General features: G+C 42.5%; 2 protein-coding genes across 2 annotated transcripts; one reads left to right on the top strand and one right to left on the bottom strand.

The window, feature by feature from the left end:
* The first annotated feature begins 175,850 nt into the window (after positions 1 to 175,850).
* On the top strand, positions 175,851 to 497,023 carry TPP2 (tripeptidyl peptidase 2). Its single transcript, XM_030201336.1, is given in 37 exon segments — positions 175,851 to 176,356; positions 182,624 to 182,752; positions 196,680 to 196,775; positions 201,665 to 201,769; positions 216,904 to 216,963; positions 216,965 to 217,029; positions 220,694 to 220,852; positions 222,420 to 222,427; positions 224,487 to 224,638; positions 225,110 to 225,186; positions 230,304 to 230,431; positions 236,172 to 236,271; positions 239,719 to 239,761; positions 239,763 to 239,868; positions 246,174 to 246,235; positions 246,237 to 246,290; positions 273,680 to 273,848; positions 275,177 to 275,334; positions 278,126 to 278,202; positions 281,250 to 281,258; positions 282,055 to 282,066; positions 289,274 to 289,299; positions 289,302 to 289,358; positions 305,755 to 305,909; positions 313,435 to 313,551; positions 337,760 to 337,860; positions 349,853 to 349,949; positions 371,351 to 371,488; positions 387,759 to 388,003; positions 409,514 to 409,592; positions 420,663 to 420,701; positions 452,156 to 452,301; positions 463,330 to 463,426; positions 470,534 to 470,664; positions 478,584 to 478,791; positions 484,282 to 484,401; positions 496,278 to 497,023. Coding segments are annotated over 37 exon segments (3,780 nt in total). The 5' UTR covers positions 175,851 to 176,191; the 3' UTR covers positions 496,368 to 497,023.
* Positions 497,024 to 521,592: 24,569 nt separating this feature from the next.
* On the bottom strand, positions 521,593 to 546,749 carry METTL21C (methyltransferase like 21C). The gene is made up of 4 exons (XM_030201335.1): positions 546,288 to 546,749; positions 538,600 to 538,751; positions 522,832 to 522,949; positions 521,593 to 522,610 (listed from the first exon to the last, which is right to left on the bottom strand). Exons 1-4 carry the CDS (start codon positions 546,352 to 546,354, stop codon positions 522,216 to 522,218), a joined length of 732 nt encoding a protein of 243 aa, XP_030057195.1. The 5' UTR covers positions 546,355 to 546,749; the 3' UTR covers positions 521,593 to 522,215.
* Positions 546,750 to 576,716: the final 29,967 nt, after the last annotated feature.

The following is a 576,716-nucleotide window of genomic DNA, read 5'->3' as shown; positions in this document are numbered from 1 at the left end:
ATTTATTCCATGCAATCAGCTTTGTAACATAATTATTAAATACACATGTAATTTCTGAGTTCCAACAAATATGAATAGCTTCCATTTAAAAAAACTATTTTATATATGTGTATGTGTGTGTGCATATACTGTACACATATGTACACACATGCATAATTCAGTCCACATCTATATAAATATATAAAACACAGGTCTGTGTATGTGTGTGTAATTGATACTGTGTATCAGATAAATAATACTAGGGTAATATTCAAAGTGATTTATCCTGTTAACAGCCACCGTTACCCAGATAAACGACTTTGACGTATTCATATTTGGTGACTATCTGGATAGTGCCACTGAATACCCTCACAGACTGCCTTGGCACTATCCAGGACGGTCAAGGGTTGGAGATTGGATGGAGTTAGAAATTATTCAGTTTGCAGGGATATTCACTAACCAAATAACTATCCAAATAAATTTAGGGCACAAAAACTGCTGCCCTAACATTATCTGGTGTACTATGTAGATAATTCAAAAGCAGGGGATAAATGAAGACAAACTGCAGTAAAAATTACATAAACTCTTATAAAAATACTCCAGAGCACAAACCCATACAATGTGAAAATATTTTTTTAACTTATAAAGCATATAAATACTATCCATCCCAACTCACTCATACCTTTCATTCATGCCATTCAAACCACATAATCCCCACAATTCTATAGTGCTGATAATAAACAAAAAGTCACAAAGTCTCAACAAACAAGTCCAATGTTGACTTGCCTGGAAGCTTGTCAGCTTTAGCTTATGGGTTAAATAAGGAAAAACCCAATTCCATCGATTAAGCAAAATATACATAGTCCGCTGAAATCGCCAAAACGTAATTCCTTTTTTTAAATCATTGGGCATTTCACTTAAACACTTTGTAAGGCAAATGGACTCAGTTTATCTCTCTATAATAAATCCAAACCAGAGTAAGACCTTGAAACTGCTGTGGTTATTTAGTCACATGGTAAGTAAATTCCATTCGGTCAACAACTGCCAGATGTAATCTCAACACTGGAGCAATTCCATTAGCAGCGCCATTCAGCACGGCCATTATCTGGATAGCAGAGCTCAATATCCAGATTTAACTCAGCTGTGGCAGCCAACATTAAAAAAAACACCGACTACCCCAGAAGAATATTTACTTCCATATGTATAATTTTTTAAAATCTATTTTGCTATAATTTTATCATACTTTTAATATTTTTGCAGAATACATTTCACTGTCTGACTAAGAAACTAGTAAAGTAGGAGCACTCATCCCAGTCCTTGGGACACATCTTGCCAGTCAGGTTTTCTAGATATCCACAATGAATATGCACTTCATCCATTGCATGCAAATCTATCTGATGCATATTCATTGTGGGTATCCTGAAAACCTGACTGGCTGAGCGTGTCCTGAGGACTGGGCTGAGAACCCCTGTATTCAATGAATGAAGAATGCAGGCCAGCGTGAGATGTGTAATACCATAACATGACTGCATAACGTGGCTCCATTGTAGCCCTATTTTAAATGGTACCACCTGTAATGATTATATACGTAATAATAACTGCAATTGATTCAATGTAAGTTTCAGCTCCTTGCTGAAGAATACATAGCAAAGGAAAATAACAATAAAAATCCATCACAGCCAAGTCATCCAGTCTCAATTCTCTTTGTCCTCAAAAGCAAATTACAAACTTATCATAAGATATATAGGTATGCATAAAATGCCCCTAATCAGAAAGCAATTTCAATGTTTACAACATATGACTCGCTAATGTCAGGCAAAAAAACGGAGCATCTTCTGCTTTAGATATGACTAGGAAACAGAGGAGTGGCAAGTCACACAAGAGGAATAATGACACATAAAGAATGAGCAATTTTGAATCAAAGATTCAGCACATTTATTTTGGAAATAAAACAAAACCAGAGACAATACCATACTCATTATAAAGCTGTAGGTATGAAATTAGTTGTATTTCCTTCAGGGTCTTTTGCAACATTGGACAAACAAACAGTGACAGGGCATACATAAGGGACATTTCCAATGATTAATGAGCAAAAACACATCCCCCATAGCACAGGTTCAAATATATTGCACTTCTTATGTAACTATTTTTTTTATTCATACAACCTCATCATACTACTGCAGTACTGATACTCTGTGTGCCTATCCACAAGAAGATACGTATGATCAAAAAGTTGCTGAACAACACAGATCAGTGTGATTTCCACATGTACTCTGGTTGTTTGCCTTAAGTACAAAACATATGGATTTACAGTAAAATGAGAAATGCCATCACTTTTGTTTGTTTTACTTTCGAAAGAGGCCAATAGAGTGCAAGTTAACCAGACAACACTGCAGAAAGATATTGAAACAACCCATGTTTTTTTTCATATAACTAACAGCATACATTGGGCTAAAGAACCAACCACAGTTTCAAATTCCAATTTTCTGCCTTTTCCAAAGATTATATAACAACAGAGCTTTAATTTAACATCAAGCCAATCCAACCAGTACCTTACTGAATAAAAACACAGTGCAGTACTTTACTGATCTTTTCAGAGCCTCTAAACTGACAGCACATCTACAGTATTTCCATCAGCGTTAAGGAAAACCATGCAAGGCATATATTACTTACCACTTGAGTTCTTGTTTTTCTTGAGACTCTTGCCACAAAGACACTGCAGCATATGCGTTCCTTTGCTGAAAATATTCCACAGAAACCACATTGATTTGGGTGGAAAACAATCCAATAGCTTAAACACCCCAAGAAATAATAGATCCTTGTGGCTGCATAGTAATACATCAAAGTTAGTTCTCCCAAACAAGGAAACCAGCTTCACCATGGAAAATGGATTATATTCTTATCATTGCCCGTATTTTTTCCTTATGAGATTTCTTTCTTTGAGACGTCTCAGTGAAAGTGTTTTATTTTCTTTTGTAGCCAGGATTATAGGTTCTCTCTAGATCAAACACCAGGCTGTCACTGAAGAGGGCAAATTTCTTTTGCAGTGTGAAACCAAAGTAACAACTGGAAATCCCAGCAAAGACAGAAAAAGAAAAGAAAAGAAAACTAATGACAAAACACTAAAACATTAAAAATGTCCATAGAGGAAACCATTGCTTGGTCCTTGATCGCTATGGGGATGGGTCGATTTTTAGAACCTTGAAAACCAATGATAGATTCATCTTACTGAAAAAGTGCGACTGCAGACCCTAGGGAGAAAAATAAACAAATGCTGTTATCACCCAAGTATATTTTAATGGATGAAGAAAAGAAATATACTATCTTTTCAACAGGGTCAAATTTTTACTATCAATTCCTCGTGATCTGATAATAAATAGAAATAGAACAAAAAAAAGAAGATATCATACCTTTTCTTATTAGACTAATGATATATTTTTACACTAGCTTTCAAAGACAATGCCTTCTTTCTCAAGTCAGAAATCAGCAAAATATTAGAATATATAAGTGAAATATAAAAGCATTCTATGGGAAAAGGTAAGGATGGGTGTGGGAAACAGGGAAAGATGAAAGGGTGATTAGGCTTTATGTTTCTGGATAGTTTACATTTTTTTTTTATTGATCTTTATTGTGAAAGTGAGGCAATACATTAGAAAAAATAATGTCCAATAATGTAGAAATTCGCTAAATATGCAAAGAGTACATTTCCCATGAATTAAATGCAGAGCAATAAACATATACAACTGGTAAAAAACACATTGTATAATGAATAAAATCTAAAAGTAAAATGCAAGAGTTATAAATTAGAGAACCATGTTAAAGTGTCAAAAAGCTGAACTACAGAATTAAGGGAGATTCTTGTAAAAATATCAAAAGAAATTAGTTGTCAACTCCACACACAAGGGTATCGCCAACTCTCTGTTTCATTTACCCCTTATCACACACAGTCACTCTGGGGTCCTTTTACAAAGCTGTGGCAAAGGGGTCCTACGCTGGCATCAGCGTGTGTTTTTGACGCACGCTGAGGTTCCCTTTTACTGCTGCGGGTAAAAGGCTGGGTTTTTCTTTTTATAGAAATGGCTGTGTAGAAACAGAAGGACTTGCTGTGCAGCCATTTCAGAAGGGAGCACTTACCACCACCCACTGAGGTGGCAGTAAGGCAGTGATGTGCTGGTAAATGTTTAACAACAGGCTCTCTCCCCAGTCCACCTCTGCGCCCCCCCCCCCCCCCCCCAAATTGCAGAGCTGGATATAGCCGGGGAGAGAGCCTGGGGAGAGGGCAATGCATTACTCTCTCCAGGAAAAAAAAATTAAATGCTCCCAGGTTCCAATCTAATTCATGTTTAATGTGGGATAAAATGCCATAAATAAGTAAATAAATATAAACTTTTAACGATGAGCACCTGATTCTCAAAGTGGACATATTCCAAACACTATAATGAAAATAAAATGATTTTTTTCTACCTTTGTTGTCTGGTGACTTTGTTTTTCTGATCATGCTGGCCCAGTATCTGATTCTGCTGCTATCTGTCCTCTTAACTCCGTTTCCAGGGCTTCCTTTCCATTTATTTCTTTACTTTCCTCCTTTCTTCTTCATTTCTTGCCCTACATCCATAAGTAAAAGCTGGGTCCTCTGCAGACTTGACTGTCCAGTCAAGTCTGCCTATTTTCTCCATCCATGTGCAGTTTTTCTCCTGTCTGCCTTTTTCCTCATCCCATCTCCTTCCTCTCTCTTCCCTCCCCTCCATCCATGTCCAGCATTTCTTCTCTCCCTTCCCTCTCCTCTATCCATGTCCAGCATTTTTCCTCGCTCCTCCCTCCATCCATGTCCAGCATTTCTCCTCTCTCCTCTCCATTCATGTTCATCTCACTTCCTCTCTCTTCGCTCCCCTCCATCCATGTCCAGCATTTCTTCTCTCTCCCTTCCCCTCCATCCATGTGCATCTCCTTCCTTTGTCTTTCCTCCCCTCCATCCATGTCCTGAAACTCTCCTCTCTCCCCTGCCCTCCCCTCCATCCATCCATGTCCAGCAACCCTCCTCTCTCCCCTGCCCTCCCCTCCATCCATCCATGTCCAGCAACCCTCCTCTCTCCCCTGCCCTCCCCTCCATCCACCCATGTCCAGCAACTTTCCTCTCTCCTCCCCTCCATCCACCTATGTCCAGCAACTCTTCTCTCCCCTGCCCTCCCCTCCATCCATCCATGTCCATCAACCCTCTCCCCTCCCCTCCATCCACCCATGTCCAGCAACTCTCCTCTCACCTCCCCTCCATCCACCCATGTCCAGCAACTCTCCTCTCCCCTGCCCTCCCCTCCATCCACCCATGTCCAGCAACTCTCCTCTACCCTGCCCTCCCCTCCATCTATCCATCCATATCCAGCAATTTTCCTCTCTCCCACTCCATATCCAGCAATTCTCTTCTCTCCCCTTCCCCCTCCATCCATCCATACCCAGCGAATCTCCTCTCTCTCCTGCCCTCCCCTCCCACTCCCATCCATGTCCAGTGATTCTCCTTCGTCCCCATCCTCCCCTCCCATTCATGGCCACCTGCCCACCCTCTTCTCCCCCCAACATCCCCCTTTTTCTTCCTGCCACCCTGCATGGTTTAAATCTTTTTTATTTACCTCTGTCGCAGCGGCTGCATCATTGAAAGCCCTGCCCATCTCTAGCCTTCCCTCAGAGTCCCACCCTTATGGAAAGAGGAAATGACGTCAGAAGAAGGCAGGATTCTGAGGGAACGAACTCACGAAGGGAATGCTAGAGAAGGGCAGGGCTTTCACTGACACAGCCGCAAATAAAAGATTTAAACTCCCCAGAGTGGTGTGGGGTGGGGGCAGGCAAATGAGGCATTTGGGAGGTGAGGTAAGTGGGGTAAGCATGGTTTGCGGTGCCCTCCTGCCATACTTTTCTCGTTTACCGGAGCCGGCTCGCCGTGCCAGATCAACCGGCTCGCAAGATGTTAAAAAAATTTAACAACCGGCTCTTGTGTGCCGGTGCAAGCCGGCTCCAGCACACCACTGCAGCAAGGGCTTCCGCACTAATCTGACAGTAACTGGGCAGCTTGCGGCACTGCCCAATTATCACCAGGTAAACACTGACGCTACAATATTTTTATTTTTATTTTTATTTTTGTAGCACTGGAAATGGCATGCACTGGGGGTGGAAACTACTGTCGGGCTTCTGCAGTACCCCAGCAGTACTTCCGATTTAGTGAGCGGTAAGCCTGCGTAGGGCTTACCGCTGCTTAGTAAAAGACCCCTTCTATCACTTAAACAGACTCACACCAAACAAATCGTTCCCTCCCAACTCACTAGCCATACCCCAATGTTGCTCTCTTGGAACTAAAATTTTCTCTTAGTATTCTGTAAGGAACATAAGACCTTTGAAGATATGATGATTTGAAAAATTTTGACACAAACATGAGAGATATTAACAAAGAACTGGGTTGCCTATCACCTTACAACATAACATAACATTATATTATTTTGAGGGGTATTTTCGATATGACGTTTAAGTCCAACTTTGGTCATTTTGAAAAAACCATCCAAAATCTAAATAGGAAAGAAGATCATTTTCAAAAAAGAAAAACGTCTATCTTTTTTTTTTTTTTAAATACTGTTCTGAACAAGGTTTTGTGAATTGGACGTTTTGTTTTTTGGTCCATTTTCGAAAAAGAAATGTCCAAGTACAAAACACACAAAATCAAGTCATTGGGAATTAAGAGAAGCCAGGATTTTTAGTAGACTGATCCCCCAGACATCCCAGGAAAGCAATAGGATACCCTAAGGAGCACTGCAGTGGACTTCATAAAATGCTCCTAGATACACATCTCACCATTGCTCCCTTACCTTGTCTGCTGAGCCCTCCAAAATCCACCCAAAACCCACTACCCTCAACTGTACACCACTACCATAGCCCTTTACAAGTGAAGGGGGCAGCTATATGTGGGTACAGTGGGTTTCTGGTGAACTTTGGAGGGCTCACAGTTTGCTCCACAAGTGTAACAGGTAGGGGAAGGTATGGTCCTGGGTTCACCTGTCTGCAGTGCACTGCACCCACCACTAGACTACTCTAGGGATCTGCACGCCATTCTAATGAACCTGAGTATATAACATTTGAGGCTGGCATACAGGCTGGCAAATAATGTTTTTAATCATATTTTTGGGAGGTGGGAGGGGGTTAGTGACCACTGGGGGAGTAAGGAGAGGTCATCCCTGATTCCTTCCAGTGATCATCTGGTCATTTAGGGCACCTTTTTGTGCCTTATTCATTACAAAAACTGGTCTAGCTCAAAACATCTTAATTTTAGTCCTGGACAGTTTTGTTTTATTCCATTATGGCTGAAAAATGTCCAAGTATTAGGAATGTCCAGATCCCGCCCTTAACACACCCCTGACACGTCCCCTTGTGATTTGAACACACTTCTGACGGGCTTCAGAGAAAAACGTCTAAAAATTGGTTTTGAAAATACCAATTTGAATGTTTTTGTGGGAAAAACATCCAAATGCAGATTTATGCCACTTTTTTGATGTTTTTCTCTTTTGAAAATGAACTCCTTTGTCACCCTCTGATCGCCCATCCATCTCTCCCTGATTCTCCTCTCCCCACTATCCCTACCTTTCCCTATGTAACTATCATTGAGAATGTTTCACTTACATAGTCTGATATTTATCATCTTATGCTCAATTCTGACCAAAAGAAGATGATATTACCTTCAAAAGCTAGTGGTGCTGAAAGAGCAGTGCCAAAAAAAATTGCACTTAGGACTATTCTATAAACGGTGCTCAAAGTCAGGTGCCGTTTATAGAATAGGGCTTAGTGCCGGGATCCGTGACTACTTTTAGGCACAAGCATTTACCCCAACTGAACCCTGGTGTAAGTCCTTGCTCCTAAATTAGGTGCATATCCCCCTTATTCTATAACAAATCACATAAATTGCAGAAACACCCCTGATCTATCCTGATCCGCCCATGGCCAGCACCCTTTTTGGAACCGCGCATAAAATTTACACGTGGATCGGCGAACATAAATTTGCACACTAAATTTCAATTCATTGTTAGGGCCCAATTATTGGTGCTAATTGGCTCATTAGTCAATTTAATTGCACGTACAAATTGGGCACGCACCCAAATTTGCATGCCCAATTTAAAGCACCATTTACAGAATTTGGAAGAAAATGTATTAAGTTAGTTCAATAAAAAGAGGTGTCATCTTATCTTCTTTTTTAAATTTCTGTTTATTACCTTTAAAAGTAGACTAACATGGCTACTACACTATTTTATCCAATCTGGTGATCTGAGTAACTTTATTTATCCTGCAGCTCTCAGTCAAACTGCACAACTGATACAGATTTAAGCACTTCCATACATGATTCTTACAGAAGATGGCCTAAGGGATCTTTCTTTCCTCTCACGCCCCGTTTGAAATACAGGATTGAATTCAAACCTATTTTTCAGTGTAACACTCACAAGGCTAAAATGCAGCAGAGACAAAGTACAAGTAATTGACGATTGCACTTAAAGACTGGCTTTGCATGACATAACAGCTGTCACCAGTAAGAACATTCCATCAGCTCAACTCTCTCACTCGCTCTTTATCCTCTCTCATCTACATGCTATGCTGCAACTCCACAACATGATTAACATTCATAGATCTCAACTAATAGGCTTGAAGCACATAGAGGAAAGAAAGAAGAAATCTGGTTCAAATGTTCTCATGTTATTGCTAGAAAAAAATGCCAATCACAGGGAATATCAATTTGTGTGGAGAGGTTTGATGGCGAGTGCAGGCAATGATGAGGCAGTAGCCCTTCTGGTGACATCAATGGAGGTTCTACCACTGCTATTCAAGACCAAGTGCTACTGCAGAACACAGCCACGGGCATGTGGCTGTGGATGTGTGACCAAATGGGCAGGTCCTGACCCTTTGGAGCCCCTTCGGAGCCAGTAAGGAGCCAGGAACTCTGCCCATCTGTTTTGGGTTTAATGGGGAAACGTAAAGGAGGGAAGTCATTGAACCCTGGACCATCTAAAGTTAAAGGGCCAACGGATTTACATCTGCAGACCAAGGAAGTGCCCCCGCACCTCCAGCAATGAGTATAATTTCTATCTCTCTGGTCTCACTGTCATCGGGTGGCTGAAGTCTTCCTCAGCCAGCTGAATCGAGAGCGTCACAGTTTACATTGGGAGAGCTGGGAAGGATCCACTTCCGGTTATGGATTTGGGGTTCAATCATAATATTTTACTGGTTCCTATTCCAGTCCAGATTTCTGGTGCTTCATCTGTGCCGGTGAAAGCTAATGAAAAGCTTGAATCTGTGACAGAACCATTTGTTTTTAAGCCTATGATAATTGTTTTGATATTTTCCTGCAATGTATTTCTCTACTTTGGCCAGCAGGTGGTGCATGTTATGTTTTAAGTTGTTGCAAAAAAGTGAATGATTCCTCCTTTAATTTAAGCACAGAAGAAGTGCATGCAGTGATGTGGCCAGCTATTTTCAAATGTTGTTGTTCTGGGCTCTGATTGACCTAGAATTTGAAGTTACCCAGGAGTTACTGGTTTTGCCTTCAGTCTTATCCAGGAAGAAAAAACTGTAGAATCTCTTTGCTGAGGCCCTGTGAAAAGTTTTATTTGATAATTTGTGAGCAGCTATATGTCCTAATCTTCTCAGGTACTATTTAGAAAGTATACAAATGTTTACTTAGTGTTATAATAGATCCATATTTCAGTTAGCTGTTATTGTTTTGCTGATTACACCTTTTCTATTCATGGTTCTAATTTTTCAGACAATAAACAATTTTGTCTGGACTGATTAAGAATCCTGGTGATTTGTATGTTGGGTCTGTGAGTGCTTTCTAGGAACTGTGGGGACAGTAGGAGTGTGGCCCCAGTAACATAGAAATCACTGGGGATAAAAATGAGAGCTGGAGACTCACCCAGAGGCAGTTGTCGGTGGGAGGAGAATGGTAGTGTAAAGCACAAATGGCAGGTGCAGGCGGACCTGAGCTGTGCTGGGGACAGACTCTCTAAGTGGCCATGGGGTAGCCCCAGGTGGGTGGCTAGGCGTTTCGTGACAGAATCTGATTTTACTTTGAAAGACATCGGCATGGCATTACTCAGAATGGAGAAGTCCTTGGTTAAGCTTTCTAATTTTTTAACTGAAACTTCTCAAAAAATAACTGAACAGCATAGACATCTTAATACATTGGCACAGCAGGTTTATAAATATGATTCACAATTTAAGGCAGCTCAGTTGGCTGTTCCTGCAGTGACTAAGGACAACCTAATGCTCCATATGCAGTGGGAAGTGATGGAAAACTTAAACAGGGCAGAAAATCTGAGATTTTTAAATTTCCCAGTGACCCATTTCTTGTCCCCTATAGAGCTTCTAAAGATGTATTTCAAAGATATTTTGCAGTTAGTGGATTTTGATTTTTCTAATGTGGTTAAAGCTTACTATTTACCTAGAAGCATTGCGGACACTAGAGAGGAGGGAGGGATGAATGTTTTGAATACACCTGATAGTCTTGATTTATCTTATTTTCTAAAGTCCTCACAGGATACTATAACTAAGCATTCTATCCTGTTATTCTCATTGAAGAATGAAGACCAGAAGTTTGTAATTATAAAAGCTTATTTTCATAAGAAAAAGTTGTTATTCTGTGGACAGGTTATTTTGTTACTTCCTGATGTCTTCCGTGCTACACAACTAAAAAAGGAAGTCTTTTTTTACAAACTAAGTCTAAAGTGATTACAATCGGAGCTACCTTTTTCCTTAAGCTTCCATGTAAATGTTTAGTTTAGTATAAGAGTAATCAGTATGCTTTTCTAGATCCTTTGCAATTAGCAGTGGTGTTCCTAAGTCGCTGACACCCAGGGCAAATCGCTGCTGCGCCCCCCACTCGGCGCATCACCCCTCCTCAGTGAATCACCTCCCCCCTGCGAATCACAGCACCACCTCCAGTGTATCACCTCCACCCCCCCCCCCCCAAGCGCATTGCTCTTACCTCCTGGGGGTGAAGAGAGCAGTTGCATGGCTGTCAGCTCTCTGCCGCATGTCTTATATTCCGCCAGAACCATTATACTCATATCACCCCCCTCCTCAGGTCACTTCACTGGCTTCCAATCAGATACCGCATTCAGTTCAAGCTCCTCCTTCTTACCTACAAATGCACTCAGTCTGCTGCCCCTCGCTACCTCTCTACCCTCATCTCCCCTTACGTTCCGCCCGAAACCTCCGCTCACAAGACAAATCCCTCCTCTCAGTGCCCTTCTCCACCACCGCCAACTCCAGGCTCCGCTCATTCTGCCTCGCCTCACCCTATGCTTGGAACAACCTTCCTGAGCCCTTACGCCAAGCCCCCTCCCTACCCATATTCAAGTCTTTGCTGAAAGCCCACCTCTTCAGTGCTGCTTTCGGCACCTAACTCTTACCTTTCAGGAAATCCAGACTGCCCAATTTGACAGCCCCTATCGGACTGACTGTTCATTTGTCCTTTAGATTGTAAGCTCTTTGAGCAGGGATTGTCTTTCTATGTTAAATTGTACAGCGCTGCGTAACCCTAGCAGCGCTTTAGAAATGTCAAGTAGTAGTAGTAGTAGCTATGTCAGTTCCCTGCCCTGGAACAGGAAGTAACGTCAGAGGAAGCAGGGAACCAGCAGAGCCGACAGCCGCACAGCTGCTCCCTGCACCCCCTTGCTGCTTGCATCCGGGACAGACCAACCTTGGTACACCACTGGCAGTTAGAATCTTTTCTGAATGGGAAATCGGTTAAGGAAGTGGCTGACAAAGATAGTTAAAAAAGTTTATTGTGCCTCATTTGATGATGATGATGGTGACATGGTATTTATAGTCCACGAACTCCCAAAGAAGTTGGTTCAAAGCACATTACAAACAAAAGAAAAAGAAACAATCTCAATACTAGAAAGAAAATCAATAAAATTCAGAAAAAAAGGTACTTTTTAGCTTTTCGCGAAAAGACAAATAAGTGGATGTAGTTTTAATCCCTAAGGGCAATGAATTCCAAGTCTGGACCACCAGATATATAAAAGAGAATTATAAAGAGTTTCTATTTTTCAGTCCTAACACAGAAGGAAAATAAAGAAGGTGAGTACCACCCACTCGAGAAAATGAAGATGAAGCAGGAAATGTAAATAATTTAGTTATATATTCTGGGCAGCATCCTTCAAAATGTTTAAAGAGCACAGGCTAATTTATAGGATACTAGTAAAGAAGCCCCGTTTCTGATGCAAATGAAACGGGGGCTAGCAATGTTTTCTTCTGTGTGCATGTGGGAGTGTGTGTGTCCCTGCCCTCTGTCCCCTCCCCCCTCTGAGTCCTTCAGTAAAAAAGCCCTGTTTCTGATGCAAATGAAACGGGGGGGGGGGGAGGGGGGCTAGCAAGGTTTTCTTCTGTGTGCATGTGGGAGTGTGTGTGTCCCTGCCCTCTGGCCTCTCTCCCCTCCCCCCTCTGAGTCCTTCACTGTTACAGAGCCAGCGATTTGATTTCATGCTCTGCTGTTTTCCTTCACTGACTGTTTGTGTTACAGAGCGGGCGGGGCAGACACTCATAGGGAAACCGGATATCTCGCCCCCTTCACACTTCCGGCTGGAGGCTTCATAGAACGTTGGTGTTGCCTTTTATATAGAGAGATATGAGCCTTAACTGGCAGCCAATGCAGGTTCAACAAACAAGAGGGGTCTTTTACAAAGCGTCGGTAAGCCCAATGTGGCTTTTTATTTTCTTATGTAATTATATTAAAACCTTATGCAGAAAAAATGCTAATCACATACTTATTTCATCGTATGTTTGCAATGTATTTCCAGGACTGTCAAAAAGAGACACTTTTATATCATTTCTGTTTCTCTGCTGGAGTATCGTGCCAAATGTGAAAGTCATTTCCAATGTGTACATCACAGATATATTTTCAGATAAACTCCCATGAAGACAAAAACAATTATCTGTTTACCTTATACAAAATTTAAATATGCTCCACTGTCATTGTTATATCCATGAGTATAAGGTAATTCATACTTTACTACAGCTCAATCTACTCAATAGGTATCACTAAGGGGCGGCACCCCTTTGCTACCCCATCCAGAACCAAAAATACCACCTGTACGTTCGTCTGGCTGGAGCTACAGCCTTAGTGCTGGCCATGAGTTCCCCTATCTGCTGGACCTGCAGTTGAAACCTAAATTTGAAATGTAGGGTTTTGTGACTACAGAGTTGTATGCAATTCAGATGTTATCAGTTTAAACCAGACAGTTGAAACATGTAAAGTTTGAACCATGTGGGACTCCGTAGATAAAGAACCCCATGGTTCAAACACAGGAGTCAATCGTGAGGCTGACTGCTCTAAGAATGAGGAAGGAGGGGCCCATGTGACCCATGGCCATAGAACACATAATTTTTGGACAGCAGCAGCAAAGTTCAACTAGAAAATAGCATGGGGCCTTAGAGGGAAATTCTATATATGGCGCCTTAAAAATTGGTGCCATAAAACCACATAGTTAGCGTGATTTTTATAAACTACACCTAAAGTCAGGCATAGTTTATAGAATATGCTCATGCGCCGTTCTTGCGCCTAAAATTTAGGTGCACCCATTTAGGCCACCTAAAATCAGGCAGATCAGGTATATTCTATAATAGTGCACATAATTTTTTGATTCAAAATGCCCACAGCCTATTCCACACCCATGGCCATGCCCCCTTTTCGACTGTGTGCATTAGAATTTACACACACCGTTATAGAATACGCCTAAACAATTGTGCACATAAATTCTAATTAAAGTCAATTTGTGCCGCTAATTGGTTAAGTAACAATTATTGGCGCTGATTGGCTTGTTAATCAATTAAGTTACGTGCCAAATTTGGCCATGCAGCCAAATTAATAAGCACAACTTAAGATGCCATATATAGAATTTGGGGGTTAGCACCTGCGTGTGGTGAATGCAGGTCAAGTACCTGCCCACTCCATAACAAGAAGTTGTGTTGGAGCGGGCATAGACATGATCTGCCTTCAGCAGACACAGGCACTGAGGCCCATGTTCCTCAACCATAATTTAGCACCTTTTCATGCAGAGGTAGATTAATGAGTTTGAATGCCATCTTCAACTTCTGTAAATAAAAATGTTTTTCCAAGTTTCCAACTTTATTTAAAATTTGATATACCACCCAACTGGAAGGCCTTCTAGGTGGTCTACAATGCTCAAACTAAAATAAATTTGAAAAGAACTCCAACCCCCTTGTTTACTAAGCCAATGCCGACACAGTCCATTCACTTTGAATAGGCTGTGTCAGCATTGCCGCGCGGCAGCCACTAGCGCGTTTAGTAAACAGAGGGGCAAAGAAGCTAAAAAAACCAGTATCAAGAGTGAAAGCAATTAAAGCTTATGTACAGACATTCATACTGCACACGTTCCAGACGAATGTCTAGTGGCAAATTACTCCAATTCGTGGGAGCAAAATGCTAAAACAAGATTGCCTAGTTATAACTAAACAATATGTTGGAATGATGGAATGACCACTAAATTCTGAGCAGAGGATCAATGAGCACTTGATGGAAAATAGGGGATTATATAATTAAGAAGAAACAGAAGCTGGCTGAAATAATATACTTGATAGACTATCATATATGAGGCTCATTTTCAAAGCACTTAGCCTCCCAAAGTTCCATAGAAACCTATGGAACTTAGCCTCCCAAAGTGCTTTGAAAATATGCCTCAATATATTTTAAAAGGGATCTGGTAGGAGACAGGAAGCCAGGGTACACAGAACACAAGAGGGGTGTGATATGGCCAAACCTTTTGCACCATGAAGGAGTTTTATGGCAGTGTTTTGTACTTGACAAATGTTAGAAAGCTTAACATCCTGTAGTAGCATACTCCAATACTCAAGACATGAAAGTACAAGTGAGTGAGTGGAAGTATATGCACAGGTTTTTGATCTAGAACAGAATAAAGAGATCATAATTGCCACTGAGTAAAGAAAGATTTTCTGACTGCTGATGAGACGTGTAGATCTATGGATAAGGTGCTGTCCAGAATAACATCTAGCACTTTCTCAGAATTTTGAAAAAGAATCCTACCTCCGTTTATTAACATGCCTATTATCCTAGTATTACTTTGTTTAGTTGTGCTTTTTTTGAACTGTAGCCTACCCTACGGTTCTGTGTAAGACACATTGAGCCTACAACTAGTGGGAAAATGTGGGGTATAAATGTATTAAATAAAATAAAATAAATAAATAAACATGGACCTGGAACAGGAGGAAAAATCTTTCCTGCAACAGTTTACCACTACTATTTTTGCTGGGTTAAATTTCAGTCCATTGTCTGTAAGCCATTTCACAATTTGATCAATTTCATATGACAAATCTGCAAGAAAGGCAGCATTAACCATGTCTGGGGCTGTTTACAGCTAGATTTCATCTGCATAAAGACTGTAAAGCCCATAGACTGTACGAGGAGTGGCCGTGCCAATACTAATTTTTGGTTCTGTCTTCCATATGTGTTGAGGGTCTATTTTTAGTTTCTATGGCCGTGATGTATAGTTTCTATATAGAGATCTGTAGCAGTCCTGCTTCCATTTTCTCACTAGGGCCCAGATCCAGATACACTAAACCCCTTTCAAAAAGCCCTTACCTTACTGATCCCCGTTGCTGCTTACCAATTTTGAGAAAGCCGGGCATGCATGAAGGAAATCGCTTACAAATGAGCAGCTGAATGTTAGCTCATTTGCATGCAATTTATTTCATGGGGGAAGCTAGTCGATCAGCTGATCATGTGCAGAGCAGCCAATTACTAAGCGTGGCTGCTCTGCGCATGCTCAGAGCGGCGCCTGTATACGGCTCTAAATCATGCAAAGAAGCTTCGTATATGAGAGCAGTGCAAAAGCTTTTTCTTTCTTTGAAAACTGCTGTGCTTCCAGGACTGAAGCAACCTACTTTACTGAAGTATCAGGGCATGAGAACTGTTTCATTAGGGGGAGATTTAATCTTCCTTCTCTAAACACAGAGCAGTGGTGACTAAAATAAACAGAACTGCTCTGCTGCAGACAGACAGAAGGCAGGAAATCACTTTCTACAACACATTTTAATCCCCCCGGGATCACACACTTCACTGCCTTCCATGCTCTGTCGCATCTCATCTTTCCACTGGTCCTTCTCCTCCTGCAGGAGTGGCAGAAGTGGTTGTGGAGTACTTCCAACATGAAGAATTGTCAGGACCGACAGCTCCAGACCTCCTGTTACATTTTCCATGGTAAAGATAGGGGTTGCTGCTGTACATCGCTTGGAAAACAGCTGTGCATCCATTTGCATGCACACTTGTATAATAATTAGCTCATTATAATAGCTTTGCATACAGCTTTCGTTAGCTGCTATCATGACAGAAAAAGAGCTCGGAGAACCTTTTGTACATGTCTCGTTGTATTCCTTGCTCGCTAAACCGGCTAGAACTGGGGTAAAAACCACATTGCTGGCTCATTAGGTTTAGTGCATCTGGGCCTAGGTATAATGGTATTTAAGGGCCCAGTGTAATATGTGCAGTGTTACCTTTTCATAGATAAGGTTACTACTGTTTGAGTCCTGAGAGTTAGTGCTGTTATGGTCTAGTAATGTTCTGAGTGTCTTTTGCAGGGTTTTGTTGTATTACTAGCAGTGGAGGAACGGAATTGTTTCCATAGGTCTGTATGTGGTTTAGCATTGGTAAGAATTTGAAAAAAGTAAGTTTTAAATATGTAATATGTCCACTATTGCAGATTGTTTACTTAGAAATCAATTTTCAGGTCACACCAAGGTATTAGTTTTCAATAATAATTTAACTAGTATGTTCGATCTGTATGCCTACTGCTCCCTCCCCTTGTTAACCTTAGGTCCCTCCAAAAATTCAGTTCTGGCTACACAACTGTGCTAGGCCAAGGAAAAGAGACTGGGGGAGAAGGGAGAACTTGAGAGCAGAATAGAAGCCAAGAAAGGTGAAGGCTGGCAGGCACCCTGGGAGATGGAAGGACTGAGATTTGAGTGGTGGGAAATTAACAGAAAGGACTACAGACCCGAGGTGTCAGAAACACTATTTTGGATAAGAGAAATATTGTGCCGTCTGAAAAAAATAAGGGACTTAAAAAAGCAGAAAGGGAGGGGGCAGAGCAGAAGACGGATTGAACTTGGGGATGCAACAGAGCTGAAGAAGAATCAGAAGAATAGGGACTTGGTGATCAAGTTGCAAAAGTGGTGGTGGGGGTGGCAGAGCAGGGAATACTGGATGGAAGAAAATGAGTCAGAATTTGAAGGGGATGGTAAGGACATGGTAATTGGTAAGTATGAATGAGGGTGTATTAGATGGGAGTATGACTGAGGGTGTGAGATAGGGGTAAGAGAAAGCAGAATGGTGGGGAATGCTGGCGGCATGGTTTGCATGACATGAAGGATTGGAGATGAGAGGCAGTGAAAAGGGATGGGGTGCTTTGGAAGGGTATGAGAGATTAAAAGATAGGTCTCTGAAGGAAGGGTAAAAGTGGAAATGGGGCTAAATGTTGGTGGAAGAGTAGCAGTAGGAGGCTGGGTAAAGGCTAAGTGAGAATGTCTTGGAGGAAGGGAAGAAGAGATAAGCATGGAGTTGGGGCTGGTAATGGATTAGGGATAAGAAGATGAATGCAGAAGATGGAAATGAAGCATTAGGGAGTGGGTGAAAAATAAGACTGGGAATAGGAAACCAGGGAAGGAGCCAAGCAAATGAGGCAATGGGAATGCTGGAGAAGGGATACGAGGGAAATGGGAAAAGAAGGAGACCATGGAGAAGAAGTGAGAGAAAGGAAGAATGAAGGGTATAATCAGATATGACTGGATATAGAGGTAGAGGAAAATGAAAAATAAAAAGATAGATCTTTGGCAGACAGAAGAAAGGAAAGAAGACCAGAAGAGATAAGAAATAGAATGGCAAACTTGGAAAAGGACTCAGGAGAAGACTGACATAAGAAAAGCAGAAGAGGAGGAGAGATCCAAGATGGCCGCAAATTGTTAGATTGCTGTGACTCACGCTCCTGAGAAATGCCGAAACGAAGAGGGAGAATAGCGGGTAGGGCTTCCCCGCTTACCCCCTCATTACCTGGTCCGTTGGATCGATACCTGAGATCACAAGGAGTTCACCGAGACGGCGGTTTGCTGCCAGAGGTTCGCGCCGGCGAAACGGAGACTTCGGCGCTCTCTGGTCTTGAAGTGACCCTTAGCCCCACCGAACGTACTCCTCCTCCCCAGCCGATAGGCGCCAGTTCCTTTCTCTTGGATTCGACGGGGTCCACTCCTGGAGAGGTCAGGGGCCCAGAAGAACGCCGAATCGAAGCCTCCCTTACTATAGAGGCGGGACTGGAGAGCGGTTTGCTTGCGGAAACGCTGCAAACTGAGGGGAGAGACGCCGAGGGACTGAGTGAAGACGGAGACCAGCCTGTAAGGTTTGAATTACCTAAAGAATTTATTACTAGACCAAAGGATGTGACACTAGAAGCTTTGTGGGATTTGGTTTCCAATCTGGGACAAGTTTTCCTTAAACAGATAAATGACTTTCAACCTAAAATTAAAATTCTGGAAAATAACTTAGGGGTACAAGAACAACAGATTAAAGATTTGGATGGAAAATTTTTCAATTTGGATCAGAGAATTATGAAGCTTGAAACGTTACAACCCACTATGGTAAAAGATTTGACAAATCTTAGAGACAAAATGGAATCCTTTGACAATTATACTAAAAATCATAACCTAAGATTTGTCAATTTTCCCAGACTTCAAAATGTTACTCCTATAGATATGCTGAAGCGCTATATGCGTGAAAACCTATTAATTCCTGAACAGAATTTGCCTCCAATGATTATGGTTTACTATATCCCAGGGAAAGGAACCTCTCAACCCGAAGCTCCGATTCATGTCTCTCTCTTGCTTGAGACTTCGGATACCGAATTGGCAACTGCGGCTACATTGGTGGCTACAGTTGCATTACTACCAGATAAGAATTGGATCTTTCGTTTGTTTTTCCGTAATAGAGATAAACCCTTTTTGGGTTTAAAAATTTTACTTTTTCCTGATGTCTCTAAGGAGACTCGACGACGAAGGAAACAATTCCTTCTCCTCAGGCCTGAAATTCTGCACTTGGGGGGTGCCTTTTTTTTAAGATACCCCTGCAAGTGTATAATCAGGCTTGGGGAGAAAAAATATGTATTTACAGAACCGTCTCATGTATCCTCACTCATAACCTCGGCGAAAATGGATAAACGTTAAGTTATATGTTTGCTCCACTTAACAATATTTGTATAATTTTCCCTTTCTGATAAATCCTTATATTGTCTCCAATAATTTCCTAAAATCTTGGATCACAGTTATGGACTTGAGTATAGTTTCTTATTGTGATACTTGGCCTCACTTATTTTTTCTTGTTCTTATTATTATTTTACAATTTTGTAAATAATCATATACTTTTCCTGAACAAGTGGATTGTCTTGTAAAATAATGGAAAATGTTAATAAATATAAATTAAAAAAAAAAAAAAGAAAAGCAGAAGAGAGATATTGGGGCCAACCCAATTAGAAACATAAAATGCACAAAAAAACAAAAAAGGAGAAAAGAAAAATATTTATTTTCAGTTTTCAAGGATTAGAATATGTAAGTTTGGGGAAATATGCATCTCTTCTCTTTTGGTATTTTGCACAACAGAAAAGGAAACATATTTGTTTCTCTTCTTCCAGGATTACACTACTCATAGTCTAGGTTTTTGTAGTTCTTTTTTTTAGTTTTTGTTTGCATGTTCATTTCTAATTTGGGGGATTACTATAAGGCAAGAGTCTTTTGATGTTCTGAGTATTTGATCAAGGTGAAAGATTCTGCAAGCTCCATTTGTTCTGTTTGGAATCAGAGATCAACATTAGGTATACACTAAATACAGCTTCCATTTTCAATTATTTATGTACTGTGGCATTTTTTAAATATAATTTTCAATTTAAATTTTGTATATTCTGTTTTTTTCAAATATGATTGAGATTTTTATATGATTAATATTATTTATATATTATATATCATTTATGTACATCCTATTAGACTATTTATGGTTTATGTTTGTTATTGTTTTTATTTCTTTTTATACTTATTTATTGATGTCCATTGTATTAGACCCCTGACGCAGGCAATTGTTGCTGAAACATGGACTGAGTCGGGTCTTTCAATAAAGTGAAGTTGAGATGCTCCCATTCTTGAAGGCTCCTTGTGCTTTTTTGTCTATTTGCTCTGATCCGTATGCTTTTGGATTTCTTCTCCTTTGTTATCTCCAATAAGGCGCATGGATATTCTAGGACCTGGTGTAATATTTGCAGAGTTGCTTTTTCATAGGTAGGTTTTGGCACTTAGCACATGGGGAAAACCAGTGTAACGGCATGCTAAGACCACTTTTTGCCACAGCTTAGTAAAAGGGCCCCTAAGTTTGTTTTTGTTTTGTTTTTTAATATAGAAATTACTGTATTCTCAAGGTTTTTTTGTGGAGACCTTGATGATGTGAATATGAAAAACTGCTCCTTGTCTCTTGTTTTGGTTATTTATTTTAAAGTGTTGGAGGCTGGGACAATACATGGAAAAACAAAAGATGGGCTGCATCTCACAGTGGCAGGGGAAAAAACACTTGGTGAGAAATTCAGACAATAAGCGTTTAAACTAAAAGGCAGGGGTGACATATGGAGGCATGTCACTTCCAATGGTCACCCCCCCCCCCCCCCCCGCTAAAGACAAGATGTGGTAGTAATAAAGAAAGCAATGAAAACAACAACAATCTTAGCAAATCACTTCTTTCCAACACAGCAGGAAGTGAGACCAAAGAGAAAACTAAACAGAAGATCAGACAGCCACTGGAAAGCAATGACCACAAATGCTTGCAGTCTAACCAACAAAGTTCATGATCTGCAAGCCCTGATGATAGACGCAGACTTAGACATTGTTGCTATCACAGTTCCTATGAATGGGACGAAAACATACCAGGCTACAATCCATTTATGAAGGATAGAGCTGGTGTTAATGGTGGAGGAGTAGCATTGTATGTGAGAAACGATATCACAGTGAATGAAATGCCAAAGGGCATGGGGAAAGGAAGAAGTGATATGGATCACCTTGAAAAGAGGTGATGGAACCTCTGTCCACATGGGGGTTGTCTACAGACTACTGATAAAATCAGAGGAACTAAATAAAGATCTGGTTACAGATATCCAAAAGTTGGGAAAGAAAAGAGAGGTGAAGTTGCTGGGAGATTTCAACCTGCCGGATGTGGATTGGAAAGTTCCATCTGTGGAATCGAAAAGAAGTAGAGAGATCGTGGATGTCTTTCAAAGTGCTCCACTAAGAGAAATGGTGACAGAACCCACGAGGGAGGGAGCAACACTGGACCTGGTGCTCACAAATGGGGGAGTGTGTCACCTGGGCAGCAGTGATCATCAAACAGTTTGATTTGATATAACAGCTAAAGGCGAGGGCAGCCACTGAAAACTCAAAGTTCTGGATTTCAAACATGCTGACTTAGTAAAATGGGTGAATTCCTGAAGAAAGAGCTGATGGGCTGGGAGGAAAAATGAGAAGTGGAAAGGCAGTGGTCCAGGCTAAAAAGAGCTATAAATATGGCTACTGACCTTTATTTAAAGTAAAATCAAGAGAAAAAGGAAACCAATATGGTTCTCCAAGCAAGTGGCTGAGAAAATAAAGTCTAAAGAGTTGGTATTCATGAAATACAGAAAAGCTCAAGAAGAGGAACATAGAGATGAATACTGAATGAAACTGAAAGAAGCCAAGAGAGATACGTCTGGTGGAAGCGTATGTGCAAGAACAAATGGCTAGAAACGCAGGGGAGGGCAACAAGAATTTTTTCAGGTATTTTAGTGAAAGGAGCAAGACTAAAAATGCAATTGTGAGACTGAAAGATGATGTGAACCGTTATGTGGATAATGATAAGGAAAAAGCAAATGTGCTAAACAAATACTTTTGTTCTGTGTTCACAGAAGAAAATCCTAGAGAAGGACCACAATTGACTGGCAAAGGTACGTATGAGAATTGAGTGGATATAGCACAGTTCATGGAAGTAAGTGTTTGTGAAGAACTTGAAAATTTAAAGGTGGTCAAAGCCGTGGGACCAGACAGGATCTATCCAAGGATATTGAAGGAGCTCAGAGAGATTCTAGCGGGTCCTCTTAAAGATTTGTTTGGGGGCAGAGCCTGACTAAGCCACAATTTTCAAAAATATTGTATAATCTCCTGATTCTTCTGGACAAGAAACATCACTAATCTAATAGATACTTGTTCCGATGGCCTTAAATAAAAATCTTAAACAAGATTCACTTAACTCTATAGCCCCGAGCGTAAAAAAACTTAAGCCAGAACCCTCCACGCTGGAGAAAATGAAACTGAAAACCTCTGAGACACAACTCGATCTCATTGCTGAAATGCAATCCTTTAAATACATTATGTTTGAGCAAGTGGAAGCTACCAAAGCAGTTCGCACCAAAATCAAATCCTTAAATTCTCAACTTGTAGAAGTCAGATCTCGCTTGAATTTGATAGAAATACAATTTCACGAATTTGCTGAAAAGCTCATATTTATTGAGAAACATGACTGAGACATCCGCATGCTTTGGAAGAATTTGGAGGACCTATCTAATTGCCAATGCAGATCTAATATTAGAATATTGGGTCTCCCTGAAGCATGAAGGTTCAGATTCCATCACCTTCTTGAAAGAACTTCTTCCTAAACTACTTAATCTTCAGTTTTCTCCTTCACTAGGGACTGAAAGACCACACAGAGTCCCTTCGAGACCCATTCAGTCAGCCAAATACCTGAGACCAATTGTGGCACAGATTCAATGATATCAATATGTGCTATTGAGCCTGTCCGCTGTAAATCATTACCCCATCTTCTCTATCAGGGTGAGTGCTCATTGTGCCTGATTTGGCAAAATCCACAGCACTAAGATGTAAAGAACTTCTTCAACTTTGACAACCGCTGAAGGATATTGGTGCCAAATTTGGTCTATTATTTCCTGCCAGGATAAGAATAACTTACAACTGCACCCATACTTATACCGAGCCTTCATAACTAAAACTATTCTTAGACTCACTAAAAATGCATTGAATGTTTTTTGGCTTTTTCAAAAAAACTTTTGTCTGTAATACTATTGTAATTTTCCTGGCATTAATCTCAATTAATATGTTGTTTTAGGGGCTTTCTTTTTATATGTATTTTTGCATTTTTTTTTCCTTTACTCTGATGTCTGTTATGATATAATATCAAAAATTTTCTCCATCAGGTTTCTTTCTATACTGGCTCCTGCTGGGGGGGGGGGGGGGTCCCCCAATGTGACTGTTCTGATTATAATTCAGCCTCACCCATGATATATATGGATTTGTTATTATTAGCATTATTGCATGTTGCATTAGATTAAGCTTGTATCTCTGTTATAGATTATGATGATACACATATGTTTCTTCTCATATTGCAAACTTTTACTAATGCCTTTCTACTCTTCAGTATATGGGATACAGATTTTAATATTCTCTTTTATATCCTTAAGTTATGGTTGATCTTCATATTGTGGCAATTAATATTAATGGGTTGAACCACCCAATTAAGAGAAAAAAACCTCTCATTATTTGAAATCCTTACATCCTAGCATTATTTTCTTACAAGAGACACGTTTGCCTCCTAATAAATGTTCCAAACTCTCTTTCCCAGGGTTTTCCACAGCCTTTCATTCCCCTGCTGTCCACATAAAAAGAGGTGTTTCCATATTTTTCCACTTGTCCTTGAATGCTGTTATCACCAAGAATATCTCAGATGATGGCAGATGGATTTTGACATGTTCTATCATTCATTCTACTAATTATACTTTTGTCGTGTATATGCCCTTACTTCTGACTCTCCTGATTTCATTAGATCTCTATACTTAACTATTCTACAACACCAATCAGATTCTCTGATTGTTGCTGGTGACTATAATCAGCCTCTTGACATTTTTCTTGACAGAAGTGGCGTAGCTATGTGGAGACATGGGAACCCCCCCCCAAATTTCCTCTGGGCTCCTGGTTTTTCTGGTGGGGCTCCCCAACTCCCGCCAGCTAAAGTCTTGTCCAGCACCGGTCTCTGGCACCACTGCATTGCCTGCTCTGCTCTGTCTTCCCCTCATGTCCGGCATGCTCCTTTTAGTGAAACTGAGCATGCTCAATTTCACTAAAAGGAGCATGCAGGATGTGAGGTGAAGAGAGAGCAGGGGAGGCAATGCAGCGGCGCCAGAGACCAGTGCTGGACAAGGCTTCAGCTGGCGGGGGTTGGGGACCCCCGCAAGCCAAGGTATTGGCTGTGGCAGTGGATGGGAAGCAGCGGAGCGGCAGGGCAGTGAGGCGGTGGGGATGGCAACAGCAGAGTGGTGGCAGACCAAAATGTTCCCCCCCACCTCAGGCTCTGGCCCCCTCCCACCGCGAGGTGTGGCTACACCCCTGCTTGACAAATCTTCTACTTGAAGATCTTCTAAACCAAAAATGCTGCTTGAGCTCCAAAACCTTATAACTAATGCTAATTTAGTTGGTGCATGGCATATTCTTCACCCAACAACAAAAGATTATACTAATTTTTTGGCTCCACACACTACATATGCTAGATTAGACTATTTTCTCATATCTGCTCCTCTTACTTCTTTTATTTCATCTTTTACCATTCACCCAATACATATCTCAGATCATGCAGCAGTTTCTCTATGTTTACAGGTCCCTAAACAAAGAACACCTAAATCCTCATGGAGATTAAATAATGCTGTTTTGTGTGATGAAGAATCTCTAAATAAAATTATTAATTTCAGTAAAGATTTTTTTATAGGAATGATTCTCCTGAAGTTTCACCCAATGGAAGGCATATAAGGCATCCCTCAGAGGAGAAATTATCAGTATTATGGCCTGGAAATGTAAACAAGCCAATTTAAAGCTTAGAGACTTAGATCAATCTATCAAAAGCTTAGAAGTCCAACATATGAGTTCTCCTTCCCAACTTATCACCAAATTCTCAAATATAAGTATGAATATAACTCTGTATTATCAGAGAGGGCTAGATCTGAATTATTCATTCAAGCTTCTGGCCAGTATTCCAGTAATAATAAAATAGACAAACTTCTTGCAAATTTTTACAAAGTAAAAGGAACAAAACATATAGTTCTACCTTACAAAATGACCAAGGATCTATTGTTAACTCTACCGCTGATAAAACTGCCCTTTTCGAGAAGTTTTATTCTTCACTATTTCAATCCAAAGCTTCTAGTTTACATCAAGATATCAACAAATTTCTAAATTCTGTTGATCATCCTACTCTCTCTCCCATAACCAGTGGTGTGCTGGAGCTGCTTGTTAAATTTTGACAGCTCTTGCGAGCCGGTTGTTGTTGGGGGCAAGCCGGCTCCATTAGGGGAGGTAAGCATGGCAGGAGGGCGCCATCACAGGCCATGCTTACCACCCCTGCAGCTCCGAAACATGTCCAACGATGTCCTTCGCCCCCACCCTCCCCTCCTGCTCCCATCTGTCTTTTTTAATTACCTCCGTCGAAGCGCGCACTATTTAAAGCCCTGCTGCGTGCTGGCCATCTCTCCAGGCTTCCCCTGCTTGCTTCGGTGATGTTCGCGCCCTTAGTCCCGCCTTCTGACGTCATTCTGACGTCATTTCCTTTTTCCTCGAAGGCGGGACTAAGGGCGCGAACATCACCGAAGCAAGCAGGGGAAGCGTGCTTTGACGGAGGTAATTAAAAAAGACAGATGGGAGCGGGAGGGGAGGGTGGGGGCGAAGGACATCGTTCGTTGGACATGTTTGGGAGCGGGAGGGAAGGGCAGGGGAGGGAGGAGAATCACTGGGTATGGATGGGGAGAGGGGGGCAGGGGAGAGATTTGCTGGGCATGGATGGGGAGAGGGGGGCAGGGGAGAGACTTGCTGGGCATGGATGGGGAGAGGGGGGCAGGGGAGAGGCTTGCTGGGCATGGATGGGGAGAGGGAGCAGAGGAGAGACTTGCTGGGCATGGTTGGGGAGAGGGGGGCAGGGGAGAGACTTGCTGGGCATGGATGGGGAGAGGGGGGCATGGGAAAGGCTTGCTGGGCATGGATGGGGAGAGGGGGCAGGGGAGAGACTTGCTGGGCATGGATGGGGAGAGGGGGGCAGGGGAGAGACTTGCTGGGCATGGATGGGGAGAGGGGACAGGGGAGAGACTTGCTGGGCATGGATGGGGAGAGGGGGGCAGGGGAGAGAGGAGAGTTTCAGGACATGGATGGAGGGGAGAGCAAGAGAAATTCTGGACATGGATGGAGGGGAGGGAAGGGAGAGAGAAGAAATGCTGGACATGGAGGGAAGACAGAGGAAGGAGATTAGATGAGGGAAAAGGAATTGAGGAGAGAAACTGCACATGGATGGAGAAAATAGGAAGAAGCTAGATCCACTGGACAGTCAAGTCTGCGGAGGACTAGAAATGAAGAAGAAAGGAGGAAAGAAAAAAAATAAATGGAAAGGAAGCCCTAGAAACGGAGTCAAGGGAACAGATAGAGAGCAGCAGAATCAGATACTGGACCAGCATGATCAGAGAAACAAAGTCACCAGACAACAAAGGTAGAAAAAAATAATTTTATTTTCATTATAGTGTTTGGAATATGTCCACTTTGAGAATCAGGTGCTCAACGTTAAAAGTTTATATTTATTTACTTATTTATGGCATTTTATCCCATATTAAACATGAATTAGATTGGAACCTGGGATCATTTAATTTTTTTTTCCTGGAGAGAGTAATGCATTGCCTCCCCCCCCCCCCCCCAACTATAGCTAGCTCTGCAATTTTGGGGGGGCGCAGAGGTGGACAGGGGGCGCCGTGGTGGATGGGGGGCACTGAGGTGGACCGGGGGGGGGGCGCCGAGGTGGACCGGGGAGAGAGCCTGTTGTTAAAAATTTACCAGCACACCACTGCCCATAACTCAAAAACAAATACATTCTCCTATTACCATTCAAGAAATAGTCACTGCTTGCTCCTCTTTGGCCTCTTAATAAAGCTCCAGGTCCAGATGGCATAATAGCTGGATTTTACAAAATATTTCATTTCTTTCTTGCCCCTCAACTTCTCACATATTACAACTTTATCAAAACTCACCCAGATTGCCAACATCACTTCACCGAAGCTACCATAGTTATCATTCCTAAACCAGGCAGGGACCCCTGTAAAGTACAAAATTAGAGGCCTATCTCCCTTTTAAATCTAGATTACAACATTCTAGCTAAGATCCTAACTGAATAACATAATGGGTCAACTTATTCAATCAGATCAAGTGGGCTTTATGAAACAGATTCATTGGTGATAATTTGCGGTTGTTTCATGCCATTAACCATATTGCTAAGGGTATATTGGAACCTGTAGTGAGTTTGGCCCTTGATGCTAAAAAAGCTTTTGATAGTGTGGAATGGCCATTCTTACAAGTTCTAAGATGGTATGGTTTTAGGCAAGCTTTCATTTCCTGGATCCAAGCATTATATTGGAATCCCATCTCCAGGGTCCTGGTTAATGAAACTCTGTCTAATGACATACAGCTGCACTGGAACCCCTCCTCTCTGCTATTCGACAATCCCCTCATATCCAAGGCATTACAACTAAAACACATCAAATAAAATTACCTGCATATGCTGATGATGTTATACTCTTTATTACCAATCCACAAGTGTCTATTTCAGCATTCACTGATTTAGTTTCCACCTATTCCAAGTTTTCTGGATATAAAGTAAACTGGGCCAAATCAGAATTAATCCCATTAAATAATTTCTTTTTCCCTCTGATTTTCAGCGCATGCATTTTGCACAGGCTCATACAACCTTTAAATACCTTGGTATTCTTATCCACAAAGATTCTGATCAGATTTTTAATCTTAATGTCACCAGAATCAAAGATATAATTAATAATGATCTAGCCAAATGGTCACCTTTGAATTTAACTTGGTTGGGCAGAATTTCCACTATTAAAATGACTCTTATGCTCAGGGTTTCTTATATCCTATCTATGCAGCCTTCCCTATGTCCCAAATCTCTATATAGATAGATTGATAAGAAATTCCCTGCATTTATTTGGCAAAATAAAAATAAATTGCATTGTGCAAATTGAAAGTATCCAATTTTAATGGTGGACAAAATTTTCCTGGCCTTTATTATTATTTAGCTATCTTAGTTAAATATGGTGCTTCTTGGCTACACTCTTTCTCTGATGATATCTCTCCTTCTTGGTTAGAAGCTGAAGCACATATATGTATGTTCTCCCATCCCACTATATATGTTGATAACCATGAAAATTCCTAGTACCATCAAAAATATGGGCATTGTATCATCAACTTACTTTGCTCTTCAACAGCTTGACAAATTAGCTGATATTTCTATATAGCTTAATTTGAAAATGAGTATTTGGAACAAATTATGATTAAGAAAAGATGCATTTCTTGGAAAACTTGACAAAAATGTAATATTTGGTCTTTAGATCAGATTATCTCTCAAAGCAAACTGCTATCTCTGAATGACCTTAAAATTAAGTTTCCTTTCTTAGCCCCTAAAGCTTCCTAATGGTCTACACTTAATAATTCACTTAATGATAATCCCTCTTTTTTAAGTAATCTATCGGAAGAAGTCTCACTTAGGAAATGGTGTGAGTCAACCCTTATTGAAAGCAAAGCTGTATCCACTTTTTATAAAATTATTAGAGATAAATTGTTTGTTTTTTTACGTTAAACTATCTGAGTCCTGGATATCAGATATTGATGACTACTCAACCCAATTTGCATGGCCTATAATATGCTCACAAGTTAATAGACCATTGCTTTCTGCTGGCCTATTACAATCTTTATTTTTCTTCTTACACCATTCATTATGGACTCCTAGGAAATCATGGAGAGCCAAACTTAGCAAACGGACTCCTGTTGGCACTGTTCTGCATCTTCTGGCTCCCTGTGACATATGATATTTGACTGTCCAATGATTAAAACATTTTGGTTGGAAATTTGGTCTATCATTAATTGCTCGTCAGACATAACTTATGATATTGTAGTTCTTCGATCTCAGCATCCATGTTTTCACTCCTCGACCTGCAAGGCTAAGCTAACAAACTCATTGTAGGCTATTGGTATTCAATATGTTCTCAAAAACTGGAAATCTGCCAAATTTCTCAATTATTCTGTCTTGTGGAATACAGTCTGCCAATACAAACAATATGAACTACATGCTTCTGAAAAGAAATCAAATATAATTTCACTGGAACAACTCTGGAAACCCATTGACATATTTTTGCAATCTCTCTAATGGCTATTATATAACACATATGTGTGAGATGTTTTATTGTACTAGTTTTATATTGTTATTCTTGACCATTACTTATTTACTGTCACAAAAACTTCAATAAAATTATTTGAACTGAAAAAAAAAAAGATTTATTTAATAAATCCTTGGAGACTGGGGAGGTTCCATGGGATTGGAGAAGAGTGGATGTGGTCCCTCTTCACAAAAGTGGTGACAGAGAAGAAACTGGAAACTACAGGCCAGTAAGCCTCATTTCAGTTATTGGTAAAGTAATGGAAGCTAGGCTGAAGGAAATGATAGTGAATTTCCTGGAATCCAACAGACTACAAGATCCAAGACAACATGGTTTGCCAAACAAATCTGATTGAATTCTTTGACAGGGTGACCAGAGAACTGGATAGAGGACATGAGCTATATGTAATCTAATTATATTTCAGCACAGCCTTTGACACGGTTCCTCATAAGAGGCTCTTGAATAAACTTGACAGCCTGAAATTAGGACCCAAAGTGGTGAAGTGGATAAGGAATTGGTTGACAGACAGATGCCAGAGGGTGGTGGTTAATGGAATTCACTTGGAGGAAGGAAATGTGAGTAGTGGAGTGCCTCAAGGATCGGTGCTGGGGCTGATTCTGTTCAATATATTTGTGAGCAACATTGCCGAAAGGTTAGAAGGTAAGGTTTGCTTTTTTCGGATGATACCAAGATTTGTAACAGAGTGGACATCCCGGAGGTGATCTGCAAAAGTTAGAAGAATGGTCTAATGTTTGGCAATAGAAATTGAATGCAAAGAAGTACAGAGTGATGCACTTAGGGAGTAGAAATCCAAGGAAGACATATGTGTTAGGTGGTTACAGGCTGATATGCATAGACAGGGGGTGATAATATCTGAGGATCTGAAGGTGACAAATCGGTGTGACAAAGCAGTGGATGTAGCCAGAAGGAAGCTAGGCTGTATGGAGAACAGCTAACCTGCAGAAGAAAGGAGGTGCTGATGTCATTAGTGATTCCCCACCTGGAATATTGTGTTCAGTTTTGGAGGCCATATCTTGCAAAGGATGTAAGAAGACCTGAAGTAGTCCAGAGGAAGGTGACAAAAAATAATATTGAATCAGGTATAAAATTATTTTTATAATAAGCCCGCCAAGGACAGGAAAATGCCTACTGCACCTGAATGTAACTTGCCTTCAGCTATTACTAAGAAAGCTGATATCTAAATTCAGATCCAAAATCCAGTACCAGGCATACTTTGAATGAATACAAAACACTACAAATGTCACACAGGACCTAAAGAGTAAGTCTAATATATCATAATAGTAGAGTAACTTACACAAGTCACATAAAAAGCACCTACTTAGGAAAATACATGACCACAAGCACTGCAATAGGTACTAGAACGTCAATAAACCCTATTGGAAAACTAAAGAAGCCAGATTAGTACAGATCTGATGATACTGAGAGCCTCTATGAAAATAGGATTCCCCAGTTTAGAGAAGAATACCAAGCGTTAAATGTTAGAATAGGAGAATAAGATATAAAATAGGACAAGCACTCTGTTATTGAGCAAGCAGTTTAAGCTTTGCCTAGTGACTAATGTCCTGTCCAGATGCTAGGAATTGTCAGAAGTGACTAGCGTGTCTTATGTAAGTGACACAAAGACCAGGGAACGGAGAGTTGATTGTACATCTTTAGCTTACATGAATACCCCGACCCCTGAACACACATAGCAGATGTGAGCAGCAAATAATGTGTGCCAGCTGCAGAAAGTTCCTCTTACTAGCCCATTGCTGCTGATAATAGCCAGATTCTTTTACTAAAAATTGCTAACAGTTGTTGAACCTTGCCTTGAATCCCCAATGACCTACTGATTTAAGCAGAACATAACCTGTGATTATCAATAGTTAGTATCTCATGATTTATGATGTAAACCTGTTGACCTGTTAAGCTATGACTTAATGGTTTGCTAATAAAATGGTGAAGGTGCCTGAATGAGCCGAGCCAGTCCAGTGTATATCCACTGTGATTAATTGAACTCTGGGACTCTCTCCCAAAGTACTTTGCTATAAGATAACTATAACCCTTGTCTGTGAGTTTTCTTTTCCCTTGACCTCTCCCAGGGAGAGGAGACAAGTGCTGGATTTAGGTTGCTTGCCTTGGTGAGATCCCCAAGCAAACAGATCCATACTGCACAGTTAGTGCTAACAGAAAACCATGTCTCTTTCATACAGAGCTCAGACAGACCCTCACACAGTATAGAACAACTAATCACAATAGAAATATATAGACAAATATTAAACAGAACGCCCAAGAAGCCACAGTGTAACACCAGAAAAAAAGAAAAAGTGATGCATGTCCCCCTCAACTGTGCAAATATAAAGAGAGAAGACGTAAATTAAAAAAACTGACATATTCCAATCACTACACTAAACAAATACAAAGAAAACAAAAAAATGGAAAAGATGATGATGATGCCATTTTATTGGACCAAATACATTTTTCAATTAGCTTTCAGAGGCCAATACCTCTTTCCTGAGGTCAGGACAGTATACTGCTGTTCTTGTATCCTATACTAACATAAGAAAGGAGGGTTTGGTCTCCAAACATTAGTCAAAAATGTATTAAAATATAGTCCAATAAAGATATCACCTTATTCCATTTTCTACATTTTAATTAACGTTTATTAACACAGCTACCACACTACTTTATCCTAAACTAAAAATAAAATTCATTTTTTCTACCTTTGTTGTCTGGCCATTTACTTTTTCTAATTGTGTTGTTTCTAGTCTCCTGTTTCTGCTTTCCTCATTGTCTTCTTAACTCTTATACCAAGATTTCTGGTGCATTTGTTATTTTCTCTCCTTTCAGCTTTCATCAATTTATTTTTCTACCTCTGTACAGATTTAATTCTTTCCTAGTATACAGTCTTCAATTTCCCCCTTTTTTTTTTTTTACTGTGTCTACCCACAGCTTACCATTTCTTTCCCTTATTCTGGCTCACCTATTTCACTTCCTCTTATTTCCCAGTCTGTCCTCTTTCTTTCCCCCCCCCCCCCCCCCCCCCCCCCCCCCCATCCAGCATCTGCCCTCTCTCTCCCATTTTCCCATCCAGCACCTGCTCTTTTTCTCTGCTCCCTTCTCCATACAGCATATGCCCTCTTTCTCTGCCCCCTCTCTCTCCATACTTCCTTCAAACATCTGCCCTTTTTCTCTGCTCCCCCTCCATCCAGCATCTGCCATTTTCTCCCCCTCCATCCAGCATCTGCCCCTCTCCCCCTTCCTTTCCATGCAGCATCTGCCACTTCTCTGTCTCCCCCTTCCACCCAGCATCTGTCCGCTTTTGCTCTCCCTTCCATCCATAGACTGGCCCTTCTCCCCTTTTCCATCCAGCATCTGCCCTCTTTCTCTGGGCCCTTCCATCCAGCATTTTCCCCCTCTCTCTCCACCCTCTCTCTCCCCACTCCTAACTGGTATCTTGAATTCTTGCCAGAGCCATACAGTAGTCAGGTGGTAACTCCATTTTGGCATGCATTGGGCATGCGTAGACGCTTATGCAGCTTTGTAAAAGGACCCCTTAATTTGCTTCACTGTACTTTTACTTACGTATTAAAATATACATTTTTTAACTTATGTACTTTGATCTAATATTAGAGAATGATACGGGGAAAAAGTCTGTCCTTGTCCTCACCACGTCCCCGCCCTGTCCTCACGAATGCTGTCAACATTCCCACCCCGTCCCCACGAGCTCTGTCTGATCCCATCCGCACAAGGCTTGGACAGTTATGATTTTATATTTAAATCATTTTATTAAAGTATAAAAAGAAACAATATTCTGTACAACTATAATTTTATAAATCAAAAACAAAACTCCTGTCTCCCCTCCCCCTCACAAATATCCCTCCACTATTGGGAAAACTGAACAAGCCAAATTAATACAGAAATCTACATAGAAAATTCATGTTAACAGAGTACCTTGGCCACAAATACACAGAACACAAATGCCAAATGCATAATAACTGACCAAAAATGATTATAATATATTAAACCAAAACTCCAAGAAGCTACACCAAAAAAAAAAAAAAAAAAAAGATGCATCTCCTCCTATACCATACAAAATATAAAGATTACATATGCCAGGGATAGTGTTAGGGAAATGCAACTAGGACAACTGTCCACTGGCCAGAGACAGCCCTAAGACTGATGATAGCTGAAAAAGGCAAAGCCTGGTAGTGGGCTTTGAGGTCCTCTCCCAAATTTCTGCCCTGGGCCCCAGCTATGTCTAACACCAGCTCTGGCAAGGTACACATTTCAAAATCTGATCTATTCTAATCACAAAATAGAAAATAAAAAATGTTTTCTACATTTTGTTGTCTGGTCATTTTATTTTTCAAATCACGTTGGTCCGAGGCTCTGGTTTCTGTTTCCCTCTGTCTTCTCTTAACTCACTCACCCGGGACTCCTGCCCATTTGACATTTTTTTCTTTCTCCATGTTCACCATCCATCTTCCATCTCTGTTTACATCTTTCCACATGTTCAGCATCTCCCTTCTCTGTGTCCCCTATATTTCTCTGTTCAACATCTCCTCTGTGTCTCACCACATTCAACATCACCACTCTATGGGGTCCTTTTACTAAGCTGCAGTAAAAGGGGCCCTGTGTTAGTGGTGATGGTCATTTTTGCCACGCACTGAGGCCCTTTCTACCACAGTAGGTAAAAAGGCTGAAAAAAGAAATGGCCATGTGGTAAGATTGCACTTACCGCATGGCCATGTTGGGGGGATGCACTTACCGACACCCACTGAGCTGGCAGAAACCAAATTAGTAACAACATTCCATGCTACCAATCCCAGGGCAAGCCCCAGCTTCAACATATCTGTCTCAATAGCAGACTATAGACTTTTCCTCCAAGAACTTGTCCAAACCTTTTTTAACCCCAGAAATGCTAACCATTGTTACCACATCCTTTCCAGAGCTTAACTATTCGTTGAGTGAAAAAATACTTCCTCCTATTTGTTTTAAAAGTATTTCCATGTAACTTGAGTGTCCCCTAGTCTTTGTACTTTTGGAATGAGTAAAAAAATCAATTTACTTCTACTCGTTCTACACCACTCAGGATTTTGTAGACCTCAATCGTACTCCCCTCATCCGTCTCTTTCCCAAGCTGAAGAGCCCTAACCTCTTTAGCCTTTCCTCACATGAGAGGAGTTCCATCCCCTTTATCATTTTGGTCGCTCTTCTTTTAACCTTTTCTAATTCTACTATATCTTTTTAAAGATACAGTGACCAGTTTCTCCCCTCTCTTCCTCCCTCACACCAATCCACTTCCTTCCTTCCTTCCTTCCCTCCCTCCCTCCCTCCCTCCACTATGTGTTCAGTATTTCACTCTTTCTTCCTTCATCCCCTTGATTAAGCATCTCTTTCCCTCCCCTTCTCTTTTATCCCTTCTCCCCTGCAGGTCCAGCACCTCTCTCCCTTCCCTCCAGCATCCTCCCAAGGGTCCAGCACCTCTCTCCCTTCCCTTCAGCAGCTCCCTCCCATGGGTTCTGTGCATTTCTCCCTGCTCCCCAGCTCCTCCATGGATCCAGTGCCTCTCTTCTTACCCTCTAGCCTCCCCCAAGAGTCCAGCGCCTCTCTCCCCCACCCTCCTATGTGTCTAGCACCTCTCTCCCTTCTCTCCAGCCTCACATGGGTCCAACGCCTCTATCCCTACCCCCCAGCTCCTCCCATGGAGTCAGCACCTCTTTCCCTGACTACTAGCCCTCCCCCCATGGGTCCCAGTGCCTCTCTTCCTATCCCCAGCCCCCCAGGATCCAGCACCTTTTCTTCCAGCCCCCATGGGTCCAGTGCCTCTCTCCCTTTCCTCCAGCCATCCATGGGCCCAGCACCTTGCTCTCTTCCCTCCAGCCAACCCTTCCCCCATGGGTCAGCACCTCTCTCCCTTCCCTCCAGCACCCCCCCATGGGTCCAGAGCTTCCCTCCCTTCCCTCCAGCCCCTCCCATGTTTCCAGCAGTCCCCCTCCCTCCCCTCATGTCCAGTGCTTATGCATTTAATGTACATATTGTGATAGTCAAGAGGCGTGCACCCAAGTTTAACTTTCTTTTATAAGGAAGGTAGCCTGGGAGACCTTCTAGGACTGGTTTGGAACCCCCAGGAAAGAGGAAAACCTGGGCTGGCCACTGGCAGGGAGTAGTTGGCCACACTCCAACAGGCTTAGAACAGCAGGGCTGGTGCAAGGGTTTCTGGTGCCCCTCCCCAACCTATAAATCTGCGCCCTCTTCCCTCATTAATATTACTAGCAAGTCACACACACATACCTTTTCCCAAAACTCTTTCACCAACTCTGTTTGTTCACATGATGCTATTATTTAATTAACACTCTATCTGAACTACACAACATCTCAATCAACAGCCACTCATGACAAGGGTCATCAACTAGATCTAATAGCCTACACCAGCGGAGCTCCTACAACAAGTTCAATCAGTGTTTCTAACATTAACTGGGAACAAATCATCTGGTCAGATCATTTCATGCTCTCCTTCAAACTGATTTGGGATAGGATGAAAAAGGAGGACCACAAACCAAGTGAAAAATACATAACGAGAGAAAGAATTGACAACAACTTATTCTGGGACTGGTTTAAACACACTCAAATACTAGACCATTGGGAAAACTTTGGTGATGACTGGTTAGAGCCCAGTGAGAATACCCTGAATGACATCACCTCATTAACCTGGAAGACTAAAACCACACAAAAAAATAAAACCTGGTTCAATGCCAAACTACTCACACTGAAACAGATGTAGACAACTACAGCGGAAATGGAAAAAGAAGCCCAATACACAGACAAGACAGGAATGGAGACAGACTATCAATGGCTACAAAAAAATTATAGATGAAAAGATAAAAACCTGGTACTCAAAACAAATCAGTACAGATATCTCGGACACTAAAGCATTCTTCCACCTAGTCACTAAACTAACGGATACCTGAGCCAGAGCTCAACAACACAATGTCAAAGCCCCAACAGCATCAGACCTAGTAGAATACTTCCAAAATAAAACTGTCAAAATTAGATCAACTTTTTCTTTCCCAAGGAACATCAGCACCATTTCTAGTGACATCAACCCCATAGCCATAGCGGGGGATAGGATTTGGTCTGAATTCAACCCTGTACCAAAGATACTCCAAATCTTATTGCACTCTGGACCCCTGCCCACCACGCCTGATGAACTCACCTCCAATAGAATTTCTGAACACCTTGTTCAATTGGATCCAAAACCAGCTCTCAATGGGCCAATTCATACCTTCGATGAGAGAAATCATAATTACTCCCTTAATCAAAGACCCCAAGGAATCAAGTGAAGTGATTTCCAACTACAGACCGGTGGTCTCAATTTCACTGTTCACAAAACTAATGGAGGGCCTGGTTTGTCTCCAACTAAACAATTATCTCATAAAACACAAAATCCTGCACTCCTCACAATCGGGATTCAGAACCCACCACAACACAGAAACAGTCTTTATATCCATAGTTGACAAAAACAGAGCTATTTTGAGCAGTAAGGGCAGGGCACTGTTGCTCCAACTCGATCTAACATTGACATTCAACTTAATAGATCACGACATCCTATTCTCAGAACTCAATCACATCGGAATAGGAGATAAGGTTCTGGCCTGGTTCAAAGGGTTCCTTACAACAAAATCATTCAGAGTAAAACTAAAGGAAGTTCTTTCAGAAAATAGGAGCAATCCTTGCGGAGTCCCCAAGGTTCACCTCTCTCCCCCACATTACTTAACATCTTCCTACTCTCTCTAAAGGGCTTCTTAGTATACAGCTACACGGATGATATCTCAGTAATCATTCCCATACAGTCCACCCTAGCCCAAGCCATGGGAGTGATAAGAGACTACTTACAGCTGATTAGCATGTGGATTGAGAACTTTAAACTGAAGTTGAACCCAGAAAAAAACAAAATTCCTATGGTTGGACTACAATCCAGACCCACAGGAAAAGCAGATTCCTATTAGAAACCAAATCTACTCACTCCAACCAACAACTAAAATGTAGGGAGTGCACTTGAACTAAACTCTGTCATTCAACCTCTACATCTTAAATGTAGTGAAAAGCTCATTCTCAACAATGAGAAGATTAAAGCGAATAAGAAAGATTTTTGAGACAGTATAATTCAGATCATTGGTACAGACACTGATCTTATTGAAACTGGACTACTGCAATCTCATACTATTGGGAGTCGAAAAGAACCAATTATGCAAACGTCAATCAGTACAAAACACAGCAATCTGACTGATTTACTCACTAAAGAAACATGATCACATCTCCCATCTCCACATAGAACTGCACTGGCTACCAGTAGAGGCAAGGACTCAATTCAAACTAGCCTGCACACTATTCAAAATTCTCACAGGAGACTGCCGAGGCTACTTGCCCACACATGTGGAATTCACTACCATTAAGAGACTGAGAAGACCGAATAACACCTCCCCTTTCGCTTATCCTTCCCCTAGAGGAATAAACAGATTCAGGATCTATGAACAACTATTAGCATACTAAGCCTGTGGAGAGGCTTGAACTTAAAACTGGACTATCTATATGACTATGGACAATTTAGAAAACATGTAAAAATGACCCTCTTATGAGATACCTAAGTTAGCCACTGATCCTTTGTGATTAACTTCTCCTGAACCCGAAGTATTGTCTTAGTCCCTTCCTTGTATCCAACTCCTACTCTATATACCGCTTTGAACTTATTATGGTACAAGCAGTCTAGAAATGCCAAAGTTAAAAAAAAAAAGTAAAGTAGAAGGTTTTACAAAATATTACAGCCACTTAACTTTTTGTGCTTTCCTGTTTATCAAATTAGCACTAATTCACTGGATGTCTAACTGGGCACATATATTGTTCTCAAGTGTCAGCAATATTCTGACATTACTTAGCTGCAGGATTTCTCATAATGGTCCCCTGAAGCAATGAACCCTTGTTGAGACCCCTGCTGGTATGGCACGAGTGTTGTGATTGCAGGATGGCTCTGGGATGAAGAGAGTTTACCATTTCGGATTTTCAGCAGCATTAAAGGGTCATGGCATTGGGAAAGAATCACTTTTGCAGATAAGAATAACTTTATGTTTTTTGGGGACTGTAAAAATTTTTTTTGAGACAGTTATACTTTTTTGAAGATTTTTGAATATATGAACAATTTGATTGAACGTTATGAAATTTTGACCCAAACATTTTATACTTAAAGACGGAGTTTTTTAGGACCTGTGATGTGGTATTCCGAATTCAGGAAGTACCTATATGTATGCTGGTCCTTTTTCTCCATTATCACTGCATTGCAATTCATTGTAGTGGCCCTTTAGTTTCATGGAGATAATCTTTTGAACAGTGTATTTTTTTTATTTATGACATTTATATTCCACATTATCCCCAAAACAATCTTGAGTTCAATGTGGTTTACAGTTTAAAAATACACAGTTTAAATTTGAACAATAGTGAAGTAGTATGATGAAGTGCCTGAGAGTAACAGATTAGCAAATACAAAATACTACATTGTGTCCTCTCCACTCTTATTTATGCGTAGCAATATTCTCATCACAGCATATACCTCACATAAAAATATCTCCATCTACATGCTTCCCATGCTTACACTACACACACTCTCTCCCCATACATCATAAGAACATAAGACTAGCCATACTGGGTCAGATCAATTGTCCATCTAGCCCAGTATCCTGGTTCCAACAATGGCCAGCCCAGGACACAAGTACCTAGCAGAAACCCATTCCATACCAATCTCAGGGCAAGCAGTGGCTTTGTAGGGGGATATACTGCATATACCTGTTTGCATGCATGAGGCCTGCATTGCTGAACTGAGGCCTATGAGCCAAACTCTGACTAGTCCAGGAACCATCTTTTTAGGACAATGCTGTCATAGCTTTTATGAGACTTTCTGCAGAACTGAACATTGACATTCCATGGAACAAGTGCATTTTTCTCTCTGGTATCAAACCTACAGGGTGTGATTTACATTGACACTGGTATGTGGTAATCTTGGCTGACCATCTTCTGAGGCGCCAGCAGTACCAGCTCTGATAAGGAGGACCGGACCGTTATATCATCTGCACAGCCATTCCTGTGCCAAGCGAATGACAATTACCATCTGGTCAGCTCAGCGAGTCTAGTGATCCAAAACTTTACCATACTGTCTCTCTACACACCTTATTCACATAATAAAGTCTTTGTGTGCCCAGCTCATCCAATCAGAGAACTGTTCTACGCATGATATATCATGCACATATGGAACAAGTCAACAGGAGAAGAGTCTACTCAAGGAGTAAGAGATAAGAGTTTCACAGATAGCCTGTTAGACTGAGAGACAGACACCTCTCTCTGATGGGTTTTATTTCACTAGCCAACATGTAGTCTCTCTGAGTATTACTGAGGGGCTACAACCCTCAGTGTTCATAAAAGGAACTGAACTAAGAATATGTGCCATACTGAGTAAGAACCAGTACTGGGTAGCATCATAGCTTCAACTAAGATAGTTCCAGAGAAGAGCTGTGTGAAGTCCAACCATTGCTGATAGCCTTCCACAATGAACACAGACTGAAGACACTGGAGCAGGCAGCCTATCTACACGGCCTTGTTCAGGAGCCGTCTAGGAAACTTCAGCTTGGAGTCCGAGAGGGAACGGAGAGTTCTGCCACACAGAGGGGCCGATGTTCAAAACTCCGGCGCTATTCTGAATAGAGCCATAAAAATACCACCAGAGCAGCATAGAAGAACAACACCCTAAGGCTCAAAGCTATTATTTTATTTTATTTATTTACAACATTTATATCCCACAATATTCCCGCCCATGGGCAGGCTCAATGTGGCGTACAATAGTTAATAAACAAACCATAACACAATAGCACAAAGTACAGTGGACAGGGTCACAGGAGGGGGAAAGAGAAGTCTGATGAGGGAATGGAAGAGAGGGTGGGTGATGGGTATCACAGAGTGAGCTGTGGGCTAAAAGGCTGCAGCTCCTGCAGGACTCGTGTTAAACGCTCTACCAAAAAGGAAGGTCTTGAGACGTTTCTTAAAGGTCGGGTGATCTGAAGTGATTTTGATCTCCCGAGGCAGCCCGTTCCACAGTTGAGTGCTGAGATAAGGAAAAGATGCAAATATAGGTGTCCTTATAGCTTTAAGCATTAGGGAGTCTGGCTGGAGGATTGTGCTTGGCGAATAGGCAAAAGAGTTCAGCAGTAAGCTCAGCACCTATGCGCATGCACCTGGTAAAACCCGAATGTAATGCACACATTGGCATCTGTTTTCTGCAGCCTAAATATAATCATTTTTCTTTTTTTTTTCTGGATGCTTATATTTAGATGCAAGTAACAGATGCCAATGTGTGCTTTGTTTTTTCTTTGTTTTTTTTTAAGCATGGCTACTTTAAATTTAGACTCAGGACAAGAATGCCAATGTGTGCTTCACGCTCGAGTCTGCTGTTTCTCACAACCAGTGCTTAAGGGCTTGCACGGGCTTCCTGCTGGTTTCAAAATCAATCAAACTCAGTAGATTTTGCAGAAAGAATCATGAGAGAAGCATGAGGACCATGGGAAATCGTCTCTTCCAACACCCTAATGCCTGCTCGGACCTGGCATTACTTTTTACAGCGGTAAGGTTTTGTTTCAGCAACTCAGATATAAAGGAATTAGAAAAGGTGCAGAGAAGGGTGACGAAAATGATAAAGGGAATGGAACGACTTCCCTATGAGGAAAGGCTGAGAAGGTTAGGGCTCTTCAGCTTGGAGAAAAGGCAGCTGAGGGGTGATATGATAGAAGTCTACAAGATAATGAGCGGAATAGAGCGGACAGATGTGAAGCGTTTGTTTACACTTTCAAACAACAACAAAACCAGAGGACACAAGATGAAGCTTAGAATATGGTAGATTTAAAACAAATAGGAGAAAGTTTTTCTTTACTCAGTGTGTAGTTAGACTCTGGAACTCGTTGTAGTGACAGCAGCTGGCCTTACGGAATTTAAAGGGGGTTTGGATAGATTCCTGAGGGAAAAGTCCATTGAACATTATTAAATTTTTTTTTATTTTTTTTTTTGGGGGGGGGGGGGGGTTGCCGAGTTCTTGAAGCCTGGATTGGCCGCTGTCGGAGACAGGATGCTGGCCTTGATGGACCCTTGGTCTTTTCCCAGTATGGCGGTGCTTATGTACCTGAGGAGGAATACAAAATTATCTTATTTAAAAGTGCTTGATTACATCTGCATGCTACCTGCAGTGAGGCCTTGTGCACTCTCTATTTCCTGTGCTAGACTTCTATGATCATTTTGCGCTGGTAAATGCGGGCGCTAGTAGCCTCTAGTGCCTACATTTACTTTTGATCATTGGCACCAAAGGGAGCCAAATGACTTTTCCAGGCAGCCTACAAGGTGAGATCAGATATCCTTTCTATAGTTGGGGTAAATAGAAAGCCAAGTTCCAAGTGAGATTTTGGCATGTTAGTCATAGATTAGCACCAGTAGATATGCCACAGGAATACAGTTGCACTGATATTGTTAACTTATTATTCTACCAAGTACTGATAAGTTTTGCTGCTAACTTTCCTTATTGTTTTCTTTATCATACTAATATATCTATCCTTAAATTGTAATATATTTCCAAAGTTTGCCATTTTCTCTCATATTGCCAGCAAAACTTTCATAATAGCCCTTTTATTTGTTTTGGGACCACTTTAGGGCAACATCATACTTCTAACAGAGGAGGTAAGCCACAAATTCTAACCATAGTAATTATTAGCTAATCACTTTATTAGTCCTATAGCTTCCCCATGTCTATCTCAATAGCAGACTATGGACTTTCCTCCAGGAACTTGCTCAAACCTTTTTTAAACCCAGATGTACTAACCACATTTACCACATTCACTGGCAATGAGTTCCAGAGCTTAAATATTGGTTGAATAAAAAAATATTTCCTCCTATGTGTTTTAAAAGTATTCCATGTAACTTCATTCAGTATCCCTTAGTCTTTGTACTTTTTAAAAGAGTACAAAAGTGGATTCACTTTTACCCATTCTACACCACTCAAGATTTTGTAGATCTTAATCATATCACCCCTCAACTGTCACTTTTCCAAACTGAAAAGCCCTAATCTCTTTAGCCTTTCCTCATATGAGAGGAGTTGCATCCCCTTTATCATTTTGGTTGCTCTTCTTTGAGCCTTTTCTAATTCCACTATATCTTTTTTGAGATATGTCGACCAGAATTGAACACAATACTCAAGAAGAGGTTGCACCATGGAGCAATACAGAGGCTTTATTGTATTCTTGGTCTTGTTTACTATCCCTTTTCTAATAGTTCCTTGCATCCTTGCATGCTTTACAGGCCGCTGCTTCATACTGGGCATAAGATTTCAGCATACTGTCTTCAATGACACCTAGATATTTTTCTTGGGTAGTGACTCCCAAGGTGGACCCTAGCATCAGGTAACTATGATTCAGATTATTCTTCCCAACATGCATCACTTTGCATTTAAAATTTGAATTTATTATGTAATGTAATGTAATATAGCTCTTGTACCCACTAACTCCCACAAAAGTGGTTCAAAGCAGGTAGCAATTATGAAAAATAATACAACAAAATTAGCCTAAGAATTTCTTGAACAAAACATACATAAAAACATAAAATCCAAAATAACAGCTGTTTAACAAGAAAACATACTTCAACAAGAGATGATTAATATAGGTCTCAATAAGTTTGATTTCAGCAGTCCCACTCAAAAGTCCAAGTTCAAAAATCAAGGCAATTCTCTTTAAGTACAATTATAGTAAGTGTTCCTTCAGCTGTTTCTTGAACACTGACTACCTTGATTCTTTTTTTAGCTGTAAAGGCAATCTGTTCCACTCCACAGGGCCAATGATAGAAAAAGCAGTAAGTCTTGTCAGTTCTAGTTGCAACTGCTGCAAAACAGGAACCACCAAATCACAACCTATTGATGATCTCAAGGGATGTTTGTGGCACATACCTCTTCACAACATTCTTCAAATAAAAAGAAACACCTTCATACACAGCACAATAAATTTTCAGAAGCACACGGGTGCATAAGGAGAGGGATGACTAAATTGGTAAGCGGTCTCCATCATAAAACATATAAGGACAGGCTTATGAACCTCAACATGTATACGCTGAAGACATAGGCGGTCGGTGGCCCAACTGTTTGGGGAGGCTAAAGGGGGCGGAGCTTATAGCCACAATTAACACAGAAAAAAATAAGTAAAAATAAAAGTCACAATTAATACCTTTTATTAAATTTAGATATTAGATATGTATCATATGTCAAAGAATAAAGTGGTTGCTCAAAGCATATACTAACCATAATCACTCAACTGTAAAACACTATGCACAACTTTGTGCAAAAACACACTCAGAACCTTACTGTACCATAACACTAGGCAGACCCTAATACACCAATATACCACCCATATAGAAAATGCAGACCGTCAACAATATGAAACAAGGGATCATATCACAATTCTCATGTAGAGCCACAAAACACCCTTTTAGGGTGGATAGTCTTCACAATGAGCTCCTTTTATTAACAACTATATGTAGATCCTTCAAGAGGCCGTGTGTCATGATTTAGGCTCTAAAACCCTTTCCGATGTTTTGGTGCCACCTCAGTAATGCCAATACACAATCTCTCCATTGCAAAACACTATACACAAACTTGTGCAAAAACACACTCATAACCTTAGCAAACCATAACAGCACTAATTCCAAGGACAGGATGAGCTACAACCTTATGCGTGGAAAAGCAGCACTGTAATTACTCTGGGCTCTAAAACACCAGTATCCAACCAAGTGAAACAAAAAAACAAACAAACCAAAAAGGGCTGTAAATACTACACACTAGTAGAATACTGCACCTTGATTACACATGAAAAACACATGACACAACAGATATGAAGGCAAAACTGGAAAGTTACCTCAAGAAGTCAGACTCAGCATGCAGCAATACTAGAAAAATTGAAACTTGCATGCAAAATATCACAGATGCACATTTCCAAAAGCTGACATATTCCAGTTAATAAATTCTGAATAAAATACTTTTTTCTACCTTTGTTGTCTGATCATTTAGTTTTTCTATTCGCTTTGGTCCCAGTGTCTTCTTTCCATTTGATATTTTTTCTCTCAACATGTCCACCTACTACTATTTAGCATTTATATAGCGCTACATCCCTCCATCCTTATCCAACATTTCTCCTGTCTTCCCTGCCCTCCACTCCATCCATGTCCAGATTTCTCCTCTTTTCCCTCCCCTCCATCCATCCATGTCCAGCACCTTACCTCTCTCTTCTACCCTTCCATCCAGTGTCATCCCTCTTTCTCTCTCCATCCTTCTACCCATTACCCTCTCCAAATCCTTTCGTCTATTGTCTCCCTCTCCTTCCATCCACTGGCTCCCTCTATCTACCCTTCCTTCTAAACAGTTCTCTCTCTTGACCCTTTTCCATTCAGCATGTCCTCTCTATCCCCATCCTTCCAGTGTCTTTCCTCTTTCACTCCCTACCCTTACGTACTACTACTACTACTACTGTTTAGCATTTCTATAGCACTACAAGGCATACGCAGCGCTGCACAAACATAGAAGAAAGACAGTCCCTGCCCCCTCCTTCCAGCATTTTCCCTCTTTCTCCCTCCTTTCATTCAGCATTTCTCCATCTGACAGCTAGGGTCTCCCCCAGTTTCTCCCCAGCAGCTTCTCTCTCTCTCTCCTACCCATGTCCCCTCTTTCTCTCCCCATCTTTCCACTAATCTCTCTCTGTACCCCTCTTCTGTCCAGCATCTTCTCTCTGGCTCTCCCTTGCTCTTTTCCACGGCCCCTCTTTCTCTCCCCATCTCTCTCTGTCTCTTCCATGCTCTTTTCCGTGTCCCTGGCTTTCCCCTGCTCTCTTCCATGTCCCCTTTTTCTCTCCCCGTCTCTCTCTGGCTCTCCCCTGCTCTTTTGCATGTCCGTGGCTCTCCCCTGCACTTTTCCACTTTCTCTCTCTCTCCTCCAGCGTCCTCATGCATCTCTCCTCTCCCTTATGCATCCCACCTTTCTCTTCCCTCCCCTTCTTGCTTCCCTTAGATCTAGACTACCATCACTCTCACTCCTTTCTCCACCCTCCCCTTTTCCCATTCCCATGCCCTGCCATTGCTTTCCTTCCTCCCTCTTCCCCTTAGATGTGGCATCACATCCTCCTACCATTTGCAAGATTAGAAATGAATTGGGGGCTCTTTCTCTGGCTGCGTGGGTAGAGCTTAAGGTTTGTCTTCTTGCACTGCTGGAAGAAGGACAAAAACTGAGATAGGGGGGCTTGATATTTTTCATTAATCTGCAAATGAAAGGAAGAAAGCCTTACCCTTTGCTTCTTTCAGGGCACAGACTGATGACATCAGAAAGGGAAAGGCAGAGCTTCACAACAAAGAGGTGTGATTGGCCCTAGCCCTCTCCTTCTTCCGCCCTTCCTTTCCTCCATTTGTCATGCGCTTCAGGAATAAAGCTCTCAAACTCCTCCTCTTCCCAACCCCAGAAACATTCTGACCAATGAGTTTCCAAAGAAGGAACTAAAACTCCTCCTCTCCCCTCCCCATCAGTGTTAGGGGCGGACCCTTCTACTGCTCTTCCAGTCCCTGACCAATCAACAACATTAAAAAACGGATAGCGCTTAGAGCCGACTCAGCTGAGACCAGAATGGACTCTCTCAGCCAAGGAGGTTAGAAGATTAAAAGCCTCAATCAAACCTCATCTCAGTCAAAAACTTCCACCCTCTGCTGCAGCAGCAGCAATGATGTATGCGCTGCTTTCAGCCTGCCCCGGAAACACTCTCTGTACAGCTTCCCACGTAGGAGGGACGCTGTCCAGAGAAGGCTTCCGGGGCAGGCTGAAAGCAGTGCTTACATCATTGCTGCTGCTGCTGCTACCGGAAGAAAGCCTCGAAGTTGAAAGACGACGTGACAGGAGCGGAGGGGGAGAAGCGATACCGCACTAGACTGGGGGGGGGGGGAGAGGGTGGGTAAAGATTGCACGGTCCGCCCACCGCCCCGCCCTTGCTGCACTTCTGGCTGGGGAGGCTTAGCCTCCCCAAGCCTCTTATACCGGGCGCCTATGGCTGAAGAGAAGCGGGAGAGAGGGGATATGATAGAGATGTTTAAATACCTCAGTGGCATTAATGTACAGGAGGAGAGTCTTTTTCAAATGAAGAAAACCTCTGGAATGGGAGGGCATAGGCTTAGGAAGAATCTAAGAAAACACAGTTGAGGGTGGTGGATGTGTAGAATGGCCTCCTGGTGGAGTTTGTGGAGACGAGGACTGTGTCAGAATTTTAAAAAGCGTGGGATAGGCACATGAGATCCCTTAGGAAAAGGAGGCGTTAGTGGTTACTGAGGATGGGCAGACTAGATGGGCCATTTGGCCCTTATCTTTGGCCCTTACGTTATGTTTCTATGTTTCTATCACTAATAACATGTACTTTATGCAATAACTCACAGGCAACCACTTTAACCGTTTTTAATGGGCTGTAATATGTTCGGACCTTGAAAGTCCAAACAACAGCCTGACGGCTGAATTTTGAGCAACCAGAATAGACTGAAGACAACAACCCCAAATAAATAACACTGCAGTAGTCCATACCACCAAGCACCGTTGCTTGTACAACATTTAAAAATCTGTTCGATAATACTGACTTCAGCTTACTTAACATACACAATTTAAAGTATATGTTACGAATTGGTTTTTGCACTTGTGGTGTAAATATCAAACCTGAATCAATTAGAACACCTAAGTTTCTTACTTGCCTAAAAACTTTTACAGGCACTCCTAACAGCTGGATAATATCCAGTAATTGCAAAGTTGAATCTTCTGCAATATACATCACTTCAGTTTTATTCACATTCAATTTTGGTTAACTAAATATAGATTAAGCAAGAACTGTATTAAAAATAAACTTCACATCTAGATCACAGGCCTGCTGTGGGAAAACAAATTGGATGTCATCAGTGTGCACTCTACAAGAGACACCCAAAGATTTTTAATAACTCGCATAAAAGTCATAGATGTTAAAAAAATTGCTGACAACGTTGATCCATGTGGTACCCCCATGCATAAAGGGTGTGCAGTTAAAATTACATCCTGTATACGCACAACCATGTTTCAGTTCAACAAAAAAGACTCCAACCACTGTAATGCAGCCCCTGCAAGGCCACAAGCACATAACTGCTGTAACAGAATGGTATGATCCAGCCTATCAAATGCTGCTCAGCTGTCCAAAAAAAACCAACCCCTATTGCTCTTCATCTATTGTAGCAGCCAGTAGCGCCTCCATGCTGTGAGCCTTAAGGAAGCCATATTGAAATGGGTCTAAGAAGGAATGTACAAGAAGAAAATCATTTAGGGGCCCTTTTACTAAGCCGTGTAAGTGTCTACGCATGCCCAACGTGCGCCAAAATGGAGTAACCTCCCGACTACCATGTGGCTGTTATGATAATTTCATTTTTGGCGTCCATCCGATATGTGTGGAAGAAAAATAATTTTTATTTTAGGGCACATGTATCAGATGCGCGCCAAGTGGCATTTGACGCACGTAGGTCATTACCGCCCAGTTACTGCTTGAGACTTTATCACTAGGTCAATGGCTGGCGGTTAGGTTACAAACCCAAAATGGACGCGCGGCAATTTTGATTTTGCCTCACGTCCATTTTCGGCAAAAATATTAAAAGGCCTTTTTTTACAGGCGTGCTGAAAAATGGATCGGCGCGTGCCCAAAACCCGCGTCTGCGCTACCGCAAGCCATTTTTCAACGCACCTTAGTAAAAGGACCTCTTCATTGGTTGTACAGCACTTGTTTCAATATTTTAGCTAGCATAGGCAGAGTAGAAATAGATTGATAATTGGACAATACATCACTTCCCACCTTCAAATCCTTTAAAACAGGATGGACTGTAGCAATTTTCAGCTCATTCAGAAAGGATCCTTTCAGAAGAGATATGTTAACAACAAATATCATCAGCTCAGGAACAATAGCATCTTTAATACCCTTCAATACACCTAAAGGACATACATCCCCAACAGATCCCGTAGGTTAATACCTATTCAGGTACTTAACCACCTCTAACCTAGTTACATCTGAAAACTTGTCCACATTAAATTTCATCTGCCATTAAGATGCCCAGTCTTCAAATTTTCTAAGGTCTTCCTGCAATTTTTCACAGTCTACATGTGCTTTATGTATCATCTACATATTTAATCACTTCGCTTGTTGTTCCAATTTCCAGATGACGACATATATGCTTAAATTCCACCAGGGGCGTAGCCAGACTTCGGTGGGAGGGGGGGTCCAGAGCCCGAGGTGAGGGGGCACATTTCAGCCCCCCCCCCCGGTGCCACCGATCCCCCCACCACCATTTTTGCCCCCCCCCCCCACTGCCACCACCACCTTTGACCCCTCCGGCTCCAACTCTTTCAAGCCCACCCTTTCTGCCACCGCCAACCCTCCCCTGTCGTCGCCGTTGGGTACCTTTGCTGGCGGGGGTTCCCCAACCCCCGCCAGCCGAAGTCCTCTTCTCCGGCGCGGCCACGTTGCTGATCTGCAAGGCTTCTGTTTCTGTGAGTCTGACGTAGACCACCTCCATATCTCTATGCAGGTAGACTCCCAGATATTTTAAGACTCCAGATGACCATGCCAGGTGGAAAGTGTGAGTCTGATGTCAGACTCACAGAAACAGAAGCCTTGCAGATCAGCAACACGGCCGCGCCGGAGAAGGGGACTTCGGCTGGCAGGGGTTAAGGACCCCCCGCCAGCAAAGGTACCCAACAGAGACAGTGGTGGGGGGGAGGGTTTGCGATGGGAGGGGGGTCAAAGGGGTTGGTGGCGAGGGGGCCAGGGCCAAATCTACGGGGGCCCATACCCCCGTGGCCCCACATAGCTATGCCCCTGAATTACTCAAAACCTGGACAGCTCAATGTGGATTACAAAAGCAACGAGAACTTGGAATAGCCCAATGAACTTTACATATTAAAAATGAACTAAAACTGCTGACCCTAAAGGCTTAATTTAAATATATATATTTTAAGCCAAGTTTTCAACTGCTTCCTGAAACTCAAATAAACTGGCTGGTATCTAACTTTCCTTGAAAGACAATTCCAAAAAGTAGCATACAGATATTTATTTATTACATTTGTACCCCGCACTTTCCCACTCAAAGCAGGTTCAATGCGGCTTACATAATAATTGGGATTACAAAGTATTGAAGAAGAGAAATAAGTTGGGTGTTATCGGAGTAATACAAGAGATAAGAATGTAGAGATGCAAGGATGAGGGGAGTAGTAGCACGAGTAAGTGAGTAATTGGAGGGGTAGATGAGGCGGAAGGGGATGGGCAACAGTGAAAGGAGTAGGAGAGGTGAGAGCAAGGGTAGGTGAGCATTAGGGGAGGGGTCGGTGAGGCAAAAGGGGATAGAGCAAGGGACAGGCAGAGGACATGTGGCGGGAGATGTAGTCTAGGTCATTATCATTGTCTCCTGGATATGTGATGGATAGATAGGTACATAGGAATTAATCTGGGTCATTTAGGTAGGCTTGCCTGAACAGATGGGTTTTTAGTGATTTCCGGAAGGGCAGATGGTCATTGAGTGATCGGATTGGGAGGGCATTCCAGAGTTGGCTGCCTAGGAAGGAGAAGTTGGATCCATAATAGGTTTTGTACTTGAGTCCTTTGCAATTGGGGTAATGTAGGTTGAGGTAAGTTCGTGATGTGGTAGACACGTTCCTGGTGGGGAGGTCAATCAGGTTGAGCATATAGCTTGGAGATTCACCGTGGATAATCTTGTGGATTAGTGTGTGGACTTTGAACCTGATTCGTTCTTTGATAGGGAGCCAGTGAAGTTTTTTTCGAAGAGGTGTTGCACTTTCAAATTGTGGTTTGCCAAAAATCAGTCTGGCTGCTGTATTTTGGGCAGTCTGAAGTTTTTTCAGAATATGGTTCTTGCAGCCTAAAAAAATACTGCTACAGTAGTTGGCGTGGGTAAGTACTGTGGATTGCACCAAGTTCTGGAATGTTTTCAGTGGGAGATATGGTTTTAAGCGTTTCAGTATCCACATCAGGTTGAACATTTTCTTTGTAGTGGATTTTGCGTGATCTTCGAGCGAGAGATGGTTATCTAATGTCACTCCAAGGATTTTTAAGTTGTCAGATATGGGGATTGTGGTGCCCGAGATGTTAAGGTTGGTAGGGAGGGGCGCGGAGTGCTGGGATGAGAGGATTAGGCATTGCGTTTTTTCTTTGTTCATTTTCATCATAAAGGCGTTGGCCCAGGCGGTTAAGATGTGCATGCCCAAGGATATTTTGTCGGAAATTTCAGTTAGATTAGATTTGAAGGGAATAAATATGGTGACGTCATCAGCATATATGAAAGGTTGAGACCGTGTCTGAATAGAGCTTTTGCTAGTGGGATCATCATAAGATTGAAAAGGATCTGGGATAGAGGGGAACCTTGAGGTACACCGCAGTCTGGTGACCATGGGGATGAGGTAGTTGAGGTTGATTTGACTTGGTAAGATCTTGAGGTGATGAAGCCTTTTATCCAATTAATGATGTTTCCGCCGATTCCAAGTTTATCCAGTAGTTTGGTTAGGATATTGTGATTTACCATGTCGAATGCACTGGATAAATCGAATTGTAGGAGGAGGATGTTGTTTCCAAATGCGATTTCATGTTTGAATTTTGATATTAGAGTGAGTAGGATGGTTTCTGTACGGAAACCCGATTATGATTCATGTAGTATGGAGAATTTTTGTATAAAGTCGTTTAATTGGGAGGTCACCCTGTTTTCCAACAATTTAATTAGCAAAGGGATGGATGCAACTGGACAGTAGTTGGTGACATCACTCGCTGGTTTCTTGGGGTTCTTAGGTATTGGTGTGAGTAGTATATTGCCATGTTCCATAGGGAATGAGCCTTGTTGTAGCAGGAAGTTTAGGTGGGAGGTAAGTTCTGTGATAAAGCGTTCTGGGGCATCTTTCATTAGGTAGTTGGGACATGGGTTGTGATGGCAGTGAGATTTGGAGAGCTTGGTAATTGCCGTAGAAATTTCTTTAGTGGTGAGGGGGATGAAATTTGTCCATGAGCGGTCAGCTGGGATTTCATCTATGTAGGGGTCCAATTCCTCAAAAAAGGTATCGATATTTGCACAATCTTGGGGTATTGTGCTGCAAAGATTGGTAATTTTATCATTGAAGTATTTAGCTAGTTGGTTTGCAGATGGGTAGTTTGAGGGTGTGGATGTGATTGGGTTGGTGTTGAGTAGGTTTTTTATGAGTTGATATTGTTTTTTATGTCTGTGCCGCTGGTTGTAATTGTTTGTGTGTAGTAGGATCTTTTAGCTCGTTTAATGGCATTTTTGTACTTTCTGTGTGACTGCTTCCATGCATTGTAGGTGAGGTTGTTTTTAGATTTACTCCATGTTTTTTCTAGTTTCCTGGTTTGTGATTTTAGGTTTTTCAGTAGGTCGTTAAACCATGGTGATGGGTTGAGCCTGCGTACAGTTTTAGTAAGTAATGGGGCTATTTCGTCCAATATAAGTTTGCATCTGTTGGCCCATTCTGTAAGCAATCCTCCCAAATATAGCGCGGGGCATACCTGCAGACCCCCTTGTATGTAATTTGTGTATCCAGCTGAGCAGCGCTGCTACATTATAAAGACGCAAGTCCGGTAGACTGAGCCCCCCCCCCCCCCCATCCCGAGCGCAAACTATCTTAGCATATCCAATCCTCGCCCTACGTCCCACACAGATAAATGCACCTATGATCCCTTTATACAGTCTTCTTCCCGTTTAGCAAACCATATAGACAACATCTGCAAAGGATATAGAATCTTAGGAAGCATAACCATTTTAACTAGCGCTACCCTGCCTAACAGCGAAAGTGGCAGGTCTTTCCAGTGAAGGCATAAAGATTTAATATGTTCCAGTTTATCCTGAATATTCTTGCGGTAGACCACCTCCATATCTCTATGCAGGTAGACTCCCAGATATTTTAAGACTCCAGATGACTATGCCAGGGGGAAAGCGGGCAGCTGCTGACTCGCCCAAGGGGAGGACACGGGCAAGGCCTCAGATTTTTCAAAATTGATTTTAAGTCCCAAGAAAAGCTAAATTGCATAATGAGAGACACCAGTTTCGGGACAGATTCCGACGCTCGTCAGCGAACAGGTTGATCCTAAACTCCTGAGACCCAACCCTGATCCCTCCAAACTCTCTGGATTGTCTAATCTTTAGGACCAAAGGCTCCAAATACAGCACAAATAGGAGACGGGGCAGCCTTGCCTTGTGCCTCGCTCCAGCCTGAATACTGGGGTTTGAGCCCCGTTAATCAGGATCTGTGCTGTCGGATAACTATATAGAGACCTGATACCCCCTAGAAATTCCCCCATGATGCCAAATTGCGGAAGCACCCAAAACAGATAATCCCACAAACTTTTATCAAAAGCTTTCTCTGCGTCCAGAGAATAGTGTCTCCTGGGGTACCCCCAATTGACTGCAAAGCCGACACTGCCCTCAGTATATTAGAGGAGGCGTAACTCCCTGAAACAAACCCGGCCTGGTCTGAGTATATCAATTCCGGTAGTATGTTCCCCAGTCTCTGAGCTAAAATATTGGCAAATAGTTTGATATCCTGATTCAGGAGTTAGATGGGGCGGTATGAACCAAGCATTTCCGCATCCCTCCCTGGCTTGGGCAACACTACAATATGAGCATGCATCAATCTTCCCCCTCCCTCCCCTGTATTGCATAACTGATGACAAAGTTCCTGGAAGGGGGGTCCGATTTTCTCACCCAAAATTTTATAAAACTCAGGGGCCAAGCCATCTGATCCAGGAGCCTTTGCCAATTTAAGGCGCCGTATAGCCTGGCATATCTCCGACATCGCAATGGGGGAATTCAAGGCATCAATTGCGGCAGATTTAGGTCCCTGATAAACAAAACTCTCTGTGCCTGATCCATCTCCCCTTTATCGTAAAGTGCCCTGTAGAAATCCACAAAAGCCTTCTGAACCTCATCTGATGTAGCTACCACTCTACCCTCTTGCGTTCGTATTTTAGTTATTATTTGCTTCGCTCCTCTATGCTTAACCAATGAAGCCAGCAGCCTACCCGCTTTGTTCCCCCATCGGTACAGGTTAAACTTATACATAGAGATATCTTGGGATGCTCTATCATTTAAAAGATCATTAATCTGTTGTCGTACAGCATTATATTCCTTCCTCACCCCATCGTCCCTAGTCTGCCTTGAAGACCCTGCAGCGGTCGGTCAACTTCAGCAATTGGCGCTCTCTATCTCTATGAGATTGCACTGTGTAGGCCAATATTTTCCTCCTCAGCACCGCCTTGCCCATCTCCCAGTAAGTGGCAGGGTCAATTGAGTCCGGGTCATTGTCTACAAAATAATGCCCCAGGCCTGAATCAGAAACTGCCGAAAGTTGTTATCTAAGTACAGGATGGGATTCATACGCCACATTCTCACCCGCTCTCCCTGGTGCCAGCGGACGTCTGCCCACAAAAAGCAATGATCTGAGACTGCCCCATCTGCGATATCAGCAGCCACTACCCGGGACAACAAGGAGGGGTCTAACAGTTTATAATCGAGCCTCGCGTGAACTCCGTGCACCTGAAAAAAGAAGGTATAATCATGGTTTTCAGGATGCAACATCCTCCAGATATCCAAAAGGCCCAACTCACGCATGAGGAAGTTCACCCCTCTATCCCTCCAGGCAGACACTCTGGGTTTTGCAGGGGCAGAATCTATAAGGGGGTCCGCTGTAATATTAAAATCCACCCCCCCCCCCCCAGAAACAGTTGGTACCCACTCAGGGACACAAGATGTGCCAGCAGGCGAAAGAAAAAGGAATGAGAGCATGTGTTAGGGGCATAAACAGAGCAGAGAGCCACTCTCCTTCCCGCTACCTCTCCCATCTATAGAACAAACGGGCCTTCCGGATCTTGAACTAATTTGTGCAAAACAACTTGATGCTTTCTATGAAACAAAATAGCTGCCCCTCTTTGCCTGCCATTGAAGGAAGAAAATACTAACTCCCCCACCCAATTATGTTTCAATTTTAAATGCTCCGCCTGTGTAAGGTGGGTCTCCTGCAAAAACATGACATCCACTCATTTTGGCAAATATGAAAGGATTTTTGTGCACTTTATAGGAGAGTGGATGCCATCCTGTCAGGTTCTCAGGTTCAGAGCCCGCGGGGCCGGGCTCTGGAGCAAACGTGAGCCCTTGGGCTGCTGACGAGGAGCGACAGCAGCAGGCAAAACCCACCAACCAACACTGGGTAAGCACACCGGCAGGGACTGCAGGCACTGCCCAGCGAACCGGAACACATGGACTGGAATCCCCCGGACTGGAGGACACAGGACTGGAACACACACCGGACCGGAACACACTGGACTGGAGCACACCAGACTGGAACACCCTGGACTGGTCCCCCGGACTGGAGGACACAGGACCGGAACACGGGACTGGAGCACACTGGACTGGTCCAACAGCTTCACCTGTACTTAGCTACTAAGCCCCCCAAGAGTTGAGCTCCTGGGTTCGAGTAGCCGACAGGACTTACTGGATACCGGATGACATAGGGACCAGGACTGGAAACAGAAGTGCTCCTAACCCTAAACTGATCTACGTGCTCCCAAGCCCTAAACCAGCAGGAGTGTTCCTAACCGTAAACTGACAAAAGGACTTCCTAAGCCCTATACTAAACAGGAGCTCCTAATCCCTGCTCAAGAAAGGGACTTCCTCAGCCCTAGACTAACAGAGCAGGGAACTAAACACAAAGCTAACACAGGTGCTACTAAGCACCAAGCTACAAGCAGAGCTTACACTAATAAGCTAAACACAGAACTAACCAGCTACCTAAGCACTGCTCTAGCAAGCTAGATACAACTAACAAGGTGCTTCCTAAGCACTACTCTGGCAAGCAACCAGAAGAGCTCCTAGCACTAAAAGGGAAGACAGGGGAGCCACAAGGAAAAAGCAGTGAAGCTAACACATAAGCCAAAAGTGATTCTAAATCACCAAACACCAACAGCAAAGACTGCAATGCTCCCAATAGCACAAACACCAGAAGTACTTCTAACAGCAAACTCTGCAGTGTTCCTAACAACACCAAACCCAGGAGTACTTCTAATAGCAACAGAGCTTCCAAAGCCCTACACATAGCAATGCTTCCAAAACCAAGAGGGAAAAGCAGGGGAACCAAAGGGAAAAGCAGGAAAGCTAAACACATAGACACCAGTGCACACTGCACTAACACTAACCTGGACCTTAGCAAAAGCAAGCAGGGACCCTAGACACAATGTCAGAAGTGCACACTGCACCACCCTACCTAAAGCAAACACAACTGTTGCAAAGGCTCTGAAGGAAACAAGACCACTTCCTTATCAAGGCCCTCCCTGATGATGTCACACTCCCTAGACCTAGGCAAAAGCACACTGACCCAGAGAGGCCCAACCCACACCAATGCAAAACCGTGAAACACTTGAAGCCAGCACACCCAAATAGAGTTAGAGCAACTCAGACTACCCACACAGGTGCAGTATAGTGAAACTAATTAGAGCCCTGCTGCTGGAAGCTGCCAGCACAGAGAGACAGAGCCAGCTCAGAAAGGACAGACAAAGAAACAGAAGCCAGCTAAGAAGCTGACCCCCCAGGAAAGAGGTAAGTTTGAGAGGGGTTCAGACCCCAATCATAACAGCACCTCCCCCTCAAGGCTCCCGTGTCCCCACGGGAGCTCCAGGTCTCAAAAGACAATTTAGGTCTCCATGGGTAGCTGTGATGAAATCTCCCAATGGGTTTCACAACATAAATCTGGGCGGCTGGGCAGGACGTGACAAGTACATCTGGAACTAGGAAACCAGAATGGCTTTGGCCGCCACGAGGCTCTTTAGAACGGCTGCTAGGCAGGATCAGAGTCTTGGATGCAACAAGCGGAGTTCTATTCAACAGGAACCATCTCCTGAAGGAGTCCACAACTTCATTGACTTCCTGGCACTCCACTGTAGCAGCCAGAACTGGGCTAGAGCCCACACCCATCCTGTAATCTGAAGCCGGACAGGAACTCGAACAGGACTTCAGACTGGACCTTGCCCCTTGGCTGGAGCTGGAACTCAGGAGGGGTTCAACGTTTTGGTTGAAGTGGGAACTCAGAGTAGACTCAGCATCTTGCCTGAGACTGCAATCTGATCCGGCCTCAGCCTCTTGACCGGGACTGCAACTTGACCCAGACTCAGCATCTTGCCTGGGACTGGAACTCCAACTTGACCCGGACTCAGCATCTTGCCTGGGACTGGAACTCCAACTTGACCCAGACTCAGCATCTTGCCTGGGACTGGAAATCCAACTTGACCCGGACTCAGCATCTTGGCTGGGACCGCAACTCTCACCGGACTCAGCATCTTGGCCGGGACTGTAACTTGACCCGGACTCTGCATCTTGCCTGGAACTGGAACTCCAACTCTCACCGGACTCAACATCTTGGCCGGGACTGCAACTTGACCCAGACTCAGCATCTTGCCTGGGACTGGAACTCCAACTTGACCCGGACTCAGCATCTTGCCTGGGACTGTAACTCAATTCTGATTCGGCATCTCGGCTGAACTCTGCACTCGGTGCAGACTCAGCACTCATCGTGGACTCGTCATCTTGGCTGGGCTCTGCACTCGGTGTAGACTCAGCACTCATCGTGGACTCAGTATCTCGGTTGGCCTCTACACTCAGTGCAGACTCAGCACTCATCATGGACTCATCACTCGGTGTAGACTCAGCATCCCGGCTGGGACTGCAACTCGATCCAGACTCAGCATCTTGACTGGAACTACAACTCGCTCCAGACTCAGCATCTTGACTGGAACTACAACTTGATCCAGCCTCAGCATCTTGACTGGAACTACAACTCGATCCAGACTCAGCATCTTGACTGCCAATGCTGCAACTCACTCCAGACTCAGCATCTTGACTGGAACTGCAACTCGATCCAGACTCAGCATCTTGACTGGAACTACAACTCTCAGCATCTTGACTGGAACTACAACTCGATCCAGACTCAGCATCTTGACTGCCAATGCTGCAACTCACTCCAGACTCAGCATCTTGACTGGAACTACAACTCGATCCAGCCTCAGCATCTTGACTGGAACTACAACTCAATCCAGACTCAGCACCTTGACTGGAACTACAACTCGATCCAGACTCAGCATCTTGACTGGAACTGCAACTCGATCCAGACTCAGCATCTTGACTGGAACTGCAACTCGATCCGGACTCAGCATCTTGACTGGAACTACAACTCTCAGCATCTTGACTGGAACTACAACTCGATCCAGACTCAGCATCTTGACTGGAACTGCAACTCGATCCAGACTCAGCATCTTGACTGGAACTGCAACTCGATCCGGACTCAGCATCTTGACTGGAACTACAACTCGATCCAGACTCAGCATCTTGACTGCCAATGCTGCAACTCACTCCAGACTCAGCATCTTGACTGGAACTCCAACTCGAACCAGACTCAGCATCTTGACTGGAACTGCAACTCGATCCAGACTCAGCATCTTGACTGGAACTCCAACTCCATTCAGACTCAGCATCTTGACTGGAACTCCAACTTGGCCCGGACTTGGCATCTTGGCTGGGACTGCAACTTGACCCGGACTCAGCATCTTGCCTGTCACTGCTGCAACTCGCTCCGGACTCAGCATCTGGGCTGGAACTCAGTGTGGACTCAGAGGCTTGGCAGACAAAGCCCTTCAGGCTGGACTCAGAAGGTTGTCGGGAAAAATCAGGAAGCCACCTTCTTTCAGCTTGGGCTTCAGGAGTATCCCGTAGGGTTGGCTCCGAGAGGAGTTGGAAGCGGTAAAAGAACAGCTTGGTAGAGGGATCAATAGCAGAAACTGGGTTTTCTTCTAACCCAAGCCAGGAGACACACCTTCTTTCCGCTGCAGCTTCAGGAGTATTCTTCAGGGCTGGATCAGACAAAAGTGCAACCCGGTAATCCTGGAGTGTCAGAAACGGATCCAGATCAAAAATGGGGTTGGAACTGGGATCCAAACTGGTACTAGGAGGCCTGGTTTGAAGCGCCACTTGAACTGGACTCCGAGGCTTGCGTGGAGGCGCCATCTGGACTGGCACCGGAGGCTCGGTGAGAAGCCCCTCTCGGACTGGAATCGGAGGCTCGGCCAGCAGCGTCCCACAGACTGCACTCTGAAGCTTGGCTGGACGTGCTGCTCGGACTGGATTCAGAGGCTTGTTTAGGCGCGCTGCTTGAACGGGACTGGACCCCTGCTGGGCCCAGAGCGTGGAATTCCCAAGACGTCTCCTCTCAGCGACAGCTTCAGGAGTATCCCACAAAGCTGGATTCAAGACCAGGCTGCGGCGATATTCAGCGAGCATGATAAAAGGGTCCATATCTGAAACTGGGTTTTCAGCAATTCCAAGCCACCGGACACGTTTTCTCTCAGCTGCCGCTTCAGGGGTCTTCTTCAAAACAGGATGAGACAAAAGTTTCCCACGATACTGACGAAGAGTCATAGAAGGATCAAGAACAACGATGGAGCTGGACCCCAGCTGGGTCAGGTGGGCGGGGGTTCTTGCCAGGCTCATGGCCTTTGCAATCTGTCAGGTTCTCAGGTTCAGAGCCCGCGGGGCCGGGCTCTGGAGCAAACGTGAGCCCTTGGGCTGCTGACGAGGAGCGACAGCAGCAGGCAAAACCCACCAACCAACACTGGGTAAGCACACCGGCAGGGACTGCAGGCACTGCCCAGCGAACCGGAACACATGGACTGGAATCCCCCGGACTGGAGGACACAGGACTGGAACACACACCGGACCGGAACACACTGGACTGGAGCACACCAGACTGGAACACCCTGGACTGGTCCCCCGGACTGGAGGACACAGGACCGGAACACGGGACTGGAGCACACTGGACTGGTCCAACAGCTTCACCTGTACTTAGCTACTAAGCCCCCCAAGAGTTGAGCTCCTGGGTTCGAGTAGCCGACAGGACTTACTGGATACCGGATGACATAGGGACCAGGACTGGAAACAGAAGTGCTCCTAACCCTAAACTGATCTACGTGCTCCCAAGCCCTAAACCAGCAGGAGTGTTCCTAACCGTAAACTGACAAAAGGACTTCCTAAGCCCTATACTAAACAGGAGCTCCTAATCCCTGCTCAAGAAAGGGACTTCCTCAGCCCTAGACTAACAGAGCAGGGAACTAAACACAAAGCTAACACAGGTGCTACTAAGCACCAAGCTACAAGCAGAGCTTACACTAATAAGCTAAACACAGAACTAACCAGCTACCTAAGCACTGCTCTAGCAAGCTAGACACAACTAACAAGGTGCTTCCTAAGCACTACTCTGGCAAGCAACCAGAAGAGCTCCTAGCACTAAAAGGGAAGACAGGGGAGCCACAAGGAAAAAGCAGTGAAGCTAACACATAAGCCAAAAGTGATTCTAAATCACCAAACACCAACAGCAAAGACTGCAATGCTCCCAATAGCACAAACACCAGAAGTACTTCTAACAGCAAACTCTGCAGTGTTCCTAACAACACCAAACCCAGGAGTACTTCTAATAGCAACAGAGCTTCCAAAGCCCTACACATAGCAATGCTTCCAAAACCAAGAGGGAAAAGCAGGGGAACCAAAGGGAAAAGCAGGAAAGCTAAACACATAGACACCAGTGCACACTGCACTAACACTAACCTGGACCTTAGCAAAAGCAAGCAGGGACCCTAGACACAATGTCAGAAGTGCACACTGCACCACCCTACCTAAAGCAAACACAACTGTTGCAAAGGCTCTGAAGGAAACAAGACCACTTCCTTATCAAGGCCCTCCCTGATGATGTCACACTCCCTAGACCTAGGCAAAAGCACACTGACCCAGAGAGGCCCAACCCACACCAATGCAAAACCGTGAAACACTTGAAGCCAGCACACCCAAATAGAGTTAGAGCAACTCAGACTACCCACACAGGTGCAGTATAGTGAAACTAATTAGAGCCCTGCTGCTGGAAGCTGCCAGCACAGAGAGACAGAGCCAGCTCAGAAAGGACAGACAAAGAAACAGAAGCCAGCTAAGAAGCTGACCCCCCAGGAAAGAGGTAAGTTTGAGAGGGGTTCAGACCCCAATCATAACACATCCACATTTAGGGAGCCAAACTTTAGATTACTCATGAGTCAGTAACCCAATGGCTATGTTGCTCGGCTCGACATACGCATCCTCGCTACCCAGGAGGCGGCGTCCCAGCCCCGCCCCTCCCAGTGCCCTCCCCTCGTGGCTCGTGTGATACAGGGAAGAGAAGAAAAGAAAGGTCCCCAACTGACTCCCAAGCTTCCAAGAATCCCAACCCAGCCCCAAACCTGCCCCCCTTCCCTCCCCCCCACTCCCCTCCCCTCCAGTCCAACCACCCACACAAAGAGCCCAATCCACACATAAACCACACTCACCCACTGCCGTACCCTCCCCACATACATACACATAGAAAACCCCTGACCACTACCCATAATCCCTCCCCAGAACACACAGTGTTACAACTTCCCCTCACAGCAGGCCCCATCCCCCTCCCTAGCCTTCCCTTCCCCGCCCCCCCCCCCCCCCACAAACCTGAACCAGCAGACTAAAGTGCCATAAAATTAACTTGCCGCTTCCTAGCAGAACAAGCATCCTTTCCTAGAGAGTAAAAAGTGGAAACAAGGACAAGTACTAAGTAATTGACTTGCGATCATCCAAAACAGTTAAATCGCAAAACGCAATTCAGCTCAATGAGTCGCAAACCAATGGCGTGTCGTTGCATAGGTCCTGCAGCAAGCCATCTTCCTCACACTCCCCACTCTGGTTGCAATCGGACATCACTGCTCCACAAAAGTTTGTATAGCGCCACCAAAAAACAGAGGCACATGCTCCCGAACCGAAGAAACTTGCTCACCAACCATTGTGATGTCTTCTAGGGCAGCCGTCCCAGAAAGGCCTTGAGCTCCTCCGGCGTCTCTATAAACAGTGTAGCATTGTTATGTACCACCCGCACTCATGCAGGGTATTGTAAAGAAAATTTAATTCCTTTAGTAAAGAGCTGAGAGCAATATGGCGATAAACGCCTGCGCAGGTCAGCAACATGCGGAGAAAAACCTTGGAACACTAACACTTTATTCCCTTGGTAAGATACTTCTTTACGTTGACGCCATTTAGCCATGAGTTGAGACTTTTCAGCAAAGTTGAGGATCCTGGCAATCACCGGACGTGGCCTGTTGTTTTGGTCCCGAAGCACTCCCACGCGGTTCACTCGCTCTATCCGCAATTTCTGGCCCTCCACTTCCAAGCTCAGCTCACAAGGTAGCCAAGACTCCATCACATCCCAGAGTTCTTTTTCCTTCACAGATTCGGGCACCCCCACTAGCCAGATATTATTGCGGCGGCTTCTGTTCTCCTGATCCTCCACCCTATCCTCCAAGCTCTTACAGTGTTTCTACAGCTCTGCTACTTGGGAGGTCATGGCATTTGTTACATCTTCCTGTTGTGAGATTCTGTCCTCCGCTTGTTGTATGTCAGACTTGTGAGTTCTTGTACCAAGTAGAGGGCTGCTGAGCCTGGTACTTGGACCAGGTTCTGCTTGGCGGCTGGACAACCCCGGGTTTCACCTGCGCTGACCGCTGTTCCCCAGAGGTTGAGCCCCTAGGTGTGGGTGGCCTGCAGGACTTACGGGATGGAGCTCGAAGTGGGGTGATGAATGTATCGGCCAGGCAGGCAGCAGGTCAAGAGAGTAATCCAGGTACAAGCGGCAGTCAGTAGGCAGGCGGCAGGCAAGAGAGTAATCCAGATACAGGCAAGTCAGTAGGCAGGCGGTAGGCAAGATAGTAATCCAGGTACAGGCGAAAGTCAGTAGGCAGGCGGCAGGCAAGAGAGTAATCCATGTACAGGCGAAAGTCAGTAGGCAGGCAGCAAGCAAGAAAGTAATCCAGGTACAGGCAAAAGTCAGTAGGCAGGCGGCAGGCAAGAGAGTAATCCAGGTGCAGGCAAAAGTCAGTAGGCAGGTGGCAGGCAAGAGAGTAATCCAGGTACAGGCAAGTCAGTAGGCAGTAGGCAGTAGGCAGGCAAGAGAGTAATCCAGGTACAGTCAAAAGTCAGTAGGCGGGCGGCATGCAAGAGAGTAATCCAGGTACAGGCAAAAGTCAGTAGGCAGGCGGCAGACAAGAGAGTAATCCAGATACAGGCGAAAGTCAGTAGGCAGGCAGCAGGCAAGAGAGTAATCCAGGTACAAGCAAACGTCAGTAGGCAGGCAGCAGGCAAGAGAGTAATCCAGGTACAGGCAAGTCAGTAGGCAGTAAGCAGGCGGCAGGCAAGAGAGTAATCCAGGTACAGGCGAAAGTCAGTAGGCAGGCGGCAGGCAGAAGGGTAATCCAGGTACAGGCGAAAGTCAGCAATGAGGGACCTTTAGATAAGAAGCAGACTACAGAGTTAGAAACACCTACCAAAGTAGAAGCTGAAACATGGAGTTCAGGGAGAGCTCAGCTGATAAAGTGCTGGCGTCTGACATCAGCAGGGAGAAGGGGCAAAGCCATAGGACAAGAGCAGGGAAAGGAGGAACCAGAAGACCAATAGGAGAAAAGCAAGGGAAGCCAGACAGACGAAGAGCAGACCCAGATGGGTGGAAGCAAAGCAATCAAGGAGCCTGGAAGCCAGGCAGAGAGAGAGAGCTGAAACAGGTGCATGGAAGCAAAGCAATTAAGGAGCCTGCAACCACCGCTCTCTGAACAAACCCAGAGAGGACTACACACACATGACTCAGGCAGTGCCAGTCAAGTGTGCATGTCGACAGGACCCCGCATAGCCCAAGGACGCCGCTTGCGTTGAGGTAGGGGACAGGACATTGTAAGCGTGTGTTTTGCATAGCCATGCCCTCCCTCAACTCGTCCATTGTGGCATGCAGTTTTGACAATTTGTCGTCCAATATATCTGCCATGTTTCGCATTATTTCTTTAATCGCTGCGTCCTGCAGCGTGAACACTGCTGGTGCAGTGACCTCGCTTGTCGCTCCGTGCTCAGACGCCATCTTGGTTGCGTGGGTGCCTCCGCGCTCCCTAGCAGGCCACGGGGTCTTTGCTGCCCCTCCAGAGTGTCCCGACTTCACCAACTGGTGCCTGGAATCATATCTCAGCACGTCGCCAATTCTGGGGTCCGATGTGAGGGGGGGAGACATATATTAAAGCCGATTTTAGCATAGAAGTGGGGAGATCAGCCGACAAGCGTCCGCTCAGGTCCCAGCCATCACGTGACCCCCAGCCATGAAGTATCTTGAATAACAACAGACTGAACTTGAATATGATCCTGGTATAAATAGGCAGCCAGAGCTTTAATCAAAAGAGGAGTCACATGTTCATATATTTTCACAGAGTAAACCAGTCTATTGGCCGAGTTCTGCAGTGTCTGCAACTTATTGACATAGATCATTTATAAATATGTTAAATATCACTGGTTGTAGTACAGATTCCTGCAGCACTCTACTATTCACCCTCTTCCATTTTTCTGTCCAAAAACCAGTTCCTAATCTACAACAGAACATTGCCTTCTATCCCATGACTCTTTACTTTTCTAAGGAGTCTCTCATGAGGAATGTTGTCAAATGCTTTCTGAAAATCTAGATACACAACATCAACTGGCTCACCTTCCTTGACATGTTTATTCATGCTTTCAAAGCACATAGCTCGAGTTATCTGCAGCAGGACCCATTTTATTCCTATGAGCCCTGCTGAGGAAAACTCGAGCCATAGGAGCCAACTTTTCAAAATGATTTGGGATACTGAATTTTTTATTTTTTTTTACAGGTGGTGCATTCCCCCCCCCCCCCCCCCCCCCCCCCGGGTACCTTAACATCCTGTCTGCTGCAGTCTTCACGTAGGCAGTGGCACTCAAAGGCTGCCTGCAACCTGCACCAGGACTTCTTCCCTTAACAGTCCCACCCCTCAGTCCCCCTGTACTGTGCAAATATAAGGAGATGCAAATTTCAAAAACTGACATATTTCAATCACTATACTATAGGTTAACAAATACAAATAAAACAAAAAATGGAAAATATGATATAATTTTATTGGACTAAATACATTTTTCAATTAGCTTTCAGAGGCCAAAACCTCTTTCCTCAGGTCAGGACGGTATACTGCTGCTACGGTATTCTGTCCTGACATGGGAAAGGAGGGTTTGGTCTCCAAACATTAGTCAAAAATTTATTAAAATTAGTCCAATAAAGATATTACCTTATTTCCATTTTCTGTATTTATTAACACAGCTACCACACTACTTTATACTAAACTAAAAATAAAATTCATTTTTTCCTACCTTTGTTGTCTGGCCGTTTACTGTTTCTAATTGTGTTAGTCTCTTGTTTCTTCTTTCCTCGATCTTAACTCTCCCCTCTTTCCATCCAGCATCTACCCCATCTCTCTCCCCTTTCCATCCAACATCTGCCCCCTCTCTTCCCCCTTTCAATCCAGTGTCTATTTTCTCCATCCATGTGTAGTTTTTCTCCTCTTTTCCCTTTCCCTCATCTCAGTCAGTATGCATCTCCTTCCTTCCTCTTTCTTCCCTCCCCTCCATCCATATGCATCTCCTTCCTCTCTCTTCCCTCTCCTCCATCCATGTCCAGCATTTCTCCTCTCTTTCCGCCCCTCCATTCATGTTCATCTCACTTCCTCTCGCTTCCCTCCCCTCCATCCATGTCCAGCATTTCTCTTCTCTCCCCTCCATCCATGTGTATCTCCTCCTCTGTCTTCCCTCTCCTCCATCCATGTCCAGCATTTCTCCTCTCCTCTCCATGTGCATCTACTTCCTGTGTCTTTCCTCCACTCCATGTCCAGTCCAGCGTTTCTCCTTTCTCCCCTGCCCTCCATCCATGTGCATCTCCTTCCCTCCATCCATGTGCGTCTCCTTCCTGTCTTCCCTCTCCTCCATATATGTCCTCCCCTTCATCCATGTCCAGCAACTCTCCTCTCTCCCCTGCCCTCCCCTCTATCCATCCATGTCCAGCAACTCTCTTCTCCCTGCCCTCTCCTCCATCCATATCCAGCAATTCTCCTCTCTCTCCTGTCCTCCCCTCCATATCCAGTGATTTCTTCTCTCTCCCCTCCCATCCATCCAGCGATTTCTTCTCTCTCCCCTGCCCTCCCCTCCATCGATCCATGTCCAGCAAGAGGCATATTTTCAAAGCACTTTGGGAGGCTAAGTTCCATAGGTTTCTATGGAACTTTGGGAGGCTAAGTGCTTTGAAAATGAGCTTGCAAGTCTCCTCTCTCCCCTGCCCTCTCCTCCATTCATATTGAGCAATTCTCATTTCTCTCCTACCCTCCCCTCTCATCCATGTCCAGCGAATTCTTCTCTCTCCCCTGCCCTCTCCTCCATCCATCCATGTCCAGCAAGTCTCCTCTCTCCCCTGCCCTCTCCTCCATTCATATCCAGCAATTCTCCTCTCCCCTGCACTCCCCTCCATGTCCAGTGATTGCTCCTCTCTCCCCTCTCATCCATATCCAGCAAATTCTCCTCTCTCCCCTGCCCTCCCCTCCCTCCATCCATCCATGTCCAACAAGTCTCATCTCTCCCCTGTCCTCTCTTCCATGTCCAGTGATTTCTCCTCTCTCCCCTCCCCTCCATGTCTAGCATTTCTCCTCTCTCCCCTGCCCTCCCCTCCCCCCCTCCATGTCCAGCAATTTCTCCTCTCTCCTCTGCCCTCCCCTCCATGTCCAGTAACTCGCCCCAAATGTCAGCACCTGCCCATTTTCAGCTCCTCCAAGTTCCAGTCCCCCCCCCCCCCCGAGTTCCAGTCCCAACCCCAGCCCGACCTCTTCTCCCACAACAGCCCTCCATCCTCGCCTTCCTGTCGCCCATAATTTAAAACTCATTTTACCTCGGGTCCCAGCAGCAGTGAAAGGCGAGCAGGCTCACCTTCACCCTTCTCTTCTCTCTTAGCGCTGGTCCCGTCCTCATTTCCTGTTTCCGCAAAGGCGCAAAAGGAGTTTTAAATTCTGGGCGGCAGACCCGAGGTAAAATGAGTTTTAAATTCTGGATGGCAGGAAGGTGAGGAAGGAGAGCTGTTGTGGGAGAAGAGGGCGGGCAGGTCGGGCTGTGGTTGGAACCGGAACTTCCGACGGCTTGACTGAAAATATTTGGGGTGCTTTAGCACTCACAGCACCCATGGAGTCGGCGCCGATGATGCGAGCTAATCTTTAGTAAAAGACCCCCCCCCCCCCCCATAGTAACATAGTAGATGACAGCAGATAAAGACCTGTCCAGTCTATTCAGTTTTTCCAACAAGATAAATTCTTAGTATAAGGTATGATGCTTAAGCTTCATTTGTCCTTGCCATTTTCAGGTCGGGCGTCTGCCCGGCACTAGTCTTGTTCTCCAGCAAAGTCACTTATGAAGCAAACTAGTGTGGCAAGACTTCCCTTGGCTGAATCCATGCTGACTCTGTCCCTTCTTTATCAGTTCTTTGCATCTAACTTGCCAGTGCTTATGTTGCTTCTTGTTGTCTTCATTTGGGCCCTTTTCTATTCTTTGAAGGATGTTCTTTTGGTTCTAATAGCCTCTTTCACTTCTCCTTTTAACCATACTAGCTGTCGTTTGCTCCTTTCTACCTTTGTAAATATCCTGCAAATATCCTCACACATCCACAAACCTTACACATTTACTAAATCCACACACACACATACCCAAACACAAATGCCAGCTTCTCCCCACCAATACCACTCTTACTCCCATACATCCCAATTCTCATACACCCCCATCCCTCACACATCCTGCAACACACACTGACTAATTCTGCATCCCACTACCTGTAGTCTTTGTTAATTTTTAAGTCAAGGATTCTTTGGGTCCAAACATTCTGAAAAAAAGTCAATAAATATCCTCCTATGTAGTGCCACAACACCAACCAATTTGTGCCAACATCCATCCCACCAGAACACCTGGCCTCAGTCAAACATGCAGCACAGATAGCTCCTCTTCAAACATAGGATAAGTGACTACAGACTAAAACTACTGATGTAGACAAAAATTAAACTGAACTAAGTCCCAGTCTCTGCATGCAGCACAACACCAGAGAGATAGAAAAAAATACATTTCTTCTTGCACAATTCAAATGTAAATGTAAATTCTCAAAACTGACATATTTCAATCACTAAAAATAAAATAATTTTTCCTACCTTTGTTGTCTGATGATTTGATTTTTTCTCTAATCATTCTGTTCCCATTCTCTGGTTTGACCCCTTGCCTGTGCTCTTAACCCTGTTTTCAAGGACTCTTATCCATTTGCTATTTCTTTTTTTCTCCTCCTGTCTTCTTTGCTCCCTGCTCTACATCCATCTGTGGCACTTTTATGTTCAGATTTCTTCTATTTTTCTAGAAACAGAGAAAAATGTAGGCAGATAAAGACCATATGGCCTGTCCAGTCTGCCCATCCATGCCACCACTCCCTTAGAGATCCTATATACTTGCCTTCTTTTCAAATCTATTTAGTTTTCCATGTTTCCCCTTTCCCTCCATCCATGTGCAGCATACTCTTCCTCTTCCCCTCCATCCATGCACAGCAACTCCTCCTTCTCTCTTCCCTTGCCTTCCATCTATGTGCAGCATCTCCTCCTCTCTTCCCTTCCTTCCATGTACAGCATTTCCCCTCTCTTCCTTTCCCTTCTCCTCTATCCATGTACAGCATCTCCTCCTTTTCTTCCCTTCCCCCATCCACACACATCAACTCCTCTGTCCTCTTCCCCTCCCCAAAAAGCAGAAGACAAAAAAGATCCACTAGTCCCAGTAAAATGTTTGTGAATGAGCAGAGATCTCCTCTGTATTGAATGCTCTCTGTTTCCTGGGTGCTGGTTATACCACACCTCAGGTTTCTTACCTTGGGGAAAGTGAAAACTACTTGAGGTATTATATCAACCCTGAAGCAACCCTAATGGGTGAAACACAGCTGTTTCAGACATCCTTTTACCCCTCTCAAAAATAAAGACGTGTAACTTCATCTTCCATCATTTCTGCTTGTTCATCTTTCATTCTTCCCCCCCCCCCCCCTCCATGTGCAACATTTCTCCCTCTCTTCCCTTCCTTCCATTGCAGTTCCCTTCTCTCTCTCTCTCTTTTCTTCCCCTCCATCCATATGTAACATTTCCTCCCTCTCTTCCTTCCCCTTCATCCATGCAAATCTTGTCCCTGTCTTTCCTTCCCTTCTCCTCTATCCATGCACAGCATCTCCTCCCTCTTTCCTTCCCTTCCCCTCCATCTATGCTTAGCATCTCTTTCCTCTCTCTTCTCTTCCCCTCAATCCATGCACAGCAACTCCCCCCTCTCTTTCCCTTCCCCTCCAAGTTCAGCATTTCCTTCCTCTCCTCTTATCTTCCATCCAGCATTGCCCTTCTGTGTCTCTATCCCTCCCCCATGTCCTTGTCCCTATGCTCCCTCCCTGTCCAACATCTCTTTGCTGCATCTCTGTCTCTTCCCATGTCCAGCTTGTCCCCTCTGTCCCTCTCCATGTCCAGCTTGTCCCCTCTTCCTTTCCTTTCCAATCCCACATCCCCTTGGGGCCAATTGTCCTACTCTCTTACATCCCCCCCCCCTCACCATCATTCAGCATTTCTGTCCTTGCCTTCCTATGTGGGTCAAGCATTTTTACCCCTCTGCTCTCCCACCTCAGCATACTTCTGGATTCTACCTGAATTGCCGCTGATGCCTGCCACTGTCAGTGCCATACCTCCACTCAGTCTGCGGGCCCATCAGCAGCAGCAGCAATCAAAACACTTCGCACCCATGTGCTGCAGCTCACAAAAGCCTTCCCTGGTACTGCCCCCTCTGATGTCTACTTCCTGTTGTCATGAGGCAGGTCCGGGAAAGGTCTTTAGGAGCTAGAGCACATGGGTGCAAAGTATTTTGATTGCTGCCGCCAACTGAGTGGAGGTACTGGCACCAGCAGGCTACAGTGGCAACCGCAAGGGCAACAAGAGGAAGGGGTTTCAGTACAGGCCTCCCTGCCATACTTATCAGGTTGCACCAGCCCTGTAGAACAGGCAGACAGAAGTTGGTTAGCAGGGGGAGGAAAGTAAGGATGATGCTCAGTTCCCTGAGCCAATTAAATAGTATCCCCCTAATTCTAGAAAGTTGTAACATGCCCAAATAGTGCACAAATTTGCATTCACAACTTATAGAATAAGGTCAGTTGTACACATAACTTAGGAGCCCTTTTACAAAGCCACGGAAGGGCTAATGCATGGGTAGCGCATGCCAAATCGGCACTACCACCGGGGTAGCATGTGCACCCAGCAGTAATTCCAAGTTTGTCGTGCGCCAGATCCCACGGTAGAAAATATTTTTCTATTTTCTACCATGGTGACGTTCCCAGAGGTAATCAGCAGCACAGCCACGTTGGCATGCGCTACATGGCTACTGCATGGGTAGCACGTGAGCCCTTGCCACTAGGTCACTGGCTGGCGGTACGGGCTCAGGCCGTAATAGGCATGTGCTAGTTTTAATTTTTGTGCAGGCTCATTTCCCGGCCCATTAAAAAATGGCCTTCCTCCCAGCCGCGGTAAAAAGTGGCCCAGCACACGCCAAAAAGATGTGCCCACACTACCGTAGGCCACTTTTTACTGTGGCTTTGTAAAAGGATCCCTTAATGACTTAAGTCACTAAAAACTAACCTGTTTCAAAAGGCTTATCCTACCGACCCAACTTAAATGCCTGAACTCTGCAACACTGCAAAACTAAAGTATGTAATGCACATACCACAATTCTTTCACTTTACGATTCCCTAATGTAACCGTTCCAAATGAACCTTATCTTACCACAACATTACTTTGTATTTGTTCACACCGGAGTCTGCGAACGCCTCTCCGGTATTATGTAAGCCACATTGAGCCTGCAAATAGGTGGGAAAATGTGGGATACAAATGTAACAAATAAAAAATAAAATAATTCGTTGTTAATTAGCCTTAACAGCCAATTATTGGCTATAATTGGTGCTAATTGGCAGTTACATGGGTACTGCCCTTCGTTCGTATTCTTTAATTTGTGTGCTCAAATTCCAAAGCATGCAACTTCAAGTGGGGCATGGACCTGGGAGGGCCATGGGTCAGACAGGGGCATATTACCTGTGTGGGTTATAGAATACTAACATTTATGCACCTAATTGCCTACAATTAGGCAAGAGCATTTATGCCCGCCATTGAGCTAACATAAAAGTGTTTGCACCAAAAGTTAGGAATGTAAATATGGATTTATACTAGTACTCTATAAACAGTAGGTACACACACAACTGCTGTTATAGAATTTGCGCTTAGCACGCATTATCCTTGTGCCTAACTTTAGGTGATCTATAGAGAATTACTCCCTATGTGACAGATCCAAAGAGAGGGTGGGGAGGAGGGGAGGAGCCCTACCCTATAACATCTGAGGAAAATGCTGCCAAGCAGGAGGGAGGGGAACACAAGAGCCCAGGTCTTCCCCTAGAAGGGAGCATGTCATTCATTAATGAGGGTAAGCAGATCCTGGGCAAAGTCACTGACATTGCTGTGGAGTGATATCTGAAAACAGAAGATAAGCAATTATTTTGTTTTAAGAAATAGTTCTGACACTTGCAGCCATGAAAAGACCAGTTATTAAAACCTGTTGACAGGGTGCAGGGCTGTCAGTCCAACTTGTTTGGTGATTTGTCTGTGACAGGAAACTGATATAATGATCCTGGAGATTTCTATAAACGATATTACATATGGACATACAAAGCAAACCATGTTCCTTGACTGTGAGAGTTGGGGAGGAGAGTTCCCCTGATCCCAAGCAAGGGTGGAGATTATTTCAGTTGAAAGCTTAAGGATTACAGGGCCTGTCCTAAGCTTGGACTTTAGTTCTATATGACATACAGTGGCTTCATCTCCAGATCATTTCAAATCCATCAATATTCAGCTGTCACCAGACAGTGTTTTTTTTTTTGTTGTTTTTTTTTTTGGGGGGGGGGGTTAATGCTATCACAAGCTATATTAGCCCCAGTTTTTCAATGCCGAGCCATGTCCGAGCACTGGCATTGAATATCCAGGTCTGACTACACTGCACCTGGCTGCCATTACTTATGTGGCCTACCTGAACAACAGCTGGAACTCGCATAAGGGGAAGTGTCAATCCGATGTGCCCAATTTGTCCAAATTGGAGGAGGGTCATGCTTTAGGGATTGGGGGTCCAGAAAGGTGGAAGGAGAACACTGGAGTGGCAACCTGGAAGTTATGAAGGTGAGGCACCCACATAGCTAAACAACCAACAACCCTTATACAGAAACACGACCGCCAGAGGTAGCTGTGTGAGACTACTACTAGGAGTGCCACTTTACAGGTGGCACCGGAAGGGCAGGAGCAACTAGGATCACTCCTGTCCAGGAAACCCTACACCATCAGGTAACAGAGTTACAGGCATACGGATGGGGGGAGGGAAGGTGAACTTGGAGGGGTGGCGGCTGGAAGTTATGGCCAGGAGTATTCGACTGCGGCTTAATAGCACAATGGTCCGGGCTGCTAGAACAGCACTGGTGGCTCAAAAGCAGCGTTATTCATTTCCTGCACCTTGATAACTTCCCCTCTGATGGCTTAAGTAAACCGGAAGTGAAGAAAAGTGAAGATAGGCTGCCGAAACGCAGTTCCTGAGCATCACAATATTTAGACTGTATTTATTATTTTTTGGTACTTTATTTATTTATTTATTTCATTTCTATCCCACATTATCCCAGTAAATCAGGTTCAATGAGGCTAACACCTTATTGTGATTCATTACTTTAAGCTGTTAGACTTTGGATGACAGCAGGAATCCATCTAGTTATTCTATCTTTAAATGGTATGTATTTTTATTTTTCATGATTCATCCATCAAAGTGCAGTGCTTGACAAATCCCACATGCCAAGTCCTCATGGCACCTAGAAATTATACTCTGGTGCTTGGGATTTCATGCCACACAAATGGGTTTTTTTTCTTCTTCTTCTTTGCAGAACTGCCTTACAAACTACATCTCCCAACTCTAAACCACAATTCAGCTCTTATAAACTCGAGCCATGCAATGCAGGAAATTCAGGAAGTCTTGTAGTTTCAAGTCTCATTGGATTTGAAAACTCAAGATTTATCAGACTTCCTTCACTACATAGCTCAAGTTTATAGAGAGACGAATCATGGTGCAGAGATAGGAGACACAGCTCTATGAATATCAAGATAAGGGCAATAGCTAGCAGACTCCCAAGCACATTAGTTGCCTGGGAGAGACTGTTACATAAGTATTGCCATACTGGGACAGACCAAAGGTCCATCAAGCCCAGCATCCTGTTTCCAACAGTGGCCAATCCAGGTCACAAATACCTGGCAAGATCCCCAAAAAGTACAAAACATTTTATACTACTTATCCCAGAAATAGCGAATTTTCCACAAGTCCAACTTAATAATGGTCTATGGACTTTTCCTTTAGGAAGCTGTCCAAACCCTTTTTAAACTCCGCTAAGCTAACCACTTTTGCAACATTCTCTGGCAACAAATTCCAGAGTTTAATTACACATTGAGTGAAGAAAACATTTCTCCAATTTGTTGTAAACTTACTACTTTCTAGCTTCATCGCATTCCCCCTAGTCCTAATATTTTTGGAAAGCGTAAACAGACGCTTCACGTCTACCCATTCAACTCCTCTCATTATTTTATAGATCTCTATTATATCTCCCCTCAGCCACCTTTTCTCCAAGCTGAAGAGCCCTAGCCACGTTAGCCTTTCCTCATAGCGAAGTCATCCCATCCCCTTTATCATTTTTGTCGCCCTTTTCTGCACCTTTTCTAATTCCACTATATCTTTTTTGAGATGTGGGGACCAGAATTTAACACAGTATTCGAGGTGCAGTCTCCATAGAGCAATACAAAGGCATTATAATGTCCTCATTTTTATTTTCCATTCCTTTCCTAATAATACCTAACATTCTATTTGCTTTGCTTTCTTAGTGGCAGCAGCACACTGAGCAGAAGGTTTCAACGTATCATCAACAATGACACCTAGATCCCTTTCTTGGTCAGTGACTCCTAACGTGGAACCTTGCATGGTGTAGCTATAATTCGGGTTATTCTTTCCCACATGCATGACTTTGCACTTTCTCACATTAAAGTTCATCTGCCATTTAGATGCCCAGTCTCCCAGTCTCATAAGAGACACTGGGGGAAGGGCTGGGGGGTGATGTGAGAGAAAGACTGGTGGGGACCCAGCCTTTGATATGTGAAACATAGAGGCAATTGTCTCTTTCCTTCATCAATCAAAGTGGTGCAATCACACAGGTGACAGCATGTTTGGAAAGGGAGACTTTTGGCTTCTGCCAGTGATTTGCAGAGGCACCTTAAGGAATCAATCTATTAAAGTTTCTTTGCCCACAGACAAGGAATAGAATAGAGCCTTAATAAATCTGTTTCTAAAAAAGCTACTGCTGATCTGGGAGGGGATTCCTGCCCCCTACCCCCCCCCCAAAAAAAAAAAATCTCTGCGGATAGTTATAGAGGAGTGAAGAAGGAGAAGTGAGAGAGCCCTCAGCTGCTGGCTCTTAAATTTTAATAAACAATTGTTGAGGCCTGCTTTAGCAAGTGAAGGGATATTGTGGTAAACAAGGTTTGTTTGTTTTTTAAATGTGTCACTGTACATTATCTATCAAATAAGTCAAAAAAAACCCACACACATGCATCTTACTTATGGATACTATTTAATATATTATAGGGTCTCACATGTGTGCAGATGTCCCCCTATAGTTAATCATTATTTTGGTAAACTATTTTTGGAAGTTTTATAAAGTTGTTTTTTTAACTTTATTTTCATATTATTTATTTATTTATTTATTTATTAAATATTGATGTTTATTGGAAGATGATCCAAGATGCCGCAGTAGCAAGGATGTGTTGTTTTCTTTGTTTTTTGTCTCTTAAAACTTAGTACTGCATTTCTTTTGTTGTCTATGCCAAAGTGAAAAGGAAAACTGAAGGGACCCCTCCCCATATTCCAAGTGTTCCCCTACTTTGGCAAGCCAATATCACAACTTACATGCAATCCGATTTGAAGGGTGAAATTTCATTCAGCCTGCATTGTCCCTAATGCCTCCAGATCTGCTAAGGTTTGATAAGGCAGGGCAGGGAAAAAGAAGCTATACCACTGAACCTGTAATAGAGGAGCAGAATTTGTCAATGCTAGCAGGGGACAGTGATGTTGTCAGTGTCAATACTGGAGAGCACATCAACTGAGAACTCTGCTTTGGCAAACGAAGTGGGATCAACTGCTACTCAGGTCAAAGACATTACATCAGGAATTGAAGGACAATTTTCTAAAGAAGAACTAGACCTTTGTGTTGCTGCACTTCAGCCCCTAGAGATCATCCTTGACTCGGTTTGATCACCATTAGAATCTCTTCATAAGGTCTGTTCCTCTTTTATTGCTGTTTCCCTGAATGCAGCAGTTATTAAATACTTGAAAGTGCAGGCTGTGACTCAAGCCTTTAAAATTACTGAGTTGGAAAATTCTGTCCCCAAATCAAGGATATTCAAGGACAGGTCTCCCAAGATAGATTGATACTTCATTGTAAGATAGAGAATCTTGAGAACTCTGTGAATCTATGAATTTTCTTCCTCAAAATGTCGTTCTCCAAAAAAAATATGTTCTATAAGTTACTAAAAGAAGTTTTCAAATATCTCGAGATTGGTTTGCCACCTCTGCAGAAGATTTAGCTCATGCCTATTTATTGAAGGTCAGCTCAGGGGACTGATATGCAGCCCCCATTAGCAGATACTTCAGACACTTCTGCTCTTCTAGAAAAATCAAAGGAAGAGACTTTAGAATGACTTTGCTCATTTCATTTGTTTTCCTCCAAGATATAGACACTTTGTTATTTCAAAGTACTTTATCCGACTCACAATGCCTACTACCTGGGTGCTTCATCTTTTTTACCTTCACTTGCAATCCGTTATACACCCTCAAGAAATTTACAGTCACTTGATACTCACCGTTTAGTACTTCCAGGCCCAAAGAATGCCCACAATAAATCCATGAGATGTTCTGCCTTCTATTTTCTGGATCCCAAATTCTGGAATGAGTTACCCCCCTTTTTATGGACAAAACAATCCTGTCCAAAATTCCAAACCTTACTTAAGACCCATTTCTTTCAACAAGACTTTAATGGCAGTGCAACCAACCTAAAAAGCTGACAGGCTGATGAAGACTTTACTTGAGATGTTGATTGCTCTTCAGTGCTTGGGAACTATCTGTACATAAATGACATTCTTTTCTTAATTACATTTTTATTATTATTGTAAACTGCTTAGACAGTAAAAGCAGTATATCAAATATAACAAACAATATATTTTAGATTATCTCAAGTGTTCTTTATGGGAGAAATAAAATGCAGATTTTTCTAGATGTATCACGATAGACACAAGAACAGAAGAAAAAGCTCTTGTTATTGGATTAAGAAATGTTATCTTTGGGTGCTCACTTCCAGCTCAGCTTCCCTGACAAACATGTGGTCTGTTTTAGGGATAAAACCTCTCTCTCTCTCTCTCTCTTTTTTCTTTGAACAAATCCAAGTGCATAGTTTTTTCAGGGCTCTGAGATCTGACCAGGTTTGAGAATTAATGTGAAGGCACAAATGGAATACAGGGGTTATTCAGCTTACCCTGAAGGTGATGCTTATATATCATCCAATATTGTGGACTAATATCTAACCATAGTTAATATTTTTACATTTTGGGGTATTGTATGATTTCTGTACAAAGTGTTTTCTTTGTAAAATATAACTACTAATAAAAATAAAATTAAAAAATATTGATGTGTGTGATTTTTTTTATGTGTGGCATTTTATGTTTATATTTATTCTTGTCTTTGATATACCATCTTATCAAAGTATGGTCACAGTGGTTTACAATTACAAAATTCATAGAACTGTCAGAAAAGAACACCATTAAACTGAGAGGAAAGTTAACACACACATCCTTAAAATAAAGGGGAGAAAATAGAAAAGAGAAGACAGAGAAAAGGTAGAAGGGGGAGAGACTGCTCGCAACATTCTACAGTTAAAAGCTATGCAACCCATAAGCTAATTCAAAATAGTATGTTTTTAAGTGAGACTTAAATTTCAAAAAGGAAGGCTCTGATCTAATGTAGACAAGAAGATCATTCCATAATTTAGGAGCTAGGAAAAAGAAAGCAGATGTTCTGGTGCTCTCTTAATGGGCTTTCTTTGGACCTGGAAGAATGAGGTGATGATCATCAATGGCATGGAATGTCTGGCAGATAGGAGGGATACCCAAGTGATAGGACTTAAAGGCCAAACACAAAACTTTAAATGGGCATGGAAATGAATTGGTAGCCAGTGTAAAGATTGGAGAAAAGGAGTTTTTGTAGCAAGGCATAAGAAAGGTACAGCAGTGTGTAAACTGTGTTGCAATAATCCAACCTTGAAATCAAGAAGGTCTGTTTAAGAGTAGGCATAACTGAAAAATGTAGAAAACTAGGTAAGGAGCAAAGGGTCAAAACAACAACTTGCATCAGACAGAAAATTTGAGACTCAAAGGTGAAATGTGAGTCGGATATCACCCCTAGGTATGGAAAGCCTATACAGGCTTAATGTCCATATCGAATAGATGAGGAATCAAAGATGGTTACAGATGGTAACCAGGTATCCAACAGGTAACAGTTTTTTTTCAGGATTTAAAACCATTTTATGCTTGTGCAGCCAGTGGGATAATGTAGTTAAGCAGTCTTGCAATAGTAAAAGGTCCACTGTGTGAGAGGAGGTTGAGTAAAGAAGTATATCATTTGTGTAGTAATAAAACCCTGATATTTTGGTCACGGACTACTATAGCCAGTGGGCTGAGGAAAATGTTAAATAGGATTGGAGAGAGAATTGAATCCTGAGGCACACCACCAGTAAGTTGGTGAGAGGTAGATTGAGTGGTGGTATGGACTGAAAATGCACCAATCAAATATGAAGTGAACAAGTCCAGGGCTGTTCCACCAAGCCCAATATTGGAGAGTCGTGACAATAATAAAGAATGATCCACAAGATTGAACACTGCAGACAAGTCAAGGGACACAAGAAGAACCAGATTACCTGAATCAAGAACAGAACGTATCTTACCACGAAAAGAAGTAATTACAGTTTCGGTGCTATGGTGTGATTGGAACCCAGATTGATAGGGATGGAGAACAAAACATTGTTCAATGTGAGTAAGAAGTTGGTTTAATACAATTTTCTCTAGAAGTTTAGAAAGAAAGCGTAAGTTGGAAAGCGAATGAAAGTGCACAGGAAGCAAAGGGTCCAGTGTGTTATTTTTCAAAATTGGACAAATCGCTGCCTTCTTCCAAGAGGACAGAACAAGGTCAGATGATAAATTCTGTGTCACCTTGTCCAAAACTAGGGTAGGAGACCATGTTCAGGGAGTTTCAGCCAGGTGGAAGGAATGGGCCTCATAGATGTAAGTACAATAGATAACTCCTGAAGACTAGGAATACAAAAAGAATGCCATCCAGTAATTAAAGAGACTTCCTTAGGTGGAACTAAATCAGCAGTTAGTGAAACTGATGTGGCATAAGTTTATGAAGTAACATTTAACAACAAAGGTTCCCTAAGACAGTCAATGTTAGAAGAAAAATAATCTGCAAGTACATCCACCGAAGGTTGCAAAGATGATAGGTCTAACAATTTTCGGGTGGTAAGACTGGTGACAATATTGTATAAAGTTGTAGATGAATTAGAAGAGGTTGCAATAATTTTCTCACAATAAGATTTCTTTGCCAATTTTACCTGGGAATTGTAAATATTATGACAGTTTTTACAAATCAGAGGTGAGGAAGATTTTCGATATTTACGCCATATGCATTTATCTTTTATTTTATAGTTTAACCCCTGATGAAGATATATCAAAACATTGCTATATTGGGTACCCGATCAATAAAGGCCATTTTTCTACATCATTGATTCTTGGATCCACTTTTCCTTGTGTTCCTTTTTGGGTGTGAATCTTTGCCTCTCTTGGGTATTGCATCTTTGTGGGTTTACACTGAGGTTCAGTCCTATCATATACGAACTGCAAACTTCACTCCCAGGGCTAAATCAGAACACTTACTATATACTCTGCATAGGTTGCCCAAAGTTGGGCATGTAAACTAATTAGCTATTTAGGTGATAACAATTCATGGCAAACAAGCACTTAATTGGTAGTAACAGGAGTTACGCATGGATTTGCCCTATTCTATGACTTGCACACTTAAATTTCATAGCATGAAATCCCAAAGGGTGCATGGCCCTGGGCTGGGCATTGATGGGTCAGGGGCATTCCCAAGAAATTAAGTGCAATGTTATAAAATACCTGCATTTGCGTACCTGCCCTCCGTTGGGCGTAAGCATTTACACCAACTTTTGGCAAGCACAAATTCTTGTGCCCAAAGTTAAGGAACAAAATGCATGCTAAGCTAGTATCATGTGAAGGTCGTTCCACACAGAGCATCCTTTACAGAATATTAGCTTAGCACTGATTATCCTGGTGCCTAACGTTAGGTACAAAATAAACTAGACACTAATTTCAGCGAATTTACTTGTAAAAGGCAAAAATATCAAGCTGAAAATTCAATCACGCTAAAGTATTATTCTCCTTGAGTCTTATAATGTTATAATATTAAGTGAAGGAAAAGACCTCAAAAGTCTCAGCTCGGACCTCAAAAGTCTCAGCTCGGCAGCAGATATAATTTCTAAGTGCCGGCTCTTCATAGACTCTGGTACTATCATTGGTCTAAAACCTCCATTCTTCATTATAACTTTTTCATAAATTTTTTCCATATGCATTGACTATTTTCATTATAGCCTCTTCTTCAGTACTTGTAATCAAAAAGATAATATGAACATTTGAAGACACTTAGCTTAGCTTTCTACCCAATGGGGCTCTCTGTTTCACTTCTATACCAAGCTTCATCAGGGGACTAAGTGCTTCCTAGTCTCATTCTTATGTCTAAAACTGTCAAATATGGCATTATGTGACTAGAAAACACTGACCTTATCTAAGACTAATACTTTAACGTCTAATAGCGCTTTAGAAATGATAAGTAGTAGTAGTAGTAAGTAGTAGTAGTATGTCTTGCCCATACTTCGCTTATGTACATCCCCTTTCAAATATACGCTATGAAAGATAAGCACCAAGATGGCATACTAGAATACACACATGTAAATGCACATCTACATATGTTTGCACTAGTATTCCAAATATTTACGCATGCAATGAGCATGTAAGTGTTAGCATCTAGTTTATAGAATTACCCTTCAAATGCTTGATGCCCCAGATGTTTGCCATTCCTACAAATTAGACTTCCAATACCTACTGAATTACCTTTCAGGGCACAATTGTCTTTAAATTTGTACTCTTTGAGGAATAGAAGTACCAGATGGCAATCTGGACAAGAAAAGGAGGGGGAGAGCATCCAAACAAACTTTGCCCAGGTCCCATAAGTGGCAGTAGCTGTTCTCAATATTGGTGCTGTAGGTACTTCATGCAACTTTAATGTCTTGTGGTGGTGCTGCCTCTGATTCAGATGCCTGCCAACAAGTTTTATGCAAGTTTCATTGAAAATAGAAGCAACCTCTTATTGTTATATTAGAAAACTGCTTGCCACGTTGTTCAACAGATACAAATGGAATGGAGGTGACGAATAGTTCAACATTCAAAAAATTGAACCAAATGGATCACTGATCCAAATATGAACTGAATCAAAACTTTGTTTGTGCCTATCGCTAAGGGGGGTCTTTACTAAAGCTTAGCTTGAGAAGCGGTGTACCAAGGGCGGGGTGGTGGGGGCAGTCCGCCCCAGGTGCACGCCGCTGGAGGGGTGCAGAGAGCAGCCGTGTGCCTGTCGACTCTGCTGTTTCCCTGCTCTCTCTGCCCCAGAACAGGTTACTTCCTGTTCCGGGACAGAGGGAGCAGGGAGCCAGCGGAGGGCCCGCGGCTGCTCCCAGCAGCCAAGAATGCACCCGGGGTGGGGGTTGATGCGCTGGGTGGGGTGTCATTGCTGCCGGGGGGGGGGGATGTTGTGCTGCACCCGGGGGGGGGGGGGGGTGAGCTTTGGCAATCCGCCCCGGTTGGCAGCCGACCTAGGATCGTGACTGAGCTTGAGTTATCTGCAGTAGGGCCTATTTTATTCCTATGGGCCCTGCTACAGATAACTCGAGCTAAGCTTTAGTAAAAGACCCCCTAAGTTTCCTTTTTACCACAGCTTTGTAAAAGGGGCCCTAAATAAAATATTCAGCCACCTGAGCAATGCATGCTATTAAACAAATAATATACTTAGCTTTATGTGCTAGACTATGTGCTCAAATTGCATCGCTTTAAACAGAGAGTAAGAATAACTAAAAAGGATAAATTATTTCTGCTTTCAAACTTGGATGCTATCAGTTATCCAGAGAGTAGCTGAATTTCAGCATTTACTAGATAACCTTTTAGCCTACCATTGCCATCTCAAATCTTGCCCCATTTGGGGCAGATTAACTTTTGCTCTATAGTAACAGCCTAAATGCTGGCCTTTTTAAAAGAAGTAGTTATGTGGTCAGCGTCCACTGTCAACAACACATGAGTTTTTAAGTATTGGGCTTATCATATATTTTTTAGCCCACCCTCAGTTATAAAGAGCACGGTTTATAAAGGTCAGTGTAGATTTTTATGGTTATGGGCACTTTGACTTAGTTTCAACTTATTTAGGGGGTCTTTAACTAAAGCTTAGCTCAAGTTGTCTGCAGCAATGCCCATAGGAATAAAATGGGCCCTGCTGCAGATAACTCGAGTTAAACTTTAGTAAACGACCCCCTTAGTTTTAAACCGATTTGTACCTTCCACTTAGGAGGAATAGTGAAGTCAACAAAACTGCAATAATAAACAGAATGATCAGTAGAACTGAAAGATATGTGCAGTACAGATGGAATCGTGAAACCATTTCATATAAAAGTTGTGAGATCAAAACACTGGAAAAACTGCCTACTTTGTTCATGACCACATTTCTGATTCATCTGTCATTTCACAACTGAGCATTTTTAAGGCTCAGATTTAAAAAAAATCTCACTCAAACATTTCTTCATTCAAACCCAGAAATGCCAGTATACCATTTTAATACAAAAGAAGACAAAAAATTAGTAATAAAATATAAATTAATGTGAAATGTTTTACAATTGTAAGAACAGGAAGTCCAGAAAATAAAACTTCAGCCCGATGCAGTATTTTTCAAAAGGAAAATGCAGTAGGTTCACCAACCAGGGATTTCTACAACTCTGCAAGCCCTAAGCAAACTGCACAATCTAGAAACCAGCCTGAAAACATTTCCTCCCTACAGATTTTTAATATAACCATAAAGTACCCATGTAATGCATTACTTTTACTCTTAAGTTCTCATAAAGATTCAACAAACCCAAATTGTATCGGATAAATACAGTCTCATGTCTTGAAGAACAAAAAAAATGTGTGTGTATATGTACACAATGATATTTATATAAATATACATATACACATGTGTTTGATATATAGGATAAATACATGTCATTTTATGCTATAATCTTCAAAAAGGTTTTAATCAGACTGTATTCTGTAAACAATGTTAAAAGTATGACATTCTCTACTCAAGGATTGAGGAAGACAGGCCAAGGTGGTCAGATCTGTTTTACTTTGCCAGGTTTTCTTCCTATGGGAAGGATGTGTAATACGAAAACATACCCTGAACACAATGGAGCCACTTGACTGCAGTACATGCAGCAGGGTTTTAAATGGCACCTTCTGGAATGATTATATACATAATAATAATAACTGCAGTGGATAGAAAGGTTTCCCAGCAGCCAAGGAATAGCTTTAACCAGATGGTGCTCTTCATTTTGCCTCTCTGTATTCTGAGTAACAGTTCCTTGATGCAGAACCTATAGCAAAGGAATACAGCAAATGTGTGAAAACACACACACACACACATACAGTCAAGTCGTCCTGCCTCACTTCTCTTTGTCCTTTAAAAAGCAACTTCCAAACTTATCCTACAATATACATGTATGTATAAAGTGTCCCTAGTCTGAAAGCAATTCCAGTGTTTATGATGCTCGATTTGCCTATGTCGAGGGTGTCAGAATGGCAAAGAGAGAGCTATGATCTACTACACTGCAGTGACAACGTCAGGAAAGAACCAGAGTATTTTTTGCTTTTGATGTGACTGGGAACTAAAGGAATTGCAGGTCACACAGGAGCACCAGTGACCCATAGAGAACAAGCAATTCCCACTTCCCAATCAAAGATTCCTTGCATTTGTCATAGGATTTAAAAAAAAAACCCTGAGACAAGACCATACTCTTTATAAATCTGCAAGTATGAAATTAGTTGTATTTCCTTTAGTGTCTTGTTAAAGTAACCTGTGCAACATTTGGCAAAACGTGGCAAGGCGTAAAGGGACATTTCCAATGATTAACAAGGGAAAAACATATCCCCCAATACAGAGGTTCGAAAATATTGTATTTATTATGTAACGTTCCTTTTTTTTTTTTTTATCCAGTTGCAACCTCATCACACTAAAGCAGTACTGTTACTTATGTGTGTCTATCCACACCAACATATATATGATCAAAAGGTTGAAAGATCTATGTTGATCAGTGTGATTTTTCACCCTTACTTTGGTTGCTTGCCTTAAATACAAAATTGTACTATTTACTCTTTATAAGGCGTGGGTAAAATGGGAAAATTCCATCACTGTATTTTTTTTTGTTTTATTATTATTATTAACTTTTGAAAGATCCTTAAATATTTGGATTGCAAGTTAACTGGAAAATACTGCAGAAAATGAATGGTACAGCCCATGCATGTTAACCGACCACAGGCAGCTCTCACACAGCTATAACTACCTCCATACATTGGGTTAAACAAACCAGTCACAGTTTGAAACTTCAATTTTCTCCCTTCTTGAAAGATGATATAAAAGAAGCAGATCTTTCATTTAACCTCAAGGTAATCCAACCGGTATTTTACTGAATAAAAACACAGTGCAGCATATTTACTGATTTTTTTCCTTAGCCTCTAAACTAGCAGCATATCTACAGCATTCCCATCAGCATCTGACTGCACATCTACAGCATTTCCACCAGCAATAGGTATTAAGGAAAACCATGCACGGCATGTAATACTTACCACTTGGGTTTTTGTTTCTCTTAAGACACTGCAGCATAAACGTTCCTTTGTTGTTCCACAGAAATCACAGATTTGTGTGGAAATCAATTTAGTAGCTTAAGCACCCTGAGAAAGAAGAGATCCTTATGGTAGCATAACAATAAATCGAGGTTTCCAAATAAGGAACCAAATTCACCGTAGAAAATGATTATATTCCGATCATTGTCGGGTTTTCCTCAAGAGGTTATTTCTTTGAGACTTCTCAGTGACAGCTTTTTATTTTCTTTTGCAGCCAGGATTACAGGTTCTCTCTAGATCAAAAACCAAGCTATCACCGAAGCGTGCAAATTTCCTTTTCAGCTTGAAGCCAAAAGTAAGCTAAAGAAATCCCAGCAAAGACAACAATCTAATGAGAAAACATTAAAAATGCCCAATGAAGAAACCATCGCTTGGTGCTCGATTGCTACGAGGATGGGTGGATCTGCAGAATCTCAAAAACCAAAGCAAGATTCATCTTACTGAAAGACTGCGACTGTAGCCCCTAGGGAGAAAAATAAACAAATACTGTATCACCCGAGTAAATACGATGTATCACGATATATGCTACCTTTTCAACAGGGTCTGTTTTATTAATCCCCAGTAATCTGAGTGATTTTATTTAACCTGCAGTTCTCAGTCAACCTACACAGTTGATGCAGATTTAAGCATTTCCAAACGAGATTCCTGTAGCTGGAGTGCTAAAGGAAGAGAGATCTTTCCTTCTTCTCACTTCCCTGCTTGGGGCACAGGAGTGTATTTTTTTAATATATATATATATTTCCCTATGTAACATTTGCGAGTCTGAATGTGAGTTAGTGGCAGAGACAAAGTAGGAGGAGTTGAAGCTTGCATTGAAAGATTGGCTTTGAATGACGTAACACGTGCTTGCCCAATTGTCACCAGTGAGAACGTTCAATCAGCCCGGGCAGGTCGGGCTTGCTCGCTCTTTTTCTCTCTCTCTCTCTCTTTTCCGTCTGCACGTTGTGCTGCAGCTTCATAACGAGATTCACACGCGCAGTTGTGTGATCTGATAGACTTGAGGCATTCAGAGAGAAGAAATAGAAAAGCTACGCTTTTTCACGTTATTTCAAGAGAAAAATGCTGGGTGAGGGGGGCACTCTTCTTTCATCATATGCTTACGGTCCATTTCCAGGACTGTCAAGAACGAGGACTAGATCCACTTTTATATCATTTCCATTGTGGTGATGGAATACCATACTATTTTCTGATCCTTTCAACTCGTGCCAAAGGAGAAAGTTAGCCTCTTAACCTTAACTAAAACCGCAGCCTCATTTCAGGGCTGTACCGTTTCCAAGGTCTATAGGTATATTTTCAGATAAACTCCCAAACAAAATAAAAAAAAATCATACTCTTTCCTTATGCAAAATTTTAAACATGTTGCACTGTTCATGAATGTAGAGGAATTTAATTGAAGCATTAGTGCAGTTAAGCCTCCCTCCCCTTTCATAGTCTAGCTGCTTAAAAACAAGCACCGCTTGAAATAGCTAGGGAGCAGACCTTTCCAACTGATCAAGGGAGGAGCAGAGGAGGCCGCTGAGCACAGAAAGTGAATATATACATCAGTACTTTGCACCCGCCCAGATGAATGCACAATAATTCGTTATTTTATAGTAAAGACAAAACGGCCTATAACTAATCAGTGTCATGAATCTGCTAATTACAAGCCCTTGAAGAACACAGCCATTACTTTTCTCATTAAAACAATGGCTGGCTCTTTTTGATAAACTTTATTTAACCAGAAATGTAAGCAGAAAGACAAGTCATTGCAGTATTGAAAACAAAATATTCTGATTAGCTTTCAGGCAACTACAACTTCCAGTCAGTATGAGGACGATTTTCAAAGGTTCAAGAGCCATTCGTTTGATATACCACCTATCAGAGGAATAGCTAAGCTATTAACAATAAAATGATTTTTATTGTAAAGTAGTTTTTACTTTAAAAACATTTTATTTATATTGTAAATCACAGGCATTGCATAAACTTCACTTGCTACCTAAATGTGCAGTCTTCAGATTGCTACAGCATATTCCCCCTCCCCCATGTATGCAAAGCCACTCTAACTCCATTGCCAAAGTGGGTTTAACCAATGGCAACATCACACTCTCCTCTTCCATAGTGAACCTAATACATCTTACAACCTTTGTTCTACATATTCTCCCCATTATTCCAGTACCACAAAACTACTCCCCAAGAATACCAGCTTTGCACTAGAGAAGCAAGAAAATTTCCTCTGCTTCAACAATACCTTAGGAGTAGTAAATCAACAAGTACTGTGCGCTCACCTGTTTCTCCATAATTTCCCCTATCTCCCTCCCTCTTTCACCCTTCTTCACCCATTATCTAAACACCAACTCATCCAAAGGGAATCTTGTACATTCCTATAGGGCTCTATTGCCCAGATGTAGGGCTCTGGGTTTCCTTATACCAGTTATCAAAAACATTCTATATGGATCTGTTTTTTAAGTCTTTGATGTCTGACTGTTACAATTCTGCACATCACACTTATCTCTCTTAGTCTGTCCACCAGCTCTACCCATGTTGGAGTTGAAGCTCGTTTCCAGGAGTAGCCTAATGGTTAGTGCAATGGGCTGAGAACCTGGAGAACCTGATTTATCAAATAAATCCAAAAATGGAGGAATAGAGAAAAATCCATATTGAAACAACTAAAATAAATTCTCTACTGTGAAAAGTCAAATACTCAAATTCAAAGTCATTCTTAATCAAAAATACTGTCTAGGATTTATTGAAAGAAGGAAAAAGCCTCACAGCCACTGCCAGAAATCCTTTAGTCAAATTATCTGGCGTGAGAGGCAATCACCTCATCAGCATAAAAAACCTTCTAACTTAATGACATCAAAACCACAACTGGTTAGCCACATTGAACTTGAGTATGTTCGGGATAATGTGGAGCATAAATGTCAAAATAAATAAACTACCCCAGTTTACTATCTTGATAAAGGTATCAAACTTTCAAACTTATCTGAATTCAATTGCAGTTTTGTGCTGTAAGTCAGAGCAGAATCCTTCCTACTTTTAATAATTCCTAAATAATATATTTGACTACAAACTGGATTTGATTCCCTCTGTGGCTCCTTGTGACTCTGGGAAAGTCACTTAACACTCCATTGTCCCAGGTACAAAAACTTAGATGGTGAGCCTGCTAGGCGACAGAGAAAGTACCTGCACAAAATATATGTAAACTTCTTTGCTTGTGCTACACAAAGGCTGCAGATAAAATCCATGACCCTTTACCCTTTCTTGCAGCCACTATACAGTAAACCAAGAATTTGCTCACTGCCATGTCTAAGTGCTCTGGTGGGATTAACATCAGTAAGCACAGCTTTGATTGCTTTTCAAACATGGCTCCATATATCTTTTCTACTACTGCTAGCACACTATCCCAATACTGCCGTGTCCTCAGGCAGGTCCACCACATGCGTATGATTCCTTTTCTCTCCAATCCCTCATCTCCTTTTATGTCCTGCCAGTTTTTACGTTTGTTTTAGAATTTTGCTGTTGTGCTATTCAGTCCTTCCCCATCTCATCTTGTTTTTTCGTGGATTTGACTTGTCTTTTTACTGCTTTTCATGCCACAGTATTGAACAACGCCATGCTGCTCCTGTTGAATGGCAGTCTATTAATAAGTAACTAATAAATAAATAAATAAATAAGCTTCCACTCTACTCACACCCCATCCAGGACATATAGTTCATGCTGGGGGGTATTCCCAGGAGCTGGGTTAGAGCAGGGTCTGCAACAACATGTAAATGGGTTTTTTAAAAATATAATAATAAAAATAGATGCTTATAAAGGAGGTGCAGGTATTTGCGGGTGTTTTTTTAAAGCAATTTTCTAAATAAAAGTAATTGTATACTTTTACTTTAAAACTACCACAAAGTTAGCCAGTACAAAATGCTCACAGACTTTGTAGCTAAGCAGGCAGTATGAACATTGTTCCCTCAAATCTTTCTTCACTATAATTAATGTTTCAAGTATTGTCAGTGGCTTAATGAGTTATTCCAAACTGGAGTCAAATTCTGGATCAGAGCAAGAGCCTGGCGGAACATGACTGGTGATTGTGCTGAGCAGCCCAGAGGGAGCAGGCACTGCGAGGACACCATCTCTAGTACATTCCTGACATCTGGAGGTCCCGGCAGGAAGATCTTGAAAAGCATGGTAGCACTTGTGGCATGTGGCCGCAGGGGTATAGCCTGAAGGGGCATGCCCCTCTGGAGCCCCTCCAGAGCCCAACAGAGCCTGGAACTCCGGTTGAGTAAGGCATATTTGGACTTTTGTGAGTACAATTTTTTTTATTCAAGATGGGGAAGAAGCACAAGGGTAAAAAGGGTCCTTTACCATTTTCAGCTAAAACTTTTATGGGTCTGATGGATAAACATGTTAGTGTTCAGTCTGCTTTGAAACGCCTGGTGGCTACTTCCTCCAAACCCCTGTCTAGCTCTGGAGCTTCACTCAGCCCAGGGGGCCCTTTTACCCCACTTTTACCAGTGATGTCCTTAACATTCTCTGAGGAAAGGTTTCCTACATTGGTGTCCTTAACCCTTGGATTCATTCATTCTGGAGTTGATTTAGCTGTGCCTCCCCAAATCTCTACTTCTGGATGTAAATTTTCAGTTCCAGCACATTGCCCTTTTAGAATAGGGGTCTGGTGAACAGGTTCCCTCTGATATTTCCTTGATAGATATCTGGAAATGTGATAAGGGTATAGACTATGCTGAAAAATTCCACTTCTTACTTTGTGACTATACAGTTCAAGCTTCTCAGACTTTTCAAAATCTGGATTTTATACTGTTTGATTGTGATAAACATTTGAGGAGCTTAGAGCCTAAAATGGGTATGCTGCAGGTTACAAGCACCGCCAGCATTAAAAACAGTTTAAGCTTACACTTTAAGGACTAGATTCTATATATGGCACCTGAAAAGTCAGCACAGAAATATTTCCTTCTAGGCGTATTCTGTACACCATGCCTAGATTTAGGTGTGATTTATAAAATATGCCTAGATGGTTTATAGAATACGGTTAGCAGCCATGTCCGCACCTAAATTTTGGCACATCCATCGGAGCCTATAATCCTACGCATAGATTTTCAGAATGTCCATTACCCGCCCATTCCACACCTATGGCCATGCCCCTTTTTAAAAATGTTTTTATTTATTTATTTTATTTATTCAAATGTTTCTATACCGCATAATCCAATTGTTCTCAGCAGTTCACAAAATATACATATATAAAACCCAAATCATATTCATAAAGCTATACATAAAACCTAAAACATAAACTTACCAAGTAATAAAAAAAATTAAAACAGCATTCTGATATCTTCTGCCATCTTGATTCTTCAACCATCTTCTACATAAAGAGGTGGGTCTTTAATTCTTGTTTGAACTGCTTTACTTCCTGTACTTTTCTAAGCCTCGGTGGTAAATTATTCCACAAAGTAGGACCTGCTACATAAAATATGGTTGTGCAATACTCATTCAATCTGACAACTTGATGTGAGGGTACATCCAAATACAACTGTTGTGCAGATCTGAAAGATCTTGCTCGCTGAATTTCGCTGTCAACACTTCTGATACCTGACGAGTTAAGATCTTAAAAACTAGAAGCAAAAATTTAAATTTAATAAGATACTCTGGTAGCCAATGCAAAGATTTCAGAACTTACATGAAATGCTCATTTTACTAATACTCAACAATACCCTAGCCATTGAATTTTGTACAACTTGTAAAGCTTGTAGCTGAGATTTGGGAATGCCAAACAATTTTTTCAGACGTCTAATCAAACGTAATTTTGAAAAAAGACATCCTTCACAATCTTGTTGGTGTGCAATTTCATACTCAAATTAAAATCCACAATTACACCCAAATCTCTCAAATTGGTAGTATGGATTAGAATTTACATGCACCACTTTATAGATAAGTTGTGCGTGTAAATTCTAATTCATGCCAATTAGTGTTAATAATTGCTTGTTAAGTAGCAATTATCAGCACTAATTGGCTTAAGCAATTAAATTGTGTGCCAAATCCAGAATATGATTGTATTTGCACTCTCAATTTCGGTCACACTATATAGAATCCGGGGGGGGGGGGGGGGGGGGGGTAAGTGTAAGCAATTAGAAAATATTTACAAGTCTAAAAGTCTTTGGGTTTTAAATGTTCCTGTAACTCCAATGTTTTCACCTGAGATCCTGTTTTGCAAATATCTAAAGGAAGTATGATTCAATATTGTTATCAAATTTGTATTATTTACCTAAGGAAAAAATTGCTTAAACCACTAGTTACTGATTCTGAATTTGACTTTTTTTTGGAGACATCTCGGGATGGTTTCCAAGGTTAAACTGCCTTATTGGTTGTGGCCTTATTTTAAGAATAAGGATGCAATATATTGTGGTCAGAAGCTTAGGATATTTCCTGATGTGGCAAGGGCCACATAGTTGAAACGTAAGAAATTTCTAAAATGTAAGCCTCAAGTTCTTGCTGCGTGCAGTGGCGTATTTAAACCAGGTACATTAGTAGTGTATGCACCCATGTCAGACCCCCCCCCCCCCCCCCACCTTAAAATCCTCTCAACTTTAGTCTTCACCCGGGCAGCGGCACTCATAGGCTGCCTGTGACCTGCTCCAGGACTTCTTCCCTGAGCTATCCTGCCCCTTCACAAAACAGGAGTTGCATCAAAAGGGGGCAGGACTGTTCAGGGTGGAAGTCTCGGAGCAGGCTGCAGGAAGCCTATGAATTCTGTTGCTGCTGACCGGATGAAGACTAAAGCCAGGAGGATTTTTAAGTACAGGGGCGGTGGGGGGGGGGGGGGGGAGATGGGGGCAGCAACATCACAGGCAGGGTCACACAGGGGGGCAGGGGTGAGATGTACCCCTTATAATAAGTTCCTGGCTACACTACTGGCTGCAGGAGCTACTTTTTCTTTTTTTTAAGTTCCAATGCAAATGTATGATTACCTATTAAAAAACTAATTATGTTTTCCTTGGACATAGTCAGGTAGAAACCTTTTTGTTTGATAAGGAGTCAGCATCAGCAAGACCCTAGGTAAGATTAATTAATTAAGAGTATTATGTAACCAGTCTAAGATTTTACTAATAAAGTATTTAATTTCTTTATATTTTCTTGGTTTAAGTCATGTGCTCTCTTTGGTACTTGAATATAGTTGCTTGGTGTTTCATCTTTTGAAACCAAATTAAAACATGAAAATTAAAAAAATCTGGATCAAAGCCAGGTGCACAGACCTAGAAAGAGTCTTAATCAGAGGTAAACATGACCAGCCTGGAATTAGATGTCTGTGATGCAGAAATTTCTAAGAGAAATGGGATGGCCCCCGCACAGAGTCTTACTATAGAAGCCAAAGCTACCAAATTGGAATCACTAGAGTTTAAATACTAGTGTAGGAATCTCTGAGAGCAAGAAATTGAGACATTGAGCCAGTCACCAACACAGGAGTCACGGAGTCAGAACTAGAGGACTTAGAGCAGGCAGTTGCTGCAGTAAGCCTTTCCCTAGTGCAAGTCCAGCCATGATTCCTCCATCTGGCCCCTGGAACATGAAGGTCATGGAAGCCATAAGACTTTAAAGTTGTATAGAAGTAGGCTGTCACATTCCAGTAGAGGGGTAACCCATAGTAAGATCCCTATCCAGTGGCCCAATTCCAGCTGAAAGCAGATCATAGCCAGTGGTGTGAGAGGCTGGCTATTCCTACTGCTGACATCTCGCCTACCACATGGTTCACAGTTTAGGTCATCTATTTGAACTATGTAGTGCTATATACATTTCTTCTTCACACCATGAGGTTCTTTTGAATATTGGGCCTTCGGATCTTTTAGCAAACCTGCCATAACAGCAACACTCACAAGACTCAATCACACTGAACTCTATAGGAAAACATTACAAGATAGACTGCTACAGATCCCTACACAGAAACTAAATATTAAAATACTTTATCACTATTGTATATGGAAAACATAGACTGACCCTCTCTTGATACAGAACAGAACACTAGAAATGAGTAGGGCTGCCGAGGGGGGTGGGGGGTCATGGGGGACAAAATTCCCCGGGCCCGGGCCTCCAAGGGGGGCCCGGCGCAGCAGTCCCTGGTCTCACCCGCCCGCCCTCGGCTCCGTTGATCGTCCGCCACCAGGCTGGCACCCTGCATTCAAATCACAGCACCTCACCTCCATGTGAAAGCGCAGCAGCGGCAGATTGCCTCCCTTCGGGCCTTCCCTCCCTATGTCCCGCCCTTGTCTGATGTAACTTCCACGAGGGCGGGACACAGGGAGGGAATGCCCAAAGGGAGGTGATCTGCCACTGCTGCATTTTCCCATGGAGGTGAGGTGCTGTCAATGGAGCCGGGGGTGGGCAGGTGGAGATTGGGGACTGCGGCGTGGCGGCGACCTCAGGGGGCGCGGGGCCCGGCCCAGTCTCTCGGCAGCCCTGGAAATGAGAAATAGAACATGCAGAAAAAAGTTGCAATGGAAACCCTAAGAAGGCAGAGTCTGCATATAGGGCAATACTGGGGGAGAACAGAAATTCATTTCCTTCTTATGTATTCCCACAGCTGACATATTTCAATCACTACAAACTAAAATGCTTTTATCTACCTTTGTTGCTTGGGTATTTTATTTACTAATTACGGTGGTCCCAGTCTCTTTTCTGTTTTTCTCTTGTTGATCTAATTCTAAGTCCTTTTCTAGGTTCTCTTGTTGTCACAACTGTCAGGAATGGTGAGCCCTTGGACCAAAGCCGGAGCTTTGGCAGACAAATCACTGGGGCTGGTAGGGGCAGGAATCAGAACAGACTGGACTAGGATAAACTAACAGACTCAACAAGGCAGGACAGAGGTAATTAAACAGAATGGACAACACAAGAACCGGATCCAGACGAGGCAAGGAAAAGAAGGCAAGGGCTAGAACTGGAACCCAGACAGGATAAGGCAAGACTTGGAACTGGAATAAAACTGGGACTGGGACCCAGAAATGCAAGACAAGGCAAAACACGGAAGTAGATTAAAACTGGGTCCAGAAAAAGGTAAGACAAGGACTGGATCCGGACAGGACTAGACTGAAAGAGTCAAGACAAAGCACAACTAGACAGGCAAGACAGGGTAGGAGCTAGGCAACAAGAATAACCGAAACAAGACAATAAACAAGGCAGGGAAAAGATTCAGGATTCTCGAACAGGCTTGGCTGGAACAGGATTCAGGATTCTCAAACAGGATTCAGGATTCTCAAACAGGCTTGGCTGGAACAGGATTCAGGATTCTCAAACAGGATTCATGATTCTTGAACAGGCTTGGCAGGAACAGGATTCAGGATTCTCAAACAGGATTCATGATTCTCAAATAGGCTTGGCTGGAACAGGATTCATGATTTTCAAGCAGGCTTGGCTGGAACAGGATTCTGGATTCTCAAGCAGGCATGGCTGGAACAGGATTCTGGAATGGGCTTCGCTTGGTTGGAACAGGATTCTGGAACAGACGTGACTTGGCTGGAACAGGATTCTGAAACGGGCTTGGCTTGGCTGGAACAGGATACTGAAAGGGACTTGGCTTGGCTTGACTGGAACAGGATACTGAAAGGGACTTGCCTTGGCTTGGCTGGAACAGGATACTGAAAGGGACTTGGCTTGACTGGAACAGGATGCTGAAAGGGACTTGGCTTGGCTGGAACTGGGACAGAACCAGCTCAAACAGAGCAGGAGCAGAACCTGGCTCAAACACACAACAGGAACAGAACTTGGCAGAAACAGAGCTCAAGAGCCAGGAAGCAAACATAGCAGGCAAAGGATTAAGCAGACTAAGGGAAGACAAACATATAAAGAAGCAATGTGCTTACCAGCACCCACAGTTGGAAAGGGAAAGGCCAGGCAGACTGAAAGGCAGCAGACAACAAGGGCAGGGAACTTGCTTCTTTTGTTTTTTGGAATGCAATGATATATTATAAAAATGCACTTGCCTTTTTTTTATTACTACTATTTCACAGAGAGATATTGAATAATGAGAGAAGGGCTTCCTTAATGCAGAAGTTCTGTCCAGAGTCAATCTAAATGTGCCAACATTGTCCAGTTCAGCACACTATTAGCCACCAAGTTCATACAAAGTTAATTATGCTCAGTGGGAAATAAATCTGTTGGCTAAGACTGTTATATGAATATTCCATCACTATTTCATTATTGCTACCAAGTATTACATATTAAGGGCATTTGCTTTAAGCTTTGTTTATCCAGTCTTTACATGCACATGATTTTGCTTTTTAAACCCAAAGATGAATCTTAAGGGTGATTGAACAGTTAGGTATAAACTGTGTTGTTTCTGACTTTACTTGATTTGGACTGCTTTGGGTCCTACTGATCTGCACATCTGCTGTCTAGAACTTGGAAGATGAAAATGAGAAAATAAAAATTAAGTTTTGGATGTACGCTGTAGAAGTTGTTGTTTACTTTTGTAATGTGTATATGGATGCCTGTTCTGGTGTGTGCATGTAATAATGTTTGAATAACTGCCTATACTTGTGGCTATGATTTCTGAACATGCGGCTTCATTAAAGGATAGATTTTGAAATGCCCAGTTGGATATATATGCTAATCTCAACTTTATTAAATGTTTCAGACATATTCATCTACTGGCTCCCATGATATAATTGAATTCTATTATTCTATCTCACTGTCTTTTCAAATATAAGCCACATTAAACATGAGTTTGCTTGGGTTAATGTGGGATATAAATGTAATTTAAAAAAATCCTATATCCTCCACCTTTTAAGACACTGCCTATCCAGCTGGATGGTAATAGCACAAGGAAAACAAGTTTGGTCCAGTGAAGACTAACTCAAAATAACCTGTTCCTTAGCTGGGCTCTAGTATTACAATATTGAAAATGTGACCATACCATGCCTCTGTGGTTATGTTCCACTAATGTTAAACAATTAACTGGCTTTCTTGAAAGGATTGTACAATCTTTGGATGCATGCCTAGGAACAAAAACATATACTTATTTATTCAATATCACAATTCCTCATGTACAGTCTCAAAATAACCTTTTAGTGTGGATAGTGTTCACAATGAGCTCCTTTTATTATGGACCAGATAGAAGAGAAGAGTTTTCAGTTTTGGCACAGTATAAGTCATCACAAGAAAAAAAAATATAAGAAAACCAATGGACTGCATTAGAGGCTTATAGCCCATTTAGTTATGTTTAAACAAAAGAGATCTGCATGAAACAAAATATTTATTTTTATTTTAGCTTATAAAACTACTTATCCCTGAAACATGCTCAAAACAGAATAATCCATTAATGTATCTAAAATGTAAACTTCTACAAAACACGAAGAGAAAATGTGATTCCATGTGCCCCAATGAAAGGAGAGTTTAAATTTACTTCCGTTTAATTTCAATACATTTCATCTCTATAATACCAGGCTTCCCAATACAGATTACAATAACAGTTACATCAGGAAACAGGATATCCTCACTGAAATTTGGCCAGAAGGAAGGTAGGAAAAGACTAGATATGTGGGAGAGGGAACACAGGCTGCATAAATAGGGAAGAGAAAAGGGGAGACACATTACATATAAAGGAAAGGGAAGAGGGAAGGACAGGTTGCATATCAAGAGAAGGGAAGAGGGGAGACAGGCTGCACATAAATGGAAGGGAAAAGGGGAAACAGTTTGCACATATATGGAAGGGAAGAGAAATGGAGATACAGGCTGCACATAAAGGGAAGGGACGAGGGGACACAGCTACCTATGAAGAGAAGAGACAGGGAAAACAAGATAGATTTGAGAAGGAGGCAGAGAACTCAGAGAAAGCTGAACATGAAAGATCAGTACCAGACACAGGGCAGGAGGTGAGAAAAGAAATTGCAAATGGAAAGGAGGTCCTGGAAATAGAGTTAATAGCACAGACAGAGGAATGCAGAGCCAAAGATTGGGAACAGAATGAATAGAATAATAAAATCACCAGACTAGAGAGGTAGGAAATATGATTTTATTTTCAGTTTAGTGATTTAATTTACATTTGTCAGCTTTATTTTGCACTGTACTGGAGAATGTGCAGTGCTGTGCAGGAGCCGGTTGTTATCTGTTCCAAAAACATTTGCAAGCTGGCTGTTAAATTCAGACAGCAGAGAGCCTGCTCTGAATGCAGCAATTGCAACAGACTCTCTCTAGCCAGACCTGGGTCCTTTCCTCTGTTGCAGTTTCCTGTTGCCACATGGGAAGGACTCAGCAGAGGGAAGGATTTGGAGCTGTTAGAGGGAGCCTGATGTGTAAGTAATTATCTATCCCCCACTTCCCCCAATCATTCACTTTAACTCCACTGAAGTTAGAAGTAGTAATCCTGATGTTATCTTTCTCCCCACCCAACAGTCAGACTGGAATAGAGCAGACAGAGCTGTGAAAGGCTAGGGGAAAGCCAGAAGAAAAAAGATGAAACTATTCTAAGAGGAGCATGAGGTAGCACAAAACAAAGACTTCTTTTCTGGGTACTATTTCTGTATAAGGCTTTCTCTCCACCACCCCTCCCCCTTCCCCATAGATACAGAATGGGGACAAAGCCTCAGTACATCAGGTCCTTGCTTTATGAAAAAAAGTGATTAGAGGGCTGAGGGAAAAGCTGGCAGAAATTTCTGCTCAATTCCCAGGTCTGAGGAAGCTTCCTGCCAGCTTCCATATATTTCCATTCTGTTACTCTGTATTAGAATTTCCCCAAACATGCCCCAGAGATGCCACAGCAAATTGGGTATCAAGAATGAATATGCATGAGGTAAATTTGCATATACAAGATTTCTGAAGTGTGCAGATTTGATCTTGTTCATATCCTGAAATTCTGACTGGCCGTGGGAACCCTAGGACGCGTTTGGGTATATTTTAGGATGTACAATTCCTTACAGTGTTTCAAAGAGCTTCAAACTGGGGGACAGCTTGTTCCTAACCTGATAATGGCTGTGTACCTGAATTAATTTTTGCCAGATTTGTCTAAATAAGATATCTGACCAGAGGGAGATCTGCTGCAGGATTAAAATGATGCCTTATTTCCTACTTAAATCTTATTTAAGTTACTTAGCTAAGCCAAATTCTCCTTTCTTTGTCTTCCAAAAGTTGTGTCTGGACTGTGGTCCATCGTCCTCAGGTGTCTCTTGTGGCCAAATCAGAACACGCATTCCTGCTGTTCGGTAGATGGAATCCAGGCCTTGTAGACAACTGTGGCCAGTGTTCTTACAGATGCTTTCTTTGCAAAAACTGGCATCTCCAAAGGGGTCCACCAGCGTTATGTCACCAGGACTGTCAGTGTAAATTTGTCTAATGACCCCCTGAGTTGAAGTGCAAATGTTCTTTAGGAATGATGATGATTGGTACTTATAGCCTGCCACTCTCCGTAAATTTAGGTTCAGGGCAGGTTAACAAAAATGGAAATGTAAAACAGAATGAAATATACCAGAAACTGTTTACTGCAAATATTTTGAAAATAAGTAATTTTTCAGACATTTCCGAAAAACAGTATAACATTCAATTATCCTAATATCTACAAGAAGTAGATTCCAACATCTCACCATTTGGACCACAATAGACCTTTTCTGAATACTTGTAAGTTTAATTCCTTTAAAAGAAGGAACACTCAACATTTGAAGGGTACAGGCTCGTTCTCTTCCAGTGCCTAACAACTTAACTAAGGTAGTCAGATCAGTCAGGCAATCTAACACCTAAGACTCTCAACTGTTTATCAATAGCTAGCAATGAGCCATCTAAACAGAAAGCATGACTGGGTATATTTGACTCATTTGTACTAAACCATAAAAACTTTGTCTTTTTTATATTTAGTGTAAGTCTTACTGAGAAGGACCATCATCTTATTAAATCCACTCCAGACTTAATACCAATGAATAGACTATCTTGAGATACACTAGAAACCAGTAAAAAAATATCATCTGCATAAGATAAAAGTTTCATACCATCCTCTAGTTTCACATGCCTAAGTAGAGGAGTGTGGTAGCCATGTTAGTCCACTCTTAAGGTTATCAATAGAAATCAAACAAAATAAAACATGGAAAAGAAAATAAGATGATACCTTTTTTATTGGACATAACTTAATACATTTCTTGATTAGCTTTCGAAGGTTGCCCTTCTTCTTCAGATCGGAAATAAGCAAATGTGCTAGCTGACAGTGTATATAAGTGAAAACATTCAAGCATTACTATGACAGTCTGACAGGGTGGGAGGATGGGGGTGGGTCGGAGGTATGCATGGGGACATCAAAGCATATCATTGATATTCTAACAGGATGGGTGTGGATAGGTGAGGGGTGGGGTGATCAACAGAGACATACAGCTTTATGGTTTATAATGGGCTAGGAACCCCAGATCCTTGTTAAGTCCTTTCTGTTGGGTGTTAAAATATTCAATCATTCTGACTTCAAAGGTCTTACGTTCTTGTATGGTTTTAAAGTTACCTTTCAGTATTCTCACTGTGAAATCACTGGTACAGAGGGGCATAATCGAATGCGGACGCCCATCTCCATGGGCGACTATCTCCGAGGACGGGTCTGTGAAGGGGCGGGCCAGACCGTATTTTCGAAAAAGATGGGCGTCCATCTTTTGTTTCGATAATACGGTTGGTGCCGGGCAAATGCATCGGATTTGAGCTGGACGGTATCAGTTTTCAGCAATAATGGAAACCGAAGGCGCCCAGCTCAAAAATGAATAAATCCAAGGCATTTGGTCGTGGGAGGGGCCAGGATTCGTAGTGCACTGGTCCCCCTCACATGCCAGGACACCAACCGGGCACCCTAGGGGGCACTTGTAACAATTAAAAAAAATTTTAAAATACCTCCCAAGTCCATAGCTCCCTTACTTTGGGTGCTGAGCCCCCCAAATCCCCCCCAAAACCCACTCCCCAGAACTCTACACCATTACCATAGCACTTTTGGCTGAAGGGGGCACCTAGATGTGGGTACAGTGGGTTTTGGGGGCGGTTTGGAGGGCTCCCATTTACCAGCACAAGTATAACAGGTAGGGGGGATGGGCCTGGGTCCACCTGCCTGAAGTCCACTGCACCCACTAACAACTGCTCCAGGGACCTGCATACAACTGCTGTGATGGAGCTGGGTATGACATTTGAGGCTAGCATACAGGCTGGCAAAAAAAGTTTTTTAAGTTGTTTTTTTTGGGGTGGGAGGGGGTTAGTGACCACTGGGGGAGTCAGGGGAGGACATCCCTGATTCCTTCCGGTGGTCATCCTGGCAGTTGGGGCACTTTTTGGGGACTTGTTCGTGAAAAAAAAAGGGTCCAGAAAAAGTGACCCAAATTCTTGCTTTTGGCGCCCTTCTTTTTTCCATTATCGGCCGAGCGCGCCCATCTCTCCTCGGCCGATAAACACGCCCCAGTCCCGCCTTCACCATGCCTCCGACACGCCCCCATCAACTTTGGCCGTTACCGCGACAGACTGCAGTTGGAGGCGCCCAAAATCGGCTTTCGATTATACCGATTTGGGCGCCCATGAGAGAAAGGCGCCCATCTCCCGATTTGGGTCAAAATATGGGCGTCTTTCTCTTTCGAAAATAAGCCTGACAGTGTCCTGGTTCTGTGAAGTGCTGTCCCACCGGGGTGGGGGCCCTACTGGCTGAATTGTTCATGTGATGTCTATGTAAATTGAATCTTGTCTTAAGCATCTGGCCTGTTTCTCCAATATAGCATCCTTCATTACATTTTTTACACTGAATGATATATACCACATTGGAAGATGAGCAAGTGAAAGATCCCTTTATGTTGAATATCTTTCCTTTGTGGGTAACTGTGGGGTCCTGTGAAATATTTTGGCATAGTTTGCAACTGGATAAATTACAGGGACGTGTGCCCTTCTGTTCCTTTTCAGTCTGTGATGGAAGTTTACTTCTGATTAGCTTGTGTTTTAAGTTGGGTGGTTGTCGGAAGGCCAGTACTGGTGGGTATGGGAATATCTCTTTCAGTAATTCATCCTCCTGGAGTATAGGTTGTAGATCTCTTATGATTTTCCTCAGTTTTTCCAGCTCTGGATTGTATGTCACTACAAGCGGGATTCTGTCTGTGGATTTTTTCTTTTTGTACTGTAGCAGATTCTCCCTGGGTGTTTTGAGGGAGGAGGCAATATTCTTGGAGATTATTTTGGGGTTGTAGCCTTTCTGTTTGAAGGATTCAGTCAGGCTTTTAAGGTGTCTGTCTCTGTCCCCTGGGTCAGAGCAGATACGGTGGTATGTTGTGGCTTGGCTGTAAATGATGGATCTTTTTGTATGTGAAGGATGGAAGCTGGAGTTGTGGAGGTAGCTGCATCTGTCTGTGGGTTTCTTGTATATAGATGTTTGTATACAGCCATCACTGATTGAGACCGTGGTGTCCAAAAAATTGACTTTTTCTGGGGAGTAGTCTATTTTGAATCTGATTGTAGGATGGTATGTATTGAAGGCAGAATAAAATTGTTTCAGAGTTTCTTCACCCTCCGTCCAAATCATAAAAATGTCATCGATGTACCGGTAGTATTTTAGAGGTTTGGTCTGGTGTGTATTCAGAAATGTCTCTTCCAGCTCAGCCATAAAAAGGTTGGCATATTGGGGTGCTGTCCTGGTGCCCATCGCAGTGCCCATTATTTGCAGATAGATATCATTGTTAAAGTGGAAGTAGTTGTGAGTTAAAATGAATTTGATTAATTTTGTAATAGTTTCTGGTGAGTATTGATGGTCCAGTGTGGATTTTTTTAGGAGTCTTCCACATGCAGCTATGCCATCCGCAAGTGGAATGTTGCTGTATAGTGATTCTACATCCATCGTGACCAGAAGGGTGTTAGGTGGTAGTTGCTTGATATTTTTCAATTTATTCAGAAAGTCTGTGGTGTCTTGTATGAAGCTGTTAGTTTTGTGTACGAGAGGTTTCAGAATTCCCTCTATGAATCCAGATATTTCTTCCGTGAGTGTGCCAATACCTGATATGATTGGTCTGCCAGGGTTTCCCGGTTTGTGGATCTTGGGTAGCATGTAGAATGTGCCCACGGAAGGTTGATTTGGTATGAGTTTCTTCAGGTGAGGTTGCGCTTGTGTAGGAAATGTTTTGATAAGGTCTTTCAGGAAATTTAGCCAAACAAACATATAATTCTGAATTTCTGGGGATCAGTCATCCTAATCTGAAGAAATTATTTCAGATTATTAATAATGTACCTGTCCCAAATTCTCAAACTTTAGAAACGTCTTCTCAGCCTTCAGTACAGGAATTGGCCAAGCATTTTTCATCAAAAGTAAATAAGATTCATCAATGCTTTGATTCCATGTTCTATTCTACTAATGAGATACAGCCACCTATTCTCAGACAATGACTCAGAAAAGCCCTTCTACCTATCTAATCTGACAAAAGTAGCCCACTTACAGACAAAGACTCTTTTAATCCTATCAGATGCCTTCTGGATGTATATCACAGCAGATGTCCAGACAGAAAGTGTTATGATGTCATTAAAATATGTGACCAGTTACCATGCTCCATCTCAAAACTAGATGAAGCCAGTTTTCAGCTATCCCTGAGTTTTCATTGGATCGAGTACACCCCATCTGACTTCAGCCTATAGTCCAACAAGAGATATAAAAAGCCTGGAACATTCTCAATTCACTCTCTTGTTCTTTGCTCTGACTCTTGCCTCTCTGCTGGACTTCACACACATCTAAAATAAGACTTTCTCCAGGCTCCAGCAACAACTCTGCAACAAAAAGACTTCTTTTCCAGCGAGAATCTCCTTCATCACCCCAAACCAGCAGCCTCCATCAAAGTGAGTTACCATTATCCAGCCTAATTTAAAATTCAGATTTGCTATCTTGAAAGCACATTTCCCCTTGTGAAAGATCCCTAAACACTGTCTCTCTCTTTCTAACATTATTACATTACCTGTATTGTAAATAAACATTTTAAAGTTAAATATATGGTCTTTATGTTCTGACCACATGTCCTTAAACCTTACAGTGCAGATTAATGTAATTCAACAAATATAGTATTTAATTCCACCTTTTCTTACATATTCTTATTCTTATCATATTACCTTATATTTAACTGGTGGAGAATTGAATATAGAAGAATATAATATTATATATTATATTATTATTTAACAGTCAGACCACGCAACTGGGGTCCAAGAACAGAAAGATATTAAACCTAGGCAATTGCCAGTTACCAAATCTAAGGTATGACATTTTTCATAGGTAGGAACACAACTTAAGAAGTGCCAATGTCCTTGGGCAACAAGCAGTGTAGAAAGACTGGAAACATACATGCATCTCTGACAGTCGTTCACAAAAGATGTGTTCAAGTCCAGGCCTGCTGGGGTACATAGGCCTCAGTTGCAGAAAAAGGTGACGCACCAGGGACACCTCTACAGTTCCTCCCCCACCCCATCCCACCCCGAAGGTGGAATAACTACAATGGAGTCTATTCCATCGTCAACCTCTCTAACAATACAACTAGACAGGTTAGAACCAGGAGCATGGTTAAGACAAATTAAACGAATATACATCCAACACTAATGAAAGTAAAAATGGATATATGAAAGCAAACTCAATCCTGACACAATCATGGATGATAATTAAAATCATAATTTCAGAAAATTATGCAATAATGTTCACAATTTCATAAATAAACATATCAGATAAATGAATACATGAACAAAAATGTTAGTAAAGTTTTAGCTCAATAAAGAAACTACATGCATAAAGGTTAGTACATGACATAAGCAAATGCAATGGATCTTAGGAGGAATAGATCACTAGTAGCTTCCACAAAATCTTGAAATCTCAAGATCACTGAAGCTGGGTGCTTATGAACAATGCGACCTAGAGACCAAACTTCATACATTAGTACAAAGGAAATTGGGAACAGGATGGCCCACAGGGTGATAAAAACAGGAGCAACAAAAGTGGTGGTAAAGTTGTCAGGACCATCATCTGAAGTAGTAACATCTCGGTTGAAGTCAGTGACACGATGTACTATCAACAGCGAGTTCAATGGTATGAGAGTCTGAAAAGATCAACTGATTCAGTTCTTGAGTAAAATCAAGGATTTCAATATTACTATGTACAGGATTTGTTTCAAGATAAAGTAAGGAAACTCCACCAACATTAACAAATGAATTCCTAGGAACCATAATCAGACAAACATTGCTAGGTAAGTGAAAACAGTTGGTGATGTCATGCTTATTACTAGTGCCTATATAACTTTAAATCAATGGCATAAACTCTTGTAGACACTACGGACCAATTAGACTTTAATACTTCATGTGTCTAACTCTTTAGGATATAAGTAATTCAAGGGCAAACAATTCTTCTCATCTCAAAAGTATTTCACGAGTGTTCATTTGACCTCAGTGATGTTCATTGCCATCTAAAAACTTTTTTTATGGCAATGTTCGCAACATCCATCATCCTCATAGGTCAGCTTTTTTTCTTTTATTTAAAGCTTTCATATATCTTATTTTATAAACTTTTAAAGTTTTCACTTATCTTATTCTCCGTTTAACATCGGACCCAGGGGTTACAGTTGTCCGACATATGTTTCGCTCTAGTCTGAGCTGCCTCAAGGACAGTCCCCCCGAGCAGTTCTAGCAGCGCCAGCTTTGTCCAAACCTTCATACAAAGATAAGAGAATAAGATAAGTGAATACAAATAGAATAACCCAATGTAAAGAATAGAATAACACAATGTTATACTGAAAATGAAGTCTGTCATTGTTATCTATGATTAAGGTCAGTGTCCTTAAATTAACATACATCTATATCCATGGCCTTTCTGCCTCAATCATACCATTGAGTTTGCCATTCATTATTCTCTGCCAATATTTCTTGTGTTGTTCTATTCTTTACATTGTGTTATTCTATTTTTTATTCACAGTAGTATATCATTTTCAGATTTCAAAGACTACTTCAAATTTCCATATACGTGTTTTGTATTATGATTTGTATTTGCTGTTGATATAGTTTGCATTTTAACATAAAACCCATCTGTCATATAACTTTTTAACAAAAGATATTAATATATATTTCCTGGTGTATTTTATTTTAATAATGTATACGTTTTTGTCTTTTATCTATTGGGTTTTATTCCATTTCGTTCAAATTTAAACGCCACTCTTAATTTTTCATTTTATGCTTGTTTCTTGAATAAAAATATAGAGTGCTTTTAATATCGTTTATACACATATATATTTTTCTACAGAAAACATAATTTCTTGTTTTTAAAAAAAATACATTTTCTGTTGTATTATTTCTTTAAAATGCATATGATTTTGTTTTTATACAATTGGTGCCATTATTTCATTGTTTAGTTTTTATCTTTGTCTATTTTTACATCTGTTCCAGAATTAAAATGTAATGTACCGTTATTATCTCACATATATACCCCTGTACATTTTGATATGGTTTTTATTTGTTGTATTGTTCCTTATTTTCTTATGTTTTTAAATTTGGCTACAGACTCCTGATGCAGGCCTAACGGCCGAAACACGACATTGTGTCAAGTCTCCGTACCACAATAAACTTCGCTTTTATTATACATCTTCTTAGTCTTTGGGATCCTTGGTCGTCCTCTCACTTTCTGTACTCCCACTAGCCAGGTCACCATCCAAACAAGGCTTTAACCCATTCATATATGCTGTCGACATTACAACCATTATCCCTTTCAAAAACGATCCAGCAGAAATTATTTCCAAAATCATGAGCAGCATGAATACTATAGAAGCCTGGACATCAACCTTCAAGCTGAAACTAAACATGGAAAATACACACTGCCTGATACTCACATCTCCACACAATACTGATTGTTTCATAACCATACAAGCTTTGAGATCATCTCTCCCCATTTAAGACAAATTGAAAATTCTAGGAATCATCACAGACCGTGACTTATCCCTCGAATACCAGGCTGCAGCCACTACGAAGAGAATGTTCCACACAATGTGGAAACTTTAAATGTATAAAACAATACTTCCCAAGAGATGTATTCCACACCCTCATCCAAACCATGGTCCTAGCCCTTGCGGACTACTGCAATTGAATCTACGCAGACTGCAAGGACCAAATCTTAAAGAAATTACAAACAGCACAAAATACAGTGGCTAGACTCATATTCGGAAAAAAATGATTCAAAAACATTACACCCCTACTCCAAAAACTGCACTGGCTACCAATCACAGCATGCATACCCTTCAAAATCTGTTCTCTAGCATACAGAATAATCTTCGGCCTCTCACCGGGCTACATAACCAGCCTAACAGATCTACTAATCCGTAACGCAACTAGGTCCACAAGATCCTACTTTACCCTCCACTTCTGTAGATGCCAAGGCCTCAAATACAAATCAGCATTCGTGACCGGCTTCCCATACATCTGCTCCAAACTCTGGAACACACTACTGAAAGATCTAAAATTCATAGACAACTACCTAACCTTCCGAACACATCTAAAAGCCCATTTATTTAGAAAATTCCTCCCACTGACCTAATGTAACCAATGCAGACCACTGGCAATCAGTGTAAAATTATGACAATGGACAGAACTAAAATAACCTTCCGGTACATCAAATTGTCCCAAACACTCAACCTGCTTGCCTGAAAGCATCTACAAGACATATGTAGCCTTTCAATCCCAAAACAACTATAAACCTCATTGTTCATTACAATTTGCAACCAATGCACTCTGGTTGCAAATTGTATCCCACTAGGTATCCCATTAGGTGGAAAAATGTGGGATACAAATGCAGAAATAATAATAGTAATAATGTTAGCATGTCTGGGTTTAAAAAACGTTTAGACAAGTTCCTGGAGGAAAAGTCCATAGTCTGCTATTGAGACAGACATGGGAAAGCCACTGTTTGCCCTGGGATTGGTAGAATGGAATGGTGCTACTATTTGGGTTTCTGCTAGGTACTTGTGACCTGGATTGGTCATTGCTGGAAACAGGATACTGGGCTAGATGGACCATTGGTCTGACCCAGTATGGCTATTCTTATGTTCCATTTCCATAGACACCAACCTTGAAACCTTTATATATGAACTAGACTATCCCCCAGAGGAATCACCAGTGGACAGGACATGGACAACTTTCGCCCAGCTCTCCTCTGAGACAGTAACACAAGCGATAAGTAACTTCTCTGTTGCACACTACAAAATAGACAATGCCCCAACTACATCCTGAAAACATCCCCTAACCATTGAACAATTCACATTGCATCCAAACTTTATGTTCAGAGAAGGCCAATTCCCACACGACAAAGGTAACATACTTCTCACAGCAATCCCAAAAGACACCTAGAAAAACACCAAAAATATCTCAAACTACAGACCAGTTGCATCCATACCATTAACGATCAAAATAATCAAAGGAATAGTGGCCAAGCAGCTAACTGAATACATCAACAAATTATCCATATTACATGAATCCCAATCGGGCTTTAGGCCACAACACAGCACAGAAATGTGCAGCTGATCACACACTCTTGGTCAAATTCAAACACAAAATCTCAATAAGCAATAACATCCTCCTACTCCAGTTTGACATGTCAAGTGCATTGGAAGGGTGGACCACCAAATGCTACAGAGAATACTCGATAAATTAGGAATCAGAGGGAAGGTACTTGCATGGTTCAAGGTTTTCTTAACCACCAAGTCTTATCAAGTGAAATCAAACTCCATAATTTCCCTACCTTGGAAAGCGGAATGTAGAGTCCCCCAGGGCTCAACACTCTCACCTAGTATTCAACCTCATGATGGTCCCACTAGCCACGTCACTATCCAAACAAGGCCTCAACCCCTTCATATATACCAACGATGTTACAATCTTTACCCCTTTCAAAAACAACCTGTCAGAAATTATTCCCAAAATCACGAACCGCATGAATACCATGGAATCCTGGGCATCAGTCTTCAAGCTGAAACTGAACAAGGAAAAAAACATACTGCCTGATACTCCCATCTCCACACAATGCCAAACGCTTCACAACCATCAACACCCTAGGATCATCCCTCTCCATATCTGACAAACTGAAAATTCTAGGAGTCACCCTCAACAACCAGGCAGCAGATACTACAAAGATAATGTTTCACACAATAGACGTATTCCGCTCCCTGGTCCAAGCCACGGTCCTTGTCATGGGCTGGTTGCAAAGACCAAATCGTAAAGAAATTACAAACAGCACATGGAAGAGGCTGACTTGGATTTAGTGGGAATCACAGAGCTTCAAGTTTCAAATTTATTCAGAGACGTGGTTCAAGGAGAACCATGATTGAGACTTAATCTACAGCCGCAAAACCAAGTGGGGTTCACAGTTTCCACAAAAGTTCAACGCCATGAAAGAAAGTGGAAAAAAACCAACTTCAAGAGATCAAACAAAGATCCGGGATAAGATGTTCCAAAACAAAAACTTTATTCCATAACAACCTCTAGATCAAAAACCTGATTTCCCATACTATAAGCATTAGTATACATGGAGGGGCATAATCGAAACGGGCCACCCATCTCTAAGGGCGCCCATCTCCAGGAACATCTACAAAAAGGGGCGGTCCGAACCGTATTTTCAAAAAAGATGGGCGGCTATCTTTTCTTTCGAAAATACAGTTGGAACGGATTTGAGATGGGCGCCCTCGGTTTTCCGCGATAATGGAAACCAAAGGCGCCCCTCTCAAAAACAAACAAATCCAAGGCATTGAGTTGTGGGAGGAGCCAGGATTCGTAGTGCACTGGTCCCCCTCACATGCCAGGACACCAACCGGGCACCCTAGGGGGCACTTCCAAAAAATAAAAAAAATATTCAATTACCTCCCAGGTCCATAGCTCCCTTACCTTGGATGCTGAGACCCCCAAATCCTCCCCAAAACCCACTCCCCACAACTCTACACCATTACCATAGCACTTATGGGTGAAGGGGGGCACCTACATGTGGGTACAGTGGGTTTTGGGGGGGGGGGTTAGAGGGCTCCCATTTACCACCACAAGTGTAACAGGTAGGGGGGGATGGGCCTGGGTCCACCTGCCTAAGTTGCACTGCACCCACTAAAAACTACTCCAGGGACCTGCATACTGCTGTGATGGAGCTGGGTATGACATTTGAGGCTGGCATGGAGACTGGAAAAAAGTTTTAAAAGTTCTTCTTTTTTTTGGTGGGAGGGGGTTAGTGACCACTGGGGGAGTCAGGGGTGGTCATCCCTGATTCTCTCGGGTGGTCATCTGGTCATTTAGGGCACTTTTTTGGGACTTGGTCGTGAAAACAAAGATCCAAAAAAAGTGACCTAAATTCTCGCTAAAAACGCCCTTCTTTTTTCCATTATAAGCTGACGGCACCCATCTTTTAAGCACGCCCCTGTCCCGCCTTCACTACCCTTCCGACACGCCCCCGGGAACTTTGTTCATCTCTGCGATGAAGTGCAGTTGGGGGCGCCCAAAATCGGCTTTCGATTATACCGATTTGGGCTCCCACGAGAGAAAGGCGCCCATCTCCCGATTTGGGTCGGAATATGGGCGCCTTTCTCTTTCGAAAATAAGGTGGATAACTTTCCAGATGTTGTCCTTTTCTCCCTATATTTCTATAAAAGTATTCAATGTTTTACTTACCTGGGGGCTTTGTTTAAAGCCCTCTTTAGTAGGTTAGCCAATCTGCTGCTGAGACATTTCATCCCTTCTTTGATAGATGGACACTATCTCTGCTCAGTAGCCCTTAGATAATCATTCCTTGGTCCAGGAAGCCGAAACGCTTCCAATGACACCACCCATGTACTCATGCACTCATCTCTAGGATAAGAGCTTCTCTGGTTTGGCCTTTACCTGTGTTTGGTAGGATCGATGAGAATTCATAATATAATTCCATAATACTGAAAAATATTCTGCAACAATATTAGCAATAAATTAAAAAATTATAATTGTAATGTTAAAGCAATTCTAACATAATTTGCCTGCAGCCAGGGAGGAGGAAATACAGAAGTGCATGAAAACAAAGGAATAAAATCATTTTAAATAGAAAAAGGTTTCAGCTGTTTTCTAAAAGGCAGATACTCCTTGAATGATCTTATTATGGTAGAGAGTGAATTCCATACTGAGGTGGCTCTGTAAGATAAGCATGAAGTCAGTTGTCTCTTAAATTTAACTGAAACCACTGAGAGAAATCTCATGACTACCTGACCTGAAGTTGTCTGTCTAAAATTGAGAAAAACTCAATCAAATATTTTTATTTATTTATTTATAGCATTTATATCCCACAATATTCCCACCCAGAGGAAGGCTCAATGTGGCGTACAGTAGTCTATTAAGTAAACATTAATTCAAAATACAATATTCAGAGTTGAGAGAGGGAAAAAGAAATAACATAGAAGGGAACGGGAGAGAGGAGAAGGTGACATAATGGAAGAAACCCATACAATGCCCTAAAAACCATAACACACAACTGTGGAAGAAAGTTAGTCCATAATTACATATTTTTCAACTAAAATATAAAACATCTGTAGCAGATACAGAGATGTTTACTTGAAACTAGAGTAAACACCATGAAATGATTCACAGTTACAGCTTATCTATATTACCTCTCAATGAGCAAGGTTACAAGGGGTTAAATTTTCTTTATGACAGCTCTGACCACTAAATAAAAGCATGTGTGCCTATTTACTAGGATACCATCTCATTATTAGTTATGTTTTATTTTCTTTTCACTGCCTAATAACGTTCAATCCTGAGTGAGTGAAGAAATATATGAACTCAGAAACTAATTCTTAAAAATATCAACTTTTCTTTATGAGAAAAGCTCTGTCATCTATAGCAGACCTGCAAGAGGAACAGATTGATGTTTTAAAAGGATACAGTCATTCAGGTCTGTACATACAATGCATTCAGTTCTTCACTTCAACCTAGGGTACCAAGCAAGATGAATATGTGTACTTTACTCTTCGGGGTAATATGAAATTTGTTTTAAATTACTTTATCTTTTCAAAGAAGATTATGCACTTTCAGAATTTTAGCCTTCTATTATTTAGTAGCAAGGCTAAAAATCTAACTGAAAGTTTGCAGTGTCCTGTCAGTTACTGTGACTTTTTGAGAGACAACACTTTGCAGATGAAGATCACCATTACAGTAAATGAGAGAATGCTCCCACTGGTAAGTAGTTAGGCATTTTGGAGGCCGAACCTTTTCACACATTGTGACCAAATATTAATTTATTTTCATCTTACAGGATAATTTGACAATTGCTGTGTTGTTGGCATTTTTGTGGTCAATATTGAAATGCTGTGGCTACAGTATGTAATATATTAGGTATATTCAAGACTGCTATCTGAATATTGAGCAGCGTTGAATACATGTAGACACTGCTGACTGGGACCAGCTCTACAGATAGAAGATGAATATCACTGCTATCTGCACAGCTATGTGGTCCTAAATTGAACCACATAGCTGTGTGGATAGTGGTTGAATTTCACCAGCTGTCCACTCAGGCAGAATGCTCTGGTCTCACCCCATTCCAACTCTATTTGAATAAAAGTCATTTCCATGAAGGCCATCCAAATATTTGGGAATGCCTAAATGTGGTTCCACACAGATGTACACCTACATTTTATAAAGTGCATATGGGTGAGCACACACTCTGTAAAATAGGTGTGCATAGGGGCAAATTTATGTGTCCACCTGTGGTAGAGCACATAGATACCAATGCCAGACCTGCCAAGTCTCTTGGGAGATTCCCGGTTTGGTGGGTCATCTCCCGCACTCCAGTCAAAGCAGGAAAGTCTCCCGCTGAGACAGTGCTGGGCCAGGGGCTCCACTGCCGCTGCTGGTTCTTCCGATGAGCAGCAGTCGCCGCAGCAAAAGAACAAGAAAAGCAAGCACAAGGCCACAGCAGCCTTCAGACATGAGCTGTCAGCTCTGCCAGTCCTCTGCCCCTGTGCTGGAACAGGAAGCTGACATCAGTGGGGGGCAGAGGGCTGGCAGAGCCCACAGCGTAGAGAAGGAAGATGCTGGATAAAAGGATGCAGAGAGAAAGAGGGACACTGGAAGAATGGGGGAGAGAGGGGGGGGGGACATGCTGAATGGAAAGGGTAGAGAGAGAGAGAACTGGCTACAAGGAAGGGTAGAGAGAGGGAGACACTGGATAGAAGGATTAGGAGAGAGGGTAGATGGGTGGAAGGATTGGGAGGAAAAGAGGAAAGACACTAGATGGGAAGGGTAGGAGAGAAATAGGGAAGATGCTGGATGGAAGGAAGGATAGAGGGAGAAAGAGAAGACATTGGATGGAAGAATGCAGAGAGAAAGAGGGGGAGGACAGAGAGAAAGAGAAGAGCTGCTGGATGGAAAGGGAGAGAGTATAGAGTTAGTGAAAGACTGGAGAATAAGAGGAAGGGCATGGGGAGAATAAGGGTGAGGAAAAGAAGAAAAACCATAGGTAGATGTAGAGGGAAATTAGACCGGACAGAGAGAGGCAGAAAAAAATTGAAGAAACAAAGAAAAAGGAGAGAGAAAAATGAAAAATGGACAGGAAACCCTGGCAACAGAGTTAAGGGAAGATGAAGAAAAGCAGAATCAAGAGACTGGGACCAACACAATTAGAAAAAGTAAAAGGCCAGACAACAACAAAGGTACAGAAAATAATTTTATTTTTAATCTAGGATAAAGAAATGTGGTAGCTGTGTTAATAATGGTTTATAAATGCAAATAAAATACAAAATAAAATATAAGGTGATACCTTTATATTGGACTGATTTTAATACATTTTTGATTAGCCTTCAAAGACCAACACTTCATTCCTCAAGTCAGGAGAGGATACCATAACTGCAGTACACTGTCCTGGCCTGAGGCAGGAGGTTTTGGCCTCTGAAAGCTAATTGAAAAAGGTATTAGGCTAGTACAATAAAAAGGTGTCATTTTATTTTCCATTTTCAAGCGCCTGAACTGAGCATATGAGGGAGGGCTGGCACTTGCAGCTAAAGCATGCTGCCAACTGCTGCACTGCTCAAACAGCACAGTAGGCTCATGCAGTGGACTTTTCAACTAGCGGGGCTTGGGCAGCTCCACCTGCGATTTAACCAGTGCTACAATTTTGGAGTGGGCATAAGCTCAAAGGCCCCCTCATGTTATATCCCTGGGGGAAACAGATGCTGGAAAGGGGGTATAATATAATGAACTGAAACACTCCCTCTTACCCATCCCTGCTGTCACTGGTGTAAATAAAATATTTTCTGGAATGACCATGGGAATGAGGTATACCAGGGGTAGAGCCATGAGGTAGAGTGGGTGGAGCCAAGGCAGAGTAGGGTGGGGTTGGGGGGCATGTACTAGAATCTCCCTCTCAAAAATCAGGACCCCTTGGCAGCTCTGCAATGCACACCTCTGCATCTACAAAGTCGTTGTGCTTGGCCATATGAGGTCCTTTTCTCCCATACTTAAATATGTTCTTAGCGTATTCAACACAAATTTGTTGAGTGTTTACACTAATTAGAGAAGTTGTGGAGTTGTTTTCCATCTTTGCTGGTTGCATGTACATTACTTAAGTACATTCTTTTCGTTAAGTCGCTTAACTCAAAATATTTAGGTCCCATACCAACGTCATAGGCTCTGTTATATATCCCATATAAAAGAAAATTAATTATGCAATGAAAAAGCCAAATCATCTAACAAAATCCAGCTGTTCCATATAGAAACATTATGTGAGATATGTTCAGGTTCTGAAAATTTGAACTGGGTACCAAGACATTTTACGCTGATGAGTTGTCTGTCAGACAATACAAATATTCAATGTTTGGTGTCACTGGCTTGGTTTTATTCTTCAACATCTCTCTTCTATTGCTCTTCAGTCTCATCTGTTCCTTTTATTTTGCTCTCTAGTGTCTTCCTTCTTTTCATCTCCATCTCTTTCTTCTGTATCTCTTTGATTTACCAATAAATATTTGAATACTTTCCTTCTCTATTTTATGTTTCTATCCCTTTCTCTTGATGTTCTCCATTTTTCTATTCTTCCCGCTCTTCTTCCCATTTCTTTTCTCTCCTCATGAGTTCTTCTTTCTATTTCTCATCTTCTTTCTCCAGCATTTCTAGATTTGAGATTAGAGAGGATCTTATGTTGTTTACAAGAAAGCTGAAAACATTTTTGTCTCCCCAATGATTTGATTCTTAGAATGTTAGATTGTGCTCTATCAGCCGAGGAGGAGAGGAGCCAAGATGGTGGCAGGAATGGAGCTGTGAGCTAGTCATTCTCTTTACTCGTGACTTTCTTTTTCTTCTTTTACCTGGTTATGCTCCATACAAAGAGGAAAGGGATCGTTAACGCTGCTCCCTCCACGGTTTCAATGACTCATCCGGGAAAGCAGAGCATAGATTGCTTCACAGCCAGGCTGCCTAATGCCTGGGGATGTTGGTCCAGCTTTAGGAACAGGAGAGGGAACACCTGCTTCTTTTAGCCTTGAAACATCTTTGTCTCCCCCAGTGCCACATGTTCTGCCTTGTCCAGAGTCTGCCTCGGTTTTTGATGGTAAGGTTCATCCTGCCGAAGCAGTGAGTTTGGACCTTCAGGAAAGGCATCGTCCTGAAGGTTGTTCAGCCAGTGCTGGAATCGGGTGTGGTAGTGCAGAATCTGCCAAATGCACCACGAGCGGTTACTTTGGAAGTAATCTGGGAGGTTCTGCAGCAGCTTCAAGGAACAATTTTTAAGTCCATGGATGCGGTAATATTGTTAGTTGTTAAAGTTGACCAGGGGCCCTGTTTGCTAAGCCGCACTATAGGCACGCTAGTGTTTAGTGCGCACTAATGCTAGAAACACTCATAGGAATATATGGGTGTCTCTAGCATTTAGCGCATGCTAATTTAAGCCATGCTAAAAACACTAGTGCACCTTAGTAAACAGGGCCCCAGATGACTAAAGTGATAGAAAAACTTAAATCGGATTTTGCTACTCAAAAGAATTATTTAAATGATACTGTGAAGAATTTTCAAGAGTTCAAAAGTGTGGTTGCACAAGATAAGTTGTCAATACATAGAAGACAGGAGAAAATTGAAACTTTTAAGACAAGGCTTAACTTGAGAGTTCTGAATTTTCCAAAATCCCCTGGAGTCTTGCCTACGGATTTGTTTAAGAAATATTTAGTGAAAATACTTGACTTTTCTTCTGATAATATTCCTTTTATAAATAAGATTTATTATTTACCAGTTTCCTCAAAGAAAGTCCAGGGAGAGCTGGATCAGAATGTAGCTCAGGAAGCCTTGTTGGATCTCAGAAATATATCAGCAATATTGGAAGAATTTATTATGGGCAACTTTAAGTTAAGGGCAACTTTATTGGTATCATATGTTTTTGAGCAGAACCTAAATACAACTTTGAGACTTTATTTTAGGCATGCGAAGAACACAATTTGTGGACAAAAACTTGGGATATTTCCTGATGTCACTAAAATTACACAGGACAGAAGGAAAAGCTTTTTAGCTATGAGACAGGAGGTGAAGGATCTGGGAGTGCGTTTCCTTCTGCCCTATCCCTGTAGATGTTTAGTGCAATTTGGAGGAACAAAGTATGGGGGGGGGGGGGGGGGTTCTACCTGAGCAACTGCATTCATTCCTAAATATGAAAAAGATCATCCAAAATTAATCACGTGATATGTTAAAGAATGGTGGTATTCTCCTGCTATTGTTTTTTTTCTTTGTATTTTGCTCCTAATTTTCCCAATTATTTCTGGGTTACTCCCTTGCTTTTTTATAGATTATGGTCTAAGAAAAATATTTGTGTTGCTTCTGTACAATTTATATTGTTTATTTATTTTTGTTACATTTGTACCCTGTGCTTTCCCACTCATGGCAGGCTCAATGTGGCTTACATATACAGGTACTTATTTGTACCTGGGGCAATGGAGGGTTAAGTGACTTGCACAGAGTCACAAGGAGCTGCCTGTGCCTGAAGTGGGAATCAAACTCAGTTCCCTGGTACCAAAGTCCACCACTCTAACCACTAGGCCACTCCTAGTGGTTTATTAATACCTTCTGTGTTTCTTGTTCAAGAGTTAATCTTGTAAACTGTTTTTCAAATGAATATATACATAAATAAATATATATAAAGAATGTTAGCTTGTAGTGGGTTGATTATGGCTGGTTATTTTGCTTTTATTATTTTATTTCTGTAACTTTTATCTCTCTTTTCTGGACTGTTATTGTTTCATGTGTTTGTGAACCATTTTAAATTATCTGTTTTGAACAAGAAAATGGTATATAACTGCAAGTAAATCAATAAATTTTATTTTCATATTTTCTCCATTTTTGCTATGGATACTTTCTTATTCATTTTCACTCTCTCTCCTTCCCTTCCCTTCTCTCCCCACCCTCACTCTCTCTCCTCTGCACTTTCCTCCTCCCATTCCAGCAACTATCTCTCCTGTGCCTCAACATCTCCACACCGCTCTCCTCTCCCTTTCCTATTCCAGTCCAGCATTTCTACCTCTCTCTCTCCTTCCCTTCTGGAGCCCAGCAACTCCCCTGTTTGGAGAATTTTCTCCAGTTCCAGAAGTTATTTATAGTTTATTGATATTTGCTAGACTGCTCTAACTGACAAGCAGAGCAGAGCAGTGTACAATCATAAAATTGTTGAACGCTTTTCTTCTTCCTAAACATTGCTCTTATTACTTGAATCTGATCAAGTTTTCCACTAATCGACCAAGGAAGTTACTCTCCCTGGTCTCTCAGTCTCTCTTCTACTGGACCGTCATCATCACCTCCTGATATCATTTCACACCTCTCCAGTGGCGTTCCTAGAGGGGCTGACACCCGAGGCGGATCGCCCCCCGGCAAAAGGACACCCCCACCCCAGCGAAAGAACCCCCCATGGGTGAATGCCGCTGGGAGGGAATGCCGCGCGCCGGTCAGCGTCGTTCGTTTCCATGCTCCCTCTGCCCCGGAACAGGTTACTTCCTAAAATACAGACTCTTCAGACCTCATGCCCTGGCTCTTCTCGTGAGGTAGTTCCCATTGTCCCCTGTTCCTTCTTCTGCCAGGTCCCTCTCATCTCCTCCTCTTTCCTCTCCCCCTTCCCCTCTCCCCTCCCCCCCCCCATAGTCACCCACTGCCTTACAGTAACCTTATCTGGAATCAGTTTAATCTTCCTTCCTTGACTATGTTAGCTAATGCCTTTAGCTCCATGCACAAAACCACCTGTTCTCTCAATCCTATCCCATCCTCCTGGTTATCTAGTTCATGTTATGCCCTTCTCCCTTACACCCTTGCTATGATTCATAATAGTTCATACTTTATTAGATTCGCTAGACCACATTAGCTGCCTGGGCAGAGCAGAGTGGTGTACATGACTAAAACATAAAGGAAAAGAAAAGGAACTCCAATTTTTGACAGAAAAGATATGTGGAGGGGCATAATTGAACGTGAACGGCCATCTCCATGGGCATCTATGTCTGAAAATGGGTATGTGAAGAGGCGGGACAGACTGTATTATCGAAAAAGATGGGCGTCCATTGTTCGTTTCGAAAATACGGTTTGGATGGACCAAATGCCGTGGATCTGGTCCCTTCTGAGATGGGCATTTTTTTTTTTTGCAATAATGGAAACTAAAAATGTCCAGCTCAGAAACGTCCCAATCCAAGCCATTTGGTCGTGGGAGGGACAAATGTACAACACTACCATAGCTCTTAGGGGTGAAGGTGGCAACTACATGTGGGTACAGTGGGTTTTAGAGGCCTCCCATTTACCACCACAAGTGTTACGGGTGGGGGGGGGGATGGGCCTGGGTCTGCCTGCCTGAAGTGCACTGCAGTACCCACTAAAAGTGCTCCAGGGACAGGACTTGTTGCTAGTGTATAACCTTGGCACAGCAGTTGACACCTGAAGACTAATCTCGCTGAAAACGTCCTTTATTTGAATAAGCACCTTTACTCACAGTTAACTGCAGATCAGAGGTTGTGCCCCACTGGCAAAGAATCTCGCTGGTACAGAGATTAGCAGTAGGTCTGAACTGGCAAAATGGTGTACAATGCCCTCTTTCAGCAACATTCAAGGTAAGAAAGTGCTGTAACGTGGCTAACACATGAAAGGGATCTAAAAGTGTCTTACAAAAATGGCCACTACCTCATGGACTACCGGAAACAAAACAGGGCACACTCTGACCCAGTAAGCAGAGGGAAAAGCACCATGGGAGTAGAGCCTACCAACTACCAACATCGTGAGCATTTAACACAAGATAGTGGAATCACGGAGCCAAATACAATACACCCACCACAATGCATTGCTGATGTGACTCTGCAGTGCCCTTAACAGAAAAGGTGTCACACTCACTCGAGACCCACATCAGAACCAGGGAAAGGGTGTCAGAGGATAGAACACATTCTGCTGTCATGGAGGTGGGTACAGCATTTGAGGTTGGCATACAGGCTGGAAAAAAAGTTTGTAAAGTGGGTTTTTTTGGTGGGAGGGGGTTAGTGACCACTGGGGGAGTCAAGGGAGGTCATCCCCGATTCTCTCCGGTGGTCATCCGGTCAGTTGGGGCACTTTTTTGGGACTTTGACCTGAAAAAGGGGTCCAAATAAAGCGGACCAAATTCTCGTCAAAAACGCCCTTCTTGTTTCGATTATCAGCTAAAGACGCTCATCTCTCCTCGGCCGATAACCACGCCCCAGTCCCACCTTCGACACGCCTCTGACATGCCCCCGTGATCTTTGTTCGTCTCCGTGACAGACTGCAGTTGAGGACGCCAAAAATCGGGTTTCGATTATACTGATTTGGGCGCCCACAGGAAACGGACGCGCATCTCCCGATTTGGGTCGAAATATGGGTGCCTTTCTCTTTCGAAAATAAGCTGGATAATCACTCAGAAGAAAACAGAGGAAAATTCCAGTCACAGAAAGAAAATTTAATGCATTCATGCTGAAGAAAGTATAAAGCACACAGCAAGGAATACGGATTACAAAGGAAAGTATAAAGCACACAGCTAAGAACAAGGGTTTGTTCACTTAATCAACTGGCAGCAATTTCTGGCTAATTCTGATCTCCAAAAAACCTTGCTTTTCTAAAAAGCCAGGTTTTCAGGTTTACTTTAAAGTTTTTAAGGGACATTTTGCTACAAAGGCAAAGAATTCACATATGGGGAGAGAGGAAAAAGAAGGGACTGTGTCTGGTTGTTTCTAGCTGGAGAAGTTTTAGACCTGGTAGGTTGAGACGATCATTCAAAGAATGGAGGACTCATGCTGGTGAATAGGGAATAGTAAGATGTGAGAAATAGTCTGGTGTACCCAGTCTAAAAGCCTTGAATGTCAGCAGGGTGATTTTGTAAGTTATTCAGAATTCTATAGGAAGCCAGTGATGTTGTTTGAGTAAGGGTGAAGTGTGATTGAAGCAACTAGTGTGACAAAGAGGGGCATTTTCAAAAGAAACATCTAAATCAGAATTTGGACGTTTTACAAAGACGTCCAAATTCCAAACAGCAAAGAAGGTCATTTTTTAAAAAGATGGACGTCTAGCTTTTGTGTTTGAAAATACTATGGGCTTCCTGTGATTTGGAAGTTTTGGGATTTGGACGTCCTTTTTTTGGCCCATTTTCAAACAAAAGACGTCCAAATGCAAACTGTCCAAAACAGAGGAGGAGTGGCTTAATGGTTGGTGTAGTGGGCTTTGATCCTGGCAACATGGGTTCAATTCCCACTACTGTTCCTTGTAACTTTGGGCAAGTCAAATGCACAAGGGAAATTTTTGGATGTGACATCTAAGTTTGAATTTGGATGTTTTTTGTAAAATGTCCAAAATAAAAACAGGAAAGGTCATTTTCTACAAAAAAAATGTCTATCTTTTCCTTTTGAAAATGCTGTTTGGAAAAATGTTTTGTGATTTGGATGTTTTATTTTTTGGTCCACTTTCAAACAAATACATCCAAATGCAAAATATACAAAATACACAAGAAAATCCACAATAAAGTGAAACCATTCACATGTTCTAAGTGTGGTAAAAGCTTGGGTTGTAATGTAAATCTCAAAGTGCATCAGATAGTCCACATGGGACAGAAACCATTTGCATGTAGAGTCTGGTAAAACCTTTGGTCAGAAGGGAAACCTCACAATGTACCAGAGAATATACACAGGAGTGAAACCATTTACATGTCCTGAGTGTGGTAAAAGCTTTGGTTGGAAAGAAAGCCTCACATGGCATCAGGGATGAAACCATTTACATCCACTGAGGAGATAAAAGCTTCAGTTGCATTGGGACAGGTAATTAGGGAATGTACACTCTTGCTATGAAGTATGAAAAAATAGCACTCTGGTATTTAGATATATGTAATGAGACCTCCTTTCCATCTATAGATCTGAATTCAAAGCCCAAATCTAATGATAATCAATAGACACAAGGCTCAGATGTTATAAAAAAAAATTAGAAAGCTTGGCATCAGGTAGAATAGTGGAAAAGTGACATCCCAGGAAAGCAATAGGGCATCCTTTGGGGCACTGCAGTGGACTTCATAAAATGCTCCCAGGTACACATCTGACCATTGCTCCCTTACCTTGTCTGCTGAGCCCCCCAAAACGCACCCAAAACTCACTACCCCCCCAACTGTACACCACTACCATAGCCCTTACATGTGAAGGTAGCACCAATATGTGGGTGCAGTGGGTTTCTAGTGGGTTTTGGAGGGATCACAGTTACCTGCACAAGTGTAACAAGTACGGGGAGGTAGAAGCCTGGGTCCACCAGTCTGCAGTGCACTGCACCACTACTAGACTACTCCAGGGACCTGCATGCTATTCTAATGGATCTGAGTATAACATCTGAGGCTGGCATAGAGGCTGGCAAGTAATATTTTTAATCATTTTGGGGGGTGGGAGGGGGATAGTGACCACTGGGGGAGTAAGGGGTGGTGAGCCCCGAGTCCCTCCAATAGTCATCTGGTCATTTGGGGCACCTCTTGTGTGGAGTAGAGGAGTAGCCTAGTGGTTAGTGCAGCAGACTTTGATTCTGGGGAAGTGGGTTCAGTTCCCACTGCAACTATTTGCTGTAAAAACAGGTCTAGCTCAAAACATTTAAGTTTTAGTCTTGGACGTCTTTGTTTTGTTCCATTATTGCTGAAAGATGTCCATGTCTTAGGAACACACAAGTCCCACCTTAAACACACCCCTGGCATGCCCCCTTGAGATTTGGACATCCTTCTGATGGACTTCAGAGAAAGACGACCAAAAAGAGGTTTTGATACTGATTTGGATGTTTTTGTGAGATAAGCATCCAAATGCTGACTTATGTCACTTTATGAATGTCTATCTCTTTTGAAAATGAGCCTGAAAGTAATCTAATAGCCATGTTCTGCAAAGTTTGAAGTTTCTTAAGAGCAGAACAAATAGATGATGTTGCAATAATCAAGACATGAGGTAAAGAATGCAAAAATAAGCACATGGAAATCATTGTGATTAAAAAGGTGATGGATTGTTCGCAGCTGTCAAAAACTGAAAAAGCAGAGCTTGGACAGATGTGAGATGTACTGTGAAAAAGAAAGAGAAGACTCAAGAATTATCCCTAAATATCGAAAGTGGGAGACCGGAGTGATTGTTGTCTCAAAAAGAAAAATAGACATGGAGGGGGGATTTACTGAGCTTGAAAACCAACAAGCTACAGTCTTGTCTGCATTTAGGACCTATTGGTGCTCAAAAAGCCAATTAGCAACAGAATCTAGGCAGGATTGAAGAAGAGAGATGGAAAAAAAGGATGCGTTGGTAGGATAGAGTAATAAAATGTCATCCATGTAGAAGTAAGCAGCAGTGGCGTAGCTAGGTAGGGCACCAGGGGAGCAGCTGCTCCCCCAAATGGAGTTCTGCCGGCATTGGAGCCTATTTTTTTCTCAAGTCATGTTGCATTAAAAATGTGCACTGGCGGAAGTCCGCTCGCACACCGCTTTCGTTCCCCCCGCGCCGTCAACCTGGCTCCACTTCTGGTAAGCAGACGTCCCAAATGATTGAATATGAGTAGCCAGCGGAGCGGGCTAAGATATAGATTGAAAAGGAGTGGTGAGAGGATTGAAGGCCTTGGGGGACCCCACAGTGGACATCCCTCTTGAGAAAGGTGGAGGTAACAACTTGAAGGAGCGGTTGGATAAAAAAACAAGTAAACCAAGAGAGGATCTCACCACAGATACCCATCGAAGAAAGAAAAGAGATCAGGAGAGAGTGGTTAACCAGATCAAACGCAGCAGATAGATCTAAAGAGACTGCCAGAACAAGTTTATGTTTGTTGAAATGGGAGTATATTTCACTTAATAGTCTCTCTACTGGTGAGATTCCCCCTGCATGGAAATCCACTGTCATCAGATCTATTCTGAAGAAGCCATCTTTGGACCCAACTTGCCTTACCAATAATTGACCCATCTCCAATCTTTCTTTAGTCTCTAAAATGGCAGAAAAAGTCATCTTCAGTCAGTTGTCTCAACCAGGGGTGTAGCTGCTATGGGGCCTCGGGGGCCAGGGCCCCCGTAGATTTGGCCCTGGACCCCCTGCCAACGACCCTCTCAACCCCCTCCTCTCCCACCGCAACCCGTCGTCAACCTGCCATCACCGTCTGCTACATTTGCTGGTGGGGGACCCCAACCCCTGCCAGTCGAAGTCATCTTGCTTCATTTGGTTTCTGAGTCTGTCTGACGTCCTGCACGTACACAACGTGCAGGATGTCAGACTCACAGAAACAGAACGAAGCCTTGCGATCTGCAGGGCCTCGTTCTGTTTCTGTGAGTCTGACGTCCTGCACGTTGTACGTGCAGGACGTCAGACAGACTCAGAAACCAAACGAAGCAAGAAGATTTCAGCTGGCGGGGGTTGGGGTCCCCCGCCAGCAAAGGTAGGCGATGTCATGGTGGCGGCGGGTAGGGGTCATCTGTAGGCGGGCCACAGTTGTTGGAGGTGGTTCTGGCGGCGGCGGGGGGTGTCAGCAATGGCGGGGGGGGGTCGGCGGCGGCACCAGGGGGGGCTAAAATGTGCCCCCTCACCTCCGCTCTGGACCCCCCCTAACGGCGAAGTCCAGATACGCCCCTGGTCTCAACAAGTTGAATCCTCACAGCTTCCTCAGCCTTTTCAGTCTAGATTCTGTTCTAGTCATCTTACAGAAACAATTATGGCTTTGCTCCTGAAAGATCTCTATTTTGCTTTGGACACGGGCAACATTGTTCTTTTAATCTCATTGGATCTTACTGTAGTTTTATCAGCTTTCCTCTTTTGGCATCTCTGGCACTGTAGTTTTCTCTTCCTTCCTTTCTGGACACTCATTTCAGGTGGCACTTCCCTCTACAGTCTCAGCTTCCCTCTCTCTTATCTCAGGTGTGCCCTAAGGTTCCATATTATCATATTATCTCCCCTTCTTTTTAACCCATCTCTTAGTCCCCTGGCTTCCCTCATCCAGTCCCACACGGTGAGATTTTATATGTACGCAGATTATGTTTTACTTGTTTCCCCTCATAATTCCCTCATTCCAGATCTTTCCCCTCTCCAAATTTGTCTTGAGTCAATTGATTCTTGGCTCTCTTCTCACAAACTGATTCTAAATCCTTCAAAAACCACAGCCTTGTGGGTTTCTGGCCATTGTTCTCTTCCAGAGACCATTCCTTCCTAAAGAGAATCTCTGATATCCTTAGTTGATTCTATGAAGTATCTATTATTCTTGACTCACAGCTCTCTTTCACAACCCATATTTCTTCAGTTGTAAAATCTTTTTTTCTCTACATATAATTCACTCTCTCTAATATTATGTAGACGATCCCTCTTGTGCCACGTTGCTTTATGCACTTATAGCTTCCTGTTTGGATTACTGCAATATTGTTTTTTCAGCACTACCGCTTTCCTCCTTAAAAAGTTCAAAACACTGCCATTAGACTTCTAGCACAAACTAATTGTTTCAATTTAGTAGCCTCTCTTTTTGTTCAATATCACTGGCTCCCCATTCAATTCCGTGTTCAACGTTAGAGCTTAACCATTGCCTACACTGACTTATCTCTCTTCAGTTATCACACCCTACACTCCATCACATACTCTCCAGTCATCCTTTTCTAGCCAATTATCAATCCTACGTCTTTCCTGTTCTCGTCACGAGTCCACACAGCACTTGGCATTCTTTTTTCATTCTCTGTACCTTTGGAACATGTTGCCCCCAGATATCAGAGCCGAACAATCCTACCTCAAGTTCAGGGCTGCATTAAAAACACACTTGTTTTCCCTTGCCTTCCCCTCTGGTTCCTAGGTTGGGTAGGGCAGAACCCAGACTAATGGCAGAGTGGTCTTATCTTTTTTTTTTTCTTTCTTCTCTTCTTTTCTGTTCTTTCCTAAGATATTGTAGTTCCTTTCCAGTTTCATGATACATTTTTATTATGTATACCACTTTGATTTTCCAGTTAAGAAAGGCAGTGTATCATGTCCTTTAAAAATTAAACATTAGCTGGGCCCAGTGTCTTGCAGTTTGGTTGGTGTTCATCAGGGATGTCCTTGTTTTTTTCGATTATGGGTCAAGGACATTCAAGTATTAGGCATGCCCAAGACACGCCTTCGCTACGCCTCCAACATGCCCCCTTCAACTTGGGCCGTTCTTGCGATGGACTGCAGTTGGAAACGTCATAAATTGGGTTTCAATTATACTGATATGGACGTCCCTGGGAGAAGGATGTCCATCTTCCGATTTATGTCGAAAGATGGACATCCTTCTCTTACGAAAATGAGCACATTAGTGATTTGTGAATTCACTAGGTATGTATTGTTAAGAAACAATACAAATATTATATTGTGTTATACAACTATGTTTCTTCTGGTTTATTTTGATGAATTTTAATATTTCATTCTGTATATGTTTTTTATTTATTATTATTTTTGTATTTTGCCAGACCCCTGATGCAGGCCCGTGTTGGGTCTTCTTAATAAAGAACTTTCCATTGTCCTTCTGAAGGTCCAGTTGTGCTTTTTTTGTCTGTTCTGTTTGGTTGGTGTACTCTGGATCCTCTCTTTTGTCCTTGTTTCCCATACTACAAGCATTGGTATACAAAGCTTTCCATATATTACTGTTCCCCCCCCCCCTTTCTATAAAGGGATTTGATGCCTTACATTCTTGAGGGTTATTAATAACTTTGGGGCTTTTCTCATCCATCCCCAGCAAATTTAGTTTAAAGCCCTCTTTAGTACATTAGCCAATCAGTTATGGAAGACACTTCATCCCTTCTTTGATGGACACCATCACTGCTCAGTAGCTCTTGGAAAATCATCCCATGGTCTAGGAAAACCAAAGCGCTCATGTCGGCATAATCCATGCAGCCACACATTAAGCTCTAGGATGCGAGATTCCTTCATTTGGCCTTTACCCTCAACAGGAAGGATCAATGAAAACACTGCCTGTGCACCTAACTGTTTCACCCTCTGTCCCAGAGCCATGAAGTCACATTTATTTCTGGGATAAGCAGCATAAAATGTTTTGTACTTTTTTGGATCTTGCCAGGTATTTGTGACCTGGATTGGCCACTGTTGGAAACAGGATGCTGGGCTTGACGGACCTTTGGTCTGTCCCAGTATGGCAATACCTATGTACTTATGTTCTCCTGACTAGACTTCTTAGCATTTAGCACGCTAGTCCTTTAGTTAAAAAGGCCCCTTAGGTGTTGAAAATTTACCAACTTAATTGATCTCTGAAATCTGAAGAGGCTCAGTTCTTAACAATGCTGTCAATAGAGAAAATTTACTTACTGCAGAGCCAGAAGAGTAGAATCATTTCCTGGGTATTTACGATTCACATTTTTACCTTTAAGAAACATCTTAAAAAGAAAAAAAGAAAAAAAAAGCTTATTCATTGCACAGGTCTGTGGATCAAGGAATTAAGATGTTCAGTGGATATGTGGAATGCCCTCCCACGGGAGGTGGTGGAGATGAAAACGGTAATGGAATTCAAACATGCATGGGATAAACACAAAGGAATCCTGTTTAGAAGGAATGGTTCTGCGGAATTTTAGCGGAGATTGGGTGGTGACGCCAGTGATTGGGAAACAAAATGGGAGCTGGGCAGACTTGTACAGTCTATGCCCTGATTGTGACTGAATAGATAGGGATGGGCTTGAGTGTAAATTTTAAGGGGCTTCAATGTTAACTTCAGAACTTAGTACAAGAACAGTGCTGGGCAGACTTCTACAGTCTGTGCCCTGAGAAAGGCAAGGACAAATGAAACTCGGATATACATATAAAGTATCACATACCATGTAAAATTAATTTATCTTGTTGGGCAGACTGGATGGACCATACAGGTCTTTATCTGCCGTCATTTACTGTGTTACTATGATATGTTCAGTAGGATACCTAGAAGTATCATTTCTGCAAACATAGATGAGCAGCATAGGATAGTGGTCAGTAGGCTTGATGAGTCTCAGCAAAATTCTGCTACATCTTGAATCTTGGCACCAGGTAGATGGCACACCTCCTTGGACATCATGTCTGGTCAGCAGCTTTGTGCACTGGGCCCTTAGTTCCCAGCTTTCTTCAAGCTGGCTGCACAGATGATGTAATCGAGAGTGTTTCAGCTTCCTGAATTATGGGATGATTTTCCAAGGGCTGCTGAGCAGAGATGGTGTCTATCTATCAAAGAAGGGAGGAAATGTCTTCAGCAGCAGACTGGTTAACCTATTGAAGAGAGCTTTAAACTAGAATTGTTGGGGCAAGGTGATCAAAGCCCCCAGGTAAGTACAAGCCCTCAGGTAAGTGATGCATTAAATACCTTTACACAAATGGGGAAAGGGGGCAACGTCTATATATATATATATTAATTCCCAAAGTATGGGAAATTAGATTTTAGATCTTGTAGCTGTGATGGAAGAGACTGATTTGGATTTAGTGGCAATCACAGAGACATGATTTATAGAGAACCATGGCTGGGATATAGTTATTTCGGTCTATAATCAAAGCCTTTTCATACTCATTAGCCTGTAGTACCCACATTATTTTATGCATGGATCAACATCCACTATACACAACACCTGATCCAATTTAGGTTCTACATAAATCTTATCTTAGAGTTAATGAGGCTCACATTACAACAAGCAATATGCATAACACAGACCCGCACTGCATGTGACTTCCTGACACAGTTCTAATGCTCCGGTGCTGCCATGGCCACTCACATCCACGTTTTTTATATTGTGGAACCTAAATTATGGAATTCACTGCCTTTAAAGCTGAGATCAATATGAAATATTGAGAAATTTAAGGAAACAGTTGAGTAAAGTGGTGTGGTAACTGTGTTAGTCCACTTTTAAAGGTAATAAATAGAAATAAAACAGAGAAAATAAGACAGTACCATTTCAACTTAATACATTTTTTGATTAGCTTTCAAAGGTAACCTTTCTTCAGATCATATGAATGGCAATTTTATGGCTGTCTAAAGCTGTCTGAATGCCTGTAAGCATGCCCAGCAGTGCTGTTTCTGTATTATGATTTGGGTGAAAGCCAGTTTGGTTAGCATGGAGTTTATTGTTCAAGGAAGGTAGTCAAGTGATCAGCTACAATATGTTCTGCAATTTTTTTTTAGAGATGAAGGGTAGCTGGGAATAGGGCTATAGTTAGTGACATTATCTTTGCAAAGATGGGGATCTTTTTTTCTTGTGGCCAGATTGTTCCTGATTTCTAGGTAGAGGACACTTAGCTCTGAATGATACAATTCTGTATCATCCTGGTAAAAAAAAGGAAGAAAAAGTGTCTGATATCATTTGACTAAAAATGAAGGGGTAAGAACTTGAGGGGCCATCATACAGTGAAGTTTTTGCAGAGCTTGGGCCACTGCAATCATCAATGGTGTGTCAAAAGAGAATAATGTAGCCTCAGACAAGACCAGGAAGTTTCACAAGAATTGTGAAGAGGATGATACTGGTGGTAGATTAGATAACACAGGTTGTATTAAAGCCTGGCAAAGAGTAGTAATGTTACAGCTCTTACAAAAGTGCTATCAGAAACACTAAGCTTGACTGTCAGTTAAACCAGAGTATAGAACATCACTGTGAAGACTCAGAACTCTTGAACCAAATCTTCTTTAATGCAAAATCAAACAAAAGAAATGACTTACAGATCTGAAGTGTTGATCAAGAGTTTCTGCCCAGCAGACTGGAGAGTCTGTCCTCAACTAACTCACCCTGTATGCAAAGAGGAGCCAGGAGATCTCAGCACCAAGCTGCGAATGTAGATGCTGTATACTTTTAAACTGCTGAAAATTTGATGATGTTACAAAGGTTATGAAAGCCTCATGCAGCAAGGTATAGTATTAAACTACAGTTCATAAAGAAGCATGCTGCAGACAGATTCCCCTGTTGGAAGGAGAGAGAAGGGGGGGGGGAGCTAACTACCCAGCAAGCCTAGAGAATTCAGCTACACAATAAGAAGAGTCCCATAAGACACAGGCAACTGGGACATGTGCTCAGCTAGAGCCTATCACAAAGAAATACGGAATGACAGACATTTGTAGCCCTATTCTATTTAAAGACACAGGGACTGAACCTGGCTATAAGCAATGTCCAATATATACATATAAACAACAAGCAAGCTGTCTCCATGCAAATGGGAGCAGAACAGTAATCTCAGTTAAATGGGAGCAGAACAGTAATCTCAGTTAAGAACTGAGTTGCCAGGTCATTTGCTGGAGAAGGAATTGGCAAAGGACCATTTCACTGTGATGAAGTAAGGTTCTTCAAGACAGAGTACAATTTCTTAGAGATGGGTACTTTTATAATCAGATCTAAAAAAAATAACACTGTTTGGCACATAGATTTTCTTTTTATAAAAGGTGGGACAATTGTTTACATTTTATTCTGAATTCTTCCGACTTAAGTTTCCTCCTTCTCTGCTCATGATGACAGAAGTGGCATTTCATCAATTTCAAGTTATCGTGAAACCATGCCTCATTTCTCCGTTCAGAGTGTGATGTGGAACCTAAGGCCTCCAAAGGAGCTATATCATCAAAGTCAGCTAACCGGGAATGATTCCAATCCTTGGCCTGATCATCTAATCTGAGAATGCTAAACTGTTCTAGGCTAAGGTCAAGGGAGTGGGTTAATGCTTCCTCAATAATAGCAGCCAAGTTCTTTGTAGTCTTAGTTATTGAAGATGAAGGCGTTAAGTCCTGTTTACTAATAAGAGAGAGAGAGAGTGATGAGAGAATGATCAGAATAAGGTAAAGGATAAATGGCTAGGGTGGAAATTACTATCAGGGTACTTAATCTCCACTAATTTTTGCTGCCATCTCTGATTCCCTGCAACATCCCTTCTGCACATGTTCCTCCAGCTCTGCCTTGTCATAGCATTTATATCTCTGCAGATGGCTGCTCTCTTATGGGATCTCAGCCTCTGACAGGCCCTCCTCATTCTGTTGTAGTCCCTCCTGTGGCCAGGCTGTGGAAATAACTTTCTCAGCCATGGTAGGAACATCCTAGCCAACAGGAGGGTGTCTGCCTTTCCAAACAGGGGCATGTGGATTACAGCAGCCATTTTTCTAATAGCCTCATGTCTGTGACATCTACACATACATCACATAACTGTTCGTGTGTACTTTGGGGCAGGCACATCATTAGACAAAGGTTGCCAACAACTGTAAAATGTTTTCCTGCTCTGAGAAAAGCTTTGTGATATGCTCACCCCTTGACAAAAGGCCTTTATATGAAAACCTGACCCCTAATGGTAGTACCGTGAGATTATTGCTAGGGACCACCAGTTCCATTTTGAACCAGTGCTGGCAAGGGAAGGAACAACTAGGGATCACCTCTACCCACCCCACTAGACCCCAGGGAAATGGGAAGGAAGGCCAAAGGACCTTACTGATCAGTGGGGAGCCTTTAGGGGGATTGCTGAGCTAAAATGTAGATGAGCCCTCTAGGGACAGAGAAAGTACCTGCATATAATGTGTACAGAGCTCTGTGTATCTGGTAGTACTATAGAAATGATTAGTAGTAGTAGTATTTTCAGATGAGGGCCTGACCTCAGAGTGAGCTTCCTGGTGGGAGGAGCTTCTAAGTGGGGGGTCCTTTAGGAGAGGGGTTGTGATGGGAGGCTTGAAAGGCAATTTTAATATGTGGGGGTTTTTAGTCTGTGATGACTTTTTTTCTGCGTGCAACTAATGTTCATGAGTTGTTGCCACAGTAGTTGAGACTTTTCCCCCTATTCCATATAGACACTATGGAACTGCGAGTTTAGGTTCTTGATATACATCAACCAACAGATATGGGGGGGTTGTATATCTCTTGGCCTAATGGTGATAAATATTTGACATGAGTAATTCCATAATTTGAATCTTTGGAGCAGACAGCCCACGGTGTCCTCATCTCTTCTTGGTGTGGATCACAGGCTCAGTGATGGCTCTGCTGAAGAAGTTCCTTGTCTTTCAGGGAAGTCTTGTGTCAAAGTTCCCAGGTGATGCCAAGTTGTCACTGACGATCTGCAGTTCTATATCCTCAATGGCACTTTGATGATGAAGTGTCATTGAGGATACATGTTATGATTGGGGTCTGAACCCCTCTCAAACTTACCTCTTTCCTGGGGGTCAGCTTCTTAGCTGGCTTCTGTTTCTTTTCTATGTCCTTTCTGAGCTGGCTCTGTCTCTCTGTGCTGGCAGCTTCCAGCAGCATGGGGTTAATTGTCTCACTTCACTACAGCTGTGTGTGTGTTGCCTGAGTTGCTCTAACTCTCTTTGGGTGTACTGGCTTCAAGTGCTTGACGGTTTTGCATTGGTGTGGGTTGGGCCTCTCTGGGTCAGTGTGCTTTTGCCTAGGTCTAGGGAGTGTGACATCATCAGGGAGGGCCTTGATAAGGAAGTGGTGTTGTTTCCTTCAGGGCCTTTGCAACAGTGGTGTTTGCTTTAGGTAGGGTGGTGCAGTGTGCACTTCTGACGTTGTGTCTAGTTTCCCTGCTTGCTTTTGCTAAGGTCCAGGTTAGTGTTAGTGCAGTGTGCACTGGTGACTGTGTGTTTAGCTTTCTTGCTTTTCCCTCTTGGTTTTGGAAGCATTGCTGTGTGTAGGGCTTTGGAAGCTCTGTTGCTGATAGAAGTACTTCAGGGTTTGGTGTTGTTAGGAACACTGCAGAGTTTGCTGTTAGAAGTACTTCTGGGTTTATGCTAGTGGGAGCATTGCAGTCTCTGCTGTTGGTGTTTGGTGATTTAGAATCACTTTTGGCTTATGTGTTAGCTTCCCTTCTTTTTCCTTGTGGCTCCCCTGTCTTCCCTTTTAGTGCTAGGAGCTCTTCTGGTTGCTTGCCAGAGTAGTGCTTAGGAAGCACCTTGTTAGTTGTATCTAGCTTGCTAGAGCAGTGCTTAGGTAGCTGGTTAGTTCTGTGTTTAGCTTATTAGTGTAAAGCTCTGCTTGTAGCTTGGTGCTTAGTAGCACCTGTGTTAGCTTTGTGTTTAGTTCCCTGCTCTGTTAGTTTAGGGCTTAGGAAGTCCCTTTCTTGAGCAGGGATTAGGAGCTCCTGCTTTAGTATAGGGCTTAGGAAGTCCTGTTGTCAGTTTACTGTTAGGAACACTCCTGCTGGTTTAGGGCTTGGGAGCACGTAGATCAGTTTAGGGTTAGGAGCACTTCTGTTTCCAGTCCTGGTCCCTATGTCACCCGGTATCCAGTAAGTCCTGTCGGCTACTCGAACCCAGAAGCTCAACTTCTGGGGGGCTTAGTAGCTAAGTGCAGGTGAAGCTGTGTGGACCAGCCCAGTGTGCTCCAGTCCTGTGTCCTCCAGTCCGGGGGACCAGTCCAGTGTACTCCAGTCCAGTGTGTTCCGGTCCGGTGTGTGTTCCAGTCCTGTGTCCTCCAGTCCGGGGACTTGCAGTCCAGTGTTCCAGTACTGTGTCCTCCAGTCCGGGGGATTCCAGTCCATGTGTTCCGGTTCGCTGGGCAGTGCCTGCAGTCCCTGCCGGTGTGCTTGCCCAGTGTTGGTTGGTGGGTTTTGCCTGCTGCTGTCGCTCCTCGGCAGCAGCCCAAGGGCTCACGTTTGCTCCAGAGCCCAGCCCCGCGGGCTCTGAACCTGAGAACCTGACAATACAGCTGGTTGATGAGATGAAGATGCAATCTCTTTGTGACACGCAGTATTGAGTGCTGCAAGGATGAAAGTGCATGGGATGTGTAGCTGCTCAAGAGTCTTTAGAGAATCTTTCCACTTCTCCCATTCTTGTTGCATTTCTAGTGGCAGTGGGACATCCCACTCATCAGTACTTTTGGAAAGCATGTATATGGTTTCTCTTGGGTAGAGACTTGAAAGATGAAAGGGTCTCTTTTTTTAAATGCCAATGTAATCTAAGGCTTTTCTGAAGCAGAGGGGTGTCTACTCTTAGATCTAGATCCTTAAATCTTTGGCATGAACCTTTGCAGAAAATGTTCTCATTACTCCTGGGCTGTTGGAGGTGATTTTATGAAGTCAATTGTTTCTCCTTCGGTAGGTAAAGACTTCAAACTATCATCTACATAAAAGTCTCTCTCAATGAAACATCTGGCATCCGTGCCATAGTCTCTTTCACCTGCTTGAGCTGTTCTTCTAAGCCAGTAGGTTGCTACTGCAGGTGATGGACTGTTACCAAAGACATGAACTCTCATTCTGTATTCCACAACTTCCTGATTGATGTCATTGTCAGAGTACCACAGAAATCTTAAGTAATGTCTTTAGTATGGGTGTACCACAAAACAATAGAACATTTGCTGGATATCTGCTGTTATGGCTGACTCGTATTAGATTGTTGATCATGTCAGACCCAGAAAGCAGCCCATTGTTGAGTGAGATTCCTTATAATTGAGCACTGGAATCAAACATAATCTTAATCTGACCTGGTTTCTGTACATGATACACTACAAAGGTAGGTAAGTACCAACATTCTTCATTGTCCTTTATCGGTGGAAACTGCTACAATGCCTTGAAACAGGAGAGCTGTGTCTAGAAAAAAGATGATTTTATTTTTTCTCATGCTCTGAATTTTTTGTGAAAAGAAGGTGTCCATGTCTCTATGGATTGAACATTTTAGTTTTAGTTGGCTGATGCCACGTGTTGTGAAAAAAAATAGAGGGCTGAAAAACAAGTGGGGGGATGAACAGTTTTTAAAAAAAGAAATGGTTTTTAAGGACAGGGGTAAAACAAAGTGTGAATGCTCCTCCAGGACTATAGGGAAAGGCATCAGAGGGGTTGATTGACGTCACTGCCTGTCACGTGACTCATCCAAGATAGTGGTGAGTAGTGTGAAACAGGAAGTGATGGGGAAGCATCCAGCAGTCATCGTCATCTTGGAAAAGAGGCATGGCCTGTGTGGTTATAATGTTACTTCCTGTGATATTACCAAAGGGGTGAGGTTTTGGGGCAGGGTAATGCAAATAAGGTGGGGTTAGGGGCAGGCTTATCAAAAGGGGTGGGGCTATAACATCGTATCCAGTGATGTCTTCAAAGGGAGCGGGTTGAAGTGGGTGTGGCTTGGCAGAGTGAGCACGGCTTGGGTAGATCCTTGATTCTGATTGGCTGACCTAACACCTCTCCCAAGGAATTATTAAACAAATCTGTAAGAGGACCCACCAGAACCTCTCTGAGCTTTCTCAATATCCTGGGATGGATCCCATCTGGTCTCGTGGCTTTGTCTGCTTTCAGTTTTGCACGTTTTTCATAAACACTTTCATGAATGGTGCAATATCTACACCTTTTCCATATATACCAGTCAGCTGACTGAGGTCCTTCTCTAACATTTTCTTCCATGAACACAGAACAGATGTAATTGTTTAGCATGTCCACTTTATGCTTACCAGTTTCCACATAGCTTACCAGTTTCCACATGTTTTCAGCATCTTTCAGTCTTACAATTGTATTCTAGCCTTCCTCCTTTCACTAATGTAGCTAAAAAAGTCTTGTTATATCTCTAGCCATCTTTTCTTCTGCTTGTGCTTTAGACAGTTTTATTTGATATTCTTTTCTGCGTTCCTCTTTTTGTGTCCTTCTGTATGTCATGAAAACCATCTCTTTGGCCTTTAGTTTTTCAGCCACTTGTATGGAGAACCAGTTATGGCCCAAATGGTCAGTTATAACCTAGTCTAGGGGTGCTACTGTTTTAAAACCTATATAATGAATACAATTGGCTGCTGAGAACCCAACATAGTGGCACCTCCACCCACCTATAACATGTTCTGAGACATAACCACAGCTGTGAAAGGCAGTTCTATATGGTTTAAATATAAAAGACATTTACTGTAACTGTAAACCCCCCCCCAAAGGTGAGCATGTTAATTCAACTTATATGTTAATAGCACACAAATTGCAACATCAACTTATTTTGCTAGACTTCAACAACTTTATGATTTTATAATTTTATATATTACATGGACTACAACTACTAGTATCTCTTTGCACATTTATTCCATTTTTTAATAACAGCAAGCAGCTACTAATACCGTGTCCCACCCTCGCCTGACGTAACGTCCGTGAGGGCGGGGCACGGAAGGAAGGAGAGGTCTGCCCTGCTGCTGCTTGCTGCGAAGATGAAAGGAGGTGTTTAAGGTTAGTTCCGGGAGCGACAGAGGGTGGGTGGAGGGGGGCTCGGCGACCTCGGGTGGGGGGGGCGGCCTTGTCCGGCTCTCGGCGGCCCTGCTTTCAAACAAAAATTTGCTAGGTCTTACTTTCGGGGGAGGCCTTATATCTACCAATTCAGGAAAACCTCTACTAGGTCTTATTTTCGGGGGATGTCTTACTTTCGGGGAAACAGGGTACTACTAATATATGTTACTGTAAAATAATGTACAATTTTGCCATTAACCCCCAGATTCTATACAGTGCACGCCAAAATCCAAGCAGATTCTATAACAACACACATAACTTAACAAGCTTAATAAGATAATGAGCACTGATAACAGCACTTAACAAGCAATAATGAACACTAATTGACAATAATTAGAATGTGCACGCACAACTCACTAAGCATATTCTGTAACGCAGTGCATCTAACTTCTAACATAAGCAGCCAAAAAGGGGCGTGGAAATGGGCGATTCATAGGTGTTCTGAAATTTACATGGGTAGTTATAGAATTTGGCCCAGCGCACCTAAATCTACATCCCAGGATTTACACCACATTTTCATTGGTGTAAATGGATGCATGTAGTGTTAGGCGCTGAGATATCAACTAAGCATATGCTATATACCGCGCCTAAATCTAAGTGCCGCTTATAGAATACGCTTAGTCTGCAATGATTTCCACACCTATTTTTTAGATGCCATATATAGAATCTCCCCATAACTGTATATTTAGAGGTAAGGGTAATATATTTAATATATCACCTTTCTGTGATACAACCAATGCCGGTTACATATTATATACAGGTAGTTTCTAGTTGAAGTTCAAACTTATTTGCTATACCACATAATCATTATAAAACATCTTAGCGGTTTATAATATTATTTAAAATAGGGTAAAAGAGTTAGAAACAACAAGGGGTCTTTTTACTAAGCTGTGCAGCATTGCCAACAAAGCCCATTCAAAGTGAATGGGCTGTGTCAAAACTAGTGCACAGCCAGCCACGCTACCAGCATAGTAAACCCCAGCAGAAGATTAATAAGACAACAACAAATAACAATACAAGGAGACAAAGAAAGAAACAAAAGGGAAAAAGTACAATATAGAGGATCTGAGAAAAAAAGGGAAGGGAAAAGCCAGTAGGCAGTTAACAAGGAAAGGCCAGGAAGAATCAGTTTTGCTGAAATACTTAAGTTAATAAGTAAGCCTTTATGGGGGGTTTTTAAAGGTTCATACGTGGGATCTGTTCTGATAGAAAGTGTGGAATTCCAAAGGTAGGATTCAACAATATTGAAGCAGATATTTCAAAGAGAATCCAGCCTTAGTGGACTCACAATCTTAGTTTTCTACCTGAAACAATAGAGGTCAAAGTGACTTGCCTAAGGTCACAAGAAACTGCAGAGGGAATCAAACCCAGTTCTCCTGGTTCTCAGCTCACTGAAGGGGTCTTTTACTAAAGATTATCTCAAGTTATATGCAACAGGGCCCAGAGGAATAAAATAGGCCCTGCTGCAGATAACGAGCTAATCTTTAGTAAAAGACTGTATTGTAAAATTGGATTCTTACAACAAATTACTTTCTTATGCATTATTCTTTGTTATGTATTCTATACTGTTTATTGTAAGCCACATTGAACTCAAACTTGTTTGGGATAATGTGGGATATAAATGTCACAAATAAATAAAAGACCCCCTGAGCTAATTATTATGTATCATTCCCTTAACACAATTTAATAACTTTTTTACAAAGGCACGGTAGGACTACCACATGGGTAGCTCGTGCCAAATCAGCCCTACTGCCAGGGTAGCGCAGGAGCCCAGCGATAGTTCCAAAGTTGGCGCACGCAGCTTGCCATGGTAGAAAATAATTTTCTATTTTCTACCACAGGAGGCATTCCCAGCGGTAATCAGCAGCACAGTCACATTGCTATGTGCTACCCAATTACTACGGGGTTAGCACATGAGCCCTTACTGCCAAGTAAATAGGAGGTGGCAAGAGCTCATGAGGTAATTTGCCAGGTGCTAATTTGGATCTTAGCACCTGGCCATTAATGCCTTAAATAAAATTTACTGTTCACTGTACAGTCAAGATCACAGAAACATGTACTGTATTATTTATAAAGACCTCAGATGTGCCGCTCAATTAAATAATTTTATATCATCAAGACTTCTGCACCGGTGTCATCATTAGTCTTTTTAATAGCTCACGTTTATGTTTAATTCTTATTAAATGAAATGAAAGTCATCTTGGTAGTCGGCTCAGGGGTATGTTGTCCGACATGACTCATGTTTCACAACCACTGTTTCAAGGAAGAACCCCCTACTAAATCATAAACACATGGTTAAACAACCCTTCTAAACTTCACTCTAACCTTAAGAAAAACCCCCTCAGCTTTATGAAACTTTCATACGTCGCATTTAGCCAGACACTTCCTGCCGACTCATTCCTCAGCAAAGATGGTGCCGGTGTCCCTCCATCGTCATTATAACTAAATCAGCTGCTCTTTCCTACCAATCACATAATTCAGTCACAATAAAGACGCCGACTGTATCTCAGTGTTCAACCCCCTAGAATTTACTAACTGCAATAGATATATCCAATGCTGTTCTTTGTAATTCAATATATTTTCAGAATGACCTCCCTCTCACCCTTCTTGTACCTGATCTAATAAACACCACTGCATATCTTGTATTGTGTGCCCTTTCTTAAACCAATGGGCAACAATTGGTGCTTCCAAATTTTTGGTGGTAATTGGAGATTTGTGTTCAATCAATAGAAGCTTAACTGGTCTACTACTATGTCCTATGTAGATTAACCTACAAGGACATTGTATCAAACACACAACACAGGAACTTAGCTTCATAAAGTTGAGGGGGGGGGGGCTTTCTTATAGTTAGAGCGAAGTTTAGAAGGGTTGTTTAACCATGTATTTATGATTTCATAGGGGGTTCGTCCTTGAAACAGCGGTTGCGAAACATGAGTCATATCACACAACATACCCCTGAGCAAACTATCAAGATAAGTGTATAAGACTTTCATTTCACTTAATAAGAATTAAACATAAACATAAAAGTGAGCTATTAAAAAGACCAATGATGATGCTGGTGCAGAAGTCTTGATGATATAAAATTCTTTCATAGAGCAGCACATCTGAGGTCTTTATAACTAATACGATAAATGTTTCTGTGTGCTTGATTGTACAGTGAACAGTGATCTTTAATACACAGTTTGAGCAAATATTAGTGGCCATTTGAAGCAAGTAAATAAAATTTAGTCATTTATACAGACGCACTAAGAGGTGGCCTGAACACTCAGGAAAATCATGTGCTAAAAGTAGCACAGGCCACTTTGTAAAAGGACCCCATGCCCTTTAATTGCCATTCATCAACGCACCTCCAAAGTTTGTGTGCTGTATTTGTAGCCACACTAAAAGGATATATTTCTGTAGGTCAGGGGAGGAAAAGTATGCATGCAGATTGCATTTTCAAATCTTGAAGGAAACTTTTCAAACAAAAGTCTACCTGAATAAAATGCTGATGCAAGTGACATGTACTTTTCCTTTGAAAATGTTGAAATTTGCAGGTACAGGGTATGTGCACTCTCAGGCTTATTTTCAAAGAGACATCTTTCGACACAAATTGGGAGATGGGCGTCCTTCTCCCAGGGTCGCCCAAACTGGCATAATTGAAAGCCGATTTTGAGTGTCCTCAACTGCTTTCCATCACGGGGACGACCAAAGTTCATGGGGGCATGTTAGAAGCATAGCGAAGCTGGGACTGGGGCATGCTTAACACATGGGTGTCCTCGGCCGATAACGGAAAAAAGAAGGGCGTCCCTGACGAACACTTGGACGACTTTACTTGGTCCTTTTTTTTTTCACGACCAGGCCACAAAAATGTGCCCGAAATGACCAGATGACCATCGGAGGGAATCGGGGATGACCTCCCCTTACTCCCCCAGTGGTCACTAACCCCCTCCCACCCTAAAAAAAAATTAAATATTTTTTCCAGTCTCTATGCCAGCCTCAAATATCACACTCAGCTCCATGACAGCAGTATGCAGGTCCCTGGAGCAGTTTTAGTGGGTACTGCAGTGCACTTCAGGCAGGCGGACCCAGGCCCATACCCCTTACCTGTTCTAGTTGTGGTGGTAAATGTGAGCCCTTCAAAACCCACCACAAACCCACTGTACCCACATCTAGGTGCCCCCTTCATCCCTTAGGGCTAAGGTAGTGGTGCACAGTTGTGGGGAGTGGGTTTTGGGGGGGCTCAGCACACAAGGTAAGGGAGCTATGCACCTGGAAGCTTTGCACCTGGGAGCTTTTTCTGAAGTCCACTGCAGTGCCCCCTAGGGTGCCCGGTTGGTGTCCTGGCATGTCAGGGGGACCGGTGCAATATGAATGTTGGCTCCTCCCATGACCAAATGGCTTGGATTTGGTCGTTTCTGAGATAGGCGTCCTCGGTTTCCATTATGGCTGAAAATCGGGGACGACCATCTCTAAGGTCGGCCTAAATGTTGAGATTTGGGCGTCCCCGACCGTATTATCGAAATGAAAGATGGCCACCCATCTTGTTTCGATAATACGGGTTTCCCCGCCCCTTCGCGGGGACGTCCTGCGAGGACGTCCTCAGGAAAACTTGGGCTCTGTTTGATTATGCCCCTCTCTTTGTCCTAAAGCAATTTGAAAGTTGCCCCAAAATGAAAAAGCCTTTAGTATATTTAATTCTTTTTATTTCAAAACAAATAGAAGCAATATTATAACACATTTTTATTTTTGTTTTACTTTACAGCAATTCTGGTATTCATGTGTCAAGCCAAGATGTTTCTCCATTAGCAAATACTTCTCAAAACTTAAACATTTTAATGCTACTGAAACGGAATTTTACCATACAATGATTTTTTTTAATGGTTTTTAAAAATTCTACATAGATTTTTGCAGTCAACAAGCAGGCATAAACATTTGCCATTAATGCATTTAACTCACTTTTGCAAGACAATTCTACGTCAACATCATTTAGCCCTTGTTTAAAAATGAACCTTGTGAGTCAGTCAAATGAAGACATTTCAGCAGACATCATCTTAAGAAAGGGACTGTTAAGTACTTCTAGCCCTTCATATTCTTCCCTTCTTTCAGAGACTTTTAATCTTACTTCAGATGAAGGATCAGATATTGAAACTTTTCATGTGAAACCCTTCCTATCTTTCCCGGAATCAAAGACCATAATTTGCAGTTTAAATTCTGAAAAGCATCCATCAGGTTCTTCAACCCCAAGGAAAAAAAACCCATCATATCTCTCTGTGCTATCTCAGTTAGGTAGCTCTAAAATAATAAAGCCATCAAGGCTTGTACCACAATCAATTATAAACTCTTCAACACAGGACACAATGACACCAATGAAATTTAAAACTAACCAATTCAAGATGTATTCTACATTGTCTAATGCCCATGCTCTCTCTGATCAAGAGGTTATCCCTGAGGAGAAACGAGACAGAATCCAGGATTTAGAGGCACTCTTGAGAAGAAGAGCACTTTATCCAGTATATGGATTTCCATTAGCAATAGTGGAATCCCAAGCCATAACCAAAATAACTGAAGGTGATAACCAACAACAACAAAAATTCAAAGAAAAGCAGGATATAATTGAAATATATAACTTACCTGTTGATGTACCTGTACTGACACCGGATGAAACAAAAGCCTTAGAAATGAATGTTGCAAAAAGCTTTCTTCAAATACATTGTGAGTTACCAAGTGGAAAATATCCCTCTCAAGGCTTAAAATCTCTACCACCATTACCTAAAAGAAAAGAAAAATTAACTGATACTATAATAGCTGAAGTTGATACTCCAGTACTCAGAATGGATCAGATCAGCAATATTGAATTCACACTTCAGCAAAATATTTTAGACCATCATCAGATGTGTCCTAAAATAACACCATGCCAACCTCAAGAACCTCACAAAAACATATGTCCAATCGCAGTAGGTATTGTGCAAACTAATGTGCCTGTTATAAATGCAGATCACATTAATAAATTGGAAATGTGTTTAGAGAAAATGATATTGCAAGCGGCACGTGTTCCATTTTCTCTTCCACTGCCTCCTCTTAAAACACATGCACAGAGAACATACTCAAAACATGGATTTACACATCTACCAAGTCAAAATCAATTAAAAATGCGTGAATTTTCTGAAAAATACAGATGTACTCCTAACAGCTTTACTTTCCCACCAGTGATTAGAAATGCAAACAATGGAACAATGCTCCAAAATTCAGAGTTTCACTTTAAAAACATTAGCCATGAAGAAAAAGGTATCCCATTACAAACAAAATACCTGCTAGAATATCATCTTTATAGGAAAGGTCTTGAAATTAAAATCAATTCTGTTCCAAGACATGCAAAAATCTATGATAAAGCTAAGTTAGCTGAAAGAAAGATGTTACTACCTAAACTTAATCAGAAAGGCAAAGGATTTAGATTACCAAGATGTGAACAAATTCTGTATGTGGAACAATACGCTATTAACCAAATAAATCTGAACATAAAACAGAAATATCTTCAGTTTCTGTGGGGTATTACAAATAACCATGAAGTGTCTTTGGAAAAAATGGTTCCTAAATCCTCACAATTAAGGACAATAACTTCCTTTGCTGTGACTACAGCTAAAGTCACAGATGTGGATAGATCTTTCATTCCACAGAAAATCAGAAAACTTCTAGAACTGCATGTTAAACAGAAGGAACTAGACCACCAATTGAATTTGCCACCACAGCTCCAGAAGTCTCTGAGTGTGGTCACGCCAGCTCCATTAAAGCTATTTGGACTGAAGAACAAGGCTCAGCAAACAACAGAGGTAGTAAACCTTATTAGTCAAATAACATTTCTAAGTGAAAGATGTATTCAAGACCTAAACATTCACATCAAGAAAAAAAATATTCAGAGAAAATTGGGAGTCCCTAAAAAAGTAACCAAATGTCTCGATCACATCAGTCTTGTACCCTCAATACAACATAAACTTATTCAAATAGAAGAACAAAAGTATTCACAAAGTTGGATCAAGTATAGAAATAGAGAACGGTATAATTTGGATTCTCTGGCTCTTGATACATACGTACAAGCTGAAAACAAACCAATCTATTCAGGAATGACTAAAAAACTACATAAATATAATTTCCAGATCTGTAAAGAGAATAATATACATCTGCATTTCACCAAAAAATCTCTTGATATTAAAATAACATCATTACCTGAACTGGTTACAAAATCCTACAAAATAGCTTATGCTATGAAAAAGAAAATACTCCCAAAGTGGAAGGATCTTGGCAAGAATATTTTTAAAATTAGAAGCATATTTCTTCCATTTATGGAACCATATGTAGTAATTTTTTTAGACATGAACATAAAGCATAAATACCTCAGGATTATGTGGGGATTTCATTCCTTTTCTAGGAAGTCTTTAGAAACAATGATTCCTAAAAGACCAAGTTTTCCTCAGCTCAGTGGAAGTACAAGGGCTATTGATGTTACTGACATAGATACATCATTTATGCAAAGATATGTCAGAAAGAATTTGGAATGGCACATTCAAAAGAAAATATTACAACATGTATGGGGTTTCCCAACCCTAACAAGTATATTTCTGACTGCTTTTATGCCACCAGCACCAAAACCAACTAAAACAAATTACAATGTATACCCACAAGTAACTGTGTCCATGTTCAGTGGCCAGCTGTCTTTCATCATGGGCAAAAAACGTCATCAGCTTGAATATCATGTAAAAAATATGATAGCTGAAAGGAAATATGGAATTTGCCAAAAAGCAGGAAAACCATTAATCCAAGTTAATCCTCAGGTACTGCAAATGTCACATGAAAATAAGGATGAATTATGTAAACATTTTACAAAGAAATCTCTTGAAATCATTATGGGGATAATACCTATAGAGGCTAATCAATCATATAAAACAAAGTATTTTTATAGGAAAAGGAATTTACCAGAGATAATCCAACCTGAAGATTTTATCCCAAAGAGAAAAACGAAAGTTCTATTCATACAACCACATCTTCTGAATAATATAAACATGAACATACATCATAAATACCTCGTCTTTCTCTGGGGACTTCCATGTATCTATATGGAGACTCTAAGAAAAGTGATTCCAATAACACCACCCATGTGTCCAATAATTAACAGCAATGGAAATATAAATGAGCTCATTAAGATAGACACCTCATTTATGACAGACCGAGTCAAAGGAAATTCAAAATGGCAAATGCAAATGGAAAAATGCAAAGAACACTTGGAATGGCATATCAGAGAAAAAACACTTCAAGACCAGTGGGGCTTTCCAGTGAAGATACAAAACTCCCTGGATTCATTTATGTCTCCTGCCCCATCAGTTAAATCTAAAGGTGGCCTGCATTCAACAACACAGGTGCTTATCAATGTAAGTAAACTACCATTTATCAGAAAAGAAACCAAACAATACCTTGAGGTACATCAAAAGAAAGCAATATTACATAAAATGTTGAAGCTCCCCACAAGAGTGCAAGATTCATTAAGCAAATTTATGCCTCTTCTACCAATTCATGACATATTGTCTCAAACTTATACAGGCAGTGAGCTTAAAATTGTACCTGACCTTAATAAAATAAAAAACATGACATTATTATTTAAAAGTATTTTAGGTACCAGTACAGATTTAGGTACCAGATCAAAACCAAACCTCCTCTGCAAGATGTACTGGAAAACACCAAAGGAAAAAGATAAACTGGAAATACATTTGATAATAAAAAGTTTGGAAATAAAAACTGGAACAAAACCAGCCCTGGTGCAGAGTTCCAAAATATCTATGTATACAGGAAAAGAATATATGTGTCCTAAATTGTTTTATCCTGGGGAAAAACCCAGAAGAGCTAGAATTACATTTTTGCCATTCATAGAAGAAAAGCCTCTGAATGACATAAACCTTAACATAAAACATAAATATCTCTTGTTTCTCCATAGACATTTCCCTATATATGTTTGGTCTACACAGAAGGTGATCCCTTTAGATCATCCTCCATTTTTAATAATTAACACATCTGGACCTCTGTTTGAATCGAAAGGAAATGAGGTTTCCCTTATTTCCAGAGATATTCACGAGAAGTTAGAATATCATATCAAATGTAAAGTTCTAGAACATAATTGGGGGCTACCACTGACAGTACAACAGTCATTAGAACAATTGACTCCATCTGCTCCAGAACGTCAAACTCTTAAACGATTGTTAAAAACAAACTTTAGTATAATCCCTGTTGTTAATGACCTACCATTCCTTGATTCAAATACAAAGGCAAATCTCGGAAAAGATATTAAAAGGATAATTGAACAGCAACATCGGAGATTCCCACCTTTGGTTCAGCAATCACTGCAGGTTCTTAAGCCACCTTTTCCACCACTGAATGATATGCGGCTGGAGCTATGCAATAATATTAATATAAAAAGTGAACCTTTAAAAATCAGTCAAGAAATAATGGTTTTTCTCAATAGACCTGAAGTAGTCCTTGGCACTTATGATGTTAATTTAAAAGAATCAAAACTATCTGATGAGAAAAGAGTAACACAGCAACTTGTACAAACAAAATGGGATACCAAAAGTGATTTTAACAAAATTAAGCCAGACTTGGAATTTTGTAATCAGGTTAAGCTGCCTAAAAAACTGCTTCCTGATATAAATGAGAAGACTCAAATCAAAGCTGCCATTGGTTTCCACTTAAAACAAAAGGCAGAGTATTGCAGTCACTTGAACCTCTTTGATGTAACTAGGTCTGTTACACTAAGTGAGGTTCCACCTGCTCCGCTTGTTCATGATTCTTGTATTGACAAATCTACAGTGCTAAATAGTACATTACTACCAAATGACATATGCAAAAGTAAATTAAAGGAAATGATGACCTTAAATTTTCACTTAAGAAAGAGGCAGCTTGAGGAATATTTTGGAATACCTCCTGTGGTACAAAAGTCCAGAAATCTATCTAGTAAAGCTGCTGCAAAAAAGGTTGGGCAAAGGACAAGAAAAACAGCGTTTGAAGATGTTTACTCTCCAAGTCATCTGAGTAAGAAAAATCACCACTGTATCTGTAATCAAGTAAAGCATGTAAAATTATATCCTATTGACAATGGACCATTTAATAAAACACATATCAATGATAGACTGGAGTACAGTTTCAAGAAATTGAAATGCAATCAACAATTAGGTTCTAATGGCCTGAAAAATTTTGATATATCAAAAAATGCAAATCATAGCCATTTTCATTGCCTTGATCAACCATGCGGTAATGAAAAGCAGCATCAGTATATCTCTGCTCAACTTCTCGCATTCCCTAGGTATAAAATATTGAAAACAAGTCCTATGAAAGGTTCATCTGTGGATCAAATGCCTCAATGTCACTGTTTTCATAGTCTACAGAACATGAAAAGAACTAATAAAACAGATACATTTACAAAGCATGCTGAAATAATAGAAAATGGCTCTTACTTTCAAGAAGAGTTCAAAATGTCATCATTAATACTTCCAGAAAAATCAGATGCCACCCATTCAAAAAAAGGCTTCTCTCTCTCATCAACAATACAAAACAATATATATGAAAAAGAAGAAAATAAGAAACACCAACTTAATGTACACTTAATGCAAAAAATAGTAATGAATTCTGGTATAATGCCAACATGTGTTGTAGAATCTAACAATATGTATACAAGTATCCAAACTCAGGAGAAGAGAGAAACTGCAAGGAAACTGAGGGACGTGATAAAATATGATTTGCAGGGATCAAAATGGGATGCTGCAGAGAATCAAAGTAATATATCTGATTTCCTCAACCAGCAAACACAGCAGAAAGCAATGTCAGTAGAGGATGAATTAGAAATTTCTGATGCACTTAATTCATTCAGAAAGGAAGTTAACATCTATTTGCCCAATACAAAGAAATCTTCCTATCGTGACTATCACTCTTTTGGAAATAAGGCTGGAGAGTGCACAAATGCTTTCAGTAAAGTAATAGGTAGTGCTCAGTCCCCAAGTCAAACTTTCTCAAGTGGAGGATCAGAAATTTCTGAATATGATACATCAGGAACAACCACAACATCTTCTTATCAACGTTGTTCTTACGTTCTGCCTACATCTGCAAATTCCTTTCATTACCCATATCCTCCACATCTAATGAATAAAGATAAGAGTGCTTACACTGAAACAACTAAAATAAAAGAGAACAATAAAGAAGTCAAAGTTCACTTGAAAATGAAAGTTCACAATAAAACATATAAATCCAGAGGCAACAAATTAACTCATCGTGACCATGTTAAATTAGACCCAGGATCATATAGCCCTGCATTCCCAATGATACCAGCTGAGGAGGATGCAAGAGAATGTAGGATTGAAATTAAAAAAGAGAGCAGCAGCTATAATACAGTAACGACTCAGATTCAAGGGATCAACTGTGAATTTTCAAGGCAGCCACAGCATACAGTAAATGACTCAACAAATGGCAAACCATTAAAGGTAGATCAGGGAATTCAAACCACATCCAATCCTATGTTTAAAAAACGGCTCATGTTAAGCCCTGGCCCTCAAAACTATTATTCTTTTAGAAAAGTGAGAAGTGGAAAGTATGAAAGGCTAGGGCCTAGCCTAGGGCAACAAACGTCCTTAAAGTGTGTGCGATTACCAACAAGTACAAGGAGCAAGCACATTTGGCAAAGATCTCCTGAAAATAAAGACTTGAAATCAAAGGTAACTACAGGTATTCATAAGCCAAAACGGAAGAATTCTCCCAGAAAAAAACCATTTTGGAAATCTATAAAGGAATCATATTCCTTCTCTATTTCTATACAAGCAATAAAGGAGTGGTTTGACAAATTGGGAATATGTTAGAAAGGAATGCAATATGAAAAGTACATACCTTAAAATAATCGCAATTTTACTCTTGGTATATCATTTGGAATTACTTCAATCTCAATTAAATTTAGTATTAGGTTTTTTATCTTATGCTGCATTTCTTCATTGTGTTGGAATTTCTAAACAAGTACACTATGGTACACTGGTCCTTGATGTGTTATATAGTACAGGGAACACCAGTACAATGTATCACCCATTCCTTCACCCAGCAGGAGAGAACAATTTTTTGCTATATTTGCTTCCTCTTCCTCCACCATCTTTACTCTGATGTTTGACTGTATGGGGCACTGTAGTCTTGCAGAACCCACCAGAATGATGCATGCATGACATCACAGTGAAGCCAGCCAATAGAGGAGGAATCCACAGATAACATCATTTCCTACTGGCTGGAGGGAGGAAAAGAGGAATGCATAGGTGGGGGATGGAAGAGATGATTACATGAGTGTTGTGGAAGTAAGAGGATCACACAAGAAAAAGTATGAGAGAGAATCAAATGCAGGGTGAAAGAAGATCATGGATGGAAAGAAGGGAAGGTAAGGGACAGGGAGGCTTTTACCTATGGGCAAAAGGAATAGTTGCCCCAGGGAGCCTACTGCATGAGCACACAGCGATCTGCCCCAATGGCTATTGACCAGCATTCCCATGTCATACAGTGGAAAACAGCTCTTTGCTTTGTGCTCCTGCTGTTCCTCTCCTAGTCTACAGCAGTTTAGCCCAGAATATAGCAATGGATTTCTACTCTGCTCTTAAATCTAAACCCTTCTCTTTTGACTACAGGGAATAGGAGGGCATGAGTGAAGCTGGAGTAGACAGTACAACAAAGAAGAATTCAGTTTAGTCTGCATATTTCTAATTTGTGGTCATTTATTGTGTATTTATTGTATATATAGTCAGGATTTATGTTCTGCATTAATGACCAAGGTAACGTGTAGTAGATGACAGCAGAAAAAGACCTGCACGGTCCATCCAGTCTGGTATTCTACTAGCATATAGTTTCTGTGTAGCATTCTGACTTGTTCTGTGTGCCTATGAGGAGGTATATTGTTGTTCTATGCCTGGTATACTATTTGCCCAGTTGCCTTTTCTTTAAATTGTTTCTGCTCATGTTTTGGGAGTTAGTGCTGTTTTGCTACACCAGGTTTTCTATATAAGTTCTAAATGACTTTTTTGCAAGGTCTGATGTTATTTTAAAAAAGTATCTGGTAATAGAAGAGTTCGCTGATACTGTGAAGACAACATTCCAATTATAGCAGAATTAGAAAAGGTACAGAAAAGGGTGACAAAAATGATAAAGGGGATGGGATGACTTCCCTATAAGGAAAGGCTAAAGAGGCTAGAACTCTTTGGCTTGGAGAAGAGATGGCTGAGGGGAGATGTCATAGAGGTCTATAACATTTTAAGTGGAGTGGAATGGATAGACATGAATCGTTTGTTTACTGTTTCCAAAAAACAAGGACTAGGGAGCACGGAATGAAGATACTATTTCTATGTTCAATGTGTAATTAAACTCTGAAATTCATTGCCAGAGAGTCTGGTAAAAGTAGTTTGCATAGCAGGGTTTGGTCACTGTTTTAGAACAGGATACTGGGCTTGATGGACCTGTATGGCAATGCTTATGTACTTATATACTTATATGTCTTTATCCAGAGAGATAGCTCTATTACTGTGGAGTACCAAAAATGCCACAAAGGCTAGTGGCATCTTACAGAATAATTTATTGAAGTTTGAGCTTTGGAGAACAAGTGACCACTTCAGATGCATAAAGTAGCGTTCAGACAGTGTATAAACATACATGAAGATGGAGTGGATGTAGGGGAGGAAAGACTACGGAGGAGATATTATTCTCACTCAGTAGTTATCAGTTAGCTTAATTATGCTGCTGTTATTCTGTTTCCACATCCTGACTTGAGGTCTCTTCTGTAAACTCCCTCATCACCCACCTCACCTTCAAGTATATAGTACATACCCAACTCTGAAGAGGATTACACTTCATGCCACTAGTAAAGTCCTCAAAAGTTTTTATCTTACTAAACTGGTTTATATATAAAGTGCCACCATCTCTGTCATTTTTAAGAGGCCAACATAATTTGATCTAGGACCAATCTCTTAGTTCAGCCTAATCAGCTATTTACCAAATTGCCTTCTTTTAATCTACAGAAACATAGGAACACACAAAATGATGGAAAAAAGAATCCATACAGCCTATTCATTTGCTTATTCAAATCAATAGCTGAGTCTACAAGCTCTTCTTCTCTCTTACAGATCCTCTGTACTTTTTCCCTACTGTCTTGAACTCTGATTCTGTCCTCATCTCCACCGCCTCTACTGGGAAGATGATCTATGCATCCATTAAAGAAATATGGGGTCAATATTCAAAGTGATTTAAGCAAGCAGGAAATGTTCCTCACTATTTAAATTGCTTGTGCTTGCCCAGCCACCGATATTCAGCAGCACTCAACAGGACAGTGATACTTAATATCAGCACTCACTAGCCATGTCCCAAGTGGGCAGGTCAAGGTGTGGGTGCCGGCAGTATTCAGTGCTGGCACCCACATAGCTAATCAGGCATGTTGAACTACATAAAAGCAGTCCTAACTTTGCTCAGTTAGCTATGCAAGTGCCAATATTGAATATCGGCTGGCACCCGCATAACTCCGGCACCAGTCGGCACATGGTTCAATGTCCTTCCCTCTCTCCCATCCTCTCAGCGAGATCCAATCATCCGACCCCCTGACAAGTAAACCTGGCCCACCCCTGACAACTAAAGTCCCCTCCCATCCCCCAATAAGTAAAGACCCTCTTCCCACCCAACCTCATTGGGAATAGGTCCCCCTACCTGAATTCCCTGGGGGTCAAGAGGGTCAATAGGGGCAAGAATGAACCCCACTCACTCCTGTCCCTAGCAGTTCCATGGTAAAAATGTTTGCTGCAACCTCTAGCAGAAGTCTCACTAGAGAGCGAGGCAGTCATTTTTACCAAGGAGTCATCCAGGAAGTTCAAGTAGGCCTGAGGGGGCCTATTCTGACTAGGGAGTGGGTTGGGGGGGTTTACTTGTTGGGGTGTGAGTGGGGGTTAGTTATCAATAATTTAGGGTTTAGAGTGTATTAAATTTGATACACTGCACTTCCTGAATAAACATAACAGAGTGGTGTACATTAAAAACATAAAAGAACTCCATTTAAAATATAGAACAGAGGAGGAAAGGAAAGAGAGGAATGGGGAAGGAAAAGAAAAGTTGCAGTACGAGTGCTCCATCCTGTACAGTCCACTAACCACCTGCTACATCCGTGGCCGTGCTCTAACCTCCCAGACTCACCTTGTCCTTCCATGGGTCCAGGTCTCCAGCCCCCTCAGGGACTTAGCAGCTTTGGGCCACCCAGCCACTTACACAGCCATCTGCAACACCCCGGGCATCCTCCCGACCTGGCATCAGGCCTTTTGTGCTGCACCAGCAGGTACTGGCTTCCTTAGGTGTACGCACACGCCAAGCAGGACATTTTAAAGGGCCAGTGTGTCAGGAGGTGGGTCCAGGCATTCCATGATGACATCACTTTGATGGGGCCATTTAAGGAAGTCAGGCCCTCTCTGCCTTGCCTTCGCAATGAGTAGCTCTTGTTTCCAGTTCTGCCTCAGCATTCCTGTCTCCAGCCTTGGTTCCTGTCTCAGTGTTCCTGTCTCCAGGTTTGGTCCATGTCTGTAGTCCTACCTCAGTATTCCTGTCTCCAACCCAATCCCAACAAATTTCTGTCTCCAGCCCAGCATCAGCATGTTCCTGTCTTCAGCCCAGCCTCAGCATGTTCCTTTCAACAGCCCAGTCCCAGCGTATTCCTGTCTCCAGCCCAACCTCTGTGTGTTCTCACCTCCAGGTCCTGATCCATCAGGCCTGCCCCCAAGGGCTCTTTTCAGAGACACCTCCAGGTACTGATCCATCAGGCCTGCTCCCAAGGGCTCTTTTCAGAGCTACCCACAGGTCCTCTTCCTGTTGAGCCTGTCTCCTAGGGTTACACTCTGTTTCTATTTGCCCAGTTGTCCTAGGGGTGTTTCGCTTGCCATATTTTGGGGCCACAGCCTCTGGTCTCTGTGTTTCCCACTGCAGCCCAAGAGCTCACTAACCTAAAATCATGACACCACCTAACCACCATAGGCTTTTTCAAACAAATAAGTCTTTAAAGCTGAATGAAATTTCTGTAAATATTGTTATGTATTTGGGGGGATGTTTACTTGTTGGGGGTGAAAAGGTGGTCTTTAGTTGTCAAGGGAGTGTAGGGAGGGCTATTTGTCAGTGGGTGGGAGGGAGGACATGAACACAGGATTTATACGGGCCCCGACTGAATATTGGCCGGAACATTGTAAGTAGTATACTATGCCATACTTTGTATTGTTTTTTGAATATTTTTACTGCTGTAGTTGTCTATTGCTCATGTTTGATTTATTCTTAATGTATATCGCCTTGAGTGAATTCCTTCAAAAAGATGGTAAATAAATCCTAATAAATAAATAAACCTGCATAAGGGCTGGTGGTCCAACACACTTTGATTAGTTACCGATATTCAATGCTGGTGTTCAGACATAGCTTGACATTGAATATTGGGGCCTAATTCTACCCATAGTGGAGAGTATTTGTAAAATTGTTGACCACGGCCACCTGAACACTGACCAGATACTTTCTTAGATTACTCTTTAATCTGCTCCTTTTGTTGAAAAGGCCTGGCTCCTGCATATTTAAATTAGGAGATATTTAATTGTCTCTACCATATCTTCTCCTTCCTACCTCTGCTCTATGATAAACATGTTTAGATATTTTAGTTTGCCTCCAACTCCCCATATGCTTGACAACAAAGAATGTCAACAATTTTAGTAACTGTGCCCTGGACTAATTCTGTACAGTCCACAAAAGCAGAACACACGACTGTACTGCACTTTCTGCAGAACATTTGTTTTCCTCTTCTGGATTTCCTTGCTGGACTAATTCTATCCAGCTTATATCATTTTGAAATTACAGTCTATAGAACCATAGAGAGTACTCCAAATGAGGTCTGAACAGAAACTTATAAATAAACACTATTGCAGTCATTTTACAAGTGCTGTTTGCACTTTAAACATCTCAATTCTGGAACGTATACATTTTCGCAGCCAAAACATATAAGCTGGTATTTTACAAAAGGGCAAGACAAAAACATTTCCAGAGGTTTGTTGAGGGCAGTATGAGTGAGTCTTAAGGGTGACTCTTGGGCTCATTTTCGAAAGAGAAGGACGTTCATCTTTTGACATAAATCGGAAGATGGACGTCCTTCTCCCAGGGACGTCGAAATCGATATAATCGAAACCCAATTTAGAACGTCTCCAACTGCACTCCGTTGCAAGGATGGCCAAAGTTCAAGGGGGCATGTCAGAGGCGTAGCAAAGTCGGGACTCGGACGTGCCTAACACTTGGACGTCCATGACCCATAATCGAAAAAAACAAGGACGTCCCTGACGAACACTTGGACATTTTCACCCGAACGTGTTTTTATTATGACTAAGGCACAAAAGGGTGCCCGAAATGACCAGATGACCATTGGAGAGAATTGAGGATGACCTCCCGGTACTTCCCCAGTGGTCACTAACCCTCTCCCACCCTCAAAAACATCTTTAAAAATATGTCATGCCAACCTCAGATGTCATACTCAGGTCCATGACAGCACATGCAGGTCCTGGGAGCAGTTTTAGTGGGTACTGCAGTGCACCTCACACAGGCGGACCCAGGCCTATACCCCCCTACCTGTTAAATTTGTGGAGGAAACAGCGAGCCCTCCAAAACCCACCACAAACCCACTGTACCCACATCTAAGTGCTCCCCTTCACCCTTAAGGGCTATGGTAGTGGTGTACAGTTGTGGGTAGTGGATTTTGGGGGGCTCAGCACACAAGGTAAGGGAGCTTTGTACCTGGGAGCAATTTATGAAGTCCACTGCAGTGCCCCCTAGGATTTCCGGTTGGTGTCCTGGCATGTCAGGGGGACCAGTGCACTACAAATGCTGGCTCCCACGCCCAAATGGCTTGCGTACACATGTGTTATGCATGAGATGCTGTCTAAGAGATTTGTGCTTTGGTCTGTAAGTGTGTGCGCTATTTCATATTATCACATTGTTGCCTGTGGTGGTGGTGAGCACTCTGGATGTTGGTGGTGGAATAGTACAAACATGGACTGTTTACATGAGAAACACTGTGAAGAGAAGAGGGCCACCAGGCCTCACTCAATTACTGGATATATATAAGCTTAAGATACAGTTTCCTTGTTGAATACATAAGGTGCTTCCACTTCAACAAGGAAGCTATTCACCATCTCTGCCAACAAATGGAGCCCCTTCTCTGCTCCATCACTTACAGGGAACAACATGTGCCTGCACACCACAAGGTTACTTTTGCTTTAGCATTTCTTGCCACTACCAGTCTGGCAGCCCCTGGATGCTTGCAATGGGACTTGGGATATACCACCTTTCTGTGGTTTTTGCAACATTCAAAGCGGTTTACAGTATATACAAGTACTTATTTTGTGCCTAGGGCAATGGAGGGTTAAGGGCTGTGTTTACTAAGCCACGTTATAGGCGCATTAGCATTTTTAACGTGTGTCAACCATGTATGCGCGTTAACAGTGTATTCACCTACAATATCCCTATATGCGCCTACAGGTTAGCGAGCATGCTAATTGTAGGTGTGTTAAAAATGCTAACGCACCTTAGTAAACAGGGCCCTAAGTGACTTACCCAGAGTCACAAGGAGCTGCAGTGGGAATCAAACCCAGACCCCCAGGATCAAAGTCCTCTGCACTAACCACTAGGCTATTCCTCCATTCCACAAGGTTCTATGACAGTACTGTGTGCTGCTGCTGCTGCTGCTGCTACTACTACTCATTTCTCACACCCTTATCGCACTCCCACTTAATACCAGGGATGGGTAGACAAACTCCCATGTACAAGTAACCACACACCCCAATACAGGTGCATGTATAATACAGACATAGTACAGAGCACAGATAATGAATGCATGGCTAGTAGGTTTAGTGAGCTGGCACTTACCACAAGCCTCTGGCTACCTTGAGGTGTCCAGGTCTCCCATGCCTTGCACAGCCTCCTCGTCCAATGTTTGGAGGACCTGCTGTTCAATGGATGTCAGTGTTGCACTGCCAAATTGGAATCCACCCGCAGCCTTGCAGTTGAGGTCTTTAGTGTCCCAATTATTGTGGGATATGGAATTAAGGTACTAGCAAATCCCAACACATGCCTTTTCTTTGGTATAGGCATTAAGCCTCTGAACTCATACACCAAACAGATGTCTCCTTTGTTCCAAGACCTCCTGCACCAACATGTCCACCTCATCAGAGCTGAAGTTTCCCTTGTGGGACAGAACCATCTACTTAGGAGCCATTACAGATCTTCCTACGCAGCTTCTGGCAGACAGTGTAAAACAGCATGCAGAATGTTTAAATAGCTGTTAGAAAAACATCTGGGGGTAGGGCTGTAAACATTGATTTATCAGATATTGAGATTTCTGAAATAGGCAAGGGCTTCAAAATTTCTGAAATAGGTTAAGGGCTTCAAAATGTCTATGCCTGCCATTTTACAAAACTGGCTCCAGGACATTTAGGACAATGGCAGCTGTAAAAGCGTTGGCTAGGCAAAACATATATCCCTGCCATTTTACAATCAGCAGTCAATGTTTGACTGTATCTGAAGAAAGGCGGTATATCAAGTGTGAAATATACATAAACAAAGCGGCAGATGGTCGTTTTTCTTGCAAAAATGTCTAACTCGCTATATTCAAAACTCATTTATAAGTCATCTTTCTATGCGGTTCATCTGCAGTGCATCCAAATCATCAGGGGTGTGTTGGGGGGAGGGGACATTTGGATATTCCCACAACTTGGAACAATGGAACAATGTAAAAATGTTCGGGGCTAAAAGTTTTGGTCTGGACTTGTTTTAATCATGACTAAGTCATAAAAAGGACCCTAAATGGCCAGATGACCACTGGAGGGATTAAGACATGACCCCTCTTTCTCCTCCAGTGGTCCCTGACCCACTCCTACCTACCCCCCATAGATGGTAGCACCAGACAACTTTTGATCCCCAGGGATGTCCCTTTTATATGGAAGATGTACTGAGCCAAATTGACAAATTAAAGAGTAGTAAATCACCTGGATCAGATGGCATGCATCCAAGGGTACTGAAAGAATTTAAACATGAAATTGCTGATATGCTGTTAGTAATCTGTAACCTGTCATTAAAATTGCCCATAGTACCTGAAGATTGGTGGGTAGCCAATGTAACGCCAGTTTTTAAAAAGGGTTCTGGGATGATCCAGGAAACTACAGACCAGTAAGCCTGATGTCAGTGCCAGGTAAAATAGTGGAAACTATTATAAGGAATAAAATTATGGAACATATAGATAAACATGTTTTAATGGGACAGAGTCAGCATGGTTTCAGCCAAGGGAAGTCTTGCCTCACCAATTTGCTTCATTTCTTTGAAGGCGTGAATAAACATGTTGATGAATGTGAGCTGGTTTATGTAGTGTATCTAGATTTTCAGAAAGCTTTTGACAAAGTTCATCATGAGAGATTCCTGAGAAAATTAAAGAGTCATAGGATAGGAGGCAATGTGTTGTGGATTAGGAATTGGTTATTGGACAGAAAACAGAAGGTATAGCTAAACGGCCATTTTTCTGTGGAGGAGGGTGAATACTGGAGTGCCAGAAGGATCTGCACTGGGACTGGTGCTATTTAAAATATTTATAAATGATCTGGAAATTGGAAAGACAAGTGAGGTGATTACATTTGCACAACACAAAACTATTCAAGGTTGTTAAAACACATGCAGACTGTGAAAAATTGCAGGAGGACCCTCAGAAACTGGAAGATTAGACGTCCAAATGGCAGATTAAATTTAATGTGGACAAATACAAAATGATGCACATTGGGAAGAATAACCCAAACCTTAGTTACCTGATGCCAAGGTCCACCTTGGGGTGTCAGCACCCAAGAAAAAAACGAGGTGTCGTTTGCAGACAATATGCTGAAATTTTCTGCCAAGTGTGTAGCGGCAGCCGAAAAAGCAAACAGGATGCTAGGAATTATTAGGAAAAGGATGGTAAATAAGATCAAGAATATTATAATGCCTCTGTGTTGGAATTAGAAAAGGTTCAAAGAAGAGCAACCAAAATGATAAAGGGGATGGAATTCCTCTCATATGAGAAAAGGCTAAAGAGGTTAGGGCTCTTGAGATTTGAAAAGAGGCAGCTGAGGGAGATATGATTGAGGTCTACAAAATCCTGAGTGGTGTAGAATGAGTAGAGGTGAATCAATTTTTTACTCTTTCAAAAAGTACAAAGACTAGGGGACACTTAATGGAGTTACATGGAAATACTTTTAAAACAAGTAGGAGGAAATATTTTTTCACTCAGCGAATAGTAAAGCTCTGGAAGTCGTTTTTGTAGGATGTGGAAACAGCAGTTAGCATATCTGGGTTTAAAAAAGGTTTGGACAAGTTCCTGGAGGAAACGTCTATAGTCTGCTATTGAGACAGACATGGGGAAGCCACTGCTTGCCCTGGGATTGCTAGCATGGAATCTTGATACTATTTGGGTTTCTGCCATGTACTTGTGACCTGCGTTGGCCACTGTTGGAATCAGGATACTGAGCTAGATGGACCATTGGTCTGACCCAGTATGGCTATTCTTATGTTTTTGAAGATAAGGTAAACAATTCATTCTCTACTGGGCATTCTGATTTGAAAAACCACAAAAATGTCTATATTACATCATCAAGGCAGTGGCGTAGCTAGGTAGGGCGTGCGCCCCCAAACAGATTTTAAAAGAAAATGGCGCCTGTGTGCCATAGGTTAAGTGCCTTTCCAGTCCCTGAAGGAAGCGCTAGCTTGCTTCCCATCCCTGACCTGCCCCTCACTTATTGGTTCGTGCCGCTTACTGCCTGTCTGCCTCCCCGATCCCGACTTGGCTGCGAAGTAATTAAAAGTAAGAAAAGAAAGCCGCGCGGGGGGTCATGGCTCTGTTACAACATTGCCGGTTTCCTCCCCTTCCCTGACCTGCCCCTCATTTATTGGTTGGTGCCGCGACTGCCTCCCTGACTACTTGGCTGCGAAGTAAAAGTAACAAATGAAAGAAAGCCAGGCGCGGTGTCATAGCAACAGCTCTATGTGTGCTGATGCCGGTTTCCCAGGACCCAGCCATGCCAAGCCAAGTCCGTTCCAGAATCCTGTTCCAGTTGCCAAGCCAAGTCTGTTCCTGACTCCTGTTCCAGTTGCCAAGCCAAGTCTGTTCCTGAATCCTGTTCCTGCCTTGTTTTGCCTGTCTAGTTATGCTTGGCTTGCCTTGTCTTGTCTTATTCTAGTCCAGTCTGTTCTGTTTCCTGCCTGTGCTAGCCCAGGTGGCTTGTCTGCCAAAGCTCCAGCTTTGGTCCAAGGGTTCACCATCCCGGGTTCCGTGAAAGATTGCGAAGGCTCTTCTGGCCATAACATAAGGATGGAAAAGATATTGCAAGATAATTTGATTCACTTAAGTAGTGAGTCAGCAGCAAAGTTTGTGGACCTAGAAAATAGGATTTAAAAAAAAATGAATGTTTAGTCTCAGGTAGTCTATTGCCATACAGCTATTAAAGCAACTACTAAGCATAGCTTGGCCATTCACATACAGATGGAAGCCTTGGAAAACATTACAAAAGCATGTAACTTAAGACTTTAAAATTTTCCTGTAACACATTATTTAGCTCCAATGGAGTTATTCAAGATGTATTTGAAAAATGTGCTTAAGCTGTCTGATGAGACTTGTAGTAACTAGCAATTTTTATTATTTGGCTAAAGGTTCAAAAGTAATTAACCAGGAGGGAACCTATGACCCAATTAACTCTCCTGATAGTTTAGATGTGTTTCATTTCTTGAATCCTCTCAAGGTATAACACTGGAGTGCAGTCACTAAGGAAATCTACTATAACAGCATTTTAGTTTTGAAAGGGTAACTATGATAAACTGAAGAAAATGGTTTTTAAAAAAGCTGAAGGGCTCAGCTGCAAAGATTAGGACTTTAAATCAGACATGGGCATTGTTTAAAAATACCATTGTGGAATCCCAGACTAGATGTAGGCCAGGTATTAATAAAGGTAGAAAGTAGAGCCAACATGGTTAAAGGGTGAAGTGAAAGAAGCTATTAGAGCCAAAAGAAAATTTTTCAGAATATGGAAAAAAAGATTCAAATGAAGAAAATAAGCAGCAATATAAGCACTGGCAACATAGGCATTGGAACGGGGGGAGCTACAGGTGCCATGGCACCTCCCCGGAATCTTGAGGGAGCAGGAGGGGCACAACAGGCTCTCCCATTCCCGCCCAATAGTCCCCTGTTTCAGCAGTGGTGGCAAAAATAGAGAAAAAGATTGTGGGGCCGCACTATTCCTGCTCATGGCTGCTGGTCCCACCTTCCTCTGATATAATTTCCTGTTCCTGGGCGAGCAGGAACAGTGCAGCCCCACAATCTTTTACTTTGTTTTTGCTGCCACTGCTGAAACAGCAGCAGTAGTGGCTACAGCAGGGGGGTATTGGGGGGGATTGGGGAGAGCCTTTTGCACCAGTGGCAGTGGGGATGTCCAGTGGGGGGTTAGATGATGGATGTTGGGGGGCTGAAAAAAGAACAGACACTGGATGAGGGGGAGGGGGCAGACGCTGGATTTAGTGGGGAGATAAGGAATGGACATTGATGAGGGGAAGAGCAGGTACAGATGTTGGATGGAAGGGGGAGATAGGTGGCAGATGTTGGATATAGGGGGGAGAGGAGGGACAGACACTGGATGAGGGGGGAAGAGAGGGGACAAACGTCAGATGGAAAGAAGGAGAGGAGGGACAGACACCCGTTGAGGGGTAGAGAATGGACATATGCCAGATGGAAAGGGGGAGAGGAGGGACAGACACTGGATGAGGGGGAGAGAGGGGATAGATGTCGGATGGAAGGGGGAGAGAGGATGCAGATGCTTGGTGGAACTGGGAAAATAGAGGGGCAGTGGCGTACCAAGGTGGGGGTGGTCCGCCCCAGGTGCACGCCGCTGGGGGGTGCCGCGCGCCGGTCAGCGTCGCTGGTTTCCATGCTCCCTCTGCCCCGGAACAGGAAGTAACCTGTTCCGCATGGAAACCAACGACGCTGACCGGCGTGCAGCACCCCCCCCCAGCGACATGCACCCGCGGGGGGTTCTTTTGCTGGGGAGGGGTGTCCCTTTGCCGGGGGGGGTCATGTTGCATGAGGGGGGGCGCGGGGCGCATCGGCGAGCCACCCCGGGTGTCAGTGCCCCGCAGAACGCCACTGGAGAGGGGCCTGAGTGGATGGAAGTGAGGAGAGAGAGGGGCCAGATGCTGGATGGAGGAGGAAGAAAAAGAGGAGAGACACTGGATGGAAGTGAGGAGAGAGAAGGGTCAGATGCTGGATGGAAAGCAGGAGATAGAGAGGGGGCAGATGCTGGGTGGAAAGGGGGAGAGAGGGGGAAGACGCTGGATGGAAAGGGGGGAGAGAGGAGGCAGATGCTGGATGGAAAGGAGAGAGAGAGAGAGGGGGGGGGGCAAATGCTCAATGGAAATGGGGGAGAGAGAGAGGGCAGACGCTGACGAGAGTTAAGAAGAGATTGAGGAAAGAAGAAACAAGAGACTGGGACCAACATAGAAAAGTAAATGGCCAGACAACAAAGGTAGGAGAAAATGAAATTTATTTTTAGTAGTGTGGTAGCTGTGTTAATAAATACAGAAAATAGAAATAAGGTAATATCTTTATTGGACTAATTTTAAAACATTTTTGACTAATGTTTGGAGACCAAACCCTCATTTCTCATGTCAGAACAGAATATCATAACATCTGTATACTTGTCCTGACCTGAGGGAAAAGGTTTTGGCCTCTAAAAGCTAATATATTTAAACCAATAAAATGGTATCATCATATTTTCCATTTTTTGTTTTATTTGCATTTGTTAACCTATAGTATAGTGATTGAAATATGTCAGTTATTGAAATTTGCATCTGCTGTCTTTATATTTGCACAGTACGGGGGGGGGGGGGGGGGCATGCATCACTTTTTCTCTGTCTCTGGAGTTGCATTGTGCTTTTTTGGGAGTTCAGTTTAATATATGCCTACATATTTTTATACTATGGTGGGTGGTTCAAAGGTAGGGAAGGATGCTGGATGCCATGGGAGGGGGGTCACTATCAGGCTTATTTTCAAAAGTGATCGCAGGCCATCTTCCGACATAAATCGGGAGATGGCTGGTGATCTCTCAAAAGCGGCGAAATCCGTATAATCGAAAGCGGCTTTTTTGACACCATCGCCGCTTTCCTGTCGCTGCACCGGCAAAAGTTCAAGGGGGCATGTCGGTGGCGTAGCGAAGGCGGGACATGGGCGGGCATGGGCATGGCTACCAGATGGCCGGCTTTCACGATAATGGAAAAAAAGCGGCATTAAGCAGTATTTTGCCGGGTTTACTTGGTCCTTTTATTTTCACGACCAAGCCTCAAAAAGGTGCCCCAACTCACCAGATGACCACCGGAGGGAATGGGGGATGACCTCCCCGTACTCCCTCAGTGGTCACCAACCCCCTCCCACACTAAAAAAATAAAAATAAAAACCTTTTTTACCAGCCTGTATGCCAGCCTCAAATGTCATACCCAGCTCCCTGACAGCAGTATGCAAGTCCCTGGAGCAGTTTTTAATGGGTGCAGTGCAGTTCAGGCAGGCGGACCCAGGTCCATCCCCTCCTACCTGTTACACTTGTGGTGCTAAGTATTGAGCCCTCCAAACCCCCCCAAAACCCACTGTACCCACATGTAGGTGCCCCCCTTCACCCATAATGGCTATGGTAATGGTGTAGAGTTGTGGGGAGTGGGTTGGGGGGGGGGAGTTGGGGGGCTTAGCGCCCAAGGTAAGGGAGCTATGCACCTGGGGGCTATTTGTGTATTTTTTTAACATTTTTAGAAGTGCCCCCTAGGGTGCCCGGTTGCTGTCCTGGCATGTCAGGGGGACCAGTGCACTACAAATGCTGGCTCCTCCCACGACCAAATGCCTTGGATTTTGCCGGGTTTGAGATGGCCGGCATTTTTTTCCATTATCGCTGAAAAACAAAACTGGCCAACTCAAACCCAGCGAACTCTGGCATTTGGCCGGGCTAAACCGTATTATCGAAAAAAAAAGATGGCTGGCCATCTTTTTCAAAAATACGGTTCCGGCCAGCTGTTGCGCCGCCGCCAAAATAGATCGCTGGCAATCTACTTTGCTGGTGATGTTCGATTATGCCCCTCCATAGGATATTAGGTAAGGAGAGATGCTGGAGCTGGGGGAAGATCATGAGTGGAGCTGAGAGTGGAGCATAGGCAGGGTTGGGGTGGAGCTTGTCCCCCCCTCCCAAACAAAAAGGCATTTTGCTGCCTCTGACTGGCAAGTTAGATGCAAAGCATTGATAAAACATAATACGAAGTTAAACTGGCCCCAGAGGCAAAAACTAATAGTAATAACTTTTTCAGGTATATCAGAAAGCCTGTGAGGGAATCCATGGGACCATTAGATCATAAAGGACTAAAAGGGGCATTCTGGGAACAGAGGGCCATAGTGGAGAGGCTGAATGAATTCTTTGCTTCTATCTTAAGTGAAGAAGATGTAAGAGATCTTTCTGTACCAGAGATGGTTTTCAAGGGTGACGATGCAGAGGAACTGAAAGAAATCTTGGAGAAACTGGAAATGTACTGAGCCAAATTGACAAATTAAAGAGAAGTAAATCACCCAAAGAGGGTGGTATACACCCCAGGGTACTGGGGTGTATATCACAGGGTACTCATATATGAAATTGTAGGTCTGCTGTTAACTGTAAACTGTCATTAAAATCATACATACTACCTGAACATTGGAAGGTGGCCAATACAACGCCTGTTTTTAAAAAGGGTTCCAGGGATGATCTGGTAAATTACAAACTGGTAAGCCTGATGTCAGTGATGGGCAAAATACTGGAAACTATTATAAAGAATAAAATAACTGAACACATATACAAACATGGTTTAATGGGACACAGTCAACATGAATTTAGCCAAGGGAAGTCTTGCCTCATTAATTTGCTTCATTTCTTTGAAGGTGTGAATAAACATGTGGATAAAGGTCAGCTGAATCCTGAGAAAATTAAAAACCCACAGGATAGGATGTAATGTTTGTTGTGGATTAGGAATTGGTTGATGGATAGAAAACAGAGGGTAGTGTTAAATGTCCAATTCTCTCAGTGGAGGAGGTTGAATAGTAGAGCTCCCCAGGGATCTGTAATTGGACCGTGCTATTTAATATATTTATTAATAATCTGGAAATGGAAACAGAGTGAGGTGATTATATTTGCAGATGACACAAAACAATTCAAAGTTGTTAAAATGCATGTGGATTGTGAAAAATTACAAGATCTTAGGAAGTTAGAAGATAGGGCACCCAAATAAGTATATAAGTAATAAGTGTTGCCATACTGGGACAGACCAAAGGTTCATCAAGCCCAGTATCCTGTTTCCAACATTGGCCAATCCAGGTCACAAGTACTTGTCAAGATCCCAAAACAGTACAATGCATTTTATGCTGCTTATCCTAGAAATAAGCAGTGGATTTTCCGAAGTCCATTTTAATAATGGCTTATGAACTTTTCTTTTAGGAAGCCATTCAAACCTTTTTTAGCTACGCTAACTGCTTTTACCACATTCTCTGGCAATGAATTCCAGAGTTTAATTACATGTTGAGTGAAGAATATTTTCTCCAATTCGTTTTAAATTTACTACTTTGTAGCTTCATTACATGTCCCCTAGTCCTAGTATTTTTGGAAAGAGTAAACAAGCGATTCATGTCTACTCGTTCTACTCCACTCAGTATTTTGTATACCTCTATCATATCTCTCCTAAGCCATCTTTTCTCCAAGCTGAAGAGCCCAAGCCATTTCAGCATTTCCTAACAGAGAAGTTGTCCCATCCCCTTTATCATTTTCGTTGCCCTTCTCTGTACCTTTTCTAATTCCACTATATCTTTTTTGAGATGCGGTGGCCAGAATTGCACACAGTATTCAAGATGTGGTCACACCATGGAGTAATACAAAGACATTATAACAGCCTCATTTTTATTTTCCATTCATTTCCTAATAATACCTAACATTCTATTTGCTTTCTTTGCCGCTTCAGCACACTGAGCAGAGGGTTTCAAAGTATCATCAATGATAACTCCTAGATCCTTTTTCTGGTTGGTGACTCCTAATGTGGAACCTTGCATCACGTAGCTGTAGTTTGTGTTCCTCTTTCCCACATGCATCACTTTCCACTTGCTCACATTAAACATCATCTGCCATTTGGATGCTCAGTCTCCCAGTCTCGTAAGGTCCTCTTGCAATTTTTCACAATCCTCTTATGATTTAACAACTTTGAGTAACTTTGTGTCATTGGCAAATTTAATTACCTCACTAGTTATTCCCATTATCTAGACCATTTATAAATATGTTAAAAAGCAGCGGTCCCAACACAGACCCTTAGAGAACCACACTATCTACCCTTCTCCATTGAGAATACAGACCATTTAAGCCTACTCTTTGTTTTCTATCCTTTAAATAGTTTTTAATTCACAATAGAACAGTACCTCCTATCCCATGACTTCCACTTTCCTCTGGAGTCTTTCATGAGGCACTTTGTCAAATGCATTTTGAAAATCCAGATACACAATATCAACTGGCTCACCTTTATCCACATGTTCGTTCACCCCTTCAAAGAAATGTAATAGATTAGTGAGGAAACATTTGTCTTCACTAAATCTATGTTGGCTTTCTCATTAATCCATGCTTTTGAATATGCTCTGTAATTTTGTTCTTTATAATAGTCTCTGCTATTTTGCTCAAGACCGAAGTCAGGCTCAATGGTCTTTTTCCTGGATCACCTCTGGAACCTTTTTAAAAAATCAGCGTTACATTGGCCACCCTCCAATCGTCCGGTACCATGCTTGATTTTAAAGATAAATTACATATCACTAGCAATAGTTCTGCAAGTTCATTTTCAATTCTATCAATACTCTGGGATGTATACCATCCGGTTCTGGCAATTTACTACTCTTCAGTTTGTCAAATTGCCCCATTACATCATCCGGGTTTACAGAGATTTACAGATGAGATTTAATGTGGACAAGTGCAAAGTGATGCACATTGGGAAGAATAATCCATATCATAGTGATTTGATGCTAGATTCCACCCTGGGAGTCAGCACCCAAGAAAAAGATCTAGATGTCTTCGTGGACAATACACTGAAATATTTTGCCCAGTGTGTGGCAGTAGCCAAAAAAGCAAACAGAATGCTCTGAGAAAGTAACAGCCACATTTTCCATATGCTGACCCTGTCTTGCTGGCCAGGCTGTTTCTCTTTAAGAAGAAATGGTATTTTGTCCTCCCAGGTCACAGAGGATCCTATTTAAGATATAGGGGGGCCTGGTAGAGACTTACTGGGATGTAAGTAGGAAAGGGAAAGGCAAAAGGAAAATGGGACTTAATATACTGCCTTTCTGAGGTTTTTGCAACTACATTCAAAGTGGTTTACATATATTCAGGTACTTATTTTGTACCAGGGGCAATGGAGGGTTAAGTGACTTGCCCAGAGTCACAAGGAGCTGCAGTGCAGTGGTGTTCCGACCCTAGCTGACACCCGGGGCGGATCGCCGATGTGCCCCCCCCCGGGTGCAGCGTGACCCCCCCCCCCAGCGAAATGACACCTCTTCCCCCCCCCCCCCCAGCAAAATGACACCCCCTGTTCTGGGGCAGACTCAGAGGGAGCAGTGAACACATGCGAATTGCGAAATCGGACTGAAACAGGGCAACAGGCGCGCACTGCGGCACCCCCCCCAGCGGCGTGCACCCGGGGCGGACCGCCCCCACTGCCCCCCCTTGGTAAGCCACTGCTGCAGTGGGAATTCAACTCAGTCCCCCAGGATCAAAGTCCACTGCACTTACCACTAGGCTACTCCTCCATTCCACTGTGCACAAGTGTACTTCTGGATTGTGGTGTCTAGCTGGTTGTGGGCTGAGAGGGTGAGTACAGAAGATGGAAATGGGTAGTGGGTGGAGGATGGGGGAGACAGATGGGACACTGGAAATGCTGGAGGGGACGAGAGGGAAATAGGAAAAACAGTTGTGGGACAGTACAGGATTTTCAACTTCCTCCTTCTTAGCAATATCTCTTAGGGATGGAAGGTCTGTGGGTAGACAGAGGCGAGTGATGGGATTTGAACCCCCCCCCCAGAATGATGTCTAGTGTTCTTACCACTCAGCCACCTGCTTCCCTGTGGATTAGTGCCTATTAGAAGAATCCCTGAGAAGGAATGTGCTCCATGCCTGCAGTTCAGAGAAACAGAAACCAGTGATGGGAATTGACCAGTCACCCCAGGATAAGTATAGTGATCTAGCCACTAGGCCACCTCCTGCACTCCACCACATCAGCCATGTGTCTGCTATCATGGCTGGATGAAAAATGTGAGGGCTGGGATTAGGGAGATGAAAAGTAGCAGGTAGATGCAGTGAAAAAAAAAGAAGGAAGATTGAGCAGATAGAAAAATAAATGGAGGAAAGCTGAAAGGAAAAGATCAGTCGGATGTAAGAGAGGAAGTGAAGATGAGAGAGAAGTGGCAGGTGGACTGGAAACCTTGAAAAGAAAGTCAAGCAAAGACAGACGATAGAGATTTGGACAAACATGATCAGGAAAAAAAACCCAAAACAACCATACAGCAAAGGTAGAAAGAAGAATTTTATTTTTAATTCAGTGAATGGAAAATGTCAGTTTTACAAGAACTTTACACAGATTTTTCAGCATGTAGGGTGCTGCTTCTATTCCTCTAGTGTTGCACTACATGCAGTGTGACTTCTTGGAGTTTACATTTAATTTTTGTCTATGTATTCATATTTTAAGGTTGTGCTCGCTTATTCTGTACTTGGCAAGGGTCTATTTGAGTTTGTGACCGACAGGGCCGGTCTTAGCAAGTGCGGGGCCCTATGCAGACCAATTTGATGGGGCCCCCCTAACTCCACCCCCACCCTAGCTCCAGAGCCGGCCACCCCTCCCTCCGAGCTCCAAGGCCCCTCAGCTCCAGGACTTGTCGATCCTGCACAGTCAATGCCAACTGAAAGCCATGTCTTTTTCACAAACACAGATACACCCTAATCCACTATAGAATAAGTAGTAATATTTAAACTTTCTATTTAGACAAAAATTAAACTGAACCCCCAAGATGCCAGACTCTGCAAACAATGCAACACCACAGAAACAGAAAATGTCCCCTAGTACTGTGCAAAATATAAAGACAGCAGATGTAAATTTGAAAAAAAACCTAACAAATACCAATCACCACTTTACAAATTAACAAATATAGAAAATAAAATAATACCATTTTATTGGACTAATACATTTAGCTTTCAGAGGCCAAAACATCCTTCCTCAGGTCAATACAGTATAGTACAGTATCCTATCCTGACCTGAGGAAGGGGGTTTTGTTCTCCGAAAGTTAGCCAAAATGTATTAAAATTAGTCCAATAAAAAGATTACCTTGTTTACATGTTCTATTATAAACATGTATTAACACAGCTACAAGACTACTTTATCCTAAAGCAAAAAAAATAAATATATATATTTTATTTACAGTTTGTTGTCTCTGGTTTCTGCTTTCATCTTCTTTTCACTGTCTTCCTTCCATCCAGCATCTGTCTTCGGTCTCTCTCTGCCATCCACTGTCTGCCCTGTCTGCTGTCCCCTCCATCCAATGTCTGCCCTCTCTCCCTGTCCCTTCCATCCACATCTGCCCTCTATCTCTGCCCTCTCTCTCTCCCCCTTCCATTCACTGTCTGCCCTCTCTCTCTCCCCCTTCCATTCACTGTCTGCCCTTTCTATCCCTTCATCCACTGTCTGCCCTTTCTCTCTGCCCCTTCAATCCACCATTTGCCCTCCCTATCCCATCCATCCAGGGTCTGCCTTCCCTCTTGCTCCCCCTTCCATCCAGGATCTGCCCCTCTCTCTCTGCCCCCCCCCCCCTCCAAGATCTGTAGAAAAAAAATGAATTTCTCTGGCCAAAGGGAGAAAATAGCATAATCCAGGCCAGGAAATAAGGCAGTGGCAGACCCAGAAACTTAGTAAATGCCTCTTATCAGCTGCAAGATTTATTTTCTTTCCCTGGTTATCTGGATAACATTTCCCTTGGTCTTTCCCATAGTGGTCTCACCTGTACCTGCTACAAGAGGTCTCTATTTCGCATTGGCTTTCCTTTCTACTCACCACCCCATCCCACTGCAACCCTACACCTACGAATAGTGCACACATAGAGATGTTTACTAGACTCTGAGTCTTGGGATATCCCCCTCCTCAGATATAAATGAGACCCCTGCTCATAGTTAACTCAGGAAAAAAACATGAGAGATACAAGGGAAGAGAATAAAGCATAAATGAAGCAAGGGGAGGGGGAAGGAGAGGAAAGAAAAAGAAAGAGAGGGAGGAGGGTGAGAAATACAGAAAAAAGGTCTCCAGTGAGAGATGACAAATGACAGAGAAAGAGAGAGAGAACAGCAGAGGAAAGATGGAATATGAGGGGCAAAGAATGCTAGGAAGAGAGAGGAAAAGAAAGGGGGTGTGAGGAGAGGTACAGAGTAAAAGGAGGAGAGGGAGAGAGAGCTGGGGATAAGATTTGTTTCCCTATTCGAATGTAATCTGACATGAAGAGGTTACTCTGGGATAGGCACCAAAATTTCAAAATGACCGAGGGTTCCAAACCCCTCTCTGCACACAATGAAGAAGCTTGACCCGACCCACCTACCAGCTCTGTTCTCCTGCCACCACCCTCACTGCCTTTAAAAAAAAATTTGTGAAGCGCCGGAGTGGCAGGCAGCGCCTCGCGTCTGCCCTGCTAGTAAAATCTCCTCAACGTCATCGGGGCTTCCCACATTGAGTCCCGCCCGCCCTCGCGGTAATAGGAAGTTACCTCAGAGGAGGTCGGGACTCAATGTGGGAAGGCCTGACGACGTCAAGGAGATTTTTACTAGCAGGGCAGACGCGAGGTGCTGCCTGCCACTCCCGCACTTCGCAAATTTTTTTTAAAGATAGGACAGGGTGGGAGCAGCGGGAGCGGAGCACCCCCCCACTTGCCGACAACGGGGCGGACCGCCCTCCTTGCTACGCCACTGTGAGGGAGGAGGGACTGGAGCTCGGGCGGTCGGGGCGACTTCAGGCGCACCATGCAGGGCCCCCTTGAGCACGAGGCCCTATGCGGTCGCCTCGCCCTAAGACCGGCCCTGGTGACCGAGGCCAGGTACTGCATGGATTTCTATTTAAGCATCTGTAATATTTCAGCATGTTCAGTTTCCCAATAGGCATACTGATGTTCTAGGTCCCACTGCATTATTTACTGTGTTTTTCCCCCCCTAGGTTGATACCTTGTGGTGTTACTTCTGTAAGTTAGTGGTGTTATGGTAAAGAAAATTAGCTCTCTAGGTCCTATGTAATTTTTATAGGTTTTGTAATACAGGTACTTCACAATAAGCTTGGGACTAGAGAGGGTTTATATTTTTACTGAGATGTCATCAAAATCAGAATATTTCTGTGGGGGGTATGGTGAGTTCCTGGGGAAATGCCCCTTTTCTGCTTTACATAAGAACATAAGAAAGTCATACTGGGACAGACCAATGGTCCATCTAGTCCAATATCCTGCTTCCAGCAGTGATCAATCCAGGTCACAAGTACCTGGCAGAATTCTGAGTAACAAGATTCCATGCTATCAACCCCAGGGATAAGCAGCCATTTATGGACTTTTCCTCCAGGAACTTGTCCAAACCTTTTTAAAGCCCAGTGTAAGAGAAGAAAGAAAAACTAAGACCAGGTTTACAGTTGTTTCAAAAGAACTTTATTGCACATAAAACTTTAAAAGCAGTTAAAAATGGATGTGTACAAATATAATTTAAAATGTTATGTTAAAATCAAGGTTAAAAATGTGCAGCTGCATTAAAAACAGTTCCCACTAAAGTGCTGAAAATGTTGCAATTGCACAAAATAAAGCGTTGACTTTTCTTTAAAAACTTTTTTTTAACAATGTTCTCTTTTCCCCTTAAATAACCAGGAATTATGTATGAAAATTACACTCTTGAACAACTTGGCATCTCCAGACCTCCCCTACGGATTCAATTATCTTTAGAACCAGTGGAAATTAATGGTAAATTCAAACTTTCCAAATAAACGTTGATCTCCAGATCATCTCCAGAGGGATAAGCATAAAGGTGCTTATAATAATCCCAAAATACTATCTATCAGTCCATATGTACTAATAACCCTCCCCTTTTATCCATTTGTGAGATGACTTATGGCCCTTTAGACTGTTTGATAAGGTGGGCCAAAAACCTTCCATAGCTAATACTTGTAATACGGAGGGATTTAACCGTGCACGCATGAATAAACTCCTTGAGGGCGGCCTGGGCTGTCAACAGATAACTCTTCTGTTGAGGAGTAGGGCAAGCGCCATAAAGGATGCGTGTTGCAGTGATTTGTCGCTCAAGATATAAAATCTCCCTATCACAGGCCTTCTTTTTAAAACTAGTATAAGCTAATATTGCACCATGGAGCACAGCAGCCTCCCAATAAAACACTGGATTATCTATGGAATTGATACTCAGACCACTGATGCAAGAGGTAATCTTGAAACTCTGCATCCCAATAAAACTGAATAGGAATCCGCCACTTATATGTAATTTCTGTAGGGGCCCCACTAAGATCTACTTCACTGATAATACAAGATAGCTCAATAAATGAAAAGTGAAAAAAATACAACACTCTCCATAGGCGTAGACTGGGGGGGGCGAGGGGGGGCAATGCCCCCCCAAACGACGCGAGGCGCCGCCGCGCCATTACTTAAAAAAAAAAAAAAAAAACATGCAGGCACGCGCTCCTCTCCGTCCGCTTGGCTTCCCTGCCCTCTCTATCTACGTCCCGCCTTCCTCTGACGTCATTTCCTTTCGGGCGGGACGCAGACAGAGAGGGCAGGGAAGCCAAGCGGACGGAGAGGAGCGTGTCCGTCTACCCCTCTCTCTTCCTCCCTCCCTCCGGCGCAGGCAGCAGTCTTCCAGCGTTCCTGGCAGCGGTAGCATTGTACACGCTGCCTTTGGCTCTGCCCCGAAGCCTTCTCTTCAAGTTCCTGTTCCCGCATAGGTGGGAACAGGAACTTGAAGAGAAGGCTTCCGGGGCAGACCGAAGGCAGCGTGTACATTGCTACCGCTGCCAGGAACGCTGGAAAAGCTGAAGACTGTTGCCTGCACCGGAGGGAGGAAGGGAGGGGGTAAACGGAGTCACCATCTTGGACCTCGGGGGGGGGGGGAGCAGAGGGAAGATGGATGGGACTGGGAGGGGTGGGAAGCAGAGGGAAGGAGCAGGAGATGAATGGGACTGGGAGGGGTGGGAAGCAGAGGGAAGGAGCAAGAGATGGATGGGACTGGGAGGGGTGGGAAGCAGAGGGAAGGAGCAAGAGATGGATGGGACTGGGAGGGGTGGGAAGCAGAGGGAAGGAGCAGGAGATGAATGGGACTGGGAGGGGTGGGAAGCAGAGGGAAGGAGCAAGAGATGGATGGGACTGGGAGGGGTGGGAAGCAGAGGGAAGGAGCAGGAAATGAATGGGACTGGGAGGGGTGGGAAGCAGAGGGAAGGAGCAAGAGATGGATGGGACTGGGAGGGGTGGGAAGCAGAGGGAAGGAGCAGGAGATGAATGGGACTGGGAGGGGTGGGAAGCAGAGGGAAGGAGCAGGAGATGAATGGGACTGGGAGGGGTGGGAAGCAGAGGGAAGGAGCAAGAGATGGATGGGACTGGGAGGGGTGGGAAGCAGAGGGAAGAAGCAGGAGATGAATGGGACTGGGAGGGGTGGGAAGCAGAGGGAAGGAGCAAGAGATGGATGGGACTGGGAGGGGTGGGAAGCAGAGGGAAGGAGCAGGAAATGAATGGGACTGGGAGGGGTGGGAAGCAGAGGGAAGGAGCAAGAGATGGATGGGACTGGGAGGGGTGGGAAGCAGAGGGAAGGAGCAGGAGATGAATGGGACTGGGAGGGGTGGGAAGCAGAGGGAAGGAGCAAGAGATGGATGGGACTGGGAGGGGTGGGAAGCAGAGGGAAGGAGCAGGAGATGAATGGGACTGGGAGGGGTGGGAAGCAGAGGGGAGGAGCAAGAGATAGATGGGACTGGGAGGGGTGGGAAGCAGAGGGAAGGAGCAAGAGGGATGGGACTGGGAGGGGTGGGAAGCAGAGGGAAGGAGCAAGAGATGGATGGGACTGGGAGGGGTGGGAAGCAGAGGGAAGGAGCAGGAGATGAATGGGACTGGGAGGGGTGGGAAGCAGAGGGAAGGAGCAAGAGATGGATGGGACTGGGAGGGGTGGGAAGCAGAGGGAAGGAGCAAGAAATGAATGGGACTGGGAGGGGTGGGAAGCAGCAGGAAATGAATGGGACTGGGAGGGGTGGGAAGCAGAGGGAAGGAGCAAGAGATGGATGGGACTGGGAGGGGTGGGAAGCAGAGGGATGGACCAGGAGATGGATGGAATTGGGAGAGGTCAGGCACAGCAGAGGGAAGGAGCAGAAGATGGATGGGACGGAGGGATGGTGAGCAGAGGGAAGGAACAGAAGATGGATGGAACTGGGAGGGTTGGGGAGCAGAGGGAAGGAGCAAGAGATGGATGGGACTGGGAGGGTGGGGAGCAGAGGGAAGCCTACTGGAAAGAAGACACTGCATAAAACAGAAGACACTGGGATCAAAGCGAATAGAAAAACTAAATGATCAGACAACAAAGGTAAATAAAAGTATTTTATTCATAATTTATTAATTGAAATGTGTCAGCTTTTTGAAATGTGCATCTGTGATATTTTGCCTGTAAATTTCATTTCCTTCCTCCATATTAGCATATCATTTGCATATTTATATATGCAAATGATATGCTAATATGCTCCGCCCATTCTTTGCCCCCCCAAATGAAACAGTCAAACTACGCCTATGAACACTCTCTTAGTTAACGGAGGAAAGACATCTCATAATACTGTGGCAATGATAACAACACACCGTACTTTTCATGGTTTCTTTACTGCTCACAGTAAGTAATCATGGATCAATAACCTGATATATTTTTATTTTTTGCACAATAATTGTTGACTTAATCAAAGTTTGCTCAGTGATCTTATCAGATATTGTCCCAAAAGCACATCACTAAGGATTAGACAATTAACTTACCTTCATGTGCACTTTGGCTCATCCCCAGCTATAAAGCTCAAATCAGTGTGGTCCCGACGGATCCATTTCACAATAGCTTCATCAGGAAACCCACTGGTGGTGGCTTTAATGCTGCTGGAAAATGGTCGCTCCCTGATTGCTTGTGATCCACAGGGGAGTGACCATTTTCCAGCAGCATTACAGCCACCACCAGTGGGTTTCCTGATGAAGCTATTGGGAAACTGGTCCGTCGGGACCACACTGATTTGAGCTTTACAGCTGTGGCTCAGCCAAAGTCCACACGAACGCTACACTATTCAGATAAATCCATTGTCTAATCCTTAGTGATGTGTTTTTGGGATAATATCTGATAAGATTTTTATCACTGAGCAAACTTTGATTGAGTCAACAATTATTGTGCAAAAAATAAAAATATATCAGGTTTTTTGATCCATGATTACTTTTTAACTGTGAGCAGTAAAGAAACCATGAAAAGTACAGTGTGTTGTTATCATTGCCACAGTATTATGAGATGTCTTTCCTCCGTTAACTGAGAGAGTATTGTGTTTTCTTCACTTTTCTGTAGGGGCACCAATCTCCAAAGAACACCATATCAAAGCATGATCTGAGATACTATCCACCTTATAATCGAAAGAGAAAAACGCCCATATTCCGACCTAAATCGGGAGATGGACGTCTTTCTCTCACGGGCGCCCAAATCGGTATAATCGAAAGCCGATTTTGGGCGTCTTCAACTGCACTCTGTCGCAGGAACGAATAAAGTTGACGGGGGCGTGTCAGAGGCGTGGCAAAGGCGGAACTGGGGCATGGTTATCGGCCGAGGAGAGATGGGCGTCTTTAGTTGATAATCGAAAAAAAAGGCGTTTTTACCACGATTTTGGGTCACTTTTTTTGGACCCTTTTTTTTCACAAACAAGTCCCAAAAACGTGCAACCAACTGACCAGATGACCACTGGAGGGAATCGGGGATCACCTGCCCTGACTCCCCCAGTGGTCACTAACCCCCTCCCACCAAAACAAAACCCACTTTACAAACTTTTTTTGCCAGCCTGTATGCCAGCCTCAAATTCCGTACCCACCTCCATGACAGCAGAATGTGTTCTATCTTCTGACAGCCTTTCCCTGGTTCTGATGTGGGTCTCGGGTGAGTGTAACACCTTTTCTGTTAAGGGCACTGTAGAGTCACATCAGCAATGCATTGTGGTGGGTGTAGGGTATTGGGCTCCGTGATTCCACTAGCTGGTGTTAAATGCTCACGATTGGTAGTTGGTAGGCTATACTCCCATGGTGCTTTTCCCTCTGCTTACTGGGTCAGAGTGTGCCCTGTTTTGTTTCCAGGAGTCCATGAGGTAGTGGCCATTTTTGTAAGCCAGTTTTAGATCTTGTTCATGTGTTAGCCATGTTATAGCACTGAGTTCTTACCTTGAATGTTGCTGAAAGAGGGCATTGTACACCATTCTGCCAGCTCAGACCTACTGCGAGACTCGTTGCCAGTGGGGCACAACCTCTGATCTGCAGTTAATTGTGAGTAAACATGCTTATTCAAATAAAGGACGTTTTCCGCGAGATTAGTCTTCAGGTGTCAACTGGTGTGCCAAGGTTATACAGCAGCAACAAGCCCTGTCCCTGAAGCACTTTTAGTGGGTACTGCAGTGCACTTCAGGCAGGCAGGCAGGCAGACCCAGGCCCATCCCCCCCCCCAACCTGTAACACTTGTGGTGGTAAATGGGAGGCCTCTGAAACCCACTGTACCCACATGTAGTTGCCCCCTTCACCCCTAAGAGCTATGGCAGTGTTGTAATTTGTCCCTCCCATGACCAAATGGCTTGGATTAGGACGTTTCTGAGCTGGACGTTTTTATTTTCCATTATTGCAAAAAAAAAAAACAAAAAAACCCTGCCCAGCTCAGAAAGGACCAAATCCATGGCATTTGGTCCGTCCAAACTTTATTTTCAAAACAAAAGATGGACGCCCATTTTTTTTCGAAAATACGGTCTGTCCCGCTTCTTCACATACCCGTTTTCGGACATAGACGCCCATGGAGATGGGCGTTTGCGTTCGATTATGCCCCTCTATAGGGACCAATTCCTGCATCTCATACATTAGAAAAAAAGTGTCTGGGATAACAAATCAATTATGGGCTGTGAAGCATGAGCCCGAGACAAATGGGTATAGTCCTTATGTCCAGGATGTAAAGTATGAAAGGAGCAGAGTAGGGGAATGCCCTTTGAGCAATCCAGACTTTCTTGACAGGAGCTAGAGGTTCTATCCAAGGTAGGATCGTGAACCATATTAACCCCCCCCCCCCCTAACAAAAGGAATGTCCGAATGCAGGAACAGAGTGTTGGTCAATGCTCTTAAAAATTTGGTATCATAGACATTAAGAGCATAGCCATTGCAAAGGAGTAGCTGTTGTTTACTTAAAGTAACCTGTGCTATGATAAAACATCCAAAGGAATCTTTCCAACTCTGATGAACCAATTCATCCAAGTTCTTATGAAAGAATTAAAACTCCAGCTTTATGATACACAGCTAGAGCCTCTATCAAATCTCCCACACACCATTCTTTACATTTCTCATGTTCTGGTATAGATAAAAGGGTTTTATGACGATTTAAGGTTTACATACATAACATAACATAGTAGATGACGGCAGAAAAAGACATGTATACTCTGGAGGAAAGGAAAAGCAGGGGTGATATGATACAGACGTTCAAATATTTGAAAGGTATTAATCCGCAAACGAACCTTTTCCGGAGATGGGAAGGTGGTAGAACGAGAGGACATGAAATGAGATTGAAGGGGGGCAGACTCAAGAAAAATGTTAGGAAGTATTTTTTCACGGAGAGAGTAGTGGATGCTTGGAATGCTCTCCCACGGACGTGGTGGAAATGAAAATGGTAATGGAATTCAAACATGCGTGGGATAAGCATAAAGGAATCCTGTGCAGAAGGAATGGATCCTCAGGAGCTTAGTCAAGATCGGGAGGTGGAGCTGGTGGTTGGGAGGTGGGGATAGTGCTGGGCAGACTTATACGGTCTGTGCCAGAGCCGGTGGTGGGAGGCGGGGCTGGTGGTTGGGAGGCGGGGATAGTGCTGGGCAGACTTATACGGTCTGTGCCAGAGCCGGTGGTTGGGAGGCGGGGCTGGTGGTTGGGAGGCGGGGATAGTGATGGGCAGACTTATACTGTCTGTGCCCTGAAGAACACAGGTACAAATCAAAGTAGGGTATACACAAAAATTAGCACATATGAGTTATCTTGCTGGGCAGACTGGATGGACCGTGCAGGTCTTTTTCTGCTGTCATCTACTATGTTACTATGTTACCTGCACGGTCCATCTAGTCTGCCCAACACTATAAACTCATATGTGCTACTTCTTGTGTATACCTTACCTTGATTTGTATCTGCCATTTTCAGGACACAGACCGTAGAAGTTTTGCCCAAATTTAAGGTTTTTGTCAAATTTTTTGTCTTTTAATAGAAGTAACTCCATTAACATTCCATGAAATAAGGTTAACTGGTATCGATACTACCTTGAAAAATAGTAAATCAGCTAGCCAAAAGCTTACATAGATAGAGAGGACAGTCCCTGCCAGTAATCCTCTCTCCAGATCTTGAAAACTTGTGTGAAGTCGGTAGGAAAGGCCCATCGCATAGAACATGCCATAACCTTATCATCCAAAAGCAAGAAAATCAATCATCTTACCTTAAGGAAAAAAAACATAAAAAAATAAAAACACCCCCTCCCTTACTGATTCCCCATTTATACTCACTACAACCTACTACCCCAATGAATTTTCCCTACTCATCCATGTTTAAAAGTTCTTTTTTTTTGTATACTTTATAGGACAGAACATACAAATACATGATACAAGATTCTTGAACATCAGAGGCTAGTAACAAAACATACTTCAAAAGAAGATGCTAGGAATTCATTACCAGATGGATAACCGATAACACATGGTACAGATATACAACTAAGTGGTCCTGCACTAGCCAGATCAACGAACAGTATTTATTGCATTTGTACCCCACATTTTCCCACCTATTTGCAGGCTCAATGTGGCTTACATAGTACCGTCAAAGGCGTTTGCCCAGTTGGTGAATAACAAATACAAAGTTGTATAGTGATCGTATGAGGTATAAGTGGAGGGTCGGAATGGATGAAGATTGCGTGTTGTCCTGTTCGATCATAGTCATGCTGTGTTGGTAGGTGAAGGTTACGTGGGGTCGTTGGGGTAGGCCTTTTTGAAGAGGTTATTTTTTAGTGATTTCCTGAAGTTCAATATTGAAAAACAGTACTGTAAAAACACAGTCCTGTCCCCTGCCCACTTTTAAGCTGAAATGTTGTGAAAATACACCTCTGAGCTTTATTCCCCCCCCCTTCCCAGACACACTACAAAAGAGAATCTGTCATCCAATTGAACAAAATCTCAGCAGAAGCAAAAACTCCCCCACTTGCCACAGTAACTAAAAAATAAATAGATAAAGTGGGGTCCAAAAGACCACACACACAAAAGATCTATTAGACTGGTTTAGCCCTGACATGCAGACATTACACCACACATCAATCATCACACTCATAACACTGCCAGGACCCCCGGTAACTAAAATTTCAGGCATGATAGCAAAACTATATACCAGAGTCCAGCGGGGGATACAAGCTGTAGGGTCTGGACATCAGCAGCCAATATAAGTAGCAGTGAACAATCACCTATCCGGATAACAAACATAAACCAACCTATAAGTAAAACAGCATAAAGAGCATCTGGAACTTTATGAGTTCCCTCAGCAAAAGGAAAAGGGCAGAGTAAATGTAGACTCCCATGAAGCAGATGTGAGCGTAGATACTGAAACTATGGGAGCCTGTCAGTCTGTAGCAATGATCAAATATATGCTATAGAAACATGCACCCTTCCTATTACAGTCAGAAGTCAATTATGTAGGTCAGGATTGCTGAACCCCCCCCCCCCCCCCCCCAAGGAATCGATCTGAATAGATCCGCGGGGTCCACAAGATCTACGAAAGGTAAAAGACGTATAACGGAACCGTTCAAGGTCACAGCAAGTAGGATATATGAAAATAAAAATAGCATAATCAACAATAAGAGTCAGCCATATGTAATCTAAGACATGAAGGCATCCGACCAGCACAATAAAGACCAAGCAAAAAATAATATAAAAAAAGAAAAATTAAAACACACGTCACATCTACAGTCATTCAACCCACCAAAAATATATTTTAAAAAAAGGGGGAAGGGGAGGGAGAAAAATCGCTGGATGGATTAAAAAAAAGATTCCGGTCCGGAATTGGATCAGAGAAGCAGTTGGTGTCAATGTCAAATCATTTGGTCTCAATCAAACCCCTTTGATCCCAGCCATCTCCAGAGCATCGACCCTGTCTGTCTAGCTGCGATTCATTTCACTTCCGGGTTCGTGGCGGCCAGCTACAGTGCTTACCCGGATATAAATAATCCATCGTCAGAGTAATACTAGTTATTACACGTTTAATTTTTTTTAATGAAACCTGTAGACTAAAAACTAATAATTTTTAAATATCATCCTGGGGGAGGCTTCTTTTAACAACACCAAGGCCCTCGCGACCAGGGGAAATTAGCGATCTTCTTCGGCTCGGAATCATCTCACTTTTGTTTCGCTCTCGCTACCGGTTTTCTTATTGGTTTCGACAGCATCACGTTGTTTGTTCCGCGTGGATGTGGATGTGTGGTGTGGCCTCTCTTCGTTGTTTCCGTTAGTCTGACGCCTGTTTGCTTGCCTGCTTATCATGGCTTCTGTGGCTGCTGAAGAGCCCTTCCCTTTACACGGGCTTCTGCCGAAGAAGGAGACAGGTGCAGCTGCCTTCGTTACCCGGTTTCCTGAATATGATGGGCGAGGGGTGCTGATGGCGGTGTTGGACACTGGCGTTGATCCCGCGGCCCCGGGAATGCAAGTAAGTATAGTAATGCCGGTGGACGTGGCCCTTAGTGTTGCAACACAGTGAGCAAAACAGTCAAAGGGGGAGGGGGGAAGCAGCTGAGCTGATACTGTTGCTCATGGTGAAATAGTTTTCAGTGCAGCTTTCATTCTTTTTCTGCCAAGTTCAACTAAAGTTAACCCCCCGAGGCGCAACGAATATTATGTATATGATGTTTTGTAAGCGTTCGGAGAAATGCAGACACACATTTCCATTTATTTATTTTTTTATTTGTTTGTTACATTTGTATCCCACAGACATTTCCCCACCTATTTGTAGGCTCAATGTGGCTTACATAGTACTGGAGCAGCGTTTTGCAGACTCCGGTGTAAACAAATACTCAGTGATGATGTGGTAAGATAAAGTTCATGTGGCACAGCCACATTAGGGAAGCATACAACGGAAGTGTTGTGTCCTTTACGTATTTTAGTATTAGTGTGTTGTTGAAATCGGCTTTTATGTCGGGTTGGTAGGGTATGCCTTTTTAAACAGGTTAGTTTTTAGTGATTTCCTGAAGTTTTGATGGTCGTACCTAGTCTTCAAGGCTTTTGGTAATGCGTTCCACAGTTTGTGTGCTTATGTAGGAGAACTTGGATGCATAGGTAGATTTGTATTTGAGTCCTTTGCAGCTTGGGTATTGCAGATTTAGGTACGTTCGTGTTGATCTGGATGTGTTTCTAGTTGGTAGGTTGATCAGGTCTGTCATGTATCCTCGGGCTTAATTTTGTGAACCATAGTGCAGATTTTGAAGGCAATGCATTCTTTGATTGGGAGCCAGCTGCCAGTGTAGTTTTTTGCGGAGGGGTTTTGCGCTTTCAAATCGCATTTTACCAAAGATAAGCCTAGCTGCCATGTTTTGACTGGTCTGAAGTTTCTTTAGCGTTTGTTCTTTGCATCCCGCATAGATTCCATTGCAGTAGTCCACCTGGCTTAGTACCATTGATTGTATCAGGTTGCGAAATGTTTCCCTCGGGAAGAATTGTTTTACGCGTTTCAGTTTCCACATTGCGTGGAACATTTTCTTTGTTGTGGATGTCACTTTGCTCTCTAGTGTTAAGTTGCGGTCTATTGTAACGCCAAGGATTTTCAGGCTGTCTGAGATAGGGAGGGTGTAATCTGGGGTGTTGATAGTTGTCTGCGCTGTGTTGGGATGAGAGGATGAGACAGTGTGTTTTTTCTTTTTAGTTGAAATGCATTTGCCCAAGAGTCCATGATGCTCAAGCTGTTCTTGTTTTCGTTGGTGATTTCTGTCAGTTTAGATTTGTAAGGAATGTATATTGTGACAACATCTGCATAGATGAAGGGGTTAAGGCCTTGGTTGGATAAGGACTTGGCTAGTGGGGTCATCATTAGATTGAAGAGGATCGGTGATAGTGGAGATCCTTGTGGTACTCCGCAGTCTGCTTTCCACGGTGATGATGTGATTGAGTTTGATTTTACTTTATATGTTCTTGTGGTTAGGAAACCTTTGATCCAGTTAAGTATGTTTCCTCCAATTCCAAACTTGTCTAGTAATCTTATTAATATGTTATGGTTTACCATGTCGAATACACTAGACATGTCGAATTGGAGGAGGAGGATGTTTTTGCCTATTGCTATTTCCTACTTGAATTTGGTTAGGAGAGTGAGTAATACTGTTTCTGTGCTGTGGAGGGGGCGAAAACCTGACTGTGATTCGTGTAGTATTGAGAATTTGTTTATGTGATCTGTCAGTTGTTTGGTTACCATGCTTTCCATCAATTTGACTGACAACGGGATGGATGCTACTGGACGGTTGTTAGTGATTTCATTGGTTTTTTTCTTGGTGTCTTTCGGTCTTGGGGTGGATACGATATTGCCATTTTCCGTAGGGAAGAAACCTTGCTGTAGCATGTAATTTAAGTGGGATGTGAGGTCTACTATGAAGCGGTCTGGGGCGGATTTCATTAGGTAGTTGGGGCAGGTATCCAGTTTACAGTGGGTGTTTGAGAACCTACTGATCGCCTGTGCAACTGCATCGATGGTGAGGGGGGCAAAGTTTAACCAGGTTTGGTCAGCCGGGTATTCTCCAGTGATTGGGTCCAATTCATTAAGGAAGTTTTCGATGTCAGTGTTGATCTGAGGTAGCGTGTTACGTAGATTTACAATTTTCTCATTGAAATACTTAGCAAGTTTATCTGTAGATGAGATGTCTGTATTCGATGTGGTGACCAGGTTGGTGTCTAGGAGTTTGTTCATGAGTTATTAGATTGTAAGCTCTTTGAGCAGGGACTGTCTTTCTTCTATGTTTGTACAGCGCTGCGTATGCCTTGTAGCGCTATAGAAATGCTAAATAGTAGTAGTAGTATAATTTCTTCTTGTCTTTCCTATTTTCGTTTTATAGTATGATCCTTTGGACTTTCTTATAGCATATTTGTATTTTCTTTGTGATTGTTTCCATGTGTTGAGTGCGTGTTCATCTTTTGTTTTTTTCCATGCTCGTTCAAGTTTTCTGGATTGTGTTTTTAGCTTTTTCAGTTCATCGTTGAACCATGGTGTCAAGTTATGCTTACGTGAGGTTTTTGTTCGTAAGGGTGCAATTTTTTTTCACGGAGAGGGTGGTAGACGCTTGGAATGCCCTCCCGCGGGAGGTGGTGGAGATGAAAACGGTAACGGAGTTCAAACATGCGTGGGATATGCATAGAGGAATCCTGTGCAGAAGGAATGGATCCTCAGAAGCTTAGCTGAAATTGGGTGGCGGAGCAGGTGGGGGGAAGAGGGGGTGGTGGTTGGGAGGCGAGGATAGGGGAGGGCAGACTTATACGGTCTGTACCAGAGCCGGTGATGGGAGGCGGGACTGGTGGTTGGGAGGCGGGAAATACTGCTGGGCAGACTTATATGGTCTGTGCCCTGAAAAGGACAGGTACAAATTCAAGGTAAGGTATACACATATGAGTTTGTCTTGGGCAGACTGGATGGACCATGCAGGTCTTTTTCTGCCGTCATCTACTATGTTACTATGTTACTATCTTTTATCCCATTCCATGAGGTAGTATATGGAGTCTGTTTGTGCTGTCCATTCATTGTTGTATATCTGTTGCCAGAATGTTTTCGAGTCTATTTGACCTCTAGTACTGTAGGATGTGTGTTCTTGTACTTGGTGTGATCCCTTCTTCCGCCAGTGTAGGGATAAGTTTAGTTTTGTAGTGATCAGTCCAGGGTGCTTCTGTCCATTTAATATCTGTTATTATTAAGTTCTGGTCTGTTGAGAGTTTGTGTGAGATGAGATCAAGTGTGTGCCCTTTGATTTGGGTTGCTTGCATTTGTGGCTATTTGAGATTCCATAGGTGGAGGAATTCCTTGCATTTGCATGCGTTTATTGAGTTTGGGTCTTCTAAGTGAAGGTTGATATCTCCTATTACTAGTACATCAATCATTGTTCTGATAAACAGCAGGGTTCATTCGCCATCATAGAGATTGGGAGAGTTCACCCCAAGTGAAGTCTACCCATACCGGGGTGTGATTGGAATCCTCAACATTACCTATCACTGTCTGCACCACAGACTGAAACATAATCCCGAGAAACCAAGATGTAGTCCAAGCGCGCATGAACCTTGTGAGGATGAGAGAAAAAAGTAAAATCAGTTCCTCCATATGAAATGGTCATCAGACATCTAACACTGCCAGCTCCTTTATCAAGTAGTTGACTCCCTTGTGCTCGTGATCCCCCTGGGGCCATCTCGGTGGTTTACAATCTTTCATGGGTCACTGGTGATGTTAAAATCTCCCCCTATGGTAAGAGAGTAATCATCATACATTGCCAAGTGTGTTCATATTTGAGTGAAAAATTTATGTATATAAACATTAGGGGCGTAAATGCTGCACCTCACCACTTTGATCCCCTGCAGTACACCTGCCACCACTATAAATCTCCCCTCTGGATATTGGTAAAAGTTATGGAGTGTAAAGGCCAAGGTCCTTTTTGATGGTTATTAAATGCTGCTTAAAAAATCTCCTCGACCCAGTCCCTTCTCAACTTCAAATGTTCCAGTTTATTCAGATGTGTCTCTTGCAGCAGCACCACATCCGCGCGTGTTCCCTTCAGGGCTTGTAGGAGCCTAGTTCATTTTATTGGGGAGTGTACACCATCTACATTAAGGGGCAAAACCCGCAAACTAGCCGTAACCATGGTAACCATTGTACTGTACTTGCTAGATGCATATCTGTAACTGTTGCACCGGAGGAGCCCCTCCAGCTCCCTGCACCCCCAAGAACATTTGAGACAAGCAGTGATTATATTATATAGACCCAGCTACAGAAAAGACCACAGCTGGAGTCATGAAGACCTTGAAGACCCCCCTCCCAACACCACCCCATCTCATAGAATCAATGTAAAACTAATAACAACCACATGCATACTGCAAACCATATTTCAACTTATCCCTCCTCTCCACTTCCCCTCTTCTGCATCCCCACATCATTTACCCCCCCCCCCCCCCCCCCCCCAAATTTCACACAGCTCATACATTGAAACTATTAACGACAGTAAGGCATCAATACTGCAAATAAAATGCATCAAGCACCACTGGCATCCAGAGGGCTCCTCCAATACTCATCCCGCAAATGATTCCACAATGGGCATGGCAGTACAAAGCAAAACCCCACGTGGGAGGACCCTCTGCAGCTAGAGCCAGGCACTGGTAGGTAAATGTCCTCACGCAATCTGGAGGAGCCCATTAGAGTGCACAGGCTACAAGGACTGTACCCCCAAGAAAAGGGCTACAAGTCACAGACGTAGTCTGTCAGAGGTGCATACTGCCCCACTGCAACAAAAACTGGTTCCAGAGCAATCTGAGATACAACAGCCTGGAAGTAAAAGTAAAAGTCCCAAAGAAAAAGAATAAAACTGCTACAGCTTGCCCACAAAGGATTTGAGATCCACTGGATCAGTGAAGAATAAGGTCTCGTTACTGTGGATCACCGAGTCCTTCGCCTGGTATAGCAGGGAAAACATTTCCCCTGAACATAGAGCATCTTGCATTGCTGACCCATCCATCTCCGCTGCTCTGACACACGTGCTGAGTAACAAAAGTACATGTGCTCCCTTATAGCCCACCTCGTACCTGATGTGATAGGCTTGCATAAGTCGCTCCTTCTCTGCGTAGGTAAGCACATGGGCCAGCTTCTCCCCCTCCTGGATGGTACACACATGGTGTGTGCTCTCCACCTGCTTGGGATGTTCTGATAGCGGGATATCTAGGTGAGAAGGGAGCCATTTCTCAAATTCCCACAACTCCTTATCGTGTACCATTTCTGGCAAGCTGATAATCTGATTATTATTACACCTGCTCCTGTTTTCCAAATCGTCCATCAGCTGCAGCAGTTGGCGAATCTAGGACTTTGCTTCATTAAGGCGAGACTCCACAGATTGTGTGGTCCTCCTTTCTGGCGATGTGCTCATCTGCTTGCTGAATCCTCAGTCCCTGGCACTCAAAGTTCTCTTTGTTATCAACAGAAGCTTGCAGTTTGGAGAGCCGATAATCTAGGACTGCGGTAAGCTGTTTTGTTAGCTCCCGAACTGCTTCCTCCTGTAGGGTGACCACAGAAGCATTGTTGCTTTACGGTGCCATCTTGGGACTTACGACCTTTGCAAGAACTTTACCAGGCCATGGAGTTTTGCCGGCATGCCACACCAATCGTGTACCAGGATCCCGGGCAGCCATACCAATAATGCTTGGGTTTGTAACAAAAGCGACCAAGTAAAAATCAAGTCCCCAGGGGTTTGGGAAGTCAGAAAAAATTGTAGATAACAGCGCGTGCAGAGCAGAACCGAAGGGCGTCTGCTCAGCCAAGCAGCATCACGTGGCCCCCCCCTAATGAGTACCAGCTTATAATACCTCTGTTACACATCTATTTTTTTTTTTAGTTTTTGTTCTGAATAATTTGTATAATTTGAGCTTTTGATTTTTAAATAATGCAAAATTTTTAAAAATTATGTTATATTTTGTACTTTTTTACATGTATGTGTTCTGAAGACCCTTGTTGCAGGTAATATGCCAAAACATGGGTGTCTGGTCCTCAGACAGTGTTTCCATACCCTTTTCTTCTGGCCAGCTATACTTCTTTGGATTGTTACGTTGCTTGTATTGTGAATTCCCTCTGCCCTTTTGAGTATATTTATGTAGCAAGTTCAACCTTTTGGTAAGAACATTTTAGTCATCCTGTTAAGAAATTTCTGATATCTGATAGTGTTTTTTTGTTTTGTTTTGTTTTTCTCTCCACTAGATCACAACTGATGGGAAGCCGAAAATAATTGACATCATAGATACAACAGGCAGTGGAGATGTAGACACGTCTACTATAGTAGAACCAAAAGAAGGGGTAATAGTTGGTCTTTCTGGAAGAACTCTTAAGGTATACTGTCATATGCTATACATTTGCGTTTTCATTTCTCTTGTGAACCCAAAATATTGTGAGTAGATGGCTGGGCCAGTTTGCATAGTGTACATAGTACCTGGTAATATCTGAGAGGTGTATATATTATCGGTGAATCAGTGGTATGATCTGGATACCTATTTTCACAGGCAGAGTTCAGCTGTTTACCTTTGTGAGGTTTGGATGTTCAGGGTGGGAGTGTGAGTAGATGTGTTTGTCATGGGTTTGTGTGTGTATTGGCAATGTGGGTTGGAGGTAGAGTATGTGTAGGCAGATGTGAGCATATAGACTTTTTCTTCTCCTTGCACTTCCCCTGTTCCTCCACCACCCTCTCTCTCTCCTACTTTCTCCTCCTTCCCCTGCTATCTAACTTTGCATGCTCCCTCTTCCCAACTATCTGCCTTTTACTCTTTCCCTCTCATCCTCCACCCTTCACTTCTCGCCTCTTCTGTAATCCCTCTTTTCCCTTTGTGCTCCTTCCCTTTCTTTTTCTCCTTTCTAACTAACCAGGTATTTAGCCATCATAGATCAGAAATGTACATTCATCTTGCAGGAAAACAGGCTATTTAAAACCAATTAAGTGAGGTCCGTCTGGTTCCTCCTCTGTAACCCCTCTTCTCTCTTTGCACTCCTCCCCTTTCTTTTTCTCCTTTCTAAGTAACCAGGTATTTAGCCATCATAGATCAGAAATGTATTCATCTTGTAGGAAAACAGGCTATTTAAAACCAATTGAGGTCTGTCTGGTTCTGTTATCGATGACATTACCCTGGTACCATTTAACTATATTAATGCTAGATCAGTGGGCAATAAATTACAATTATTGAATGATCTTATAATTTCCATGATCTGGGTTTTTTGTTTTTAGCCAAAACCTGGTTAAAAGAAATTGATAGTCCTCTCATTCCATTCTTTTGCCCACAGAAGTGGGGACACCGGGTGGAGGGTTGGCCATAGTATATAAAACAAATTTTTTCACCCTTTCCCTGGTTAAATCCATGGTCTCACCAGAGATCAAAGTAATGCTATGTAATCTCCAGGACAAACAAGTCCCTTCTAACTACTACTAGTCATTTATTGACCACCTAGTTCTTGGTCCAAAGCAGAATCTATATTACTAGTGATATTCTCAAGCTTTCTGTCGGTTTTCCTGGGTTATTATTTTGGGCAATCTAAATTTGCATATAGAAGATGATACAGATCCTGATGTAGCAAATTTTACAGCTTTTGTATCATCCTGGGAATTGTCCTTATTGATCACAGGCCCTACACATGAAAAAGGTCATACTCGACTTTCATGGAGTATTTCCTTTACACCTAAGTGAACGATCCTATCTGGAATGCAGTACCTTGGTCAGATCATTATTTGTTGGGGGCTGTACTATATATGTGATTTGTCTAGACCAACTTGCCAGAATCCCCCCTAAATTGATTTACTCCAGAGGCAAAATCAATGGAGAGGCTTTTTGGCTTGAAATGTCTCAGAATAAGAATGATGTGCCTCTGGAGTATGTCAAGATGAAATCTCATTGGCTGCATCAGTGCTAGATGAGAGAGCACCATTAAGAATGAGAAATACTATTATTAGAAAATCTGCTCTATGGTTTACCCTCGAGTTGTCAACATTGAAATCTAAATGTTGTTTGGAAACATTTTGGAGGCAAAGTAAGGAACATGCTGAACAGGATTGGTCTGGGTTAAAGTGTATAAAAATAAAATTGCAGAGGACAGGAGAATCTACTGTTCTAAACTTATAGGTAATAACTGCCTAAACACGAAGATGTTGTTTAACATAGTCAAGTGATCGACAGTCCTCCTCAACGTCTGACTCTACAATCTCAACGCTAAATCCCACTCCACAAGAACTTACTGACTTTTTTTGCAAATAATTACTCAGATTCGATTTAGAGCTTGATGTTCAGGCCAAAGAGCTCCAAACTAAATCTTCAAAGGAAATAACTTCTTGGACAAGTCACAACTCACCAACATTGGAATCTTTTCTCATCCATTTCTAGGGAAGAAGTTGCTTCTTTATTAAAAAAGCTAGCACAGTCTTATTGGATTCACACCCTTCTTTCCTATTCTCCTCAATCCCTCCTTCTATGATCTGCTAGATAACTGAAATGACTAACGATCTGTTTGAAAAGGGTATCTTACCTGTAGAGATGGCCCGAATAGCTTTGACCCCTATCCCAAAGGCAGCTGGTTTAGATCCAGCAATACCTGCCAGTTACTGTCCTGTAGTGAGCATACCGATCTTCACCAAGTTAATTGAATCTTATGTCAGCAAAACAATTCTCAAAATATCTGGATGACTATTCATGTCTACTCCCATTTTGGTTTTGGAGCAGCCCACAGCATGGAAACTGTACTGTTTAGTCCTGACCTTGTATGTAAGATCTCAATTATCATTTGGCAAGCAAACCATATTATTACAATTTGACATTTCTACAGTCTTTGATGCAGTGGACCACTCCTCCCACTTCCTCACTGTCTCAAGAACCCAAGGTGGGAGCAACCGGGACACCTCTTGATAGATATGGGAGAGAAGCTTGTGCCGGGAGTCGGACTTGAACAACACCACTTCTATTTTGGTCAGCTCATGATACAAATTTGCCTTCGCATCCAGGCTTACTAAAAAGTCACACCCCCGAAAATATTGATAGAATTGAATTATGTCCAGTATGTCGTGTAGCTGCCCATGTGCGAATTAGGGATCTCTGGAAAAATAAGTCCTTACAGTAGTAAAGCCTCACCTCCCCCATTTGTGACCTCAAGGTTGGTAATCTCTCTCTCTCTTGCTTTTTTTTTTTTTTAAGTAAACTCTGTGGGAAAGTAGACCCACTCACATCACATTGGTTCCATACCCCTGCCCACACCTCCAACAGAGGAGCAAGAAAGGCATGTGACGAGCTATAAGATTCATCCCTCCCCTACCCGCCCTGACTTCTCCCCCAATCTCAAACCAGGAGTGAAGGTACAAGTGTGCCTTTTCCAATAGAGCCCATCTTATAGTCAGGTCGTCTACATAATGTTCCCTGAAGGATTTAAGCACCACTGCCTGGTAATGTCTTCTGAAGTTGGGTACTCCAACCCCCCTTCTTCTTTAGAGAGCTGTATTGTCCTCCACCCCACCCTGGGCTGTCCAGCTCCCCAAATGAACTTTCTCCACATCTTATCCCAGACTGTAAATTGTATGCTTGGGATTTGTATCTGCAACTTCGCAAATAGGAAAAGAAACTCATCATATGAAGCACTGCCACCCTTCCCCATCATGACAACCAGAGCATTTTCCACGCGTCAAGATCCTGCTGGCTCTGTATGAGTCTATCATAATTCAGATGGAACAAGTTCACATTGTGGTTGGACATGATAATTCCCAAATATCTGAACCCTTTGGTAGCCACCTTGAAGGGGAAGGAAGTGAATTCTGAAGGGGCCACATTAAACAGCAGTGTCTCAGTCAGTATTTGTTTTAAAACCTGACACTGTGCCAGATTGCACTAATTCTGTTAATAGAGACTGCAAAGATTGCTGGGGGTTAGCCATAAAAATTAAGGTGTTATCCACTTAGAGTAATATCTTATGCGGGTCTCCCTGGACCAGAATTGGAGCTATCATTGCCTAATGCGAGCTGCAAAAAGCTGTATAGCTATAGCAAGCAATAAAGGGGACATAAGACACTCCTGCCTGGTGCCCTTCTCTAACTGAAATGCATCCGACTTAATTCCAGTCACTAATATAGCACTACGAGGGGCAGCATATAAGGAACACACCCAGCTGCGATATGTACCCACCAACCCTATAGTATCCATCACTGCAAACAAGTACTCTCACTCCACTCTGTCGAATACTTGCTCCGCATCTATAGCCACACATTTCGCTCGCTCCTTTCTACGCTCAGCAATGTCAGTGAGATTTAATAGCCTGGTTCATATTATCCCCCAGTTGGCAGTCCTGAAATCCTGTCTGGTCATGATGTATCAGTTTGGGGAGAATGAAATCCAACCTATTTGCTAAGATTTTGCAAAGATTTTCATATCGCAGTTTAAGAGGGCAGTGGGACGATAACTCGCGCATGTCAAAGGGTCCCTCTGCCACCTGCCCAAACAGCTCAGCTAGAACTGGAAATGCCTTATGATTAAAAATCTTATAATACTCAGAGGGAAATCCATCCTCTCCTGGTGATTTACCTGTGGGGAGGCTCGCTATCACATTACAAACTTCTGCAGCGGTGATAGAGGAATTAAGGGAAATAGCATCCTGATCTGCTATCCTCGGGATCTGTAACCCTTTCAGATTTGGACAATATCATCCCTAGAGCATTTAAGTTCCGAAGAGTACAAATACTTATAGAAGAGCTGGGGTGAGTGGGCATCGCTGTTGCTTTGTTCATTGTACTGGGTTCTGGGGTGGGCTTGGAAAAGGGGTTGAGAGGTGGGCGAGGTGCCACTAGACACCAGGGTAATAGTTTTGTTGGGAGAGAGGGAAGGAGGGCAGCTGGTCATGTGGGGGGGGGGGGGGAAGAGAAGGGGTTCCATGGGGGAAACTTTTTTTATGTAAAAAAAAATCATGGGGGTGGGAGGAGGATGGGTCATTTCAGGGGTTGGGGTGGTGCCAGAATAAGGCAGAGAGGAAGGAGATACGGCTGTTGCTGACCATGGGGGCTCTACACTAGCTTTAGACCTGGCAGTAGGTTTCTGGCATTGACCTCCCACGGTAGACAGCACATAACCCTGCATGCTGTGGGGTAGATGATTGTTAGCATTCATTTTAATATGCTGTGCACTGATGTCTATCATAGAGTAAACCTTGGTACAGAAACCCTTTTAACATACAGTGGCCATGAACAAGCAGGTAAGCTGCTCATTAAGGGCTCACTGCATTTCTGCATTTGCCCCTAAGGCTCACAAGGGAAGACTAAAAAATCGTTTAAGAACAAAAGCCTCCTTGGCTTCACAGTGGCATCAGAGGTGGAGCTCTTGTATATTTTTATGTGCTTTGGATGCCTTCTACTATTGTATAAGGATTTATTGTATTTTTGCTATTTAATTTTGGAATCTGCTTTGGACACAGTAAAGTGGAATAGCAGTGCTTACATCAAAATTTGTCATTCACTTTTGTGTATTATTTTAGAGGATATAGAGTTGTACATCACTTAGTTGGCCTTGTTTGCTTGAAGGGTGATGTCTTAAATTATTGGAAATGAATGAATGAATGAAAGAAACAGATGAGTCTGGCTAAATTCACAGGACCCTAATTTCTATGCTTGGGCTGAGTTAAGCTTGCTTAGTTCTAATATAAGGGCAAACAGAAGACACAGTTGGCTACCCTACCAGACCCAAAGCATCTCTTTTTTTTTTTTTTTTCCCCCCCTTTAATTTAGTTTGTTTGGCTGCTAGGTAGGACTCAACAGTGACCAAGCAGCACTTCAACATAGCAATATTGCCATTTCTAAAGTCACCAAGCTCAAGAAAAAGGTGGATATCATCTACTTACATTGTATATTCTATCTCTGCCACCTTAATAAGTTGTGCCAAAGATAGATTAAACAAGTTAGCTAGCAGTATGTCATCGTCCACTATGTTGAGGGCAGCTATGAGATCAAGGTAGGACCACACAGTCATGACCTTCATCTAACCCTTGAAGAGTTCACCATATAAAAATGAGCAGTATATGAACTATATCCAGAACAAAATCCAGATTACCCAAAACAGAACTTGCTCCTCAATATAATCTGTTGACTAACAAATAAAATTTTCAATAAGTTAGTGAGAGATATAGTTGAGAGTAAGGTGTATAGGTATTAAATCTTTAAGTACATAAGTAATGCCACACTGGGAAAAGACTAAGGGTCCATCGAGCCCAGCATCCTGTCCACGACAGCGGCCATTCCAGGCCAAGGGCACCTGGCAAGCTTCCCAAACGTACAAACATTCTATACATGTTATTCCCGGAATTGTGGATTTTTCCCAAGTCCATTTAGTAGCGGTTTATGAAACCATCTAACCCTTTTTAAAACTCTGCCAAGCTAACCGCCTTCACCACGTTCTCCGGCAATGTATTCCAGAGTTTAATTACGCGATGGGTGAAGAAAAAGTTTCTCCGATTTGTTTTAAATTTACTACACTGTAGTTTCATCGCATGCCCCCTAGTCCTAGAATTTTTGGAAACAGACGCTTCACATCCACCTGTTCCACTCCACTCATTTTATAAACCTCTATCATGTCTCCCCTCAGCCGTCTCTTCTCCAAGCTGAAAAGCCCTAGCCTCCTTAGTCTTTCTTCATAGGGAAGTCGTCCCATCCCCGCTATCATTTTAGTCGCCCTTCGCTGCACCTTTTCCAATTCCACTATATCTTTCTTGAGATGCGATGACCAGAATTGAACACAATACTGAAGGTGCGGTCGCACCATGGAGCGATATAACGGCATTATAACATCCTCACACCTTTCCATACCTTTCCTAATAATACCCAACATTCTATTCGCTTTCCGAGCCACAGCAGCACACTGAGCAGAGGGTTTCAGCGTATTATCGACGACAACACCCTGATCCCTTTCTTGGTCCGTAACTCCTAACGTGGAACCTTGCATGACATAGCTATAACTCGGGTTCTTTTTTTCCACATGCATCACCTTGCACTTGCTCACATTAAATGTCATCTGCCATTTAGCCGCCCAGTCTCCCAGTCTTGAAAGGTCCTTCTGTAATTTTTCACAATCCTGTAGCGAGTTAACGACTTTGAATAACATCAGCAAATGTAATTACCTCGCTAGTTACTCCCATCTCTAAATCATTTATAAATATATTAAAAAGCAGCGGTCTTAGCACAGACCCCTGAGGAACCCCACTAACTACCCTTCTCCATTGTGAATACTGCCCATTTAACCCCACTCTCTGTTTCCTATCCTTCAACCAGTTTTTAATCCACAATAGGACTTTTCCTCCTATCCCATGACCCTCCAATTTCCTCTGTAGTCTTTCATATGAGGTACCTTGTCAAACGCCTTTTGAAAATCCAGATACACAGTATCAACTGGCTCCCCTTTGTCCATATGTTTGTTTACTCCTTCAAAGAATTGAAGTAAATTGGTCATGCAAGATTTCCCCACACAAAAGCCGTGCTGACTCGGTCTCAGTAATCTATGTCCTCGGATGTGTTCTGCAATTTTGTTTTTAATAATAGCCTCTACCATTTTCCCCGGCACCGACGTCAGACTCCCCGGTCTATAATTTCCCGAATCTCCCTTGGAACCTTTTTTAAAAATGAGGATTACATTGGCCACCCTCCAATCTTCCGGTACCACGCTCGATTTAAAGGATAAATTGCATATCACTAGCAGTAGCTCCGCAAGCTCATTTTTCAGTTCTATCAGTACTCTAGGATGTATACCATCCGGTCCAGGAGATTTGCTACTCTTCAGTTTGCTGAACTGCCCCATTACGTCCTCCAGGTTTACCGTGAAGTCAGTAAGTTTCTCCGACTTGTCCGCTTGAAATATCATTTCCGACACCGGTATCCCACCCAAATCTTCCTCGGTGAAGACCGAAGCAAAGAATTCATTCAATCTCTCCGCTACGTCTTTGTCTTCCTTGATCGCCCCTTTTACCCCTCGGTCATCCTGCCCACCTCGGCCCAACCAATTCTTTTGCTGGCTTCCTGCTTTTAATATACCGAAAAAATCTTTTACTATGATTTTTTTGCCTCTAATGCTATCTTTTTTCGTAATCCCTCATGGCCTTCTTTATCTGCGCCTTGCACTTGCTTTGACACTCCTTATGCTGCTTCTGGTTATTTTCATAATCTTCATAATTGGTTGATCAACTGCCTCTTATGTGACCTAAAAATCTTCTCATATTGAATTTTTCATTGATGATGCCAATGGTCTTTGCAGCAACTCTCCTGCCTCTTTAATCAAGTAGTGTAGGCACAGTGTCTGTAGGGGAACCACTAAGTTTATACCATTTAGGAGCTTAATGAGCCTATCTGTAGACAGTGGATAGAAATCTGACAAAAGCTACATGAGATGGCCCTGCAGAGCCTGTGGTCTCACCAGCCCCCCCTTTTCTATGGCATCAGTAACATCTTCCCCATCATTGGAAGACTCCATAGCTTGCAAATAAGTTTTCAGGTTTGCCCCTTTAGAGCAAGCATGGGGGCCCTTTTACTAAGGTGCATAGGCGCCTACATTTTTAGAACTACCGCATGCTCTGTGCGGTAATTCCATTTTTTACACGCGTCGGACAATATTTTTTATTGTCTGGTTCGCAGCGCTAACTGGGCAGTAATTGGCAGTGTACGCGTGCTGACGATTACCGCCTGGTTAATGCTTGAGACTTTACCGCTAAGTCAATGGGTGGTGGTAAAGTCTCAGGCCCAAAATTGGCGCGCCAATATTAATTTTGCCACATGTACATTTTTGGCAAAAAAAGGCTTTTTTTACAGGCATGCAGAAAAATGGACCTGCTTGCATCCAAAACACACGCCTACACTAGCGCAGGCCATTTTTCGACGCGCCTTAGTATAAGGACCCCATAATTAGCTAAATAATTAACTTTGTATAGATTCACATGTGAATCCTCAGCTGACACAGCAGTTCTAAGTGGGCATGTAACATGAAATGGGTCCCAAAGGACTGTAAGTTGGAAACAGCCCTCAAACTTTCCTTTGAGGTGGCAGAGTTAAGTCTCCAGGCGTCTGTTTATGGCTTGTATGAATCTAGGGCATCCCTTTTTGTGGGTGCAAAAGACTGCCTTGGCGGATGAACTCATTGGGTTTTTGCTGTCCCTGGAGTCTGGTCTGGCTTACTTGGCGGATTTGCTTCGGCCAAAGAAGCATCTTTGGCAGTCACAGCTCGCTGCTGGCTTTGGTTGTGGTATTGGTCGACCGATGTAGCCTCTAAGTCACGCCTTGCAAGATTACCCTTAAGGGAGAAACTGCTTTTCGGGAAAGATTTGGAAAAGATTGTTAAGGTGCTTAGTGATTTTTTTTTTTTTTTAAAGGTCAGCACCATCCAGAGGATAAATCCAGAGCAGGGTTCTGTGCTGGAGCATCCCGCTCTTGGTTCAGGGAGGCGAAGCAGTACCGTCTGGGCCGTTTGGGGGCTTTCCAGAGGTCTCGCTTTCTGCCAAAGTCGCAGCCTTTTCATGGGGACCGCCATCCTTCCACCTCTGTTGCTAGTGCACAACTCGCAACTACAGGTTCCCAATGATGGGGCCCTGGTCCACCCCCTGCCAGTGACTGGGGGACGGCTGTCCCATGTTCTGTGGGAAGGGACCAGGGTAGCTTCAGATGAATGGGTCTTGGAGGTCATCCAAGATGGCTACATGCTTGAGTTTGCCCACCCTCTGGTGGATTTTTTCCTGGAATCTCCCTGCAAGGTGGTGGCAGTTCGAGAGACCCTTGCCAGCTTTATTGAGGTTTGGGTCCGTTTGGCCCATGCCTCTGACAGAGTTAGGCTTAGGCTGTTACTCCATTTACTTTGTGTTTCCAAGAAGGACGTCTCTCTTTGCCCCGTCCATGACCTTAAGTTCATAAACAAGGACTTGCAGGTTTGTAATTTTCGAATGGAAACTTTACATTGGTCATTACCATGGTCCAGCCAGGGGAGTTTTTGACCACCCTCAACCTCAGAGGCTTATCTGCATGTCCCCATTTGGCCTCCTCATCAGCATTTTCTTCAATTTGCAGTGCGAGGTCAGCATATGCGGCCCCTTCAGTTGTTTCTTCTCAGCTGTTGGTCCCCTCTTTCGGAGGATTACCTGATATCTCATGGTCCCCATGTGCAAGGTGAGCCCTGCGCTGGTGGATGATTCAGGAGAACCTACAACGGGGTTTTTCCCTAGCGACGCCGGACTGGGTGGTAGTTGCCACGGATGCCAGTCTTTCCAGCTGGGGTGCTCATTGCCTGAGTCAGACGACCCAGGGGACCTGATCCCCAGTGGAGGTGTCATAGTCGATCAACTGATTGGAAGTGTGAGCGATTTGGTTGGCGCTCCGGGAGTTTCTCTTTTTCCTCTGGTTTCATCCAGCGCGGGTTCTCTTGGACAGTGTGATGGCGATAGCTTACTTCAACAGGCAGGGAGGCACCAAGAGTGCTCTGCTCGCGAAGGAGGTGTCTCTACTCTGTTTCTGGGTGGAGAAACATCTGTTCTTCCTCTCGGCACACATTACAGTATCCTTGAATGTGCAAGCGAATTTCCTCAGTTGGACCAAGCTGGACCCAGGAGAGTGGGAGTTCTCGCCACAGGTCTTTGCACAGATCACGGTCTGTTGGGGAGTCCCGTTGATTGTTCTGATGGCCAGCAGGGCCAACGCAAAGGTGTCCCGCTTCTTCAGCCGAGGCAGGGAGTTTGGGATAGATGCCCTTCTCCAGATCTGGCTATTATGTCTTCTTTATGTGTTCCTGCCATGGCCCTTGGTGTAGTGTGTGGGGAATGAGAATAGTTTGTATATTAATAATATCAGTTTCGCATTGGAGTCCTCCCTTAAAATCTTGAGAATGATCTTTGATAAATATTTTTCGTTTGAAGAGCAAGCGCAGATAGTAACTAACAAGATGTTCAGAGTCTTATAGAAATTATGCTGTATAAAGATCAAATTTTAAGCCAGAAGTGTTTAGATTGATTGCCTATGATGCTGACACACATAGATTATTGTAATAATATGTATATTGGCTGTAAGGAAATGGTAATTAGAAACCTTCAAACCTTGTTAAATACCATGGCATGATTGATATTTGGAGTATCTAAATTTGATAGAGCCACTCCATTATTGGTGACCCAAAGAAGCTTGACATCTGATAAACATATGTACAGTACTGTTTATTATACATACTAGCTGTTAAGCCCGTAAAAACGGGCGAGATTTCCAGCTACCCTCCTCGCCGCCGCTCCCTCCCCCCTCTGTGCCGGGCCCCCTGCACTGACCTGACAGCGCCTCTCACCTCCGTGTGAAAGAGCTGCTGCCTGCAGCGCTTCCACACGGAGGTGAGAGGCGCTGTCAGGTCAGTGCAGGAGGGCCCGATATGGAGGAGGGCGGGAGCGGCGGCGGGGATGGGGGGGGGAGGGTGGAGGTTGGTGCGCGCGATGTTCGTTTCCAGGTGGCAGTGTCCGACAGTGACTCCGACTCCGTTTCCCTCTCTGTTCCGCCCTCTGATGTCATCACGTCATGACGCGAGGGCGGGACAGAGAGGGAAGTCTCTACTGCGCATTTGCAGGTGAGTCGGTCACTTGCCGTTTATATGTTTGATAGTATACAGTCTCCATTAACTGACGTTAGGCTTACTTGAAGTAATCAGTCATAGTCCTCTGTACACTCTTGTGAGTTTGTTTGTTTTTTTTTTTATTTGTATCTCGCGCTTTCCCACTCATGGCAGGCTGAATGCGGCTTAGGTACTTATTTGTACCTGGGACAATGGAGGGTTAAGTGACTTGCCCAGAGTCACAAGGAGCTGCCTGTGCCTGAAGTGGGAATCGAACCCAGTTCCCCAGGACCAAAGTCCACCACTCTAACCACTAGGCCACTCCTCATAGACTATGTCTGCCAGACGGTAAAAACTGTCATAGCACTGACATCCAGTGGCTTCTAGATAGGCCCGCACGGTGTTGAGACTCTCCAGTTCTCTTGCAAAAGTGACAGGAGGTTGTTGAATTTCGTCAGCATGTGCCTCGCTGCTCATTCCATCATCTGTTTTATCACTACGTGTAGGCACATATCTGGGCATCAGTGCTGTCGTCAGCTGTTTGTAGATCGTAATCAACAGCTATGTAGTGATGAAACTCCTCTTCAGTAACACCGGCTGGGATGTCAATAGCCTGTTCATCTGACGCGTTTGCAACAACTGCATCTGTTTCGTCCCTCTCCACAATCTTAACAAAGCTTGCCCGCTTGTAGCAATTCACAATGGTTGCCTGTGTAACATGATTCCAGGCTTCTTTCTTCATATGTAGGGAATCCAACAGTGATAGATTACAAGCCAGTTCAGCAGCACTTTTATCCTTGCCAGTCTGGTCATTCATAACGCTCATCAGACGACGTAGCACAAGAGCCCGATAATGTTGTTTGAAATTATGCCCTGATCCACAGGTTGGATCAGAGAGGTAGTGTTTGGTGGCAGGAAGACCACCTTGACTTTAGCCTGACATCATCACTGTGTGCAGCACAATTATCACAAAGCAACAAAATCTGATGCTTTTGTTCCTGCATTCTAGTGTCCAACTTCTTTAGCCAGTGCTTCCAAATTTCCCCAGTCATCCATGAATTTGCGTTAGCCTCGTATGACACAGGAAGTCGCTTAACATTCTTGAAGCAACGGGGCTGTTTGCTCTTTCCAATGACGAGTCTTTCCAACTTCTGACTCCCATCCATATTGCAGCAAAGGAGGATTGTCAGTCGGTCCTTCGACGTTTTACCTCCAGTAGTTTCGGCATGTTTGAATGCAAGTGTTCCATCAGAAATCACTTGCCAGTAGAGACTGTTTTCATCAGCATTGAAAATGTCACAAGGTGCGTACTCGTTCAAGATGGTAGGAAGAACTGAAACAACCCAATTTTCAGCACCAAAGTCATCAGCGTCTTGTTTTTCACCATGCTGTTTCTTGAATTTTATGTTGTTCCTCTCCTTCCATCTTTCCAACCATCCAACAGTGGCTTTGAATTCAGTTAGTCCAAGACTTTCAGCTAGCTGATTAGCTTTCTCCATAAGCAGTGGACCACTGACAGGAAACTGTGTGCTCCTGACTTTAGAAAACCACCCAAGAAGAGCATCTTCTACATCCTCAGCTTTTCCCGCCCGTATTCGTTTCCATTGTGGATTTGTATTGTTTTGCCAGTCTTCCAGAAGCTGATCTTTCTGTTTCAAAATAAGTGAAATTTGACTGGGATTGACACCATATTCTTGAGCAATAGATGCTTGACTTTGTTTTCTAATTTTTTAAGAACTTCTATTCGTTCAGCTAGTGTTAGTCTTACAGTTGCGCGACTACGATGACTCCAGTATACACTCTTAACAACATTCTTTCGCTTATTCTGCCTGTGGCAGTTAACCAACGAGAGTTCAAATTTACCGCCCCTTTGTCACGTGCCAATCGGCTTCCATATTCCATGCATGCGCTTATGCATGCTTTCCTGCAAAGGAGCGGTCTTAAACCATGCATATAAGCGAATCTTGCACTTATCAGTGGTGCGCTAAACCAAAGTTTGTCCCCTTAGAAATTGATGGCGCCAAAAACGGGACCAAAGTACGGCATGCAGTTAAACAGAGCATGCGCTTATTCAACGTGCACTTAATATATATCTCTAATTTGTGATCCCTTGTTCTATGATTTGATTGAGGGTTTGTGTGTGATTGAGGTGTGGTATTCTCTTTGCAAGTAGTTTCTGTAGCAGTTTCACTTGTTCTGTTTTTCACGTATTAGGTGTATTGGTGTTCTATGGCCCCATTAAAAATTTGTAGTGCTTTCTATTCTTAGGTAGGGCTCATGTTGTTTGAATCGTTGGAATTGGTTCTACTGTTGTATAGTAGGTTTGTTATATCTATGTTGAGGTAGGATTTTTTTTTTTCAGGTTTTGTGTTAATTCATAATGTGCCTGGTAGTGGAGAGATTTATGTTGCTATTACTCAGATGTCATGAGACTCGGGGGAAAAAACATTTTGTATGGTAACTTCCACCTGTTGTTGGGGGGGAAATCAGGTTTGTGTGGACACCATGCTTACGTTTAACTCGAAAGAACTTCTATACTTTATCAGACCAAATGCCCCTGAGAGTCATGTATGTAATGTGTCATGTATGTGAGCATCGTCTTGTCAGGTGTGTCTCGACTGAAAAAAGGTGGAGAACCACTGGTCTATGGTATTGCAGTAGGAAACAACTGAAATTCAACATGTCCAACTTTTCTTTCACAGATACCCACCCCTTGGATAAATCCATCAGAAAAATATCACATAGGCATTAAAAATGGCTATGATTTCTATCCAAAAGCTCTGAAGGAGAGAATGCAGGTAATAGTACTTTTCCATTTCTTTATTTTTATTCTTTTTAGTAGTTCTGTTTGCATTAGTTGCAGTTATCTGTGACTGGTATACCTTTTTTTTTTTTTTTTTATTAAGTCTGTTTAAGTTTAGCATGAGAATAGTTTCTAATTAAAAAACATTATTCATTGAAAACTAAAAGCAAACCATCATCCTTGTCAAACAAGTAAGGATTTTTTCTTATCAAAAAAGTGAAGATTTTAGAATGTAATTTACCTTGATAAATTGTCTGGAATTGTCCAGCCCTCACTCAACTAACAAGATATGAAAGATTAAAAGCATACCTTTAGCTGGGTAAAACGTTAGTAGGCTTAGTGGCTTGTCACAGAAGGTACAAAATGCTTGTAAATTATAAATGTTCAAATCTTCAGGCCTTATTTTCAAAAGGGAATATGCATCTGCAGACAAGATAGGGGCAAATTTCCAGGAACAGTTCTCAGGAGAGCATGCTTGAACTCCCCTTTGAAAACTGGTACAAAGCCCGCAGATAAAAAGTACCTATAGGCTTTGCATTTATGTAGGAAGATTTGAAAAGGGCTCCTAGAAAGGATTATTAGTGTTTTTTTCAATGTGGTTCTGTTCAGCTGAATTAGTGAGTGCTGTCTTGGTGTGATGAAACCATTCCATCTATTTCTTCCATGGCTGACCCCACTGTTGCCTAGGAATGCAGGCAAGCTATGGCAGCTCAGGAGAAAGGAGTTACTTGTAGTTGTAAAGCACTGTACAACCAGCATAAAAGGTAACAATGCCTCTGTGCTGGACATATTAAAAAATAATGTAAAGGCTTACTGTTTAGTTGCAGTTTATTATATATTTTCTTATATATATATTATATACTGTTTTCTTTTATATTGGATTGCTTAACTCTATTATGTTATACTTGTTCTATATGTAATACCAACTGTTTCCTTACTCTTGACTGGTGAATGCCATGATGGAATACTGTAAGCCACATTGAGCCTGCAAGTAGGTGGGGAAAATGTGGGATACAAATAAATATATTACATCCCCTCAAAGCTCCTCTCTCATTCCACAGCCCCCAACCTCTGCCTTCATAGATTCTTAAGGCTTCTACTAAAATTAGGACTTGCAGTGTTCCCTACTGCTAAAGGAAAGGTTCATGGTGGGAGGCGGAGAGGAAATGACACTGCGCAGGTGATAACCTTTTTTTTATTTTATGTTTTATGTGGCAGTTTTCTCCTTTTCCTATGTCCCGCTCAGTCAGAACCAGAGCTGGGATTTGGTGTCATGATTTTTCACTGACAGACACTGCTTAACCCCCAACATAGTTAATCTGGTCCTGCAGCAATGGTCCTTGGCCATGTGCCATGCATCCAAGCTTCTTCTGGAAACCTGCAGTAATGGTCCCTGAGTCTTGTGACTAGGTATTGCTCTTAACTCCAAAAAAAGTTAGTCCGTAGGTTCACTACAGTTTTGGTATGTAGGATAAGTACATAAGTAATGCCACACTGGGAAAAGACCATGGGTCCATCAAGCCCAGCATCCTGTCCACGACAGCGGACAATCCAGGCCAAGGGCGCCTGGCAAGCTTCCCAAACGTACAAACATTCTATATGTCGCGTTCTCGAGGACCTTGGCATTCTGTCAGGCTTTTTCCCCGGGAGCACTGGGTTCATGAGTCCTTGGGCCACTACCGTGGAGCGGCAGTGGCAGGCAAGGTCACCTTCAAGGTAGAGACAAGAATGGACTGGAACCCCGGACTGGAGTTCTGCACAGGAATACACAGGACTGGAACGCACCGGACGGGTGCACACTGGGGTGGAGCCCGCTGGACTGGAACACACTGGAGTGGGGCCCACTGAACTGGAACACACTGGAGTGGGGCCCGCTGGACTGGAACACACTGGAATGGAGCCCACTGGACTGGAACCTACGGGACCGGAACCTGCTGGACGGGAACACACTGGACCAAGGCTTCACCTACGCTTAGCCACCGTTCCCCGAGGGTTGAGCCCTCAGGTTCGGGCGGCCGGCAGGGCTTACAGGAAAACCGGAACTGGAACTAGCAGGCAGGAACAACTGGAGTCAGGATACAGAAGTGCCCCCAGGCACCTAGGCGAAAGCAAGGCAGACAGGCAGGGAATGTCCGGGTTCAGGCAGTAGGCAGGTCAGACAGCGGGCAGAGAGTAGTCAGATTCAGGCAATGGTCAGGTCAAGGAGCAAGACTATGGCTGGAGCTCCAGTAACAAGGAGTACTGGCAACAGACAGAACTAGGGCTGAAGCTCCAGAGGCAAAAGAAAACACACACAGGAAAACCAGAAAGCTAAACACAAGAAGACTAGGAGCTGTACACAAGCTAACAGGAAAGCTGTGCCCAAGCTAACCAGTCATACACAAGAAACTCACTCTAATCAAACACAGGAGGACTAGTAAAGCTGTACACAGGCTAACAAGCAAAGCTGTGCCCAAGCTAACCAGCCATACGCTAGGAACTCACACTGAGCAAACACAGGAGAACTAGTAAAGCTGTACACAGGCTAACAAGCAAAGCTGTGCCCAAGCTAACCAGCCATACGCTAGGAACTCACACTGAGCAAACACAGGAGAACTAGTAAAGCTGAACACAGACTAACAAGCAAAGCTGTGCCCAAGCTAACTAGTCATACACTAGGAACTCACACTGAACTGGACAATGTAGCAGTGCACAGAGCACTCTAACATACCAGGGACCTTAGACAATGCAAAGGCTGCAGTCTCTAAGTGCTTAATAAAGCCCTTCAACACCAGAGGCGCAGCTGCAGCAATCTCTAAGTAACTACGGAGGCTGTTCAGGCACAAACCAAGGAACAGGCAGAAAGCACAGTGAAACACAGAGAGGCTTCCCACACCCAGGTGTAGTGTAGTGAAGCAATTAGAGTCATGCTGGAAGCAGCCAGCACAGAGAGAGAGAGAGAGAGAGAGCTAACCCAGGCAACACCCACAGGTGCAGTATAGTGAAGCAATTAGTGTCATGCTGCTGGATGCAGCCAGCACAGAGAGCCAGAGCTAGCTCAGAAAGGACAGACAGAAGAAACAGGAGCCAGCTAGGAAGCTGACCCCCAGGAACAAGGTAAGTCTGAGGGTGGTCACGGCCACAGACGTGACACTATACATGTTATTCCCGGAATTATGGATTTTTCCCAAGTCCATTTAGTAGCAGTTTATGGACTTGTCCTTTAGGAAACAGTCTAACCCCTTTTTAAACTCTGCCAAGTTAACCGCCTTCACCACGTTCTCCGGCAATGAATTCCAGAGTTTAATTACGCGTTGGGTGAAGAAAACTTTTCTCAGATTTGTTTTAAATTTACTACACTGTAGTTTCATCGCATGCCCCCTAGTCGTAGTATTTTTGAAAAGCGTGAACAGACGCTTCACAGCTACCTGTTCCACTCCACTCATTATTTTATATACCTCTATCATGTCTCCCCTCAGCCGTCTCTTCTCCAAGCTGAAAAGCCCTAGCCTCCTTAGTCTTTCTTCATAGGGAAGTCGTCCCATCCCCACTGTCATTTTAGTCACCCTTCGCTGCACCTTTTCCAATTCCACTATATCTTTCTTGAGATGCGGTGACCAGAATTGAACACAATACTGAAGGTGTGGTCGCACCATGGAGCGATATAACGGCATTATAACATCCTCACACCTGTTTTCCATACCTTTCCTAATAATACCCAACATTCTATTTGCTTTCCGAGCCGCAGCAGCACACTGAGCAGAAGGTTTCAGTGTATTATCGACGACAACACCCAGATCCCTTTCTTTGTCCGTAACTCCTAATGTGGAACCTTGCGTGACGTGGCTATAATTCGGGTTCTTTTTTCCCACATGCATCACCTTGCACTTGCTCACATTAAACGTCATCTGCCATTTAGCTGCCCAGTCTTCCAGTCTCGTAAGGTCCTTTTGTAATTTTTCACAATCCTGTCGCGAGTTAACGACTTTGAATAACTTTGTGTCATCAGCAAATTTGATTACCTCACTAGTTACTCCCATCTCTAAATCATTTATAAATATATTAAAAAGCAGCGGTCCTAGCACAAACCCCTGAGGAACCCCATTAACTACCCTTCTCCATTGTGAATACTGCCCATTTAACCCCACTCTCTGTTTCCTATCCTTCAACCAGTTTTTAATCCACAATAGAAAAAGTCTCATACTCGTTACAGGGTCATGATTCACACAATCAACATTCAATCTGTGGATTAAACCATTTGTTTTGGGACTGGCTTAATCATTGACAAAAACCCCCTTCCAACCAAATGTGTATCTATAATTGTACAAAAAAAAAATTTATTTTAAAATTTTTAAAAGTTGTATTTTTTTTTTATTTTTTTTAATGCTTATTATGACAGGCAATTAGTAATAACATTCTCTCTATTGGGTCACTTATCTCAGCATGCTGCAAACTCTCCAAATCCTGATAGGTTCCCGTTTCGCTTAGGCTTTTTCAAGGGATCAGAGTTGATGCAGACAGTGTGTAAACTCTTTGCTGATTGCCCCAACTGCGTGACTAAATTTAGTCGAACAGATGGGGCGCTAGGCATATTCTATAAACTGCGCCTAATTTAGGCGTAGTGTATGGAATACGCCTAGGTGTATTTTGGGGGGGGGGGGGCAATTTTTTTTAAGGCGCTATATATAGAATCTAGCCCAATATGCTCAACTGCTTGGAATGACAAGAGTACCAAAAAAAAAAGATGACAAAACTGATTTGGATTAGGCTGCCTGAGAACTGTGACAGACTGTCATCTAGACAGGGACAAATAGAAAGACTGAGACAACAGAACCTTGTTTTCTAATATTTACTATATTATGATGCTCTCTCAGTCTCTAAAAGTTTGTGTTTTATTTTTTACAGAGAGAGCGGAAAGAGAAGCTGTGGGATCCCATTCACAGGACTGTATTAGCAGAGGCCTGTAAGAAGTGTGAAGAGTTTGACACTGTTCATAATGCTCAGTCACAAGTTAGTAATAATTTCTCATCTCCATTGTGAATTTAAAATGGCAGTTTGACACCGACGGAATTAAGCATGAGAAGAAAGCAACAGCAATTAGTCATAGTATTAGATTGTAATTTCCATTTCTCCCTCTATTGCTTACTTAAAAATGTTTTGTGTGAAATGTTTCTTCCCTCTAAGAACTTTTGAGCCAGGGTTCAGACGCACTTATCTTGGTGAGGGTGCCTACTATCCTGAAAAATGCTGCTGACCAAGATATTCAGGAATGGGCAACCTTTATACACATAGCAAATAGGTGGGAAAATGTGGGATACAAATGATACAAATAAATAAATAATGTTTAAAGCAGACAGCTGAGAGCAAGCACCGAGATCCAGAAGTTGCTGGTTCAAGTCCTACTGTAGCTTACCACCAATATAGCATATAATGTTGGAACCAGAAATGCATAGAGCTCCATAGACCATTTGTGATAAATGAGTAAAATGTTAACTAAAACAATGGGAACAAACTGCTTGAGAGACAATTCTGAAAATATGTGCAAAATACATTATTTAAAATTGTCAAAACTCTGGTTAATGACGTTTTCTGTGTATGCTTTCTGTGGTCTCACAGCTGCATAACATTCAATGGCGGGCAGCATTTGGCCTGCTGGCCACAGGATGCCCACCACTGATCTGGGTAGTGCCTCTGAATAACCTTATAGACTGCGTTGGCACTATGAAGGCAATTCTATAAATGTTGCCCAAATTTGTGTGCTAAAATGCAGGGCACAGAGTGCAAAATCTATAATGGTATCTGGGCGCTCAGATTCAGTTATAGAATAGAGCGTAAACAGGCATTTGGTGTTAACATTTTGGCATAGTAAGGCATAAATGTTAGCCTGTAAATGTTGCTGTTTAGCACATAATGTATTCTATATATGGAATTTTGGCGTTTACATGCAAATTAATATGTGTGCAAATGCCATTATTATAAACATTTATGTTCGTAATGGGTGCATAAACATTAGTGCCTTGTTATAGAATTGCCCCCTATGCATATAGTACTGGGACAGAGTGAGGGCAGTGATTGGCCTCAATCTGGATAGTGGCAATATTCAGTCTACTATCCGGATAACTTAGAACAGATTGAAAGCTATCCTAAGTTATCTTTAGCAGATAACTTCTGCTGTTGACTCTTCACTAGACATTCAGTGCTGGTGGTGTTGAATATCCAGATATTTGACTCGGTAACCAATGTTTGAAAGAAACACTGACTGTGATGCCTGAATGTTGACCTACCTATTTTTCGTAGGTTATTTTTACAGTGCAGTCCTATTCTGACATGAGCAAAAAGAGTTAACTTTAACTCTTACAATGGAAGAGGAATAAGTTGTAACCTCCCATCCTCCCCCAACAAGGAAGGAGCAAATGTAATTGTGTTTTTTTTCCTGAGTTCTTGGTCTTGCCATATGGAAAAGTATCTGTTCTACCCACACAGTTTGTGTATGCAAGTTTTTAAAATGTTTTGTATTGTTTTGACAGCCCGTAAGTTAGAGCAAGGCATGTTATCACTAGGTGGTATTATGGTGTGTATTCTTTATTCTTATAAACTGAATGTTGCATATGACCTGTTCACTTTTATGTCATGAAATCCTTGGCTTCATGCCCTAACTAATGCTGTCATCTTTGGGGCTTCTAAGCCTTGTGGATAATCTGCTGTAATCTTCCCGCTTAGACAGTGTTCTCCATCTTGGACAGAAAGCAAATCACAGTGCTGACTTTACTCTCCACCCTTGGCCCCTAGAAACATTGTGGTCCTTTTACTAGTCTGCGTTAGGTGTTAATGCGCGCCTAACACAGCAAAAAATGGTCAAGATAGTTTTGAATGTGTGTGTGCTAATTGTTTGTTTGCTAAATAATTTTTTGAAAAAACGTTTTTGAGGTGCTGTGTCAGGGGTAGAGAGTGGGCATTCCTGCACTAATCAGTGCATCTACAAACTGGTTAGCGCATGGGTAATGCAGGAGCCCTTACTGCCTACAAATAGGTGTCGGTAAGTGCTCTTGTAGTAATTTTCAGCATGTGAAAAAATCGGGCACAACAGCACGAACCACACACTCTAAGCCCTAAGTCAGAAATAAGACATTCGTTCAGGTTGGGATGTTCACAATTTCCTGGCCATTTTACAAAACTGAACACAAAGCCTTTTACAAAATACATATAGATCTGCAGAAAAATATGCATGTATTTCTCTAAACATGCAGTGGAAGCAAGTGTTTTGTAAAAATACATGTTCAATCAACCTTTAATGGTTGTATATTTCCTCTACACAATTGATTTGTTTACTTTATTATTTTGTCTATTAGATTGTAAGCTCTTTGAGCAGGGACTGTCTTCTATGTTTGTGCAGCGCTGCGTACGCTTTGTAGCGCTATATAAATGCTAAATAGTAGTAGTAGTAATTTTTAAAAATGGTCTCATGCTAATGGCAGCATTAGTGTATGTCCATTAATGGAAGCAGTGGGAGACAGCCCCCACCTCAAATCTCAGCACATCCAGTTAATAAAAAGGTCAACTCTATGTACAGAGTCCAAAAGGCTCCCAGATTAGAGAAGCTCCAGCTTTCTTACCATTGAATCTAATTTCAAAAGCACCAAAGAGGGAGGCTTGTACGTTGAAATCTTCTAGGAAGAAATTTTTGCAGAATGCTGTGTCTGTCTCCCGCTGACACTCTGCCTCTGGGAGAGGCAGAGGAACTCAGTCAGCTATTAGCCAAAAAGCAAAAGTGTGGAAAGTACATAGTCCTGGCAAATTTGATACTTTCAAGATGGCATCTAGGGCCTCCACCATGGGTATTGGGTTGAGCAAGCTCACCTGGCTTCATGCCTCAGACCTGGAACCTGCGGTTCAGGAGAAGCTGACAGACATTCTGTGCCAGAGCGATAACCTATTTTGGTGAGATGGTAGAGGAGGTAACCTACCTCATTGAGAAGTGCTCTGAGTCCATCAAATCACTGCTCGACCCACTCCTAGTTCAACCTCCACATTCCAGTGGGCAATGGAGAGCCTACTGTTCTCAGAGGCATAAGTATCCTCCACATCTACTATATGCAAATTCTACTATCCTAAGATACCCAAGGTTCTTGCCAGAGAGGGCACAGAGGTCCCAACCAGCTCCCCAGTCAAAACAAGGGATGAGCTTTTGAGCGCTCCAGAAGAGCATTGCCTCAGTAACTGTAGATGTTGTAGATGACCACCTAGTGGGAGAAAGACTGAATGTTTTTCCAAGCGAGGTGAACCCTTGTATCCTTACTGGTGGGTTCTCAAGATTATCCAAGCAGGCTACACACTACAGTTGGAAATAACTCCTCCAAATTGCCCACCAAGAGTGTAAAAATTGCTTTCAAAGGAACTCTTTACTTCTACAGGCCAAGGTGATCGAACCCATTCCATCAAGGAAAAAAGGGAAGAGATTTTATTCCAAGTACTTCCTGGTACCCAAAAATACGGGGGGTGGGGGTGGAGATCTTACATGATTAAAGACTAAGGTGTTTTTTTCTCAGTCATGGAGACATGTATGCGAGGTCCCCCTTTTATTGCCTAAGTTTAACATTTGTATGGTGGTATTATGGTGAGAGAGGTGAATTGATTTTTTCCTATGTGGATGATATTTTTACCTTGTGGACAACCAATACTGCTGTAGATAAATGTTTGTTAATATCCTTAAACAACTGATTGCTATTCGATCATATTTTTTGATAATCAGTTTGTTGTATTGGTGTAGGCACAAATATTATGTCAGTTGGATTACTGCAATGCTCTCTATGCTGGCATTTCTTCTACATTACTTAAAAGGATCCAAGTACTACTTGCATTCCCTTCATTGGCTGCCATCGAAAGTCCATCTGGAGTTTACTGTGTTACTGTTTTTTTAGTTTTAACGTAGTAGATGACAGCAGATAAAGACCTGTATGGTTCATCCAGCCTGCCCAACAAGATTAAACTCATAAGGTATGATGTGATACTACATACGTATACTTGATCTTGATTTGTCCCTGCCTGGCACTGGCCTTGTTGTCCAGCCGTGATCAGGCCACAGACTGTAGAAGTCTCCCCAGAACTGGCGTTGCTTCCCAATTACAGGTGTCGCCATTTAATTATCGCTAAGCTTGTTTGGTTCCATGCCTTCTATACAGGATTCCTTTGTGTTTATCCCACACATTTTTGAATTTAGATACCATTTTAATCTCCACCACTTCTGTGGGAGGGCATTGCAGGTATTTACCACCCGGTCCGTGAAGAAGTACTTCCTGATATTTCTGAGTCAGCCCCCTGCAACCTCAATTCATGACCTCTAGTTCTACCACCTTTCTGTCTCTCTGGAAATCAATTAATTAGATTGGGATGGTGCAGTTCCTGAACTGCTTTCTAGTCTGATCTTTCAATCACTCAGACATTCATCTTGTTTAAAAGATAATTGTATTTACATTTTCCATCGTTTTAATCTATTCAGTACACAAGGATTTAGGAAGGTCTTTTTTTATCAAATGGTTCATATTTGGAATGCTTTACCATCTTTCCTAACTTGGGCATCTTCCTATGTTATTTTTCATAAACAGTTGCAAATTTTGTTTTATTTTACAAGTTTATTTATTCCAATTTCAATAGCAGAATATAAAACTTGTTAGAACTCTATTGTGTTCATTTTGCCATACAATAGCTGCATTAAATATCAATACGGTCCCACTCCTATAATCTCCTGCCCCCCCACACCCATTAGCTCTCTATCCAACATTATACCATGGAAAATCATATCATTTTACAAACTACCATAAACTAGGCAGGAGAATTGATTTCTGTATCAGCAGTTATTCTTTGGGATCTCCATAGAGTATATGTGACCCATATTTTATGGTAAGCCAGAATCCTACCATATTTAACAGCAGCTAACTTAGACATTAAGCATATATAGTCCAACTTTAAAGGACCATCTCCACAGGTGGAGAGTGTGGTTGTTTCTAAAATCTTGCAATGTAATTTATTTATTTAGAACCTTATTACCCCGCGCAATTCATAGAGCTCTTGGTGGTTTATATTAAGTACATTCACAGAGATGAAATGGACATGGCATTATAAAAATAGATACCATCACCTAAAACACCACATTAAAGAATCCTCACATAGACAGCAAACTAGCATTAACTGCATATTACATATACATTTACCATAGGCGATAGGACTCGTATCTATTCAGAGGCATGCTGGTCACCAAATTCTTCTAAGAATAACAATGTTTTTAGTTTCTGCCTAAATTGATATAAGGCCTTAAAAGACCTTATATATGTAGGTAATTCGTTCCATAATTTATTCCCCCAAACTTTAAAAGAAGTCTTGCGATATTCATCAAACTTGATAACCTGGAAAGATAGCACCTCTAAAAGTCTGTGCTAGAAGATTGCAAAGCCTTCAGGTTGGTACGTATTCAAACTAGAGGAAATACTGGAGAAACCAAATTATTTGTCACTTTAAAAACTAATAATAGGGTGCCAGTGCAAAGCTTTTAAAATAGGAGTTACACGCATATATCAGGACTATCCAAAAAGGACTCTGGTTGCAGCATTTCGAGCAGCCTGCAAGGCTCTTAAAATATTCCCACACAAATCCAGAAGTAGACCATTACAGTAATCGAAGCATGGCGTAACTATACTCTGAACAATTAAATGGAAGTTCGAGAAAATAAGAAGATCACATCGCTGCCTAGTCAACCTTAGCCAGTAAGATTCTTGCTTAATCACTTTCTGAACATACAATTTCATTATTAAGTTAGAATCTAACGTGACACCTAGATTTCTCATAGAATTAACAATTGGGATAGACATATTACCAATGATAATTCTGTTGATTGAAGACTCAGATAGAATCAAGATATGAGTTTTTGCCATATTTAGGTGAAGATGATTTACCCTGCAACCATTGATTAACAGCATTCAAATATTAAGTAATTTAAAAGTATCATCAAAGGAGCTACCAACCTCCACCAAAAATTGAATGTTATCGGCATACATTTTATAAGTAAGCTGGAAACTATTCAGGAGTCTACACAGAGGTTTCACAAAGATGTTAAACAGCATTACAGGAAGAGCTGAACCCTGTGGCATGCCTGATAAACAATCTAGCTCAGTTGAGCATTTTAGAATTAACAGAAACAAGATATTTCCTGCCAACTAAAAAAGATTTAAACCAATTAAGGACTAGCCACATGTCTAGTTAATAAATCAGACATTGATTTTTCCTTGTCATCAAGCAGATGCAGCCATTACAGATGGGTTGTGTCCATCAACCAGCAGAGGGAGATAGAGAGCACACTTTTTTCAGTGCCTCATACCAGCTTGCTCCACTGCCTCTCTTCAGTATTCTCTATCTCCCCTAGCAGAGTGGCTGCAGCTTCTTCGAGCTCCATCTAAAATCTGCCTGGAGGTTGCTCCTGTGCTTTTGCCATTTGTTAGCAGGGGTGTTGGAGACTATAGCAGCTTCACTTTAAAGGCACATAGGTTCGCCCTTTCCCTGCCTTACCCATACCTCCGTGGATGTGGACACATTGCTTAGCTTTCCCTGTCCTTCCCCACCAACAGTGGATGCAAGCACATAGGTTCACCCTTTCCCTGCCTTTCCCACTCACCTGAGCCTCCGGAGTTCTATTTACCTCTGCTTTCCTCACAGCGTTAAAAAAAAAAAAAAAAGTTGCGTCACGCTTTGGCGCTTAGACGCTGGAACAGAGGTTTTTCCTTGCCTTTTTCTGTGGGACCGGAGCTGTGATACTCGGTCCAGTGAGGTAAGAGTGTTTTCTGACTCCTCCGGGGTGGGCCCGCGATCGGGGCGATTTTGGCGCGAACCGCCATTTTGAATTTTACCGCCGTTTTCGGCGATGGCTGCGGAGACAGTAAAGCGCTGTTCCAAGTGTGGCAAGCGCAGATCAGCAGCGGGGCTCTGTAAATCGTGCTGTACAGACGTTAGAGCCGGCCCGAGCATGGCGAGTGACGATTCTTCATGCTCTGAGCTGGCAGCGGGCGCCATTTTGAATTTACCACATGGCGCGACCTCCGCTGAGACGGAGAGTCCTGAGCCCTGGGGGGAGGCCTCGGAGTGAGGCTGATATGGGAGCTACTAGCCCTGGCAGAGATCTGGGTGCCCAGGGTGAGTTTTTCTCCCCTGATTTTGTCTTATTAATGCATAAAGCATACACGCTTAAAAGAGCTCTCCCACAAAGCCCGGCATGGGCCTCTTCTAATGCCCCCCCGGTGGATTCTAGCCTGGGTATGCCCTCTGAGGCATTATTCCCTGATAATTGGCAGAATATGAAGCGCAGAAGGGCTCATTCCCCTTCAGAGAGTGCTGCATTTCCATTTCCCCCCCCCCCCCCCCCGTGGTCGGGCTGCGAGGATTCGGAGGACTCTGGCAGGCCTTCATGGTCTGAGGAGCCAGAGTCTGGTGCAGAAGTGACTCAGGATCTGGACGATCCCTCCGCGTGAGGATTTTCCACCGTGATGAGCTGCCAGCACTTATTTCTGATGCCCTGCAGGCTCTCTCTATTGAGGACCCTGCCAGTGGCACAGCCTCCTCTGTGAATCCTAGGATGGCTAGTAACAAAAAGCCTGCTCGAGCCTTTCCTTTGCATGACTCCATCCAAGAGCTTATTTCGACTCAATGGGCTGACCCCGAGGGACCTTTGAAAGTTTCCAGGGCTATGGGGCAATTATACCCTCTGAGTGAGGAGCATATGGCTCGCTTTGCTGTGCCTAAAGTGGATGCCCTAGTCACAGCTGTGACAAAGAGAACTACCCTCCCTGTTGAAGGAGGTGTTGCCCTGAAGGATATTCAAGACCGTAGACTGGAATCAGCACTTAAACGGTCATTTGAAATTGCAGGTCTCACTATTCGCGCGTCTGCATGCAGTTGTTATGCTGCTAGAGCCTGCCTGGCTTGGTTGCAACAGGCAGCGGAACAGCCCGGTGATGGAGCGGAGCCCTTTTCAGATGTAGCTTCGCGGATGGAGTCGGCCTTGTCCTTTTTTGCTGACGCCCTTTATGATATTGTCAGAGCTTCGGCTAAACACATGGCAGTAGCAGTGGCGGCTCGCCGTCTTCTTTGGCTACGGCATTGGGCGGCGGACATGGCCTCTAAGCAAAGGTTGGTGAAATTGCCCTTTCAAGGCCTTCTCCTGTTTGGTGAGGAGTTGGAAAAAATTGTGAAGGGCCTGGGTGAGGCTAAACCCCAGCGCTTGCCCGAAGATAGGCCTCGGCCTTCCTCTAAGGGTACGGCGGTCCACTCCTCTTACAGACCTCGCTTCCGTGAAGCTCGAAGGTACCGCCAGGGGCGTTCTGCTAGGTTCATTTCTCGTGCCCGTTTTCAGCAGAGGAACTCCTTTCGCTCGGACAAATGTTCCACAGCCACTGGCTCAAGGCCTGGAGTTCAAGGGCGACCCTCTCAATGATGGTGCGCCGGCCCTCTGCTCAAGTCCTGTCATCGGAGGACGTCTTTCCCTCTTTGCCGAGGAGTGGACCAACATTTCCTCAGATCAGTGGGTCTTGGACCTGATCAGAGACGGTTGCAGAATAGAATTCGACGCCCCTGTAAGAGACGTGTTTGTGGAGTCCCGATGCGGTTCTGCCGCCAAACGGGCGGCGGTAGAGGAGACTTTACAAGGTCTGATTCAGATAAGGGCCATGTCCCCGCTACCTCCCGCCGAACACGGCTGCGGCCGCTACTCCATCTACTTTGTGGTGCCGCGAAAAGGAGGGTCTTTTCGCCCTATTCTGGACTTTAAAAAATTAAACAAGTCCCTGAGAGTGCGGCAGTTTCACATGGAAACCCTGCGCTCCATCATTGCGGCAGTACAGCCAGGAGAGTTTCTCACGTCTCTGGACCTGAAAGAAGCTTACTTGCACATTCCAATTTGGCCCCCACACCAGAAGTTTCTGAGGTTTGCGGTGATGGGAAAGCATTTCCAGTTCCGGGCCTTGCCTTTTGGCCTCGCCACAGCTCCCTGCACCTTTTCAAAGGTTATGGTGGTAGTAGCTGCCTTTCTAAGGCGAGAGGGTATTCGGGTTCACCCGTACCTGGACGACTGGCTCATTCGAGCAAACTCCGCTGCAGAGAGTCAGCATGTAACAGCCAGAGAGGTCTCAGTACTTCAATCTCTGGGCTGGGTCGTCAATTTGGCCAAAAGTCACCTGACCCCCTCGCAGTCTCTAGAATATTTGGGGGCCAGGTTCGACAGAGCCTCGGGGAATGTGTACCTACCCGAGCAAAGGCGGTGCAAGCTTCAGAATCAGGTCCGTCTGCTCCTGAAGGTGCCCCGCCCTCGAGCTTGGGACATTGTCCAGCTGCTTGGATCGATGACGGCCACCATGGAACTGGTGCCCTGGGCGAGAGCGCACCTGAGACCTCTACAGTATGCTCTACTCCAAAGATGGTCTCCAGTATCTCAGGATTACCAATGCAGACTCTCTTGGCTCCCTGCGGCCCGACTCAGCATGGAGTGGTGGCTCTCAGACAGCATGCTGCGGCGAGGAATGCCGCTGGCGCTCCCCGATTGGTGCCTAGTGGTGACAGATGCCAGTCTGAAATGCTGGGGCGCACATTGCAAGGGGAAGCATGCCCAGGGTCTATGGACACCCGAGGAGTCGGAGTGGTCCATCAACCGCCTAGAGTTGAAAGCGGTGTTTCAGGCGCTTCTGGCCTTTCAAGTGACCCTGGAAGGATTGGCTGTCAGAGTGATGTCGGACAACACGACAGCAGTGGCCTACATAAATCGACAAGGCGGCACTCAGTGCAGAGCTCTAGCCGCGCAGGCCGAACAAGTTTGCCACTGGGCTGAGCTGCATCTACAGTTTGTGTCGGCAGCTCACATTGCAGGTCAGAGCAACGTGCAAGCCGATTATCTTAAGCAGGCATCAGATCGATCCAGCGGAGTGGGAACTTGCAGACAAAGTGTTCCTGCAGATATGTGCCAAGTGGGGCAAGCCCGTGATGGATCTAATGGCAACAAGCACCAATGCCAAAGTCCCGTGCTTCTTCAGCAAATGGAGAGATCCTCACGCGGCGGGTTTGGATGCCTTGGCTCAACCCTGGCCTCCGGGCCTACTGTATGTGTTCCCTCCGTGGCCCTTGATAGGGCGAGTGCTCCTGTGGATTTGGCTGCATCCAGGAGAAGTGGATCTTGTCGCCCCGGATTGGCCCAGGAGGCCTTGGTATGCGGACCTCCGACAGATGCTCGTAGAGGATCCCCTTCAGTTACCTCTGGTTCCCAACCTGTTGTCACAGGGTCCGGTGACCATGGAGGACGCCGGCCGATTTGGTCTTATGGCCTGGTGATTGAGAGGGCGCAATTGAGAGGCAGAGGCTATTCCAATAAAGTAATTACCACTCTCCTGCAAGCCCGCAAGCGTTCCACTTCCGTGGCTTATGCCAGGATTTGGCGCCAGTTTGAAGTCTGGTGTGCTTCCAGAGAGATCACACCCCTGCGGGCTCCTGTCTCGCCGATTCTGGACTTTTTGCAGGATGGTGTACAAAAAGGCTTGGCCTATAATTCCCTGCGGGTGCAAGTGGCAGCGTTGGCCTCCCTGCGTGGCAAGGTTGAAGGCATGTCTTTAGCTGCTCATCCGGATGTGGCACGGTTTCTTAGAGGGGTGCTTCGGCTCCGTCCTCCCGTGCGTGCACCTTGTCCAGCTTGGAACCTGGGGCTAGTGCTGGAGGCCCTTCAGGGTGCTCCCTTTGAACCGCTTCGGCGTGCTTCAGAGAAAGATTTGACACTGAAGGCCGTCTTGTTAGTGGCCATTACTTCGGCAAGACGGGTGTCAGAGCTCCAGGCACTGTCTTGTAGAGACCCTTTTCTGCAGTTTTCAGAGTCCGGGGTCACGGTTTGGACTGTGCCTTCCTTCTTGCCTAAGGTGGTTTCAGCGTTTCACCTAAACCAACCTATTTTCTTGCCCTCATTTGTCGAGGAGGAGTTTCCAGAATCTTTTGGGCAATTGCACCTGTTGGATGTGCTCAGGACTCTGCTGCAGTATCTGCGAGTTACTAACTCTTTCAGGACCTCTGAACACCTGTTTGTTTTGCTATCAGGTCCTCACAGAGGGTCTCCAGCGTCTAAAGCCACTATTGCCCGCTGGCTTAAAGAATCTATCTTTTCAGCTTATTTGCTTGCCGGCCGGCCTCCGCCTGATGCCTTTAAGGCGCATTCCACTAGAGGAATTTCCTCTTCTTGGGCTGAAACTGGAGCACTCTCTCTTCAAGAGATTTGTAGTGCAGCAACATGGGCTTCTAAACTCTCTTTTGCTCGACATTACAGGCTGGATGTGGCTGCCAGGAGGGACGCACATTTTGGAGCGCAAGTGCTGGCGCGTGGTGTGGCTTGTTCCCACCCTATCTAGGGATTGCTTTGATACATCCCATCTGTAATGGCTGCATCTGCTTGATGACAAGGAAGGGAAAATTAGGTTCTTACCGTTATAATTTTCTTTCCTTTAGTCATAGCAGATGCAGCCATGATCCCTCCCTGTCTGATGCTATCTGCTGTAAATCTATTTCAGGTTCTGTTCTTGTTTCCTGGAGATTCCGTCCTTGGGAGAAAGTCGGAAAACAGTCTTCAGGATTCTTGTTCAATTAGAGGAGGATGACTTAATTCCCTCCAGTTTCATGTTTTGGAGGATGAGTTTATTCCCTCCAGTTATGTCTCAGTGGAGGATGAGTTTATGCCCTCCGGGAGGATGTTTCATTCCCTCCATTCTGAGTTAATGCCCTTTGTTGTAGGGCCATCGTTCGCTGTGAGGAAAGCTTATGTTATTCCCATTGCGGTTTGCCATACTGCTTTGGAAGCTTCAAATACTGAAGAGAGGCAGTGGAGGAAGCTGGTATGAGGCACTGAAAAAAGTGTGCTCTCTATCTCCCTCTGCTGGTTGATGGACACAACACATCTGTAATGGCTGCATCTGCTATGACTAAAGGAAAGAAAATTATCACGGTAAGAACCTTATTTTCCCATAAAAGGGTTTTTGGTCTTGATTGGTTGCATATTAGGACTGCATGTTAATTGCAGTTAAATGCTGCGATTAAAGCATTAATAATTGCGATTTGAATTTTTTTTTACTGTGATTAATAATTTAAATGCTTCCCTTCCTCCCCTGTCTGCACACAGGTATGATCAGTCCAGTATCTCTCCCTTCCCTCCTGGATTGCAGGCGGCTCTCTCCCTTTCCCTTCCCTCCCAACCTGGTTTACCTTTGCCGGAAGTCTTTGCCCTGCAGCGCCAGCGGCAGCTGTATCAAAAGGCTGCCTGAGGCCTTCACTGGGCCTTTTCCTCTGACCCATCCCAACCCCTTATGATGCAACTTCCTGTTCAAAAGGGAGCGGGGCAGGTCAGAGGGAAATGCTTGGTGCAGGCCTTAGGCAGCCTTTCAATACAGCTGGCATGGCAAGTTGAAGACTTCTACAAAGGTAATCTGGGTTGGGAGGGAAGGGAAAGACAGAGAGCCGCTGGGAGAGGAGGGAGAGATGCCAGATCAACCATGCAGGCAGTGGAGGGAAGGCATTGAGACCGAACTGGGAGGGGGGGGGGATTGAGAGAAAACCTTGGGTAGGAGGATAGGCGGGGAGGAATTGAGAGAGAACCGTGAGATGGGAGGTGAGATATGATAGAGAACTGTGGGCAGATGGGGAGAAAGGAGGTGAGGGGGGAATTGGGCAGAGAGTGAGAGGGGAGGGGGAATTGTAAGAGAACTGTGGGTGGAGGCACAGGAAGGAATTGAGCGAACTAGGACTAGGGGGCACGCAATGAAGCTACAAAGTAGTAAATTTAAAATGAATAGGAGAAAATATTTCTTCACGCAACGTGTAATTAAACTCTGGAATTCAGTTAGTTTAGCGGGGTTTAAAAAAGGTTTGGATAGCTTCCTAAGAGAAAAGTCCATAAGCCATTATTAAAATGGACTTGTGGAAAATTCACTGCTTATAGGATAAGCAGCATAAAATATGTTGTACTGTTTTGGGATCGTGCTAGGTATTTGTAACCTGGATTGGCCACTATTTGAAACAGGATGCTGGGCTTGATGGACCTTCGGTCTGTCTCATATGGCAATACCTATGTTCTTGTGTTCGTCTCCTGTTCATTCATCCTCCTTGAACAGCACTGAAGGAAGCATCTGCCAGGACTTCAGTTATTGGAGGTCACATGTAAGAGCTAACCACAGATTATGAGGACCCTCAGGCAGTGACAGCCAGTCTAGAAAACATGATGGAACTGGAAATATAAAAACAAGGTAGAACATGTTCACATATCTATGGTGGTAGAACACCTGGCTGTTTCACCAAATGGTGTGATTGTATGGGTGGGATTGTTTTATGTGGCGCTGAAGTGTAGGAGTGACCTAGTGGTTAGGGTGGTGGACTCTGGTCCTGGGGAACTGGGGAACTGAGTGTGATTCCCACTTCAGGCACGGGCAGCTCCTTGTGACTCTGGGCAAGTCACTTAACCCTCCATTGCCCCACGTACAAATCAGTACCTGTATCTGTAAGCGGCATTGAGCCTGCCATGAGTGGGAAAGCGCGGGGTACAAATATAACAAATTATGACACACTGTGAATGCTATGGCGAGACAAAAAAAAGAGCACAAAGGGCCTTTAAAAACAGGAGGGAACACAGTTTTTTCATTAAAAAACGGGCCATTTCTTTTTTTGGGCCGCACTGAAAGGAAATTCAAGCTATCAGGCGTAGCAGGAGGAATATATTATACAAAAATTTCGGAAAGAATTAGTCTATTGAAGCCTCCTTTGTCATTGGTGTGACCCCTGACGCAGGTGCGGTAGCACCGAAAACACGGCCCGTGTCGGGTCTCTCTTCAATCAAAGTTCACCATTTAAAGGATTAGTTTAATGAAAAAACTGTGTTCCCTCCTGTTTTAAAGGCCCTTTGTGCTCTTTTTTTGTTTGGTCTTTTTGTACTTGGTTCCCTCTCTTTGTTACATTACTGCTATGGCGAGACATACATATTAAATATTGGAATATAAGTTCATAACTATTAGAGATGTGTAGTTGGCATGTTATATTTAATTTCTTATTGTTACTCTCTAATGGTTTAAAATGTGTTTTCTTTTTATTGGCCTTTCTATTCCGAAAAATCATAAATAGTCCAACAATTTTCATGTTTGACATGGGAATATATGGTCCCTGCTTGGGTTTGGTTGTTAAAAACAACACAGCATAACCCTAATTCTGGGCTTCTCAAACCAGTCCTGCAGACACAACCCAAACAGTTGGGTTTTTCAGGATGCCCATGACGAAATAGGCATGTATCGCTGTACCATCTAAGCTCCAACTACAGCTCTAACCAGTTGGGGGGGGGGAGGCTGTTTCACTGTCACATTTTCCATAGTGAGGGGCAGGCAAGTTCTGCAGGACTCCAGAGAACTTGCCCATCTCTTGCAGCTGAAAGCACAATATTGAAGCACCCCCCCCCCCCCCCCCGACTGGCAGCAATGCAGTTGGAGGACTCCCACGTAGTTTAGAGGGAACAGTGCATGTGATACTTTTGCAGACGGTAGAGTCAGTGCATGCAGATCTGTTTCAAGCATATCTTGAATATCTGACTGGTTGGGTGTGTCCAGAGGACGGGATTGAGAACCACTGCTTTAATCTGCACTATTTAATAGTGGTATATATTCCTAAGTAGAACCACCTAAAACATGAATCACTTTTAACTGCTGAGGGGTGAAACAAAACTGAATGAAAAAAGTATCTACTTAGCAGTGCATTTTCTTGAATAATCTATTTACAGCCATAATAGTCACCCATCTAGCTTTGCTTATACAGTAAAGTGTTGATTATCCGACCTTCGTTAATCTGACCATACAGCATATCTGACAGACACCCCCCCCCCCCCAGTGGCATCATCACATTTATTTCCATTTTAAATCTTTTAGAAACAATTTTGAAAATCAGGAACTCCTCTTGTGCCTTTATTTATGCATTGTGTAGTGTTTTTCCATATTATCTGACAACTGGTGGGTCCCGTTTAGGTCGGCTAATCGAGACTGTACTGTACTATCTGTTCATTTTTATTTTTCAGTGTTGGTTCATAGTGTAAGCCAGTTTTTGTTCTCTTTAAGGTAGATAAGTTGATAAAAGAGGAACTTCAGAGTCAAGTGGAACTGTTGAATTCATTTGAAAAAAAAGTATAGTGATCCTGGCCCTGGATATGATTGCTTGGTTTGGCATGATGGAGAAACATGGAGGTAATTTCAGTTGCTCTTTGTATTCATATAACTCAGCGGTGTAGATTAGTGGGTCTGTATAGAAACTGAAGTAGATGTATTATAATAGTATTAAAATAGTATTCATACTGAAAAGTTTGTTTCTATAATAAATCTCATTTTGTAGCACTTCATTTCCACTTAAAACATACTGGGATAAATTTTCAAAGCTCAAACAGAACTTGTATGCATATAATAACTCTTGGTTAAGTGGATGTTTAGCTGTCTAAACATTATAATTTACCACATAAAAAGGGCATATTAAAGATACGTTACAGATTTACATATATAGCTATAGTTTTGAGAATCTGAGTATAACTAGCATACTGATAAGCATAATTTTGCATCCCATTTTGCATCATGAGATGAAATTTTCCAAATGTGTTCCATGAAAGCTTAGCATTTTCTACCATTCTATTTTCCCTTAAGAACTCGCTAGTAAAATTCTAATGTAATATTTCAAAAACAAGTATGAAGAACTGTAAAACTTAACATGTAAATAGGTAAGAGAAATTTTTGAAAAGAAGACCCTTAATTATTTGAGGATTACTTTTATTAATACTTTTCAAATAAAACATTTATAAGGAATTTACATTAACAGTGTTAATGTTCTGTGTGGGGGAAAAAATCCTTGAGAAATCAGTGGTTGATGGAAATTAGCAGGGTGGATTAATCAGGTTCTACTTTGTATACCTTTGCTGCTATGCTATAAGGAACAGGAAAGTAAAATGTGCAAAATTTGTCAGTGTAAAACTTTGAAGTAGAAATGCATTAAATTTTGGTGCATGTTTTTAATCAAAATGAGTGTAAATTTTCAATCTCTTTTACTTTGCTTATTCTTTGTGGCAGAATGTCAAAGATACACAAATTAACAAAACAGGATTGATGATCTTTAGGTTAAGTCAGTGGTCTCCTTAAATTTTGAATGTCCTTGAAGACAGTATCCAGTTAGTTTTTAACCTACTATGTAGGTGATCATCCAGTTTTCTATTTGTGATGTTTTCTTCAATTTGACATTTATGCCCAGATGATTGAAAACCCCGCGCTGTTCCAAACAGCACTCTAAAAGTAGTGCTGGAACAGTGGAGGCTTTACTGCCCCTATGATCAGAGATAATAGCATGCAGATTTATATGCGCTTTATCACTGATCATAGGATAAAGTGCAGGAGGATTGTGCCTGAAATTCTCCCACACTTGTTTGATAGCTCTGGGCTGTCAAAAGCCCAGACCCGTCAAACACAGGGCCTAGAGATCCATGGGAGCAACAGACCCCAAGCAGCATGGCCCTGATGGCCTAGTGCCCCCACCGAACCCCTACCCCAAGCCAGCAACATGGCGGCTGGAGGTCCGCCGGATCTCCAGTCCACCTGACACCCCCCCTCCCCCTGACACAAGTTCACAGGGGGCTGGAGATCTGGTGGCTCTCCAGCCCCCCCAACCCCCCTTGCATCTCACCCAAAAATGTCCTGGTGGCCCAGTGGGCCGCAAATCAAGCCCCCCCAGCCTGGTGGTCTTGCAGTCCTCTTCCCTACCCCCTGTACCTTTTGTTGGAGGAGGGAGGTAGTACACTCCCTTCTCTTCCAGCGGGGAAGAGGGCCACTAGACCTCCAGGTTGGGGGGGGGCTTGATTTGTGACCCACTGGCCACCAGGGCTTTTTTGAGGGGATGCTGTGGGGGGGGGGGGGAGGGTTAGGGAGACTGGAGAACCACCGGATATCCAGGCCTCCCCCCAAAACATGGGTCGGGGGGACTGTTCCATGTTGCTGGCTCGAGGTGAGGTGGTTCAGGGTTCCTGCTCCTGGGGAGGGCTGTATTGGGGGGGAAGGGGGGGGCCTGCTAGCATTCAAATGCATGCTAGACGGGGCTCACCATTCCTCCCCAATGGTCTGCAAAACCCTAACCCCAGCTCCGAGCTTGGACAGCGCACCAATTTTGGCTCGCTGATCATTGGGGAGGAATTTGTTTAGTATGCAATTTGCAGGCTACTTGCACTAAGATCCCTGTTTACATGCATTTGCATGCTAGTTGGGTTCAAAGCCCGCGAGCTTGTTCTTTCACGCGCTCAGGGGCTCTGATCATGGGGCAGAAGCAAATGCAGGTGCTAGTATGGCGCTAATAGCCTCTAGCGCCTGCGTTTGCTTCTGATCGTCGGTCCAATAGGTGGAACTTTAAGGGGAAGAAGAAACTAATATAACATGATGATGGAGTTTAGAAATTTGGGTTCCAGGAATGTATGGGTTCCAGTCCAGTATACAGTACTGATTCAATGAGGGTATTTTATAGAAGTTTTTTGCACATATGTGCCAGTGTATGCATTTTATAAAATTATCCCTTGAATTCAAGAAAATGTGTAATTGTATATGTTTTTGGGGTGGACGTGATTTATGCATATACTCGGGTCCGTCCCAACCACTAGACAGACTAGGCATCTACATATGGTGGCATGTTTTGGAGGGTGAGGGGCGGTATAGTGATCTCCATATTCAGCATCTCATTATCTTCTTTCCCCACCCTCCCCCACCCCAGAGTGTTCAGCTGACCCCCCCCCCTTCCCTTCCTTACCACCTCTGTGGATGCCCCACCTTTTAATCAGCTTGCCAATAAAACTCTCACACCCAGTGTGGGGCCTTGAGCATCTGCACATGTTCAAGGCTTGATGGGTCCCACACCCTCTGAACTTCCTGTTCTATAAAGGTCTGGACTTAGTAGGCCTTGAGCATGCGTAGAAGCTCAAGGCCCTGCTCCAAACTCGACTAGTGTTATGTTGGCAAGCCGATTGACATGCTGGTGCCTCAGTGGAGGGGGAATAGGGGGAAGGATGGGGAGATACTGGACACTATGAGGAGTGGAGGGAGGGAAAATAGAAGGAGAGATGCTGGGTGGGGGAATACGGAAGGAGAGAGATGCTGGATACTATTGGGGGGGGGGGAGAATCGGGATAACTGGACACCATAGCGGACATTGAGCTGCCCTGGGATGGGAGGGGGGATTGCACATTTGAAGGTTTGCCTAGTGTGTCAGATAATCTTGAGGTGGCCTTGCATATACCTTATAAAATACACTCATTGTGTATTTATTATAAGCTATGATTTCTGCAGGGTTTGTTAGTATTGTATAAAGTTACAGAGGTATCTATGTGACATTATAAATAGGCCCAAAATGTATGTCTTCTTCCCCATACACATAGTGGCCTGTTTCTCTGTGGATCATGACATTGTGTGCTTTGACAGTGCCACAAAAGAGAGGGTAACAGCATACAAATATAAACAGAAACATGAAAAGCAAACACTGGGCCGTGTTTCAGCGTTCAAGCTGTCAAAACTTTTGGCGGTTTTTTCTACAGACAGTGTTTCAAAACAGATTGACCTGTATAATTGGGAAACAGTTCTTGATTGTTTATCTTTTTCCGTTATGTCCACAAGCAGACCTAGAGGACTTTATCGACCCCCTGATACAGGCACTTGAATGCCGAAACACGGCCCATGTCAGGTCTTGCTTGAATAAAAGTTTAAAATTTTTCTCATTCCTGAAGGCCCAGTGTTTGCTTTCCTCGTGTTCTTGTGCTCTGACAATGCACCATACATGCATATTATGAGGTTAATGTAATTGATTAAGAGTTTACCCTGGAAAATTTTTGTTCTTTAGAGCCTGCCTAGATACAAGTGAATCTGGTGATCTGGATGGTTGTGCTGTGCTAAGAAACTATAAAGAGATGCAAGAGTATGGATCTCTTGGTACTTCTGAGATGTTGAACTATTCTGTTAATATTTACAATGAAGGAAATCTGCTTTCTCTTGTGACTAGGTGGAGGGTAAGATGTTGAAATAACCTTAAAGATGTTTCTAATTTAATGTGTAATTGATACAGAGGTCCAGACAATAAAATTGATTTCATAAGCACTTTGCTGATGAATTTGCACTAATGATGGAGTGAAATAATATATTATCGCTAGCTCAAATCACAATAAAAATTAACTTTAATTATTTGTTATAAAGCTATGATAGTTTGTAGCTTTAGTGAACTGGTAGTGTGATTTCTTAATAGACATTTGCAAAATCTTTGAAACGTAGAACAAATTAGAATTAATATTTAAGCACTGACACGTGTGGTTAAAAGCATTAACTTAATATCTTTATAAATGTTCAAATACTAAAACTGAGGGCAGTTATCTCATGGTTGTTCCCTGCTGCCAAGGGCTGTATTGCTGTTAATAAAATGGAGGTTTCTCATCTCCTTTTTATCTGATTCTAATCTTATTTTCCCTTTCTGTTCCTGCAATCGCCATACTTCACTCTCACCTAGGTTGCAATAACTCTGTCTAAAGTTTCCATGATCCCTGTAAGTTCATGCTTTCTTCATTCTTCCAAATGCTAATTATGATCTCAAGCTGACCACTATTGTCAGAGCACACTAGAGATTGCAGATATTCCATTTTCAAATATGACTAGTTGAGCAGAAAACAATACAAACTGTTTCTGTGAATTAACTTAGGTCCTGCTGAGCTAGAAACAATTTTATTAAAAACATCTTCTGTGAAAATAGTAATATTTTTATAGGATTAAACTTTTGTAAATACTGTAAAATGTAAATTTAGAATATGTTAATGCAGAGGTTTTCAACCCAGTCCTCGGGGACACACCCAGGCTGTTGGAGCTTTCAGGATATCTCCATTCAGTTGGGGGAAATGCTGAAAACCGCAAGTGGCTGGATGTGCCCTGAGGACTGGGGTGAAAACCCCTGGATTAATGATTTATTAAAACACTTAAAAAATGTATGTTAATGCCTAAAGAACGTAAGGCACTTGTATTCACTCCACTTCTTGAGGATTGCTAACAGACCAGATTGTCAGGGTATCCCGGTAACGATATAAGAGATTTGCTTGCATATTATGGAGGTAGAAGGCATGCAAATCTTTGTCATACATATTCATTAGCCTGAAAACCTAACCTGTGGGAAGCTCTCGAGGACTGGGAGGGAATGTCATTGACATGAAGTTTTCAGTGAAAATTGTGGTAAAAGCAAATTTACCATGGGCTGGCAATGCATCTTTTCGTCCTACCCAGATGAGTGTGTTCTGTCTTTTTGTCAGCATATGGAGCGAGGGGAATAAAAGCTCAGAGCTCACTTCACTCCCCTTATAAGGGAGTTCGTTCTGTTTTCAGCTCCTCAGTATTTCTCTCTGCTCCAGCAGATGAGGCAGGCATATAGAGTGGTGCACCAACTAAGAGTAGGCCACTCCCAGAAAGACCATAGGCCCAGATTCTTAGTGGAGCAGAAACCAAGTTTGGGGCACACTGCAGTCGGCAGCTCTTTGACGCTGATTTCCCTACCCCCCTGGGAACAGACTAGAGGTGAAAGCCAGCCCATAGAGCAAAGGGGGTACTAAACCCGTTTTTTTCCGACTCTGGCTTTCTGATCATTGTGAGGTTGTGGCTGTCCTCCCCTGCTCTAGGAGTGGGCCAGATATATATTTCCTGAGTGCTGGCTGTTTAAACATTTTGGAAGAGGAAGAAAAAAATGACTTCAGTGCAGCCTCTTCCTAGCCTGCCTTGTGATCTGCTGTGCTGTTGTGTTGGATTGAAACTTGATCAGAGAGTCTGAAGTGATCACACTCCTCCTCTTCACCTCCAGTTGTCTTCAGTTTGTCAGGGGGGAAAATGGAAGGTGACATTCTTCAGGTAAGTCATGGCAGTTAAGTGTCTGCTAGTGTATTTCTCATGGCTTGGGAGCAGACATGCAAGCAGGCGTTAGGTGAGTGCAATCTGCTTTCCCTCCACTTGCTTCCATTATGTCTGGAAATATGGTGGTGGAACACTGCAGCTAAGTTAAGCAGTTGAGTGTGTCAGCCAGCATGTTTAGCTAGTCTTGGGAGTAGGCAGGCCAGCAGTTGCCAGGTGGGTGGGTGCAATGTTTCTGGGTTTAGTACCTTTCACGTCTGTTTTTTTTCTTTTGTGTTTGAGCTGTCATTGATAATCCATACAGTGTTCCAGAGTTCCAATATATGTATATAGAAAGGAAAATACATTTTGAAAGACCAGTTTTTTTTTTTCCCACGGATTGGTGATGGTGAAGTTTTGTTTTTTTTTTCCACCTGGCCTTCCATCCTAAATAGAATGTGTATAAGAAATTGATGGTATGACTGAAGTCTCCTGAGGTGATTAGCTGAATGTGAAGAACTTATCCTGGAGCTTTGTAATTTTGGGTGTTATAGTGTTCTGTTTATTTCTAATCACGTTTTGCTCGTTATTTCATAGTTCTTTTTCTATCCAGAGGCTGTAGTTTTTTTTCTCTGGAAGTCACTCTCACTGCTTTATATCAAATACTGGCTTGGTTGCTAAGTGCAGGAGCTTATAAGGCACAACTCTGAGTTCTCTATCTCTACGTGCTGGCGGATGGTCACAACCCATTGTCTGGACTGATCCTTTGGGACTAAAGCAAAGAAAATTATCAGTTTGATTAACTTATTGTTCCATATGTAACATTGGATGTAGTATAAGAGTAACAATTGACTCCTCAAAACTAGAAAGATGATAGTGAAACAGCAGTTAAAGAATCTCTCCTTTCCATTTGTCTCTCCCCTGTTTTATACTGGCCATACCCCTAAACTACACCCCTGCAACTGTCTCACTGTCTCACCATCCCACAGACTGCTACTACCCAATAAACTACCCCCATCTGCTCCACCATCTCACAAACTTCTCCACCCCCAAAACTATCCCACCGCAGCTACACTGCAACCTCCAAAATACCCCAACCCAAGGCTACATCTTGCAACTGTCCCAACAACTCACAAACTGCCTTTACATCCCAAACTGCTCCACCACCATTCTTGATACTGCCACATCCTCTCCAAGATAACCCCTGTTACTGCCCCTCCACTGACCAAACTGTAGTTAACTTCCAAATCTATCTTCTGTATTGCCTTTCCACTCAAACTGCTGCGCCCCAACACTGTGCCCTGTAACTGCCCTACTAATCTAGAAAATGCCCCACCGCTAAACTACCCATCCTGCAACTGTGTCTCTCCCCCCCACCCCCCCCATCCCCCCCCCCCTGAAAAAAAAAATATATAAATCATTTTGACAATAAAGTTTCTTGGGTCTGTTGAATGGAATAGGGAGAAAGGTTAAGTTGGAAAGGAGCTCTATCAACCTTATTGCTAGGGACGTGCAGGGGGAAACATTTAGTTCTTGCTGGATTTTTTGTTTTGTGGGTAATTTTTTATTTTTTTTTTCAGTTTTCATTTGGGAGGAAGGGATGTTGTAAATAGTGCACACTTTTTTTTTACACTATTAACACTGGGGGGGGGGAAAAAAAACCCTAAAATTTCAGCATTTACCAACTTCAGCCTAAACATGACATGAAATAAAATGGGAAATGTTTCAAATGGATGCACATCCCTACTTACTGAACTGTTTTCTTTTTGTTTATAAAGGAGCACACGGAACACATGTTGCTAGCATTGCAGCTGGGTATTTCCCAGAAGAACCAGAAAGGAATGGAGTGGCACCTGGAGCTCAGATTCTTGCAATCAAGATTGGTGATACTAGGCTAAGCACTATGGAAACAGGCACAGGCCTAATAAGAGCTGTACGGTTTGTTAATTGTATTTGGATTTACATTGGTTTTAAAATTGACAAATTCAATCTTTAAATTTATTAAATCTTTATCCTTTGTAAGTTGTGAGTCTTGAGTGGTGATACTAGGCTAAGCACTATGGAAACAGGCACAGGCCTAATAAGAGCTGTACGGTTTGTTAATTGTATTTGGATTTACATTGGTTTTAAAATTGACAAATTCAATCTTTAAATTTATTAAATCTTTATCCTTGTAAGTTGTGAGTCTTGAGTTTAGGCTTTCTGCATTTTTTTAATGAATTAAGTTTGAGTCAGTTATGAGCATTTTTGATTGTAGGGAAACTGAGAGAAATATAAATCTGATACCAATTCTCTTATGATGATTATAGAAATAGCACTAAATTTAATAAATGTGGTCTTGTGCTTTTTAAAACTTTACTGTGCCTGTGAACAAATTTTCATTGGAAGTATTAATTCTTAACAGATGATAGAAGCCATAAAGTATAAGTGTGATCTTATTAACTACAGCTATGGAGAAGCAACACACTGGCCAAATTCTGGGTGAGTTCAATTGACCGTTTTCACAAAAAGTTGTACTTCTCCACTCTGTAATGGATATTGCATGTGAAATAAAAACTGAAACAGGTCAGATTAGACTGAAACAAAAATAGAGGTAAAATTTGATAACATTTACCTTTATTTTATTTATTGCAATGGAAGTAAGCAGGGTAAGAGTGTATGGCTGCCAAGGGCAGCAAACAGCAAGGGATGAAAAGGGGGGAGGAAGAGAACAGAGGAGACCTTGAAGAGAAGGGTAGCATGGCTGCTGGCCACTGAAGAATCAAAAGTGGATAGTATTGCCAAAAGCCTATTCAAACAGTTAGATTTTCACTGCCTTGTTGAACATTTGAAAGCTGGACACAGTGCCTATATGAGGGGAAAGAATTCCATAAAATTGGACCAGCATAACAAAAGCAGATTTTCTGGTGCTGTCCAAGTGGAGATGAGAAGAGGAGTAAGCGACAGGAGATTGTTCTGAGGGGATCCAAGGTTATGATTGGATATATATGGGATTAGAAGACCACTAAGTAGGTAGGAGAAGGGACGTGTGCCTTATGATCCAAGGTAAGAACCTTGAACTTGAGATGAGCCCTGATCGGAAGCCAGTGTTCCTTCAGATATCGAGAGAGGGGAGACACAATCATGCTGATCAGCAGAATAAAGGAACTTTACTGTGGTGGATTGAACTAATTGTACCTTTTTATGGAGCTAGACTGGAACTAGTTTTATTGTTGACAGTGCTTTCTCCTGCAAATGGTATTCAGGGGTGACGATGCAGAGAAAGTGAAAGAAGTCTCAGTGAACTTGGACGATGTACTGAGCCAGATTGACAAAGTTAAAGAGTGATAAATCACCTCGACTGGATGGAATACATTCCAGGGTATTGAAAGAACTTAAACATGAAATTGCTGATCTGCTGCTAGTGATCTGTAACTTGTTAAAATCCTTCATAGTACCTGAAGACTGGAGAGTGGCCAATGTGATTCCAGGTTTTAAAAAGGGTTCCAGGGTGATTCGGGAAATTACAGACTGGTAAGACTGACTTCATTGCCGGGCAAAATAATGGAAACTATTATAAAGAATAAAATTACTGAATATATAGACAAACGTGGTTTAATGGGACAGAGTCAGCATTGGTTCAGCCAAAGGAGGTCATTTCCTTGAAGGCGTGAATAAACATGTGGATCAAGGTGAGCCGAGCTGGTTGATGTAGTGTATCCAGATTTAAAGAAAGCTTTTGACAAAGTACCTCATGAGAGACTCCTTAGAAAATTAATGAGTTGTGGGATAGGAGGCAATGTCTATCTGTGTATAAGAATTGGTTATTGGATAGAAAATAGAGGGTAGGGTTAAATGAACATTTTTCTCAATGGAGGAGGGTGAATAGTGGAGTGCTTCAGGATCTGGACTGGGACCAGTGCTATTTAACATATTTATAAATGATGTGGAAATCAGAATGAAGAGTGAGGTGATGAAATTTGTAGATGACACGAAACTATTTAAAGTTGTCAAACACGCATGTGGATTGTGAAAAATTGCAGGAAGACCTTAGAAACTGGAAGACTGGGCATCCAAATGGCAGATGAAACTTAATGATATCTAATGCTAGGGTCCACTTTAGGAGTCGGCACTCAAGAAAAAGACCTATGTGTCATTGTAGATGATATATTGAAATCTTCTGCCCAATGTGCGGTGGCAGCCAAAAAAAAAACAGGATGCTAGGAATTATTAGGAAAGGGATGCAAAATAAGACCAAAAACATTATAATGCCTCTGTATCACTCTATGGTGCAGCCTCACCTTGAGTATTGTGTTTGGTTCTGGTTGTCATATCTCAAAAAATAGCAGAATTAGAAAAAGGTTCAAAGAACAGCGACCAAAATGATAAAGGGGATAGAACTGCCCAGTATGAGGAAAGATTAAGAGGTTAGGGCTCTTCAGCTTGGAAAAGAGATGGTTGAGGGTGAAGTGGGAGGGGAATACGGTCTACAAAATCCTGAGTAGTGTGGAGCGGGTGGAGGTGAATCAATTTTTTTACTCATTCATAAAGTACAAAGACCAGGGGACACTCAGTGAAATTACATGGAAATACTTTAAAAGAAAATAGGAAATATTTTTTACTCAAAGAATAGTTATGCTCTGGAACTCATTACTGGTGGATCTGGTATCAGTGGTTGGCGTTTCTGGGTTTAAAAAAAGGTTTGGAAAAGTGCATAGTCTGTTGCTGAGATGAACATGGGAAAAGCCACTGCTTGCCCTGGGATTGGTAGCATAGAATTGTGCTATTAATTGGGTTTCTGTCAGGTACTTGTGACCTGGATTGGCTACTGCTAGAAGCAGGATACTGGGCTAGATGGACCATTGGTCTGACCCAGTATGAGTATCTTATGTTCTTATCTGGCTACAATGGTTGTTTTGAATGATCTTATCTTACACGTGGACGTGTTAATCTTTACCAGTAATTTGTTCATAATGTTTTGATAATGTCATTAAGGTTGACATAGATTGTAGTGGAAGTGATGTCACAAGCTGAAATGGCTGCTTGACTCGATATTTATCTTCCTGGTGCCAAAAGTTTGGCAACTTTTTGAGAATTTACCTCTGTATGTATACATATCTTATCTATTAATTTTCAGCTGTGCAATATAAATGGTGCTGCTGTAAATTTTTATGCACCGACACTATTTGTATAATGTTGAGTGGCATGATGACAGAATAAACGTATTTTATCTAGCTATACAGAACTTTGTGGTCTCTGTGAATGCTTAGTGTCTACCCCTAGCTTAGGCCTTCAGTTACTTTCGGAAGTTCTTAGCCCTGTCGATTTGGCCCCTGTGACAGGCTGTCCCAGATCTTCTGCAGCACTTCCTTGAGTGTGGCGATTGTTTACGGCTTTGGGTGGAGCTTGTGATAGGCCTCCAACATTGCTCCCCAGATGTGGTAGTCTAAGAGGTTTAGGTTTGGTGAATTTGGATTTTCTTGTTCTTGAGATGATACACAGCCACTGTTGCCTTTGCTCCAAAACCTTGTTCACACAGTGCCTGGATTCTCATTTTGTCTTCTGCAGACACTTTGCCCATGATTGCTGTTCTAGTCCAAAATGCTTTTAAAAGAAATTATCTGTAAATTGTCATATTATCAAATACAAATTATTCAAATTCAAATGATTGTGTACAAAATCTACATCACTGTGACATTATTAACAGTAAGCTGGTACCCCGTTTTCCCCCCCAAATAATGGTAGTTTTACAGTGCAAACATTTTTGAATGTGTAAAAATTGCCAGGTGATCTATAACTTCGCCTTGTTTAAAGATGATCTCATTTACTCAGCACATAAATGTAGATAGTAATGACAAAGCTGTAACATTTCACATTGAAATTCCAAGCAGTTGGTGAGAAAACAGCAAAAAACTTTAGGGGGTTAGCATTTTTGCCTCACCGTGTATAAACAGTGGTACTGAACATACATGAATGTTTTAAACTTTCCCGGCCAACATAAAAAAAAAAAAACCCTCATTCAGGCAGTTAATATATTCTAATAAAGAAATATATATGGAGTAGATAGATTCATTTTTTACACTTTATATACAATAGAACAACAGATTTGGAAGATCCTACTACCTTTTAAATTAATTAAACATATAAAGTTCTCTCTCTCTCTCTCTCTTATCTTTCTTCTCTCTCTCTGTATATGTATGTATATATTTGTATTTATATCTTTATCTTTTCCCATTTGCAGTTTGACAGTGGTTGGATGGAGCCTCAAATATTTAGAAACTAGCCGTTGAGCCCGTAAAAACGGGCTGGTATGGGGTTTTCCCTTCCTTCTCCCTCCCTCCCTCCCCGTGAGGTCGCCACCGCTACTGTTCCCCCCCCCCCCCCCCCCCGGAGTCGCCGCCAACCCTCCACCCGGCCCGGGCCCTATCTCTCTCCGCTACTAAACTTACACATCCATTCGCCGGAACGCAGCAACGCACATCAGCTGAGCTGCCGTCGGCCCTTCGTTCCTCGTGCCTGTGTCCCGCCCTCCTGTGGACGTAACGTCATCGAGGGCGGGACACAGGCATGGAAGGAAGGCCGACGGCAACTCAGCTGATGTGCATGCTGCGTTCCGGCGAATGGATGTGTAAGTTTAGTAGCGGAGAGAGGGCCCGGGCCCGGGTGTGTGTGTGTGGGGGGTAACTGTAGCGGCGACCTCGGGTGGGCGGGTGGGGGGGGAGCGGTATCAACCTCGGCGGCGCAGTTTCCCTCTCTGTCCCCGCCCCTCGTCATCACGTATTGACGCGGGGGCGGGACAGAGAGGGAAGTCTCTACTGCGCATTTGCGAGTGAGTCGGTCACTCGCCGTTGATATGTTTGATGGCTTTGTAACCCTATCCAGACAGATGAGCATCAGCTACAGTTGTTTTGGTTGATCCTCTGAAATTATTTGTAATTGTGGCACAAAGTTACATTGTAAAGACCAAACTTGATGCATTTTGGATCTCTATTATGATGGGATACCCAAACTGTCATGCAGATTTACTGTGTAGGGTGATTTATTTCTTACCCAATTATTTAAGCACCTGATTATAATTAGCCAATTAACATTAACAGTATATCTTGTATTCTGCTACATACCTCACAATTCAAGGCGGATCACATTATGAAAGAAGCTGGACATTTCCAGGAAGTATAGCCTTTCAAACCTCAAGTTTACATACAAAAAACTAATTAACTAATAAATAAACGTATACTAACCTGAGCTATAGAATACAAAACATATTTCCTGAATAAATAGGTTTTGATTTGTCTTTGAAACTGAAAATAACTTGAAGTAGATAATATCTTTATCAGATGGGCAGTTTGAAATTAAGAGGGGTGATTGTTAAGGTGTGGTAAAATGTAGTCTCTTACCACACTTTAATGTACAGTGGGAGTCACCATGGAAGAATTCCATGGTTAGAGGTAACCAGCTTTGCTGTTATTTAACTGGAGCAGAAGTTTAAAAGAGGGCTGTCTTTAGGTGCTGGGAGCTACAGTTTGTGATTCAGAAGCAAAACAATTAGTGATTTAAAGAAGGTTTGTTTGTTTTTTAATTATGAAGTTTACTTAATTTTTGACCTTTATGTATTACAGGAGAATTTGTGAAGCCATCAATGAAGCTGTGTGGAAAAACAATATTATCTATGTTTCTAGTGCAGGGAATAATGGCCCAGGCCTTTCAACAGTAGGATGTCCAGGAGGAACTACCTCAAGTGTCATTGGTATGTTATCCCCAAATATTTCTTCAGCTCTTGCGCTTATTATATGTTTCATTGACCAAACTTAATGTGGACATTCTGAGGACTAAACTAAGGGACCCTTTTACAAAGGTGCAGCAATTTGGCTCTACCGCCGGGCTACTTCTGGGGGCTGGTGGTAGTTCCTGCCCACACCGCGCGCCATTTCCGGTTCTTCAAAAATATTTAAACATTTTTAGCACTGGAGGCTTACCTGGCAGTAATCGCTGCCCATTTACCACCTGGTTAGTGCAAGAGGCCTTACCTCCTCCTAAAAATAGTGGTGGTAGAAAATGGCCGATTGGCCATTTCCATTAAAAAAAAAAAAAAAAAAATCTTTTACTACTCGTTGTGGTAAAAAGGAGGCCTTGGTTCGTGGCAAATCCATGTGCTGATGCTACTGCAGGGCCCTTTTACTGCAGCTCGGTAAAAAGGGCCCTAAGTGTTTAATTTTTGTTTGTTAGGGCTGCACATCAATTACAAATTTAATAGTGTGATTTCAAATTGTTTATTTTTAATCACACGATTAACTACATTAAGCATTCTCTTTACATTTCGTCCTGTACAGTGCAAAATATAGGCAGCAGATGTACGGTCTCAAAACTGATATATTTAAGTTACTAAACTGAAAATAACTTTTTTTTAACTTTGTTGTCTGGTGATTTTAGTTTTCAAATCAGCTTCTTCCCTGTCTCTGTTCTGCTTCCCTCTGACTATGTTTTGAACTCTTTTTCCAGAGCCTCCTGTCCGTTCACTATTTCTTTTCTCTCCTCTGTTCTTCAATTCCTGCCCTATATCCTTCTTTCATGTTTCATCATCTTCTAATTTTCTGTCTCCTCAAACCTATCTAGTTTCTGTCTCATCCCTTCCCCTCCATCATGGCTGAATTTGTGCCGGAATGAGGTGGAATGCCGTGTCCAGCCCTTTTGGCAGCTCCTGCGGTGACATCATCACCACCACCCTCCCTGTTTCTCTTCACCAGCTGACTCTCCATATGGTCCAGCTTCTCTCTCCTTATTTTCCTCTCCCTTGCCATCAATCCAGCATCTTTCCTGGCCTCTAACCCCTTGCGTGTACCTTGTAAGCATTGTCCATGCTTATAAAGGTCGCCAGCAGTGAGCAGCTATGTGTATGTGCTTCCCCACAGCTTTCACTCTGATACAACTTCCTGTTCCCACATCTGCATATCCTCACATCCTGCATTCCCACATCTGCGTATCCTCACAGCCTTCTCCGGGTTTGACTCCCAAGTCCACTCCAATCTGCTCAGGGCCTTCGCTTCAGGTGCCTAGCGCTCCCACCAGCTGCCTTCCAGGTGCTGTAGAGGACTTGCAGCCCATCTGTCTGTCCTCACAGCCTTCTATGGGGGACTCCCAGGTCCACCCCAATCCTCCCAGAGCCTTTGCTACAGGTGCCCAGGGCTTCCAGTGCCTTTTGGGCTAAGAATCTTGTGACCCCCAGGGGAGGAATGCTGGCTTCACCTAACCCCTGGTAAGCCTTTTCCCCATTTTTAGGTAATATGCTGCAAAGACCAGCATAAAGGTAAGAATTCTATAGAGATATTTAACATCAGCCAGTCTGGATTCCATCTGCCAGCAGTAGTTAAATTTTTACCGCAGAAATTCTCTGTTTGAGCAGCAAATAAAAATTCTGAGCTTCATTTGTCTAACTATTTCAATATATCATTGGCATGCAAGTCCTTGTTGACATGATAGAGATGTGTTTTGATTTATAGAATTCAGTTGTAAGGGGAAATGTCTAGTTCTTCATTCTCTTTAATTCTGTTGGATTCTGATTCCAGTGTGTGTCCAATATAGCGATTGATGATGTTATTTCAGTGGATGAACTGTATTACCTTATTGCATTGTTCTGTATTCAGTCTGCTTGATAGCATGTTAATCCAGCTGTGATGGAGTGCCTGTGTTAAGCCTGGATCCTCCTTAATGCATTCCCTCATTGTTAACATTAACAATTTGGAAAGCAGAGAACCCGACACACTATATACAGAAAAACCTCTGCTATTTTGTTAAAGGGAGAAATGGCAATCAATAAACCATAAGCATAATTGAAATTAAAAAATGAAACCTCAACTGCCCGGAGAGGCCAGTCAACGCTATCCATCTCCAAATGGCTTCATGTCACTGGTTCCAACAAATTATACTTGGTTAAAAAGAAAACAATAAAAAGCTCTCCAAAACACAAAGGGAGAAAGATTGCTTCAAAAAAAAAAAAAAAAGTGTAAAAACAATATACCATCTCCCAAAGGCATCCATGTTGCGGAAATGGAAGGGAAAGGGGACTTGATATACCGCCTTCTGAGGTTTTTGCAACTACATTCAAAGGGTTTACATATATTCAGGTACTTATTTTGTACCAGCGGCAATGCAGGGTTAAGTGACTTGCTCAGAGTCACAAGGAGCTGCAGTGGGAATCGAACTCAGTTCCCCAGGATCAAAGTCCACTGCACTAACCACTAGGCTACAACCCTTGACAAGGAATAGGATCCCTCTTGTCTTGCCTTGCTGTGTCAGGAGGAACAGCAGCTCACCTCGACTTGATCCAAAATGGCGCATTGCCTCAAATAGACGCCGACAGCAGCAAGCGCTTCCCACCAGCAATGATGTCACAACATGCTGGTTCACATTAGTAAACACCTCTCATTTAATAGGCCCATTAAGGCCTGAAGGAATCACAGTCTCAAGCCTATAGATCCACCTTTGTTCTTGTGGTGCAAAAGTTTAGAGATGTCATCACGTGGTGCCAGTATCCATTATACAGTCAATGGCCATACATCTCAAATCTTCAAATTTATGACGTTGATCTAAACAGTGATGCACCATAGGTGCTTCCAGTTTTTCCAGTAGTAATACAGTATTTATGTTCTGTAAGTCTTGTTTTTAACATCCTTTTAGTTTGACCTTTGTACATGACTTTTAACAGAGGACACAATCGTATACAGAACTGCTTTCGAAGTGCAAGTAGAGCATTCAAATTCACCATATGATGCAATATGCAACTCTAAAAATGAGTATCTCCAATCATAATAGGACATATGGTACATTTACCACAGCGTCTGTGACCTTTAATCTCAAAGGATTGACTTGACCAGACATCAGAATGGCATAGAATGTCAGACAGATTGATATTCCGAGAAGACATCATACAGTGAGAACTTTCAATATGTCATGTATGAAAAAGTTCCAAGGTTTCTCATAATTCTAGCAACTTTAGTCGACAGAGTAGTATATTTCAAAATGCAGGAAATAGTAGCATTCTGACTTTCCCATTTCATCTGTTGTAGCAATAAGTCCCGATTTGTTAAAAAAAGCGAAGACGCAAATTTTGTGGTTGTCATGATTGGGGGATTCTTGTCCAGTTACTGATTTTCATTGGATTCTGTTTTTGTTCCAGTGCTTATGTCACCTCATAGTTTGGGAGTCTATTTATATACACAGTTTGTCTTTTAGACAACAGGTCAAGGCTGTGCTTTTCAAATTGCGGATGGTATCTCGGCTTTGGAACTTTTTTTTTTTTCTGGAGAAAACTTTTGTACCATACTGCAGAGTTACATGCTACCTACTTTTGATAATTGTAATGTTTTGCTGTGTGGGTCTTTCTCGTTTGACGTTGCAGGCTTTCAGGTTGCACAGAATTCTGCAGCGCAAATTCTTTTGGGTTTGGGCCAGGAGGTGCATATTACACCTCAGTTGAAGATATTGCATTGGTTACCTGTGGGGCAGCGTATTGAATTTAAACCTTTGTTATTGGTGGTTCAGGCATGTCAGGGCGTTGCTCCCTCGGCTTTAGTGCACTGTTTGCAGCCCTCTTGTCCTCCTAGGGTGTTGCAGTCTCAAGACCTGAATTTGCTAGTTGTTCCATCAGGTGCTGGTTTTATTTATTTATTTATAAATTTTAAAGATTCTACAAAACAATTACAAGAAACATCTTGCTTAAGAAAAGACATAAATGATCAAGAATAATATTTAATCAATTATAGCTTAAAAGAATTAGATTATCCCATGTACAGTCCACAAAAATGGAGGGAAGAAAGCAAGGCACAATTCCAAGAATCTATTAACAAAAACAGATCATGTTAAGGAAAGAAGGAAGAACAGAGATGTTATAACCCTTATTTATCCAGTCTAAATTTACAGAGTAGATGTCATTGTAACAGCACCTAACGGAGGAGGAGTGACTACTTGCTTAGAATCCAGGAAAGAATTCAAGTGTTCAGATTGAAAGAAAACATATTTACAGAATTCAACTTCACCATACATTTACAGGGTAAATTGAGCCAAAAAAGACCCCCCCCCCCCCCCCCCCCATCTGCACTACCTTTGGGTGTAACTTAAGACAGGCTTGATGCCTTCGCTGAGTCTGTCTAGATATATCAGCAAAAACGCTTACTTTGTGAATCTGGCAATTAACATATTGAAGTACTTCCTCAGGGGTCACAGCTCAAAACATGTGACCTTGATGACTTTGGGAGAGTTTCTCAAGATGCTAAAAACCACTCCGCAACGCTCCAAATTTGTAATGTGCATTTCTTGCTCTTTCTTGTGAGAAATGATTACATCTTTCTTTTGTATTTTGAGGAGACATACTCTACATATTTTGAGCTGTGACCCCTGAGGAAGGCCTACAGCCAAAACACGAACTGTGTCGGGTCCAGGTGATTCATGTGACCTTTTCAAGGAGAGTAAGCCTTTGGAAGATTATTGACTTCTGTTCATTCTTTGGAACATTCCTCCACCCTGTTGGTCGATTGCTGTGGAAGGACTTCCCTGCTCTTCCTCCCTTGGAAAAGTTCATAAGCCAGACTTGGGAAAGCCACCTTTTGTCCCTGGGAGAAAGTAGAAATGACTGCATCTGTGTTTTGGGATCCTGATAAGTCCTTGGGATCTGTATTATGCACTGTCAGGGAAAGGATGCAGGGCTCATTAAATTCTTGATGTATTCCTGTATGGTATATCTTAAATTCTTGCGTTCACACAGACATAACTTTAGATGGGAGTATTAGGGATATGATGTTGGTTGCCCATTTAAGTCCTTCCTTTGAGATTTAGGGGAGTATTCATTAAGTGGTGTTAGGGTCTTAACTTACGTTAATGTTATGAAGCCAATTTATATCTGTGGGCTTCTTAGCATTTAGCACTCGTTAATTCCCTTAATGCGTGTTAAGGCCCTAATGCTGTTTAATGAATGGTTGCAATATGACATTCAGTTGTGTTACTGTAAGATGCTGTTATTCAGTTGGATGATAGTCTTAAACTGGTCATTCTCCAAGGACTCCTTCCTTCCAGAGTTTATTTTGTTATGGGTTTTCTTTTGTGTGTGTGTGTGTGTTTGTAAATAAATAAATACATACATACAAACAACTGTTTAAAAAAAAAGAGAGAGAGAGAGAAATAAGAGTTCTGCTCAGTAATTTCTGCCTGCTGCCCTTGTTGGTATTTTACATCTTCTTTTCTGTTTGTTTTGTTTTTAACTCTTAGCTAGAAAGATTCCCATTTATTTGATATGGTCAACCTGCTTATCTTCAGTAAAAGCAGATGCACTTATCTGTAAAACAGATGATTTGGACATGAGTAATCACATGACTCGGTTTTATGACATACTATTTTTAGAAAATACTTTTTTTTTCTCTGGATTCCTTCTGCTTTTCTGGTGACTGGGCATGGACATGGACATGTGGTTTTTAACTTGTTGATGTTCTCCTTTGTAGGTGTGGGTGCTTATGTTTCTCCAGACATGATGATTGCTGAATACTCTCTGCGTGAGAAACTGCCTGCTAATCAGTATACTTGGTCATCTCGGGGACCCAGGTATATTATGTATATCTATATATGTTTGTTTAGAGTATTCAGTGCTGTGCTTTTAAGATATGAACTTGGACTACAAATCTCTGTAATTTTATAGTTCTCTCTGATGGGCTCCTTCAAAGCACATGTACAGCACCCTGTGGTTTATGGGAGGCTTCCTGTTGGTTGGTTGCTTGCTTGCTTGCTTGCTTGCTTGTTTTCTAAGCATGCTGGGCTAGTAGTGCCCCCCTTCTTTTCTCTCTCCCCTGAGAGCATGGTAGAAGCATCTTTCTGACCTAGCAGCAGTGCGCTCCTCCAAAATCACTGTAATTCCATCAAGTCTCTTTACCACAACCTACAGCCTACTATTTTACTATACAGCATTACTTCTCAGTGTGTGCTGAAATTACTTTCCCAGTTCCCTGAGTCTAGGGGATTCTGGTTGAGAGTGGACTCGGGTAGTAGAGGCTGCAATATTTTTCAAGCAACAAAACTGTAAGTTATGTTCTCCTTCATTATTACATTAAAGAAGATTTGCTTAAGAATTGAGACTCTATCCTGGTGACGACGTATGCTTGCAGCTGGGTTTAAACTGCATGCTAATCATTCTGGGAGTGAGATAGCAGAACAGTGATGAGGCTTGCCTGAAACATTACAATATAGAATTTAAACTATATATGAAAAAAATGTTAATTTTTGGTGATGGTATTGCGCTTAGGAGTAAAATGTTTTATATAAATATTTTTGTGCATATTTTTTCTTTCAGATTTGATTTTATTGAAATTTTTAACAAATTATGCACAACATTTCTGCACAGTTTTTCTGTGTCAGCATTCCCCAAACAGTGTGCCATGGTATCCTTTAGACCTTAACAGGTATGCCACACAAGTCAAATCTGTTTGATCCTCAGTTTAGATCAGCAACAACAAGAAACACGAACAGCAAAGGTGCTAACATTTCAAAATGATTGGGGGTTCTAAACATAATATAAATTACCCTTTTCTGGATACAGTGAAGGAACTTGCTCAGTATTGGGTTGCTCAGCACTCACAGAGCTGACTCCTATGACCAGCAATACCTCTTAAACTTGGAGAGGCTCTTTTTTTTTTTTTTAAACATGTGTGATCACATTTGCCTCTCCTTCCTTATCTACTGTATGAGCCTGGAGTGTGGGGGCTGAGGGGCAATATCAGGTACAGATACATGGGCACTGCTTTTGTGCAATGCACACATCTCTTCTTTCCACCCCTCCTGAGCTTTATCCTTTGGAATTTTCTAGCCTCTGTCTTATTCCAGGCTGAGTGAAATGGGGATTTTGTGTACTGTGCACTGTTTTTGATTATCACACTGAGTACTAGAAGTAGGAAGAGTTGAAGAGTTGTAGCAGCCATATTCAGCACCTAAGGTAACTAACTGAGCTGGCTGTCTTCATCACACTGTGTTTTCCTCTCTCTTGCTCTTGAATATATAGAAGGAATTGGCTTATACACCAAGTTCATGCATGTCTCCTTTGTTTTAAAATTTGTAAGAGCTGAAGAGCTTTTGTTCTATAGTTCCTCTTTTGGGGTTACTGTCTCCAAATAAGTTACTTTTGTGCATACCATGACAGTAATGATATGCACATTTTGTGCACATACCGCACAAAAAAAAAGCACTGGAGTTTAGGGAGAAACACTTGAAAGAATGCAAATTGCTATAGATGTTACTCTTCATCAATTCATATGGCTAAAGGTGGCAAAGCCACCATCAAGTGTACAGATTGTGATAGTGACTGAAAAGTCCCTGTAGTTTGGTAGTCCTTAGGTGATTGGTCCTTTCTGAGCACATGAGCTGTATTCCAAGTGACTTGTGGGATACTTCTGGTTAGCTTGGCCGGCCCTATGCATCCTGAGAGGGGCAGGTTCCCCCCTCCATTCGAATGCCTGCCTAACTGGAGTTTTGTTTTGTCTTTTGAAATGAAAGAGAAAGAAGCCAGGGTGTGGATCTTTGGGCAGCTCTCCATGATGAGGCAGTGCTTCTGCTGCTTGTCCACTCAGGCCCTCAGCAATTCATGGTGTTTTTCACTGATAAGTATTTGTACACTACCAGCCTGTGTCAGTCCCTCCTCCCTGTGAGAGGGGCTAATTGCTGAACAGACTCAATTTGTAAGGAACAGAATTCTTAATCCAGCACATTTCACTGTACGTGTGTGTTTACCTTGTTTGTGAACTACATTAAAAGAGTAATTTGTATTAAGAATTGGAGACTTCTCTCTAGTAATAAAATACCGGGTTTAACTATCTGAATATATATTGCAAGAAAAAAAGGAAAAACAAAAAGGAGGTAAAAACCCTCACGAAACCGTGAGATATAAAACAAAAAAGTGAGGAGAATGAATGAGGATACCAAGAAAATTGTTTATTTCGCATAAAAAATGACCCGACACGGCCGTGGTTTCGGCCCAAAGGCCTGCCTCAGGGGTCTTTATAACCTCAGGTAGTCTGATGTGAAACGTGCACTCTGAGAAAAATAGTGTAGCAGAACCCTCTTGGGTCTCCTCTCCTCTGAAAAAGTTTTTTAATATTAACCAGGAAATAGCCTGTTATACTCCTCTCGTAAGAGCCGTTTGCGATTACAATCTGGATCTTTAGACTTCTTGGTGCTATTCTTTGATTTATTTCACCAGCCTCTGTTGTGTTGAGCTTCAAGCATCTACAAACAGTAAATGTGTTACCTTTGAATCTTGACTATCTTTTAGCCATATGAATCATCTCCTTTCTGAACTGCCTTTTCCACTGTGGTTGATGTTCATATAACATTTTCTTAATGTTGGTGTGCCTTGGCCGTGAAAAGGTTGGGAAATACTGTTTTTTGGTGACATTTTAATTCCTTTTAGTTTCCTTGTACTTTATATGCAAAACATGGTAAGAGGGGAAGGTTGAGACTAATCATTTTGCATGTTCAATGTGTAAATATATCTTTGGAAGGTATCTTTGGACGATATAAAAGAAAAGTCAGCAAACAAGGTTGGGGTTATTGAACTAATTTCAGGCATTTTACAATAAGGTTATATTAGCTATTACCCTTTTGGCAGGTTGATGGTAATTGGCCTCTTGGAAGCATGTCTCAAAAATTGTATTTTATTTATTTGGATTTTGCGTACACCTTTTTCAGTAGTAGCTCAACGTGAGTTACATTCAGGTACTCTGGGTATTTCTCTGTCCCAGGAGGGCTCACAATCTAAGTTCATACCTGAGGCAATGAAGGGTTAAGTGACTTGCCCAAGATCACAAGGAGCAGCAGTGGGAATTGAACTGGGGCTTTAACCACAAAGCCCACTCCTCTATATTCAACTAAACGTCAATGAGTTTGAAATACAGGCTGAGACTGGAACTTTTTGAGAAGCTGTTTGTTTGTTTGTTTTTTCCTGTGTATTTGAAGATTTTTAGAATTTGCATTGGTGGCCTTAAGTCTGTCTTTTTTTTTTTTAAGTACTGATGGAGCTCTTGGGGTTAGTGTCAGTGCACCTGGAGGAGGCTATAGCTTCTGTGCCTAACTGGACGTTACGGGGAACACAAACTCATGAATGGCACATCTAGTCTTCTCCTAATGCTTGTGGCGGCATTGCTCTAATATTATCAGGTAATATATATATATACCTCTCTTAATGTGTGAAATAAGGCTTTCTGGTTTCGTACATTTAAAAACATTGTAGTAGCTGGCGATGTAGCTCAACAGTTAAAACTCACACTCAGTGAACACAAACAGAAACTTGAAAGTAATAGACTTCATGGGAATAACAACAGCAGGACCATGTGTGCTACCAAGCAAGAAAGAAAGGAAAGCAAGATCCATTCTATTCTCTTTTATAAAGATAGTATTCTAGGCAGGGAATGCATTAATGAAATGGAAACCCTGCTTGAGAGAAATGTTTATATTCAATAGCAATCATAGGGATATTGACTGCTATGGATAGAAATCCTGTCTGTGATGTGAAGACTATAGCTGTGGGGGTATACTGCAGTTTACCTGACCAGAATGGGCAGACATTCAGATGCTGTCAGAAATTAACAAAGCTAACAAGTGTGGCAGCACCACAATAATGGGAGACTTCAGACAGGCCAGTTATTTCCTGCATAAAGGTCACATTAGGATATGCTGGGGTAGTAAAATTTCTAGATGACATTAATAGCTACTTTTAAACTCTTTCAGTACTATGTTTTATTCATTCCTATAGTAATTGTAACTCGCTAGTCCCTTATTTGTCCTGTTTGTCTTGAATAGGTTTATAAGCTGTGTTGAGCAGGGGCTGTCTCCTACATGTTGTGTACAGCACTGCATATGTCTAGTAACGTTATAGAAATCAGTAGCAGTTGTAGTAGATTAATGGGCACCAATATCTATATCTATCTTAGGATCCAGAGAGTGATGTGTGTCGTGTCTGGTAGTGTCATTCATACCCATATGACCTCTCACCCTCATCAAGGAAGTTGGTGATTAACTAGCAACACCCTGCATGAGTTGAGAGACCCGTCAAACTTCTGCGACTGCTATATTGTACCATACAGGCTTTTCAAGTTTGGATGGGCAGAGCAGAAGGAGAAGTCTACTGTAGGTTGAGGTCAGACAGGGAGGTGGGGCATATGAACTTGACTGGTTGGTGCAAATGTTGTGGACCTCATGCATCACCTAGCATATAGCATAGTATAGCAGGGATGTCCTGGAAGCTAAATGTAGGCACTTTGGTAAAAGGTTGAAATCCAGAACCCCCAAGAGGGTGGCATTCTCAGCAATGCCACCTGTTCCACAGTCAGGACCCAAGGGCCTGACAGAACTCCAGAGAGTGGATGAAACAATGGTACAGAGTAAAGAGATTTAGATTTGTTAGGACTGGGCAGAATTCTGGGGAAAGGGGAGCCTGTTCTGAACAAATTGGCTCTACTTAATCAGGGTTGAACCAGGCTGCTGCTGCTGACCTTGAAAAGGAGATAAAGCAGCTTAAACTAGAACCTGAGGGAACATCAACAGTCGCTTATGAGCACACGTGGTTCCAAATCCTGGAAGGATACTATCAAAATAGGGAGGTTAGGGCAGCCTGATAGGTTGCAGTAAAGGCAAAAATAAGCCGGGTGGCTTTAAGGGAAAAAAACAGAGTAACCCAAGTTTTCAAGATTATTAGTAGAGGAGTGTGGTAGCCGTGTTAGGTCCACTCTTAAGGTTATCAATAGAAATCAAAACAAATAAAACATGGAAAGAAAATAAGATGATACCTTTTTTATTGGACATAACTTAATACATTCTTGATTAGCTTTCGAAGGTTGCCTCTCTTCGTCAGATCGGAAATAAGCAATGTGCTAGCTGACAGTGTATATAAGTGAAAACCTTCAAGCATTACTTTGACAGTCTGACAGGGTGGGAGGATGGGGGTGGGGTCGGAGGTATGCTTGGGGACATCAAAGCATATCATTGATATTCTAACAGGATGGGTGTGGATAGGTGAGGGGTGGGGTGATCAACAGAGACATACAGCTTTATAGTTTATAATGGGCTAGGATTGAATATTTTAACACCCAACAGAAAGGACTTAACAAGGACCTGGGGGTTCCTAGCCCATTATAAAATTGAGCATTGAGTATTCCTGTCAGCTGCTAAGCAGTTTGCCAATAAATAAATAAATACTAACAGCAAAACACACTTTGGGAAGGAGTGAAGTCATCACCATAATAGCTGACTAAGTGAGGAGCATTGCAAGTGACCCTGGAAAAAAAGTCTCTAACTCCTGAAATAGGATCCTGGTAGAGTGTTGAGCAGTTCCCAGGCAGTGTGAAACACTGGTGAAAGACGTCTGCAAGACAAAGATCAGTATCTCTTAAAACCTTTGTCTACGTGGGGCAGGAGCAGCACAGGTGTCCATGGATTGCACAGTAAGACACAGGAACTGTGCTGCCAGTGAGTACAGAGGCAAGTGGAGATTGGGTATGGAAATGGAATTAGAGCCAATGCTGAGCCAGTCAGAGCTGAAGGAATAATTCAGGTAGTTGAAGTTCGAATGTGGCAGCATAACAAAATAATTACATGCCTGGCTTCTAGATCTCCACTCAGAAATAGCAGAGATATGGAATTGGTGAAGGAAATGAACTAGAGGAATCTGTTGAGGATGTAGAAACATTACTGTAAAAAAATTGGGGGCCTAAAAGAAAGCAGTAAAGACCAGCTGTTAAAGCAGTTTGAACCAAAATCTCCAAAGTAGCCAGATCAGTGGCCTTTAGGAAGCAAAGAGTAGTGGTGGTTGGTGGTTCCCTTCTGAAGGGTGCAGAGGCATCCATCTGCTGACAAGACGTGATGTTCTGCCTTGTTCCAATATTCAAAACATTACAGAGAGTTTGCTGAGACTCAACAAGCCTATTGGTTATTATCCAATACTACACATCCATTTTAGCACAAATGATACTGTGAGGTAGCCCATCATATGAATCAAAAGTGACTTCATGACTCAGAAACCAATTATGTAGATGCTGCAGTCTGTAGTTCATAGGAATGTCCCCCCCCCCCTCCCCCGAGTCCTTTTTTTTTTTCTCAACAGCTTCTTTTCTCTTTCAGAGCTTAAAGAATAAAGTCTCTTGTTTTTTTTTATTAAGATAGTGGGCATCCAGACAAAGAGTGTTATTGTGTATCTGTGAGCTGTTAATTTTGATGATCTAAGTTTATTCAGCTCTTCCATTACGTCCCAAGGATCAGTCCAGACAAATGGGTTGTGACCATTTGCCAGCAGGTGGAGATTTTGTGCCTCATAAACTCCTGCAATTAGCAACCAAGCCAATATTCTCTCATTCAAGCAGGTGGGATGGTAGTTCCTGTGCGCTGTGGTAACTTCCGTGTGGCCTTCTTTCCTGCTTGCAGGTTCAGTTGAGTTTTGGTTAGAGAATATCCTAACCTCAGTGCCTCAGGTGTAAACCTAGTGGTTTAGGTCCCTCCCTGCTCCCTGCTGCCACTTTCTACCTCTTCATCTCAGTCTTCCCTTCTCTTTTTCTCCTGCCTCTATCTCCTCCTCCCCCCCCCCCCCCAAAGAAAAAGCAGCCACTGTGGTTCTTTTTGAGAGCACTTGTGCTGTGAGAAGATTGTGGGACTTCAGTGCCTTGGAGTTCACGAGACTGGCTGTTTTCTGTGAGTATATTTATTATTTTCTATCTGAGCCTATTAAGTCTTGTCCACGCTTCGGGTGTAAGCTCTCAGGTACCAGTTCCTGCATGCTTTTCTTTACTTCTGTAGACCTGCCTCTTTTGCCTACTTTGGCCGTCAGTATTCCATCTCCGGGAGTTCAATTCGGCCCCACTCCGATGGCGGTTTTGGTGGGCTCAGCGCCAACGGCTCCTGCGCTCTGCGAGGCTTGGACGGCCATTTTATCATTGGGTTCCTCGCCCGCTACAGTGTCCCATGAAGTTGGTTTTGTGGGGGTAGAAGTCTGCCCTGTTTTTTTTTTCGCCTGAATTTGTTCTTTTATTATACCAGGCCTAGTCAGCTCAAGCTGCCTCTCCTTCTTCCCTTCATATTGCTTTTGAGGAGCAGCTTCCTAAGAAATGAAAACGTTCTTTTTCGCAGGATTTGGAGAATGCTCCTCCTCGGGACTCGGAGAAAGTTTTATCTGTTTATTCTGACTGTGCTAGTTTTGTTGATGGCCATGACTTGGACATTTCAGAGGCAGGCGGGGGTTATGATCCTACTGTTGCTAGGCTGTTTTTGAGAGTAGAGCTGCCTCTGTTGATCACAAAATGTATGGAGGCTTTAAACATTTTCCCCTGCTTCTCAGTCCTCTAGTCCTGCTCCATCTATTATGTCAAGACCTCCTGTATTTTTCCTTATTTCTGAGGCTATGCAGGTTCTTATTGCAGTTCATTTCAAGACCACTTATTCTAACCTCTGGGTGGCTCACGCTATGTCCAAATTATATCTTCTGCTGTCTGATTTAGAGCAGTTTGCTCTAAGGTGGATGCCCTTATTACGGTGGTTACTAAACGTACCACTATCCCTTTTGAAGGTGGCACTGCATTAAAGGATAGGCATGACCGCAAGCCAGAGGCTTCCTTGAAGCTTGCCTTTGTGTACGTTGGACTTGCCTCCAGACTTCTCCCTACCCTAGAAGCGGGGCTGTCCTATTTGTTAGATGTTCTTTATGATATTCTGCAAGCATAAGCTAAATATATGGCCTTGGCCATTTCGGCACGACACTGGCTACGGTTGAGGCATTGGGCTGCTAATGTGGTATCCAAATCTCGTCTGGTGAAGTTGTCTTTTAGGAGAAAACTACTCTTTGGTGCGGATTTAGAGAAAATTGTTAAAGACCTGGGAGATTCCAAGGTCCAGCGGCTACCTGAGGACAAGCCTAAACTTCATGTTCGGGCGGCTGTCTCGTTTTCGAGACGGAGGTATAGACCAGGGAAGGCCAGTGCTTATGCTTAAAAACCTCTCTTTCCTCAGACTCAGTCTTCCTTTCAAGTAGGCAAGAAGCCCTCTTCTGCTTCCTCAAGAGCCTTTCCTTGTTCACAACCCTTGCAGTGATGGGGTCAAGGTTCACTGCTTGGATATAGACTTGGGGAGTGTCTTTCTCACTTTCACAAGGAATGGATCACCTTTACTGCATACCAGTGGGTCCTCGAAATTATTCTCCATGGCTACAAACTAAAACTTTCAAAGCCACGCACAGAGCTTTTCATGCTGTCCCCTTGCGGCAACTCTGCAAAGAGTTGGGCAGTTCTCTTTAAGGTGACTGGGGTCATTCAGTCCGTTCCTCCGGCAGAGAGGGGCATGGGTTGATATTCCATCTATTTTGTCGTCCCAAAGAAGACTTTCTTCGCCCGGTTGTAGGTCTCAAAGGGGTGAACAAATCTCTGAGTGCTGCACTTCCACATGGAGACTTTTCATTCTCTCTTAGCCTTGGTCTAGCCAGGCGAGTTTCTCACCTCATTGGACCTCAAGGAGGCATATTTTCATATCCTGATTTGGCCTCCTCATTTTCAATTCAAGGCCATGTCTTTTGGCCTCTTCACTGCATCTCGCACATTTTCAGAAATTTTGGTGGTGGCAGCCTGCCTTCACTGGCAAGGGATCCATGTTCAGCCTTACCTGGACGATTGACTAAGGTGGGTGCCCTTCTTATTAGGAGAGTCTTCGCAGTACACAGATGGTCCTTTCTCTTCTGCACAGGGTTGGGTGCTGAATTACAGCAAGAGTTATCTCATCCCCACCCAGACCCTGGAGTGTCTGGGAGTGTGCTTCAGTACGCTTCAGTACCACAGTAGGGAAGGTTTTCTTGCCTCAGCATCGTCAGCTCAAGCTCAAACAGTAAATTCTCAGCTTTCTCGCTCTTCCCTGCCTGCGGGTGTGAGATGTGCTTAGGTTCTCGGTTCTATGGTGGCAAATTTGGATGTTCTGCCTTGGGCAAAGTTTCACGCGTGGCCCCTACAGTCTGTCCCTGTTGAGTAGTGTGTGTCTCCGGGCTCGGGACTTGCGAGCAGCTGGTGGCTTCTCCCTGCACACAATCAGGCCAGGGTTTGCTTTCAGACTATCAGTTGGTGTGGTTCTCACCTCCGATGCCCAGCCTCTTTGGGTGGGGAACCCATTATCTCCACCAATCTGCTTTAGTGATTCTTTTCTATTGCTTTTTTTCTAGTTGGATGTTCCCTTTGGAGTTGTTTTCAGTTATGGTTTTAGATAGCTTAGATTTGTATAAATGGGAAAGCATAGGTCTGTGTGGCTTTATGGGAAGACTTCTTGCATGTTTGAAAGCTTTCCTGTAAGGTTTTGAAAAATGATGTTCACCCTGGGCATGTGATGAAATTATGTGATGTATATATGGCTCATTGTAATGCTGTCATGAGCAATGGCTGTCTGTAAACAATTTTTCTTTTCCTTTTTTGTAAATACTGAGCTAAAGAGTGTCTTTAGTTTAGGAGTCAAAGCTAATGGCATTCGATACACGGTGCATTCAGTAAGAAGAGCTTTAGAAAACACTGGCACTGAAAGCTGAAAACATAGAAGTGTTTGCACAAGGACATGGAATTATTCAGGTACTCAAAGGACAATCATAAACATACTCCAGTTGTGTTTTTTTTTATAGTGAGTTGGGAATGCAAGATGTCATCAGTAAGTTTTTTCTTCTGCTTCACTGGACCGTAATGTAGGTTTTATTATTTATAACACTGGAACAGAACTGGATAGCAAATTGTGAACACAAGCAGGATCATACAGAGGAAAAAGTTAGTGAACAGTATTAACAGTTTTATTTCCAAGTAAAATGAGATTTTAAAACTATATAGAAAGGTAGCTAGTGAAGTTCCGTTATCTTTATTTGATATACTGCCAAAGGGATGTACTATCTCAGCTATGTACATAATTAAAGAACCTAAGAGGGCATAGCAAGAAAGGACTACAAATCCATTAGTACAGCAGAAACTGGAGACAAGCAATATAGTTTATCATATAGAAAGACAAAAGCAATAGGGAGACACTACGAATAGAGCGTGCAGGCTCGGTGCCCCTCATGGGACCCCCCCCCCCCCCCCCCAGCAAGGCTTAACCAAAGGAGAAGTATTAATTGGGCTGCTCATTTGTTTGCTTAAACAAGTGGGTCTTGAAAGCTACCACAAATTGATTTCTCAAGCTCCTAATGATACTAAAGAACTTTTTTCCATAGCGAAGAAATTCAACGTGTGTACTAAAACAGTTCAATCTTCTGTCAATTTGACTTGTCATGATTTTGCGACTTTTTTTGACAAGATCCAATTACTTTCTCAATCTCTTCCAAATTCTGTACCTCAGTATGAATCTTATACTACTTCTGTAATTTGTACTGATTTCACTTTATCTACACCTAGACAGATTGAAGAGATTTTGAAGGACTGAATAAGAATCCTTGTTCCTTAGATGATGTTCTCCATCAGCTATACAAGCCTTTAAAAACTGATTGGTAGAACCTATAAGATATCTGGTTAATAAGTCTTTCTTAGAGGCTAAGGTTCCATCAAGTTTGAAAAAATGTATCTGTGATCCCAATTTTAAAGAATAAAAAAGGTAATTTTAATGATTTGAACAATTACCGTCCCATTTCAAACTTGAAGTTTTTGGCATAAGATATTGGAAAAGGTAGTTTTAAATCGGCCTCTGGGCCCACTTTCGTTAAAATGGCGGCACCCAGCCCCTGCCTGCTGCATACTAGAATACACTGGGAAAGGCCTAAATACCATATAAGGAGTTTTTCCCTTATATGGTACTTAGGCCCCTCCCAGTGCATCCCAGGATGCAGCAGGCAGAGGCTAAGCACTACCATTTTGACAAGAGTAGGCAATTGCACTTTAACCCTTTACTGGAAACCCTTTTATTTTAGAAAGAATTTAGCATAGCAATGTAAGGAATCTTTAACACTAAAAGCATGCATAACTTTCTTCTAGAGAAATAGGAAAGGTGTGACAACAGCTTAGTTAAGTGAGAGGTGAGGGAAAACTCTTCATTCTTTACTTCCTCTCTGTAGCCGGAGCTACTTCTCTCTCTCTCTTGCCATAAGCTGACAATTTTTCCTGCGTACTTGGTAATCCTTGGAAGAAATGGAGTGGCCTGTTAATTATGGTTCAACCTCATTCCCTCCACCCCCACCCCCAGAGGCAAAGCCAACCATCTCTGTTTCTCTCTCCTCAACTCTGTCTTCCCAAGTTTCCCTTTCTGGAAAAGCATTTAACGCAAGTCTCTCAAGTCTGCTTGTTTCCAGCCTACACTTGTGCACAGTGAACTCTTGGAGTTTTCTCAAGAGTCTCTGGCTTTCCAGACAGCTACTAAAAAGTAGTCTAAAATAATGCTGGAAATATGCCACAGAGCCCTGTATACTGAAATAGGTATTTGTGTGACTCTAGAATGTATAGGGACCTGACTCAAGTAAAGACTGCACTGTAATCCATTCTTTTAATTCCTTTTCAGTGGGGGGCCAAACAGAACTATACAATTCCCCCAATTGAGAGATGTTTCACTTCTGCTTTGGGAGTTCATGATTAAATTTAGAACTTGACCCAAAACTAAATTGAAGGGGGAATTAATTGGTATGCACCATCTGTAACAAATGCTCCAAGGTTTCAAAAACAAAAAAACAACAACAAAACGCTTGAGCTACCTGTCTTTAAAGACAGGTGTAAATCTCACTCCTGTGCATACTCAGTCTGAGCTTGGCCACTAATGCCTGGGTATTCCCTAATTCCTGCTTCTCACTGTCCAGCCATGACAAACACTGCTCCTTTCTAAGGTGTAGAGCAGCAAGGCTAGCTACAACAACTGTGTAGTGATTTGCATTCAAAATGCCATCTACCATGCCTCTGTGACCAAATCAGAGTTGCTTGAAGCTATTACTGATGACACTTGGCTGCCAAACGTTAGCAAAAACAACTTTAAAAGAAAGCTCTTTAGTGTTTTTGCTTTGTCCTTTGCAGCACAAACTCTGAAGGCAATTAAAATGACTCTGTCGAGCAGAGATGGAAAACAAATGGCAAGTGACACCTCTGAAACCTTCAGCACAGGCTTTGACAATACACACAGAAATGTCTACTTGAGCCCGTAAATGGTCCTCTCATAATAAAGGCAATAAATTATCCACGTCCAGTGTGAAGCAGAGAAAGATAAACAACACACAGCAGGACTGGGTCATACTCAGAAAACCGAGGTTAAATAACTTAGGAAAGTAACCCTTAACACTCTAATAGATTAGGGAAATTGACCCTACCAAGAAATTTTGGGGGGCTTTCAATTTAGCAAGAGAAATTCTTGGAGTCTTTGAATTCCACAGGAATCTATCCACATCCCTGACAGGTGCCCCTGTGTAGAACAAACTGTTGAGAAAGCTCACCGTTTGCCGCTATTCTTCACTGTAGGATTTGAGTACAGTAATTGCAACATTTGAAGAAATAAATCTGGGATTCCAAAATGAGACAAAACGGTGAATAAATATTTCCACTCCACTCGTTCGAAGGCCTTCTCCACATTCAGTTAAACAGGACAGGAGAGTTCATGACTGAGCATAATGGATCATTTGACATAATAGCCTTAAATTGTCGGCACCATATTTGTTCTTCAGGAAACCTGCTTGATTTCTGTGTATGATGAATGACCTGCTCCAACCTAGAACATAATTCTTTTGTATACATTTTATAATTAGACTTTAACAAAGATATGGGCCTATAATTAGGCACAAGATGAGGTTTAGATAACACTACAATATTAGCTTCAAGAATGACCCAATTGATATGGAGAGGCAGCAGTGCTTGGTAGTACCGTTGCAGTTTCACTGTGGACAAAGATTTGTAATTTCCACAGGAATTCTGTCAGGTCCAGGGGCTTTAGCTAAAAGCAAGACTTTAATTGCAAATATGATCTCGGTGGTTGAAATAGGTTTGTTAAGTATTTGTGCTTGATGATCTGACTTTTGAGGAAGCTGTATCTTTGATAAAAACAATATGTCCATTTCGGTTGCAGATCTTTCAGAAGAATAATAAAGGCTAGTGTAAAATTATTGAAACGCTTCAAAAATTTGAGAAGATGAAGAACATGAGCCGGACATGAGCTTTTACCTTTGAGTTATGATGCTAGAATCTTTCCAGCCTTATTGGATTCTGAATAATATATGGCACTCTGTTTAAAATGGATTGCGGAGGTAATATAGGAGAAGATTGTGTCTTATTCTGAGAGAGCAGTTTTGCATCAATGGCTTTGATGAGGGTGAATATAGCATATTCTGAGAGAGCAGTTTTTGCATCAATGGCTTTGATGAGGGTGAATATAGCATAAATTCCAGTTGGTGTAATTCCTTCTCTAATTGAGTGATTTCTGCCCTGTTGGATTTATGCTGATGAACAGAGAAGCCTATCACCTCCCAACATACCCAAGCCTTATATGATTCCCATGAGAACAGTGGATGTAGGTTTTTTTTTTTATTAAGATCAAAAATTTCTAATGATTTTTGGGCAATGTGTTGTAGAAAGTCTTGATTCGCTAGTAAAGAGTATTGTGTCTCCAGGATGATTTTAAAAGCTGCAGGTGAGCAAGACAAATCATAGGAAACTGATATAGATATTTTGTGGATTTTTGCATCAGTTAACAAATGAATTAAGTCTTTAGAACAAGGTAGATAGTCCAAATGAGAATACGAGTGATGGGATGCTAAGTAAAAAGTATATTCGTGAGTGTGTGCAGCCATTAAGCTGCATCAAGGTTTTTAAATTATTTTCAGCTTAGCAGGCTGACATTGGAAGATCCGTCCATACAAGGATCAGTTTTAAAATTGAAATCGCTGCCTATTATGGTATGACTGAATAAGGAGTTAGTTCCTATGCTGTTAATTTTGTTAAAAGAATTGCTGTCATCAATATTTGGGGCATAAACATTGATTGAGATGATAAGCTTATTGTCAAGAGCTCCCTCAAAGCAGGGCCATCTGCCCTCGGAGTCATGAGTGTGGGAGGAGAGTTGAAATGGAAAGGAGTTATAAATAAGAGTGATAACACCATGATTGCGACCTAATGCTGGACTCCCATAGCACTGATCAAACCATTTGCCATTCGTCTTGGATGCTTCCTGCAAATTTAGATGTGATTCATGAAGGAAGCAAATGTCTGATCCAGATTTTCTCAAATAGAGAAGAATTTTCTTGTGTTTTGATATTTTGGGAAATCCCTTTCACATTGAGCATGATGATTCGGAGCATTTTCATGGTGGGAAAATTAAATATAAATATCACAAAGTAATGACACAGAAGAAATTGTCTTCAGAACAAGGAATGCAACCACAGCCACTTAAACTGAAAGTATGGATCGTCTTAAAATGTGGTGAAATATAGGCAAATGTGTTGCTTTTACAGTTTTAATAGGAGATCTGGGCTTTTTGGATGAAATAAGCATTCTGAATCTCAATTTCAGTGTCTGAGTTCCACAATTAGGTCACATGTGAGGCATATTTTCAAAGCACTTAGCCTTCCAAAGTTCCATAGGTTTCTATGGAACTTTGGAAGGCTAAGTGTTTTGAAAATATGCCTCTTTGTGCACAGAAGTGGTTCTCATTTTACATTTGAGAACTATGAGAGAAGTTTGTTTCACATATGTATATTAAAGCAAAAGGAAGAAGTTCTGTAAGAGCCATTTTTGTTAGCTGTGGGTATTCCCTTTTTTGTATCTGCAGCACAGTATTGCCCAGGCCTTCATTTTGCAGTGTGGCAGAGGGAAGGTTCCAGAATGGTCAGAGGCAACAATTGAATAAAATTGGACAGCCAGTCTCCTCTGTGTGTCTTCTGTCTTTATCCATCTTGGTCTGTGTCTCTTTCTCTCGCTCTGCCCACCTGCCCTCAGCCTTCCTCTCTCTCTCCCCCTTTCTCTCCTCATGGGAATGGGACGTACAAGTTCAACAGGCTCTTCTTGTACCTCAACACATATCAATTAATACAATATGTCTAAAGCCCTTTGTGACAAACTAAAACTATATTGAGAAATTTTGATATCACCTCAGTAAGGCCAACACACAGTCCCTCTCCTGCAAAACACTATGCACTTGTCCAAAAAAAAAAAATGTATGTATGTATGTATATATGTATATATATGTATGTATATGTATGTATGTACAGTGCAATCCGCTTAAGTGCAAGGGTCTGGGACCAAAGAAATACATGCAGTTAACCGGAGTGTGCACTTAACCGTTGTGACCCAAAGAAGCTTGACATCTGATAAACATATGTACAGTACTGTTTATTATACATACAGTATACAGTCTCTGTTAACTGACGTTAGGCTAACTTTAAGTAATCAGTCATAGTCCTCTGTACACTCTTGTGTCTGTGAGTTCCATAGACTACGTCTGCCAGACGGTAAAAACTGTCATAGCACTGACATCCAGTGGCCTCCAGATAGGCCCGCACGGTGTTGAGACTCTCCAGTTCTCTTGCAAAAGTGACAGGAGGTTGTTGAATTTCATCAGCATGTGCCTCACTACTCATTTATTTTTATTTATATTACAGCACTTATATCCCACAATTTCCCACCGCTGGCAGGCTTAATGTGGCTTACAACATTTAAATTACAAATAGGTGAGCACAATAAATGGTAAGGGATAGGCAAGGAGAAAGAAATGGGTTAGTCCATAAGGGCAGTGTCCTGAGATCAGTGAGGTCGGCCAGTATCTGTGGGGTACGCTTGCTCAAATAAGCAGGTCTTAAGTGACTTCCTAAAAATCAGATGATCCTGAACCGTTTTCACTGATTTAGGTAGTGCATTCCACAAGTGAGTACTGACGTCATTTCATCATCTGTTTCATCATCAACCATTGCTTGCTTGAAGGCGCATATCTGGACATCAGTGCTGTCGTCAGCTGTTTGTAGATCGTAATCAACAGCTACGTAGTGATGAAACTCCTCTTCAGTAACACCGGCTGGGATGTCAATAGCCTGTTCATCTGACGCGTTTGCAACAGCTGCATCTATTTCGTCCCTCTCCACATCCTTAACAAAGCTTGCCCGCTTGTAGCAGTTCACAGTGGTTACCTGTGTAACATGATTCCAGGCTTCTTTCTGCATATGTAAGGAATCCAACAGTGATAGATTACGAGCCAGTTCAACAGTCTGGTCATCCATAACGCTCATCAGACGACGTAGCACAAGAGCCGGATAATGTTTGAAATTGGCTATTATGCCCTGATCCATAGTTAGATCAGAGAGGTAGTGTTTGGTGGCAGGAAGACCACCTTGACGTTAGACAGCCTGACATCATCAATGTGTGCAGCACAATTATCACAAAGCAACAAAATCTGATGCTTTTGTGCCCGCATTCTAGTGTCTAACTTCTTTAGCCACTGCTTCCAAATTTCCCCAGTCATCCATGAATTTGTGTTAGCCTCTTATGACACAGAAAGTCGCTTAACATTCTTGAAGCAAGGGGCTGTTTGCTCTTTCCAGTGACGAGTGGTTCCAACTTCTCACTCCCATCCATATTGCAGCAAAGGAGGATCATCAGTCGGTCCTTCGACGTTTTACTTCCTGTAGTTTCGGCTTGTTTGAATGCAAGTGTTCCATCAGGAATCGCTCGCCAGTAGAGACTGTTTTTTTTCGTCAGCATTGAAATTGTCACGAGGTGCAAACTCGTTCAAGATGGTAGGAAGAACTGAAACAACCCAATTTTCAGCACTAAAGTCATCAGCGTCTTGTTTTTCACCATGCTGTTTCTTGAATTTTATGTTCCTCTCCTTCCATCTTTCCAACCATCCAACAGTGGTTTTGAATTCAGTTAGTCCAAGACTTTCAGCTAGCTGATTAGCTTTCTCCATAAGCAATGGACCACTGACAGGAAACTGTCTGCTCCTGACTTGAGAAAACCACCGAAGAAGAGCATCTTCTACATCCTCAGCTTTTCCCGCCCGTTTTCGTTTCCTGTGTGGATTTGTATTGTTTTGCCAGTCTTCCAGAAGCTGATCTTCTTCAAGATACGTGAAATTTGACTTGGATTGACACCATATTCTTTAGCAATAGATGCTTCACTTTGTTTTCTAATTTTGTGAGAACTTGTATTCATTCAGCCAGTGTTAAAGTCTTAGAGTTGCACGACGACGATGACGCCAGTGTACACTCTAACAACATTCTTTCGCTTATTCTGCCTGTGGCAGTTAACCAACAAGATTTCAAATTTACCGCCCCTTTGTCACGTGCCAATCGGCTTCCATATTCAGTGTGTGTGCTTATGTGGAGTCTTTCCTGCAAGGGAGCGGCCTTAAACCATGCATATAAGCGAATCTTGCACTTACCAGTGGTGCGCTAAACCGAAGTGTTTGTCCCTATGGAAATTGATGGTGCCAAAAACGGGACTGAAGTATGGCATGCAGTTAAACAGAGCATGTGCTTATCCGACGTGCACTTAAATGGAGTGCACTGTGTGTGTGTGTGTGTGTGTGTATATATATATATATATATATAAACCAAGGCCTAAAACACTAATATACCACTGAGTGAGCAAATGTGACTACTACACAAGTTCTACTTCAAACTGCATTCTAGCAGCAGACCACACACAAGACTCACACAGACCCTCAACAGTTAGGAAACGTGTGACCTACAGGTCAGTAATATAGATATGAAGGCAAAAAACGGAACTGGAAACCTCAAGTCAGTCTCAGCACGTACAGTAATACTACAGAAACACTTCTGGTATTGGCAGCTCAGCGATTGTCATCTGGCCTCTGGAACCTTCACTAGGCTGCAGGCCACCTCCGAGGAAGGAGGAAGTTTCATCATGGGAGACTGGGCGTGGCATAGCAAAGTTCCTCATGGCCGGCTGACTGAAATACAGGATATCAGAGATGTTCCTTTCCAATGACAGACACATTCCAATGAATAAATTCAGAATAAAATACTTTTTTCTACCTTTGTTGTTTGAGCATTTTATTTTTCCGTTTGCTTTGGTCCCTTTGGATTTTCTTTTTTTTTTCCCCTATCTTTACAAGGTGACCTGTTCATTTGACATATATCTTCTCTCTCCATGTCCATCTTCCATCTGCATCCCTATCTGTGCTGTCCATCATCTACCCTCAGTGTCGTTGTCCCTTTGCTCCTCCTGTATTCAGCATCTGCTCTCTGGGTTCCTATCCCTCCGCCTCTGATCAGTATTCTGTGTCCCCTCCCCCCTGTCTCTGTCCTTATACTCCTTCCATGCCCAGCATCTTTGTGCGTCTTTCCCCCACCTCTCTATTCTTTTCTGCCCACACCCCCACTCTGTAGCTAGTATATCTCTCTCTCTCCTGCGGTCCACATCTCCCAGAGTCCAGTGTCTCGCCCTCTCTTCCCCCGATCCAGTCTATCTCTTTTTCTCTCCCTCTCTCCATTGCCCTCCCCTAGTCCATGAACCCCTCACGTTCTCCCTCTGCCCCCCTCAGTCCAGCAGCACCTCTTCCTCTCCACCCCCTACCAGGAAGCAGCGCCAGACATCCCTTTTTGCTCCCCCCCCCAAACCAAGAACCTGCACCAGATGTCCTTTTTGCCCCGTTCAACCAGGAACCGGCACCAGATATCCTATATTGTCCCCCCCAACCAAGAACCAGCACCAGCCATCCTTCCCCCCCCCCCTCCCCACCAGGATCCAACACCAGACAACCTTTTTGTGTTCCCCCAACAAAGAACCAGCACCAGGCATCCTGTTTTACCCCTTCCCCCCCCCAGGAACCAGCACCAGACATCCTTTTTTCCCCCCCCCCCCCCCCAACCTAGAACCTGCATCAGACATCCTGTTTTGCTCCCCACTGACCAAGAACTGGACATTCTTTTTTACCTTCCCTTCAGGAACTAACACCAGACATCCTCCCCCACCACCACCAAGACCAGCATCAAGTATCCCTTTTTGCCCCTCCAACCAAGAGCCAGGACCAGACATCCATTTTGCCCCTTCCCCCTCCCCCAGAGCCAGCACCAGACATCCCTTTCTGCCCCTCCCTCCTGTCTGTTTTAACTTGCCTGGAACACTTCTGGTAGTGGCAATTCAGCGATTCAGTCAGCTGGCCTCAGGAACCTTCACTAGACTGCAGGCCGCCTCCGAGGAATGAGGAAGTTTCATCATGGGAGACTGGGCATGGCCTAGCAAAGGTCCTCAAGGCCGGCTGACTGAATTGCTGTGCTGCTGATATTGGCAGCATTTCAGACATTTTTAAAGAGACATGGGGAGGGACAGAAAGGGAGAGCTGTTGTTCGTACTGAGGAGTGTGGGAACGGAACAAAAAAGCTAATGCTAGACTGGGGAGGAAGGAGGGTAGGAGGCATGCAGACTGCCACGTACCCCCTGCTAATGGTTCTCATACCTCTAGGGTGTACACTTACCACATGTTGGGAATCTCTGCTCTAGGTGCAATAGAATCATTTCTGGGCCTCACCCCCATAATTGGTGTCTGTCATGCCAAGGACCTGACCATGAGGCCTCTAATTATGTACTCTGTTTAAAAATGCAGAAACAGACCCAAAAAAGAGAAGCCCAGTGTTAGAAGTTTGACATGTGTAAGACTGATCCATCAGCTTTGGAGACATCGATCTATATGGCAGGAGTAGCTATAAAGAAATCATCTTAAAGAAACTACAAACTTTATTAAACACTGAAGCTGAAATAATTTTTAAAGTCTCAAAATTTGAGAGAGCTTCACCATTGCTATTGAAACTGCACTGTTTACCGGTAGAATCACGTATTATTTTTAAACTACATTCTTTTGTATTTTCGATTTTGCATTGTTATGCCTCAAGCTGTATGTTTGTGCTTATTGACTTGTGAGGCAGAAATTCAAGCCCAGAATCTATGGAATTTTTTGATTCTGATTCTGTGTTACCCAAAACCTAGGAAGATTGTTTACAAGAAGATATTCTCGGTAACTTTTTTTATATCCATGTGCAAGATGATGGAATGAGTTACCACTAATGAGAAGATACCATACAAATTATAGTAAATTTTGGAAATTATTGAAGACTTATCTATTCAGGAAGTATGTTGATATTAAATAATTTCATTTTTTATAGCTAAATTTGCAGTGATCTTGGGAATGCCTAGTCTCTTATTCTGATAGTCACACTGAACACAAGAGGCAAGTGTGGAATATAAATGTTGTGATGTAATATACATGGTAACATAGTAGATGACGGCAGAAAAAGACCTGCAAGGTCCATCCAGTCTGCCCAACAAGATAAGCTCATATGTGATACTTTTTGTGTATACCTTACCTTGATTTGTATGTGATAGAGTCACATCCAGGATAGTTGGGTTAAGGCAGTTTCAGTCTGAAATACAAGTCTCAGAAGGCATTGCAGGCAAAGAGCCAGGGGATGAGATGAAGAACCTGAACTGGACTCCTAGCTGCAATAGGGGAAGACATGGGTGTAAGCTGGCAGGATGTGCAGATTGGCTGCCACTAGGGGGAAAGGGAGATAGGAAACCCTGTGTGCAGGAGCTCATCATTAGTCTAATGCTTAACTCAGCTGGTATGGGTGTGGGGGAAGCTAATGGAAGGAGAATGATTGGTTGTGGTAGCAGAAGCCAGGGGTTGATTAGGCAGGTGGGAAGGAGTCCCAGGAGAGAGAGAGAAGCAGTTGCAGGCTGAAAATCCTTGGGTAAGAGAGGTCCCTAAAGTATTGAAGTCCCAAAAGTATTTGCAGGCTGAAAACCCCTGGCTAAGAGGTCCCTAAAGTATTGAACCCTCCTGAAGGTAAAGAGAATAGAGGGTAGAAACTGCTGCTTTGTTATTTAACTGTGATGATGAACTGAATGAACTACTTCTATTTGGAATTGAACTACTGTTTATTGTGCACTGGATAAAGAGCCCAGACTGGAGCTGGCTATGAGCCTGTATTGAATCCTGGTATATGCTGATAGCCTACTGCTTAAAGGGGACTATTTGCCACACACTTTCTGGTGGCTTATATGTGCTTAAGATTGAAGGTGAATGCTGCTGTTGGAACTGTGTATCAGGTCTACTAGAAACCTGCATGGAATAAAGTCCTTAAGATTGAAGTTGCTGGTGGACATTTATTTCTTGACTGTACCGGGAGCCTGTGGCTGGAGGAGATTGTTCTATCCTTGGCTGCACTTAGAGGTACCTGGTTACACTGTAGAATTCAGCCCAGCACTAGCCCCGCCTCCCACCACCGGGTCTGCCACCCAATCTCGGTTAAGCTTGTAATTTGGAAGTCGAGGATGAGCCCAGGGCTGCTATTTTGGATGTCCTTAACTATGAGGATCATACTAAAGAGGCCTGTGCCCGTGCACTACATCCTTCGGCAGGCACAGATGAAGAATTGAGTGACTCCTTTCTCATTGCAGCCAGTTCCCAAGAAGGCGGACTTTATGTATAGAGTCCAAAAGACTCCTGGTTTTGAGAAAGCTCAACTGCCCCACCACTTTATGGTGATCAAATCCACTCTCAAAAGTGTTAAGTTGTAGGTATCCAGAGGTACTTGGCTGTCAAAACACTACTAAATAGCAATTATTCTGGACTCGTGTCTAGGGGAGCTTACTTCTTTATCCCAATGACTAGCTAGTTGTTGGAAAAAGGAACAATGCCACAGATGGAATATATTATTTATTAAGTAAAGAAATATATATATAAATAGTTCTGAAGCAAAATGCCAAGCAAAATACAAAATAACTTGCTTTAAAAATAGATTATCACCCAAAATGTAGATAATGTAATATGATTATCCTAATGGGCTCACTAAATGAGTAATTACACAACCAATCACAATACTGATATCCTAATGATTGGCATGAGAAGTTACACCACACGTCTTATGCAAAATACAGTTAGCAGCTAAATTCATAGACCATAAATCATGACATAAACTCATCTGTCACAGACAAAGCAAAGGACTAATTATACCCATGACCATAGGTAGTAAATCCTGTAATTTCACCCTGCAGTCTGTGGCAGACTTCCAATGGTAAAGCGGATTCCTTATCTTAAGACTCCAGCTGACGCCGCAGCGAGTCTCTCAGTCCAGGAATAAAGTCCGAGATATGTATTCTGGACACAGATTGCACAGTCATAAGTAAGGCCGTAAACTGTAGCTGAGCGAACCTTGTGAATTTGTTTCAAGGTATGCAGTTCACTGGTGTTTAGGACAATCAATCTCTGACTATTCTCAAGCCTTCTATTCACCTGCAAGTCATCCGGTCATCTCCTCTCTTCTTTTCCTCTTCAGTCCAAACTTTTGGTATCCCAGGGTCAGATGATACTTGTGGACCAATCACAGGTGGTGTAATAATGTCCAGCCAGCTTCATGGCCATGAAGCAAGCCTTTGTTTGATGGCATGCAAACCTCCCTGTCTGCTCACATACTCCTGGAGCCATGCGCGTCTCTCTCCTCCAATCTTCCCAGGAGATAACTGGCTAGTTTGCAACACAGAATATGTCCTTGGATGAAGTCATCTTGCTATGCTCAGCAGTCCTTTGACAAAGGTGGTTACTGATGCATACAGGCAACAAGCTGTAATCCATATTGTTATAACAATGGCTGTATAGGCCAAGACCAGCAAAGGTGAGATCTCAGGTAAATACTCCTACAGAGTTCTAGGACTCATGCATCGGTGCCCCCTGAGCAAGATGCTAGGACCTAAGGGGTTCTTTTGAGTAGAAGGTTTACCAAGCTTGTATGCTTGCATCTCACATAGAAAATCGATTACTTCCACATGAGCATTTACTTGCAGGATGTGGTGCACAGTGTGTCAGAATTTGCAGACTCTCTGCCTGCAGATAAGGCTATAGAACTCAATGAGCTAGTAACCAAACAGAAGGAGTGCCGAAAGCATTGGGCCAGCAACCTATGATGCGCTCGTCGTGACTTCTAGGCTTTTCACATTGGGTTTTGGTATGTGCAGACTCGCCTTGCTGTGTGTGTCAGACCTGGAACCAACTATTAAGGAAAAGCTGGCGCATATCCCCCTGCTGGGGAGATAATCCTTTTAGGGACAAGATGGAGGAGGTTGCTGACCTCATCAAGAAGAGAACTGACACCATGAAAACCCTCTCTCAGCCCACTCCTTCTGTGGACTCCACTTCTTGGAGGTATTCAGGCAGAAACCAGAGGAGGCTCTTCTATCTTCTACTCTCAAAGGTGTAGGTACTCTCCTTTGGCCCAGCCTTCCCAGCAGTCTTAGGAGGTCCACTTCAGTAAAAGTGACCAACCCAGACTGCCTACTGGGGGGGGGGGGGGGGGGGGGGGGGGCGGCGGCCTCCATTTTTTCCATGGAATGTGGGCCCTTATAACCTCTGACCAGTGGGTTCTCAAAATAGTCCGGGGGGAGGGGGTTAAGCCCTTAGTTTAACATCCAGTTCCTCCAGATTGTCCACCAAGAGTGTCCTTTTACAGCTTTCAGTATCTGGCAGTGCTTACAAAGTACCTCTCCTCCCTTTTCCAGACTCAAGTGGTCGATCCCAGTCCACCAGGGAGGAAAGGAAGGGATTGTATTCCAAGTACTTCCTAGTGACCAAAAAGATGAGGGGATTTTTTCCTATTCTAGACCTAAGGTCCCTGAACGAATACCTGATCGGAGAAAAATTCAGGATGGTTTTCATGGATACCCTACTTCCTATGGTTCACACAAATGATTGGCTATGCTCTTTGCACTTAAAGGATACTTACCCCCACATATAGATACTTCACAAGTCACAGAAAGTATCTCAGATTTCGGGTATGTTACCAGTATTATGCCTTGCGACGCCCCCCCCCCCCCCCCCCCTAGTGTATTTATAAAATGTCTAGCCATGGTTGCAGCTTTACTACACAGACTGTGAGTTAATGTTTTTCCCTGTCTGAATGATTGGCTTATCAAGAGCACATCAAAGGAGGGTACTCAGGTATCAATGCAAATAACTGTTTTGTTGGAACTATTGGGATTTGTTATCAACTACCCCAAATCCCATTTGCTCCCAGTACAGCTATTAGAATATGTTGGAGCCCTGCTGGACACATGTTAGTTAGTAGTAGTAGTTCAAGCTTGGGACTACCTACCTCTGCCTCGGGCAGTTGCTCTCGTTTGTATTTCCACTTTAGGTCCAGCACAGCCACCAGGTCACGGCTTGTCAGGTGTTGAGGTTAGGCTATGTGTCCATAGTTCATTGCATGCCTTAATTTAACAGACTTCCCAATGGCCCCTTGCTTCCCAGTGGTGTTAGGCCACTGGGAACCTTGCAGATACCATTTTGGTCACACTGGAGTTAGCTCTGTCACTTCTCTGGTGAATAGTTTGGTCCAATTTGACTCTAGGACTCCAAATTCCTTCGTTCCAGAAGATTCTAACCACAGATGCATCTAATCCGGTCTGGGGAGCTAATCGTCAGGGGCTTCACAACCAGGGACAGTGGTCCACTCAGAATGTTAAGTAGTAGTAGCAGACCAAGCTTCATATCATTTTCCTAGAGCTCAGGGCAATCTGGTTTTAGAGCTTGACTGATGAACCAAATTGTTCTCAAACAATCAGGTTGCCATGTACTTTGTCGTGGGGGTGGGGGGGTGTATAGGATCCTATCCCTGTGTTAGGAAGCAATTGAGATGTGACAGTGGGCTACCAACCATAGCGTGGTACTCAGAGCACCTGGTGGAGAGAGACATCAGTCTGGTGGATAGACTGAGCAGACTGATGCAGCTACATTTCTAACTTTGCTCAGGTGCTGACCTCTCTGTACCTGAAGCAAACTCCTCCAAAGTATAACAAATTTGGACGTTTTAAATTCCAAACTTCTCAACTTGCTGGCTAAGGGCAAATTTGGAAGTTAAATCATTTGAAAATTCTGGTCCCACCCAGAGAATTGCCTTAACAGTAGTTAGCTGGCACTTGGGACTTAATCATTACACAGCAGGAGGTAAGGGTTGAGCTCTGAATAGGGGTCAAACCATTTCTAACTTTGCTCAGGTGCTGACCTCTCTGTACCTGAAGCAAACTCCTCCAAAATATAACAAATTTGGACCTTTTAAATTCCAAACTTCTCAACTTGCTGGCTAAGGTGAGATTCCTGATATTCTCTTTAATTTAATGCTTAGTGCTTAATTAATTTTGCCCTGTGAAACCTCTTATTTTCTTTCTTTTTCTCTTCCTACCAAGCTCTGAGAGGGAGGCTGTATTGTATTGGGGCTCTAAAGTGCATTTTACATTGTTGAAACTGATATAATTATTGGGAATATCTGGATTTATATTACAACAAGGAAAGCTTATTTTTTATATTCTAGGGCAAATTTGGAAGTTAAATCATTTGAAAATTCTGGTCCCACCCAGAGAATTGCCTTAACAGTAGTTAGCTGGCACTTGGGACTTATAATCCCACCCACCCCAGGGTTTTCCACTCATTTATAGACAAACCAAACCTCATTAACTTAATCATACACAGGCAGTCTTACAGACTGTTAACCCCAACTAAGTACACCTGTTCATACCCAATTCAAGAAATCAGGATGACTTTTATTCTCTGCAATAATTGTGGTACTTTAGTTTCAAGGCCAATCATCTGGAGACTTAAAGCTTGCCCTATCTGTCTTCAACTATCTAGTTTTAAACAAGAGCTCAGTAAAGTAATGCAAGAATTGGATACAATTAAACCAGCTTCTAGGACTGCACAGAGAAATAGCTTCTCACCACTCCCTCAAAGAATAAAACCACATAAGAACAGATGGTTCACAGTAGGCTCAGGCAGACTTCGTCATGTGACACAGAAGCATCCACCCGCACAAGTGTTGCCACTAAAGAATTCTTTTGCTCCATTACAGCACTGTAATGCTCCTGAAAATAGAACTGAAGCAGAGGAAAAAGCAATAAAGTTGGAACAAAAAGACATGAAGGTACCCAAAGTAAAAAGACACCCCCAAATCACTAATGTTAAAACACATACCAAGAAATATAGGTGGAAAGCAATGGCCACAAATGCTTGTAGTCTAAGCAATAAAGTTCATGACCTTCAAGCCCTGATGGTGGAATCAGACTTAGATGTTGTTGCAATCACAGAGACGTGGCTCAACAGTTCCCACGAATGGGATGCAAGCATACCAGGCTATAATGTATTTAGGAAGGATAGAGAGGGTCGTAAAGGTGGAGGAGTAGCTCTGTATGTGAGGAATGATATCATGGCGACTGAAATGACAGGGACCTGGGGAAAAGAAGAAGCGATATGGATCACCTTAAAAAGAGAGGATAGAACTTCTGTCCACGTGGGTGTTGTCTACAGATCCCCCACACAATTAGAGGAACTAGATAAAGATCTGATTGCAGATATTCAAAAGTTAGGAAAGAAAAAAGAGGTTCTGTTGATGGGAGATTTCAATCTGCCGGATGTAGATTGGAAGGTTCCGTCTGCCAAATCGGAAAGAAGTAGAGAGATCGTAGATGCTTTCCAAAGTGCTCTGCTCAGACAGATGGTGACGGAACCCACGAGGGAGGGAGCGATGCTGGATCTGGTGCTCACAAATGGGGATATTGTGTCAAATGTGCGAGTGTGTGCACATCTGGGAAACAGTGACCATCAAACGGTTTGGTTTGATATAACGGCTGAAGTGGAGGGCGGCCACTCTAAACTCAAAGTCCTGGATTTCAAGCGTGCTGACTTTAGTAAAATGGGGGAATACCTGAGGAAGGAGATGATGGGCTGGGAGGATGAACAGGAAGTGGAAGGGCAGTGGTCCAGGCTGAAAGAAGCAATAAATAGGGCCACAGACCTTTATGTAAGGAGAGTAAATAAAAGCAAGAGGAAAAGGAAACCGATATGGTTCTCCAAGCAAGTGGCTGAGAAAATAAAGGCTAAAGAGTTGGCGTTCCAGAAATATAGAAAATCTCAAGAAGAGGAACACGGGGAGGAATACCGGATGAAACTGAAAGAAGCCAAGAGAGAGGTACGTCTGGCGAAGGCGCAAGCGGAAGAACAAATGGCTAGAAATGTAAGGAGGGGCGACAAAAATTTCTTCAGGTATATTAGTGAAAGAAGAAGGACTAAAAAGGGAATTGTGAGACTAAAAGATACAGCGAACTGCTATGTAGATAATGATGAAGAAAAAGCCAATTTACTAAATACATACTTTTGTTCGGTTTTCACTGAAGAAAATCCTGGAGAAGGACCGCGAGGGACTGGCAAAAGTACACCTGAGAATGGAATGGATATAGCACCGTTCACGGAAGAGAGTGTGTATCAACAACTTGGAAAGCTAAAGGTGGACAAAGCCATGGGACCGGACGGGATCCACCCCAGAATATTGAGGGAGCTCAGAGAGGTCCTGGCGGGTCCTCTTAAAGATTTGTTTAATAAATCCTTGGAGACTGGAGAGGTTCGGAGGGACTGGAGAACGGCGGAGGTGGTACCTCTTCACAAAAGTGGTGATAGGGAAGAAGCTGGAAACTACAGGCCGGTAAGCCTCACTTCGGTTATTGAAAAGTAATGGAAGCCATGCTGAAGGAAAGGATAGTGAATTTCCTAGAAGCCAACAAGCTGCAAGATCCGAGACAACATGGTTTTACCAGAGGGAAATCGTGCCAAATGAATCTCATTGAATTCTTTGATTGGGTAACTGGAGAATTGAATCATCGACGTGCTATAGACGTAATCTACTTAGATTTTAGCAAAGCTTTTGACACGGTTCCTCACAGGAGGCTCTTAAATAAACTAGATGGGCTGAAGATAGGTCCCGAAGTGGTGAACTGGATTAGGAACTGGTTGACGGACAGACGACAGAGGGTGGTGGTAAATGGAGTTCGCTCGGAGGAGGGAAAGGTGAGTAGTGGAGTGCCTCAGGGATTGGTGCTGGGACCGATTCTGTTCAATATATTTGTGAGTGACATTGTGGAAGGGTTAGAAGGTAAAGTTTGCCTATTTGCAGATGATACTAAGATTTGCAACAGAGTGGACGCCCGGGAGGGAGTGGAAAGCATGAAAAGGGATCTGAGGAAGCTAGAAGAATGGTCTGAGGTTTGGCAATTAAAATTCAATGCGAAGAAATGCAAAGTGATGCATTTAGGGAGTAGAAACCCACGAGAGACGTATGTGTTAGGCGGGGAGAATCTGATAGGTACTGAGGGGGAGAGGGATCTTGGGGTGATAGTATCCGAGGATCTGAAGGCGACGAAACAGTGTGACAGGGCGGTGGCCATAGCGAGAAGGTTGCTAGGCTGTATAGAGAGAGGTGTGATCAGCAGAAGAAAGGAAGTGTTGATGCCCCTGTACAAGTCGTTGGTGAGGCCCCACCTGGAGTATTCTGTTCAGTTTTGGAGGCTGTACCTTGCGAAGGATGTTAAAAAAAATGGAAGCGGTGCAAAGAAAAGCTACGAGAATGGTATGGGATTTGTGTTCCAAGACGTATGACCAAAGACTTGCTGACCTGAACATGTATACCCTGGAGGAAAGGAGGAACAGGGGTGATATGATACAGACGTTCAAATACTTGAAAGGTATTAATCCGCAAAAAAATCTTTTCCGGAGATGGGAAGGCGGTAGAACGAGAGGACATGAAATGAGATTGAAGGGGGGCAGACTCAAAAAAGATGTCAGGAAGTATTTTTTCACGGAGAGGGTGGTGGATGCTTGGAATGCCCTCCCGCGGGAGGTGGTGGAGATGAAAATGGTAACGGAATTCAAACATGCGTGGGATATGCATAAAGGAATCCTGTGCAGCAGGAATGGATCCTCAGAAGCTTAGCTGAAATTGGGTGGCGGAGCAGGTGGGGGGAAGAGGGGTTGGTGGTTGGGAGGCTAGGATAGGGGAGGGCAGACTTATACGGTCTGTACCAGAGCCGGTGATGGGAGACGGGAATGGTGGTTGGGAGGCGGGAAATACTGCTGGGCAGACTTATACGGTCTGTGCCCTGAAAAAGACAGGTACAAATTCAAGATATGAGTTTATCTTGGGCAGACTAGATGGACCATGCAGGTCTTTTTCTGCCGTCATCTACTATGTTATGTTACTATGTTATACATGAGTGGTCTCAGCATGGGTGATGCCCACAAGATCTTCCGAGAGTGGGGCACCCCCTAGGTGGATCTTTTTGCCATTCATCTCAACAACAAGGTCCCTCAGTTCTGCTTGAGATTCAGATCAGATGGCAGATACCTTCCTCCTTGATTGGAATCTTACAGGTAATCCTTGTTTCATAATCCAGAGGGGTGCTCTGAAAATACAATCATTAGGGGTCCGAGCGCTCCCCCCCCCCTCCAAGTTCCCTACACCCATTATATTCCAAGGGCATCTCGGTGTTTACCACCAGCTGATTTGTATGGTGAGCTAAAAACGTTACCGCGGCTTAGCAAAAGACCCCCTAAAAAAGTAAGTTATGTGTATAACAAGTTCACTAATATACATTTTCTTGTTTGCATTAATAAGGTGCAGATCCCAGGGAGGCTAATAAGTACTATTTTCAGCGGAATTGATTCTTTTTATGTGTTTGCATTGATTTATCTCTTCCTTGAGGGTTTTTTTGTACTGTTACAAAATCAGTCACTGAGTGTATAATTGTACCACTATATCAAGGTGTGAGATTTTGGCAGAGAAGTTTGCTTATGTGAATACGTAGGATTTTCAAGTTAAAATAAAAAAATACAAACCAGGTAGTAGATACATATTTATACACATAGAGGTGCATTTTCAAAAGGATGTCTAGGTTAAAAAAGGTCCAACACAAAATGTCCCAAAAAATCACCCAGTAACAGCTAGAGACCAAAGAACATGTGTTCCAAAAACATCCAAAATCTGAATGCACTGCAGAGTAGAGAGTTGCATAGGGACAGAAATCTTACCCATCCCCATATGGCCCCGTGGGGAATTTAACCCAACCCCGCCACAAGTAATCTCCTCCATCCCAGCTCCCAGCCCGCCCAGCCCTTGCCATGCCACAGTCACCTTGACACCCTCCCCCCCACCACCTCCCAAGAAGGCCGGATTCTATAAGCAGTAAAAATACTAGTAAAAGTAACATAAATCATTTTCTTCTGTACTCTGACAGCACAGGACCCAAAGCAGACAAAATTCCAAAACAAGTCAGAAACAACACAGTTTATACCTAATTGTTCAACTACACTTAGGATTTGACCTTGTGGAAAATTGGGCCTCAACTGTCAAGCTTAAACTGAACCAAAACAAAACCAAACTCCTGGTTTTATGCAGCCAGCACAATACCACTACTTACCAAAACCTCATAATAGATCAACAATCGAAACACAAATAAAAATACTATGAATCATTCTCAACAAACATCTGACCCTTGAAGACAAAGTTCCAGCAATCATGTCAAAAAACTTCAAAACACTATAGAAACTGAGAAGATTCTGAGACTATTTCCCCAGACAGTCATTCCATCTTGTAGTACAGATGCTGATATTGTCCCAACTAGACTACTGTAATGCAGGATATGTAGGCTGCAAAGAAAACCAACTACGATCGTTGCAGACTGTCCACAACACAGCAGCGAGATTGATATTCAAAAAGTCGAAATACGATAAGAGCAACCCCACTACTCATATTGATACATTGGCTCCTGATCAAGGCCAGACAATTTTTCAAAACCAGCAGTCCTCTTCAAAATACTGTTTGGCATGTCACCGGACTACATGCTAGACATGATCAAGCTATCACTAAGGAATGCTAACCCCGGAACCAGAGGTTACCTACTACTTCACCTGCCCAACTACAAAAACGTACTATATAAGTCCACCTACTCGGCGGGATTTGGCTACCTGTGCTCAAAATGGTGGCACTCAATTCCCATAGTTATAAGAAGCATCACAAACTACCTCCAGTTCAGAAAAGATCTAAAGACCTACTAGCTCTTCAGGAAATTCTATGAGTAAAATATGTTCTAATTATTCTGGAACAACTATACACAACACAATCTCTAACTGTAATGTATCTTTTCATTTAAGAAATGAACTAAGACATATCTCAAGAAACCCAATGACGATCCCATATGCACTAATAGTTATCTTGCCAACCACTGTAAAACACAGCGTCATACAACCTTGTAAATGTAATTGAATCAGTGTAGTCTCTAACAACTGTTAAATGTAAGCCACGTTGAACCGAAACTTGCTTTTGGATAATTGTGGGATACAAGTACTAATAAATAAAATAAAAATAAATTCACCATTGGATTTAAAAAGCAAAACCATGTACATGTAAGGACTGGATAAATGAATTAAAACAAAGTTTAAAGCAAATGCCCTTAATATGTAATACTTGGTAGCAATAATGAAACAGTGATGGAATATTCACATAGCAAACAGCCTGACGCAACAGATTTATTTTCTACTGAACATAATTAACTTTGTATGAACTTGGCGGCTAATAGTGTACTGAACTGGACAATGTTGACACATTTAGACTGATGCTGGACAGGACTTCTGCATGAAGAAAGCCCATCCCTAATTATTCAATATCTGTCTGTGAAAAAGTAGTAATAAAAAAAGTGCATTTTATAATATACCACTGCAATCCACAAAACAGAAGTAGCAAGTTCCCACATGCTGTCTTTTTCTTTTGACCTAGGCACACAACCTACGTCGTAAATAAGATAGAAACTCTGAATGTTGTGCACCTGCCCAACATTCAGAGTGATTCTCCCTAATATGATGTCTGGTTTTTTTCAGGAGAAAAAAAATTTCTGCACAAATATAACACATGCTTGGGTGTCCCTATAACCAGCCTCTTCAAATGACACGTTGATTACGATTTATAACAAATTACTACCATATCTATGAAAAGTTATTTTGTTATTATACTTCCTCTGTGTACATCCGTATGCTACAGAAGCTGGCATGTTTGAAAATATAAGTGAGATGAAATAAAAATGCCACCAACAATAAAGAACGACAATGTGGATGCAGCAGCTCATAGGTTTGTTTGCTTTGTTTTGAGTGTATGGCGATGATGGCTGCATCAGGAAGGGGAAACAGAGACTCACCTAAATGGCTTCAACTTATTGTCCCGACTCCATCCCCCTCCCCTCTGGCAGGGCTGCCGAGAGACTGGGCCAGGCCCATGGCAAGGCCGCCCCCCCTGAATTCAAATCGTAGTGCCTCACCTCGACCTCGATCCATGTGAAAGAAGCGCAGCAGTGGCAGTCTGCAGATGGCCTCCCTTCGGGCCTTCCCTCACTGTGTCCCGCCCTCGCGCAAGTTACATCAGACGAGGGCGGGACACACTGGTTTGAATTTTTTAAAGGACAGTTCTGCTCGTATATCGCAAGGGAGCGATTTCCAATGGAAAAGGGCTGCAAAGTAGAAGGCATTGTGTCTGGTAGATTCCAAAGTGGCTTGTTTAGGGTTGGGCAAGATCGGTCTGTAATCATTGAGAGAATTGCAATAGACGCATGGGTGAGGAAGGGATGGTAAGGTTAGCTAGGTATTGTGCAAATCTCATCCAAAAAGCTTTGAAGGTAAGGGTTAGGAGCTTGTAAATATTTCTTTGTTCAATGGAGAGCCAATGGTACTGCTGAAGTAACGGTGAGATGTGGTCGACTCTTTTAGTGTGTTGAACTTTGGATGTTTTGTGCTAAACGTACCAAGTCCGATTAGAAATATACTAATTTTTGAAAAAAGAAAAGTGTCTTTTTTTTTTAAATACCGTTTCGAACAAGGTTTTTGTGCTTTCTGTGTTTATCTTATTAGGCCATTTTTTAAAGAAAAAAAAAAGTACAAAATCAAGCCATTGGGATGTAGGAGGGGGCCAGCATTTTAGCAGACTGATCCCCCAGACATCCCAGGAGAGCTGTGAGGCACCCTAGGGGCCACTGCTGTGGACATCATATAAAAGCTCCCAGGTACACATCTCACAGTTTATATATTTATTTATTTATTGTTCACTTATATCCCACATTTTCCCACTCATGCAGGCACAATGTGGCTTACAAACATTAAATAAAATACAGAATAGGAAAACTTAGAAGAATATACAAGGAGTATGCAGGGGAGTTTCTCCCTTATCTTGTCTGCTAAGCCCTCCAAAACCCACTACCCCCAACTGTGCACCACTATAATAACCCTTATGGGTGAAGGGGGCACCTATATGTGGGTACAGTGGGTTCTGGTGAGTTTTGTAGGGCTCACAGTTTCCACCACAAATGTACAGGTAGGGGGAGGTATGGGCCTGGGTCCACCAGTCTACAGTGCACTGCACCCACCACTACACTATTTCAGGGACCTGCATACTGCTCTAGTGGACCTGGCTATAACATCTGAGGCTATAAAAGAAGCTGGTGAGTTCTATATTTATTCACATTTTGGGGGTGGGGGGGTGGGAGGGGGTCAATGACCACTGGGGGACTAAAGGGGACATTTAAGGCACCTTTTTGTGTCTTATTTGTTAGAAAAACAGCTCTAGACCAAAACATTGCAGTTTTTGCCCTAGACATTTTGGTTATGTTTCATTATGGCTGTAAAATGACCAAATGTTAGGCATGCCTTAAGCCTGCCTTCGAAATGTCCCTGATATGCCCCCTTGTGATTGGATGCATTGCAGACGAAATACATAGATAGACGTCTGCAAAAACAGGTTTTGAAAATGGCCAATTTGGACGTTTTGAGAAGAAATCTGTCCAAATGGTGCACTGACATTTTTTGGACATTTTCGTCTTTCAAAAATGAGCCCAAAAGTAACTTAATTGTAGTGTTCGAAGGCCATTTCAAGGAATAACAAGGGATCCTAGATAAATTATATTACAGTTATGAATCCTAGAAATTAGTAAAAAGACCAGCGTATGAAAAGTCTTATAATCAAAATACCCTCTGACTAATTGTAGTTGTCTCAAGACAAAAAAAAAAAAAAAAAAAAACAGTTTTGCATAGCTTAGTTATCTGGGGGGGGGGGGGGGGGGGGGGGGGAATGTCAGTTGTGAATACAAAATAATGCCTAAATAATGGAAGGAGTCAACTGGTGAAAAAAGGTTCTGAAAAGGTGTAAAGAAGTGCTTGGTGTCGGACAGCCACTGGTAAACCAACATGAGAGTATGAGAGGTAAAGAGGTTGTGAATTTAGGCAAGCTTGCTGGAGATAGAGCAGACATTCCATAGGACACATGAGAAAGGTGGAGAGGAACCAAAAGAATTTTGGAGATTTTGTGGTGTGCCTTGCATGAGGTAGGACGAGAGTTGATTTGGAGGACCAGGATTGGGATTGATATCCCCAGCAAAGAACAGGAGAAGGAGCAAGAGAGTACAGAGAAAAGTAGGAGATGCTTGATGACAGCGACAAAGATGAAATGCACTCAGAATGGAGATGTTTGAATGAAAAGAAGATAATGTTGATACTCAAGAGCTGGGAAGACAAAAAGGATGGTAAGATTATAGTAGGCAATGTGGGCTTGAGGCATGCAGTGGTTTGAGATGGGGAAAGAGATTGTGAAACGTCAATATCAAGAAGAGAAAGTGTAGTGGAGCCATTGGAAATAGGAGAAAGGGAAATAAACACCCATGGAAACTGAATATCTCGGTGCATGGCACCTGGTAGGTAGTCCATGTGAGTGGTGGGCAGCAGGAGTGGTAGACCTGGGAGTCACCCCGGAGAATGCTGGGAGGAATATGCAGATGGGCTTCAAGACCATCTCAGCACCTTGTAGGCAGCCCGTGGGAGCGCTTGGGATCATATAACAGTGGCGTAGCCAAATTTCTGGCATCCTTGTTATGACTAGCAGAGATCCCAAAGCAGCAGCCCGTGCCACCGGCTGCAACAAATAAGGGAATGAGCTGTTTTGGCCACCAGAGGATCTCTTCCAGCTGATGGGGCTTGGAAATCACTGCTAGCTCAAGTATTTGTTGGGGGTCGCAGGAGCAGGTGGGGGCAGAAAGCCCGAGGGGAGGGGGTGAATTGTGTGCCCACCTACTTTGGACTTGAGCCAACCCAAAATATCATGTGTTTCTCTGTCACACGGTATGTGTGCGCTAACCAGTTACTATGCTAACTGGATGTGCTCATGCTTACTATGGTAACTGCCAAATTAGCATGCGCTAACTCCACCTAGAAAAATATTTTTACATTTTTTTGAGGGGTGTGTAAGGGGCTAAGAGTGAGTGTTCCTGTGCTAATTGGCTAAATTATCTTCACTAACTGGCATAAGGGATGCTAAGTTCACTGTTTGCTGCAGCTTAGTAAAAGGACCCCTTCATTTCTTAATTATGGCAAGCTATTTTTCTGCATTTAGCATTTCTATAGCGCTACAAGGCAGTGGTGTCGCGAGGGCAGCTGACACCCGGGGCGGGTCGCCGCTGCGCACCCCCCCCCCCCCCCCCCCCCCGGGTGCAGCGCGGCGCACTCTCCCCCCTCCGGAGCGCAACCCCCCCCCCCCCCCCGAGAACATACCTGGAAGGCGGTGAGGGGCGGGCGGGAGAGGCAATCCGCTGAGTGCACGCCACTGGGGGTGTCGGCGCCTCGCTGGTTCCCTGCTCTCTCTGCCCCGGAACAGGAAATAACCTGTTCCGGGGCAGAGAGAGCAAGGAACCAGCGAGGCGCCGACACCCCCCAGCGGCGTGCACCCGGGGAGGACCGCCCCACCGCCCCCCCCTTCCTACACCACTGCTACAAGGCGTACGCAGTGCTGCACAAACATAGAAGAAAGACAGTCCCTGCTCAAACAGCTTACAATCTAATAGACAAAAAATAAAGTAATCAAATCAATGTGTACAGGAAGAAGGAGAGGAGGGTAGGTGGAGGTGAGTGGTTACAAGTGGTTACGAGTCAAAAGCAATGTTAAAGAGGTGGGCTTTCAGTCTAGATTTAAAGGTGGCCAAGGATAGGGCAAGACGTAGGGGCTCAGGAAGTTTATTCCAGGCGTAGGGTGCAGCGAGACAGAAGGCGCGAAGTCTGGAGTTGGCAGTAGTAGAGAAGGGAACAGATAAGGATTTATCCATGGAGCAGAGTGCACGGGAATGGGCTTTAATGGGAATGATTGCAGAAGGGACAAAGCATATCATGCAAATTCCTATCTCTTGTATGTGCCTCTCTCCTTAAAACAATCTAAAGTGTGCTAAATGTCTCTGGAGAATTTTAGTATAATTTTTATGGTATGAAAATTGAATAGCACACAAAGAAGAAGGTTCACTATAAGATTTTATGTTGTTTAAGAAACCTATTTTATCTGAATTTTTTGCTCTATAATAAGCCCCTTTAATACATCTTTCAGTGAATCCTCTGTCCATAAATCTATTGTGCATATCAGCTGCCAATAAATCAAACTTCGTAAGTACATTACTTCTTAGGAGCCCTTTTAGCAAAGCTCAGTATGCGCTAACGGTTATTAGTGTGTTCTGTGTCCATAGGTACAAAATAGGACACACATCATTTAGTGTGTGTTAAGCTTTGTTAAAAGGGCCTCTTAGATGCAAAAACTGGTTTACATTCAGTTTGTCTTTTTAAAAGTTCTAACATGGAAACTTGACTTTTATAACATCCATTTTAAAGTAAGTTTTGTAAATACATTGACAGGTGGACTGTCTGTCGGTGGTGGTTTTGTTCTTCTGTTTGTGGACTTTTTACAATGCCACGCTAGCGATTCCCGCGCGGCAAATGAGAGGAAGCCCATAGGAATTGAATGGGTTTTCTCTCATTTGCCGCACAGAGAATCGGTAGTGCGGCTTTGTAAAAGAAGTGTCTTGACTGTTGTTTGGTTTATTTTCTATTCCTCTTATTTTTTTTTTTTAATCCTTATTTCTTCTTGGGTGACATGTTTGTCATCCTCGGTTATTTAACTGGACTATCCTCTGCTTTCTGCTTGCTTTTTGTTGTGTAGCAGTTGGGCTTTCTATTGACATTCTGATTTTGAATATCACATTTTCAAAAATGGGACATTATTTTGAGGTCTGATTACTTTATAGTGGACTTCTGAGAATGCTGCTGAATTCTTTGTATGATTTGCCATAACAGAATATTTATACACTTAAAATATGATTTGTGGCTGTCTTCCTTTTTTCTTCATCAGGTTGATAAAGCTTATGAATACCTCATGCAAAATTCTTCAGTTCCTAACAACATAGGCTTTACTGTCACTGTTGGAAACAAACGTGGAATCTATCTCAGGGATTCTGTTCACATAGCTGCCCCTTCAGATCATTGTGTTGGTATAGAACCTGTGTTTCCAGAAAATACAGGTAAGCTCAAAAGCTTAAATTTCACATAGTATGTGCTGTTGAAGTTTCTAATACAGGGAAGCCCTCTTATATTGGATAATTTTATAAAGTTCTGTCAGTGTGTAAACCTGTTTTCCATGCAGAAATTGCACGGTGGTATAATGTATAAATTTGTGCAGTAACAAAAGTGGCTCATACTTGTGTACAAATTTTGGAGCATTGTTTGGGTGCAGCAGGGTGGAGTTTTGATGTGTGTGCATGCTTTATAAAATATAGAAGCACTTGCATAGACTGCACACACACTCACACCAACTTTGGAGCAAGTGTAAATGTGAGCTTCGGCAGTTACATACTCAGAAGATGGTTCTAGGTTTTTATTTTATGAGCCCAAACAGTGAAGAATGACTTTTCAAGGAGGAAAAAAGATCTCATACAACTGTGGCAATTAATTAAAAATTCTTCTGCACACAGTGCAAAAAGTAATCATAGACCAAAAACCCTCCAAAAATATATATATATTTCTTTTTTATCTTGAACTATAAAATATTTTCAACTCATATAATGTCATTAAGGCACATTATACGCACTGCCCCGCAATCATTAGCATACAGTGCTGTTCAAAAACGCACTTGACTTTGAAAGTAAAAAACTTATCTTTGTGGTGCTGCGCAGTTCATGTGAAGTGTGGTTAAACCCCAGCTGGCTGATTTAACACATGTGCAGTCCCAATGGTCCCATTTCACATCCTCTTCTTCAGGAAACCACACCGATGACCATTTTGGTTTCTGGCTCGCTGGATGGTAGACTTCCCACTGCCAAAGTTCCAGCCAAGCCTGTTCCAGAATCCTGTTCCACTTTCTGTAAAGATGGAACATCAAGCAAATTATTTTGGTAAAGTCTCAAAGCAGAGCATAACAGTGGAGAAACACAATTATTTAAAACGAATAACAAAATCTTAAATTCAATGCGACATTGAATTTAAGATTTAAAATTTTCTTCCTTCTTGACAACCTTAAGATCATCTGATAAAGTCACCCCAGATTTTGTTTTTGTTTCATGCAAAGAATTTCAGCTACTATATCCGCTCCCTTGTTATTTCTTTTTATCCCAAATTTATGACCCTGCTTTTTTTTAATCATTAATTCTTATCTGCCATAAGAGAGTTAGTGGCTTAAAGAATGCTATTGCAGTCATTGTTTCCTTTCTGTACCTGATGAGGGACTGAAATGTGTGGCAATAAATATCCTTAATTCAAGATATTTTTGGCATACTTAGGAAATTATGTGGGAGTGGGGGGTTGGATTGTGAGTAATGATTGTAAAACTTAACATAATGTATTTCCTTAACAGATAATGCCGAAAGAATATCACTTCAGCTCCATTTAGCTCTAACTTCAAATGCATTATGGGTACATTGTCCCAGTCACTTAGAGCTTATGAACCAGTGTCGCCATGTAAATGTCCGAGTAGACCCACGTGGCCTCAGAGAAGGTCTTCATTATGCAGAGGTACAAAATTCTATTGTCTTACCTGTACCTTAAGTGTTACAGACTTGCAATTCTAGAACATCATATGAGTGGTTCTGCCAAAATAAGCAGTGCCTTGTAAGCTTCATTACAACCTCATACATTGTTCAGATTCTGCTATGTAATGCATTTTAAATTGTATATTTTAAAGAATTTGTTTCACTGATCTTCACAACATGCTCTGTACTTAACAGTGTGTGAATAAATGGTTATAGAAATATTGAAAGGTAATGGAATATAAGAAACTAAAAACATGTATACCTTGGAGGAAAGGAGAAACAGGGGTGACATGATACAGATGTTCAAATATTTGAAAGGTGTTAATCAGCAAATTAACCTTTTCTGGAGACGGCGATAGAACTAGAGAACATGAATTGAGGTTGAAGGGGGGCAGACTCAGGACTAATGTCAGGAAGTATTTTTTCACAGAGAGGGTGGTGGATATGTAGAATGCCCTCCCGTGGGAGGTGGTGGATAATGAAAACGGTAATGGAATTCAAACATGCATGGGATAAACACAAAGGAATCGTGACTGAATTGATAGGGATGGTCTGGAGTGTAAATTTTAATGGGCTTTGACGTTAGCTTCAGAACTTAGTACAAGAACAGTGCTGGGTAGACTTCTGTGGTCTGTGCCCTGAGAAAGGCAAGGACAAATCAAACTCAGGTATACATATAAAGTATCACATACCACGTAAAATGAGTTTATCTTGTTGGGCAGACTGGATGGACTGTACAGGTCTTTATCTGTCGTCATTTACTATGTTACTACATTAACTCTTTCAAAAAGTACATAGGATACGTTTTGAACAAATTCCATTGTTTTGGAATCCTTCTTACATTTACCTCACTTTTTTTTTTAAGTCAATAAACCATTATTAAGGTAAGCATAGGAAAAGCCACTGTTTATCTCTGGGGTTAAATAGCATAGAATCTTGCTACTTTTTGAGGCTCTACCAGATACTTGTGACTTGGGTTTGCCATAGTTGTAAACAGGATACCAGCCTAGATAGATCTTTGACCTAGTAGGGCAATTCTTATGTTGTAACTTAGGGCTATAATTGTCTAAGGGTCCTATCTGGTTCAAAACTTGCTCCATTCAGTTGCCCAGACTTGGGTGTTGTCCATCCATGATTATTGTAATGGGAAACTAATTGGACTACTCTCAAAAATTGCTATCTAGGTTGGGAGTTGGTATAAAATACTGCCACCAAAATTATTGGGAAACAGAAAAAATGGGATCAATTCCAGTTTAAGTTTTCATTCACTTTAAGTTTCTGGCTCTGAGGTTTAAGCTTTGGTTAGACCAGGGTCATGCACATCTTTGAAAGATTTCTAAATATAATCCTCAATGGTCATTCTGCTCTCAGACTGCAGAGCTATTGGTTATACCACCTATATCTGAAATTTGTCTATCTAATCTTAGTTTTAAAATGTTCTCCATCATAGCCTTCCAGTTGTGGAATGAACTCCCTTGTGGCTTGAAAAGGGCTATTTGCAATTTGGAAAAAAATTGAAAGCCTCCTTTTTCCCTTTGTCTTTCCTGAATTATGGATTGGTGACTGATGTAGTTGATTTTTTTCCTTCTTTTTATTGATTGTTTTGAACCAAACAGCAAAACAGAGCTGCAAACTGTTCCCAGATTTCTGAAGGGGGCAAAAAAAAAAAGTATAATCTACCTAAGAAATTATAGACCATAGGGAAGAGGTATCATGACTCATCAGAGGTAGAATACTCATAAATAGGTTGTCAAATTTTGAGATAGACTTGATTTTAAATGTTTATTATTTGAAAAGCATACATGATTGGTTTGCATTTTAGCATTGTTTTATCTTGTTTGCTATAATTGTTTTGTTTATTTTGCTGTTTTGTATTATACATGGAAGCATATTTTCAAAGCACTTAGACTTAAAGTTCTATAGTAACCTATGGAACTTTGTAAGTCTAAGGGGGTCTTTTACTAAGGTGCGCTAATGTTTTTAATTTTGCTGAGACGCCCATAGGAATATAATGGGCATCTCCGCTTTTAGTGCCAGCTGATTTATAGTGTGAGCTAAAAACGCAGCCTACCTTAGGAAAAGATCCCTTAAGCGCTTTTAAAATGAGCTCCACAGTGTTGAGTACTTTTATATAATCAGCAGTATGAAAGAATGGATGGTGAAACTGCTTATGTAAATTAGTTTTGTTATCTGAAATGGACAATTTTGTAAAAAAAATAAAGGGCCTCTTTTATCAAGCCTCGCTAGCGGGTCTGCGTACCAATGCCGACAAAGCTCATTCAAAGTGAATGGGCTTTGCCAGTATTACCGCACTGGGGACCGCTAGCGCAGTTTGATAAAGAGACCCAAAGTTTTTAAAAAACAAAACAAAATCATGATGATTTATGTTTTTCTGCTCAATGTGTCGCTCAGTATTGGCAGACCCTAAGATAAACACTAACAAAATTAAGTTATACCTAGCTAGAAAATTGTGGTAATCTATTAATGCAGGTATTGTAAATGGCTGGAGAGCTTCTGACTGTTTAATCATATGTCATAAATAATCTTTATTCCAGTAATGTTTTGTATTTCATCCCCTTTAATCCTTTGTCGTTTCATTTTGTTTATGCAAATTATAATTTATGCATGATCTTAAGCAACATTTTTCAAACTGTACACCTTTTTTTGGTCCATAAGCTACTGTATCTGCATACATATTTCTAAACTCATGCTCTTTGTTTCTCTTTTCTGGCTGTCTTATAATTTTCCGTATTCTTTTTCTTGTTACTTTACAGGTGTGTGGTTATGATCTAGCAGCATCAAATGCAGGCCCTTTGTTCAGAATTCCTATAACTGTCATAATACCAACCAGGTCAGGAACCATAAATTTTAGTTTTTCTTTGTTTTTGTCTTGATTTCTTCTTTGAAAATATAATAATGAATAAGGTCCTGCATTTCAGAGACAGTAGTATAATGCATTTCTAGAAGCTTAAATTTGTCACTACATTTATATAAGAAGATTATTAAACAGGAAAAGAAAAAGTACTTTGCAGATAAGATTGTGAAAAATGGGCATTGTTCACATGATTTGTATTGGTTATGAAATTGGCAAGCAAGTCTGCTTCACTAAGAAGGATAGAATCCCAATGTTTGACTGCAAATGATGTTTCACATTTTTTTGACGAAAAAGTGGTTATTACAATTGCTGGCTCTCAGAAAAAAATTGGGTTCTGAACCTCCACTAGATTCTGTTCCATCTAACAATCAGGAAGATGAATTAGGGTTGCAATTAATCCTGTTAGATTGTTTGTGGCATACCTTTCATAGGGTCATTTCATTAACAGTTTCAAAAGTACTTAAGAAATTTGGTAAAGGCATATGTTTATTTGATTATTGCACAGGGGCATTGTATAAAGATCTGCCAATAAAAATACTCATCTGGTTGACTATATAGGCCAATATTTTACTGTTAACCATTATAGTTTGGAAATACCTTGGTGACTCCTTTATTAAAATCAGTAAACAATGGTCCAGGGCTATGCTCATAGTATCCACCAGTAGCACAAATTCATATGATAGCAAAAATATTAGAAGCAGTTGTTGCATTTAGCATTTCCCTTTGTCTCCAGTTTGTGTTGGACTTACCGCCGTAAGACAGGCACTCTTGCGGGCCCTTTTACTATGCTGCATAAGCATCTAAGCGCGCCAAATGGAGTTACCGCCCAGCTACCGCGAGGCTCTTGTGGTAATTTCATTTTTGGCGCGTATTGGGCACACACCAAGTGGCATTTGACGCATGTAGGTCATTACAGCCCAGTTACTACGTGAGACTTTACATCTAGGTCAATGGCTGGCGGTAAAGTCTCAGACTCAAAATGGACGCGCGGCAATTTTCATTTTGCCATATGTCCATTTTCGACAAAAATTTAAAAAGGGCATTTCTTGCAGGTGCGCTGAAAAATGATTCTGCACGCGTCAAAACACGCATCTACACTACCGCAGGCCATTTTTCAGCATACCTTAATAAAAGGATCCTTGGTCATTTACTTTGCTTATGATTTTTGAACAGAAGAAGCAGACCTTATGAAAGTTTTATGGTTTCAAATGAACTCAGGAAGAGGCACATTTATAATCGGCACTGGTGAAGTTTGTAGTTTCACACCAGCTGGTTTTCATGGGCCCTGACGCAGCCTGGGTGGCTGGAGGGGGGGGGGGCAGGGGGAGAGGAGGGTCACTGGACATGGGTGGCTGGAGGGGGGACAGGGGAGAGAGAAGAGTCACTGGACATGGGTGGCTGGAGGGGGGGGCAGGGGAGAGAGGAGGGTCAGTGGACATGGGTGGCTGGAGGGGGGGCAGGGGGAGAGGAGGGTCGCTGGACATGGATGGCTGGAGGGGATTGCAATGCAGGGGGCCCAGCCGGGTGGCGGACGGAGGGGGGGAGCGGCGACCTCGAGGGGGGGTGGAGGGGGAAGCAGTGACTGATCAACTGATTAATCTATTTACAGAAACTTGGCAAATCATATTCAGTTTCTTTCCAAAAGAAAAATGTTGTTAATGTACCTGTTCCAAATTAACAAATTTTCCTTGAACTCATAGTCCCTTAAACATTTCTCTTCAAACCTGGAAATGTATAGATTTGCTATAGAAGGGGCCATGGATGACCCCTTTGCAGTTCCTTTTATCAGTTGTAAAACCTCTTTTCAAACAAAAAATAATTTTCCTTGAGGGCTGTTCTTGCAAGCTGTAAAAAAAAAATCTGTAGGTATTCTCTTATAACTGTCTTGTTTTAAGAATGACCTCCTCATCTTGTGGAACATTAGTATACAAGGACTCTATATCCGTGGTCACCAACAGATGTCCCTTCTCGTATGACATACTGTCAAGAATTTGAATCGTATAAGAGGTGTCCTTTACATACGATGGAATAATTGGCACTAAGGGATGCAAGAACTTATCAACGAATATTGATAATGGTTCCAATACTGGACCAATTCCTAATACAGGCTTCCTTCCAGGAGGGCAGTGCAGTGAGTTGTGAATTTTTAGAAGTATATATATATATAACTAGGTTTACTGGATGCTTCACCTTTGCTGCACCTTCAAAACGCCTCCATGTTTGACAATATCTAAGAGGGAATCAATATCTTTCTTGATTTTCGGTTTAGGGTCAGAAGGTAGACATTTATAAAAATCCTTATGTAATTACCTGTCCATCTCCGTGATATAGTCTATTCTATTCATCAAAACTACTGCTCCGTCCTTGTCAGCCTGTCGGAGTGGAGGATTGACCAGTCTTGACATCCAGAGGTGTGCCCAATTCAAATCCCACTGCTTCTCCTTGTGATTTTGGACAAGTCACTTAACCCTCCATTGTCTCAGGTACAAAATTAGATTGTGAGACCTCCAGGACCAGGGAAATGCCCAGTATGCCTGGATGTAACTCACCTTGAGCTACAACTGAAAAAGGTGCAAGCAAAATCCAAATAAATAAAACAGTATTTCTATCTGTCTCTCTTTGTTTTCTGCTACATTGTAGTAGACTCTCATTCTAGTGTCTTCCAATTTAGTGATATCTTTCATAACCAGACTTTCATAGGTCTGGATGACATGATGAGTACCACCTGGAGGTATCCAGAAAACAGGACAATCAGTTAATAATTGATATTACACTTAAAAGGACATACCAACTTTTCAGGTCATGGTATTAATACATAAATGTTACTACATATAAACTTAGGAGTACATAAGTAAAAACAGACCAGTCAATGTAAAATAAGATAGTCAATCCATTTGAAGAGGAATTTATGAGTACTAAGGCACTTTTGTGAGGTTTTCCAGAGCAGGACAAATCTTCATCAGTAAGTTATTTGGTGGGAAATTGCTTCTAAACTTAGGAAAGGTAGATAAAGAATTAATTAGGTTGTCTCAGTGCCTTTATTCTTAAATTGCTCTACTTGGCAAAGGCAGTTTAAGGAATTAGGGTTTTATTTGTTTTGCATTCAAAGTCTCTATTACAGTTCCATAGGCTAGCAGTTAAGGGACTATTCTAGAGGTACCATAGGAGCAGTGTAGAGCAGAGCTGATAGTCACAGGAAACCCCAGTTTAGCGTTTAACTTTAGTTTTGTAGAACAAAATTTGTCTGCCACAGCCTACAACATTAACTGATAACCTCTACAGGCATAGCATGGGCCTAATTTAGTCTCCATTCCCATCCGCCCCTAGCACAACTCTTCATTTATAGTCAGTTATTCTAATTAGGATAACACAAGAGGAGTCCTATTACAGAATTTTAATTACATTTCATTACTTTCTAAGAAGAAAACACTAAATAAATCACATAATATACCATATAAACTAAAGTCTCTTTTATATTAGACTAATATCCTTAGTACCTTAGCAAGTTTTAAATTATTGAAAACTCAATAATACTAAGATGCAGCCAGCAGTCTATCAGCGAGAGGGGTGCTGTCCAGTCTTTTGCATGAGTGTCAAATGTATGATTATCTCCCTGTTGGTGAGAGGTTACATTTGTGTATCCAATGTAAATAACTCCTAGCTCTCAGAGAACGAGTCTGTTTATTGAGGCTATAGTAGCAGACTTGGAGGAGCTGAGAGAGACAGAGAATTACATGGAGGAGACCTACAGGGATATTGTAGAGAAGTCCTATCTCCAGTCTGGCAGCCCCTGTGCTGCCTTGGAAGGGTGAGGTCTCCTAAAAGAAGAGCATCACCCTGGTGAAGTAGGACGTAATCCTGTAGCCAAGACCTGCCCTCCAGGGGATTCATTATCTCTCACACCTAGGATATGTCTCCAAGGACTTCTGCCCAGAAGGGAAGGGTTATGACAAACTGTTGTAGTTGGTGATTCGATTATTAAGTGTGTAGATAGCTGGGTGGCTGGTGGACATGAGGATTGCCTGCTCACTTGCCTGCCTGGTACAAAAAACTTCTGCAGTCTGACTTTCTGGTCATCACTCTCACCCTTCTGTTATTACTACCATTGATGGTGTTCCCATTCAGTTGTTTGACTGTTTGAAATATCTTGGTGTTTATTTGGATAGTGCTTTAACTTTTTCTTCTCACATTTCTGCTACTGTCAAGAAATGTTTTTACTCACTATACATGATACGTTCCCTCCAATCATTTTTCACTGAGTCATGTGCTGCCTTACCAAGCTGGACTACAGTAATTTCATTTATGCTGGACTTCCTGATATCTTTCTCCATAATATTCAACTGGTACAAAATACTGCTATCCATGCTGTGACCATGCTGCTCCTCTTATGAAAGGACATCATTGGCTTCCTATCACTTTTCGGAACATTCATAAGTTGTTGACCCTCACTTTTAAGGCCTTTCACTTAGGCACTCCTCCTCATTTTGCGAATCTCATCTTGTGCACTTTGCTCTGCTTTTGAATCTTGTCTTGCAATGCCACCTGTTCACTGTGCACGTTTGAATTCTACACGTGCCTCTGCTTTCTTTTGTTTTTCACCCTCTCTCTGGAACTCTCTGCCACTTGCCGTGAAAACCGAAATTCACTCTCTCGTTTCCACTGTCTCCTCAAGGCCCATTTAATTTCACAACCTTTCCCTAGTCCCTTTTGTTCAAGACTGGCGGCAGTTGAAAGGGTCTGGCCAGCATTCAGCTGTCTCTATTCCCCCTTCCATTTATTTACCTAACTCCTTTCTACCTTGCTATTTTCTTTCATTTCTTCTGTCCTATTGAAAATTGGCATTTTTTTTTTACTTTTGAGTTGTGAAAGGTGGTATATCAAGTCCAAATAAATATAAACATAAACCTCACGCGTCACCTAGATAGGATCTTAAATAGTGATGGGGAGGAGCCAGCTCTCTTGGTTCATATGGGTACAAATGAGGCTAGAGTAGCAGACTTGGAGGAGCTGAGAGAGACAGAGTTACATAGAGGAGACCTACAGTCTGACAGCCCCTGTGCTGCCTTGGAAGAGTGAGGTCCCCTAAAAGGAGAGCATCACCATGGTGAAGTAGAAAGTAATCCTGTAGCCAAGACCTATCAACAAGGGATGTAATATCCTCTCACACCTAGGATATGTCTCCAAGAATGGGGACGAGCCAACTCTCTTGTTACATGTGGGTACAAATGACATAGGAAAATGTGGGAGGGAGATCCTGGAAGCCAAATTTAGGCTCTTAGGTAGAAAGCTGAAGTCAGATCCTCTAGGGTAGCATTTTAGGAATGCTCCCCATTCCATTTGCAGGATCCAAGAGGTAGGCAGAGCCACAACGTGTCAATGCTTGGTTGAGAGGATGGTGCAGGGATGAGGATCTAGATTTGTTAGGAACTGGGAAATATTCTGGGAAAGGAGGAGTCGGTTTCAAAAGGATGGACGCCACCTTAACCGGGATGGCACCAGACAGCTAGAGCTAACTTTTAAAAAGGAGATAGAGCAACTTTTAAACTAGAATGGGGGGAGGGAAGCCAGTGGTCACCCAGGAGGGCATTATTCGGTGTGGAGTATCCTTGAAGTATGCTATTGAAACAGGACATCCAGTAGAGAGGATTCAACAATGCTGAAAGTAAGCCGGGTGTGCTTAATGAGAGAGCAGGTGAAGGATGGCACATTATTCCCGTCAACTTCTAAGCAGCTTGTAGATGCAAGGAAAAAACACAATTTGAAGTGCCTGTATACAAATGCTAGAAGCCTAAAAAATAATATGGGAGAGTTAGAGTGTAAAGCACTAAACGATGAGATAGATATAATTTATTTATTTGTTACATTGTATCCCACATTTTCCCACCTATTTGCAGGCTCATTGTGGCTTACATAGTACCATAGAGGCGTTCACCATCTCCGGTTGAGAGACAGATACAAAGAGTTGTTGTGGTTGATTAAGAGTCATGTGTTGTAGACACATTAGGAATCGTAGAGAGGAAGAGTTATGCAGAGTCTGTAACAAGCTTTGGTTTCATTGTGTTGCAGGGTTTAGGTACTTAGGTTGGGTCGATAGGGTAAGCCTTTTTGAACAGATTGGTTTTTAGTGATTTCCGGAATTTTAGGTGGTAGTACGTTGTTTTCACGGCTTTTGGTAGTGCGTTCCACATTTGTGTGCTTATGTAAGAGAAGCTGGATGCATAAGTTGATTTGTATTTGAGTCCTTTGCAGCTTGGGTAGTGGAGATTTAGGTATGGTCATGTTGTTCCGATTGTGTTTCTTGTTGATAGATCTGTGAGGTCTGTCATGTAGCCCGGGGCTTCGCCGTAGATAATTTTATGGACCAGGGTGCAGATTTTGAAAGCAATACGTTCTTTTATTTGGTAGCCAGTGTAGTTTTTCTCGGAGGGGTTTAGCGTTTTCGAATCACATTTTTTCCAAATATAAGCCTGGCTGCTGTGTTTTGAGCGGTCTGAAGTTTCTTTGAGTTGTTCTTTGCATCCCACGTAAATTCTATTGCAGTAGTCTGCATGGCTCAGTACCATTGATTGTATCAGGCTGCGAAATGTTTCCCTCGGGAAGAATGGTTTCACACGTTTGAGTTTCCACATTGAGTGGAACATTTTCTTAGTTGTGGAGTTAACTTGGCTCTCAAATGTAAGGTTACCGTCGATAGTGACGCCGAGGATTTTCAGGCTGTCTGAGATAGGGAGTGTATAGTCTGGGGTGTTTATACTTGTGGGTTTGTATGTATTGTGTCGGCATGAGAGGATGAGACAGTGTGTTTTATCTGTGTTGAGTTTAAATTGAAATGCATTTGCCCATGAGTTCATGATGTTTAGGCTGAGCTTTATTTTATTTATTACATTTGTATCCCGCTCTTTCCCACATACAGCAGGTCCAGTGCGGCTTACATAGTAAAAGAAAGCATCTTACATGGTAAAGAATACAGTAAAACAAGGAAATGTAGGAAGAGTATTATAAATTGTGATGATCATAACTACTTACATTATGAAAAGTATTACAAAGGACATGCGAAAAGAATATAATGAACTATGGCAACAGTGTCTCGGAATATATGATTTAGAATAGGGAATGTAGACAAAGATATGATAGGTGAAAGGGAAGGAGAATGGGAGGGAAATGGTAAAGGATGGAAGGAAGAAGATGAGGGATTGAGTATAAGGGATTAGTGAAAAAGGTCAATGTAACATTGGGCTCAAAATGAGCGTTGACATCTTAGCAGGAGTATCGTAGGTGATCTGGTGGAATTAAGCTGGTCCATTAGGGTAAACTTGCTTGAAAAAATGGACTTTAACGTTTTCCTGAAAGGTAAGTAGTTATTAATAGCTCGGATGGGTCTTGGGAGAGCATTCCAAAGTTGACTACCAAGGAAGGAGAAACTGGAGGCATAGTATGTTTTGTACTTGACACCTTTGCAGTTTGGGAGGTGTAGATTGAGGTATGTTCACGATGACATTTTTCTATTTCTAATTGGGAGGTCAATCAAGTTGTTCATATAGCTTGATTTCGTTGGTGATTTCTGTCAGATCGTGTTTGTAAGGTATGTATATTGTGACGTCGTCTGCATAGATGAATGGGTTGAGGCCTTGGTTGGATAAGGACTTGGTTAGTGGAGTCATCATTAGGTTGAAGAGGATTGTTGGTAGATTGTAAGCTCTTCCGAGCAGGGACCGTCCTTATTGTTAATTTGTACAGCGCTGCGTAACCCTAGTAGCGCTCTAGAAATGTTAAGTAGTAGTAGTAGTAGTATAGTGGTGATCCTCGAGGTACTCCGCAGTCGGCTTTCCACGGTGATGATAAGTTTGAATTTGATTTCACTTGGTATGTTCTAGTGGTTAGGAAACCCTTGATCCAACTAAGTATGTTTCCACCAGTACTGAAGTAATCTAGGAGTCTTAGTAGTATATTATGATTTACCATGTCGAATGCACTAGACGTGTCGAATTGAAGGATAAGTATGCTTTTACCTGTTGCTATTTCTTGCTTGAATTTGGCCATGAGAGTTATGAGTACTGTATCAGTGCTGTGGAGGGGTCGAAATCCTGATTGTGATTCATGTAAGATTGAGAATTTGTTTATGTAATCACCGTGTTGTTTGGTTACCATGAATTCCATCAATTTCACTGCTAGTGGGATAGATGCTACTGGGCGGTAATTGGTGAGTTTGCTTGTCTTTTTCTTGGTGTCTTTTGGAATTGGGGTGAGTAGGATGTTGCCATTTTCTTTAGGGAAGAGACCTTATTGGAGCAAGTAGTTTAGGTGGGATGTGAGGTGCGCTATGAAGCGGACGGGTGCAAATTTTATTAGGTAGCTGGGGGCACGTATCCAATTTGCAGTGAATGTCGGAGAACTTTTTAATCGCATGGGTAACTGTTTCGGTGTTGAGAGGGGCGAAGTTTGTCCAGATGCGGTCCGCTGGGTATTCTCCAGGGGTTGGGTCCAGACCGTTGATGAAGTTTTTGATATCAGTGTTGTCAAGAGGGAGTGTATTGCGTAGTTTTACAATTTTTTTCATTAAAATAATTAGCAAGTTTGTCTGCAGATGGGATGTCTGAGTTCGTTGTGGTGACCACAGTGGTGTCTAGTAGTTTGTTTACGAGTTGGTATAATTTCTTCATGTCTTTGTAGTCTGGTCCTATTTTGGTTCTCTAATATGACCTTTTGGCCTGTCTTATTGTGTATTTGTATTTGTTTCCAAGAGTTGAGTGTGTGTTCGTCTTTTATTTTTTTCCATGCTCTTTTGAGTTTCCGGGATTGTGTTTTCAGATTGTTCAGTTCATCGTTGAACCAAGGTATCGAGATGTGTCTTCGTGATGTTCTTGTTTGTAGGGGTGCTATTTCGTCTAGTATTCTTCTACATCTTTTGTCCCAGTTAGAGAGGTAATGTATAGAGTCTGTTTGTGTTTTCCATTTGCTATTGTATATTTGTTGCCAGAATGTTTTCGAGTCTATTTGGCCTCTTGTGCTGTAGGTTGCGTGTTATTGTATACGGTGTGAGTCCTTCTTCCGCCACTTAATGGATAGGTTTAGTTTGTAATGGTTGGTCCATGGTGTTTCTGTCTGTCTAGTATCAGTTATTAGGTTTTGGTCTGTGGACAATTTGTGTGAGATGAGGTCAAGTGTGTGCCCTTTGACGTGGGTTGCTTGCATGTGTGGCCATTTTAGATCCTATAATTGGAGGAATTCTTTGCATTCTCATGCGTTGGCAGAATTTGGGTCTTCTAGATGAAGGTTGATGTCTCCTAGTAGTAGTATGCTTGAGTTGGTTACACAAGTGTTAGAGATGAAGTCCATGAGGGTTGACTGGCTTTCGATTCAGTTACCTGGTGGTCTTTAAAATAAGATACAATTCAGGTGTTCAAGCAGGGATTCGATATGGATTCTGATTGAGGCAATTTCAAGTTGGGTTGTTATGGACTCGGCAGTGATTTCAGTTGTAAAGTGGGATCGATAGATTAGTGCTATGCCTCCACCTCTCTTTTCCTTTCTGGTCCATTGAGTGATTTTGTATCCTGGAGGGTATAGTTCAAGGATTATGGGGTCCTTTTGATCATGGATCTAGGTTTCATTGATGAAGATTAGATCAAGGTTTTCTGACGTTTTCCAGTCTGTTATTATTGTTGTTTTATTTACGACGGATCTGGCGTTGATGTAACCCACTTGGATTTTTTGTATGGGACTTCTATGTTTGGTGTCGTGTTGATTTTTGTTAGTTGTCGTTCCTTTGTTTGTGTATGTTTGGTATGACCTTTCTTTCCGTTCTCAGAAACTTGGTGGAAAGAGGACAGTCAATGGGACACTGTGTTAACAGGGTACAAATTATATCGCAATGATAGAGAGGATCAAATTGAGTGAAAAACATGAAATAGCAGCGTGGAATCATTATGGATAGAAATTCCATGTGTGAAATGAAGGAGTATTTTTGCAGGGCTGAACAACCGTCTGCTAGGACAGAACGAACAAAAAGACAGATGAAGAAATGTTTACAGAAATTAGGAAAGCTGGCAAATTGGGCTACAATATAATAATGGGTGATTTCAATTACCACTTACACAAGGAATCTGTAGAATTCTAACCTCACTCAAAAATAAACACTTCTACAATAGTACTAGTACTCTGTTTCAAAAGGATTGCCCAAATAGTACAAAGTGGAGAAAAATACCTCAGTAGGCAAAAGGAGACACACCTATTCATAAGGCAAGCTTTCAATATATATGTGGCTCACAATAATCATCAGTCATAAAAAAAAAGCTCAACTGATAGATGGACCAAAACATTCCTCTGTATAGCAAAAACACTTACTGATACAGAGTAAGATTTGGAAATTATGCAAGATTCTCAGTTGTCACATCTATATTATCACACATTACTGGAATAACAAAAGTGTCGCTTCAATCCTGGTATAATCCAATATTGCCACTTAAATATGTGGGAATGCATAGGTGTCTTTAGCATTTAGCGCAAACCCTACCACTCCTGTGTAAAAGGACTCCTGTATAATAAAGACATAGGGGTCCCTTTTACCATGCTGTGGTAAAAGGGGGCCTGCAATGGTATCAGCACATGGAATTGCTGCGCACCGAGTTCCCCTTTTACCGCAGCAGGTAAAAGGAGGTTTTTGTCCAAAAAAAGAAATGGCCCTGCCCTAATCACAGGGATTGGTGTGTAGCCATTTCAAGGGGGTCCCTTATCACCACCTATGTAGGTGACGGTAAGGGCTTCCATGTTAACCCGGTGGTAACCGCTGCCCAATTACCTCCAGGTAAGCCCCAGCGCTACAAAAACAATTTTTTTGTTGTTGCACTGGAAATAGTAGCACTTAAGTGGCCTTGATGCCTGCTTTGGCTGCAAAGAACTTTAGTTACCTGGTGGTCTTTATATCAAGATAATCATTTGAGAATTCAAATATTTTTAAAACTCATTTTGCCCTTAAGGTAGAATAACTCTGCTGTAGTATCCTAATTAATAAAAGAATAATCTTCACAGGTTATCTGAATTTCTGGAGTGATCTAACCTACAGTGAAGTACATTTTAACCTGGTCAGATCCAAAGGCATTTTATTGAAGTTCCTCAAGGAGCCAGTTGGGCTGGTAAGCAAATTTAAATTTTATTTCCACTCTACCTCATTAACATGTCGTTTTCATAATGTAATATTTACATATCATTTTACCATCTGCGAAAATTGCGTTCTATTAGAAACTCTATTGATAAAACTTCACTATGTACCTTAGCACATGCATGTATTACAACACGGTCTGGATTATTGTAATATCGTCTATACAGGTCTTACTAAGATATTATAAAACGGCTACAGACGATACAGAATACTGCAGCTCGTATTATCTGCAGAGCGTCAAATATGATAGGATTACACCACTTTTATACCACCTTCACTGGCTCCCAGTTGAAGCCAGAATAAAATTTAAGATTCTTACTCTGGCTTTTCAAGCCCTACATTTACTGACTCCTCAATATTTAGCCAACGTTATTTTACCATATTCACCTACACGAACACTCTGATCACTTACCGATAACAGACTAATAATCCCATCACCACAAAGGCTAGATGGAATCTACTAGAAATTCAGCTTTTTTCTTTCTAGTTCCCTCTCTCTGGAATTGTCTTCCTAAAACTATTAGATTGGAAGAATCGTATGTTAAGTTTCGCAAACTTCTAAAAACACATCTGTTTCAGAATACATTTGAAAGTAATCTGGGATGAAAAAGGGGAACATGGGCAGAATGAATATGCAGTAACAAATCATATGTTTGCTATATGTAAACTTGTTATGAATGGATTGTCCACTAATGTTTTTACTTTTTAGAATGGATGTTTTTAGCTTGCTGTGCTTTCCTGTCAAATTAATGGAGTTCTTATATGTTATTTTAAATTTTGATATTTTATTGTTTAAGATGTAAACCGTTCTGGTTTGTATATGCAATAAGAAATGGTATAGAAAATAAACGATAAACGATATAGTAAGAATGATAACAGCTGTAATGGTAAGTGGACTTGTAACCAAGTGTTGTCCTCATTATCATTTTTGTGGGAACCATTCTTTAAAACACATACAGAAACAGGTATGTATACAGCACTTCAGTTATATTTTGCACTAGAAACTGAATTGTGGAACAACAAACCTTTACCTTTGGAATGGTGCTGTATGTTGTCCAAGATTTTATTTGAATCCTGTTTTATACCATGAAGCTGGTCCATTAGAAACACTATACAGATGGTTAGGAAATTTCATAGAGTGGCTGCTTTGCTTTTGCAATAATATAGTAATTGACGGCAGATAAAGACCTGAACAATCCATCCACAATAATCACACTCATTATCAAGTCATGATTATACCAACAATGATTGTGATATAAAATACTTGATTATTGCCTTTCTTGTTACTGAAGTTGTCGTCAAAGCCCGCTCCATCCTATCCAAATCTGTCTTGTCATTTGCAGGACACAAACCGTAAAAGTCTATCCGGCCTGGCCCTGTCCTGTCCTGTCCTCACGTTTCAAATTACTGGAATTTCCATCAAAGCTCCCTCTGGCCTTCCTAAACAGGTTTGCCATATATTGGACCCAGACCGTACTAGCTTGATTTCTTCACAGCCAGAGTCGCCACCTAAGTGCCACTCGACATTTAAACACACATTCAATCATTTAAGTTTTGTTTTTATACCATTCATTTTCTAATCAGAGAACCTCTGTATTCATTCCATGCTATTTTCAGTTCGTCACCTTTTTTTCTCCACCACCTCCCTCGGGTGGGGTTTCCCAGGCATCAACCACCCTCTCCATGAAAAAGAATTTCCTGACATTACTCCTAAGTCCACAACTTTGCAACCTCAATTCATGTTCTCTAGTTTTACTATTTTCCCTTCTCTGGAAAATATTTGTTTCTATATTAATGCTTTCGAGTATTTAAATGTCTGAATCGTATGTCCCCTGTCCCTCTTCTCCTCTAGGGTATACATATTCAAGTCTAGTTGCTTCTCATACGTCTTTTGGTGCAGGCCCCATACCATTTTTGTCACTTTCCTCTAGATCTCTTCAAGTCTTCTTATATCTTTAGCAAGATACAGCCTCCAAAAGTGAGCACAATACTCCAAGTGGAGCCTCACCAACGACTTGTACAGGGGCATCAACACCTCCTTTCTTCTGCTTGTTATACCTCTCTCCGTACAGCCTAGCATCCTTCTGGCTAAGGCCACTGCCTTGCCACACTGTTTTGTCACCTTCAGATCCTCAGATATCACCCCATGGTCCGTCTCCCTGTTTGTGCATATCAGCCTCTCACCTCTTCTCACGTACGGCTCTCTCAGATTTCTACTCCCTAAGTTCATCACTCTGCACTTCTTTGTATTGATTATTTTTTTATTCTTTATTTATAATTTTACAAACAGTATCACAAGAATAATCTTGTTTCAGCAACCACGGAGCTAATATATGTTAAGGTATAACCAATAATTGTAGAAAATAAGCAGAAAAAAAATCCCATCTCTTTCTTAGGCCACAATAGTTGGGAGCGGAGACAATTAATTTAAAGGAATACACAATGAAAGAAAAAGGAAAAGGCTGTTAACACATAAAGTACCCTCATGTTATCCTAAATTACAGCATACCACATCAACCTGGAGGCAAAGATAACTTTTTAGCATCAACAAAAAATTTCAGCTTCTCAGGTATAAAAAAGACATATTTAACTCCAAGATAATGAATTACACATTTGCAAGGATATTTTAATAAAAAAGAAGCACCCAATTCCCTAACTTGCTGCTTGAATACAAAAAAAAAAAAGCCTTCCTCCTAATAGTGTTGATTTTGTGACATCTGGAAAGATCCAAACTTTCTGCCCTAAGAATAATTCCTGTGACCTAAAGTATAGTCCTAAAAGCGAGTTGAGATCATTCTCGAGGACAAATATCACAAGCAACATAGAACGCTTAATCACATCCATAGTAGAATTTTCCAAGAAAGCCATTGTTCACATCCACTCCATCACTTCTAATCTGCTCTTTCCTTTGCATATATCTTTGGGAGGTATCACTACCATTCTTTATAGGAGAAATAAAATCCAGGGAATATTTCAAACTTGAATTAAATACTTTTTCAGTATATATCCGAAGAAGCCATACCACGTACATTAGGAAAATTCAACTTGTCCTTAGCTATAGCAGCAATAACTTCTTGGTTACTCTGTACATCTTTCTTAACTTATTAGAACTCTGTTGAAAATTCCTCTTTAACTTTGTCCATATTCATGGTTAATCAATCGATCTATGAGAGATGAAACATCTGTTGATGTTTAGTCAGTGTTGCCTCCAACTTGGAGAGCTCCCTCCAAATGCCATTCAGGGTCACGTTGCTCAAGGACAGAGATTGCGTTAGGCCTAAGTGGAATTCTCAGCAGAATGAGCTGCCTCCACCAGAGTTCTAGGAGTGACTCCCAGAACCAGCTCATCTGATGCTCGATCCTGCATTGTCACTGGACATGGGGGTGATTTGCACACCGGAAGAGAAAAAGAGTAGCCCAAGCTCTCAGAGACTCCTTCCTCTCGAGGAACACTGGGCTCTTGAACTCCGTAACCATTGTGAGAGCTCCTGAGTGTGTACCACTCAATGGTCTGCTGGACTGGGGTTGAAATACAGCCCATGGACGCAGTGGGCTTAACTGCCCCTTTATGCTTAGTATGTGACATAAAAATAAGAAGGAAAATCAACCGTTACCAGCAGCCAAATTTCCAGCCAGTCAAGCTCAGGTATGTGTGTCCATTTTGACTCTGCCCAGTGTTCTTTGCTTTGAATTTTTATTACCAAACATCAGATCATTCTAACTTTTGCAGGTCCTTTCATGTTTTCCACTCTCTTCGCCAAAAAGGTAAACCTCTACCTTCCTAACACCTTCAGCAGTGTCACTTACAAAATATTGAGCAGAATCAGCCCCAGCAACCGATCCTTGAGGTACTCCGCTACTTGTCTTTTGTTCCTCCGAGGGAATTTCCATTAACCACCATCCTCTAGCGTCTGTCAACCAGTTCCTATCCAGTTCACCCACTTTGGGATCTATCTTCAGCCTGTCAAGTTTATTCAAGAGAACTTGTGTCAAAGGCTTTTCTAAAATCTAAGTAGATTACATCTAGCGTATGCCCTCGATCCAATTCTCTGGTTGCCCAGAGAAGGTAGCAGCTACTTTATTTACGTAGACACTTTGGACTCAGTTCTATTTGAGTGCCAAAAAAATGTGCGCTATTGTGTACACAGCATTTAAAGTTGGGCGCTGTTTACAGAATAGTTTTTAGCTCCAGGACACAATGTCCAATTTTAGGCATGAGGCTCTACACCAACTTACCCTGGTGTAAATCCCCATGCCTAATCTAGGCATCGATCCCCTGAATTCTATAACACTGTGCACAGATTCTAGAAATGCCCCTGACCCGTCCATGCCTGCCCCCTTTTGGATCTGCGTGGAAAAATGAAAGTGCACATTGTTATAGAATAGTGACAAAAATGCATGTGTAAATTCCAACTGTTGCCAGTTAGTGACAATAATTGATAGTACCCAATTATCGGTGCTAATTGATATGTTAAGCAATTAATTGCGGCAATATATGGGCGCACACCCAAATTTGTGCACAATTTTGAGTACTACATATAGAATATAGAATTCCTACAGTGACAGCAGCATCAGAGATTAAGGCAAGAGCACCACCGGCCAGCTCAGAATCTTTCTGTCTAGTGCATCCCGCCTAGGTGGGAACAGGAAGTTGCATCAGAACAGGTGGAACGCACTAGAGAGAGAGCTTCTGAGCCAGCCAGTGGTGCTCTTGCCTTAATCGTTGACGCTGCTGTTAATCTAGGGTAGGTCGGGGGACTGGGGGGGGAGGGGACATGGAAGCAAATTAATTAACATACTGGACCATGGGGGAGGGGGAAGAGGAAGATATACGACCTTGGGGTGAGGGCAGGTAGAAGATGCCAAACTACATGCTCCATGAAACTGGGGTGCAAAGGGATTGCAAACCATTTTTTTCCAGGTAGCACTTGCCTGCCCCGTAGCAACACCTGTGCTTTTAGTAACAATCATAGCAGCTATTTAGCACTGACAGGTGGCCCTTCAGAGGCCAGGCTAATGGAGGGTGAGAGTTTGTGGGCGGTTTAGGGGGAAACACCCTGGGTATTGAACTGGCCAAACCATTAGGCCAGGACTCCTGTACCAAACCAAGCTGATAGGGAATGGCGACTGCACTATAGCAAGCCAGCATTTGCGTGAGGACTCGTATCAATATCGCAGCACCTGACAAAGTAGCAAGGTATACGGGGGCGACAATCAGGCTCCTCAGTGTGGCCCCTATTTCCCAGACATGCCAAGCACTAACTATATCCCATTCCCCCCATCCCCCCACCCCCACATCTGGCACCAGGGAGGCCAGCAGCCAGGACAGCATCAACCTCAGGGTCTGCAGAACATAAAAAACAAGGCAGCAACTTGGGGGCCTATACCAAGCAAAAAGTGTCTGTCAATGGTCCACAAACTGAATGCAGTCTTCCATGGCCAATACAGAGTTGGAGGCCTCCAAGTGCAAGTGGTGGGATGTCAAGGCCAAGGTTTGAGATGACCCTCAGGAATCAGCCACCAGTGATCTCCCCTCAGTTAAAGCATTGATAATACCTGAGTGCTGTAGTATGTATGTATCATAGCAGGACCCTGGATACCAAGCACACACGTCCACTATCTCCCCCCTTGGGCATCACACATGATCTACATGTGGAGTGGAACTGGGTCATGTTCTGGCTGGCCTGAACAGTACTTGGAAGGAAGGCATCAAGAAGCTGGTCCAAATAATTAGAGATGGCAGGCTGGGTGAGGCCTACAGTGACTGCCAGAACTGATTGAAAGGTACCAGTGGCAAGAAGGATGAGGGAGGAGCTATAACCTTAAGGTGCATTGGATACTCCCTGCATATGCTGCCTGGAGGTGGGGCCCTAGCTGCTGGACAGAGATGCTGTATGGCAGCCCCATCAAAATGGTACCTGGTAAGGCATTCCTGGTCACTTGATCCAGGAACTGGGTCCTTAGCCTGAAAACTCTCTGATAGCCCTCCCTTCCAGACTTGCAGCCATAGTCAGCAAAGCCTCAGCTTCTTGTACAGGTGTCCCCACCACATACAGGTGCAACCTAATAACCCCATTTACACCACTTACACACCTTCACCTACTGCAGAGCTAAGCACCACCTAGTGAACCACTGACCCACCACAGCATTTAGCAGTCACTCACACAGCACCCACTCAGCATCTGCACACAACACACTGATAAATTGGGGGTGGACAAACACAGAGGCACGAGGAGAGAACAAACAGTAAAGTGGGTAAGGGGGTACAAAGGGGAGGTGTTAGGGGTTTGTACAAAGGACAGAGCAAATGGGGGGAAAGAGGCCTGAGAGCCAACAAGGAATAGGGTGTAGTGAAAGGGGTTCAAGAATTGAGATAGAGAAGAAGGCAAGGCAGAACAAAGATTTCATACTGGGGAAGACAAATACAGCAACAAACCCCTCTCCAGCTTTCCACTCTCCAACTCATCAAAAGCACAAATGGGTCCAAAGACAGGATGAGGCTTCACTTACTCACTTTTATAGCAGGTCTAAATTGGGGCATTTTCATTTCCACCTGAGGATCTCTCCCTGCTATCCTTTATTGCTAAGAAACGTTCATCCCTTAACACCTCCCATGACATGCCTCTGAAACACCCCTTCTCAAAATGTATTTTTCTATTCAAGCTGGCCTGCTTGGATGTTTTCTGAGTGAGTGTTTGATTATAGTGATTTGGGTGGATTCACCAGAAAAATGTGTATGTGGGCCTTTTAAGACGGTTTTTCTCTTTGAAAATGAGCGATTCAGTTTGAAACGGCTTTCTGAAAATCTTCTTTTTTGCATGTCCTCTACCACAGTACAAAACTTGCACCTCCTCTCTCTGCTGTCCTTCATTCCCAGATTGCACTAGCTTTTTGTTTCCTTTGACCCCAAACAGAATTGGCATAGCAGTCACTTAAAAGAACTCTAGCAAATTGTGTGGTATCTTGCATCCAGTTCTGTTATGAACAAACAGGTACTTCTTTGAACACTGAAGTAAAGTCTCAAAAAATTATGTATTTTTATTTATTTATTTGTTACATTTGTATCCCACATTTTCCCACCTATTTGTAGGCTCAAGGTGGCTTACATAGTTCTGGATAGGTGTTTGCAGACTCCGGTGAGAACAATACAAAGTGATGTTATGGTAAGATAGAGTTCATGTGGCTCAGCCACATTAGGGAGTCATCTAATGGAAGAGTTGGGTTTTGTCCATTACGTACTTTAGTTTTGTTGTGCTGCAGGGATCAGGCATGTAAGTTGGATCAATGGGGTATGCCTTTTGAACAGGTTAGTTTTTAGTGATTTCCAGAAGTTAGGTGGTCGTATGTCGTTTTCAAGGCTTTTGGTAATGCATTCCACAGTTGTGTGCTTATGTAGGAAAAGCTGGATGCGGTAAGTTGCTTTGTATTTAAGTCCCTTTGCAGCTTGTGTAATGTAGGGTTAGATAAGTTCGTGTTGATTCTGATGTGTTTCTAGTTGGTAAGTCGATCAGGTCTGTCATGTATCCCGGGGCTTCACTGTAGATAATTTTGTGAACCAGGGTGCAGATTTTGAAGGCAATGCGTTCTTTGATTGGGAGCCAATGTAGTTTTTCACGAAGGGGTTTTGCGCTTTCAAATCGCATTTTTCCAAATATCAGCCTGGCTGCAGTGTTTTGAGCGTTCTGGAGTTTCTTTAAGGTTATTCTTTGCATCCTGTATAAATTCCGTTGCAGTAGTCTACGTGGCTTAGTACCATTGATTGTATTAGGCTGCGAAATGTTTCCCTTGGGAAGAATTGTTTCAAGCGTTTGAGTTTCCACATTGAGTGGAACATTTTCTTTGTTGTGGATGCCGCTTGGCTCTCTAGTGTTAGGTTGCGGTCTATTGTAGCGCCGAGGATTTTCAGGCTGTCTGAGATAGGAAGAGTATGTTCTGGGGTGTTGATACCTGTAGGGTTGTCGGTGCTGTGTTGGGATGAGAGGATGAGACAATGAGTTTTTTCTTTATTAAGTTTTAGTTGAAATACATTTGCCCAAGAGTCCATGATGATCAAGCTGAGCTTGATTTCATTGGTGATTTCTGTTAGTTTGGTATTGTACAGAATGTATATTATGACATTGTCTGCATATATGGAAGGGTTAAGGCCTTGGTTGGATAAGGACTTGGCTAGTGGGGTCATCATTAGGTTGATGAGTATCGGTGATAGCGGTGATCCTTGTGGTACTCCACAGTCTGCCTTACACGGTGGTGATATGTTTGAGTTTGATTTTACTTGTATGTTCCTATGGTTAGGAAGCCCTTAATCCAGCTAAGTACGTTTTCCACCAATCCCGAACTATCTAATAATCTTATTAATATATTATGGTTTACCATGTCGAATGCACTAGACATATCGAATTGGAGGAGGAGGATGTTTTTGCCTGTTGCCTATTTCTTCTTGAATTTGGCTGAGTGTGATTAGAACTGTTTCAGTGCTATGGAGGGGGCGAAAACCTGACTGGTGATTTGTGTAATATTGAGAATTTGTTTATTTAATCTGTAAGTTGTTGGTTACCATGCTTTCCATCAGTTTGCCAACGGGATTGATGCTACTCGGACGTAGTTAGTGATTTCGTTTGATTTCTTCTTGGTATCTTTTGGTATCGGAGTAGGATACTGCCATTTTCCTTAAGGAAGAGACCTTGCTGAAGCATGTAGTTTAGGTGGGATGTGAGGTCTGCTATGAAGCGGTCAGGGGTGGATTTCATTAGGTAACTAGGGCAGGTATCTAGTTTACAGTGAGTGTTGGAGAACCTGCTTATCGCCTGGGTAACTGTTTTCGACGGTAAGGAGGGCGAAGTTTGACCAAAGTCCGGTCAGCCAGATATTCTCCAGTGGAAGGGTCCAGTCATTAAGGAAGTTTTCGATGTCAGTGGTGCCTGAGGTAGTGTGTTGCGTTTAGGTTTACAATTTTTTCATTGAAATACTTAGCCAGTTTATCTATATGTGGGATGTCTGTATTTGTTGTAGTGGCCAAGTTGGTGTCTAGGAGTTTGTTCACCAGTTGGTATAATTTCTTTGTGTCTTTGTAGTCTGGCCCTATTTTTTTTTTTTTTTTTTGTTACATTTGTACCCCGCGCTTTCCCACTCAATGGCAGGCTCAATGCAGCTTACATGGGGCAATGGAGGGTTAAGTGACTTGCCCAGAGTCACAAGAGCTGCCTTTAGTTTTGTACTATGATCTTTTGGTCTGTCTTATTGCATATTTGTATTTCTTTGTATTTGCTTCCATGTGTTAAGTATATGTTCATTTTTTGTTTTCTCCATGCTCGTTCGAGGTTTCCTGGATGGTGTTTTTAACTTTCCAATTCATCGCTGAACCAAGGTATCGAGTTATGCTTGCATGAGGCTTTTTGTTTGTAGGGGTGCTATTTCATCTAGTATGTTTTTGCATCTGTTATCCCATTCTATGAGTAGTATATGGAGTCTGTGTTGACCATTTGTTATTGTATATCAGTTGCCAGGATGTTTTCGTGTCTACTTGACCTCTTGAACTGTAGGGTGGTCTTGTGTTCGTTGTAAATCCTTCTTCCGCCAATGTAGGGACAGTTAGTTTGTGGTGGTCGGTCCAAGGTGTGTCTGTCCATTTGGTATCATGTTATTTAAGTTTCAGGTCTGTTGAAAGTTTGTATGAGATGAGATCAAGTGTGTGCCCTTTTGCGTGGGTTGCTTGCATTCATGGCCATTTGAGATCCTATAAGTGGAGGAATTCCTTACATTCTCGTGTGTTGATAGAGTTTGGGTCTTCTAAGTGAAGGTTGATGTCCCCTAATACTAATATGTTTGAGTTGGTTACACATGTGTTTGAAATTAAGGTCCATGAAGTTAGTCTGGCTTTTGTTCCAATTACCTGGAGGTCTGTAAAACAAGACACAGTTCATGTGATCATGTAGGGTTTTGTTGTGGATTCTGATTGAGGCAATTCTAGTTGAGGTGTTATGGACTTGGCGGTGGTTTCGGTGGTAAACTGGGATCGATAGATTAGGGCTATGCCTCCGCCTCTTTTTTTTCTTTTGTGGTCCAGTGTATGATTTTGTATCCTGGAGGGCACAGGTCTAGGATTATAGGGTCATTTTGATCATGGATCCAGGTTTCAGTAATGAAGAGTAGGTCAAGATTTTCTGACATATTCCAGTCTGTTAGTATTGCTGTTTTATTTACCGCAGATCTGGCGTTGGTGAGATCTGGCATTGGCGTAACCCACTTGGATTGTTTGGAATGGGCCTTCTGTGTTTGGTGTTGTTTGGACTTTTAATAGTTGTCGTTTCTTTGTTGGGGTGAGTTTGTTTGGACCCTTCTTTCCCTTCTGTTGTGGTTGTCCGCATGTTAGTATCCTTCCTTTGTTCAAGTTGATGCCAATTTGATGGGATGTGGTGTGTCTGATCATTCTTTGATGATTGTGTAGTATGGGTATGATGTTACTTTCTGCAAGTGGGGTGGTTAGTGTTAAGTGGATCAGTGTTAACGAGTAGATTATTAGGAGTAGTTTGGAGGTCTTCATTTTGGTTTCTATTCCCTGTGGTTACTAATAAGACCGTGTTCTGATGATTGGATGCGTGAGGACTTGTTCTTTGGTGTGGAATCTGGTGGGCTGGTCTTGTGTGTTAATTTAGCTAGCCTTTCAACTGTTGAGATCAGTATAGGGTCCGGTTTCAGTGGTGGTTTAGTGAGCAGGGGAGATGGGAGGGGGAGAGTAACTCTGAGTCAGGGTTGTCCTTTGATCTGACTCACAGCAGCTAATTGCTTAACACCCTCCTTGCCCAGGGATTTTCCAGGCTCTTATTTGTAGATTTGGCTGGAGACAGAGGGGAGGTAGAGGGAGGGGGGGAACACTTTTAGGGTAGTTAGCATGGGGGTGTCACATGTGCAGTTGGCTGTCTTTGGTTGCTGCCAGGTTGGCCCAGAGGGGAAAGGCTGCTTTTGATGAAGGAAAGGTACTTGGAAGACAATGGTAGACAATTAGAGCTACTGCACCTATATGGCTTCTCCCTCCTCCAACTTAAGGGCCGCTAGACCACCAGGTGGAGGGAGTGAGGCCACCCAGTGCTTCTCCCTTATATGGGCAGGACTGGGTGCCGCCATTTTGCAGGCGGTGCCGATGGAAGAGGAGAGAGGCCACCTCCCTCCTCCAACTTAAGGTAGGGAGGTGGGGAAGGGCTGCTAGACCACACATCTGAGGGATGTTAGGGGAGCTGGAGACCCACCGGATCTCCAGCCCCCCCACCCCAGAACCTGTGTCGGGGGGACCGGAAGTCTGCTGGACCTCCAGCCCCCTGTTGCTGGGGGGGGGGGAGGCGGTCAGGTCATCTCATCTCGGGGTTCCTGCAGGGGCTGCTGCATTAAGGGGAATGGGTGCCTGCTAGCATGCAAATGCATGCTGGATAGGGCACACCATTTCTCCCCAATGGTCTGTAAACCCTAACGCCAGCTCCAAGCTGGCATAGGGTTTCCCATGGCCAGCGAGCCTGTCTTTGGCGCGCTGGTTGCTGATCATTGGCGATGAATAGGTTTAGCCCTATTTTGCATGCATTTGCGTGCTAGTAGGCCCCCATTCCCCTTAATGCAGCAGCCCCTGCAGGAACTCCAACGCGAGCCGGCCTGACCCCCCCCCCCCCCCCCCCCAGCTAACAGCCTCTAGCGCCTGCATTTGCTTCTGATCCATCTGCCCATCAGTGCCTTACTCAGTCCTGTAATTCTTAGTGAACAGAAAAAACATTATTGCTTATCTGAAAGAGATGCTTTCTGTAGAAATCAGGCACATAATCCCTCCCGTCTCCCTGATTTGCATAAGTATTTTGATTCTGTAACTAACTGAGGAGATGGGGAGAAACCTGTGTGTGGGAAAGGCTGTGAGTGCTCAGAATGTTACCCTTAAATCCTGAGTCCTTAAAAGTCTGTAAAGGCGACCTGTGAGATCATCTCCTACTTGGGTGCCTGATCAATCTGTAGAAAACCAATCTGTTACAAGTAAACAATAATGCTTTATAAAATTGTCCCAATTCTATACATTTGCAAATTAGATCTTGGGATGCCACACACACACACACACTTAAGTGTCACACAAAAGGAGTGACACAGGCTGCACATACTACAGCAGGACGTGTTTATCCACTTCTACCCTAGCTGAGATAACATTTAATTATCTCTTTCTTTAGTCATCTTATTTTTTAACTCCTCTTAATATCTTACCTATCTATATGTTCCGTATTTGCTTATACCCTACACTGTCTGTTAAAATGTTCTTTTAAATATTGTGTTGACATTGTAAGTAGGGTGGAAGTGAATCAGTACCAAGTAACCAAGACAAACCACTGGTAAAAAATGTCCAAAGGTTTATTTGCCAGTAGTAAATCTGACCCAATAAAAGGATCTAACACGGGCCATGTTTTGGCCGGAGAGCCTTCCTCAGTGGTCAAATTCTTTCAAATCGATAACTCCACAGAATTGTATAAACATTTAGAACAACGTACTCCTGTAATGGTGAGATCACTTTAGAGTAAGTGCTCCTGCTAGCATGACAAGCCATCTTCTTGTAGAAGGTGTGTGGACCCCTTTTTTGACATTGTAAGTAGTACATTATGCCATACTTGTATTATTTGAATGTTTTTACTGCTGTAATTGTCTGTTGCTTATGTTTGGTTTATTCTTACTGTACACCGCCTTGAGTGAATTCTTTCTAAAAGTCAACAAATAAATCTTAATAAATGAATAATAACAAAGTAATTGTATTAGACTATGGAGCCAATTTACCACAGAAGAGTGTTTATTCCCCCTTAGATGGGTACGTCCTACGTAGTCCCTCCTGGAATTCACATTCACATTTCTATTTATCCTCTTACACGCCCTTTTGATCTCTAAAAGAGATCACTGTAACTACCTATACATCGGCCTTCCACATACCCAAATGCATTGATCACAATTAATGCAAAATATCGCTATGAAACTCATTTACGAACAGAAAAAAATATGATCACATTACTTCTTTCTTTATCGCTGAACACTATCTTCCCATAGCTTATAAACTCTCTTACAAGATCCTTGTCTTATGCCATCAAATACAGCCCTTCATTTTGTCTAGTCATCTTATTCCATACACCAAGAGCCCTTCGTTCTTCACAAAACACCTCCTTATTTCCTTCTTTAATTCTAATAACTCAGCTGAAAACCAAGGAGAATTCAATCTTTAGAGGATCTGACAATACGTTCTGGAGCAATTTCATTTAAAATTTATAACTTTGAAGCTTTCCAATTAGATAATAAGAATTCTGGACAAGCATCGGAAATATCTTACAAAGGGTATAACCTAAGACCAAAAATTATTTCCATCAATTTTTCCATACCCAAGCTTGTGTTTCTAAAAGGACTTTTGCTATCCACAAACATTAAAATTCAAAGTAAAGTTACAACAGAAAGTTATTAAAGAGGAGTCATTTGCAGAAAGAAAATCCAACATATGACCTTTCTCATGAATTAGTATTCTATTCTGGGTATCAAATTTGCGAAGTCTGCAAGAAAGATAAAAATTCTCGTCATTCTATCCTCATCATTCTCAAGATGTAAATTAAAATCTCCCAAAATTAGCACCTTTGAAAATCTAACAGCGGCATCTGCAATCTGTGAATATGGAACAGATGCTGTTGAGGACCATGTTCCTAGAGGACCAACAGCAGTCCTTGTGCATTCCCAGAATCCTGAGCAGTTAATTGGCACATCATAAACTTGAAGCCAGGAAATTTATAGCTATTTACAACCAATAAAAACTGAAGATCTTTAAATATCGCAGCAATTCCTCCTCCCGTTCTTCCCTCCTCTAAAGCGTGAACTGTTAAATAACCAGGAGGGCATAATTTAATTAAGGAGTAGATTAATCACCTGTAGATGTCATCAACTGCCTCCCAATAGCTTCAGTCTCCCTTTGCTGTGGATGTGTGACCTAAGGGACTTGAGACCAAAAGGAGGGTCACACCCCTTTGGTGGCAGTTTACTTAGCAAGCTTCAGGCTGTAATAGCTGATCCACTTTATACAATGTTTCATCATATCAGAGTGGTTCTTTGTGTTCTATGTTCCTTCTGAAGGTGGTGGTGGATTTCTACCTTATTCAATCAATTTTCCTATCAATTTTTACCCAAAAACTCTTGCCCATCCACTGCACACCTTGGATTGCAAATGAGCCTTGGCCTTCTTTCTGGAATGGACTAACACCAATAGAAAATCCATCCAGTTTTTTATTTCTTTTGAACCAAACAGGATGGGGACAGCTATCGCTAAATGCACCTTGTCTGTTTGGCTAGCAGACTGCATCTCCTTTACTGATGTCCTTAATTATTTTGATTGCCTTTCTCTGTACTTTTTCTATTTTCATTGTATCTGTTTTGAGATGCAGTGCCCAGAGTTGTAACAGTGCTCAATATGTGGTTGCACCATGGAGCGATAAAAGAATAATGATATTTGTTTTATTCTTTATTCCTTTCCTGTCAGAGCCACGGCAGTGTTGGTTGCTAGCTATTATTTGAATTTTAGATTAGATGTAATTATCCACTTTTCCAAATCTGATCTCAAGACAAGTTGTAGTTGGTAGGTAACTCCTAGGCTTATAATGTACCTTGTACTTGAAGGGATTGAAGGTATAAGGGACTTTCTCAAAGCCATATGGGAGTGTCTGGGTGAGAAGCAAGATTTAAAAACCTGGCCTCCTGGTTCTTAACTTGCTGCTCTGCCCACTAGATGGTCCATCTCTCTGCTTCTTTTAAGCATTGGCCTTCCAACATGATGTGTAGGTTCAGCAGATCTATCCTGTGAAGTCTTTTTGAGGGTTAGAATCTAATATTATTCACCTCAGTGGCCATTGATATTTTGTATTGTCCTCTTCTCTCCCTTCCCCTCCCATAAAAAATCTGAATAAAAGTCTGTCCTTGGTGGCTAATTCTTTTAAAAATAATATTTCAACATATAGTTGAAGTGGAGTGGAGGAGTGGCCTAGTGGTTAGGGTGGTGGACTTTGGTCCTGGGGAACTGAGGAACTGAGTTCGATTCCCACTTCAGGCACAGGCAGCTCCTTGTGACTCTGGACAAGTCACTTAACCCTCCATTGCCCTATGTAAGCCGCAATGGGCCTGCCATGAGTGGGAAAGCGCGGGGTACAAATGTAACAAAAAAAAATTATTTGTGGTGGATGAGGGGAGGTGTAGGTAGTAGTAGTCTGAAGGTAAGTTACATTCAGGTGCAGTAACAATTTCCTTGTTCCCAGAGGGTTTAAAATTAGGGCTGCATTTCTGAAGTAGGCTCTGAAAACTATAAGGCTGTTTACAGCTATTCTAAATGCTGTTTTAGATTATTTAATTTGTAATTTTCAGCTTGTATTTGTATTTTTATCTTTTCATTATATTAAGTTTTTTAGGGCTGCATTTTGATAAAAAATTGAAACTGCAATTAATCACTCAATTTTGTGTTTAAAGGTATGGTCCCCCTCCCCCACTGCAGCTCCTTGTGATTCTGAGCAATGGAGGGTTAAGTGACTTGCCCAGAGTCACAAGGAGCTGCAGTGAGGAGGGAACCTCCCCTCCCCAAATAACCTTTAATTGCACGATTAATCTCGATTCAAATTTTAAGCAAGATGCAGCCCTATTTTAAATCTATGGGCCCTGTTTACAAAGGTGCGCTACCATTTTTAGCACACACTAACCGTGTTGATGCCCATAGGAATATTACGGGCATCTACACGATTAACATGTGCTAGAAACACTAGCACACCTTTGTAAACAAGGCCTATGTTTGTACCTCGGGCAGTAAATAGTTAAGTGACGAGGAGCATCAGTGGGATTTGATCTTTGGTGTCCATGGCTCTCAGCCCACTTCTGTAACCACTAGGTTACTCCTGCACTCTAGTAGCTGTTTTCTGCATTTTATTGAAAGAGACAAACTTAGCTAAGGATTTCAACTTGTATGACTCATTCATCCTGGTTGTTGAAGACAATTGAGCTACTTACCTGTAACAGGTAATGAGTCAAACTCTAACCCCACGTCCCATTTTGGTGTTGGTTAAGTGAGGATATAAGACTGATAAAGATTGTGTTGCAGCAGCTGTATAAGAACATCTGCTCAGTGTCAGAAAATTCTGAGATCTTCTCCTTTTTGGTACCATAGGTGACATTTTAAAATTCCTTGATGGAAAAGCAGTTTAAAATGGAAATAAATTAGCAACTGATTTATAAAAAAGTTTTTAAAAAATACATATATGTATGTATGTATCAGTGTTTCTGTTTAATATACTGGACCTTTCCAAAATTCCAGCCCCAACATATATTAACTGCCTATCTCTTCTTCACACCAGAAGTTACAATATCATCATGCTCAACTGAGGTGTCCTCCAAGTTTGTTTTACATGCTGTTCAGCTTGTAAAACAGAAAGCCTATCGAAGCCATGAATTCTACAAATTTTCCTCACTACCAGAAAAAGGATCTGTGACTGAAGCATTTCCTGTTTTAGTAAGTTATGTTATAGTGTTTTCAAATTTCATTACAGATTTTTCATCTTAAATGTTCCCATCTGAATTTTCTAAGAGTTAATAGGTTCAGATCATAATGTGATGATGTCACTTCTTCTTTTGTTTATACACATTTCTCAGCCGATAGTGTCTGCTGTAGAGAGTTCAGTGATTTTTGTCTGCCTGTCCATCCATTTTCATAGGTTTGTTTATGCATATACAAATAATCCTATGTATATTGAGAAAGTTGGAGAAGTGGCACAACCAGAAACTGCTGGGTGATGAGGAGGCTAGGCCCTGTCACCTGAAAATTAGAGAAAGGAGCAAGTGGGGGAAAGTAAAGATCCACAGGGTGGCAGGGAGACTGGACCCTGCCACCAATGATAAAAGGAGCAGTAACTGTGGTTGTCTTCTTTCCTCCTGCTGGCATTTGCAGCAGCAGCTGAAGTCTCCGCATGCTCCCCCACCTCCTGCCATCCAGAGCATGATCCTGGCTGAATAGTGCTGACTAATCTAATCTTTCTTGAAGCCTATAGTCAAGTAGTTGAGTAGTGGGGAGGAGGCGAACAAGGGGGATGGGAAGGAAGAGAAAGGGGAAGAACATTGTTCATTAAGAGAAAAAAGGGGGAAGGAAATGAAAAGAATATGCTCTCTGAACAAACCTACAACTGCTCCCCTGCACAGTAAGACACATACACAAATTGTCACCCCCTACTCTATACCTCCTCTCAAACATATGTATACATCCACACAGTGCTTTTTTTGTAGAAAAAAAGGTACCGGTACTCATTATGGGCGGGGTCACCACACATGACTCCACCCTATTATAGCTACACCCACATTAGCCACACCCCTTATACCAGCCATGGCACATATAAACAGACATCATTGAAAATATTATATTAGTATAGGAGAAAAAAATAATGTGATTTTTTTTCATTATAAATAATTTCTGTAAGCTGTTACAGCTCCAGTATACCCAGTGCAAAATAAGACAACAGATGTAAATTCTCAAATTGGACATATTCCAAACACTAAAATTAAAATAAAATGATTTTTTTTCTACCTTTTTTGTCTGGTGACTTTGTTTTTCTATCCATATTGGTCCCAGTCTCTGATTCTGCTGCTTTCTGTCTATTCTCTTAACTCCGTTTCCAGGGCTTCCTTTCCATATATTTCTTTACTTTCCTTCTTTCTTCATTTCTTGCCCTACATAAGTAAAAGCTGGGTCCTCCTCCGTGGAATTGACTGGAGGAGGTATAACGTGGATCCAGCTTTTGCCTGTTTTCTCCATCCATGTGCAGTTTTTCTCCCCTTTCCCTCATCTCCATCAATGTCCAGCATTTCTCTTCTCTCTTCCCTCCCCTGTATCCATATAAAGCAGTAATTCTCTCTCCCCTCTCCTCCATCCAGCATGTCTCCTCTTTCCCCGCCAACTCCTCCATCCATCCATGTCCAGCAATTCTCCTCTATCTCCTGCTCTCCATCCATTTCCAGCATTTCTCCTCTCCCCTGCCCTCCCCTCCCATCCATGTGCAACTCCTTCCTGTGTTCCCTCCCCTCCATCCATGTCCAGCATGTCTCCTCTCTCCCCTTCCATCCATGTCCAGCGAATCTCTCTTCGCTGACCTCCCCTCCCATCAATGTCCAGTATGTCTCCTCTCTCCCCCTGCCCCCTCCCCTCTCATTTATGTCCAACGGTTCTCCCCTGCCCTCCCCTCCATGTCCAGCGATTCTCCTCTCTCCCCTGCTCAACGTGAAAAACTTTTTGTGGATCGTTCCGGTCCTTCGATGTCAGCATCGACATCGGTACCGAGGTCGGCGGCATCGACGTTGAGGAAGCATCGACTTCAAGAGCGCAGGTAATGGCTGCTGAACGACCACATCGCGCTGGGAGCAGTGAGGCATCGAGTGGGCCTCCACCCGTCTCTCGGCCTACTGCTATGCAGGCCCCCTGAGACCGACCTTCGTCGGACCCGGCCCTGAGGAGGCGTGAGGATTCCACGTCCTCCTCTTCGTATCGAGGAGTCTCGATGACGGGCGTCGAGCGAAGGCTGAGAAGCACCATCATCGATTTCCTTCCTTGTGCGGTACCGAGAGCTCCGGGGAGCTGAGGGATTCAGCACCCGAGAAGCGTCGGCACCGAGAGGACCGCTCACCCTTTATACAGGAGATGCCGATGCGTCGGTCTTCTGGCAGCTTGGTACCAGCTCTCGAGCCCCCTCAGATTCTGCCACAGGCTCCTACACCGGCCCCGCAGCCTTTTCCGATGGAAGCTCTCAAAGAGTGCATCAGGGCCCTTCTTCCAGAGCTTCTGGAGGGACTGCTGCGCCAGTCTACTTCGCTGCCAGGGGTGCTTGCGCCTTCTGCATTGACTGTGGAAGCACTGCAGTTCAGGCAGGGGTCGACTTCTCAACATCCCCCTCGAGGACGTTTATCCTCGACGTTGAGACAGGCTTGGGTTCAGGGTGCTCTTAGAGAACTTTTGTCCGACACCGATGATGAACGCTCGTGGAAGGAAGAGGAAGATCCCAGATACTTTTCGGAGGAAGAGTCATATGGGGTCCCCTCTGATCCTACTCCACCAATTGAAAGAAGATTGCTTTCTTTTTCCTCTTTTGATCAGGAAATGTCTAAGGACATTCCCTTCCCTATGGAGGTTGTGGATGAGCCCAGGGCCGAGATGCTCGAGGTCTTGGATTATCCTTCTCCACCTACAGAGGTTGCAATGGCTTCCTTACATAACACACTCAGGGAAGTTCTTATGCAAAATTGATCATTCCCTCTTTCTAATCCAGTGGTCCCCAAGAAATCTGAGTCCCAATACAGAGTCCATGGAGAGCCTGTAATTGTGAAGTCTCAACTGCCTCACGATTCCATAGTGGTGGACTCTGCTCTCAGAAGAGCCAAGAGTACTAGAGACTATGCCTCGTCGCCCGCAGGAAGAGAGTCTAGGACCTTGGATTCTTTCGGGAGGAAAACTTATCAGGCAGCTATGCTCGCCGCCAAGATCCAAACTTACCAGCTCTACACGAACATCCACTTGCGGAACTCGGTGAGGCAACTGTCCAGTTTGGTCGAAGCCCTTCCTCCGGAGCTCGCCGAACCTTTTCACCAGGTGGTCAGGCAGTAGAAGGCGTGTCACAAATTCCTGGCCAGGGGTACTTACAACACTTGATGTAGCATCCCGAGTAGCTGCTCAAGGTATAGTGATGCGCAGACTCTTATAGCTGCATGTCTCTGACCTGGATTGTAAGACCCAGCAGCGAATGGGGGATGTTCCTTGCTGGGGAGATAAAGTTTTTGGCAAAAAAGTAGAGGACATGGTCGATCAGATCAAAAAGCACCATGATGCTATGGATTCTCTCTCCCGCCGGGCGCCTTCTGCTACCGCCTCCTCATCTAGGAGGTTTTTTGGAAGGAAGAGGAGTGCTCCCTATTCCTATAATAGGCGTAGGCACACACCTGTTTCTCGGCAGCCTGTCTAGGCTCAGTCCCAGCGCGCTTGTTCTCGTCAACGCCGTGTGTCTAAGGCCTTTGCAGCTCCCCAGCAAAAGCAAGGGATGGGCTTTTGACTGGCTCCAGTGCAGCATAGCCTCAGAAAAAGTGTCCATGCCGGACTACTTGCCGGTCGGAGGGGGGTTATTTTTTCACCAAAGGTGGCCTCTTATAACCTCCGATCAGTGGGTTCTTCAAATAGTCCGGTTAGGATCCAAACCTCCAAATTACCCACCAGGAGCTCATTCTTACAGCTCCCAGCACAGGCAGGTACTTGCAGAGGAACTCTGCGCCCTTCTAAAGGCCAGTGCGGTCGAACCCATTCCACCAGGGGAAGAAGGGCTGGGATTCTATTCCAGGTACTTCCTTGTGCAAAAGAAAACAGAGGGGATGCGTCCCATCCAAGACCTAAGGGCCCTGAACAAATTCCTAGTCCGAGAAAAGTTCAGGATGGTTTCTCTGGGCACCCTTCTTCCCTTGATTCAGGAAAACGGTTAGCTATGCTCTCTGGACTTAAAGGATGTCTATACCCACATCTCGATACTTCCAGCTCACAGGAAGTATCTTCGATTTCATTTGGGAACCCGGCATTTTCAGTACTCTGTCCTGCCCTTTAGTCTCGCATCTGCGCCCAGGGTTTTCACAAAAGTGCCTGGCAGTTGTTGCAGCATTGCTACGCAGACTGGGAGTGCATGTGTTCCCTTATCTCGACGATTGACTGGTGAAGAGCACCTCAGAGGCAGGCGCTCTATCGTCCATGCGGATGACTATTCGAGTGCTAGAACTACTGGAGTTCGTCATCATTTATCTCAAGTCTCATCTGGTCCCGTTCAAAAATTGGAGTTTATTGGAGCTCTGTTGGACACACGGACATCTCGAGCTTATCTTCCTCGGGCAAGGGCAGACAATCTCCTGGCCCTAGTGTCCATGGCTCGAGCGTCTCAACAGATCACAGCTCGGCAGATGTTGAGACTTTTAGGACACATGGCCGCCACAGTTCATGTAACTCCCATGGCACGTCTACATATGAGATCAGCTCAATGGACCCTAGCTTTCCAGTGTTGCCAGACCACAGGGGATCTAGAGGATGTGATCCATATCTCCACCAACTTTTGCAGTTCCCTTCAGTGGTGGACCATTCGATTCAATTTGGACCTGGGACGTCCATTCCAAATTCCTCAGCCACAAAAAGTGCTGACAACGGATGCATCCCTCCTAGGGTGGGGAGCTTATGTAGATGGGCTTCACACTCAAGGAGCTTGGTCCTTTCAGGAAAAGGGTCTTCAGATCAACCTCCTGGAATTACGAGCGATCTGGAACGCTCTCAAGGCTTTCAGAGATCGGTTGTCCAACCAAATCATTCTAATTCAGACAATCAGGTTGCTATGTATTACACCAACAAGCAGGGGGGCACCGGATCTCGCCCTCTGTGTCAGGAAGCCGTTCAGATGTGGCTTTGGGCGTGCCGTCATGACATGTTTCTTCAAGCCATGTATCTGGTGGGCGTAAACAACAGTCTGGCCGACAGGTTGACCACGATCATGCAACCTCACAAGTGGTCGCTAAACAAGGGCGTTGTCCGCAAGATCTTCCAAGCGTGAGGCACCCCCTTGGTGGATCTTTTTGCCACTCAGATCAATCACAAAGTCCCTCAATTCTGTTCCAGACTTCAGGCCCATGACAGACTAGCATCAGATGCCTTTCTCCTGCATTGGGGGACAGGCTTTCTGTATGCGTATCCTCCCATACCTCTAGTAGGGAAGATTTTGCTGAAACTCAAGCAAGACCAGGGAACTATGATTCTGATTGCGCCCTTTTGGCCCCATCCGATCTGGTTCCCTCTTCTTCTGGAATTGTCCTCCAAAGAACCATGGAGATTGGAGTGTTTTCCGACCTTTGTCTCCCAGAACAAGGGGTCTCTTCTACATCCCAACCTCCAGTCTCTGGCTCTCACGGCCTGGATGTTCAGAGCTTAGAAATTGCCTCTTTAGGTCTTTCATAGGGTGTCTCCTGAGTCTTGCTTGCTTCCAGGAAGGATTCCACGAAAAAGTGTTATTCTGTCAAATGGAGGAGGTTTGCCGTCTGGTGTGACTTCAAGGCCCTAGATCCTTTTTCTTGTCCTACACGAACCTTGCTTGAATACCTTCTACACTTATCAGAGTCTGGTCTCAAAACCAACTCCGTAAGAGCTCACCTTTGTGCGATTACTGCTTATCATCAACGTGTAGAGGGTAAGCCTATCTCTGAACAGCCTTTAGTTGTTCGCTTTATGAGAGGTTTGCTTTTGTCAAAGCCCCCTGTCAAACCTCCACGTCATTCTCACCCAGCTGATGAAAGCTTCTTTTGAGCCACTGAATTCCTGCCATCTGAAGTACTTGACCTGGAAGGTCATTTTCTTGGTGGCTGTTACTTCAGCTCATAGTGTAAGTAAGCTTCAGGCCTTGGTAGTGCATGCACCTTATATCAAGTTTCATCATAACAGAGTAGTTCTCCGCATACACCCTAAGTTCTTGCCGAAGGTGGTGTCGGAGTTCCATGTGAACCAGTCAGTAGTCTTGCCAACATTTTTTCCCTGTCCACATACCCGCCCTGGTGAAGACCAGTTGCACACCTTGGACTGCAAGAGAGCATTGGCCTTTTACGTGGAGCGGACAAAGCCCTATAGACAGTCCGCCCAATTGTTTGTTTCTTTCGATCCCAACAGGAGGGGAGTTGCTATCGGAAAACGCACAATCTCTAATTGGCTAGCAGATTGCATATCCTTTGCTTATGCCCAAGCTGGACTGATTCTGGAGGGCCATGTCACGGCTCATAATGTCAGCCATGGCTGGGTCAGTGGCTCACTTGAAATCAGCCTCTATTAAAGAGATTTGCAAGGCTGCAACATGGTCATCGGTCCACATATTCACATCTCACTACTGCCTTCAGCAGGATACCCGACGCGACAGTCGGTTTGGGCAGTCGGTGCTGCAGAATCTGTTCGGGGTTTAGAATCCAACTCCACCCTCCTATGCCCATTTTGTTTTGTTCCAGGCTGCACTCTCACGTAGTTATGTTCTTTTCAGGTCAATCTATGTTATGTCCTCGCCGTTGCAAGGCACAGTTGACCAGTGTTCATTGTTTTGAGTGAGCCTGGGGGCTAAGGATACCCCAATCGTGAGAACAAGCAGCCTGCTTGTCCTCGGAGAAAGTGAAGATACATACCTGTAGCAGGTATTCTCTGAGGACAGCAGGCTGATTGTTCTCACAAACCCATCCTCCTCCCCTTTGGAGTTGTTCCAGTTCTCTATTTTGCTTTTTATTTAACTGAGGAGGGCACACTCGCGTCACGGACGGGAAGCCGTTCGCGCATGCGCGGAGTGTTCTTCCCGTGCGACGGAACATTCTGGAAAGTTCTTTGGTTTGCTCTGCAAATTTTTCCCGGTCTCCTGGGCCGTCGCGGACGACGACCCAGTCGTGAGAACAGTCAGTCTGCTGTCCTCGGAGAATACCTGCTACAGGTATGTATCTTCACTTTGTCTGCTACTGACACCTTGCCTATGGTAGCCATTCTGATCCGAAATTCTTTTAAAATAAATTGTGGAAATTATATTATCAAATACAAATTATTCAAATTATTGTTTACCAAAGTCCACGTCATTCTGACATTATTAACAATAAGCTGGTACCCCCCCCCCCCCCTTTTACAATGCAAACATTTTTTCAACACATGAAAATCGCTGGATGGTCACACTAAAATTTCTGTAACTTTGCTATATTTAAAGATAATCTCATTTCACTCGACACATAAATGTAGATAGTAAAAAGAAATAAAACTGTAAAATTTCATGGTGTGAAATACCAATCGGTTCTTACTGGTCTTTCTTTGCCATTTCTGGGACATAGACCATAAAAGTCCGCCTAGCACTGTCCTTACGTTCCAACGATGTGTCTTTCTGTCTATATACTTTTTGAATGCTGTACTTGAATAGAAAGAAGAAGAATGAACTGTTTTGTATGAAATCACTTTTTCTTAAATTTGTTTACAGGGTGGAAAAACAATTGAATTTTGTATTGCTCGTTGGTGGGCAAGTCTCAGTGATGTCAGCATAGATTACACAATTTCCTTCCATGGTGCAGTTTGTTCCACTTCTCATCTGAATATTGTAAGTTTGTTGTCTTAGTTTTCTCATGTATGAAGTTATATTACCATTAATCCTGAAAATGTATGTCATCACTTAGGGTTTTTTTTTTTGTTTTTGTCTTTTTTTTAGTAAGGTGTGCTAGCATTTTTAACTCTGGCTAAAATTCAGCTGGCACTAAACACTGAGACACCTATAGGAATATAATGTTTAGCACCAGCTGATTTTTAGCATGAGCTAAAAATGCTAGCACACCTAAGTAAAAGACCTCCATAGTAGGTTTCCTTTTTTTCTGAAGGAGAATGTAAGGGGATGTCCAGAAGTATTGATGCAGGTTAGAGTCTGAAATGATTTCTGAAACTCTTTAAACATTTTTACATTATAAGTTTTCTTGGAATATTTTACTAAATGATTAAACAGAAATGTAAACATTTGTACAGAGAAAACAACAAATATGACAAAGAAATTGGGAAATCACAACCTCACATATACAAAACAAAACTATATCAGAAGTCCACTATTTGAGGGATCCAACACAAAAGAAAATAGTCTTGAGCCTTTTATAAATATAACAAACTACAATTAAAACAAGACTCAACAGGGAGGCTTTTCCTCTAAACTGCATGCAGCAAGCTTAGTTTTATCTAACAATCCCAAATTTTAAACTAGCCCTTAGTTCCTATTTCTTAGCTTCAGTAGACAAGCTTATAGAAAATATATTGTTCATTTTCATATTTAATCATACACATTACAGAGAAAACACGAAAGAAAATAGTCCCAGTAGTCAAAATCGCATGTCTGTCAATAAGCAATACGTTTACACATTACTGAAAGTTACTGTTTATTGGAAGACCAACAAATGGAAGGCAAAATATAATACACAAACTGTGTGGCGCTGCAATAATGCTTTCAACCTTACTTCAGGCAGTTTGCATAGTTACATGGCTTTAAAAATTAAAACATAACGTCTACTATTTTCTAAAGTTCTCTCTTTAGAGAACATTTTTCTTTACGTGTATCACCCTTTAGACTAGAGGCAATTGTATTTATTTTCAGAATGCTTTTGACTCACAAATTAACCCTTCTTTCCATTTTGTCCCAAGGATCAGACCAGACAAATGGGTTTTGACCATCTGCCATCAAGTGAAGATAGAGAACTCTTGAGCTGTGCCTCATAAGCTCCTGTGCTTAGCAACCAAGCCAGTATTCTCCATCTTCAGCAGGCTTAATAGCAGCTCCTGTGTGCTGTGGTGACTTCTGCTTGGCCTCCTGTCCTGCTTGCAGGTTCAGTTGAGTTTGGGGTTGAGAATATCTTGTGCCTCAGGTGAAGACCCGAGTGGTCTAGGTCCCTCCCTGCTCCCCTGTTGCCACTTTCTACCTCTTTATCTCACTCGTTCCTTCTCTTTTTCTCCTGCCTCTATAAAAAAAAAAATGCAGCCACTGCAGTTCTTTTTGAAAGCGCTTGTGATGTGGGAAGGTTGTGGAGCTTCAGTGCTTTGGAGGTCACGAGACTGGCTGTTTTCTGTTAGTATATTATTCTCTATGTCTGAGCTTATTCTCGTGTGTGCTACGTGAGTGACCTCTTGGGTACCGGTTCCTGCACACTTTGCTTTACTTCTGTGAACGTGCTGCTTTTGCCTACTTTGGCCATCAGTACTCCGTCTCGGGGAGTTCATTCTGGCCCCACTTCGATGGCAGTTTTGGCAGGATCAACTCCAACAGCTCCTGCATTCTGTGAGGCTCTGGCAGCCACTTTGTCATGAGTTTCTTGCCCACTACCAAGTTTTGCAGGGGTAGAAATTTCTGCCCTGCCATTTTCGCCTGAATTTCTTATTACATCAGGCCTTTTATAAACTAAAGTCAGCTCAAGCTGCCTCTCCTCCTGCCCCTCACATTGCTTTTGAGGAGCAGCTTCCTATGAAACAAAAACTTTCCGTTTCGCAGTATTTGGACTCGGGACTCAGAGGAGGATCTGTGTATTCTATCTGTTCTAGTTCTGCTGATGGCCTTGACTGAGACATTTCAGAGGCAGACGGCGGTGAAGATCCTACTGTAGCTATCCTGGTTTTAAGAGCAGAGTTGCCTCTGTTGATCACAGAATCTATGCAGGCTTTAAACATTTCTTCCCCTGCTTCTCAGTCCTCTAGTCCTGCTCTATCTGTTATGTGAGGTACTACGAGACTTCCTGCATTTTTCCATATTCATGAGGCTATGCAAGAGCTTATTGCAGCTAAGTGGGAGACCCCTGATTCTAACCTCCAGGTGGCTCACACTGAGGGGCATAATGGAACGGGGCATACATGTTTTCATGAGGGCGTCCTCGCAGGACAGCCCTGTAAAGGGGCGGGGCAACCCGTATTATCGAAACAAGTTGGGCGTCCATCTTTCGTTTTGATAATATGGTCGGGGACGCCCAAATCATGAAATTTAGGTCGACCTTAGAGATGGTCGTCCTTAGGTCATTTTTGAGATGGTCGTCCCCGGTTTTTGGTGATAGTGGAAACCGAGGACACCCATCTCAAAAACGACCAAATCTAAGCCATTTGATCGTGGGAGGAGCCAGCATTTGTAGTGCACTGGTCCCCCTGACATGCCAGGACACCAACTAGGCACCCTAGTGGGCACTGCAGTGGACTTCAGAAAAAGGTCCCAGGTGCATAGCTCCCTTACCTTGGGTGCTGAGCCCCCCAAACCCCCCAACTGTACACCACTACCATAGCCCTTAGGGATGAAGGGGGGCACCTACGTGTGGGTACAGTGGGTTTTGGAGGGCTCACATTTACCACCACAAGTGTAACAGGTAGGGGGGGATGGGCCTGGGTCCACCTGCCTGAAGTACACTGTACCCACTACAACTGCTCCAGGTACTTGCATACTGCTGCAATGGACCTGAGTATGGCATTTGAGGCTGGCATAGAGACTGGCAAAAAAGTATTTTTAAAGATTTTTTTTGAGGGTGGGAGGGGGTTAGTGACCACTGGAGGAGTAAGGGGGAGTCATCCCCGATTCCCTCAGGTGGTCATCTTTGATGCTTGGTAGTGAAAAAAAATGGACCAAGTAAAGTCGGCCAGGTGTTCGTCAGGGACGCCCTTCTTTTTTCCATTATTGGCCGAGGACTCCCATCTCTTAAGCACACCCCAGTCCCGCCTTCGCTACACTGCCAACACGCCCCCGTGAACTTTGGTCGTCCCTGCGACGGAATGCAGTTGAGGGCGCCCAAAATTGGCTTTTGATTATGCCAATTTGGGCAACCTTGCGAGAAGGACGCCCATCTCCCGATTTGTGTCGGAAGATAGGCGCCCTTCTCTTTTGAAAATTTACCTGTGTCCAAATTATATTCCCTTCTGCTGTCTGATTTAGAGCAGTTTGCTCTGCCTAAGGTGGATGCCCTTATTACGGCAGTTACTAAATGTACCACTATCCCTTTTGAAGACAGCACTGCATTAAAGGATATGCATGACCACAAGCTTTAGACTTCCTTGAAACCTGCCTTTCAACTAGCTACATTATGTTCTCAGGCAGCAATTTCTTGTTCTTTGGTAGCCAGGGCTGCTTTATCATGGATTCAACAATTGTCCATGTTGGATTTGCCTCAAGACTTTCTCCCTACCCTAGAGATGAGATTGTCCTACTTATCAGACACTTTTTATGATATTCTCCTAGCATCAGCTAATGGTATGTCCTTGGCTTTTTCGGCATGACTCTGGCTGTGGTTGAGGCATTGGACCTCTAATGTAGCATCCAAATCTCGTCTGGCGAAGTTGCCCTTTTGGAGGAAACTATTCTTTGGTGCGGATTTGGAGAAGATTGTTAAAGACCTGGGAGATTCCATGGTCCAGCGGCTTCCTGAGGACAAGCGCCTTATCTCCTAAGTCTTGTTTTTGAAAAGCACGGAGGTATAGACCAGGGAAGACTAGTGCTTCTTCTCAAAAACCTCTCTTTCCTGAGACTGTCTTCCTTTTGAGGAGGCAAGAAGCCCTTTTCCACTTCCTCATGGCCCTCTCCCTCTTTGCAGCTCTTGCAATGACATAAGAACATAAGAATAGACATACTGGGTCAGGATAATGGTCCATCTAGCCCAGTATCTTGTTTCCAACAATGGCCAAGTCAGGTCGAGGTTCACTCCTTATACGTAGACATAGGTGGGCGTCTTTCCCACTTTCACAAGGAGTGTACCATCATTACTGTAAACCAATGGGTCCTCAATATCATTTTCCATGACTACAAGCTAGAATTTTCAAAGCCACTTGCAGATCTTTTCATGCTGTCCCCTTGTGGCAGCTCTGCAAAGAGTTGGGCACTACTAATTACCTTAGCCTCTTTAAGGTGACTGGGGGCCAGTCAGCCCATTCCTCCTGCAGAGAGGAGCATGGGTTGATATTTCATCTGTTTTGTTGTCCCAAAGAAGACTCTTTTCGCTCGGTTCCAGATCTCAAAGGAGTGAACAAGTTTCTCAGAGTGCTGCACTTCATTCATAGCCTTGGTTCTGCCAGGCGAGTTTCTCATCTCGTATCTCAGTATCCCAATTTGGCCTCCTCACAGGAAATTTCTAGGCTTTGCCATGCCTTTTGGCCTCGCCAGTGTCCCTTACACATTTTCAAAAGTTATGATGGTGGTGGTGGCAGCCTCTCTTCGCTGGCAAGGGATCCAGGTACATCCTTACCTGGACATTTGGCTAATTTGGGTGCTTTCTTATCAAAAGCTTTCGCAATACACAGACAGTCCTGTCTCTACTTTCTGCACGGGGTTGGGTGGTGAATGACAGCAAGAGTTATCTCACCCCCACCCAGACCCTAGAGTTTCTCAGGAGTGTGCTTCAGTACCCAGGCGGAGAAAGTTTTCCTGCCTAAACATAATCAGCTCAAAATCAAATAGCAAATTCTCATGCTTCTCTCTCATCCCTATGAAAAGAAATCCGCCAAAAAACGGAGAACTCAAGACACCCCACGGAATACAACAATCTAAAATAAAAGTGGGAGGACGACCAATGATGCCAAAGACTGAGAAGATGTATAATGATAGAAAAGTTTATTGAAGTATGGAGACTCGACATAACGTTGTGTTTCGGCCTTAGGCCTGCATCAGAAGTCTTATTTCACAAAAAGCTTTCTGGGCAATGATGACATAAAATCTTCTGGAAAGGATAGTCTTTAAAAAGACCATTGTGGAATATGGTGTTCACGTTTGTCTCAGACAGCACGATCGCTTCAAAATGCTTGAAATAGCTATTTCAAGCATTTTGCAGCGATCGTGCAGTCTGAGACAAACGTGCACGCCATATTCCACAATGGTCTTTTTAAAGACTATCCTTTCCAGAAGATTTTGTCATCTTTTTGTCCTCTTTTCAGGACCCCAGAAGGGCTTGCCAGCCTCCAAAGTGACAGTGGCTCGATGACTTAAGGAGGCTATTTCTTCGGCTTACTTTTTGAAGGGTAGATCTGCTCCCATGCATGTCAAGGCTCATTCTACCAGGTCTTTGGCAGAGTCTAGGGCAGTTTCTTTAGCATAGATCTGTTGGTCAGCAATGTGGTCATCTTCTCATTCTTTTGTTAAGCATTACCGTTTGGATGTGTCTTCTTGAACAGATGCTTCCTTCAAGGCCACAGTTCTCGCTGCAGGGATATCACAGTCCCTCCCCTCTTAAGGATTGCTTTTGTACATTTCATTTGTCTGGACTGAATCTTGGGAGGTAATGGATGGAAAAATTAGTAAATTACCTGAGAATTTTCTTTCCTGTAGTCCCAAAGGATCAGTCCAGTGCCCACTCTTCTGTGATGGTTTCAATTTTTCCGGGTTCTATTTAATTTTTTGTTTGTATTGTTCTGGTTCCTTTATTTCAAAAGCATGAGTCTTGCCTTTTATTTCATAGTTCTTTTTCTATCTACAAGCTGGAGTTTTATTCCTCTGGAAGTCACTCTTTCACAGCTTTGTTATCGAATACTGGCTTGGTTGCTAAGTTAGTTGGTTGCTTATGAGGCACAACTCATTAGAGTTCTCTATCTGCACCTGCTGGTGGATGGTCACAATCCATTTGTCTGGACAGATTCTTTGAGGCTAAGGGAAAGAAAATTATCAGGTAATTAATTTTTCCATAACAATCTCCTGGATTTGCAAGCAGTCTGGAATGCTCTCAAAACTTTCCAGGACCGCATACTCAATCATATAATAGTCATTTGCACAGACAACCAGGTTGCAATGTATTACCTGAACAAACAGGGATAAAAGGTTTCTTACCATGTCTGTTGACAAGCAATTCAGATATGGACGGGCATCTTCTCAAAACATCTCTATAAGAGCTGTTTACCTAGCTGGCAAATAGAATGCTGTAGCAGACAAAGTGAGCAGAGTCCTTCAGCCTCATGAATGGTCCCTCAGCCTGTAGGTCATTAATATTCCAGCAGTGGGGAACCCCAGCGATAGACCTCTTTGCTTCTCAGAACAACAAGCTTCCCCGCTTTTGTTCCAGACTCTGTGCTCCCAGCCATGTAGCCTCAGATGCCTTCTTTGCTCCACTGGGGAATGGATTTTCTATATGCCTTTCCCCAACTGCCTCTCTTAGAGAAAACTCTTCTCGAACTACATCAAGTCCAAGGGACCATGATCCTAATTGCTCCCTATTGACCACATCAAATATGGTTCCCTCTTCTCCTAGAGTTATTGTCCAATGAACCATTGAGGTTAGGTCCTTTTCCAACCCTAATAACGCAGAACGCAGGGTCCCACCTCCATCCAGACCCCCCACTCTGTAGCCATTCCTGTTCCCAGAATTTCCTCATGTATAAAGTATTATTCGTAATAGCACTTATCTCTACCAGAAGTGTGAATGAGCTTCAGGTCCTTGTGGCAGACCCACCTTACACCAGATTCTGTCACGATAGAGTTTTTCAAACCCATCCAAAATTCCTCCCTAAAGTGATATCAGAATTACACCTCAAATCAGTCCATTGCACTACCTTTTTTTTTCTAAGCTACACTGTTGTCCTAGAAAAGCAGCACCGCATACCTTAGACTGTAAGCATGCTCCATCATATTATCTGGAGTGTACAAAATCTCATATGAAACCCTTCCAGTTTTGTGTATACTTTGACCCTAACAGATTAGGGATTCTCATCACCAAATGTACTATATTTATTTGGAGTGCTGACTGTGTCGCCTACATGTATGCTCAGGCTGGGATGACTCTTCATTGTTGTGTCACTGCTCACAATGTGTGAGCCATGGCAGCTTCAGTATCCCATTTCTGCTCTGCCTCCATTGAAGAAATTTGTAGAGCGGCAACATTGTCATCTGTCCACATCTTCACTGCTCGCTACTGTCTAGAGCAGCATTCTAGGTGGGATAGCAGGGTTGGACAAGCAGTCCTGCATAATGATTTTACTAATTAGGAGTCAACTCTGCCATCTGGACCTTTTTTCCCACTAGGCTCGCTTTCTCCTTAGTTCTCAAGATTATTATTATATTTGTGAGCCTGGCAGCTAGTGAGTCCCATATGTCAGAATATTATGCTTGCTTGTCCTCAGAGAAAGCAAAGTTACTTATCTGTAGCAGGTGTTGTCCAAGGACAGCAGGCATATATTCTCGCATCCCTCCCGCCTCCCCTTGGGAGTTTTCTTCTTAGCTTTAGTATTGTACTGCTGGTCCCGCATTCAGGCGTCGGGCTGGAAGTCACCATGTGTGCACGGTGGGGACACTGCCTCAAAGTTTTAAAGTGACAGTGCACTATGACAGTGTCCACGCCGGGCTCATAGATGACATCACCCACATGTGAGAATAAATGCCTACTGTCCTCGGAGGACACATGCTACATGAAAGCAATTTTTTCTATTCTCTTCTATAATCAGTAAAGCTTTTGGGACACATTAGAAATGAATGCAAAAGCGTCAACCCTCCCGTAAACCTAAGGATACCTCTCATGCTGTCCTAGGATATGCTTAATGGAAGAGCTTAAATTGGGTCTATTGCAGTTCAGTTTTTGTCATTTTATATAAGTTGGAGAACAGTCCCAAAAGATTAGGTCTTTCATATTCCTGAAACAGAGAAGTACACCAGTATGGTAAAATCAGCTTTAATTTAGGAGTGGAGGAGTGGCCTAGTGGTTAGGGTGGTGGACTTTGGTCCTGGGGAACTGAGGAACTGAGTTCGATTCCCACTTCAGGCACAGGCAGCTCCTTGTGACTCTGGGCAAGTCACTTAACCCTCCATTGCCCCATGTAAGCCGCATTGAGCCTGCCAAGGGTGGGAAAGCGCGGGGTACAAATGTAACAAAAAATAATGATAAAACTTCTTATATAAAAACCTGACATGGCTATGTTTCGGCAAATGCCTGCATCAGAGGAATTACAAGCATACATACAAAATGAATATGTCCATATTGCTGAATAAACAAATGTAAATACCATTCTGATATAAAATCCTGAATATTAAAAATGATCATAGGATCCAAGATAGCCGCACTTGCCTGATGTGCTATTAGTGCTCTGAGGTTTCTTCTTGCCCTTTTTACTCTACTGTGCAGGAGCAATGGGGCAGACCCCGCTGCCAGAGCCTCCCAGCGTGTTGTTGCACCTTCTGCTGGTCCAATGGATACCTTTCTTCAGATGCAGGGGTTGCTAGATAGGTCGAAAGGCAGCCTGCTTGAAACATCTTGTCAAAGAGGGAAGCCTGTGGCGTCTCCTGGGCTCGATACTACACTTAGCCCCGACCATAGAGCCCCTCCTTCCTAACCGGGCAGTAGTATTTCACTGCTACTGAGACCATCGACGTCACAACCAGGAAGTGCTGTAGACACTATTCTGTGTGAGGTTGCAGTTCATCCAGCAGCTGTGATGGAAGTGGCGATTTTAACATCTTTAACATGTCCAAGAGAGATGATGCTGTCATCAACTACTGTCAGGGAGGATTCAAGAACCATTTGAGAAATGACCAAAGGAGTTTCTTCAGCTGCACAGGTACCAACACCACAAATTACTTCTTTTCAACGGGTGAAGCCATCTGAGATAACCTTGGATAATCTGTGGACACTAATTGCGGATTTGGGGTAAGGCTTTGTGCCCCCAAATATTACTTTTGGAAAAGAGTATCTGATTCTTTATTAAAGGTGGAAAAGAATGCGGTGAATCTAAAAACTGTCTAGTCAATTTTTTGAAGTTGGAAAAAGATTTTGATGAGACTTAGAAGGCCCAAGTAGCTCTGATTAAAGATCTTGGAACCTTAAGGAACAAATCAGTCTTTTGAGAATTACATTAGGTTTAATAACCTACGTTCTCTAAATTTTCCTCGGATAGAAACTGTGACACCTAGAGAGATGCTCAGGAGATATCTGAAAGAGGTTTTGGGGATTCCTGAAGAAACTCCCCCCCCCCCCCCCCCCCCCCCCCACTTCTCTCAAATATACTATTTGCCTTCTACTACTTCCGGGAGACGTGACAATGTTGACCAAATTGAGGATCCTCTTGATGTGTCTGCTGTGCTGGAGTTGTCCGATGAAGAGCTGGCAACGGCTTCTACTTTGATGGCTACTCTTGCATTATCTCCTGACAAGAATTGGTTATTAAAAATGTTCTTTAGAAATAAGGACAAGACCTTTTTAGGCCTTAAGATATGAATCTTTTCAGATATTTCCATGGATGCTCAAAAGAGGCGAAGGCAGTTTTTACTGCTGAAACCAGGTGTGATCAAAATTGGTACCGCCTTTTTTTCTTAGATATCCCTGTAAATGTGTGGTCAGGAACCAATCTATGAAATTCGTTTTCTTTGAACCTTCTCTTCGGCCTTCTTAGTGGCAAAGTGTATAGTGAGTAGCCAGGCAGCTACTTAGTAGGCTCTTTAAATATGTTGATTTAACCTTTAGCACTTCAGGTATAATTTATTTTGAATATTGCTTGTTTGCTGCCTTCTAGATATGAAGACTTGAGTGATAGTTCTTATTTCAAAGTCAACTGACACGGGTGTGATTATTTTTTTCCTTGTGGGTTTTGGGGGGGGTTTTTCTGTACAAGTATTTGCTTGGATATAATTTGTGATTTTTCATAAATAAAAAAAAAAGTAAAAAAAATGATTATAATCATGTAAAACAGCTGTCAACCTAAATGTGCCCAAATTAGAGAATAAATGACAATGAATTCAAGTACTGAAATAATAAACAATAAGTGAATTACAAAGATTGATGAAAATAAAATGAATACATCAAGTTAGGGAGAATTTATTAAGGTGCGGTAAGAGCCTGCATTTTACCTCACCTTACTTCCCTGGTACCGCAGGTTGCTGAATACTATAATAAAAAAAATAATGCTACTTGTAAGCCACCCCACAAGCAGTGCTATTCTATGTGCTCAGGAGCATTGGGCCACAAAATGCAGCTGTGACCCTAGGCACCATCCTACTTCCCAATCCTCCCCCATGCAGCATCCCTTGTTCTGAGTCACCCTCATCCAGCACCATCCTTCCATCCTGATAATCTCTCCCCCTCACACATCTTTTTAGCCCCAAGGTGTCCTTGTCCCCATAGAAAGCCTCAGGGCCCTTACCTGGTATTCCAGTGGTTGCTGGACAGGAGCAAAGAGGGATTGCTATCTGATCGGTGCTGCATTCAAAATGGCACCCTTGGAGTTATTTTACTGTTTTTCTTCTGCCCATATCATGACTTTCAGTATATCACTGCAAGCCACGTTAGTTTATTCACGTAGTAATGAGATGCAAAACAATCATTCGCATGATTTGCCTGTCATTACTGCCTAACCTGTGGCAAGTGCAATCTTTCTGCGGTATTTTTGGTCCAGCAGCTTTAGGGCTGTTTAAGTTGCATTATGTTCCAAAGAATGGGACTTAAGGTCCTAATGCTGCTTGATGGATTTCCCCCTAAATCACCTTTAGTATAAGAATACAAAAAATAGTAACAAAATTGCATGTAATGTTGAAAAGTGCTAATAAAAATTTTATTTTTCAGTCAGATAAATTTATCTATTTGGGTATAACAATGTATATTAATATGTGTGTAATTCTGAAAAGTGCTAATTTGAAACCTACATATATTGATGTAGGTGTCAGAATGACTATAAAATCTTTCAAAAATAAAAAAAGTTCCTGTATGAAGTGGATGCTAATAATATTAAAAAAAGGGCTTATTACCACATATGCAGGTAAAATGTAAGATGTAAAAAAAAAAAAAAAAAAGTTTTGTGTGAATGAAAAAGTAGTGACCTGACTACAAAAAAAGAAATTAACAGTGTATGTGCAAATTAAGGGCTCTGTTTACTAAGCTGCTTTGTAGGCACTAACTTTTTAGCACTCGCTAAAAATTAATGCGCGCTAATGGTAGAGACACCCATTATGTTCCTATGGGTTTCTTTAGCATTAGCGCATGCTCATTTTTAGCATGCACTAAAAGGTTTGCGCGCCTACTGTGCGGCTTAGTAAACAGAGCCCTAAGAGAGAAACTTCTTGCTTAAAAACACATAGAATGTCACATCTATTCAAAGCAGGTTGGAAAGGAAGGCGTGCTGTATGAACTTAAATATTCCTGTGCTGAATTGTATAGAAGAGCAAAGTGACTACAAATATAATTAAAAATGCTATGGCATGCACTTTTATTCATGTAAAAATGTGTTATTTAAAATCTTGTGCTGACTTTACTGATGAGCATACTGAAAAACATGTGACTAGAAAGGCAATCCGAATAATTAACATAAAAACAAATATCCTATTAGAAAGAACAATCAATTGCTTACGGGAGGTTAATTGCTGAACAAGGGAAGAAATGTTGAAGCTCAAATTAAAATGGACTCCTTACCTATGTCAGGAGCAGTGTCATTTAAAATGCCTAGCTAAATCAGCAAATCAAACATTGTGGTAATGAAAGGTTATATGTGAAAAATGTTCCTGTGCTACCTTGATTGACTTAGCAATGTGTGGAATTTGATAATCTTGGAAGCTAAACTGTGGCATGGTTAGAAAAATAGTAAGTGACATAGATCACAGTGAAAGTAAAATTAATGTGTGTCTTCTGTTCAAATGGAGTTGTAAATGAAAGTTCGGAGGCAATTGCTTAGTGAAGATGTTATAATGTATCTGCAAGTGAATAGAAACAAAATAACCCCATAGTTTAAAATATCACTTTTTTTTTTTAAAGATGTGATAATAACCTCAGTTGAAAATGAAAGACGTTTGTCACATACAGAGGCTGTTGTCTTATAAATGAAATGTCAAATAAAAACTAATTAACATAGTACCATAGTAGATGACAGCAGAGAAAGACCCATATGGTCCATCCAGTCTGCCCAACAAGATAAACTCATATGTGCTACTTTATATGTATACCTGACCTTGATTTGTATCTGTCATTTTCAGGGCACAGACCGTAGAAGTCTGCCCAGCACTAGCCCCGCCTCCCACCACCGGCTCTGCCACCCAATCTTCTCTAAGCTTCTGAGGATCCCTTCCTTCTGAACAGGATTCCTTTATGTTTATCCCACGTGTTTTTGAATTCCGTTACCGTTTTCATCTCCACCACCTCCCGCGGGAGGGTATTCCAAGTATCCACCACTCTTTCCGTGAAAAAATACTTCCTGACATTTTTCTTGAGTCTGCCCCCCTTCAATCTCATTTCATGTCCTCTAGTTCTACCGCCTTCCCAGCTATGGAAAAGGTTCGTTTGCAGAGTAATACCTTTCAAATATTTGAACGTCTGTATCATATCACCCCTGTTTCTCCTTTCCTCCAGAGTATACATGTTCAGATCAGCAAGTCTCTCCTCATACGTCTTGTAACGCAAATCCCATACCATTCTTGTAGCTTTTCTTTGCGCCGCTTCAATTCTTTTTACATCTTTAGCAAGATACAGCCTCCAAAACTGAACACAATACTCCAAGTGGGGCCTCACCAACGACTTGTACAGGGGCAACAACACCTCCTTTCTTCTGCTGGTCACACCTCTCTCTGTACAGCCTAGCAACCTTCTAGCTACGGTCACCGCCTTGTCACACTGTTTTGACGGCGGTGACCTCAGATCCTCAGATACTATCACCCCAAGATCCCTCTCCCCCTCAGTACATATCAGACTCTCACCACCTAACACATACGTCTCCTGTGGATTTCTACTCCCTAAGTGCATCACTTTGCATTTCTTCGCATTTGTGAAAGATTTTTTTTACATGCATATATGATTATAAAAATCTCTGCAGAATACAGTTAAACAGTAATAAGTCAGGGTTTAAAAAAATTAAATGAGGAGATGGCAATAAATTATATTAATGAAATAATAAGAGTAAAATAAGAGTAAAAATGAACAATGATATGAACAAAAATATAAAAGAATACTCTTAGGTGTAATTCTTGATTTAGACCTATAGGTGGCCAAGAATTAAACTCAAACATTTTTTTACTTTCCTAAGCAAAATGTCAATATTGCCTCCTCTCCTAGGCTATTTTATAACTGAAATGAAACACAATCTTAAATCTGTGAATACATGGACTTCCTTTTTTATAATATTCAAGAGGTTTTTCTGGAATGTTCCTCTTTAGACAACGTTTGTGTTATAATACCCTTGTTTTAAATTTTCTCTTAGTTTTTGCTATGTATGCTAGCTCACAAAGGCAAAATACAAAATAGATTATATTGGTCATATCACAAAAATGTGTAACATAAAGGTTTTACCAGTGGCTGGGATAGTGATTTGTTCATAACCAACATAAACTCACATGCTGCACATTTGTCGCACTTAAAGGGGGAAATTCAATAAAAGGCACCAAAGACACCGATAAAACTTGCCGCTCAACGTTATTCTATAAGGGGCACTCCAAAATGAATGCTCTTTATAGAATAGCATTGAGCACCAAATTCCGCACTCAGCTTTGGGCACAAAGACTCATACCAGCTGAAGCCCCTGCTATTCTGTAACACTGTGTGCATCTTTTGTGAATGTCCATGACCCACCCATGCCCCTCCCATGGCTATGCCCCTTTTGAGTTGTGTGCGATCCAAGCTAGGTGCCATTGTTACAGAATAGCAAGCAGCCATATCGGTGCCAAAGTCATAATTAGTGCCATTTAATTGTTTAACTCTAATAAATCATTGAAACCCGGTGTCAACCTGGGATTCATTTTCAATTTTCGGCACCCTTTTATAGAATCTGGGGGGAAATATCCATTAATCTGGGATACAATTTTTTTTCTGGCGTAAAGTGGTGTGGTAGCCCTGTTAGTCCACTTTTAAAGATAATAAATAAGAATAAATCAAAACATAAAATTCTACTGCTTTGTCACCCTCTTATCTACCATAGATCTCTCCCAGACTCTCGTCCACCCAGCTCTCCCTGTTTCTCACCTAATTTACCCCTCCCTCTTCCTGTGAGACTGTCATTGGAATGCTTTTGTGTTTCATTTCACTTATATATTCACTTATGTGTTGATATTTGTCAACATTTGCTTATTTTTGATCTGAAGAAGGGTTACATAAGTATTGCCATTCTGGGACAGACCAAATGTCCATCAAGCCCAGCATCCTGTTTCCAACAGTGGCCAATCCAGGTCACAAATACCTGGCAAGATCCCACAAAAGTACAAAACATTTTATGCTGCTTATCCCAGGAATAGTGGATTTTCCCCAAGTCCAATTTAATAATGGTATATGGACTTTTCCTTCAGGAAGCCGGCCAAACCTTTTTTTTAAACTCTGCTAAGCTAACCGCCTTTACCACATTCTCTGGCAACGAATTCTAGAATTTAATTACACGTTGAGTGAAGAAACATTTTCTCCGATTCGTCTTAAATTTACTACTTTGTAGCTTCATTGCATGCCCCCTAGTCCTAGCTTTGGAAAGCGTAAACAGACGCTTCACGTCTACCCGTTCCACTCCACTCATTATTTTATAGACATCTATCATATCTGCCTTCAGCCATCTTTTCTCCAAGCTGAAGTGCCCCAGCCACTTTAGCCTTTCCTCATAGGGAAGTTGTCCCATCCCCTTTATCATTTTCATCACCCTTCTCTGCACCTTTTTGTAATTCTACTATATCTTTTTTGAGATGCGACGACCAGAATTGAGCACAATATTAAAGGTTTGGTTGCACCATGGAGCGATACAAAGGCATTGTAACATCCTCATTTTTGTTTTCCATTCCTTTCCTAATAATACCTAACATTCTATTTGCTTTCTTAGCTGCCACAGCACATTGAGCAGAAGGTTTCAATGTATCATCGACGACACCTAGATCCCTTTCTTGGTTTGTGATTCCTACCATGGAACCTTGCATGACGTAGCTATAATTCGGGTTCCTCTTTTCCACATGTATCATTTTGCACTTGCTTACATTAAACGTCATCTGCCGTTTAGACGCCCAGTCTTGTTAGGTCCTCTTGTAATTTTTCACACTCCTCCGGCAATTTAACAACTTTGAATAACTTTGTGTTAGCAAATTTAATTACCTCACTAGTTACTCCCATCTCTAGGTGATTTATAAATTTGTTAAAAAGCAGCAGTCCCAGCACAGACCCCTGGGGAACCCCACTAACTACCCTTCTCCATTGAGAATACTGACCATTTAACCCTACTGTCTCTTTTCTATCTTTTAACCAATTTTTAATCCACAATAGAACACTACCTCCTATACCATGACTCTCCAATTTTCTCTGGAGTCTTTCATGAGGTACTTTGTCAAATGCCTTCTGAAAATCCAGATGCACAGTATCAACTGGCTCACCTTTATCCACATGTTTGTTCACCCCTTCAAAGAAATGTCATAGATTGGTGAGGCAAGATTTCCCTTCACTAAATCCATGTTGGCTTTGTCTCATTATTCCATGCTTTTGAATATGCTCTGTAATTTTGTTCTTTATAATAGTCTCTACCTTGAAAAGTTGATCAAAAGATGTATTATATTAGTCCAATAAAAAAGGTATCATCTTATTTTCTTTTCTACGTTTTGCTTTATTTCTGCTTATTACTTTTTTCCCGGGAAATGCTGATGGTGCAGTTAACTCTTTTAGGGGCCCTTTTACTAAGCGGCAGTAAGCTAAAAGCCACTACCATGGGACGTGCTCAGGTTTCCTGTGGTAGTTCTGGGATCAGTACACACTACCTACCCACTAAAAAAATAGGTTTTATTTTTTTAGTGTGGGGGGTGTGTTTGGAGGCAGAGAATAGGAGTAGCCTGTGCTAATCAGGTAGCGCAGGTAAATCTCCATGCGCTACCTGATTAGCATGGGGTTAGCGCATGAGCCCTTATCTCCTAGTAGATAGGCAGCATAAGGACTCATGCTAATTGGGGAAATTAACGCATGGACATCAATGGAGAAACAGAAATTGTGGCTATTTTACAGCCGCACTATAGGTGGTCTGAGTGTGCGGGAATGTCCCGCGCTACTGATACCACATGCCATTTTTTAATACAGCTTAGTAAAAGGACCCCTTAAATCTTTTGTTTTTCATGTAAGGAATAGTTCATTCTTTTTTTGAAAATAATCTAAGATACTTAAAATATGCTAGTTCTTTTTTGTGTAAATCATGTTTATTCGAAAATTATATAATAACACGTCAACAGTATAACAGACCCACACCCCCTCCCTTACACCCAACCATCCCACTCCCCAAATCCCATGACTGTGCGGGTAAACAAAAAGGAATCCAGGTTCAATTGAGAATATGAGTGTGGGCTGCCAGCTGTAATGTGGACAAATTTTTTTCCCAACAACGCTGAAATTGTGTCTCTTGGCATGAAGTTATGTCCTGAACTTCTAGACGTTCCATTGAGAGTAGTGTAGCATCTGCAACCTCCAGCTAGAATATGATGGTGGAGTTGCTTCACTCCAGTGCCTGCGACTTAGCCATATTCAGGCGAAGGCCGGAAAGCACCCCATAATACTGTATCGACTCAGTACTGGCAGGGAAGACTGAGGATTCACGAGGGTCAACAAAAAGTCATCCACAAATGCCAGGACTTTAAAAGTTTGTCTCTGAATAGTCACTCCCTCCAAGCTGTTCTACATTCCTTATCGTACATAGGAGGGGTTCCAAAGTAAGGATAAAAAGCAATGTGGTTAGAGGACAACCCTACCTTATACCACAAAGGATTGGAAAGGTCTCCGTGTGAACTCTTTTGACTATGAGGGCTGCCCGAGTGTCTGCATAAAGAGTCTCTACCGCCAAGTAAAACCACCCAGCAATGACTATGTAAGAAAGGGTTTCAAATAAAAATGGCCACAAAACCTGGTCGAAGGCGCACTCTGCATCCAAACTAGTCACTAACAAGGGGACTGCCTGTCCCCGGCAGTCAGTCAGATTCAAAAGCAGTTTTTGAATATTGAGGACCAACTGACGGCCTCTAACATATCTGACTTGGTATGTGTGGATAATTCCTGGTAAGGTATGTAGCTAAGATACGAGACAAAATTTTAAGTCCATATTAATAAGTGAAATGGGGCGATAGCTACCTGGTAAGTCATGTGGGCGATTGGGCTTTGGTAGAAGACATACTAGCGCAGTATTTTCATTGAGGGGAAAATGTTGGGCATCCACTGTAGCTTCAAAATAGTTTATAAAGGGCCCCATCGATTGAGAGTGAAACAACTTATAAAATTCCCCTGTGATGTCTGGCGACGGCACTAATATCTCTCAGCGTGGCGCAATTGAAATCAAAGGAGCTTAAAGATAGGTGTATATCTAGGTTCTTTCCTGCCCTGAAGAGGTTCTCCCATTGCAACTCCTCCTCCTTCTACCTTATGGGTGAGTGTGGAGTAACAAGGGGGGAATGCTATAGGTGGGAAGGGGCTGCAAAAAGGGATTCTATGAGGGAGGGAGGGGGCTGCAAAAAAGGGGGATGCTATGTGTGGGGGATGGAGGAGTGATGCTGTAAAAAAGGGATACTGTAGGTGGGAGGGGGCTGCAAAAAAGGGGGGATGCTATGTGTGGGGGAGGGAAAGGCTGTAAAAATAAAAAGGAGGGATGCTATCTGTGGGTGCAGGGAGGGAGGATGGGCTGTAAAAAAAAAATGTGGATGCTATGAGTGCTGGGAAAAATATAGTTGGTATCTGTGTACAGGGAGAGGGGGATGTAACATTGGTTAAATTATGCCAAATAAACTTACAGAATTTGCAAACTTCATGCACAGAATTTTGATTTTTATGATGCAGAATTTCAGCAGGAGTAAGTTGTGTGTTTAATTGGCAGCCCCCTCCCATGCTCTGCCTGTGTGAGTGCCCTCCCCCCTTGTAGTTATGCACAATCCCTCAAATTCTATAAAGGGCTCCTTAAGTTGTTCATCCTAATTTGGCCATATGGCCAAATTGCGGGCACAGCTTAATTGATTAACAAGCCTATCAGTGCACTTAGCCAATTAGCATCACTAATTGGCTTTAATTAGAATTTCCACGCAGAGCTTTCTACAATGTGGTGCGCGTCAATTCTAATGTGTGCAGCTGAAAAGGGGGCGTGGCCATGGGCATGAAATGGGCGGGTTGTGAGTGTTTCAGAAAGCTATGCGCACTATTATGGAATACACCCGATCTGTGCCTGTTAGGTACTAGTATTAAGGCCTGGCTTTAGATGGCCTAAATTTTGCCTAAGGTTTAGTCACATGAATGGATCATGAGCATATTCTATTGTCACGGCTGTGGCCATGCCCCCACTAAGGTGCACCTAAATTTTTGTCACAAAAATGGTGTGTGAGCATATTCTATTGTCACAGATGTGGCCATGCACCCATGTCCAGATTCACGTTTTTTTCAGAGGTCGGGCTCTTTGGCTTCTCCGGACTGCCTTGTTTCCTTCATTGATGCATCTGCTGCCTGCTTCCCTGTTATCCAAGCCTCACTCTGGTGTTACTGCATCCAAGCCCCATTCCAGTTTATCCGAGCCCCATTCCAGTCTATCCAAGCTTCTCTCTGGTGTTCCTGCATCCAAGCCCCATTCCAGTCTATCCAAGCTTCTCTCTGGTGTTCCTGCATCCAAGCCCCATTCCAGTCTATCCAAGCTTCTCTCTGGTGTTCCTGCATCCAAGCCTCACTTCAGTCTATCCAGGCCTTACTCTAGTGTTCCATTCAAGCCTCACTTCAGAGTCTATCCAAGCCTCGCTCTGGTGTTCCTGCATTCAAGCCTTTCCAGGGCACCAGAGGTTTTGACATCATCATTGAGGACCTTTATAATGAACTCGGGGATTTTTATGCTTTGCCTTTGTAAGAGGTCTTTTAGCCTTGTTTTTGTTTCCTGTTTGGAGCCAGTTCCTATATGCCTTGTTTCCTGCCTAGTTTTGTTCCTGTGTCTTGTCCTTGAAACCTTGTACCTGTGTGTCTTGTTTCTGAACCTTGTTCCTGAAAGCCTTGCTCTTGCAATCAGTGGCGTAGCCAGACCTGAGATTTTGGGTGGGCACAGAGCTAATATGGGTGGGCACGCACTGTCTATATAAGTATGAGCAGTGTCTCTTGGGATCCTACAAAATAATGCCTTAGAATTCACTTGATGATGGATTTCTAAGTAGTCTGCCCAAAAGCTGCCCTGCATCAGTATAACCACATACATACTTAATGGAAAAATTGATATTTTTAAATATAATTACATTATCCCACAATCGCTCCACTGCAAAATGCTATACACAAACTTCTGCAAAAACACACTCATATCCTTACTAAACCATAACAGCACTAATTCCAAGGACAGGACGAGCTACAACCTTATGCTTGAAAAGGCAGAACTGTAATTACACTAGGCTCTAAAACACCAATACACTACCTCGTGAAGAAAAAAAAAAAGCAAAACAAAAAGGGCTGCAAATACTACACGCTATCAGAATACTGCACCTTGATCACACATGAACAACACATGATACAATGGACATGACACAAGGAACTAGAAATCAAAAAATATGAAGGCAAAATACTGAACTGGAAAGTTAACTCAAGAAGTCAGACTCAGCATGCAGCAATACCAGAAAAATTGAAACTTACATGCAAAATATCACAGATGTACATTTCCAAAAGCTGACATATTCCAATTAATTAATTCTGAATAAAATACTTTTTTCTACCTTTGTTGTCTGATCTATTCGCTTTGGTCCCAATGTCTTCTGTTTCATGCAGTGTCTTCTTTCCATCTGATATTTTTTCTCTCACCATGTCCACCATCCTCTTGTGTCCTTATGTGTCCTGTCTACCATCTGTAGCCCTGTCCCTATCCTTCCTCAACTCAGCAGTTTTCCCTCCAACCATGTCCAGCATTTCTCCTCACTTCCCTCCATCCATGTGCATCTACTTCCTCTGTCTTCCCTCCCCTCCATCCATGACCATCTCCTTCCTTTGTCTTTCCTTCCCACCATCCTTGTCCAACATTTTTCCTCTCTTCCCTGCCCTCCACTCCATCCACGTCCAGCATTTCTCCTCTCTTCCCTCCCCTCCATCCATGCGCATCTCCTCCCTGACTTTTCTCCCCTCCCTCCATCCAACAACTCTCCATTCTCCCCTGCCCTCTCCTCCATCCACCCATATCCAGCAAATTTCCTCTGTCCCCTGCCCCTCCATTCATCCATCCATGTTCAGCAAGTCTCCTCTTTCCTTTCCCCTGCCCTCCCCTCCCCTCCATCCATCCATGTCCAGCAACTCTCCATTCTCTCCTGCCCTCTCCTCCATCCATCCATATCCAGCAAATTTCCTCTCTCCTGCCCTCCCCTCCATCCACCCATATCCAGCAAATTTCCTCTTTCCCCTTTCACCTCCATCCATGCATGCCCAGCAATTCTCCTCCTTCCCCTGCCCTCCGCTCCATGTCCAGCAACTCTCCATTCCACTGCCTTCTCCTCCATCCAACTCCAACAAATTTCCTCTCTCCCCTTTCCCCTCCATCCATGCATGCCCAGCAATTCTCCTCCTTCCCCTGCCCTCCGCCATGTCCAGCAACTCTCCATTCCCCTGCCTTCTCCTCCATCCATCTTCAGCAATTCTCCTCTCTCCCCTGCCCATCCTGTTTCTATCCATCCCCTTCCCCATTCTATCCAGCATCTCCCTCCCCCTCTCTCCCCCTTCACAGCATCTCCCATCTGTCTGTCTCAATAAAGAACGACAACGTGGATGCAGCTTGCAGCAGCTCACAGGTTTGCCTGCTTTGTTTAACTTGCATGAACGGCGACGGCTGCGCGGGAGAGTGGAATAGATAGGCTGCTGGCTCACGTCCACACCACTCCCCAAGTCGCAGCGGCGAACGGGCGGCCCTAAAAGCAGCAAGCAACCAGGCTCGACTACTCCGTCCGTCCTTCACTTCCTGCCCTCTCTGCGTGCGTCCCGCCTTCCTCTGATGTCATTTTCTTTCGAGCGGCGGGACGCTGAGAGGGCAGGAAGCGAAGGAAGGATAGAGTCGACGAGCCTGGCTGCTTGCTGCTTTTAGGGCCGCCCGTACGCCGCTGCGGGTAAGAAGAAAATAACATCAGAGCTGCGCAGACTAGGACTGGGTGGGCCTGGGCCTATCCAGGCCCACCCGTAGCTACGCCCCTGCTTGCAATTCTTGTTAATAGAAGCCTTATTGCTTTATGCCTTGTTTCTTGCCAAGCTTTTTTCCTGTAAGTCCTTGTCCCTGAATCTTTATTCCTGTGTGTCTTGTTTCTGAACCTTGTTCCTGAAAGCCTAGCTCCTGCTGTAGCCAAACCCTGTTCCTAGTTCCTGCTACAGCTAAGCTTTGTTCCTGGTTTCTACTACAGCCAAGCTCTGTTCCCTGGTTTCTACTACAGCCAAGCTCTGTTCCCTGGTTTCTGCTACAGCCAAGCTCTCTGTTCCCTGGTTTCTGCTACAGCCAAGCTCTCTGTTCCCTGGTTTCTGCTACAGCCAAGCTCTCTGTTCCCTGGTTTCTATTTATTTATTATTACATTTGTACCCCGTGCTTTCCCACTCAAAGAAGGTTCAATGCAGCTTACATAGTAATAGGGAATATAGATTATGGATAGTGAAACTTGATAGGGAAAATATAAGTTGAGTATAGCAGAATAATAAAAGATATAGGTGGGTGGAGATGTGTAAGTGTTGGGGTAATGTAGACTGAGGTAAGTTCGTGAGGTTTCAGGCATGTTTCTGGTGGGAAGGTCAATCGGATTGAGCATATAGTCCGGAGATTCACCATGGATAATCTTGTGGATTAATGTGTGGACCTTGAAGTTGATTCGTTCTCGGATAGGGAGCCAGTGGAGTTTTTGTCGAACAGGGTGTTGCGCATTCAAATCGTGGTTTGCCAAAAATGAGTCTTGCTGTTGCATTTTGGGCAGTCTGAAGTTTTTTCAGGATATGAGTCTTGCAGCCTAAGAAGATACTATTACTGTAGTCGGCGTGGGTAAGTACCGTGGATTGCACCAGGTTCTGGAATGTTTTCAGGGGGAGATATGGTTTTACGCGTATCAGTATCCACATCATGTTGAACATTTTTTTTTTATAGTGGATTTTGCATGATTTTCGAGCGAGAGGTGTTTGTCTACTGTCACTCCGAGGATTTTCAGGTTATCAGTTATGGGGATTGTGATGTTGGAGGTGTTAAGATTAGTTGGGAGGAGTGCGGAGTGTTGAGATGAGAGGATTAGGCATTGTGTTTTTTTCTTTGTTCATTTTCATCATAAAGGCGTTGGCCCAAGAGGTTAAGATGTTCATGCCCAAGGATATTTTGTCGGAGATTTCTGTTATATTAGATTTGAAGGGAATGAATATTATGGTGACATCGGCGTAAATGAAAGGGTTGAGACCATGCCTGAATAGAGCTTTGGCTAGGGGGATCATCATAAGATTGAAGAAGATCGGGGATAAAGGCGATCCTTGAGGTACACCGCAATTCTACTAAAGCCAAGCTCTGTTCCCTGGTTTCTATTACAACCAAGCTTTGTTCCCTGGTTTCTGCTATAGCCAAGCTCTGTTCCCTGCTTTCTGCTACAGCCAAGCTCTGTTTCTGCTACAGTTAAGCCCTGTCCCTGGTTTCTTCTACAGCCAAGCTCCGTTCCTGTTTCCGGCTACATTCTAGCTCCGTTCCTGTTTCCGGCTACATTCTAGCTCTGTTCCTGTTTCCGGCTATATTCTAGCTCCGTTCCTGTTCCATAGCTTCAGCCCTGCCTTGTGTCTGCCTAGTTCCAGCTCTGCTGTGTCCTGTGCCTTTTCTTGTTCTGCTCTGCTTTTTCTTGTGTCTGGATCCAGTTCTTGCCCTGCCTAGCCTTGCCTTTTCTGAACCCATTTCTGCCCTTTTTCTGTGTCTTGTCTTGTTCCTGTCTGGGTCCAGTTCTAGCCCCGTTGTCTTGCTCTCGCCTTGTCTGGATCCAGCTTCTGTCCTGCCTGTCTGCTTTGTCCAGTCTTATCCGGATCCAGTTCTTTCCTTGTTCTTGTCTTGACTTTTCTGGACCCAGTTTTAACCTGATGCTGATGCTGTGTCTTGCCTTGTTCTGCCTTGCCTGAGTTCTGGACCCAGTTTTAATCTTATTCCGAGACTTGCCTTGTTCTGCTTGGGTTCCAGTTCTAGCCTCTTTGCCTTGCTTTTCTTGCCTCGTCTTGTTGTTTCTTGATACTCCCCCTGTGCCATCCCAGAGGATTTATCTGCCATAGCCCCAGCCGAGGCCCAGGGGCTCACCATCCCTGAATCTGTGACCGATTGCAAAGGCCCCTGTGGCCGTGACATCTATAAACTATGCCAGATTTGGCCTAATTTATAGAATTGTGCTAAGCGCATATTTTTTTTGTGCCGATTCTTAATGCGCATTTTGGAGAATTTGGCCCTAAGCCCTTAGGCTCACTCTTACAGAATGGCACAGTTTATTTGCTGCCACTTACGTATCTAAGTGCCAGTTTTCTGTGCATTTACACGTGCATGTGACACCTAACTATAGGCGCCTGTTCATAGAATTGCCCTTTTTTTTGTTATAATTCTTATCTACTTTGTGTGGCTACATTAAACTGCTTGCTTGTAAGGCAAAATTCACTTGCTGTTCTGTAACAGGTGTTCTCTGAAAACAGCAATGCAAACAGTCACAGAAACCCTGCCTTCTCTCCTCTTAAATTTTTTGTATTAACATAATTATAGAACTGAGGCATGCTGCACAAGTGTGGGGATATGGGGCTGTTGGAACTGTTACATGTGCACAGAGAGATTTCAACTATTCTAAAATGTTGTGGAAACCTATTCATAGCCATCAGATAACGTTGCTCATATGTATCTGGACTGCGTTCTTCAAGGAATACCTGTTATATAAACATATCTGCTTTGTAGTTCTAATACATATAATTGTTTGATTTCAGCATGCTTCTGAAGGTATCACACGTTTTGATGTGCAATCCACTTTAAAGTATGAAGATATTGCTCCTTGCATAAACCTGAAGAGCTGGGTTCAAACATTAAGGTACAGTACTATCTTTGAAAGTACTTAACTGCTGTCCAGATGGCCCTCTGAGAATGAGTATGAAATATTTTGATAACACCAAATATTGCGTTTAAATGCTTCTGAGTGGTAATGAAAACAGCATTTTGTCATTCAGTTGCAAAACAAAAATGTGCTTGAAAGGTCAAAATCTGAAAATGAAATGAGAAAAATTGTTTGATGATTGATACTTCAGAGATGTCTGCACACACTGGTCTATTAATATAACTGATTGCATTCGTAAATAGTACACACATACTTTTCCTTGTGCAATTACTTCCATGTTGAAGGATGGCAACTTCATCTTCCGCATATGAGGCTGTCCCGTCCAGATTCATGGTATAAAACGTGGTTTGATGGTTGCCTGTTGGGTTATCCAGAAAAGTAGTCCCTGTCTTCTGTGACTACTGTCCAGTCAAATTTTATCACATTTTAAAAGTATTAATGCGCAAACGAACCTTTTCCGGAGGCGGGAAGGTGGTAGAACTAAAGGACATGAATTGAGGTTGAAGGGGGGCAGACTCAGGAGTAATGTCAGGAAGTATTTTTTCACGGAGAGGGTGGTGGATACGTGGAGTGCCCTCGCGCAGGAGGTGGTGGAGATGAAAATGGTAACGGAATTCAAACATGCGTGGGATAAGCACAAAGGAATCCTGTTTAGAAGGAATGGATCTACGGAATCTTAGCGTAGATTGGGTGGCGATGCCGGTATTTGGAGAGTAAAACCAGTGCAGTGTGGATTTCTACGGTCTGTGCCTTGATCAGGACTAAATAGATATGGATGGGCTGGAGTGTAAATTTTAAGGGGCTTCGACGTTAGCTTCAGAACTTTTATTACAGGAACAGTGCTGGGCAGACTTTTACTGTCTGTGCCCTGAGAAAGAAAGGCAGGGACAAATCAAACTCGGGTATGCTTATAAAGTATTACATACCATGTAAAGTGAGTTTATCTTGTTGGGCAGACTGGATGGACCATTCAGGTCTTTATCTGCCATCATTTACTATGTTACTATGTATCAAGAAATCCAGCTCATACCCAAGGGCCAGCTGGACATTATGGAAGCTAAAGGGCATATCAGGCTGTGGTAGTTAGAAGTATACTGCTGTTGCAGCCATTCCTGTAGGGCTTGTTGCCAAGCCCATTAATCTGTAAAGCCCTTTGTAACTGCTGTTGCAAATACTTCAGCTACTGGTTTGCTTTTGCCAGGTCCTGGTGTAAGTGTAAGCGCTTCATTGCCTTATTTGGCTACCCAGAATCTCCATGGGTAAAGGGTCATAGGTTTGATATATCGCCTTTTGTGGTACAGCCAAAGTGGTTTCTATTTATTATGTGCAGGTACTTGGATTTGGTGAGATGTTTTCTGATCTTTTGGTTTTCTAAAGTAAAATAAGTAAATTCAGATACATAAGAGAATGGGGTAATAAGTGGAAAAATAACAGGCTGTACTGTAATGATGGGATACATCTTTCTGTGATGGGAAAAAGGATCCTTGGGGAGAAATTCAGACAGTATGTTTCTAGACATTTAAACTAGAGGGTGGGGGTGACAAAAGGAAATGGGATTTCGGAAAGTCAGCCCCAGAATAAACATGATGGCAGAGGGAAAGGTCATGTAAATATAAAAAAAAACCACCCAAACTCACTAAGCACATGGAAAGCTATGTGCACAAATGCTCGTAGTCTGTAAAAAGGTTCAAGACTTGCAAGCGGAGAGGTGGTTCAACGATTCTCATGAATGGGAAGTGACCGTACCAGGCTATAATCTTTTTAGGAAGGATAGAGAGGGCCAAAGAGGTGGAGGAGTGGCTCTGTATGTGAGAGAGAATATCAGAGCAACTGAAATGCGGGGAACCTGGTGTAAAGAAGAAGCTTTATGGATCGTCCTGGAAAGAGAAGATGGAACCTGTATCCACATGGGAGTTATCTACAGACCTCCTGCGTAAACGGAGAAGTTAGACAAGGATCTGATAGAAGATATTCAAAAGATTGGTATGAAAGGGGAGGTGCTTCTGGGAGATTTCAATTTGTCTGACGTGGATTGGAACGTCCCGTCTGCGGAATCGGAAAGAAGTAGGGAGATTGTGGATGCCTGTCAAAGTGCCTTGCTCAGACAAATGGTGACGGAACCCACGAGGGAAGGGTCAATGTTGGATCTTGTGCTCACTAATGGAGGTAGTATTTCCTATATCTGGGTGGGTGCCCACTACTACTACTAATCACTTTTATAGCGCTACAAGGCATACGCAGCGCTGTACACCATACACATAAAGTCAGTCCCTGCTCAAAGAGCTTACAATCTAAATAAGACAGGTAACAGAACAACTAAGAGGCAGGGGAATTAAAGAGGAGGGGATAAAGGTACAGGCAAGTGAGCAGTGGTTAGGATTTAAAAGCAGCGTCAAAGAGGTGGGCTTTTAGCTTGGACTTAAAAACGGCCAAAGATAGGGCTAGACGTACATGCTCGGGAAGTCTATTCCAGTCGTGTGGTGCAGCGAGATGGAAGGAACGGAGTCTGGAATTAGCAGTAGAGGAGAAGGGGGCAGACGAGTGATTTGTCAACAGAATGGAGTGTTTGAGGAGGGATGTAGGTAGAGACAAAAGAGTGGAGAGGTACTGGGGAGCAGTAGAGTGAATATACTTATAGGTCAGTAAGAGAAGTTTGAATTGAATATGGAAACGGTTGGTGTCCTGGCATGTGAGGGAGACCAGTGCACTACAAATGCTGGCTCCTCCCACGACCAAATGCCTTGGATTTGGCCGGGTTTGAGATGGCCGCCATTACTACTACTACTACAAATAATTTCTACAGGGCTACCAGTCATACGCAGCGCTTCACAATTGAACATGAAGAAAAGACAGTCCCTGCTCAAAAGAGCTTACAATCTAAATCAGGACAGACAGACAGGACCGATAAGGATAGGACAGACAGAAGGACACATAGGGACAGGGACTATTGAAGAGAGGAAGACAAGATAAAGATAACAAGCAAGTGATAAGTTAGGAGTCAAAAGCAGCATCAAACAGGTAGGCCTTTAGCCCGTATTTGAAGGCGGCCAGGGATGGAGCTAGACGTAACGGCTCAGGAAGCCTATTGCAGGCATAAGGTGCGGTGAGATAAAAGGAACGGAGTCTGGAGTTAGCAATGGAGGAGAAGGGTGCAATTAGGAGAGATTCGCCTAGTGAACGGAGTTCCTGGGAAGGAGTGTAGGGAGAGATGAGGGTGGAGAGGTAGTGAGGGGCTGCAGAGTGAATGCACTTATAAGTCAATAAGAGGAGCTTGAATTTTATACGGAAACGGATAGGGAGCCAGTGAAGTGACTTCAGGAGAGGGCTGATATTGGCGAAATATTAGTCGTGCAGCAGAATTTTGAACAGATTGACGAGGAGAGAAGTGGCTGAATGGAAGACCTGTGAGAAGCAAGTTGCAGTATAAGCGAGAGGTGATGAGAGTATGGGTGAGGGTTCTGATAGCGTGTTCAGAAAGGAAAGGGCGAATTTTGGCGATATTATAAAGGAAGAAATGACAGGTTTTAGCAATCTGTTGAATATGTGCAGAGAAGGAGAGGGAAGAGTCGAAGATGACCCCAAGGTTACGAGCAGGTGAGACAGGAAGAATGAGCATCTTGTCGACAGAAATAGAGAATGGGGGAAGGGGAGAGGTTGGTTTAGGTGGAAAGATAAGGAGCTCAGTTTTAGATATATTGAGCTTCAGGTGGCGGTGAGACATCCAGGTAGCAATGTCAGAGAGGCAGGCAGATACCTTGGACTGGATTTCTGCTGAGATATCTGGTGTGGAGAGGTAGATCTGGGAGTCATCAGTGTAAAGGTGATACTGAAAACCGTGGGAAGAAATCAGAGCACCAAGGGAGGAAGTATAGATGGAGAAAAGGAGAGGTCCTAAGATGGATCCTTGAGGTACACCCACTGAGAGCGGGATAGAGGAAGAGGAGGATCCACCAGAGTATACACTAAAAGTACGCTGTGAGAGATAAGAAGAAAACCATGAGAGAGCAGAATTCTGAAATCCAAGTGAGGACAGCATGTCAAGGAGTAGGGTGTGATGAACAGTATCAGTATCCTTTACTGAAGGATTAAATCTTTACTCCCCAGGCAGAATTCCAAGCAAGAAAAACTCTGGCTACTAAATAAATATTAGACATAATAAATGTTTATTCAAATTGTCAAAGAAGCCAATCAGTAATTATTGAAATAGTAACAAATAAACTCCCAATGCAGTATAATATGTAGCAAATAAAAACAGAGTTTTCCCTTGGAGCTGTCAATATGTCCACCTGCTAGTGTAGGCACATTGAGGCTCGCCATCTTAGTTCTGTTTCCTCTTAAATACTTTTTTCTTCCTTTCTTCATTATCTTAATTATAATTACCCATCCTACCTAATGAATATGCATATTTCCAGAACATTGTTTTCTTTTATGATGTATCATGTTCCAACATGTTCCATCAAATCATTTATTCCCTTATTATATTGGCAGTTAGGTCCTGTCATGCACATAAGCATAAGTTTTCATTTGATATGGGTTGACTTATGTCCTTGGTATTCAGTCATCAAACTAGCCCCGTCCACCCTCTTGCTTAGCTTACAGTTTTACCCACACCCACTTACTTCTCCTTCTGATTGTTTATCTGGATACAGCAGGTGTCCTTAGTCATAGGAGTCTCTGGCTGTTAGCTGCTGACCAGCAACTTATCACAAGTTATCATTAAAAGCAGGAAGCCGGCAAAAGAATTGATTGGGCCGCTGGATGAACGAAGGGTAAAAGGGGCGATCAAGGAAAATAAAGACGTAGCGGAGAGATTGAATGCTTTGCTTCGGTCTTCAACGAGGAAGATTTGGATGGGATACCGGTGTTGGAAATGGTATTTCAAGCGGAGGAGTCGGAGAAACTTACTGACTTCACGGTAAACCTGGAGGTCATAATGGGGCAGTTCAGCAAACTGAAGAGTAGCAAATCTCCTGGACCGGATGGTGTTCATCCTAGAGTACTGATAGAACTGAAAAATGAGCTTGCAGAGCAACTGTTAGTGATATGCAATTTATCCTTAAAATCGAGCATGGTACCGGAAGATTGGAGGGTGGCCAATGTAACGCCGATTTTTTAAAAAAGGTTCCAGGGGTGATACGGGAAATTATAGACCGGGGAGTCTGACGTCGGTGCCGGGGATAATGGTAGAGGCTATTATCAAAAACAAAATTACAGAGCACATCCAAGGACATGGATTACTGAGACCAAGTCAGCACGGCTTTTGTGTGGGGAAATCTTGCCTGACCAATTTACTTCAATTCTTTGAAGGAGTAAACAAACATGTGGACAAAGGGGAGCCGGTTGATATTGTGTATCTGGATTTTCAAAAGGCGTTTGACAAGGTACCTCATGAAAGGCTACAGAGGAAATTGGAGGGTCATGGGGTAGGAGGAAATGTCCTATTGTGGATTAAAAACTGGTTGAAGGATAGAGAGTGGGGTTAAATGGGCAGTATTCACAATGGAGAAGGGTAGTTAGTGGGGTTCCTCAGGGGTCTGTGCTAGGACCGCTTCTTTTTAATATATTTATAAATGATTTAGAGATGGGAGTAACTAGTGAGGTAATTAAATTTGCTGATGACACAAAGTTATTCAAAGTCGTTAACTCGCGACAGGATTGTGAAAAATTACAGAAGGACCTTACGAGACTGGGAGACTGGGCGGAGGAGTGGAGGAGTGGCCTAGTGGTTAGGGTGGTGGACTTTGGTCCTGGGGAACTGAGGAACTGAGTTCGATTCCTGGCACAGGCAGCTCCTTGTGACTCTGGGCAAGTCACTTAACCCTCCATTGCCCGCAGCATAGAGCCTGCCATGAGTGGGAAAGTGCGGGGTACAAATGTAACAAGAAAAAAAGATGACGTTTATTGTGAGCAAGTGCAAGGTGATGCATGTGGGAAAAAAGAACCCGAATTATAGCTACGTCGTGCAGGGTTCCACGTTAGGAGTTATGGACCAAGAAAGGGATCTGGGTGTCATCGTTGATAATACACTGAAACCTTCTGCTCAGTGTGCTTCTGCGGCTAGGAAAGCGAATAGAATGTTGGGTATTATTAGGAAAGGTATGGAAAACAGATGTGAGGATGTTATAATGCCGTTGTATCGCTCCATGGTGCGACTGCACCTTGAGTATTGTGTTCAATTCTGGTCGCCGCATCTCAAGAAAGATATAGTAGAATTGGAAAAGGTGCAGCAAAGGGCGACTAAAATGATAGCGGGGATGGGACGACTTCCCTATGAAGAAAGACTAAGGAGGTCAGGGCTTTTCAGCTTGGAGAAAAGACAGCTGAGGGGAGACATGATAGAGATATATAAAATAATGAGTGGAGTGGAACAGGTGGATGTGAAGCGTCTGTTCACGCTTTCCAAAAATACTAGGACTAGGGGGCATGCGATGAAACTACAGTGTAGTAAATTTAAAACAAATTGGAAAAAATGTTTCTTCACCCAACGCATAATTAAACTCTGGAATTCGTTTCTGGAGAACGTCGTGAAGGCGGTTAGCTTGGCAGTGTTTAAAAAGGGGTTAGACGGTTTCCTAAAGGACAAGTCCATAAACCATTACTAAATGGACTTGGGAAAAATCCACAATTCCAGGAATAACATGTATAGAATGTTTGTACATTTGGGAAGCTTGCCAGGCGCCCTTGGCCTGGATTGGCCGCTGTCGTGGACAGGATACTGGGCTCGATGGACCCTTGGTCTTTTCCCAGTGTGGCATTACTTATGTACTTATATAGGTCAAATGTCAAACCACAAATTTCTATAGCCTTAGAAAGGCAGTTACCAGAAAAAAATGCTGTCTTGCAATTCCAGATCTGCTCCCAGCTCAAGAAAAGCAAAATAGCTTATATTAAAATAAAAACTAGAAATATGTATGCTTTGCACCTTTTCATGGCCTTTATGATATATAGGTCCCTTGTTTCATATTTGTTGAAGGTCTCTCTGTGTTTTGTGTGTGTTACCAAGGTGTAGTATTCTGTGTCACATCTTCACACGGAACACAGGGTTTGTGAGCCCTTGGACCACTGCCGAGGAGTGGCAGTGGCAGGCAAAACCACCCCACACCAGAGACACTGACAGAACTCTTACAGGGACGGCTAGACTTCACCTGCACTTGGCCACCCTTCCCCAGGAGTTGAGCCCCTGGTTCTAGGCGGCCGGCAGAACTTGCTGGACAGAGCAGGAACAGAATACCCACAAGGCTGAACAGGGGCTGAGGGTCAGAGGGAAAAGGAATGTACATGGGCAGCAAGGCAGGAAACTGGGCTAGGACTCTCAGACAGACAAGGGACGGAACTGAAAGCTGCCAGGCAGCCACTGAACAAGAAACATAAGCAACCAAGAACTAGACAAAGACATACAACAAGAAACAAGACTGGGAAATGTTTTAATTTTAGGGGTCAGAGACCCCCAAGAAGGCTGGAGTGACCTTAAATCTGACTCCATCTCTAAATAGCACTAGTACTGGGGTAATCAAGGAGTTGTGAAGTTCTAAAAGGAATTGCCACTAAGAGAGACGTTAGGTCTAAGGAAAAGATACCAGCCTTATGACAAACTGGATTTATGTCACAGGTTATACAGTGCAGCGAAAGATAGCCTGATACAGCAAAAGCATTTATACTTACAGCCTCTGATCATAAAGTGAAGTCCACAGAACATCATTTGGGATGAGGAGTTTATTTGTCAAGATACAAGTCAAATCAGTGATTGACAACAGGCACGTACAATCAATTAGTTATAGGAATATAATAATCCAGCTGCAAACAGGTGTTAATTAGTTCCTAATCTTTTATAATTTCTTTTACCAATTAAAGGTTTCACAAGGGAAAGCAATTAGGTAATTTGTCAATTCTGCTGGACACATTGGTTTCCCTTGGAGAGAGAGAGTGCCAACCTTTCTCTCTAACTTAAACCAGGAAATACCCTGATTTTTATAGTTGCCCTCAGGATATGGATAATATGACAATAGATATACCTGATTGGATCTATGCTAATGTCATGGTTGTCACTGATTGGCTCATGCTAATGAGTAGCTTTTATCTTGCTAACATGGTTTTGTCTCTAGCTCACTTGACCACAAATCTTAAGCAAGACCCTGCATCCAGCTACACCTTTCCTTTCTCACACCATGGCTGACCACAATCCTGCTCACAGGAAAGTCTCCCTCCTCTCTTGGACAGCTAGTTCCCTATTTTCTTTGCACCTGGCATGACTCACTCATTTCTCAACTTGTTTTTCTAACTTACATTAGAGAAAATTCCACTTTGTAACAGATACGGCTTCCATTTTGTGCTGAAATCCTCCATTTTGTTTCCATATCTATTGACCTAACTTTTCCTAATTTAGCTTATTTAGGCCTCAATCCGGGCTACAAACTAGGCCATACTTTTTCAGTAAGCTCCCAGTTATGTCAGCCATCAGATTTCTGACTTAGCCAAGGTCTGTAATGGCCTGAGCTCTATGACTGGGCCCGCCACCATTCCAGTGGGGGGGTCTCTGGCTGTACCATAATTATACAGAAACAAGCAATCCAGTACAAGAAGCTACACAAAGACTAAACTACAATCAGGCAAGAATACAGACTAATATCTGGACTAGGCAGGAGTGCAGCAGCACCCCAACATACCAGGGCAGACGATGCAAAGGCAGAAGCTTCCAAATGGCTAATAAGCCCAGCAGCAGCTGGGATTGAGCTGCAGTAATCACCAGGCAGCAAACAAAACAAGCAAGTCTGGCAGGCTGGAAGATCCGGACTGGACTGGGCTGAAGTCTGGAATGGGAAACAGCACACAGACAAACCAATGCAGCCACCAGGTCTGGCCACCAGAGGGCAAGAGGAGCACAAACCAAAACACAGGCAGAAAGCATACTGAAGCACAGAGAGGCTTAACACACAGGTGCAGTAGAGGGGAGTAATCAGAGCCATGCTGGAAGCAGCCAGCACACAGAGACAGAACTAACTCAGGAAGAACAGATAGAAGCCAGCTCAGAAGCTGAACGCCACAAATAAGCTGACTCTGAGAGGGGTCACGACCACAGACGTGACATTCTGCTAGTATGTAATTTCTGTATAGAGATCCATAGCACAGATAAGGTTGACACTCTTTGAGTCCTGGAAGTTAGTGTTGTAAATGTGGTTTTTGCACAAGTTTGTGCATAGTTTTTTGCAGAGAAGGGGTTTATGTGTTGGCCTTACTGAGGAGACATCAAAAGTTTTTAATATAGTTTAATTTATTCTAAAGTTTTGCGGGATCCGACGTGTGGTGAGGTGGTTGTCAATATAGCAGAATTGTGTCTGATATTGGCCTTCACTCTCACTCTTTGAGATGGGCCACCCTGGTCCAGCATCTTCCTTCCTTCCCCTTCCATGGCCCAGCATCTTCCTTCCTGCCTCTTCCCTGGCCCAGTGTCTTCCTTTCCCTCCCTTGGGTAGATCCAAGCAGTGTACAATAAAATTTAAAAGGTGTGGAGCTGCTGTTTAGGGCACACAGCTGATGGCTTTCCTGTGTAGCCCACATCTGACATGGACTTCCTTTTTCTGAGGGGCAGAATCAGCAGAGCCATGGCTCTGCACACCTATGCTACTGTTTTTTTGGGGGCAGGGCTAAGGAAACTGTGCCACTGGACTTGGGGGGGGAGCATCCACAAAAGTTTGCCCAGGGCCCCATATATGGTTAAACTGGCCCTGAGTAGTAAATGATTTGGCTGCTGTTGCTCATCGGTAGAAGCAGCAGTGGCCACGGGAGACCATGGAATGAGGAGGAGGGAGTAATGATGGATAGAAAAGGAGGTAGAAGGATGCTGGATAGAAAGATGGGGAGACATTGGATGGAAGGGGGCGATAAAGAAGGGAGATGCTGGATGAAAGGAGGAAGAAAGGGGGGAGATGCTGGATGGCAGTATGGAGGAGGGGGGGCAAATGCTGGATGGCATTCGGGAGGAAGGAGGGGCAGACAATGGAAGTGGGGAGAAGAGAGGGGCAAACGATGGAAATGAGGAGAGAGAGGGGAAATTCTGGATGGGAGAAGAGAGGGGCGGAAATGAGGAGGAGAGAGAGGGGAAATTCTGGATGGGAGAAGAAAGGGGCAGACAATGGAAGTGGGAAAGGGAGAGAGGGGAAATGCTGGATAGAAGTGGGGAGGAGAGAGTTCGACTCCTCCTCAGTCATTAGAAGGTATGGGGGGGTTGGGGCTGCTAGAGCACCAGGGGGGGTGGTGAGGGTGAGGAGGGCTAGTGGTCCCACTGGACCACCAGGGTCTTTTTAGTGTTTTGGAGTGGGAGAGGGAGCCTGGAGGTCTGGTATTTGGGAGAGAAGCGGGCTTACGTTTGACAGGTCCGAGAGAAAATCCTGGATCTGTCAAACCTCTTCTGCTGTTCTCCCCCATTCTCCCTTGCTTAGCAAACCCTAATGCTAGCTCCAACTGGTTTAGGATTTGCAGCAGGAGCAGCACCCTTGTTTGACGCTGCCTTCTGATCATAAGGGAATAATGCGGGAGACCCTCGTTTGCATGCATTTACATGCAGTTAGTGATCAGAGCTGGCGAGCACATTGTTACACCCGCGTTTGCTTTTGATCATCTGCACATTAGTTATTTACTGTTTTTTTGTTGGTTGTTTTTTCTGAAATCAATAAAGATTATTGGAACAAATCACAAGAGGGGATTGAGAATCTTATGTGCTTCTGAATGCTAGCCCATTCAGGTCTGTCCTGTGATTTCCAGCTTTTGGAACTAGGTTAATCAGTTCCTTAATGAGATGATTAGCAGTTTACTCTCTCAATTCTTTTTGCTTTTCATTTTGAGCAAACATTGACCCTAGATAATCTAAATAAATACCAAACTTTATTCATCTAGAAAGGTGTGCATAGTCAAAAAGTGTATTATGATTTTCCAGTGTGAAATCCCATCTCCATGCACACTTTTGTGGTGTATTCAGCTTGCTCAGTAGTGTAGCAAATAAATACTAAGAAAAACAACCATTGTAAAGGAGAAGGATACTATTTATGATGATCTTACCTTACGCAATCTAGCTCCACATTGCTAGGAAATACACATTTGGAGCCAGATTCTATATATGGCGCTCAAAATTGTACACTCAAATTTAGACGCACATCCAATTTGTCCGTGCAATTTAATTGGTTAATGAGCCAGTTAGTGCTAATAAGTGGATGCTAACAGGCAATTATTGGCATTAATTGGTAGAATTTTGGATTTATGTGCCCATCTTGCAAATCGCTATTCTATAAAAAAAATGCACGGGTAAACCCTTTGGAGTGCAACTGAAAAAGGGGTGTGGGCATGGGAGTGGTATGGGCGAGTAAGGGGCATTTGCTAGAGATGCACACATTATTATGGAATTTGGGGGATCCACCCCTAATTTACGTGCCAGGATTTAAGCCAGATTTCAGTTGATGTAAATGCTTGTGCCTAAAAGTTTGGCGTGGATCCGGGAGCTACACATTGTTGTATGAATGGTGCTCAAGTTGGAGACTTCCTGAGATCCTTTTTGCGCAGTCCTCACTTTTTTATCCATTGCTCAAGTTGGAGCACCATTTATAGTATAGTGCTGAGCGCGGTTTTTGTTCGGTGTCCAAATTTGGGCATCTTTTATAGAATTCTCCACTTGTTGACTGCCTAGTCAAGAAAGTAAGATACTGTTCGCCATGAATGTTTTTTTTAATGAACATATGGCTAGTGTGATAGTTTTGTAATTTGGTTAGTGGTATAAATGTGTTTTGGAGGTCTGGGGATTTTTTTTTTAAGTTCGCATTTATTTTCTCATAACTATTTTTATTTGAATATTTATTAGTAAGTGCTATGGTAAAGGGATGTAACTTCGTGGCCTTTAAGCTTAATGTGCAGCTATTCATATTAATAAGCCTATCAAAATATTGTATTACATATTTTTCTTTATCGTATAATTTAATTACAGACCCATTAGTGCTAAAACCAAACCTTTGGGACCCCGTGATGTTTTGCCAAATAATCGACAGATATATGAGATCATTTTAACATACAACTTTCATCAGGTAAGTTTTTAAAGTTTGTAATGTAAAATGGAACAAACTGTAGTACTTTTGCTGTTTAAAACTGCCCCATAAATCATATACCCTGAGATTGAGAAATGAGATTTTAATGATTTTTGAAGACTTGGTTGGGGGGTTTTTTCAGTTTGTGCTTAATTAACTAAGAGAATTTACATTGATAAATAAGTGCATTGCCTTATTGACATGAACTGATCAGCAACACATGTGAAAGAGGTCAAGGTGCAACTTTGAAAAATAATCGTTTTTATATGTATGTTACTTAATGGCAGTTCTGTAAATGTTTGGCTCCAGTTTCACCCCAGAATCAACATCTGTCCACCCAGAAGCTGCTAACATGCTTAGTAGTGTTCTATAATTATATAAGGCTTACTAAGATGTTTTATTTGTATTTTGTTTTCATTGAAAGTATCCTATCTATTAAATGAATATTCTTCCATGCTACCTTTAAAAGTATTATTCACAGTGCTGTTAAATGTTTGTTTGCTGCTGTATCTTGTTAGTCCTATTCATAAGATTCAGTTTTTCTTCTACAAGTTTACCTCATTGATTGCTTATATTGGATCATTTTACTATTGTCATTCTGTTAACAAAATTGTAAGTTTTATGTCCAGCTATACCTGCTACACACTGCCTTGAGTGAATCCCTGATAAACGACAAAACAGGCATTCATATGTGCAGTGTGTCATGTAAATGTATGTGTCCTGAAAGGGGGCTTTTGGGGCAGAGAGTAGGCGTACACTGAGCAGGACCAGCAACCAAGCTCACAGAACATACTCCATAAATGTTGCCCATGCAGATGGCATGTAGAATATACATCCAAATATATGCCAGCTAAATAGCTGCCAAATCCATTTGCTGCTGTTTTTGAATTGTGGTTGCATTCCAGTATTCTGTTCTTTCTGTGGAACTGTGTTTGTAACAATTAGCCAGCCCATTTCATCTGAATAGACTCCTGATGCAAGCTATCTAGCCGAAACACAGTGACCGTGTCGGACCATTTTAAATAAAGGCTGTTTCTAGATTGCACATCACTTGACTTTGTTTCTTCCACCCTCTTTGTTGCTGTATTAAGTGGTATATCAAATTAATAAATCAAATAAGCCCATGTAAGGAAACAATACCAACATGACGCCAATTGCTTTTTCCTATAGTAAATGAGGGTCCTCATTTCCAGATATGGCAGGACATGTGATGGCTTGGTTGGCAGGAATGTGTGATGCAGAAGAGGAGAGCACTACCATGTTGCAAATGTACACTGTGTAATATAGCATAGGCCATGCTGGATCATGCTCACTGACCCCTGCAACAGAGGCCTGCTCAGGTAGCCAGTAAGTCTACAAAATCCTGAGTGGTGTAGAACGAGTAGACTAGGGGTCACTCAATGAAGTTATAGAGAAATATTTGTAAAACAAATAGGAGGAAATTTTTTTTTCACTCAGCGAATAGTTACACTCTGGAACTCATTGCAGGAGGGTGTGGTAACAGCAGTTAGTGTATCTGGGTTTTTAAAAGTTTTGGACAAATTCCTGGAGGAAAAGGCCATAGTCTGTTATTGAGAGAGACATGGGGAAAGCCACATCTTGCCCTGGGATTGGTAGTGTGGAATGTTGCTCCTATTTTTGTTTCTGTCACATACTTGTGATCTGAATTGGCCACTGTTTGAAACAGGATACTGGGCTGGATGGACCATTACTTTGACCCAGTATGGCTATTCTTATGTTCCCTTTCCAGAGAGGCCAGTTTAAAGAGGTGAGTCTTAAGTTCTTCTCTAAACTTTGGATAGGACAGTTCTATGCACAGAGAAGGGAGAAGAGGAACTGTGAAAAAAAAAAAGACAGATTGCTACGTGGATTCAAGTTGGGCATGGAAGACTGATGGGACGTGGGATTCCTCCTGGTGTGTGAGGAATTGTGAGCAATGAGAGAAATGCTTGAAAGGAGGGTGCCAAACAGAGGTGAAGAGGTAATGATTTTCAAGGGGTCAGTCCAACAACATTAAAGATGGATTCTCAAGTAATATCCAAACAAATGTGGTGAAAGATGGTATAATCAGTTTTGTTGGGAGGAGCGCAAGGTATGGGGAGCAGATTAAGTTATTAATAGCCAAGATAAAAAAGATGGTAAACCAGAGCAGTGAACTTGGTAAAGATCTTAAAAGTAATGTGATGTGTGATCAGCAACCAATATTCTTTCTACAGTAATGGAGTTACGTGATGAAATTTCCTTGCTCCATTAATGATCTTAACCACGGTGTTCTGAATTAGTTGTAATTATCTGATGTCTGTAAGTTGAATTCCCTTAAATAGAAAGTTATAGTAATCTAGACTAAGGACAAAGGAATGAACCAAAAATTTCAATGCTTTTTTTATGATAGTAGTGATTGGACAGAATGAATGATTTTCAATTTATAAAAGCACTTCTTAGATATATATGAAATATACTTTCTAAATCATAAATTTGAGTCAGTGATTACTCCTAAGATATTTATTGATGGAACAAAAAGTACTGTAATGCCAGCAATAGAGATTGGAATCATTATGACTTGTATATTATTCCTTGAGCACAGTCATGTCATGAGTATTCTCTAACTTGAGTGTGGCTAAAATCTGCATGTCATCCGCATAGGCATTTCCTTTGAGTTCAAGTGATTGAATGAGGGCCAGTAGGAGAGCAAGGAAAATATTAAATAAAACTGAGGCAACGATCAAAACAGAGAAATTATCAAGCATTCTGTAATTTTCCTTAGCTCTGAACATGAGTTCTAAGCCTAATAAAAAAAGGGAGTTTGTCTGAAATTGGGGCGCTCGTCTGTGAGTAACGTACGTGTACTGCACAGAGAACCAAATTTCCTGGTCAAAGAAACTCCTGGCTTTCGCTGTGAACTGGGCCCCCTCAAGCTGATGTTAAGAGCCTGGATGATGTAAGGACCAGTGATGTATGTATAGTGTATTATTGCTTCTTTTCCTGGTCTAGAAACTCCTAGCATTGCTTGGATGTAGGGACCAGTGATGTAATGATTGTTTCTTTTTCACTATAGATAGGTATTGTTTCTTTTCAGTTATATAGCTTAATCATTGTGTATCTTAGAACCTCTAATAAAAGTCTCATTTACCTAATACGAATCCAAAAGAATCCACAGTAATTACTGAGTAGTCTGTGTCAATGAGGCAGGCTGTAAAACCAGGTCAGAACAGTGAAGGACCTTAAAAGAGAGTGTCAACTTATGAATGATCCAAAACTTGATAGGAAGCCAATGATGCTCTATCATAAGAGGAGAACATAAAGATCAAAATGGATTTATTCCCCAACGTCTCCCAAATGATAATTCCCGACTTTTTTTGGAATATCTTGCCAAATGCTCATTATTTTGATGACTCTTTAATTACAGTCCCCTTAGATGCAGAAAAAGCATTTGACAGAATTGAGTGGCAGTATCTGTTTTATACCATGAGATGGTTTGGTATTGGTGAAAGATTTATAAACATCGTTAATATTCTTTATGATACTCCACTGGCTACTATAGTGGTCATTGGCAATGTATGTAAACCATTTCTCCTAAAGGGAACCAAACAAGGTTGCCCTCTCTCACCACTTCTTTTTAACATTGCTTTAGAACCTTAGGCAATGGCAATTAGGCATAATTCTGAAATTTTTAGGGTGCACGTATTGTTATTGATGAATTTAAACTATCATTATATGCTGACGATATCCTTCTGTATACAACATTAAAATCCCTACCTACTCTTCTCACTTCTATAGAATCCTTCTCTTTCCTGTCCGGTTATAAGATAAACTGGAATAAATCAGCGGTTTTGTCCTTATCTCTTTCTGTTCAGAAGCATCATATTTCTTCCTTTCCTTTTAAATGGGAGCCTAATAGGATACAATATCTGGGAATTTGGTATGGTAAAACTGTAGATCACTCTTCACAATTAAATTCTGAAGCTCTATTATCTATAGTAGACTCTATTCTAGATAGATGGAATCCATTATATCTTTCATGGTGGGGTAGGGCTGAGGCAATAAAATTGGTTCTTACTCCAAAATTAAATTATATCTTCAGCATGGTACCTCTTCCATTCCCTTCTTCGCTATATAAGAAAATAGAAAGTAAAATTTCTAGGTTTTTATGGCAGCGTAAACCCCCTAGAATTGCTCTTCAAAAACTTAAATTGTATAAGTCTAATGGTGGTATCAACTTCACAGATTTTAAATCTTACCTGGCATTCAGATTGTCACAGGCTATATATTGGTTTCATGAGGATAATCATCATAACCTCGCTAGATGGCTTGACTTTGAGAAGCATTTAAGTTCCCCTTTTCCTCTTTATCTTCTTCCTTCGATGGATGCATTTCCATATCCCACTGGTATGCGTTTAATTAAAGCTACTGCGAAGCTCATCACCACTATGAGAAAAATATTTAAAATATATGTTCCTTTTTCTGATATTAGTATTTGGTTTAATTCATCCATTAAATTAAGTAATTCTACTTTAAACTGGCCACCGTGGCAGGAAAAAGGTATATGGTTATTATCTCAAATTACTGTATGTAATGATGTGACTTCTGCTGAACCTGCTTGTCTACAATGTAATTTAACTATACTTGATGCTGATTCTTGGCTTTCCCTCTCTATCAAAATTTGTTGCAAACCACAGGTGGTCAGTCAGATGCTGCTAATCTTACTACCTTTTGTCGTACTATGCTAATGGGTAATAGGAAAGCATCGAGAATATACAAATGTATACATGACTCTTTCACAAACCCCTGTCTTGAGCTCCAGCATAGATGGGAGTTGGAATTGTTCTGTCATGATGAAATTGATTAGCTAACCTTTTGGTCTAAATCCAATAGACCCACTCTCTCTGCTGGTATAACACAATCATCATTTTTTGTTCTTCATAGAGCTTATTGGACTCCTTTCAAAATGTCTAAACTAACCAGATCAACATCTCCTCCAAAATGTTGGTCTTGTTCTGCTCCTGTCAGTCACCTGAAGCATCTACTCTTTGAATGTTCCCATGTGTCCACCTACTGGAAATTAATATGGAAAAGAATATGTACAATAATTCCTTTCTCCTCACCTGTTGGTTTGACATATGATGTGATAATACTTAGTTCTTCAACCCCTAAACTTACACTTGAGGATCAATATCAAAAACTTTTTGATATAATGATGGCTCTAGCCATTGGAAAAATAATTTGCATTTGAACTTTTGTGAATGGTGGAGTCATCTTTGTACTATTAGAAACTATGAAGAATCTGCAGCCTTTAAATTTAATCAATTGCCTACTTTTAAGAAGCATTGGGCTCCTTTTGCTCATTACATCAAAACATCAGCATCTCCTAGAGATTAGATATTTATTTTTATATTTAAATTGTCACATTTAGCTATATGTAATGCATTTGGTTTTGTTGTTGTATGTTATATTGGTTTAAATTTTCTTGAAAACTCAATAAAAATGATTTTTAAAAAAGAGGAGAACATGGTCATAGCGTTGTGCATTGGATAGAATACGGATAGCAGTATTTTGTACCAATTGAATCTTACAGAGAGAGATCAGGAAGTCAAGCATAAATGAAATTGTAGTAGTCCAGCTTGGCCAGGTGACCACTAGAGCACACAGTAGGTAGCACACAACTCATCAGCAAGAAATGGTTGGAGTGAGCATATCATGCATAGTAAGTAAAAACATTCCTTGTCAGTAGCAGAAATGTGAGAGGAAAAAGTTAAAGCACTATCCAAGTGAACACCAAGATAGTTCAAAACTCAACTAATTGAATGGGAACACCATCAATGGTAGGAGTAACAGAAGGGTGAGAGCGATGAACAGAAAGCCAGTTCGTAGAAGTTTTTTGTTGATTAAGGTAGAGACGATGGGAAGTGAGCCAAGTAGAAACTGTCAAGACACAATTGAAGTGACTTGAGATCAGGGAGACAAGGGATTATGCTGGTATGCACAAAGTGAATTGCCAGGTCCACAAAGGGTACACAGCATGTACCCTAGAGTTCGCTTTATCCTCTCAGTGCACTTCTCTGTGACCCTTAGCCGTTGGTCCAGAGACTTCTACTGCTGGGACCATCTTCTGCACCAATACAGCTAGTGCTCCATCTCCTACTGCACCCTCAGACACCACGGGGAATGGTTCATTGGCTGCATGGGAGAAGGAGATGGAGGCTGCTGAAGGACCTCGACCTTGTCACTGTCTTGAGAAGAAGAACCTCCTGATCATTATCTTCCTAGGGTGGCACGGTGGGACAGCCAGGGATTGGTAGATGGCATGGAGAAGTGGAGGGAACTGTAAGGGATGTTTGGGAGGAAGGAGGCAGAGGGTCCCTAGTAGCCTCTACCTGTGCCTTATCTTCACTCCACCTCCATCTCAACAGGTGGTGCCAGGCCTGCATCCTGTCCTGGAGTGTTGGCAGCTTGCTGATCAGCTGTGGAAATGCACAAAAATGACAGCTGTTAGATTCATGATCCATGTGGGAAATGCAGTAGAATGACACCATTGTTGCTCTGTTGTAGGCTTGCTTTACAGATGACAGCATCCTTGCAGGAGGATGTGTGCATTTCAGGAACACAAACATCGGGTATGCATATAAAGTATTCTCCGAGGACAAGCAGGCTGCTTGTTCTCACGACTGGGTCGGCGTCCACGGCGGCCCCACAACGGAACTTTTCAAAGCAAAAGTCTTCAGAGCTTTGAGAGAACCTTCTGGCGCGTGGGGTGTGCGCACCTGTCTTCCCGCCCGTCGCGCTTGAGAGATCTGCTCAGTTGCCTTTTTTTCCGCGGTGAAGAGAGGCAGCAATTTGCGTCTCTTCTGTCCCACTTCAGAGAGCCTTCTGCCGTTTTTTCCAGAGTTTTTCTCCAGTTTTCTTTGGGTTTCTTCGTTTCTTCTTACCTTGTTAAAGTTTAAAAAAAACTAGAATCCTTTATTTTCTTACTTTTTGCCCTCTAAAAGTTTCCTTTCGCTTCCACTTCGGCCCTCTTAGGCCGCGCATATGCGTTTTCTCTTTTTTTGTGCTCTCCTTTTTGGCACAATCGCGAATTTTGATCTCGCCACCGCTGTTTTTCCATCCATGTCATCATGGACTCCCAGCAGCTTCAAGAAGTGTACTCCGTGCAACCGGACGGTCTTGGGTACCGACCCCCACGCATGGTGTCTTCAGTGCCTTGGGCCCGACCATCACCCAGACGCATGTAAGTTGTGTCTTAGCTTGAAAAAGCGGACACAGGCGTCAAGACAATCTCTTCGGGACTGACTTTTCGGAGCTTTGTCCAGTTCCTCGATGTCGACATCGGCACTGGGGATGGCATCGACTTCAGGAGCGCAGGTAATGGCTGTCCGGAGACCATCACACGCTGGGAGCAGTGGGCCATCGAGTGGGTCTCCACCTGTCTCGAAGACTCCTGCGAGGAGGCGTGTGGGTGGATTCCACGTCCTCCTCGTCGATACCGAGGAATATCGATGACGTGCATTGAGCGAAGGTGAAGAAGCTTCGTCATCTGTCTCCTTCCAAGCACGGTACCGGGAGCTCCGGGGCGTCGAAGGATTCAGCACCCATGAAGCACCGACGCCGGGAGAAACGCTCACCCTCTATTCAAGAGGTGTCCGTCTTCGGGCAGCCTTGTACCGCCTCCTCAACCTCATAAGTACATAAGTACATAAGTAGTGCCATACTGGGAAAGACCAAAGGTCCATCTAGCCCAGCATCCTGTCACCGACAGTGGCCAATCCAGGTCAAGGGCACCTGGCACGCTCCCTAAACGTAAAAACATTCCAGACAAGTTATACCTAAAAATGCGGAATTTTTCCAAGTCCATTTAATAGCGGTCTATGGACTTGTCCTTTAGGAATCTATCTAACCCCTTTTTAAACTCCGTCAAGCTAACCGCCCGTACCACGTTCTCCGGCAACGAATTCCAGAGTCTAATTACACGTTGGGTGAAGAAATATTTTCTCCGATTCGTTTTAAATTTACCACACTGTAGCTTCAACTCATGCCCTCTAGTCCTAGTATTTTTGGATAGCGTGAACAGTCGCTTCACATCCACCCGATCCATTCCACTCATTATTTTATACACTTCTATCATATCTCCCCTCAGCCGTCTCTTCTCCAAGCTGAAAAGCCCTAGCCTTCTCAGCCTCTCTTCAAAGGAAAGTCGTCCCATCCCCACTATCATTTTCGTCGCCCTTCGCTGTACCTTTTCCAATTCTACTATATCTTTTTTGAGATACGGAGACCAGTACTGAACACAATACTCCAGGTGCGGTCGCACCATGGAGCGATACAACTGCATTATAACATCCACAGGTTCTGCCGCAGATTCCTGCACCGACCCCGCAGCCTTACTCGACAGTGACTCTGGACGAGTGCATCCGAGCCATTCTTCCAGGTCTTCTGGAAGGGTTGTTGCGTCAATCTGCTCCGGTACCGGGGGTGCTTGCACCCTCCGTACCATCGATGGAAGCGGCAGCTGGCTCTCCGCCTGTGGTGAGGTGTCCGACGTCAGTGCCGCCTGAGGCATCGGCCTCGGCTGCCACCCAGGTCGACTCCCCGTCGACATCGCTGGAGGGAGCTTCATTGCCACCGGCATGGGAGTCGACTTCTCGACATCGCCATCGAGGACATGGTTCCTCGGCGTCGAGACGGGCCCGGTTTCGGACTGCAGTTAAGGAACTCTAGTCCGATACCGATGAGGATGCCTCGTGGGATGAAGGGCAGGATCCCAGATATTTCTCTTCTGAGGAGTCTTGTGGTCTTCCCTCTGATCCTACTCCTTCTCCAAAAAGAAAGCTTTCTTCCCCGGAGAGTCTGGGAAATGTCTGTTGCTATTCCCTTCCCGGTGGTATCTGAGGATGAGCCCAGGACTGAAATGCTCGAGGTCCTTGACTTTCCTTCGCCACCTAAGGAGTCATCCACGGTTCCTTTCCATAATGTGCTCAAGGAGACTCTTATGCGGAACTGGATGAAACTGCTAAGTATTCCCACCATTCCCAAGAAAGCTGAGTCCCAATATCGGATTCACGGAGAACCTGAGCTGATGAAGTCACAGTTACCTCACAACTCTATGGTTGTGGATTCCGCTCTCAAGAGAGCCAGGAGTTTTAGAGACTTTGCCTCAGCGCCCCCGGGGAGAGAATCTAGAACCCTGGACTCTTTTGGGAGAAAGGCGTATCAGGACTCTATGCTCGTGGCCAAAATTCAGTCTTACCAGCTCTACACGAGCATTCACTTGCGGAACACGGTGAAGCAACTGGCGGACTTGGTTGATAAGCTCCCTCCGGAGCAGGCCAAGCCTTTTCAGGAGGTGGTCAGGCAGCAGAAGGCATGTCGTAAATTCCTGTCCAGGGGTGCTTACAATTCTTTTGATGTTGCATCCAGAACCGCTGCCCAAGGTATAGTGATGCGCAGCCTCTCATGGCTGCATGCCTCTGACCTGGACAATCGAGTCCAGCAGCGGATTGCGGATGTTCCTTGCCAGGGGGGGGGGGGAGATAATATTTTTGGTGAGAAAGTCGAACAAGTGGTTGATCAGATCACTCAGCAGGAAACCGCTATGGACAATCTCTCCCACCGGGCGCCTTCTGCTACTACCTCATCAGGTAGACGATTTTTCCGGGGAAGGAAGAATGCTCCCTATGCTTATAACAAGCATAGGTACAGTCCTCCTTCTCGACAGCCTTCTCAGGCTCATCCCCAGTGTGCTCGTTCTCATCAACAGCGTGCGCCAAGGCAGGCCCCTGCAGCTCCCCAGCAAAAGCAAGGGACGGGCTTTTGACTGGTTCCAGGGTTCCAGTTGAGCATAGCTGCTGTAAAAGCATCCATGCCGGACGGCTTGCCAGTCAGAGGGAGGTTAAAAATTTTTCACCAAAGGTGGCCTCTCATGACCTCCGACCGGTGGGTTCTTCAAATAGTCCGGTTAGTATACTCTCTCAATTTGATATCCAAACCTCCAAATTGCCCACCGGGAGCTCAGTCCTTCAGCTTCCAGCACAGGCAGGTACTTGCAGAGGAACACTTCCGCCCTTCTCAGCGCCAATGCAGTCAAGCCCGTTCCACCAGGGCAAGAAGGGCTGGGATTCTATTCCAGGTACTTCCTTGTGCAAAAGAAAACAGGGGGGATGTGTCCCATCCTAGACCTAAGGGCCCTGAACAAGTTCCTAGTCCGAGAAAAGTTCAGGATGTTTTCCCTCTGCACCCTTCTTCCCATGATTCAGGAAAACGATTGACTATGCTCTCTGGACTTAAAGGATGCTTATACACACATCCCGATACTTCCAGCTCACAGGAGGTATCTTCGATTCCGTCTGGGAGCGCAGCACTTTCAGTATTGTGTGCTGCCCTTTGGTCTAGCGTCTGCATTCAGGGTCTTTACAAAATGCCTGGCAGTAGTTGCAGCATTGCTACGCAGACTGGGAGTTCATGTGTTCCCTTATCTCGACGATTGGCTGGTGAAGAACACCTCTGAGGGAGGAGCCCTGCAGTCCATGCAGATAACTATTCAACTCCTGGAGCTACTCAGGTTTGTAATAAATTATCCCAAGTCCCATCTTTTCCCTGTTCAGAAACTGGAATTTATAGGAGCTCTGCTGGACTCACAGACAGCTCGTGTCTATCTTCCAGAAGCGAGAGCAGACCATCTTCTGTCTCTAGTTTCCATGGCCAGGGCATCTCAGCAGATCACAGCTCGGCAGATGTTGAGACTTGTAGGCCATATGGCCTCCACAGTCCATGTGACACCCATGGCCCGTCTTCACATGAGATCAGCTCCATGGACCCTAGCTTCCCAGTGGTATCAAGCTGCAGGGGATCTAGAGGATGCAATCCAGCTGTCCGCCGATTTTCACAGTTCCCTTCAATGGTGGACAGTTCGATCCAATTTGACCTTGGGACGTCCCTTTCAAATTCCTCAGCCACAAAAAGTGCTGGCAACGGATACATCCCTCCTGGGGTGGGGAGCTCATGTCGATGGGCTTCACACTCAAGGACTTCGGTCCCTCCAGGAAAAGGGTCTTCAGATCAATCTCCTGGAGTTGCGAGCGGTCTGGAATGCTCTAAAGGCTTTCAGAGATCGGCTGTCCAACCAAATTATCCAAATTCAGACAGACAATCAGGTTGCCATGTATTGCATCAACAAGCAGGGGGGTACCGGATCTTGCCCCCTGTGTCGGGAAGCCGTCAGGATGTGGCTTTGGGCTCGCCGTTACGGCATGTTTCTCCAAGCCACTTATCTGGCAAGCGTAAACAACAGTCTGGCTGACAGGTTGAGCAGAATAATGCAACCTCACAAGTGGTCGCTCAATGTGGGCATCGTTCGCAAGATCTTCCGAGTGGGACACCCCCTCGGTGGATCTTTTTGCCACTCAGGTCAATCACAAAGTCCCTCAATTTTGTTCCAGACTTCAGGCCCACGACAGACTAGCGTCGGATGCTTTTCTCCTTTATTGGGGGAAGGGCCTTCTATACGCATATCCTCCCATACCTCTGGTGGGGAAGACTTTGCTAAAACTCAAGCAGGACTGTGGAACCATGATTCTGATTGCTCCTTTCTGGCCGCGTCAGATTTGGTTCCCTCTTCTTCTGGCTTTGTCCTCCGAAGAACCGTGGAGATTGGACTGTTTTCCAACCCTCATAACTCAGAATGAGGGGGCGCTTCTGCATCCCCCAACCTCCAGTCTCTGGCTCTCACAGCCTGGATGTTGAGAGCGTAGAATTCGCTTCCTTGGGTCTTTCTCAGGGTGTCTCCCGGGTTTTGCTTTCTTCCAGGAAAGATTCCACGAAGAGGTGTTACTTTTTCAAATGGAGGAAGTTTGCCATCTGGTGTGATAGCAAGGCCCTAGATCCTCGCTCTTGTCCTACACAGACCCTACTTGAATACCTTCTACATTTGTTAGAGTCTGGTCTCAAGACCAACTCCGTAAGAGTTCACCTCAGTGCAATTAGTGCTTATCATCAATGTGTAGAAGGTAAGCCTATCTCTGGACAGCCTTTAGTTGTTTGCTTTTGTCAAAGCCCCCTGTCAAACCGCCACCAGTGTCATGGGATCTCAACATCGTTCTCACCCAGCTGATGAAGCCTCCGTTTGAGCCACTGAATTCCTGCCATCTGAAGTACTTGACCTGGAAGGTCATTTTCTTGGTGGCTGTTACTTCAGCTCGTAGCGTCAGTGAGTTTCAAGCCTTGGTAGTGCATGCTCCTTATCTCAAGTTTCATCACAACAGAGTAGTCCTCCGCACGCACCCTAAGTTCTTGCCGAAGGTGGTGTCGGAGTTCCATCTGAACCAGTCAATTGTCTTGCCAACATTTTTTCCCCGTCCTCATACCCGCCCTGCTGAACGTCAGTTGCATACCTTGGACTGCAAGAGAGCTTTGGCCTTTTACGTGGAGCGTACAAGCCCCTTCAGACAGTCCGCCCAAATGTTTGTTTCTTTTGATCCCAACAGAAGGGGAGTCGCAGTCGGGAAACACACCATTTCCAATTGGCTAGCAGATTGCATTTCCTTCACTTATGCCCAAGCTGGGCTGACTCTTGAGGGTCATGACATAGCTCATAGTGTTAGAGCCATGACTGCGTCGGTGGCCCACTTGAAGTCAGCCACTATAGAAGAGATTTGCAAGGCTGCAACGTGGTCATCAATCCACACACTCACTTCTCACTACTGCCTGCAGCAGGATACCCGACACGACAGTCAGTTTGGGCAGTTGGTGCTGCAGAATCTGTTCGGGGTTTAGAATCCAACTCCACCCCCCTAGGCCCATTTTTATTCTGTTCCAGGCTGCACTCTCAGATGTTCTAGTTCGTAGGTCAATCCTTATGTCCTCTCCGTTGCGAGGCCCAATTAACCTTTCTTTGTTGTTTTGAGTGAGCCTGGGTGCTAGGGATACCCCAGTCATGAGAACAAGCAGCCTGCTTGTCCTCGGAGAAAGCGAAGATACATACCAGTAGCAGGTATTATCAGAGGACAGCAGGCTGATTGTTCTCACAAACCCGCCCACCTCCCCTTTGGAGTTGTTGTTCTTTTATTTTTGCTTTCGGATATAACTGAGTGGATCTCTCGCATGACGGGTGGGAAGATGGCCGCGCATGTGCGGTGCACGCACCACGCACGCCAGAAGGTTCTCTCAAAGCTCTGAAGACTTTTGCTCTGAAAAGTTCCGTTGTGGGGCCACTGTGGACGCCGACCCAGTCGTGAGAACAATCAGCCTGCTGTCCTCAGCGAATACCTGCTACAGGTATGTATCTTCGTTTTACATACCATGTAAAGTAAGTTTATCTTGTTGGGCAGAATGGATGGACCGTTCAGAATGGATCTGCCGTCATTTACTATGTTACTATATTACTATGAAGGTCTGCTGGGTTATGACCATTCACTAGACAGAAATCCCCAGGTCACTCAGGATGCTTTGATAGAGATGTTCCTAGAGAGGCCTTAAGGTATAGGGGTTAGGGTAAGAGGTGGGTGTGGTGAAGCTATACAGTGCTAACAGCTGTTGTGGAGCCTTCCTCACAGACATGGGGCTCCTTTTACAAAGTGCAGCAAATTCAATGAAGCTCATTCAATTCCTTTGGCCTTCGTCACATTTGTCTCGCTGGAATTGCTAGTTCAGCTTTGTAAAAGAAGCTCATGGTGATTTGTAGGGATCAGCAGTTGGGCTTTCCATGTGAAGTAGTTACAATTTCAGAGAGAGGTAGATATATCACAAAGAAAGAAAAAGAATTCTTGCTCATGGAGAACCCCACTATCCCAACTATTTATATTCTCCCTAAGATCCATAAAAATACACAGAACCCTCCAGGGAAGCCTGTAATTTCAGCAAATAGATCCCTCCTGGACTCACTTTCCATGTTTGTAGATGGGTTTTTTTTTGCGACCATACATTGCTCAGATGTCATCATACATGAGAGATTCTTCACATATTAACATTTTTAGATGATTTTTGACAGAGACCTATCAAACACCATTCTTGCGACGCTTGATATTGAAGCACTCTATACAAATATCCTGCTACTTGAGACATTGGCAATTGTGGAAAAAAAATTCTTAGTGTTTCTTTTCTGTTGTACTTTGGGATGTAAGCCCTTGGTTCATAATGAAACTATGAAAGATCATTCTCTGGCTAGTAGACAGGGCTGGCCCTGACAGCTCTCATGGACAGTAATTATACTGGGATAAACTTGGCAGAAGAGAGAGTGCCTAAGTCACAAAGGCAAAGTGGCCCAAAGCCGCACATACACACAGCTAGTGCATTCTCAAGAACCCAATTATACACAGGAGCAGTAAGGTATACCATTACTCACTCACACAAGGAAGCTAGTAGCTACTTCTGGAACCCACACACACAGAAGCTGGAAACTATACTGAAACCCACTTACACACACAGGCTGGAAGCCACTGCTGGAACCCACACACACACACAAGCTGGAAACTATACTGGAACCCACTCACACATAGAGAAGTAGAAGCTGCTACTGAAACCCTCACAGACACAGGGGAGCATTGTAATAGGAACCCACTCACACAAAGAAGCAGAAGCTACTACTGGAACCCACACAGACAGAGAGGAACAGCGTAAGAGGGACCCACTCACACAAAGAAGCAGATGTATGATGCAAAAGTGTCCAAGCCTGAGCCCGAATGGGGTTAAATGCCCCATCCCACAACGTCTGGTGGCATCTGACATCACTGAGGGGGGCGTACTGGCAGCTGACCCATGCAGGTCACGTGATACTTCCTGAACAGTGACGGCTCCTCCTCCCACCCACTGGCAATGCGATCCTGGCTCCAGAGTCATGGAAGAACTGTGACACTTAGGACCTGTGCCATAACAAAACAGATTCCAAACCGTCATCTTGACTCTCACAACAATTGCACTCAGCAAAAAAGTTTTGGTTTCCAAGGAACATTTTACCAACAAGTAAGAGGAACATCATAGGGTGCTACCATGGCACCCAATTTAGCCAGTCTTTACGTGGCTGACATCCCTTCATGGATGAGATACGGTTTTACAAACATTACATTGATGACATTTTTTTGCTTTAGAATGGGACCACTACTCTTATTGAAGAATTTCATATATGGCTCAATACACATGAATCCAGTTTACATTTTGAGATAAAATATGACATGAATTCTATTTCATTTTTGGATATCCTCATACAGAAAACTACATATTCATTTATCACTACTGTATACTGCAAACCTACAGACAGAAATGCATACTCAGAGTTTTCATCAAAGATCTTTAAAGGATACCCTACCATATTCTCAGTTCCTACTTCTAAGAATACTGTGCACTGACATTGAAGAGTATCAGAAACAGGGGGTCACTATGAATCAACGTTTCCTGAACAGAGGGTATCCATTGTCCACTGTCCATAGGGGATACAGTAAAGTGTTTACTTCTAAATATGCAAGACTTTTGGTTCTTCACCCACAGAAGTCAGCACCAGATTTTTTGTGCATCTTGAGATTTTCTCATCTTTCCGGTAACATCAAAAATGTCATTGAGAAGCACTGGCATATTTTGGAACACCATCTTTGTTTCAAAGATAAGCGAATCACCTTTGCCAACACCAGGAATAGAAATGTTCGTGAACTTTTGTTGCCATCATTACCTGAACTTGAGGTCTATACCACTGAGCTTAATGACCACCGCCCTTGCGGTCATTGCTCAGTTTGCAGACATACAGCATCTACCAGAGAATTCATCGATACACACACCTGTAAAAAAAGTTATACTGCAGCATTTCTCTGACTGTACTATCTTTGTCATTTATGTATTTACATGCCCATGCAAGAAACTTTATATTGAAAGACAAAATGTATGTTAAAGACTCACATCATTGAGCATAGAATTTGCATTAACAGAAAAGTTAAGTCTGCCCCTCTTGAGCATTGGCCATCTGCACAAAATTCTCCTGACATTTACCTTTTTGCTTTTAAGAGAATCACCACTAGATGGTGTTGTGGAAATGTTCAACAAATCTTAAACAGGGAAGAACAGAGGATGATTTTTTCACTTAATACTCTTCAGCCTTTTGGTTTAAATTCTGAGATTGATTAAAGCATATTTCTTTTGTTTCTCAAATATTCATCTGTTTTACACATGGTCTTTATTCTATTCATTATCATTATTTTAGTATTTTCACCATTTACCCATTTTTTTACTATTTATTTTTTTACATCATGCTCATATTTTTATTTCAGTACAGTTGTCATTTAATATGTTCATTGTTTAGTTTTTATTCTTTTTGTTTCATTTGTCATTATTCCTGTATCTCTGTTCTTTTTTTTTTTTTTTTACTGTACAGTGACGTTTTTGGTGCCAGCAAATCATTTAAATATCCTTAAGCAGTATCTCACACACTCACTTGCATGCAAAACGCTGCCAGTCAGCTTGTTCGCCAGTGTTTGCCCCGTACAGTTTGGGTTGATGAGTCTTTTTTGCATTAACTATCAGTTTCTTAGTATACTCTTTACAGGCATGGTTCTTAGTGCTTTCTTTGGAAAACTGTTTGTTTTCAGAGACACCATTCATTTGCTCTGTTCACTTCCTTTCACATTTCTTGTTTTAATCATTTATCATATTTACTTGTTTACGGTCGACACATCTGCCCTTGTATCCCCTTTATATTATATTAAATACTATAGCACTTTTCCGTTTCGGTTTATTTTCACCATCTTAGTTTTTTGCAGGCACCCGTGTTTTCATCTGTTCTCCGCAGTGTTTCTTCACCTCAGTCACTTTTTTATGCCAGTCTGGCTTGCTTATTGTACACTTTCACTGCACTGTTTAGAATTTACATTGACTCCCAGCACTGTAACGTCTTCATACAACTGTTTGTTTCATCAGATTGCACATTTTTACACAAGTCAGCAATTGTTTCAGTAGACATTTGCCTCCTTTCACAGTCGTTCACTTTCACTCTGACATCATACCCACATAGCCTGCTATAGCAATCATTTCCCGCTTGTCTGTGGAACACTACAAAGTATTTCATCAAGCTCACAATCGGACATCTGCATCAAAAAAAAGTTTCTCTCAACTCAATCATTAGACACATTTTGCTCTATGGTATTGGTATCATTTTACCCTTTACGTTTTTCGCTATTTTATTCCATTAATTCATTTTATTTCTTAGCTTTCATATATATGCTGTTCTTAGTAAGTTGTCACAGCCGTAGCCGTGCCCAGACTTACCTTTTTCCAGTGATAGGGCTTTGTGGCTTCTCTAGACTGCCTTTTTCCTGCATTGATGCATCTGCTACCTGTTATCCAAGCCTCGCTCTGTTTTTCCTGCATCCAAGCCTCATTCAAAGTCATGACAGCATTAGCAAAGTCCTTTATAATGCACCTTGGAACTTTCATGCAAAACGTCTATTAACCTTGTCTTTGTGTTCCATGTTTGAATCTAATTCCTGCTTGGCTTTATTCCTGTATGCCTTGTTTCCTTCATGGCTTTGTTCTTGTGAGTCTAGTGCTTGAACCCTTGTTTCTGTGTGTCTTGTTTCTGAACCATGTACCTGAAAGCGTTGCTTCTGTAAACCTTTTTTCCTGCTTGGGAGGGAGGGGGGAGGAGGAGGGCATGGGTAGGGGAAGAGGGCGGGGGGTAGGGGGTGACAAAAGGGGAGAAAAGGGAGTGGAAACGGGTTTTGATGCCACTTCATGATTACATGTTTGTATCCCAAAGTTACGGTGGGGTCAGGTTTGATGTAGAGAAGAAGCTGGAATTGTAATGTTTTATTTTTCTCTGTGGAATGATTTAATAAACTTTACAAGTTAAAAAAAAAACAAACAAACCTTTTTCCCTGTAACTTTACTCCTGTGTAGTCTTGTTCTCTCCTACCTGTGTTTCTGTGAGTCTTGTACCTGAAAGCTTTGCTTTGCTTCTGTAAACCTTGTTCCTGAAGCTTTACTACTGTGTGTTTCTTGTTCCTGTGAGTCTTGTCATTTGTCACGCCCCTCGGCGGTGCAGTGCTTCTCGCCTGCCATTGCCAACGCATGGCAGCGCGCGCTGCCCTCCTTTCCCTCGGCGCTCGTCTCTCCTGTGCACGCAGGTTGAGTCCCGCCTCTCTGCCCCGCTGGGATTGGTGCGCTCCGGTTGGGTCCACCTCGCTGGCCTGCTGGGATTGGTGTGCGCTGGTTGGGTTCCACCTTTCTTCCCCGCTGGGATTGGTCTCCTCCACAGGGGAGTTCCTGGTTCACCTCTCGTCCTGCCCTCTCTGTCTTGGTCCTTCCCCGGTTTTCTTGGAGACTCTTCTCCTATTGGTGGCTTGCCTGAACCTCACTGCCTTATGGCAGCTCTCCCACTCAGCTGGTTCCTCTTGACGTTAGACGCCAGCATTATTTCTGTGGAGCTCTTCTCCACATCTTTGCTTCGGCCTCTACTTTGGTAGTTCTACTCTTGGTTGTGCTTTGGCTCTCTCTCTCAGTTTCCTGGTTATCGGTTCTTTACCCATACCTGGATATCTCTCTTGTCTGCTGCCTGCCTGTTTGATGCTGCCTGTACCTGGACCACTCTTTGCCAGCTGCCTGCCTGTTTAACACTGCCTATCCCTGGACCATCCTTAGTCTGCTGCCTGCCTGACTGACTTTCTTGTGGCACCCTTCTTACAGCCTTTTCTTGTAAGTCCTGCCGGCCACCTGCACCTGCACCTGGGGGCTTAACCTCCGTGGAACAGTGGTCACTGCGGGTGAAGTGCAGGGTTGCCTGACCAACAAGTCCGCTTCCCGGACTCCGCAGCGCTCTATTTGGTACAAGAACTCACCAGCCTGACATCATTGAAGCCTTACTCCTGAGTAGTCCTGTTCCTGCCTAACTGTGTTTCTATGAGTCTTGTACCTGAAAGCCTTGCTTCTGTAAACCTTGTTCCTGAAGCTTTACTCCTGTGTACACTTGTTTTTGCCTACCTGTGTTTCTGTGAGTCTTGTACCTGAACGCCTTGTTTCTGAACCTGAAAGCCTTGCTCTTGCATACCTTGTTCATGGAATCCTTATTTCTGTATGCCTTAATTCCTTCCTGGCTTTGTTCCCGTGTGTCTTGTTTCTGAACCTTGTTCCTGAAAGGCTGGCTTCTGCTATAGCCAAACCCTGCTCCTGGTTTCTGATACAGTTTGACTCTGCTTCTGGTTCCTGCTACAGTCTAGCCCTGCTCTTGATTCTTGCTACAGTTAAAATCTGTTCCTTCTTTCTGTGATTGCCAAAGCTCCATTTCTGGTTCCTACTGTAGCCAAAGCTCTGTTCCTGGTTCCTGCTACATCCAAAGTTCTATTCCTGGTTCCTGCTACAGCTAAAGCTCATTTTCTGGTTCCTGTTCCTTCCAATCCTATTCCTGGATCCTTTTCCTGCCAAGTCCTGTTCTTGAGTCCTGTTTCTGCCAAGCCAAGTCTTGTTCCTGTCTTGTCTATAGTCTTGCTTCTGTTTGTTCCTGTTGCCTAGCTCCTGCCCTGCTTTATCTGCCAAGTCTTGTGCCTTGTCTTGTTTTGCTGTCTGTTGTCTGGATCCAGTTCTTGCCCTTCCTAGCCTTGCCATGTCTGAACCCAGTTCTAGCCTTGTTCCTGTGTCTTGCTGTGTTCCTGTCTGGGTTCAGTTCTAGCCCTTTGCCTTGCTTTCTTGCCTTGTCTGGATCCAGCTTCTGTCTTGCCTGTCTGTTTTGTTCAGTTTTGCCTAGCCTTGTCTTATCTTGAATAGTCCAGTCCTATCCGGATCCTGTTCTTGCGTTGTCCTTGTCTTGCCTTTTCTAGACCCAGTTTTAATCTAGTTCTGTGTCTTTCCATGCTCTGCCTTGCCTTGTATTGCCTGGGTCCCTGTCCTAGTTCTGGACCCAGTTTTAATCTAGTTCTGTGTCTTGCCTTGTTCTGTCTTGGTTCCAGTTCTAGCCCCTTTGCCTTGCTATCCTTGCCTCATCTGGATCTGGTCATTGTCTTGTCTATTGTACCTTGTTACCTCTGCATTGCTTAGTCCAGCCTTGTCTGGTCTCCTGGTTTATTCTAGCCCAGTCTTGCCTTGCCTTGCCTAGTCCTGACTTGTTCCTACTCCTGTCTTGTGCCAGCCCAGGTGACTTGTCTGCCACAGCTCCAGCTGTGGTCCAAGGGCTCACCATCCCTAAATTCATGACAGATGACAGATTGCTAAGGCCCCGGAATCTGTGACACAAGTATTATATCATCTTTATGTCTACTATAATAAAAAGCACCTCCAACGTTCTGAAGCTGACTCAGTGGCTTCAGTGAAGGGTTCGTAACATTCGTAAGTCTGTCACATCTCTCTCTGCCCCGCCGTCGCGTCAAAACATGATGACGTCGAGGGCGGGTTATCAGAAGGCAGGACTGAGGGAACGAACTCAACTCCAACGTTCTGAAGCTGACTCCGTGGACGGCCAGGGCTTTCAATAACGTCGCTGCTTCGACGGAGCTAATCTGGGTACACAGGACAATCGCTGGGTGGCTGGAGGGGGGTCAGGGGACACAGAACAATAGCTGGGTGGCTGAAGGGGGGCAGGGGAGAGAGCATAATCGCTGGGTGGCTGGAGGTGGGGCAGGGGAAAGAGAGCATAATCGCTGCATGGCTCGAGGGGGGGCAAGGGAAACGAGAATTGCTGGGTGGCTGGAGGGGGCAGGGGAGAGTGGACAATCACACACACTCTCTCTCTCACACCCAGACTCACTCTCTCTCTGTCACACACTCGCACATTCACTCTCTCTCACACAGTCCTCTCACATACACTCTCTCAAACATACACACTCCGAGGAAAACCTTGCTAGCGCCTGTTTCATTTGTCAGAAACGGCCTTATTTACTAGTTTCTAAATGTTTTGCTTCTTTTTGCATCTTTAGATGTGACTTAATTTGCCTGTTTTGTGACTGCTACATTTTGTGTACTGTGTATGTTAAGGTACATTTCATTCCCTATATAGCTTTACAGTGTATGATTCAAGTCACTATTTTACCCTGTATTTTATAGTATTTCTATTTTTTTATCGCACCATTTTTTTAACTTTTTATTTATTTATATTTTTGTTATTGTTTTTCATTGCATTTTTTCACTTTTCTCATCTTTGAAGTAGGAAAACACTTTCCTTGTTCATGCTTTTTACACGCATACATTCACACAATTTTATAGCAAAATTTTCTGCCTGTAAAACAGGCTTTTTATACAGAAAAAAACTTTATAGAATTACCCTCCAAATATATAAAATTGAAGTTTATTGGTACTGCTGCTTTGTGATTATTTCAGAACCTGAAGTACTAGAGATAATACAAGTCAAGGTTAAATCCTTTTGAATATCTACCCTTTTTTTCCCAACTACTGTCTGCACTGTTCTTTTGGCTCAAATATAACAAACTGAGGATTTGGACTCTTGTGTTTTTCAGCCTAAGAGTGGAGAGGTGACTCCAAGTTGTCCATTGCTTTGTGAATTACTATACGAGTCTGAATTTGATAGCCAGCTATGGATTATTTTTGACCAGAACAAAAGACAAATGGGATCAGGTGATGCTTACCCACACCAGGTACAGACTTAATAGAAGTAGTTTTAATTGTGCTTGTAAAAACAAGCTATGTGTGTGTGTTGTATGCATAGTGAAAAGTGATTAATTTTGTATTAGTTACTTTTTGGGCTTATTTTGTTAATTTAATATGTTTTATATACGATATCATGAAGCATGTTTGAATTTTAAAACTTCTAGTTAAAGATTATAATTTCTCCAAGGACAAGCAGGATATTGCTTCTTGAATCTGGGTAACATCTGACAGAGCATGGTGTGAACGTTACCCAGCATTCTGTATCATTAAGAAACCTTTGGCAGCATCGCACCATACATGTGCGAGTGCTTTCCCACATGTTGTCAGCATGCGGGACCAGCATTCTCTTGTTTTCCACAGAGAGGTTATGTTTTTGGCTTTCTTCAGCATAGTTTGACTGATTCATTTGAGGGGGGGTGGCAAAGGGTGGAGCTTGACACAGTATATTCATTTGCATACATTCATCTCATACATATTCATTATGGTTATTCAGAACACACACACACACACACCAAACACTAAATAATGAAGTCAGCATATCAAAACAGCGGAGATTTTTTTTTTTTTTAACTGAAATGAGCCAGCACTATGAGAAATTTCTCTCATTATGCCCCCTCTCACATTCATATAAATTAGCAAGGGGAGAGTGCACTTTCCCTCTCCCCTAACACTAGCACCTCCCCTTTTCTACTTCTACTTCTACTATTAATTATCATTTCTATAAATCCCAGCTTTTTTCCCCTTACCGTCCTTACCAGCACTTCCCTATACCATGTACATGAATAGGAAAACATAGCCCACCTCCCAACCCGACCCAAACAGGCAGAACTTTTTTCCTGGGGCCACCCACAGGCAGAACTTTTTTCCTGGGGCCACCCACAGGCAGCACTTTTTCCTCCTCCCACTCCACAGACAGTAATTTTTTTTCCCTAGCCCTCCTCCCCCAGTGGCAGCATTCCTCACCCCGGCATAACTCCCCTCCCCCCACCCCGGCATAACTTTTTTTTCCCTCTTGCCCCCTTCATTGACAGCACTTACTCCTAGGGGCTACTCATGACAATCTGCTACCTAAGGCAAGGGATGAAGTGGCACCCCCTCCCAAGGCACCCAAAAGAGAGGGCCCCCTGAAAACTCTGATCAGGAAGGAGGATGAGGAGCTCCCCTCACATTAAACACTAGTTAGACAGTTCCCCAAGCTCACTAGAAGCTGAAGTCCCATCCCCAGAGACTTAACAGCCTCATTGGGATTACTTCTCTCTATACGCTACTATATATTCGTCCCAGAGTTGTATTCTCTTTTCCGGAACCTTATCAGCTTTCTTGCACCTACTGTTACTCTATTTTCTACTCTGTATATATTCCCGGATTTGGTACTCTCCTTTCCGGAACCTGTAAGCCACATTGAGCCTACTGCTATGTGGGAAAATGTGGGATACAAATGTAATAAATAAAAGAATGCAATTTATATATTTCCAAGCAATACAAAAAAAAAAACCCTGCCAACATTGGTTATAATCAACAAAAATTATCTGAGTTAAATTATGTTGCCTTGAACTCTACTATAAAAAAAAATACTGACCCCTGGCTCTGCATTGTCACAGTGTTAAATTATATTCTGCATCCACAGGAGGCTTCCTCATGCAACAATAGGTGCAGAGCTAAACTAGAGCATTTCAGCTGGCTGTATTCTCAGACCATAGGAGCTGACTTTTCCCGAATGATTGGGGGTGCTCAACTTGGCGCACATTCTATAAGGAACCACCTAGTTTTATGTGACAGGAATGCACATAAATCACCTCTTATGGAACGCCAACTGGCAGAAATGTATGCACCATGGATGGTGTGTACTTTCCAATTAGGCATGCACATGGGTGGAGATCTCAGTCTCACACAGAACATAGATTCTCAACAAATACAGAATAAGTAACCACAAATTAGAAATACAAATATGCAGGCAAAAACTGAACTGGAAATCCCAAGAAGGCATACCCTATATGTAGTGGAATATAGCTGGACAAATAGAAATGCCTTTCCTCCTGTATTGTGCAAAATATGAGAGAAGAGATGCATATTCCAATTTCCACCACAAAAATCACTTTGTATTATGTTTTCTTCTTGTCTAGGCATTACATTTTTTTAAAATTATTTATACATTTCCAAAGAAAAGGAAACAAACTTTCAGCCAATCTCCTTAATAGTTCACAAAATAAGAGGAGACCAATGCCAATACTAAATACTGCAAGAGAACATATATACAGCAGTGCAAAACAAGGATATTAACTTATTTTGCATCTGCATTCTGCAACAACCTGAACAGGAGACAGCTTGACCAGTCACTTTTTATCACACAGCAAAATAGAGCAAGTTCACAGAAATATATTTGGCCTCCTAGAAGTTGATTATGCATTTACAATATTGTAAATAGAAGTGAAGATTGGTCCCACTTTAGTTTCCTCTGTCTTTTACCTTCTTTTCTAGGTTCTCGTGCTCATTTATCATTTCTTGTTTTTCCTCTTATCTTCTTCCTTTCCTACATTGACATTGATTTTTCTCTGTCTTGTTTCTTGTCTCTCTACACCCTTCAGCCTTCGCCTTCCAGCCTCATAATCTTTCAGTTCACATCACTTAATTATACTGCACCTTTTCCACTACTCATCATGGTTGTTTAATCTCGCTTACTGACAAACAGTGCCTTCATGTACCCATAATAATGGATTTCTGTTGTCATGGATAATGTTACATATTTTAAATTCATTTATTTCAAGCACTTACCAACACTAAGCCACATACACATCTATGGAAACAATTAAAGTGTATGTATAGATCCCTTAAGAGGCAACATCTCATAATTTAAACCTGATCTACATACAAGTCTGCTGTAAAGACAACCACTTCAACAAACTTCAGATCCTGCAAAATTTTCTAAAACCATGTTTGATGGTTTATTTTTTATTTTTATTTATTTGAAATTAAATTGTTTTCTCAAATTGTTAGATCCTTATTATACACTTGAAACACAAATATTATCTCATTATTAACAATTAGCCTCATAAGCCCCAGGGTACCTCTTAGAATTAGGACACCAACTGTGATGGCTATCATCATTGGCTCCACCACCGGCCAGAAAAACTACAGAGAAAAACTCTCAAACTAACAATCTGATTGAGAGAAAAGTCTGTAGTGAAAAGGTCCATAGGTTTAAATGTTTCTGAATCAAGGGTATAAACAAAGTCCAACTGAAACAGCTGAAACTCTAAAGCTGGTAAAAAATGATAAGAAGTCAAAAAATTCCAATGTTACAAAAAATCAGACCGTGGATTAGAGGGTACTTAACTTGACTCAGTGGTACCAACCACAATTTTATCGTCTTGTTTCGTCAAGTTCCTCCATCAGTTCATCCGTCGGTTCCGAAATCGCAATCAATTCAGTCAGAATCAACTTTTCCATCTGACTAAAATCTGGTTCATCATTCGAACTATATATTTCTCATTTCTCAACAGACTCAGGACTCCCGCTGTTTCTCAACAGACTCAGGACTCCCGCTGTGATATTTGTGACTTTTATATCCTGCATTAGCCCAAATAGAACTCAGGTTCAAGGGGGTTGTAAGTATATAGGGCAGTTGGTAGAGTTAGGAAATCAGGCTTTTCCATCTTTTGAGCAAGTTAAAAACACATGGCATCTCAATAATAAACAATTTTTTCAGTACTTGCAGGTACGGGACTATTATCAGAAACTGACAAGGGCAGTAGGCTCCCCAGTTCGGTTCACGGGGTTGGATAAAGTGTTTTTGTTGACCCCGTCGAAGCTGAATGGGGTGTCCCAGTGGTATAAACACATGGACGCTCATAAAAGAACTCAGCCACTGACACGGTTGGCGAAGGGGTGGAGCGATATACTTGGAGAAAATATCACACAGGAAAGGCTAGGGAAGGCTTTCGACAAACTCTATAGTATTACACCAAACACGGCGCTACAGGACATTCAATTCAGAGTATTGCACAGGGTGTACATTACCCGCCAACGTGGGAAGGAAATGGGACTATGGGCAGATGATAGATGTGTCAAATGTCAGAGAGGAACTGGCACATTTGTTCATTCTTTTGTGGAGTGCCCGACCCTGGCAGAGCTTTGGACACATGCACTAGAAACCATTGAAAAAGTTATAGCCAAACCATTTGAATGGTCCTTCTCGGTTTTGTTGCTGGGAGAACAGTTGAGGGAGGAAGGTCTTTTAGAGGCGCAGAGCCGGTTTGCTCTCCTCGCGATTCTCTTGGTTAAAAAATGCATATTGCAGGCTTGGGCGCAGCCGTCTCCGCCATCTGTGCAGCATTGGCACCAGTTGATGGGGGAGATGGCGGAGTGGGTAGCGTTGCAGTACAAGCTGACATCCAAAAACAAACAGAGAGTGTATCAGGGATTGTGGAAAACATACACACAGCTATGTAGCTTGGAGAGCATGGTGGATCCTTAATACAAGCCACCAACACCTCTGAACTCATTAAGAGGTACCTGAGGGGGGGAGGGGGGAGAGGGTTGGGGAAGGCATTTCTATAAAAAATGAGAAAAGTCAGATGGGGTGTAGATATGAATGGTCCTATAAGGAGCGTTGGTCATTTTTGGAAAGTAATGATGGAAAGAATGTCTGCATATATTTTGGACCGTGTATGTATAGAGTTTTCATGTTCAGAAATGTATTATGTGTTCACTTTCCTTCTGGCACCAATAAAGATATTAAAAAAAAAAAAAAAGAACTCCGGTTCAGTGTGGCTTATATAACAATTAGAAAAGCAAAAACATGTTAAAAATATATTAACAGAAAGCAAAATACATCATTTAATGTTAGACCTGTAAAACCTGAGTGAAGAACAGATGTAATTAAATACTTAGGGGTCCTTTTACTAAGGTGCACTGAAAAATGGCTCACGATAGTGTAGACGCTGGTTTTGGGTGCTCGTCGATCTATTTTTCAGCGTGCCTGTAAAAAAGGCCTGTTTTTTTATGGACGACAACCCTGATCGGAGGGATGGGCTTGAGTGTAAATTTTAAGGGGCTTCGACTTTAGCTTCAGAACTTTTAGTACAAGAGGAGTGCTAGGCAGACTTATATGGTCTGTGCCCTGAGAATGGCAAGGACAAATCAAACTCAGGTATACATATAATGTATTGCATATCAAGTAAAGTGAGTTTATCTTGTTGGGCAGACTGGATGGACTGTACAGGTCTTTTATCTGCTGTCACTTACTATGTTACTATGTGTTTTGAGCAGTTTGTAGTTTTTTGAGGAGATCCCATTTAAGTCCTGCATAAATAGAGTTGCAGTAATCAATTGTTAGGGCTAGGGATTGAACTACGGTACAGAAGACTGATTTTGTGAAGAATGGTCTTAGTCTCCTCAGTTTCCATAATAAATTGAAGACACTTGAGACCACTTTGGAAATAAAATTCACTTCAGTAATGCCAACACACACACAATCCACTGCAAAACACCATGCACAAACTTATCTAAAAACACACTCAGAACTGTACCATACCATAACAGCATTAACTCCCAGGAATCAAAGAGCGACAAATTTATGCATTAAAAGGCAGCACTGTAAATATTACGCTGGGCTCTAAAACTCTAATACACCATCTAGTAAAAAAACACAAAACAAACAGGACCCCAATAAGATCTCTAAACAGACACTACAAGCTAGCAGAATACCAGCTTGGTCACACACACAAAACACAGACAGACCCTCAACAAATATCAAACATGGGACCACAGATCAGTAATAGAGATATGAAGACAAAAAACTGATCTGGAAACCTCAAGAAATCAGACTTGCATGTACAGCAGTACTGGAGAAATAACTAAAATGCAAAATATCAGAGATACATTTCTAAAAGCTGACATATTTCAATTAATAAATTCAGAATAAAATACTTTTTCTACCTTTGTTGACTGATAAATTTATTGTCTCTCTTCTGCTTTTCTCTTTTTAACTGTCTTTAATAGGGTCTTCTGTCCATTTGACATTTCCTCTCTCTCTCCATATCCACCATCCATCTTCTCTCTGTGTCTCAATATGTCCTGTCCAGCATCTCCCCTCTGTATTCCTTTACTTATCCTTCTCTCCATATTCAGCATCCACCCTCTTGGTGTCCCTATCCTCCCCTATATTGATCATCTCCCCAATGTATCTGTACCTTCACTTATCCTGCATTTCCTCAGTACCCCCATCAGCATTGTTCCTATGTGTCCCTATCCCCCCCCCCCCCCCCCATGTCTAACATTGGCCCTTTATCTACCTATCCACCCTCTCTTGTCCACCATTGACCCTGTATCTACCCGTCCACCATTGACCCTGTATCTCCCTATCCACACTTCCTTGTCCAACCTTGACCCTATATCTACTTATCCACCCTCCCTTGTCCAGCATTAACCCAGTGTATTACTATCCACTCCTCTCCCCCATCTCCAGCATTGACCCTCTGTGTCTCTATCCACTCCCCACCATCTCCAGCATTGACCCTCTGTGTCTTTATCCACTCTGCCCATTTCTAGCATTGACCCTCTGGGTCTTTATCCACTCTGCCCATCTCTAGCATTAATCCTATTCATCCCTCTCTCTTCTCTGTCCAGCATTGCCCTCTGTGTCCCTGTCTCTACACTCCTTCCCATACCCAGGCCGGCATCTCTTCTTTATCTGCTTGTACCTCCTCTCTCTCTCTTCCCTTCCTCCTGTACCAATATTGACTGGGTAAATGTAACATCAGTGCATGGTAGGGAGCAGTGATAAGGAAGGCAAAGAGAGACTTTGATAAAAGGATTGCGTTGGAGGCAAAAACATATAGTAAGAACTTTTTTAGGTATATTGAAAGGAAGAAGCTGGCAAAAGAATCGGTTGGACTGCTAGATGACCGAGGGGAAAAAGGGGCAATCAGGGAAGACAAAGCTATAGCGTAGAGATTAAATGAATTCTTTATTTGGCCTTCACCAAGGAAGATTTGGGAGAGATACAAGTGCCAGAAATGGTATTCCATGCTGAGCAGTCAGAGAAACTGAATGAAATCTCTATAAACCTGGAGGATGTAATGGCTCAGTTGGACAAATTGAAGAGTAGCAAATCTGGACCGGATGGTATTCATCCTAGAGTACTGATAAAATTGAAAAATGAACTTGCGTAACTATTAGTAATACGTAATTTATCTCTAAAATCAAGCATGGTACCGGAAGATTGGAGGGTGGCCAATGTAACACCGAATTTTAAAAAGGTTCCAGAGGAGATCCGGGAAATAGACTGGTGAGCCTGATGTCGGTGCTGGGAAAAATGGTAGAGACTATTATAAAGAACAAAATTACAGAGCATATTCAAAAACATGGATTAATGAGACAAAGCCAATATGGATATAGTGAAGGGAAATCTTGCCGCACCAGTCTATTAAATTTCTTTAAAGGGGTGAACAAACATGTAGATAAAGGTGAGCCGGTTGATATTGTGTATCTGGATTTTCAAAAGGAATTTGACAAATTACCTCATGAAAGACTTCAGAGGAAATTGGAGAGTCATGGGATAGGAGGTAGTGTCCTATTGTGGATTAAAAACTGGTTAAAAGATAGAAAACGGAGAGTAGGGTTAATTGGTCAGTATTCTCAATGGAGAAGGGTAGATAGTGAGGTTCCCCGGGGGGTCTGTGCTGGGGCCGCTGCTTTTTAACACATTTATAAATGATCTAGAGATGGGAGTAAGTAGTGAGGTAATTAAATTTGCTGATGACACAAAGTTATTCAAAGTTGTTAAATCGCAAGATGATTGTGAAAAATTACAAGAAGACCTTACAAGGCTGGGCATCTGAATGGCAGATGACATTTATTGTGAGCAAGTGCAAAGTGATGCATATGGGAAAGAGGCACCCGAATTTCAGCTACGTAATGCAAGGTTCCACATTAGGAGTCACCAACCAGGAAAGGGATCTAGGTGTCATCGTTGATGATATATTGACACGCCCTACTCAGTGTGCGGTGGCGGCGGCTAAGAAAGCAAATAGAATGTTAGGTATTATTAGGAAAAGAATTGAAAACAAAAATGAGGACGTATTCCTTTGTATTGCTTCATGGTGCGACCGCACCTCAAATATTGTGTTAAATTCTGGTCACCGCATCTCAAAAAAGATATAGTGGAATTAGAAAAGGTACAGAGAAGGGAGACAAAAATGATAAAGTGGATGGGACAACTTCCCTATGAGGAAAGGCTGAAGTGGCTACGGCTCTTCAACTTGGAGAAAAGACGGCTGAGAGGAGATATGATAGAGGTTTATAAAATAATGAGTGGAGTGGCATGGGTAGATGTGAATTGATTGTTTACTCTTTCTAAAAATACTAAGACAAGGGGGCACACAATGAAGCTACAAAGTAGTAAATTTAAAATGAATCTGAGTATTTTTCTTCACTCATCGTGTAATTAAATTCTGGAATTTGTTGCCAGAGAATGTGGTAAAAGCAGTTAGCGGGATTTTAAAAAGGTTTGGATAGCATCCTAAAGGAAAAGTCCATAGACCATTATTAAAGTGGTCTTGGGGAAAATCCACTGCTTATTTCTAGGATAAGCACCCTAAAATGTATTGTAATTTTTTGGGATCTTGCCAGTTACTTGTGACTTGGCTTGGCCACTGTTGATATAGTGGATTCCCATCTTACCTTGGAAGGGTGAGGGAGGACCACCCTGTTATCATTCAGAGAGCACAGAGTTCATGAAGGAGTATAGGGTATTACCAAAGAAGCAAGGTATGCAGGAGACACCCCTGTGAAGAACTTTATGGGTTAGTGTGAGAATTTTAAACGTGATCCTGTATTCAATGGGCAACCTGTGGAGTTTTTTGAGAAGCAGTGAAACGTGATCGAAGTGAGAAGCATGACAAGAGTATGCATGCTGCAGTATGTGTAGTCTTTTCAGATTCTGTTTAGATATTCCAGCATAAGCAACATAACAATAGTCATACCTAGAATGAAGAAATGCAAAGAACAAAGAGCAGAGTGCATTGAAATCTAGTAGGTTACGAATGGATCTTAATTGCCGTAGAAAGAAAAAACCTGTTTTTACAACCTGAGAAATTTGTGGACTAAATGGCAGAACAGAATCAAGGACAACCAAGATAGTGGAAAGATGGTACAGGAACAATATGCCTACACAGAAGGAAAGGACTAACGGAAGGAGGGACAGAGACTCAGTAATCCAACAAGCTGTGGTTTTATCTGGGTTCAAAAGTAGATGGTTATCATTTAGCCAGCTTGCCACCCGGTACAGGTAGGTTTGAAGAGGTTGCAAGTCAATTGAATATGCATTTATGCATTTGTGTAGAAAACCAAAAGAAAATCATCAGCGTAAGAATAGGAACTTATCCCAAATGATTGTATGAGGAGCTGACAAATGGGAATGAGCACAGACCCTTGTGGAATGCCACAAGTCAGTGGTATAAGAGGAGAGCTAGATGATTGGATCACCCAAAAAGATCGTTGTTGCAAAAAGGAAGTGAACCAGTCTAATACCTCACCAGAAATACCCAGAGATATCAAACATATAAACGGCAAGTGACGGACACCTGCAAATGCGCAGTAGAGACTTCCCTTTCTGTCCCGCCCTCGCGTCAAGACGTGATGACGTCAGAGGGCGGAACAGAGAGGGAAACAGAGTTGGAGTCACTGTCGGACACTGTCGACGGGAACGAACATCGCGCGCACAAACCTCCACCCTTCCCCCCCCCATCCCCGCCACCGCTCCAGCCCTCCTCCGCATCGGGCCCCCTGCACTGACCTGACAGCGCCTCTCACCTCCATGTGGAAGCGCTGCAGGCAGCAGCAGAGCGATCTGCTGCTGCCTGCAGAGCTTTCACACGGAGGTGAGAGGCGCTGTCAGGTCAGTGCAGGGGGCCCGGCACAGAGGGGGGAGGGAGCGGCGGCGAGGAGGGTAGCTGGAAATCTCGCCCGTTTTTACGGGCTTAACGGACTAGTAAGATGATGTAAAAGAAGGTCGTGAGTGATCAAATCGAATGCTGCCAGTAGATCAATGGAAACAAGTAAAGCAATTTTGCCCCTTTCCAGATTACTATGCAGTTCACTTAAAGAAGAAACTACAGTTTTGGTGCTGAAACTAGAATGAAATCCAGATTGATGGGGGTGAAGTGCATTCATGGACTCAATACGAGCAGAGAGTTAATCCAAGACCACTGATTCCATAACCTTAGAGAGAAAAGGCAGGTGTGAAACTGGGCAGTAATATTTAGCCCGTATTGGGTAAAGATTAAAATTTTTTCAGAATTGGCTTAATTGTTCCGTGCCCTCAACATTCCGTGCCGTTCAATGTGGGTTGAACGTGTCTGTCCATAGGGTCGACAGTTACTTTAAACTGCTACAAGAAGCTCTGAGTTTTTAATGTCAACACCCATTTCGAACTCACGTGTGCCCCTAAGCCCTGGGCGTCCCCTAATCATCATTACCTATGACTTCCTTCAATGACTTCAAGAATGGTCCCTCTAAGATGGTTCTCACTTTCTATTGGAGTAGGCTCAGCTGCGATTCATCTAGTCTCTGTAGCTAGGTGTTGTTACAAATTTAGTATCCTGCCTAATCTGAAACCAGGCCAAAGCAGCTCACAATAAAATCAATTAAAATGGAAACATCAGAAAGGGATGTCATTTAAATAGGGGAGATAAAACAATCAAACTGCCAACATACAAGAGAATAACCATCAAACTATACCCTAGCTAATGAGGCAAAGCAGATCCATTGGTCTCTGAAGGACCCACACTCATTTAGAAACCAAACACTGTTTCAAAAAAGTATGCCTTAAGGAGGGTTTTAAATTTGCAAAATGACAACTCTAGCCTGAAGTAGGGAGGCAAACCATTCCATAGGGAAGGAGAAAGAAATAGTAGGCTGAGGCACTAGTAGATTCATAAAGAGCATATCTAGGTGATGGGAGAACCAACTGGTGAGTAAAGAGTATGTGAGGGAATGTATGGAATGGTAACAGAGGAGAGATAAGATGGGACACCTAAATGTAACACCATGTGCATTAGACAGAGAATCTTAAACTGACATATAAAATGGACAAGTATCTATTACAAGTGGGAAAGAAGAGTAATGTGATCATGACATTTGGCATTACATAAGAAGCGAATGACAGAGTTTTGAAGGGTTTGTAGGTGACAGAGAAGGTAATTTGGAATACCATAGTAAATGGAATTAGAATAGTCAATGTGGGTAATGATAAAAGCATGAATAAGATTGTGAAGATCAGAGAAATCAAGAAATCACTTAACAGAATTCAGCAAAACCAAAAGAAGCCCTTTTTGACAACTTGAGAAACCTGATGATTAAATTTTAATTTAGAATTGAAGATTATCTCTAAGTAACGGAAGGATGAGATGGGAGCAATCTGAATAGTAAAGAGTTTGATTGTGATAGAAGGAGAGGAAAGGATGTAAGTTCTGTACTATGTTTCAACAATTTTTATTGATGATATAACAAAATTAAAAGTCAACAATCTCAGTATATATCCATTTGAAAACAAGACAAACAGAGTATCAGCATGGTGAAAATCTCATCATCAAAATATTTAATATTTTCTCCCCCTCCAACTCCACCCCCCTACGCCACCCCCTCAGAGTGTATTCCACGCTGTTTATTAACTTTTAAGTATAGTTCAGACAAGGAAAACTCATCATCACAATCAATTGCTGTAACCATCAACATTCAAAAGAAGCGTAGAGAGCCTGGATTCTTATAGCTCCCCACCATTTTATGGTTCAACAATTTATCTTAATGATACAACATTTACATTACAGCCTACAAATTCAATTTGAACCCCCTTAGGTAACATGTCATAGCCACACAATAGTAACGTTCACCTTTATCCTCCATAGTTTGTAATAAGTCCCCCCCTCCCCCCCCCCCAACAACACTGCTATACCCATCAAACTTTTACTTGCCTACTCCCCCCCCCCCCCCCGCCCTCTAGCCCCCTTCCCCCCCTTCCCCCCTAGTTATAAGAAAAAACATATCAATAAAACAGACCAACAATGAAAATCTCCCCCCCTAAGGAGATACCCAAACTTTTCGATCTATATCTGAAATGGATGACTTCCTTACAACTGAAAACTTAAAGCGAATTGATCACTAAACTCCTCCCTTTAGGAGATAAGCTTTGGATATATGGCCCCCAAATGTCCAGAAACTGCCTCCGCCGCTTAGGGGAACAGCCCACCCCTCTTCTTTCAAATAACATGAATTCATGCAGTCTGTTCCGCCAGTGCCAGAAATCCGGGGGGGGGGGGGGGGACTTCTCCATCCATTGACTCATTATAAGCCGCTTACCAATCAGACAGGCCTTGCGAATCGGGCTGCACCACCCTATAACAAAAAAAGTTCATGCTTATCTAGCAAGATCCCCATCGGGGAACACATGACTCTTGATCCCAAAAGAGTGCACAGATACCGAACAATGGAGTCCCAAAAATGCCTCTCCTTATAGCACCCCCACAAATAATGAAAAAACGACCCCGGAGCTCTCCCACACTTCCCACAGAGAGGCGTGGATACTCCTCCCATCCTGAACACTTGAGCCTTTGTTAGGTAGACCCTATGTAGAATACGATACTGGCATTCTCTAAGTCCTGCAATACCTGTCAAACCTGAAATCCTAGATGTCAAAGCATTGAAATCCAGAGCCAAATGTGGCCTTGCCAAATCTTCCGCCCAGCGCTGTTGAATTTGCCCTCGGACCTTGGGCACCATATATCTTCCCAACGCCCTATGCAGCCCAGAGATTGAAAGACGTTCCCCCTGCACCGAATGAAAAAACTACCGCAGGAAATGACAGTGCCGAGAACCTAAAGCCCCCCTGTCCAATGAATCAACATAATGCTTCAGATGGGCGTAAGCGAAGATACCTCCCATATCATACCCGAGCCCCAATGCCCCCAGCTTCAACGTTACCCCCTGCCAATCCAACACATGTTCTAACCTAGTTATACCTTGTCGCGCCCATTTCTGAAAAACCACATTCTCCAAACCCGGTCGGAACAACAGGTTGCCCTGAATAGGAAGAATATCCGAGATCCATCTACTCAAGCCAAACAGCTTCATCATATCTTTCCAAAGACTTCGCAGAGGGGTCAATAATATACTATTACATAACTCCACCGGAATCATCTTGCTGGGAGCCTGTAATAAAAAATGGAAATTACACAGCGTATAATACTGGTTTTCCAATCGTCTCCTTATGTAATCATCTCGCACCAAAAACCAGTCCCCAATGTAACGCATGAGACAAGCCCAATTATAACGCCGCAAATCCGGCAGTCCCAAGCCTCCCTCACCCCAGGACCCCTGCAATAGGTTCAACGGCAGCTTTGCCTTCCTCCCCCCCCCCCCCCCCCCCCCCCAGAAAAAACGTCTAATCACCCTTCCTAACTGATTGAGATCTCTTGCGCTTAGATAAATGGGCAACGTGCAGCAGATATAGCCATCTGGGGAACTCCACCATTCTAAACAGCTGGATCCGCCCAGAAAGCGACAAAAGGCAAAGACATCCAAGCTCGCAACCTCTCCGATGTGGCCTTCAACAAACCAGAGACATTCAGATGGTACAACTCTGAAACCCTCATCGACAAGCGCAGACCCAGATATTTAAAGGATCCCTGCGCCCAACGAAGAGGGAACTCCCCATCCCACTCCCGCCGTATCTCCTCTGCTGAAGGCAACACCAATGACTTGGAATAATTAAGACAAAACCCAGCGAAGTCTCCAAATTATTGAAAAAGTTCTAAAAGGGCAGGTAAAGAAGTGCTCAGCTCAGTAAGATGCACCAGCAGGTCATCCGCAAAAGCAGAGAGAAGGAATTACGCTCTCCCAATTGGTACTCCCTGTATCTCTGGATACTGTATGATTTCACAAATGAGAGGATCCAATGATAGAACAAACAAAAGAGGAGACAAGGGACAGCCCTGTCTGGTCCCTCTATAAATCTTAAAAGACTCTGAGCGCTCCCCATTCACCCACACATAACGCCCGCGGATCCGAATACAGGACCTTAACAGCATCCAGAAAAAAACCCTCAAAGCCGTAATGTCTCAAAACAGCAAACATGTAGGACCAGTTCACCCGGTCGAACGCCTTCTCCGCATCAAAGCTAACTAAGAGCGATGGCAGACGTTCCCTGACTACAACCTCCAAGGATGTCAAGATAGATCGGACATTCTTCACTGCTGTCCTTCCTTTCACAAAACCCACCTGGGACTCATCAACCAAGCACGGGAGGACCACCGCCAATCTATTGGCCAAAACTTTAGCATATAACTTTGAGTCAACTTTAATAAGAGAAATGGGCCTATAAGATTCCGGTTCTACCACATTTTTCCCCTCCTTAGGTAGCACAACTATTTGAGCCTCTTGAAAAGTACCCGGGAGCGTGTGCTTAGCCACCATCGAGTTGAACAAGGACAACAACGGCATCTTGACCTTATCAAAAAACTGTTTGTAAAACTCTACCCTATAACCATCTGGTCCAGGGGCCTTGTAAGTAGCACACTGCTGCAAAGCCAACATTAACTCCCCCTCCGTAAATGACCCATTCAGGCAATCTCGTTGACTGCCAGAAAGCCGAGGTAAATTCAGGTTCTCCAAATACATATCACTGTCCATCACAGCATCCTGATCCGCTGCATACAGCGCTTTATAAAACTGTCCAAAAACATCGGCAATATCCCCATCTGCACACGTCAGCCTCCCGTCTTTTGCCTTCAACTGCGACACGCGGTTAACACCCCCCTTTTTATGAAGCATCCTAGCCAACAATCGCCCCGCCTTGTTACCATATTGAAATAGACGATATATTTATAATAAAATTGGGTCTTAACCGCCCTTTGATGTAGCAGTTTATTCAACTCTTTCTGCGCTCCCAACAATGCCCCCCTGCATTCAGAAGTAGGTGTAAGTTCTGTACTAAAATGCCACATTTAGATGCCATCAGTTACATCTGCTGTAGACAGAGCGAAACATGGCCACATCGAGTAACTTAATTTTAAAAAAGAAGAGAGTAACTGTTAAATTTCTAATCTCCATGAGTTGCAGCAAATAAAGCTTGGACTTTTTATATCATCTTTGATAGTGATCTTTTTGTTTTTCACTTGTTATTATCTATACCTACGTTTTGGTTCACTAGTGTCGATTTACACATATACTATATTGGAATCTGAGCGCAGAGATGGCATTATAGAATTAGTACTCAGTGTGTGACATTGTCACACCCACATTATAACGCCCAGTTATAGAATTGCCTTTAAGTGTTATGTTCTAAAATTACACTTTAATCATAAAACTGACTGATATCATGGGAATATATTTACAAACAGGCCTCTAAATACTAAAGTATGTTAACTCTTTAACAAATATGGAAATTACCACATGCTATCAGTGCAGTGCCACATCAGCAGGAAGTTAACTATTAATATGCACTAATTGCTATATTGAACAGCTAACACAAACTGCCATTTTGAGGAGGAGGGGAATGGGTGGAGACTATGCTTTTTGGCTAACTTTGAGGCTTTGACTATGTGTTAATTGCTAGCATGGAAGGATAACATGTTGCAGTTAGCTACACTTTCAGAAATGTAGATAAGTGCGTTTTGGGTTATCTACCGTGCAATTGATGGATGGTAGCAAACTTTGTTATTATTATTATTAGCATTTGTATAGCGCTACCAGACACACGCAGCGCTGAACACCTGATACAAAGAAGACAGTCCCTGCTCAAAAGAGCTTACAATCTAAATAATACAGACAGACAAGACAGTTACGGGTGAGGGAAGTAATGGGAGCTAAAAAGCAGCAGTGAAAAGGTGGGTTTTCAGCATAGATTTGAAAACAGGTAGAGAATGGAGCTAGACGTATTGTGTTCTGCAATATTTTCCTAACAACCATCCCAAATATACAGGGAGTGCCCCCAGCAATCACCACAGAGGTTTTGCACCTAATGTTCCCTAAATTTTGTAATTAACATACGCCGAATGCAGAAAGCGTATTTATGTTTTCAATATCTTTCTGGCCATTTTTTCCCCAAAGAGAATGGTGCAGTATGCAGAGATGTGTAGTAAGAAAAGGTGCAAGAGTAGAAAAAGATGTGTATTCCCAAATATGTAAAATTTGACATTTTCAGTACAATTAAATGCTTACAAGTGTTCAAAATGTAAATTGTATTTTTTTCCCTCTTTTTAGTATTCTGTGAAGCTGGAAAAAGGAGATTATACAATTCGTCTCCAAGTTCGTCATGAGCAAATGAGTGACCTAGAGCGCCTGAAAGATCTTCCCTTTATTGTTTCTCACAGGATATCTAATGCTTTGAGCTTAGATATTTACGAAAGTCACAATGCTGCACTCTTAGGAAAGAAGAAAGCAAGCAGTTTAACGCTGCCACCAAGGCACAGTCAACCCTACTTTATTGCATCTTTGTCAGATGACAAGTGAGTGACAGAAGCTGTCATTACTGTAAAAGTTTTATAAATGAAATAAGTATTTATGTATTTTAAGTTTCTCATTCTTAAAATAGAAGCAGAGAAGATGACAGCAGATGAATCCTGTCTGTTTATCCCTACCATCTCTTCCTTTCACATAATGATCCTATGTGCTTGTTCCATACTTTGTTGAATTCAGCTGGTCTTCATCACCTCCACCGGGAGACCATTCCATGCATCTTCTACCCTTTTATAAAGTAGTATTTCCTTCATCCTATATCCCCTCATTCCCGAACTTCAATTAAGTTGAAGAGACTTGTCTAACGTGCATTTATGCCATTTCTCCCCTCTGCTGCCTTTCTTCAAAGTGTACATATTGAGATATTTAAGTCTGTCCCTATATACTTTATTATAAATACCACTGACCATTTTAGTAGCTGCCCTTTAGACTGGCTCCGTTCTGTTTATATCTTTTTGCAGCTGTGGTTTCCAGAACTGTACACAGTACCCTAATTGGGATCTCACAAGAGACTTATACACAGGCACTTTCACCATCTTTTCCCTGCTGCCCATTCCCCTCCCTATGCACCCAGGCATCCTAATGGCTGCTGTTGCCTCTTCTACCCGTTTGGCCACCTTAAGTTCATCAGATATGATCATCCCAACTCCGTCTCTTGTATCAAAAGCTGGTTTACATAAGTGACTTATAGATAAACTAAGTGCCCTCAGTATGGGCCCTAAAGTGACTTGACTGTGTTATAAACTGGTAGAGTGGAAGGTGACAAAGAATAGCAGCAAATGCAGTACACACTGATGAAGGGAATGTTAATAGTGACGTGCCACAGGAATCAGTCCGTCGTCCTGCTGTTTTTAACATATTTTTTTTTTAATATTGCGGAAAATAGCATTGTTTAATAAGAAGATTTGCTTCCATTTTATAATAAACATGAAATAACACATTTTTCATACACAGAATAATCAAAATGTGATTTGATTATTTCCATCCTCCTTCTCCCCCTTATGAAGATAAAAGCATATGCTCAGTTTTACAGCTTATAGCATGTGGTCAGGGAATAAAAATACAGTGATTTAATTTTAAAATCTCCTCTGAGGGTAATTAAAGCCTTTTCTGTTATTAAACAGCACTTTACCTATGGAAATGGTCCTTTTGAAAATTGCTACACCTGTTTACCTCAGTTTGATAAAGTATTCCAGAGGGAAGGATAAGGTGGGGTTTGCAAACATGCACATACTGTCAGGCTTGCCCAGTGGAGGTGTGAGCTCTTGTGCCCGATGGAGGAGGATTCCTCACCGAGCTGTCGGCCAACCCCGAGTTCCCCCTGTGTCCCCCTCCGTTCCCCAGGGGCTGAGCACCCAGGTGCAGGAAGCAAACAACAGAGAGAACTGAGTCCAGAACAAAGTCCATGGGGCACGGCCAAACAATGGCCAGAAGCAGGACCAGGAGCCAACAGAGGTCAGTACCGGGCAGCAAGCAGTAGCAGATCCAGGAACAGGCAAAGGTCAATACCAGGCAGCAAGCAGTAGCAGATCCAGGAACAGGCAAAGGTCAATACCAGGCAGCAAACAGTAGCAGATCCAGAAGCACTGCAACTACCCAGGAAACAGAGTAGAAGCAGAAGCATGGAAGGACTGGTAGTCGGGCTTTAAATAGAACAGGAATTAGGCCCAAACATGTGCAGCTGTCAACAAGATGGCTGCCCCCACCAGAGATGCCCTTACGCCCAAATATGGCCTTCCTTCCTGAAACTGCCCAACTCCAAGATGACTGCCACAACTTAAGACGCCCACCTCTAAGATGGCCACCCTATCCTGGAGATACCCAAATCCAAGATGGGTGCCCCATCCTCAGATGCCCATATCCTGAACGGTCAGGGAACATGACAGTATCCTCCTCTAATGCCTCCCCCTTCGCCCTGAGCCTGGTTTTAGAGGGGTATCGATCATGGAAGTCCTGTAGCAATTTGGGAGCATGAATCATTTTCGCTGGGTCCCATGAGTTATCCTCAGGCCCATAGTGTTTCCATGCCAATAGATAGTACAGTTGTCCCCGTTTAAACTTTGAATCCAGTATGTCATGTACTTCGAACTCAGGTTCTGAGGAGACCTCCGGGACTGGATCCACCTTGGGTTTGGGGTGCCACTTGGAAGATATCAATGGTTTGAGTAAAGAGACATGGAACGCATTATGTATCTTGAAGTGTGAAGGCAATCGCAATCTGTAGGTAACGGTCCCTATCGGCTCTGTAATGGCAAATGGTCCAATGAATCAGGGAGCGAATTTATAAGAAGGCAGTCTGAGTTTGAGATATTTGGTATTGAGCCATACCCGTTGTCCCGGCAGGAGTGGTGGTGCTGAGCGTCTCTTCCAATCTGCAAATCGTCGATATGTCTCTGTGTCTTGTTGGAGGTGCGACTGTACCTCATCCCAAACTCTCTGGAGGTCCGTCAAAGTCCTGTGGAGTTGAGGTGGAGCAGTGGTTGGAACATCTCCAGGCACCTGGGGCATGGAGAGAGGCAATCGTGGGTGCCATCCATAGGCCACGAAGAATGGAGAGGCGTGAGAGGCCGAGTGAAGGCTGTTGTTATAGGTAAATTCTGCCCATGGTAACAACAAGGCCCAGTCATCCTGCCGACTATTAACATGCATCCGCAGATACAGTTTCAAAGTCTGGTTAACCCGCTCCACCATACCATTGGTTGCAGGATGGTATGCTGATGAGAAGTGGTTCGTGATTCCAAAGCTTGAGCATAAGGCCCTCCAAAATCTGGACGTGAATTGAGGACCGCGATCACTGATAATACGTATTGGCAACCCGTGGAGGCGGAAGATATGGAGGATAAACTGCTGGGCTAGAACCACCGCTGACGGAAATCCTTTTAGAGGGACAAAGTGTGCCATACGGGAGAACAGGTCAATCACTACCCAAATGACCCTGGGAGGGGGTAGTTCTGTGATAAGGTCCATAGAGACTTCTTGCCATGGTGCTTGTGGCACAGGTAGAGGTTGTAGCAATCCCCAGGGTTTTCCAGGAGAATCCTTGTGTCGAGCAGACGTAGGACAAGTGGTGACAAATTGCAGGACGTCTTGGGCCATATGAGGCCAGTGGTAAAACAGGGCAATGAGGTATAATGTCTTGTGGTAGCCTTGGTGCCCCGCAATCCTGGAAGCACGTCCCCATCTAAGTATCTTCCTCCTGAACCGTGGGGACACAAGAATCCTGGCCGGACTCGGGGTAGGTAGTGCCTAAGCAGCGATGCAGGCCGGGTCAAACATGGGACTCCGCTCCTCAATCTCCTCCGGCGGATCAAAGGCTCTGGACAGGGCGTCCGCCTGTACATTTTTAACTGCAGGGCGAAAACTGAGATGAAAATTGAAGCGGGCGAAAAACAAGGACCACCTGGCCTGACGGGGATTAAGTCTCTTTGCTTCCTGCAAATACAATAAGTTTTTGTGGTCCATGATAACGGAAATTGGATGTAGTGCCCCTTCCAAGAGATACATCCATTCCTCGAAGGCCAGTTTAAGGGCCAGCAGCTCTCGATCTCCAACCGTATAATTTTGTTCTGCTGCTGTAAACATTTTAGAAAAAAAGAAACAATGTTGCCTGTTCCCTGTATCAGAAGTCTAGAATAAGATAGCTCCAGCCCCAAAGGCCGAGGCGTCCACCTCCAGAATAAATGGCCGCTGGGTATCTGGACTGTGGAGGACCGGAGCAGATAAGAAAGCCTTTTTTAAGCTTTCGAAGGCTTCAGTGGCTTGTGGGGACCAATTCCGCACATTGGCTCCCTTCTTCGTCAAGGCGGTAAGAGGGGCTGCCAGTACCGAATATTGGTGAATAAATTGCCTGTAGTAATTGGCACAGCCCAGGAACCTTTGCACCGCCCGTAGTCCCTGTGGACATGGCCAATCTTGAATAGCCCGGACCTTTCCGGGGTCCATCCGCAACCCAGTGACAGAGATAATGTACCCCAAGAAAAGGATGATTTGTTGATGGAACTCACACTTCTCAAGTTTGGCAAATAGGCGATTTTCTCGTAACCTTTGTAGTACCTCCTGCACATGCTGTACATGTTCTTGGGGTGACTTGGAATAAACAAGGATATCGTCCAGATAGACAATTACGGAGAAGTATAACAAATCGTGAAAGATGGAGTTGACGAAATCCTGGGAGACAGCTGGGGCGTTACACAAACCAAAAGGCATGACCAAATATTCAAAGTGCCCCTCATGGGTATTAAAGGCCGTCTTCCATTCATCCCCTAGCCTGATACGCACTAAGTTATAAGCACCTCTTAGATCCAACTTTGAAAAAATGGTGGCCCCTTGGAGATGGTCAAAGAGCTCCGGGATAAGGTGTAAAGGATATCTGTTCTTAATCGTGATGGCATTTATTCCTCGATAGTCAATACATGGATGTAAAGAGCCGTTCTTTTTGGACACAAAAAAAAATCCCGCGCCAGTAGGCGAGGAGGAGGGGCGGATAAATCCTTTCTTCAAATTCTCCTGAACGTACCGGCGCATGGCATCTGATTCCCCATGGGACAGTGTATTGAAGAGTTATGCTAGCCCTTGCTCTCAGTGAAATACAGGCCAATGGCTCATAATAAGAGCTAGGCTTCTTAAAATCAAAATCATCTCTGATATAAAAGAGAGCTAGCCTGTAAAAATCAGAGATCACCTTTGACACAGTTACATTTCACTGTGGCAAGCGCTGAAATGAGGTAATTGAGATCTGGCAAGGGTGGGGGCAATCTACTCTATAAACAGTCCTGAGACTGGCACCTTCAAGACGTCATAAGCAAGAGTTGCTATGGTTACGTAGAGATAGTACTGGGCCAGCTGCACCCCGGGTGAGAACATCCAAAGGGGGGGGCTAGGGAAAGTTTGGGGAAAATGCAAAGTCATCTAATAAGATGCGCTCTGAGCATATCTTGTTTATACTTAGAGCTTGATAGTATGTGAAGTCATTCTGATCAACTGATAAGGGCTAGGAGCCCTGTTGAGACAGCTGGGGTCCATTGAAATGAATAGGGCCAAAATTGTATATAAGCAGCAGTTTGAGGAGTATTAGAGGAGGAGAGGAGAAGAAGACCAGAGAAGGAAGACTCCAGAAGGCTAGAGAGAGAGGACGTGCCATGATATGCTGCCCCATTATGTGAATGCTTGACTCACCTGTATTACCATTGGTAAGATTGTAATAAACTATCTTATTATATCTACTACATACTGGGTTCCTTTCTAATTACAAGGGTCTATACTGCCTTGACGGTGTAAGCCTGTCATGAGCAGATTCAGGGTTGGGGTAATTAAGGCTCTAGAGGGGATTTGCAGTTCTCTCTAGGATAGTACAGAGAGCCCATGGCTTCCGCTGCGCAAATGGGTGAGGCAGATCCTAATTATATACAGTATACAATCATCCCCGGAGAGGGGTCCGTTCGGGCATGAGGTTAATCGCACAATCAAAAGGACGATGAAGAGGCAGCACGTCCGCTTCCTGGGTGTCAAAAATGTCCCAGAACATCTGATACTCAGTGGGAAGCTGGGATTTGCAAGCCTTCATACCTCCTGTTGCTACCCCCACACTACCTCCAGACGAGATCCTGAGTTCAAGGCACGTCTCCTGACACCGAGGGCTCAAACTAGCCGTATCGCCGGTCTCCCAGTTTATCTGAGGCATGTGCTGGCATAGCCAGGGCATGCCCAGGATTACTGGGTGAATAGCCTGAGGAAGGACGTACAGCTGGATCGTCTCAACATGGCTCACACCCAACCTCATCTGTAAAGGTTTGGTGACTTGCGTGATAGCATGAGGCAAGGCTACCCCCTGTACCGAAGTTACCTAACTTCATCAGGAGTTCGGCGGTGATGAAATTACCTCCAGCTCCTGAATCAATCAGAGCCGAGGTGGATACTGTGAAATCCCTATATTGCAGAGTTAATAGAATAATAACCAGTCTTTCGGGTAATGGGAATCCTTGTTCAGGCTTTGAGGATACATGACCCAGGGCCACCCGCCTCAGTGGTCCTGGGTCCGGTTGTTTCCCGACTTGCAAAGGCAGGAAGCCACCATATGACCAGTCCCTCTGCAGTAGAATCAAAGCCGATTCCTTCGGCGAAACACTCGCTCCTTCTCGGAGAGTCGTGATCGGCCCATCACCATAAGTTCCTCTGAACTCTCCGCCGCTGGCTCTGAAGCCCTTTGAGAAACATGACGGGACTGTGAGCCCGAGGCAGAACTTGGTCCCGGACGCTGATTTGCCCGTTCCCGGGCTCTCTCTTGGAACCGGACATCCACTCGGGTACATAGGGAGATTACAGCATCCAAGGATGTAGGTACCTCTCATCCAGCTAGCTCGTCCTTAATGCGACCATTTAATCCCTGCCAGAATATGGCAATCAAGGCCTCTTGGTTCCAGCCAAGTTCTGCAGCTAGGGTCCGGAAGCGAATAGCGTATTTCCCCACCAAGTCTGTACCTTGTTGCACCCGCAACAAGGCTCCGGCGGTGGATGAAGGTCTTCCGGGAACGTCAAACATCATGCGGCATTGGCGTAGGAATTCATTGAAATTGGTCAACATGGGGTCCTTCTGTTCCCAGAGGGGAGTAGCCCACGCCAGGGCTGAACCAGACATGAGGGTCATCATATATGTGATCTTAACTTGGTCAGATGGAAAGGCCCTGGGCTGCATTTCGACTATGATTCTGCACTGGTTAATAAAACCTCAGCAGGCTGAGGCTGTACCATCAAAACGTGGCAGGTCGGGCATCCGGAGTCCCAAGGGAGATCCCACTGACTCCGTCGGGCTAGGAGCAACCTGGCGGCCCGTCTGCATCTGGGAGCAGACATTTTGCAATGCCGTGGATAATTGATTCAGCTGTCCTTGCTGCTGTTGTACAATTCGGGTCAACTCAGCAATGTCAGGCTTGTCTCACGAGCTCATGGCTTCGACTTTCTATCAGGCTTGCCCAGTGGAGGTGTGAGGTCTTTTGCCCGATGGAGGAGGATTCCTCACCGAGCTGTCGGCCAACCCCGAGTTCCCCCTGTGTCCCCCTCTGTTCCCCAGGGGTTGAGCCCCCAGGTGCGGGAAGCAAACAGCAGAGAGAACTGAGTCCAGAACAAAGTCCACGCGGCACGGCCAAGCAACGGCCAGAAGCAGGATCAGGAGCCAACAGAGGTCAGTAGCAGATCCAGGAACAGGCAAAGGTCAATACCAGGCAGCAAACAGTAGCAGATCCAGGGACAGGCAAAGGTCAATACCAGGCAGCAAACAGTAGCAGATCCAGGGACAGGCAAAGGTCAATACAAGGCAGCAAACAGTAGCAGATCCAGAAGCACTGCAACTACCCAGGAAACAGAGTAGAAGCCGAAACGTGGAAGGACTGGTAGTCGGGCTTTAAATAGAACAGGAATTAGGCCCAAACATGTGCAGCTGTCAACAAGTTGGCTGCCCCCACCGGAGATGCCCTTACGCCCAAATATGGCCTTCCTTCCTGAAATTGCCCAGCTCCAAGATGACTGCCACAACTTAAGACGCCCACCTCTAAGATGGTCGCCCTATACTGGAGATACCCAAATCCAAGATGGGTGCCCCATCCTCAGATGCCCATATCCTGAACGGTCAGGGAACATGACACACACTTTTGAATTTTTAAATGTATTTAATATTTTTGTGAGGTAAACTTTGCATATAAAATCAGCAAATGTACATATCTGTGGACAGTTTTCAAGGTGAAGTAATATGTGACCTCGCTTTGAAAATTAGTATTATGTATTGTGGTAATCATATGGTTTTTTTTAATTGTTTTTATTATTATATCCTTGAAGCAGCCCGTGCGAGGGTGAAATGTGGACTACATTGGGTGATTTGTTCAATAAAGATATTTATTTTGATATCAGAAGAGCTACAGCATGTTTATAAACGATATAACTACTGTTCTCTGAGGACAAGCAAGCCATTGTATTCTCACAGCTGGGTGATGTTCATCCGACAGAGCCTGTTGCAGACGCTGCCTAGTGAGATTAATTTGGACCTTTCTAGCTGCATCCTACCATGCATGCACTGGTCCCTTCCAGCCGCACAGGTTCCTCAGTCTTCGATTTTCTACGGACAAGGGAGGTCTCATCTTCATGTTCACAGTACGTACATCTCTCTCTCTTATGCAGTGCTTTCTCGTGTGGGTATTTTTTCTCCTTGAATAATTTTTCAGTATTTTTTCTCCTTGAGTAATTTTTCAGTTTTCTTTATTGTATTTTATTTTCCTTTAATTTTAGTAGTTATTTTGGCTCTTCAAGTTTCCTTCTTTTTCACGAGTTGGTAGGCCCATTTAGGCTGGTGCACCAACTTCAGTTTGAACGATGCACCTTGAGTTTAATTTGGCCACGATTCTTTTCTCAATGGCCCAGAAGACCTCTAGTGGCTTCAAAAGGTGCCTTGGGCCTGACCTGTTCTCTCTGTTCAAAAATGCAGTTGAGGACATAGAGAGCATGGAAGGTCCAGCAGGAGAGACTTTTTGGCTCCTCGAAGGTTGGTACATTGTCATCAGTACCAGAAGCATTGACCCCAGTGGTAGCAAAGACTTCCAACATCCACTGGGAGTGCACTGGCATCAAGAAGGTCTCCATCTCTCTCAACATAGGGCACTTAGACTGGCCCTGGGACCAGTCAGCATTGGAACTGACATTAGGGCACGTACGGGTTTGATGTCATCCTCATCAGCACCAAAGAACCGTGATGCTGAGCATCAGCTGAAGCCCAAGAAGCGTAAGTATCAGTCCTCATCAAATCATGGTGCTGGGAGCACCAAAACATCTGCGTCACTGGTGCACAAGAAGTACCAGCACCGGGAGGAGCTGTGGGTTAGTATACAGATAACACTTTTGGGGTGTTATTGGGAAGATGATACTTAGTATAGATTACAGAAGAACGGGACTCTGCCACATTCAGTGGTGTGCTGGAGCCGGCTCGGTCCGGCTCGCAAGAGCCGCTTGTTAAATTTTGACAGCTCTTGCGAGCTGGTTGTTCTTGCGGGCGAGCTGGCTCCATTACAGGAGGTAAGCATGGCAGGAGGGCGCCATCACAGGCCATGCTTACCTCTCCTCCTGCTCCCAAACATGTCCAGCGATTGTCCTTCGCCCCCCACCGTCCCCTCCCGCTCCCATCCATCTTTTTTATTACCTCTCCGTTGACGCGCACCTTATTTAAAGCCCTGCTGCCCGTCTCCAGCCTTCCCTGTTTGCTTCGATGAGTTCGTTCGTGCCCTTAGTCCCGCCTTCTGACGTCAGAGAGCAGCAGAATCAGATACTGGGCCAGCATGATCATAGAAACAAAGTCACCAGACAACAAAGGTAGAAAAAAATAATTTTATTTTCATTATAGTGTTTGGAATATGTCCACTTTGAGACTCAGGTGCTGAACGTTAAAAGTTTATATTTATTTACTTATTTATGGCATTTTATCCCATATTAAACATGAATTAGATTGGAGCCTGGGATCATTTAATTTTTTTTCCTGGAGAGAGTAATGCATTGCCCTTGCCCTCCCCCCCCCCCCCCCCCCCCCCCCCGGCTATAGCCAGCTCTGCAATTTGGGGGGGGGCACGGAGATGGATGGGGGGGTGCAGTGGTGGACGGGGGGCGCCAAGGTGGACCGGGGAGAGAGCCTGTTGTTAAAAATTTACCACACAAACAAACAAAGTAAACACTGGGCCTTCGGGATTGAGAAAAATGTAGTCCTTTATTTATGATGAAAACCCGACACGGGCCGTGTTTCGGCGTACAAACGCCTGCATCAGGGGTTAGGAACTCTTATAGGTCAGCTAATTAACTAGTTGACAAGGATGTAGAATAAACAATCAGGATATATTTCCCGCTGTTTGAACAGCTCGTTTGTAGAACCGCCAAAATTTACCAGCACACCACTGGCCACATTCCAGTATTAGACAAGGTAGTGTTAAAAGCAAATGTGTTCCCTCTTATCTTTAGATTCAAGCTCACAACGTCCAAATAATAAACAGAACGAACTCCACACCAAGGGTATTATAAATATAGAATGCTTATTTATTTCCAATAGCAGCAAAACAATATGAAAATTGCAGGAATGAAGACAATGAAGGTCTTATAGAAACAGCTAAGAAGAGTAAATGCACATTACCCTAGACAGACTTTATAATTTAGTCCATTACTCTAAACATCTATACATGGCAACTATACAAAGTGATGCAGACGTCCAGCAGATGGCAGAGTCTTCCTCAGATGGTCAGTCGGACGCAACGCAAGGCTGCACTTAGACGGAATGTCAGCACAGCTGCCTTTGCCTCAAATAAGAGCCCTTTTTATACGGAAATCACAAGCTACAACTGCGCTAATGTCATTCATTCTGGCCTTATCAGTGACACACACATAACTTTGTTTATCCCAGATGTGGTGCTTTAAGGGGCATAGTACAAGAAGTAATGGTGTTAGATCCACTGTAAAACAGTGATCATGACATGATCAAATTTGAGCTGATGTCTGGAGTGAAGTCACTAAGGAAATCTACTGTAGCAGCTTTTAATTTTCGAAAGAGTGACTATGACAAAATGAGGAAAATGGATAAAAAGAAACTGAAAATATCAGTCGTAAAGGTTAAGACTTTAAATCAGGTGAGGACATTGTTTAAAAATACCATCATAGAAGCCCAAACCAGATGTATTCCACGTATTAATAAAAGGTGGGGGAAAAAAGAGCAAACGGCAGCCAGCATGGTTAAAAAGTGAGGTGAAAGAGACTATCAGAGCCAAAAGAACATCCTTTAAAAAATGTAAAAAGGATCCGAATGAAGAAAATAAAAAGCAGCATAAGCACTGTCAAGCCAGATGCTAAGCAGTGATAAAGAAGTCTAAAAGAGAATATGAAGAAAAACTTGCCTTGAAGACGAAAACTCATAGGACACTTTTTTTTCAGGTAGATCAGAAACAGGAAGCCTGTGGGACTGTTAAATCAGGAAGGAGCACTCAGGGAGGACAAGGCCATAGCAGAAAGATTGAATGCTTTGCTTCGATCTTTATGGAAGATTATGTAAGAGATCTACCTATACCGGAAATGGTTTTCAGGGGTGACGATGCAGAGGAACTAAAAGAAATCACGGTGAACTTGGAAGATGTACTAAGCCAAGTTGACAAATTAAAGAGTGAGAAATCACCCGATCTGGATGGTATACACCCCAGGATATTGAAAGAACTCAAACATGAAATTGCTGATCTGCTGCTAGTGATCTATAACCGGTCATTAAAATCATCCGTAGTACCTGAAGACTGGAGGATGGGCAATGTGACACCGATTTTTAAAAAGGGTTCCAGAGATGATCTTGGAAATTAAAGACCAGTAAGTCTGAGTTCAGTGCCAGGAAAAATAGTGGAAACTATTGTTATTTTATTTATTTATCATTTTACTTAATTACATTCACATTTATCACATAAATGTAAGGAAATACAGAAATTAATATAAAAAGGAAAACATTTTCTCTTAACAATATATATTTACATAATTGTCCACAATTGGAAGATCCAAGATCAGGAAAACAATCTTAAAGAAAATAAGAAAAACTCAAAATGGTTAATCTTACACTTCACATTTTCTGAGGGAGAAAGGTTAATCGGTTATTGCAGCCGGTACAGTGGTAACTGAAGGAAGTTGCTGCAGAGGATTCTTCATCTGTTTCCACAAACTCTTATAATTTCTTAGGTTCAAACAAATAAGTAATAAGGAAATAAAACACTTACAAGGGAATCACGCTAGGAAGGTCCCACCTAGGGCAATGATTCCTGGCTTAAAAGCCAAGACCTCACACCTCCCAGTCTGCGATTCCCTTGATGTGTCAGGAAATATATGCATCTTTGAACCCAAAAAACTATCAACCATGTATCGGAAATACAATTTCAAAACATTGTTTCTATCTAAATCAAAGACGAAAGTCACTAATAATAACTCTATCTATAACTTCTGAATTTTCCAAAATGTCAGTTAAACTTGCATCTCTTTTCTCTGATAAAAAAGATTTTAAAGGAAATATAATTTTAGTCACCAAAAGGTGGCTATCAGAAGGTATTAGCAAAGTATCAGAGAAATATTTCTTCAAGAATTCAGTAGCTGATATATAGGATATTATAGGTAAATTTATCATTCTCATGTTATTTTCCTTTAATTGGTTCTCCAGAAATTCCAATTTTTACAAGAAAGATAACTATTCTTCATTACCAAATTATCTGATTTTCATAGAGAAGCCATTTCTGTAATCAAAGTCTCTATTTTTATATCTTGGACTTCCACTTTGTTAGATAAGTATTAATATAAATTCTTTAACTTACATAGTGAAAAATTTTAAACATCTGAAGAAGAGAGTTATTCACATTCTGCTGCAGTTCCTATAGTACGTCCATTATGACATTATTGGCTTCACCAAGTCCAGTTTCTCCACAGAAACCGCTCCAGATATCTTCGGGGGGAAGAGCTCACTCTCCAATCCCCCAGTTGGTTTATTATCCGAGTCGATGCTGCGCCAGGACCTCCTCGGGTCACATGAAAATCCTAACCCACTTCGGGCGTTTCCATTATTGACCTCCATAGCGAAGCATTACTATTTCCGGGTCTTGGAAGGGTCGTGCCAACAGGGGGACTCAAAGTCACTCCCTCCACTGAGATTCGGCAATAAAGCCTTCCTGTTCCCCGAAGCAAGAACCGATATCCCCAATGTTATGACCCCGAATCTCTCCAAAATAGACTGAGAAGTGGTGGGAGCCCCAGCCGTGTTCGGGGAGGACAGCAACATGGCTTTGCCTTTTCTCTTCCCCATTCTCTGGGGAGTGCGCCCTCTTCTTCAGGCATTCTGGTGTAAAACGGGAACTCAACTACCGTACGTCCTCCCTCAACACCATCTTGGATCCTCCAGGTTAGGACACTCTTTGTCTGGTTTCTCCTCAGAGGCCTGTCTGATATGGGTAACCCTACAGCATAGCCCTCTGAGTCATTGAAACACGGAAGCCCCTCCACCACTTACAAGGTGGTATCCCTTTGGAGGGGAGTGGAAACTATTGTAAAGGATAAAATTACAGAACACATAGACAAACATGGTTTAATGGGACAGAGTCAGCATGGATTCAGCCAAGTGAGGCTTTGCCTCACCAATTTGCTTCATTTATTTGAAGGCGTGAATAAACGTGGATAAAGGTGAGCCAGTTGATTACTATATCTAGATTTTCAGAAAGCTTTTGACAAAGTACCTCATGAGAGACTCCTGCGAAAATTAGGGTATCATGGAATAAGAGGCAATGTCATTGTGGATTAAGAATTGGTTATTGGACAGAAAAGAGAGGAAGGTAGGGTTAAATGGTCATTTTTCTCAATGGAGGAGGGCGAATAATGGAGTGCCACAGGGAGATCTGTACTGGGACTGGTGATATTTAGCATATTTATAAATGATCTGGAAATTGGAACAATTAATGAGGTGATTAACCCCCTATTTACAAAGCTGTGCTTGCAGCTGCCGGTTCGCTAATGCCAACACAACCCATTCACTTTCAATGGGCTGTATCGGCATTACCGCGTGGCTTTGTAAACAAGAGGTTAAATTTGCAGGTGAAATAACTATTCAAAATTTGTCAAACGCATGTGAATTGTGAAAAATTGGAGGAAGACCTTAGGAAACTGGAAGACTGGACATCCAATTGGCAGATGAAATTTAATGTAGACAAATGCAAAGTGATGCACATTGAGCAGAATAATCCAAATCATAGTTATCTGATGCTAGGGTCCACTTTTGAAGTCAGCACGAGAGAAAAAGACCTAGGTGTCATGGTAGACAATACGCTGAAATCTGCCCAGTGTGCAGTGACGGCCAAGAAAGCAAACAGGATGCTAGGAATTATTAGATAGGTATGCAAAATAAGACCAAAAAATATTATAATGCCTCTGTATTGCTCCATGGTCATGTTATGTTAACAAGGATTTATTTCTCACCAACTCTCTAAATTTAGATTCAAGGCAAGTTACAACTAGTATAACTAGTGTGGAGGAGTAGCCTAGTGGTTAGTGCAGTGGACTTTGATCCTGGGGAACTGAGTTCAATCACTGCAGCTCCTTGTGATTCTGGGCAAGTCACTTCTCCATTGCCCCTGGTACAAAATAAGTACCTGAATATATGTAAACCGCTTTTAATGTAGTTGCAAAAACCTCAGAAAGGCGGTGTATCAAGTCCCATTTCCCTTTCCGCTATAAAATAAGAAGCTGATTACAGAACATCAGGTATTACATAAATACAGAAAAAGATAAATAATTCATTACATACAATAAAAATTAAGCCATCCCCCCAGTACTAGTAAACAAATTTGTTTTCAAAACTTTGCAAAACATAAAATAATTCCTCATTGAATGTAATTCACATGGAAGATTGTTCCAATAACAAACAGCTAGAAAGAAGAATGATTGAGCAAAAGTGGCCTTAAAATGTATATTCTTAATTAAAGGAAATGCTAATAATAACTACATCTTCTGGAGACCATCTGAGATTGCAACACTTTCACCAATGGGGACCCATTTTCAGGACACAAACCATCTAAAAACTTAAACACTATGAGCAAAGGCTAAAGAGGTTAGGGTTCTTCAGCTTGGAAAAGAGACGGTGGAAGGGAGATATGATTCGGGTCTACAAAATCCTGAGTAGTGTGGAGCTGGGTGGAGGTGAATCAATTTTTTACTCATTCAAAAAGTACAAATACCAGGGGACACTCAATGAAATTGCATAGAAATACTTTAAAAACAAATAGGAGGAAATGTTTTTTCACTCAAAGAATAGTTAAGCTCTGGAACTCGTTGCCAAAGGATGTGGTAATGGTGGTTAGCGTATCTGGGTTTAAAAAAGGCTTGGATAAGTTCCTGGAGGAAAAGTCCATAGTCTGTTATTGAGATGGACATGGGGGAAGCCACTGCTTGCCCTGAGTATGGTAGCATGGAATATTGCTACTAATTGGGTTTCCTTCAGGCACTTGTGACCTGGATTGGCCACAACTGGAAGCAGCATACTGGGCTAGATGGGCCATTGGTCTAACCCAGTATGGCTATTCTTGTGTTCTGAAGATTGTATCACTGGCACCAATGAAGGGATCACCTTGAAAAGGAGCTGGGGGGTTCATAAACAATGTGCAGATTTACCAACCACAGCACTTCTCTGGCTGCAAGGGAAATTCCAAGAGTCCTTGGCTGGTCTTGCCATGATGTTGGTGCTGATAACAAAATTCTGGTTCATTGGCACACTTGGCAACATTGTTTTGTTGTTATGCAAGGCTGAAGCTCATTAAGCAGCAAACTTTAGCAGTGAAAGATGAAATAAGTCTGAGTCTGTATTTCAAAGTCAGCTTGTTAATGCTGGATAGCCATGTGTTATAATCCCATATATAGGAACATACAGTGCTGTATATACTGGTTTGCAGTGCTTATTTTGCTACTACAGAGTGCTCCCCCTCTTTCGAAGAGGTGCCACAAGTCAATCAGGTCTCCATTACCAGTTCATCACCAGCACATTCTGAGACTTCCTCTCTCCCAACTCTTCTGCCTTTGCCAATGCCTTCCTTCAATAAACAGTTCCAAGCCATGTTCGGGGAGGACCTGGCGCAGGTACTGCAGCAGCAAACCACTCAGGTAAAGAGGTCACTTGTGCTTTCTGCGGATGAGCTCCAGATTCTTCCTGAGGTTCCATCTTTGCCTGTGCAGAGATTCTCGATGCCGGCACCTCATAGGGTGTCAACATTGACACATACAGTACCACTCTTGACATTGGGGAAGGCAGCTTTCCCAGAGTCAGAGAGTAGGGCTGTATCTTGCCAATCTTCAGGGCATGGACAAGATTCTACTGAGCCGAGGTAGGCACAAACTCACTCAGCCCAGTCTGAATATGGTGAGGAGTCTGAATGGGACCGTTCATGGGACTCAGAAGAGGACCCTCATTACTTCTCGGAGGAGTCTTATGGAGATCACCTGATCCCTCCCCACCTCAAGAGAGATGTATATCTCCACCAGAGAATCTCTATTTCACTGGTTTTATCAGGGAGATGGCTTCTGCCATCCCATTTAAGCTAGAGGAGGAGGAAGAGCCAAGGGTGGAAATGGTAACTGTTCTGGACTACAAGTCTCCTTCTAAGGGGAAGGAGTCATGGTACCATTGCACCCTATTTCTAAGGAAGCATTGATAAACTAGGAATCTCCCCTCTCGGTGCAGGTCACTCCTAAGAAGGTGGGTATGCAATATCGTATCCAGAAGGCTCTCAGATTCAAGAGTGCTCAATTGCCTCACCACTATCAGGTGGTTGAATCTGCCCTCAAACGAACTAGGAGCTCCAGGGCTCATGCCTCAGCACCCCCAGGTAGAGAATCCAGGACACTAGACTTGTTTATGAGGAAAGTTTTTCAGGGCTTGTTGCTCATTGCCCGCATTCAGTCCTGCCAGCTGTTCTTGAGTCTTTACTTAGTCTTTGCTACGCAATACATTCATCCCACAGGAGCAAGCCACAGAGCTTCACCAGTTGGCCATTAAGCAGCTGGAGTGCAGAAAGTATCTGGCCAGGGGCGCATACAATTCTTTTGACATAGCTTCCATACTCTCCGCCATTGTTGTGGGGATGCAGAGATTGTCAGTCATGGCTACGTGTCTCTGACCTGGAACTAGCGGTTCAAGAGAGGTTGGTATATGTTCCATGCTGAGGTGACAATCTGTTTGGAGGTAACATAGAAGAGGTCATTGACCTCATTAAGAAACATACTGATACCATCCAAACCCTGTGTTGGAACCCTCCAGCTGCAACCTCTTCCTCATGGAGATTTTCAAATGGGCCTAGGCAGCCTTACTACCCTTAAATGTGTAGGTTTCCGCTGCCTTTCTGCTGTACTCAGAACTCTCAGGCCCAGTGTTCTCGGCTTTGCTAGTCCTGCCCATTGGCTCCCCAGCCGAATCAAAGAATAAGCTTTTGACTGGCTCCAGGAGAGCATAGCCACTCTCAAAGTAACCATTCTGGATGGCTTACTGGTAGGGGGGGAAGCTATATTTTTACAATCACAGGTGTCCCTTGGTTCTTCAAATAGTCTGTCTTGGTTATGCCCTGCATTGGTGCAAAAGACCACCAAATTGTCCATCAAGAGCATCATTCATCAGTTCTCGACAACAGGTACTTGTAGATGAAATCTATGCCTTTCTGCAGGCCAGTGCAGTCGAACTCATGCCACCATTTGAAAAAGAGAAGGGCTTTTATTCCAGGTACTTCTTTGTGCCCAGAAAGACAGGGGGATTTCATCCCATCCTAGACCTAAGGAACTTGAACAAATTCCTGGTCAAAGAAAAGTTCAGGAAAATTTCCCTGAGCACCCTTTCCCCCCTTGCTATGCTCTCTGATTCAGCATAAAGAAACACCACTGTCAGTACCAAGTACTGCCATTTGGACTCGCATCACCTTCCAGGGTATTCACCAAGTGTTCTAGTGGTAGTTGCGGCATATTTGGGCAGACTGGGAGTATATGTGTTTTACTATCTGGACAATTGGCTGGTCAAGAGCACATCACAGGAGGGGACATCAGAGTCAATACATCCAACTATTTGAGTGTTGGAGCTACTAGGATTCTTCATGAACTACCCTAACTTCCACCATCTCCTGGTCCAGTGATTGGAGTACATAGGAGCCCTACTTGATATATTGTAGACTCAGACTTTTCTTCCACAGGCAAGACCAGAGACCTAATCAACACTCTCCTCACAAGTCCAAAGCAGCAAGCAGGTCACATCTAGGCAAATGTTGAGATTGATGGGCCACATAGTCTCAACCGTGCACATCACTCCCATGGTATGTCTCTACTTGAGAGAGGTCCAGTGGACCCTAGCTTTTCAGTGGTCACAGGTGGCTGGGAATCTAGCAGATGTCATCCAGATTCCTCCAGAGTTGATTAATGCCCTTCTCTGGTGGATGATTTGGATGAATTTGATTGTGAGACTACCATTCCAAATTCCACCTCCTCAGAAGGTGCTTACAACGGATGCATCCAACCTGGGATGGAGAGCTCATGTGGATGGGCTTCATACCCAGGGAACTTGGTCTGCTCAGGAAATAGATCTCCATATCAGCCTCCTTGAGCTAAGGGCCATATGGAATGTTGTAAAGGCTTTCAGAGATCAGCTTCAGAATAAAATCATTATCATTCAAACAGACAACCAGGTTGCAATGTTTTATGTAAACAAGCAGGGGGGTACGGGATCCTACCCCTTGTGTCAGGAAGCAGAGAGAATGTGGCAGTGGGCCCTCCTTCATGGAATGGTCCTCTGAGCCACATACCTACCAGGAAAGGATAACTGCGTGGAGGACAGATTGAGCAGAGTTTTGCAGCTGCACGAGTGGTCTCTCAACATGGGCATAGCCCACAAGATCTTCCGAGAGTGGGCACTTCCTTGGTGGATATTTTTGCCACTCATAATAACAGGTGTTCCCCAGTTCTGTTTCAGGCTTAGATCACATGGCAGACTAGCATCGGCCACCTTTCTATTGCATTGGTGTGATTGGTGTGAGGGACCTCTATATGCGTATCCTCCAATACCTCTTATAGAGAAGACTTTACTGAAACTTAAGCAGGACCAGGGGACTATGATCCTAATCGCTCCTTACTGGCTGAGGCCAGTCTGATTTCCTCTTCATCTGTGGTTGTTCTCCAAAGACCCATGGCAGATTAGAATATTTTCCAGCCCTCATCATGCAGAATGAGGGATGTTGTCTACATCCCAACCTCCAATCCTTGGCCCTCACAGCTGGGAAGTTGAGAGCAAAAAATTTGAATCTTTTGATTTGCCGGAGGGCGCCTCCCACATCTTGCTGGCTTCCTGAAAAGACTCCACTAAGAGGTGTTACTCATTTAAGTGATGACACAAAGTTATTCAAAGTCGTTAACTCGTGACAGGATTGTGAAAAATTACAGAAGGACCTTACGAGACTGGAAGACTGGGCGGCTAAATGGCAGATGACGTTTAATGTGAGCAAGTGCAAGGTGATGCATGTGGGGAAAAAGAACCCGAATTATAGCTACATCATGCAAGGTTCCACGTTAGGAGTTACGGACCAATAAAGGGATCTGGGTGTCATTGTCGATAATACACTGAAACCTTCTGCTCAGTGTGCTGCTGCGGCTCGGAAAGCGAATAGAATGTTGGGTATTATTAAGAAAGGTATGGAAAACAGGTGTGAGGATGTTATAATGCCGTTGTATCGCTCCATGGTGCAACCGCACCTTGAGTATTGTGTTCAATTCTGGTCTCCGCATCTCAAGAAAGATATAGTAGAATTGGAAAAGGTGCAGCGAAGGATGACTAAAATGATAGCGGGGATGGGACGACTTCCCTATGAAGAAAGACTAAGGAGGCTAGGGCTTTTCAGCTTGGAGAAGAGATGGCTGAGGGGAGACATGATAGAGGTATATAAAATAATGAGTGGAGTGGAACAGGTGGATGTGAAGCGTCTGTTCACGCTTTCCAGAAATACTAGGACTAGGGGGCATGCGATGAAACTACAGAGTAGTAAATTTAAAACAAATCTGAGAAAATGTTTCTTCACCCAACGCATAATTAAACTCTGGAATTCGTTGCCGGAGAACATGGTGAAGACGGTTAGCTTAACAGAGTTTAAAAAGGGGTTAGACGGTTTCCTAAAGGACAAGTCCATAAACCACTACTAAATGGACTTGGGAAAAATCCACAATTCCAGGAATAACATGTATAGAATGTTTGTACGTTTGGGAAGCTCGCCAGGTGCCCTTGGCCTGGATTGGCCGCTGCCATGGACAGGATGCTGGGCTCGATTACCCTTGGTCTTTTCCCAGTGTGGCATTACTTATGTACTTATAAGTGGAGGAGGTTTGCTGTCTGGTGTGAGGGCAAGGCCTTAGATCCCTTTACCTGTCCTACATAAAAGCTGCTTGAATACCTCCTACACCTCTCTGAATCTGGTTTCAAAACCAACTCTGTAAAGTTTCATCTAAGTGCAATTAGTGCTTATCGTCACTGTGTAGGGGGTAAGCCCATCTCTGTACAGCCTTTAGTTGTTCTCTTCTTGAGAGGTTTGTTACTTACAAAGTGTCAAACCTCCAACTGTGTCATGGGATCTCAACATTGTCCTCATCCATCTGATGAAAGTTCCTTTAGAGCCACTTGATCCCTGTAATCAGAAAGTAATGTTGGGGTTCCATCTTAATCGGTCAATCGTCCTACTAGCTTTTTTCCACAAACCACATATCCATCCTGGCGAGAGTGTACTGCATACCTTAGATGGCAAGAAAACCTTAGCCTGGAGTGGACTAAAGCCCATAGACAGTCCACCCAGATTTTTGTTTCTTTTGACCCAAACCGGACGGTGGTAGCCATTCGGCAAACGCATACTTTCTAATTGGCTAGCAGATTGTATCTCCTTTATTTATGCCCAGGCTGCGCTGACTAGAGAGTCATGTCAAGGCTCATAGTGTCAGAGCAATGGCTATATCATTAGCCCACTTGAGGTCAGCCTCCATAGAGGAGATTTGAAAAGCTGTAATGTGATCATACATGTCCACACATTCAAATCTCATTACTGCCTTGAACAGGATACCCAATGTGTTGGCCAGTTCAGGCAGGCAATCCTGAAGAATTTGTTTGGTGTATGGAATTCTACTCTACCTCCCCCCCCCCCCCCCCCCCCCCCAGGCCCAGTTTTCTTTAAGTCTAGGCTGCACCTTCACAACTAGAATGTAAATAGTTTCAGATTAATTGACTTACAAGTCCCTATTGTGCTAGCATTGTTGTTTTTGGTGAGCCTGGTAGCTAGGGAATCCCTGCTGTGGGAATACAATGGCCTGCTTTTCCTTGGAGAAAGCAGAGTTACTTACCTGTAGCAGGTGTTCTCCAAGGACAGCAGGGCACGTATTCCCACCTCCCCTTATAGTGTTATTCTTTAGCTTTTGTCAAATGACTGACGATTCCGTGCTCACATGTTGGGCGGGAAGGCACCAGTGCATGCATAGTGGGATGCTGCTAGAGAGTTCTAACCTAATCTCACTAGTCAGTGTTCGCATCAGGCTCCATCAGATGACATCACTCAGCTGTGAGAATACAATGGCCTGCTGTCCTCGGAGAACATCTGCTACAAGTTAGTAACTTTGCTTTTCCCATTGGAGTGCATGAGGCACTTTATGATGCATGTCACCAGGCAATTAATTGATCATTGAACTAATAATTATATTGTCAGCTCCAGAAACAGTGGGTACTGAACTTCAGATTCTAGTTTTCACAAATGTGGTAACCAAATGTGATTTTTTTTTTAAGGAAATTTTTAATCAGTGAGGTAGGTGCCCCTGTATAGGCATCCTAACAGTTATCTTTTTGCGTGGTGAAACTCTATTAATGGTCTCCTTCTGCCTTGTTTAAATAGGAGCAGCTTCATACTGATGTTTTTTACAACCTCCCTTTCTAGAATTCCTAAAGGTTCAGGACCCGGATGCTATCTTGCTGGAGCTTTGACATTATCGAAGACAGAACTTGGAAAGAAAGCTGTGAGTTTTTATTAGATCTAACAGAAACTTTGTTCTCATGAATTTTTTATTTTTGAATACATCAAATGCTATCGAGTAGTCATGCTATTAGCCTTATTTCACTTGTCATGTTCTTTTAAGGTAGTCTAAACGTGAATATGATATTTTAATGTTAATTTTTAAATGTTTTGTGATGTTAAAATCAAATTCATAATCATTTAAAATATTTGTATTTATTTTTTCATTTATATTCCACATTATCCCAATAGATCAGGTTCAATGTGGATAACAACTTATTGTAATTAACAGTTCAAAAAGTGATGTGGGATAGTATACACTAAGTAGTAATAACAAAGTAAATGAGGACTGAGCATTACAATATGTAATATGAAAACGAATGCTAAATGCAAAAAGGTAACAGTTTATATTTTTAGATTCAGAACTAATTTTTATTCATTCCAAAACTCTCAGCTCGTTTTTGTGTAGCCCATATAAGATAATCTTAATAGGTTTCTTCACAGTGGAGAAATAAGGTTGACCTGGTAGAACCTATGTTTATTATAAAACTTGATAAGCCGCCTTTTCTAAAAGGAAGGCCAAAACAGTTAGCAATAAAAATTCCACATAAAATCTTGGGATAGCACTCCAATTAAACTAGGAAATGATACAACCATACAAGTGAGAGTCAGGAAAATAGGAAGAGAAAAGGGGGAAGAAGAAAAGAAAGGAGCCAGTGTGGAGTGTGGAGTCTCATTCCATGCCCACAGGATCGGTTCTTAATTAGGAACAATCCCAAAGGCCATCTGGAAATAATAGGTTTTCAATTTTGTCTTAAAACTGACTAATGAAAATTCCGACCTAATATCTGAGAGCAAGCTATTCCAGAGATGGGGGGGGGGGGGGGGGGGAGACTAAAAATTAAAAACCAGATTTTCAAGTAGATTCATAATAAGCCTCTTTAGAAGAAGGCAGTACTAAATGGTTAGAATCAAGAGATCGGAGTATACAAGACAAGGTGTAGGGGATAACCAAAGAAGCAATATATGATGGGCTGCCTAAGTGTAGTTTTTTTAAATGTAAGAAGAAGGACTTTAAACCAAAAAGAGTATGGTATAGGCAACCAATGCAGTTTAACAAACAACAGAGTAACTGGATTAAAGCATACAAATTACTGAAGTTTGTAAAGTTTGGAGACTACGTAATTCAAACTGTGGAAGACCAGCATATACAGTGTTACAATATTTTAGATGAGATGTGATCAAAGCATGAATTAAAGTATGTAATGATGAAAAATTGAGATAATGCCTGATGGAATGTAAGCGACGTAACCAAAAGAAGCTTTCTTTACAACTTGCAAAATCTATTTGTCAAAAGAAAGTCTAGAATCAATCATGATGCCAAGATACCAAAGGGAATCTATTGGAGAAATAGGTAACTTGAAGAGAGTCAGTGGTGCAGTTGGTTTATTCAACAGTCCTGAAATCCAACAGCCAGTAGTTTTGAAGGTATTGAGAACAAGTCTATGAAAAGTTAACCAATTAAAGAGTGAAGATAAAGCAAACTGAGGTTAGATTCAGTGAGAGGAGAGATGTGGGATAGATTAGGAGAATATCATATTCATAGATAAAGAATCAAATGTTATGGTCGTGAAGAAGAGTTGCTAAAGGGCTGGTGAAAATGTTAAACAACAAAGGAGAGAAGGACCAATCCCTGAGGCACACCACAGCAGAGGGATACCTTTGAGAATAGACCTTTGGGGATAGATACAGAAAGAAACTAGATTTGAGAGCAATGACCTAAGCCATGCAAGGTGGTTAGATAGTGCAGTGGACTGAAGATGCGAGATTAAGAGAGGGTGATCTACAAGATCAAAAGTGGCTGACAAATCAAATGAAACAAGGAGAGCAATATCCCCTTTTTCCAGATTAGAGTGCAGCTCACTGATCAGAGTGAGGATGGTTGTTTCTGTTCTGTGGTTAGATTTGAATCCTTTTTGTCTAGGGTGCAGCACTCTAGCTTGCTCAATGTGAGAGAGGAGCTAATCAAAAACTGCTTTTTCAGTGATTTTCAAAATAACACATAGGTTGGAAATTGGGCGATAATTTGTAGGATCTAACGGATCTGAAGTGAGATTTTTGAGAACTGGTTTAACCACAGCCTTTTTCATTATCAAAGGACTGTTCATGTTGATAGTAACGTTACCAGGTAAAGGAGAAAAGGTAAGAATACATGCCGCTGGATTTGAAGCCTGCTAAAAGGGAAAGGGTCCAGAGCAGAAGTTGTGAAGCAAATGTGTTTGATTGTATTATCCAAAGCAGATAAAGAAGGCATTGAGAAATTAGTCCTGGAAAATGAATGATTGCATGTTGAAGAATCAAGAGGTGACAGAATGGAGCTTGAGCTAATATCAGAGTTGGAAGACGATGAGTGCTGTGTCATTGAGATTTTATAATAAACTAGTATAAAAGGCCCGTTTCGGTAGGCAATGAAACGGGCGCTAGCAAAGTAATCCCCCCCCCCCCCCCCCGCAGCATCCTTCCTGTCTCCCCTGCCCCCCCTGCAGCCACCCATCTGGTCTCAGGGCCCCCTCCCCACCAACCCTCCTCTGCTCCTGCAGCCACGCATGTGCAGCAGCCCTCCTCTCTCCCCTGCTCCCCCTGCAGCCACCCATGTCCAGCGACTCTTCTCTCCCCCTGCCCCCCCTGCAGCCACCCATGTCCAGCAACCCTCCTCTCCCCCTGCAGCTACCCATGTCCAGTGACCCTCCTCTCCCCTGCCCCCCTGCAGCCACCTATGTCCAACGACCCTCCTCTCCTTTCCCTTTGCCCCCCCCTGTAGCCACCCATTTCCAGCGACCCACCTCTCTCCCCTGCCCCCCCCTGCAGCCACCCATGTCCAGCGACCCTCCTCTCCCCTGCCCCCCTGCAGCCACCCATCTGGTCTCAGGACCCCCTCCCCACCTCCCTCTTCCCTGTCCCACCCCCCTGCAGCCATCCATGTCCAGTGACCCTCCTCTCCCTCCTCGGCGCATCACCCGAACCCCTACCCCCCCCCCCCCAGCGCATCACCCAAGCCCCTACCCCCCCCCCCCCTCGGGCACATCAACCCCATCGCCACCCGCAGCCGCCAATACTAACGCTGTCCGGCCGCTGCTGCTGCGTCTCCTGTTGAGCAGCAGCGGCCGGTACAAAAAGAAAAAAGCCAAAAAAAGATTTTAAACCTGAAACACAGCTCCGTAGACAGCCATCTGGCATTGGCTGTCATCTCTGCAGCCGCTTCTCCTCTCCCCTCTGATGTCACTGCGCTCCTCCGGGGTCTTCCTATAGGGGCAGTGATGTGGAGGGGAGAGGAGGAGCGGCTGCAGTTACGACAGCCAATGCCAGATGGCTGTCTACGGAGCCGCGTATCAGGTTAAAAATCTTTTTTGGCTTTTTTCTTTTTGTACCGGCCGCTGCTGCGCCACAGGAGTAGCAGCAGCGGCCGGACAGCGTTAGTATTGACGGCTGCGGATGGCGAGGGAGTTGATGTGCCCGAGGGGGGGGGGTAGGGGCTTTGGTGATGCGCCAGGGGAGGGTCTTGGGTGATGCGTCGGGGGGGGGGGGTAGGGGCTTGGGTGCTGCGCCGGGGCAGAGGGGCTTGAGTGTTGCGCCAAGGGCAGGGGAACTGAGAGCTGATTGGTAGGCAGGGGGAGGAGCAGTTAAACACGCTACTCCTCCCCCTGCCTGGCTCGCGGTTTTGCAGGGCAGGGCCTTGGGTGTTGTGCCAAGGGGGGGCACTGACAGCTGTTTCCCAGGCAGGGGGAGGAGCGTGTTTCCCTACTCCTCCCCTTGCCTTGGAATCAGCTGTCAGTGACATCACTGACGTCAGTGCATTCTAAACTGCCTAGCAGACCACCTCCGAGGGAGCCACGGTCCCAGGCACATTAGAACGTTGGAGGTGAGAATTATTATATAGGAAGTGAAAGGCTAATGAGTCGGCTGAGTATGTTGTACAGGCCTATTTCAAACTATTTATTTGAAGGATTGTGCAAGTTATTAATAGCTTTAACATAAAATTTTCTTTTGGCCGTTATAACTTCACTGTTATAACGGTTTGCAAAATTTTTGAATTCACGACGACATTTTTCTGGTTTTTCCTTCAGGGTCGCTTGGACCGTCATATCTGGTGTTTTATGTTATTTATTGTTTGTTTATAACATTTATATCCTATATTCTGCCCAAGAAATCTCGAGTTCAATGTGGCTTGCAATAAGGAATTAATCACAGTATCAAGAAGGTTATCGTAATACAATTACAATATATAGTAGAAGTAAGAGAATTGACACTGGAGTTTACTAAGCCGCTAGCACAGTTGGCTGTGCGCTAGTGCGACACAGCCTATTCATTTTGGGCGATGTCGGCAATGAACTTTATTGTTCTAACCTTTTCCTTCCAATTGAGAGTGAACACTAACTTTTTGTGATCTGACCAGGGTCCAGATTATGTTGTTTATATAGAAATTATAAGGGTTTGTGAATCAGTATGCTAAGATCTAATAGGTGACCTTTGGTGTAGGATGAGGAAGCAAGTAGCAGGATGAATTGCCAGGAAGTTAGAAAATCATATAGACTTTTTGTTTTAACATCTCTCAAGTTGTCTAGATGCAGTTTGATATCTAGTAGGACATTTACAAACTGAACACAGATATTAGAGTTGAACTCAGAAAAGTTACATTCAGAAGCTTGCCAACTGCTAGGTGGGGGATAGAAAACAGTGAGACATAGAGGATCAGATAATGTATCATCTTTTATTTTGCATGCGATAATTTCAAAGGTAGTAAAATTTAAATCAGAGATTAATTCTACTTTAAAGAAAGATTTGTAGATGATAGATATAAAAAAAAAAAGTACCCCCTAGCACAAAACAACCAAGGAGAAACAACGGAACAAAAAGGGGAACAACCAGAGAAGTACCAACCAAGGAATATTTATTAAAAATCACATTTTAAAAACATACAGTGCATACAGATCTATAAAATCCAGTAAAAAATATAATATCGAGGCTCGACACAGTCCTGTGTTTTGGCGTGCAGTGCATCTGCCTCAGGAGTCTCAACTTCAGTTGGAATTGCAAATCCTTTGTACTGTTTAAAAACAGATATAAACACAACACCATCAAACAGCCAACCACAATATGGGCTGTGGCAGCAAAATGACATCAACTTCTGAAATAACACAGCTGATTTGCAAACTCTTTTTGAGGTTCTGGCAGAATGGAATGCCGTGTAACCAGGTGGCCCACATTGATATAAATAGGTTTCTTCACCATCCCGGAGATAAGTTTCTGTGATACATAAAATGTCTAAACAGTTGTAAGAAAAAAGATACTGTATCAAAGTTATCTTACAGCGCATAGAACAACAGTTAAGGAGTCCAAATTGAAGGGTGGTTGGGTTAATAGAAGGAGTAGAAAGCTCCCTACTGAAGAACTTAGTAATCAGGGGTTGTAAAAGTGACTGAGGTGTACAGACTGTAAGACAGCAGCAATGTAAGACACTGCTATAATGGCTTACCTTAAAAGGAGGTGGACATCTGCAGCCTCAGATTGTCAGGAAGGGTGAGTCTTTTGGGGCAGAAGAGAGAATTTGGCAGAGCAGCATCATGACTGCTAAAAGGAAACTTAGGGCAATCCAGGGGAGTTGAATATTATATAAAGGAGTTTGCCCCAAGGAGCAAACGAATTCCTTCAAGGTAAATTTAAATTATTTATTTAAATAAGGGTATTCTTTCCCATCACATTCTATACTATGTAATATACAAAGGATTGCCAACTGCTCTACCCCCAGGTATGTAGCAAGCTTGAAGTTTATATGTGCTATATTTAATTAATTTGACCAGAAGAAAAGCTGATATTGTCGAAACCTCCCCTGAGACAGAACATAGATTGAGTTGCTAGGTCCAATGCAGTATGGAGCAATGCAGGCATGAAGCAGGAACTGTGTGTGGAGCAGATATCACGCATGAAGCAGAGAACTAGGTACAAAGCATAGTCCTTTTGTTTTTTCTCTCTTCCTTTTCTTCAGTTTATTTGTATTTCAATAATAGGGAATTTAGTCTGGGGGTTTTTTCTTAATCCAGTTTCACTTGTAATAAATATGTGGTAAATAATAAAAAATAAAATAAAAATAAAAAAAGTTTAAGAACTGAGCAACATTTGGTGAAGGTGGAGCATTTTCTGAAAGGTTTGACTCCACATTAACTAAGGTAGAACCAGGCCGCTGTAGCTAATCTTTAAAACAGAGATAGAGCAGCTTTTAAACTACATCACAAGGGAAAGTCAACAGTTGCTCAGGAGCACTTAGTTTAGTCCAGTGGTACGTTGGAGCTGCCTTGTGAGAGCCGGTTGTTAGGTTTTTTTTAATTTTGCGAACCAGTTGTTGAGCCCAGTCAGCTGGGGCAGGAGTAATCCTCCTACATTCCTGTCTTTGCAGTCTTCACTCAGTCATTGTCTCTCCATATTGAAAGGACTGCCGGCGCCGCAAGTTTCAGCGACAGTCTCGCGAGATTGCCACGAAAACTCGTGGCAGTTATTGCAAGATTGCCAAAGGAACTTGCGGCAAACATTTTCAGTATGGTCAATTGGAAACTACATGGGCAGGAGCATAGGAGGGGATCATTCCTGCCCCAACTGACCGGGCACAACATCCAGCTTGCAACTACAAGTAAGTGACTGTAGTATTAGCCCCTGTTGTCTTACCCATAGTTACCCCAGCTTTACTGTCTTTCTTGTGTTTGCCAGCCATTCAGGTGGTTGGCAAAATTGAAAAGGGAAAAGTGAAGGAAGGAGCCTGGAAAGGCAGGGAAGGGTGTTAATCTAAAAAACTGGGAAAGGAGAAGTGCTTCCTGGAACCTTAAAATATCACCTGGCTGCTCTTTGCTACTGAGAGTCACTAGCACAGAAGAACAGACCTTTGACCCCTTATGATCTGGTGTTACCTTCAGATGACCTCCCCCCCCCCCCCCAAAAAAAAAAAACAAAAAAAAAACCACACCAGGAACCTTTTCCTGAGTGTGAAGAGAAGGGTTTAAAGAAATTAAACTAAAAAATAAGAAAGAGAACAGATAAGCTAAACGAAAAGAAAACATCAGGTTTAAAAGCCAAAGGAGTGGCAGGAAGCAGCACAAATAACCTTAACGAGGTAATTTTATAACAGGTCGCCTATGTGTGACTGCCAAGTAGGTGCCTATTCAAACCTGTTTTATAAAGACAAAAAGGAGGTCATTTTAGAAGCATCTAGACATGCACACAGTGATTTTACAATGTCCCCAGTATGCAGAAATTTCAAAGGAGCATGGCAGAGGCATGGTTTGAGGGCAGAGCCTGCACAAAGGTAATGTCACCCTAGGCTTTAGCTGTGCACCCTCCCCTGGGGGTGGCTAAGGCTGAGGGGCAAGCTGCAGGTGGAAGAGAGAGGGAGAGGAGACGTCCTTCATAGAGGGAAGGGAAAGTGGAGAAATGAGGCACATAGGGGATGGAAAGGAGAGGGGGTATGCTGCTTATGGATGAGTGGGAAAGGAAAGAGGTATATGCTGCTCATGGTTGTTTGCTTTTCTGGAAATATATATCTTTTCTAATTTTGTATTTAGCAGAGTATGGAAGAAAATACATTTTTGTTACATTTACCAGTATTTTTACTGCATTTAGAATCTGGCTTTCCTGAGGGTTCTCCAGTTTTTGTCTGCATGTTTTTTGTGGTCCCCATTTTGTATCAGTTGAGGGTCTGATCCATGTTCTACTAGTGAAAAAAGGTGTGAACAAATCTAAATGTTCTGCATGTGCGACTGAGATGAACAATTCTGCTAGCAAGTATTATCTGTTTAGGAATCTGTAGCATTCCAGCTTGTTCCAGTTTCCCAATACTGGGTATCTTGATATATAGGGTAAGAAATAGTATATTATATGTCAGATTTAATGTTAATAAATGTATTGTATGATTTAGGTGTGCTTCCCACACTTGGTCAGAGATTAGAGTGGTAGCAGTCTGTACGAGTACTGGGGGTTATATTAGGGCAAGATGGAACTGGGAAAGATCAGATTGCTTTTTTACATTATAAATAATGAGGCAATTGAGACCTTTTTTGGAGAATAAAGCTTTGAAACCAGTTCCTTATGCCTTTGAGTCTTTTGGGTTATTGTAATGTTTTATATATGGGTTTGCCCATGATTTTGCGTAAAAAATTACAAGTTCTCCAGAATACAGCTGCAAGAGTGTTGTTGGGTAAGCACCGTTAGGAGAGTACTAGTTCCCTTTTGGCTCACTTCCATTGGCTCCCCATGAGGGACAGTGTTCAGTTTAAACTTATGACTAGGGCTGAACCGAATATTTGTATTCTGTTCGATTCAATTCGGCCCTGAATACATTATTCATATTTAGCCGAATAGTGATTTAAATTCAAATACGAATAATCCTAGGCTCTAGTGCTAAATCCTACTGAAATAAACACTTGATCTCTGATTTCACATTGCTTGTTTTATTGTTTATATTAAAGCTGAGTGCCCATTATTCGATGTTCACATTTGGTTGAATAATATTTTTAATTATTTGGTTTTGGCTGAATAGTAAAATATGCTATTTGATACAGTTCTACTTATGACCATGATTTTTAAGGTTTTACAGTATCAAAAGCCACAATATTTGAAAGAGAAACTATTTCTTACATACCAAATCGTTCTTTACATTCTGGTTAGGGTAATTTGCTTGAAGTCCCTGGCACTGGTGTTATAAGAAAAGTAGGATGGCGATCAAAAGCTTTCAGAGTTATAGGTCCAGAACTGTGGAATAAACGTCCTGTAAATCTGAGGTTAGAAACAAGCCTTATGGTATTTAGAAGAAAATTAAAAACCTTTTTGTTCCCAGCTAACTTAATTATTCTGATGCTAATGCTTATGTCAGTGGTTCCCAAACCTGGTCCTGGAGGCACCCTTGCCAGTCAGGATTTTGAATATTTATGAGAGAGATTTGCATGCATTGCCTCCACTACATGCAAATCTCTCTCATGAATATTCATTGTGGATATCCCAAAAACCTGACTGGCTGGGGTGCCTCAAGGATCAGGTTTGGGAACCACTGGCTTATGTAAATCTTGTATGAATTAATTTTTGTTTTTAGAGTATTGTTGATATTCTGCTTTTCTGTTGTTTTGGGGGGTGGGGTTCTTGGGGTTTTTTTGTGGTTTTCTAAACCATTTTGAATGACTTTTTAGTCAGGAAAATGGTATATAAATGTAAATAATTAATTGATTCTTTAGTCTATAGTATCTAAAGAATGGAGGGTGACGAATGAAACAGCAATTTTTAAAAATAGTTTTGGTGCAATTGAAGAAACTACAGATAATAAAGAACAAAAAGTTACTGAGCATGTGGTCATGGCTTGAGGGGAAGGGGACAAAGCTAACATGAATTTAGCCTCACCAATATATTTTTTTCAGGACCTAAATAAACACATGAATAAAGAGTCAATTTAGATGGTGTATCTAAATTTTTAGGAAGCATTTGACAAAGTTATAAGACTCTTGATTAACTTAAAAAGTCATGGGATAGGAGGAGGCAATATCCTGTTGTAGATTGCAACCTATACTATAGCTACATAATGGTAGGTTCAGCATTAGAGAAAGGATCTAATTATCCTCATGAACAATACGTTAAAATCCTCTGTGTACAGCAGCATCCAAAAAAGTAAAGAGAATATTAGGAATTAGAAAATGAATGGAGAATAAAACAGAACATCATAACACCTCTGTATTGTGCGGTACAATATTTACTTGAGTATTAGGAACAATTCTAGTTGCCGTATCTCAAAAAAGGTATTCTGGTTTTGTTTGGAGTGTGTAAAAGGGACAATTGCATACTGATATGTTATTTGCTTGAAACATAAAATAATTTTTTTAAAAAGGTATACTAAAAGTAGAAAATCCAAAAAAAGCTGACCAACATGATAAAGGGGATTGAAGGACTCTTCTATGAGGAAATACTAAAGTGGTTAGGACTCAGCTTGGAGAAGACAGAGGGGAGATCTTTATCATGTCTATGAAATCAAATGGGTAAATGGAAATAGGTTTTACTCTTTCGGATAGTGCAAACACAAGGGGATATTTATTTATTAGGTTTTATTTACTGCCTTTTTGAAGGAATTCACTCAAGGCGGTGTTTAGTAAGAATAAATCAAACATTTGCCATGATGTTACTAAGTAGTAGATTTAAACAAAACAGGGATAGTATTTTTGTTGCTGAATGCATAATTGTGCTTTGGAATTCATTGCTGGAGGATATGATAAAAGCACAGTAAAAGTGTAGGTTAGTTTAAAAAAAGTTTTAGACAAGTTCCTGGAGGGAAGTCCCATAAACCATTATTCAAATAAACTTCGGAAGATCCCTTGGGAATATGCCACATGGAATGTGACTACTTCTGGGTATTCTGCCAGATATGTGTGGCCTGGGTTGGCCACTCTTGTAAATAGGATATTTCCCTTGATAGACCTTTGATCTGATCTAATATGGCAAGTCTTGCGTTCTTACTTTTGAATAACTTTATCCCAAAGCTCTTTCAACAGCTCTATATGTAGCATGTTTAGACCTTTGCCTCAAATTCACTTCATATAACAGAAACAGCTTGATTCTTCATCCAAGAGTATTCAGATTATTTCAGCTACTGTGGTTGGACACAGATGGGTTTTATTTCACATATTAGGGGCAATTTTGGGACCTAAACCTAATTTAGGTGTGACAAAGAGTGAAAATGTTTGCAATCAAAACTTTTTGGTTTCTTCTTAATTATTCTTTGAACATTGAAAGTGTAGTATATGTTGAGTAAATCATTGAAACAGACTCCTTTTTAATGCATTTTGATCTGTATTTTTTTTATACAGTAGAATTTGAAAATAAACAAGGGTGTGAAGACTTTTGCAAGGCACTGTATTCCAAAATCTATGATCGTGTAAATGTTTTAACATATTAATTTTTGTCTACAAATGTGGTACTTACAATTTAGTATAATATACAGAGGTTTCTATGTAGTATGTACATGTATTCTTACAGTATGTTGTTCTGACTCCAGGGGCAGTCTGCAGCAAAACGACAAGGAAAATTTAAAAAGGTACTGAATGTCAATTTCTGAAAAACAAGATATTATAAAGTCTCTTCTTTAAATAGTAGCTTTACATTTTCTGATTTTATTTTTTCACTTGTTTTGTGTCGCTCATGACTTATTTCAGGGCCATATTGACACTCAGTATAATGATTAATGCTTAAAGGGGTCCTTTTACTAAATTGCAGTGAAAAATGGCCTTAGTGTACCCTTACATGGGTCTTTCCCGCATACTAAGGCCATTTTTACTGCTACTGGAAAATGGCCAATTTTCCATTTTCATAATTAATGACCATGTGCTAATGTTGTCATTAGCGCATGGCCATTAACAAAAATTAGCACGAGCCCTTACCCATACCCATTTTGTAGTCAGTAAGGGCTCATGTGCTAATCCCATTTAATCAGTTAGTGCATGGTAATGTGTCTGTGCTAACTGATTCATGCTGTCACACTCACTCTCCGCCCCCAGACATGCCTCCTCCGAGAAAAATTCAGAAGTTTTTAATGTGTGGTTTGCGTGTGCACATTGAGGTTTTATGGTTAAAGTCGTTATACTGAAAAATCTTCAGAGTAGGGATGGACCAATGGATTTCCACAAATGGAGAGACTAGAGATAACATACAAACAGTCTCTATTCCAATAAAGACTACTACCTCTAATCCCTCCATTTGTGGAAATCCATTGGTCCATCCCTACTCTGAATATTTTTCATGCTCTTTAGCATAGGGTTTTTAAATCTCCTGCTTTGTACTTGTGTAAAGTTGATATACCACCTTTCCTTGTTTCACGTAGCAAAGTGTTTTACAAACAATAACTACTCCATAGAAAGAAAGGAACACCATTACTTAATAAGAAAGGAGAGTTAAAAGTTAGAGAGTGAAAAATATCAAATTGAGATCTCATGCCATGGAGAATCACTCATTGCTAGCCACAAACAGGAAGGCCAATTGGAAAAAAGGTTTTGAAAGCAGCCTTAAATTTAATAAAAGATTTTTCAAGTCCCAAATGTTGAGGTAGGGAATTCCATAAGGATGGTGCAACAAAAGAAGGCAGATTGCTTAGTGGACTCCCAGTGGAAACAGGACATCCACCATGCAAGAAATGCAAAGTCCTAGCTGATATATGAGGAATGTTCAGTTTTGAAAAATAGGAATGAGCACCATGGTGGAGTATTTGTGTGTTAATGTAGGGATCTTAAACTGAATCCTATAAAAGACAGGAAGCCAGTGACATTGTATTAGCAGGGGCATGATGTGGTCATATTTCTTAGCAGAACAGAAGAGCCTAGTAGCAGTATTTTGAATTGTCTGCAAGCATTTAACTAAGTAAGCTGAAATACCAGTGTAAACAACATTACAGTAATCCAACTGTGTTGCTACAATGGCATACAGTATTGTCATTTGTGAGAATTGATCTAAGTAACAACAATCTTGAACCGATGAGATCTGGTGGTCAAATGAAAGATGTTGATCCAGATAAATACCTAAATATTTAAACTGTTGCACAAGCAATATCTGCTTTCCATAAATTGAGGGAACAAGTATTGGAGTGGATAAATTATTGGTGAACCAGGAAGCTACAGTTTTTGAATGCCTGAGAAGAAGACAATGTTCACATGGCCAAAGTGCTACTATGTTCAAACAGGATTGCATCTGAGCGAATTTAGGAGTGAGGGAGTCAGTATAGGAGATAAGAAAAATGTCATCAGCATAAAAAAGAAAGCACAGACACCATGATCTTGATTGAAAATAGTAACTGGTCTTTAGCAGATATTGAAGAGAAACTGTTCCAGAACGGAGCCCTGAGGAACACCACAGTGGAGAGGATGGGGTGGGGAAAAGTAGAGGATGCCACTGTAAAGGTTCTGTTATGTAAGAATGATGAAAAACAGTGAAGAACTGTACCTGCAATGCCTATATCTGCAAATCTAGTCAAAAGCAAATTATGATCTACCAGATCAAAGGCTGCAAATAGATCAAGAGAAGTTACTAAAGCTGTTTTCCCATTTTTGAAGGCAGAATGAAAATCACTGATAAAGGGCAGTCAGAATAGTTTCTGTATTGTGTCCAGGACGGAACACTGACTGATGAGGATGTAAAACGCTGGTGGCCTCAGTTTGTTAAAGAAAATTGTTGGAAAACTAGCCTTTCTGTTAATTTTCATGGAAAGCAAAGGTTAGATACTGGACAATAATTCATAACCTGTGATGGATCCGCATTAGGTTTCTTCAGAATAGGTCGAACAATAGAATCTTTTTCAAGATGCAGAAAAGATCCCTGATGTCAAACTGGGATTAACTATTATCATGTTTTGGAAGTTTATACCATGAGGAGGGCATTGGATCAAACAGACAGACAATACGGTTAATGAGTTGAGTAAAAGGAGTGAGTGAAACAAGATTAAAGGAAGACCATGTGTGGGAAGCAGCACAGGAATCAGAAGACTGTTTAGCACTGGAAGAAATTACAGGGGAGGTAGAGATTGTTGCAAGTCATGAATCTTAGTGCTGAAGAAAGTTGCTAATTTGTTAGCAGAGGAAACCAGAAAGGCAGAATTATTGTTAGAGAAGTTCATTCAGTACTGAAAATAACTTCTTTGGACTAGTTGCAACATTGGAAATGATGATTAGTAACTTTTCTTAGACTTCTCAATCTTAAGATGGTAATGGCAATAACAAGCCTGGCAGAAGATAAGGGAGGTTATGGTTGCATTTATCCTCCAAGATCTGACCAGAATGAAACCATGGATAATGTGATCTTAAAGGATTAGAGGGAGGGATGTAGATAATTGAGTCTGAAGTTGAGAGGATATAATTGTATTTCATAATTCAGTCTGCTATTCAATTAAATATGTTTCAAATTCAGGAGGAAAAGCTACACAGAGAGGAAAAAATAGATGGATCAATATTATAAAACCAGTTCCCATGGAGATGAGCTGAGGGAGGATGAGGGAGAAAGGCAAAAGGAGATTAAGAAGTGGTCTGACCACAAGTTGGCAATGTTTTTAAAGTTATCAAATGAAAAAGGTACTGAAGATGGGGAAAGGACAAGGTCAAGTGTATGACCAGCCACATGAGTTGGGAAGGGAAAGAATTGAGTGAGACTAAGATCAGAGATATGAGAAAGAAAATGTTTATCTTACAGTCAGAAAGGATTATTAACATGGGAGTTGAGATCACCTACAATCATTAAATTTTGGAATCCAACCACTGCATCAGATAGTGTTTGAAAAAGAATGTTTGTAGGTAAGGGTGGGAAGTAAAGAAGAAGGATATGTATAGGGAATGCCAGAGAGAGCCCTCAGCAAGAGGGCCTCAGAAAAGGGAAACTCATCGACAGAAAGTTCGTTTAGAGAACACAGAGAAGCCCTTAGGGAGACATTGAACAAGCAATGCCTCTTTGCCAGGTCTTAGCCAGCTTTCAGTAAGGCAGAAAAGCATGGGAATCCACAATATCATCATGAAGTGCCAAGATTTTTTTCTTACTAGATCTGCAGTTAAGTAAAGAGATAGGAATAGATCTAAGTGAGTTCAGAGATAAGATTCTTCTTTCATAGAAACAATTCATAGGCATGGCAACAGATGGTATATTACCTCAGAACGGTGCTTAAATGACATAGAAAAGGAGCGGCAGACTTAGTAGACTGGTATAGATTGTGCATCCTCAGTGCACAGTGGAAAAGTCATGGTTGTGGATGAGATAAAAGAAAGTAAACATGAACATGATAAAAGCCAAATAAGAGATTGCAAAGACATTGGAAGTCATCATAGTATATATTGCCCAAGTCACCCGCAAGGAGCATGGCCTGCTTCTCGTATACACTTTTTTGGCATGTACCTCCAAGGCGCAAAACACTGAAGGTAATTCAAGTTTAAGGAATATTCTGAGGGATATCACTACCGGTGCATCAGGGAGTGGGCGGGGCCACATCAGCACTCGGAAGACATTGAGAGACTCACAGGCACTCAGTCACAATACTGCAAGGCAAAAGAAAGAGGTAGAATCAGCACAGAGCATGATAACAGTACATGCGAAATGCCGCAGGTATAGCAAATTTAAGGAATATTCTGGGGGATCTCATTATCGGTGCATCAGAGAATGGGCAGGACCACATCAACAAGGAGAAAGTAATGAGAGACTCGGCAGGCACTCAATCATGGCAATAAGCCATTTTAAACTACAGTAAGTCCGCGCTAATGCTTACCACAGCTTAGTAAAAGGACACCTGAATTTGCAAGATAGTGTGAGTGGTAACTGTCAATTTGGCAAGGGGCAGTTTTCAAATGTGGTATTTACTAGAGACATGTATTTCTTAAAACACATTCATCTCATTTTTTTTTTGTATGTCAAGAACACACATTAAATTCACATGTGCCTAAACTCATTAACCAGTGTGCACAAAGTTGATTAATATATGTACCTATAATTTTAAATGCATTAATCAAATTTTGCATGCACTTTTTTGTAAACCAAACATCTGAAAATTGGTATAGATTTCTGAAATTCTGAAAAGAAATTGAACATTTTTGCAATACACATCTCTAGTTTTTACTCATGGACTTTACACCAGTTCTCTAAAATGAAAGTACACACATTTTTGCTTTGAAAATTAGCTATGGAAAAAGTACCTGCAAAGGTATGAGCCTTGGGGGGGTGGTACTTTTCCCCTTCATAAAATGGTGTATAGCTTTGAACATACAAGGCTACATGCCTTATTGCATTCCTCATTCTCTTCTGCACTCAAAGTGGGTATGAGTCACAGTGGCATACGTTTTACCTGTAGGAAGGATGGGCAGTATTTTGAAAAGTGACTTTCCTGCATAAATGAGCTTGAAAATTGTTCTTTGACATAGTTACCCATTTTTTATGGCCCATTGGCTACTCTTGTACAGGGTTTCATGATCACTATTTTTATGTTTGCAGACTACATCCAATTGGTAGTCTGTCTAGATCAGATTAGCTATTCTGGTCTGTCTAACTTTATTGAATATTTGAATGGTTACAAACGTTTGAGAGTATTAGAGTAAAAAGATATTTTTTTGTTGTTTTAGTATTTTTAGAGGAATGTCATTTGATAATATACTGTAATTATTGTGCAGTATGGTTTTATTTTTGTAATGACTATTCTGTGAAGTGCTCATATTTATTTAGTTTGCAGGAATTCATTCTTTGGATGGATTTTTTAAAGGTATATATGATTCTGTGGATTTTATAGTGAATGATATATATATATTTTAATAAAGTTTTTTAAATTCATAGGAATGTGCAAACTGTATATGTTGATGCATCTCTTTATATAAGGCGTTCCCTTTGTCCTGTACGTTTTGTAAACAACTTCTTTTAAACTTTCATAAGACTTAATGCCCTTTAGATGCATATACATACACAGGCAATTCTATAGCAGGGCACCTCCATTTAGGTCTACCGAAAAATTGAAGAGTCGGTATATTTGAGGTGTTAGAGCCACAGTTGTCTTTCTCACTTTGTGATACCTCCATTTAGGTTCCATAATAATGCAGGGAATGAACTTATTCTATGAGGACACGAGCGCTTAAGTATCCTTATGTAATATCCTTATGCGGTACCTGTAGGTAATATGTAAACCGCTTTGGTTGTACCACAGAGAGATGGTATATCAAATACCTGATCCTTACCCTTATGGAATACTAGCATAAACCTGGTGTCAGTGCACCTAAATATAGGCATGAACATTTAAGGTAGATCTAAAGCTCATGTAAATGTTTGCAACACATACACGTGCAAGTTAAAGTATGCTGTAAGTTGCCTAAAATGTTAGCCCTGTCTATGGCCCCTGCATGCTCCTCCCCTGTGAATGCCACCTTACAGTGATGTGCTGTGCCGTTTGAGCACATGGGGGGGGGGGGGGTCTTTTACAAAGGTGCAGTAGCGTTTTTAGTTCGCGCTAATGATTAGTGTGTACTAAACACTAGCGATGCCCATAGAAATATATGGACATCTACAAGTATGTATGAGGCGGGGATTACAGTGATTCCTTAGCCAGGGCGTGACCCCACAGTATGTGGTTCCTATCGGCCAATATCCCTTATAAATGTGGATATTAAGATTCTAGCCAAGGTAATGGTGGAGAGGATTAATAAACTCTTGCCCCAGCTAATACATGAAGATCAAGCAGGTTTTATACCCCAACGGCAAGTAGCCAATAACATTAGAAGAACTCTAAATATTATCTGGGAGGCCCAGCATCGGGATGAGACTTTTGTTCTCTTAACAACTGACGCAGAAAAAGCGTTTGACAGGGTGGAGTAGGACTATTTATGGGAAGTGCTGGTGGCCATGGGGTTTGGGCCCGGGATTTCAATTTTGCTTAAGGGGTTGCACGCGGCGCCGGTGGCTAGGATAAAAGTAAATGGTGGGTACTCAGACCAGTTCCAGCTACAAAGAGGCATACGACAGGGCTGTCCACTCTCGCCTCTACTATTTGCTATAGCAATTGAGCCATTAGCACAGACGATTAGAGAGTCAGCACAAATAAAGGGGCTGCGTGTAGGAGATAGGGAGCACAGGATAGCCCTGTTTGCGGATGACGTTCTTTTTTTATGTGCGTCACCCTGAGGAGACATTAACAAGCATCTGTAGCGAGATAAAATTATTTGGTGAGTTGTCCAGCTTTAAAATTAATTATGAGAAGTCAGAAGTTCTGGGAATAAAGGGGCCCATCTCCGATCTAGATGAAGTGTTGCACAACTTCTCTTTTAAACGGGCGGGAGAAAGTTTTAAATATTTGGGTATACAGATCCCTCGGGAGCTGGCACAATTATATGGGCTAAATTACGCTCCCCTGTGTAAATAACGCACAGACATGAGTAGATGGAAAAATGAATTGTTATCCTGGTGGGGCAAGAGAGCGGTGGTTAAGATGAATTTGGTTTTTCGGATGCTGTTCCTTTTTCAAACACTGCCAGTGGATGTCCCAACTGTGGTTTTGACTAAACTACAATCAGATATTTCAAGGTTTGTCTGGGGGGGGGCAAACGGGCAAGAATTAGCGCTTTAGAAATGTTAAGTAGTAGTAATAGTAATATCGAAGCGTATTATGTGGGGAGGAGTGGAAGAAGGTGGAAGAGTACTACCGAATATTATTTGGTATTATCAAGCAGCACAATTAAAGCAGGTGGCGGAATGGAGTAAGGGGGACAGATCACCAGTTGCAACTCTACAGCAAAATCTTATACCACAGCACAATCTAGAGAGGGGTCTGTGGGGGGTCTAGTTTAATGTACTTCCCTCACCAGAAAAATGTAAGTCCCTTTATAGTACACTTAACACGCACATGGGATGCACTGAAAGGTAAACTTAGGAGGGGGGTGAAACCATCTACTCTAGCCCACATCATACAAGAAGCTGGATTTCCAGTGGGACAAGGGGGGTATATTTCGGGAGTGGCATAGGAAGGGTCTGCGGAGATTCCGAAATCTGATGTCTGAGGGGGTATTGAGAGACTTTGTGACACTACAGAGAATGTTTAACCTACCAAGTCTGATTACTATGCATATATACAGGTTCAACACTACATGAGAGGGCAGGGGTGGTTTCAGTCTGATCCGAGAGACCGTGAGAAACTGGAAAACATCTGGGAAACTCTGGAGGGGGGGAGGAGAGGTATTTCCAAACTGTATCGGTATATTAGGGGTGATACTCTGCTGAAATTACCGTATATGAAGGCATGGGAGCATGATTTAAATAGTGAATTGAGTGTGAAAGAGTGAGAACGGGTGTGCTTGGAGGTGAAAAAGGCATCAGTATGTGTGTTAATAAAAGAAAATGCCTATAAAGTTTTAAGTAGATGGTATTATACACCGGACAGATTGAAGCGTATGTACCCAAATGTATCTGACCGGTGCTGGAGGTGTGAAAAAGAATTAGGCAGTTTCTTGCATGTTTGGTGGGCCTGTTCTCTTTTACAGCCTTATTGGGTGGATGTAACTGTGCATATGACCTTCATATTGGATCTACAATTCCCGGCAGAGCCGAAATGGTGTCTGCTATGGTGGGGAAATAAAAGGGGACAGAAATGGCAGAGGCAGCTAAAAAGACTCTGTTTTGCAGCCGCAAAGTTGGAGATTGCTGCTCATTGGAAACAACGTGTAGGGCCCAATATCCAAGACTGGAAACTAAGACTTAGTAGGCTTAGAGCAATTGACGGATCGGAGATTGGGCAGATACAAGCCTGATGCGACGGAGTGGATACATCTAGAGCATATCTGGACTACTGCTATGGACACATGGGGACATTAGCCATGAATGGGCTGGTAGTGGGAGAGGGGGAGGAGGGAGATTGGAGTGGGAGGGAAGGGAGAAAAACACTATAATTTTGGATATATGTTGACCTTGTGTTTGAACTGCTTGTTTGACTTGACAGCCTTGTGGCTGTACCTCTGTATATGGTATTATTTTTGCTGTGTTGAATAAAAGCTTTCAAATTAAAAAAAAAAAAAAGAAATATATGGACATCTCTAGCGTTTAGGCCATGCTTATTTTTAGTTCACGCTAAAAATGCTAGTGCGCCTTTATAAAAAGGACCCTTCAATTAATAGACTAGCAATTAGGGGTGATGCTGCCATTTACATAAGTAAGTGTACACGTGCCTGCATGGATGGCAGTATTCTATAAATTCAGCACTCAAAGTTTGAAAGGCTTTTTTTTTTTTTACTTTATTCAATTTCAATTTTTATAAAGACAATTACATTCTTGACATAGCAGTTTTCCAAATTAAGGAAGAAAACAAACAAAATAATCTTTAAAAATCACAGTAGGAAATCTTAGACAACAGTAAGGTGGGAATTCAACATTAAAGGTCCCAAGGAGAGGCATAACAATAAGAAATGCAGAAAGAAAAAAAAACAGCCTAACATCAGGCATTTTACAATAAATTCCTAATACTTAGCTAGGAGACCAAAACCCTGGCTACAGTCCCAAAGATATATACTATATTATACTATACTATTCCACAATATCTCCATATGGATTCAGTGTGGATTGCAAAGACAAGAGACATCCCAAACATATGGAATTGCATAGTATCAGTTATACTCCACAAGTCAGATCATAAGTCAATCAAATCAGAAAACAAATAGGTCTTCAAACCTTTCCTAAATAAGAAATAAGAGTAAACAGATTTTATATAATTCGGTATCCCTTTCCAAATTTTCACAGCCAGAAATTTAAAAGAAGAATCTTTTCACCCCTTTACAACTTGGAAATGTTAAGGTATAGGATTGAATAACACGAGAAGCCCTACCAGCAGTTAACAAAAGACAGTATTTTATTAAGCTTTCTGGATTTTGTCCTGCAAGTGATTTTAGCACCATATAGGCAATCTTAAAACTTATACAAGAGGAAACTGGAAGCCAGTGTAGCTTTCTAAGAAGGGGAAATGATTTCTCAAATTTACTCAGCTTAAAAATGAGCCTTGCTGCCATGTTTTGGAGCAACTGCAGTCTTTTTAATAGCTTCACAGTAATTTCTCCTTATAAAGATTTACAATAATCCAAGTAAGGTAAAAGTACTGCCTGGACTATGCTTCTAAAACTGAGTACTGATTGCTGATCGAATAGCTCTAAGTTGTCAGAGTCGGGAATTAAATTTCTTAACAAAAGTATTAATCTGATTGTCCATTGTTAATTTCGAATCTAAGATTATGCCCAGGACTTTGGATTTATTTACAATTTTTAAAGTTTCCCCGGTGGTAAGCTGTAAAAATTTCTGAAGTAAAGAATCAAAATCACTGAACCATACAGCATTATTTTTCTGCCTATTAAGTTTTTAAAAGTTCTTGTATGCCCATGAATTAACCAAAACAATATTCCTAATTAGCATGTCCTTAGTATTCTCTGTAAAATTTTATGTGGTTGAAAAGGTTCATAACAAACAAAAGATGCATCCCTGAACTGTATTGTCTATTTGCACAGAAAATGAAGAAAAATTCCCCCCCCCCCCCCCCACCCAATAAAAAGGAATTTACATCCTGTCTCATAATCGGAATTTTCTCTCCTATTAGGGTTTTTTTGTTTGTTTGTTTTTTACAAACATCTGGAAATATATACATTTTAGAGCCATTGGCGCTATATCAAATTTATACATGAAATTTGTTAACTTGAAATTTCAATATTGTGAAAGCAAAAATAGCAACACATGACTAACATTCTGTTCTGCAAAAATAGAAAAGATACTGTTAGTGTAGTTCTTCTAGTAATGAAGTCTCCAGAAGTTTCTAACAGTTAAAGGTGGCAAACCATTTTCTAGAAATTTCAAAACTTCCTTCAGATATTTTTAAAATAGGTCTTTGGGTGAAATGGAGTAGACTTGTGAAAAATTCAGTAAGCAAAGATTTAAATTTCTAATTGAATTCACCATGTTTTCCTTTTTTTTATGAATAACAGTTTTATCCAACACTAAAGTTGCCTGTACCCTCCTTCACCATTTTGATTTCTTGTTCAATTCGTTCTATCCTTTGTTTATTACTGATGGTTGCTGACTCCACAGTCTAGGATTTTGAAAAAGATTTGGAAGCCAATGAAGCAAATTAAAAAAAAAAAAAAAAGGCCTTATGCATTGACGCTATTGCCAGCCACACATCATCCAGGGTTATCTCTTCAGGTTTCTCTAAGGGAGGTACAGTCATCAAGGCAGCTATAGTTTCACCAGCGCTAGAATTTTTAGCTTCAATGTGGGTCCTTCACCAGAATTCTATATTGATTTTCCAGCATTGGAAGTCAGCTCCACCATTACTGCTGATATCACTTCCTGTCTTGCTATCATTGCTCAAGGAGACTCCACCTCAGCAATGGGGCTTAGCATCTCATTCACCACCCTTGGCAAAGCAGCCTCTGCTGTCCAGGTCACTGGTGGTAGATTAGGAACCAGTGGACTCAGGAAGGGCCACTCCCTGATTGACCCTCACCTTCAGGAACACCCAATTCTGCCTGATTTGAGTTACCAAAGTCCCAGATAGTTTGTTGGATCATCGAAGAGGTGGATGTAGAAGTTGGGGGGGGGGGGGGGGAGGGTTGACTGTAGGGCAGCCAACTTGGATCCCCTAAAGTTTGTAAAGTTTTAAAACTAACTTCTATCCCTTGAGAGCAGCCAGTATCTTTCTCTACGAATTCCATTGAGACAATCGCCTGGGGACCTCTTGTTGTATTTCCATGTGCTCAGAGGCTGCTTTAACATATCTTCAACAGGAAGCCACACCCTACCTCCATGGGTCTTTAGAAGGTACTTTATATAAACTCAGGAAATTGCTTTTGCTCCTCCCCCTCCAACTGTCAGGTAAGCCTGTAGAATCAACTTGAATTTCTCTAAGGACAAGCAGGCTGCTTGTTCTGACATGTGGGTCAGCATCCACAGCGGCCCAGGAAACGGCAAATTTTTCTACAGCAAAATTTTAAAAAGTTTTGCCAGAGCCTTCTAGCGCGTAAACTGCGCGCATGCGCAGACGACTTCCCACACATTGCGTGAGCATTCCCACTCAATTTTTTCTTGTCCACGGTGAGGTGAAGAGGTTTTTCCCTGTTCACTTCGCTGGCCCAGGAAAGAGAGTCTTGACGATTCTTTTTATATATTTTTTTTTCTTTTATATCGTTATTTGTTCTTCTTTTAAAAAAAAAAAACCCCAGTATTTTTTTTTCTTAGGTTTTTTTTTTTTGCATTTTCTAAGTTTTCTTTCTTTTCGACGTGGTCAGATTTTTCCCCTTTTGTGCCCTTTACTTTTTTGGCACGATCGCGTCATTTAATTTTGCCGAAGCCGTTTTTCTTTCCATGTCATCAAAGACACCCAGCGGCTTCAAACATTGTACTCGGTGCAACCGGACTATCTTGGATACCGATACCCATGCTTGATGTATCCAGTGCTTTGGGCCCGACCATAGCCCAGCCGCTTGTAGTCTGTGTCTTCGCATGAAGAAACAGACCCAAGCGTCTCGAGAAGCCCAACGAGAGACGTTTTTTGGGGCTCAGTCCGGTCCTTCGACATCGGTACTGAGGTTGGCGGCATCAATATTGAGGGACGCATCGATGGGAGCGAAGGTAATGGCTGCGGAACAACCAACTCGTGCTGGGAGCAGTGAGGCATCAAGTGGGTCTCCACCTGTCTCGAGGCTTCTGTTATGCAGGCCCCCCCCCCCCCTCCCGGGACCAACCTTCTTTGGCCCGGCCCCGAGGAGATGTGAGGATTCCACATCTTCCTCATCGGTACCGAGGAGTCTCGATGACGGGCATCGAGCGAAGGCGAAGAAGCACCGTCATCGTTCTCCTTTGACACACTGTGCCAGGAGCTCCGGGGTGTCAAGGGATTCGGCACCTGAGAAGCGTCGGCACCGAGAGGATCACTCTCCCTCTATTCAGGAGGTTGCAATGCGTCGGTCTAGCAGCCCAGTACCTGCTCCCGAGCCTCGACAGATTCTGCCACCGGCTCCTTTACTGACCCCGCAACCTTGTCCGACGACGGCTCTTGACGAGCGCATCAGGGCCCTGCTTCCAGAGCTTCTGGAAGGGTTGCTGCCCCAGTCTGCTTCGGTGTCGGGGGTACTTGCGCCTTCCTTACCGTCTGCTGCAGTGGCATCTGGCCCTTCACCTGTGGTGAGGTCCCCGACATCGGTGCTGCCTGCGGCATCTGTGTCGGCTGCCACCCAGGTCAACTCCCCTTCGACGTCGGTGGAGGAAGCTTCACCAGAGTCCAGGTGGGCGTCGACTTCTCGGCACCGCCATCGAGGACGCCGTTCCTTGGCGTCAAGGCAGGCTCAGTTTCAGACTGCTCTGAGGGATGTCTTGTCCAATACTAAAGATAGGCGTTAGTGGCAGAAAGAGGAGGATCCCATGTACTTCTGACGAATCCTATGGGATTCCTTCTGAACCTTCCCCTCCACTAGAAATGAGACTGTCTCCTCCGGAGAGTCTATCGGGAAATGGCTGCAGCTATTCCCTTCCCTATGGAGGTTGAGGATGAGCACAGGGCTGAGATGCTTGAGGTCCTGGATTATCCTTCTTCGCCTAAAGAGGCTGCAACAGCCCCTTTGCATAATGTACTGAATGAAGTCCTTATGCAAAACTGGTCGTTCCCTCTGTCTAATCCCGTGATCCTGAAAAAGACTGAATCCCAATATCGGATCCACGGGGAGCCTAGATTGATGAGTTCTCAGCTACCTCACAATTCCATGGTGGTGGACTCCGCTCTCAAAAGAACCAAGAGTACTAGGGACTATGCCTCGGTGCCCCTAGGCAGAGAATCTAGAGCCTTGGACTCTTTTGGGAGGAAGGCGTATCAGGCCGCTATGCTTGTTACCAAAATCCAAACATATCAGCTCTTCACGAGTATCCAGTTGCGGAACTCGGTGAGACAACTGTCTAGCTTGGTTGATGCACCCCCTCCGGAGTAGGCTGAGCCTTTTCGCCAGGTGGTCAGGCAGCAGAAGGCGTGTTGAAAATTCCTGGCCCAGGGGCACGTTCAACACTTTTGATGTAGCATCCAGGATCGCTGCCCAAGGTATAGTGATGCGCAGACTCTCGTGGCTGCGTGTCCCTGACCTGGATCATTCGGTACAACAGCGGATGGCGGATGTTCCTTGCTGGGGGATAACCTTTTTGGTGAGAAAGTAGAGGATCTAGTTGACCAGCTCAAGAAGCACAATGATGCTATGGATTCTCTCTCCCGCCAGGCGTCTTCTGCTACTACCTCCTCATCTACCATTGGGAGTCTGTGCCAGACGGCAAGGTGAGATAGCAGGATTTATTACCCATAGTCACGGGGATAGTTAGTCCTTAGTTTGTCTGAGACAGATAGGTTTACGTCAGGACTTCTGGTCTGTGTATTCATCTGATCACTGTATTTTGCATAAGATGTGTAATAAGTTCTTATAAGGATTATTAGGATAATCAGATGGTAATCTATTTTGATGATAATCTAATTGTATAGCAAATTATTTTTGTATTTTGCGTGGCACTTCAGAACTATTTATATATATTTTTCTTTACCTAATAAATAATAATATCTATTCCATCTGTGGCATGGTTTTGGTCCTATTTCACAACAGCTAACATGTCATACTGGCTACCGAGGTACACCCCCTAGACACGAGTCCAGAGTATTGCTATCTGGTAATGTTCTCTGATATAAGTACCTCTAGCTTGCACTACAGCACTACTGACAAAATACACACCTGTGAGATGTCTGCTAGACAAATGCCCCAACCACATGATGAGAAACCCACCAGACTGGTTCATCGAACATATCACCAAACACATCACATTCATGCTAGCAGAAGGACAATTCCCAAAAGATGAAGGCAAAATCATTCTCACACCAATCCCCAAGAACACAACCAACAAGATCAGTGATCTCACAAACTACAAACCAGTGGCCTCAATACCTCTATTGACCAAAAGATGAAGGAACTGGTAACACAACAACTGATGGAATACCTAACAAAATTCTGAATCCTACACAAATTCCAATTAGGTTTCAGACCACAACATAGCACTGAAACGGTCCTAACCACTCTGTTAACAAAGTTCAGAAGCATAATAAGCCAAGGTCATAATGTACTACTAATGCAATTTGACATGTCCAGGGCGTGGCGTACCAAGGTGGGGGCGGTGCGCCCCGGGTGCACGCCGCTGGGGGGGTGCCACGCGCCTGTTTGGCCGAGTCCGCTCGTTCCCTCCCTCTGCGCGGAACAGGTTACTTCCTGTTCCGGGGCAGAGGGAGCAGCAGGGAACGAGCAGACTCGGAGCCGACAGGCGCGCGGCCCCCCCCCCCCCCCCCCCCCCCCCAGCAGGTAAAAATGCACCCGGGGGGAGGGATTTCGCCGGGGGGGGGGGGGGGGGCTCATCGGCGATCTGCCCTGGGTGTCAGCCAGCCTAGGAACGCCACTGGACAGGGCCCTGGTCCTGATTGGCTATGTCAGGAATTGAGCTGACGTCTGAGGCACATGTCAGATGTCAGACCCTATTTAACCTACCTCTGCTTGCATAGGACACTCTAGCATTAATTTCCTCAGCTATGAGCTTACCTTGTGATTCTCCGTTGTCTGTGCGTGTGGCACAGTGTGAGTTTTTTCTCTGTGTGGTTAATCCTTAACTCTTTCTGTATTTGCTGTTTAAGTCTGTGGAAGCCTGCTCCTTCGTCTACTTGTGCTGTAGTAACAGCTCTGAGCTGTGTGGTGTGCCTTTAACCCTTTACTTTCTGTATTTGATGTTTGAGTCTGTCAGAGCTTGCTCGTTCGTCTACCTGTGCTTGTAGCTCAGCTGTGAGCTGTTGCTCTGTGTGATTTCCCTGTTACCCTTTACTTGCTGTATCTGTTGTTTGAATCCTGTTTGGGCTGCTCTTCCATTTAAGCTGTGTAACACAGCCCTGAGCTGCCTCTCTGTGTGGTTTCCCTTTAACCCTTTACTTGCTGACCCTTTACTCATTTTTTGTTGTGTCTGTGGGAGCTTGCTCCTTCGTCTACTTGTGCTGTATCTCATCTGTGAGCTGTTCCTCTATGTGGTTCCCCTTGAACCTTTTACTTGCTGAATATGTTGTTTGAATCCTGTTTGGGCTGTTCTTCCGTTTAAGCTGTGTGACACAGCCCTGAACTGCCTCTCTGTGTGGTTTCCCTTTAACCATTTACTTGCTGTATCTGTTTGAATCCTATTTGTGCTGCTCTTCCATTTTAGCTGTTGGACACAGCCCTGAGCTGCCTCTCTGTGTGGTTTTCCTTTAACCATTTACTTGCTGTATCTGTTTGAATCCTATTTGTGCTGCTCTTCCATTTAAGCTGTGTGGCACAGCCCTAAGCTGCCTCTCTGTACCTCCCTTTTACCTTTTACTTGCTGCTGTTGTTACTGTTAGTACCTGTGTTTATGGTCTTATGACCTTTCGTTGGTGACTGTGTTTTGCGCCGTGTGTGCAACCTAGATAGTATTCCCTTTTGGGACTTTATTCTGTTCCTTTTCCCTTCCTTTTTGTTTGTTTGGGTTCCCGTTCGACTTTGCAGCCCGTACACTTGGACTCCATTGCATGTGGGTTCCAGTTCAGCCTTGAGGCCCATATCTTTCCTTTCTGGTGGTGCTCTCTGGTCTCCCTGAGCGTGCTGGGCTTCGTAGCCTTTTGTCTCTGTACTAGCGTGGGCTCAGTCTGCCCAAGGCCTCAGCCTAGGTCCAAGGGCTCACAACCAAACACAACAATCAACATCCTGGAACAACGAATGCGGGGCACCACAGGGATCTCCAATATCACTGATATTATTCAACATAGTGATGGCACCACTCAGGAAAAAACTGGAGATCATGGGTTTTAACCCATTCATTTATGCAGATGATGTCACCATTTATGTACCTTTCAACAACAATATCATTGAAATAATGGGCAACATTAAAACAGATCTGGACCTTATGGAAAACTGGGCCGAAACTTTCAAACTAAACAGAGACAAAACCAAGTTCCTCGTACTGTCAAGCCAGCACAACCCCACAGCCCACCAAAATTTCATACTCAACCACCAAACTTACAAAACTGAAACACAGCTAAAAATACTGGGAATCATTTGTGACAGACACCTAACACTAGACAACCAAATAGCAGCAGTAGCAATAAAATGCTTCAGAACCCTATGGAAACTGAGAAGGATCAGAGACTATTTTCCTAGACAATCATTTCGGATAATAGTACAATTGACACAACTGGATTACTGCAATGCAGTATATTTATGATGCAAGGAAAATGCACTGAAATCACTGCAAACCGTCCAAAACACGGTGGCAAGGCTAATTTTCAAGAAGTTGAAATATGAAAGAGCTACCCCACTACTTGAAATGCTACACTGGCTGCTAATCAAGGCAAGACTGTTCTTCAAAGCGTGCAACATCATCTACAAAATATTATTTGGTCAATCTCCTGAATACATGTTAGATTTGGTAGAGTTATCCCCAAGAAATGCAAGCCCAGAAACCAAAAGCTACCTACTTCTCCACCTACCCAACTGCAGAAACATAACTTACAAATCTATCTACATGGCCGGATTTAACTATCTGGGCTCCAAATGGTGGAACTCAATACCAAAGATCACAAGAAGCATCACAAACTATCTTCAATTTAGAAAAGAACTGAAGAAAAGAACTGAAAACATACATCTTTAAGAAATTCTACAACACATAATTTAGCTACCGATGTCCATTCTGATCTCGAATCATAAGATATCCTGTAAACCCAACCAAAATGAAAACTAACTGTAAGCTATCACTACAAGTATTAAACTGTAAAATGTAAGCCAATACTGTAACTGTTAATCAGAATGTAATCTGTAAATCACTTTGAACCAAAACTTAGTTTGGGATAACAGTGGGATACAAGAATGCATAAATAAAAAATAACTTAAAATTTTTTTTTAGTTTTATCATAAAAATAGTCAACCAAAACTGTTGACAAGAAGAGCTTGGCTGTTTTGAAAATTTTGGAGAAACTAGAGACTTTACCATAGCAAACAGATTCCACAGAGGCTTTAGCAATCTTATCATCAAAAATACTTTCTTAAGAATCTAAAACTGATTTCAAGAGCCAAATTATAAGCATCAGGACACTTTCTCCAATTATACTCTTTCCTTTTCAACGCTGTTTTTTCTTTTTTTTCAAGTGACACATATACCAAGAATGATGGCTTGATTGTCTAAAAGTAACCACTTCCAGAGGGGCAATTTTTTCTAATGCTAAATCCGAGGATTGATGTCAGCAACCCACTGCTTCTTCCAGTCATTGTGTCTGTTATTCAACAAAAGAACCAATTCTCCCTGCAGATTCTGAAGCTCAGATTATGAACGTCGAGGTCGTTCATCTACCCTTGTAAAGTTCTTATTACTATCTTGGATAAACAAGGTAAAGGATGTCAATTTATTATCAGACCAAAGGACTACAGAAATCTCTGGTTGTATATCTAACTTGAACAAACTTTTTTCCTCGTGGAAAAAGACCAAGTCCAGAATATGACCTCCAGAATATGTAGGTACAGACATTAACTGTTTCCAGCCTAAGCAAGGCATCAAATGAATAAAGTATTGAACCGTTATATCATGGGCTAACATTTCAAAATGCAAATTAAAATCACCTAAAATAATGGTCTTCTTTGACAATAAATTACAAGTACTAAAAGCTTCATTCAACAGTGAATAATTAAAATGCAACAAACCAGGTACACAATAAATTAAAAGAATTTTCAAAGCAGAAGAAAGTAACAATAGGGATTCAAAACACCCATCAGCTACAAATTTATCACTAACATAGAATTGTAAATATTCTTTAGCAATCACTAACACTCCATCTCCTCTGATGGATCGTGGAGTTAATTGTGAAATGATTGCTACATCTGAATCTAATAACCAACTCTTTGTAATACATTAAATATCAATAGACAATCAATTAACAAATCATATATAATTTGAATTTTGTTTCAGACAGAGCTTGCATTTATCAAAACAGTATGAAGCTTATGAACACCTAGAACAGTGATGGCGAACCTTTCAGAGACCGAGTGCATGTTTGTATGGAAGTTGTTGCGGTCTGAATAGTGGTCCAAATATGTTCCAGTGAGTCGCGACCACTTTTGATGCACATTTTGAGTCAACTTGTTTGACTGGATTTTGTATCCATAATGTTAAAATGTATTTTATCGGAATTAGCATCAAAAACTGTACAGGATTTGAATTTTTTAGCCATTCTTATAAATGTGTTTGGATTTTATTAGACCCCAAAAATGGCATTTTGGTCAATGTCACGCGCTCATGGACTGACGACCTTTCAGAAAAGGGGGTCTAGATCTGCAACTATTGCAGTTAGAAACCTCAAATTTTGGGAAACTTCGATTAACACCTGACTCGCGCAACAGATACAATTTGAACAAAATTGGAGACATGATGGTGGGAAGGTTTAGACCACTTGGCATGGAATTACCCTTTATGTAAATCGCTTTGATGGCTTCAGCCTTAGGTGATCTATCAAATAAATGTAACCCTTGAATCCTTGCAGAACCTCATGAGCAACTCCTGAGGAAATCAGAAAGTCATGGGATAGAAGGTAATGTCCTGTTGTGTATTAAAAACTGGTTAAAAGATGGAAAACAGAGAGTAGAGTTAGAGTAGGGTTAAAAAGTCTGTATTCTCAACGGAGAAGGGTAGATAGAGGGGTTCCCCAGAAGTCTGTGCTGAGACTGCTTTTTAACACATAAATGATCTAGAGATGAGAATAGCTAGTGAGGTAATTTAAGTTTGCCAATGACACAAAATTATTCAAAGTTGTTAAATCACAAGGGGATTGAGAAAATTGCATGAGGACCTTACGAGACTGAAAAACTGGGCATCCAAATGGCAGGTGGCGTTTAATGTAAGCGAATGCAAAGTGATGCATGTGGGAAAGAGGAACTCAGATTAAAGCTACGTGATGCAAGGTTCCACATTAGGAGTCACCACCCAAGAAAGGATCTAGGTGTCATTGTTGATAAGTTGAAACCCTCAGCTTAGTGTGAAGGAGCGGCTAAGAAAGCAACTAGAATGTTAGGAATTATTGGAATGGATTGGAATAAAAAGTGAGAATGCTATAATGCCTTTGTATCGCTCCATGGTGTGACCACAGCTCAAATACTATGTAAAATTCTGGTCACCGCATCTCAAAAAAGATATAGCGGAAATAGAAAAGGTACAGTAAAGGGTGACGAAAATGATAGAGGGTGGGACAGCTTCCTTATGAGGAAACACTAAAGAGGCTAGGAGAAGAGAGCTAAGGGGAGGTATGGTTGAGGTCTATAAGATGCCAAAAAAGATAGTACTGATCTAACTATCGCCCCATTGCATCAATCCCGTTATTTGTAAAGTTAATGGAGAACATGGTGAACAAACAACTCACTGAGTATCTGGATAGATTCTCCATATTCAATGAATCACAGTCGGGATTTCGTACCCTACACAGCACTGACTGTGCTCGTCACGCTTCTATCAAACTTCAAGCAAGAAATAGCATTAGGGAAAAGCATTCTTTTACTACAATTTGACTTGTCAAGTGCTTTTGACATGGTGGACCACGCCATCCTGTTAAGACTTCTCGACTACTTTGGTGGTGTTGGGCATGTTCTAGCCTGGCTGCACAGTTTCTTAACCACCAGGACCTACCAAGTGAAGTCCAACTCACGGTTATCCTCTCCGTGGCACCCGGTCTGTGGTGTGCCCCAAGGCTCGCCGCTTTCCCCTACTCTCTTCAACGTAATGCTGATTCCCCTGGCCGCAGCCCTTTCAAAGCTTGGACTTCACCCATTTATCTATGCAGACGATGTGACTATTTACATCCCTTTTCGGACAAGCTTCACTGAAATCACTAATGAAATCAGCCATGGGTTAAACAACCTGCTCACTTGGGCTACCTCCTTCAAATTAAAGCTTAACACAGAAAAAACTCATTGCCTTATTCTTACCTCCCCCTGCAACAAATTCAGACCAGCTACCTTAAATGTACCAGGCCTTACCTTGCCCATCTCTGAGAGTCTACGTATACTAGGTGTTATTGTGGACCGGAACTTATCACTACTGGATCATACCGCCTCAACCACCAAGAAAGCATTCTTCTCTCTCTGGAAGCGAAAACGCTTGAAGCCTTATTTCCCAAGAGGAGTATTTTGCAATTTAGTCAGATCGCTAGTCTTAAGCCGACTTGATTACTGCAATGGCATATACGCAGGGTGCACCGGCATGCTTCTCAGAAAACTACAAACTGCCCAAAACACAGCAGCTCAACTTATCTATGGAGCGTCAAAGTTCACGAGAACTACACTGGCTTCCTGTACAGGAGTGTATAATTTTTAAACTTTGTACCCTAGTCCATAAGATCTCTATGGAGCAGCCCCAGCATATATGGATGCCCTTGTCAACTTACCACCAAGAAATTCACGTAGAACTGATCATTCTACGTGGAGGAGTGGCCTAGGGGTTAGGGTGGTGGACTTTGGTCCTGGGGAACTGAGGAACTGAGTTCGATTCCCGGCACAGGCAGCTCCTTGTGACTCTGGGCAAGTCACTTAACCCTCCATTGCCTACCGCATTGAGCCTGCCATGAGTGGGAAAGCACGGGGTACAAATGTAACTAAAATAAAAAATAAACCTCCATTACCCTGCGTGTTCTGGACTCAAGTATAAAACCACATATGCTTCCACCTTTTCCTATGTCAGTACTCATTGGTGGAATGCGTTACCTAAATCGGTAAAAACGGTTCAAGATCATCTGACTTTCAGGAAGTCTCTCAAGACCTACTTATTTGGGCAAGCTTACCCTAAAGATCCTTTCTTGCCTCAATGATTCCTGGACTCCGACCCCTCTAGTGATCTTGCGGACTTACCTACTTTTTTCCTATCCCGTTACCTTTCCGTCCCACTTATCCCTTTCCATTTATTGTACTCGCCTGTTTACTACTTAAATGTTGTAAGCCACATTGAGCCTGCCAGCGGTGGGAAATTGTGGGGTATAAGTGCTGTAAAATAAATAATAAATAAATAAAATACCGAGTGGAGTGGAACTAGTAGACGTCAATTGCTTGTTTACTCTTTCCAAAAATACTAGGACTATGGGACACTCTGTGAAGCTACTAAGTAATAAATTTAAAACAAGCCACAGAAAATATTTCTTCACTCAACTTGTAATTAAACTCTGGAATTCGTTACCAGCGAATGTGGTAAAAAGCAGTTAGTTTAGTAGGGTTTAAAAAAGGTTTGGATAATTTCCTAAAAGTAAGGTCCATAAGCCATTATTAAGATGGACTTGGGAAAATCCACTGCTTATTTATAAGCAGCATAAAATTGCTTTACTATTTTGGGATTTTGCCAGGTACTTGTGACCTGCATTAGCCACTGTTGGAAACAGAATGCTGGGCTTGATAGACCTTCAGTCTATCCCATTATGGCAGCTCTTATGTTCTAGAGAATTAAGTCTAACCTGGCTTTTTTCTAAGACTAGTGATCTAAGCAAGTATTCTCTTTTACATACCCTAGTAATAGAGCACAAGACTACATAACATCCCTGTCCACTAATTAGAGGAATAGAATAATAACACAGAGTCAAAATAAAAATCCTCAGTCACAGCAGGTACTCGTCAAGTCCACACTAAGGAATGCACAAAAAAGATCGTTACTCGTGTTCCTTTGATGGCACTACAGTCAGCTCACCCACCTCTGGTGTGGTTCCCCTCCTTTTCACCAGACATGGCCCTGTGACATTACAGGGGATAGGGTCAAACTGTTCCAGGAAGGGAAACCAATAATGAACACGGAGGAGAAAGAAGGCTGTCAAAAGGCAGGGAGACAAATATGTTGATCCGGGCAGACAGCAGCAGATGCAAATTGCCAGGCAGCTTTCTCACTTTGGTGTGGTTCCCCTCCTTTTCACTGTTGCAGCCTTGTAATGTCACCGGGAGCTGGGTCAGGCTGTTCTGGGAAAGAAGCCCAATAATGAACACAGAGGAGAAAGAAGGCTTCAAAAGGCAGGGAGCTAAAGATGTTGATTTGGGCAGGCAGCAGCAGATGTAAATAGCGAGGTAGCTCACTCACTCTGGCGTGGTTCCCCTCTTTCTCACGGCGCCTATTATAGAATAGAATTGAGTGCCGATTTCAGCACCCACATTTGGGCATAAGGACTTGTCTTCTGAAACCAGGTGTAATTCCCGGTGGCCAATATGGGGGGAAACTGTAGCCATAAATCTGTATCTTGTACTAGCTGAAGAAGAAAGCAGATGAAAGAAATACCCTTGCCTTCACTTTCTTCTTGATATCCCTTTACGAAACTAATAATGTTTCAAGGCAAGGCTGAAAACCCACTTCTCTGAGCTAGCCTATGGTGAATGCCACTCTTGGTAAATTAGGGTTTGTTTGCAGGTGATAACAAATCTGGCAGCACAGTGATGACCATAGCATCATTCTCCTTTCTCTACCTATCACTTCTCTCTCAGCTTTTCTCTCCTGTTCTTAAGTAATGAAGTTTTGTTTGTTTCCTTACTTATACTCTTTTTTTTTTTTTTTTGTAAACTGTTTTGTTGCTATTGTATAAGGTAGAATATCAAGTGCTCGAATATGCATAAACATAAAAGTGGACTGTGATACCTTTTGAACAACAAGATTTTTACCAATATGGTTAGACATGAGGTTTGTCGAGAGGGTAGCATTGTTTGGTTATTACAGCAAAATACTATAATCTATTCAGCCAGGTCATTGTATTTTCTATCTTACCTTGCATCTTTTAGCATGGCACAGTATACTGGAAGAAGATGTAGGTTTCTTTCTATGCCTTAATTCTAATTATTTTTCTGTCTAGGAAAATAAAAATGTTATATGGAATTTTTTCGGATTCTCCATCTCATGTAGTTCTGTTTTCCTTCTTCACTCTAGCAATTTCCAAAGATGTAGTGCCTTGGTAAAAGTCTTCACACCTTTATACGTTTTTAGTTTTTGCTGTCTTAAGAATACATTAGTGTAGGAGTCACTGATCTGAAACATTGTGTCACTGATATGAAACATCATACTCTGTGCTTTCAAAATGAAAGGACAATTGTAAAAATATTAAAAAGTAATAAAGAATAGGAAATCAACATTCTTGTTGTTAGGTCGTCACATTCTTTGTTGTGGCAAATCCATCCTATAATATAATTCTCACCTCCAACGTTCTGTGCCTGGGACTGTGGATCTGTGGTCTTCGAGGCACCATCAGTGACGTCCCACCTCACGCCCCTCCCACATTCTGTGACGTCCCCCCCTCACGCCCCTCCCACACTCCGTCCCCCTCCGCGTAACCTAACCGCCCTCACGCCCCTCCCACCTAGTTCAATACTCCGCCCTCAAAAAAATGCTGCCGTCCTCCCTCCCCAAGATTCGGACTGTCAGAGAGGACGAAGAGGGAGGGCGGCGAGACGTCGAGCGAACGGATGCGGCGACTGGTGAATCAGAATACAGGGGGGAGAGAGAGCAGTGGGTCCGACCGTCTGAGAAGACGAAAAGGGAGGGCGGCGAGTGGCGAGGTAAGCAAGGAAGCACATTGGTTGATCTCTGCTTCCACTCCCCTACGCAGCCGTCATTCCTATACACTAAAACACAACCAAAACTAGGAGCTGCTGCTTCACACTGTCATTTTTACATTGAGGGAGGGAGGGGGGGACCCTGCAACTGGGAAAAAAGGAGGAAGGGAGGGAGGGGAGGTAAGCAAGGAAGCACATTGGTTAATCTCTGTTTCCACTCCCCTACGCAGCCGTCATTGGTATACATTAAAAAAACAAGCAAAACTAGGAGCTGCTGCTTCACACTGTCGTTTTTAAATTGAGGGACGGATGCGAGGAGGGAGAGGGACCCTGCAACTGGGAAAAAGGGAGGGAGGGAGGGGATCTCTCCTGCAACTGGGACGGAGGGGGGAACCCTGCAACTGGGAGACAGACCAGGTGGGGCCACCCTGGAACTGGGAGGGAGGGGGGACCCTGGCACATACTCTCATTCTCACACACACACTTGCACCCAGTCTCACTCACTCTCTGTCACACACACTTGCACATTCACTCTCTCACACAGTCACTCTCACACACTCTCTCTCAAACATACACACTCCGAGGAAAACCTTGCTAGCACCATTTCCTTTAAAACAGAAACGGGCCTTTTTTACTAGTAGTAACATAATAGATAAGCCAGTCTGCTCAGCCTAGCATATGCTTTGATTGTGTTATAAAATTTGCATTCTTGATTCTGTTCTGTTTTTGCAGTTTTCAGGACAGAAACCTAAGAAGTCTGCCCAGCACTGACCTTACTTCCCAACTACTAGAGCTATTGTAAAAGTCCACCCTAGCCCATCCAGATCTGTCATGCCAAAATAAGGACATAGACTACAGAAGGCTGCTCAGTACTGGCCTTACTTCTCAACTACTGGTGTTGCTATCTAAGCAACGTTAAGTTTTGTCATGATTCCATTTTCCTTCCAGATAGGGATCCCTTGTATTTATCACACTCATTTTTTAAATTTCTTCTCAGTTTTTGCCTCTGCCACCTCCCCCGGGAAGGCATTCTATGTATTCACCACCCTCTCTATGAAAAAGTAGTTCCTGATGTTACTCCTAAGTGTGCAGTCCTGCAACCTCAATTCATAAGAAAATAAGCATTGCCATACTGGGTCAGACCAAATATCCATTCAAAGAGCGCCCAATCCAAGTCACAAGTATCTGGCAAGATCCTAAAAGATTTTATGCTGCTTATGCTAGAAGTAAGCAGTGGATTTTCCCAAGTCCATCATAATAATGGCTTACGGACTTTTCTTTTAGGAAATTATCCAAACCCTTTTTAAACCCTGTTAAGATAACTGCTTTTATCATATCCTCTGGTAATGAACTCCAGAGTTTAATTACAAGTTGAGTGAAGAAATATTTTCTCCAGTTTGTTTTAAATTTATTACTTAGTAGCTTCATTGAGTGCCCCCTAGTTCTAGTATTTTTAGAAACAGTAAACAAGCAATTCACATCTACCCATTCCACTCCTCTTAGTATTTTATAGACCTCTACCATACCTCCCCTCAGCTGTCTCTTCTCTAAGCTGAAGATTCCTAACCTCTTTAGCCTTTCGTCATAAAGGAGAAGTTCCATCTCCATTATTATTTTGATTGCTCTTCTGAACCTTTTCTAATTCCGCTATATCTTTTTTGAGATACAGCGGCCAGAATTGAACACTATACTCAAGGTGAGGTCGCACCATGGAGCAATACAGAAGCATTATAATATTCTTGGTCTTATTTTGCATCCCTTTCCTAATAACTTCTAGCATCCTGTTTGCTGTTTTGGCTTCCACCACAGCACATTGGGCAGAAGATTTCAGCGTAATTTCTACAATGACACCTAGAACTTTTTCTTGAGTACTGACTCCTAAGGTGGACCCTAGGATAAGGTAACTATGATTCGGATTATTCTTCCCAATGTGCATCACTTTGCATTTGTCCACATTAAATTTCATCTGCCCAGTCTTCCAGTTTCCTAATGTCTTTCTGCAATTTTTCACAATCCACATGTGTTTGACTACTTTGAATAGTTTTGTGTCATCTGCAAATTTAATCACCTCACTCGTTGTTCTGTTTTCCAGATCATTTATAAATATGTTAAATAGCACTGGTCCCAGTACAGATCCCTGTGACATTTCGCTATTTTCCCTCCTCCATTGAGAGAAATGGTCATTTAACCCTACCCTCTGTTTTCTGTCCAATAACCAATTCTTAATCCACAGAAGGACATTGCCTCCTGTCCCATGACTTTTAAATTTTCTCAGGAGTCTCTCATGAGGAACTTTGTCAAAAGCTTTCTGAAAATCAAGATACACTACATCAACTGGCTCACCTTTATCCACATGTTTATTTGTGTCTTCAAAGAATGAAGCAAATTGATGAGGCAACACTTTCCTTGGCTGAACCCATGCTGATTCTGTCCCATTAAACCGTGTTTGTCTGTGTTCCGTAATTTTATTCTTTATAATAGTTTTCACTATTTTACTCAGCACTGAAGTCAGGCTTTCCAGTCTGTAATTTTCTGGATGACCCATAGAACCCTTTTTAAAAATCGCCATTATATTGGCCACCCTCTAATCTTCAGGTACTATGGATGATTTTAATGACAGGTTACAGATCACTAACAACAGATCAGCAATTTTATTTTTCAGTTCTTTCAGTACCCTGGTTGTGAGCCTTCTGGTCCAGGTGATTTATCACACTTTAACTTGACTCAGTACATCTTCCAGGTTCACTGAGATTTTTTTCAGTTCCTCTGCATCATCACCCTTGAAAACCATTTCCAGTACGGATAGATTTCTTACATCTTCTTCTGTAAAGACCAAACCAAAAATTTATTCAGTCTCTCCGCGATGTCGTTGTCCTCCCTGAGTGCATCTTTTGCTCCTTCATGGTATAATGATCCCACTGATTCCCTCAAATGCTTTCTGCTTCTGATGTACTTGAAGAAGGTGTCACTATGAGTTTTTGTCTCCACAGCAAGTTTTTCTTCATATTCTGTTTTAGCCTTCTTAATCAGTGCTTTGCATCCAGCTTGACACTGCTTATGTTGCTTCTTATTTTCTTCATTCAGATCCTTTTTCCATTCTTTGATGGATTCTGTTTTGGCTCTAATAGCCTCTTTCACTTCACCTTTTAACCATGCTGGCTGTTGTTTGCTCTTCTTTCCATCTTTGTTAATATGTGGAATACATCTGATCTGGGATTCCACAATGGTATTTTTAAACAACATCTACACCTGATTTAAAATCCTAACCTTTGCAGCTGACCCTTTTAGCTGCTTTTTTTTTTTTAACCATTTTCCTCATTTTGTCATGGTCACCCTTTCAAAAACTGAATTCTGCTACAATAGATTTCTTTAGTGACTTCAGATAGCTCAAATTTGATCATGTTAAGATCATGGTTTCCCTGTGAATCCAACACCAGTTACCTCTCGCACCATGCCCTGCATTCCACTAAGGATTAGATCTAAAATAGCTCCCTTTCTTGTAGATTCTTGGACCAATTACTCCAAGAAGCAGTCATTTATTACATCTAAGAATTGGAGTGAAGGAGGAGCCTAGTGGTTAGTGCAGTGGACTTTGATTCTGGGGAACTGAGTTCAATTCCCACTGCAGCTCCTTGTGACTCCATTGCCCCTGGTACAAAATAAGTACCTGAATATATGTAAACCACTTTGAATGTAGTTGCAAAAACCTCAGAAAGGCGGTATATCAAGTCCCATTTCCCTTTCCCTCCATTTCCCTACCTCCCTAGCGCTCTCTGATATAGCATTTATCCAGTCAGTATTGGGGTAATTGAAATATTAGTGGTAATTGAAATAACCCATTATTATAATGTTTCCCAATTTGCCAGCTTTCCTAATTTCTGTAAACATTTCTTCATCTGTCTGTTCGTACAGCCCTACCAGTATATTCTTTCCCTTCCCACATGGAGTTTCTATCCACAAGGATTCCACGCTGCTATCTGTTTCATGTAGAATATTTATTTTGTTTGATTCATTTCTCTCTTTAACTTTATAGCACAAGCCCCCCTTCAATTTGATCTGCTCTATCATTGTGATATAATTTGTACCCTGGTAACACAGAGGCGTATTTTCCAAGAACTTAGACTTACATATTTCCATCAGTTACTATGGATCTCATTTTCAAAAGAGAAAAACGTCTAAAAAGTGGCATAAAGCAGCATTTGGACATTTTTCTCACAAAAACATCCAAATTGATATTTTCAAAACCAATTTTTAGACGTTTTTCTATGAGACTTGTTAGAAGTGCGTTCAAAACACTTGGGGTGTGTTAAGGGAGGGATTTGGGCATTCTAAGACTTGAACGTTTTTCAGCCATAATGGAACAAAACAAAACCATCCAGAACTAAAACTAAGACATTTTGAGCTAGACCTGTTTTATAATGAATAAGGCACAAAAGGGTGCCCTTAATGACCAGATGACCACTGGAGATCATCTGGTCATTTAGGGGGTATTGTGGGTCACCCCTAATACCACTCATGGTCACTGACCCCCTCCCACCCCCAAAGATTGAATAAAATATGACTTAGTAGCCTCTGTGACAGCCTCAGATGTTAGAGCCAGGTCTATTAGAGCAGCATGTAAGTCCCTGAAGTAGTGCAGTGGTCAGGTCCCTATCTCTCGCTACCTGTCACATTTGTGGTGGAAACTGTGAGCCCTCCAAAACTTAACAGAAACCCCCTGTACCACATATAGGTGCCCTCTTTACCCATAAGGACTATTGTAGTGGTGTACAGTTGTGAGCAGTGGGATTTCGGGGGCTCAGCAAACAAAATAAGGGGTCTGGTAATATGTGTACCTGGGAGCATGTTTTTAAAGTCCACTGCAGTGCCCCCTAGGGTGCCCCATTTATCTCCTGGGATGTCTGGGGGACTACTAAAAATGCTGGCCCCTCCTACATCCCAGTGGCTTGATTTTCTACGTTTTTCACTTGGACATTTTTTTCCTTCGAAAATAGACCAGAAAAAACAAAATGTCCAAAGCACAAAACTTTGTTAGAAACAATATTTTCAAAAACAAAAGATAGCCGGGGGGGAGGTGGGGTTCGAAAATGACCTTTTCTATTTGGATCTAGACGTCATATCAAAAATGCCCCTTCAGGTAACTTTGTAAATCTAAGTGCTTTGCAAATGAGCCCTACAGTGGTCCCATTGATTGTCCTTCTTTCACCAGGTCTCTGAGATGCCTACATCTATCTCTTTATTTAGTGTTATTATTATTTGTTACATTTGTACCCTACATTTTCCCACCTCTTTGCAGATTCAATGTGGCTTACATAGTGTCGGAGAGCAGTTGTAGACTCCGGTGTATACAAATACAAAAGGTGAAGTTGTGATAGGGTAGGGTTCATGTGGTAGGACCACATAGAGGAAACGTTTGACGGGGGGAATTTGGTGATGGCCATTACGAACTTTAGCGTTGTTGTGTCACTGAGATCAGGCAGTTACGTTGGATCTGCGGGGTATGCCTTTTTAAACAGGTGAGTCTTAAGTGTCTTTCTGAAGTGTAGATTGTTGTATATGGTTTTTAGGTCTTTTGGTAGTGCGTTCCATAGTTGTGTGCTGATGTAGGAAAAACTGGATGCGTAAGTTGATTTATATTTGAGTCCTTTGCAGCTTGGGTAGTGTAGATTTAGGTACGTTCTTGTAGATACGGATTGGTTTCTGGCTGGTAGGTCGATTAGGTCTGTCATGTAGACTGGTACTTAACCATATATGATTTTGAAGGCAATGTGCTGGGCTATTTCGGGCAGGAGTGATACCCAGTCGCTTCTGCCCTGTCCAGCGCTGCCTTCAAAATGGTGCCCCTAGCAGTAGTCTCACATTACTACCACTAGGGATCATATGACACCTAGCTGGGGTTATTTTACCGTGGTTTATGGGCCCTAACGCAACTTGCAATGTATCTCCACAAGTCATGTTAGCAACTTTACGTAGTAATGCCAACTTAATTATCACCACGGTATTTTTAGAAAAGCAGCATTAGGGGGGGGGGGAGTGTGTGTGTGTGAGAGAGAGCGAGAGACTCGGGCCTCTATGTTTGGTCCTCCCCTTTCCCTCAGGGTGACCTCTTCATTAACCTGCAGTCCTGGCCCGGCCTCCCCGCTGTATCTCCTGGGATACAAGTGCAATAAATAAATAAATATTCATACAGCTACCTTGTTGAATTTCTCCACTTGAAATTAAACTCAGCCAAGACTAAACTATTATGATTAGGAGCACATAACCATCTTTCCAAAGTAAATTAGTCTTGAATAAGAGTGATTCACTTTCTGTAAATTCATCTTCTAAAATTCTGGGCTTTATTCTAGACTTATTATTGACTTCCCAGCCATAGGTGACAGTCTGGTGAAGAAGTGTTTCTTTATGCTGAGACAGTTAAGATCTGTTCAGTCCTTTTTCAGTCACAAACATTTTGCGCTCTTAGTTCAATCTGTGATTTTATCACAGCTTGATTACTGTAACTCTATTTGTCGGGGTGCAGCTGACATAGTTTTAATGAAATTACACATGGTACAGAATATGGCTGCTCGCCTGATGTTTTCATAAGACTAGGGGCCCTGTTTACTAAGCAGTGTTATAGGCGTCTTAGCATCTGTAATGCACGTTAACCATATATGCGTGTTAACTGTGTACGCACCTACAATATCCCTATAGGCGCCTACACAGTGATCGCACGCGCTAATTGTAGGCGTGTTAAAAATGCTAACACACCTTAGTAAACAGAGCCCTAAGTTTGGTCATATTACTTCCCATCTTAAGGAGCTTCATTGGCTCCCATTGCAGACAAAGATAAATTTTAAAATAGCTTGCTTTGTCTAAGATTTTCTATGGGTTAATTCCAGAGGAGCTTTTTTTAATTTGGTGAACTTTCCTAAAGGAGTCGAGGTTTATTGACAAACACAAAATCGTATGTCAAGTTTTCCTTCTTTTAAAGCAGCTTGTGCTAAGAAGATTTTAGAAGCCTCTTTTACTTATAGAGCTGCACATATCTGGAATATAATGCCTGTGGCTATTAAGACTTGTATTTCTTCCTTGTTCTAAAAATTTTGAAAACATATTTATTTCAGAAAGCTTATTGATACTTGATCCATTTTTTTGTTGCTACAATCTTATGTAAACCACTTTGGGCACAACATCTAGGGAAAAGGCAGTATAGAAATACCATGATTAGATTAGATTCTTTTGTTTTCAGAGCCATATGTAATACCACAAAATTTTAGTTGTTAAAATACAAATGATTCTTATACTCCTGAAATACAATAGACTATGTCAATTGTTGTTTGTCAGGTATTTAATTTGACTTTATCTGCAGTGAAAAGAAGGGGTTATTTACTTTATCATGAGTTCCCTATTTAATGAGCTCATTATTTTTGCATAGGATGTAATCCCTGTTCATTATCATCTGATACCTTCACCAACAAAACCTAAAAATGGCAGCAAGGAAAAGGAGAAAGACTCTGAAAAAGATGTTAAAGAAGAATTTGCTGAAGCCCTGAGAGATCTGAAAATTCAATGGATGACTAAGTAAGTAAAAATTGATTATAAAATAATAGCCAGTAAAAATAGCTGATATCAGTGTTGTCTCTAAACCACAGAACTATGCTTCATGCCCACACTAAACTTGTGTTTGAATGTGGAGGAGTAGCCTAATGGTTATTGCATTAGGCTTTGATTCTGGTGACCTGGGTTTGATTCCCACTGCAGCTCTTTGTGACCTTGGACAAGTCATTTAACCCTCCATTGCCCCTGGTACAAAAAAAAAAGCAAAAACTGAGGTGTCCTTTTACTAAGGTGCACTGAAAAATGGCATGCACTGTTGTATTGGATGCACGCAGGTCCATTTTTCAGCGCACTTGCAAAAAAGCCACCTTTTTTTGCCTGAAAATGGGCATGCGGTAAAATAAAAATTGGGGCACGTCCAATTTGAGCCTGAGACCTTACTGCCACCCACTGACTTAGTGGTAAGGTCTCAAACATTAACCAGGCGGTAATTGTCAGTGTGCGAACACTGCCGATTACCGCCCAGTTAGCACCACGCAGTAGAAAATAAAAAATATTTTCTGCCGTGCATATCGAATGCGTGTAAAAAATGGAATTACCGCCCAGGGCATGCAGTAGACAGGTGTAGTTCCAAATTGACGCATGTAGGCACCCACACACCTTGTAAAAGGGCCTCTTAGATTGTGAGCCCTCAAGGGACAGAGAAAAGTACCTGCATATAATTCGTATATCTAGTAGTGCTATAGAAATGATTAGTAGTAGTAGTAGTTAGGTATAACTGCCATTTACTCCTGCTGCAAATATTTAGATATGGATGGAAACACATGAATGTAACAAAAAATAGTTTACTTTTTCAAAATTTTATGTAACACTATTATGTACTTTTTTAGTGTAGCTGATATGAAAAGATAGTGTTTGAAGCCCAAGATGGCCCTTGAGGCAGAAGTGTGAGTTTCTGCTCCTGTCTCTCCAGAGGGTTTCTTTGGCTTTGGAGGTTTTCCATGTGTTTTAATGGGGAAACGGAAGGTGAAGACCAAGGGTGTTCCCCCTCGTAGCACCGGTGGTAGTCTTACTCTGAAACAGGCGACCATAGAGAGATTTATGTACTTCCAGTCAAGGAGGTTTTAACTGCTTCAGTCAGGTCTGTAGTGATAACGTCAAATTGCAGCATGGGGGGAGCCTCGCTTAGCCCTCCCCCTTGCACAGTTCCTCCTAGACCCGGAAGCAGTTTGGCAGCGGTGGCAACGCAGGGAACTGAGACACCTGAGATGGTGTCGGACTTTCTTACTGTGAGGGGGGGGGGTCCTGCTGCTGCATCAACCCTATTTGTGATACCATCGGAGAGAGGACAGGTTGGATTAGCAACCTTGTCCCTCAGTGAGGGGGGGATGCTTCATCTGTTCTTGGAAGTCTGAAGAAACCAGTTGCGGTGACCATGGAATCCTTGTGGGATGCCATCCAAGGTTTGAATTCTTCCCTTCAGAAGTTTTCTCACTCTTCTCAGGGTGAGGTTTCTACTTTACAAGGGTATTATTAGACTATCTCAGGATCTTGGGCATTAAGGCACTAGAGTTGGTTTGTTGGAAGGAGAGGTACAACAACTGCAGAGCTTTTCATTAGCAACTTTCAGAGAGAGAGATTCTGACTAGGAAGCTGAAATATCTGGACAATCACAGTAGAAGGAGCAACTTGAGGTTTCTTAATTTTCCTAAGTCACCATTGATTCCTGTATTGGATATTCTTAAGAAGTATCTCCTTGAGATATTGGGTCTTCCAATATTGCACCCATTTTTAGGGCCCAATATCTGTCTGAAGCTGTAAGAAGTTCTTCTGAGAGACCTCAATCTTTCAACTTCACTGAATTTCAACGCTCCCTTGAAACTATAACTGTAAGAACTACTCTTCTAGAAATAAAAATTTTCACCTTTGTTTTCATCATATGAATGCAGACTTTTTAGGCTGTAAAATTCAGATTTTTCCTGATTTAGCTAGAGACACTCAGAAGAGGAGATGAGAATTCTTGACCATGAGGTCTAGAGTTATCTCTTTGGGTGGCTCTTTTACTTTAAAATTTGCCTAAAGATGCATGGTGTCTCTAGATTCTGTCGATTATGTGTTTTTGACCCTAGTAAGTTGCAGGAATTTATTTCTGTTAAAGAAGGTAGAAGAAATGTTTCCTTCAATGCACCTGCTTGATAAAGTAATGCTGTTAGATTGGTTGTGGTTGTTAACATTCTGTCTATCTCTGTAGTTAGTCTTAGATGTGGTGACCAGAATTGAACACAATACTCAAGGTGCGGTCGCACCATGGAGCGATATAACAGTGATTCACAAAGGACTGCAATAACAAACAACATTAGATTAACCAACCCAAACTAAATCTACTCAAAAAATACATATTTCTGAAATAAAGCTTTCAAGAAATTTCAAAATTGTAATTAGACATACATTTCAAGGAGCATGGTAGTAGATTCCAAGTTTTAGTAGCTTGAAAATTGAAATGTAGTAGAAAATATTTTCTTATACCTAACCTGGATAATGAAGGGTTAGAAAATTACAGTTTTTTGCTGGAATCCTTACTTGATCCTGACCATGTAGTATCAAAAATACTAATAGACAAGTTATAAACACCACCCTGGCATCTGTAGAGAACCAATGTAATTTTACTAATAAGAATGATATCCTATCAAATGTCAAATGGCATATTAGTCTGGTTGCTATATTTTGCAATATTTGTAAACTCAATAAACATTTATTACAACCTGGATAAATGACATTACAGTAATCCAGGTGTGCCAAAATAAGTGCCAGAATAACTGTTTGAAAAATGTCAGACACAAAATAAGCTCTTATCCTCCTAAGCTTTACGTGGAGGGGCATAATCGAATGGGGCTTCCTCGCAGAACGTCCCCGCGAAGGGGCAGGGAAACCTGTATTATCAAAACAAGATGGGCGTCCATCTTTCGTTTCGATAATACGGTCGGGGACGCCCAAATCTCAACATTTAAGTCGACCTTAGAGATGGTCGACCTAAATGTTGAGATGGGCGACCTTAGAGATGGTCGTCCCCGGTTTTCGACATAATGGAAACTGAGGACACCCATCTCAAAAATGACCAAATCCAACTCATTTGGTCGTGGGAAGAGCCAGCATTCATAGTGCACTGGTCCCCCTGACGTGCCAGGACACCAACCGGTCACCCTAGGGGGCACTGCAGTGGACTAACTAATGAACTAACTGAACGGAAAAGCGCTTCCCTTACCGATCCCTTAGCGATTTGGAAAGAAACGGACATGCATGAAGGAAATTGCATGCAAATGAGCTGCTCACTGTTAGCTCATTTGCACACGATTTCGTTCCTATGGAGGGGAAGCCAGTGCAGAGCAGCAAAGCATTGTGCATGGCTGCTCTGTGCATGCCAACCACGGCTTCATACATGCAGACAAGCTGCGTGTATAATAGCCGTCTACAACTTTAAATAAATTGCCATCTACAACCTTAGAAAAATAAAAGTCCAGGTGAAAACATCCAAGTGCTTGTCAGGGACGTCTTTTTTTTTTTTTTTTTTTTTTTTAAGAGTATGGGTGAAGGACATCCTTCACTATGCCTCCATCCCTGCGGATATTTTTGTGAGAAGGACGTCCATGCCTGGATGTTTCTGTGAGAAGGACGTCCATGCCTTTGCTATGCCTCCGACACCCCCTTTATTTATTTGGATTTTGGATCACAAGTAGCAGCAGTGGGATTTGAACCAGCCACCTCTGGATTGCAAGACCGGTGCTCTAACCACTAGGCCACTCCTCCACTCCCTTGAAATTTGGCCATCCCTGTGTGGGGGGGGGGGGGGGGGGACAGTTCAGGATGTCCAAAATGTTTGAAAGAAGGACGTCCATGCCTTCGCTATGCCTCCACTGACACACATACCTCCCCCCCCCCCCCCCCCCCCCCGGGACCTGCATACTGCTGCGATGGACCTGAGTATGACATTTCAGGATGGCAAAAAAAGTTTTTAAAGTTGTTTATTCGGGGTGGGAGGTGGTTAGTGACCACTGGGGGAGTCAGGAGAGGTCATCCCTGATTTCCTCCAGTGGTCATCTGGTCAGTTCAGGCACCTTTTTGAGGCTTGGTCGTAAGAAAAAATGGACCAAGTAAAGTCGCCCAAGTGCTCGTCAGGGACTCCCTTCTTTTTTCCATTATTGCTCGAAGATGCCCATCTGTTAGGCACGCCCCAGTTCCACCTTCACTTCACCTCCAACACACCCCTGGGAACTTTGGTCATCCCCGCGACGGAAAGCAGTTGGGTACGCCCAAAATCGGCTTTCAATTATGCCGATTTGGGCGACCCTGAGAGAAGGACGTCCATCTCCCGATTTGTGTCGAAAGATGGGCGCCCTTCTCTTTCAAAAATAAGCCTGATAATGTTCTAAATACTTTAGTCAAAATTGTTTTCACTTCTGACTCAAACAAAAGAATATGGAGAAAAGTGAGGAAATTGAATGAGGATACCAAATATGTTTATTCACATAAAAAATAACAAAATTTCCATAAAAAATGACCCGACACAGCCGTGTTTCGGCCCAAAAGGCCTGCCTCAGGGGTCTTTAAAACCTGATTAAAACAATGAGACAAATAAAACAAATAAAACAATTTGTTACAAATATATCCTTGACGCAATGGATAATACAACTAGTGGCAAACAGTAGCATAGTATACATCATTAATAAACAAACAGACAATGTTAAATTTTAATACAGATTCATGTATTACTCAATGTACAATCCATGCGTTCCAACATTTTACATTTGATAAAATAATCCAAAAATGTTTTCTACACATTTCTCACATATAATTTAAATCCATGTTTTTAGATTTAGTTGTCGCTAATTTTTCCTTGTGTATATGTACGAGTTAAAACCAAAACAGAAAAAGAATTAGAATTAAAACTTAAAAATTATAGTTATGGTTGAAAAAAATCTGAGTGATTGACTAAGAAAACATTCATACATCTGTAATAAACATATATTGAAATTAAATATTGGATAACCTTAAACAAAAAATCTTATATATTTATCACAATAAACATAAAATGTTACAAATTAGCACATAAATAAAATAAAATAAACGTACACCTTAGAAAAAATGTATAACTCATTTTGTAGTTAAGAATAAAATAAATGAATTATAAAATACCTCGGAGAGTGTGGCTTGAAGTATGTGCTCCAAGGTGAATGATAAAACAAAATTCTCTTGGGTCTATATATGCAAAGATGAAGAATGGAAATGAAAAAAACGTAAATTGCAGAAAAAAAATTCATATATAAAATAAATCGTATAGAATGATGCTAGATGGAATATTGAAAAAATATTTATTGTAAATAATATGCAAAAAGAATGGTGCATATAGAATGACTCAAATATTGAACTAGGTGCTGATTAAAAAATTGTTTTAATAATTACTATATAAGGGTATGTACATAATGTAATATACAGATATAGAGAACAAAGGCAGGCTTACCTCCTCTCTTCTAAAAGTTTTTTTATTTTAAAAAAGGAAGAACGGAACAGGCTCGTTAAGCTACAAAAGAGAGAGAAAAGAGAAATAAGAAGATAACCTAAAAAATTAATGAATGAAGTGAAATATATGAATAATAAAGAAAAACTTATGATAAAATAAGTCTTAAATGGCATGATTTGATCGGATAATCGTAATGACTATTGCAGATATGACGGGCACTGGAATGTTTGTTGGAACATTATCTATTCTCAGTGATGGTATTTGAACCTCTACTGAATGAGTGCAACTATGTGAATTTATATATCTACCACCATGTGAACCTTGAAACACCAGAGGTATTGTATGTGTTAAACTGACAGGAGTCTATGAACGGAGACTGTTCTCGGTGAAAAAATTTTTTTTTAAACTCTACTTGATGAGTGCCACGAGATGAGTTTGTGAATCTACAGCGAATTGAACCTTAACACACAAAAAGCAATGTCTATGTCAAACCATTGGGGATCGGTGAACAAATTAATTAAATTATGTGCGTTATAGTTAAATGCTAAGAATATGTTCCAAACTTACTGCTTACCTCCTCTGCAAACAAAAGAATACTATAAAATAATACTCCCCCAGATTTTGAGTTCTTTTTCTATCTTATATGTTACACCATTGACAGAAATGTCAGCCATTGGTAAACAGTTAAACTGCTACTCATTACTATGAATTTTATCTTACCCTTATTAAGTTTCAGTCTAAATTGAGAATCCCAACATTCTAATAAAGCTAACCCCCTTGAAACATCTATTAAAACTTCAGAAAAAGAAAAAGGTATATATAACATGAAGTCATCAGCATAAATAAATGTGATGAACCCCATATTAATTAATCTTTTACCCAGTGAAGCCATTGCAGTATTAAACAGTATAGGAGATATTGGTGAGCCCTGAAAGATTCCACAGTCTGGAATCCATGAAATAGAATAAACCTAATTCATTTTAAGCTGATGTGCTTGGTTCCTCAAAAATCCCTGAAACCAGTTTTTTTTACCACATCACCAATCCCATATTGGCAAAGTAAATTCAATAAAATATTATAGTCAACCAAATCGAATGCACTTGACATATCAAATTGCATCGATAATGCTCTCTTACCTCTCCTGTGATCCTGATTTACTGGGCAGAAGTGTCTCTCATGGAGGCCTATGGTTCCCTCAAGTCCTTTACAGTCTAGTAGCTGCTAGAATAGTGTCACAGGCCATTTGAATATGCAAATGAAACCTCAATTGAGCAATAGATTCAGCAAATATCAAATGTGTGACCATGGAGCTGATAACTTTCTTTATACGGGACAGATGTTAGAACATTCTAAAGTAGGATTAGGCAACCAGTCCTCAAGGGCCACAACCCAATCAGATTTGTAAGATTTCCACAATGAATATGCATAACATTGATTTGCATGAACCGTTTGCATTGTATGCAGATAGATCTCATGCATATTCATTATGTAAATCTTGGAAACCTGACTGGGTTCTGGCCCTCAAGTATGGTGGTTGCCCACCCCTGTTCTATCTGTGATGAATTCTTATGTATCTTAGAAGCAAATTGCAAACCTTACTGTTGGATTTAGTTCTTTGTTGTGTTGGTTTAAATGATAGTAATTTGTGTATTTTGCTTTATAGTATCTGAATTATTGTTGCAATTTTTTTTTATTAAACTCTTAATAAAAACCCTTAGTGTAAAAATGGATAGGTTCCTAGATAATTATTTCGTGAATGACTACTGATATTTTTAAGTGTTTATAAGGTGATAACCTAAATTTTCATTGCCATCCTTGGAGCAAGGGGGGAACACTTATACCCATGGAATGAAATTGTCTTTATTTATTTATTTATTTATTTATTTGTTGCATTTATATCCCACATTTTCCCACCTATTTGCAGGCTCAATGTGGCTTACAATTTTTCCGTCATGACTTATTCCATTTCAGAATACAGATACAATTGGTAATACATATAGAACATGGATGATGTAATGAACAGTCAGGTAACACATATTTAACATGGATTACATACAATTGGTATCACATATTGAACGTGGATTACATAATGAAATTAGACAAAACGATATAGGGAAAAAATCTGATTATTAAATAAATGATGGTGAATTACGGTTCCAATTATGAGTCATTATGGTTAACAGTGTGATGATAATTCTTGCAAAAACTTGTCTCATTTTCAATTCTAACTTTTCATTATATTATTCCCCCAGCCTAAACTCCAACCCCTGTTCCCCTCCCTTCTTTGCTAACTATAACACAACACCTATCCAACATCATTCAGAATTATCTTTCTACAACTACCTCTTGTCTTCTTTTAACCTCTTTATAACACCATAACAGATCTTTGTAAGCCACATTGAGCCTGCAAATAGGTGGGAAAATGTGGGATACAAGTGCAATAAATAATAATAATATACTGCTCAATAATGTTATTACTTTTTAATGCATGTTAAGGGGTAAATAACATACATTCACTCTAATTCTATATATAGCACACAAAATTGTGTATGCAGTTACTTCTTCATTATCGGTTAAGGATTTTTTTTTTAACAATATCCAATATCCAATACTTTGGATTAGGAGGTATCGTTCTACAATGGTTCAGAGGATTCCTTAAAAGCAGATCTTATATGGTGAAAATGTCTGTCTCTCTAACCTCCCCTTAATCACCAGACTGTGGTGTACCACAGGGATCTCCATTATCTCCCATCCTGTTTAATGTTATGATGGCACCCCTGGGCTCTAAATTAGAAACAGCAGGATTCCACACTTTTATTTATGCAGATGATATTACTATATATATATATATCCCTTTTGATAAAGAAATTCACAGCATTACAAATATCAAATCAAGTCCTCAAACTTTTGGAATCCTGGGCTTTTGACTTCAGACTAAAACTGAACAGAGAAAAAAAATAAATTTTTGGTAATTACAAATCCTTTTGACCATTTTCCATACAATCACTTTAAAATTGAGCAAACAACCTACCCAATTGAAAATGCATTAAAAATTCTAGGAGTAATTATAGATTGCCTCATAACATTTGAACCTCAAGTCTCTGCAGTTGTATCCAAAGCCTTTAAAACTCTTTGGAAATGAAAATGCATTAGGTCCTACTTCCCAACCTCGACCCTCAGACTCTTGATTCAATCCCTGGTATTAACACAACTGGATTATTGCAAAGCAACCTATGCAACATGTAGAGATCTGTTACTTTAAAAACTTCAAACTGTTCAAAACACAGCAGCCCGCCTTATCTACAATACGACACACTTTGACAGCTGTCACGGCTGTGGCTGTGCCCCACGTCCAGATTTTTTTTTCTCAGTAATCTGGCTCTGTGGCGTCTCTGGACTGCCTCTTACTTGCATGGTGTCTTCTTCTGTCGGTGTTCCTTCAGCCAAGCCTCGTTCTGGTGTTCCTGCAGCCAAACCTCGTTCTGGTGTCCCTGCAGCCAAGCCTCGTTCTGGTGTTCCTGCAGCCAAGCCTCATTCCTAGTTGTGACATCATCAGCCAACTCCTTTATAAAGTACCTTGGAACTTTCATGCGTTGCCTTTGCAACAGGTCTTTTTACACTTTACTTGCTGTAGTGGTGTTGTTTGAATCTGAGTGAACTACTCTTCTTGTTAGCTGTGTCTCCAGCTGTTTCTGTGTGTGTGGTTCTTGTTTGAACCTGTTTGTATTACTCTTCTGTTAGCTCTTCCGTTTAGGCTGTTTGGCACAGCCCTGAGCTGTTTCTGTGTGGGGGGTTCTTATTTGGATGTGTGTGAATTACTCTTGTATTAGCTTTGCTTCCTAGCACAGCCCTGAGCTGTTTCTGTGCATGTGGTTCTTGTTTGAGCCTGTGTGAATTACTCTTCTGTTAGCTGTGCTTTCTGGCACTGCCCTGAGCTGTTTCTGTGTGTGTGGTTCTTGTTTGAACCTGTGTGAATTACTCTTCTATTAGGCTGTTTGGCACAGCTGTGAGCTGTTTCTGTGTGTGTGGTTCTTGTTTGAACCTGTGTGAATTACTCTCCTGTTAGCTCTTCCGCTTAGGCTGTGTGGCATAGCCCTTAGCTGCCTCTTTGTGTGGTTTCCCTTTTACCCTTGTTGTATCTGATGTTTGAATATGAGTGAGCTGCTCTTCCATTTTAGGCTGTGTGGCACAGCCCTGTGCTGCCTCTTTGTGTGGTTTCCCTTTTACCCTTGTTGTATCTGATGTTTGAATATGAGTGAGCTGCTCTTCCATTTTAGGCTGTGTGGCACAGCCCTGTGCTGCCTCTTTGTGTGGTTTTCCATTTAATTTACCCTTTGCTTGCTGTATCTGATGTTTGAATATGAGTGAGCTGCTCTTCCGGTTGGATACCAAAATTAGTTTTTGTGTACTTACGCAAACACTTTAATAATTAAATTAAATTCACTGTACTTACTACAGTTCCATGCACCAGCTTAGACTGTATGTTATTCAGGATAATAATTCTATAATCGTTATTATCTCATCTTTTTACTGTTATAATAATTGATGTACTTTATATTCAACATGTTTGTTATACTTCTTGTTCACCTTCTATTGTTTTATTGACTAATATTTCTGTGAGCCACATTGAACTCAAGACTCCTTGGGATAATGTGGGATATACATGTCAGAAATAATAAATATGTTTTGACCACAAGACATGACTTATAAGCAGGGCTTTTTTTGAGGGGGTACTGAGTACCGGCACCTTTTCCATTGCCTGCTAAAATTGACCCATGGTCCCCAAGTTTTAATGAAAGAGCTCAGGCTCTACACACCAATTCTGCCTTGTCATTGATTCTGTGACTGGTTGCAGGGGGCCTGGCTATTGTGGGGTGGGTTCCTCAGTGATCACCCCACCCCTGAAGGGTGATCTGGCATTTCAGTACTGGCACCTTTTTTGCTAGAAAGAATGCACTGCTTATAAGAGAAGAAGGAGTTCCATCTCTTACATTAGGGATCTCAATTTATAAGATCTGAAACAGCCATACTCTAAATGCAAAGATGCTGAGCGAGGAATCAAACTGTAGTCAATCGTTTAGTATGTAAAATAATATAATACGGTTGAAAACAAAAGTATGAGGTAATATTTGACCTTTGCTGATGTAACTGCTGATAAGGGTTTAGAAGATTTGCCAGAACCTACTTAATTTCAAAACTGGATTGCCTTGCACTGATGATTTGTATGCATTTCCAAAACGTTACACCTAAGATATCATTTCCTTTTAAAATCTAACGTCAGAATATTTTATTCCTTTTGCTTACTCAAGACTATAACTATGAACATTCCCTCTTTGTCATATCTTGCTATGTTCTCTATCACAACTGTGCCTCAACTAGATTTTAATCTGTTCTGTTCTTATAATTTGTGCCTATTTATTTGTATGTAGGAACGATTTGATGTATTGTATGGTACTGATTCTCAATAATATAGGTAATTTAAGGATAATCCGATGTGCTCTTTTATCCAGTCTGATTTCTTGATTCTGTGTTGATAGATTGGATAGCAATGATATATATAATGAACTGAAAGATGCCTGCTCTAATCATCTTCCATTGTACGTTGCAAGACTCCATCAATTGGATTCTGAAAAGGTAAGTGTCTTTTCTGCCACAAGATTATTTTCACGCGTGTTCAGTCAGACCTATGATCTTTATGGACAATAATATATTTTATATTTGTCTTCAAATAAAGGCAGATCTAGAGATGAGAACTTTATATTACTTATACCAATCATTTGTATAGTTCTTCTATAAGAAAGCAGTGTTGTAAGGTATATTTAAAAGTGCCTATGCTCTGGAGTCATGTAGCTCACTGGGTGATATCAATCAAGGATGCTGATGCATATACTATTCAGAGCTTTCTAGGAAATTCTTGGACACGTTGATCTCCTGAAATGCTGTGTTTGGGGAGGTACGAGACATTATGAAACTGAGGTCAGCCTACCTACCTTCATAAACAGCAGCCATGACATAAGAGAGGCAAACTTAGGAAGTTCCCAGATGGTAATAAAGGCATTACAGGTGAGGTCACCAGCAGGGTGGGGCTTAGCAACACAACAGCAGAGCACGGCTTGGCTGGAACAGGATCCCGGAATGGACTAGACTGGACTGGAAAGGATTTCAGGATTTTCACACAAGCTTCAGGATTTACACACAGACTTGGCTTGGCTGGAGGAACCCCAAAGCAAGTCTGATGGGAATATAATCACAATCGTGACAGTATGCTTGCCACTGGATGGTGGTTTGCAGGCGATGTTATGTCTAGCCCAGATCCCTTCAGTAGTGGAGTGAGAACAATTTTGCCCATATCAGGAGGAAGAGAGCCAGTTTGTAACAGCTCATTGAGTTCATCGAGTAATGTATCATTTGGGCTGCAAAAACCCGAAGGAATGGTAAAGGTTAAGAGGTGATGAATTTTAATGCATGAAAGAGGAGCAGGACTTTGGTGTGATCATATGTGATGATCTTAATGTGGTCAAACAGACAGCGAAACTAGGAGGATGCTTGGGTGCATAGGAAGAGGAATGGCCAGTAGGAAAAGGGAGGTGATGATGCCCCTATATAAAACTCTGGCGAGACCTCATTTAGAATATTGTGTACAGTTCTGGAGACTACACCTTCAAAAAGATATAAGCAGGATGGAATCTGTCCAGAGGGCAGACACTTAAATGGTCAGTGGTCTTTGTCATAAAGCATATGGGGACAGGCTTAAAGATCTCAGTATGTATACTTTGGAAGAAAGGCTGCAAAGTGGAGATATGATAGCGACGTTTAAATACCTACATGGTATAAATGCACAGGAAGCGAGTCTCTTTCAGTTGAAAGAAAGTTCTAAGATGAAGGTGAAAGGGGATAAAATCAGAAATAACCTGAGGATATACTACTACATGGAAAGGATGGTGAATTCGTGGAACGGCCTCCCATTGGAGTTGGTGGAGATGAAAACTATATCTGAATTCAAGAAAGCTTGGGACAAGTACATGGGATCTCTAAGGGAGCGATAGAGAGAGTAGATAGCATAGATGGGCAGACTGGGTAGGCTATATGGTCTTTATCTGCCTTCAATTTTTCATGTTTGTGTGTTTCTATATGGTACTAAAACCTGACATGTCAAACTACAGCACCTTCTATTTCTCCAATTTTACTGGGCCACCAGGTTTTGCTTTCTGCTCATTTCAAGACTCTTGTGGTTACCCTGGACACTGCTCTTTCATTCAAGCCTCATGTTTCTAATGTTTTTACATCTTTTTTTTTTTTCTCGCTCTTTCCCAGGATGCCATCCACACTGTTTTGCATGCTCTCAAGACTAATAGACTGGACTGTTGCAACTCCCTCCTTAATGGGACCAGTCTGTCTGTCTTATGCCACTTACAGGTGGTTCAGAATACCGCCATTCTTATCTTGCATCACACTGGACCTTGTGACCACGTGACAGCACTGCTTATGAAGTACCACTGGCTGCCAATCAGTTTTATAAAGTTAAATTTAAGGTCCTGGTGATGGCCTTTAAGGCCATCCAGTCCTTCTAGCTAATGCTCTAGTTCCCCATACTCCTTCATGAGTCTCTCATTCAGACAAGGATATGTAGGAGTAAACCACCATGAGATGTGGTAACAATGGAGACATGTATGATTGTGACAGGGGCTGTTACCCCTATGCATAACCTTTTTATTTATCCCTGGTGTTCATCCCAGAATACTGATAGAATTGAAACATGAATTTGCAGAACTATTGTTAGTAATATGTAATTTATCTTTAAAATCAAGCATAGTACCAGAAGATTGGAGGGTGGCAAATATAACGCCAATTTTTTTGTTTGTTTGTTTTAATGGTTCCAGAGGTGATCCAGGAAATTATAGACCAGTGAGCCTGATGTTGGTGACGGGCAAAATGGTAGAGGCTATTATAAAGAACAAAATTACAGAGCATGTTCAAAAGCATGAATTAATGAGATAAAGCCAAAATGGATTTAGTGAAAGGAAATCTTGCCTCACCAATCTACTACATTTCTTTGAAGGGGTGAACAAACACATGGATAAGGGTGAGCCGGTATCTGGATTTTCAAAAAACATTTGACAAAAGTACCTCATGAAAGACTCCAGAGGAAATTGGAGAGTCATGGGATAGAAGTATTCTATTGTGGATTAAAAACTGGTTAAAAGATAGAAAACAGGGAGTAGGGTTAAATGGTCAGTATTCTCATTGGAGAAAGGTAGGTAGTAGGGTTTCCCAGGGGTCTGTGCTGGGACCGTTACTTTTTAGCATATCTATAAATGATCTAGAGATGGGACTAATGAGTGAGCTAGTTAAATTTGCTGACGACACAATGTTATTCAAAGTTGTCAAATTGCAAGAGGATTGTGAAAAATTACAAGAGGACCTTACGAGACTGGGAGACTGGGCATCCAAATGGCAGTTCACGTTTAATGTGAGCAAGTGCAAAGTGATGCATGTGGGAAAGAAGAACCCGAACTATAGTTGCGTGATGCAAGGTTCCACGTTAGGAGTCACCGACCAGGAAAGGGATCTATGTGTGATTGTTGATAATACATTGAAACCCTCTGCTCAGTGTGCGGCGGTGGCTAAGAAAGCAAATAGAATATTAAGTATTAATAGGAAAGGAATGGAAAACAAAAATGAGAGTGTTATAATGCCTTTCTGTCACTCCATGGTGCAACCACACCTCGAATACTGTGTGTAATTCTGATCACCGCACCTCGAATACTGTGTGCAATTCTGATCACTGCATCTCAGAAGGTACGGAGAAGGGTGACGAAAATGATAAAGGGGATGGGGCGACTTCCCTATGAGGAAAGGCTAAAGCGGCTAGGGCTCTTCAGGTTGGAGAAGAGACGCCTGAGGGGAGATATGATAGAGGTCTATAAAATAATAAATGGAGTGGAACGGGTAGACGTGAATTGCTTGTTTACTCTTTCCAAAAATACTAGGACTAGGGGGCATGCAGTGAGTAAATTTAAAACAAATCGGAGAAAATATTAAACTCTGGAATTCTTTGCCAGAGAATGTAGTAAAAGCAGTTAGCTTAGCGGAGTTTTAAAAAGGTTTGGATAACTTCCTAAAAGAAAAGTCCATAAGCCATTATTAAGATGGACTTGGTGAAAATCCACTGCTTATTTCTAGGATAAGCAGCATAAAATGTATTGCACTGTTTTGGTCTCTTGCCAGGTACTTGTAACCTGGATTGGACACTATTGGAAACAGGATGCTGGGCTTGATGGACCTTTGGTCTGTCCCAGTATGGAAACATTTATGTTCTTATGTCCTTCTCCATCACAAACTCATTGGGTTGTTACAAGGGAGATCTCATTTTTTTATCCTGGTTCCCCTTCATTGGAACTCCCTTGCACAGTTTGTTTGCCTTGAGCCCACCTACAGCGATTCACTCTGAAGGCTTATTACTTTAAACAAGCTTTTTAGGGAGGCTAAATTGGTCTGGGATGGCTGAAAGTCTGGATCTACTCTTTTGACCTCTGCTCTTCTTTCCCTCCCGACTCTGCCTTTTCTTTTCACTTTCTTCTGTCTCTCAGTATATTATATTATATTATATTATATTGTAAACTGTATTTGAAATGTAGTAAATCAATGCTGTGAATAAACAATGAAAAGATGTAGGTTTATAATTTTTTATTAAAACTGTACTATCTAAACCAGGGTTTCTCAACCCAGTTCTCGTGGAACCCCATGCCATTCTGGTTTTCAGGATATCCACAATTGTTCGGAGGCATTTCATGCCAGTATATCTCATACATTTTCATTGTATATATCTTGAAAACCAGACTGGCTTGTTTCTCCAAGGACTAGGTTGGAAAAACCCTTATCTAAACAGGGTACATATAAGTAAAATGTAAAACCTTAAATATCTTGGAAACAGTAGCCAATCAGCTGTTTGAATTGTCAAATTAGAATTCAACTTATCAAAATTCATAATAAATAGCATATTTTCTCCAAGGACAACCAGAATATGATGTTTACACAGATGGGTGAAGTCATCAGACAGAGACTGGTGCAGCAAAATCCCCAGCTTCTCTTCTAAAAGGTTATGAGACCCTACTAAACACATGCTCACATCTTCCCACCTGCTTTCGCTGCGTGGGACCAGCAGTCCTGTCTTATCCATGGAGCAGTGCAGACATGTTTTTCTCATCTCTCTCACAGTTCACATCCAAGTTTCTTTTTGGCCTATTCGGCTGGGTTTTTTTTCTGTATATAAGTGCTGCAGAGGACCAGTTTCTTCCCGTCTGGTGCCTTTATTTTTTCACAGCTTAGTCCCCCCCCCCCCCCCCCCCCCACCCACCCCCTTTTTTTTTTTTTAGGCCTGAGCACTCCAGTCAGGTAACTTTTCTTTTTTTGCTTTACTATTGAGCTGTTTGATTTCACTTCGGCCATTTTTTCCAACATATCCCTGGAAACCCCCAGTTCTTTTAACTAGTGTGCCCAGTGTGGCAAGACCATATCAAAAACCGATACTCATACCTGATGCTTATCATGCTTGGAGCTCAACCATGAAGCTTCCTCTTGTTATATTTGTCACCAGATGTCCAAAAGAACTATCAAGAGTCAAGAACAGCACCAAACTGTTTTGGCATTGAGAAGTCCCATCCATCAATGGAGGCATTGGTCACTCTAGAAGGAAACAGTAATCACATTGACCTCTGATGGACAGTGTGAGACAAGACATGCAACCAGTACATTTTCGATAGCACTTTAGAATAATTAACACAACTTTATTCTACATAAAACACGTAACTAATGATAATAACAAAAAAGGTTTATTTAAAAGAATGAAATAAAAAAAAAAAACTAGGATTTAAAAGTTATGTATAAGTGATTAGAATATTACAGAACTAAGTTCAGAATAAAAGAATAAATAGACTTCAGATAGTTCAAAATGCTTTTGTCAAACTGTTCTATGAAGCAAGGAAATAAAATAGGGTTTCCCTATTGTGACATTGGCTTCCAGTCACATGTCGTATTCCATTCAAAATCCTCTTATTAGCTTGTAGGGCATTTTATACTGGTCTCCCTTCATTTCTTTTTAACTCTTATTCCCTGTGTTCTCTCCCAATTTCTTCATTCCTCCCAACAACTCTTGCTCGTAATTCCGATTCATATCCGGATTTGTTTGGCTACTATTCATCATTCTTTTTTTCAAGTTGTGGCACCTGTACTGTGAAATACTGCCATTATACTTGTATATCTGCTCTGAAGTTTCCTTTTGCAAATTCAAAACAGCACTGAAAGCTTATTACTTTACTCAAGCTTTTTCTTCAGCATAACTTGTCTGAACTGAGACCACCTTTGGTTTTTTGCTTGGTGTTAGCTTCTCCCTTCTTATATCATTGAGATTTTGTGATTCTCTTCCCCTCCCAGCTGTGTCGTCCTTTTTTTTTTTTTTTCTTAAAGTAAAACGCATCTAGCGGCATTGCAATATAATGTTTACCTCCTATTCTCACTTGTCTTTATTTTAATGTTATTCCCATATTTATGACTCTGTAAACCACTCAGATATTCTTTAACTTTGTGGTACATCAAATAAAGTTGATGGTGATGATGACTGATGAGGAATATATGTGTAGAATTTAATCCAACTCACACTACACCTCTTTGAAATCTCTGTGGGATATGGATCTTCACATTTAAATAGTTGCTTTCTACATATGTCTGCAATATACATGTGAAAGTGCTACTATTTACAAGTGGATATTTGTTCTAAAATTAAGGGCCTTATTGTCTAGAGAACAAGTTATGTTTTTTGATTTGCTTATAACCATTGTGCATCTTGTAGTAACGAACTGGAAAGACAACTCCAATTCAGTATTCATTTTTGGTGAAGTTCAGTGGTAATGTATAAGTGTGAGGCAATAGCATCTGAGAGATAGAAATGTGAATCAGTACATTAAGATCTGACAGACCTTTGATCATTATATGAAGAAAGCATAATCTTTGCTGCTAACTACGGTGGGGTTGATATTCATCCAGCGGTGGTCAGCATTTTGCTGTCCACTTCCAGCTTTATTCCTGGATATTCAGTGCTGGACCATGTCCAGGCACCAGCATTGAATATCTGGGCATATGCAGCCAGCTAAAACATAGCCAGTTAAACGTGATATTCAGCACTTAACCGACTATGATGAACCGCATAAAAATAGGATTCTGTTTTATTCAGTCCTCTTTATGTGGTTATCTTAGCTGGTTAATAGCTGAATATTGGCGCTTAACTAAGTGCCAGCTCCATCTGTGAAATACCCTCAAAGTATCTGGTTTGGTTTAGGTGCTAACCAGGCATGTTGAGCAGCACTGTCTGGTTAAGTTCCATTGACTATGCCTGGTTAGCCCTAGACAAGCTATTTTAATGGCCAGGAGCTGTTTTTGACCGTTTGAAATCGCTTTGAATATTGACCCCATTATTGAATGGTAAAAAAAGATGAATGTCTTGGCTGCACGTGGGTTAAATTTTTTTTCTGTATGTTTTTATTGTTTCTATATTTTTTGTTAATAATAATAAAATGCTTGAACCAAAAGAAGTCCTTTTTAAATATTCTGGTTAAGTATAAAATCCATAAAAACAAAAATACAATACTTAAACATAAGAAACGTAGATCAGTTTTTATTACAGAAATGAATATTGCCTTGATTATTTTAATACCACTTAAATCATATCCTGCTTCTGTTTTCTAGGAAAGAATGAAAAAACTAAGTGAAATTATCGAAGCTGCAGATAATGTCATCTCACATATTGATCAAACAGCACTAGCAGTTTATGTTGCCATGAAGATTGATCCCAGACCTGATGCAGTAACTATAAAAAAGTACCTAGACAGTGAATTTCTTTTCTGTTTTAAACCTCATGTTTTGTGAAACAATTTTTAGGAAATGGAGGGTTGATACTCCAATGGTAGGACAAAGCAGAGGAGGAGAATAAAGAAATGGGAGGAATATTGCAGGTAGTTGGGAATGATGGCTTTGTGGTAACTGGTTCTAATTCTGTTACTGATTAACCTGTCTGTATAAAGGAGTGGAGAACAAAAAAAAACTACTGTTTTATCATTATTCAAAGTAATTGTTCCTCATATCATCCACAAAAGAACCTGATGAAGGTAATTTTATACAGATGTTATGTGTTTATATGCCAGTATATGTTTAAAAAGCAATTAGGCTCATACTTGTATTTGACTTCAGAGTAGATGTGTTCAGAGGAGGAGTTTGAGTGGAGCAGGTGGAGTGTGCTATATGTTAGAGGGAATTGAGTCAAACAAAATAAACATTTTACATGAAACAGATACTACTACTACTACTACTCTATAGCGCTACTAGCAGCATGGAATCTTTATGGATAGAAATTCCAGGTATGACAGGAGTATACTGGTAGGTCTGTACTACCATCCATCAGGACAGAACGAACAGATGAAAATATGTTTACAGAAATTAGGAATGCTGGCAAATTGGGCAACATTATAATAATGAGTGATTTCAATTATCCTAATATTGACTGGATAGATGTTATATCAGGAAGTACTAGGGAGGTAAGATTTCTAGATGTAATAAATGACTGCTTCTTGGAGCACCTGCTCTACGAACCAATAAGATAGGGAGCTATTTTGGATCTAATCGTTAGTGGAATGTGGGGCATAGTACGAGAGGTAACGGTGTTGGATCCACTGGGAAACAGTGATGATAACATGATCAAATTTGAGCTGATATCTGGAGTGAAGTCACTAAGGAAATCTCCTGTAGCAGCTTTTAATTTTCAAAAGGGCGACCCTGACAAAATGAGGAAAATGGTTAAACAGAAGCTGAAAGGATCGGCCGCAAACGTTAGGACTTCAAATCAAGCATGGACATTGTTAAAAATACCATCATGGAAACCCAGACTACATGTATTCCATGTATTAACAAAGGTGGAAAAAAGAGCAATCGACAGCCAGCATGGTTAAAAGGTATCAGGCAAGTTCCCACCAGACAGTTACATAATAACATGGTAAATGATGGCAGATAAAGACCTGAACCGTCCATCCAGTCTGCCCAACAAGATAAACTCATTTTACATGGTATGTGATACTTTATATGTGAACTCAAGTTTGATTTGTCCTTGCTATTCTAAGGGCACAGTTCCCACCCACCAATTCCACCCACCTTTTTATAGGTAGAGTAGTAATTTGTTATAAATCATAATCAGTGTGTCATTTTGAGGGGCTGAATTAGGTTGAAACCTAGTTTGGGGGAGGGGGTGTGAGAGGCATTGCCACCCCACATGAACTGTAGTTTGATGACATTTAGATCCCGGATTAAACATGAATTAGATTGAAACCTAGTTTGGGGGGGCATGGGTAGAGTAGTAATTTGTTATAAATTGTAATGTGTGTCATTTTGAGGGGCTGAATTAGGTTGAAATCTAGTTTGGGGGGTAATCTGGGGTATGGGGGGATTACCCACACACACACACATGAACTGCAGTTTGTATTTATGTATTTATTTATGAAATTTAGATCCTGGATTAAACAAGAATTAGGTTGAAATCTAGTTTGGGGGGTGGGGCATTGCCCCCTTCCAACATACAAACTGCATGTCTGGAAGGGGAAAGGGATGTGTAAAAGACAATGGTATGAGGGGGTACTGCCCCCCCCCCCCCCCCCCCCCCCCCCCCCCCCCCCACACACACACACCAAATGATCTGGAAGAGAAAAGGGAGGGAGACTACTTGTCTCAGTGTGTTTTGTATTTTTTGGGTGTTAAAATATTCAATCAATCTGACTTCAAAGGTCTTAAGTTCTTGTATGGTTTTAAAGTTACCTTTCAGGATTCTTCACAGTGAGAATCCTGAAAGGTAACTTTAAAATCATACAAGAACGTAAGACCTTTGAAGTCAGAATGATTGAATATTTTAACACCCAACAGAAAGGACTTAACAAGGATCTGGGGTTCCTAGCCCATTATAAACCATAAAGCTGTTGATCACCCCACCCCTCACCTATCCACACCCATCCTGTTAGAATATCAATGATATGCTTTGATGTCCCCATGCATACCTCCTACCCACCCCCATCCTCCCACCCTGTCAGACTGTCATAGTAATGCTTGAATGTTTTCACTTATATACACTGTCAGCTAGCACATTTGCTTATTTCCGATCTGACGAAGAAGGGCAACCTTCGAAAGCTAATCAAGAAATGTATTAAGTTATGTCCAATAAAAAAGGTATCATCTTATTTTCTTTTCCATGTTTTATTTTGTTTGATTTCTATTGATAACCTTAAGAGTGGACTAACACGGCTACCACACTCCTCTACAAAAATTGAAGGAAACTGGAAGAGTGTGCATCCATATGGCAGATGAAGTAGACAAATACAAAATGATGCACATTGGAATCTAAATCATAGTTATCTGATGCTAAGGTTCACTTTAGGAGTCAGCACTTAGGAAAAAGACCTACGTATCTTTGTAGACGATACACTGAAATCTTCTGCCCAATGTACAGTGTTGGCTAAAAATGCAAACAGGATGCTAGGAATAATGAGAGGGATGTAAAACAAGACCAAAATTTTATAATGCTTCTATATCGCTCTATGGTACAACCTCATCTTTTTTTTTTTTGTTACATTTGTACCCCGCGCTTTCCCACTCATGGCAGGCTCAATGCGGCTTACATGGGGCAATAGAGGGTTAAGTGACTTGCCCAGAATCACAAGGAGCTGCCTGTGCCTGAAGTGGGAATCGAACTCAGTTCCCCAGGACCAAAGTCCACCACCCTAACCACTAGGCCACTCCTGAGTAGTGTGTGCAGTTCTAGTCGCCATATCTCGAAAAAGATTTAGCGAAATTAGAAAAGGTTCAAAGAAGAGTGACCAAAATGATAGAGGGGATGGAACTACTCCCATATGAGGAAAGTCTAAAGAGGTTAGGGCTGAGGGGGAACATGATTGAGGCCCACAAAATCCAAATCCTGAGTGGTGTGGAGCGGATGTAGGTGAATCAATTTTTCACTCATTCAAAAAGTACAAAAACCAGGGAACACTCATTGAAATTGCATGGATATTCTTTTAAAACAAATAGGAAATATTTTTTCACTCAAAGAATAGTTATGCTCTGGAACTTGTTGCCAGAAGATGTGGTAACAGTGGTTATCATATATCGGTTTAAAAATGGTTTGGACAAGTTCTTGGAGGAAATGTCCATAGTCTGTTATTGAGATGGACGTGGTTGAAGCCACTGCTTGCCCTGGGATTGGTAGCAGGGATTGGTGCTACTAATTGGGTTTCTGCCATGTACTTGTGACCTGCATTGGCCACTGCTGGAAGCAGGATACTGGACTAGATTATTATTATTATTACATTTGTACCCCACACTTTCCCACACATGGCAGGCTCAATGCAGCTTACATAGTAACAATATAAATAATTACAAAGTCATAAGAAGAATATACATTTTGTGGTAAACGCAAAACTTATGGGGTTAACGGAAAGTAAGGAATAGGGTTCAAAAGGAAAAGAGTGTTGGGAGGAAGGCGTAGAAAGATGGAAAGGAATGGATATGGACCATTGAATAGATGGACCATTGGCCTGACCCAATATGGCTGTTCTTGTGGTTTGAAGCATTCATACGTGTTTGAAGCATTCATAAGAATAGCCATACTGGATCAGACCAATAGCCCTTCTAGCCCAGTATCCTGCTTCCAACAGTGAGCTTATCCAGGTCGCAGGTACCTGGCAGAAACCCAAATAGTAGCAACACTCCATGCTACCAATCCCAGGGCAAGCAGTGACTTTCCCCATGTCCATCTCACTAGCACACAGTGTACGTTTCCTCCAGGAACTTGTACAAAGCTTTTTTAAACCCAGATACACTAACCGCTGTTAACACATTCTCCAGCTACCAAGTTCTTAACTATTCTGTGAGTGAAAAAATATTTCTTCCTATTTGTTTTAAAAGTATTTTCATGTAATTTCATTGAGTGTCCCCTGGCCTTTGTACTTTTTGAAAGAGTGAAAAATTGATTCACTTTTACCTGTTCTACATGACTCGGGATTTTGTAGACCTCAATCATATTCCCCCTCAGCCGTCTCTTTTCCAAGCTGAAGAGCCCTAAATTCTTTAGCCTTTCCTCATATGAGAGGAGTTCATCCCCTTTATCATTTTGGTTGTCCTTTGATCCTTTTCTAATTCCGCTATATCTTTTTGGAGATAGAAGGACCAGAATTGAAAGCAATGCTCAAGGTGTAGTTGCACCATGGAGCGACACAGAGGCATTATAATCTTGGTCTTATTTACCATCCCTTTCCTAATAATTCCTAGCATCCTGTTCGCTCTTTTGGCCGCTGCCACATACTGGAGAGAGGATTCAGCCTATTTATTGTCTGCAATGACACCTAGGTCCTTTTCTTGGGTGTTGGCTCCCAAGGTGGAACCTAGCATCAAGTAAGGGAGGGAAATGAAGACACAAGATAAGTCACAACACAGGTAACTATGATTCAGATTACGCTTTCCAATGTTTATCACTTTACATTTGAAGCATGAAATGGTAGAGGAGACAAAAGAGAACCTCTTGCAGATGGTGTCCATATTCTGTTTATTATATCTTCCAAATGGTTTTACAACAAGGGAGACCCGACACAACTTGTGTTTCGGCTGTACTGGCCTGCATCAGGGATCTAAAAAATACATAGCAAAAATAAACTAACCTACTATTCTCTCAAAGACATCCAAAACAGAACAGAATCGATCTGTGAGAGGTTCTCTTTTGTCTCCTCTACTGTTTAGTTCCTGGTGTGCTTCATCCGTGAAGGTTGTTTCTTCTGTTTGTGACTGACTTACTTTGCATTTGTCCACATTAAATTTCATCTGCTATTTGAATGCCCAGTCTTCTAGTTTCCTAAGGTCTTCTTGCAATTATTCACAGTCTGCATGTGTTTTGACAACTTTGAATAGTTTTGTATCATCTGCAAATTTAATCACCTCACTTGTTATTCTGATATCCAGATCATTTATAAATTTGTTAAATAGCACCTGTCCCAGTACTGATCCCTGTGGCATTCCACTATTCACCCTTCTCCATTGTGAAAAAATGGCCATTTAACCCTACCCTCTATTTTCTGTTCGGTAAACAATTCCTAATCCACATAAGGACAATGCCTCTTCTCATGTCTTTTTAATTTTCTCAGTTTCTCATGAGGAACTTTGTCAAAAGCTTTCTAAAATTCTAGATAGACTATATCAACCGACTCACCACTATCCGCATGTTTATTCATGCCTTCAGACATAAAACAAATTGGTGAGGCGAGACTTCCTTGGTTGAACCTATGCTGACTCTGTCCCATTAAACTATGTTTGTCTGTGTTCCATAATTTTATTTTTTATAATAGTTTCCACTATTTTACCCAGCACTGAAGTCAGGCTTACCAGTCTGTCATTTCCCAGATCACCCTTGGAACCCTTTTTAAAAATTAACGTTACATTGTCTACCCTCCAATCTTCTGGTACTACAGATTATTTTAACGACAATACAGATCACAAACAGCAGATCAGCAATTTATATTTGATTTCCTTCAGTAGCCTAGGATGTATACCATCTGGTCCAGGTAATTATTTTTTTTTTTAACTTGACAGTTTGGCTAAGTATGTCTTCCAGGCTCTCCAAGATTTCTTTCAGTTGCTCCTTATCATCATCCATGAAAACCATTTCTGGTATGTGTAGATCTCTTACATCTTCCTCTGTAAAAACTGAAGAAACGAATTAATTCAATCTCTCCACTATGACCTTGTCCTCCCTGAGTGCCTGTTTTGCTCCTTCATGATCTAATGGTTCCACTGATTCCTTCACAGGCTTTCTGCTTCTGATGTACCTGAAAAAGTTGTTACTGTGAGTTTGTCTCTGCATCAATTTTTATCTTCTTACTCTCTTTTAGCCTTCTTTATCAATGCTTTGCATTTAGCTTGCCAATTCTTATTTTCTTCATTTGGATCCTTTTTTTCATTCATTGAAGGATGTTCTTTTGGCTCTAATTGCCTCTTTCACTTCACTTTTTAACCATACTGGCTGACATTTACTCTTCTTTGCACCTTTGTTAATGTGTAGAAAACATTTGATCTGGGCTTTCAGGATGGTATTTTTAAACAACATCCATGCCTGATTTAAAGTTCTAACCTTTGCGGCCCATCCTTGTAGCTTCTTTTGAATCATTTTTGTCATTTTATCATAGTCACCCTTTCGAAAATTAAATTCTGCTACAGTAGATTTCCTTAGTGACATTACTCCATCCTGTTTATATCTTTTTGAAGGTACGGTCTCAAGAATTGTATTCAGTATTCTAAATGAAGTCTCGCCAGAGTCTTATACAGGGGCATCATCACTTCCTTTTTCCTACTGGCCATGCACCTAAACATCCTTCTAGCTTTCACCTTCACCTTTTCTACCTGTTTGGCCACCTTAAGATCATCACATATGATCACACCCTAGTCATAGTCCTCTTTCGTGCACAAAAGTTCTTCACCTCCTAAACTACCAAACCCTCGGGTTTTTATAACTCAAATGTATGAGCCTGCATTATTTAGCATTAAATCTAAGCTGCCAAATTCCAGCCTTCGTTAGGTCCTTCCTTATGTAATCCACATCATCCCTATTGCAGGTTAGGATATCATCCGCAAAGAGGCAAATCTTACCAGACAGCCCTTCAGCCAGTGGCGTAGGAAGGGGGGCGGTGGCACGGTCCGCCCCGGGTGCACGCGCTGAGGGGGTGTCGGCTCGCTGGTTCCCTGCTCTTTCTGCCCTGGAACAGGTTACTTCCTGTTCCGGGGCAGAGAAAGCAGGGAAGCAGCAGAGCCGTCGCAGCTCCCAGTGACGTGCACTGGGGGTGGATCGGCCCTCCCACCTGCCCCCCGCTGAAAGGTAGGGTGCGTTTCGGGGGGGGGGGGTACGCCGTGCCCTGCACCCGGGGGGGGTGCGCAGCGGCGACCCGCCCCGGGTGTCAGTCACCCTCGCTACAGCACTGCCTTCAGCAGTATGAAATTAGAATGTAAACCTTTTCCTAAAATAAATAAATCAGGCACAGCACTTGTTGCAAAAAAAAAAAAGAGCCAAAAAAAAATCTATTTCAGTCTACAATGTCTACCTCCTAATTATCTGGAGAGCCTATAAATCAAAGATCAACCCTGGGATGGGAGGGAGGGAATATGGCTGTCTAAATGCCAGTTTCAGACATCCAAAACAAGAATAGAGCTTCTACAATAAGCAACATAGTGCCGTTTGCCACTTCTGTGTATAGTTTAGATGTAGAAGCACAAATATTTAGCACTTTGATATGTAGTTATATATATATATAGCTATACTTGTATATTCAACGATGCATGCTATACATTCAAAGACCAATTCTATAACTGGATGTGTGCAATTATGCCCAAAGTGCCAAGAAAATTGACACTTAAGAGCGTAAGTGCACTAGTGCTATTCCAATTTACATATGGAATTTATAGAACAAATTATGTGGTACACTTGGATGTACCCATTTACACCTGCTATTGACTTGGCATTAATAGTTGTGCCTACATTTAGGTGTGCCAGTTGTAGAATTGGTGCTTAGCGTGTGGCATCGGCACGCCTAACTAAAGGCATCAAGTTATAGAATTTCCCCACCTAGCACCAGTAAATATACAAATAATTTGAAAGAACCCAGTATAGTGCTTTATTCTGCTTATTGTATTAACCTTTTCACATTTACACTATGCCTTTTGGATACAGTGATATGGAAAAGCAGAAATCTACTTTAATTGATGCCCTCTGTCGAAAAGGGAGTGCTGTGGCAGACAGAGTTCTTCAACTTCAGTCCCAAGATGGTGCTGTTTCAAATGATACAGAAAGTAAAGATGAAGATCAAGAAAGCTGCCTGAATGGGTTGTCTGAAATTTATTGGGAGATTGCAAAGTGGATTGATATTTGTGACTCAAAGGTACACCCTTTAATGCCATTTTTTAACTCAACCAGGAAAATTTCTATATATTCAAATTTAATGTTAATGCAGTAACACAATTTAAATAGGTGTAACAATATGTAATATCTCATTTTTAAGATTAGTACTAATCATCATTGTGTAGCACAGATCTTTTGGATGCTGTCTTCTTAAGTTGAATTGCACTATACTCATCTGGAATTGCAGATCATCATGTTTGTTTGTTTTTAGTATCATACTACTGGTTTGGAGACCTTGATTGAAGGAGGTAATACAGATCATGGGCCCTCATTAGGAAGGATTAGAGGGCTTCATTAGGGGAAGCTTCCTGGTTGTGGGCCTTGATGGGAGCAGGCTTGCTAGAGTCACTAGGATTTGTTTCTAAATTATCCCAAATAACAATTATGCCCATCATTTCAATTGAAATTCATAGGTGCTTTGCTAGACGTGACTCAATCAAAGGCCACAGGAAAGGATTACCATACTGGTGTTAGTAGTGCAAGAAATACTAATAAGTCAGCAGACATCAGCATGGAACATGTTGAGGATGTTGGACTACATGGCCTCAGCAGTGCATTTAACTTCCTTGGCATGTCTCCAAATGAGACAAGCCCAATGGACCTGAATATACAGAGAATTCAGATCTCTCAAAAACTCTGAGATATAGTCTGCATCACTAGGCCTCTGTGGGACACTGTCCTTATAGATGGGCCAAGGTAATAAGGTCAAAGGAATTGCCTTCCAAATTTCTCCAGTTCCAATTGTCCTCACCACAGATGCATTCAGACTGGGTTGGGGAGCCTATGTAGATGGACTTCACATTCAGGGATTATTGTCTCTCCAGGAAAATCTTCACCAAATACATTTCCTGGCATTAAGGAGAGTTTGTAATTCTCAGGCAGTGGTTTTCTACCTTTCTTCAGCTACAAGACATGTGATGGATGATTCTTGCATATGTGACATAGTGTATACATGACCTTCATGGACCTTTGTTCTGACCTAGTAAAGCTGTTTGTATGTTAAATGTAAAAATACTGTGCATCCACAAGAACCCAACTCCCCCCACCCCCCAGCAAAAGATACAGATCAAAGCTAGATTATTTCTCCATGGAAGTAGAAAAAGAAATTGCAGATCTACTATTGATAATCTGTAACCTTTCATAAAAATTGTCCATGATACCTGAAAATTGTAAATTGGTGTAGTGCAATGGTTCCCAAATGTTTTTGGTTCACAGCACCCTTTAAGAATTTTTCGCAGCCTCCCTCCCCCCACTGGCTGGCCACATAGGTCTCCACCCCCCCAGCCACACAACCACACAGGTTTCCACTTCCCCCGGTCACACAGTTCTCTACTGCCCATCCCCCATCACACATTCTACTGCCCATCCCCCATCACACATTTTTTTCCACTGCTCGCTTTCACCTAGAGCAGCCCGGGGGGGGGGGGGTGACTCCACTCCACTCCACTGCAGTCTTCAGCTCCACTTTAGGCTCCCTGCCATGCTGCTGTTTCTTCCAAGCATGTTTGTCTCCTTCCTCTCCATCCCCAGATCAAGATTCCTCATCTCCCTCCAGAGGTCCCCGTCAGTGGCAGAATTTTACACAATGCTGCTGGCGACAGTCCTGCAACCTTCCATAAGCTCCCTGTGATGTAACTTCCTGTTGCTGCAGGGGATGAATGCAGAAGGAAGACTTTAGGACTGGTGCCAGCAGCGATGTGAGAAATGCTACTGCTGCTGGTCCCCCTCTCTGGAGGGAGACACGTTTGCAAGCAGACACTGGGGGGGGGGGGGGGGGTTTAGAGATAGGGGTTTGCCAGACCTGGGGCAGAGGGAGGGAAACATGTAGGGGATGGGAGACACTAACTGGAGGAGCAGGTGAGGCATGTTTTCAGCAGAGAGGAGGCAGTTCAGGTGGCGGCAGGAGGGAGGTCAGGATTTGCAATGGCACCCCTGACAGTTCACTGTGGTGCATCAGGGTGCCACGGTGCACAGTTTGGGAACCACTGGTGTAGTGTATCTAGATTTTCAGAAAGATTTTGACTACCTCATAAGAGACTTCTGAGAAAATTAAAAAGCCATGGGATAGGAGGCAATGTTTATTGTGGATTGGGAACTAGTTGAAAGATGGAATTCAGAGAGTGAATAGTGGAGTGCCACAAGGATCCTGTTCTTGATTGTGCTTTTGAACATATTTATAAATTATCTGGAAATGGAAACGATGAGTAAAGGTGATCACTAGGTTGGCCTGAGGGTTAGACAAGAGTGGTCTCTTCTCTGATTGGTTCCAGGATCTGCTGTTCTACAAAGCAAGTATTTATGGCATCTAGAAACATCAGGGCCCTTTTACCAAGCTGCAGTAAATTTTGTAGTTGTGGCTGCTTAATGTGGGATTTTATCTGCAGTATCTGCAAATTTAACACGGCAACTGTTGGGGGCATTCCCAGCATTTGCTGTTACAGGTGCTACCTTAAAGTTGCAGATAGCAGGCAGTACTGTGCTTCGAGTTAGTGTGGAAGCACTTAGCACGTCCTATTTAGAAGGAGGTAAGTGGTTCCGTCCTAACTGCAAACATAGTGATTAAAGTGCATTATTTGTAGCGCACTAATCACAAAATACCTTCTATGCCCATTTTCTGCTCATGACACACCCCCTAACACAAAAATCACTTAGTGCAGTTTACTATGCATTAACTACAAGAATACCACATAGCCCCTTAACACAGTTCTTCTTTAGCAGTTATTGCACGGTAAACCATCACGTTAAGCGCTTAATTTGGTTTAGTAAAAGGGCCCCATTATATGCCTAGTGTTCCTGATGCAACATTTACCCAATCAGTACTGTGTACGTAAGATCTTCCGTTATTATTTTGCTAAGTTTGTTAGCTTTCCTAATTTATGTTAACAGTTCTCTTTCTGTTTTGTCATCCTGGCCAGGTAGAGGGTACACTACCCCCACTGCTGTACTTTTCCCAATCACTCATGGAATTTTGAGCCATAAAAATTCCACAGTGAAATTTGTTTTCTGCAGGACTTTTGACTCTATGCCATCCTTAATATATAATGCTACCCTTCTACAAGTGTGATCCATTTTATCATTTCAGTATCATTTGTATCCTGTCAATGCCACGTTGATTATCCTCCTACCAGGTCTCTGTGTCTATATTTTTATTTAATGCTGTATATTCTAACTCTCCAGTCTTACCTTTTACACTTCTTATACTTCTGCTATTTGTATACAGGCATGCAAATTGTTTTGTTTTTGTTTGTTTGTTTTTTTTACCTATATTCACAGTCTACCTAGCAGATGGTAGGGTTTGGATTCATTTTTATGTTGCTGCTTATTAGAATGCACCTCTATTACTTCAGCCTTCATGATTATCTCTCTGTCAGGATATTCCATTTTCCCCCTTTTGCAGATACCTGAGTCATGAGCAGTTGTTGGTTTCCCCCTATGATCTTGTCTAAAATGTGTTGTATCTTCTGTTTAAACGTTTGAACACCCTGGTTGTGATGGAGCCCATCCTTTCAGCATTGGCTCCCTTTCCCTATACTGTTTCCCAGCTCCTAACAAATCTAAATACCCGTTCTCTGCATCAGGGTTCCATTCATGCAATAAGATTCTGAAGCTAAGCCTTTTTCAGGATCCTGTTCTTTGACTGTATAGCATTTCTAAGATTGATACCCTAGAGGTTCTGAACTTCAGTTTTCTACTAAAAAGCCTAGGTTTGGTTTTTACAGATCTTCCCTACTGCTTCGTCCTATGTTGTTGATACCCACATGTACAATGATAGCCAGCTGGTCTCTAGTGCACTCTAAAATCATATCTTTGTTGGATTTGAACCGATGGAGTAGAAGAGAGTGTCAAAAAGTACACAAGCAAAGACAACACAAAAAAAAGCACAAAAAGGCTTTCAGGACTGGATCAAGAGATCTTTAATAAAAAAGACCCCACACAGGCCATGTTTAGGCGTACAAACACCCGCGTCAAGGGTCAGTTGGCGTAAAATTGCTCAAATTACAAATAAAAAATCTTCAGATAGAAAAGCAAGGTTCAGTCAAACAGAGCTTAAACATATGTCTTGGAGCACTTCGCCAGTGTTCATTAGTGAATACCGCCAAAAAGAGATTTGAACCAATGAACTAAAGGTATATAATATATGCTATTCCACATCCCTTGAAAGGGGTATTTTATTTCTTTTTTTCTTTAAGTCTTTGGTTTAGAAGTTGAGGTTTTTTTTGTGTGTATCTGGAGGTGAAATTTGCTGCTAATAATATATATCCAGTTTATGCTATCATCTTATATTTTAACATTTGTCTAAAAAGTAAGGATGGTAAACGCTGGTTTTCAATGGCTACAAATAAGAGTGATTATTTCAGGTTATTCAATATTTAAACTAACACATTAAAAATATATATAAATATCTCTGGCATATTTACTGTGGTTATCTCAAAAATAATAAATTGTTAAATCGCAAGAGGATTCTGAAAAATTACAGGAGGACCTTACAAGACTGGGAAGCTGGGCATCCAAATGGCAGGTGACGTTTAATGTGAGCAAGTGCAACGTGATGCATGGTGGGAAAGAGGAACTCAAACTATAGTTACGTGATGCAAGGTTCCACATTAGGAGTCACCGACCAAGAAAGGGATCTTGGTGTCATCGTTGATGATACGTTGGAACCTTCTGCTCAGTGTATGGAGGCAGCAAGGAAAACAAATAGAATGTTAGGTATTATTAGGAAAGGAATGGAAAACAAAAATGAGGGCGTTATAATGCCTTTGTATCGCTCCGTGGTGCGACCACACCTTGAATACTGTGTACAGTTCTAGTCACTGCAAGGTACAGAGAAGGGCAATGGAAATGATAAAGGGGATGGGACTACATCCCTATAAGGAAAAGCTGAAGCGGCTAGGGCTCTTCAGCTTGGAGAAAAGATGGCTAAGGGGAGATATGATAGAGGTCTATAAAATAATGAGTGGAGTGGAACAGGTAGAGATGAATTGCTTATTTACTCTTTCCAAAAATACTAGGATTAGGGGGCATGCAATGAAGCTACAAAGTAGTAAATTTAAAACAAACCAGAGAAAATATTTCTTCACTCAATGTGTATTTAAATTCTGGAATTCGTTACCAGAGAATGTGGTGCAAGTAGTTAGCAAGGTTTAAAAAGGGTTTCAATAGCTTCCTTTCCATAGGCCATTATTAGGCTGGACTTGGGGAAGATCTGCTTCTTGTTTCTAGGATGGGCAGCATAGGATGTATTGTACTGATTTGGGATCTTGCCAGGTGCTAGTGACCTGGATTGGCCTCTGTTGGAAACAGGATGCTGGGCTTGATGGACCTTCAGTCTGTCCCAGTATGGGAACACTTATGTACTAATATCCTGAAAGCCTAATTCTTGACATTAATTTAGCCATTGTTTCCACTTGTGGAGTACTTGAAAGTACATTTATTTCAGTCCACATTCATACAATTTTTGTTTTTGTAGGTTTTGTCATTTGCATATAAACATGCATTAGCAAATAAAATGCATGGGAGAGGTCTCAAATTTGCAACGAAACTTGCAGAGGAGAAACCAACTAAAGAAAATTGGAAAAACTGTATACAGGTAAATGAAGATTTATTTTTTTTTTATATTAATCATATGTAGAAAATGATGCTTTTTAAAAAAAATATGTTCAGCTATAAAATAATGTTCAGATCTTCACTTATCAATTTTGAGACAAGCTAAAAAGTCATTTTACTAAAGTGTGTAACACGGGAACTAGCACATACTGTTAGCACAAGGCCATCTAACAGTGACTTGAGACACAGCATACACTAATTGTCAGGTATGAAGGGCAATAATACTAACACACGCCTAAATGTGCACTTACCAGCGAAAGGGCTAGCCGGGCACGTAAGCACTATTCCTGTAAGAACACATGTTATTGGCATAACGCATGGGTGGGCTGTGGATGGGGCTTCCACTTATGCCTATAACTCACTGAATACTGTAAGTTACATGCATTCCTGCCACATTTACTTTGGTTATGTCAGATCTATGGCTGACATAACTGCAGGCGCATAAATGAAGGCTTGCTGAAACTGGGTTGCGCTTTAATATGTTCTCATCATGTGTCCTCTGGATGCCTAAATGGAGGTGTTCAGCTATAGAATTGCCTTCTAAGTGCTTAGCTTAGAATAGGGTGGGGAATGGGTGTGGACTGCACCTTGCAGTTAATGCATGGTTTTAGGTTCTTTAACCTTTAAGTTACCACATCAGATAATGAAGATCATTTAATTCCACATTCAATAGGTTGCATTAAGTGTATCTGCATGTGTTATGCGTTTAGGGAACAATTCTATAAAGGGTGCTAAAAATGAGGTGCCCAAAAACTGTGCATTTAATTAGTATTCTATAACAGCATCTGGGCTTCCAGGCGCACAACTTTACAGTATTCTATAAGTTTGGCGCTTGTTTGTGTCCCACCCATCTGCACACTCCCTTTTCAGTTACAAGCTAAAGCACTTAGGCACCAACTTATAGAGTAGTGCTTAATGTAGTTAGGCATCTAACGGCTGTTTAACCCATGTGATAGGCATATTTTCAAAGCACTTAGCCTTCCAAAGTTCCATAGAAACCTATGGAACTTTGGAAGGCTAAATGCTTTGAAAATATGCATGTTGGGCACCTAACTTCTGTTTAAGCGCCTAAAGTTAGGTGTCTAATTGTGCCTAACTTGTGATGCACTGTGTTGAATTAGAAGGTTAATATTTGGTAAATGTGTTTTCTCTGCAGACAAGCAGGGGAAATGTAGGCAACAATGTGGGTAATGTCATCCAATGGATCATGTGTGCTGGCTTGTTCTGAGCATATGCAAACATTCCCACTCAGAACAGTCTACTTCAGCCACACTCCAAGGTAGTGATGCTCTCCCTCTCCCGCTCAGTTTAGACTGACTACACTGACAGCTTAGACCTCCACCATAATAGGACATTTTTTCTCACCCCCTTCAACTACTGCAATAGCAGGTATGGTTGCTTTTCCCCCAGCCCCTGACCTTATTCTTTTTTGTGAGTCACTTCACAGCCCACTCAAAGGAGCACTGCTCTGGTATCTACCATGCACTCCATCTATTGGTCCAGTCCACCACAGCCCTCCATGGGAAAGGGAGGGGTGGCAGCAACAAAATTAAAGGAACTTTCGGAGTGTTAAAATGGGAACAGCAGCACCAAGCAGTCAGACTGTACCATTCTCCAAGGCTGGCTTACACCAGGCAGACCACAAGGCCTCCTCCTTAAAGGATGCTTAGTACCTAGCAGACCATGGAATACCCCTGCTCTCCAAGGCTGCCCAAAATAAAACAGACCATGAGGCTGGAACTGCTAAACAATCTAAAGGGAAAAAACTATTGTAGAAGAAGAGGCCTGAAGTACGGAAACCCACAAAGCAGGCTTCATCTCAGCAGAAGCCCTCCACATCTCTTTTGAAAAATATTCTCATGAACAACTTTCCTGCTCTCCAGCTATGTGTCATAACGTAATACCACGACAATAACATGGCCTTCCTACAGCTGTCTACACTACCTTCAATGGCATGAGCTCCATGGGATGCCATCCTTCTTGACAGACAAGGACATTTGTCACCCACTTTGCTGCTTCACCTTTTTGTCATCACCAACCATCCTTACAAGATGACTTGGAGGCTGCTTCTTAGGAGGTAGATGGACAAGTTGAGTATACTATTCCATATCCAGACCCACCTCTTCTTGTTCTCACTTCCTCCAGTGTATCTGCAAAGCCTTGGATCTTGCCTCACATCAGATGTTCAAAAATCGTACTAACACCGGTATCTTGGTCAGATCACTACCTTCTTCAATTCTATTTATTAATACCACAGTTATTATATAATGCTGAACCAGCTCAAATTAAAACCAGGAGTCTAAATAAAATCGATTTGACATCTTTACCTTCTTTAGCAGATAAGTTCCCACTAAATTTTGATACACTCCCAATAGATGACCAAATCAAAATATGGAACCAAGTTCTTTCAGCAGCCCTTGACGATATTGCACCGGAAAAAATAATTAATAAAACAACGAAACGTTTCCAACCTTGGTACCATCCAGGATTAAAATTATGTAAACAACAGGTACGTAGAGCTGAACGCCAATGGCGTAAGCATAAGACCGCAGAATTAAAAGAAAAGTGCAAACAGTGTAATAAATATTATTTATCACAATTAAAGGACGCTAAAACTGCATACTTCTCAAAAGAGATAAAAGAAGCAGCCAGTTCGCAGAAAAAACTGTTTCACATTATGAAACGTTTGACAACAACAACTAACGAAAAGAGAGAATCGCCTGCTATTGACTCTGAAACTCTAGCAAAGTTCTTTAGCTCTAAAATCGAGAAATTAAGAGCCCTCTTCCCAAGGGTACCAGGGCTAAGTCATACTGACAATTCCCCAAGTTCACAACTATTTGTACCTTGGAAGGATTTTGAAATTCCGTCTGCCGAATCATTATATACCTTGGTTGCAGGTTTATCGCCCAGTTATAGTTCGTTGGATCCTATACCTTCTGCATGGTTGAAAAAACATACGCTAGAAGTCCAACAGTTTATGTACTCAATTGTCATGTTGAGCCTTTCTGATGGGATAGTCCCCACTATTTTGAAAGAAGCGCTAGTAAAACCTAGTCTAAAGAAATCTTCATTGGACCCCTTATTACCTGCTAACTATAGACCAGTCTCTAACCTTCCTTTTCTAGTCAAAGTTATAGAGACAGTAGTGTTTAGACAGTTGCAAACTTATGTAGATTCAAAAAATTTGTTACAGTACAGAGACTATTCTGACTTCACTGTTAAGTGAAATCCATGCTAAATTAGAGCTCGGTTATATTGCCCTGGTTGTTTCATTAGATTTGTCTGCGGCCTTTGACCTAATTAATCATAACTTACTTCTTGATAGATTGAATGAGATTGGTATTTCAGGGACAACTATGAAATGGTTTATATCCTTTCTCACGGATCGTTCATTTAAAGTAGTTCAGCAGCAATCTTGTTCTACATCATACAACCTATCATGTGGAGTTCCTCAGGGCTCGGTTTTATCTCCACTATTGTTTAACCTATACATCAGTCCCCTGGCGCTCCTCATTCAAACAATGGGTATCAGTTTTTATTCATATGCAGATGATTTTCTGCTTATCCATTATGTTAGACCATCGAACATAGATCTTACACCCATTCAAATATGCTTGGATAAAGTAGCAGACTGGTTGACAACTCATCAGCTGGTACTGAACACGGATAAGACTATAACATCTTGGATAGTAGGGCAAGGCACATATCCCCCTGTGGTACCTATGCTATTTGGTCAGAATATCCCAACAGTTAAGTCCTTTAGATATCTCGGGGTCATTATTGATTTTGCATTGACCTTTGAGGAACAAGTATCTGATGTAGTGAAAAAATCTTTTTTTCATCTGAGGCGGCTTCGGTCAGTTAGAAATTCAGTAAGTAAGGACTCTCTCAAAACACTGACATCTGCATATATTACTTCACGTTTAGACTACTGTAACATTGTATATGATGGGATTACTCAAGCAAACTTAAAGCGATTACAAAGAATTCAAAATACAGCAGCACGTATGATCTGCAGGGCCCGGAGGGATGATAGAGTAACACCTTTATTGCATCGTCTGCACTGGCTCCCGGTCGAAGCAAGACTAAAGTTTAAGGCTCTTGTTCTGACCCACAAAGCCTTTTACACATTAAATCCTAGCTACTTGTCGAATTTAACAATTCCCTACACCGCTATGCGAACTCTTAGATCCCTAACAGATAACAGGTTAGTTATTCCCCCTCTTGCTAAGGCTAGATGGGAATCTACACGGAGATCGGCTTTTTTCTATTTTCACCCTCCCTTTGGAATAGCCTTCCAAAAGAGATCAGATTAGAGAAATCTTATCTCCATTACCGAAAACTTTTGAAAACCTTTTTCTTTATAAGCTACGTAGAACAGAACTTAGCATAATGAGATAAGGTCAAAAAGAAAAGAAAAAAGGGGTAGCTTAACTGTATATTAGATTTTTAATTTGTACTGATTTTATTATGTAGTTTATTCTGGTTGCTGTGCTTTCCTGTCATGAATGGAATTCCTATGTTTGTTTATTTGTATACACTAATTGTTTTTATACATATGTAAACCGTTCTGTTTTGCAGCTGCAATAAGACACGGTATATAAATTAACATAAATAAAAAATAAAATAAACACAACTCTCTGGTGATCCTTCAAGCCTATAGTATGCCCAAGGAAATACTTGAATATCCAGTTCACTAGATTTTGCAGGACCTCCAGCTCAGTATTTGACAAGCCCCCCACCCCCTCCACATGACCAACTTCCAGGTGTCTTGAACTAAACTATAAAGTCAGTCGAGCACCTGGGCATGATCAGGCATGGCTTCCACACCACTCTGTTGTCTCAAAGGCAGTGGTAAAGAAGGCAAGATCCCAAGTCGCATCTCTCCTACCACCCAGTAAGGATCAGGAAATCTTCGATGTCATGGAAAGAAAATTTTACCAAGTGGCATGCTGATCCTCTAGATTGTGGTGCACCAGTTACAAATCTTAGGAGCTGGTTGAGTGAAAGAAGACAAAGGGTAATGGTAAATAGAGCTCACTCTGAGATGATACCAGTGGTATGCCGTAAGATTTGGTTCTTGGGCCGGTTCTTTTGATATTTTTGTAAGCAATATTGCAGAAGGGCTGTCTGATAAGGTTTGCCTCCTTCTAGATGATACCAAAATCTACAATAAGGTAGACACCCCTGATGCTGTGATTATCATGAAGAGAAACATAGCAAAGCTTGAAGAATGATCTAGAATATGGCAACTAAAATTTAACATTAAAAATGCAGGGTCATGCATTTGGGCTATTGTGACAGGGTGTACGTCCTGTTACAAGGAAAGGGGAACCCTGGACCCCAAGAGAATACTCCAGATAGCTCATACAGGAAGTCAACTTTGGTATAGTCACCGCTAACACAGTTAAGGCGAATATCAGGAACCCTGCTTGAGCAGACAGAAAAGATTATGTGGGAGGTGGCAGGAGAGGACTAACCCATTCCAGAGTTGTTTGGACTGTTTCTCGCGCAGAGAAAGAGTGTCCAGAACTTGAACTGTTTCTTCATTTGCATCTTATTTACATAGGCAGACAACCAAGAGGCTTGGGGTTGTCTACAGGACCCAGAGGAGCAAAAGGGAACTTTGATAGCCCTCAAGAGGGCCAGAATAAGAATCTTGATCTTCCCTGGATGATATAGAACCCTGGGGGGGGGGGGAGGAGGAAGGTCTGAAGGTCGTGGACACACCCTGAGGCTGAAGGGGGACCCCTAATCAGGACCTGACAGCAAAGGAGCCTAGAAAGGCAGAAACTGATCTCTGCATATTTGTAAGTGGAGAGGTCTTTTGAGAGTGGATAGAACCAGTTTTGCTAAGGATTACCATGGGATAACCTTTCCTGGCTGGATTGCTGATGGCAGACAGACTCAGCCTACACCCTTGGGTAGGTGGCGATTGGTTATTGGACTCGGCCTATACCCTTGGGTAGGTGGTGATTGGTTATTGGACTCGGCCTACACGCTCAGGTAGGCGGTGATTGGCTATTGGACATTCAGCGTATACCTTTGGGTAAGCAGCGATTTGCTATTCGATATTTGGCCTACACTCTCAGGTATGCAGTGATATTCACATTTTGTGGCATTGGTGGGATCGGTTGAAACCGCTGGAAGAGACCAAACCTTGATTGTATGAACCCTCTTTGAAGGCACTACCACCCAGTGAGTTCAGGTAAAGGGTACCTTGGCTGAGGCGGAGTGTACTTGAGGGGTTTATATGTGGATAAAAAGAGGGCGAACAGCCAATGCTGCAGCTAATAGAGGTGCAGACCAAGGAGTTACAGTGGCTGGCAGATGGACTGCACAGGACTGTGGCTCATCAGGACTCTGAGGTGGGCCAGGCTAATGGGACCCAAGGGCCAAACCCCATAGAATGGACCAAGGGATTAACCTTGACAAAATTGGGACCGGGGATGATCCAGAGGCCTACCTGATGACCTTTGAGAGGATAGTTACAGTGACTGGGTGGCCAATAGAACAGTGGACTATTAGATTAGCTCCATATCTGGCCAGGGAAGCTGAGGTGTCTGTAGGGCACTTGATGTTGGAAAAGCCCTGGATTACAAGCAGGTGTGGGCAGCTATTCAGGACTTCCTGGGATTTCCCCCTCCCTTCGAGCAGTATAGAAGAAAATTCAGAAAGGGGGAGTTTCAAAAGGGAGCACGGACTACCCAATGGGCTTAGCCACAAGGTGGTTAGAATCGGAACAGCAGAACCCAGAGGTGATTGTCCGGATGATCGTTTTATAACAATTCCTAAATGTTCTCCTTCCATCCACTAAGATGTTGGTCACCCAACAGAGACCAAATACCATAGGTGAGGCTGCAACCCTAGTTGAACATTACCTGGAAGCCGAGGTAGGGAGGGAATGGCAAAGGAGGAGAGTCATCCCCCAGGAGAATTCTTTCCCCAAGGAAACCATGGGATCCTTGGAGGGGGACTACCGGGGACGTATGGAATATCCCTTGGCAAGACCAGAAAAGGACTAGGGGACTCTCAGGAGGGTGTTAGTTGCAGAGAAATAAGCCATTTTAAGAGGGAGTGCTCTCTGATGGATTGTTCCTTTACGGGGGTGGGTGTTGGCCCAGCCCAGACAGAGGGAGGTTATTATTTATTTGAATTTTGCTCACACCTTTTTCAGTAGTATCTCAAGGTGAGTTATATTCAGGTACACTGGTTTGGAACCAGAGCCTAAAAAGAGGAGTGAGGGTGGCTAGACTAGATCTAGTGGCCCTTCTGGACACATGAAGTAGCCAGTTCTTAGTATTAGAACCTCTTGCCAGGAGAATAGGTATAGGGGGAAATGAAGGGACATTTACTGGCACAGTACAAGTTTGGTGTGTCCATGGAGATATTAAACAAGAACCCACTTATAAGATAGGACTCACCTGGGAAGGAAAAATGTTTGCTTTAAGAGTTGTGGTAATAGAACGGTTTCCATTCCCTTTGATATTAGGGCGATATGGGGGGGTGGGGATGCAGGAGGCTTTAGCCCTGAAAGAAAGCTGGGTATCCACCCGAACAAGAGACTACTCAAGTGGGGGAGGTGGCACATTTCAACTAGGGGATATTTTCCCATTTGCCGATCAAGGGGTGATAGGTGACCTGGGGAAAACCAGGAAGTCCAGAACCTAGAAGAGGAAGGAGAAGTGGAAGGGGCTGGTTTCCTCAGGGCAGGTAGAGGTGCCAGGGGAGGAGATGATGAAGAAGTTTCCTCCGTTCCCCTTGGAACAGAGGAAGGACCCCTCCCTGCAACCCTATTGGGAAAAAAACGAAAGGCCCACAGACCAAAGAAAGTTCCATATCTCCTGCTTACCAAAATGTTAAGAACATCCTATACTAGCTGCTGGAGGGTAGTGTCACTGAGGAGGAATGGAGGCAGGTAATGATACCGGAACTTTTCAGAAAATCTTTGTTGGTGCTGGCACACACCCATCCCCTCACAGAACACCTGGTGTAAGCAGGAATCCTGGATGGGTTAGTTGTCCAGTTTCTTTGACCCGGAATCTACCAAAATGTATGGAAGTTTTGCCACTCTTGTCTGGAGTGTCAGAAGGTACCACAGAGAATCCTGAGAAAGCTCCCTTAGTTCCATTGCCTATTATGGAACAACCTCTAGATAGGATAGCAGTCTTCAAATCTAGGCTAAAAGTCCACCTTTTTGATGCTGCTTTTAACTCCTAACCCCTATTCACTTGTTCAGTACTGATGTCTGTTTTATTATTTCCACCTTAGTAATTCCCTTATCCCTTATTTGACCTGTGTCTGACCTAATTAGATTGTAAACTCTATAGTAGTGCAAAAGAAATAAGTAGTAGTGGGACTGTTGGAATGCAGTTCCAGTGGGTTTCAGTACATCCTAATTGTGATGGACTATGCCACCAGGTATCCGTGGGTGGTTCACATAAGAAAAACCACACCCGTGGTGTAGCCAGAGAGTTAGTCAAGATTTTTTGCTAAGTAGGATTTCTCTGAGAAGTCCTGACAGATGAACTAATTTTCTGTCCCAGACACTAGAGGAAGTGTTTAGATTGTTTAGAATTAAGCGTATCAGAACGGCTGAGTATCACCCCCAAACTGATGGCCTCATGGAGTGGTTTAACCAAAGTCTAATTTGCATGATAAATGTAGGGGGGGGGGAGGCCAGTAAGGATTGGGATATAATAATCTCATGTATTATTTGCATATCGAGACGCGGCCCAAGCATCAGTAAGCTTTTCTCCCTTTGAACTGATGTCACGCAATGATCCCAAAATCTGTTAGATGTGGTTAAAGAAAAGTAGGTGGGAGAGGACCAAGGGACCACTTTGGTGCGTGAATATGTTCAGGAAATGAGTAGGGAAAGGCAGCAAGAGAAAACAAGCACAGGGACAACAAAAGACCTATTATGATCTCACAGCCAAGGAAAGGGAGTTTAAGCCACAAGATAAAGTATTAGTATTAACCCCAACCTTGGTGAATAAATTATTGGCAAAATGGAAAGACCCTTTCGTAATAACTCAGCGGATGGCACTAACATATGAAGTTAACCAGGGTGGGAGAAAGACTCAAGTGTATCACATTAAACTTGTAAAATCTTGCGTAAAGAGAGAGGAGCTAGCTGGAGAGATAGTAGGGGAGGATGGCGGAGACTTAGGACCTGATCCAGGGGAGATGAGAGAAGAACATCTCGCCCAGATCGGGAAATCACAGCATCCCCAACAAAAGTTACAGCTGCAGGCCTTAATCCATCAATTCCAAGGCGAATTTTCCCTGCTGCCCAGTTGTACCCAGGTAGGGACCCATCAGATAATAACTGTACCAGGCAAGGTAATAAGGCAGAAACCTTACTGCCTACCCCAGGCAAAGAAGAAAGAGGTGGAGCGGGAGGTAGCTGAGATGTTAAAAATGGGGATAATTGAGGAATCCACAAGTGAATGGGCTAGTCCCATTGTGGTAGTCCCCAAACCAGATGAGAGCACCCATTTTTGTGTGGACTCTAGGGGTGTCAATAGCATGTCCCACTTTGACGCCTACCCTATGTCTCAGGTGGGCAACTCGGTAGATCAGTTAGGGAGAGCATACTACTTATCCACTATTGGTCTTACCAAAGGTTACTGGCAGATTCCATTAGAAAAGTGGTCAAGGCAGAAGACCACGTTTATAACACACAGGGTTTATATCACTTCAAAGTGCTGCCTTTCAAACTCCATGGAGCTCCAGCTATTTTTCAAAGGGTCATGAACCAGATATTGTAGCCGCACCAGGCATATGTTATTTCCTTCAGTATGTGGGAGGAACACTTGACCCAATTGAGATTGGTTTGTGAGGCACTCAGGCAAGCGGAGCTTACAGCCAACCCAGAAAAATGTGCCCTAGGTCAGCAGGAAGTACATTATTTGGGCCATCTTGTAGGGGGAGGCTGGATAAGACCCAAGCCCTCAAAAATAGAGGCCATTCAAAAGGTATAAACTCCCCAAACTAAGAAGCAGCAGAGGGCCTTCCTAGGACTAATTGGATATTATCAAAAATGTATACCAAAATTTGCAGAACTAGCTGCTTATCTTAAGGCTCTATTGCAAAATTCCTAGCCCAGTAGGTTAAAATGGGACAGAGTGGCAGATCATGTATTTGCCAAGTTGAACCAAAGCCGAGAAAAGATATTTCACTACAGAAAAAGAATGCTTGTCAGTCAAGTGGTCATGGAGACTCTAAGATACTACCTTCTAGGGCAACACTTTACTTTGGTTACAGACCATTCTCCCCTCAGGGGTTGAACCTCATGAGAAATCATAATACCAGACTGACCAGATAGTATTTGGTTCTACAGGCACATGGTTTCTCAAAGGATTACCGGGAAGGGTAAGGCATACTAATACAGATAGCGTGCCCCAGGAGATGGAGACATTACCCCGGAGGAGGACCCTGGGAGAGGGGATTGAGGCCTGAGGGAGTGATATGTGATAGGGTGTATGTCCCATCACAAGGGAAGGGGGACCTCAGACCTCGAGTGGATACTCCAAATAGCTCATACAACTTGAGTATAGTCCCCCATAACACGGTTAAGGCAAACATCAGGAACCTTGCTTGGGTGTCTGTAGTCAGACTGGGAAGGCTACGTGGAAGATGGCATGGAAGAATTAACCTATCTGACAGTTGTTAGGACTGTTTCTTGAGCAGAGAGAGAACAAGGGTGTCCAGAACTAGAACTGTTTCCTCATTTGCATCTGATTTACATAGGCAGACAACCAAGAGAGAGGATTTAAGTTATGTATACGTGATTAGAATATTACAGAATTAAGTTCAGAATAAAATAATAAATATACTTCAGATAGTTCAAAATTCTTTGGTCAAACTGTTCTATGACTTGGAGAAAATCCACTGCTTATTTCTAGAATAAGCAGCATAAAATATGTTGTACTGTTTTGGGATCTTGCCAGGTACTTATAACCTGGATTGGCCACTGTTGGAAACAGGATGCTGGGCTTGATGGGCCTCCAGTGTGACCCAGTATGGCAATACTTATGTTCTTATGTGGTTTGCAAGTTAAGAGCTAGGTATACCTAGGAATTACAGGAATTATCTTTCACAATACAGATCTAAGCATTTGACAACACATATTTCATGAATAAAAAAAGTTTTCAATGATGTACAAAACAAACCATAATGTGAAATTCTTCTAATTGGTACTGGTAATGAATTTCACCATTTTGCTGCTTGTAATGGAAAAGTTTCAAAAAGACTCAATTTATAAACTATTTTTTGGGACTCACATATAAAAGCGCTAAGTACCGTCTAGATGTTTTGACTCTTGTGATTATGTAGCAAGACTAAACTATTCATATAATCAGAGGACTCCACAAATACATTAAAAAAAAAAGTAAAAATACACAATTTAAAAATTGTTAGTCGCTATGGCACTTGGGTGGTACCATATAGAATAGCACCTAATACACATAGGTGGTGTGTACCCCCTAGGTGCCAGCATAGAATTGTCCTGTATGGGTATGTAATATGCAGCAGTTACAAGCCTAAACAAAGGCATGAGGCAGTAGCCTGCACAGAGCAGCAGTTACAACTCAAACTAACTCACTGGGCAGACTGGATGAGCCCATTACAGTCTTTTATCTGCTGTTACCATGTAATATAGTCTCTCACACTGATTAACATTAATGCTCCATTTTAATGACACATGGGGAAAACAGTGTGTTATTAAATAAGATCTTAGTAGCAAAGCATTGTTAGAAAACAAAACTAAGGAAACATGAAAATATCTGAAGAAAATCCAGTTATTGACATTCCTGTTTAACATGCATATTTTTTTTCTGTTGTTCTTCATAGCTGATGAAGTTACTTGGATGGTCTCATTGTGCATCGTTTACTGAAAATTGGCTTCCAGTTATGTATCCCGCTGATTATTGTCTCTTTTGAAGTTGCAACTGAGAGCTTAAAATTTCACTGATGTTACAAAAAAAAGGTGGTGAAAAGAAAACTGGTTTTGACCATTTTTATATAGCATATTTTCATCTAGATTGTATTTATCCAGAAAGACACTGGGGTGCAATTTAATATTTGTTAAAACTGGGTTATGATAGGCTTCTGTTTTTCATGGCAAATCTGTGAAAAATTTATTTCCTTTGCTATGAAAGCTTTTAAAATTGTTTACATTTTCATTGGTATGATACCCTTAAAATAAATTTTATCCTTAATAGCTAGAATTTTATTTATTAGTCAAAAAGCAGTAAAATGTCTACTGTATTATCACTTACATTTACATTTTTGAGACAAACTCTCATTCTCAATATATCATTCAGTCACTAGAGAATATTTGCTTTTTATAAAACTTGAACTAAGATTTCTAGCAAATCATTTAAGTGTTAATATGAGGTGCGCAAAAGGCTAAGGAAGGATAATTTTGTTCAAGTGCCAAATATTTAATGCTTCTTAATCAGGTACTACAATATTATACCTATGACTGTATAAGGAACACAGAATTATGTAAATTTCTGCAGAATAAATGTGCAGGTCAAAAACATCACATGCACTCTGATGCCTTTAGATTTTTTATAATTATAATAAAAGCAAATATGGAAACTCTATAATTGTGTTTTATATTTTATAAGAATTAAGTGTTTTTAATATATTCAATGTTGTGGGAATGCATTGTAGGCAGAATCATTAGATGTAGTCAACAGAAATTGTGCATATCAACGCCTCACACATACCCTCGCTGACATCTCTCTTTTCCTCCTCCTCCCCTCATTCCCTAATTGATTCTTCTCCTTCCTCCTGCCCTACCATACTCCTTCTTCACTTTGACCTAGCTCCTTTCATCACCTTATCTACCGCTTCTGCCAGTCCCCCCAACAATCCCTCATTGATCTTGCCCTCTTCTTCTAGCCTACCACATTTTTATTCAGCTGTCATTTCTCCTTCAGCCTCCACTGCAAACACCCACACTAGTACATCTCTTTTTTTAGTCCTCCTTGCTAGGCAAGTCACTTAACCGTTCATTGCCCCAAGTACAAAATAAGTAACTATATATAATATGTAAACCACTTTGATTATAACCACACAAAGTCAGTATATCAAACCCCATCCCCTTTCCCTTTCTCTAACACTATCTCCTAATACAAACACTCAGAAATCTACTATGAATAGAAATCACATGATATCAATAAAACACTCACTACTGCTGAAATAGTGATCACAGAACTTAAAATATACAACCTTATAGAGTCATCTCCCCATAATGACAGCTGGAAAACATAGGTTTGCAATCAGTAGTGCTCTAATGGTTGATCTTCTGTCTGTGTTGTTCATGGTTTGATAACTTCTGCCTTTGCAGAAAACAACTTAAATGCTACCGGAGAACCCTGATTACATAATGGCATGTGATGTACATCAGCTAAGAATCACTTCATCATGGCATGGAGGCTTACTCATTGTACATACCAGCATGGCTGTGAATCTGTGGGGGAAGGCCCCTGCCTATATAACTACAATGAGAGCTTGGTATAACAACCTTGTGTGAGATTATGGACAGTGCTTTGGTCCCTGTATGAACTATGTCCAAATTTGTTTAAGGTCTACAATCTGAAAGAGAGCTCCTTTTTCCAAGAAATTGTTCAAGGATTGCTTGGATCACCTGACTTAGATTGCAAGCTAATCCTCTGGTTCTTTACTGAGAACTCATGTCAGGCCAACCCAGCCCTTCGGAGCCTGGGCTTGGAAGGAAAGCCACAGCACCCACATCACTAGACTGTTCGGAGTCTGGGTTCTTGCAATTTCACCCTTAATGATGCAAACCTAATGTCCTTGTGGTTTATAGGGTCAGAAGGTCCAAGATATAGGGAGGAACTTGCTTATCTTCAAGGATAGTATCTCTGCTTAAAGAATCACTGGAAACCTAGGAGGTTTAGCTGGGGGGGGGGGGGGGGGGGGTCATTCGATCTGAATTACCACCATTTCAGGTTCTACCAGCCATTCTCTCTGCTACACTGCTGGGACGTGCTGGGGTTCTCCTGCATCCAGCTGTTTATCTGGTGTCCTATACTGCCATCACCTGCTACCCTCATCTACATCCGGGTTGTATGCCAGCTCTGTTATTGCTAAGGAATAATGATAGGAGGCCTGACCTATGGTTTAATGTGCGTTCACTCTAATTCTCTGATTAGAACCTTTGTCTCTTATTTTTTTCTGAGTTATGTCACATTTTTACGTAAGTCTTAGCAGTTTGTGCTTCCACTTATGATTGTTTCGCTTGCTTGTAAGTAGAAGCCTTTATTTTTACATAATTGGCCTGCTTTCTTGCTTGTCAGTTCCCAGAGCAATGGATCCTGGATTCGTATAATTTGAGGGTTGGGGTTTTAGAAATCCTGATAACATAATTTCCTCATTCTTATAGTGCATACAAAAAGCACTATGTATAGCTAGCTCCGTCTGCAGTTGAAGGTGCGTCCACCAACATAGTAATTATAAATAATTGATTACAGCTTAATTAATAATATACTGACAAGCCTATAGCATTGTACCATTATAATTGCTTTCTAATTTGACGCATGAGTGTAGCTTTCAGTCACCAGTGATTCACTTTTTTACTTTGTATGTATTCCAGAACACAGTGTCCTTGAATGATAAATCAGGAGAAAAACGTTTTACTTATAAACTTCTGTGAGCAGTGAGAAAAATATACCATTAGCTCTTTATGTCCATACTAGCTGTTAAGCCCGTAAAAACGGGCTAGTTTTCTGTTTTCCTATGGCCTCCCCCCCCCCTCCACCAACCCTGCCCTCCCCCCAGCGTCTGTTTCCCTCAGTTCCGCCCCCTCCTTCCCTCCCTGCTCCCTCCTCCTCTGATTTCCACGCCCATGTCCAAGCCCTCCTCCCTATTGGGCTGTTCTGATGGTGGAGGCGGGGCTTGGACTTCTACACTCTCAGCATTCCGACTCTACTGCACATTTGCAGGAGGTGAGTCGGTCACTTGCCGTTTATATGTTTGATTAGTAATACAGTGCTTCACTGTATGCCATAATTTGTTCCTTCTGGTGGCATATGGCTGATTCCCTATCTTATCCCTGGTTAAACAAGTTTTTGTTTGTTTTTAGTCACAACACCACCAGCACTTTATAATAGTGAAGGTAGAGGGGTCACGTGATGCTTTAGGGCAAGGCAGACGTGGTGCCGAGTTCTCCTGGGCCCCGACTCGAATTAACCTTCAATAAACCCTGCAAACCGCGGAGAAAAATTGCTGACTGGTAGGAATAGCGACAGCACATCGCATGGAAAAATATTTGAGTGCTTCAACAGCAACAATGGCGCCAAAAAGCACTAAAAAAGATAAAGAGAAGCCGAAGACGGCTGGCGGAGTGGAAGAGAGCCCGCCAAAATCTGACGCCGCGGTATTCTCAGAAGAGCAGCTGCGTCAAATAGCAAGCACTGTAGGAGCAGTGATCGAGCCGATCCAGATAAAATTTGATAAGGTCTTTGCTCAGCTGACGACGCTGGAAGAACTTTTAACAGATACAGTGAGGAGGACTGGAGAGGTAGAACAGCGGATTGTGGCAATGGAGGAGGCACTACCCCCTGCTTTGCAGCAGGTGAGAGCGCTAGAGACCAAAATCAGGTCACTAGCTGAAAAACTTGATGAACTTGAAAATAGGTCTCGTCGGGCAAATTTGAGAATAATAGGCTTACCGGAATCTGTGGGAGCCTCAGTGCTGCCGTCGGTGTTGGAGAAATGGCTGTCGCAGGAGTTTGCATTGTCCGACCATGCGGGGCCTTTATGTTTGGAGAGGGCTCACCGCATAGGCCGACAGCAAGATGGCCTACGCAGCCCGCGAACTGTGATTCTGAAGGTTCACAATTACATCCATAAGGAAGAGATTTTAAGAGGATATCGACAAAAACGGAACGAGACTAAGTTCGATGGTCATCAAATCCTCATTTTCCAAGACTACTCTGCAGCCTTACAAGAGAAGAGGAAACTGTATTCCCCGCACTGCAAACGCTTGCATGAGCTGAATACTCAGTTCATGCTGACATACCCAGCGATTCTAAAAATCAAAGAGCAAGGACAATGGAAAGTTCTGGGATTACCCGAAGAAGCAAAGAAATATGTACAACAGCTGGAACAGAGAGAAAGGGAAGCTGCTGGTAATGATTGACTGAATTGCTGTGTATATGAATATACTTGACTAAAGCTGTGGCATTAAGCATTGTTGGTTGATAAGCAGAGTTGTTATGTTGATTAAAAATTAGAACATAGGAGTCGGGGACCGGGAGACTAGGCAACCCCTAGGACCCACAGTAAATGGGCAGTTGTCATGAGGGCTGGAGGGGTGAAGAAAAGGGGATCCAAGTGAGAGGGGGAGGAAAAGGGAAGGGAGGGGAGAGGGGAGGTGGAGGGGGGTTAGGGGTAAGGAAAAAGCACAAGATGATATTGAACCTGAGTACTATTATTATTGCTTGTCCAACTGGTATCAATCTACGCTGTCAATGCTATGGTGTGCGGTGTGGGATATATTCCCTTGGGGCAAGGCTGGGTGCCCTGGGGAGAAAGAAAACAGAGATCATTTAAGGTTTAGACAGTCAAAGAGCTGGCACGACCCCTAGGAAAGTGCGAATAATCTCCTGGAATGTTGGAGGCATTGCTTCCCCCATTAAGAGAACTAAAATACTGACGGCCTTAAAACGTCACGGAGTGGGGATAGCATGCCTCCAAGAGACTAGGCTCTCCCAGGAAGAGCATGAGAAATTAATTTTCAACAATTTTTTATTGATGAAACGACACGATAAACAACCAACACGCTCCATGTACTGAGCCATGAAACCAGAACATTCACAAAAGAGCATAGTAACATTCTCTTCATCAATATTTTACATTTCTTCTTCCCCCTACCCCATCCCCACCCCTAAGATCCACCGTTTATTATTTTGATACCAGCTATATGGAACCCATTTGAACATCTTAAATATTGATACACACAGGTCAAAGAAGAAAGAGAAAAAAAGACAAAAAGACCAACAGTGTCTAACAATCCCCTTCCCTCATTGTATTCCCGGGTAATCTATTCAGAATTTGGCTGCGAGCTCTACTGGATATGCTGTTGAGGTAAGGTTGCCATATTCCCAGGAATTTCCTCTGTCTTTTTGGTGATAATCTCGCCCCTCTAGCCTCCCAAAGCATAAGCTGGTGTAGCATATTCCTCCAGCCCCAATAAGAGGGAGGTATGTCTGATACCCATCCATTAAGTATACATTTTTTTCCAACTATACAAGCTTTATTTGTCAACAACTGGGCTTCCTTGTTTCCCCCTCCTCCTTGTCCCTCTACATTAAACATCATACGTTCAAAAGTGACCCTAGTCCTATGTCCCAGGACCCCTCTAAGAAAGTTCTCCACTTTTTGCCAGAATGATTTTACATATCTGCAGAGCCAAATGCAGTGTGTAAATGAGGCTCGTGGCTGCCTACATTTAAGGCAGTTATCTTCCTCCACCACTCCTGCATGATAGGCTCTCCTCTGGGAAAAATATGCTCTGTGTACCGTTCTAAATTGACATTCTTGAAGTTCTGCACTATGTACTATTTTAGAAACCCCCATCAATGACCGTCGTATAAGTATCTCAGGTATTGGTTTCTGTATGTCTATACTCCAACGTGCTGCTACTTCTGCCACTTCCCTTGGTGGTTGAGCATTCTCCATAAGTCTACAGAACCAGGAGACTGACACTTGCCCTGCTGCATCACCCTCTAAAAACTCCCTCAACTTCCTCCCAAAACTAGGATGCAGACTGTCTCTTGGAAGGCTTTGTACATAATGAAGAAGCTGGTGATAAGCAAAAAGCGTCATTAAACCCCCTGAACTGGTACTCATGAATTCTTGTGTTGTCAGCAGCACCCCCTCCTCCCTAATGAAACTCTCCAGGAGAGTGACTCCTTGTTCCATGAGTCGCCGGAAAATCTTATTATCTCTACCTGGTGAGAAGTCGTCATTACCCTGCAGCGGCAATAAGACGCTGCTGTTCGGGTTTTGTCCCCATCCTTCCAACAAATCTTTCCATACCCATCTCAAAGACTCTAATAGTATGCTGTGCCTAACCCGTATCGGCATCTTTTTCTGAGTCACATGTAACAGGTAATTCACATGCCATGGGTGAAAGTATGCTTTCTCTAAATCTATATCTGTATAAGTGTTGGTTCCCAAGATCCAATCTCTAAGGTGACGCAATAAGCAGGCCTTATTATATTTCTGCACATCTGGCAATCCTAAACCTCCATGCTTCTGAGCCCCCACCAAATGTTGCCACTTCACCTTAGGTTTTTTTCCGGCCCAACAAAATGATACCACCAGTCTTCTGAGTAGTACCAGATCTTTTCTCATAAGTCTGATCGGCATAGCCTGCATTATGTATAGCCACCGAGGGAATACTATCATGCGATATGCATGTATTCTGCCCATAAGCGACAGAGGCAGGGCCGACCACCTAGACAACTGATCCTTCGTATCCTTTAGTAACCGTGCTACATTAAGGGCGTAGAGTTGCCGAGTATCCATGGCTAACTGGGTGCCTAAATACCTAAACTCTCCTGGAGCCCACCGGAGAGGGAACTCTGCACCCCAGCCACTTTTTAATTCTTCCGTGTTTGCCAGGGCTTCCGATTTTAAGTAGTTTAATTTAAAGCCAGAGAAGTCCCCGTACTCCCGTAAGCTTTCCAGCAAATATAGTAGTGAGCTTCGGGGTTCAGTTAGTAACACCAAGAGGTCATCCGCAAAGGCCGCTGTCTTAAATGTGATGCCTCTGATCTGGACCCCTTTAATGTCAGCATTACTCTGTATTTCCCTTAATAACGGATCCATCGCTAGGATAAAGAGAAGTGGCGATAGCGGACAGCCCTGCCTTGTGCCCCTCTGGATTGGGAACCATTCTGATAATTGCCCATTAGCATAAACTTGTGCTTTGGGTTCGTTATATAACGTCTCCACTGCGCTAGTAAAGAATCCCGCAATACCATATGCCTTTAGCACCCCAAAAAGAAATTCCCGCCCTACTCTGTCGAATGCCTTTTCGGCATCGAAACTTATTAGCATTGCTGGGGTGTTCTCCATCTTTACTCTTTCCAATGCTGCCCAAATCCTTCGCATGTTTTTCGCTATCACCCTCCCACATGTAAACCCCACCTGCGGTTCCATCACCAATGCAGGGAGGAACCGTGATAATCTATTTGCCAGTATTTTGGCCAGCATTTTTGTCTCTACATTTAGTAGCGATATTGGCCTGTAGGATTCAGGGCAATCCCTTGGTTTACCAGGCTTTGGCAATACGGTAATTTGGGCCCTGTTGGAATGTGCCGGTAAACAACCCCTCTGTATAGATATATTGAATACTTTTGTGAGTACCGGGTTTATTTCCGCACCTAACAACTTGTAGAACTCAGACCGCATTCCATCTGGTCCTGGTGCTTTATTCAATTTGCTCTGTTTAACCACCCATTCAATCTCCTCTGCCATCACTGGTGCATTCAAAATTTCCAAATCTCCTTCCGAGACCTGTGGCAGCTCAATACTATCTAAATACGTGCTACTGGGTGTAACTAAGTCTTCTTGCCGTGAATATAACTTTTTAAAGAACGCAGCTAACATCGCATTGATCTCATGGTCTTTATGGGTCCGTTTGCCTCCCTCATCTGTCATGGTTAAAATTTTTGTAGCTCCCGTTTTCTGGTTAACTAATTTAGCCATTAGCCTCCCACTTTTATTCGCATACCTATAAAGTTGGTATCTATAATAGGTATTTGATTTCTGTATTCTCTCCTGTAGGAGTTCATTTAAGGCCTGCTGCGCTTCTAATAATTGTGTTTTAATAGCCAGTGAATGCCTTCGGCCGTATTGTCTCCTCAGCGATGTCACTTGCTTTTCTAACCTGGCCACCTCCCCGTCTCTGACCTTTCTTTTGAAAGCTACATAAGATATAATTTCTCCCCTGAGGACCGCCTTTGCGGACTCCCAGAAAAGAATGGGATCCTCCCCATGTTGCATGTTATTATCTCGAAAGTCCCGCCACTTCTCCATCAAATAGGGCAGGAAGTGGCTATCTCTATACAGAAAGGCTGGAAAACGCCAGGACCCTAATGGAGGCCTTCCCTCTCCTCCCCTCAAACACACCTTCACCCATGCATGGTCCGAGATCATGATAGGTCCAATATGAGCCCCCTCCACCCTGGTCAATAGTTCAGGAGATAACAGTATATAATCTATTCTAGACATGGTGGAGTGGGCCCTGGACAGATGTGTAAAGTCTCTCTCCACTGGATGCAGAGTTCTCTACACATCCACTATGTCAAGGGTATTACATAAACGGGCCACGCCCCTCTCTGTTCTAGCAAGTTCCCTTCCCGTCGGTGCAGATCTATCTAATTCGGGATCTATTACTTCATTCATGTCTCCTCCTATCAAAATTGGCATGTCCCCTAGTGTCCGTATTTTCCTTATAAGTTGGGAGTGAAAACGTTTGTCAATTTTATTTGGTGCATATATATTCCCTAGCAGCAATGGTTGCCGTTCTATTATGACTGATGCCAGGACGTATCTCCCTCCCGGATCGGACAATACTTTCTTAATCTCTACATTGAGCCCTTTCCTAATCAACGTAATTACTCCACCCTTCTTTCCAACTGCTGGGGCATCCATCCATTCTCCTACCCACCACCTCTTCAGTTTGGCATGTTCTTCCCTAGGGAGATGTGTCTCTTGCAAAAATGCTATAGATACTTTCCTATCATTCAAGGCTTTCAGGATTTTTTGTCTCTTAACCGGGGAATGTATGCCCCCCACATTCCATGTGATCACTTGCAATGTACTCATGTTACCCCTGGTTCAAACATTCTATATTCTGACATGTTGTTATAAAACTTCATAATCACGCCCGGAGAGTGTCCCAGCCTCCACACCCCAAGCAATGTCGTCCTCCTGGCTCCTACCCGGGAAAACTTCTTCCATCCAAGCCATACCACCACATTTAATCCACATCCAATAACAGATCTTAGGTTCCCTCCCCCCTCCCCTTACATTTCCCCCCCCCCTACTTCCAACTTTACCCTCCCGCATCCCTCCCCCTCCCCCCTCCCCCGCCCCCCTCTACCCTTGCTTATGCCTCTAGGCATATCTTCCGGTGTTACCACGGCTAGAGCGCCTCCTTCAATCAAGTCCTGACTAGAGCCATTTTCCACCTGCTGCTTATAGCGACATCTCTTTCAGGATCTCCGCAGTATTGGTTTTTGAGTCCTGTTCATATGTTTATAAGTCTAGTCTTATAACTTCTATATGATGTCCATTTCTCCCATAGTGTATTATCTGTCTGTTTTCTCGCTTTATTGTGCTGTCCATAATCCAACAAGTAACTAAAACAACCATAAACAACATTGCTTTACCGGCAACATCCGATAAGTCTTTGTTATTAGGCTTTCCCAGATTCCTCTCCTTACCGATCTTCAGCCATCCTGTCTTTGTGCCAGCATCTTTTCCACGTATATGTTTGCTTCTTCAACTCTTTCAAAGAAAAGTGTCTGACCATTATCCAGTATCTTAAGCTTGGCAGGATACAGCAGGCTAAATCTGTGTTTTAAACCAAAAAGCTTAGTGCACAGCGGAGCAAAGCTTTTTCTTGCCGCCGACACTGCAGAGGAGTAGTCCTGAAAACACAGGATGCGCTTCCCTTGGTATTCCAAATTTTTGCCCGCTCTTATCGCTTGCAAAATCAGAGCCTTGTGCGCATAGTTTAGAATTCGAAAGATGATCACTCTGGGCTTACCCATGCCTTCTCTTTTTTGCCCAAGCCGGTGTGCTCTCTCCACATGGAGAGTAGAAGCAAGCTCCGCATTTTCCAAGGTCTCGGGAAGCCATTTTTCCAGGAAGGAGCACAAATTCCGCTCAGGAAGAATCTCTGGTAGCCCCACGAGGCGGAGGTTATTTCTCCGAGATCTATTCTCTAGATCTTCCAGCTTTGCCTCCACCTCCTTGAGGCGCGTTTGTACACGTGGCAGATCCTCTTTGACTTTTATAATGTCCTCCTCCGCTTGGCCCACTCTCTGTTGTACTGCCTGCAACTCCGTTATCATTTTGGTATGTCTCTCATCCAGGCCTTCTAGCTTTTCCAAGATGAGTTGCAGTTTCACGCCGACCGCCTGTTCGACCGCCGTCCTCACCTCCTCCGTTATCTCCGCCGCCCAGAGGGAACCCGGCGACGGCGGCGGCGGTGAGATCTTGTCCGCCATTTTGTTTTCGGCAGTCCGGGTTTTATCTTTTGCGTCTTTGCGGGCCGTTTTCGATGCCATCCGCTTTGCCCTGAGCTCCGCTACGTTCCTGGGCTATCCTCTGAACTGCTCGATGTAAGTGCTTTCCGCGTACGGCGGGAAACGGGCAATTCGCGTGCAGATTAACTGAGGCGCTCCGGAGCAGTGGTTCTCTGCGTCCTCACCGCTCCATGCCTCCGCCGGAAGTCCAGAGCATGAGAAATTAAAGAGACACTGGGTGGGTGAGGTGTTCTGCTCCCCAGCAACAGGACGGAAAGGGGGGGGGTGGCTATCCTAATTCATAAAGCTTTACTATGTCAAGCACAAATGATGTTTAAAGATGGAGAAGGAAGAGTGGTAGGGATTAAACTGAACCTGCAGGGGAAGGAACTCCATCTAGCGTCTATATGGCCCGAACACCTCAGCACACACTTTTTACGCCCAGCTGTTAGCGCGCTATCAAAGTCACACAAAACTCCCCCTGATCCTGGTGGGTGATATGAACCAAGTGATGGATGAGGAGCTAGATAGATCAGGCACTTGTCAGCTGCGGCGGGAGCCCGTCACCACACTGTTGGAAACTTTCTGCCAGGAACTGGGCCTAGTAGATACATGGAGATTGTTGCATGGGGAGGAGAGGGATTACACGCATACTTCTAGAGCGCATCGCACGCAGTCTAGAATAGACTACATATTTACATCCCAAGGTCTCTTCCCCAGAGTAATCAGCGCTCAAATCGGCCCGGAAGAAATATCAGATCATTCGCTTACCTGGGTAGACCTAGAATCCGTGCCATTTTTTCAACAGAGGCCAGGATGGCGGTTTCCAGCTTATCTTTACACTTCTAAGGATTTTGCGAGTTTTTTACAGAAGAAATGGGAGGAGTACATAGCACACAACCAGGCTCATAGTGAGGATTCTGTATTGTATTGGTCGGCCGCCAAAGCAGTATTAAGAGGCGAGATAATTGCCTATGTTAGTAAACGCAACCGACAGATCACACAGGGCATAATAGGCCTAGAGAGGAAACTAAGGGAGGTAAAAAGGAATTACACTAGAGACCCTACACAGACGCAGCATGAGTTACTGGTGTCCACCAGGGCAGCATTAAACAGCTTAATACACGAAAGGACAATGAGATCCCTATTGTACAGGAAATATAAACTCCATAAATTTGGAGACAGGGCGGGAGGAATGATGGCTAGATTGGTGAAGGGGGCCCGGAAATCATACTTCATCTCAGCTATACAGAAGTCCACAGGGGTAACAACTAACTTAGAGGAGATTGCACTCACATTCAGGAAACATTTTGCCACTTTATACGAAAAGGGCTCAGAGGAGGTAGGTCTTCGGGAAGAGATACAAAGATATTTGCAAGCGGAAAGATTGGGGAAGATTCCTTTAGATCGGCTGGCTCCCTTTAACAATCCGGTAGAGACAAAAGAGCTACAAAAGGCTATCGGTGCCTTAAAGCAACACTCAGCTCCGGGGCCGGACGGTCTGTCTGGAGAGTTTTACAAAATGATGAACCCACAGATAATAGGGCCTCTAACTGAATATTTTAATGCCATAGTAGATGCAGGTCAATTTCCACGACATGCTAACTCGACGACAATCAGCTTGATTCCAAAAAAAGGCAAAGATCCTTTGCAGCCTAATTCATACAGGCCAATTTCTTTAATAAATGTGGAGGCCAAATTGCTATCCTGGATTTTGGCTGACCGTCTGGCACCCTTGATGCCTTTACTTATTCAGGAAGATCAAACGGGGTTTGTGCGGGGCCGACATTCAGTTTTAAATGTAAGGAAACTAATTATGGCTATGCTATCCGGGGCAGAACCTGAGGTCCGTCGAATGATTGTGAGCCTAGATGCAGAGCGGGCATTTGACCAGGTGAATTGGGCCTTCATTGTTGAAATATTAAAGACCATGGGTTTGGAGGGATGGACTCTACAAGCAATAACAACTCTGTACACGCAACCAAGAGCTGCAGTTAGAGTGAATGGGGTCCAAACGTCAGAGTTTGACATAGGAAGAGGCACGCGACAGGGCTGCCCCCTCTCTCCATTACTCTTTTTGCTGACACTGGAACCCCTTTTAGTCGAGATTCGAATGCGGCGGGACGTCAGAGGCATACAGGTCTTTGGGAAAGAGCTTAAGGTACTTGCATATGCCGATGATGTCCTGCTGCTGTTAGGCGACCCCCAGACTTCTTTAGAGAATCTCCTAAGAGTTATCAGTGCATATGGCAAGTTGTCCGGGTACACAATTAATAAAACAAAATCACTGGCGCTACCCTTAGATGCTGCAGTTAGAGCTACATGGAGGGGTCCTCTCCCCCTACACTAGGAAGAGCATCAGTTTAACTATTTGGGAGTCACCATTCCAATTGACCTGTACGATAGGAATGTGCAACCCCTCATAGATACCACGAGATGCTTACTGCAGCTTTGGAGCTCATGCCCACTTTCGCTTATGGGTTGGATAGGCCTTTTAAACATGATAATAGTCCCGAAATGGTTTTACAAATTTCAGATGTTACCGCTGTATCTGAGGCGAAGGGAGGAGAAGATTCTAAACAGACTAATACAGAATTTCCTCTGGAATAAAAAAAAGCCTAGACTCCCCATAAATGTGATTCAGAAGCCGAGACCTCAGGGGGGGATGGGTTTGCTTAATATACGACAATTAACGGTGGCCTGTGCTATGAGGCACATAAGGGATTGGCTATTGGAGAGTCAAGATTTTTCTGCAACTCCAACAGAGCTGGCTATGTCCCCCACTGCACACCTAGGCTGGGTACTTAATGCGCCCGGAAAGAGATTGAGTAGAGAACTGGTCAAGAACCCTCTGGTTGCCTCAGCGAGAGCAGCGTGGACATGGCTTTGCAGGTGGCACCATTTTGACTGGAGGGCGACACCTTTTTTGCCATTGCTTCATAATCTGGATTTTCCAGAGGGCACATCGTCTGTGGCTTTTGGCCGCTGGCGGGCACTTGGAATAAAGTATGTATATCAATTGGTATCTGAGGAGGGTAAAATCCGAACATTTACAGATTTGTGTCAGGAATTCAAATTACGGGAGATAGATCGCTTTCCTTACTTACAGGTGCAGCATTACATAGTAGCATTGGGCTGGTCTAACTTAATTGAAGACGTTCAAGACATGTTGAGCACGGATATGACATTGGGGGCACAGGAATCGGTGCCCCTCAAATATCATCATAGAGCTCTGCAAGATTCCACAGAAGACATAGACTTTGGAAGTAGAGCTCAGCGCTGGGCGGAAGATCTGCTGACTGAAGTTACTGGAGAGATTTTGAGCAAGTTTGTATCCTCCATGTGGAAAGCTTCCATCTTTACTAGATACTGGGAGATGCAATATAAGTTTGCTCTACGACTATATATTTCGCCAGCAAGAGCTTTCAAGGCTGGTTGCAGTGACTCGGATGCATGCCCTTGGTGCGGACAGGCCCGGGCTACGCTTGGCCACATGTTTTGGTTTTGCCCACACACGCTGCAACTGTGGACCCAAATTTTGGGTGAAATCAAGAGATACTGGGGACGTACAATACAGAGACATCCATTGCTATTGTTTGGTGAATATAAATGTATTAAGCCAACACTTCCAGGATTCCTGTCCTTCCTGCAGAAAGCAATATTGATGGGAAAGAGAGTCATCTTATTACACTGGCGGGACACCAGAGCTCCGGCTGTACGAACCTGGAGAATACAAATGATAGAATTCCTAAAGCTGGAGAGGTGCGGACTATTAGATTTGTCCTCCAGAGAAGGATTGAGATTTCAGAGGACATGGGCGAATTTCTGGGACACACTGGAACCATTAGCGAGGAGTCGAATCTTAAACTGACTTTATCAGAGTTCATGTCATAGTTATAATCGTTACTAGGACCATTTATGCTGTGGGAGGGGTGGGTAAGGGAGGGGATGGGAGGAGGGGATGGGAGGAGGGGATTGGGGATAGGGAAGCGAGAGGGGGGAGACTAGAGAGAGGGGATAAATAAAATGTGGAGCATTACACGATTAATGAATATGTGGAAGGTAATTGGTATTCATATTGTTACTTCGCAGTGTTACTTGTATGTTACCTTTTCTGCCAATAAAACAGAATTAAATATAATAGTGAAGGTAATTGCACGTGTTCATTTTTTATCCTTAGATGTCCTTTCTGCTTAGTTGTTCAATCCTAATTCTTGTTACTCCCTGTCATACTTCACCTTTTCTCACTTGTGAATCACATCATTATGACCTTCATTCAAAGCAATACATGTTCTGCTTTAATCCTATGGAACCTTAGAGTGTGTCCTATCTGTCTCCAAATGTCAGCCTTGAAAGAAGAAATCAACAAACTCAAGAAGGAATTAGCTACAATTAAAGAAGCATCCAGGATTACTCATTTCCCAGCTAATATACCACCACCACTGCCTCAGAGAATGAAACATCAGAGGAATAGATGGGTCACAGTAGGCTCTGGTAGACTAAGATCTGTGGCACAGAAACACTCGCCCTCCCAAGTTTTGCCCCTCTCAAATTCTTTTGCAGCATTGCATCATTAAGATGGTGAAAAAAGAAATACTGTGGAGAAGCCAGAGGCAATGAAAGTAGCACAACCCAAGAAACATTCCCCAAATAATGACAGAATGGTGAAAAACAGAAAATTCTTACTGCTCAGAGACTCCATTATCAGAGGTTCCAACCTAGTGAAATGTCTTCCAGGATCTTCAGCTACAAGATGTACAAACCAAATACTGAAAGTGATCCGAGAAGAGAGCAAGGCTTCAATCGCTGATGATGTAATTCACCTGGGGACAAATGACCTGGCCAACAATAGCAAGTTTACAGCACAGAGAACATGCCAGAGGCTTGGGGAGGGACTGAAATCTTTGGTTTGGACTGTGGCTTTTTGTGAAGTAATTCCTACATGGGGGAGGGGAGAGGAAAGACTACGCAAAACAGATGAATTCAATAAGTGGCTTGAGTCTTGGTGTAAAGAAGGTTTTAGATACATAGGAGCATGGGGTAATACGTGGAAAAGTAACAGGCTGTAGTGTAATGATGGGCTACATCTTTCTATGATGGGAAAAGGGATCCTTGGGGAGAAATTCAGACAATATGTTTCTAGACATTTAAACTAGAGGGTGGGGGTGACAAAAGGAAACAAAGGATTTCAGAAAGTCACCCCCAGAATAAACATGATGGCAGAGGGAAAGGTCATGTAAATATAGTAAACCACCTAAACTCACTAAACACGGAAAGCTATGTGCACAAATGCTCATAGTCTAAGTAAAAAGGTTCAAGACTTACAAGCCCTGATGTTTGAAGAAAACTTGGATATTGTTGCTATTACAGAGACACGGTTCAATGATTCCCATGAATGAGATGTGACCGTACCGGATAGAGAGGGCCGAAGAGGTGGAGGAGTGGCTCTGTATGTGAGAGACTATATCAGAGTGGCTGAAATGCGGGGAACCTGGGGAGAGGAAGAAGCTTTATGAATCGTCCTGGAAAGAGAAGACAGAACCTGTATCCACACAGGGGTTGTCTACAGACCTCCTGCGCAAATGGAGAAGTTAGACAAGGATCTGATAGAAGATATTCAAAAGATTAGTAGGAAAGGGGAGGTGCTACTGTTGGGAGATTTCAATTTGGCTGACATGGATTAGAACGTCCCGTCTGTGGAATCAGAAAGAAGTAGGGAGATTGTGGATGCCTGTCAAAATGCCTTGCTCAGAGAAATGTTGACGGAACCCACGAGGGAAGGGTCAATGCTGGATCTAGTGCTCACAAATGGGGGTAGTGTTTCCAATATCTGGGTGGGTGCCCACCTATGTAATAGCGATCATCACATTGTATGGTTTGAAATAAGAGCGAAGGCGGAGTTTGGACGCACAAAACTCAAAGTACTGGATTTCAGATGTACTGATTTTGATAAAATGGGGGAATACCTGAAGAAGGAGCTTTTAGCATGGGAAGGTGCAGAAGATGTGGAAAAACTGTGGTCCAAGCTAAAGGCTGCTCTAAATATGGCAACTGATCTTTTTGTGAGGAAAGTAAACAAAAACAAGAGAAGCAGGAAACCTATATGGTTCTCCAAACAAGTAGCTGAAAAAATAAGAGCAAAAGAGGCTTTGTTCAAGAAATACAAAAGAACACAATAAGAGGGAAATACGGCTAGCAAAAGCGCAATCGGAAGAAAAAATGGCTAAAGATGTAAAGAGAGGTGACAAGACTTTTTTCAGATATATTGGAGAAAGGAGAAGAGATAGGAATGGAATTGCGAGACTGAAAGATAATGAGAATGGCTATGTGGAGAGTGATGAAGATAAAGCGAACATGCTAAACAATTATTTCTCTTTGGTGTTCATGGAGGAAAATCCTAGAGAAGGACCGCGATTGGCTGCTGAGGGAACGTCTGGGAATGCAGTGGATACTGCGCCGTTTACGGAAGAAAGAGTTTATAAACAGCTGGAGAATCTGAAGGTGGACAAAGCTATGGGGCCGGATGGGATACATCCCAGGATACTGAGGGAGCTCAGGGAGGTCCTGGTGGGACCTCTTAAAGATTTATTTAATAGATCTTTAAAGACGGGAAAGGTTCCGTCGGATTGGAGATAAGCGGATGTGGTCCCTCTTCACAAAAGTGGAGACAGGGAAGAAGTGAGACACTACAGACCGGTAAGTCTCACGTTGGTGGTAGGAAAAATAACGGAGTCGCTGCTGAAAGAAAGGATAGTTAACTTTCTAGAAGCCGACAGGTTACAGGACCCGAGGCAACATGGCTTTACCAAAGGAAAGTCCTGCCAGACAAATCTTATTGACTTCTTTGACTGGGTGACCAAAGAACTGGATGAAGGACGTGCGCTAGATGTAATCTACTTGGACTTCAGCAAAGCCTTTGATACGGTTCCCCACAGAAGACTCGTGAATAAGCTGAAAGGGTTGAACTTAGGACCGAAAGTGGTGAACTGGATAAGAAACTGGTTGACCGACAGGTGGCAGAGGGTGGTGGTAAATGGAATCTGCTCAGAGGGAAGAAAGGAGAGCAGTGGAGTTCCTCAGGGATCAGTGCTGGGGCCTATTCTGTGTAATATATTTGTGGGAGATATTGCTGAAGGGTTGGAAGGAAAGGTGTGCCTTTTTGCGGATGACACGAAAATAGCCAATAGAATGGATACCCTGGAGGGAGTAGAAACAATGAGAAGGAATCTCCGAACCTTAGAAGAATGGTCGAGGGTCTGGCAGTTAAAATTTAATGTCTAAACTCCTCTGGGGTATGTATTGGCATTTGGTTTTATTCGTTTTTCACTAAATCTTACCAACAAAAAAACCAAAATGTGTCTATAATGCTGTGCAGTATTTTTTTGTTAATTTTTGAAATATTCTGATGGTGCTCAGTGATTGGGTGTGTCCCGCTGGGCTAACTAGCAGTACAGGACTGCTTCCTACCCGATTTGACATCATAGCACCAATACATCCTTCCTATAATGTTATGACGTTGTTATTTCAACTAAGTCCTAATACTTTAACAGCGATTAGGTTTCAAACAAATATCGGGCACGCTACTTATCTTGATGTAGTCAGGTAGCGATGATTGTTAAAGGTTAGTCCAGCTGGAGCCCCAGTCTGCTTGGTGACGTGCAGTAAAATAACCGTGACTCAAAATTAGTTCCCTGTCCAGATTTTCAATGTATTTTCAGTTCCCTACATGTGGGCATGTTTCGCAAGGTAGCATCTTTCCTTGGCTGAAACTATGCTCACTCTGTCCCATTAAACCATCTCTACTATAATAAAAAAGCACCTCCAACGTTCTGAAGCTGACTCTGTGTCTTCACTGAAGTGAAGGGTTCGTAAGGTTCGTCAGATTCGTCAGTCTGTCACCATCTCTCTCGGCCCCGCCCTTGCGTCAAAACGAGATGACGTCAAGGGCGGCGGACCTATCAGAGGCGCGAGGGCGGGGCCGAGAGAGATGGTGACAGACTGACGAATCTGATGAACCTTACGAACCCTTCACTTCAGTGAAGCCACAGAGTCAGCTTCACAACGTTGCAGGTGCGTTTTACTACACTACACAGCTCCCTAATTTTGCAGTTAAACATTGCAGGGTGGCTGGAGAGGGGGGGCAATGACCCTGGAACTGGGAGGGTGGGAGAGAGGGGAGCAACGACCCTGGAACTGGGAGGGGGGATGGACCCTGGAACTTGGAGGGGGGCAGGCGGACCCAGGAACTGGGAGGGAGGGGTGACCCTGAAACTGGGAGGGAGGGGGAGAGGGCCGACCCTGCAACTGGGAGGGAGGGGAGGGGGCGGGGCCACCCTGGAACTGGGAGGGGGGCCCCTGGCACACACTCTCATTCTCACACACACACTCTCGCACCCAGTCTCTCTCTGTCACACACACTCACACATTCACTCTCTCTATCACACACTCACTCTCACACACACTCTGTAAAACACACACACTCCGAGGAAAACCTTGCTAGCGCCAGTTTCATTTGTGTCAGAAACGGGCCTTTTTTTCCTAGTGTTTATATATACGTTCCATAATTTTATTCTTTATAATAGTTTCCATTATTTTACCTGGCACTAACGTCAGGCTTACTGGTCTGTAATTTCCCGGATCACCCCTGAAATCCTTTTTAAAAATTGACATTACATTGGCCACCCTCCGATCTTCAGGTACTATGGACAATTTTAATAAAAGGTAACACAGATCAGCAATTTCATGTTTGAGTTTTTTCAGTACCCTTGGATGCCTGCCATCTGGTCCAGGTGATTTACTACTGTTTAATCTGTCGATTTGGCTCAATATATTTTCCAGGTTCACCAAGATTTCTTTCAGTTCCTCAGCATCATCACCCTTGAAAACCATTTCTTGTATAGGTAGATCTCTTACATCTTTTTCCATAAAGACCAAAGAAAAGAATTCATTCAGTCTCTCCACAATGGCCTTGTCCTTCCTGAGTGCCATTTTTCCTCCTCCATGATCTAACTGTCCCATGGATTCCCTCGCAGGCTTTTTGCTTCTGATTTACCTGAAATAGGTGTTAATGTGAGTTTTTGCCTCTTCTGCAAGTTTCTCTTCATATTCTCTTTTAGCTTTCTTTATCAACGCTTTGCATCTAACTTGCCAGTGTTTATGTTGCTTCTTATTTTCTTCATTTTGGTCCTTTTTCCTCTTTTTGAAAGATGTTCTTTTGGATCTAATAGCCTCTTTCACTTCACCTTTTAACCATGCTGACTGTCATTTTCTCTTCTTTCCCCTTTGCAAATAAGTGGAATGCATCTTGTTTGGGCTTCCCAGATGGTATTTTTAAACAACGTCGATGCCTGATTTGATGTCCTAATCTTTGCAGCTGATCCTTTTAGCTTCTTTTTAAACATTTTCCTCATTTTATCATAGTCACCCTTTTGAAAATTAAATCTGGTTACAGTAGATTTCCTTTGTGGCTTCACTCCAGATAATTGCTGAAACTTTGATCATGTTATGATCACTGTTTCCCAGCAGAACCAACACAGTTACTTTTCATACTGTGCCGTACACTCCACCAAGGACTATATCTAAAATGGCTCCACCTCTTTGTAGGTTCCTGGACCAGTTGCTCCAAGAAGTTGTCATTTATTACATCTAGGAATTTTTTTCTACCTGGCGCAACATTTATCCAGTCGATTTGCCAGCTTTCCTAATTTCTGAAAACATTTCTTCATCTGTCTGTTTATTCTGTCCTGGTGGACAATAGTACAGCCCTACAAGAATACTCTCTTCCTTCACACTTGGAATTTCTATCCATAATGATTCAACGCTGCTATGTTTCATGTAGAATGTTTGTTTTATGTGACTCAATTCCCTCTTTAACATATAGCACAATAGCCCCTCCAAATTTCCCCTCTATCATTACGATATAATTTGTCCTCCTGGTGATTCTAAGCTATCATCATGTGACCAGTGTGCTCCACGCCCACGGCCTCTAGGCATAGCTGATTTACCACATGCTGAAACTTCAGGCACTGGTGTGTTTGAGCAAACGCTTTCCAGTGACAAACTGGGCAAACTTTCTGGCAGCAATGGTACCTTTGAAATAAACTTGGGGGAGCTAAACACATACGTTGCACCTTCTACTCTATTTGTGTGGGTACTTTCCCTATGTATACTTGCAGGGAAAGAACTGTATGTATGTAAAAGAAAGGTATACTTTTCTAAGCTAATTGGAGATGATATTACTGATGTGTAAAATTGGTTTAGATTGGTACATAATTTGACAGATACAGATAATTGTTTAGCCTATCTACAGAAAGATAGGCCTACTGCTGACCAGCTGGCTCATTTTTTTTCTTTTTTCTTTTTTTTTTGTATTTAATGTTATCAATCATTAGCAGCATCTCTACGGTTTTGCTTGGAAGATTTCTTGCCATTAAGCTTCAATGCTATTCCGAAGGATAGGTTTATCCCTTTAGAAGGGAAATTACTTGATAGACTTTATAAAAAATATAATAGATCCTATTGTAGGTTAGATAAATGTCCGCCATCAGCAATGTTATTTGTTCTGTGAAATTTAAATAACTCTTTAGTTGGATTGAACACAGTCTTTTTTAAAGTAAATTCACATCAGAATTTAGGAGACATAATTATTACACTAATTGTGAAAAATGTCAGGAAATCAGTAGGGTCAGCTGCTAATTAAAGGCTGAAAGCATCGATACCACTTTTTGTGAAATGAATGGAGGGGGTGGTTACTGTACAATTGTCAAGTTTTTGGAAAAGCATGGCATCCTCCATTTTTTTAAATCAGGGTTTTGATTCAGTTTTAGTATGGAGATGGTAATGGGTGTATTACTTGATTTGGTTAAATTATGGCTTAGTGGGGGGAAAAAGTGTTACTCCTTAGTTTGATTAATCAAATACTTTTGACTTAGTTGATTATGATATTCTCCTGCATATTTTGGATTCCAGTGGGATCTTTGGTTCAGTTAGATTCTGGTTTCATGGTTTTTTATTCAGTAAAAGATACAGAGTCAGAATGTCTGTCAATTTATCAGATAGTTGGAGCATTGTAAGCAGGGTTCTGTAGGGATCTCTGCTGTCTCCCCTGCTCTTTTAATTTATATATTCACTCATTGGGTTTCGTACTGGAGAAGTTAGGGTTTATGTCCTTTACTACTGCAGACAACATAACTGCTGTTCTTTCAGCTCAAGGAGATCTTTCTGTAGAACTGACTACTTTGCCATTGGTATTTCATACTGTAGAAAATTGGATGACAGCGCATAGATTAAAATTAAATACTAAAAAAACAAAGTTATTACTGATTACGGGCTCCAGGGGACCAAATGAACTCAATAAAGTCATTAATCATCAGGTTTATTCATTTGGTCCCCTGGAGCCCGTAATCAGTAATAACTTTGTTTTTTCAGTATTAAATTTTAATCTATGTGAATGGGCTGTGTCTGCATTAGTCCACGGCCGCCATTAGAGCGCATTTGTAAACAGGGGGGATATTACTTTATTTCTGCTTCTATAGGCAGTGTGTTCTTAAGATGAAAGAGAAAAAAAAGGATATGCAGATAAGAGGCACATCACAGAATACATCAAACAATAGCTAAACTAAAAGGAAGGCAGTGATGCATACTGATGTTGTGATACTGGCTATAAGACAGCATGATCACATGATGATTGCCTTTTTGTAGGATCTACTGCCACCAAAAGTACATCATCTCAGTCATTTAAACAGAACTTGTCCATATTCCTTTGATATAACTGACACACTTCTTTTGTTTCTTTGTGATCAGAGCCAGCCAGCCTTCAAACTTGAGCAAAATAAGTGGGCATACCTTCATGTGTTCACAAACGTGGCCACTGATCAGTACATAACATGATTATTTGCATGTCTGATGCTAGGAATCCTTCTATAGAGAACAGAAAATGAAGTGTTTCATTTTTTAGAAGTTGCTTTTCCATACTGGGTGATTAATATAACATATCTTTTCATGAGCGACATCTGCGAAGGCAAAACGATTTTGGGGACGTAATGTATGGCAAGGTTAGTGGTGCTAAGATGAAGCGTTAAAGAAGGGGTTACATTTCCCCTAGACTAGGCTAGGTATGAGGTCATGAAAGCTTTGTAGGCATCAACTAGTGAATGGTATGTGAGGGAAATCTGCGCTGGATCATGATATTGCCAGTACTGTATATTGATGAACAAGATGGTTAGGGGAAAGGTTTTATTGCACACATTGATGCTGCTGACATATATATATATGTACAAAGTGACTGGAAATCATATGATGTGTTTTATTTGTGTGTATCTGTCTGTGTGCATGTTGCAACTGAGAAGAGAGTCAGTTTGAAAGAACTTCGTAACTATTATATTTCAATGCATCAACATTTTTATGTTGCAGACACTAGAACTGTGTCTTCCAAATAAATATATTAGGCCATTTTTTGAAGGACTTTAATTCTTTGAAAGCCCCAGACCAATCTGGCCTGTTTTTAGCATGATGTGTCTCTTCATCAATTTTTCTTCTATGCCAGATTTGGCCCCGTCCTGTTTAACTTTTGGAGAATTATTTTGTCCCCTCCAAAAAACACAGTCTTGACCCTTTGGGGGCTAGTCTAACACCTAGGCACTAACATTTATTTGTACATTATCCCCCGGATTCTATATAGTGCGCCTAGAGATCTGCGCCACAATCCAAGCATGTTCTATAACAATGTGCATAACTTAATTGGCTTAACAAGCTAGTCAGCATTGATAACGGCTCTCAACAAGCAATAATTGAGCACTAATTGGTAATATTTACAATTTATTCGCACAACTCACTAAGTGTATTCTATAATGCAGTGCGCCTAACTTCTAACGCACACAGTCAAAAGGGGAATGGTTATGAGCAGGGAAATTGGTGTTTCATGGGCATTCTGAAATTTACATGCTTAGTTATAGAATATGGTCCTGTGTGCCTAAATCTACACGCCGGGATTTACACTAAGTTTTTGTTGATGTAAATGGAGGTGCATAGTTTTACTACTACTACTACTACAAATCATTTCTACAGCGCTAGGCTCTGGGATATCACCTAAGCATATTCTATATACTTTGCCTAAATCTAGGCACCACTTATAGAATACTAGTAAAAAAGGCCCATTTCTGACACAAATGAAATGGGCGCTAGCAAGGTTTTCCTCGGAGTGTGTATGTGAGAGTGACTATGTGTGAGAGAGAGAGTGAATGTGTGCGTGTGTGAGAGAGAGAGAGTGAATGTGTGTGTGTGTGTGTGTGAGAGAGTGAGTCTGGGTGCGAGTGTGTCTGTGAGAGAGAGAGTGTGTGTGTGTGTGAGAATGAGAGTGTGTGAGACAGTGTGTGAGAGAGAGAGAGTGTGTTTCACACAGATACAGAGTGTGCGAGAGAGAGAGTGTGTGAGTGACTGTGTGACACATAGAGAGTGAATGTGATACAGCGTGAGACATAGAGTGTGTGAGAGAGAGAAAGACATTGACTGTGAGAGAGAGAGAGTGTGTGAGAGAGAGAGTGTGTGTGTGTGACAGAGATACCTCCCCCCCCCCCCCCCCCCTCTGGTGTCAGGCTCCCCCTCTCTCTCTCTGATGTCTCAGCGTTACTGTGCAGGATGCTGAGCTCTGGCTGTACTTCAAGGAACTGACCAATCCTATTTAATAGAATGCACCTCCAACATTCTGAAGCCGAGAAACCTCGTATGGTTGGTCACTTCTGCTTGTGACGAACCCGTAAGTACGTGATGTCAATTCAGGAGATAGATACAGAGAGCAGGAATGCCTCAGCCATACAGTCAGCTTCAGAATGTTGGAGGTGCGTTTTATTATATAGGATGCTTAGTTACAAGTGTTTTCCATGCAGATTTTTTAGGCACCATATATAGAATCCTCCACCTGTAGGGGCAATTCTAGAACTGAGTGCCAAAGTTAGGCCTATAGATATAGCGCAGTGAGCCCAAGTTCTATAACGGCATCTGAGCACAAAATTCGGTTTGGAATGATAGTGTAAACTGTCATCTACATGCTGTAAGTGGACTTGCCTAATTGTAGCGCACTGTATCTATAGCCCTAAAATTAAAGAAATAAAAGTCCTTCCAAAAATGGCCTAATACATTTCTTTGTGAGAAACAGTTCTAGTCTTTGCAACATAAAAATATACAGGCCATGGCATCGAATTTCCAGGTATATGGAGCCAGTAAAAACATAGCTGGTTAAGTGCAATATTCGGCACTTAATTGGCCAGTCGCATTTAGAAGAAAAAATAGAAGACAGCAAGCAAAGAGGAGCAAGAAGAAAGGGTCCAAAAACATGGAATAAATTGCAATTTCTACGAGCCCCGCTGAAAATACCTGGTTAACACCCAAGCCGAAACCAGCTATTTTGGGGGCGTGCCAGGGGCGGAGTCGGCATTTAGCTAGTTAAGTACAAATTTTCGGCACTTAGGGGGTATTTTACTAAAGCTTAGCTCGAGTTATCTGTAGTAGGGCCCATTTTATTCCTATGGGTCCTGCTGCAGATAACTCGAGCTGAGCTTTAGTAAAATACCCCCTAAACCAGCTAAGAAAACCATTAATGGATGATGGCTAATTGATGATGGGGGAGCTGTATGTTTTTAGTTTTAGTTTCTTTTGTATTGAAGAAATTGTTTTTGTATGAATTTATTATGGATGGTATTTTTATAAACCACCTAGAATATTAGATAGTGGTCTATAAACTGTGTTATAAATAAATAGAATCGCATAAAAGGGCCTCTTTTATCAAACCAAACTAGCAGTTCCCACGTGGCAATGCCAACGAAGCCCATTCGAAGTGAATGGGCTTTGTCGGCATTACTGCACCCATCATCCATTAACGGTTATCTTAGCTGGTTAAGTGCTGAAAATTCGCACATAACTAGCTAATTGCAGACTCTGCCCCGGAACCCCCACAAAGTTGCAGTGTTTCTTTTAAATGCTACTGGCTCTACTTTCTTCTTGCTCCTATGTAATGACATTCTGTGGTTTTGTCCTTTATATGTAACAATCTCCAAATCTTTCCTCCCAAATGTTGTCCCCTCCATATGTCCCTTATTTAATTTAAAACAATAACTCTGCTTTGTTACAGCTGGTTGAACATTTCAAAGGGTCTGACCTACAGACTATTTCAGTCAAACCACAGTCTATTTTTATGTAGGTAAAATCATCTATATCCAGCTCAGAAGTGCATACATTTTTCACAAAGTATGAAGAAAGCAATTTACAATTATGCATAAGCCCTGGAAATCATTGACACAGATTTAGAATTTTGGGCTTTTTTTCCCTTAAGGTTCATTAAACATTGTGTATTCCATTACATATACAGTATAGTTCTTGCAAATGCTTGATCTTATGTCTTAACTATCCTGGACAAGTTTTCTTCAGCCTCCAAAATTTAGACTTTCAGGGCTTCTTTTACTGAGTCATTTCCTTAGAACCAAAAAATTCAATCCTACTCAACTTTTGCCATTGCTTTAAACAACTTAACTTCCAAACTTTGAAATTCTGCCAGAAGTGTTGTGTCAAAAGTATGCCTGAATTTTTCAAGAAACTCAACATCGGTGCTGAATCGGAACTTATTTGCCCATAACAATACTGTCCCTGGATGACACAAATATTTCATTGTTATTAGTAACTGATCCAGAAATTCATGGTGGTACACAACATCAGCTGCTAAGATATAATCATAAGAGCAAGAAGCTTGCGGAAAGTTTTGCTCTAGGTTTTCTCCCCACACCAACTCTTTCACTTCAGGTAGATGTATGTTCCTTCCTTGTGTATTTCTTGAAAGGTTGAATCTCAGATTTCCAAGTATATGAGGCTGATCAGTAGCAGTAACTTTAGCCCCTATAAAAGCAAAACAGGTACGTAATAAAGGATTTTCATTTTTATGCCATGTTCTTTTGCTGAGTTATTTGTTATGGTGTGTCACCCAACAAACTCAACATCATCTGCAATCAGAGAAGCAGAAAATAACTTCAAAAATCTATTTGACTAGTACCACAATAGGATGGCTTTGCCACTTTAGCCTAAATACTATTCATAAACTTTAAACATATTTCACCAACCTAAAATACTTGCCACAATTGACACCAGTCCTGTTCCAGCACCAATTTCAAGTACCTTTCGGTCTCTTAATTCAAATTCTTGTTGATTATCTTCTAAATATTGACATAAGGCTGTTGCCTATAAGACAATACAAATATTTGTGTTTTGTAATCTTTGCCTTTGATGCCATTTCAATTATACTTTGTAAACACAGACATTTGTCAACACAGAACATGAGAATTGAGTTTATGAACTTATCAATCTGCCTAGTTGAATCTCCAATGGACCAGAAAAACATTTTCATCAGACATTTATTATGTATACTACCACTGCTGTTTCTTCTCTGGACTAAAAAAAAGGACAACTGTCAAACTCATTTACATGGTTAAGAAGCATGTAGAATCTGAAAACTGTCCTCCCTTGGTGCAGTCAAAAGTATGCTGATTGTGGAAGGATGTGTACTTTTAGCTGCATTAGCAGAAGGTATTCCTTGGGGTATATTTAGATCAGGGAGGAAAATAATGCATAGAGATCTCCAGCCCCCTGTGAACTTGTGTCAGGGGAGTTGGGAAGACTGGAGGTCCACAAGACCTCCAACCCCCGTGTCGCTGGCTTGGGGCGGAGGGGGGTCAGGGTTTCTGCTCCTGCAGGAGGGGAGGTGTTCTACTGGAAGGAATGGGGGGCCGTTAGCATGCAAATGCATGCTGAGCATGGCTCACCATTCTTCTCCAATGGTCTTCAAACCTTAATGCCAGGTAGGGTTTGCCACTGACAGTGTGCCATTGTTTGGCACACTGCCCACTGATTATTGGGGAGGAATATGTTTAGTATGCATTTGCATGCAACTTGTAGTAAGATCCCTGTTTAGCATGCATTTGCATGCTAGTTGCAATCAGAGCCCACGAGCCTGTTTCACGCGCTCGGGAGCTCTGATCATGGGGCGGTATGAAACGCAGGTATAGCCTCCAGTGCCCATGTTTGCTTCTGTCCCTTCCACTCCACCCCACCATCTTCCTGTCCCTTCTTTCTTCCCTCCTGCCCCTTCCTCATGGTCCAAGCATTTCTCCCTCTCTCTTCCCTCCCACTCATCCCCTCTTTCTCCCCTCCCCCTCTTATGCAGCATTTCTCCCTCTCCTCCACTCCCGTCCATCTCTCCTCCTCTCTTCCCTCATCCTCTACTATTCTCCACCATTTCTCTCTCTGTTTTGCGCCCTATCTCCTTCCCCCATCTCTCCCCCCCTACCCCACTATGTTCAACATTTCCCCCTCTCATCTCATTTCTCCCTCTCATCCCCCTACTGCCATGTCTGTAAGAAATGTAGAAATATATGGCATTTTCATATACTATAGTGGCTAATATATAGAATAGGCCTCTATCTAAATTGTCTCTAAAAGAAAGCATTTTACTATATCTTAGCTGTTTGAATCATTGCACAAAGGAATCTGTAATAAGCAGAAGAAGGGGGGGGGGGGGCTTGTAAAAACTGTTGCATGAGGCAATAAATGAAAAGGTTGTGACAGATGAAGGTCAGACCAGGAAGAGAACTTGCAGTGAACCCTAAACAAGAAACACCGAGGGGAGGGGAGGGAGATGAGCAGAGAGTGATAAGTCCCAGCTGCTAGTTTGTTAAGCAAACTTTCATAGGAGGTCAGAGATAACAAGGACAGACTTGTTCTATGGAAGTATGCACAGAGAAGCAAAGCAGAAGGGGTGGGGTGGGGGAAAGGTACATGTGATCAGTGTCCAATGAGACAACTCAAAGGGTAGACAAAGAAAGTACGCTGTATATAATCAAGCTGCTGTAGAAGTTGGGTGTGCCTGTGTGATTTCAATTTTACAGACATCTGCTTTTGCAAAAGTGTTATTATTGATTTTTTTATAATGAATAAATCATCTAGCTTCATCAACTGGATTTTGTGAGTCTTGTTTTGGTATAGGTTCTCAGGTTATCTGGGAGCTATTTGTAACAATGCCCAACTTTTTCCCCTCCCTCCCCTCCACTGACTTATCCAACATTTTTTCCCTCTCTTGTCCTTCACCACTGTTGTGAAGCCTCTCCCCACCCATGTATAGCAATTTTCCCTCCCTCTTCTCCCTGTGCAGCATATCTCCCTCCCCCCCCCCCCCCACATGTCCAGCAATTATTTCTTTACCCACCTTGCGTTGCCTCGTTTTACTCCCCTACATCAACAGTTCTCCTGTCTACCTGACACCCTCCCCAAAGCCATCCACCGGCATGCTACAGAATGTAAGGCTCGGGGAAGCGACTTTCCCCACCAGCTGCTGCTACACTGTTATTGCCCCCATGCCCGACCAGCACATTCCCTCTCTTACTATCACTTCTGGGCCATGTTTTTTATTCTACAGCAAAGCCACGCAGGACTGGGACTCTTTGCAGGCTGCGGCTGCTTCCTTTGGTCTGGCCCCGCCTTCTCAGATATAATTTCCTCTTTAAGAAGAGGAGGCAGAACCAGTCCATAGGAAGCAGCCACCACAGCCTGCAAGGAGCCCCAGTCCTGCGCGGCTTTGCTGTAGAATAAAAAACACAGCCCAGAAGCGATAGTAAGCGACGGAGGGAACAAAACTTGCAGCATGCTGGCTGGGGGTGGGGGCAATACTGAAGCAGCAGTCAGCAGGAAAAGCCACCTCCCTGAGCCTTATATTCTGGGTACCTATGGAGTACAGTGCTGGGTAGGCAGGAGCTCAAAGTGGGTGGGCCCAGGCCCACTCGTGGCTATGTTCCTTTCCTGAAAACCTGACTGGCAAGGGGTACTCTAGGACTGACTTGGAAACACTGTTGTAGATCTCTATCAAATTACCCCTCAGCCATCTCTTTTCCAAGCTGAAGAGCCCTAACCTCTTAAGCCTTTCCTAATACGAGAGGAGTTCCATCCCCTTAATCATTTTGGTTGCCCTTCTGTGAACCTTTTCTAATTCTACTACATCTTTAAGACATGGTGACCAGAATTGCATACAATGGGGTGAATTCTTTATATGCTGCTACAAAAAAGTGCTATTCTATAAGCTGCGCTTAAAGTTAGGTGTGGTTTATAGAATAGTGCTTACGCCCGGGACTCACGCCTAACTTTTATGCTTGGCCATTTGCACCAACTGAAACATGGTACAAATGTATGTACCTAAATTATGCACATATCCCCATTATTCTGTAACAATGCGCATAAATGCTAGGAATGCCCCCATTCCACTCATGACTGTTCCATTTCAATGCCCCTTTATTTTACTTGCACGTAAAATTTAGGCACGCAAGTTCCAATTCAATTTAATTAGTGCCAATAATTTCTTGTTAAAAAGCCAATTATTGGCACTTATTAGCTTATTCAATTAAATTGCACATACAAATTGAGCACATGCCCAAATTTGTGCATGCAAATTTGGCGACTTTTATAGAATTATTGGGAATGCTCAAGGTGTGGTCGCACCATGGAGTGATGTAGAGGCATTATAATATTCTTATTTTCTTTCCCTTTCCTAATAATTCCTAGAAATCTGTTTGCTTTTTTGGCCGCCACCACACACTGGGCAGAAGATTTCAACATATTGTCTACAATGACACCTAGTTCTTTATCTTGGGTGCTGACTCCTAGGATGGAACTTAGCATCAAACAACTATGATTTGGATTATTCTTCCTAATATGCATCACTTTGAACTTGTTCACATTAAATCACATCTGCCATTTGGATGCCCAGTCTTCCAACTTCTTAAAGTCTTCCTGCAATTTTTCACAATTTGCATGCATTTTAACAACTTTGAATATAATTTTGTGTCATCTGCTAATTTAATCACCGCACTTGTCATTCCCATTTCCAGATCATTAATAAATATTCTAAATAGCACCGGTCCCAGTACAGATCCCTGGGGCATTCCACTATTCACCCTCCTGCACTGTGAGACTTGGCTGTTTAATCTGTTTTCTATCCATCAACCAATTCCTAATCCACAACAGAACATTGCCTCCTATCCCATGGGTTTTTAATTTTCTTAGGAGTCTCTCATGAGGGTCTTTGTCAAACCCTTTCTGGAAATCTTGATACACTACATCATCCGGCTCACCTTTATTCAGATATTCATGCCTTCAAAGAAATGAAGCAAATTGGTGAGGCCAGACTTCCCTTGGTTGAATTCATGTTGACTCTGTCTCATTAAACCATGTTTGTCTATGTGTTCAGTGACTTTCTTCTTTATAATAGTTTCCACTATTTTGCCCAGCACAGACGTCAGGTTTACTGGTCTGTACTTTCCCGAATCACCATGGATCCCTTTTTTAACATAGGCGTTACTTTGGCCACCCTCCAATCATCAGGTACTATGAACAATTTTAACGATAGGTTACAGATCACTAACAGCAGATCTGCAATTTCATAATTTAGTTATTTCAGTACCTTAGGGTGTATACCATCCAGTCCAGGTGAGATCTGGAAAGCTGGGTGGTATACCAAGTTTTTAAATAAAGATAAAAAAATGCCACCAGGTTTGGCTGGGGCACATGGCCATAGTAGAAGACTTCCATAGCTTTGCTTTGTCTTAAATGTGGTTGATGTATGTTGGCTGCTGAATCCACTAGAAAAAGATTACACCTATACATCAAGAGCTCATGGCTCACTGTCCTACATCGACTACATCCTACTATCGTGTGCTCTGTTTGCCAGGGTGGAAAAGGCTGAGATTGGCCCCTACTATGACCATGTGCCCCAGCCAAACCTGGTGGCATTTTTTTATCTTTATTTAAAAACTTGGTATACCACCCAGCTTTCCAGATCAGAGTGGTTTACACAACATAATCCAAATAAAGTAGGTAGAAAAGAACTCTATCAATAACTTGAGTAAAATCTCTCAAAGTACACAATGGTTTATCACAGAATTGCAGTCCCACTTGACCTAGGTTTTCAAAAAAAAAAATCATGGTGATATACATTAGGGGCATAAAGAATGAATAAACTACCTCCTGGTCTGCAATTTTTAAATGAAGAAGCACATATCTGCCAGATGCATCCTTCATAACTTGAAGTATCTTTTAAGGCAACTAATTATTGAGTAAAATAGCCACTCCCCCTCTTCTCTCCTGAGAAGCAAAGGTAACTTCACCGAACTACTTGCTTTGCAATTTTTGATGTTCAGAATTTGGTAGGTATGTTTCTTGTAGACAGGCTATATCTGCATGATGTCTATTTAGCATACTCAAACTTTTTGATCATTTTATAGGAAATGTGATTCCTGCAATATTCCAGGAAAAATACACAGTGTACCTTTACATATTGTCCCAGATCTACCCCTTTGAAAATATAAACAGGAACAACCATGGGTGACGTGGAAGGGCATAATCGAAAGGGACGCCCAAGTTTTGCTGAGGACGTCCTCGCAAAACATCCTGGTGGAGGGGCGGGGAAACCCGTATTATTTAAACAAGATAGACGTCCATCTTTTGTTTTGATAATACGGTCGGGGACACCCAAATCTGGAAATGTAGGTCATCCTTAGAGATGGTCATCCCTAAGCTTGGTCGTTTCTGATTTTCGGCGATAATGGAAACCAAGGACGCCCATCTCAGAAACGACCAAATGCAAGCCCTTGGTTGTGGGAGGAGCCAGCATTTGTAGTGCACTGGTCCTCCTCACATGCCAGGACACCAACCGGGTACCCTAGGGGCACTGCAGTGGACTTCAGAAATTGCTCCCAGGTACATAGCTCCCTTATCTTGTGTGCTGAGCCCCCCACCCCCCCCCCAAACCCACTACCCACAACTGTACACTACTACTATAGCCCTTACAGGTGACGGGGGGGCACCTAGATGTGGGTACAGTGGGTTTTGGAGGGCTCACATTTACCACCACAAGTTAACAGGTGGGGGGGGGGGGGATGGGCCTGGGTCTGCCTTCCTGAAGTGCACTGCACCCACTAAAACTGCTCCAGTGACCTGCATACTGCTGTGATGGACCTGAGTATGACATTTGGGGCTGGCACAAAATATTTTTAAAGATGTTTTTTGAGGGAGGGGGTTAGTGACCACTGGGGGAGTAAGGGGAGGTCATCCCCGATTCTCTCCGGTGGTCATCTGGTCAGTTCAGGCACCTTATTGTGCCTTTGTCGTAAGAAAAACAGGACCAGGTAAAGTCGTCCAAGCGCTCATCAGGGACGCCCTTATTTTTCCATTATAGGTCAAGGACGTCCATGTGTTAGGCATGCCCAAATCCAGTCTTCGCTACGCCTCTGACATGCCCCCCGTGAACTTTGGTCGTCCCCGTGACGGAAAGCAGTTGGGGACGCCCAAAATCGGCTTTCGATTATACCGATTTGGGCGACCCTGTGAGAAGGATGCCCATCTTCCGATTTTGTGTCGAAAGATGGGCGTCCTTCTCTTTTGAAAAACAGCCTGATAGGTTCCCACCTTCCACCCAGGCCACTGTGTGTATCAATATCCTTTGATCCACCACATATGAAATATTCTGTTGGACACTCTATGTTTGCACATTTTGCCAAACCCCCAACCTGGAAAGCCTTGCCCCCCATCCCAATCTCTATACTCACACTCAAATACATGCTCCAACAGCCCAAGGGCTACAGATATGGCAGGTCACTACAGAAGTGTGTGGAGAATCCCCTTCAACAGTACAAAAATATGCTCCATATAAAGTGAAAAAGAGAAACCAAAAGAAAAGAACCAGGAGCGTCTAAGCTGTCTTCTTTGTCCCTGAGAAACAGCAAACTTTGGATAGGTCAGTAAAAGCGCTGAGTGGTGCAATGAGTTTATATGCATCATGGCTCATAATGGACCCATGTGGTAGGGAGACAGAACTCCAAGCTGACAAAATCATTCCTGATGTTATATGCAATACATAAGTAATAATATAGAAAATTAAGGCAGATAAAAACCACATGGTCTATCCAGTCTGCCCATCCATGCCATCTACTATCCCTTCTCCCTTAGAGATCGTATGTACTTGTCCCAAGCTTGCTTGAATTCAGATAGTCTTCAGCTTAACCACCACCACCGGGAGGCCATTCCACAAATTCACCACTCTTCTGTGAAGAAATATTTCCCATGGTTACTCCTGAATCTGTTCACTTTCACCTTCATCCTATGCCTGTCCATTCTGTAGGGGTGTTTCCTTGGTCACCTTTGTGGGCCTGAGGCCTAACTTATCCTCTAAACCAAACTTTAAGCCATACTGTCTTGGTTTCTGCAAAATTCCCTGCCTTACATTTTTGTGTAAGATGTGTAAGGACACTGCTTGCCTGAATATAATCTTTGTTCATTGTGTGGACCTGAGGCCAGTGAGGTTCCCAGCCATGGATAGCTTGAACAACTTTGTATCTGCAGTTAGAACAAGTTCTGCCCAAAAGAAAGAAGCAGCAGGACCATTGAGCAGGCTGGTTGGATAGACATGAACTCAATACTCCGGATTGGGCTGTGGAGACCAAGAGTCACAGCTTGTCATGGACACTGTTCCTGTCCTTTTTGTCATCAGATAAGTACTCTGAAGAGTTGCAAGAAGGAATTAGTGGATTTGCACCTGACTGACCCCTAGATTCTGTGCCACATCAGGTGAACTAATTCTTGTGCCTCTCTGAAAAAGACTTTATACAGCCACAGAGAAGACACTGTATGCACAAGAGGAGGAAATGTGTAATGCCCATATACTGATGAACTCTGACCTTCCTGGCTGAGAGGAGAAGCATTCCTTGCATTCCAGACCAACTTGATTAGCCAGACTTGGCTAGTTGTTGAAAACCAGCTAGAGCCAAGGGAAGAGTGAATTCCATCTTACCTGGGATTCAGTGACTCAGAGCGTGAGTTTGGATCACTCCTATGGTTTGATTTAATTAGAGATCTATTTGATAGGCAAAAAGAGAAGTTAAGGCTAGTTGGCATGTATAGACTGTGTATTCTCACTTGTGCTGATATTTTGTTAATAATTTTATTTTAGGAAATTCAATTATTATATCTTTCAGGAATTATTAGTGCATTTTATCAGATCAGAGCTATTTTGTGATTTATTTCTTACCAGCAAAATATTTGTTGATACACTAGCTTGATTTATGTACTGATCATTGGATTTTCCCACTATTAGCTTGGGGGATTAATTGTTATTTTTACTATAGTGTGCCTTTGGAATGAATGTTCTGAGTGCTGCGGATTATGGTACTTATATAACGCCTTTCAAAAAAAGTAAAAGCGGTTTATAATAAAAATGGAAACAGAAAGGAACTACAATAATGATAGGAGAGAAAACAAAACAATAAACCACACACACACACACATACATACACAAACACGTTATGCAGGCCAGGACAAACTACTACTGCCAAAGGTGAGCCAGGGCCAAGAGCCATCAGGGCTAGTTGGGGGAATGCTTATACGAATAGATGAGCTTTCAGAAGCTGCCAATATCAAGGATAGGAAAGTTCAGAATGAATATCCAAGGGAAGAGAATTCAACAAAGCAGGTGCCAAAAGAGAAAAAAGCAGAATGATGGGTAAATTCCAAACTAGTTTCTTTCTTTTATTCTTTAATAAGGATTTTATTGTAAATCACTTTGATATATTGTTATGTAAGGTGGTATATATAATTTGATAAACTATAAACTATCATGGTTATCTACAATAAAACAGATTTATTATCTGTTCGAGAACTTACATAGTTCAGTCATTTCATCCCGAATCCAGAGGGACTTGTGATAACACACCCCTAGACATTACTGTGCTAGTGGATCCTGCTGAGTAATTGTGCCATTCTTTTGTGTTATCACTACAATTCCAGGTGGTGATCTTGTCTAGGCCAGCTTGAAAGCAAGCAATGTCTGAAGATAAGGAGTCTGTGTAGTCAATCACTAGAATGTCATCTACATAATAATACATATTTATCCCAAATTCTTGGATTAAGGTAGTTACAGAACTCAAAGATATTGAATAGAAGAGTGGTTAAAACTGATCCTTAAGGGACACTGCAATCTAGGAGTTATGTAGAAGACAATGAGTCAGAATGAGAAACACTGAGTGATTCATTTAGTAGAACCATTGGTAGACTGTACCAGAAAGACCAATGTCAGCAAGACAGGAAAATAGTAATGTATGGTCCACTAAGTCAAAGATCGCTGATAGATCAGAGATACCAATATGGCTATTTTGCTGTGATTGATTGCTAAATGCAAGTCACTGACTTTGCTTTGAGTACAGTAACCTGGACAAAAGCCTGATCGATGAAGATGGAGAATATTTAACCGTTCCACATATTGTAGGAGCTGTTGAAAAAACGATTTTTTCTGCAAGTTGTGAAATGAGACAGAGTTTATACCAGGTGGTATCTAGATAGTAGAGAAGGATCAAGAGAGGAACCTTTTAAAATAGGATGGACAATGGCTCTTTTCCAGGAGGACGAAAGGTCTCCTCACTGGAGACTATGCTGAATCACAAGGTATGCTAATGGTAAAAGCTGATGGCAAGGTACAGTAAGCCATGTAGAGGAAATAGGGTCCAAAGAACATGTGAGATGGATCATATGAGACAGTTTATTAAAAGAGGTGAAAGATGGGGTAGAGAATGTAGTCCTTTGTTTACCAACTAGAAGTGATATGCTAGCAAAGCTTGAGGGATTGCTGTAGTCGGTAGTCGAAAAACAAGTAATAGAACTTGAAATGGATTTTTGTAGTAGTTGGACCTTAGAAATAAAAAAGCGAGCAAGATCTTCAGCTGAAGGAGAAGCACTATAGGTATTTTAGACTTTATTGAGGACAGATCAGAAAGAATAGCAAACAGCTTTTTTGGTCTGTTAGAGACTTTATTAACTTAAGTTAGTGTAGTATGCTCCTTTGGCCTGTTTTAAACTGTTGAGTATTATAAACAGACACTAATTTCAGAGTCCTGTGTTTCTTCCATCGACCCTCTGCATGGCATGTCTGGTGTTGTGATGAGAATCAAGGATTCCTTTTTTTCCTGGCAAGTCAATGTATATGAGTATATAGGTACCATCTGAGAGGTCTGTTTGCAGGGCTTCATCCTTGGTGGAAGCCTGGTCTTCTACAGACTGAGACTCAAAATCTGGGGAGAATTTGGAACAGAGAGGAGATATTTGAATGGGATCGAGTTGAAGAGGAGGGCAGGTCTGTGGTTGATGAGGGACAACTTAGAGAGAAAGAGAGAAGATAGTGGTGTGACCAAAGTACAGCCTTAGATGTGAAACTTGCTAGGGAGAAAAAAAAAATAAGTCTCTTTCAAGTAGGTAGAGCAGCTAATATCACAGTTTGGTGAAGGAGAGTTTGGGCCTGCTTAGGGACTGTATACTCAATCCATTTACCTTATTGGAGCACTGTTGATGTAAAGTGAATTTGCCTGGAGTACAAAGCACTGCTTAGCAATGAGGTTAGCAGAATAGTCTTGAGGCATATTCCTTTGCTTCAGCTTGTGATACACCAAATGTCAGCTTTAAGAGCAACATTGAGAAATCTGGCAATGACTCAAGTTGGTTAATACTGTCACATTTAGCCCCACGCAATGCACCCGCTCAATTCTTACCAGGTGAAACTAAAAGAAAATGCTGCTTATTATAAGTATCAGGTAGGGGTCCTGTTCCATTTACAGGTAGAGGAGAGAAAATAAACACAAAAATGTTCTTTAGATGTAACAAAGTTTTCCAGCTGCCTGCTCCTGCAGGACCATGGCATACATTACCATGGCAGTACACTTTACTTATCTCTGGCCTGGCTCCCCAGAGTTACCAATATAGTTTCTAGCATTTACTTGAGTCAGAATCCAAAGTTGCAAGGTTCCAAGCTGAACTTGGCCTACCTGACTATAGCAGTTGCAGTTCACATGTAGGTAGGTGGTGGAGACAAATGCAGTTGGGCATCACTGCTTCCCTCTGGGCCTTTTTAACCTGACTGTGCCCTTAGCTTTTATACTTCCTAGTTTCTGCTCTTCTGGTTCTGCTGCTCCCATGTCACTTCCCCCTTGGGCGGGACCATGGATCTTAAGGTAGTTCTGACACAGAAATATACACATTTAACAATACTGTAGTATATAACAGAAATATGATAAATGTCAGCAGAATACAAGTGAGCATAGAATAATGTTCATATAACATGCATATGATACTCACAATGTTAGCATAATACAAATGAAACAGCAATAGGCACACATTAGAACAGTCAAATAACACAGATATAATGTTCATGCTGTTCGTTTAATACAATGAAAGCAACTTAATAGGCAGCTGAAGGGGCAGGTGCAATTGAGATATATGATGGGACAAGATGGGTAGTAAAAAGTCATTGGGATAAATAGCTAAACTGAAGGCTAATAATATGTACACATGAATAAGATATGAAAAACTGATCTGTTACAGGGTGTGTGGCAAGCTAGTCCAAATTGAAGTGAGTGGATAGTTAGCCTTCACAGATATTAAAAGCTTGGAAGAAAAGCCAGGCTTTCACCTGCTTCCTGAAGTAGAAGTAGTCATGAGTTAGGTATAGCCCCTCTAAGAGTTGGTTCTAGAGTGTGAGGACTACTCCTGAGAAGTCTTGCTGGTGGGAATCACATTGTACAATTTCTTTTCATAAGGGTACAGATAGTGATGCTTCTTGAGAGAATCTTAGGAGGTACAGGTGTGTAGAGGGCTAACTTATTCTTTAGGTGCTCTGGCCCATATTCTCTGAGGACCTTGAAAGTCAAAGATAAGAGTTTTAAATTATACCCTATAAGGTACTGCTAGCCAGTGCGGTTTTTGCAGGAATGATGTAATGTGGTCAGGCCACTTACAGCCCTCTAACAGTCATTCTAAATTAGCTGGAGCTAGGGCAAACTCCTTTTTGGTTTGATAAATGTACAGGGCATTGTAGTAGGCCTGTCACGATGTTATCATAGCAAGGGCCACTGTCTTTTTAATATATAGAGTGATTTTATAGTTGCTGCAGGTGATAGAATCAGTTTTTAAAGGTGCTTGAATTTTCAGGATCCAAGTAAGTGATGACAAGTCTTAGCAGTATTCCAAGATTCTTGATCTGTATTTTAGGGGGGGTTCATACTTCCAAAATGGTATTCTGAAGTAATGTACACTTTCGGTAGGAACCCACAGAATCTCTGTTTTGCTTGAGTTTGGGCAGAGTTTGTTGTTTTTTTGCCCATTCCTGAGTTGCTGTTAGGCAATCAATTTACTCAAAGCCATGAGCAGATCTGTTTCAATGCATTTGAGTAGTTGCACATCACTGGCATAGATGCAGAATTTTGTGTCCATCAACAGAAGCAGCTCAGCTAAAGAGTTTGAGGTAGATATTAAATAAAATATCTGACAGATAAGGGAATGGAAAAAGAAGGTTCTTTTTTACTGAGACCCTGTGAACAGTTAGACTTCATAACCTGGAAGCAGCTATATCTTGTTCCTGAACTCCACAGGTACTATTTAGGTAGTAGATAAATATTTAGATAGTTTTATATTTGATCCATATTCAGTTATCTGTCCTTTTCCACATGTTTATATGGTTCACTGTTCTACTCTGACAATAAACCTGATTCGTTTATTGACTCTGCTTGTCTGGACCAACTAAGAATCCTGGTGGTTTGTGTGTTGGGTCTGTGAGTGCTTTCTAGGAACTATGGACCACTGGGATTGTGGCCCCAGTAACCTAGAAATCACCGGGGATAACTTGAGAGTGGGAGACTCACCCAGAGGCAATTGGGACCCAGTCGGTGGGAGAAGGGTGCTAGTGTAGAGCACATACCTGGATGCAGACGGACCTGAGCTGTGCTGGGGATAGACCCTCTAAGTGGCTGCAGGGTTAGCCCCAGGTGGGTGGTTAGGTGTTTCATCACATACCCAAAGTGGTGATTTGCTTTTGATGAACAAAACTGTCTGACAAATCGGAATTGAACCATGAAAATAGTGTCACCAATACCTGTTTCTGCCAATGTTGTAAGCACGATATTATGACCCACATCATTGAAGGCTGCTGAGAAATCCAGCATCACTAATATCAAGGAGGATCCCCTGTCATGATTTTTGTGGAGATCATCAAGAAGGGACACAAGAACTGTCTCCGACCCATACCCAGGTCTTCAACCAGACTGACATGGGCCTTACCAGTTTATTTTATTTAGTCCATTGTTGAGTTAAATGCAGATTGTATGTTCTGTCCAGGAAAAGGGATGTTACAAACAAGTCAGTAGCTTTCAAATTTATCCTGGTCAATAGAGCTCTATTTCAGTAAGGAGTCACAGCCCTTTTAAGGTTATTGGCAGCTGCCCTTCCACCTAGTGTGTCTCCTATGTTTGATAATTAATAGTACTTAAAGGGCAACAAAATATACCAGCTGACAAGAGGGAGTGTTATTTTGAAGTTCATTTGATAAACCACCAATCCATAGCTACATCTCAGTGATTTAAAGAAATAAAATATCATCCTACAATTTAACAGGAATTGAACTATAGAAAAACAAAACATAAAAGCAGGAGTTCGGTTTAACTGCAATCCTATATCTAGTACTGAATAAGAATGTGGTACTATTTTCAAATACAGTTTCTTCCATGTTGAAGCTGAGACTATATGATAATAGTATAAATATTTGTTTTAATTTAGGGCAGATCAGAGATGATGATTGATAAATAGTTGGGAGCTAGTAGAGATCAGAGCAATGCCTAAAGTAATTAGGTGGTTGGTGGATTTACTGGTTATATTGTTATTATTTTATAAAGTCAAAATAAACATCTGTGTTCCTTATAACTCCACCTTGATTAATGCAACCCAGCATCACTTTGTGCCTATTATATGCTCAGAGAAAGGAGGGAGGTCTCTCAGATCAGTGGCAATGCATTGATAGTACAGAATAAGATGATTGATATCTGATGCCGAGATATGAAAATACATGATCATGCTGGCTCAAATATCGCCCAGATAAACAAGATCTATGATATCAACTAAACAACTGGGGTTAGATCGATAAGTCAGGTACAAAAAGAAAGTTAAAATCCATCCCAGATATTGTGTGTTGTTATACCTTCATACCACAGGGTGCACTCTGGTATCCTCTGGTAATTTTCGCATACATGTGCGCTACCCATACGCTAAAAAATAAAATGTATTTTTTAGTGCTGGAGGTGTGTCTGGGGCCAGAGAGTGGACATGTTCTGTGTTAATCAGTCAGCTGATTAGTATGTGGTTAGCACATTATTTATTTAGTTAGTTTTTGCTCATACCTTTTTCAGTAGTAGCTCAAGGTGAGTTATATTCAGGTACACTAGATATTTCTCTGTCCCAGGAGGGCTCACAATCTAAGTTTGTACCTGAGGCAATAGAGGATTAAGTGACTTGCCCAACATCACAAGGAGCAGCAGTGGGATTTGAACCAGCCACCTCTGGATTGCAAGACCAGTGCTCTAACCACTAGGACACTCTTCCACTCCTGCCTACATGGTGGGTGGCGATAAATGCTCAGTGCTAATGGCCACACACTAATGGGGAATTGAGCACATGGCCATTAATGGGGAAAATAGAAAAATCGGCCATTTCCCCCAGCAGTAAAATGGCCTTAACGCGAGGGAATGACCCGCATAAGGATGTGCTAAGGTCACTTTTTACCACAGTTTGGTAAAAGGGCCCCAAAGTGATTAGCTTTCCTGATGATTCAAGGAGGCCAGTCACATCTAAAGAATCAATTGAAATTTCTACAACTCTTCCACCACATCTAGGTGCAGAAAGAGAGTACATTTTTTCCAAGGGAGGCATAGTGGAGTCAGGAATTTTCAAAACCTCCTTTAAGTACGTGTAAAATAGGTCTTTAGGCAAAGCAGTGAGAATTTGTGGAAAATTCAAGACATGGATATTCAAATGCCTAGTGGCATTCTCTATGCTCTGAATTTTGCTAGATGTAAAAGTCTTGCCCATAATCAATGCACTTAGTACAGTCTTCAGGCTTTTCACTCCCTGCTCTATATTCTCCGCTTCAGTAATAGTTGTTATGTTCAAAGATTCATCAGCTTGGATTTTTGCTATCAGTTGCACAAAAACTGGGCAAACAGGGTACAGACCTTATGAATTGAATCCACAGCTGTCCAGATGTTCTCCATGAATATCTAATTTGGCCGAATGAACCGTCGGCAGAGGGGGAATCTTCTTGGGCAAGGATCGTATGTCCACTGCCTCTCCTTCAGCTCCTGCCAACAGGAGACCTTGTTGCTGATCTAAAGAGCTCCTCTGCCTATGGCCTATCTCGTCACCTCCTCTGAAGTTGCGCTACGTTGCTCTCCCTCAGAAACCACAGTTAAACTCTGTCAGGCTGCCTGCATCTGAGTGAGTTTAATTTGGCTTGGTGACAATCCAGATGCATCAGAGCTTGGCAAAACCTTACCATCCAGGGAGAAACTTGTCTCTGTCATTGCTCCTCCAGCAGGGACACCCCAAATCTGGGTTCCCAAGAAGCCTTGAATCAAGGTTTGTTGAGCATCTGAGGTAGGTCTAGAGGTTGGAGGGGGCAACAGCATCTTTCCTTTTCTCTTCAGCACACTCAGAAACAAGTGGGACCAAATAAAGGGGAAAAATAATTTAACTAGATGAAGTTCCTTAGTTTCACATCCATCAAGATGCCATCTTGGCTCCCTCCAGGACTATGTTTATTAAATATTAACACACACAAAACCATTAGCATGTACTCTCACCATGTCCATGTTAGTGCATGCTATCTCCCATTAGCGCGCACTCACATTTAGTAAACATGGCACAAAGTGAGAATATTTTTAGCCTTTTGGTTGAAACCCAGATACAATAAGTATAAAAGTTATACTTACTGCTGGCCATACAATTGCTCCATAGTCTCCAATCGATTCATAAATTGTAATTGGGTAGCCTGCATACCAGAAGAATTCTTTAGCCAATGATGAGTTGACTTTAATAGTGCATTGTCTTGAAAGTTTACAAAATGGTGTGGAGTCACTTAATTCTGTAGGAAAGAAAAAGATAAATGTGTAGTTAAGTCACTGAGACTTTTTCAAAATATATACTATGTATTGCACATATAGTGTAAAAAATAATGTTAAATTCCTTATTTAAAGACAGGAAAAAACTTCCAGGAAACATTGAAATCCTGTTTTAAATTTCAGTGTTAACTAGTTTACCAGAACTTTCATACAACAATGGAATGGCTCCTCTGCCACAAACAGAAAATATTTATAAGATTTATAACCCACACTACCGGGAAGGCGGTAGAACTAGAGGACATGAATTGAGGTTGAAGGGGGGCAGACTCAGGACTAATGTCAGGAAGTATTTTTTCACGCCAGCCGAGGTTCTCTTCTTCCCGCGCAAGGCTTTGTTCTGTTTCTGACTCACAGAAACAGAACAAAGCCTTGCAGATCAGCCAGCGTTTGCGACAGCGGCGGCGGGGGAGGGTTGGCGGTGGGAGGGGGGTCAAAAGGGTCATCGGCAGGGGGGGGGTCAAAGTTGGTGGTGGTGGTGCCAGCGGCAGGGGGGTCGGAAATGCGGGGGGGGGGGTCGGTGGCACCGAGGAGAGCTAAAATGTGCCCCCTCACCTCGGGCTCTGGACCCCCCCCCCCGCCGAAGTCTAGCTACGCCCCTGGTGCAGAGCAAGCCCACTCTCTGTCCCCAGACCCACCCCAGCACTAAAATAATACTTGTTGTATTTTCTGTCATTTTCCAGACCCCTGATGCAGGCCGGTAGGGCCAAAACATGAGTCGTGTTGGGTCTCCTTTAATGTTTCTGAAGATTTTTGTAATAAAGAAGTTTTGGACACCATCTGCAAGAGGTTTTCTTTGTTCCCCTACTGTTTCATGCCTAGTGTATTCCATCCGTGGAGTATTTTTCCTTCTGTTTGTGACCGACCTTATATTTTTTTAGTGCATGGGTTGCGTTCACATGCACAAATTACCATAGGACACCTGAACATGCCCCACACAAAGGCTTTTTTTGCATGTGTTAGTGCTTACTGCAGTTTGGTAAAATGGCCTCTAAGTGGGGAAAAATAACATACATAATAAACCTAATAGTAAACATATTCCATTGGTAGTTAAGTTTAAGTATTTATGGGTGTAGGTTGACTTTCAACTTACTTTTGAAGATCATATCTCAGAAGTCATAAAGAAGGGGATTTTATTAACACTGAGATTACCACAAGAGGCAGATGGACCTTTTTTTTAAGCAGAAAAACATCCAAACTGTATAATCAAACAAAGGGGAAAAAATGCCCAAGACCACTAGTTGTTCATCATAAAACGTCTTGAGAGGGGGCATTTCGTGGGTGTGACATGGGCGGTCTTACACAGTAAATGTCTCCAGCCCATAACGGATAGCAAAGCAACTTCATAGTGGCAGGAAGAAAAATGTCCAGTTTTAAAAGCATCTAGGGTAACCACAACCCTGTCTTTAGAACCATTTGTGATTTTGCTGAGTTGGAGAGTGGAGAACTGGAAGTGGGCATTTGTGAGAATTAGTGGAGAGTTGCTGAGTGCTTTGTTACCTTTGTTTGTTTGCCCCAGTCTGAAACTTTTCACCCTTACATTTCCTGACTTGCCTCCTCTGTATCTCACCTCCTCCTTTCCCACACCTGCTAGCCCCCAGCAACACCCATCCCTTCCTCTGTATCTCGCCCCCTTCCTCCACCAAACCATCACTGTTCCCAAATCCTCACAACTCCCATTACACCTCCTTACCTGCTTGTCTTCTGTCTCTCAGTGTTACACTGTGTGTCCACATCCAGTTAGTCACTGTGCTCTGTGTCGCTGCTGTGTGTGTGTGAGGACCGTGTGTTGTAGCAGGGTGAGTGAATGTTTTGTGTTGTTGCTGTGTGTTTGTCAAGACTGTGTGCTGGTGTAGGGAGAGTGAGTGATTTCTGCTGCAGCTGTGTGTGTCAGGACTGTGTGCTGGTATTGGGAGAGCAACTGATCTCTGCTGTTGCTTGGTGTTTTTGAGGATTGTGTGCTACTGGTGGGGGGAGTGAATGCTGGGTGCTGTCTGTTGGTGGAGGGACTCACTAGGTCGAGTAGGTGTAGGTGTGTGTAGTTCTGTCTCTGGGGTAAGTGGGTAGCACCTTTGGTGATGGGATATGGATGCGTTGAATGTATTGGTAGCTCACACCTTGCTGGAGGTGGAATAGTTTGGAGGGAAGGACTCACAAGAGATACCCCTATCAGATAGTCTTCAGGCCCTGCACCCACTTCCTTGACCTTACTGACAACCAATGCCTCACTAGTTACTGCTTTGGCAGGGCCGCCATAGAGACCTCTGTGACCAGCTACAACCCCTCCTCCAGCCCAGGACACGCAGAAATAATCCCATCCCAGCCCACCTGATGGTCATCGCCTCCCTCACCTTTCTGGCCACCCGCTCTTTTCAGTCAGTGCTAGCAATCAACACAGGCCTCACCCAGCCTGCCATCTCCAACTGCCTCACCCAGTTCCTCAATGCCTTCCTCACCCACACCTCACACTATGTTTCCTTCCCCACTAACCCCAGGCCCACCACAACAACATGACTCAGTTCTATGCCATAGACCACTTCCCCTCGGTCATAGGCATTATCAACTGCACACACATCACACTCAGACCCCCATGGACATGCAAGGCCACCTTCCGCAATAGAAAATCCTTCTACTCCATGAACATGCAGGTTGCATATGACACCCAGGGGGAGATTGTGGACATGTGTGCCCACTACCCAGGCTCCACCCACAATGCTTACATCCTCCAACACTCAGGAATCTATCGCAGGTTCGACCAAGGGGAGATCGCCAGTGGATGGCTACTGGGTTAGCACTACAGGGATCCCCAAACTCCATACTCTCTCCTTACATGAACTTTCAAAATACTCCCTCCCTCTAGATGCCCCTATAACCCACAATCACCACCCCACCTCTGCAAGGTCACCAGGGCACCCAATACACACCCAGTCTCTCATTCTGCTCCCTCCACCCCCAGATGACAGAGGACACCCACAGCAAATGTGGCTCATGACCCCTATAGTGCACCCCCAAGATCAGGCAAAGGAGGAATACAATAAGAGGCACTGGACCACAAGCATCATCATTGAACCATCTTTGGTCAGCTCAAGAATCGCTTCTGATGTTTTGACCAGTCTGAAGGGGAGCTCCTCTATAGCCCAGAAAAAGTTGCAAAACTCTTCATGGCCTGCTGCATGCTGGACAGCCTGGTACAACGAAGAAGACAGGTCCTGCCAGAAGGAGGAGAGCAACCACAACAGCAGGCACAAGATCCAGAGGATGAGGAGACCCCCCCCCCCAATCCATCCCCCACCCACAGCTCTCACCACGGTGCACACCAGCTGGGGCTCCAAGTCAGGCAGACTCATACTGATCAATTTTCAGTGAAGGTATGTATTATTAGTGTACAACACCACCTCAATCACCCACAACCACCACCAGTACCCTCTCTGTGCACACCCCACCCCCTCCCCTCTGCGCACAAACCCCCAGTGCACACCCTCCACTAATCCCCTCCCCCAGCAGACACACGCACACATATACACACACACACACACACCATCCCCTCCCCAGCACACCTCCCACCCCTCCCCTCCTCCCCAGTACATACCCCCCAAACCCCTCCCCTAGCGTACACCACCACAGGAAAATAGATGTTTGGCTAACCAGCCTACTTCCCCTTTCCCTCCCCCACCCCTCCGCCTCCCCTCTGGAATGCACCTCCCCCCTCACCCCCATGGAGCTCATCCTTCCAGCAGCAGACACATGTCCTCCTCTGTGGGGCTTGCACTGTCCTCAGTATTGACGGAGGTTCCTGCTGCCCTGTCAAAGTCTGAGCACCTGGCTGGCCAAGGGTCAGATCTTGTACATGGGATTTTCACTCTGCACATTTGGCTGCTGGCTGTGCCACAGTAGCTTGCACCACACTGATAGAGGGTGCTGGTGGTGGCTTGGGTACCTCTGTGCATACTAAGGACACTGTGTACTCCTCAAGATCCCAGCGGATCTGCAGGAGCCGGCACCAGATGTTCTTGGAGGCCTGATTTCTTTCCTGGCCCATGCGTTGCAGCTGCTTAGCGCAGTTCTATTGCGCTTGCATCCCCTGATGCAGCAGCTGCAATTGCTTGTGCTGGTACTTGACCAGGTCAAATTTTTGTGCCAGCAGCTTACTGGTCAGGGGTACCACCTGTGGCAGCGTGGCCCCCTTTGGGTGACTTGTGGCTCCTTAACTGCCTCATCAGTGTCTTTGGCCCCAACTGCAAATTCTATCAGGAGGTGGTTTCCATAGCTAATTGGTCCTGTGGCTCTTCCCCTGCAGGCAGCTCATGGAAGTTCTCATCGTCTGCCTCCAACTGTTCTTCCTAGTGCCTTCCTGTGAGGCTATAGCTGCCACCGTTTCTACCTCCTCCTCCTCCTCCTTAGCACGTGGCTGCTGGCCACTGGTTCTTGGCTCACCCTCTGATTCAGTGTTATCACCTGCATAGGGAAAGTGGAGGAAATATGTTTGTTGCACTACTTAACCTGGCACTGTGCTGCAGCGTTCATGTACATACCCCTCCAAGTATACTTCCAGACCACAGATCTTGAGAAATGGCATTGTCTCACGACCCAAAGATGTCTGCCTGTACATGCAACACTGCTGGAGCCAAGGGTGATGGTGCACTGTGTACCTCAAGACAGAGACCAAGGTGCTAGACAGCCACACAGGCAGGTGGGTAGAGAAAGAAGGATTGTGGAAGGTGTGTGCAGGGGCATAATGAGAGGAACAGAGGTGTGGAAATTAGACATACGCACTGGTTGGTGATGGGTCAGGGGAGAAGGCACCTGAACATTTTAGATACAGAGGCCCTCCACCTGCCTAACTGAGTGACCCCAGACCTGATCACTTACTGCTACTCCCTGTTGAATTATTGGGTTGTGGCCCCAGAGAACCAGCCTTTCACTATTTTTATTTTTTGTTACATTTGTACCCTGCGCTTTCCCACTCATGGCAGGCTCAATGCGGCTTACATGGGGCAATGGAGGGTTAAGTGACTTGCCCAGAGTCACAAGGAGCTGCCTGTGCCTGAAGTGGGAATCGAACTCAGTTCCTCAGTTCCCCAGGACCAAAGTTCACCACCCTAACCACTAGGCCACTCCTCCACTATGTCCTGTGGTGTGCCCTGTTACTTTCCTCCCCTACCTACCTGAGAACCTGGGCTACAAATGGAAGTGGTATCAATTAGCCCCCCCCCCCCCCCCCCCTCCACACACACACTGGACATTTTTGTTCAATTATGTTTAAATCTTTTTTATTATTAACCAAAAGTTCAATACAAACAAGCATATACTTTTAACATGAAACTTACGCCAGAAGTTATTCAGCTTTTATTCTATCGTCTATGGATTTCTTTTGTGCCCAAACTCCCCCCCCCCCCTTTCTTTAATTGCATGGCAAACACCTTTGTTCATAAAGTTTCAAGAAATATATGCGGTGCAAACAAACCATAATTGGCAACATCAACTTCATTTTTGTTCAATTATAACCCTAACATAGTAAGTGACGAGAGATAAAATCCTGAACGATCCATCCAGTCTGCCCAACAATCACACTCATTATCAATTCATGATTAAATCAAGAATGAACATATTATATGCTTGATCATAGTCTTTCTTTGGTGTTTCTGGGACATAGACCATAGAAGTCCACCTGGCTCTGTCCTTATGTTCCAACTACTGGAGTTGCTATCAAAGCCCACTCCAGCCTATCTGAATCTCTCTTGTCATTTGTGGGATCCAGACCATAAAAGTCTGCCCAGCACTGTCCTTGGTTCTGGCTACTGAACTTGCTGTTGAAGCCATTTGCAGACCATCCTAAACTGAATTGCCATATATAGAACACAGACTAACCTAGTAGTTAGTACAGCAGCCTGGGGAACTGGGTTTGATTCCCACTGCAGCTCCTTGTGACTCTGGGCAAGTCACTTAACCTTCCAGATACAAAATAAGTACCTGTATGTAATATGTAAACCACTTTATTTGTAACCACAGAAAGGCAGTATATCAAGTCCCAAGCCCCTTTCCCTTTCCTCCTGTCCGGCACCAACCTTAGTTTTTCACAGCTAGAGACGACGTCCAAATGTCAGTCACACATCCACAAACATGCAGCCATTTAAGTTTTTTTTGTTGTTGTTGTTAATACCATCCATTTCCTAAATAGAGATCCTCTGTGTTCATCCCATGTTGTTTTTCATTCCATCACTCTTTTTGTCTCTACCACCTCACTCGGGAGGGCATTCCAGGCATCGACCACACTCTCCATGAAAAAGAATTTCCTGACGTTACTCCTAAGTCTACCACCTCGCAACCTCAGCTCATGTCCTCTAGTTTTACCATTTCCCCTTCTATGGAAAAGATTTGTTGCTATTTTAATGCCTTTCAAGTATTTAAATATCTGTCCCTTCTTTCATCTAGGCTAGACATATTCAGGTCTTCCAGTCATACATCTTATGGCGCAAGCCACATATCATTTTTGTTTGTTTTTACCTTTGTTTTAGCATTAATTTTATTTTGACTAGAAAGACTGCTTAACCATTACTTACTATTATAGGACTTTTTACTTACTTTTACTTTAGTCATAATTTTGTTATTATTAGAAAAGAACTGTATTATTTTTGTTTAGAATAACCACTAGTATGCATGTCATTTGTTTACTGTCCACTCACCTGCTGGTTATGACCTGGCTAGTTGCTATTTATTTCTTTGTTTCTGCTTTTATATCCCATTTTAACCCAAACTGGGTAACAGTAAAACCTACATAATATCAATAAAAACAAAAATTGTGAAATACCATGAAAATAGTCATGTGTCTAATGGTTCCTTTTTCTGCTCATTTATATATCCCTCATAGTTGTATATGTATATTGATTTATTTGGATTTTGCTCACACCTTTTTCAGTAGTAGCTCAATGTGAGTTACATTCAGGTACACTGGGTGTTTCTCTGTCCCTGGAGGGCTCACAATCTAAATTTGTACCTGAGTCAATGGAGGGTTAAGTGACTTGCCCAAGATCACAAGGGGCAGAGTGGGATTTGAACTGGCCTTTTCTGGATGTCAAGAATGGTGCTCTACCCACTAGGCTACTCCTCCACTCCTACTAAATGTAATTTGTTTTGAGCTACTACTAAAAAAAGGTATGAGCTAAATCTAAATAAGTTTGCAATATAACTGGGGTGGGCTCCATGTTCTTTCTCTGCACTATGGAACATGCATCTAACAAACCGCCAGTTTATGTATATCTGGAACCTCAGAATGTGGCAGCCTCCCTTAACCTCAAAAGAAGCCCTGAATAGAAATTTCCTAACAAAGGAATGTAATTAAGCACATTCTCTTTTCAACATTAGCTGCTTCTGAAGTCAGGTTACACTATCCAGCTCTGAGCAATCGATGCCTATTGTAAGTGCAACTAGCTGTATAACTGCTGCTGCTCACTGGAGGTGATAAGGGGAAAAAATACAGAGGCAGGGTTGGTGCAAAGCCTTACCATGAATGCGTTTGTGATTGTTTTTCTTTTCATCCAGCCCCTCCATAGTGTGGTTGCAGGATCCCATGCAGCCCAAAGAACCAGTGTTCTGTCGGAGGTTGAATCCACTTCACAGGATTTTATTGCCTGACTCTGCTACAAGCATGCAGTCACTAAATCTCTGCACTTGCCAACTGCAATTAAAGTCAGGCATGAAGATGTTGGAGGTAGATCATGGGATTAATTGCTCCTTTAATTCTTGATTCTCCAAAACCATAATTTGCATTGCAAAGTTCATCTGTCCACAACCACTCCTGCCCCTGAGTTTACATTTGTTGGCTTTATAGCTGCATGTTACAGAAGCCCTATGCCTGCTTTTGCCAGCTCTTTTTATATATCTGAGAGGTGTCTGCAGCAAAAGAGACCAAGTAGCAAATCAAGTTTCAGTGCTGTATTTCTGGGACAATTTGCACAAGAGCTATATTAGTCCTGGAAGAAACTGGATTCTTTGTAGTTGGTGTTGTGCATAGTTTTGATGCCATATGGGCAAGAATTCAAATTGTTAATGTGTCCCTGCTGGATCGGTATTTGGGAAAAGGAACATTGTTTGTACTTTGCTGCTGCTGCTTCATCCAACCCACTTCACTTGGCCCATCTTTCCCTCTCAGTTTGTTTTCTGTGCTGCCCACTGATAGGTAGGAGAGCAACTCTTATCAGCAGCTGTCTTCTCCTCTGTCCTGCTTCATTTCAGTCTCACTATCTGAATCATTTCAGTCTTACTATCTGAACTGTGCAGGGCACAGTGGTCAAACCATGAGACTAAATTTAGCAGGCAGAGGAGATAGCTTCAGATAAGCAGCATTGTCTTTCTGTCCACCAAGGGATGCCCAGGGATTGAGTGAAAGAGAGGAGGGGAGAGAGGTTAAGGGAGCTGGGGATTGGGCAGCAGTAATATGAACAACAGTGTTTTTCTCAACAGATTTTCCAGTAGGGATATACATTAAAATTGTGTCCCTTCTTCAAATGGTATTTATTGATCATTTTCTGCCAATAGATTAGAAGTCAGTGATGGATTATTTTGTCCAGACTGAAAGGGGGTCTGGTCAAACCCACCCTATTTTCCTATTTTCTGGTGGTCTCTCCCATCCCAATCCTCTGCTCATAACCCTTTGTCCTCTCTCCTTGATCTTTAATTCTTGGTCTTTTCTTCTTCCTCTAACCCAGTTTTCTTACTTGAAGACCCAGGAGCCAGTAATGGATCTCAATGACCCTAAGTACAGCTCCTTGACTTTCTCCAAAACACACTTTACCCCCCCCCCCCCCTCCCACACATACACACACACACACTCCCTCCAGAGGCTTGCAGCTATTCTGTTTCTTCTGGCATTGTAGGACTCTCAGTAAGCTTGAGCTGCACAGTGTTTGAACTCCCATGTGATTCTTGCAAAACTGTGAGAACAGTATGAGAATCTTGGCATTATGTGGCTCAAACTCACTGAGAGTCAGGGACAGACTGATAGTGATCTGGGCCCTGGGCATTAAGGATCCCTCCCACCACCAGCTCTGGCACAGACCGTATAAGTCTGCCCAGTACTATCCCTGCCTCCCAACCACCAGCCCCGCCTCCCAACCACCGGCTCTGGCACAGACCGTATAAGTCTGCCCAGCACTATCCCTGCCTCCCAACCACCAGCCCTGCCTCCCACCACCGGCTCTGGCACAGACCATATAAGTCTGCCCAGCACTATCCCTGCCGCCCACCACCGGCTCTGGCACAGACTGTATAAGTCTGCCCAGCACTATCCCTGCCTCCCAACCACCAGTCCCGCCTCCCACCACTGGCTCTGGCACAGACCGTATAAGTCTGCCCAGCACTTATCTTATAAAGAAGTGATTCCATTGAAAGCCATGTTTAATAACAATTTCTTTAATTTCCGGGCAATTGAGAGATAAGGCTCATTTTCAAAGCACTTAGCCTCCCAAAGTTCCATAGAAACCTATGGAACTTAGCCTCCCAAAGTGCTTTGAAAATATGCCTCAATTTAATTATTTCCCAGATATTTCAGAATATCATTGATAATTGCCAAAATCTCGGGAATTGATAGTGGTGTGGTATATAGGAGTATATCATCGGCGTACGCTTAAACTTTGGCTGTTACATTACCCGTCTTAAATCTATCTATCTTTGTGGATGTCCTTATGGCACTTAGAAGTGGTTCTAGTGTCAAACTAAATAGTAAGGGAGATAAGGGACACCCCTGTCTAGTACCTCTTGTAGGATTAAAAGGATAAGACATCATGGGGTCCTTTTACTAAGGTGCACTGAAAATGGCCTGCGGTAATGTAAGCGCGTGTTTTGCGCACACGCAGATCCATTTTTCAGCACACCTGCAAAAAATGCCTTTTTTAACATTTTTGCTGAAAACAGACGTACGGCAAAATAAAAATTGGCGCGCATCCATTTTGGGTCTGAGACCTTACCACCAGCCATTGACTTAGTGGTAAGGTCTCATGTGTTAACTGAACGGTAATGACCTGCGCATGTCAAATACCACCTGGCGCATGTAGCGAACGTGCACCAAAAAATAAAAATTATTTTTCGGACCCATGTATTGACACATGCCAAAAATGAAATTACCACAAGAGTCACACAGTAGCCAGGCACTAAGTCCAAATTGGCGTGCATTGGGCGCACATAGACGCTTATGTGGTTTAGTAAAAGGGCCCCCATATTCATCTGTTTTCTGGTAGAAGGTTTGGAGTACAGAACTTTGACCATTTGGATAAAATCCCTGGAAAAACCATGCCGTTGCAATACTGAGAACATAAAAGACCATTCAACATGGTCAAATGCTTTTTCAGCATCTAACCCCATGGCAATGACTGGTTCAGGAGACCATTGTGCATCTAAAATTATATTAGTGCCTCCCATGCATAAAATCAGATTCATCATTTTTAATTAGTTTCGGGAGAATGCATTGCAATCTTTCTGCAATTAGCTTGGCATATATTTTTGCATCAATGAAAGGGGTTTATAATTTTATATCAACAATGGGTCCATTCCCTGTTTTGGAAGTACTGTTATGTTAACTTCTGTGAATGTACCTCTAATATCACCAGTTTCAATAAGATATGAGAAAAAAAGAATTTAATATAGGTGCTAACTTATGTATGAAAGCAGAGTAAAATTCAACTGTTAACCCATCAGGCCCTGGTGCTTTTTTAGGTGCCATTTTTGTAAAAAGTAATTTCAATTTCTTTTTCTGTTATAGGCTTTGTTGGTAATGAATTATCCTTTTTTACTTCTTCCCAGTGTGCAGCGGCAGCCAAAAAAGCAAACAGGATGCTAGAAATTATTAGGAAAGGGATGGAAACTAAAAGCAACAATACCATAATGCCTCTGTATCGCTCCATGCTGTGACCTCGCCTTTAGTATTGTATTCAATTCTGGTCGCCGTATCTCAAAAAAGATATAGTGAAATTGGAAAAGGTTCAAAGAAGAGTGACCAAAATGATAAAGGGGTGGAGCTCATATGAGGAAAGGCTAAAGACGTCAGGGCTCTTCAGCTTGGAAAAGAGATAGCCGAGGAGAGGTATGATTAAGGTTTACAAAATCCTGAGTGGTATAGAATGAGAAGTGAATCAATTTTTTATGCTTTCAAAAAATACAAAGACTAGGGAACACTAAATGAAGTTACATGGAAATACTTGTGAAACAAATAAGAGGAAATATTATTTTTTCACTCAATGAATAGTTCCGATCTGGAACTCGTTGCCAGAGAATGCGGTAACAGCAGTTAGCTTATCAGGGTTTTAAAAAGGTTTGGACAAGTTCCTAGAGGAAAAGTCCATAGTTTGCTATTGAGATAGAGATGGAGAAGCCACTGCTTACCTTTGGATTGGTACTATGGAATGTTGCTATTATTTGGGTTTCTGCCAGGTAATTGTGACCTGGATTGGCCACTTTTGAAAACAGGATACTGGACTAGATAGACCATTGGTTTGACCCAGTATGGCTATTTTTATGTTCTTATGTTAAATACTCAGGGATTTGGGGTGTGCATGTCAGAGAAGAAGTTGCCATGAAGATTCTTGCTTCACTCAAAGATATCTCTTTCTCTTTCTGGCTCTCTATATTGATGATCTGAATAAGCAGGCCCATTACCTATAGCTGTAAGACCAAGCCTGGCTGCTGGTGTAATTAAACTCTGGAATTCATTGCCAGAGAATATAGTAAAAGCAGTTAGCTTAGCAGGGTTTAAAAAAGGTTTGGATAGCTTCCTAAAGGAAATGTCCATAGACCATTATTAAAATGGACTTGGGGAAAATCCACTGCTTATTTCTAGGATAAGCAGCATAAAATGTATTGTACTTTTTTTGGATCTTGCCAGGTACTTGTGACCTGGATTGGCTACTGTTGGAAACAGGATGCTGGGCTTGATGGACCTTCAATCTGTCCCAGTATGCTAATACTTATGGTAATGGCATAGGAAGTGGAGTAGAAGAGTAGGTAGCACATCAGCCACGGAGCACTTTATCTACTGCTGTGATTTCTAAACATACACAATAATGTATTCCAAATTGAAACAGTATATACTAATTTGAGATCTTTCCAATAATGTTTTATGTTGTGGCAATTTTGTTCCTTTAGTATGTAAACGAGACATTTGAGAAAGAAAATTTCCTATCTGTGCTTTAAAATAGACGTGGTCATCAAATAATATTTTGCATTCAAAATGGTAAAGTGGATCCATTACCTACTCTGCATATTTCTTTATCTTCCTTGAAATATCCAGCCTGAAATGAATAAAGCTGCCAATGTCATAATCTGTAGGTCAAGCTCCATATCAATTTACAGGAATTATGTATCCTTGACATCTAATCTCAACACACCAAGCACAGAGCTTGTACAGCAATGACATCTGCCATCATATATATCCAAATACATCTACCCACTGTCACTTTCACTTTTTTTTCTCTCACTCTCCATGCACTATAACCTCTAATAAACACATGACACTCTTCAAAGCACATTTGCCCATAACAATTTATACTTATGGTCTGGGAACTCTCACCACCTCTTATTTGTGGAGGATAGCGGGGGTACATCTTCAGGGAGGCAATATTGGTTTTTCTTAGTTTAATTCACTGGGGTTTAGGATTCTAGGTCAGGACTAGTTTAATTAGGAGGCTGTAGGCTCCTGGAATCCAATCTTTGGGGCCCTTTTACAAAGGCACTAAAAAATGGCCTGCGGTACTTTGGGCACACACAGAATCATTTTTCAGCGCACCTGTAAAAAAATGCCTTTTTGAAATGTTTGCCAAAAATGGACAGGCAGCAAAATGAAAATTGCCACGTGTCCATTTTGGGTCTGAGACCTTACTGCCAGCCATTGACCTAGCAGTAATGGTCTCACGTGATAGCTGGGCAGTAATGGTCTACGCACATAAAATGCCGATTATTGCCCGATTATGGCCTATGTGCCAGAAAATAAAAATATTTTCCGGCACGCCTAGCAAATGCGCGTCAAAAATGAAATTACTGCAAGGGCCATGTAGTAGTTGGGTGGTAACTCAAAATTAATGCGCGTTGGGCATGCATAGGCACCTAGGCGGCTTAGTAAAAGAGCCCCTTTGTTTGCCACTCACACTCACTTCCACAAATCACCACTCCAGTGCAGGGTGTGTTCCAACCCAGGAATTTACTTAAAAGTAGCAGAATAACAGAAGAAAAATTCAATTAATCAGCAGGGTGGAAAAATTAGTACAAGCTCTTCACTACTGGGATTATCCGTTGCTTATGGGGAACCTCTTATTTTTCTTTTACCCATGAATACCTCAAAGTCTGGACTCATGTGATTTCTGACATTGTACTCCTGTAGATTTTGGCCCTTGTCTCAAATCCAAGAGTCATCCACTGTGTCCTCTTCTCTTTCTAGTAACAACAGCACCCTTTTCCTTCTTGATATACAGCGGCTCTTGTCTTTTGTCATACAACATCTTAAATTCTCATAAGCAGTACTGTAGAACAGTGGCCTAAGCTGTCCCTATAACTACCTGCTGTGTTGATTCGAAAGCACTAACTCCTCCCTTGTGTACAATGGCTACTTCAGCTACAGACAGAAATTTGCCTTTGGACTGTGATATTATACCTGATCAAATTTCCCTCCAAGTGAGGTCTCCCGTCACCATTTCCTAATGGGTGTAGAGAATCCTCCCCTGTTCTAAAAATTGTGAATGACACAATAAAGTCATCATACAACATTCTTATAGAGACACTAGAGAACTCTACCATCTAAGTAAGGCAGAACTTTAGGGGTCTCTTTACTTGGTAGTACCCAGCTAGGACCACTGGGCACTAACTCTCCTATGGTGTGGAGTGAGTCAAAGGAAGAGGGCTATGTAAGGTGACTCTCTGCTCAGTAAGGTGACTCTCTGTTCAAAAGTTTGGCTCTTTAATTTACAGGTTTTATTATTTTTTTTAAAGTAGCTGTAGTCTCATCATGTTAAGTTTAACACTAGATCGTTTTTCACTTGCATCTCATTGGCCCAGAAACTTCTCCTGCCTCTAAAGCACCCTAACACCAGCTCTGAGTTGACATAGGATTTGGAATGCTATAGGCGCTCTTGTGTTACCCACAGTTGTTGGAGCATCAGGGTGAATAACAAATGACCCATATTTGCATGCATTATCATGCTACTTGCGCAGATGGTGAGCACACATGTTGTTTCCCCGCTGTAGGGGGTTTTCATCATACTGCATCGGTAAATGCGGGTACTGGTCCGGTGCTAATGGCCTCTAGTGCCCACATTTACTTTTGAGCATCGGGGCATAGGTTGTTAAAAGTTTAAGCATGAATACAATGCATGCATTATTGTATTGAGTTTATAATATGAAGAATAAAAACAATAAAAAAAACTGGACACTATCACAAAAAGGTTTTAATATATTTTATAAATGCCAATGTACAAAATGGATAATAATGCTCAAAAGAATACTCAAAAAAGGGGTATAATATGTGTGATAACATGTATATAAACACCAGCCACTGTATAGCACCCTCCCTTGCCTCTAAAGGGGAGGGAGCTGAACAACTTCAGAAGAGACTGAATTTTAATTACATTTAATTAGTTTCTGAGAAGCAAACACTAAATAAATTACACATTATATTATATAATCTTAAGGGTCTTTATATTAATCTAATATCTCTAGTGCCTTAAGAAGTTTTAATTAAACAAATCTATAATACTAAGATGGAGTCAGCAGTCCAGCAGCGAGAGGGGTGCTATCCAGTCTTTTGCATTGAGTGTCACATGTATGATTATCTCCCAGGTGGTGAGAGGTTATATGTGTGCATTTGATAAAAAGAGCTCCTAGCTCTCAGAGAATGTTCTCTTAAGGCTAGAGTAGCAAACTTGGAAGAGCTGAGGGAGACAGAGAGGTACATAGATGAGATCTACAGGGATTTTGTAGAGAAGTCCCACCTCCAGTCTGGCAGCCCCTATGCTGCCTTGGAGGAGGAAGGTATCCTAAAAGGAAAGCATCACCCTGCTGAAGTTGGAGGTAATCCTATAGCCAGGACCAGCCCACCAGAGGATACAATATTCTCTCACACCGAGGATGTGTCTCCAGGAACTTCTGCCCAGGAGGGAAGGGTTAGGATGGCTGTTGTAGCTGGTGATTCGATTATTAGGCATGTAGATAGCTGGGTGGCTGGTGGTCACTTGCCTGCCTGGTGCAAAGTGGTGGATCTCATGCATCATCTAGATAGGATTTTAGGTAGTGCTGGAGAAGAGCCAACTGTCTTGGTAAATGACATAGGAAAATGTGGAAGGGAGGTCTGGAAGCCAAATTTAGGCTCCTAGGTAGAAAGCTAAAATCCAGATCCTCCAGGATAGCTTTTTCAGAAATGCTCCCCATTCCACGCTCAGGACCAAAGAGACAGGCAGAGCTCCAAACTCTCAATGCGTGGTTGAGACGATGGTGCAGGGATGAGGGATTTAGATTTGTAAGAAACTGGGCAACGTTCTGGGGGAGGGGGAACGTTGAATGTGAAAAGACGTTATTTAGGAAAAAGTGAAGAAGAGAGGAGAAGAGAAAAGAAATAGTGAGGAGGTCCTGAAAATAGAGTTCAGAGCACAGACAGAGAAACAGAACCAGAGACAGGGAATAAGATGATTAGAAAAATAAAATCACCGGACAACAAAGGTAAGAAAAATAATTTTATTTTCAGTTTAGTAACTGAAGTACAATATCAGGCTTATTTTCGAAAGAGAAAGACGCCCATATTTCGACCCAAATCGGGAGATGTGCGCCTTTCCCTCATGGGCGCCCAAATCGGTATAATCGAAAGCCGATTTTAGGCGCCTCCAACTGCAGTCTGTCGGGGGAACGGACAAAGTTGACGGGGCATGTCAGAGGCGTGGTGAAGGCGGGACTGGGGCGTGTTTATCGGCCGAGGAGATATGGGCGCGCTCAGCTGATAATGGAAAAAAGAAGGGCGGCAGAAGCGAGAATTTGGGCCGCTTTTTTGGACCCTTTTTTTCACAAACAAGTCCCCCAAAAGTGCCCCAACTGCCCAGATGACCACCGGAGGGAATCGGGGATGACCTCTCCTGACTCCCCCAGTGGTCATTAACCCCCTCCCACCAAAAAAAGATAACTGTAAAAACTTTTTTTTTCCAGCCTGTATGCCAGCCTCAAATGTCATACCCAGCTCCCTGACAGCAGTATGCAGGACCCTTGAGCAGTTGTTAGTGGGTGCAGTGGACTTCAGGCAGGTGGACCCAGGCCCATCCCCCCCACCTGTTACACTTGTGCTGGTAAATGGGAGCCCTCCAAACTGTTGGAATGTATTGTATTTAACATGCATTGCCTGTCACCTATTATTTCTCTGTGATTACTCTGTGACCTCTGATGTGAATTACTTAGAGAGGTCACACAGCTATGCAACTTCCTGTGGGGGTTAGATGCAGCAGACACAGCACATGGAGCACATGGAGCTCATGTTCTCTCCTAACCTGAGAGGATCTATGGTGGTGTGAGCATCCATTACCATCTAAGCACATGGAAGGAGCTGATAATACAAATGTATAGTAATATGTATATATAAGCCTGTCTGATTATAATCTAACTGCAAACTGTGAGTAAACAGATGTTTTGTTACTTCAACTTTAAAGTGACTCAGCAGTGAATTATTCAGGGGTGAATGAGAGAGAGATGAAGAAAGAAATTAACATTTCTAAAGCTGAAGCTGTGTGTACTAAAATCTGCTAATTATTTACTACAAATAATCCAACAAAAGGGTTATGGGCCCAGGGCCAGGAATTGAAAAAGAAGAGAAATATTACCAGGCAAAAAAAAAAAAAGGCCACATTTTTCTCTTAAGTTTTAAAGGAAAGATTCAGTCTGTCTCTCTCTCCCCCCACACAGCAGACAGAAGGCTAAGAAAATGGCTGAGGGAAGAAATTCACCATTTTTCTATTCTCTCAAGGTGCCTAAATTAACTGAGTTTAATTATCGGCAGTGGGAATTAAGATTCATATGTCTCCTTCGAGCAAAAAGATTAAATATATGCTTAGACCAAGACAGAACAGCTGAAAATATGGCTGAATGGGACAATGCAAACTATTATGTGAAGTGCATGCTTTTGGAAGCTCTCTCAGAGAAACAAGCCATATTAGTGGAGGGAAAAGATACACCAAAGGACATTTTATATAAACTGAGAACTATGTATGCAACTACATATGCAAAGCAGCAACCAATTTGGTTGGCAGAGTTGAATGAAACCAAATTAAGGGATAAAAGTAAATGTAATGATCACATTATGCATCTTATGTCTTCATTTCAAAAGTTAGAACTTTCTGGAATTCCCATGTGTGATGCATTGAAAAGAGCATTTCTTTTTACCTCACTATCAAAGAAGTTTGATGTTTTTAGGTCTGTAAATGAGGCCATTGAAGGGCAATCTTTTGAACAGGCAACATCAAAACTAAGGCAGGAATGCATAATAAATGATTCTGAGGAGATGTGTTCTCAAAGTCAGTCAGAGAGAAATGAAACAAATTTCTTGGCAAAGAACAGAGGAAGGCGGAGCTATGGGAAAACTCCACCCAAGGGCAAGCTGATTTGCTACTCATGTGGAAAGGAGGGACATGTATCTAAATGGTGTGAGGAAACACAAAACACTCCCTCTAGCTCACCTAAGCCAATGGAACTAAAGAATTTTCAAACCAGGAAATGTATGAAGGACAAAGATAAACACAAGGGCTTTCTAATGGCAGAAAAATCTTTGACTATGGTAAATAATAATTCAAATGAAAGTACTTGGATTTTGGATTCAGGGAGCACATGCCATTTAACCAATTGTAAGGATTTCTTTCAGGAAATGTGTCCAGAGGAAGGTATTCTTAAAACTGCAAACGCAGGGACTGCTAAGATCCAAGCAAAAGGTATTGGATTCTTAAAATGCAAAGTGTCTAATGAAGTTAAAGAAATTCCTGTAAGTGATGTCTTGTATATTCCCCAAGCAGTTTGCAATATGCTTAGTGTATCTACATTAGATAAGAAGGGATGTGCACAATCTCTAAAAATGATGAAGTGTATGCTGAAGCTTTTATGCATAATGATGTTTATAAACTGAGCATTTCAGGTGAAGCCTCACATATGGCGCAAGTAAGGAAGAATGATGGTAAATGTAGTCTGGAAATCTGGCACAGCCGCCTGGGACATCGTGATTCTAAGGTGATCCAGGATCTTTACAGTAAGCAACTGGCCACCGGCATTCAGATAAGTGCAGATGCTGGTAAAATGGAGAAATGCATAGACTGTGTTACTCAAAAAGGTGTGAGACCCTCATTTCCTGCATACACAGGAAATAGGAGTAATAAAGTACTGGACTTAATACACAGTGACTTATGTGGACCGTTTAATATCCCATCATTGGGAAATAACAGATTTGTGCTAATATTCTTGGATGATTTCTCTAGATACTGTGTGGCCTATTTGCTGAAAGAGAAAAGTCAAGTCACAGACATGCTGAAGAAATACGTAGCCATGGTGAGCAATAAATTTGAAAGAAAACCAAAGGTTCTTCAGACCGACAATGGTGGTGAGTTCACTTCACAAAGCATGCGCACATTTCTAGAACAAGAAGACATTCAGCATATCACAACAGTAGCTTATACACCAGAGCAAAATTCTGTTGCAGAGAGAAAATTTAGGTCACTTGTGGAAATGACCAGATGTATGCTGTCAGATAGCAATCTCCCTAAAAGACTATGGGGGGAAGCCATTCTCACAGCAGTGTACCTACAAAACAGAATGCCAACTAAAGGCGCTGAGCGCACACCACATGAGACATGGCATGGTAGGAAGCCAAACCTGTCACACATAAGAACATTTGGGAGTACAGCATATGCTCATGAACCAAAGCAAAGAAGGCATAAGCTGGATTCCACAACAGAAAGGGGCATTTTAGTTGGCTATGCTCCAGGGCACAAAGGATATAGAATTTTGAATCTGAAAACTGGCATTGTTGGCATAAGACATGTTACATATTTTGATGAAAACAAAAGGGTTGATAAAGGCTGGATTATCCCAGATGAGCCTTATCATCCAGAATATGAAACTAGAACCATAATAGACATGCCAGTGTATATAAATGCCATACCAAGGCAGATGTCTGAAAGCAACTCACCTGTATCTAACGAGGAACAGGCAGAGGAAGCAGACACAGAAAGGATCATTGAAGAAGACAGTACAGTTGGAGAAGGGGAATCAATTGGAGAAGAACTCTCAGATTTAGAGGATGCGGAAAGGTCAGACCAACCTGTTGTCAGACGCTCATCCAGGGAAAACAAAGGTGTTCCACCCCCAAGACTGTCTTACTTAACAAAGTCAGCAGAAGCTCAAGAGCCCTTAACATGGGATGAGATTGAGAAAATGTCAGCAGAAGAAGCTGCTGAATGGCATAAAGCTGCACAAGAAGAAATTGATGCATTGGATAAAAATAATACTTGGATTCTTACAAAATTACCTCCTGGCAAGAAAGCTATAGGATGCAAATGGGTATTCAAGTTAAAAAGGAATGCACAAGGAAAAGTGGAAAGGTATAAAGCCAGATTAGTGGCAAAGGGATATCTTCAAAAATATGGAGAAGATTTTGATGAAGTGTTTGCACCTGTAGTGAAACACACGACAATAAGAACACTTCTGAGCATTGCAGTCTCAAAAGGCATGCAAGTCAAACACATTGATGTGAAAACAGCGTTTCTTCACGGAGATATAACTGAAGACTTGTACATGGAACAGCCAACAGGTTTCATAAATACAAAACAAAGACAGCTAGTGTGTAAATTAAACAAAGGTCTTTATGGATTAAAGCAAAGTGCAAAATGTTGGAATGATAAATTGCATGAAATATTGACAAATTTAGGATTTAAGCAAGGTGAAGCAGATAAATGCTTGTACACTAGGTGCAGAAATGGACAATATGCATACATTTTAGCTTTTGTTGATGATCTGCTCATTGCAAGCAAAAGTGAGCAAGAGTACAAGGACATTGTAAAGTGTTTAAACCACAATGTTGAGATAAAAGAACTTGGTAATGTGTCATACTATCTTGGTATAGAAATTGAGAAACAAAATGATGGTTCTTATCTTCTAAGCCAGAAGCAGAAAATAAATGAGCTTATTGAAAGTTTAGGTATGCAAGATGCCCAAGTTGTAAGCACTCCCATGATCACTGATTTTCTGAAGGATGAAACAGTAAGAGAACCTTTACCAGATAACATCCAATATAGATCAGCCATAGGTAAGCTTTTATATCTAGCTACCACATACAGGGCTGATATAGCAAATGCAGTAGGAATTTTGAGCAGAAGGGTCAGCTCACCTACCAAATCAGATTGGACTGCAGTTAAAAGGATGGTAAGGTATTTAAAGGGTACCATTGATTGTAAATTAAAGATTTCAGCCAATAGTAATCCAAAACTAATATGTTACTGTGATTCAGATTGGGCAGGGGATCATTCTGATTATAAATCCACAAGTGGATATGTGTTTATGTATGGAAATGTACAAATTTCATGGGCCAGTCATAAACAAAGTATTGTGAGTTTGTCTTCTACAGAAGCTGAATATGTGGCCGCATCGGAAGCGTGCAGAGAACTGATGTGGATTGAAAAACTTTTGCTGGATTTTGGAATAGCTGAAAAGAGACCAATCCAGATAATGGAAGATAATCAGAGCTGCATCCGACTGTCACAGAATGACAAGGTTCAGTCACGCACCAAGCACATCGCAACGAAATACCACAACATGCGAGAGTTGGCGAAAGAAGGGGTCATCAGTCTACACTATTGTCACACCAGTGAGATGACAGCTGACATCATGACCAAACCGTTACCCAGAGAACATTTTGTGAATCTGCGTATAAAGCTTGGACTTTTGTATGAATAAATAATTGCATGACAGTTATGCATGAGAAGGGGTTTGTTGGAATGTATTGTATTTAACATGCATTGCCTGTCACCTATTATTTCTCTGTGATTACTCTGTGACCTCTGATGTGAATTACTTAGAGAGGTCACACAGCTATGCAACTTCCTGTGGGGGTTAGATGCAGCAGACACAGCACATGGAGCACATGGAGCTCATGTTCTCTCCTAACCTGAGAGGATCTATGGTGGTGTGAGCATCCATTACCATCTAAGCACATGGAAGGAGCTGATAATACAAATGTATAGTAATATGTATATATAAGCCTGTCTGATTATAATCTAACTGCAAACTGTGAGTAAACAGATGTTTTGTTACTTCAACTTTAAAGTGACTCAGCAGTGAATTATTCAGGGGTGAATGAGAGAGAGATGAAGAAAGAAATTAACATTTCTAAAGCTGAAGCTGTGTGTACTAAAATCTGCTAATTATTTACTACAAATAATCCAACACAAACCGCCCCCAAAACCTACTGTACCCACATCTAGGTGCCCCCCTTCACCCATAAGTGCTATGGTAATGGTGTAGAGTTATGGGGAGTGGGTTTTGGGGGGATTTGGGGGGCTCAGCACCCAAGGTAAGGGAGCTATGGACTTGGGAGGTATTTTAATTTTTTATTTTACTTTTTACAAGTGTCCCCTAGAGTGCCCGGTTGGTGTCCTGGCATGTGAGGGGGACCAGTGCACTAGGAATCCTGGCCCCTCCCACGACCAAATGCCTTAGAGTTGTTCATTTTTGAGCTGGGCGGCTTCGGTTTCCATTATCGCTGAAAACCGATACCGCCCAGCTCAAATCCGATGCATTTGCCCGGCACCAACCATATTATCGAAACAAAAGATGGATGCCCATCTTTTTCGAAAATAGGGTCTGTCCCGCCCCTTCGCAGACCCGTCCTCAGAGATAGTCGCCCATGGAGATGGGCATTCGCGTTTGATTATGCCCCTCTATGTCATTTTTGAGAACTGAGATATGCAGTGAAAATGTGAGGGGGACGCTTTATGCGATTAATCAAGCGACTATTCAGTTTGAGCAAGCACAATTAAGTATTATGGTGCACCGTTTTTTTTAGCAGTTTTTTTTCTCCTTTAGAATGGTCTAGAGTGTTTGTTTCTGGTGGGTATTGAAACCCGTGATTGTATTGGACTCTTGGAGGGATTGTTGATAAGCCCGTAGTGGCTCTCCCTTGGAGATATGAGGTTGCATTTATTTATAATTGGTCTATATTAATTATAGACAGCATAATGCTCTCTCAACTGAATTATAAAGCAAAACATGTTTTTCTATTGATAAGTATTTTGTCAAATGCCTTTTGAGAATCCAGATACACAATATCAACCGGTTCACCTTTATCCACATGTTTATTCACCCCTTCAAAGAAGTATAATAGATTGGTGAAACAAGATTTCCCTTGACTAAATCCATGTTGGCTTTGTTTCATTAATCCATGCCTATTTATATGCTCAGTAATTTTGTTCATTATAATAGTCTCTACCATTTAGCCCAGAACCAATGTCAGGCTCCCAGATCACTTCTGAAATCCTTTTTCAAAATTGGTGTTACATTGGCCAGCTCCCAATCTTCCGGTATCAAGCTTGATTTTAAAAATAAATTACATATTAACAATAGCTCTGCAAGTTCATTTTTCAGTTCTATCAGTACTCTGGGATGTATTTATTTATTTACATTTGCCCACCTATTTGCAGGCTCAATGTGGCTTACAGAGTTTGGTTGTGACATAATCATTCCATGATATCAGATACAATTAGTAATGTACAAAGATTAGGTGAGGTAAGAGAGAAGGAAGGTGTTAGGCAAGATATAAGGTGGACTGTAATAATTGGGTGAGTTGGTGAGGTAATTTTGTAAGGCTATGGGTTCTCTTTGTAGGCCTTGTTGAATAGATGTGTCTTCAGAGATTTACGGAAGTTAGTTATGTCATCAATAGCTTTCAGGGCTGTAGGTAATGCATTCCACAATTGCGTGCTCATGTAAGAGAAGGTAGTGGCGTGTATCAGCTTGTATTTTAATCCTTTACAGCTGGGGAAGTGCAGATTGAGAAATTTGCGGATGATCTTATGGTGTTTCTGGGAGGCAGGTCCACAAGGTTTAGCATGTAGATTGGGGCATCTGCGTGAATGATTTTGTGTACAATCGTGCAGATCTTGAATGCAACTCGTTCCTTGAGTGGGAGCCAGTGAATTTTCTCTCTTAGGGGTTTTGCATTTTCATATTTGGTTTTTCCAAATATAGTCTGGCGGCTGTATTCTGGGCTGTTTGGAGTTTTTTGATAGTTTGTTCTTTGCAGCCAGCGTACAGTGCATTACAGTAGTCCAGATTACTTATTACCATTGACTGTACCAAGGTACAGAAGATATATCTCGGGAAGAAAGGTTTTACTCTTTTGAGTTCCCACATGGAGTGGAACATCTTTTTCGTTGTGTTCTTCACGTGAGTATCGATTGTGAGGTTTCGGTCGATGGTGACTCCAAGAATTTTTAGATTTTGTGCGACGGGGAGAGAACAGTATGGTGTGGTTATTGTGGAGTAGTTGTTTTTGTTGTGTTGTGAGGTGAGTACGAGACATTGTGTTTTCTCTGCATTGAGTTTCAGCTAAAATGCATCCGCCCAGGAGTACATGATTTGGAGGCTTTGGTTGATCTCATTGGTGATTTCATTTAGATCATGTTTGAATGGGATGTAAATCGTGACGTCGTCTGCATATATGTAGCAGGGGCGTATCTGCGTGGGGCCTCAGGGGCCTGGGCCCCCGCAGATTTTGCCCTGGACCCCCCTACCGCCATCAACTGTCCCCCGCTGCCGTTCTTACTTTTGCTGGCGGGGGACCCCAACCCCCGCCAGCCGAGGTGTGCTTCCACCTGCCGCTGCCGTAAAAACTTCTTCTTCAGCCGGCGGGGGACCCCAAACCCCCGCCAGCCGCCCCGCGGTGTTTAAAATTCATCTTCAGCCTCCGTGGCCGTGCTGCTGTGATAGGCGCTGTTGAAATCCACTTCGGAGTCTGACGTCGTTGTACGTTGTACGTGCTGCGACGTCAGACTCCGAAGTGGATTTCAACAGCGCCTATCACAGCAGCACGGCCACGGAGGCCGAAGATGAATTTTAAACACCGCGGGGCGGCTGGCGGGGGTTTGGGGTCCCCCGCCGGCTGAAGAAGATGTTTTTACGGCAGCGGCAGGTGGAAGCACACCTCGGCTGGCGGGGGTTGGGGTCCCCCGCCAGCAAAAGTAAGAACGGCAGCGGGGGAGGGTTGGCGGCGGGAGGGGGGTGGAGAGAGTCATTGGTGGCGGTGGGGGCTCGGCGGTGGGGGGGGCGGCGGCGGCGGGGGGGGGGGCTAAAATGTGCCCCCTCCCTCTGGCTCTGGCCCCCCCTACCGCCGGAGTCCAGATACGCCCCTGATATGTAGGGATTAAGGTTTTGATTGGCTAGAAGTTTGGCTAAAGGTATCATCATCCGGTTGAAGAGGGTTGGTGATAGTGGGGATCCTTGGGGAACTCCACATTCAGGTATCCATGGGGGTGATATGTCCGCGTTCATTGTTACTTGGTACGATGTTGAGGTCAGGAATCCTTTGAACCATTTGAGAACTGTACCTCCTACTCCGAAGTATTCTAGTATATGTAGTAGTATTCCATTATTAACCATGTCAAAGGCGCTGGACATGTTGAATTGTAGGAGGATGATGTTGTTACCAGTTGCAATTGCTTGTTTGAATGAGGTCATTGCAGACACTAGTACCGTTTCGGTGCTGTGATTTGACCGAAATCCTGATTGGGACTCGTGCAGGATTGAGTGTTTATTTAGGTATTCAGAGAGTAGTTTCATCACTATGCCCTCCATGAGTTTGGTTATGAGCGGGATAGATGCTACTGGGTGATAGTTGGTTAGGTCCATTGTGCTTTTCTTAGCATCTTTTGGCAGCGGAGTAAGATGTTTCCTTTCTCCGTGGGAAAGAGACTATTTTGAAGCCTGTGGTTTATATGATTCGTGAGGTCTTTTTTGAATTGTTTGGGGGCAGATCTTATTAGGCTATTGGGGCAGATGTCTAATTTGCATTGTGACTTGGCGTATTTTCCGAGCCATTGTGAGAATTCATCTGACGATATCGTGTCAAAGTTGGTCCATGATCGATCTGCTGGGCTTTCCCCAGGTTTTGGATCTAGACATTCAAGGATGCTTGTGTATTCAGTGATGTTGGTAGGTATCATGCGTCGGAGCTTTATAATTTTTTAATTGAAGTAATTCGCAAGATTGGTTGCGGATGGGCTGTCTGTGTTGTTAGAGGTAACCGGTGTAGTATTTAGTAGATTCTTTACGCGTGAGAAGAGTTTGTGTGTGTCCTTGTAGTTTGGTCCTATTTTGGTTTTGTAGTACGTTCTTTTAGTTTGTTTGATAGTGTATTTTCTTTGTAGCTGTTTCCAGTCTTTGAGTGTATGTTCGTCTTTTTTCTTGGTCCATGCTCGTTCTAATCTTCTGACCTGTGTTTTTAATTATTTCAATTCTTCATCGAACCATGGTATTGAGTTTTTTCTATCTGAGGTTCTGGTTTGAATTGGTGCTATGTTGTCTAGTACTGTTCTGCATCTGTTGTCCCATTCTTGGAGAAATTGGGGCGAGTCTGTGGGTGTTGTCCATTCGTCTGTATAGAATTGCTGCCAGAATGTTGATGGGTCTATTTTGCCTCTCGTAGTATAGGTTTTCTGCTCCTGTTTTTGTTGTGTCTTTTTTGTTCTCCAGCGGAGGGAGAGGTTTGCTTTGTAGTGATCTGACCATGGCGTGGCTGTCCACTTTGTATCTATATGTGTGAGATTAGGTTCTGATGGGAATTTGTGGGTAATAATGTCTAATGTATGGCCTTTGTTGTGGGTGGGTTGCATGTTTGGCCAGTGGAGCTCCCATAGTTGAAGTAATTTCTTGCATTCAAGTACATTGCTTGATTTGGTATCTTCAAGATGGAGATTGATGTCTCCTGCTATGAGAAGGTCCTGGGTGGAAACGCAAGTATTCGATATGAAATCCTTAAAGTATGTTAGTTTAAATAGATTTTTAGCTTAAAAATTTTTTTTTATTAATGTTATATTTGTCATGATCTCTTGTTGTAGATTCCTGATGAATACCGAAACACCGCCTGTGTCGCATTGCGCCAGTTTCTTAAAACATTTTTTTTACATCATTGCACAGCGTCACTCATAACTGTCATTTTCACTGTTTTCTTGAGTCACCAATATGTTGGTTGCAAAGATTTGTTCATCTGTTAATTTTTTCTCATTAATCCATACATATGTATATGCTCTGTAATTTTATTCTTTATAGAAGTCTGTACCATTTTGCCCGGCACTGACATCAGGCTCACTGGTCTATAATTTCCCAGATCACCTCTAGAATCCTTTTAAAAAGTTAGTGTTACAATGGCCACCCTCCAATCTTCTGGATAAATTACCTACTAACAATAGTTGTAAAGGTTCATTTTTGGATTCTATTAGTACTCTGGGATGTATATTATCTGATCCAGGCAATTTGCTACTCTTCAATTTGTCAAATTGTCCCACTACATCTTCCATGTTTATAGAGATTTGATTCAGTTTCTCTAACTCATCACTGATTAGGCATTTCCGCCTTTTAATCAACAGACCTTGATAAAGGATATATTTTATTTTGTTTTATTTGCTTAGGGGTATTCAGCTAAAGCCGAGCCATATTCAGGCACCAGCAATGAATATCCGGGTATATGAGGCCAGTTAAAAGTTAAGTGAGATATTCAGCAGTTAAACACATAAAGTGAACCACAAAGATAGAAAGATAAGGTGACTACATAAAACTCAATTCTAAGTGGTTAATACCAACACTAATATAGGTACTTCTATACCACAAATAATTGGCTCATTATGAATTTACTATCAACGCTCAATATTCAAATGACGATGATCAACGTTTTGCTAACCGCCAAAGCGATAAACCCAGTGTTAAGCCATATCCAGGCTCTGGGACTGAATTTCTAGGTATAGGGAGCCAACAAAAACACAGCCTGTTGAGTGATATTTGTCACTTGAACCGCATTTTATGTGATCCTATTTATGTTTATTAAAATATACAGCTTAGCTAATCAAAAGACCAAAGGGGTTTAAAATAAAACATTAAAAATAAAGAGGAACTCCAAGAAAAAAAGAAAAACACTACAACATTCTATCCAGTGACTCCAGCCCTTATTAATCTAATAAATTAAATGCTAATTAAAAAAAATCTGTTTTATGTTGAATCCTAAAGTTCTTTAAAAGAATCCTGTTCAACATCTCCTCTGTCTCTCTCTATTCATCTCTGTGTCCATCAATGCCCCTCTGTACCCCGTACCTATGTCTAGAATCTCTTCTCTGTGTCCCTGTCCCTTCCCTTGTCTAGCTTCTCATGCTACATCCCTAATCGGAGGGCTAACATTTCTTCCTCCCTCTCTCTCTCCACCTGTCGAGCTCTCTATCTATATGCTCAATGCCCTTTTTGGTCAGGGTCTTTCTTCAGGTCCTTCAGCTGTCCTACTCTCTGCCTCCGCAGATCAGGCCTCCCTCTGTCCCCCCAACAGTCTGTAGGAGCAAAACAAGCACTATATGTGTTGCTATATAACAAAGCTGGCACTACCCAGCATTAATAACCTGAATTCAAAAGTGCAGACTCAAGCTTATTTCATGTTTCAATGCAAAGCCTATTTGCTGAAACTGCAACCTTGCATACCATGAAGACTGCTGACAAGGGTCTCGATGTGCTAGAAAAACAAGCTTGTTATCAGCATCAACATCATGGCCTAAACAGCCAAGGATTCTTGGAATTATACTTGCAGCTGGAGACACACTGTAATTGGAAAATTGCACAACGTTTATGAAACCCCATCAACGTGGAACCACTAAGACAATGTTGGGGCCTCTGAAGTAATAATAATGTGGATAACAGTGTTGTGTGCTCCAAGGCCACAATGTACATCATTAGAACAGCAGCAGCCTATGATTTCTGTTTAAAAAGAGGTTCTTATCCGAGGAAAAAGGCTGCTCTGTTGACATTCCATCAAAGGAGCAGACCTGCACTGAAGCTGATTGAACATCTGAGGAACACGCTGCTACCAGCTAGAAGTCTGTATCAGGTTGTATGTGTGCTATGTACTTTTGTGTTAGTGATTTGGGCTCAGTGTGACTCCTAGAAGTCTAGTTACAGATTTATGTGCGTTTACTCTGAGCTGTGTCTATGATAAGACTACATGTGTCTTTATTCTTACCTTCTTTGCACATTCTTTGCTGCTACTGTATATAAATGCATACTATTTTTATAATACTTAGTTGTAGAGTTAGTTCTTTCCATTATTTAGGGTGCAGTGAATTTGGATCTAAAGATAAGAGGGAACACATTTGCTTCTGACACTTCACTCACTAAGTCTGGTATTACCAGAGACCTATTCCTTTTAGAATTTATGCTGTCAGGTAACCCAATAACACCCCAAAAGGGTTGTATTAGTATGTACCCACAGACTGGAGGTTCCAATAAGATCTAGATTAGATGTAGATAACAACTAACTCATATCCCAATATTAATTTCTTAGCATTCTGGGTTTCAGCTAACTATACTTTCATAGTTTAGGCTATGTTCACACAGCTACTAGAGGTTTGGAACTCCTCCCAGGATGTGTAATCTTTGTTTATGCTTCACTGGGTACATACCTGTCAACAGTCCTACTTTGGCAGATTTCCCAGACTAGAAGTCTTTGAACACAGAGTTTCATTTTCTAAGTCAGTAAACCGTCTAATAAACTGTTTTAAAATAAAATCCTACTTTTAAGAATACAGGCAGCCTTTTTACAGGTGTCTCACTCACTGTCAAAGAACTGCAAGTGTTCCCTAGAAAAGTAATTATTTATAGTGACTAAATTAACACCAATAAACATTAGTGTGAGCTAGGAACTCCTGAATAATAGCAGTAAGAGTGTTTCATTTCTGTAAGCTTAGTGAAAGCACATAAAGTTTTTATATTCATTACTAAGACAGTGTTGCCATGTGCTGTAATTAGCTTTCCACAGCATTAAGTCATATCAGCTGCACATTTATGGTCACTGTGAATTATGGCATCCTATAGTTTAAGTCCGGTAGACATAGCAGCTGTTTCCTTGTGGTGGTGTGTCAGCCATATTTCTCTCCCCTCAGAAGCTTACTAAGGCCCCTGTGGCTATGGAACCTGTAGAGGTATAAACCCAGGTTTAAAAGACTGCTTACCAAGAATATTGGTAGTAGTAAAGCATACAAGGCAGTTGTAGTTGCACTGATGTGTTGTCTGGCAATACGACCTCAACTCTCCTTGTATAGAGAGGAGGTTTGCCAACCTGGAGGCCATGACTAAATGTGGGCTGGCCCACATGGTGGCTACTGACCAATTATCAGATGCATCGAAGGCAAAGAAAGTGCTTATAAGTGAACTGGAAAGGGAGCGAGACACTGCTCATGATGAATTGGAAGGCATGCACAAGGAGTGTGATACCCTGTGTGATAAAGGGGAGCAACCATCAGATGTATTCAGGGCAGCAAATGTGCACATGAATGAGCTCCAGAGCGGGTTGGAGACTGTTTGTGTGGGCCTTGCTGGGCTCCAGAAGGAACGTAAGGTCCTCCAGACCCAATTTTGTAAGGCTCAGGAGGGTTACAGAGGCTGAAGAGTGAGAACTTTGAGTTGGTAAAGGCCAAGGCAGTCTTAGAGACACAGTTCCACTCCCTCCAGCAAGAGATCGATAAGTTAAAGAAGGAAGACCAGAGAAAGAGAGAAACTATTAAAAGACACGGCGACTCTCGAGATACAGTGCGGATTGCTCCAAGAATAAAAAACAGGGTCTAGAGGAGGATCAAAAACTAACGCTTCAGCAGGTACAGAAATTTAAACAAGAAGCCTGCCAGTTGCATTTGCAGATTCAGACCTTGGAAGGAGAAAATGCTATTACAAAGGAAACTCATCAAGGAGAGGAAGATGATGTGAGGGAGCGGCTACAAACACTTGAGTCCTTCAATAGCAGGGTGGATGTTATGTCCCTCACCTGCGGTGTGGGTCGCATGGCCGGCTCGTCTTCGGTCACGTCCAGACCAGACAATTTATCAAATAGTCCCAGTCAGTCACTTTAGGGCCTTTAACAAGAATGCTCAGTTTATTTGTAAATCCCTTATATTGCAGGGGAATTATAAACAAGTCAACCAAATATCCCAATGTTTGTATAATTCAAGTCTAAGTTCCTGCAGCTATTGATACTTGAATTATATAAGGATCACGGACTTGGTGTACTGCCTTTCTGTGTATAACCAAAGCGGTTTACATATTCTGTGTGCCTACTTTGTCTGTATTGGGCTCAGAATCTGTTTTTCTACCTGGGGCAACAGAGAGTTAAATGATGTGCCCAGGGTCACAAGGAGCTACAGTGATAATTGAACCCAGTTCCCCAGGTTCTCAGCCCATTGCACTAACCATTAGACTACGCATCATTGGGATAGTTAATTCCATAACATATAAGAATATCAGAATAGCCATATACTGGGTCAGATCAATGATCCATCTAGCTTAGTATCCTGTTTCCAACAGTGGCCAATCCAGGTTACAAGTACCTGGCAGAAACCCAAATAGTAGCAACATTCCATGCTACCAATTCCAGGGTAAGCAGCAGCAGCTTCCCCATGTCTATTTCAATAGTAGAATATGGACCTCTAGGAACTTTTCCAAACTTGTTTTTTAAACCCACATATGCTAACCGCTGTTACCACATCCTCTGGCAATGAGTTCCAGAGCTTAACTATCCATTGAGTGAAAAAATATTTCCTCCTATTTGTTTCAAAAGTATTTCCATGTAACTTCATTGAGTGTTCCCTAGTCTTTGTACTTTTTGAAAGTGTAAAAAAAATTTCACTTCTACTCGTTCTGCACCACTCAGGATTTTGTAGACCTCAGTCATATCTCCCCTCAGCCATCTATTTTCCAAGCTGAAGAGCCCTAACCTCTTTAGCCTTTCCTCATATCAGAGGAGTTCCATACCCTTTGTCATTTTGGTTGCTCTTTTTTTAATCTTTTCTAATTCCGACAGAACTTCTCCAAGTTCCTTAAGCATCCTCGGGTGTATCCCATCAGGCCCCATCGCTCTGTCTACTTTTAGTTTGGCGAGCTCCACACGAACACAGTCCTCCGTAAATGGGTGTTGGTCTACCATACATCCATCACCTTTAGCCTTTGTTTTCTGCAGCCCTACCCCCGGTACATACTTTTATGCGTATTTTGGAGTGGACTTTGGGTGGCGCACACACAGAATAACAATTTTCACATGTAGTTATAATCAGCCTGATTCTATGAATGGTGCGCAAATTTACACACACAAAATTGTGCTCTATTTTGAGATGTGCATGCAACTAAATTGGCTAATGAGCCAATTAGTGCCAATAATTGGGTGTTAACAATCAGTTATTTGTGTTAAGTGGCAACAATTTGGATTTGCACGTGCATCTTGCTAAGCACTATTCTATAAAGATCCGCATGCAAATCTTCTAGCAGGCAACTCAAAAGAGGGTGTGGCCATGGGAGGGGCATGGTGGGGTCAAGGTCATTCACTTTTTAGTACAATATTACCAAATACCAGGGATACGCATCTAATAATGCACCAAGGTTTCCATCAGATTTCAATTGGTGTAAATCCTCATGCCCAAATTTGGGCATAGAATCTGGCACTATGCACTATTCTATAATGGGCGCCAATCCTGTAATGGCCATTATAGAATACCATTCAGCACCAATTTGTTTCGGCGCCAAATTTTGAGTGCCATTTACTGAATCCAGTCCAATATGTTTGTATATAGGTGTATATTTTATACACTAAGGAGCCTTTTACTAAGGCGTGTAGGCACCTATGTGTGCCCAACGTGCATCAAATTAGAACTACCGCCCTGGGCAGTAATTCAAATTTTTACATGCATCCAATATGCGCAGCAGAAAATATTGTTTATTTTCTACCGCGTGGTGCTAACCGGGCGGTAATCAGCAGTGTACATGTGCTGACGATTACCGCCTGGTTAACGCGTGAGACCATACCAGTAAGTCAATGGGTGGCGATAAGGTTTCAGGCCCAAAATGGACGAGCACCAATTTTTATTTTGCCGTACGTCCATTTTCGGTTTAAAAAAAAAAGGCCTTTTTTGCAGGCACGCTGAAAAATGGACCCGCGTGCGTCCAATATACATGCCTAAACCAGCGTAGGCCATTTTTCAGTGCGCTTTAGTAAAAAGGCCCCTAAGGGTACAAATCTGTAACTGGATACTTCTATTTAGGTGTCCTGTGGTTGCATTACATAAGCATCGCCATGCTGGGACAGACCAAGGGTTCACCAAGCCCAGCACCCTGTCACTGACAGCGGCCAAAAGAATAAGCAATTTGTCCCGCCCATCCTAGAAATACTGTATTCCCTCGTCCATTCAATAACATTCTATGGCTTTTTCCTCCAGGAAGCTTTCCAACCCTTTTTTGAAGTCCGCTAAGTTAACCGCCTTAACCCCCTTTTCCAGAAGCGAATTCCAGAGTTTAACTATGCGTTGAGTGAAGAAAAATTTCCTCCGATTTGTTTTAAATTTACCACACTGCAGCTTCATTGCATGCCCCCTTGTCCTAGTATTTTTGGAAAGCATAAACAGATGCTCCACATCGACCTGTTCCATTCCACTCATTATCTTATAGACGGACCTCTATCATATCTCCCCTCAGCCGCCTTTTCTCCAAGCTGAAGAGCCCCAGCCTCTTCAGCCTATCCTGATAGGGAAGCCGTCCCATCCCCTGTATCATCTTTGTCGCCCTTCTCTGCACCTTTTCCAATTCCACTATCCAGCTTATTTTCGAAAGTGATGGGCGTCCATATTTCGACCCAAATCGGAAGATGGGCGGCCATCTTGCAAAGGCGCCCAAATCGGTATAATCGAAAGCCAATTTTGGGCGCCTTCAACTGCACTCCGTCGTGGAAACGGCCAAAGTTGACGGGGGCGTGTCGGAAGCGTGGTGAAGGCAGGACTGGGGCGTGGTTATCGGCCGAGGAGAGATGGGTGCCTTTGGCCGATAATCGAAAAAAATTGGCACCAGTAGCAAGAATTTAGGGCACTTTTTTGACCCTTTTTTTTCACGAACAAGTCCCAAAAAAGTGCCCTAAATGACCAGATGAGCACCGGAGGGAATCGGGGATGACCTACCCTGACTCCCCCAGTGGTCACTAACCCCCTCCCACCACAAAAAAAAACTTTCAAAACTTTTTTTTTCCAGCCTGTATGCCAGCCTCAAATGTCATACCCAGCTCCCTGACAGTAATATGCAGGTCCCTGGAGCAGTTGTTAGTGGGTGCAGTGCACTTCAGGCAGGTGGACCCAGGCCCATCCCCCCTACCTGTTACACTTGTGGTGCTTAATGCTGAGCCCTCCAAAAAACCCCAAAACCCACTGTACCCACATGTAGGTGCCCCCCTTCACCCCTTAGGGCTATGGTAATGGTGTAGACTTGTGGGCAGTGGGTGTTGGGGGGGATTTGGGGGGCACAGCATACAAGGGAAGGGTGCTATGCACCTGGGAGCTCTTTTAATGTTCTTTTGTAATTTGTAAAAGTGCCCCCTAGGGTGCCCAGTTGGTGTCCTGGCATGTGAGGGGGACCAGTGCACTACGAATCCTGGCCCCTCCCATGACCCAATGCCTTGGATTTGTTCGTTTTTGAGCTGGGCGCCTTCGGTTTCCATTATCTCTAAAAACCGATAGCACCCAGCTCAAAACTGCCCAAATCCTAGGCATTTGCCCCGCACAACCCGTATTATCGAAAAAAAGATGGGCGCCCATCTTTTTCCGAAAATGCGATTTGTCCCGTCTTTTCGTATGGCCGCCCATGGAGATGGGCGCCCATGGAGATGAGCATTCGCGTTCAATTATGCCCCTCCACGTCTTTTTTGAGGTGCAGCAACCAGAATTGAACACAATACTCGAGGTGCGGTCGCACCATGTAGTGATACAACGGCATTGTGAGAACTTATTCAATAATGGCATCTTGGTGCCCAGATTTGGTTATAGAATACCAGTGTAACCTAGTACCAGCATTCCGTATATTCATGCACCAGCCATAAACCTGGAGTAACAGCGGTCATGTAACTGTGACAGGGACATGCATAACAAAGTATTCTGTAAGTTCAGCACATAAATGGCAGGCAAGCCCACTGTTCCACACACATATGTACAGCTTTCTTGCCTTTACACGCTATCCCCGGATTCTATATAGTGCGCCTAGAGATCCGCACCAAAATCTAAGCATATTCTGTAACAACACGTATAACATAATTGGCTTAACAAGCTACTTAGCATTGATAACAGCACTTAAGCAATAATGAACACTACTTGGCAATAATTAGAATTTACATTTACAACTCGCTAAGCGTATCCTGTAACACAGTGCGCCTAACTTCTAAGGTGTGCAGGAAAAAAGGGGCATGGTTATGGGCGGGGAAATGGGCATTTCGTGGGCATTCTGAAATTTACATGTATAATTATAGAATATGGCCCTCTGTGCCTAAATCTACGCACTGGGATTTATGCCACATTTTCGTTGGTGTAAATGGTGTGTATAGTTTTAGCAGTGGCGTAGCTATGTGGGGCCTGAGGGGGCCGGGGCCCCTGCAGATTCACCCCAGGACCCCCCTACCGGCGAACCCGCCCCCGCCGCCGCCTACCTTTACTTTTGCTGGTGGGGGATCCCACTCCCCGCCAGCCGACGTCTTCTCAGTCCTTCCTGCTCTTCAATTTGTTTGCTGACGTCCTGCACGTAATTGTACGTGCAGGACATCAGACTCAGAGAACAGTTCTGTTCTCTGAGTCTGACGTCCTGCACGTACAATGTGCAGGACGTCAGCAAACAAATTGAAGAGCAGGAAGTGACTAAGAAGAAGACGTCGGCTGGCGGGGAGTGGGATCCCCCGCCAGCAAAAGTAAAGGTAGGCTGCAGCGGCGGCGGGTTCGCGGCGGGAGGGGGGGGCGGCAATGTCGGCGGTGGGGGGGCGGCGCCGGGGGGAGGGCTAAAATGTGCCCCCTCCCCCCGGGCTCTGGACCCCTCTCCCACGGAAGGCTGGTTACGCCCCTGAGTTTTAGGTGCTTGGATATCGACTAAACGTATTCTATATACCACACCTAAAACTAGGTGCCATTTATAGAATGCGCTTAGTTGGAATTGTTTTCCCACATGGATTTTTAGTCGCCATATATAGAATCAGGCCCTACGCACTTTTGCATGTCACTACAGAATAGCACTTAGGTGCCTTGCTAGCATTTTCATGGTTAAGTGTAGCCTTTTGCATGTGAATTCTAATAATCTGTAAATATATCCATGCAAAGGGTGCACAACACAGGTGCCCAGTTATAGACCTGCCCTTCATAGGGGTGCAGACATCTGCAGTTTCAAGATAGCTGTAATTTTTGCAGGTTTTCCCTACTAGTTTATAAAGACACATAGGTGTCTTTATAAAATAGACTAAAAATAGGCGCCCTCTTGACCTCCAGACCTAAGTGACCTGTTGTGTAAACTTAACCGCCACATGTGCAAGATGAGTAGCAAAACAAATATAAGGGCAAAAAGCAACCTTAAACAATTTTAACGTAACACAGAAACAATATGATCACAAATTACAAAAAATCCCTATTAAAGAATGCTAACACTTCAGTTAAAATATAGATAATATAACTTGTATACTCACAATAAAACATTCTGATGTTTTGCAACTTGTGCAGTTATTTTAGTAATGAAATAACAGATGCAACTACTCGTCAATCATGTCCATTCCAAAGATGTTTCTTCGCTAAATGTATCCCATTATATTTAGGGCTCCTATTTTTAGGTGTTTATAATTTATAAAGGTAGGTGATTATTTTCCAGTCATTTAAGGATTCGTTTGACGGATTCAAGAAATCTGTTTAGCAATATTTTTCTGTTGCAGTTACTCTTGCAGGGTACATTTTCTGGATGAATCAAATAGAGTACATATTTTGTGCTCTGAGGAGTCACAGCATAGAAAAGGTACAAAAAACCACAGTGGAGATCTAAAATAGGCAAATTGAGAGATGAGCGAGAACTAGGAGAAGTGGTTTTTTTTTTAGTCAACCTTCTGAATTAAGGGTCAGCAATGAAGCTGTAGGTGATACCTTTTTATTGGACTAACAATGTATCTTTGATAAGCTTTTGAAAGGGTGGGCAATGGAGGAGGGTGAATAGTGGAGTGCCACATGGGACTGGTGCTATTTAACATATTTATAAATGATCTGGAAATTGGAATGACAAATGAGGTGATTAAATTTGCAGATGACACAAAACTATTCACATGCAGACTGTGAAAAATTGCAGGAAGCAATGACATAGCCAGACTTAACATTTGTTTTTGAGGGGGAGGGCCCAGAGTTAACATGGGGAGGGCACTAGGCATATAGGTGTGAGTTGTTCTTAATATATTAAATAATGCTGTAGAGTACACTTGATAATGGATTTCGAAGTAAACAGTCTGCCCTGCATCAACAATAACCCAATACACACTTATGGAAAATTTGGAAACACTAAGGGGCTCTTATACAAAGGCACGTAGGTACCTACACACGTCCAACGTGTGTCAACTTGGCACTGCCGCCTGGCTACCATGTGTCCCGGGTGGTAATTCCATTTTTGGCACGCACCCAAAACACACAGTAGAAAATATTTTCTATTTTCTACCATGTGGCGCTTGCCTGGCGGTAATCAGCAGTTGACGCATGCTTGGCACTTACCACCTGATTAGCGTTTGAGACCTTACTGCTAAGTCAATGAGTGGCGGTAAGGTCTCAGGCCAAAAATGGACGCATGCTGGTTTTCATTTTGCCGCACGTCCATTTTCCGGCACATTAAAAAAATGCCTTTTTTCCAGGCACGGTGAGGAAATGGACCAGCACACATCCAAAACACCCGCCTACACCAGCGCAGGCCACTTTTGGGTGCACCTTAGTAAAAGGGCCCCTAACATTTTAAAATATAGTAACATTATCCCATAACTTAAATTTTGCCATTATAGTAGACTTGTGTCTGGTCAACATCTCAACACACATCGCAGTATCTGGCAAAATAATTACCACATTGGCACATATCCTTCAACTTTGCTTTATAACAAATATCAATTTCTTATATTGATCGCCAATGTCCTGTAAACCGGGATTTGCAAAAAGCGTTTCAGCTGGGCATAAGCGTAACAATCACTAGGGCGAAGCCGATAATCCTCCAAAAGAGTCTCAAATGTGATAAATTCCCCCTCATCGTATAACTGCCTCCACGTATCCAAACCCTCCTGCGCCCACAGCTTAAACTGAGTCACCCCCATACCTGGTAAAAACAATGGGTTATCAACAATCGGAGTATGTCGTGACAGAGGAGTGTTAGTATTGTAAATAGTAAGTCCCAATAATGAAAAGTGGCCAACACTGTGGGTGGTAACTGTCCGGTAATTCCCCTATGTTTCGCTGGGAGCCACATTAAGTGTTCCAACCTGCGAGGCCCTCTCAGATGTTGCTCAATACATATCCACAATTTGTGTTCCACCTCATGAAACCACTCAATCGCAGAGCAAGACTGCGCGGCACAATAATACCAGTATAGGTTAGGTACACTCAACCCTCCATCCTGTATAAAGATTTTTTCACAACTGTGTGACCTCTGACCTACCCACAATCCCTATTTAAGGTAGTAGAGAGAAATGGTGGATTCACTACTTGACTCTGTGATGCTTCTCTGGAAGTGAAGGTAAGACTGCTGCCACATTTTCTTTTGCCTCCTTACTTTTTGTAATTATGAAAGCAGTAGTGAAGTTTTAGAACAGTAAGCCTTCAACTAAAGATTTTTCATTTATCCTTGCTGTTTTTACC

This window comes from Microcaecilia unicolor, chromosome 4, assembly GCF_901765095.1.
Source record: "Microcaecilia unicolor chromosome 4, aMicUni1.1, whole genome shotgun sequence".
Classification (NCBI taxonomy): domain Eukaryota; kingdom Metazoa; phylum Chordata; class Amphibia; order Gymnophiona; family Siphonopidae; genus Microcaecilia; species Microcaecilia unicolor.
The sequence above is the reverse complement of the archived record's forward strand: the minus strand, read 5'-3'. Positions and strand labels throughout refer to the sequence as shown.

Bases quoted from the DNA above. Each gene is read 5' to 3' on its own strand.
- METTL21C (XM_030201335.1), bottom strand. From the start codon at position 546,354: ATGGGATCCTGCAACCACACTATGGAGGGGCTGGATGAAAAGAAAAAC. The intron at 538,752-546,287 runs GTAAGGCTTTGC...TCTTTCCTACAG, and splicing joins CAATCACAAACGCATTCATG to AATTAAGTGACTCCACACCA. The intron at 522,611-522,831 runs GTTGGTGAAATA...TTGCTTTTATAG, and splicing joins AATTGTGGCAAGTATTTTAG to GGGCTAAAGTTACTGCTACT.